The sequence below is a fragment of the Myodes glareolus genome, chromosome 25 (genome assembly GCF_982192425.1).
Source record: "Myodes glareolus chromosome 25, mMyoGla1.1, whole genome shotgun sequence".
Lineage (NCBI taxonomy): Eukaryota > Metazoa > Chordata > Mammalia > Rodentia > Cricetidae > Myodes > Myodes glareolus.
The window spans coordinates 37,874,850-38,436,895 of NC_142050.1; the positions used below are offsets into that span (position 1 = coordinate 37,874,850).

Below are 562,046 nucleotides of genomic sequence, written 5' to 3' on the forward strand. Positions count from 1 at the left end.
GGTGGCTGGCTCCATGGCATCTGCCTCATTGCCCTCTTCCCAGCATTCTGTTCTGTTTACCCCGCCTACCTAATTTTCTGTCCTATCAAAGGGCCAAGGCAGTCCCTTTATTAACCAATGAAAATAACACATAGACAGAAGGTCCATCTACATCGTGGTGCCCACGTGGATAACTGAATCCACAGAAAGCTTGAGAAAGCTTAGAAAAGAATAGAGTAAAGCATGTTTTCTTGGTAGCAGCAATTTCTCAGGTCTGCTCTGCTTGCTAGAGGCAAACAAGCGCTCTCATCTAAGAGAGGCTTCCTGACTCAGCTTTAGCTGCAAAACCCTGCAGCTCTTTTAAGAGGTTCTGTCATGAAACACTTAAATGGTGTTGATGAAAAGCTGACTGCATGCTTTTCAGTTTTCAGCCATAGCAGGAAAAAAGCTGTGCCGTTTTAAAATGCTGGCTTTCTGGGCCATCCTGCCAGGGCAAACTGACTTTCAGGCAGGTGGTCCGACTGACTGTAGTCTGTGATCAGAATGCTGAAGCTTGCTTGCTGGCAAGGACCCTGAAACACCACAGAGTTGTGGCAATAAAAATGGCTCCAGCAGTACCTCTGCCATGAGGCTAGAAAGCTAAAGAATGGGCTGGATCCAGCCATAAAAGCCACAGCTTTAATCCTCTCCTTAAAGACTCATGTAGTCAGAAAAAGAGAGAGAGATATAGTAAAGAGAGATTAAAAAAAAACTCTAAATGGTTTACAGTGTGTTAAAAATATATGCAGGATAAAAGTTAAAGTTCTTAAAGTAAAAAGAAAGAAAGAGAGTAGTTGGGTGTGGTAGTACACACCTTTAATCCCAATGCCTGGGAGGCAGAGGTAGGTTGACCTCTGTGACTTCAAGGGGCAGAGGTAGATTGTAGCACACGCCTTTAATCCCAATGCCTTGGAGGCAGAGAAGACAGATCTCTGTGAGTTCAAGGTAGCAAACACCTTTGAGCCCAGCACTGGGGAGGCAGAGACAGAGGGATCTCTGTGAGTTCAAGGACAGCCTGGTCTACAGAGTTATTCCAGGACAAAGATATATACAGAGAACCTATCTCAAAAAGCCAAAAGTTAAAAGAAAAAATAAAAGAAATAGAGGTTAAAATAAAGCCGCATGAAGATGAAAAATACACAGAGAATCTTGATACTGTATGCTATTATGCTCTCTTTGAATTGTTTGAATGCTGAGGAAGGAGCAACAGCTGCTAAAAGATATTTGCTTATAAATGCTGCTGAATTCATCCAAGATAGATAAAATACCTTGGCTTCAAAATTGAAGTCAAAAGGTATGCTACTTTGGAGAAGAGGTTTTGCTTCTGTTTCCACAGAAAAGGAGAGGCTGTGGATTCATTCTGAGCTAAGAAAAATCAGATTTGATCAAGGAAGACTACCTGAGAAATCCCCGGTAGGAACAGATGGCCCGGATGTCTGAGTTCTACATCCAGAATTGATTCAAGACTCCTGCCTGAGATGATCGAGACTCACAGGATACTTCAGTCAGGACTTGATTATAACTCTAAATTTTCTTTAGGTCCCCATAAGATTATCAGCACCCCCAACCAGCTAGAAGTAGCCTGAAATACTACGCCCATATCCCCAACAAATGGACTATGGGTATTTTCCTTTGTTTAAAAAAAAAAAGAGGAAAATGGTGTGGGAGAATTGTCTGTATTCTGTCAATCATGTATTTTAATAAAACGCTGATTGGCTAGGCAGCAAGTATAGGCGGGTCAACCAGACAGGAAGTAGAGGTGGGGCAATGAGAATAGGAGAAGGCTAGGGAGGAGGAAGTTCCCTCCGCCATTCCTGCCCAGACCACTGAAAAAGCAACTTGTGAGCTGACAGCTGAAAAAGGTACCAAGCCGTATGGCTAACATAGATGAGAATAATGGGTTAATATAAGCTATAAGAGTTGACAAGAAACCTGAGCTAATGGGCCAATCAGTTTATAATCTTATGGAGTCCTGTGTGTGATTTCTCTTTGGGGCATGCCAGCTATGGGGTATTGGGTGGGACAGAAACCCCAACAAGCTGGCCCCTCATGTTACACAGGTGTGCTGTAAAGTTACTAATATGAGATTGCTCCATTTTTTTCTTTTAGTGACCTTCATTGTGTCTTATAAGTTTGGGTAGGTTATATTTTCTTTTCTCTCTTTTAACTTTCTTTTTATTTAATTTTTGTATCCTTTGCATCATGTATCTTGATCTCATTCATTTCCCTGTCCCTTTGTATCCACCCTCTACCCTTGCAGCCTTCCCTGCAAAATAAAACAAAATCAATCTTATCATGGAAACTGTAGTGTGACACAGTGAGTCACACAGTGAACCCTTTTATCATGTATCTTTACTTGCAGGTGTTCATTACAAAGAATACCCTCTTCAATAGGGTCAACTCTACTGTGCTGCCTAGGTAAGGTACAGGGCCCATTTTCCCAAGTGCTACTGTAGGAATGTGGGATTTTGGGTAGAAATTGTTTCTAGGTATTGGGTACTGACAAGCAGGAATAGGGCTGGGCTAGAAGGATAGGTGGCTGAAAGGGTCCACAGGACGGAAAAGAGTCGGGGCTGTTGTAAAATATATATACAATAAGATAGTTAAGTAAGAATTATAGTTATAATATCTAGCCCATTTGTATTTGGCAAAATTTAGAGAAAATATTTTATTATTTATCTTATCTTTGTGAGTCTAAAGTTTTATACTTAATTTACCTTTTATTATAACTAAAGAAAACTTTAAGTCTTTATAACTAAGGAAAACTTTAAGTCTAATTATTTAGTCTTTAGCTCCATCAAAGACTCCAGAAGGGTGAAATGCTACCTAATAGCAGGGACATTTGATTGTCTAGACAGTGGTCCATCTGCAATGTTGGGACATCTAACTTTTGCCTATAGGCCTAGTATAGCTGACAGACATTTTTGAGAAGCAAGGAATTTTGAAGGACTGTTCTACCTTGTCTTGACAAAGTTTAGCAGTCACTTTCCTTTTTAATTAGACAAAAGGGGGAAATATTACAGGAATTCTGTTTATGTCATGGTCTGTTTTCCAGTTGAGTAGAGCATTTGATCCAAGAGGTGGAGTTCACATTCAGCTGGCTGGAATGGATCAACTAGTCCTTGACGGGCCCAGCACAAGAGAAAGAGTGGCCGTGGGAGAATAGCTGGAACCAAGAGGTTGTGAGGCCCTTTTGGAGCTGAAAGGCTAATGGTGGTAGGTGTATGGAGGCTGTGGTGACCGTTGTAGGGTCTTATCTTACATTTGTCCCTGAGTTTTATAACTAATGAATGGTAAAAGAAATCCCTTCACTATACCTTACTTGCTTTGCAACAAATGTTAAGAGAAGTTTCTCAAGAAGGGAAGGAATGTTGTAGACCAAAAGCTTGGATCTCCATAAAGGAAGGAAACATGCTAGAGAAGGAACAAGTAAAGATAGTCTCCCCTCTTCCCCCCTCCTCCCTCTCTTCTTCCTCTTTCATGTGTGCATGTTTTGCCTGCACATATGTCTGTAACCCACATTTGTGTCTGGCACCTGTGGAGCTGGAATTACAGATAGCTGTTACTTGCCATGTGGGTGATAGTAATTGAACCCAGGTCCTCTGGAAGAGCACTAAGTGCTCTTCTTATTCTTAATTGATCTAGCAGGAGGCAGTTTACCTGAAGTAACAGAAACAGCAATGTATTTGGGAAGAAGAATTTGGAATACTGCGTTATAAGATACATCTATTATCAATGAAATAATACAGTCATTTGAAAGTGAACTTGGGTTGTTCATAAATGAATATTTCAAAGTTTAGAGCCAAACTTAAATGCAAAAATTAAAAATGGAGGTGTAATTGATATGTTAAGAGAACAGAAAAAAGAATCCTATAAAATGCTCAGTCAAAATCAGAGAAGATAGAAAAAGCATAAAGCAACAACAAAACCCCACTTGAACAAATGAAATTAAGATCAGTGACTATAAAACAAGAACAAATATATTAGAAATTAATCCAACCATATCAGTAATCACTTTAAACGTTAATGTTCCAAATACATCAATTTAGAGACAAAGACTGAGTGAGTGGATTTTTTTTTAAAAAAAGACTATATTTTCCCCTCAAGAGACTCACCTTACATATAAGCATATAAGTAGATTACAGGTAAGGGGGTAGAGAAAGATATATCACTGAACTGAATGGCTCCATCCATCAACTGAACTTAATTGACATTTATAGAGTATTTCAATATTTCGCCTTACGACAGCACAAAGCGTTTTCTTCTCAAGATCACACAGAATGCTCACCTAGACACCTGAGGGTGGCTTGGTGTCACATGCTTCTGCCAGCAGTACTTGCTGGTGGAGGGAAGACCGGGAGCGCAAGATTATCTTTGGTTACATAGGCAGTCAGCCAGAGGTCTGTGTTACTCTGCAAAGCAACTGCAAAACAACAAACAAGCAAACAAATAAAACAAGCAAAAGTCACCTCTCCAGTACAAAACAAAACCAGAAACAAAGACTGCTGGTCACAAAACAACCCTAAAAAATTTAAAAGAACAAAATCATTCATTGTCTGGTCTTAGGCCACAAAAGATTAAGAAAAAATTTAAAAAATCCAGACAGATAGCTAGAATATGCTTAAGTAATTGAAGATTAAGCAATGTAGTTGTAAATAACATGGGCCAAAAAGAATTAGGAGGGGTAAAATCATAAAGATAAAACATATACACAGGAGCTAAAACGTAAAGACAAAAATAAAATTTATTAACATAGTGGGAGGCAGTAAAAGCCACTGTTTAAGTTTCTTCTCCCACTGGTGTGATAAAATACCCCAGCAAAAGACACTCAGGGAGAAAGGGTTTATTCTGACTCACAGTTCAGGACTTCTCCATCATAATGGAGAGGTCTGAAGCAGCTGTTTCCATCACAACCAACCCCGGGAAGCAGAAACTGCTGGGTTCATGCAGCTGCTCGAAATCCTGCTCTCGATTTATACAGTGTAGGGAATGGTGCTGCCCACAGTGGGTGGGTTTTCCTGCCTCAGTTAAAGCTATGAAGATGATCCCACAGGCTTGCTCAGAGGCCTGTCCTCTAGATGAGTCTCCATTCTATTTAGCTGACAGCTAACACTAAACACAACCACCATTAGAAGGAAGGTTATAACACTGAGCGCATATGTTAGGAAATGAGAATAATCTAGTATCAGTACTGTAAGCTTCCCTTTTAGGCAACAAAAAGAGAACAAATTAGGTCCAAACCATAAGAAAAGAAATGATAAAAAAGTAGAGTAGAAATCTGAGAAATTGAAAACAGGAAATCAACAGAGGAGAATAAATGTAATCAAACCACTGATACTTTGTAGAGATAAAACAAAAAACAACAAAAACAACAACAAGCCAAAGTCAAAACGAACAGACAAAAAATCTGAATAAATTCCTGCTAGGATAACTAAGAAAAAGATGGCAGCCTATTGTTAATTCCAGAAATGAAAGAGGAACCATGCGTATTTAAACAATGGCAAAGGAGGCTGATATTACTCAGTAAAGGACTCGCTATACATGCCGAGTTCAATCTCCAGCACCTATGTAAAAAGCTAGGCATGATGGCATGTGCCTATAATCCCAGAGCTGGGGAAGTGAGGACTCCCAAGGGCTAGCAGCTAGACAGTCTAGCTGGCTCTACAAGCTTCAGGTTCAGTGAGGGACTCTGTCACATTAAAAAAAATAAAGTGGAGATAATTGAGGAAGATACCTGGTGTTAATCTCTGGCATCCCTGTGCTAATGCACATACATGTACATGCACTCATGCCCACATGTGCATGCACACACACAGGCACACACAGACATACACAAATATGTATACATTCTCACAGACACACACAGACATACACAAACATGTATACATTCTCACACACACAAAGGAAAAAAAAGACTTGCAAAAGAACATTGTGAGCATCACTGTACTCATGAACTTGATAACCAGGATAATATGGAATAAATTTTTGAAAGATACAAGCTATTAAAACATACAGTAAGAATTAGATGCTTAGAATAGAACTATTTCTATTAAAATTGAATCAGTAATTAATCTCCCAACTAGGTCTGGATTTGTTCACCAGCAAATTCTACCAGATATTTGAAAAAGAAATAAAACCAATTCTCCACAATTCTATGAGAAAATAAAAGCAGAGGAAATATTTCCAAATATTCTATGAGGTCAGTATTTTTTCTTATTCCAAACCAGACAAAAATTTACAAGAAATCAAAACTAAAAAGCATCATCTCTCATGAAAAAGATGCAAAAATTCTCAACAAAATGTTATCAAGTTAAATCCACCAATGTATAAAATAACTATACACTGCAATCCAATGGGATTTATTCCAGTTATGCAGGGACATTCTTCATATCAACAGAATAAAGGAGAAAAAGCATACAATTATATCAAACAGATGCAGAGAAAGCACCGGATAAAACTGTGCCTTGAGACTGATTTTTGTAGATTTATCAGTACCTATTTTTAAATCTATTCAAATCCTATACAGAAACTTTGTGTGACAGATAAATTCTATTTTCCTCTTCTTGCTTCTCTTAATTTTCTAAGTTTTCTATACTTTTTTTTTTACATAAAATACTTACCCATGGTTTCATAAACCTTTATTAGACTGACAGTGGACAGGAACAGTCACTAAAAGGTGGCAGCTGAGTTGGGTGCAGTGGCATGCACCTGTGGCCACTGTAATGATCTGTACTGTCACTTTAAGAGACAAGTCCTGCCCACTCCCCCATCCACTGAGGCAGAAAGATCTTTCTTCCTGCTTACAGCCTGACTCTCTTCCTTTTCCATCTCCCTCTTGAAGAGGCAGGTTCTGTCTCTCCCTTCTCTCTCTCTCTCCCTGCTTCTCTGCTCTTCTCCCCTTCTCTCTTTCCCCTCCATAACCCACTAAATAAATATCCAATCTCACTCTGCATGATATGCCTATCCATGTCTCTATCTCTTGCCTGCCACATGGCTCCCTGCCCAGGACCAGCCACCTTCGGAGACCTGCAGCGTAGTCTCATGGTGTGCCCTTCTGTCTGTCTCTCCTTGTAAGACTGGCTGACCCATTGAGGTCTTTTACGCACCATGTGGCTCGTGGCCCCCCACAACCACTTGAGGAACTGTGTCATCCCTGCCTGGGTCCAGCTGCTCTCGGGACCTGCTGCCCACTACCGCTGCTTGGGACCTGCAGCATTTCTGCCCATTGCAGCCACTTGGGGATCTGCAGCATTTTACTTTTACCATTACAGCCACTGCATCTGTGGTCTCTGCAGCTCTCCTAGGAGATTATTTGAGCCCTTGGGATTGAGGCTAGCCTAGGCAACATGAGACCCTATACCCAAATATAAAATAAACAAGTAAAATAAGGGGGTCAAATGAGGGACTGAAGAAAGTCTCCCTCAGTAGAGTATCCAGGTGACTTGGACTTTTCACCTAGACCCATCCTTCTGTAGGCAAAATACAGACTAAGAAAGCAATATATATCTATGTCCCCACATCAGCACCATTGACTCACTTTCCCCAAACTCTGAAAAGTGCTGTCTTCAATGGAGAGGAACCTCACTTGAGATCTCTAGCATCACAGATTACTTCTGTCTCCGCTGCAACAAAATACACCACAAAAGCAGCTTAAGAGGGGTTCATTTTGGCCTACAATTCCAGGGTGCAGTCCATCATGGTGGTAAAGTCATGGTGTCAGGAGATTGAGGCCACTTGGTTATAGTCCATCCATGGTCAGAAAGAGAGAGAGAGAGAGAGAGAGAGAGAGAGAGAGAGAGAGAGAGAGAGAGAGAGAGAGAGACAGAGAGAGACAGAGACAGAGAGAGACAGAGACAGAGAGAGAGAGAAGAAGAAGAAGAAGAAGAAGAAGAAGAAGAAGAAGAAGAAGAAGAAAAAGAAGAAGAAGAAGAAGAAGAAGAAGAAGAAGAAGAAGAAGGAGAAGAAAAAGAAGAAAAAGGAGGAGGAGGAGGAGGAGGAGGAGGAGGAGGAGGAGGAGGAGGAGGCTGGTGCTCAGTTCTCTTTCCTTTTTATTAAATTCAGAACCCCATGGGAATGGTTCCGCCTGCAGTTGGGTGGGTCTTCCCAGCTATATTAACCTAATCTAGAAACTCCCTCACAGACATGCCCAGACTTTGTCTCCTGGATAAATCAAGATGATTTTCAATATGAACCATCATACTCTAGCCAAAATGCCAAGGCTGTACAAGACAGTCTCCCTCTCTCTCCCTCTTCCTCTTCTATCTCTCTCAAACACACATACCCACACTTCTTTAAAGTATAAATATTTGCAGAATTGATTTTGGTCTGTCTAGTTTTTGTAGATTTGCAATCAGGTTTAGGTTTGTCCTTGGTAGACAAGATTCATGGCTTTCCCTGCTGGGTATAGAATTTCCTATTGTGGGGGACCCACAACTCCTCTAAGTAACCCCTCACCTATGCTCTGTAAGGAAGCCCAATAAACTCAGTGGTTCCCCAGTGGAACCTGCTGGAATCTGACTTGGTTTGTTGGGAGAGGGGGGGGGAGGTTGTTTATGTCTTCCCCGGGAAGGAGAGTTTTCTACTGTTGCTATGGAATTCTGTAACAGTTAGATAGGGCAAACAATGTTACTATGGTGTTCTGTAACAGTTAGACAGGGCAAACAGTGTTTTGTGATAAAAAACAATTCACACTTGTTCTTACCTAAAACTGTTTTGATGCAAATTCAGCCTGAATTTTGGTTTAAAGTTCAAAAACATGCCAGTAATGGAGGCACATAATTTGGATATGTTATGAAGATGTAACCTCAACTTAAGCCAGTACTCATAATATTCTTCAGAGAAACTAAAAGGGTTTTAATATCTCAAATCGATCATAGAATAAATCCATGTTAGTAAAAAAAACATAGTTACTTTAAGACAGATTAAATGTTGCTAAAGTCATTGATTTAGAAAAGATATGGATTGTATTAAGAGAGCTAAATGGAATAATAGAAGAAGCCTACATACAGAGCAAATTGTAGATTTCAGAGGAAAAATGAAACTGACTTAGGACATGTGCTGCCCATAATTCTTTAACAGGAGTTATTACATGCTATTAATAATATAAATGAAAACAGATTAAAATGGTTTTAAGAGGTACCTTAGAATTTGAGATGCTTTTGTTAAATATAAATAAACTACACATGCTATATAAGAAGGGGAAAGAGAATAAAGAATTAGAGTTGACAGAGTTGGTAGCTGGCATTCCCTTCTAGTCTCAGATGCCCAGAAAGCAGAGCCAGGAGGATCATTAAAGCCTGGGAGTTTGAAGCCAACCTGGGAAAGGTAACAAGACCCCCCACACATGGACCCACACTCGCACACACACATAAACAAACCCCCCAGAGATTAATATACTTTCATGATTTTAAATGATACAATTAAAACCCCAAGGTAATATCTATATAAACCTTTTCCTGATCAATACAGATGAGAATGATGGTCTTGATTGTGAAGACATTTGAGCAAATTAAAAAATATTTTCTGATTTTTAGTTTTCTTTTCTTAGCATTGAAATATTTTAAAGATGAACTTCAGAAATATTGCAAGGGCGTAGCTTCAGGAGATGGTAAAATAATAGTATATGTGATAATAGTATATGATAAAAGCATATAGTATTTATATATTAATCACTTTTCATATGTGATTGCTGCAATACTTGGTACATTAAAGATAAATAGTAAGAATTTTAGTGATACTTCAGCACAAATGTTACTACTCCTGTGAAGTTTCTGTAAATGGAATCATGACAGCCAGCTGTGCTAGAGGCAGGAATTTGAGGCTAACTTGGGTTACATAGTAAGTTCAAGGCCACCCTGATCTATATAGAGAAATCATGCTTCAAAAAAATAAAACAAAGTTGGGGCCAGTGAGATGGCCCAGTAGGTAAAGTGTTTACCACACAAGCTCAATTACCTAAGTTCTATTCCCAGAATCACCTAGAGGAGGAAGGAGAGAAAAGACTAGACAACATTGTCTTCTGACCTCAATATATGCTATGGCATGAGAGTCTCCCTTCCTGAACATCGTACACGTACATGTAGGTGGCAATAATAATTAAAAAACAAACCAAAGGCAGGTTGTGGAAATGGCTGTGAGCAAAAGGGCTTGTCACACAAGGATGAAGATCTGAGTTCAGACCCCAGAAGTCATGTGGGAGCATCTGTAATTCCATCTCCCCCTCAGAGAAACGAGAGGCACGCACAGGAGTCCCCAGAAGCTCAAGGGCCAGTGAGCATGATATAAGCATCAGTGATAAGATCCTGTCTCAGGGAAGGTGAAGACTGATACCTAAGGTTGCACACACACACACACACACACACACATACACACGTGCACAGACAAAGACTGGGGATCAACTCAGTGGTGGAGTATGTCCCTCCTTAGCATGTATGAGGTTCTGGCGTTGATCCTTAGCACTGAAAAGAAAAAGAAGTCTTATGAAATATGAATGGCGAATCTCTTTATTAATTTTGAACAATACTGCTCCATCAACATCTAAACATGTCTTAGTTAGGGTTTCTATTGCTGTGAAGAGACACCATGACTACGGCAACTCTTATAGGGAAAACATTTAATTGTGATGGCTCACTTACAGTTCAGAGATTTAGTTTATTATTGTCACGGTGGGAAGCAAGGTAGCATGCAGGTAGACACGCTGCTAGAGAAGGAGCCAAGAATTCTTACATCTGGACTCATAGGCAACGGGAAGTGGTCTGAGATACTGGGCATGGCTTGAGCATATATGAGACCAGAAAGCCTGCCTTCACAGTGACAACTTCCAACAAGGCCATACCTACTCCAACCAAGTCACACCTTCTAATAGTACCACTTTCTATGAACTTATGGGGGGTCAATTACATTCAAACTACCACACAACAATAATTTGGTTGATAGTTTGTCAACTTTTATTTATAATAAAATATTTCAAATTTTGTCATCCTAAATAAGATAGAGCCCATTTTTAGTTAACAATCTTTTATTATAACTTCTGGAAGTTCAGACAGAGCATATGAACTTCCAGTTGTATATTTTCATGGCTCTTTTAGTGTTAGGGGTAAGTATGCTTATTATATTGTCCAGGGTGAGAATGACTTTCTGCTATGGCTACTTGGCTACTTGGTTTCTGGTTTTCAATTAATTTTACATTTCACACAAATAAACAACTGCGAGTTTATTTCTTGAACGGTGTCCTTCAAAAGATATATTGAGTCAGGTATGGTAACATAGCTAAGGCAGGAGGATCGAAAGCTTGGGGGCTAGTCTGCCTATACCCCAAGTTCAAGCTTGTCTAGCTATAGCAACATATCACTCTGGATTTGATGGTTTGAAGTCCTACCCTAGTACTTCAGAATGTATGTAGGTAGAGGTATCTAGTTAGTTTCCCAGCCGCCCAGACCCAAAGAATAACACAGAAATTATATTAATTACAACAATATTTGTCCAATAGCTTAAGCATATTTCTAGCTGACTCTTACATCATAAATTAACCCATTTCTACGATTTTGTATTTTACCACGAGGCTCATGGTTTACCAGCAAGGTTCTGGCTGTCATCTGATGTTTTCTCCTTCAGAGTTACATGGCGTCTCTTTGACTCCACCTACTTTCTCTCTATAATCTCTGTTCATATTTCCTGCCTGATTTTATTCTGCCCTTCCATAGACTCAAAGAAGATTCTTTATTAACCAATGTTAATAAAACATATTTACAGCATACAGAGGGGAATCCCACATCACCTCCCCTTTTCTGTCTAAATGGGAAGGAAGGTTTTAACTTTAACATAGTAAAATTACATATAACAAAACAAGTGTCAAGCAAGAATTACAGTTACAAATTTATATCTACTTTATCTTTTATCAAAACTAAGGAAAACTATAATTATAACTAACTATTCTTCAACTCCATCAAAGATCCTAGAAGGATATAATATTACCTATGTTAACAGGAAGTGCATTGCAAGCAACTTCTAAAACTCTAGAATTGACAGACATCTCATTGCCTTGACAGTTACCCAAAGTTCTTCTATAATGTTGCGAACACCCATCTTCATCCTACTGGACCATAGTATCTGGCAGACTTTTCCATGAAGCAGGAAATTTGGTGATCTGTTTTGTCATGTAATTGCAAAGTTCATCAGATACTTTCTTCTGTGTCCTGCAAAATGTCTGGCAGACTCTTTCATGAAGCAGGAACCCTGAAGGATCATGTCTTTTAGGCAAGTTCAGCAGACATTTTTCTATGGGTAATGCATGTCCAGTTCATACAGCATACCATCAAGCAGTCCAGGCAAGAGAAATTTCTTGCCCAAATGGCTAGCAAACTCCATAAGGAGCCTCTTTGATGAACATCTTCCTTTTGAAGTAGTTTGGTGCTGCCAGAAGCAGATGAGTCTCATTGTCATGAAAAGTCCTTAGTTATTAAAACATTTTAAATGCACATTCTGTTAGTTTTGTAAAAGTTTGAAGAATACCTACTATCTGAAATACATCTCTATACATACAGAGAACCTAACATGATTACAAACTCGACTACTGTAGATGACTATCTATTAACCTGCATTTCTTTTTTCTTTTCTTTCTTTTTTTTTTATTTTGGTTTTTCGAGACAAGGTTTCTCTGTAGCTTTGCAGCCTGTCTTGGGAACTAGCTCTTGTAGACCAGGCTGACCTCGAACTCATAGAAATCCACCTGCCTCTGCCCCCCGAGTGCTGGGATGAAAGGCATATGCCACCACTGCCAGGCTAACATGTATTTCTTAATTATACATTACATTTTTAAATGAGCTACATGAAAACAATACCTTAATCAAGAGCAAAAATGTACATATAATAAAATTGACCTTAAATTTGCATCAATAAACCAAGATCCATACCAATGCAAAGTATTTCTCTCTATAGCATATCCCCCTTTAAATGTAAAAAAAAAAGTTTATAAATAATCATTTAGGGAATTTGGGTATTGTTCTCTAGACTACTTCCCACTGATTGGGGATGTTGTTAATAAGGTCATGGGGTATCCTGTGTGGTAGGTCCATCTCAGCCAGCAGTCCTGAAGCTGTCTGAAGATGGATGTTGGACCATCTGAGCCATTGCTTCAGGGGGTCTTATTTGAACAAACCATATTAGTTGGTAAGGAATCCACAGCTTTCTGATGTAGGAAGTCCTTCTGTATTTGTGTTGCTTTCATTGGTTAAATAAAGAAACTGCCTTGGCCTTTTGATAGGGCAGAACTTAGATAAGTGGAGTAGACAGAACTGAATGCTGGGAGAAAGAAGGCAGGCAGAGACAGCTGCCATGGAGACGCAGGGTCAGACATGCTGAATCTATCCCGGTAAGCCACTACCTCGTGGTAACATTATTAGAAATGGGTTAGATCAAGATGTGAGAGTTAGCCAATTAGAGGCTAGAACTAATGAACCAGGCAGTAATACAATTTCTGTGTGGTTATTTCAGGGGATAAGCTAGCCAGGTGGTGGGACACAGCCCGCTCCTCATACAGCAGCTTTCTATCCTCTGTGGAAACAAAAACAGAACCTTTTCTCCAAAGTAACATATCCTTAGACTCAAATTTTGAAGTCAGACACCTTTAAAATACATTTGTTGGTTTAGCTCCCAGAATCAAATGTCTCTCTGCAGTCAAAAAATTAAAGGAAAACATAAAAATAAACATAATCCAGACTCTTTGTGTATATTCCATCTTTATGTGACTTATTTTTTTTACTCTTTTAATCTATGACTGTCTGTACTCTTTTGTATGACTGTTACTATCTCTTTAAAGATTTTGTTTTGTTTTTAAAAATGATTTTGTAACTGTCTATACTCTTTTTCTTCTCTCTCATGCCTACATTTTTTAAAAAAAACACACTGTGTCTGGTTTAGAGGTCTTTTATGTCTCAATCTGTCCTATTGCATATCTGAAATTCTTTTCTGACAAGGAACATTTAAAAAAATTATTTATTTTTATTTCACGTGCATTGATGTTTTGCCCCCGTGTATGTCTATATGAGAGTGTCAGATCCCCTGGAACTGGAGTTACAGGCAGTTGTGAGCTGTCATGTGGGTTCTAGGAATTGAACCTGAGTTCTCTGGAAGAGCAGCCAGTGCCTTTACCTATTGAGCTATCTCCCCAGCCCAAGGAGCATTTTAAAATGGTAAGCAGTGTGGTCGCAGCAGCCCTGGATGCTGGCTCTGCTTCTCTCAGCCTTTTTATTGGGCAAAAGTAGTTCACCGCCAGCTCTGGGATCACCAGATGGAAGACATGTCACCACCTCAACTCTGGGACGCAGTTGGCCCATGCCACCATCAAGTCGCTTGCATCATGCTGCCTATAAACCCCATTCAAGTGCTCAGCCTCCTGAAAGAGCCAGAGATGTTCATGCAACTAACATAGACCAGGAAGCCTTTTTAAAGAAGCTGTGCAGTTTTTTGCTGCTATTGGTGATTCAGAAAGTATTCTATTAAAAGAATCATGTCTCTGCTTGCTTCTAGCAAACAGTAAATCTGAAAAAAAATATGGCTACCAAGAAGTTGTACTTAACTCTGTTCTTTTGTGTCTAGAATTCCTTTCCAAGCTCTCTCAGGTTTTTTGTGGATGTAGTTGCCCATGCTGGTGCGCTGTTTTGTAGGCGGAGACTGCTCATTAGTTTCTTGGTTGCCCAGACCTGAATAATAACACAGAAACTGTATTAATTACAACTATGTTTGACCAATACAATAACTTAGGCATATTTCTAACTAATTCTTACATCTTAAAGTAATCCCATTTCTATTATTTTTTATTTTACCATGAGTTTTGTGGTTTACCAGTAAGGTTCTGTCTGGCGGCTGGCATCTTTCTCCTTCAGCAGCTAAGCTACATGGAGTCTCTTTGACTCTGCCTACTTTCAATTTCCCACCTGGCTATATTCTGCCTTGCTATAGGCCCAAATTGGATTCTTTATTAACCAATGGTAATAAAGCATATTCACAGAATAAAGAAGAGAATCCCACATCACCAACCTTATTTAGGAATAGTATTCCTGTTCATTTAAAAAGTTAAGAAGAAAAGAAAGAAGAGGTCATCCTGGAGCAGGAATGGCCCAAATCCCATTCAGGTGATGTCTTTAGTGGTGATGTGATGACACAGGGGAGAAGAGAGTCTTGTGACACGCAGAGGTGAGGCTGGAGCCAAGTGTCTATAAACCGAGGAATGTCAAGGATTGTCAGCAATCCAGGGAAGCTAGACTAGACAAATGGGCTTCTGTTCTGACACCTTCGCTTGAGCTTCCAGAACTGTAAAACTATTAAATATTGTAAGATGTGTAGTTCTTGGTGACAGGAGCCCTCGGAGAGGAGTACTGGGAGCATGCTGAAGGTACCTTCAGCTTCTGCACAAGGGTTTTTGTGAGCATAAGAAATATGCCTCTTTCATCTTAGCAACTAACTCCAAATTGCCCTCCTGAGTGGATGCACCAGTTTACACCCCTACCAGATGTGCATGGCAGTATTTCCTACTGTCCCAGGCAACAACACTCCACAGCAACAGATTTGTCCATTCTTCTTCCATCTGATGGTGAGATCAGTATTTAAAAAAATCACATTCTTCAGATTACGAACAGGGTTGAGTTTTTAATATGTTAATTTTCACTTGATTGTCTTCTCTTGTGACTTTTCTCTGTATAAATGCTGCTCATTTGTCTGCTGTGGTATTTGTTTTATTCCTACTAACTTGAAACATTTCTTATTTCAGGAGATGATCTTATTAATTTTAAACTCTTCCGAGCTAAGGGAGAGCTTTTATATATCAAGCAACTTTGTTGGGCTTAATTGGTCTTTTTTTGAGCTTCTAGCAAGATGATCAAATGGTATTTATCTGGCCTATTGATACGAAACACCTGTAATTGTAAGAACTTTAAAAAGCAGAGCATCTAAATATTTATGGGTGGGGGAATGATTCGAGGCTTTTGGGGAACATGTAGAGAGGCTGTGAGTTGAAGTCCCGTAGAAAACAGGCAGGAGCCTTGTGTAAGCTCTAGTGGAGATTCAGGCTGGAACTTCCTTGTACAGGCAGGGTGTAACTGCTGCAGAGTTTTGAATAAAGGATAATTTGAGAAGATTAGTGTGGTAGTGTAGTAGAGGGAGAAGAAAAAAAGAGAGCCAAGAGAGGACTTATGTAGCTACCAAAGTTTCTTCCTTTCTCTCCTGGCGATTCGCAGGGCCGTGTGACCTCCGACTTCCTGGAGACTCTGCACTAGCTCTGGCTTGAGGGGATAACCTAGCTAGAACCTGGTTCTCTTTGTTATGGTGATTCCACTTGTATTCAAGGTCTTAGCAATGGGCTGATAGCCTGCCTCCCCTAGCTGACCCTGCCTGAGGCACCCTACTGCTCCTGGTTGGGAGGAGGCCTTGCATTTTTGGTCTTTCTAGTCCACTGGTATAAATATCTGACTTGAGTTTAATAAAGTTGCCATTTACTCTTGTAGATGAGCCAGGTCTCTTTTGTGTGTGTGTCTCTTTTTTCAACCCTCAGGACAATCGTCCCTTCTCGTGGGCTCGAGTTCAGGAAGCGCGCAGCCTGGGTCGGTCGTGGGTATCCATTGGAAAGTGCTGACTCTTACAGACTTAGATGCCAGATGTGTGTTTTTTATTGTGATGACCCCAAGGAAGAAGAAAAGAAAGAAGCTGTACAAACCAGGATATTTCTGTGATGAGCTGAGATTTAGACAAAGCCTCAGAGGATGAATTATCTGTTCAAACATGATCTTAGCACCCCCCTCCCAGACTCTGGAAACTGCTTTGAAAGGTATAGCAAGTCTTTCTTTGTCCTGCCAGCCAGCTCCCAAATCACAACAGGGAGACTTGTTATTAATTTTGAAAGCCCAGTTGATAGTTTAGGCTTGTCTTTAACTAGCTCTTATAATTTAAATTACCCCACTTCTATTAATCTATGTGCTGCCACGTAGCTCATTTATGTCATCTATGCACTGTCCATCCTGCTTTCCCACTTCCCCTGTTTCTCTTCCCATTTCTGCCCTTCTTCTTCCAAGTATCCTTTGTGCCTGGAAATCCTGCCTAGCCATTGGCCATTCAGCTTTTTATTAAATGAATCAGAGTGACACTTCACAATGTATAAAAAAATTATTCCATGACTGTTCCCACTTTTTGTCTAAATAAAAAGGAAAGGAAAGGTTTCAACTCTAACACAGTAAAACTACACATGATAAGAACAATTATCAGGTAAGAATTACATTCTCAATGTCTAGTCCATTTGTATTTGGCAAATTCAGAGAAAACACTTCATTAACTACCTTCTCTGGATGAGTTCAGAGTTTTGTACCTAATTTACTTTCTATCATGACTGAGGAAAATGGTAACCATAACTATCTAGTCTTCAACTCCATCAGAGACCTGAGAAAGATATAATATTACCTGAGTTAACAGAAAATGCAGAGAAAGCAACTTCCAAAACTATGAAATGACAGAGTCATCTGACAGCCTGGACAGTCACTGTAGGGTTTTTCTGCAATGTTGGGGCATCCATCTTCACCTAGGGGACTAGAATATCTGGCAGACTTTTTTGTGAAGCAGGAATTTTGGAAGGACTGTCTTACCCTGTCTTGGCGAAATTCAATAGTCACTTTCTTTCATGTTCTGCTTGTCCAATTGGGAGAGCATACTGTCAGCAGTCAAGGCAAGGACAGTTTATTGCCCAAATTGTTAGCATTTACCACAAAGAAAGCCTAATCCAGGAGGTTCTTTGATGCCCATCATCCTTTTAGGAAGTAGATAGATGCTGCCAGGAGCAGATATGTCTCATTGTCATGAAAAGTTCTATGTTATTAAAACATTAGAATGTCATATTCTGTTGATCTTTGAAGTGCTTGTTGATCACCTATCTATTTAAAGTGTATCTTTGTATGACCTTGAAAACATACCTAACATGACTGTAGGTTTTATTGTTGTAGATGACATATCTGTATTTCTTTATTATCTTAAATGGCTTTTAAGGTCTAAAACTTTACCTTACAGTTTCAAATTATCTGCATAGGTACAACATCTTAAACAAGAATAGAAACATATATACAATAAAACAAAAATAACCTAAAATTTGTAACAATATACAAAAATCCATACCAATGTAAAGTATTTGAGATTAGTGGTTGTTCAAAAGCAGACTCAAGGATCCACCCTTATGTCCCATCCTTTTATACTATATCCTCTCCTTTTCTCTTCAGAAAGAGATCCCTGAATCTAATCTCCTTTGCTCAGTTTTTTTTCTGACCATGACTAAAAACAATTTGTAACCAACCCTCCTAAACAATGACAAGCATCCATAATTCAGCTAATGACTAAAAGCCACCCACCCCAGCTTTTGGAAATGTGGGTGTTGTCCTCTCTAAACTGCTTCCTGTTGTCTGGGGTTCTGGAATCTTTGGCAGGCCCTGAGATGTAACATGAAGGGCCAGCTTGTTGGGGTTTCTGTCCTGCCTAGTACTCCAACAAGCCGGCAAGCCCCAAAGAAAATCACACAGAGGTCTCCATAAATTATAAAGCTGATTGGTCCATTAGGTCAAGCTTCTTATTAACTCTTATCACTTATATTAACCTATTATTCTGATCTATTTTTGCCATAAGGCCCGGTACCTTTTTCAGTGGGGCAGGCACATGTTGCTTCTTTGGTGGTCTGGGCAGGAGTGGAAAGAATCAGCTTCCTCCTTCCCAGAATTCTCCTGCTCTCCTTGCATCATTTCCACTTCCTGTCTGGTTTTCCCACCTACACCTCCTGCCTGGCCAATCAGGATTGACAGAATCCAGACAATTCTCTCACACCACTGAGAAAATTAGGATAATGGTGAAGTCCTGGCTAGAATAGTCTGTGAGATTGGAGCTTCTCAGGCAGCAGCTTTGAAGGTGTTCTGGATGCAGGATGCTGAGGACACTGCAGCAGAGGTACTCTGAGAGACTGCATCACCAGCTTTCAATGGTGTCTGGTCTTGCTCTGAAAACACATAAACTTTCAAAGGTAACATACATATCTGCATTAGCACAAGTGTGGACTGAATGTTGTACATAAGCCAGCCAAAGATGATTTTTTGTTTCATGTTCAAGCAGGCAAATTACACGTCACCTGTCTTGTAGTCTTTCTAGGTTTATTTCTTTATGCATGCAGCCAGGATTTTCAGGGGCTATCTCCCGATAAAATTTGATTTCTATTAACCTTGAATAAGTCCACATTCTTCCATTTTCTGTGGAAACAAAAGCATAGCTTCTTCCCCAATGTAACATACTTTTTGAGTTCTATTTTGAAGTTAAGTCATTTAAAAATATATAAGTTGGTTTAATTTAGTAGTTTTTTATAATCCATTGTCTCTCAGAAGCTATTGTTTGCTTATTAACAATAAAAAAATTTAAAGTCAATACAACACCATCCAGGATTCAGACTCCATGTGTATTTTTCATTTCTATGTGGCTTTTTCAAATTATTTATAAGCAATTTACTTTTTTCTCAGACTGTCTATACCCATTTTATTTTTCTTAAGTCTACACACATTTTTAAACACATTGTAACCTGTTGAGAGTTTTTTCCCCATCTGAACCTGCTTTACTGGTTATCTGAACCTTTTTTTTAGCTACATGAGCAAGACCTTAAACAACTACACAGTTTAGCTGATGATGTGCTGCCCACAGGCAATGACCAAGAGACGTACATCTCTGTACCACACATGAGCAGCTACAGGACTAGGAAGTCACATTTGGCTCCATTTTTGGACCCCTGCCCTTTTAAAAAGCTTTCTCAGGTCTTATGTGGAAATACGTGTTCCATCTTGGGTGCAATTTGTAGGGAGTCTTTCTCTGTTTCACCAGTCAGTTCCCAAACCATGACAGGGAGACATATTAATTATTGAAGCTTGGCTGTTAGCTAGGCTTGATTTTAGCTAGTTCTTATAACTTAAACTAACCCTTTTCTGTTAATCTGTGTGCTTTCCTGAGACTGGTTTATCTCATCTACGAACTGTCCATTCTGCTTTCCTGCTTTCTTTGTTTCTTCCCACCTCTGCTCCTTTTCCCAGCATCCTTTGTGCCTGGAAATCCTGCCTAGCCTTTGGCCATTCATCTTTCTATTAAACCAATCAGAGTGACACTTCTTCACATTGTAGAAAAAAGATTATTCCACAACAGGAAGGGCCAAAGCTCACTTTGGAGTTATACACAACGTCCAAATTGTGCAAAGCTAATTATGAAAACAGAGATACATCTTTAACTCCAGTACATAGTGGGCAGAAGCAGGTGGATTTTCTAGGAGTTTGAGGCTAACTGGTTTACATAGGGTGTTAGTGAGTTCCAGGACATCCAGAGATACATAGTAAAACCACATGCACACACACACACACACACACACACACACACACACATGCCATTCCATGGATGAATACTGATATATATATTTACCAAATTTGTTTTGTTTTGTTTCTAGTTGGCCATGTGAAGGAGAGAATTTGCAGACTGAGGAGGTATGTGGGTAGAACAAATATGGCAGCTGAAGACAGTGTGGAAGATGCTGTCTTAGTTAACTTTTCCATTGCTATGATAAACACCATGACCTAAAGCTACTTGGGGAGCAAAGAGTTTATTTCATTTTATAAATTGCAGGTAACACTCCATTACTGGGAGGAGCCAGGGAACCTGGGGGCAGGAATTGAAGCAGAGGCCACGGTGGAATGCTGCTTGCTGGCTTGCTCAACCTTTCCTGCAGCACCTAGGATCACCTGCCCAGGGATGACATCACTCACAATCACAATGTGCTTCGCTCGTCCACATCAATCAAGAAAATGTCCTACAGATTTCCCTGTAGGCCAATCCTACAGAGGCATTTCCTTGATTAAGAGTCCTTCTTCCCAAATGCCCCTAACTTGTGTCAAGTTGACCCGAAAACCAGCCAGAGCAGGTGTGAAACAGGTGTAGGCTAGCACCTTTGCTCTAGGCGGACTGTGTTCCAGGAAATGAAGAGGGCCTCTGCTGATATCTCAGCCTCTGACTTAGAGAAAGCTGGCAGAATATGAACATCGCTGCTATCAAAGGTGTGTGTCTGAGTAAACAGAGTTCTTATTTTTTTTAAAAAAGTGTATTCCACAAACTTAAAATCAGTGATCCTAAGAGGGCATAAGATGATGACGTGGGCTCCTGCCAGGAGAAGTGGAGGGCATTAGAATTCTACACCGCTCATGTAAAACCATGACAGGATGCCAGAGTTCCTTTCTAGGTGCACCTGACAACCGGATGCAGCACAGAGAAAGGATGGGTAGATGGAAACTCTCTCAGCCCCCTTTCCGTGGAGAAAAAGTGACTTCATGGTGACTGATACCAAGGATGAGAAGGATGGCTGTACGGAGGGTGGATCTGATATGGTTCCTGGGTCTCCTAAAGGCAAAAATGAGAGCCAGTGGCTGGAAGTCAGAGGAATCTGGAGTCTGACTCGGTATAAAGAAGAGGTGTTTGTGCAGCCAGAGCAGACTGCTTGTCCAGACATGGACTTTGTCGTTGTGGTAAGTGTGTAAGCAGAAACTGGTCATTCACTTTCTGGGACGCTCTCCCGAGATTCACACATCATTTTATGTTTGACTCTGGGGTCACCTCTGATTTTGAGGTTTGATGACTCTAGGAAAGCCTTCGTATGAGCAGGAAGAAAAACAAGAAAGAAATGTTATAGCTAACAGGGTAGAGGAATTTGAAGCTAGATTGTAGAGTTAAAAAGAATAAATCATAGTGGGGTATGGAAGCCAATAGCACTTGGAAGTTCGGGGCAGGAAGACTAAGTTCTAGGCCAGCCTGGGCAATCTAGTGTCATATTGTCTCAAAAAATAAAATTGAAAAAAAGCAGTGTGTGTGTGTGTGTGTGTGTGTGTGTGTGTGTGTGCGCACGCGCGTGCTTGTGTGCACATGTGTGTGCACATGCGTGTGCGCATGTGTGTATGTCTGGGGATGTGGTGGTTTGAAGAGGAATGATCCCAGAGACTCATATCTTTGAATGCTTAATCAATAGGAAATGGCACTACTTGAGAAGGATTAGGAGGTGTGACCTTGTTAGAGTACACAGAAGTCTGTTACTGGGGCTGGGCTTTGAGATTTCAAAGGCCCAAGTCAGTTCCAGTCTGTAGATGGAGCAGTGGGCCTGCTTTTTGTCCCACCCGGCTCCGGCACAGCTAGCTTAGCCCCGGAAATAATAACACAGAAACTGTATTCATTTAAACACTGCCTGGCCCATTAGTTCTAGCCTCTTCTTGGCTAACTCTCACACCTTGACTAACCCATTTCTAATAATCTGTATGTCACCACGAGGTCGTGGCTTACCAGCATGAGTCTAGCCAGCGTCCGTCTCGGGAAGGGGAATCATGGCGTCTGCCTGACTATGCTCCTCTTCCTCCCAGCATTCTGTTCTGTCTACTCCACCTATCTAAATTCTGCCCTATCAAAAAGCCAAGGCAGTTTCTTTATTAACCAATGAAAGTAACACACAGACAGATGGCCCTCCTCCTGCTGCCTGTGAATCTGGATGTAGAACTCTCAACTACTTCTGCAGCCACGTTTTCCATCATGATGATAATGAGTTAGACCTCTGACACTGCAAGCAAGTCCCAGTTAGCTTTCTCTCATGAACTTGAGTTGCGCTTGGCCATGGAGTCCCTTTCACAGCAGCAGGACACAGTGTAAGACAGGGAATGGAGAGCTCCCGCCTAGACGGTACAACCGTTTGGCTCCCAGCAGAGCACTCACACACAAAGATAACCACAACCACAACGAAAAGACAATGCTGTCTAAGTGGGCGGTGGTGGGGCACACCTTTAATCTTGAAAAAAGAAAAGTCTAGATGAAGACTCCATCAAGTTTTTAGTCTTAGGCATCAGTGTCGTTTCCATGATATATGGCTATACAGCTGCTCAATCACGCTGATGAGGAGGCCACCAATCAGCACCTTTTGTAGGAAGTTTGTGTTTTCACTAAGGACAACAACTTCAAGATAGAATGTTCAGGAAAGGAGAGGGTCGTATCCCACATAGGTCCCCTACCTAGGTTGGGCCTGAAACCCCGAGGACCATGGGAGAGTGGACAAAGCTCATTTTTGAAAGCAGACCTAAAGCCAGGGAACAAGTTAAACAGTGGAGCAAGAAGGGGCTGTGGGTGGGTTGGGGGCGTTTGAAAAAGAGGAACATGTGTGCTTTTATGCATGCCCGCTGCCAAAGATCCCGACCCGGTGCTGAAGACTGGAGAGGGAACCGGGAGACCTGGGCTATAGAACTCATTTTGTTCTGGCTCCCCACTGACCTTGTTTATAGGTTCAGCTTCCTTCCTGTTTGTCCTATGCAGGAACCCTAGTCGTGGAAAAGCACTTCCGCTCTGCCTTGAGGAAGACATAGCTTTAGAAATGTAAGGTGTCCGCCCGTATGCCAAGTGCTTTTCTCTTTTCAAGGGCACAAGTAGGAAAACCGATGAGAGAAGGTGGGAAGGCACTGTGGCCAAAGTTGCCCAGTTCCACCAGGGCATCCCGGGGAACTCTGAGGATGGTGCGTACTAGAGCACATGCCAGCAACTTTTAGACCAAGTGGGCCTCCTAAGGACTGTCTCTGCATGAAGTAAATCCCATCACAGAATTCAAGGCTCAAAAAAAAAAAACAAAAAAAAACCCAAAACCCGAGGCACGCCCCTCCCCCCACTAGATGGCACTGAAACGCCTTGTTCTCGATTTTCAAAATGCAGAGAGAGAGAAGAAAAAAACCTAAAGACAAAAAGAATATGGTGGAGGTGCATTCATCGACTCACAAGCCCTGCTGTGCAAAGTTGGGTCCCTAGCACACTCTCTCCCCCAGGGCAGCTCTTTATCCCGCAATGTGGGGGGCGGACCTCGGCTTTGGAGAGAGGATGAAACCGAAGGGGGAGCTAGAATGATAACCCTAGTGTGTGGAGCTGGGTGGGAGGCTCCCAGCCTTTGCGGCTGTCTCACGTGAGAAAAGCAGGGGGCGGGGGAGGGTGGGGATAGATCCCTTAGCTGGGGCCCACCCCTTCAAGGTCTGGAGTCCGGTCGCACCTCAAAGAGGCCCTGCAGAGGTTAAATCCAGCGGTCATGAGATCACTGACAAACCCTACCCGAGGTTGCTTTAACTCTCCCTCTCCTCCAACATATCTACAACCGCCTTCTCCACCCCACTGTGATTCTCTTCTGGTCTTAAATGAACCTTGCTGTCTCTTTTTCTTGCTGAAGAGTCAGGGCAGGTGTGTGTGTGTGTGTGTGTGTGTGTGTGTGTGTGTGTTGTGTCGGGCGCTGGCTTAGGCTGGCCGAGAGCCTCACCACTGCTCTCTGCTCAGCTCCAGGTGGAAATCACAGTAGTTAGTAAGATAGTGCTTATGGCTTTCTGGGGGGAAAACAAAGATTAAATGTACGGGAGACACTAGTGGCCGAACCGGGGCACAGGGATTCACTCAGAGCTCGTTAAAGACGGTTCTCTAAACCTTCTTCTTCTTTTTTTTAAAGAACTGTGGCGAGTTTAAGGAATTTTCCACGGTCAAAAGAGAAACAGGAGACGTGGGCACCAACCCTAAATTTACAATAATACACATAAACATGCTACATGCCACATATATGTATATGTGCATAAATATGGATGTGATGGAGTGTATACCTACCTAGACACCATTCACTTGCCTGGCCAAAGAATAAGGCTCAGACATTCGTGCCTGGGAAATTGGTGCGGTTCAACTTTAAGAAGGCTAGAAAAATAAGAGATGAGGCTCACGTTGCACGGATGACATCACTAGCTTTTGGCTGCGCGCTCCGTGTTCTCGGCTGTGGGTTTTAGCCAAGGCTGCAGCGCCTAGAGGCCGAGCGAGTGACAGCGGCTTCCTAGGGCGCCCACACCCGGGCAATGCGATTTCTGGAGCCCCTGGGGCGCAGGCTAGGCTCTCGCTCCTCGCGGGCGTCGGCTGAGCCTGAGAGGCCCGGAAGCCTCCGCGGCTCGAGAAGGAGATAGGGAGGGTAAGCTGAGGTACCGAGGCTCCCTACCCCCCCACCCCTAGCCCCATTCACCACAGTGTGGGGAGCCGGATCGCGGGACGCCGAGGCGGGGACGGGATCTTCTGCAAGAGGCCGAGGGACCCCGCGCCTCGTCGCCTGGGTGGGCTGCGAAGAAAATGGTGCAGTCTGAGAGTGGCTGACCCCAGCTGGCCAGAGCAAGCGGGTGCTGGACTGCTTGGGCTCAGGTGGCGAAGAAGGGGGCGGGTTGCTTCGAGCAGCCGGGTCCTGGGTTTTCTTCATGCCCGCAGCATTTGCTTAGCACCTGGGAAGCTCCCACGCGGGGCTGCAGGAGACCAGGTGAAGTGAGGCAGAGGGGATCTTGGCGGAGGCTGGGCGTACACATTCCAGGGAAGAAGGAGCTGGAAAGAGCGGAATGACACTGAGGAGGCTGGCGACTGGGCCGGCTGCGCGCCGCCTCTGAGAGACCTGTCCATGGTGTTGAAGGAGCTCGGAGAGCCCGGGGTGCGCCCTCCTCTGTGCTGCCCGGCCCTAGCTCCTGGCAGCTGCCGCCCCGTCTCTGCAAACCCCGGGCCGGGAATAGTAGCCTAACGCCGCCTGGATGTCCCCGCTGTCCAAAAGCTAGACAGTCTGAATGGCGAGGCCAGAGGCAGGCCACCCGGGAGCTCGCGGGGAAAGGCTGTCTGAGATCGCGCGTCCTCGGGCAGTTCACCTCTGAGAGCACGCGTGGGCCAGCAGGAGCCAAGGACCTATTGGTGATCAGAGGACTGAGGCTTTGAAAAGACCCGACGCAGAGAAGAAGAACAGTTTCGGGCGCACATCCCCGGCCTTCGGCTGCAGATCGAAAAGGGGAGAGTCCAGGAGACGAAATACGGGGCAGCCGGACGCGGGCGCGATCCATTCCTTCGGCAGAGTGCTGCGTCCTCACACGCCCTCCCTATCATTCCCAGGAAGCCAGGACAGTCACTTTGGTCAGCAAGCTGCACAGAGAAACCCAGCAAATCCCGCCGCGGTCGAGAGCACTTGGTATTTAGTTTGCGGTTGCCGAGCAGAGGCTTAGGACTGTCGCCTCCCGAACGGTGGGAAGTGGCGGTGTTGAGTTCGCCACCACCGGAGAAGGCTGCATCAGCCCGGAGGATGCTCAGGACCCCGTGGGAGCCTCTCCGTATCAGAACTTTATAGGCTGCCCGCCCCGATCCCCGCAGTCTCCCGGCTCTGTACCCGCAGGTGGGGGCCAAGGGGTCGCCGCGGCGCAGATCCTCTCCAGTCCCCACCCCCAGCTCGGCCGCCCTCCGCTTTGTTCCGGGCGTGCAGAGGGAAGGCAAGGCTGCGGCGGATCATGCCCATGGTGTAGCCGCCAAGCGGAGGCATGGCTGCCGGAAGGTTACTGCTCTACACGGGGCTTTCGCTAGCGCTCTGCGCCCTCGGCATGCTGGCTGTGGCCATCTGCTCCGACCACTGGTACGAGACGGACGCCAGGAAGCACAGGGACAGGTGCAAGGCCTTCAACACCCGCCGGGTCGACCCCGGCTTCATTTACAACAACAACAACAACTTGCCTCTGCGTGCGAGCCGCTCGCGCCTGGACCGCTGGGAGGGCAAACTCCTCCGGGCCCGGAATCGCCGGCAGCTGTTCGCCATGAGCCCGGCGGACGAGTGCAGCCGGCAGTACAACTCCACCAACATGGGCCTCTGGAGGAAGTGCCACCGGCAGGGCTTCGACCCAGAGATCGCCGCCCTCATCCGGAAAGGTAAGCTCCAGGGCGCGAGGCGTGGCGCTGCAGAGAGCCCGGCGCCTCTAGGTAGGCCCTGCAGCCCCTCGCCTCTCCTGACGACCACAGGCGACAGCATCTCCTGGTTCTGAGTGGCTCAGTTGGCCAGGCCTGACTGAGCCTTGGCATGGGTAGAACTTGCCTCTCTATAGCTGTAATAGATTGTGGTAAAGGTTTCACTCTCTTTGCTCACCTGCCGTTTTGCTCTTGTCTATCTAGATTCTCATGGGATCTCCTGGACCATTTTTAATTTTATTCTTAGAATCCAGAATGATGCTTCATCAGCCTTTGAGAAGGAAGGGAATCTCCAAGGCTGTTTCTGGAGGAAGCCGTTTAAGGGTGATGTGTCAGGGGTAACTGGCTCCGAATTTTAATCTGTGTTTTAGATGTTGAACTGCTTCGAGCAAGGGAAACTGGGGGTGGGGGTGTCTCCCAGAGAAGGCTGTATGGACCCCAGAAACATTTACTTAGTAATGCACTGTGGAAGTAGGTGTAGGTATTGGCTATATAAGCATCAAAAAATCCTAGCTCTGTCTTACAGCAGCCCAAAGTGGCTATTGAGCAGCATTCCACTACAGTACTTAACTTCTTCTCTTGGGGAGGTGGGCGACAGAAGTGACTGTCGGTTTGCAATGAATATCAGCAGTCTAATAAGCCCCCAAAGTCAACCTGAGTGGGCATACCAGAAGGAAAAAAAATACTATTTTCAGATTTATATAAACCACTCAAGGCATAGAAAACAGATCATAAGCAAATATTTGCTCATAGCACTTGATATTTGAATATGATCACATGCATAGGAAAGTCTGCTTGTGTGATGCACTTTGTGACTCCGGTATCTGGTGGGAACCATCCTGTCTCGTCAGTCCGCTGAAATACTGTTCACTGTGATGTGCTCGGCTGTCTCTCCCAGGAGGGGACCGTGTTCTTTTCTATGGTGGCTGCACCCTGGGAAGATGTGCGGATTTTAGACCTTGCTTCTCCCCTCATCTGTCACTCTCTTCAACTACTGAGTAGTTGACAACTGTGTTAGTATTTGCAAATGTGCCGAGACATAAAGCAATTCTTAATTTCTTGCATCGCCGTGAAGTTCACTGGTGTTTTTAAAACAATAGCTGAGAGAACTGATGTACTTTGATTTGCAAAAATGTTGAGATTATTCAAAAGAAATTGTTAATTTGAACACACACCACCACCACCACCACCACCACCAACACCACCAACCATGTAAGAATGATTAGTAGGGGGTATGGTCCAGGAGGCCATTTCACAGTTAGCAGGTGAGGAGGAGAGTTAGGAAAGAGAAGGAGTGAGTGTCCATCTTGGCATTTGTAGTGTAGCTTCTTGGGGCTGACTAGGGATGGGCCTGGCGGTGCTCACAGGCACCCCACCTGCTTCCTGACAAGGCTCTTGTTAGTGTGGCCTGATCCAGGTGGGACTCTGGGAAGGATGCACAAGATATTATGGAGCTTGACCGAGAAGCAGGAAACTAAGAGGAAGCAGAATTATTTTTCACAAGGGGGGGGCGCTTTATAACTGTTTTCGGGTTAATGGTGTTATTTTATCTGTGTTCTGCTTTCTTTACCATGGAAACGATAGGTAGCTAGCTGAAGTGTTGGGGAGAGCTGCTGGTAATGACTGGTGGGCGCTGACAAGATTTGTTGAAGGACATCCTTAAATTTCCTTCCTTGAGCCTGTCAGAACAGACAGGAATCCTCTGTCTGGTATCCGCCGACCCTACTTAGAGGAGGAGGGGAATGGGGCTCGCGGCTTCTGGTGGCTCCATCCAGGTCTCCTACTCCCTTTTGCCTGCTTGGCAGTCTGACTAGAGAGGGTGACTTGGTCTGTACATCAGAGGGACTGGTTACCATAGTGACACTTTCTTCCGGTGAAACTGGAAACAGGGAAAGGGATAGGGGGAGGAAGGAACAACATTTTGACTTTGTATCGACTGATTTTTTTAATTGCAGCAGCAGAAAGTGGGCACGCACAGCAGGGGGTTGAATACACTGATACCCAGAGCTGGCAGGGCATTGTATTTCACTTGAACTAATGGAAACGCTGTTCCCCATCACCTCAAACACAGCAATCACTGTCAGCTGCAAGCCCTTGTTCACCACAGTTGTTTCTGTCCTTTTGGCATTCTTGTTAGGCATCATTGAGATAGATGGCATGCTGGGCATACACATCTTGAGAGACCTGGGTCACCATCTTCATTTTTTTTACCCTTGTAACATCATCTTTGAAAACCAGGTCTTCCCTTTCCAAGCAGCAATAGACATTTTGCAAACAAGTGCATTTTATATGAATAGAATTGATAGGTAGTTCTAATAACATAAAGAAAGCAGTTTCTAGAATTAACCACCATTTGGCCTAGATGGGTGGAGTTTAGAAGGATGGTAACATTGATACTTCTATATTTAAATTTAAGATATCTTAAGGAGAGATGTTTATTTCATATTATTCATTTGAAGCCCTGAAAAGAACTTAGATCTTCATCTCTTTTTTGAAACATATCCTATTACAATTGTGTGAGATATATTTTGGGCAAAGGAAAAGGAAAACCAGAGAAAAGGCTGTTTAAAGTCTATTTAAAATGTTATGGGAAAATATGAGTTGTGTCTTTTTTTTATTTTTTTTGAGACGGTTTCTCTGTGTAATGGCTCTGGCTGTGCTGGATGGATGTGCTGGGACTTACTCTGTAGACCAGGGTGGCCTCTTCACCCTAGGTTCTGGGATTAAAGGTGTACACCACTACCATCTGGCATGAGTTGTATCTTAATGATCCTATTGCCCTAAAGGGTTCAGTCACTTGTTAAGTCAGTCATTGCATTGGAAGTGCTGTTTGTTCTTTTGAAAGAAAACAAAAACCACCAAATGAATAAGAAAGCAGAAGTCCAATTCTCAAATTCTACCAGACACGAAGATGAAGTATCTCTGATTTGTGGGCTTTCTGCCTTCTTCCTGACGCCTCAGGCCATGGCTGTGCACACCAGAGTGTATCTCTGGCAGTGACTCTTGCTTCATTATTGAACAAGGAGTCCCTGGGTAGCAGGCAAAACACACATTTGGAGCACGCATCCACCAGAGCCTTGGTTTTTGGGAAATACCTCATAAAATTCGGGTTTATAAATGCATCTATCCAGAGCCAATTCTAGTTGTGTGGGAATGCAAATAATATATTAGTTGGGAAATTATGATGATAAAGAAAAAAAAAAAGAGAAACACCTGTGACTATAAGTGCAGGTTAATATTATAACAGATGCTATATGAGACACCGAAGAAGGATTTCTTGTGCAAAAGCTTTGCCAAGGAACAAGGGAAACTCCCAAATCCTTTTGGGTAGCATCTGCCACGGAACAGTCACACATCATCCAGAGTCATTATTTTCCATGTTAGATAAGACTTTAATTATTCTTTTCTTGGAGGTTGGATTGAGTAGAGGATGTAGCAAGCATCGGTTACTCCAAATTCTCATGTGTCTTAAGCAACGAGGAGTCTTAAATCATGTCCTCTTGCTTCTAAACCTCATCCTGGTCTTTCAGAAAAGTCAACACAGGTGCTGGGGGCAGATCAATGGCAAGACCAATTTTTGAAATCCAAGAGACATCCAGGTAGCTCTAGGTAGGCTTGTTCCAGGGATTCTTTGGTTTGTACTGAAGTGCCACATTGATGAAGTTTGAAATAAGCAGACCTTTAGCTGGTATTTATTTAAAGATAGGGTCTCACTATGTAGCTCTGACTGGCCTGGAACTCACTATGTAGACCAGGCTAGTTTCAAACTCACAGAGATCCTCCTGCCTTTGCCTCTAAAGTACTGGGAGCACTACCATGCCCAGCCTTTAACTGAAAAAGAACTTTTCATTGTTTTAAAATTTGCTTTATAATAGGCTTTGGTCCCAGGAGTTTTCATGGTCATGAAGTAGTTGCGCTTTTGAAAATATATTTTAATGGAACACTGTGCGTATTTAAATTTTAATGCTGTAATCAGGAAACACTTAGAATAAACACATGTATTATACGCTGCCTTGGCACACAGTGCTAGGCTGAGAGATGAGTGAGACCTGGCCCTCAAAGTTCATATAGATGTTAGTGACACAGAGAATACATTACGACTACATAACGACAGAGTCGCCCCGGAACTAGATCCAGAGGAACACGGAGGAGGTGATGGCAGCTCTTCCTGGTGGGGCTGAGGGTGGGGGAATAGAGACTTCCTGCTCCTAGGAAGTGAAATTGGAGCAAGGTTCTGATGAAGTGTGGCCAAGGAAGGACGTTTCAGCAGGGGGCTGACAGCGGCAGAGCGAAAGCAGGGTCGCCTGCTGAGAGCTGGTTTCTGAGGATAGGGGAGGGGCGGCGGAGTAGGGGCTGGAATGCAGGCAAGGCCCAAATCCAGGAGATCCGTTTACCAGACTTCCCAGAGTTGCACCACCCCATGTGCCTATTTAAGTATAGAGGAGTCACAGGTAAGTAAATTAGCCTCTCTATGTCCTTAGCTGCACGTACCACATCACAGCTACTCAATAGCCACACGTGGTCGCTGGCTACTGTTTTGGACCGTGCGGACTACGGCGAAGGTTCCCACCATTAGAGAAGGTTTTTCTGGACAGCTCTGTGCAGAGCTCAGAGCCTCCAAGATAACAAGCTGTATTTCAGGTGAGGATAACCGCACCATTGTGTGGGCGTAAAGGTCAGACTTTACAGTTTTGGAAACATTTTGCTTTTTGAATTTTTTTTTTTGGGGGGTTTTAGTTCAGGGTCATTTCTGACCCTGTTTTGTTAACTGTCCAGCATCAGTTAACAGAATTGATATATGCTTCACTCTTTCCCCAATTTCAGAAAAAAGTCAGTCTATGAAATAGGCATGGTGGTTCCTTCCTTTAGTCCCAACCCGTGGGAGACTGAGGCAGGAGAATTGCAGTGAGTTTAAGGCCATCCTGGGCTACATAGTGAGTCTGGAGTCACTATGAAGTCCTGGGCTACAGAGTGAGGCTCTATCTAAATTTTAAGAAATTCAAATTTCCCCCTCAAATAACAGCTCCACTTGATACCAGGTACTTGTCTTAAAACTCTCTATATACTTATTAATTTACTGTTCCTAGTAACTCTATGTGGTTGGTACTTCTATTGGTGTATCTTTATTTTTTGAGACTATCATGTGAGAGTACCATATTGACACAATTTCCAGGCTACCTCTCCCCACTTCAGCTGTTCCCGTGTCACCCCACTCCCTCTTGGACTCATGACCTCATCTTTAACTATTGTTACACACACACACACACACACACACACACACACACACACACACACAACCCTACTGAGTCCATTTAGTGGTGCTCATATGTGCATGGGTTTAGGACTGACCCATGACTGAATAACCTATCAGGGGTCTCGTCCCTGGAAAGAACCGATTTTTCCCTTTCTCAATAGTCATTGACTGCCAGTAGCTCTTCCTCAGGAAGGGTTACTCTCTAAAATTTCCCTATTCATGTGGCATACTGGCCGCTGTGTTTAGTATTTGGGTCTTGTTCATGCAACCAAAATTGTCAGATTTCATGGCTGGATATTACTAATATTGTTTTAAATCCCCATTTTTATGGTAGAGCGGATCAAGGCTCACAAAACTCACATAGTATATTGATTTCCCTAATTAAAATAAAGTATAATATCTCTAGAGCAGGGGCTCTCAACCTGTGGGTCACACAACCCCTTTTGGGGGGCTGAACCACCTTTTCATAGAGGTCACTTAAGATGGTAGGAAAACACAGATATTTATATTATGATTCATAACAGTAGCAAAATGACAGTTATGAAGTAGCAACAAAAATTATTTTAAGATTGGGGTCATCACAACATGAGGAACTGTATTAAAGGGTTACAGCATTAGGCAGGTTGAGAACCACTGCTCTGGAGTCTCCATTCTGCCTTAAAGAAAATAAGGTGGGCCATACATGTTACATGTTTTACTGTCTTCATTTTGCATGATGACATAGATACTGAGTTTTATACACGCAAAGGACATACATGATCATTCAGCAATCTTTTGTGAGAGCCCATGGGCTGGACATCAGGTACAATGTTGGGCACAGTGGAGAAGCTTACATTCTGGATAGAGAGAATAAATACTTATCAGTACATATAAATAAGCCAACCAATGTCCAGTTTCAGAAAGTATTGACTGTCATAAAGATGAAGGCTGTCCCTAGGAAGCACACAAAAAAGAATGTTGGCCTAAAGGGAAATAGTTCTATTTATTTTATTAAATTATTATTATTACTATTTGGTTTTTCAAGACAGGGTTTCTCTGTGTAACAGCTCTGGCTGTCCCAGGACCCCTTTGTAGACCAGGCAGGTCTTGAACTCACAGAGAGCCATCTGTCAATGCTCCCAAGTCCTAGGATTAAAGGTGTGTGCCACCACTGCCTGGTTAGTTCTATTGGTTTTAATCTTATGACATGGGCAGATTGTGGGTGCTCTGGAAACGAAGGGGACAAACCTTGTGTTGACAGGAGAAGATCCCACATTCCTGCAGCGCAGAGATTGTTTAATTTCTAGGATACAGGGCTCTGGTCACCAGTTGATTAAAAACTTTAAACCTAAGACAGTACCGTTTATAGACAACCCCGTGGAGGCACTCAGGGTCTTTTAGTGCTTGTGTGTACAGGGCATAGGTTGTCTATGTCAATCATACGTGTCTTTCCTCAGGAGCCACCCACCTTTTTGTTTTAATATTTATTCATTTGTGTAGTGCGCTTGCCCACGCAGTTCTGTAGCGTGGAGGAAGGAGCGCAACTCCATGGAGTCAGTCTCTCATTCCTCCTTGATGTGGGTTCCAGGAATTGAGCTCAGGTCATCAGGCTTGAGTAGCAAGTGCCTTCACTGGCTGAGCCATCTTGTTGGTCCTGTTTTGAGACTTTGAGCTCACTGACGAGGCTAGGCTAGCTGGCTGGCAGGTCCCAGGGACCTTCCTCTTTCTACTTCCCCAGTGCTGGAATTACAGGCACATGTCACTGTGCCTGACTTTTGGTCTGCATGCTAGGGGGAGAAGTCAAGTCTTCTTGCTTGGAAAGCACTTGACTGCTGAGGGAATCTTATCACCTGCATAGCTTTTAATATGTGGCGCAAATCACTATGCATATCTGTTATGTATGTTTGCATGCAATAAGTAAACACAGTTTTAGTGAGACCCTCCCTCCTCCGTAGTTCCCAAACGTAAGTGACCAGGGAGAGACGAAGATCAGGCAGGGTGCTTTGTGATTTGGGTGCGACATTTGTGGGTTCATGTGCAGGGCAAAGAAATGTATTTGAACTCCACTGTGTTCGGAAAAATTTGCTTGGTGTCTGTAGCAAAAGAGGTACTTTGGGATGGGACAAAGGTGCAGTGGACCTTGTCCCAAGAGAGCTCATCCATTGACTCGGTTTCTCAAGATGAGTGTCACATGTGAATGGGTCAGGCTTTCCCTTTTGTGCTCACATTAGTATCAACTGGTCAACTGGATCAGCAGTCAATTGGTCAGGGAATGCTGGGCTGTTCTCTTTCCATTGAGTCAACAAAGTCAAGAGCCTTCGCTCTGTTCTAGAAGGTCAGTTTACTTGTTCTTCGACTGGTGGATTGGTAAAGATCAGTCAGAAGATGGAGTCTGTGTATTTCACTGGAATTTTCAGTTAAAAATATTTTCCCAAAGCTGGGCAGTGGTGGCACATGCCTTTAAAACCAGCACTTGGGAGGCAGAGGCAGGAAAGGCTCTGAGTTTGAGGCTAGCCTGGAATACAAAGCAAGTTCCAGGATGGCCAGGGTTATGCAGAGAAACCTTATCTTGAAAAAAAAAAATCCAAGCCCAAAACAAAACAAAACTCAAAAAACCAAAGAAACAAAAATATTTTCCTCTTTTCTGCTATGAGTAGGCAACCCCAGGCTTGCAGAAAGAATGCTGTATGTACACACGTGGGGTTGGTTTGACCACACACACTGCACACACATGCACACGCACACACGTGCACACACACTCATACATTCATGTCTAGGTGTTAGACACTAGAGTCACACATAGTCTAGATGCAAACATTTCTGCAATTAATCTCTCCAAATAATGTGTACGGAGAAGAGCACAGCTTAATGATGCTCTGTGGATGAAATGAAGGAAAAAAATCATTGTGCTTTCTTTGCTGAATTATACAGTTTTTAATAGTGCAAACATTCTCTCTCTCTTTTGTTTTGTGTACATGTGTGTGTTAATGTGTATGCGGGTGTATGCATGTATATATGTGTGAAAGTAAGTGGTTGGCTTCAGGAGTCATTCTTCAGGTGCTGTGCACTTTGTTGTTTGAGACATGGGCCCTCATTGGAACCTGGGGCTCTCAGATAGGCCAGGCTGGCTAGCCAGTGAAAGCCAAAGATCCCCTTGTCTCTGCATCCCTCGTGCTCAGATTATAAACACAATCTATCTATCTATCTATCTATCTATCTATCGATCTATCGATCTATCGATCTATCGATCTATCGATCTATCGATCTATCGATAGATCGATAGATAGTGTTTATATACTATAGAGACTATACTCAGCTTCTTAGTGGGGGATGAGGCTTGAACTCAGTTCCGAATGCTTGGACAGCAAGCACTTTAGCAACTGAGCCATCCTCAGCCCTGAGAGCCTTTGCATTCTCCGGAGACCACCTTTCCGTCGGATGTGAAAGAATGGGTTTGGGTTCTAGAAACCCCAGCCCCTTCCACATTAGCGTGGTAGAAAAGTTACATTTATACGGAGAATAGATAATAGATACATAGCTGAAAGAAAGTGTAAAGAGAGGGGTAGGAAAATGGGGGCGTGGAAGAGAGAACAAGAAAATGGAGCAGGGAGAGGCAGAGGAAGTCTCTAAAGGGAGCCATTGCAGGTGCTAACCTGCATTAGAAAGAGGCGGAACACCAACTTGCTGGCTTCTTGCTATTAAAAACATGCCTCTTTTTCTTTTACTCAAATACCGTTTTGCAGATTGGAGCTAAAATTTGAGCCCCCCCCCCCCGCAAGTAGAGGTAGGTGATAATGGAGGTACATTCATGTCAACACTACTGAACGGTATACTTCAAAAGGATGAAAATGGTCAATTTTATGTCGTCTATTTTTTTCTATGATAGTTACCTTGCCTGTGACAACCACCTTAAAAGAGGAAAGGGTTGTTTTGGCGTCCAGTTTGGGAGGTTCTGATGCATGGTTCATTGGCTCTGTGGTTTTGGGGGTCTGTGGTGAAGGTGGGCGTGTGGAAGAGGGTGGTGCTCCTTCTCACAGTAACAAGGAAGCAAAGGTGAGAAAAAGAAGGAGATGGCCAGGTTCTAATATCTCCTTTGAGGACACGCCCCCAAATGACCAGACTTTCTTCTGGTAGCTCCCATGTCCCAAAGGGTCTACTATTGCCATGCAGTGTCCTTGGCTGGGACCAACCCTCAATACCTGGGCCTTTGGGGGACATTCATCTCTCAACCGAAGCAGACAGAGAAAGAAAAGCAAATATTTAGTAGAGGAGTAGATTGATTCACAGAGGATGCGTCATAGCAAAGACCACCCATTCAACATATTTTCTAAGAATCTACTATGTGCCAGGCAGCAGGTCAAGTATGCATAACGTGTATTACAGATGCTAATTAAATGGATAAAATTCATATCCATATACAGTTTATGGTTAACCATTTTTGAGTATTTTCTTTTTCTAAGTCGAACAGATCTTTGGTGGGTTCTTACCTCTCCCCATCCCTTGGAAGATCAGTCCCAGGGAGGGCCTTGTCCGTGCCAGGGGAGGGTTCTACTGCTGAGTTGCTCCATCAGCTCTAAGCATAGATATATAAGACAAGTGAAAGTATTGAATAAATTCCTTGGGCCATTGAAGAATCACTGAATGAGGAAAATTTCACCAAACTTGTTCAAAAAGAGCTACTGAGCAGTGACTATGCCAGGTATATTATCTGGGAGTGGAGGCTCTTGAGTAAAATCCAATACTTGCATGTTCCTTTCTTCAAGAAGTGAAAGAAGGAGGGAGAAGACGAGCATGGAAGTCAGGACCGCGAGGGGTTGGTCCACCAACTGAGGCAGTGTGCCTGTTCTAATGGGAGCTCACCAAATCCAGCTGGACCGGGTCTGAATGAGCCTGCGATCAAAACGGACTCTCTGATTGTGGCTGACAATGGGGGCTGACTGAGAAGCCATTGATAAAGGCACTGGGACTTGTTTTTACGGCATGTTCTGGCCTTTTGGGACCCTAGTCTATATGAATGCACAGCTCCCTAGGCCTGGATGTAGCGGGGAGGGCCTTGGACTTCTCACAGGGCAGGGTTCCCTGCCCTCTCTCAAGCAGGACAGGAGAGGGAGGAAGGGGTGTGGGGGAGCGGGAGGGGATTGGGAGGAGGGAAGGAAGTGTAAATAATTAAATGGAAAAATAAAATAGAAAAAGAAGACGTGAAAGAGGAGAAGGTATGGCAATGGATTAGTGAGCTCCATGATGGACTCTATGAGGGATTTAGGGTGCTGGGCCCCAGGCATCTCAGTGCCACTTCAGAGCAGGCCAGGCTTTGTAGAAAAGTAGACATGATAACCCTAAGACATTTTTAGAGAGGCACCTGGGGACAACAGGGGTAAATTCTAGCTTCATTTAAAAATGACTGATTCTGACTACGCAATACATGTCGATTGTCAACTGTTCCCTTTGTACCTCGATTCCCTGCTATTCTGGGAGGTGGCCATAGTTAGTGGTTCCCATGCATTGCATCAGAGATATTGTGCTCCAGTAGTTAAAGACAGTAGCGCTGAGACAGATAAGCCAGACAGTGAGCAGGCGATTCAAGGACAAAAATGTTTCTCTTTTATAAGTTTGTGTGCTTAGAGATGGTGTTGAAGGGATTCTCCCAGGAGTCACCAGGAGTTGCCTGAAGGGGATGTTGAGTCAGGCTGTAAGCTGATGTTACACTCAAGTTTGACAGGTTGGTTGCTTTTCTGGGAAACTCCAGTATCTGAATTATTTCAATTGATTTTTTTTTTCTGGCGTCAAAGTATTTTGCCAAGAAAAGGCAATTTACTTTATATTAGGTCATCCTCCTCCATTCCCATCACTTCCTGCTCTTTAGAACGTCCCACTCGTTCATATTCAGGCCCTCACTCTAGGGCACTTTATTTACCTCAGAGCATCTCATTCAGTTTTGCCCCGAGCTCCCTTTCGATTTATAATAGTGATGCTATTTAGGCAATTTGAACCCTTTTCCCCAAGGTGTTGGGTATTTCCCAGGCCTGGGTGGAGTAGGGTTGTTTTTGCCTGAAAGAGGCTCTGGGCTGACGTGCTGGTGTGGATTAACTGTCTCAACCCTGGAGAAGAGGAGACTATGTTATAAGGTTGGAGACAAGCTCTCACCTATGTACCAATGAGAGCGTGAAATGGCCAGGAATGCCCATGGCATTTCTGTTTGTAACGACAAAGTAAAAACAGTGTACAAAAATGCAAAAACCTAATTGTCTACTAACAGGGAATGGATAATAAATTATAGTATATTTATACAATGGAAACTAGCACAGTATATTTAAAATATATTTGCCCACTTTTGGGCGTATTCCCCAAAGACTCTGAGTCAACATATCACATAAATACCTGCATGTCCATATTCATTACAGGCTTGTTCACAATAGCCAGTTTAAGAACCCAGCCTCTGGAATATATGCACAATGGAGATTTATTTATTCAGCCACAAAGAGAAGTAGATTTATGTCATTTGTTGGGAAATGGGTACAGTTGGAATTCATCACATGAAGTGAACTAGGTCAGATGCAGAAAGACAAAACTTCACGTTTTCTTTCACTTTTGACTCTCAGAATTCTTAGTTAGCACACATGACATGAGAATTGAAGGGACATGATGGGAGAGGAGGGGGACCAAAGAGAGGGAGGAGGAGGAGGTGAATACGGTCAGAGTACATAATGTACTTGAAAGAAATTATCTACATGAAAACCAACACCATGTGCAATGAATATCCAAGAAAAATATTGGAAAGTGCCATCCATATTTCCAAATGGATAAATATGGATTTGAGGGAAGTCAGCATTGTGAAGGGCATTTACATGAAGTTCACAATCAATGCCAGACAGCTAGGGACACAGCTCCATGGGAGAGCTCTTGCCTAGCATGCGCAAGGCTCCAAGTTCAAGTCCTCAAACTGCAGAAAACAGCCCACACAACGTTAACTGTTGTCTATAGAAGCACGTTGACATTGTATGGGAAAAACTATGCATTGGGAAAATTAACATAAAAGGAAGCATAGCCTTAACCTTTTCCAAAAAACGGTGTGTGTGTGTGTGTGTGTGTGTGTGTGTAGGGGGGGATTGAGAAGGCTGCCAGGAACTTCATATGCCTCTGGGCTGTTTTGAAGCAGGCAGTGCTCATGGAGTATTGTTATCGTTCAATCTACAGATTCCAGCTTTTTTCAAGTCATCTTCTTGGCACTTTGCATAGGATGCTGCCTGTGAGTGACTTTTTATAAAAACAAGCCATTAGTGACAAGAAGCGCTGAGAGAAGAGAATCAGGCAAATGGTAACAGTCTGCGCCTGAACAGCCACAAATCACGGTGGAGGAGGAAACAGTTTCAGTTGCGTTCCTTTCTGCTGTGGCGTAAGAAGATTCAGGCTTTGTATGGTTAACTGCTGAAATAGGAACTAATGTACAAGTCACTAGGCTATGGTTCTGTTTCCAGTTGCTGGGTGGAGAAAAAAGTATCAAGAATTCCAAGGTCTAGACTGAAAAGTAAAGCAGTCCCTTTAGCTCTCCTGACCAATAGTGAGTCTTTAGAAGACGGGACACCGAGACAGTGAAACTAACTGTTGATTGCGGAGACAAACCAGGGACCGAATACAAGCTCCTCAGAGGGAACTTTAACCCCAAGAGAAACACTTCATGTGACCCAGTAAAGGAAGAAGTTAAAAGGTTAAGAACTGGTTTTAAAGGGGTCCGAATTGTACTTTTATTCTTGAGAAGTTTTGTTCACTTTTGAAGCTGGATAAAAAAATTTAGTAAGACTTTAAATAGTTTTATTATTGATGAACAAGATGTATATATGATTATTTTTAAAATATGAGGGTAGCTTTAGCCAAGAACCTCCACTTTAGGGTGACCTGTTCCTGCCCGTTCTATTTATACAAACTGTAGCGGGAACAGAAAAATCCCATCAGAATTTTAACAAGGACTCCATTTTCACCTGAATGCTATAAAAAGCGAAGGCTGAGCCCTACCTTAGCAAGGGATCATGGTAGTCCCTGGGGATTTAGGAGTGTGAAGTCCAATAACTCTGGTGCTTGTGTTTTGATAACCGCGTGACTGGAAGGGAGAGATACCTAGAGGCATCCTGGATTGGCCAGGCTTCTCTGAGTCACTGGCATTCTGTGGTCTGCAGGGAACAAGGAACATTGCACTTCCAGGTGAATGACCTTCCACTTTGGGGAAGGCTTGCTTACATCTCTGTCTTTAGCCAGTGCCTCCCTTTCTCCTCCCCCTGTGCCATTAACGTGAACAAAACAGAAGGTGGCTCAGAGCTGGCTCATTCTCACTGTGAGGTGAATTCTCTCCTGCCTGGCTCCGGGTGGTTCCCACCCATCCGCATCTGGGGCTACTCTTCTTCTTTAAGAATCTTACTGCCTGCCTTTAATCTCAGCACTTGGGAGACAGAGGAAGATAGATCTCTGTGAGTTCTAGGACAGCCAGGATTGTTACCCTGTTTCAAAAAACGAAATGAAATGAAATGAAACAAAAAAGTAAACAAAATAAAACAAAACACAAAAACCAACCAATCAAACAAACTGAAAACCCAAGAACCTTACTTTCTTTGGCTTTCCAGGCACCATTCTCTCCTGCTCCATCTTCTTTTTTTTTTTTTAAATTGCTTTTATTTTCACACATCCATGAACTTACAGAATAATTATAAGTGAACTGTAAAGGACGTGTGAGACACAAGGCTGACTGTGGACAGGACAAGATGTCCCATCAATGTAGAGCATTTCACTGTTTCCTACACATGATGGGCCAGTTTTCACATTCTGCTTTACATCTTTAATATAATGAAAGACGCCATCTTTTGGTGGGATCCCCCCAATTGACAGAGCAATTTCAAGTACCATATTCCACATTCCAGTTCTTTCCTCATTCTCTCTCCTTATCTGGTTTTTCTTTCTCAGCCTGTGTGTGTATTCCACAGATTCCCACCCTTTCTTTTTCCCCCTCTTCTTCTTCTTTTTAAAAAATTTTTCTTAATTAATTATTTTTCTCCCCAACCAGATCACAGCTCCCCCTGCCCCCAGACCCTCAACTCTACCCGCCCCATTCACTCTTCCTCCTTTCTCTTCAGAAAAGGGCAGGCCTCCCATGTAAATTAGCCAGCCGTGGTGTATCAAGCTGCAGTAAGACTGGGCTCCTCCTCTCTGATTGAGACTGGACTAGGTAATCCAGAAGGAGGAAAGGTAACAGAGTCAGAGATGGCCCATGCTCCCACTGTTAAGAGTCCCACAAGAAAACCAAGCCACATTACAGTGAGCATATGTGCAGAGGACCTAGGTCAGTCCCACACAAGCTCTCTGGTTGGCAGTTTAGCCTCTGTGAGCTCTTCTAAGTCTGGGTTAGTTGATTCTCTGGTTTTCTTGTGGGGTCCTTGGTCCCTCTGGCTCCCATAATCCTTTATTTCCCTCTTCCACAGGATTCTCTGAGGTCCACCTAAGGTTTGGTTGTGGGTGTCTGCATCTGTTTTTATCTGTGGCTGAGTGAAGCAATTAGGAAGGAAACAATATAAGAGTATAGCATAATATCCTTAGGAATCATTTCATTGAATATTTTATTTATTTATTTATTTATTTGCCAATTAGGTTTGGTTCTATCCTATGTCTCTGGGCTGTCCAGCCTCTAGGTCTTGGCCCTCCAGACAGGGATGGGCTCCCTCTTAAATGGTGTATGGCTCAAGCTGTACCAGTCATTGGCTGGCCACTCCCATAATTTCTGGGCCACCTTTACCCTAGCATATCTTGTAGGCAGGGCAAATTGTAGGTCAGAGATTATGTGGTTGGGCTGGGGTCCAAATTCCTCACTCGAAGTCTTGCCTGGTTATACCCCCTCTTCATCATCGTTACCACCATCAATTCCATTCATGTCTAAGACCATATCATTCCTCCTTGTGTCTAGTTGTTCTGTGCATCTCCAGGTCTAAAACCTCTCTCTTGCTGATTGGATTTCCCCACTGGTCTCATCCTTGGGTCTTAAAGAATGTAGTGCATATTTTGGTCCCTGGACCAATTCCTTCTCTAGTTTTTACATACTGGGGAACGACCTCACCACCTTTCTACTTGCCCTGTCTAGAAACTATAGGGTCATTTCAGCAACTCTCTTCTCTCTTGGCATCATTGCCCAAATAGTGACTTTCCTGAGTCATTCTCACTGTTAATTTTTTGTTCATCTCTTCTTCTGGTCCCTCCAAATTTGCTACAGTCTTTAGCATCATCCTCTGCCTTTCCCATTCTGTAATCCTATCTATTGCCCATCTTTTCCTTTTAGAATGATCTTTCTTAAATGCATTTTCCAGTTATCTCCATCTTAAAAACCCTTCCGTGGCTTCCCATGGGTAGAGTAAGCAGAATAAGGGCAGAAATCTTCATTGGGGCACAGGTCTGGAGAACAAGCCCGCTCCCCTCTCCCCCATCCCAAGATCTTATTCTTTTCATTCCCTTTTCAACAGCAGATACTGCTCCTATTAGGTGAGGCTCACTTATGTTTTGGGTGAGGGGCATTTCCTCACGGAGTTCCATTGGCCCAGAAACAACTTCTTCTTAATCCTGCTGGCAAATGAGTCTGACCAATGCTTGCCAAGCCCAGAGGAGCCAGCATACCTCTCCTCCTCCTGTTCTTACCTGGTGTGCCCTGGTTCCCACCTGTAAGGTAGGATTGCTTTATCTTTCCCTTCGGCTTATGCTACACACTAGCATACTCTCTCTTGATCAACAGAGCCACTTGCTTATATTTATTTGCTTGCTTGTATGTTTTTCTATTTTTGAGACCATTGAAGTGCTTTTGAAGATCTTTTTGTCTGTTTTACATAACGCAAAGATATAATTCATGGACCATAGTAGGTGTGTAATAAATACTCAGGGACTGAATGAAGGCCTTGCCTAGTTAACACAGTAGACCCAGACATCTCATTTTAAAAAGACTTACAACTTTGTTGGACTCGAGAGATTCGCTGTTAACAGGCTCCTGCTGTGAACTGTTTTTGTAATGCATATGATAAACTTCAGATGGCTTCCTTTTGAAAAGGTTGGTGGTTTCTTTTTTAATTAAAATTTAAAAATAGTTTTGCTTTATTTTATTTGTATGGGTGTTTTGCTTGTATATGTGCTGTGGTGGTTTGAGTGGGAATGTCCCCTGTAGGCTCAGATGTCTGACGACTTGGTCCCTAGCTGGCGGTACTATTTGGGGGAGTTTAGGAGATCTGGTCTTGCTGAGGAAGTAGGTCAGTGGGGATGGACCTTGAGGTTTCAAAATAAGTGTGGTGCTCTTTTGAGTTTGTTCTCTCAGCCTCTTGCTTGTGATTCAAATGTAAGTTCTTAGTTTCCAGCTCCAGCCACCATGCTTGACTCCTGCCTCCCTTCCCCGCAGGAAGGACCCTTATTCTCCTGAAATCACAAAGACCAAATAAACTCTCCCTTTTATAAGTTGCCTTGGTTTGGCATTTTATCACAGCAATAGAAATGAATTAATATGTATACCTATGTACCATTTTTTTTTGCCTGGTAGCCACAGAGAACAGGAGAAGGTATTGGATTTCCTAGAACTGGAGCTGTAGTTGGCTGTGAGCTGCAATGTGGGTGCTGGGGATCGAACTGTTTCCTCTGGAAAAGCAGCCAGTGATCTTAACTGCTGAGTCATCTCCTTAGTCCTTGTGTTTGGTTGTTCCTTAAAGAACCCATTTTATAAGAGGAGAATTTAAAGTTTGGAGTGATGTGGGATTCCCCTCTGTTTGCTGTGATTACCATTAACGAATAAAGAAAGCTGACTTGAGCTCATAACAGGGCAGAACAGAGGAAGGCAGGGAAACTAAACTGAATGCTGGGAGAAAGAAGGCGGAGTTAGGAAGAAGCCATGTAGCTCTGCCAGAGACAGATGCCAGAACTTTAACAGGTAAACTACAGCCTCGTGGCAATACACAGCTTAATGGAGATGGGTTAATTTAAGATATGAGTTAGTCAGAAATACGCTTAAACTGTTGGCCAAACAGTATTGCAAATAAAATGGTTTCTGTGTGATTATTTTGGGACTGACCAGCTGGGAACAAACAAGCAGGACCTCCAACAACATAGGGCTATTCCCATTTTCCTGGATCAAAAGCTCTTTTTGATCTTGGTCATGTGTTTGATTTTCCTCCCGGCCCCCGAGGCTGGTCCTTCCATCTAGAACATCAATAGAGAGGCCCATCTCTATTTCTGTTCCTGCCATGGATCCCACAGATCCCTTACACGCAAGTCTTTTACTGGTGTATCTGACCACTGTCCCAGGATCCAGCTGCAGATTTCTGAATAGTTATCACTAGGCTTGTCTTTAGGTTGTCTCCATTTGAGCCTTGATCTTCAGTGTCCGTCTAAGGCAGTCTTCTTCAATCTTGTGTATTAGTTACTTTTTCGTAGCTGTGACCAGAATACCCGAGAAAGCACTATGAATGGAAGACTTATTTCTTTTTGCTCAAACGTTCAGAGAGTTCAAACCACAGTCCTTGGTTCATGGTGAGACAGAGCATCATGGCGGTGGGAGCATGGAGCTCAAATACCTCATGATGGAAATAAAAGACCAGGCCCAGGATAACCTTCAAAAGCACACCTCTAGTGATCCACTTCCTCCAGTTAGGCCTCAACTCTGAAAGTTTCTAGAACCACCCCAAATAGTGCCACTAGCAAGGAACCAAGTATTTAATACACAAGCTTATGGGACACATTTATTCAAGCCATAATATCCTTCATAGTGATTCTTTTGGATCAATAATAGCCAGAAAATAGACCATGCCTACTGTGATTGCCCCTATATGACTCATACCTCGTGTTTTCTTTTTACAGCTTTCAAAAGGAGCCGGGTAGCGGCGGTGAGAAAGCATGACACGCCCCTGTTTTCAGTTCTCCGCTGCATCCATGAGGGTCTTACTGCAGCCCTCTGGCTTGAGCTCCTGGACTCTCGCTGCACCCTTGCAGAACTCCCTGTTTGACTCCTTGCCTTCTAATCTCATCTTTTGTCCGTGCTTTCTATTCAGAGTGATTTTTCTTAAATGCAGCTCTAATCATGTTACTTATTCATCACTTGCTTAAAAAAAAGAGAGAGAGAGAAAACCTTTCAGAGGCTCTCCATCATGTAGCAATCAAAAGCAGGTCTGTGGGCCTTGTCATGTTACCATTGTGGTTGGTGAGCATTACAGAAGCATTCATTCCCTAAGAGAGAACTCGGGGAGAAAAAGGCGTCCTGGATAGCTAGCACCTCTGTGCTCCTGAAGACCCATAAGCTCTAGCTCAACAGTGGATCCGAATGGTGTTCTTTCCTCGGACTCTTCCAGAGGAGTGGATTCTCTTTGGAAATGGTAGTAACTGTTTTTTCAGAATGGGAATCTCATAGTCAAGGTCTCAAAGACTTCTTTAGATCTGCTAAGAGCACAGCTCATTGCCATCTAATTTAGATAAGTAGAGCAACTCTTTGGCTGTCCGCAGATAAATATAGATGCAGCTGCATTGCTTGGCTTCTCAGCCTGGGTTGAGTAAATGATTCATATCGAGGAAACGTTTTCGGTGACCACTCTAAATCCTGGATTTATATTAGTTAAATCTATGCTGGGTTAAGCTGGGAAACAATTTCTAGCCCTTTCTGCCCGTGTTACGTAAGGTGCTGTTGACCAAAATTAAGATTACATATTCAGTAGTGACCGTGAGACTGACATCATTCAGTTGAACTTGTGCTTTGAAAGGCTGGGCTTAGTGGTAAAGATTAATTATAAAAATGGTCGAAGAGTTATGTAGTAATGTGAATCTTGTCAAATGGTAGGCAATCTTTGCCCTGGAGAACTCCTTTGTGTACATTGATTTTAAAGCCTGTAGGAACCCTGTGGCTTTTTCCAAAGCGAAGAAGGCGTTTGTCCTCCTCTCTTTAGGTCAGCAGAGTTGCTACAACTCCAAGGAGGACATTACCTGTGCCAATAGCATGCCTGTATGGGATTATTCCACATATCCATATTGGTATGGTGGCTGCTGGGCGGGCATTTGTAGATCAATAAGCTGCTAAAAAGAGAGGTGCGCTGGAGACCATAATGGCTTTGTCACAGAAGACGGCTCATCTCCTAGGTGGTGAGGTACATTTAGGAATGGCAGCAATGATACTCCCGTCTCAAGATCCTTACAGTTAGAAGAAAGAAGCAGAGTCTCTGCGGGTGATGAGACTCGAACATGTTAGGCATAGCAGGGCCTGTGTCCACCGGGAAAACTGAAAACCAAGGCGCACCTAGTTCGCATTCACAGACTCATTCCCCGACACAGGCGGAATCAGTTCCCTTGACATCAAACATTACTTGATTGCAGTTATTTTCCTGTTGTTCTTTTAATCAAAAACATTCTTGTAATCTGAACACTGATTTTGGAGAGGCTTGGATGAGCTTGCATTCAGCGTCAGCAAGGAGAATGGAAAGGTGAAGGACCTGGCAATGAAGTCACAAGGATACAGTTGGAGTACGATGGAAATGTACGGAAGGGCACACAGGCTCCTTGGTTAAGGTTCTCGGGTTGAAGGCTGGGGACACACGGATCTGCCTGTGATGAATATATGTGTGTGCACATGGATCTGCCTGTGATGAATATATGTATGTGCACACGGATCTGCCTGTGTAGAGTATATGTGTGTGCACACGGATCTGCCAGTGATGAGTATATGTGTGTGTACACAGATCTGCCTGTGATGAGTATATGTGTGTGTACACGGATCTGCCTGTGATGAGTATATGTGTGTGCACACGGGTCTGCCTGTGATGAGTATATGTGTGTGCACACGGATCTGCCTGTGATGAGTATATGTGTGTGCACACGGGTCTGCCTGTGATGAGTATATGTGTGTGCACACGGGTCTGCCTGTGATGAGTATATGTGTGTGCACACGGATCTGCCTGTGATGAGTATATGTGTGTGCACACGGATCTGCCTGTGATGAGTATATGTGTGTGCACACGGATCTGCCTGTGATGAGTATATGTGTGTGCACACGGATCTGCCTGTGATGAGTATATGTGTGTGCACACGGATCTGCCTGTGATGAGTATAAGTGTGTGCACACGGATCTGCCTGTGATGAGTATATGTGTGTGCACACGGATCTGCCTGTGATGAGTATATGTGTGTGCAAGTGACTGTGAGGAATGGAAGTGCAATGGCTTTCTTCAGTGGGGCATAGAGGTCTATCCTGTTTCTCTTCTTCATGATGCACATAGAAATCGCAAAGGTTATATAGTTAGTTACTTGGTGTTTGGCAAACACCATAAGCACCAGGATTTGTATCAGTCAAGCACCCAATGGTCCAAATGCAATTTATGTGGTGCCTATATTCCAGTGAGAGCATCAGAAAATAAGGACACACACACACACACACACACACACACACACACACACACACACACACACACTGTATAGTACCTTAGAGAGAATTAGTGTTGAGAAAGAACAAAGTGTGGAGGAGGAATGGGAAGGTAGATCTTTAGATCGGACAAATCTTTTACCTTTTACTAAAGATTTTTGTGAATAAGTAAAGTTGTGGATGGAGCAGTTCTTCACTGGCAAAGTAACCTTCAATAAAGACCTGAAGGGCACAGGGAACCAGATTTGGGGGAATATCTGAGGAGAAAATTTGAGGAATCATAAGGGCAGTTACCTCGATATGGTGTTGTGGCTAGCACAGTGGAAGAAAGGAGAACAGAATGGGGTGAAAAGAGAACAGAAATGGGGTGACAAACGAAGAGGCTTGAGGCTCCTGATGTCGGAGAAGAGCTGCTCTACGTAACATCTGCAATACAGAGGAGCAAGATGGGAATCCACTGTAGGATTCGAAGACAGGAATTGCATGATTGTATTTATGGCTCAAAAGAACCATGATATTGGCTCAGTTGATAGTTGATAGTAGACTACAACGGGCAAGTTGAGAAGCAAGAAGAGTCAACATAGATGACAGCCAGAACTGGAATGACGGAAGAAGACAGGATTCTAGAAACATTTTGAATGGAAAGTTGTCAGGGTCGGTCCATGGGTCAGAGAGATTGAAGATGACTCCTTTGAAAGGAGCTTTTTTTTTTAAGTTTAAAGAAAGGTGTGGCAGCAGGGCTGAGGAAGGTAGGTCAAGAGAGACTGTCTGAGCTGAAGTGATAAAGGTGTCGCTGAGGAAGAGGAAGATGACGATTCCTAGGAAGAGAAAAAAATGGCGATGCTGAAAAGATCGGGTTGGCCAGAACAACAACTGGAGAGGCTGTGGCAGGAAGGAGAACAGAGGAAGGGGCAGGACGGGAACACAGCCCAGCCGGAAGCAATGGTTTAGGCAAGGCAAGGCAGCAGGTGGGAATTGGAGAGAACTGTGGTGAAAGGTCCAGTCATCTTGCTTATGCTGCGAGGTTACGGACCGATTTGGGCAAAGAGCTTTGCGTTTCCATCACTAATGACAAAGGGGCCCTTAATGGTAGTCCTGAAAGGAGAAGGAAGCAGATGAGGCTTGTTTACTATGTCCTCTTGGCACATGGTGGCTTGCTTTCTGCTTTGCTAAACAGATTGATGGTCAGTGTGGCCTGGCTGTCCTACGCACCTGGTGATTGTTTGCCCATTCTGAGATGTTTTGCCCTTAGGTGTTGGCTGGGATGGGAAATGTGATGGTCTGAAGTAGGCACTCAGAAAAGTCTGAAAAGGTTCCTTGCTTTAAAAGACAGGGCTAGGGAAACGGCTCAGCGGATAAAGCATGTAGAAGCGGGGTGGATGGGGTCCTAATAGACTCCATACATTTGTAATATTCTCAAAGAATAAATATAAACATTCTAAAATGCTGAAGGTGTGCGTGGCCAGCCTTCTGTTATCTCAGCACTCATATGGTGGAGACAGGATCCCAGAGGGCAAGCTGGCTAACTAGGCTAGCAGAATCCATGGGTTCTGGGGTCACCGAGAGGCCCTGCCCTAGTAAACAAAGTGAAGAGTGTGGAGAACAGCTTAGGATGATACCTGATACCAGTCTCTGGTCTCTATGTGCACACATGTGCACGTGTACCTACACACGTGTAACCTTCCCATACACATGCAAAACACACACACACACACACACACACACACACACACACACACACACAAACACAAAGAGAAACAGCAAAAAGCAGAGAGCCAAGATGGTTTGTCTTAAACCTTAAGGCTCTTGTGCTGGCTGCTTCTCCTGTAGGAAGCTATAACCAGTGGCTTCTGCGGCTTTCATTTAATAGCTTCATTTTAATTAGAATTTTAGGGTGCTCTGGCTCTGTTGACATTGGCTCCCCCCCTTGTTTATTTTTTTGTGATAAAGCAGCTTATTTTCAGGCTGAATAGCCGCATTCTTGCCTTGTCATCCTTGAGACGCTGCACCCTGTGTGTCTGCATTTCAGTCTCCGATTGAATAACGGGGACCTACCGTGCAGCAGACATCATCTCCTTTGTCTGTTAGGCTGTAAATTTCAGTGGGAAACAAAGCCCATGGTTTCTAGTAACTTCCCGGCAACAAATATATTCCACAATTAGTATAGGAATTAAAGGCACAATACCTTCCCTTCTTGGAGAAAGGGAGTCTGGCTATCGTGCAAACATTATGAGCTACATTTACAGGCAATTACTTTGCAGGCTCTTTGAAAAGGGGTAGGTGACATTCGTCTCTTTTATTTCTTCTCTGGGGATTCAAGGACTCAGAATTCCAAGAGAAACGGTGGGCGCTAAAGACAGCCACAACTGTGCTGGCAGGACAATTTCATCTTTGCCTCTGCACTCAGAGATGGTAGGGAGTGTCCCGATTTAGAAACCATTTGAGAAGCATTGCGCACTGAACCTGTGATTTCACCTAACTTTTGACTCTCCTCTCTTACCTTTTCGGCTTGTGTCTGAGACAGCTTGCTCCTATCCGTAAGCAAGTAGGGCCTGCTGGAATGCCCATGCAGTGTCTTTTAAGGTGGGTGTCGTGACCAGTGTTACCCTTACAAGCTCTAGGGGACATCCTAGCATATGAGTTCCCTGTTATGTGATTGCTGCTTCCCTCCTTGGCTGTCTCAGTACAGGGCACCAAGTGCACGTGCAGTCTTTCAGTAGCTGTGTTTTTTTCTTCAACTCTCTCTCTCTCTCTCTCTCTCTCTCTCTCTCTCTCTCTCTCTGTGTGCTTGTGGAGCCAGGAGTTGATGTCTGGTGTTCTCTCTCCTCTCTCTCCTGCCTCCCTTCCTCTCCCTTCTCTTCCCTACTCCCCTCTTCTCCCTCCCTCTCTCCCTTTCCACTTCAGTTCATGAGACAAGATCCTACCCGGAGCTCATTCAGCTAGACTGGATGGCCAATGAGCTTCAGAGATCAGCCTTCCTCCCCTAACCGCCCCCCCTGTGCTGGGTTATAGTCAAGCACTGTTGTGCCTGGATTTTATTTGGGAGCTGGGGAATCTGAACTCAGGTCTTCACACTTCAACAGAGACTGAGTCGTCTGCCCTTTCCCATTCAGATCCTTTCACCAATACTTTTAAAAACAATCAAGCTATGAATCACTTCGGCAATATGAATGACATGTGAAGATTTGGGTAATCCCAAGAGTCAAGCAGATTGGACAGTTTTTTTGGCTCTTGCAGCATGGAACCATTTCTGAGTTACTGTCTTTTCCAGGGTCCTTCAGCCACCACATTTCAGGACGCTGCCTCATGGAGCTGGGTTCAATTGGGAAATACCTGACTTTATGTTCATGACCGTTACTATACAACATGACTGTTGGGTCTTGAATACCCTCTTAGAGACCATGTATATATATATAAAAAATCTTGGTTGCCAGTACAGCACTAAGGGAAGTGGTGGGACCTTCAGGAAGAGGAACTTGCAGGAAATTATTAGTTCATTGGGGCATGCTCTCAAAGGGGACCATAGCCCCTTCCTCTTTGTCTTTGGCTCTATGGCCGTGACCTGAGCAGTTTTCTCTGCCACGCATTTCTGACATTGCCATCCAGCGTGCTCACCAGAGGCTCAGAGCACTGAGCCTGTCTGATCTTAGACTTGGATCTCCAGAGCCATGAGCTCAAATAAATGCTGTCTTTTATAAGTTAATTATTGCATGTATGTTGTTATCCCGATGGAATGCTGACACACCTGCCTGCCTGTAATCGTATCCATGGAAGTTTCCAGATGACTGAACAGAGACATAGGTACTGATGATTGCTTGACACAACCAATCTGTGTCTCTTCATGGACATGGATGGCCTGAGGCATGATGTCTGGAGGGGAAGATGTGACATGATTAGCCTCTTAGCCAGACAGACACTTTCCCTTGTCTCCATAATTGCCACTCCCCTGGATGTGAGGGAGAACAAGCCTGGCAGGTAATAGTGCACTGTGAGTGTTTTGCTACGCTCTACTTTATGAGTATAAATTTTTTTTATTGATTTTTATTGAGCTCTACATTTTGTCTCTGCTCCCCTCCCTGCCTCTCCCCTCCCCCTTCAACCCTCGCCTAAGGTCCCCATGCTCAAATCGCATGTCAAAGGACTGTACACGGGACAGAGTGTGGCTATCTGCTCACTCAACCTCTCGACCTTTCCATAGGTTCAAAGCCAGATGATGTTAACCAGCAGCACCTGAAGTTAGACATGGCCATGTGACTGCTGCTGAGCTCTCTGCCCCATGAAGTCCTTCTGTGTTTTAGTTTCTTCTTCTACCTACTGTTTGGATACTGATAGTCTGGGAGACTTTGGAAGCCATGAATTTGGGATGGTAAACCCGTGGAATGATAAATCCTGAATAAAAAACAAAGCAAAACAAAACAAAACAGTGAATTTCTTGGTTGGGTGGCGAACAGGGCTTCAGTAGAAATAAACTTGGCAGTTAAGCTGGTGAGAGTTTAGAGTGTATTTGTTATAGTAGTTAAGACGTTATTGTTTACTAAAGCACAGAACAATTTAGAGATCCCAGTTTCAACATGGCATTGCAACTACCATTAAGATAATGTGGAAGCCATTCGTCCAACAAATGCTTTTTTTTTTCTTCCTGTGCCATCATTGTAACAGACTTCAGCCATTTGTGTATTCATCTGTATGCATTTGTAATAAAATTTGGAGAAGTAAAAGAAAACTTAACTATTGTCAAGGATTGTTTAGCCTAATTTTGGTTATTATTTCAAAGTCTGAAGGTTCTATCTACTTTGAAACTCTTTGGACACTGGGGATTCCAGGGCTCTTTCCATGGTTCTGAAAAGTGTTATGTTAAAAAAAAATCCAGTAAATTTATAATTCTCTTCTCCAAACCTTACACAGTGGCATTCACTAAAGTTCTTTCTATAGACAGTATTTACTGGTCATTATTTCTTCTTTAAACAACCACCCTTTCCTTAGGTGTGAGCATGCCAAGTTATCTATTTGTGGTGTTCTGTTCTGACTCAGGTTATTATAAAAAATAAAAGCCATCCTTCAAATCCCTTAATTAATGAAAGTGTGAATTCTCATGGGTTTTTCCCAGTTCAAAGGGTCTTCCCTGCACATGTGTTCCTCTCTCTCTCTCTTTACTTACTCACTTGAAGATAGCATCTGTGCTAATTGAAACTTGGTCATTGAAAAAGGTTCCCAGTATTGTGAGGAAAGTTTCTAGCCCTGGTCGCTCACAGCAGATTAAACATGGACTTCTTATTCGAGAGTTATCAGGTTTTAAAGGCCACAACTAACTCATTTCTTTTAGTGTAATAGAAGATGTCATTGTTATTTTTAGATTGCATTTGTCTTTGGATGGTATGGACATTTAAACAATATTAATTCTTCTACTCCAAAACCATAAAAAGTCTTTCCATTATTTGTGCCTTCAATTTTTTTAATTTTTAAAAATTTTATGTGCGTGGGTATTTTGCCTGAGGAGGCCAGAGAGGGCTTCAGATTTCCCGGAACTGGAGTTGCTGGTAGTTGTGAGTCACCATGTGGATGCTGGGAACTGAACTCTGGTTCTCTGCAAGAGCAGCAAGTTTTCTAGATTGCTGAGCCATCTGTCCAGCTACTCACTTGAATTTTAAAATCTTTTTTTTTTTTATTGGTGGTGTAAGGTGGTTGGTCCAGCCTCTCATCTCAATCTTCCTAATGCTGTGACCCTTTAATACAGTCCCTCATGTTGTGGTGACCCCCTACCATAAAGTTATTTTCATTGCTACTTCATAATTGTAATTTTGCTGTTGTTATGAATCACAATGTAAATATCTGATATGCAGGACATCTGATATGTGACGGGTTGTTTGACCCCCCACAAAGGATTGTGACACACAGGTTGAGAACCCCTGCTATAGAGGGTCAATAATTGTGAGTGGAGGTGTTGAGTACCTAGTTTCAAGTACAATCTTTATGAACTTGAGTGGTTTCTGAACTTTTAGTGCCTCGGTTTCTTTATCTGCAAAGTGAAAATTATATTTTAAACCTACTTACGGATTACGATAATTGGATGAATGAGTTGACACAAATAAAGGTCTTAGAATCGTTCCTGGAAAGTGGTAAAGTGCCACAGAGAAAGCCTTCATTCTGCACATCGTTCATCACTTCCAGGGCACGGCGGGATCTAAAGTCGGCCTGAGCATCTCTCATCACAGTTCATGGCAGAACTTGATCCAGGCGCAACTGGGAAGTTTGTTTTCAGACATCCTGGCCTCCATCAGAATATTCCCCATTTCCCTTCCTACATCCCCCGCCCACCCCACTGTGTGTGTGTGAAAGAGAGAGACAGGGCAAGCTCTAGTGCCATCCCTCAGGATCTACCCACTTTTTTTTTTTGTTTGTTTGTTTGTTTGAAGCAGAATCTGTCGCTTGTACCTGGGTCTCACTGATTAGGTTAGATGGTTGGCCAAGACGCTCCAGGGCACATTGTGTCTCTGTCCCTCCAGTGCTGGGATTCCATGTGTGCCACTTGCTTGTGTGACTGAGCTATCTCTGCAACTTCTCGTTTTCTTTGCACTGGATTAAAGTACCTTTTAGCGTTCCTTCCTGTTACAGCCCTTCACTTCAAGGAATAATCTGAGAAGACTCTTTATTTTTAGTGGTAAATGACAGATAAGGCTCAATGTGTGTCCTGTGGTCCTCCCCAGGAGGATTGCTATGACATGGAGAGTAAGACTTAAGGTAAAGAAATACATTCCCAATGTGAAGGTTAAGCCATTATGTGGGATACATATTTTGGAGCTATACACTTCTTCCCAGTATTGTTGTAAACAGCTACTCTCTTCACTTTCTTACATGTCTGCCTCTGATTAAGGGTTTGCATATAAATTTATTCTGAATTGTCACCTTGCCTGATTGACTTATGAACAGCCAGCAAGTTATTGTTAAAAAAAAACCGTAACCAAGATCACTCGGAGAGGGTTATCTGTCAGAGCAGAGCTCCATGCTCAGTGATACTCTCTTGGTTGGGCATAGGAGTTTGGTGTGGACTCCTCTAGATCTACAAGTCACAATTTCATATGCAGCAACCCAGTTAACACGCTCCTGTTCTTAATTGCAGGTTTGATGACATTTAATTGAAAACCGATTGTGTTGGTTTGAGTCAAAGCATTGACTCCTACTCCCACTTCCCCTTGAAGCTTTGGTCTGTGAAGTGAAAACGGTGTCTCTACTCCAGGCTGTGGTCATCGTCACCTGCATCTTAAAAAGATGTGGATTTGAAGACATCAGCCTCTTTTAAAACTAGTTTCTAATTCAGGGTACAAGTTACCGTTCTGTCGTTATTATAAAAATGCCAGAAAGCATTAATTTACAAGAGGGACGCTTTATCTGGGTTCATTGATTTGGGGGTTTTGGTCCTTGATGGTTTGATCCTATTGCTTTTGGGCTTGTGAGGAAGCAGGACATCCTTGTGGGAGTGCGTGATGAAGGTGCCTGCTCATTTCATGGTGGCTAGGAAACAGAACAGGAGGAGAACAGGGTTCTAATATCCCATTTGGAATAAGACTATAGTACCAAGTGCGTTTGGTTCTGTAACAAGGTGTCTTAGTTTCTTTTCTATTGCTGTGACCAAACACCATGACCAAAACAACTTGCCAAAGAAAACATTTAATTGTGCTTATGGTTTCAGAGTGCTAGAGTCCAAGATGGTTGAGCAAAAGGTGTGGTGGCAGGAGTGGCTAAGAGTTTGCATCTTGAAGCCCAAGTAGGAGACAGCGAGGGCACACTGGTGATGACACAAGTCTTTTGAAACCTCAAAGTCCGGCTCCCCACCCCGGAGGGACACAATTCCTCCAACAAGTCCACACCTTCTGATCCCTTTTCCACTAGCGGGAGACCAAGTATTTAAATATCTGAACCTATGGGAGCCATTCCCATTTAAACCACTACAAAAGGGTTGATTGTGAATTATTGGTTTGAGTCATATTTAAGTTCTGTTAAAACTTTTGGTGAAGTGATCATTTTCTCCCTTCAAGCACTAACTCTGGACTCTACATTAGTACAAACACTGATGGCAGGAGGAAGAGAAGTGCTAACATTTTCTATAACCAGCTTGGAGCAGTCAGTAGGCTGGACTTTGTGGCTAGAGATACAGGACAACTGGTCAGCCTCGGAGAGGTTCCTGATCCAATCTGGCGCTCTCGTCAGCATGTGGTTGTGTTATTTTAGTTTACATAAATTTATGGAAGTCCCAAAATACTCATATTCTTACATAAACACAAAAGCATGCTCAACCAAATAGAAGTTACTTTTAGCCTCTCTGAAGCGTGTCTGTATATTTAAGTATGTACCATGTATAACATTAGGCTGATTTTGTGTACTTTATAAACCAATTCTAAAATTGTTCCCCAAGAAGAATTCGAAATGTTTTTTGAACAGTGGAATAATTATAATATAGACCTAAGATTTAAAGCATTTAAATGTCTCCAGGGAATACCCCACTGAATGCATGTATGCTAGCATTTGTTTAAGCAAACAGATGTCTTCATGTACTCTGTCTACTTTATAAGTTGACATTCGTTGACTAAAGAATTCTCGAGGTTCTTGTTTTATTCCAGGGACCTCTCGATAGGACAAAAATTAATTTCTAAAATCCATATTTGAATTCTGTCCTGCATTATTAAAATAACCCTTTGAGACTGAGCCTCTGGAATACTAGGTAACTAACCAAATTCTAAATCTGTCACCTACAAAGTTGGGCAAAAATATTTTGGCTCTTTTGAATCTAATTTGGATTTGGCATAATTACACTAAATCTGTTGCCTGTTGTCTAGTTTTTAATTAATTAGTTAATTAATGACAATAAAATATTTTATTGAGTCTTTGTTTTTCCCTTTAACCTTTAAAAATTAGAATAATAGATTTTTACCTCTTTGGTGTTTCTGTTTTGGTCAATGTTGAAATTAATGGTAGCATTAATTTCTTCAGATAGATGCCTCACTGTGAGACAGCTGAAGGACCAGCTCATGTTTCCTCTGGACCAGGTGAAGATGCCACTGTAGCTGAGGGAAAGTCTGGGGTTTGCCAGCTGTTCAGTGGTGTTTCTGGGGCGTTGGAAGCTGCTCTCAGGGTCATAGTCCAGAAATGCATCTTACACTGCCTTTGTCCCTTCTGTTTTATCTAATGACAGCAAACACAATAGAATTACAGAGCCTGGTGGATAATAGTCAGTTATGAAACATATACACACATTCCTCAATAACTGATGCTATTTGAAGGTAGCAAACATTTTCTTTGTGTTGGGATTTTGCCTTAATGACTGTATCGTTACAAGTCACATCCCCATTGTACCAAATTAGCTGGAGAAAAGGAGCAGTCTTCCCCCGGTGTCCTCTCTCAGCCTGGCCATCATCTCTCTCTCTGTCTTCTTCCTCAAACTGAGGATTAACGTTTTAGTACACGCGCGCGCGTGTGTGTGTGCACTCTGTGCTTACTTAGGTGGCACAGACGATTTAAATCTTTTTTAGTGGTTTGATGTGGGATGTTTGAGGTGAGAATCAGTGAAAAGGAGGGAGGGCCACGGAAGAGTAATTGCCTCTTGCTGGCAGCACGAGGCCCTGTAAAGAGGTTAGCAACCCCCTTTTTTTATTGCCTGCAATGCAGAGATTTTGTAATTAGTAGTTTCATTAGAGAGTGTGAATGACTATTAAACGGCCCAGCCAAACAAAGCATTCATTGTATTGGAAAATTTACTGTAATCAGATAGAAAAAGTATTGGTTTTGTAAATCATTTGTCAGGATGGGGAGAGTTCCTATTTGGAACCCTTCTCTTATTAAAAGAGCCCCCCCCCCCCAGCCTTTAAGCGTCTAGGTCACGGTAGTCTGGAGGTTCCACTGGCCTCTACCTGGCAAGCATCTACTGCACGGCTTCCCCTGGTATCTGCTGCCTGGTTTCCCTTGTCTAGTCGCACTGGGCACATTCCTTTCCATTGATGGAGATTGGCGTCCTGCAGGTTTTTGGGAGTTGGGACAGTTGTGTTTGGCAGTGGTCCTGCCACTCCAGATTTCATTTTGTGGCTCTCCTACACTGCAGCTATAAGGCCAACAGAAACGTGCTAGCTTCTGAGCATATGCAGGTTTCCTGGCGTAGAGAATGCTTATGGGGCTTTGCCCACACACCAACTGTCTCTGTTTGGGAGTAGCTGTCCCTATTTTTTAACCATATTCACACTTTGTCGATCTAGAGGGGTGCAGTGTATTTTAATCACGCCCTGAGGCGGCTTTGTGGCTAGGTTAATTATAGTCCTCTCTTATATTTGCACAGTGTTTTTCAGGCTTAACACTTTCCCCACATGCCACGGATCCTTTGGTTTCTCAGGCTTCCTTGAGGTAGGCAGGGCATTTCTGATTCACAGAGGGGAAAACCGATACTTACTGGATTAAATCCAGTTGTCCAGTTAAGCAGCTCAGGTAGACGGGGCCAGGTTTCAGGAATCTCTATCTGGGCACCCCTTCATCACAGGTCACCAATTTCACTACTCTCCAAGGCCCCTTGTTCTGGTTAGTTCTCTGTCAGCTCGACACAGGGTACAGCCATCTAGGAAGAGGAACCTCAGGTAGGAAAATGCCTCCATGCGATTGCCTGTAGACAAATGTCGGAGGGGGGCATTTTCTTATTTTCTTGATTGATGGTTGATGCGGGAGGACCCAGCATCCTGGGGGTGGGGCCGCCTATTGGCAGGTGGTCCCGAGTGGTATAAAAAGTTGTGATGAGCAAGTCACAGAGAGCAAGCTAGCAAGCAACATTACTCTGTAGTCTCTGTTTTAACTCCTGCCTCCCTGTTCCTGCCTTGAGTTCTTTTCCTGACTTCTCTGGAGGATGAACCACAAGCCCTAAGATGAAATAAGCCCTTTCTTCCCCAAGTTGATTTTCATCATGATGTTTATCACAATAGAAATAGAATATAGCACTAGAAGACAAAAGTAAGATGCTCACACCCCAAATGCTTCTCTCATTGCTTCATGTGGATCCCAAGGACCCAGATCAGGTCATTAGGCTTGGTGGCAGGTGCCTTTGCCTGCTGAGTCATCTTATCAGCCCGTTTTGGGGTGTTCTCTATTGCTGCTTTCTCTCCTCTTCCCATCACCCAGTTTTCTATCCAGCATGGATTGAAAAACTTACTGCCATCCTATGGTGCTGGCTCACCTCTCATGTTCCCTTCCATAGGCAGAAGCCAATCTAGGCCTGATGGATCCCCGCTGGGGTGTAGGCTGTGGGGGCAGTTGGTCCCACACTTGGACAGCCAGACCGAGGCTGCAGTCCACCAGGGGCAGCCACCGTGGGGCCTGTGTCTTCTCTAATACTAAGTTAAAACTCAGGTACTTTCAGGTTCTCAGGAACAAGTGTCTCTCATGTCAGTTTCTCTCCTTACACTTTTCAGTTGGAGTGTGTGTCATAATGCTTTAAGCCCTACTGTGATCTGTGTGTATGCCTGTCCTGTTGGTGATGAGTTATTGGAAGGAAGAAAGCGTATCTCATTTGTCTGTTTTTTCCTGTATCTGTTACCGTGCCCGGCAAGGAGAAGGTACTCAGTTAATGCTGGCTGACTGAATTTAAGTGCTTTCTTTCTTTCTTTCTTTCTTTCTTTCTTTCTTTCTTTCTTTCTTTCTTTCTTTCTCTCCCTCTCTCTCTCCCCCTCTCTCTCTCTTCCTTCCTTCCTTCCTTCCTTCCTTCCTTCCTTCCTTCCTTCTTTCTTTCTTTCTTTCTTTCTTTCTTTCTTTCTTTCTTTCTTTCTTTCTTTCTTTCTTTCGTCAGTATTTTGGTATGTGTCTTAGTTAGGGTTTTATCACTGTGAAGAAACACCATGACCACAGCAACTCTTATATAGGAAAAACATTGAATTGGGGTGACTTACATTTTCAGAGGTCTAGTCCACTATCATCATGGTGTGACATGGTGGCATGTAGGCAGACATGGTGCCGGAGAAGTAACCAAGTGTCCTACATCATGATTTGCAGGCAGCAGGAAGTGGTCTGTCTCACTGGATGGGCCCTGAGCATACATAAGACCTCAAAGCTCACCTCCACAGTGACACACTTCCTCCAACAAGGCCACACCTCCTAATAGTGACAGGCCTTTTGGGGACCATTTTTCTTTAAACTACCACAGTATGCACCCCAGGATGACCTTGAACTTACTATATACCCCAGGTTGGCTTTGAACTCTTGGCAATCTTTCTGCTTCAGCCTCCCAGTGCTGGGATTAGAGGCTCCCCATGAGTAAATAGAAAGCTTGGAAGGAGGGCTAGAACTGTTTATCCGTTATGTAGTTTTAGAGAACAAAATGGAAGCAATCTGAATTTGTGCAATAATGAGGTGCACTGTTTGAAGTTGTATCATGAATGTTTTCCCATCTATTCAGTAAGTGTTGCTGACACATTTTCCTTTTAAGATTTATTTATTGGCAGATTTTATTAAGATTGTATTAGTTCTGTGATTATGGATTTTCCCCAGTAAGGTCTTATCAGTGCAAAGAAGACAGAGTTGACTGGATTCAGGATCTTTGCAGGAACAAACTCCTGTGCATTGTTACTGTTGAGAAATGCATCTTTTTCTTAGGGCAGCTGGGTGCAGCATAGCAAAATGGAAACAATTCTCTGTCTGTCTGTCTGTCTTTCTTTTCTTCCCCACCTACCTAACATGTGTAGCTAAGACCAGCAAATCGGCACACCTCCGGAGGTCACCTTATCAGTTCTTAATTGAATTGAGCCAAATCAGAACCTCTACAGGATGAGTGAGCAAGAAGCAGGGCTTGCTTTTTCTGGGCCTGCCGAGATGCAGGGCTGCACTCAGGCAGAGCTGGAGGCTCATGGGATTTGACTGAGCTGGCCCCTGCTGCAGGGGTGAAGCCACTTGGTTTTAGCCACGTAGGTCATGTAGTCACAGACTGACATGAGCCACCTGGGGAGCTCTGGAAAAGCCCTCTACTGTCAACATGAGATGTGAGAGCCTTCTCCAGGGGACAGAGGTACATTAGTAGATGCAAAGGGACCCATTCATGACAAAGACAGTGTCCTTTGTGGGTCTAAAGATGCAATGGAACTCTCAGGATTTTAGTTCTCTCTACCTGCAGTTTTGTTCCTTTTGCGGGGCACAGTCATCTGCTAACTTTACTCTTCCCAGTACCTCTTCATTTTAGGGGTAGAAGTACAAGACCAAGGTATCTGCAGGGCTGGGTTCATCAGAGGTCTGCCTTCTTGACTTTTTGATGGCTGTCTTTGACTAGCGTCTTCAAAGGTCCTCTTTCTATTCTTATACGTGCCCTGATCTCAGAAAGGCAGCAGTTACATAGACTTAAGGCTCCTTTTAATGACCTTATTATCTCTGTAAAAACACAGTTTTAAAATGGAGTCTTGTTTTGATGTACTGGGGGCTTGGATTTCAAGAAATGAGTCAGGCTATAACATGGGCTGAATGTCTGAACTCTGTGTGGACAGAATCAGAGGTTTGATTTAAATCCAACCTGGCAAAGAATCACCCTAAACCCCATTGTGACTTTTTCATCCAAAAACCCATTTTTTATGGAGGAAGAGAAGGAAGAAAAGAAGGGGCTATGTGTAGCAAGCAGTCGAGGGGATGTAATGGCTGACTGGCTAACCTGTGCTTGTCTGAGCTTAACTTCACTTCAAACTTTGTTCTAAAACATAGAGCACTTCCTTTCTTTTATCTGGTTAGGAATGAAAAGAACATCATTGTGATTGTCTTTCCCATAAATTCTCTCAGTTGTTATGACTTCTTCCATGGTAGAACTTCCAAGGACTTAAAAGGGAAAATATACAGTGTAACCTCAACTGCTCTGCCTACTTCTGCAACAAAATGTCTGGGCTTTAGCAGCCTTTGGAAGTGCAGCCAGAACTATACCCAGAGTTCACTCAATTCATAGGAACTTTTAAAACATAAAACCCTTAGAACATGTCACTAGAGCCAATCAAGGGAAGATGTTAGTTTGTATCTGTGCTTCAACTTGACTTTGCATTCCGAATAGTTACTGTTTGGTTTCCAGGTGTGCATGGAGTTTCAAACTGGGATCTCAGTTTTCCTGGTGAGCGATGTCCAGGGTCAACACTCAACTCCCTCCCTCCCCCCTTTTTTGGTGTTTTACTGTAAGACTAAGAAATCAAGGCACTAAACTGTTAAATAGTTTAATGTCACTTTTATATGAAAACACATGTTAGGGAGAGGACTACAACATGCATATGACTTAAAGGGAAAGCCTGCTTCTTTTGTGTATGTTTGTATGTGTTCATGTGTGTATGGGGGTAAGCATGCATATGTGTAAAAAGGGATGTGGAAGCCAGTGGTGTCTTCCTCAAATGTTCCCCACGCTGGTCCGAGGGGACAGGGCTTCTCACTGAGTCTGGAGCTCATCGTTAGCAAGTCCTAGGGTTCTTAGATTTCTCCACCTCCCCAGCACCGGCAGCACAGGTACACACCACCATGCTTGCCCTTTCTATGTAGGCTCTGAGGAATCAAATACAGTCCTCAAGCTTGTGTGGGAAGCACTGGCTGAGCCATCCTCCCAAGCCCCAAGCCTGAATTCTAAAGGGAATTTTAGGGTGTGATGGGCCATGTACTCTTTTCATTTACCCTAGGAGTACAAGTTCATAGTAATTTGCTCTTTAGAGTTTGATGGATTATAGGAAATTTTAGAAGTACTTAAACTCTCCCAGAAATACCTGGTATTTGGAGCCTTCTTTCTGCCTCAGGCTGCTTTCCAAAGTAGCAACCAGATAATTTGATGAACACATTTGTGTAAATGGGCGAATAACTGCTAACCTATTAATGGGAACGCAGTGGTCCTTTCCCTGCATCCCCACTTTCGCTCATGGATACACTGTGCATATTTTAATTCTGACTTTCAGTTTTGACATTACAGCCTCTCATCAAATATCTTTGCTAAACACAGATTCGCTGGGTGCTTACGGCATGCCGAGCGCTGATCTAGGCATCTGAAAAGTGAACAGAATCTGTGCCTGCTAGAGCCTTTTTCTAATGGGCTGATAATAATCAGAATACATGAATAATATACCATGTTGGAAGCTGATGAGTATTTCATAAAAACGGAATGAAGTCAGGGTGTGGGGAGTAAGAAGTTGGAGGACTGGCGTGGGCAGAGAAAAACCCAGTGGGATGTGATGGTCACTGAAGGAGATAAGGATTGAAAAATGAGAGAGAACAATGAGGAAGACGTCCAGGCAATGTCCCCAAGTGACCGGTCTGTTTGAAAAACAGCTAGAAGGGTGGGTGGGATGGAGACGAGGAAGTAGGGGCCGAGGAGCGGGCGGTGTGCTCCTGTGGGATCTGTGGAACGCTTTTGTCCTGAGACAGAAAGTCACCAGAACATGTTGAGCCAACTGGCGATGCCGTCTGCTTTGTGTTCTAAAAGGACTATTCTGGTTGCTGTGTTGATAACAGACAGTCGGGAGGGTGAGGGAGACCAGCTAGTAGGCTGTGTACACAGTGGAGTTGGGTCGATGGTGGCTTGGGCCAGGCTTTGGCAGTGGAGGTGCTGAGAAGTGGTTGGATTCTGGACATGGTATATTTTTCTAGGATGGAGGGCACCGGGGTTCGAATCTTTGCTCTTGTGCATGCTCCCCAAGTATCTCACCACTGAAGAGAGGTCAAAGGTAGAGTGAATAGAATTCACAAATGCATTAGGTGTGAGGGATTCGAGAGAAAAAAATCAGTGAAGGATCCATAGTTTTGTTTGCCCAAGAATGGAGCGGCTGAATCAAGATGTGGGCCATGATAGTTAAAGTGGGTTCAATGGGCGGGGTAAGGGTTTTGGTTTTAGGGATGCTAATAAGTTGGGGATACCTGTTGTACATGACACTTTGGCATGTTTTGGAGCTAAGCAGAATGGACTAGACCATACACACACACACACACACACACACACACGGGAATTCTTAGTGCAGGTGGTATTCCTAGGTCTAGCTAGAGGAGATCATCAAGGGTTTGATGAGAGGTGATTAAAGGGCCAAGGACTGAGGTTTAGGGTACTACAACATCTTGGAGAAGAAAGGGAATAGCAAAGAAACCTGGCAAGGAGGGCTTGGTTATGGGCCAGAGTTTATGGCGTTCTGAAAGCCAAGAGAAGAGCATATTTACAAGGGGAAGAGCTGGTCTGCGTTGGATGTGCTGCTGAATGAATAAGGACTGAGAATTGATCAGTGGGTATAACAATCCGGGTGTTACTGGTGGTGGTGGTGGGGAGTGAAAGTCTTAACAGAGGCAGGTAGAAGAAGGAGCAGTGAAAGACACACCGGGCGGGAAACGGAGAGTATGCTGCAAAGGTGAGTTGCCATGGAGGGCGTAGGAAACGGGAATATTATCTGGAATGAGAAGGGCCCATCCAGGAGAGCGATTTCTCGAGATGGGAGATGTAAGAGTGCGTTTCAGTGATAATGGAAATGGGCCACGGAGTAGGGAAGGTTTGCCAAGGTGAGAGAAAGGGGGAGTCCTTAGTGTGATGTCACTGAGTAACACAAAGAGGTGAGCTCCAGCGCACACGCTTGCATTGAAAAGAGGCACAGGCAGGAAGACACAGATGTGTGTAGACATGTGCTAGTGGACAGACAGACTCGGTAGCAGGAGTGTGTGGGAACTTCATCCGCTGCATGAATTATCGGCATTGTAGGGTAGATTATCACCCCAGAGTGAGGATGGGCACACCGGCAACAGAAGGCTAAAGAAGAGAGAGCTGTGAGCTAACAATTTGGGAGCTTGGGTGAGTGGACTTGGGCTTAGATCTTTGTGGGTAGACACAGGTCCTTAAGTGTAAAGGGAACGAATTTGGCATGATTGCATGTTTTTTTTCTTACAGTGTTCTTCTGCATGGATAGAAACATGGAGAGAGCAGAGTTGGAGTGAGCCAGAAGTTTGCTGGAATGCAATATGAAGCTTCTCATGGGAGTAGAAAGGCATGAGACCAGGATACGTGGGGAAAAAAGGCTAGAAGGGGACGAGGGACAGGAAAGGCTGGTGCGATCAGTAGATTGTAAATCTGCATGGTCAAAGGGTGGAGAGGCGTCTCTGGAAGGAACACTCTGGAATCTCAGGAGGTGACCGACACATTGGGGCTCATAAAACTGCGACCATGGAACAGTTGTAGTTTTTGGTACTGACAAGGCCTTGAACTATTCTTACCTGATCCGCTCTCCTCAGTCTCAAAGGCCTGCATTCCTTTTCTTCAGTGTGCTCCGTTTGGGTTGCAATTAAGCACCAGCTGGCACAAACTTGCTTACCGGTAAGCGTCATGGAGCAGCGACAGCACCTGGTTCTCCGCACCCTTGACCCTGCTGTCTGGGACAGTGCCTGGGAGCTGGTAGGAGTTTGACGACTTGACCTGTGATGAGAAGCGAGTCTCACACTTTTGGTGGTTAATTTGAGAGGAACTCATGGTAGCAAATGGTGTGTTGTCCCACCCTGGTGCTGTGTTTAAAATTGAGTCTCGGGGTTGAGAGATAACTCAGAGGTTGGGAGTTCTTTCTGGTGTTCCAGAGGACCCAGGTTCAGTTCCCAGCACCCACATGGCTGCTCACAATCATCTGAAACTCTAGACCCAGGGGATCTGATGTCATCTTTTGACCTCCTCAGACATCTGCACACATGTGAGTCTCTCTCTCTCTCTCTCTCTCTCTCTCTCTCTCTCTCTCTCTCTCTCTCTCTCACACACACACACACACACACACACACACACACAGACACACACACACTTTTGAGCAAAACAAATCTAAAAATTGACTCTTCAGCAAGATTTTATAATTCAGATTTGTCGATTAAAGAATTAAATCCTCTATCATTTTAAACTGTTGACTTATGGGAAAAGGTGGTGCATAATAGAAAAAAAGATAATTAGATTTTATAATCTTGTTTCTTCAGTAGGTTTACTTAAAATAATATCTTAATAGTTGAATGTGCCTTTAATTCTAGGACGTGGGAGGCAGATCTCTGTAAGCTTGAGGCCCATCTGGTCTACATAGTGAGTTCTAGGCTAGCTAGTGCTACATAGCAAGACTCTGTCTCAGAACCACCTTTACATTTTATATCTTTATGGCAAAATATCACCAGGGGTACAATTGCGGCACTTACGTCTAACTGGAATTAAGGTCCACTGAATACAAGGTAGTTCATACCTAATCCTGTAAACTTAGCCACATACGAGTGACTGAGGAGATCCTGGGATCCTAGAGGAGAACCTTGTCCCGTCACTTTCCTAAAACAATGACTCCTAACTGCCCCCCCCCCCCGAACCCTTATCCTTGCACCCACAAGTAAGTGTAACTCTCACCTCTTGTCAGTGAACCTTCTTTCTGCCCCACTTGGGGACCATCACAGAAACCTATAACTGGTTAAAATCCAGACGACACCTGACTGTGGGGCACCCAACCACACTTGATAATCTATATCCCGACCTCTACATCTAAGGCTCAGGAAACATAGAAGAATCGGGGGTTGGAGGACGTTAAGTGCCAGAAGGCCAGGACTCCAGCTGCAAGATTGCATCTTGTATAGATGGTAGGGAAGCTGCACCCACCAAATCTCAAAAATGTGGTCATCTAAACAAGATCTGCACAATGACAACACCAGCTGACATGCTAGCAGGGATGGCGGTGATCTTACAAACCCCTACCCTTAGATTAAGAGCTATAGTCAATTAGTTGCTGAGAGAGAGAGGGAGAAGCCATCTTTTCCAAGGATAAACTCTCTTGTATGGTACAGGATAATTGTCTGTATTCTGTCAACCATGTTTTAAATAAATGCTGATTGGCCAGGCAGGAAGTATAGGCGGGTCAACCAGACAGGAAGTAGAGGTGAGGTGATGAGAACAGGAGGATTCTGGGAATCAGGAAGCTCCATTTCCGGACTCCTGCCCAGACCATGGAAGAAACAGCATGTGACCTGCCCCTCTGAGAAAGGTGGCAAGCCATGTGGCTAACATAGGTAAGAATATGTGGCTAACATAGATAAGAATAATGGGTTAATATAAGTTATAAGAGTTAACAAGAAGCCTGAGCTAATGGGACAATCAGTTTATAACCTAATTTAGACCCCTATGTGTGATTTTCTCTGGGACTAAGTGGCTGGAGGACCTGGCAGGACAGAAACTCCAACGAGCAGGCCCTCCTGTTACACTCATAGGTTATCAAATCAAATCCCTAAATAAACATGGGTGCAACACCAATCTTTTATATGTGGTTATTACTGATCTTTTATTCATTTGGCAGTTTTATGAAGGTCCATTATGTATCAGACACAGTGTAACTGGGGATTTCAGAATGAGACAAAGCTCCCGCACTCCAGGGCATCCAGATTTCAATAGTTGGTTCAGAGGAAGAGCTCTTTTGATAAATAAATAAGTGGTGACAATCCAGCAATACAACTTAGAATACACAACTGCATCCAAACTTGGGAGGAACAAATAAATACTGGTTTCACTTGACGGGCCGTATTCCTCATGGCGAGGCAGCATTTTGAGAGTTTATGAATATGTACTCAAAAGTATATCCATGAAAATAGGAAAAAAATAGTTGATCGAGTATGAGTGTTTATCCATGCATATTATCCTCTAAATGTGCCTTTTCTTTGTTAGTGTCTTCACTTTCTCTGTCAGGGAAATGCTTGGCACACAGTAGGAGCTTGTGAATAAATGATAACTGACTGATAAAATTATGTACTTTAATCCTGAGGATGGCAATTTCTCCATAGGCATCATTGTGGAGCCAGCGTGGGTCTCCCCGATGCTCAAATGTTAATGCCCCACCCCCAGAGTGCATGTGTTTGGAGCAAGGAAGTGATTGAGGTTAAATGAGATTATGTGGGTGGGACGCTAATCAGATAGAATAAGTGTCCTTATCAAAAAGGGTGCCAGACGGCGCATAGCCTCTCGCTCTCCAAACACACCAGAGAAAGATCAGTTGGGCTTTATCCAGAAGGCAGGAGAAGAGCCTTCACCAGAAGCCGGATCAGTCTGGATGTTTTTCAGCCTCCAGAGCTGAACATCCATCGTTGAATATACCACAACTACTAATGTAGCCTCCATGAGACCCTTGCCTGCCATTCAAAGACTATAGAAACTGTTAGCCTATGTTTATCTAATATGCTAATCTCCTGCTTATAGAATATGAGATTTCCTCAGTAACTGACACTCCTGCTGTCAGTTATTGGCCTGGGGAATACTCCTTAAATGCAGTGTGTTTCTTGCTTCGACTGTGGAGATGCCAGCTTGCATAGATCAGAGTAGACACATGTAAGAGTGGAGGGAATTGTCTGATGTTAATTCTAGATTGAAAAAAAAAATAGGCTAAAAAGACTGGCCATCTTGTCCTCAGATGCAATGGTGCTGCGGCCCCCGACAATGATGGCATAATAATCTTGGGAGGAAAAAGCAGGATAAACCAGTGCTGCCAGGAATTGTGTTTGTATTTACTTTTCTATTGCCGGAAATGAGTGTTTGCTTATGTCAATATTTTCCTGATGATTATATCCCTCAATAAACTAAAGTGTGTGTATTAATTTATAGACACAGTTGAAGGAAACAGTCTTGGCATTTCTTGACAAAGCCAAAAACGTTAGTCCCTGGATTAGAAGAATTAACTATGCACCATTTACAAAGTCAATAATTGCCTTTCCTGTTATTTGCTTATGTCTGATCTTTAGATTTTGCACACACATGTCTTAGTACATAAGAACAATCAGTTTATAGGGATATTTCCATATGCTTTTTGGGCTAATTCTAATCGGGAAAATTTAAACAACTCAAAGAAGTGTTGTTTCTTTTTTTCATATTCTACCCCCTTGGCTACATTATTCATGGATGAGAATTTAACTGTCTATTAAGAGTTGCAGGCCAAATGACCAGCCCCTGTCCCTTTCCTGTTTTGCCGCTCCTGCATGTTGAGTGAAGGCATATTTTCATTCTCTATGACCATGCAGTTCCAGGAATCCAGGGGATCAGTGTGGCAGGAACAGCGCCGAGCCGTGTTTCCTCTCGTTCATGCCAGAAAAGAACTCATTTGTACATTCTCAAAGCCACAAGTCCCCTTCTGCAAACAGCTATTCACCTCCCTTGGCCAAGGTGACAAATGGCTTCGGTTGGGTTAGTGGACAAGAAGTGCATTTCATTTGTCTTCCTGCTCAAGCCCCTCGTGTGGGAAGGGGAGTAAAGGAAGGGGGGGGGGAGATGTATTGTGACTTAAAACTTCTTTTGTATTTTAGCCTGAGGGGGACCATGAGGTATCAGTAAATCTTCTACCAGGTGTCCAAACATTAGGCAGCTTCCCCTAAAGCTGACCATCAGTTCACAGATGGCAGGAAGTCTCGGAGACATTTGAGAGCGGCTGCGGGTTGAGAGGGAGGAAGCCAGGTTTGGCAAGGCTGCCAGGCTCTGCCCACTGTCGAGGGGCTGCTTGAGAGCAGGACTGTTCTCTCATTTCCTGACCAGGGCTTTGCAGCATTTTTTGCTTATGTTATTTGTGTGTGTGTGTGTGTGTGTGTGTGTGTGTGTATGTTATATACATGCGAGTGTATGGATATATGCTTGCTGTAGGAAGTCTGACAGCCAGTGGTTACCCACCCACTGGGGCGTGGCCTCTTATACTATATATGCCGATGTAGATCAGGCATCCGGCCTCTCTGTTCTGGTTGCAGATTTCCGTTTCTGATCTCTGTTAAAGCAGAGGATTCTGATTGCTCCCATATGCGGATGCATATGGAGACCTGAGGGGGGCATTGAATGTCTTCCTCTATCATTCTCTGCTGTGTTTTCTTAAGATAGGGTCTCTCACTGAACCAGAAGCTCTCCATTTCAGCTGGACTGGCTGGCCAGTGCACCTGTCTTTCTCTCCAGTACTGGGGCCAAAGACAGAGGCAGCCATGTTTTTTTTTTTTTTTTTTTTTTTTTTTTTTTTTTTTTTTAAATGTGGGTCTTGGATATTTGAATGCACTCTAACCCAATGAGCCATCTCTAGCTCCGATTTTGACTTCTTGAATATTCGTTTGGCATTGTTTATTTTGTTCTGACTCAGTTGCTTAAATTGAAGCGGTAGGGGACCAACCAAATCCTATGCTCCGTTCCCTCGCTGCCCATCTCTGCGCTGAGATCCTGGAACTGAGCCTGACGCAGCTTGAAGCCACCAGACTTTAAAACTATCAGACTAGAAAGGCATGGAAAGCTCGAGACAAAACCGGCATTGGAACCTTTCTTCTTGTTTTCTATCTCTTTCTGAGAGGATCCTGCCAGGCAACCAGAGCGCATCCCAGCGTTTGCTCCTCAGCAGGCCGATCTCAGCCTCCCTGCAGAATGTGAGCCCCTAGTCTCTAAGCCCCATCTATTTCTTTAAGGCTCCTCTGTGCACATTCCCATCACCAGGCTGGGGAGAAGACTGAGTCCAGGGACACGACATACTCATTACTCTCTTGCTTCCTCTTCTATGACGTATTGCTTACCACTGGGGACTGACAAATGTGTGTAGAATTTAGTAGAAGTTACTATTCGATTTGGACATCATTTAATTACCTATATAGCACCAGGTCTCTGGGTATGGCCATGTGCAACTTCTAGCAGGGGAAGAAGGTTATTTAGATAACATGGTTAGTATATGGAAATGCTATATAAAATTTGAAAGCCATGGCCATATAGCCTTGTCATTTCCACGGTTAAGGGATTTCAGCGTGGAATCAAGGACAGTATGTGAACAGTATAAAGAGGAAGCCTAGAATCTTTGGGATGGAAGCTGGATGACCGCAGTATCACGGTTGAGTACACAGACTTTGAGGAAATATGGGATGAATCCTACTAGAAAGTCCAGCATTTCTCCTTTAAGAAGAGTTAGGCTGATTGCTGAGGATGCCTGGCATCTCTGCCTGTGTCCTGTCTTACATCCTCTCTGCCTATCTTTTACTCTAGATATGGCTGGGAAGCCAGGCTCTCACAGATTCAGATGAACAGCATCTACCTTCAGCTAAACTATGTCCTTGTCTTGGGCCTCCCATAGAACGTTATTCATGAGCCACCCACATGAAGCTGCAAAGAGAAAATAGCTCACAGGTTGACCTTTGACTCTAGAGAGCGTGGATCTTATAGCAGAATGTCCCCTTCGGTCCTTGGCGAGGTAGTTTTGAGACATGTTTTGTTCGTTTCTTTTAAGAGTCTCAGAAGGGCTGAGCCACACTGAACAACCCAATGATGCCATCAGTTGGAAAAGTCACAGAGCATCATCTAAGAGCAAGGTTTGTGAGGACCACACTGGAGAGCTGCCTTCACCAGGGCACCCAGGCTTGGAGAAGATGAGGAGTCTGTGTGGTTAGTGTTGAAAGAGGAAAGACTTATATGAACCCCAGAGTCTTCGATTATTTTTTTATTATAATCTTATTTAACTATGTGTCAAATAAAGCTAGGTGAATACTCCGAGCACGTAAAACTCGCATATAATCACAAAGCCACTAGAGATTCACACATTAAAAGCAAATAAAATGACAAAATCCAATAAAATTCAAATTAACAACATTAATTTAATGTGATGGATGATGGATTTTGCACAAATGAAACTGCTGCTGGCAAACGAGTGTGTCACTGACAGCTTGAGCTTCTCCTCTGGGTTCAGGGTGTCATGTGTCCCACAACGACACCCTTCTGTTGTCTGTTTTTCTCTTCGAGACACTGAAAAACCTTTGTCTGGCTAGGACTGAATGCATTATGTACATATTGAAGCTGCCTGTGTTCTGTTCTCCCGAGCAGAGACAATGGAAGTATCATCAATTGTGTTACCATGAGTAGAGCAAAGGTAGATGCTGACATTGCTTCACTGAGCAGAAGGAGGTGCTGGGAGGATACTCAGGGATGGGGTTGAGAGGAGGGAAGAAGCTTGGCAATCTAAGTCTTTGCTTACATATTAGCTTAATTCACAGCATCTTACAGAGGAAGAGGCTGGAGTCAAATATTTACTTCTGGGAAACTAAAGGGAGCTCGCTCGACTATTCAATGCCAATAAAGTGAAGGCTGAGATATTATTTTGATTCTGGTACCCCCCCCTCATTGGCATCCTGGTGTGAAGTGGAATATTGGATAGCTATTACATTATGTACTGTCTCTCCTACCCTTCTGCGAAGCCACTGTGTTGTGAGAAACACTTATGGAAAGGAAGCTTCATGGCAAAGTTTGGCTCCGAGCTCCTGACAAATTCTTCCGGGGCTCGTTGCTGCATTCACGTTGGTTCTAGCTTTTGGAGGGTCTGTTTTCTGACGCTGGGTCGTAGGCTCAAGGAGGCTTCTGGCACAAACTGGTCCCTGCTTGAAAGCCTGCCCTCTGTCTCTGTTTTCTGAATAAAGGCTAGAGGTGAAAGCCAGTAAGGCTAGGTTCAGGCAACCTGGGTTTCCATCTTGGACAGGCCTCTTAATCTGTACCTCAGTCTCCTCATGTGTTCACTGGGGGTGATGGTGGTGCCTGCTTCTTTGGATGAAACATGTTCCTGTATGTGACATGTCTAGGTGCAGGCTCTGAAGGATGATCAAATGGTTTATAATCCAGTAGAGACAGCTAAAGAGACAGCACCAGGATAGAAAATACCTAAATGATCAAGGATCCTATCTTATCATTTCAGAACTTGTTAGCTTGCTTCTTTGGATTAAAAAAAATATTAATTTCTTGAGAATTTTATACATCATATTTATCCCTCATCTCCTCTTAGACACATTCTTATAATTCTATAGCCATTCAATTTTGTGTGGGTGTTAGAACAGAAAGTGGGGAGCCAAGTTGGGTGTTATCGGCGAATCAAGCTCACACCAGTTATGTTTTGAGGGGTTATTTATTTTGGGGGGTAAAACTTACATACACCATAAACCGTCAGGAAGGGAGCCTAGTCGCTGGAGCAGAAGCTGGGACCAAGCGCCGGAACCAAGAGGGCCTGATCCGGAATCTGTGTCTCTTTTTAAAAGAGAAATATACCACGCCCCAGTGGGCTGGTATTTCAGCGACTATTGCCTGAGGAGCGGAAGGCGCTCCCCGCTGCACTGTGGGCTCGTGCTTCAGCGACTATTGGCTGAGGCAGCAGAAGATACTCCCGCAGCAGGGCGTTGAGGGGATGGGTCAAGGAAGATTGGAGGAGGGATGAATACAATCAAAACCCATTGTAGGAAAGTCTCCAGAACTAAAAGTAAGGGGTGGGAAGCACACTCTATCAAATCTCATTAGGTGTGGGACCATTCTCTGGAGTGTGCTAGACTTACCAGGGGGGCACTCCCTTCAGGAAATCCAAGTCTTCCTCTCTCAGTAGCTCTCAATTATCAGCGGCTCCTGGGCTAGAGGTGGGACAGCGTGTCCCTCCCCACTCCAGGATGGGACTTTGTCTGTCTTGAGCTTGCTCTGGCCTTGCAGATGCTGTCACAGTCACTGACTTCATACGCACCACGATCCTGCTGCGTCTGGAAAGCACTGTCCCTCGTAGTCACCCACCACCTTTGGCTCTTGCCCCATTCCTGCGATAATCCCTGTGCTTTGGACAGAGGGAGGTCAGAGATTTGCCTTAGTGAAGGAGAGAAAGTCATGGAGAAATGGCGTAAAGAAGCCAGGCATGGTAGCACACCCCTATAGCCCAGCCCTCCGGAGGCAAAGACAGGAGCATCTGTCGAGTGGGATCCTCTCTTAAAAAGTGTGTGTGTGTGTGTGTGTGTGTGTGTGTGTGTGTGTGTGTGTGTGTATGTGTGTGTGAGTGTGTGCACGAGGGGGAATGAAAAGGAAACACTGTGAAGGGAAACGCAGTGCAAACAATTTGAAAGGGCTTTGTCTGGGACACTTCAGAAAGTCTTACATTCTTCCTGACATTTAGTTCGCATTGAAAACCAGAGGTGCTAATTATGCGGTATCCTGTCTGTTTACCATGGCTTGTCCCCATGGACGGTATTTGGCACACTTGGGTCTCTCAAGGCATTTTGCTGAGTCAGATAGGCCTTGTCGTAACTCGAGTTCCTCCAGAAGCTGTGAGGCTGGATGGGAGGAAGGAAGATGGAGGAGAGGTTACTGTCTTGGGCGCTCTGCGAAACAGCGGTGGAAGCTCACCATTGCTCCAGCCAGCCTGCGGAGGTGCTGGGTAGACGTCCTCTGACCAACTGATTCTCCTCAGTCATTTGTTAAGGCCTTCAGGAGCTGGAGGTTCAACTTCCTGACACTTTCGACCTGTCTGCTTGGTCCTGGTGGGCTCTGGTGGCCAGAGGGAGTTGTTAGGCCTAGGTTGTCAGGCAGTGGGAGCTGGAAGGCTTAAGATGGGCCTGAGGAGCCCGGGAAGGTCTCAGAGATATGGGCTGAGTACAGTCATGGGAGTGGCCTTCATTTAGCCTTCATTCCTCATCTAGTACAGAATAATCTAGTGCGATTTTATCTTGGGTATACTCTGTCTGATATCAATTGCGAATTGCATAAATCCTGTTAAATCCTCTGCTGTCTGTGACACCAATACCTCAGAGTGACTCTCAGTAGACATTTGTATATGAACCTACTTCGATGCATTTAGAAGACCTGTTTGCTGAATGTCTTCAGGGATGAGCCTCTAACATCTTAGTTTGGCTCAGCCTTGCAAAATGGTGTGTGCGTGGAGGGAAAACAGGGAGAGGGAGGAGGGGTAGAGAGAGAAGACAGGGTCTTGCAGGTTCAAAGAGGCTGATGAAGCACTTGGATCGAGGGGAGCCTCAGGTTACACCTCATCTCATTCAGATATAGCAATAGCTGAGGCCATAGAGGGCCCCGTGGTCTTTACTTGCCTTCTGGTGTTGGGGTGAATTGGTCATCACCATGCCATTTAAAGGGCTGCTGGGGTAAGTCTGCTTTTATTAGGTCCTCTGGTTGTCATGGTCAAGTGCTCACTCTTTAGACAGGAGTGGGAGGTGAGGCAAGTGGAGATGGGTCCCTTAGGTTGGGGAAAGACACTGGCATTGAGGACTGTGGATTGGAACAGAGAAGCAGCCCTCGTTGGAGGTGTGCTGGACTGGCCCAGACTCAGAACCCCGTGATGGAGTCTGATGTCTCTTTTTACATCTTGTGCCTTAGACAAATGTAACTTTTGTTGCGGTTTGAATGTGATGGAGCCTTGATGGAGGATGTAGGTCACAGGGGGGGGGGGGCGCAGGTCTTGAGGTTTTATTCCTGCTTCCCCTCTGCTTCCTGAGGGAAGAGGGGGGCTAGGATGTGAGCAGCTGCCTCCTGCTTCTACCATGGCACCTTCCCCACCTTCCCTACTTGCCAGATGCTTCCCTGCCACACCAGATGCTATCTCCCCAGAACCAAAATGAACCCATCCTTTCTTGTCGCTTTCCTCAGGGTATTTCATCAGAGCGACAGAAAAGCAACTAAGACAACTGTCCCTTTGTTCACACGCTGGAGGAAGACAGTGGTGCTCCAACACTTAGATGGGTGTGAGGATTAAGTGAGCAAATACACCTATTTATAAAGCCCTTATTTCTGTTAGTCCTTTTAAGTGGTGAAATACTTTAAATGTTTACATTCAATAAAATGCTTTTTAATGAAATAATATAATGCAATACAGTTATGGTACTCACAAAGATAATTACAGGTTTTCTAAAATGTTAATTCACAGTCTATATTACTGGGACACAGGTTTTTAAATTTAGTTTTGTTTTTATTAATACTTTTTAATTAAAGCAAAATAATGGCAGTAAAATACAACCCAAAGTCCCCCGAAGAACAAAGCTGTCCCCTGTCTCCGATTTCCCAAGTCAACTATTTGGGGACAGCTGCTTTGGCTTTTTTGTTGTTTCCTTACACATCATATACTTAAAAATAATATAGTCATGCTATTTCTTGGATGGCTTTAGATAACTGATTTAGATGTTAGCCCTTGTAGTTTACCCCTTATCTATGTCTTTTTGATTTTTCTCAATGTAATCAGTTCACAGTTTTGGGTCAAAAACCCCTGTCAGTATTTATGCCATTCTGACAGTAGAAATAACATTTGCTTCTGAGTCAAATTGTGACGTCTGGTTGTGTTAGTTTCTTGTACATAGTTTTATTTTCCTCAGGGTAAGTAAGGGGAACATTTTGCTTAACTCAATTTTTAAAATTATACTTTACCCATTTATTTATATATAGATGTGCGTTGTGTTTGTGTGTATGTGCTTGCTTGAGAGTGTTGGGGAGTACATTTATGGGGTGATGTGCATCTAGAGATCGGCAGACAACTTGTGGTTGTTAGTTCTCTCCTTCAACAGTGTGGGTTCCAGGGCTTACACATAGGTTTGGTAGCAAGTACCTTTTCTTTGCTGAGTCCCTCCCTGGTCCTTGCTTAACTTTTAATTTTTGATTGCTAACTTTCCCAAAGATTCTGGTAGGTCTTCCTCATAAGTGCCTGTCAAGATAGGGTCTCCAACCTCCCAACACATCAGATGAATTGTGGGTTCCATTTCTCCTCATAGAATCCTCTTTTTTCCTGCTTGAGTTGGCTTTTCTTTGGCTCGCTAGTACAGCTAGTACATACTGTCTTGTTATTTTAGACTGCTGTTGATCACTCTGCTGGTTAGATCTCCTATTTTCGTGCTTTTCATGGATGCCTTGCCTGGTGTCCATCCCCTCCCACAATGCTGTCACTCATCCTATTGTAGCCTCTTTAAACAGTGTGCATCTTTGAGTTCTCATTTGCATGAAAAGATGCTATTGTTCTTGTAGTCCTGGCTGATGGTTTGATGGGGGAAGAGAATTCTAAATTGAAACGGTCTATTTTGAAAGCACGGATCAGTTGTTTTCTCGATAATGACAGACACAATATCTCTTAACTTCTTTGTATGGGGCCTGTTATTTCTATCTGCTAAACTCAGCGCCATCAAGTTCAGAGCCATTCTTTTCTGGGTTCTGTGCGGGGTGTATCTCTCCCTTCCTTTTGACACCCTCTTTTGGTGTGCTGAACTTGTAGATTCCTTCTCTCTTCAGTCAGAAACCCCTCTACCTTCTCTGCCGCAAAAAAAATGTGTCACAGATTTTTCCTCTTGGATGTCTTCTGTCCTGTTCTCCTTGTCTTTATGGGGCACAGGCTTTTACGCTTCCTTTCCCCCCAAAGGTTTATTTGTTAATTGAGTGTGTATGTGTGTGTGTGTGTGTGTGTGTGTGTGTGTGTGTGTCTGTGTGCGTACATGCGTGTCTTCCAGGATGCCCGAGGAGGCACAGTAAAGGTATAGGAACCCCTGGAATTACATGTGGATAGAAGCTGACTGAGGTGGGTGTTTGCAACTGAGTCTGGATCCTTTGGAGGGAGATCTTACATATCGAGCCACCTCTCCGTCTCTCATCTTGTCCTTTCTTGATTCCTTAATACACTTATGCCTTTTGTTTAATAACTAAATCTCTTGTTGGGGTTAAAAAAAGAGAGACAGAGTAGGGCCGAGTGTAGAAAGAAGTGGAAAAACGAAGGAAGAGGGTTCAATGTGGAAGTCAGGCATCAACGGAGGGCGCTGCTATTTTGTGTTTTGTGGGACCGTGAATTGAACCCTGAGTCTTATGCACACTAGGTAGGCACTCTGCCATTGAGGCACACACTGACTTCTTACAAGGACTTTATGGCAACAAAGGGCTTTATCAAGAAAGAAAAGCCAGTCACACCGAAGTCCAGGCTGCCTCTATGTAATGTGATTTGTGTGGACACTGTAGACTGGGGAATTGGAATTTCATTGCCAATCCATTATTGATGATAGAGATTTATCAATGAGCCATTATCGTAGTGCTGCAGCATGTGAGAATTTTGTGCTTCATGGTACCTAGAGTGCCACCTGAGAACACAGGGCTGTAAGATAAAGGACATTGATTATGCAAAGCAGGTTCCATCCCGTGCTAGGAGGCGTGGCCCGCCTCCATCATCACCAGCCTCTTAGAAGACCAAAGGCAGTGCTCAGTCAGTGCATATGAAAGGTGTGAGACCTCTGTGAACATGATTATGTGGGTGTAATACAGCATGATGGGAACAAGGGAATTATGACTAAAGATTTCTCCGTTTTCATCTTCTCCATTTTTTTTTTCTTCCTTTGCCACTTTTCTCCTTTGTAAATCTGAAAGCTTTGAACGGAAGGTAACAATAGCTTGTTTGTTTGTGCTGTGAAGACAGGCATCACAGCGACTTTGCTTCATAGCCAGGTATGCTGCCTCTTGCCAACTTGCAAGTGGATATCAGGGCGGCAGATCATAGAAAGGATGGGCTAACCCGTGGCATCCTAGTTTTGGTCAGCCAAGAAGCCCAGTCCAGATTTTAAAGAAATAGCGTTTTCTAGACACAACAGGGTCACTGTGCAAAAGCTCAGAGATTGTGACAGCATGCACAAGGCCTGCAGGAGGCTCAGGACAAACAACATCCCAGCCTGGAGGAGGGGAAGTGAGCACAAAGTCCCACCCGACCCAAGGAACTGTTTAAAAATGATCGCTGCTAGGCGAGGGAGAACCGGTTTTCATCGGTGCTGTGACACTGGGTATGTCAGCCACACCCTAGGGCAGACCCCAGCTCAGGAGTTGACCCACACCAACAAAACTCCACTTTTTCTTTTAGAAGATTTTTCTTTCTGTTTTTCTTGTAATCCTTTAAGAGAAAGGGCATAAAGTTGAGTGGGTAGGGAGCAGGGATGATCTGGGAGGAATTTGGGGATGGTGGGGCAAAAAAATGATAAAAACATACTGTATAAAATCTTAAAAACCACCGAACACCAATACTAAAAAAATAAAAAATAAAAAATAAAAAGCCAACCAACCAACCAACCAACCAACCAACCAACCAACCAACCAATATTCTATTGGAGCCCAGTCCAGCTGTTGATGGCAGCTCTGTCCCCAACACAGCAGTGCTGCCCGGGGATGCTTTGGCTTTCACTGGTTTTCTACTACCCTTCCTTTGTTTCATGATTCTTTATGCTTGTGCCCTCTGCCTCCGTGGGTCCGTTCTCTGTTTTTCCGATGCTTTATCAGGGGCCTGCGGAAATAAAGAACATCTACATAAGTGTTGGGGAGAGAGACTTCCGAAGCATCGACATCTGGGAAGGCAGAACTGAGCGTGCCCGGGTTGAGTGTTAGCCGGCCTCGACGCTTCACTCTCCTCCCTTTTGACCTGCGCCCGTGCTCGCCCGCCCGTGGGACCCCGCCAGTCGCACAGATAATTTCCTGCAGATTGTGGGATTGTGCTGCTCTTGGTGACCTTCAGTAGCAGATGGAAGAGGAGATAGGAAGGACATACTTCTTTTCCACTCTGTTCTTTCCGTGAACCTTCTGGAGTTCACGGGAAGGAAGCCCTACAGAACAGCGACTGTGGACTGTCTAGCCTCAGACCCTTTTCCGTATTGATGACTTCATAAACTCACACAGACTTTGGTGGGCCTCAGCTTTCTTTGCAGTACAATGGGAAAGTAAAGACTGCCGCTGGTCTTCGCGATGGACTGTCGTGTAGCTTAGGGGTAGATGTGTGTGCTAAGACTGCTTCCTGATTTCTTCTTCAGAATGAAGTTTAGCACTCAGCTTCTAAAAGAACTTCTGTCTCTGTGGACACGGACTGGTGTAGTTGACAACAAGTAACACCCACTAAGGAGTCGTGAGCATCCTCCCAGCCCCTTTCAATACCGAGGGGCGTGGTTCTCTAGACCGTTGACCTCTGTAAAGGCTGGACTCCTCTTTGTATTGTTCTTGAGAGTTCTTTGAGCTGACCACAGTTGTTAAAGAGAAAGCTGGTTAATTTTGTTTGTTTTCTTCCCCTAGCATCTAGCACAGTACCAGGAAAATAATAAATATTTGTTGAATTGAATGCGGAACATATGGCATTCTAAATATTGTGAATATTTGAAATTGCAACACAAGCAAGGTAAGATGTAAGTATTGTGTTTTTATTTTCCCTAAGGGGGAAAATACTATGTGAAATAAAAACCTTTCAAAGGAGATTGCCAAGCTGTTTTCACTACTCGTCACTTTATTCATCCTCGGAATTTCAATTTCTCTTCTCACCAGTCCAGAAGAGAAATAGATTTTTACAAAAGCTTCCGGAATTACAGAGACTACCTGCCCCCTCCTTTCTGTCCTTTCTATATGAAGATTTTCTGGAAGTGAACCAAGATAAAAGAAATATCTAGAGCCCCCTGCTGGGATGCTAATTAGTTGTTACTTGTCCAAGAAATAATTAAAAAATACTTCTGAGAGAATGCCTGTGTTTGATTTAGAAGATAATCTCTCTCCCGCCTCAACCTCAGTTTTGATAGCTGACATTCTCAGGTGTCTCCAATTAGCTCAAGAGGGGTTAAGACATTTAAAAAAAATTCTCAAATAAAAATTAATTTTCATCTGCTCTGACTTAAACAGATACTCCTACATCTCTTCAGAAGGAAGAAGGCTGTTATAAAATCTGGCAAAAACAAAAAACAAAAAAACAAAAAAACCCAAAAAACCCCAACCCAAAACGACTGTTTCCTGACTGCTTGGAAGGAAACAGCATCCAGTGCCACCTCAGCCAACACTTACTGGAAAATTAAGTCGCTGTTTTAATTACAGTTGGCATCTGCAGTTTCCTGGGCAAGGGAAGTCAGCTTGCTAGAACAGTTCTTTTGGCACCAGAAGATCAGGAAGGTGGCAGGAATGCACCAAAGACAAAGTTGCACTTTCCTAGGCCGCCCAGCTGGCAACTTCTCCTGGACCGTGATCTCATCTTTGTCAGTAGGTATTATGGAGGAGGAGACCACTGCTCTAGGTACTGAGGGCTCCTCTCCCTACAGGACTTTGGGCGGATTAGAAGCAGGAAGGGACCAAGTCACGTATCTTGAGGTGATGCGGTTATGTGGAAGGGGTAAGCACAGAAAATCCTTGGTATGCAAATGCTCAGAGTAGGCGGCCATTGGTCAGGAAAGAGAATGAGGACGTTTGGAAGGAGGGCTGCATTGTAGGACATCTGGTTTGCAGGAATATGTTAGGGAGAAAAATGGATCAAAGCTGGGGGAGGGTAAAGTGGGGCTAGGGTGTGGTGTGGGTAGGGAGCTAATGCAGCTGATCATAAAATGTGGAAGAGGAGGTGCTGTTGGACCTACAGCATCTCCTCTTGGCACCCCCTTTTTCGACTCTGTGCCGCTGAGAGAACACAGTGATAGAAATGGACCAACACGGGGATGTCCTGGACGATTGTCATACACCGACTTATTTTCATATCCAATCTTACATTGTTGTCGTCTTGTTTATAGTAGACATAGGACACCCTAGGTCTGATTGTTATTGGACACACAAACCATGTGAACAGTAAGAAATTTGTTGAGAAAAATCCTGGGGAAAAATTTGAGATTGAAGAAGTTACTCATCTTTCCTGGTGGCTGCGTCCTGAGAAGGGGTTCCTGTCTCTGGTGTCTCGCCAGAGTGTGGGTGATACGCTCGCCAGTATTTCTGTTGACCAAAAGGGTAGGGAGTATAAAGGCGTTGGGGCTGCATAGGTCCATGGCAGATGAGCCACTTTCTACCCCCGACCCTGTACATGGCTGTGCTTCACAAAACCCTCTGCATGAGTCCCCGGAAGTTGTACAGGCAAGAAGGGTGGAGTAACTATCAGCCAACCCAGCACTTTCTTTGGGCACAGCAGCCATCAAAGTCGTCTTGGAAGTGTCTGTCTTGGGCGTTTTGTTTGCCTAAGTCCTTTCTCCTGCAGGGGATTGTTTTCTTTTTCTTCTTATTTTAAAGTTAACTTGGAAAGAGATTTTGTTTTTTGTTTTTTTTGAAAGAATATTTGTTAACCTTTGCTTGAGCATAATTTTTCATAAATATACAATGAGTTGAATGTTCAAAATGTTAGGCCCAAGTTCTAATCCCTGGAACCTGGGAATATGGTCTTATTGGGAAATACAGCATTTACTGCTGTAATTAAGGATCTTGTTTAGGGCATCATTTTGCATTTTGGATGATGGACCTTATGGCTAATGACAGGCATCCCTGTGGAGGGAGAGAGCCTTCAGAGATTCAGAGATACACACAGATGTGCCATGTGAAGAAAGAGGCAAAGCTTCCAGGTGGTGGTGGTGCACATCTTTAATTCTAACACTTAGGAGGCAGAGACAGGAGGATCACTGTGAGTTCAAGGCCATCCTCGTCGACAGAGTGAGTTCCAGGACAGCCAAGACTTCACAGAGAAACCTTGTCTTGAAAAAGTCAAAACAAAACAAAAAACCAAAAAAGAGGCAGAGTTTGGGATGCAGGGATGCTGAGGCTTCTGGCAGGTTACCAGAAGCCAGGAGTGAGCAGGAACAGAATCTCCTCAGGACCGTAGAAGGTGCCAGAATGCTGACATCTTGCTTTTCGATGCCTTGCCCCAGAACTCTGGTACCTAATCTGTAATAATTTTCAATGTCAGGTCCAGAAAAATATAAAACCATGGGTAGAGATTCTCCTCCCATCTATTTCTGAACTCTGTCAGTCATCTGAGTAGTTTTTTTTTTCCTTAAATTTAATTTTGTTATGTGTATGGGTGTTTTGACTGCATGCATTCTGTGTACCTATGTTCCTGGTGCTCAGGGAGGCCAGAATTGGATTTCAGATTCCTTGGAACTTGAGCTCTAGACACTTCTGAGCTGGCAGGTGGGTCCCGGAAGTTGGACCTGGCTCCCCCAGAAGAACAGCCAGTGCTCTCCGTTGCTGAGCTGTCTCTCTGGTCCCTCTTCAGGGGCTTCCATTGTTTCTTTCCTGGGAGGAGTTTTCATGCCTACAGAGCAAAAGCTTCATGTTTTAAGATCAGCATTTTCTCCACTTTATACCCTCTCAGTGACTGTTGGCCCTGGGGTCTGTATTTACCAGAGTGGGTTCAGAGTGACTCTCAGGACATAAGCAGATCTGGTCTCTGTTCCTTAAAGCCTCTGTCCATAGTTTCCACCAGCCTTTGTGTCCCTACTGATAAGCTGACACATAGCTTCCTTTTCAAACTAAGACCATTATGTTTACTGACACTGTCTCAGGCAGTTGCACATCTGGTCCCCTTCTTCCTGGGTGTGCCTAGATGCGGAATACTAACCCCATTAACCTCCGCTCTGTTCTTGCCCATATTAAAGTCATATCTTAGGAGGAGTGGGTTCGTAGTATCATTCAGAATTCCTGGCTTTCCTAGGCTTCTTCCTTTTGCTTGCTTTTTCTCTACAGATGCCATTTCTTTTTAGCCTGGTAGTCATCTTCAGATTTCTTTGGCATAGCACAGATACTTGTCCCCATTCCTGCCCCTCAGCTTTATAAATATGCTTCTCTATAGTGAGCAAGAGAATCGGGCTAGTTTGGCTAAAACATCAGTTGACTTGGGACCCTGGGAAAAAGACAAACCTCAAAATGCACTAAACAAGTGATTACTTTCTACTGGAAACAGAAGCAAAGAGTGCATGCCATATTTCATATACGGATGCCGCATCTGGAAGTGTCTTTAGGGTAGCGTCTTGGAGCCCATGATGTGGTGATGAGATTTGTAGGAGGCAAGCATCATTTCTTGATTTCTACATCATTGCTGCTGCCAGGGGGTCAGAGACTCACCCTTTGGATGCTTTTTGTGGGACAGAGACTGTTACCTTCTCTAAGATTAGTCCCCCTTTCCTCTGCTGTTGTCAAAACAAGAAGCCTTCCAGAAAAATGCTTGCCTTCACCTCCAGTGACCCAGAAATGTCAGTTGCAATTAAACGGCAGGATCTGAGATGTGTTAATTGTATTATTCCTCAGGAGGAGAAGATGACCATGCGTGATATTTTCATTATTGAATTAGAATTTGAGAATTTCTTGGTGTCTAGCAGTAAACTCCTGAAAGAGCCCGTAGTTTCTTAAATGTTGTCCCATGGTGATGAGTTAGTTACGAAGCTGACTGCTCTACCAGGGATCCCCTGCGGGCTGCGGTTCTGCTGTGTCTCATATGTCCTGGATACTTGGCATGATCTTGGTAGATCAGAGGTGCTCAGGAGCTATATACTGTTTCTCTTAGTGACTGTTCTATTGCTGTGAAGAGACACCGTGGCTACAGCAACTCATAAAAGAAAACACTCAACTGGGGCTTGCTTACAGTTTCAGAGGTTTAGTCTACTATTGCTATGGCAGGGAGTTTGGCAGCATCCAGGCAGACATGGTACTGGAGAGGTAGCTGAGAGTTCTACATTCGGATCTGCAGGCAGGAGAGAGAGATAGAGAGATAGAGAGATAGAGATAGAGATAGAGAGAGAGAGAGAGAGAGAGAGAGAGAGAGAGAGAGAGAGCTATGGGGGGGGTCAGTCTGGGCCTGGAATGAGGTTTTTGAAACTTCACGTTCACTGCCAGTGACACCCTGCCCCCAACAAGGCCACAGCTCCTCATCCTTTCAAATAGTGCCACACCCTGGTGATGGAGTATTCAAACCCATGAGCTTGTGGGGGTCATTGTCACTCAAACCACTCACTGATAAATGAGCTGTTTTTGACATGGAGAGTCAGCATTGCCGTTCACTCCAGAGAGCAATGGTAGATATCTGAGATACTTCATGTAAGTTTTCATATTCCCAAATGTGCATCTGCATGTTTCTTAGTTCTACTTACATCACGTTTTTTTATTGAGGTCTAAGATGCACACAGGAGAGAGCTCAAATTGTGGCAAACAGATCACTTAATTATCCCACTCCCTGATGCTCAGTGGAGGCCTTATGTGCACTGTGTGCACCGTGGGCCAAGGAGCTGGTTAGAGGATTTCCGAGTCACTCCTAGAGATGGGTGAGAATGTGGTACACTCTTCCATTCCACTGGCAGAGTTTGTATACTATGCGTCTTTTATCCATCACAAACAGATTATCTTTTTAATAAGCAAAATGTTCTTTATTGTTCAGTGGAGGTTTATGAGTACTGTGGGGACCAGAACCACGTAAGATTATCTCTAAAGCACAATCATAAGGAGTAGGTGAGAACGAGACACATTCCTCCAGCTCATGTAGCTCAGCTTTTACCCACTGTACATTCAAACCATCGGTCCCTGAGTCAAGATAACAAGGATTTCTAATGCCCAAGAAAGTCCCCTTAGACCCCCTTCCCGCCAGGAACTTCTACCAAATGTAACCAGAGCCCTGACTTCCATCAACACAAGCTGGATGTGTTTGTTCTTGAACCTTGTATAAATGAAGCCACGTCGTATGTGGTTTTCAAAGTCTGGCTTCTTTCACTCAGTGTTATGTTTGTAGGGATCATCCAAGTTACTAATTGCTCTGAAGCAGCAGTTTGTTCTGTTTATTGCAGGGAGGTAGCCCATTATATGAACATACCACAATTTATTTATCCATGCTACTGTTTGGATAGTTTCCAGTTTTGGCTATTATGAATGAAATTATTATGAATGTTTTTGTTCATGTCTTTAATTGCACATCTATTCTCAAAGTTCATGTTTTTCTTATAAGAAGAGAGAGAGCAGAGAGAAATAATAATGATCATAATAACTGAACCTTATTGAAAACTTACTGTATGTCAGGAATTATAGTAGGCTATTAACCGAGTGCTCTATAGCCAAAGCTGGAGCATCCTTTTAAAATTGCTCCATCATTCTGCCTCCCGACTTCTTACCTTAATTAGGAAGAACTTAAAAGCACAATGACCTTTAAGTATGAACTGAGAACATAATCATGGTCTAATTTTACTTTTTGGTTATTGGTTCTCTAATTTTCTTTTTTTTTTTATCTAAAAGTTTTTTTTTATTATTTTACATACCAACCACATTTCCCCCTCCCTCCTCTCCTCTCTCTCCCCCTCACCTTCCCTCCACACAACCCCGCCCCCGCCCACTTCTAAGAAAGGGTAAGGGAGTCAAAAAAGTCTGGCATATCAAGTGGAGGCAGCCCTTCTCCCCTGTGCCGAGACTGAGCGAGGTATCCTTTCAAAAAACTGGGCTCCAAAAAGCCAGTTCATGCAGTAGCCATGAATACTGGTCTCACTGCCGGTGACCGCACAGACTGCCCAAGCCACAGAACTCTCACTCAGATTCAGAGAGCTTAGTTCAGTCCTATGTTGGTTCCCCAGCTGTCAGTCCAGAGTCAGTGAGTTCCTGGCCCTCTATTTCCTAATTTTCCATCGTCTGATGGAAACTTTTTGATTATTGGCTTTCTTTGCTGCCATTTCATCTTTTACAGAATAGGAACCTAATAGTATTGGGTTGGATTCTCAGGACTCAGAGCCAGATGTGGACCTACTAGGCCCTCATTACATATTCTCACTTATGATAGAGCTTGCATTACTAAAGGTGACTTTATATTACTAAAGGGGACTTTATTTTGACTCGTAGTTTGAGGGTAGAATCTATCATGTCCGAGAAGTTTCCAAGTCAGGAACCCGAGGCAGCTGGACATATTGCATCTGTAGTCAGCAAGCCCAGAGGGATGAATGCTGGCATATTTTTTTCTGTTCCTTCCCTCCAGGAGCCCAGTCCATGGGATAACAGCACTTGCAGGCAGGGTGGATCTTCCCACCTCCTCTAACCTTATCTAGAATCATCTTAACACATATGGAGAGGGTTTTGTCTCCCGGGTGATTGTAGATCCTGAAAAGTTGACAACCAATATTAATTGCCACAGAACTATTGTCTGAAAGATTATTTGCCGGCCAGTCGCTTGTAAATAGCAGAAGGCATTTGCTTCGGAGTTCTCCTGGACCAAGCTGTCTAACCTGGTACCCTTGACCCAGAATATCAAGGGGAAGCCACCCAGACTTCCTTTATTTCCAACTTGCTGGCATGTTGTATCTCCTGATTGCTAGCCTTTTATTAAGTTGACTTATTTTTTCTTCATTTAGTCCTTATTAGCATACAATAAAACCCTGGGATTTTAAGTCTTGTGTTTGATGTGTGTCGGCAGGCGAGTGGAACTAGAACAAGATGAGGGGCATTTCTGCCGCCCGCCTCTTCCTTTCGCAGTTCTCCGCTTCCCTTCAGGAGGGTTGACTTTGCCCCCTCTTGGTCTCCATGTAAAGGAAACAAAGCAGCACTATTTTGTGGCTAAATTCTTTTGTTTCTGTAGGTGCTTGAGATTCTTCACCCTTGTGCACATTGAACTGCTGAGCCATATTCCAGTGTATGAATAGTTTGTAATTTGCTTATGTAAGTATTGTTGATGGACACTTGGGTAATTTCCAGTTTTTGACAAAATTGAATACAATTGTTATGGACATTGTTATTATTATTTTTTGAGCCACAATTCTGTTACTTTGAGTATTTTTTATTGTTTTTATTGACTATATATTTTTCTCCACTTCCCTCCCTATTATAAGGGATTTTTTTTTTTTTGGTTTTTTGAGACAGGGTTTTTCTGTGTAATAGTCCTGGCTGTTCTGGAACTCTCCTTGTAGACCAGGCTGGCCTTGAACTCACTAAGATTTGCCTTCCTCTGCCTCCCAAGTGCTGGGATTAAAGGTGTGCCCTGCCCACCACTTGGCACATTGTTATTATATCTATCTATCTATCTATCTATCTATCTATCTATCTATCTATCTATCTATCTATCTATCTATCTATATGGGTCTCATTGTGTTGCCCAGGTTATTATAGTCTTCAATCCCTGGGCTCAAGCGACCCTCCCGCTTCAACCTCCTGAGTTGTTGGGACTACAGGAATGTGCCATTAGACTAGGTCTTGCTATAACCATTTCTGTGCAAGTTTCTTTTAGACACATTTTCACTTCTCCCGAGAAATGCCTAGGGATGGGATTATTTGATACGTGTGTTTAATAAGAGGTTGGAAGGTCTCAAAAGCAGCTGAACTAGTCTGCACTCCCATCAACCACCTGCAAAGAGTTCAGTCGCTTCAAACCTTGACCCACATTTGGTCTTGGCGTGCAACTTTGCTTTAGCTGTGTCTCATTTTTCCAAAGTTTATTCTCTTCCTTTTCAACAGAGATCTAGGTGCCTCTGTCCCCAGCACGAGGCCTTTGTTTAAATGACAGGCAAGACAGAGAATTTCTCTCCCTTTTCTTACACTCAGTCTCACTGCAGGGTCAGCTTTTCTGCTTGAGAAAATTGAGACACTTAGCTCTTCCCAGATGTTGCTGTCCTGGATTCGAAGGACAGAAGCTCCGACCAGGGCTCTAAGGCCACATCACCATTTTCTGCTGGATTCTTGGACATTTATAAAAGATTATTTCACTTTTTGGTGTATGAGTGTTTTGCTCACATGCATGTATGTGCACCACATGTGTGCCTGGTGCCTGCGGAGGACAGAAAAGGACACCATGTCTGCTGTAACTGGGATTATAGGTGACCCAGGGCCATCATGTGGGTTCTGGAACTGAACCCAGGGCTCTGCAAGAGCACCCAGTACCCCTAAACACAGTGCTATCGCTCCAGCCTCTGCACTTTTGGCTTTAATGAAATTTAACTAAGAAACAGGTTCTATGAGAATAGGGGTGTTGTGTGATTCAATTATTGTTTCTATGTAACTTCAGCCTCTAGGACAGTACCAAAGTGTCGTGATGTCTGTTTGATGAATCCATATTAAAACTAGCATGCCACTCTCTAGTTGACAGTGAGCAAGGTGTGTATTAGAAGTCTCTGGTAATGCCACCGCTAATATTTTGATTTTTTTTTCCTCATGAAAAACAAAATAGCATGTGGCTTGGTGAAATGAGTATGGAACTAGCCAAAGCAATCGGACCGAAGTTGTTACTGGTCGGACAGAACTCCTGTGCTGCCAGGCTATTCAACTGTCCACGCGGTGTGAGGGAAAGGGCCGCTCGCTTCCTCTACAGAGCATCTCTCCCACCAACTGGCACAACTCCTAAAATGTATATCAGTGAGGACTTATTTCTTGGCATAAGGTGTTCTTATTTTTATGAGCTCTCTTCCAAAAATTGAGATTTCTTTTGAAAGGAAAGCCATATGTATCCGTATAGAGAAATAGTTTAACAGATTACATTGCCAGCTCCTTCCTAGAGTCTGGGAAAGGAAGACACAGGAAATGAGAAGGTGGCCAAGGTAGATTCAGATGAGGGCCTTACTTTATAAAAAAAAACAAAGGTGTGTGGTGTACGTGTGTGGGTTTTTTTGTGTGATATGTGTATATGTGGTGTATGTGTGTGTATGTGGTGTACATGTGGGTAACATATATGTGTGTTTGTATGATGTGCATGTGTTTGTGGTGTGTGTGTATGTGGTGTGTATGTGTGATATGTGTGATGCATGTGTGGTATGTGTGTTGATATGTGTGTATGTGGTGCGCAGGTGTGGTATGTGTGATGTATGTGTGGTATGTGTGTGTATGCATGCTATATGTGGAGGATATGTGTGTGTGTGTGTGTGCGCCCGTGCGTGCGTGCATGTGGGATGTGTGTTGGGGAGGACAATGCCTTCTGTGTGGTCTGGGAGGTCGGTGTGGACTTACGCTGAACTTGGGAGGTAGAGAGCAGTAGGGAAAGCTCCGAGAAAAGTGGCCTTATTTCAAAATTCAGCCAAGTTGTCTAAGAGGAGCTGTACACAGAGAAAACACAAAGAGGGTCTCTATTTCTGTGTCTCCCAGATGCCAGCTTCCATGGATCTCTCCAAGCATCTTCTCAGTGATCTTTAATTCCTTCTTTCCCGATTATATCACATGCCTAAATCCACGGCAGTCTGAGGATGAGTCTGGCTTTACCCTTTCAGTAAACCTTCTGGTTTCTTCCTGGGCTCATACATCTTCCTGAAACCTCCGCTTCTTTCCCCAACGATTCCATCCTCTTGCTGTGATCCAGTGAGTGACTGGAAGGTTGTCCACGGCTGAACTGCTCTACAGCGTGGTCCTGATGAGACTGTGCCCTTCAGTCACTTCTCCTTGCACTGGAATGGAATTTCATCCTAGGGTAGCCCTAAGGTTTGCAGTGGTCTGGCTCTTATGCGTGTCCTCTATCTTCCCCCTTCCACTGTCTCCAGCTGTCCGATTTTAGCCCCCCCCCCCAACCGTATTTTCTTCAGCTCTTTTGCTTGCTCATGGCTCCCCAGGCGTATTACCACTGCTTAAGCTCCCGGATCAACAACTCCCTTTCCTGCCGCAGGGCCTTTGCACATGCTATTGCTAACCCCCAACGTTCTTCCTCTTCTCCTCACAGGGCTCAACCTTCAAGTGCAGATTTATAGTGAACTCTTCAGTGAGGCTTTCAGAACTCACTTGGTTCAAGTTAGGTTCCTCTCGTCATTTTCTTATTCAGTTTTATTAGTAAAATGTATCTTTTATAACAGTTTTAGAGTCATCAAGCAGATAGGCAGAGGATATCTAGGCAAGCCCTGCCTGTGGTTTCTGATTAACACCTGCGTGAGCATGCTGCCTTTGTTTCAGTTAAGGAACCAAGCTAATGTTTTCAAGCCCATCGTTTGTTCAGATTCCCTTAAGTTCTCCCTGGCATCCTTTCGTTTTGTCTGAGGACAGCACCCAGAGCGTTGTGCTGCGTTCGGTTCTTCGGTCTCACTGGTCCCCTCTTGGCTGCGATGGTTTCTCAGGCTTTCCTTACCTTTCACGACCTTGGCAGTTTAGAGAGGCATTGCTCAGAAGTATTACTGGATGTTCCCTGTTGGGGTCAGGCCAGTGTCTTTCTCATGATGAGGTCGGGCTATGTGTGCTGGCAGGAGGGCCACGGAGGCAAAGTGCTGTTTCAACACATCATATTAAAGGCCCAGCCTGTCACCATGATGCATACATTGACCCGGGTCACCTGGCTGCAGGATGCCTGCCAGGTTTTTTTTCTGCCACTTTTTCCCTGCTTTCCAGACTGTCTTCTTCAGAGGGAAGTCACTCAATGCAGCCCACTCTTTGGAGCTGCGCTCTCCTGCCTTTTAGGATGAAAGGTTTAAATACATTACCCAGAAATTTCCTGCATTCCCATATTGTCTCCTCTCCATTTATCAACGCGTTTAAGAATGCATTCATGTCAGTATGAGCCCACATGCTTATTTATACTTTGTACTGTGATCTGATACGGCTTGGCTTTCCTCCTTCCTTTCCTTCACCTCGGGCGGTGGGGAGGGAGCCCTTTCAGTTAAATTCCATGATGCCTTGGCCTTGTCTCACCCATATTTCTTTTTAAAGGTCTTCCCCCCTTTAATTAACTTTAAAAGTGAGCTTTTTCTTTCTGTCACTACACAAGATTTCAGAATTGTCTTGTTCTTTCCTGACCTGGTCTTAGAGTCATCCAAGGGCCTCTGCTCTTTGGGAGAATGGCGTTGGAAGCCAAGCCTGGCCTTAGGCATGACATAGCACTGGGTCACTCTCCTCTAGCTGTTACCACCCCCTTCATTATCCTTCATCCTCAGCACCCAGCACACATGGTGCCGTTTGCTTGCTTTCTCATCCTCTGTTTCTCCAACTGACTCCATAGCTCCTTGAGATGGAATGTTGCTCCCATGGCGCCTGACACACAGTAAACTCCCAAGAAGGGTTCATTGGAGGAAAAAATGAATGAGAAACAGGGTTTTTGTGAGAGAAATTCCATGGTTCATTCAATATTTGGTGAATTAAAGGTAAAATTTAATATATGAACAGTGGTTTAAACTTTTAAAAAATACTTAGATTTACTTTTATTTTGCATGTATAGCTGTTTTATTTGCATATATATATATACCATGTGTGTTGGTGAATGATAAGAGCATTGGATCCCCTGAAACTGGAGTTATAGATGGCTGTGAGCTACCATGTAGGTAATGGAAACAGAACCTGGCTCTACAAGCAAATGCTCTTAATCACTGAGCCATCTCTCCAGCCTCTGGTTTATGCTTTAAAAACACTTACTAGTTTTCGTTTTTGAGGCAGGATCATGCTCCGCAGCCCAGGTGAGTCAGGCACTCACTGTGTAACCCAGGCTGGCCTTCGGCTCACATCCTTCTGCCCTGGTCTCCAGGATGCTAGAATTCCAGTAATGCACCACCGCACCGACACCTTTGCAGAGATCTATGTGCAAGTGTTAGAGGTTATGCTGGGCAAAGGTAGACCATATGACATCGAGACGCACAGACATACAAATTGTTCATTAATTGTGCTGACATTTATACTTTAATTCTCCAGGCAACTAGTTCAGATTTGTGGTCAGGAAAGGTATTCAGGCATTCTTGGTGAGTGTTGGTTTTTGCACGTGAGACAGCTGAATGGCGGAGACACACTTTTGTGCATTGGTAGGTGTGACGATGATATGGGTGTTTGTTTTTTTTTTAAACACTAAAGTAGAGGAGCCATGTGCAAAGAAGTACAGCTGGAGCAGTGGAATGTGCCAACTACGTTCTGTCTGTTGATGGTGTCATTTTAGAATAAAGGTAGACAAGGGACGTGAAAAACAGGTCAGGCGAGCTGTGCTGGGGGCCTTATGCAGGTTGTTTGGGTGGAAAGGCCAGATTGGAAGTCTCCAGCTTCTGCACGTTAGCACGAGCAAGAACACCCGAGAAAACACCCCATTCCTATTGTAGAGAACCTGTACAGAGTGGTACTGGGAGGTTCATGCATTTGGGGTGGAAGTCCTGTCTTCCTGTAGAGAGCCAGGCTTCAAACTTAGCCAAGGGGCTCAGGAATAGTCATTTGTTTACAGACAGAAGCAGAAGCAGGGCTGCCACGACTTTGGAGACTTGGGCAAAAGGCAAGTAAGGCTCATTTATCATCGGGGGAGTTCAAGGCAGGAGCCAGGGCGAAGGGCATGCTGCCAGACTGGATTCTACAGAACAGACTCCAGACTTCACTGTCCTGTGGTCTGAGATGCTATAGCGGCTTCACTGGCTGGACCTAGAGAAGCCTGAGACTTCAAGGACTTTGGGGTCAGGTGGACAAGGTTGGTCACGTGACTCTACCTCTTGGTAAGAGGGGAAATGAGTCTGATGTTGGAGGGTCATTATATGCTATTTGACCTTTAACTCCAGCATAATTACTTTTCTGAGTAAATCATTTAAGGTCACTTTAGCTAGCATGCTGAGTCAGTCAGCAAACCTCACTGCAGGCCTGTCACTCAAATCTCTGTCCCCATGCCACAGAAATACCGATGTTCCTCCAGCCCCAGGAGACCCTTGGCTTGACCCCTAGCTTCACGCCTCACAGCTTAGGTCACCAGAGCTCTCTTCCCAACTTCTGAGGGAAGGGTGAATGAGGGACTGCCTTCTAACCCTCTCCATTGGACACTCAGACCTCGGGATTGTTCTCAGACCCACCTGTCCCTTCAGGACCATGCCAGGCAGAGTTAGCACTTCCTGCCTGGCTGTGCATAAGCTTTGTTGGCTTCTGGAAGCTGCATAAAGGAAGCCCAGGGGCTTCTCTTGGCTCTATTTTCAAGAGCCCCTTCTGTATGTGTACCTGTGTGTGCGTGGCCATGCACATGGAAACAGGACAATCTCAGGTGTCATCCTCAGGGAGGCCATGTAGTCCCTAGGGTGCAGGTTTTTCATTGGCCTGAAGTCTATCATCTATGCCAAGCTGCTGGATATTGAACTCAGGTCCTTGTGCTTGCAAGGCAAGAACTTTGTGACTGAGCCATCTCCCTAACACTTCAGTTATAGCTTTCCAGGAAGAGAAAGTGGGGGGGGGGGGGAGCTTTGTTTATTTATTTTTTGTTGCTTGCAGAAGAATCATTCAGAGCTGGCAGTTGTGCAGGTGAGCTCATGCTCCCCAAGCTGTGCTTCTGGTTGGGAAACATGAAGACTCTTCTGCTTTTTAAGCCAGTCGTTTCTCCAAGGTGTGTGTGTGTGTGTGTGTGTGTGTGTGTGTGTGTGTGTATTTAAAGGGTGCTGCCAGGGTCTCTGCCTTGAGCAGCCTCTGTATTTGTATTGTTCAGCAGCATACACGTATGCACTTGACCTTCCCAGGGCTCAGGAGATGCTGATGAATGAATGCATCCCAGGCGACTTTTCCACCGCCATCCTTTTTGTTTCCCCTTCCCACCCACTTACCTATTTGTTCTTTTTCTCCTGGAGCCCTTGAACTTCCTTGCTTCCCCTGCTTTGGATGCTGCTTGTGGCTTCAGGCTGTGTCTGCATAAGAGGACCTGAAGGGGAGTTATGGGAAGGCATTTGCAGTTGGAAGAGCATCTGTCTATATCTTCTGGATTTGTGTTTCTGTGGGTGGGCATCTCTATAAGGGAATGAATATTGCACGGATTTGCATTTTGGAGTGTGATTTTTTTCCCTTTGTTCACCGTATCTTGAGGAGAAACGAGGGCTGATTTATACGTGTGCAATTGTCTGATCTGGAATGGGTGTTTCTCATTCCCTTGAGTCAAGAGTCAGCCAAATTGGGATTCTAAAGAGGGGGCAGTTAGTGAAGGAAAGATTTGGCAGAGATAATCAATCTTTCTTCCCCATCTTCCACAAGAAGGTTGCATTTTGGGTAGTGGGAAGCAGGGGTATGGTGCAGAGGAGGTGAGGCTGGGGTGATGGGGGTGGGAGGCAGACGGAGGGAAGCCATGTAAGCCATGTTTAGCAACTTGACTTTTATCTCAGAGCAGTCTGCGGGCAGGGAGATGTGATGAGATATTTGCATTTTAGAAAGAAAAATGTAGCGTAGAGATGGATTTGAGGGGTTCATGGATAGAGGCCAGAAGGCTAGGTAGGGATCCTTAAAAGATGGGGAGGGCTGTAGTTTAAGCAGCATAGGAGAGAGGACACACTGAAAAGTTGAAAGTAGCAGAGCCTGGAGATCTGTTAGATATTGGGGTCGAGTGGAGGGGCCCTTAGAAGCCATGCTTGGGAGGGTGTACACGAAGCTGCTCTTCACTCAGACAAAGAAGATGGCGAAGTACCACACCCAGGTACACAGGGAAAATGGCTGAGCTGAGGATGGATTTAGGGCACCCATAGGACATCTAGTTTTGGTGACAAATAAACTGTTGGGTATAGGTGTCTGAACTTTAGAAAGACACATTCCTCCATTTATAAGTAATCTTTAGAGATATAGGTGAACATTAAACTATTCAAAGACCATTGAGAAAGGGAAGAAAGAGTGCAGTATTAGTTCCCCTTGGCTTCCACAGAAAATTATTACAAAACTAGCCACATAAAACAGGCAAATCCTTTTCTTCCAGTCCTAAAATGACCTCTGTGATGGCAGAGAAACCGAGTCCCTTCTGGACATGCTGGGTGACAGCCCATTCTTAACCTTTTCTGGTGGCTGTCCCGCACCCTCTAGGCCTTCACTTTGATCACCGCACCATTTGGTCCGATCCTCTCTCTTCTTTCTTCCTTTTGTAAGGATCCTTGGGATAAAATTATTTTCCCAGTCTGAATCTTTCACCATGTAGGATATCATGGCCTCAGGTGCAAAGGGTTAGGACAATGGGCATCTTTGGGAGGCATTGTTCTATCTGCGATAAGGGCCGAAAACCGAATTTCATGACCAGATGACATAAAAGGCAGACAGAGGGGCAGGAGTGAGCAAGGGCGGCAGCTGGACTGCAGTAGAGAGAACCAGGAGGCTGTGACTTGAGGTTGCAGATACCTTCAGGTAGAAATACGTCGTCAGGAATTTTCGGTAGAGGGAATGTTTGGTCGTATTAAAGCCAGTCGATTCTCCAGGAGAAAGAGGGGAAGCTGTCCATTTGATCCTCAAGGGACATTTCTTTCCTTCAGCAAGTGTTCACAGAACACTTCCTCTGTGCCAGGCAGTAATCTGGGAAAGGAGAATGTAACCACGATGGAGACAAAGTGGTTGTCTCCACTCTAGTTGGAGAATACAGGCAGTACATTGGAAATAAAGAAAAACATAAACTTAGAATGATTTGTAAGGAATTGAGCTAACAGAAACATGGAAGCAAAGGTTTGGGAGGATCTCTGAAGGCGTGACAACTAAGCTCTGTATCTGAGTGATAAGAACGAGGAATGGCTAGAATTCTGAGATTGGCAGTCCACGGAGTATTTAGGGAAAAGGCTTTCCTTTGGGCAAACCCATCTTGTTGGGGATAGAGAGAAGCTTGGTGTGACTGTCCTGAGGGTAATAAGGAAGGTGGTAGGGGATGTGTCTGGGAGAGGCTATATAGGTCAGAGTTCTATGATTTGAATTTATTTAAGGAGTTTAGATTCTGTCTTGAGTTTTTATTGTCGAGAGCAAGAGTGAAACAGAGAGTTGAATAAGAGTTGATTGTAAGGACAGCTGATACTGGCTTGGACTAAGATTACAGTATAGCAGAATATTGTTAGGCATCATTATGTTGACAATTTTTTTTTCTGCAATTGTGTTTGGAGACCTGCCTCTTCTGAATGGAAATGGAGGAGGTGTGTATGGTGGGGGAGGGGGAAAAGGAGAGATGGAAGGTGGGGGTAGAGGAGGAAGAAATAGGAGGAAAACTGTGGTTTGGATGTAAAATAAATAAATAGACAAATGAATGAATAAATATGTAAATAATAAAATAAAAAAGAGATTATAGTAGTTTTAATGGGTTGTATTGTGTTCCCAAAGATGTGCTAAAGTCCTAACTAACCCCTAGTATCTATAAATGTTCTTAGAAGGTCTCCAGATGTGTTAAAAAGTGAGGCCACATTGGATTAGTGCAAGTTTAATCCAGCATGACTGCGATATAGATTCCCCCACCCATGGGGCTTGCGTAGAACTCTGGGTGTTGACCATTGAGACAGAAGCTAGACTGATGTGAATGCAAGCCAATGTCACTACCAGAAGCTAAGAGGAGGCAGAGACCCCTGTGGGTCACGGTGAGGCTGTGGCTCTACCTACAAAATCTACCTACTTGATTTTGGATTTGTATTAGATGATACAGCTCTGTCCTGTCAAGCCATTTATTTTGAGGAAGGCCTTTTTTTGTTTTGTTTTTTAATGTCAGCCTTGGAAAATTGGGAAGAGATGGCTTGGAGGTAGAACTGACAGGGTTTATAGATAGATTGAAGGGAGGAGGTGAAGGAAAGAGGGAGCAGCTGAGGGCAAACTTGATTTGTGGTCAAGCGACTGGGTGGCTGATGAGTCTCCTTTCTAAGACCGGGAAGACTGTTGATGGAGCAAGTATGGGGACAACTCAAAAGGTGACACTATGAGTCAGCAGCTGAGCTGGAGGGAATGTTTGAAGGTCATTAGCATATAGATGACATGGAAATAGTGAGAGTGAATGAAATCACCAAGGAAGGGTACCTTTCCGACTGGCCTAAAAAGCCCCAGTGTGGAAGAAAGCTATCGTCCAATTTCAGATACTTAAGACTTGTTCTGGATCCCAGTAGGAAAGTGTACTCTTCCCCTGATACCTCCAGGAGTTGAATTCAGCGCCTTCTTCCTTTCCTGATCTGGTTAAGCTCAGCCTTCATTTCTGTTATTTGATCATGTTTGAAAACACGTCCAAATTTTTCTGAAACTTATTCCATTAAGAGGGAGAGAGAGAGAGAGAGTCTGGACACTCACGGCGGCCTACGCTTTTACTCCCAGCACTCTGGAGGCCGAGGCAAGCAGACCTCTGTGAGCTGGAGACCAGCCTGGTCTGTATAATGAAGTCTTGTTTCAAACAGTCAAAAACAGAGAGGTAGGTTTTGTTCTTCCATTGCGCTCCATTCCTCCCCTCTTCCGTATTGTGTTATCTTGGGATTCACGTTGGCCGATGAGTGTCTCTGAAGTGATGCTCAGCTCCTTTCAGAACCTGGTTTCCAGCTAGTGATTTTGCCTGCTGCTATGTTTGGAAATCTGGGCTTGGTGCTGTATTTGGAGCGAGAGCAAGGTGGAGGCCATCTTGGACTCACGCTGTCTAGTTGCAATTGAATGAGAGCGTGCAGGGCTAGCAGAACCGTGGGCTGGCCCACAGAGTTAGGAGAACACCCAATTGCTGTCCCAAAGTGTGAAGTTTCAGGACGGCTCGTTATACAAAGGGTCACCCTTGACTTAGAGCTTACGATCTGCGTGGGCAGGACAACGTGGAGGGAGCGCTGTGAGCTGCCCAGGGTCGCAGGGATAAATAAGAAACACAGCTGCGTGATTAGCTGGAGATTCAAAAGGTCACAGGATAATACATCATTCACGAGATGGTAAAATACAGAAGGGACATTTCAGAGACAAATGACGTCCTTGAGTCTTTCCTTCCACAAATGTTTAAGACCCCGTGCTCTATAGTACGCCTGGCAGGGCGGTAGGTGAGGGACACAGACGGGTATGCGATGAACACTGAACACTGTCACAGACTCATGGTACTTGCTGTAGAGTGAGCAGCATTCGGGTGGGTGGGAAGGCCATGGAGGATCCTTATGATATGTACGGCTGTTTACTAGGTGTCATGTGCTCACTGTTCATTACCTTATGTAGGCCTCACCACAAACCTGCATGGTGGGGACTATTCTCTATTCCACCGATATTACACATTCGTCACTTTTAACTGTAGCCACCAGCCCCACCAGGAAGCAACTAGGAGATGCGCGGAGACTCCGAGGCTTGCCCCGCCGCTGGAGCCCCCAGAGATTCATCCCTGCCAATTCTCCATTCCACACACGAGGAAGCTGGGCCTTGGAAAGGATAAGTGGCTGGGTCAGGCGTGCTCAGCTGGAATGAGGACGAGGTCCCAGCTGTTTGTCTCTTAGACCTGATGTTTTCTACTAGGGTATCTGGCGACCATTAGTTCGCTGTCTGACTCCAAGGCGGTTTGTAGGTTCAGATTGGGCATGGTGGCTCCTTAGGGTAGAGGGAGTCCCTCTACTGGACTGGTGGCTAGCCCTGGGAGGCTTGATGTTAAATGTGATCCTCATCACGGAGATGCCGTCTCTTCTTGTGCTCTGCACAAGGAGAATGAAAGCCTCAGCGGAATGAAAAGGCCCGGTGAATCCAGATCACCACAGCTGTCTGTGGATAAGACTCCATTTCACCAAACAGCCGTCTAGATATAGAAATGCCCCCTCTAGCACAACGTTCTCACTGCATTAGTTCCACAGTTCAGTGGGTGGTAAGTGTAAGGGAGAAGACCTCTTTTGGTACTGTTCTTTGTTGTTTGGGACCCTTTTGGACGGCACGTTTGGACCTGCTATGTGCTAGTCCAGCCGTGGGGCAGTGTCCCACAACAGGAAGTGGGAGCTAAGATAGAGGGCTTGCGTGTCACTGTGCCCCTTAGGGGATGAAGTCAGGGAGTCATCCTGGGTTGAAGGGATGGCACTGCACAGTTGGAAGAAGCCTGTGGCAGCTGCTGTCCTGACAGGAGGAAGAAGATGGAGAGAAGGTTCTAGCCAGGGGCACAGTAGGCTCAGCATTCGGGATGGGACGCAGGCACACAAGGACTTGTGCCCAGAGGGCCTGGAATGACTCTTAGTCCTGCAGTGGCCTAGATGCTCTTCCCAAAGTGGAAAATTTCAGCCTCTACTTAGGCAAACACTCCATCAACTTAATGACAGCTCCATCCCTCAGTCTCCACCTGATGTGGGATGTTCGCTGTAGGGAGGCCATTGTTACTGACTTGGCAACAGTGTCAGTGTTGGCCACCATTTCTGAGAGGGAGGGACACAGCGTTCTGACAAGTCATGCTGACTTCTCTTCCAGACTTCACAAAGTAGGGGTCACTTCAAAGATAACTACTGCATCTCTCTTGCTCCCTGGTTTATGGAGACGGTATTTCCGTAAGTCCCGAGAGGTCATTTCTACATCAGCAAAGTGACCTTTGGCCTGACTGGGATTCTTAGAGGGTCTTGGTATTGTTTAACAATTGTTGTTGTTTTGAAGTTTCCTGAGGTAGCCTTGGCTTTGTCATGGGTGTAACAACACTGTAGACTGAACAGTTAGAACATTAGCAGGAGGAAGAGGTAGAGTAGCCCTCCAGACCAGGGCTCAGTGGGGGATTCTTTCCCTCCTTGGACACAAGTGGCCTTCCAACTGGACAAGCATTTAGGTGGCAGCTGGTTAGACCCCTTACAGAGCCCGCAGTCAAATCTCAAATATTTTCTCTTTGGAAGTGAGAGTTGCTTTTCATTTTCGGATAGTGGTAGCCAACATTGTCTAGGTATCCTTCACATTCCAGAAACTATGTTAAGCACTTCCTGGAGATTATCTGGTGGTGGAGCCAGGAGTTAATTCAGGGCCTGAGCACGCACGCTGCCTCCAGCGGAGACAGGAAAACATGCTCTTAGAAGACAGCTTGTGAAGCATCAGAAGAGTCAACCTGTATACCCTAAAAAAAAAATGCAAGTTTAAATAAAGCTAGATAATCTATAGTCTTTCTACAGAGAACCACGGTTAGTATTTTTTTTCCAGTTACATATTTGTGTAAGTGTTAAGGAAGTGACTCAAAGCATTAATTTATAGACTGCTTTTTCCCACTTTGCATTATGTTTTGAACATATTTTCTAGCACCTTGATTTTTAGTAGCTGGAAAGTACTTCATTATAGAGGAATCCATAGTTTACTTTACCCCCCCTGTTATGGGAGCGTTAGGTTGCTCATAAATAACCCCATGACTAGCAACCATGCGCCTGCGTCTTTGCAACTCAGAGGCCTGCCCGAGGATAGGTTCTTAGAAGTGTTCTTTCTGCATCAGATGGTATGTGTCCGGAAAGGGGTTTGGTGTGGCTGCAAAAACACCTTCCAGAAGCTTTGCGCTTGTTTATTTTCCCACTAGAAGAATTTGAGAGTATCTGTTCCTTTATAACTTTGTTTACATTGTCTGACCATTCCTTTCAAACTTTGATGGTTTCCTCTGGTGAAAGGTAACTCTTTCTGGTCACTATTGAGTTTAGGTACTTTATGTTTACTGAACGTTTATTCTTTTGCCAGTCACCTTTACTTTTGTTAGAATACTCATGTTCTTATTATTGATTTGGAGTCACTTTTTACATATTAATATATTACATGATCTTTTGTTATGTATGTTGACATATACTAAATATTATTTTTTTTTTATCATTTTTAACATACAGAAATGTAAATTTCTGAATTTTTCTTTACTGTTTTTTTCTTTAAGTACTACACAGGATTGCCCCCACTTGAAACTGGAAAACACTGAAAGTCTGCAATGCTGAGCTACTGGGACTCTGGGGTGATGGAATTATGAGAGATCACTTTAAGTAGATGGGAATTAGGCACTCACTGCATAGGGACAAAGCTTATGGGACCTTGTTGATAGGGATCTGGGCGGAAGCTCTTTTATTCTTGGTAATTCTGCCCATTTCCTCTCTTTGAATATTTCTGTCTGTGTGGACGTTATTGTTTTATAATAGTATTAGTAGCTCAGACTGGCCTCGAACTGAATTTCTTGCATCTGTCTTCCAAATTCTAGCTTTATAGGTATGCCCCATACCTACTTATGGGGTATCAGGGCTTTGTGCCTGCTAGAAAAACACCCTGCCGACTGAGACTTAAAAAAGACCTTAGTCCAGGTCTTTTTAGCTGGAAGGCTTTCAGTCCCAGGGTAGAGGAACAGCCCAAGGTATGCTGATAAACTGGCTCTTGGAAGCAGCATAACTGTGGTATCTTCTAACTGTGGCATTTATCAGTTTCTGTGGTATAAATCCTCTCTATATGGCTGCCTTTGCACCATGCCCACAACAGTGAACAAGTGAATCATAGAACGAAGCTCCCATTGCTCAGGAGCTGGCTTCAGCACACTGCAGTGACACCTTCCAAGGCTGCCAGCGTCTACATCGAAAGGAAATCTCTGTTTTCTCTTTGGAACCAGGTTCGGCTCAAGGCATCAGGAGGAGAACTCCACTTCTTCTCAGTCAGGCTTGTTTTCTCTGTGTTATTCGGACACTTTGAAGCCTAAAGGCAGGCACAATTCTGGCACCAGGCCTCTTAAGATGTAGAGTGACCCACTCTTTCAAAGAATCCCCAAAGCAGTGGAGATTATTGCCTGTTTCTAGACTGGTCCTGCTGGTCTCTCCCATGGCACCAATTGCCCTGTCACTAACTAGCTGTGTGACCTCTATCAGATGAACTACCCTCCATGGGCACCCACATTCTTATCTAAATGACAGGCTTGGAGCTGACGTTCCCTGAGTTCCACCCTAGCCCCCCTGTCCTGTAATTATATGGATCTCAGAACGACAGCGGTATTTATAGGAACAATATTGCTAAGGCACTGTTCAGCGTGGCTTTATCATCTGTGCAAAGCAGAGACCATGCAAAGTCACTGGGGGAAGGAACTGTTATTTTTAAGTAACGCAGAACTTAGTAATAAAACACCAATTCCAAAAGGAGAAAAGAAATACGGAGCCACATGTCTTCGTTTCAGGGGCGTGACACCTTGGAAGATGAGAGGGTTAACAGATTCCACTCTGATGCTATCTGGGGTGCCTGTGGGAGCATCTAAAGGTCCACTCGGGAAATCAGCAGGAACTTGTGTAGATGGATGGTTCTGAACTATGGAAGGATTATCCTGGTCCAATCTTGCCTTCATGCTTTTGACGCTCAATTACTTATTTGGTGGGCACCTCTGTTGTCCTCAATTTTCTTGCAGCCTGCAGGGACTCTCTTGGATGAGATCAGGTGGTACGGTGAACAGTAGTGGGTTAGAAACAGGGAGGTTGATTTCTTCTTTTTTAAAGGCTCCAGCAGACCTTTCTTTTTTCAGCCCAGGCCTCAGATGTGTCTGCTGGGGCAGGTAAGTGATGCACGGTTGGGACGTTCCCAAGATCGTGCATCCGGGTTGGACTTGGCTGCCGGCTGCCATTGTGGCTCAGATCTTCATGTAGTTCTTGGTATTTGTTTTCTGGGGTCATTGCATGGCCCTCGTCACACTCTCTTAACAATGTCAGAAAGACACTTACTGCTTTTAGAGGTGTCGGTGGAGTTGAGGCTCTCTCTCTCTCTTCTATTTATTTTCTATTGGTCACGGCAAGTCACTTGGCCAAGCCACACGTCCCTGGGCAGAAGCGTTTGCTCCACACAGACTGCAGCATCACAGCACTATGGGACTCTGAGGATAGGAAGTCTGGAGATCTCACACTGGCCATGCCGTCTACGAGAATGAATGGTATACTTCTTTCTAGCACACTGTAGTCCTAGGCAGGAGGTGCTTTTCTCTTAGACTGGAAACAATGCTTCCTCTTCTCTGCCTTGTGCATAGCACAGCCATTTAAGAAGCAAACTACACCAAAAGATCCTGCAACAGTAACAACCATAATATCCCAGGGAGGAGTGCTGTGGGCATGTACAGTAAATGCTTCTGCTTACTCGCTCAGTAGCTGGTGGCCAGGTCCTACAGCTGACCATGTGCATGCATATGTTGGCATGTATGTGTGTGTGTATGTGTGTGTGTGTTGAGGTCAGAAGACCACCACTGGTGATCCTCACGTCCTGTCTACTTTTGCATGAGATAGGTCCTCTCACTGACCCAGAACTTGCTAATACGTAGGCTAGACTGGCAGGCAGTGAGCCCCAGAGATCTGTCTATCTCTACTCCCCACCTGCTAAATTACAACCGTGTGCGACTACATCAAGATCTCTAAAGTATGGGTTCTGGGGATCACACTCAAGTCCTCACACTTGTGAGGCAAGTGTTTATCAACAGAACCATCTCCCTAGGCCTTGAAAAACGGTTAGTACGTACATGAAATAGGGGTAAGAACCTGTCTTCTCCCTCACAGGTGGCTGTGACCACCGAATGAGGTGACAGCTATGAAGCTCCAAGCCTGATGTTCAGCACATCGTCTTCAGCGCATCGTCCTTGTGTATCTCTGCCTTGCATCTCTAATGGACGGATGCTGTATCAGCCTTCTCCCTGCTTCTCCGCCCTGCCTTTTACTATCTTTCCCAAGCTCCCTGCCTTTTCATATTCTGGCCTTGAATGAAGCTCTTTTCCCTCCTTGCTGCATTCACTAATCCTCCCTCAATTCTCCTTCCCCTTCCCTTCCTTCTCTGCCCAAGTTGTGTTTTTCCTTGAAGAAAAGTCCCTGAATATTTTGCTAAAAGCCATCAGTCCAACTATCTCCTTTTCTTTACCGTTTGGTGTGTAACCTCATGTACGCTCACATTCTCAGTGTGCCGAAAGCTCTTGAAAGGCACCATTTAGGTGTGATGTCTCTCTATCCCTGCCAGCAGCACCTCCCTAAGAACATGCTAGGTGCTTACTAAGTACTTGCTGGATGTTTTTAAAAAAAATTAATCCCAGCCTCCTCCAAATGTTCCTTTATCTATGAAATATGACAGGACAAGAAGACCAGCAGGAAGAACATGACTCTAGGGGACTCTGAGATAAGAGGCCAGGCCCATGGACAAGGTCACTCCCTGCTGGAGCCTGGCCCTGGTGATGTGGTCTCATGTGACCCTCTGGAGTCTGTGGAACTGCCGATAAGCTGCTGGATCACTGATCGGCCAGCTCTTGGGCCTCTAGAGATGCATGTGGTTCCCGTCCTGCCAGCCTGTATGCCAATGGATCAACTTTTTTTGGACTGGTAGAGCCTACAGTAGAGCCAGCATCCCTGCCAGCACCTTCTGGCAGCAAGCATCTAGTGATGCTTTTCTAGAGTTTGATCATGAGGGTGACCTCCTGAGGAGTTAGAGAGGTCCGAGAAATGAAGGCTAAATTGAAATTAAAGGCTATAAAAATATGAGGGTGAAGGGCTCAAGAGAAGGAGGGAAGAGCTTTGGCTGTCTGGATGCCCTTTATAAAGTGTTTCAAGATATTTATATCCCTAGGTTTGCTCTAGCTCTGTGATTGACATCACCATGCACCCATGGAGACAGACCTCAGACCAGAGGATGCTCTTCAGTGCTCCCTTCTCAAACTCTCCTTTATGTCTCCTCTTTCTGTACCAATGTCCCTCTCCTGATGAGCTTCCATGTCCACTCTACCCCCCATTATCTCTGTTTTCAAAGTTCCCCAAAATAACCATCTAACCTTAGATGTCCCCCTGATATCCTCTTTCCCCCTGTAACCCATACTGTGTGTCATCAAAGCCAGAGTGATATTTTCAAATTATAGATAAAATCATTTACTTTCTCATTCAAAACCCTCAGAGGGCCTCCATGTTTACTCACCCTAGAAAGAATGTGATGATTCCTCAAAAACTAAATATAGAGCCACCATATGCTGGTGAGATTCCACTTCTGAGTTCATAACCCAGGGCATAGAAGTCAGGGTCTCACACACCCATAGAAGGCAGGGTCTCACACACCCATAGAAGTCAGGGTCTCACACACCCCAGAGAATAGAAATCAGGGTCTCACACACCCATAGAAGGCAGGGTCTCACACACCCCAGAGAATAGAAATCAGGGCCTCACACACTCCAGAGAATAGAAATCAGGGTCTCACACATCTATAGAAGGCAGGGTCTCACACACCCCAGAGAACAGAAAGCAGGGTCTTACACACCCAAAGAATAGGAGACAATGTCTTACACACTCCAAAGAATGGAATGCAGGGTCTTACACACCCAAATAGTAGAAGGCAGGGTCTTCAAGAGATGCACATATTCATGGACACAGCTGCACAGCCAGACCTATCAAATGCTGATTGACAGATGAATGGATAAATGCATGTGGTGTATACACATGATGGTATGAAAAGGAAGGACATTCTGACAGGTTATAGCAAAGATGAACCATGGATATTGTGCTAAGTGTAATTAACCAGTAATAAAAGACAAGTGATTTATTCTTGAGACAGGGACTCATTCTGTAGCTCGGACTGGCCTTGGATTCACTATGGAACCTGGTCTGACTTCTAGCCTTCGGCTGTCTTTCCTTAGCATCCTAAATGCTGGAATTCCAGGCGTGTACTACCAGTCCTTTCTGCATACATGCTGTGTTGTACTAGGAGTCTACCTATGTGAGTTGAAGTATCTGTTCGGCTTAGAGGTGACAGATTCACAGAGACAGGAACTAGAACGGCTGCAGGGGTTGGGATGGGGGAATTGTTGGTTTTTCAAAATGTAAATAACTTGGGACCAAATTTCAACTACATTGTGAATGAACTTAATACTACCAAATTGTATACTTAAAAATGGTTAAGATGGCACATGCTAGTTATGCTTTTCTTACCATAATTAACACCCCCTCTTTGCATGGCTTACAGTCCTTCAGATCTGGTGATCCAGTCCCCGCTCCCATTAGCCTCCTCTCTTGAAGGTCCCCCTGTTCATTTGCATTTGCTGTTTTATTGACCTACTCATCTCTTTTATTGCAAGAAAATTTGCAAGGCTGGTACATTCTTGGGGTTAGGTCTTACTTCATGACCCTCCAATCCCTCCCACTTTTTATAACTTCCACCTTTGACTTTTATAGTCTTAGAAGTCTTGAGGACAGTGGTATTGTCCTCATTTCTGAGCTGTAATTTGGCTGCACTCTGGCTGGGAGAGTGCTTGCCACATGACAGCGTTCTGTAGGTGAGTTAGGGTATTCTTCTGAGGCTGCTTTTGGTTGGCTGTGAGGAAAGCCTGCATACTTAGCTCATTCCCTCATATACTGTGTCTGAGTTAGTCTGGACCAGCTTTGATGGGCTCAGTTTGTTGGAAACCAGCCTGATATGGGACAGGTGTCATTAATTTTCATGGAAATTAAATTACTGGATTTGAATCCAACACATTTTTCTATTGGATTTCTCTTTTTTATTAATTTATAAAAATTTCCACTTCCGCCCCTCCTCCTAATACCCTCCCACTCCCCCCACTCCCTCTCCTCCTCCCTCTCCTCCTCCCTCTCCAGTCCTAAGAGCAGTCAGGGTTTCCTGCCCTGTGGGAAGTTCAAGTTCCTCCCCCCTCTCTCCAGGTCTAGGAAGGTGAGCATCCAAACAGACTAGGATCCCAAAAAGCCAATACAAGCAGAGGAAACAAGACCCAGTGCCATTATTAATGGCTTCTCAGACAGTCCCCGTGTCAGTCACATTCAGAGAATCCAGTTTGATCACATGCTCGTTCATTCCCAATCCAGCTGGCCTTGGTGAGCTCTCATTAGATCAGTCTCCCTGTATCAGTGGGTGAACACACCCCTCGTGGTCCTGGCTTCCTTGTTCATGTTCTCCCTCATTCTGCTCCTCATTTGGACCTTGGGAGCTCAGATTTCTTTCATGTTTAAAGCATTAGGGAAGAGAAAAAAAATTTCGTAGGTGATGAGACACATGATATAGGAGGGTCTTCTTTCTATGTGTTGCTTTCATTGGTTAATTAATAAAGAAACTGCTTGGCCTGATAGGTCAGTGGGTGGAGTAGACAGAACAGAATGCAGAGTCAGTCAGACGCCATGGAGCCAGCTGCCAGGTCAGACATGCTGAATCTTTCCCAGTAAGCCACCACCTTGTGGTGCTGCACAGATTATTAGATATGGTTAATCAAGATGTGAGAATTAGCCAATAAGAGGCTAGAACTAATGGGCCAGGCAGCATTTAAATGAATACAGTTTCTGTGTAATTATTTCAGGTAAAGCTAGCCAGGTGGTCAGGAGCCGGGCAGGACGAAAAGCAGCCCACCGCTCCTTCTACAACACATGATCTGTCCTATGGTGCTTATGTTCTGACACGATGAAGACGTGAGTGGCCAGGTCATGGGAAATGGTAGACATGGCAAGTGTCCTGAGTGGATTTGTGAAAAGATGTCTTTCCCTTGGCCAGAGAGATCGAGAAAGATAACCTGTTTCATTTTGCCTTCTGCTGCTATGATAAACACCATGACCGAAAGCAACTTGGAAGGAAAGGGTTTATTTTAGCTTATAGACTACAGTCCATCACTGAGGGAGGCCAAGGCAGGAAATGATGTCAGGTGCCAATGGAGAAACACTGCTTACTGGCTTGTTTCCATGGTTTGCTTCTTCCTTCCTTCCTTCCTTCCTTCCTTCCTTTCTTTCTTCCTTTCTCTCTCTCTCTCTCTCTCTCTTTCTTTCCTTTCCTTTTTTTTGTGACAAGGTCTCACTTTGTATCCCTAGCTGTCCTGGGACTCACTCTGTAGACCAGACTGGCCTTTAACTCACAGAGCTCCTCCTGCCTCTGCTTCCCAAGTGCTGGGACTAAAGGTGTGCCTCTACAGGGGATCACAGAGCTCCCTTTCTTAAACATCCTGGGCTCATCTGTCCAGAGATGGCCCTGCTTGTAGTGGGCTACATCAGTTACCAAGGAATGTTGTAGCATGAGGGCCGGCTTGTTGGGGTATCTGGCCTGTCCAGTACCCCACAACCGGCAAGCCCCAAAAGAAAATCACACACAAGACTCCATAAGGTTATAAACTGATTGGCCCATTAGGTCAGGCTTCTTGTTAACTCTTATAACTTATATTAACCCATTATTCTCATCTATGTTAGCACATGACTCCATACCTTTCTCAGCTGGGCAAGTTACATGCTGCCTCTTCAGTGGTCTGCACAGGAATGGCTGAGGAACCTCCCTGCTTCCCAGAATTCTCCTGTTCTCACTGTATCACCTCTACTTCCTGTCTGGTTTTCCTGCCTATACTGCCTGCCTGGCAAATCAGCGTTTTATTAAAATATGATTGACAGAATACAGACAATTCTCCCGCATCATTTCCCTCTTTTTTTTTTTTAAACAAAGGAAAATACCCATAGTCCATTTGTTGGGAATGTGGGCGTAGTATTTTAGGCTACTTCCTGCTGGTTGGGGGCGCTGATAGTCTTATGGGGACCTAAAGAAAACTTAGAGTTATAATCAAGTCATGACTGGAGTGATCATCTCAGGCAGCGCCTTGAATCCGTTTTGGATGTAGAACTCAGACATCTGGGCCATCTGTTCCTACCGGAGATTGCTCAGGTGGTCTCCCTTGGCCAAAGATGATTTTTCTTAACTCTGAATAAATCCAGAGCCTCTCATTTTCTGTGGAAACAAAAGCAAAATCTCTTCTCCAAAGTAACATACCTTTTGACTTCAATTTTGAAGCCAAGGTATTTTCAAAATATCTATCTTGGATTAATTCAGCAGCATTTATAAGCAAATATCTTTTAGCAGCTGTTGCTCCTTCCTCAGCATTCAAACAATTCAAAGAAAGCATAATAACACACAGTATCAAGATTTTTTGTGTATTTTCCATCTTTATGCGGCTTTATTTTAACCTCTATTTCTTTTATTTTTACTTTTAACTTTTGGCTTTTGAGACAGGTTCTCTGTATATATCTTTGTCCTGGGATAACTCTGTGGACCAGGCTATCCTTGAACTCACAGAGATCCTTCTGTCTCTGCCTCCCCAGTGCTGGGCTTAAAGGTGTGTGCTACCACACCTTGAACTCACAGAGATCTGTCTCTGCCTCCCAGGCATTGGGATTAAAGGTGTGTACCACCACACCTTGAGGTCACAGAGGTCAACTACCTCTGCCCCTTAAAGTCTCAGAGGTCAATGTACCTCTGCCTCCCAGGCATTAGGATTAAAGGCGTGTACTACCACACCCTATTTCTCCCTTTCTTTCTTTTTTATTTTTAATGACTTTAACCTTTAGCCTGCATATATTTTTAACACACTGTAAACTCTTTAGAGGTTTTCTTCATCTTTGAATCTCTCTTTACTGTATCTCTCTCTTTTTTTGACTACATGAGCCTTTAAGGAGAGGACTAAAACTGTGGCTTTTACGGCTGGAATTAGCCTATTCCTTAGCTTTCCAGCCCCGTGGCTGAGAGATACCAACCAGAGCTGTGTTCACTGCCACAACTCTATGGCGTTTCAAGGTCCTTGCTAGCAAGCAAGCTGTAGTATTCTGCTGACAGACCACACTCAGTCAGACTGCCTGCCTAAAAGAGTCAGAGTTTGCCCTGGCAGGACAGCCCAGAAAGCCAGCATTTAAAAACGGCACAGCTTTTTTCCTGCTACGGCTGAAAGCCGAAAAGCATGCGTTCAGCTTTACATCAACACTGTTTAAGTGCTTCGCGGCAGGACCTCTTAAAAGAGCTGCAAGGTTTTGCAGCTAAAGCTGAGTCAGGAAGCCTCTCTTAGATGAGAGCATTTGCTTGCCTCTAGCAAGCAGAGCAGACCCGAGAAATTGCTGTTACCAACAAAACATGCTTTACTCTATTCGTTCCCAAGCTTTCCCAAGCTTTCTGTGAATTTAGTTATCCACGTCTGGGCGCCATTATGTAACATGAAAGGCCCTGTTTGTTGGAGGTTTTTCTGTTCCGCCCTGCCCCCCAGCTATTTAGTCCCAGAGAAAAATCACACACAGATCTCTTTAAGTTATAATGCTGATTGGTCCATTAGGCCAGGCTTCTTACTGGCTGACTCTCACATCTTGATTAACCCATTTTTCTGATCTATTTTAGCCATATGGCTCAGTACCTTTTTCAGTGGGGCAACTCACATCCTGCTGCTTCGGTGATCTGGGCAGGAGTGGGAGGAATCAGCTTCCTCCTCCCCGAATCACCGAAGCAGCAGGATGTGAGTTGCCCCACTGAAAAAGGTACTGAGCCATGTACTAACATAGATGAAAATAATGGGTTAATATAAGTTATAAGAGTTAACAAAAAGTCTGACCTAATGGGCCAATCAGTTTATAACCTTATGGAGTCTTGTGTGTGATTTTCTTTTGGGGCTTGCCTGTTGTGGGGTACTAGACGGGCCAGATACCCCAACAAGCCAGCCCTCATGCTACAGAATGTCTCACAGAAATGCCCACAGTCTAATCTGAGGGAGGCAATGTTTTAAATTCTGCAATCGATATCCTTTCTTTTCTGGTATGCCTGTATTTGTGTTAAGTTGACAAAAACTAACAGCACAATACACCCCCTGTCAATCTGACAAAAACATTACTATTAGATCACAATCTTTCCTTGTTTGACTCCAAGATCACATGTTGCTACCATTATATAAAATATAGCATCACTGTAGATTTGGGGGAGTTTCCCTTGCATCCGGTTTCTACCTGACTCTAAAAAGCTCCCCTTTCCAGTCATCTCTTTTAGTATCCTCCCCCTCCACCCTGCAACCTGATCCCTCAAGTTCCCATGCCTACTTGCTCCCAGTCCACCCAGGAGATCCATTCTATTTTCCCTTCCCAGGGAGTTCTGTGTGTCCCCCGATGAACTCTTCTTGTTACTTAGACTCTCTGGGTCTGTGGATTGTGGCATGGTTATCTTTTACTTGGCAGTTGATATCCATTTATGAGTGCATACATACCAATGTTTGTCTTTCTGGATCTGGAATACCTCAGTCAGGATGATATTTTCTAGTTCCACCCATTCACCTTCCAATTTCCTGATGTCATTGTTTTTAACAGCTGAGTAATATTCCATTGTGTAAGTGTCCTACATTTTCCTTATCCATTCTTTGATTGAGGGACATCTAGGTTGTTTCCAGGTTCTGGAATAAAGTTGCTATTAACATAGTTGAGCAAATGTCCTTGTGCTATGATTGATAATCCTTTGGGTATATGCCCAAGAGTGGTATAGCTGGGTCTTGAGGTAGTTTGATTCCCATTTTTCTGAGAAACTGTCCTATTGATTTCCAAAGTGATTTGCACTCCCACCAGCCATGGAATAGTATTCCTTTTGCTCCACATTTTTTCCAGCATAGGCTGTCATTTGTGTTTTTGATCTTAGCTATTCTGACAGGTATAAGATAAAATCTCAGAGTTGTTTTGATTTGTGTTTCCCTATGGCTAAGGATGATGAACATTTCTTTAAGTGTTTCTCAGCCACTTGAGATTCTTCAGTTGAGAATTCTCTGTTTAGGTTTGTACAACCTTTTTAAATGGGGTTATTTGGGTTTTTTGATGTCTAGTTTCTTGAATTTACATATTTTTGAGATCAGTCCTCTGTTATATATGGGGTTGGTGAAGATATTTTTCCATTTTGTAGACTGCTGCTTTATCTCCTATGAATCAATAAGGAAGATCCCAGTTAAGACTCCTAGCATTAGTAGATATGTAGCCTGAACTGGCCATCCCCTGTGATCAGATTTGTGACTACTACAATTCTCATCAGAAAGCCTTCATCCAGTAATTCATGGAAACAGATAACAGGGACCCCACAGTCAGATATTAGCCTAGGTTCAGGGAATCCTGCTGAAGAGAGGGAGGAAGGATTGTAGGAACCAGAGGGGTCGACGGCATCACAAGAAATGCCACAGAAGCACCTAACCTGGCTCACAGGAACTCACAGAGTCAGAACCAGCAACCAGGGAGCCTGCGTGGGACTGACCTAAGCCCTCTACGTATATGTGACAGTTGTGTAGCTTGGTCTATTTGTGAGACTCCTAACAATGGAAACAGGGGCTATTTCTAATGCTTTGGCTGGCTCTTTGGAATCTATTCCTCAGACTGGATTGCCTTGCTCAGCCTAAATACAAGAGGAGGTGCTTAGTCCTATCTCAGCTTAATATTTCATGCTTTGTTGATACCCATGGAAAACCTGCCCCTTTCTGAACAGAAACTGAGGAGTAGATTGGGGAGGGGACTGAGGGGAAGCGGGAGGGGGTTGTGGAAGGGGGAAGCTTCGATCATGATGGAAAATAAATGGATAAATTAAAAAAGACAGACTCGCCATAGAAGTTTCACAGTTTTAAAAATTCCATTGCTTGAAAAGTCCAGTGTCTCCTTAAAAAATCCAAAGTCTCTTAACTGTGGACTCCTGTAAAGTAAAAACAGACAAACATAAAACAAAACAAAATAAAATCCAGTTAAACATCTTATTTTCAAAGGGAAGAACTGGGATATGTTTGGACACTCACCTTCCTGGACCTGGAGGGAGGGGGGAGGAACTGGAACTTCCCACAGGGCAGGAAACCCTGACTGCCCTAAGGGACGAAGAAGGAGGAGGAGAGGGAGTGGGGGGAGTGGGAGGGTGTTGGGAAGAGGGGCGGAAATGGAAACTTTTATAATTTAATAAAATTTACTTTAAAAAAAACACACTTAAGCAAAAGCAAACTTCATCCATGTCATTCAAATCCTGTAGCTCAGCATCTGACCTCTGGGACTCATTCAGGGTCTTTTGGCTCCAAAAGGCCTGGACAGCTGCAGTTCTCTGGCTCTGCCATCCAGAGCACACACAGCATGTCTCACAGGCTCAGGCCAGCTCCGCTCCACACCTGGTGCTGTCATTGGCAGATGTGCTATCATCCTGACATCTTCAAAATACTACTGAATCTCTACTGAGGCTGCACCTTTGTTGGAGGAGGTTGCTTGTTTGTTTCCAGCAGCTCAGACCCGAAATAACCACACAGAAACTGTATCAATTGAATCACTGATTGACCAATAGCTTAAGCGTATTTCGGATAACTCTTGTATTTTAAATTAACCCATTTCTTTTAATCTGTGTATTGCCATGTGGCTGAGGCCTACCGGAAAGGTTCCAGCACATCTGTCTCTGGTGGCAGCTACATCGCTTCTCCTGACTCTGCCTTCTTTCTCCCAGCATTCAGTTTAGGTTTTCCCACCTATCTCTATTTTTCCCTGTCACCGGCCAAAGCAGTTCTTTATTCATTAATCAATAAAAGCAACACATATACAGAAGGACTTCCCACACCACACCTTCACCAATGGCCTCCCCCTACTCTTCAGGGAGACTATGAACCCATCCCACAGTGTTATCTCAGTTGCTCTCAGTCACTCCTTCATGCCATCAAAACAAAACTAAGACCACGTGGGAGACTATTAAACATTACTTTTCAAATTCTGTTGGGATTTGGGCATGCAGTATTGGCTCCCTTGGGTGGCTTCTTCCTCTTCCTCTTCCTCTTCCTCTTCCTCTTCCTCTTCTTCTTCTTCTTCTTCTTCTTCCTCTTCCTCCTCCTCCTCCTCCTTTTCTCCTCCTCCTCCTCCTCCTCTTTCTCCTCTTTCTTCTCCTTCTTCTTCTTTGACAGGGTTTCTTTGGGTAGTCTTGGTTGTCCTGGAGCTAGCTCTATATACCAGGCTGGCCTCGAACTCAGAGAGATCCACCTGCCTCTGCCTCCCAAATGCTGGAATCAAAGATGTGTTGCACCATGCATGGCTAGGCCCACATCTTCTTTGTGCTCACTCTAAGGAAATATTTCCCTGAAGATTTTGCCTCAAAAATGCTGGTCTCTTATTAATCACAGCTAATTTTTCACCTTCAGCTAACCAGCATCCATTGTCCTAGTAAAGCAAAGGTTTCCCTGCCACAGATTCTTAATTCAAATATAGCACATGACCCTGATGGAACCTCAGACTTCCCTCTGAAATTTCACAAGCTAAGCTTCTATTGTTTGCATTTCTTTCAGCATTCTTAATTCCCAACCCTAAGCATTCAGTGACTTTTCCAGTTCCAAGTTTCAAATGCTTCTACAGTACTCCAAACCCCTACAAAGTCAGGCCGGTCTCAACAAGGTCCCACTCTCTGGTACCAATTTCTGTCTTATCTTGCTTTCTGTTGCCATGGTAAACAGCATGACTGAAAGCAACTTGGGGAGGAAAAGGTTTATTTTAGCTTACAGCTCCTAGTTCATTATCAAGGGGGTCCAGGGCCAGAACTCAAGGCAGGATGTTGAAGCAGAGATCAACAGATGAATGCTGCTCACTTGCATGCTTAGCTAGCTTTCTTAAACACACAGGGTCACCTGCCCAAGGATGGCACTGTCCACAGGGTCATTGATTAGCAATCAAGAAAATTTTATAGACATGCTGATAGGCCTATTTGACAGAGCAATTCCTCAGTTGATTTTGTCTCCTGGGGTATGTCTAGTTTGTATCAAGTTGACAGAAAATAACCAGCTGGGGTCTACAAAGACTCTGTTGAAGGACAGGTGGAAGGATCTTCCAGGTGGAAGGAGGCCCAGCTGGTAACTCAGAGTTGAGCTAGAGATGTGGATGTGGGGGTGGAGCAGGCTATGCAGGTTGTGGGATGATTACTCAGGACCAATCTGTTGGGGCCCTAAAGCAAGGATCTTAGTGTGTATAGTCATAGCTTGGCCCATCTTCTGTCACCCTGGGGGAGCCAGGGCCTTCTTAGCGGAAGAAAGCTGAAAGGGAAGCTGAGCTGTATGGCCTGGAGCTGGAGTTGGAGGCTGGCAGCAGCTGCCCCAGTTAGACCCCCATGTCTTTCCCTCTGTGGCAGTTTGGGCCTTGGACAGGCACTGACAGCTGTGTGTGAGAGCGTACTGGGAGCCCAGCAAGAGAGTGTGTGTGCTGTGTGTGAGTGTTGTATGTGACATGAAAGAATGTGTTGTATGCTTGCTGTGTAAATGTATGAGAGTATATGAATGTGTATGGGGTTATTATGAAAATGTGCATTTAACTATATTGTGAGAGTGTATGTGTGCTATGTATATGAGGATATGTGGTATGCATATGATTGTGTGTCTCCCAGGTAGGGCCCCCAGGTAGGGCCCCCAGCTGGCACTATCACAATGTGAGCTTGTGAGGACATTTCATTTGCAGTTCGTGGTACTGTGTGAGGGTGTGTCTGTCTGTGTGCGTGAGGATGAGTGTGTGTGCATGTTAGGGTGTGTCTCTGTCTATGTCTCTGTATGTATGTATGTGTGTGTGTGTGTGTGTGTGTGTGTGTGCGTGCAAGAGAGAGAGAGGAGAGAGTGTTTCTCTGTGTGTGTGTGAGATGAGTGTTGGGTGTGAATGTGTCTGGATGTGTAAGAGTGAGCGTGTTGGATGCTTATGACTGAGAGAGTGTGCGAGCATGCCTGTGTATAAGAGAATGATTTTGTGTCATGTTGGATGTGACTGTTGAGTGTGTAAGGTGGATGGTTTTTTTTGTGTGTGTGTATCAGTCTATGTGTATGTGTGGATGAGTATGTGTGTGTGTTTATTTCTTCACACTTGCATACAGACAGGCAGGCATCTCTCCTCTGCTCAACATCCAGCAGTTCCCTTGCCAGGAGCTGACTCACCAGCTGCCTAGCAGTCAGGTGCCAGGACTGCCTTTGTTCACCTGCAGGGCTTGGCCAGCTCCCCAAGGATTCCCCTTTTCCACAGCAACCACAGAGAAGCCTGGAACAGGGGCAGAAAGCTGTGTCCTCTTGGAGCTTGCCGTGCGATGCCCTTAGCTTTGTAGCCCCTCCCCACCCCCGCCCCGTTATCCTGCCCTTTCTCTCCGGCCGTGTGCCTTTTACCTTGTTCTGTTCATGTTTAACATCCCTCAGCTGTCCCTGGGCTCTTTGGCCTGACCGTCCTTTGGCCCCTGCTGGGACTTCAGTACCTTGGCTGCTCCATGGCTGGCACGTGCTATACCCTGGGCTTTTCTGGGTCGGCCTCTGCCATGCTGAGGCCTGCCACCTGAATGTCGTTTGCATAGAGCAATCAGTGCTTAATGAGTGTTTGTAGAATAGGTTAAAAAGAAGCAAAATGAGCCCAACTCACACATTTTCTTCTCTCTACCGTTGCCTCTGGGGGATAAAGGAATACCTAACCCGCGGTAGACATTGACATGTAATTTAGGTTTTCAGTAGTGCACAGTTTGAAAAGGATCTTATCATTCTCATGGTATCAAAATTCACATTTCATTTCATTAATCAAAATGGGCAACATTTTCTTGAAATCAGTCACTTCAGAAGATGGGGCCTGGTATAAATGGTTCTCAAATCATGGGTTTAAAAAAGGGCTATTGTGTCGGTCACCAGCTTTCAGCTTTTACAGCGTGGAGACAGAGCTCAAGGGAGTGTATATAAATGGAGGCAGACTTCCTTTCCGTTAGAGAGCCAAGGACTGGCTGTGGGTGGTGCTAAGCCTGCATGCAAATCCACCCTTTACTAGTAAACCAAGCCTATTTCCTACAGAACATTTTATACCAAAGACTGATAGCAAGTTTCACATCTAACAGCTCCCCATCCAAAGCTGAGATTCTAAGGCTGCCTATGGCCAGTTTTGACTTCATGACGATTAAAAAAAAAACAAAAACGAAAAAAACATCGCTGGCTTAAATATTCTTTTTTTCTTATGTCTTCAAGATGTTGTGGATCTGTTCTGGTCCTGCCTATGCCTGGCTAGCTGGGTGGTCCTGTTCCTGCACCAGTGGAGCGACAGGAAGGGGATTGCTTTTGTGACTCTGTTCAGAAAGTTCTTCACCTTCTTTTACTCCCTCCTCCCACAGGTCCAGCATTAGCTGCAGCATTGAGTAGAGGGAAGCTTGGGTGGGCGCGGAGTCTAAGTTTGGAGTTGGTGTTCTATCATGCCTATTGGATTGATTACTTTTCTTGACGCCATGATCAAGTACCTGGCAGAAAGCAGTCTTCAGAAGGAAGAATGTATTTTGGCTCACAGTTCAGAGCAGTGTGGCCCATCATAGCTGAGAAGACATGACGGCAGGGATGGCTTGGCCCACAGTGTTGACCAAGAAGCAGAAACAGGGCAATGGTGTGGCTCTCCTGGCTTACCCCTTTCTCTTTTTAATCAGCCCTGCATCGTAATCCATGGAATGGTGTCCCCCATAGCCAGCTGGGTTCTTATTATTAGCTAAGCTTCTCTGGAGACATCCTCATAGACACACCAAAGGGCGAACCTCAGCGCCCTACACCCAGCCAAACTGGCAGTTGAAATTAACCACATACTGTTGGCACAAACCTCTCACACTTCTGCATCTAGATTCAAGGGGTGGGGGAAAAAGGTCCTCCCCAGTGGTGAGACAGACTCCAAAGTTACAGTGATGTATCAGGCAACGGAGGACTGTAGCTATGACAGTATCCCTGTAAGATGCTACTACATCTGTGAAGTTCAATTGCCCAGTGACGCCATTGTCCTCCCAGTGAGGCTGTTGGTGTAAACAAGCATACTGCCTTGAAGGTGTTCCAAGTACAGAACTTGCCACTTTGGGGAGCACACAGAGCTTGGTAATGACAAGAAAAGACTGTTACTGATGTGTTGACCTTACAGTTACTCATTATTTTAGACGATGCCTTTGGTTTATTAAAACAAAAGCGGACTGTCAGGCAGTGTTCTGTGCTAGATCAACAGCAGCTCATCCACCGTGTGTTTGCCATGTCTCAGATGTACTTAAAGGCCATGGATGTGGCCTCAGGGGGCCAATTCTTGCTGTGCACAAGTGAGGGCTGGAGTTTGGGTCCCTTAGCCCCCACATGAAAATTGGGTGGACTTGACAGCTCCCTATGAGAACCTGAGAACCTGAGGCAGGATCTCTAGGGCCAGCTGGATAGCTACTCGAGCGGCATCAGAGCGCTCCTGGTTCCGTGAGATACCATGCCTCAGTAAATCAAGTGGAGATCTACCTGTATGCACGTGACCCCCACAGACACACGTGCATCACATAGACCTGGATTCCTCTACCCAAAGCCAGGTCGTGGCAGGTAACTACTCCATTCCAGTTTAGTTTTATGTAAGGATGCTCTAGGATGCTTAATCTTGAAATGCTCAATAGCACACACCTCTCAGAATGTGCGTCTGTTGTCAACTGACTGACTAAGACTGTATTCATGCTCTCGGCCATACATTAGCTTAGTATTCTGTGGAATAGATGGCATGCTCCACACTTACAAGAACCATTTTTGTGTAAGTGAAAACTGAGCAAAGTTTGGTGCTTGTAATGATAGTTTATTAGGTCAGGAGGAAACTTCGAGGCAACCAAATCCCAGAAAAACCTTTAATTTTATAGATTAAGACATTCAGATAACCAGTGACCTTACCTATGGAAACCTTGCATTTTTCTCCAAATATAATTCTTCTTGACACATTCTTTTCAATGTGTACATTCCATTTAATGAAACTAGTAAACACAGCAATGGCATCACTTTTTAAACATGATAGTCTTCTGTCCACGGAACTCACAGTATGACATATGCAGAGTTAGAGCATAATTTGTAGATGTGTCGCTGAGTTCAGAAATTAATGAAAATGTAGAGTGTAAAAATCCGATCAAGTCCTATCATTAGGGGAGATTGGCAGCTGAGTGTGACAGGAGTTAGCTGAGTCTGCCCTGTCTGCATGGGAGTCAGTGCTGCAGAGCTGGTGTGTGGGATTCTCACTCGGCAGGGAGGCACACCCAAGGAAGCAGAGCTGAGCCAGGGCTGGAGGGTCCGTGACTCTTTTCTGATGGTGATGGGCTCTGAGGGTTTGTTTCATCTCTCTGGTTCTTCCACTCATGCCAAAAATGATGGGTTGAGATGGGTGGAAAGCCAGTTCCAAGGCTGAGAGTCCAGTTTTGATATCAGTGATAGAAATTACATGGAGTTTGTTTGACTGTTAACAGCAATTCATTGTGAGCACGGGGGAATATGGCAAAGTGCTTACTGTACAAGTGTGAGGACCAGAGTTTGATCTCTGGAACCCTTCGAAAGAAAGCCAGATGCAGTGGCTTGTAATCCCAGCACTGGGGAGGCAGAGACGCATGGATCCATAGGGCTTGCTGGCTAGGTGGCCTACCTCAAATTAATGACATTCAGGTCTCAGAATACAAGGCGGATGGCTCTTGAAGAGCAGTACCTGAGGTTCCTCTTTGACTTCTACACATATGTACACACAAGTGCATCCCTGCCCAAACAAACACAGACAGACATACATAAATACCACACACACACACACACGGGTGGGGGGATTCATCTGGACTCCAATGAACAGGATCATCCCAAATTAGTGACTACATGAAATAGAGTTTATTTCTTTTTCTTATACATAAAGAGGTCTGGGGTCAGGCGTCCTGGGTTGGTAAGATGGCTGTGAGTGTCGTCAAAGATCCAGGCTTCTAGATTTCTCTTCTGCCATTTTCAGAACAGGACTTAATTCCCGAGTGAACCTCAGCGTTGACTCACCTACCAAAATGGTTGCTGGAGCACTGGAAGTTACCATTGTTGAATAAAGAGAGGGAGAAAAAGACCTTCTGGAAAGACTTGCTTTGAAATACGCGCAGATTTTCGCCCAGTCGCAAAGATGCCATAGAATTTCCACACGGCCTTCGTTTTCATGTCACATAGCATGGCGCACTGATCAAAGCAGAGGCATTAGCAATGTGGCTGCAGTGTGGCCTCGCTGTGGTCTCTGTTAGGATTCTTATGCTCACGCCCCTTTGTGGCCTCAGATCTCATCCTGGATCCCACTCCGCATTTTGTGTTCACAGTTTTTCAGTCCCCCTTGGTCTGTGACAGTCTATCCTTCCTTAGCTTCCATGAGCTTGGTAGCGTACTGGCCAGATGTCATGTAGAAAGTTCCCCCAAGTGGGCTTTGGGGTCTTCTCTCCTGAGTAGACCGAATTGTGGGCTATGAGCAAGAACTTCCCAGTAGGGTGTGCAACAGTATGACTTGTTCTTGGGAAACCTTCATCACCCGGTTGTGATGGCATCTTCTGGGTGTCTCGCCATCAGATAACTTCCCTTTCTAGACTCTTAATTGGCCTTTATGTTTGGCTCTCACCCAGGGAAGCGCCTCTTGCAGGCTCTCCTTTCTAGGGCTCAACATTGGAAGTCCCACTTCTGCTTTTCTGGCTGGGATTTGCTGTCAAGTAGTAAGGGATGAAGGGCTTCAGCTGGTGCAGGCTACCTAAGTTCAGACTGCAGACATGAGCTCTCATATATGGTAATGATATGAGTCAGGCAAATTGCTTCATTTGTCTGTGTCTTCATTTGCTCTATACAGAAGGAATGGCCATGCCTCTTACGACATGCTTAAGAGTTTATACATATGAAATGCTCAGCCCTGTACATGGCACATAGTGAGGAGTCACAACTGCTAGTCATTGGCCATGCTATGTGTCCACATTTAGCTACAAGTGAGACTGAGAGATTTCGGGTCCCGCCTCACCCTGTGAAATCAACAAACCCAGCTAGATAAATATCGGGATGTTGTTGCTAAGGGAAGAAAAGGCAGACTAGATATTTAAAGAGAGCCAGCAGCATCTGCCGTGGTTGCTGTGCTCAGGCTCCGGGCTCCTACATCTGTAGTAGACAGGACTGTGATGTGGCAATCCTCTTTCCCACTGTCGTGTCCACATAGACAGAATCCATGCTGATTTCTAAGGGGTCATGCTGGACCTCAGGACAATGAGAAACACAGATGGCAGCCAGAAGAGCTAAGAGGTCACGGGGGGGGGGGGGGAAGGGGAGGTCTTGCTGGGTGTACTTGACCATCAAGGAGCAATCAGCTTTCCTCCCTGCCTTCAAGTCTCAGGGGGAGGGCACACTGGGGGGCTCACCCCAGCACACACCGCTGGAAGCAACACGCGGCTCGTTGGAAAGTGATGGAGATATTTTCTTGCTTTTAAACCTCGACTCTATCTAGGGAAGGCAATGCTTTTGGAGACTGCCATGGGAGGTGGGTGGGTTAGAGGCATTGCAGAGATCAGAGCTACCCTGGAATATCTCTCCACAGGGACAGCCGAGAAAGAGCATCCCTGCAGATGTGGAGGTCCGACCTCCACACGACTTTTGCAGGAAGGGCCTGCAACTTGCCCGGCCTGATCTGTCATGTGCCGCATGCATGCTCCTTCGAAGGACAAAGAGTCGCTACGGGAGTCGAGGGTTAGATCACTTCCAGCCTTCGGTTTTGAGAAGCGAACACAAAGGAAAAGGACCCAGGAGTGGTTAGTGCCCCCGCAGCTGGAATCCAAGCCCTGTAATTATAGCCGCAGTCATTGTACCCAGGTCTCAACACGACTTCACTTCCTGAAGCTTGGCTCCAACAAGTGCCTCTTAATAAACACTCATTCCCTTTCCTCAGAACAGACAATTTCCTTCTAGGCTAGGGCTAACTGTGCCACATCCATTCGTGTCCCCTTAGGCTATGTTTGGAGAATTCTGGTGTTCAAGGTCACAGCCAGAAGCTTGTCCTGTAGCCGAGAGTTGACTCAAGCCTCTTTGGGCTCCCATCTCACCTGTGAATGAGGGTGTTGACCTCTATGATCTGAAGTCCCACGCAACAAAGGCTACTCCGACTGTCTTTCAGTGCTGGGTTTAGGAGAGCGCATCTTTGCCACAGTGTCCCTCAGCACCCTCTATTTCTCTGGATGACTTCATGCAGCTCCGAGGCAAGGCGATCTCCCCATCGCTGCACCCTGCACCCCCCACAGCCGGCCCACATGAGGAGGTCCTGTGAGTGTGACTCTCATGGTGCCCCTGATGGCTCATGGTGTCTCCTTCTGGCCAGGTTCTAATAGGAACAACTCCAAAGCAGATTTGAGCCTTTAATCATGTTATCATATACAAGGGACCCCAGTCAATGCCATTGATTTCTCTCACTCCTTTTCATCTCTTGGCTGGCAGAAGGAGTCTGCCATGTGTTCTCACAATGGCCTTTCTTCTGTCCCTTAAACCGGAGGCACTTAAGAAAACGCCTGTGCCCGTGCTGTTCCCAAATGCATAGTTAATGAACGTGGGATAGCAGTGCTTCTCGTTTGAGGCTGCTCCCCACTGAAGGCCCTGACAAAGAATTGCGGTTGTGCCAGCACTGGCTACACTGAGTCTGGTCGCCTCTGGAGGCCAATTTGTGGCCAATCTGGGAGCGACGTCCCATCATGTAATAGCTATGTTCTGTTGCTCTGAACACAGACCAGCACCCCACCTCCTATTTGCCTTCTCCATTTCTGGGAAAAAATCGCATATCATTTGGCTCCCTTTCGCCCTTCTATTCAGCTACTTGCTCTGAGAACTTGCTGGGGCCGAGCCTGTCTACAATAGCATTTTACCATCATCGTCTTTTCCAAATACATTTCTAGCTCGTTTGATTTTCATACCATTCCTATTGCAATGGCTAGGACAGAACTCGGAGGCCCAGAGAAGGTGAATGATTTATGTTGGAGACGGACTACCTACCTAGTCCGTAGGTAGATACCCATGCTATCTTTCTTTCCGTGAGAGTATATGTGTAGGTGTATACGCTAGGGTCCATGTTGGATGTCTTCCTCCCTTGTTTCTTGAGATGAGGCTTTTCTCTGAAGATGGACAAGCCCCAGGAAATCTCCTGCTTCCATTTCCTCAGCACCACTACACTGGGCATTGGCACTGACGCCGGGGTTCTACCTCAGGCCCTCACGTGTATAGAGCGAGCACACTTTATTGACCGAGCTCTCTCTTCAGACTCTATCTTCTCATCTAGAGCCTCTGAGGCTTCATGCTGTGACTTGGTTTTGGTTGGCTCCTGGTTTCAAGTCATCCTGGTAGTGACCTTGAATTTTTGTATGTGTGTATTTATGTGTTCTGGTGTATATGCCAGTGTCTGGGGTCAGAGAGGCCAGCAGTTCATGTCTTTCTTGATTACTCTTCACCTTGTTTTTGAGATAAGCTTTCTTATTGGATACAGAGTGCACAAATTGGCTAGACTGGCTGGCCATCGAATTCCTGGCGTTCTCCTATCTCTGCCACCCAACGCTGTCAGTATAGGTGTTTGCCACCATGCCTGGATGTTTATGTGAGCACTGGTAACCTGAAGGCTGGTCTTCAGGCTTGCATAGCAAATTCTTTATACACCAAACCACCTTTCCAGTCCTGGAGACATTGTATGTAATGTAAACTCCATGGTCTCTCCTTGTAGAGATGAGTTCTGATTTGGAGAAGGCCTCTGGACCTCACAGATTGCAAACTAAGGTGGCTCTGTGCTCATGAACTTGGCCTTGGGAACTATAATGTGTGGAATTAATTGGATCAAGGGCACAAAGCAGAAGATTTAAATAAAGCTATTTCTTCCTCAGATTTGCTTTGATCATTTTTGAAAATGGTTCCTCTGAGATATTTCCTTAAAATTCTAATTCATCTAATTAACATCTAGACACATGGCCTGTAGGGTCCTTCAGACCCTAGGACCAGCCAAGAACAACCTCTAAGGTTGTTCGTTTTCCTTAATCATTTAGTGGAGTCCTGAGACTTGTAAGAACCCTGAGGATCCTAGGATGGGCTTGGCACCCACCTCGGTTTTCGAGTCTCATGGAGCATATTAGAAACCAGGGATTGCAGCACCATTTCATTTGTTTTTTTTTTAAGGTTTTATTTTACTTTCAGTTATATGCGGAGCCATGTGCACATAAACTCAGGTGCCACGGAAGCCAGAGCTGTTAGATCAGCCCGGAGCTGGTAGTCGTGGCTGCCCGATGTGCCTGCTGGAACTAACTCAGGCCCTCTGCAGGAGCGGTACAAGTTCTCAACCGCTCCACCATCTCTGGAGCCCTCATTTTAGGTTTTTAATCTTTGCATGGCATGCCAATAATGTTTAGCAATATTTGTACAGCTCTGAAATAAAGAAGGAATGTAAAAGTCACCCACAATCCCTTCCCTGCCAACTCAAGTTGTTTTCAGTAGCCCATGTTCCCGTTTGCTTTGTGGCCGCATGAATACATAATTTCTTTTGCATAAATTATGATTTTCTTCAACAGTATGCAAATATTATGTCATATCATCACTCAGCTACCATCGAGTGTGTATTTCTCTGCCTTGGCTTTCCTTTACCATATTTTCTTTCAACATTTTTGTCATGGTACATTTTTTTTTTCCCCACAACAACTTCAAAATTTCCTTGGGTTACAATCTTAATCTAAGTTCCCTTGGCTGCAGCTCATATGTGAAAGAGTTTGTGGTTCTTGATAGGTATGGCCACATCAATATTGAAATATGACTGCATTAACTTATCATCGCCAACCAAGTGTGAGTTGTCCACAGATGAGACCCTTCCATCTGGGACAAATAATTCTTGGGGTCCTTACGATAATTCTCGTGGTTGGTTGAACCTGATTTACTGTAGCATTCTTCTCTCTATGATGTGCTGAGTGATGGGCTCAGAGATAAGTGACCACCCGAGTGTGCCTCTTACCGCTGCCTGTCAGAGGGCTCACCAGTTGCCCCTGGACTGTTGTAAGGATCCCACAGCAGCATTTCTGTCATTGCTTTTCAAATGATACAAGAAGAGGCTGTCACCGAGGGTGTGCGTTGACTGCTTTTCAAGCCCCTTGATACCTGTTTTGACCGACCCTCCCCAGAATGACTGCCATTCCGTTGCTACCAACTGATGGAGACTCTGGGCTGGGTATTACTCTTCACGGTGGCGATTGTTGGGTGAAGGCAGATGTATATTTTAATGGGGAAAGGTCTAGAAGTGGCTGAGGTTAAAATTAATTCCAGACCTTGATGGGGCCTGTGTTGACCTCAATATACTAAGCCACAAAGGTGACAACATCACGTGCTTTGTTTTTTTTCTAGTCCACTCTCTAAGTGGGTAATCTACAATTTTGTGAATGGGCCAATGGGTGTAATAGGTTTAGGTTACATCTCCCCCCCTCCCTTAAAATCCAGTTTTTAATTTTATTGTCTACTTTTAACTCTGTAATAGGCCTATTTCTGTTTTAAAAACTTGACGTTTTTGAGCGTTTCCTATGTGATTGACTGGACAGTGTTTTAAGCATTTTGCATGCATTACCTTATTTTATCACATGGCAATGCTGTGATGTAGGCGCGGCTGTGCCGTTGTTGTACTGACTGGGAACTAGTCCCAGAGTGCAAAGAAGCTGCTCGTAGTTACCTAGAAGGCAAGTGCTGGAAGCAGAATTAGAGCTGATTTCTTGGTTCAGTTGATTTGACTTTCTGTCTCAGGGAGCTGCTCACTGGCTAGCTGAAGCAGGGCTGTATAGACACGTTTTTCAGACTCCCCTTTTCCTCGTGTTACTACCTCGGAGAGATACTTTCAAATCTCTATGAAGTGGAGGTCTGTGGTGTCAGAGCTGAGCCAGCTGATGGGGACAGCTGAGGGGTGCTGTGTGAATGTGTGCATCTTGCCAACAGGATGAGAGCAAGGGAGTTTGCGCCTGCAGGGCTCAGGGGCTTCCTGCATTTTTAACACCTGCTTTGGACAGGTGCTGGGACTGCAGCCCTTTGCTGTGTGTTCACGGTGTGCCGAGCCTAATGGTGAGTAATCTGTATACATTGCCTCCATTCTGCCAATTGACGCTGTACGGCATCACACTCTCCTTTCACACCCGGGGAAACTGAGGCACAGAGAGATCAAACGCCTTCCCTAGTATTGCCGAATTGATCAGTCACTATTGTGTTCAAGAGTGAAACCTGCATGGCTTCACAATGTTGCTCCTACAAGTGGTTGGTTAATAAATGAGAATCTCAGTGCTGGCACAACGTACCTCTCTATGAGTTATTGGTCAGGGAGGCCCTGACAAGACACAAAATCCAACACAGGCTACTGCTATTGCCCTTGACTGTCTACCATAAACATGGTAGAACTCAGTTGCTGAAGACAACATATACTTTGGTTTCAGGACATAGAGAAAGAAGTCTTGAGCTGATGAGGAAACTCTACCTGCTGGCTAGCTTTCATGATGCTGGAATGTGGTCTGCAAGCTGCAGAGGGGGAAAAGACATCAATCATCTTATTCAGTAATGGGCCTTGCGTGCAACAATATGGATCTGCCAGGAAAGATGAACCTGTTGGTGCACACTTGCGTGATGACTGTGAGAATACCCACCTGATTTCTCACTGGAATTTGAGGGCTGCCCCATAGGAGGGGTTTCAAGCCTATTATTGCAAACCTACAAAGCCCTTGTCTGGGGAGGTCATTGGTGCTAGATGGAATCCACTTTCGTACTGTTAAATGGTAACACCGTCAAAATGTCTTCTATATTTTTATATCCGTAGATTAATGTTGCTGTCAGTCTTGGTCAAAGAAACTTTTTTGCCATAGGGAATGGTTAATGCAGAGATCCATGGCTGATCAAAGTGCCGAGCATAGGTAATGCTGAGTGTTCAACCATAGTTGGGTCATTGGTATCAACATCCTCCTTCCGAGTGCTCGGGGACCATCATGGAGGATAGGGCAGAAAGGACATGAGGGTCAGAGGATGGGCTGGGGAGCTGCGAAGTGCTGCCTTCTGGGCGGGACACACCATTGTCCATGTGGACTTGCAGTGACTGTGATTACCTATATAAGATCAAGTTGTTCGAAATTTCTTTCTTTTTTCTTCTCTTTTTTAAATTGATTCTTTGGGAATTTCACATCATGTACCCCAGTCCAACCCATCTCCTGGTCCCTCCACATCTGGCCCTCACCCTTGTAATGTCCTCACAAAGAAAAACTAACAACAAAATAGTAAAAAAAAGATAAAGATTAAAAGGAAGAAAATAATAAAAACTAATAAGATAAAAAATACAAATAATATTAATTCCAATTAAAAAGCAAGCAAACAAAAGCTTTTTTAGCATCTAATGAGATGATCATGTGGTAAAGGATGCTCAATCGTGCCACAAGGACATGTGCTCAAATATGTTCATAGCAGCTTTGTTTGTCATAACCAGAACCTGAAAACAACCTAAATGCCCCTTGACCGGATAAAGGAAGTGTGGTACATTTACACAATGGAGTACTACACAGCAGAAAAAAAGAACGACATCTTGAATTTTGCAGGAAAATGGATGGAGCTAGAAGACATTATTTTGAGTGAGGTAATCCAGACACAGAAAGATAATTATCACTTGTACTCACTCATTGGTGGTTTTTAAGCATTTGCAAAGAAAACCAGCCTACAAACTACAATCCCAAGGAACTTAGACAACAATGAGGACACTAAGAGAGACTTACATAGATCTAATCTACTTGGGAAGTAGAAAAATACAAGATCTCCTGAGTAAATTGGGAGCATGGGGACTTTGGGAGAGGGTTAAAGAGGGGAGGGGAGAGGCAGGGAGGGGAGCAGAGAAAAATGTAGAGCTCAATAAAAATCAATAAACAAAAAGGAATTTCAAAACAAAACAAAACAAAACAAAAAAGCAAGCAAGCAAACCAATGGAAAAACAAGCAAACAAACATAACAAAACAAAAGAGAAAAAGTAAGCAAACAAACACCACACTTCTTTGCCTCTTCATCCCCTCTTCATTCATCTCAGTGGCATTGGGGGTTGCTGTGTATCACGCAGTACACTCTTTTGTCCAAACGGCTTTTCTGGCAAACGTTCATTGTGTAGTGTGTTGTTGGTCAGGTTCAAGGCCTCTGGCATCCAGCACACCATTAACACTGGGCCTCCACGGAAACTCCCTGGACCTCTCGCTGTTGTTCCAGTCATGTGGATCATGTGACCATAGCTCTGCAAGACCAGTCCCTTCACACACTCCAGCAGGCCAGAGATGGGGTAGATGCTCGGGTGTGTCAACTCAAAGCCCTGGATGTGTACCTGGGTGGCTGCTGAGTTGGTCAGTCCAGGCCACTAGGACCACTCCCCTTCAGTGAGGGGCAGGGCTAGCTTTCCCACACTGCTGGTGAGGAGTGGTGCCATCTTTACCACATGTCGGGGACAACTCTCCTATTAGGGGAGTGGGACCAGTTTTCTCATGCCAGGGTCATCTGGGTCCATTTTCCCTGGGCCGGTAAGGGATGGGGTCAGCTCTCTGGTGAGGGAGGGGTTAGGGGACTGGTTCCTGAGACCACCCACCCAAAGCTGAGGAGCCATTGACAGCTTCGCCTGCTGAGAGAAGGAGAGTTACTTTTCTTTAGGAATGTGGCCCTTGGCAGGCTGCCCATGCCCTAGTGAATGGCTGAATACTCATACCCATATGGAGAATTGTGCCAGGTAGTTTATGTCCTGGTAGAATTATTGGGGAAGAGGAGCCTCAGTTGAGAAAATGCCCCCATGGGCTTGCCTATAAGTCTATAGGGCACTTTCTTTATCAATGATTTGATGTGGGTAGGCCCAGCTCATAAGTGGGTGGTGTTACCCTGGGCAGGTGATTCTAGTTGTATAAACAAGAAGGCTGAGCAAGCCACACAGAGCCAAACCTCCATGGCTTCTACTTCAGTGCTTGCTTGTAAGTTCCTACCTCGGCTTCCCCCAGTGGACTGTGACCTGGGATATGGAGGATAAATAAACAATTTCCCAATGGATATGAGGCATAAGAAAGAGAAAAGGGTGTGTTAAAGAATGACTTAGATTGCTCAGCCAATCAATTCTTGCTCTCTCCCATCAAAGGTTAGGTAGCAGTGAGATGTCTCAGGTAGGTCGAGGTTCTTACTACCATGTCGAATGTTTTTGGTCACAGCATTTTATCACAGAATTAGACACAGAACTAGGACAATGGCAACAATTTGACTCAGTGGGTTATTAATAAAAAAAAAGAGGTGGGGAGGCAGATGTGTTGGGGGTCCTAGTGGGAGATCTGGAGGGAGGTAGTGGGGACAGATGTGGTCAAAACATATTATATAGACACATGAGGTTTTCAAGTAACTTTAAAAAAAGAGTGAAAACTTCTTTGCTGCTTCTCATGGGGTGGGTATAGTGCCACAAAGAAAGTACCAGACTCCATGTCTCTGTTTGTGATAGGAGTGTCGGGATGCTTATCAGCTCGAACTTAAACTAGAAGCGATTCTATTAAGACTGTGGCAGACATGGCAATGAAGCAGAGGACACAGAGCCGAGAAAGGGCCCCTAGCACAGTCACAAGAGTGAATTTCAGGATTCTCTGTCCTCAAGAACTGAAGCTTGTCCAGAACCCGTAAGAGGAGAAAAGGCAACTTCTAAGCCCCTTTGGAGTTCCTGGTGAGGACTCAGTTGTCTCCAGGCTAGAATAGGACCAGAACATGGCCTGCCAGGAGTGTAGGAACTGTCACCTGCTGCCTGCATGGGCGAGGAGATGCCTGGGATACTGAGATGCACATAGAGCGGTGATGCTAGCTTGCCACACATAATTATGTGTAAGTTCCATCCCAAAGCAAAACTAGTCATTCTCAATTAATTCTTTTGTTCTCCTCATTAAATCCTAGTTAAACTATTCCTTGTGGTATTGTTAAAGAAGAGATGTATTGTGGTGCGTGTATTAGATTAGACTGAGAGACTTCAGAGGTGGGTAAAGCAGGCTTCTGAGAGCATGTCAAGGAGCTTCTGGAGATGACTGATGGGCATGTGGGCCAGCAACTGACAGGGTAAGACCTATCCTGAATGCCACTGGCACATTTCAACAGCCTGCAGGCTCAGATGGCACAAAAGCTGAAGCAGGGGGTAGCCCACCAGAGTGAACGCCCTCCCTCCGCATTCCGGTAGTTTCCTCTGCCACAATCCCATGCCATGATGTTACGCATCATCTCAGGCCCAAAACAGTGGAGCCAACCAAACAAACGGAAATGTTGAGCCCCAAAGACCCTTGTTCCCTGAGTGTTTTGTTATAGTGACGATAGTGTCTAGCAATGTCACTGAGACTTAAGAAAGAGCAGGGCTGTGTTTAAGGGCTAGAGAATTATCCTAGAAATGGCTGTGTGTGGTAGAGGTGTCACTAGTGCCCTTCCCACAGCATGGCAGACATTGCTGATTGGTTTAGTGGAGCACAAGGCTTCAGAACGCTTTTCTGAGCAGAAACTCTGGCAACTCGTATGAATTGACTCACACCAGTACTCAGAGGAAATTATTCCAGACACAAGTCATAATTAAGTGACCTCAAGTTAGATTTATATTTTGTAAGGGTTTCGCTTTTTGAGTTTTTCATGAGAGACAAGCTACCTTTTTGACCATACCATGTCTTCAATTATGACCACAGGCCAATTTTTACAAATTGACCAAATACTACCCCACCTCCAATGAGATCTTCCCCAGACACCAAGTGGGGAGAGATGGAGACAGTGGCAGCAGAGTGGCTGGTTCCATTCTGTTCACACCCCTTATATATTTTATTCATCCAGCTCAACCAGGACGCATTCATTATCAGTGCTGTGTCAGGCCCAGCATTAGGTGCTGGGAATACAGATTCAGCTAGGACGTGGTTGTTGGCTTCCGGGATATTGCAGTCCAGCTTACACCACTGATCTCAGTTTCGAGCTTCTTGAGGGGAAGGATGTGCAGTACCCACCCCTGGATCTACTAGGTCAAGTATATGTGTAACTGTCTTTGGGAAGCTTAGCTGGTTACTGCTCTAGAGCTTCAGTGGGCGTACTGAATCTAGACGTTAGTAGTCTTAATTTTTTTGATTCAGTGTGTGTGTGTGTGTGTGTGTGTGTGTTTAAGAGATAGAGAGGTGTGGAGAAAGTCAGAACACTCATTAGGGGAAGCGAAAGAAGACAACTTGTAGCAGTCAGTTGGTCTTGGGAATGAAACACAGCTTCCCATTGGTGGTAGGAACCTCTACCGGCTGAGCCATCTCACCTGTCCCTAGACCTTGGTAGTCTAATTAGTGTGTGTGAGATTGGTGAGCAGTCTAAGTCAGGATAAGTCTCTGATCCTTAAACACAGCCCCGCTCATTCTTAAGTCTCAGTTTCATTGTTAGACCCTTTATCATCAGTCACTATTGCAAAATGCTCGGGAAGCAAGGGTTTTGTTTTGGTTCATCATATCGGTTTGTTTGGTTGGCTCCATTGCTTTGGGCGTGAGGTGTGGCAGAACATTATGGCATGGGATCATGGCAGAGGAACTTGCCAGACTGCGGCGAGAAGGAGAGTGGGCTCACACAGGTGGGCTACCCCCTGCTTCAGCTTTTGCACCATCTGAGCCTGCAGGCTGTTGAACTGTGCCAGTGACACTCAGGACGGGTCTTATCCTGCCAGTTGCTGCCCCACGAGCCCATTAGTCATCTCCAGAAGCACCTTTCTTGCTCTCAGAAGCCTGCCTTACCCATTGGGAGTCTCTTAGTCAAGAGAGCCATCAAGGGCACACACAGAGCAAACCAGAGTTCTCATTAAGAGAACCTGCCATGCGTTAAGCGGAAGGGAGCGTGCACCTGGGTGCAGCGACCCGAGCCTTCTTCATCAGTCACTTCTTCAGCAACAAAACATTTAATTAGGCGGAATAGACAGAGCGGGCTTGAGGAGATTCTAGGAGAGGCTCCCTCTTACCACATGTTCAGAAAGGAATTATCCATTGGAGAAGGCTGGGGTATGGACATTTTATCGTCATCCACATCAGTGTAATAATACCTGACCATGTGTTCTGGAAACTCTGAGACAAGCTCTGACCCACAGAGTTTGCTTCCAGATTACTTGCGCTTCCGTTGAACTGACACAAAGTGGACACGCCTCTAGAAGGAAATGCGGAGTCCTCTGCTTTATCAAGTGGCTTGTTTTTATTACGCAGAGTGGATTGACAACGTGTTGCCAGCATCGTTATAAAGCCAAATGCTGGGCTTTGCTCTAGCGCAGATGTCCTCAGTGTTGAGTGGGTTTTTTGTTCCTGCACTAAGTGGCTCGCAAAGTCCTAAGTCTTTATCCTGAGTCTTTTGATGGGAGCTGGCAACCTCCTGGCAACTGCCAGTTTGCCAGCTTTTAGTGGTAGTTCTATTTAATTATAATTTTCTGTTTATGATTTCCTGTGAGCTTCAAATTAACATAGTTTACATTTGCTCGACTTTGGTCCTGGAAGGGACAGCAGGCTCTAACTGTAGGCAGAGGGATAGGGGCTTTAGGGAGAACACGCACTTCCCTGGTGTGGATGTCACCCTGTTCTGAAGCCTCCTGCCACTAGCGTTTGGGCTCTCACCTCACTCTTGTTTAGCTGACGTCACTAACGAGTGACTTCCAGGTAATGGAGGTATAACTGTGCTTCAAGAGATTTGCTGATTTTCTGAGAGTTCCTGTTCAAATCGAAAACTACTAGTTCAGAGAACCCGGATGCTGATATGAAGTCTGAGGCATTCTTTCTAGATATATTTTCCTAGAAATTCACGAGAAAAGACCCTTTTCTTAATAATTTAAGAATTTATTTTCTTCAACTGGATAAGTTGATACCAATATCAGAAAATTGCATAGGTTAGTACCTGTGCTCAAGGGTCGATAATGATTTAAGGAATGTTGTGGCAGAATATGCCAAATGGAAAAGTGGATAAAGTTTGGACAAAAGTCTTTTTTTAAAAAATAAATTAAAATCTTATAAATTTTATTCCATTCGAGGGACAGAAGGTGAAGAAAGGCTTCGTGGCAAAAAAGTCATTGTATGAAGCAGTTGTGTAACAATTAGCCAGGCAGCCAGCCAGCCATTCAGAGTTCCTGAGACAGACCCTCCCTTTGCCACTGGCAGCCAATCCCTTTATTGATTCCCCAACCCCTTAACTTGCTGACAGCCAGAGGTTAGGGCTCAAGACATAGTTGCAGTTCAGGATCTGTTTGACCATATTTAGAATTCAAAATGACTTTAGGAAGAGCAAAGGCTGCGGGGAGTAAGACTTAAGTGGCTAGGGACAGGGAGTCAGGACAGGCCATGCTGAACGAGTGTCCTTTGTCCCCTGGGCCATGCAGGAGCCAAGGTCAGGCGCCTTTTCTCTACCATAGCCTTCTCCCAGTGCCCTTCCTGTTTCTTCTGACCCCTCCGCTTTGTCCAAACTCCCACTGTCTATTCATCCCACGTTCTTGTGTCCTCAGTGCCCTTGCTATCAGTTGACCTCTATCACCCTCATTTTGGCCTTTTTTTTTAAAGAGGAAAGCAAACTACAGATGTAGACAGCACGTGGTCCTTAGCTCTTCATGGAGGAAAGCCTTTGAAACAGAATGGCAAGAGGTAGGTTCTCCCTGTGCGTATCAATATATCAGGATAGTAGAGTGGATGATTATCCTCTAAAAATTAAAAAAAAATGAATAAAATAAAGACATATGTGAAAGCCTACGATTCAGTGGAGTTCCATCCTGAACCTGAATCCTGCCCCTGGGGCCACGCTGTCTTTGCTTCTTTAGTCCTTCATAAGGAAAAAAAATAATTCTATGCAGATGGATTTTCTATGCCGATATGAGCTTATATGAGACATGGCTACATATAAGTTATTTTACCTCAGCATACCCAAATCAATATGATGACTTCTTTTCAAAATATTATCCCCGTGTTTTTAATACTTCTGATATCACCCTGCAAAGGACAATGGTATCTCATTAGTTCGCAGATTTTAAAATTGCTGGTTACTAATGATGTGGCAAAGCTATTGTCACCTAGTTCCTCCGACTCTCAGTTTCTCTATCTGTGGAATAAGAAATCAGACCAAAGGTAATTTCAACTGTAAAATTCTAGTATTCATGGTGTCCTGTCTTCTGGTGCTTCTAAATCCCACCTAAGGAGTGTTTTACCTAAGAAAAATTCAGCAATACCAGTCCACTCATTTGCCCACCAATCCATCCATTCACCATTATTTCTTCCATCCATCCATCCATCCATCCATCCATCCATCCCATCTATCTACCCATCTATCCGTTCCATACACACCAAGAATGATAGTGGTTATCACAAGGTATGGTAGTGAGAATTCAAAAGCAATAGAAGATATAATCTTTTTTCTGAGAAATTCACATTTCAGTATTGGAGGTAAAAATTAAGTAGCTAGACACAAGAAAATAATGCAACTTGAAAACATCATGATGTGCCTGTAAATAAATCTTTAAATGTATGCTAAGAATATAAATCTTTTGAGACCCTAAAGCACAGTGAGTTTTTAAATATTTCTTTGTTGAATCTTAAGTAGAAATATATATTTCAGGGCGACCTGATGGCTTAGCCAACTAGGGAAGGGTTGTAATAACTGGCTGGCTCTAGTAGGGCCTCGGTGTGGACTGACTTCCAAAAAATCTTTGAGTGGGTTGGGAAGTTGTATCCTGTCTTCTAGTTCTGGAAGAATGCTACTCATTAACACTGCTTTTCTTTGCAAATGAAAGTATATCAGCTGCTTAAAAATCTGTAATTGGTCTTAGCTCTCAGTGCCAAGCTTATGGTGTCAGTAAGTTCAGATTCACAGCCAGGATCTGGGACCAGCCATGCCACAGTTACATGCATCTCTCTTCTGTCGCTGCGCCTTGTACTTATCTACTAAACTACCTCCTTATTTCCCAAAACTTCTTGGCAAGTCATCTTTCCTGGGCACTCTTCCTCTCCAGTTTCTCCTCTCCTCTAGAATCAGAGCTCCCAGCTGCCAAACTAGGAAGTGCATCTCAGTCTGAGGAGTTGTATGGCTAGAACTCACCTTTTGACTCCCAAGACTTTTACCTCTCTGGTTGACACCAGGATGATATTTGGATTGCTGGTCATTCTCTCCGGCTTGACCTTGAGTTGGTAGTCTTCCTGTCCAGATTTGCTTCTTCTTCTTGCACATCCTTCCCACTTAGCTTTAAAAATAAATTTATCTCAAAGCAGGACTTAGAAGAATCACGGTCCATGAGAAAGAAACTAGGAGACAGGGCCCGCTCCCTAGCTAACAGTTTCAGGACAGTATTATTGGGAAGACCTACAATGAGTCCACGGAGGTGTCCAGACTTCTCCTATTTGATTTAAGTCAATTCTAGGTCATGTTTCAGCAGGGTTCAGACCAGTAGAGAAAAGAAGAGGGTTGGGTCACCTGGTTGAAAAAAGTGAGAAGTGGTATAGACTTCAACACAGTGGCCAGTGTGCTGAGATGGTGTTCATCAAGGTCCTGATGTAAGTCAGTGAGGCAATAGGACCAGAGGGTATCAAATGCTTGAATTTTTGTCTCTTGTTCTGAATGTTTTACCTAATAAATTCATGTTATTGAATGAAAGAAGTCGAATAGTATCCTAAATGGCTACAACTTCTTATTATCAAAACAAGGTTGGCTATGACATAGAGGCAAAACCGTTAAAAACTGTCATTTCTGACACTTTCCAGATGGAAAACATTCAGCAGCCTGTCTTGAAAGAGAATAAGGGTAGGAGAAAGCAGCTCTGACCCTTCAGCCTCTTCCTGACCCCTCCTGACATCAGAATATTTGCTCTTAAATTCTAGATCCATTGTTTGTCCTTAATTCTTAAAAATGATGAGACAATTAATTTAATAAATGATAAAAATTCATGTTCAATTAACACATATCCTTACCTTCTTCTAAAAGGGATTGTGATTGGGAATTTTCTTTGTTACTTAGGAAGAAATAGTTACTCAAAACAGAAATGTACAAAGTCACTATTATCTTGACACTAAAACCAAAGAACCAAGTAAAAGATAAAATTATAGGTCTATATTTCTAATGAACATGGATGCAGAAGTTTTCAATGACATACGTCCAAACCAAATTCAATAACATATTAAAAAAAGATTATCCACCATTATCAAGCTGATTTCATCCCTGAGATTCATTTGTAAATCGATAAACATAGCCACCAAATAAACAGATTCAAGGACAGAAGCCACACAATTGTCTAATTAACTGCAGTAAAGTCTTTTGACAAAGTTTAACATCCCCTTACAATGGAAGTCCCGGAGAATCTAGGAACATGGGAGATATAGTTCAACATAGTATAAGCAAAACACAACAATCCAACAGCCAACATCTTGCTAAACAGAATAAAACTGACAATCTTGGACAATATAAAGATGTTCACACTTCCCACTCTATGTCATTTTCTAATCCCAACGATTTGGAAGTAAGAATTTTTTCCTGTCTACTAGTATGGTTTGTTCGTCACCAGGTAGTTCTTTATGTCTGTGCAGAAGATTTTTCCTTGGATATGATTTTTTTTCCTTTCTTCCTCGTCTTCTTCCTTTCTGTTTCCTATAAAACAAGTGGAAATATGCATGACTTAAAGTTGGGAATGTATCACTAGGCGATTTCATTGCTTGTGAGCATCATAGGGTGTACTTACCTAAGCTAAGATGGAGTCTCTCACCGACCGAAAGTTATCTGGTTGGCAACTATACATTATAAACCATAGAGACCGAGATTGTCTTTTATTCAATTTTCTTCTCAGAACCTCTTGCTGTGCCTGATACTTAGTGGCATGAATGAGTGATAATTCTAAACACGTATGAAGTTAGAATGTTTGAGTAAACACGATCATTTTGGGCAGTGGGCCCTGACCTAATGAGTGTGTTTTCGGGTAATGTTAGCCCTCTCCACAGAGGAGCCACTTTTAGCCCCGGTATCAGGATGCCACTTTTGATACGACAGAACTGGTCTCATCTGCGTCAGCCAGTGGCACGCATCCTTCCCCAACTCCGCTTCCTGGCAACGCTTTCCCTCATCTGAAGGGTTTTTCACAAAGGAGAGACACTTTTGTGGGTTTCTTCACTGAATGTCCTCCTTCACCGAATCTGCTGGAGAAGATCGGATCATTAGCCATTACTCATGAGAACAGTAATTAATTTCAAAGTTTGAGGAAATGTTAGGACTTTTGTTACATCCGAAGTCTTAAGGGCATTTCTCCTCAATCATCCTGTGAAGTGTTTTGCACAGCTGATAGGTGTGTGTTGGCCGAACCTGATCTGACTGGTGTGAGTGATGGATAGATCCGAAGCTGCTCTATTGTCTTGGTTCAAGTTTAAGCATAGATTCTGCGTCCCCATTTTCAGTGTGTTTCCTCTCTGCTATTGTTCTTTAGGAAAGTCCTAGTGTAGGCTTGCGGGGGTACCTTGGACTGTCCCATAGCTCTCCAAATGCTCTTGGCTAGAGGACTCTGTCATCTCTTTTTGGAAGGTGTCGGGGCATGTCTCTCTCTGGCCTCACTGCAGGCTCTCCTGCTGTACACTCTGCTTGCTCTCTTAGCTCTTCCAGACTTCTGTCTCCTGGCTGCAGCCTGGCCTCCAGGTCCCTTGGTTCTCGGCTCATTAGAGAGAAATCACACCTCGCGCTGTGCTGCTTTAGGTATGTGGCAATGTCTTACAAAGACTTCTGGCAGGTGGCTCTTTATTTTCTTCAATCTCTCTTCCCTAGGGCTCTGGCACAATGCCCTGGAGCCACAAGCCTGGATACTCAAAGCAATGCATCCCTCTGCACTTGGAACGACCGGCTACTCACTCTGACTTATAATCCTTGGCCCAAGCTTATGTAATGACCTTTTTGTCAGGATGAATATTTTTTTTAGGTACTCTTGGTGGTTCCACACAAACTTCTGGAAGGCCTGGAGAGGAACAGAGACAGGTAAGGCTGGAAGTACATTGGGCAGATTCTGAATTCGAATCAGCATTCCCCCAGCTCTAAGCTGCAGCTGCACTATTGGCCCTCAGGACGTGCTAGACAAATGTAAAGCCCAGGCAGTGCTGGTCTGGGCAGTGTAGATGCTCACAGGCTGATTCTGTGTTTCTAGGGAGCCACTATTAAAGGCCTGATTCAGATTCCTGTACAAACCAGTATTCCAAAGACCATCATAATTGTAATGTCATTGTGGACTTTGGTCTGTAATGAGCTTGTCTTTAGAATCCTTCCCCTTCAAAATGTCAATTTCTTAAAACCTTTTAGGTCCTTTAAACTTGTCTCCTTTCTTGACTGTGGAGATTTAACAGTATAAAAGGGAAGGGAATGGTTTGGGTTGGGGTGTGTATGTGGTGGCAGAGAAGGAAAGAATTGTCTATATATGTTGGATTCCAGCTCTTTTTTTTTTAATTTCAAAAAAATTTTATTCAGCTTTTTTTCCCATTTATTTGACATCCCGACCTCTGCTGTCTCCCCTCCTGTTCCCTAGCCCCCACTCCCTCCTGTCCCCCCATCCATTCCTCCTCTGTTTCTGTTTAGAAGGGAGCAGGCTTCCCATGGTTGTCAACACAGCATGGCATATCAAGTTGAGGTAGGACTAAACTCCTCCCTTTGTAGTAAGGCTGGACAAGGCAACCCAGTATGGGGACTAGGTTCCCAAAAGCCAACCCAAGCATTAGCGACATGCTCTGATCCCACTACTAGGAGTCCTGCAAACAGACCAAGCTACATAACTGTCACACATGTGTAGAGTGCCTTGGTGGGTTCCATGCAGGCTCCCTAGCTGTCGAGACCAGTTCATTTTATGGTCAAAGAGTAAGAGTCATGAGTAAGAAACCAGAACTCATCCCATGGTGTGGGGAAGTGCCAAAACCTGAGAGGATGGTACTGTTGGCCATAACTCAGGACTGTGACTCTATATGCCTTGGTGTTGGGGAATTCACAAGATTGTGTCTGATAAACAGAGCTGATATGAGGTGACCCTGGACAGGGCTGTGGATTGTGAAGCTGAGGAACAGGGTAGCTGGTCCTGGGCATTTGCTTCTCCTTTCTCATGAACTCTTTTGACCCAGAGTGTCCTCTACCTATGTTCTTGACACGTCAACACATAGTTTACTTATCTTGATTAGTTTCTTTGATATCAGCCAATCTTATGACATGCTGTCTATGCTGGCAGAATGCCCTGTCAGTGCCTCTGGTCTCTTGTTCATTCATGCAGATCAAAGCCCTTTGCTAAGTCCCAGCTCATGGCTAAGCGAGGCATGGTCGCTCAGAAGATGGAGCTGGGGGAAGGGTGCTTGTCTCCACCGCCCTGTACAGTGAGCACTTTCAGCAGGGTTGCGAGTGCTACTGGCTACTCTAATGTCAGGGGCACTGGGTCCTGTGGCAACTCTCAGGAGAGGCTGTAGCTAGCATGGCAGAGCATCCCAAATCCATGAGATAGGCAAGAGCTCTTGTCCGTGGAGAACTTCTAAGAGATGCTAAGAAGTGACTTTCGGTACACTTAATTTATTTTTTCTTTCGTTGAAAACAGGATTTTCTTTCCTCACAAAATATATCCTCTTCATAGTTTCCCCTCCCTCTACTCCTTCCAGTTCCTTCCCACCTCCCCTCCCATCTGGTTCTATGCCTTTCTGTCTCTCGTTAGGAAACAGACAGGTTTCTAAGGGATAAAATAAAATAAAATATTAACTCTTGCAGCTTCTGGATTGTGTAAGATGACTAAAATTTTTTTGAGACAAGGTCTCATGTAGTTAATGCTGGCTTCAGATTTTCTGTGTAGCCGATGGTGACCTTGATCTGCTGATCCCTCTGTGTCCATCTTCCGAGTGCTAGGATGTTAGTCTTACACTACCACACTTGTAGGTCTGAATGTAGGACTTCATGCATGCCAGGTAGGCACTCTATTGACTGGGCCACATCTTCAGCCTCCTGAACCCTCATATGTCTTAACTTGTGGACTTTTTCATCTACTCTTTGAAACAGGTACTCATACTCTCCATCTGCATACAAGGAAACTGAGTCAGAGAGAAATCCAGAGAAATCCAGAGTCAGAGGCTTGCTGTCTTAATCCTAGGCCTTCTGGCCTTCAGCCTTGGGCCTCTCCTTCCCTTACACCATACATCTGTATGCACAGCATTGTCCTTCCCTAGGTGTTATGAGGAGATAAAACAGAAATAAGCTTACGTTCTAGTTGGGATAAGCTGCAAACAACATCCATTAAGACAGTCATTTGAGAGCTGATTGCTCTGTGCTGGTGATTGTGACCTTGAAGTACTCACATGAGAGGACACAGAAATTACAGGCTGCTTTGCAAAGTCTGGGATGCACTGTGGATTGAAGATAAGCCGGGAGAGACACAAGGTCACGTACTTGCCCAAATTCTGGAAGCCCTGCAAACAGTCAGAGTTATTTGTTGGTAATACTGAGCTGGAAGAGATCCTTGAGCCCCGCTGCCTGAGGAAGGTTCAGGGCTGCAGCACCTGGTGTGGAATTAGCTGATAATGAATAGCAATCCCGAACTGAGGAGGTCACTGTGTCTTTTGAAAAGACGAGAGTGATGGAGCCAGCATAGCTCTGAAGGTGCACTCTGAAGCTGCATTTCATCTTCCCAACAGTGGTGTGCGGAGCTGGCTGAGGACATCACGAGAGGCTTTCTGAGCCCTTTTAAACGCAACCTAGAAGGGACATCAAATGACAAGAGTGACTCACTTACTGCGATGTAGTAGCACATAGCCAGAGGCAGGACTTCAAGAGCTATTTCTAAGAGCAATGCTCTAATGGGCTGGCTGCGAGAGGCACATGCGTGAAGACACTTCTTCTAAGCACTAGCCAATAGGACTCCCAAGAGACAGCCAGGAATGGATGCAAGGAATATCAGCATCCATGTAGGATGGGGCTAGTTCAGCCTGTGAAGACATTCCAACAGGCAGAGCAGCATCTAGGATACCATCTCTACTATTGAGTCAAGCCTGAGGGGTCTGGGAGCCAGGATTGAGCTTCCAGTGGTTCAGTGGAGCTAGGTGTACGGTCACCTTTGATGGCATCTGGAGGTGGGGAAGAAGAGTCCTCAGCTTGGAGGAACAGGTGAATTACAGGGTCACCACAGTCTGCTTCAAGTCAAGGGAGAGTAAGAAAGGGGCTCACTTATCGGGTTATGCTCAGCCGGCAAAGTTAGTGTGAGAACCGTAGTGCTGGCTCCACCTTGGCTCCAGGGTGCACTTGTCTGTGTACTGTATATGACTTTCCTCTGAGTCAAGCAACTGTCTTCTTGGGGAGTTCAGTTGTTTCCCCTTTCAAAAGGCTTGTCTAAGCTGGATCTTCAAAACAGTGGGAAACTTACGAGCATCTACACTACTGAGAAGTCGACTCTCTCCCCTCCGTAGTGGATAAGCATTTACATACCTGCTTAGATATCTCCAAGCAGGAACAGGATATACATGTGTATCCACCTGTGTGCCTGTCTCACGGTTTGCCACACCATGAGCCCTTCCCTCCTCCAGGAGGTCCAGTCTTGTGAGGGTCGTGTGGGATAATCAATAGGTGCTTTGGTTTCAAGAAGACACTGGCATTGGAAGACAGAGTTCTAAAACTCCCTGATCTCTAAGCATGAATGGCCAACGGTGCTAGTTTCCTTATGGAGGTATGTATGCATATGCAAACACACCCCTGTGTCAACTTGTGCATCTACACCCAGTACCTCTTGCCCCCTCCAACTCCATAAGTTTAATGCCGTTCTATACCTTGCCCGTGTTTCACTTAATCTGTCTTGTAAGTCTTTCCAGGTCATTTTATGAAGAGTTCTTCCTCTTTTAAATTGGCTACACAGCCTCCCCGCGTGCAGATATTCCATAATCTATTTAATCAGCCTTCTATTGATGGAAACGCGGCATATTCTTTTAAGCGGAGTGGCAATGAATAGCCTTGTACATATGTCATTTCACACCTGTGAGATCGCATCTCTTAGATAAATTGCTGAAAGTGGAATTTCTGGGTCAAGTTGAGCCTTTGTAATTCTGAGAGATGTTGATGAATTGCTCCCCAGAGAGGTTGAGCAAATTTACAAAATTTATCCTGCAACAGCGGCAGCCTGTGAGAGTCTTGTTTTTTCTACGCCGAGCCCATTCAGGGTGCTATCAAGGCTTTGGTCAAAATGATGCTTTCAAATGACATCTCGTTGCAGACTTAATATATAATTCCCTTATACTGAGTGGCTGTGAACATCTTCTCATGTGCTTAAGAGACAGTTCTATTTCCAAGGATGACCCATTCATCTCTTTGGCTCATTTTAAAATAGGACAGCTTTGTATTTCTTCTATAAATTTGCAGGTGCTTCTTGGGTAAGACAAGTTAGTCTTTTTAAATGATATACATGGCAAATATTTCCTTCTGCTTCTCTCTTCATTTGCTAATGTCATGTTTGGCTCTGTGAAATTTTGTCTTTTTCTGTAGTCCATTTTTAAACCTTCCCTTTTATGGATATTGAAGTGTAAGTGGCAAAGACTTTGCCTTCCCTATTGGTTGGTTTGTGTTGACTTCACACAAACCTATACATACCTGGGAAGAAGGAATGTCCATTGAAAAATTGCCTCCATCAAACTGACCTGTGGACATGTCTATAGAGCATTTTCTTGATTGCTAATTGATGATGGAGGATCCAGTCATAGTGCCATGCCTTTGTTGGTGGGCCTGGGCTGTCTAAGAAAGGTAACTGGCCTGGTGGTGGTGGTGCAGAACTCAAGCGGCAGAAGCAGGCAGATATCTGTGAGTTCAAGGCCAGCCTGGTCTACAATGAGAGTTTCAGGACAGTCAGAGCTGTAACACAGAGAAACCCTGTCTTGAAAAACAAAACAAAACAAAGAAAGAATGTTAATTAGTTAGTAAGCAGCGTTCCTCTGTGGTTTCTGCTCCAAGTCCCTGTCTTGAGTTACTGCCTCAGTTAAGCGGTGAGCCAAATAAACCCTTTCCTTCCTAAGAAGCTTTTGTTCATAGCAATAGAAAGCCAACTAGAACACTCTCCAAGGCTCATAAAGATTTTCTCATGGCTTCTTCTAGTACTTTTTGATTTGATTTTTTTCCCCTGTAAGAAATATTTGATGTATTTGGAGTTTATTTTGGTTTGAATTACGTAGGGTGCACTTAGTTTTATTTATTCCCAGAGGTTTGTCCAGTTTTCTGAACTCTGTTAATTGAAGAATCCATCTTTTTTCTTCCATTGAGAATGCTGCTGTTAGTATAAATTCCCATGTGGTTTGGGCTGAACTTGGTTATAGAAGCTCTGTATTCCTCCTGGGTGGGGTAGAGGTTCGGTAATCGGGGTTCTGTTGGAGAAGGAAGAGACAGAGGGTTCCAGATGAGCAGGGTGATGTATAGAGGACTGTTGTCTTGGAAAGGGGACCTAGATGCTGTTTTTTGGTACACACACACACACACACACGCACGCACGCACAGAGAGAGATAGAGAGAGAGAGACAGAGAGAGAGAGAGACACAGACATATACACAGACACAGAGACACACACACAGAGATACAGACATAGACACAGACTCAGAGACACACACAGAAAGACAGACATATACACAGACACAGGGACAGACATAGAAAGACAAAGCCGAGAAAGAGGGAGTGAGATCTCAGAGCAAAAGGAAGTCCAAAATATTCACAAATTCTATCTTTTTAAGCATAAAAATATAAGCAATTAGAAAATTCTCCAGTGCTAACCACCCAGACCTTCTTCCATTTCATCGCTCAATCCCTGCCATGGTCTCTTTCCCTTCAAATTTGCCCTTTACCTTCCCAACCTGCCCTGCTCTTGCTCCCAGCCCCTGCATGTAACCATTCCACTCTTGGCTCCGCTTCCTAGAGCCCGGGTCCCTTGAGGAAGCTTCCTTGCCAGGCTATATGGCACCAGTTCTGTTCATCCCAGTGGCTGGAGCGGCTCCCTGAGGTCTTGCACAAGGAGATTAGAGACAGCTGTCTACCTCATTGCCCTGTTTCTGTGTGCTGGATGCCAATCCCGGCGAAGCATGGAGGGAGTGAAGGAGCCCAGGAACTGGAGGAACGGTGCTCTTAGGGAGACGTCGAACTGCCTTTTGGTGAACAGTTAGTTACTTCACCACGACACGCAGGTCCTCTCCACTCACCTAGCCTGGATGTCTGGGGTGTATTCCATTAGGTTAGGGGTTTGGGAACCTATCTTCAACCACTAAATATCATTGTTATAGGTCAAAGCTGAGTACTACACCTTACTTTTCTGGGTGTGCCAAGCATCAAACCATATTTCATTCCATGTTCTGCCTTTGTGTCTGGGAACATCTCAGCAGAGGTCAGGAGATAGGTCCAAGATCACTGGTGTAATTGATATTCAAAGGGCTAGAAAAGGGGGGTAGTGAATTTGGTCCTTAGGCCAAGAACAGGTTTCAGGATGCAACTAGAATTAGGGGATAAGGAGAGGTGCCCGGAGCTGGGAATGGGGGTAAGGAAAGATGCCAGAGACATGGCTGAGAATTAGCTGAGCATCTACACACCAGGCAAGAAGACAGACTGACAGGAGAGGCTGTGTCAGGGGTTATTTATCTCTAGTTAAACCAGTCCAGGTATGTGCTTGCTATTACCAGGGCAGATATTAAAGGGCATTCTTGACATCTGACATGTTAGATAAACCTTTGTCCTCCATGGGGCTGCGGGGTAAGGGTGGCAGTAGTCATTATGAAATGCCTCCCATATGCCGGGTACTACACACTTTGCCTATATTAATTCATTACATTATCACAACGTATCTCAAGGAGTAGATGGCTCACTCCTCCAAAGTCAAGACACTCAGGCATAGAGGGTTTCGTTAATTTGACCAAAATCACACACTCAGAAAGTCTCAAGGCCAGGGTCTAAGCGCAGGCAAGCTGACCCATGTCTCAGGCTCCTGTCTGTGTCCTGTGGTTATTGCCATCAGAGAGAACGAGTTAATTAGTCACTATTCCTATTGTTATTTCCATTTCTTGATACAACTGGGCAACCACGATAAATGGCCACTAAAACATACAGGTAGTTCATTCTGTGAGTAGTGATATAAAGAGAAACACAATTTCTCTGTTCAGTCTCTTCCTATTCTTACTGTGGCATTTAGTTTTGGTTTCAAACCAAGGTATCCAGGGCGTGAGAAGGAAAACAACCACTTGGGTTTGGTTTCTCATGTGCACCCCGATTCTGACCCAAACACACAAGATGCTCCTGTACACACATACCCTCCCCACTGAATTGGTTAGTAGAGCGGTAAATCAGTACCCCATATTTCAACTTCCTTTTTTTAAATAAAAAGTGAAACACCAAGGCATCTGGATCTCCCCCACAGTCCCAAAGCTGAAAGCAAGTATTCATTCAAGAAACACCTGGATGAATTCAGGGAGTGGCCAGAAACACCTGATTTGCATTTGACTTCCTCTGGCTTCTTAGGGAGATGCTCACGGTTGGGGGAGGCAGATGCTGGGTGGATTAAGTGGGTCCAAGCTTCTGTCATTAGATCTTGACCACATACCCAGAGGCAGCAGCTGGAGGGAGCAGCGGAGTTGCCCCTCTCTTGGCTTCTGTGGCTCTGGTGACTCATGAACAACCATTTCACTTTTGTCTGAAGAAGCCTGGATGACAAATCCCCAACCCTGTTTATCTTCTCGCGTCCCTCCCTTTTAGACGGCCACCTCATGTGGAATTCTTAATGTAAAGGAAATGGATGTTTCCCCATGGCCCAGGAGCTGCGGATTCTTATCAAAAGTGACACGGAAAAACTATTAGACGGGCCTCCCCGCTTTCACAGGCCCATTCTTTCTAGCTGCTGCCTGGCTCCATCACTGTCTCCCCATCTCCAGATCTGTCTCCACTTCCGAGCCCCCGGAGAGAAAGCATGAGCTCATTGTTTTCCATGAAAAACCAGATCTGGTCTCCTTCTCGCCTCGTTTGTCTGTCAGAGCCCAGAGATGGATGATCCTTCCCACCAGTCGAAAGTGTTCATGGGGGAGCTGCAGACTCCGTGTGGGTGTCTGTGTGCTGCTGGGGAGGGCACCATGGTTAGGGCAGTGGCAGCTTGCAGGGCTGAACTTTCTAGGAGGTTATTAGGGGTATGATGGGAATGCAGGAACAGATTATTTACTGCACCCCAAGTGGCAATTTAAAGCCATACCTCACCTTCTCATTCTTTCCCATGAAGTGTGTCTCAGGCTAGAAAATACATGAACCAAATAGAGAACAGGAGGCCAGAAGCAGCAGGGTTGATGGGGCAATCACAGTGACAGCTCATTCTTCATTTTCTCTTGTGAGGAAGTGACTATAAATGATATTTTAAAAAGTCTCATTTAAAACCTACAAAAGGACTGAGAAGATGGGAAAAAAGACATCCAGTGTCCAGGAATGAAGAAGTAGTATTAGAAAGGTCACACTTTGCACCAAAAATGAGGCAACCTTTAGCCCAGGAGGTTGCAGAATGTTAGATGCTGCGATCTTTAGTCAAGGCAGAGTGTCTTTAGAAAGCAATGAAAAGACGGTGGTGAGCAATGGAGGGAGATGCTGGAGGAATGGAAACCACAGATTGCGGTGTCCTCTGTTGCCACGAGAGAGGTAGAGTTGTCTCCTTCCTTTTTGTTTATGAGTTGAAATGTCAGTGACCAGATGAAGGACAGTACAGGCCATGGAAGTCAGTGTAGCCATGCCTATTTTTTAAGAAGTGTCTAGCACGGTCAAGAGGGGGCAGTGGAGTCCAAGGTGCTAGGACCCATGCTCAGAGTTTCAAGACTAACAGATTCCAGGGACGCAGACCAGAAGCCATGGGGAGGGAGCTCTGGAAAGTCATCCGAAGGCGCTATTAGGCATGTGGTGAGGCAGCCACTCAGCCAGGACCCAAGATTCTGAGAGGTCAAATGAGATGTGCCTTGTTGCCGTAGTCTCTTTTAGGGGTTTGGTTCTTATATTTGTTGATCAGAGTGAAGGGTTTGTAAGGCAAGGTCTGTCATGATGGTGGCTAAAATGAGGAAATAGGCGGGGCATAGGCAGGTCAGGAGGCAGACTCACAGAGCTTTCTTATAATGGATTGCTTTCTGCTCACATGGGAGTCTGTGCACGCTTGGGCAGAGTTCCCCTCAACCCCACGGTGTGGGGAAGAGTTTTTGCAGTGGCTTGGATGAGAATGGGGATAGCCTGCTGATAGAGCATGTGGTAATAATTGCTAATTTGTAGAATGACAAGATCATGATCCAAAAATTCCTTCAGGGGCTGGAATAAATAGAAGATTCTACACAGAGCTAATAAGCTGAAAAAAAAAACCAAAAAAAATCACCACCACCACCAAAAAGCAACCCAAACCAAAAAACCCAAAGACTGTTGCACAGGCGTAGGTAGGATTTGAGTCAATTTAGCCCATTGTTGAAAACTGCTTGGCATATCCCTTGGGATGATCCACTCTGTGATTAGACTGTCCACAAGGCCAAGAAGAAACCAAACCAAACCCTTTTCCCACCAGGCTACTTTTGGTCATGGTGTTTATCACAAAAATAAAAAGCAACTAGAACACCCTCCAAGGCTCAATAAAGACTTTCTCATTGATTCTTATATGTTTTGGCTAGATCTTTTGTTTTTCTCAAAAGAAATATTTGATCATCTTTGCAGTGAGAGCACCTAGATTGGAAGTCTGTGGTCACATAGCTTACACAAATCTGGCTGTCTGTAGGGATGACTGCCAATACTCTATGACACTGGGGGAGAGTCTCACCTATACGCTGGGATTTCAAAGTGATCAGTGTGATGATGGGTTTTGCATATGTGTGGGAGAACTTGGGACTCGTTAGTTGGAAGGAATGGAGAGTTGGGGTTGGGGTGGGGCATGAGAGTTGTTTTAAAATATTTACAGACTGTTGTTGGAGCAGGATGCATGTCTCCAGAGGCATAACTAATAAATGATAGAGCTTTTATTGAATGCTTACTGTAAAGCAGGTTTCACATGGGCTGTCTCATTTATTTCTCATCAACTTTATGAGCAGAGCACCACCAATATCTGAATTCTGCAGATGAAGAAATGGAAGCATTGGGAGGTTGACCAGTTGTCCCAAAGTTTCCTGCTGTCAAGCAAGTGGAGATTGGAATGTGGCTGAGATTCTAGCATGAAGTCGATCCTGCCAACGTTTTGTCTTTTGTGCCTGTGTATTACTTCAGTGCTAGCCTCTCTGCAGCCTGTGAGGGAGCTATGGAAGCAAACATTTCCTCTTTCTCTGGTATAAGAGCAGTGGAGTCTGTTTATGCTGCAAATCCACACAAATGGAAATGTTTTGCTTTATACAAAAAGCACTGTGGAACCTTGGAAGGTCCTCACTATTCTTCAGAAGATTTTGATTTCCTCTGGCTTTTTTTTTCATGTGTGAGTACTGTATGGTGCTTAGTAATGTACATGGTAGATTTGAATCCCAGCTTTGCTACCTGAGAGGTGTGTGTTGAGCAGGGTGTCTCTCTAACTAAGCTTTCGCTTCTTCATCTGTGAAATGGGGGAAATGGTAGTGCCTGACTTTTGTACTTCATACAGTACCAAACACATAAAGCACTCAAGAAGCAATAACTGATATAAAGTAAGTGTAAATGTGCCCAACACCAACTTTACGATTAATGTCAGTAAACAAGGTGAATCTGTATTGGCTGCTCACTGTGAATGGAGGATATATACTCTTCTATCTTAAAACTTTTACTAGTGCTAGACATACATGATTCTTATACAAACAGCTGTTCAATTTCTTCCTCATAATAGAGAGTGGGCCGGGCTAAGGGAGGATGTATGCAGGGCCTGGAATGTGGCAGCAGGAGGGATGGGACATGATTATTTTGGAAAACGAAATTCTGCATGTGCCATCAGAAGGGCCCCTGAACACTACTCAGAACCAACACTAATGTAACACGGGATGGAAAGGAATTAAATATTTAGGATTCCGTCTGTGTGGTGCATACAAAGCAACATTAAAAGGCCACACTGATACCACAAGCTCAAAACCAAAGCAGGTAAAAATGGAATGCCTTGAAAAGCATCAAAAGTGAAGATGCAGCAAACACTTCCTTGATAAGAAGAGAACAGTTAGGCTGGGTTGGCAGCAGCTGGAAGCCCTGCAAATCTTCCACAGCAGAACATCTGGGAGGAGCAGAAGGTGCTGAAGAGAAGACACGGGGGAGGTGGCAGGGCTGTTTCATGTGATGGGCGTCTGTGGAGAGTTGCTTCTTTAGTAGAGTTCTTGCCAACATTGCTAGCTGGTTGTCAAAGGCGGGCCTTGCCCGCTTCCTCCCAGTTTCTTTCGGGATGGGCTGATGAAGGTGTGGGATCTACCGGTCCTGCCTGTCTTCCTGATCCCTTGGAGTCACCCTGGTTTGCTGTCTGCCCTTTTCATCATCCCCAACCTCAAACCTCTAACCTCCTGAACCATACTCCCTTGGGGGCTTCTAAAGAATCCAACAGAATGCTCATGTATCTGAGAAATGGCTTTCCTAACCTCCTAGAGATACTCCCAACACTTCCTCACCCTGCTAAAATGTAATGTATTTTTTTTCTTTGAGAAAATACTCTTCAAGGAAAAGATGAAGGCTGAATATTAAGTTCTGATTGGTTTCTTCTCTTCCTTTTCTTCCTTTTCTTTCTTTGTCTCCTCCTTGTTTTTTGTTGGTGTTGGCCTTCCATCTTTTTCATATATTCTGTGTCTACATTCTATTTAATCTGTCCTTATTAAATGCAGGGTGCTAGTCAGGCCCTGTGCTAGAAAACTGACTAAGAACTGTCAGTCCAGTTTGAGAGACAGAGATAGTGAACTTCATAGGGTTTTATCACAGCCAGTGATAGGACTGGCTTCTGTACAGTCCAGGCGTCTTGGGCTCCATGGGAACACAGAAGACAGGCTGCTACCTTCCTTTCCTTCCTCTGTCCATTACCCACTTTCTTCCTTTGTCAATCAATGCAATGAATTCCTTTACCTGTAAAACCGTGGCTGCCTTAAGAACCTTTGTTTCTAGGCAAACTTCCACGAAGCAGGAGTCAGAATAGTGATGTCTGGAGGCTTGGGATGGGGACCACAGTTTACATCTGGCCTCCTCCTGGCTGCTAGAGGGTGTTCAGGGATGGAGCTTCATTTATCCAAATATCCACTTTCTTCTTCAGAAAAGCGGGGTGTTTCCCTCACGGAGGTGTTGTGATAATGTGGGATATCAACAGGACATAATGGTAGAGCAACTAGCCTGTGCTAAGTATGGGATACATCTTTATTATGAAAAAAAGAACTTTTGGGACTGGGGAATGTATCTCAGTCAGTAAATTGCTTTTCTTGCATTGTGATTGATCCCCAGAATCCAGGTAAAAACTTCAAGCACAGATGTGTGCACTTGGAATCATGGTATTGGGGAGGTGGCGAAAGGAGAATCCATGAGACTTGCTGGCCCGTGGAATAGCTGGATTGATGAGCTTAGGTTTAGACCTAGAGAGACTCTGTCTCAAAAACTAAGATGGACAGTGACTAAGGAAGATACCCAGGATTGAATTCTGGCCTCTATATGCACACACGTGCTTCTACACAATGCTTCCCACATGTCACTCTTCATTGGAGGACCCCTTTGATGAGTGCACAGACATAGCTGATGTTCTACTTCTCCACCCTTCCTTTTCTGTCCCTGCTCTTCATGTGCTCATTGCCCCGCAGAGCTCCTGCTTTGCCAGCTTCCTAGGTCCCAGTGTGACATTTGGTCAATCATAGCGTAGATCTCCAAATGCTGTTCTGTGTCTTGGTAGTACCATGTTTGACTAGCCGAACTTGTCTCCTTCCATCAGTCTTAAGGTCAACACTGATAATGCTTTCTAATTTGCTGAGTTCTTGCTACCTATAGGTATGACACTCAGGACTGATGTGTGTTTTGACATTCATGCCTTGGGTCTTCAAATAAGTATTTATAGTAGAGGATGAACATTACTGTCTTTTTCCATTCCCAGTTCCCAGAACTCCCTTTGCCATTAAAGACTTAGAGGCAGAGGTGAGGTAGGGAGAGCATGACGAATCATGCTAACAGGAAGGAGAGGGGTGTGTCTGGAAGGTGCTATAGCTAGGGATGTGCTTGTGGAAGAGAGGAAAGAGGAAGAAGTGTGCACTCCCTCTGCCCTTCCCAGTTAGCCAGCACCTTCAGCCTTCAACCCTCCCCAGGCTGAAATGCTCCCCCCTCACTTCCAGTTGAGTTCAGACACTGGGGGTGCTGTCAGGAGTCTGCAGGTGGGAGCAGTAAGAGGGTATGCGCTTTCTCTCTTTACCTCAGCCTGGCTCGTCCTCTTTGTCCACATGGCTGCCTTCGACAGGCTGTGGTTGCAGTGACCTCCTCAACCCCTCAAGGCCAAGGTTCTGCTAGCTCTTTCGCTATCAGTCATGAATTTCTTCTACTAGCCCCCCTCTAGTTTCTAAGCTGATTTTTGAGGGCAATACAGCGTTATTTCTTGCAGGCATGATGCTGCAAGCAGATCTCTAGAGCTTATTCATTTTTACATAATTGAAATTTCACATTTTTGAACAATGCTTCGTTTCCCTCTCCATTTGTGCAAGTTTGACTATTTCAGATCCCTCACATGAGTTGGGTCATGCAGTGTGTTTGGTTCTTCTGTGTATCCATACATGCTGACATCACCTTTTAAAGGCTGAATAGCATTTTTAAATGTATAAAATGGATATACTACAGTTTTCCCATCCATTCATCTATCCCTTAACCATAATTCCTTCTTTAGCTGTTGTGAATGATGTTGTAATAACTGCAGGAGAACAGATGTCTCTTTGAGATACAGACTTTAATTCCTTTGGATATTGATTAGTTGGTCCTATGGTAGCTCCTTTTTAAAGTTTCTGAGGACCCTCCATACAGCCTTCCATACTGACCGAATAATTTATATCCGCAGTATGCAAGGATTTCCGTTTCCATTCCCTGCAGAGGCAGGATCTCACTACATAGCCCTGGCTGACCAGGAACTCACAGAGATCCTCCTGCCTCTAGCTCCCGAGGGCTAGAATTAAATGCATGGACCACCACACTAGCCGACTCTCTCTCTCTCTCTCTTTCCTAACACTTTTATTTTATGGTAGTAGCCATTTTAGCAGGTGTAAGGTGATAGATACTTTAGCATGTTTTGGATTGCGTTACTCCTAATGGTTAGTGATACTGAGCCTTTTTCAGGCACCTGTTGATTATTTAAATGTCTTCTTTGGCAAAATGTCACTTAAGTCTTTGCCCAATAAGACCTTTATAATAAGGTTTATGTTTTGGTGTGTATGTGTGTGTGCTAAATTGTCCTTTAAAAACTCTCTTCTGTCATCTGTTAGAGTTGTGTCTTACTGGGACTCTGTCCTATAGGTAGGAGGGCCATGGAAGAGGCCACACGGGGGTGGAGTTGGCGAGGGAGGTGGCTGCACTTTGGTCACTGGCCAGGTCTCCCTCGGTTGCCACTTTCTAAGAGCCTTGGAATCTTCGGGATGGAACTCAAGTGGTGGCAAAGACATCTTTGTCCTCCATCTCTGATGAGGCTCTCCGCCGCCCTCTTGCCTCGCAGATAGCCCTCTCCAACACTCACCGCGTGGAAACCTGTCTGTAGCCAGAAGCTTACATTCTGGGCACATGTATTGGGTACCCAGATGGTGCCTGCATTTATGAAAGCCCAGCAGCACACTGACAGGACCTGCAGACTCATGGATAAATATTTTGCCTTTCCTTTTAGGCAATATTTGAATCTTTCCAATTTAATTGCTGTCAAATGCAGGAGACTTAGAATCCTGAGACAAAGCAAACATGGGGGGCTCCTGGGTGAGGGGCATTCATGCTGCTCCAGACTGGCTTTTTAGCTGCCACCTGTATGGACCGTACCTTGATTTCTTGGTCTTTCTGAGTGTCGTGAGATCTTTCCTCTCATTGGCTAGGTGAACTGCAAGTGGAGAGGCCATGGGGGCACCAGCTCATTTCAGTTCTCCTGTAACCTGTAGCAATTCGCTAGGTTTGTGTTGAGGCTAAGAAAATCTGCCCTCAGCTAAGAAGTCAGACACATTTCTCAGACATGAGTGACAGGCACCAATCTCATCACAAGAGGCATCTGGTTTTGTGCTCCAAGGCTGAGTCCAGAGAACATTTTGGTTAATTTTTAAATTATTGCATATAGGGGTACAGTTAGATCACATAGCATTTTTGTTGTGCAAATTAGATCAGGGCAGCCCCTCTGGCAGGGGGGTCTCCCCAGCCTTGGGCCACCATAGTGTAGGGTTTGACAAATAGTGCAGCAGCTGGCTTTAGGCTTCCAGGCACCCCAGGAGGTTCTCGTATGCCGACCACAACCTACCCACCTGTAATTACTCAATCCATTGCTGGGAATTCTTTTAATCTTCTACTTTTTATATCTGCTTCTGGTCCTTCTTTTCTATTTCCTCACCTCAGCAAAAAGAAAGCCCAGTCGACCTACATTTGCCCAGTATATCGAGGCATGGATCTGTGATTGACGTGATTAGTTTCTGCCTCACTGTGATTGACAAAGTCTCTCCATGTTCACAGAGTGCGAGTGCTCGTCTTCCAGAGGTCTCCTACCACCTCCTCCTTGTAACATCACCATTTCATTTTGCCCCAGTTACTTTATCCTTGCATGCAATAAGTTCAGCTGGACTCTGTCCATTGCGGCCTTCCAAAGGGTGCCTTGGAGTAGCCATGTCTGTCTCCAGAGTGCCTGGCGTTGGTGTGTGCCCTGTGCTAGAGGCAGGAGAGTTAAAGATGGATGGAGAAGACAGTATCTGTGCCCTTGAGATACACAGGGGGAGAGTGAAGCGTGTAAACAGATAAGTCACAGCCAACAATGTCTTCCCATCCTGAGAAGGTGGGGAAGAGGAGATGCGAGTCCAGCCCCCAGCGGCAGTGCTTTCCCTGAGAGTAGGGAAGGCTTTGCCTGGAAGTCACCAAGTGAGTGTCCTTTCAGAAACTGTCATCAGCTGCCTCTGACGGAGCACGTGATCACATTTTCTCCGTATGACAGGGGGGCGGGGTAGCTGAGTGGAGGGAGGTCCTGGGTGGACAACCCTGACTTATTATCCTGCCCAAGTCACTTAATTGTCTTAGCTCACCACTTCCTTACCATTGTGCGAAACAGGGAGACAATGATAATAGTATAACCTACTCAACGATGTCACGCAGTGGATTAAATGGAATATTATCTCTGTGGGTGTGGTCGAGACAAGGACAGAAACCAGGAATAAGTTCTAGGTGTGTTGAAGATGCTGGTTCCCCCAGCTTCGGGGCACCTGGACAGGGTGTCTCAGCTGTTTACCCCAGGGTGTTCTCTATACATCGCCATGTGTGCTGTGACCTACGTAAGGTCGGAAATCACATGACTGTGCTGTTAGCCTGGCTAGGCTTATTTCACTTTGGCCAGATATCATTGAATAATGGGGATCCATGCTGAGAAATCTGTCCACAGGAGATTTTGATTCACTCTGTGAACTGTGTAGAGCGTGTTTACATGAACTAAGATTGCCATGATGTCAGACATCAGCAGGTGCTGTTATCTTAAGGGACCCCTATCCTGTCTGTGGCCTGGCTTTGCTTGAAGCACTGCGTGGCATTTGACTTTATTAGAATAACTGGCATGGAGAAAGTGGGCATAGAGAAGAAAGATAAGATCCCAGGGACATTTTTGAAGTAGGGTAGATAGAATTTGATGACTAGGAAAGAAGGGTCTCCCAGGGAGGAGGTGGCTTCAGGGACAATGTTATAGATAGAGGAAAGACGATGCTTTTAATAGAAATGATGTAAATGGAGTGCAGGCATGTGGGGTGGATTTGCATTGAAGCAGAGGGGATTGTCTGGACCCGTCAAGAAAGGAGGGCAGGATGAGGGGTAGAAGGTGTGGAGGGGAGGAGGGGAGGAGTGCCAGGGCGTGTGAAAAGCCACAGGGGCTTTGCAGGCTGAGCCAGAGATAGAAGGCCTGAAAACTGAAGGTACTGGGAAAGAGTGCACAGCAGTCTCCAGAACTTTGTCTCCGGATAGAGGCTGTCCTGTTAGAGGAATGTCCGACCATAGCTGGCAACTGGGCAGTTGTCCAAATATGATTTACAATAAAGCATCAGTTTCACAAGGCTTTCTGTAAATTATTGCCCTCCACCAATTGCCAGATTCCCTGCTGACAGTGGGCCAGGGGTCAGACAATTCAATAAGGTGCCACCGGTTATAAATTGAAAATCAGTGGGGTGCAAAATGGATTACCATCAAAATCCATTCAGGTGAAAAACCAAATTTCAAAACCCCTAACCTTTAAAAACCACCCCCTTCTCGATTCTTCACAACGCTCGCTCCGACACTAAGTTTTTAATATCCCCCAGATAAGCAAACATCAATAGCAACCCCGGGAGGTTGAAAGTGAGGAGCAAAGCGGTCCTATCCAGCCTCTTTGGAAACTTGCAAGTGTAGTAAGTTATTGAACTAATTAATGCCTTGGCAATTAGATTCCAAAAGAACAGTCCTCAAACTTAGACAAGAACCAACTGGAAGGCTTTAACTGTTTCAGCCAGACTCTAGCTTGGAGTTTCTGTGTATTCGGGGTTAGGTGAAGAAGATACCTTTCTAGCAAGTTCCTATGCTTATGCTACTGGTCCTGGGGCCACCCTTAAGGATCTCTGCCTTAAGATGTAGGAACAGTTTGGTAACTTGACTACACAGCAAGCTGATTCAATAAAATTTTTATTGTGACTTAAAATTTTTTCTTTTACTTTTTGAGATTATAATATAATTATACTATTTCTTCCTTGCCTTGCCTTCCTCTAAACCCTTTCACATACCCTTGTTTATTCTCTTTAAAATATGCACATATATGCAGATGAATATATATATATATATACACATATTCCTAAATATAACCTGCTCAGTCTGCATATGCTATTCATATGTATGTTTAGGGCTGATCATTTGATATTGGATAACTAATTTGTGTGCTTTTCCATGGGTAAGACTATTTCTCCCATGCTCAGCACTTCTTAGCCTTCTTTTCCCCATTCATTCATATATCTATTGCTGTTGTCTTTGTTCAGCCCATGTTTAGACAGTTATGTTGGTAAAACTGTATATGCTATCATTTTTTTCTTCCCTCAACACAATATTTTTATTGATTATTATTTGGGAATTTCACATCATGCACCCCCTCACAATTCCCAGTCGTCCCAAATCAGCCCCCCCACCTTGTGACCTGCCCCACCAAAAAAGAGAAACAGAAACAAAATAAATAAATAAATGAATGAATAAATGAATTGTTCAATCTGTGTTGCCCTGCGCACTGGAGAATGATCAAACTCCCAGTGGCCAGCTCCTTAAAGAAAATGGAGTTCTTCCCCATCCTTCAATCCAGGTACTGTGGCTTTCTGTTTGTGCCACCTCTCCATTCAGAGGGTGACTTATTGGTTACCTAATGAACTGTTTGTCGTTAGGTGTCATATGGTGAACGTACACCACAGCAGCATTGTTTGTCATAGTCAGAACCTGGAAACAACCTAAATGCCCCTCGACCGAAGAATGGATAAGAAAAATGTGGTACAGTTACACAATGGAGTACTACACAGCAGGAAAAAAATAATGAAATTTGCAGGCAAATGGATGGATCTAAAAAAACAGCATTTGAGTGAGGTAACCCAGACCCTGAAAGACAAATATCACATGTACTCATTCATAAGTGGTTTCTAGACATAAAGCAAAGAAAACCAGCCTACAATTCACAATCCCAGAGAACCTAGACAACAATGAGGACCCTAAGAGAGACATACATGGATCTAAGCTACAAGGGAAGTAGAAAAAGACAAGATTTCCTGAGTAAATTGGGAGCATGGGGACCTTGGGAGAGGGTTGAAGGGGAGGGGAGAGGCAGGGAGCAGAGAAGAATATGTGTCATTATTTCCGTCACCCAAAGTTGCCAGCTCTCTGGCAAAAGGCCTAGCCAGCCTAAGTGCTGTCACTTCCGGGTTCCGTGGCCGCACATGAGTCATCAAGTGTCCAGGCTATGCGAAGCACAGTCATGTGATCTATGTGTGATGGGCCATGGAAGCCCCGTGTGCATGCTCTAGAAAACATTTAAAAACTGGACACGCCCACTCCACGCTCTCTTCCCGCACCAAGTTTCTGACAGGCCTGACATTTTCTTCTCTCCTCCTCTTAATAAACTCTTAAAGTGGGTTCCATTGTGTGTCTTGTGATCCGTTCTAGCACCTGGTAAATTCAATATGGGTGCAGCCTCTGACATTACTAAGAGACATGGTCTCACAGCAAACTTCCTAATCCTTTGATTTGCAATCTTTTGTCTCCGTCTTTGAAAATATTCCTTGAGCCTTAGATGTGGGAGATGTTTTGTAGATGTATCTATTTGGACTTTATCAACAGCTCTGCATTTTGATTGACTATAGTTTTCTATAATGGTCTTTGTTTCAGAGAGAAGTTTACCCAATCCTGGGTGAGGATTACACTTACCTGTGGGCATAAGGACAATATTTAGAATGTAGTTAGGGTTGTATGCTGAACCAGGTACTGAGGCCAGGGTCATAATGTTCTTTTATTCATGAAACCTGAGAAGAGAATGGTGCAATGAAAACTAGGTTGATCCGAAAGTCTTGTGTTCAGAAATGAAGCTAGGAGGGTGGAGAGAGAGGAAAAGGGGAGGCTGCCTTCCATCCCTACACATTCCAGAAGACTGACTGCTGAAGGCATAGACCGTACCACTAGGGCAGAAATAAGCCCTTGGTCTGTGTGGAAACTTAAATTTATTTGATTGAAAAATTCCTCCTTTTTTCTTAATTAAATTTTTTCATTTATTTTACATACCAACTGCAGCTTCCCTACTGCCCTCCTCCCATCCCCTCCCCTCCTCTCCCTTTTGCCTCCCCTCCTCAATCTACCCTCCCTCCACCTCTTTTCAGAAAGGAGCAGGCCTCCCAGGGGTGCCAACAAAGCATGACATAGTAAGTTGAAGTAGGACTAAGCTCCACCCTTTCTGTTAAGAGTGGGCAAGGCAACCCAGTATGAGGAATATGTTCAAAGCATGAGGGACAGGCCCCACTCCCACTGCCAGGAATCTCACTAGTAGACCATGCCACAGGACCATCACATATACAGAGGTCCTACACGGGCCCCATGCAGGCTCCCTAGTCAGCAGTCCATGGTCTGTGACTTCCCATGAGCAGGCCAGTTGCTTCTGTGAGTTTTCTTTCTGTGAATTCTGTGGGTTCCCTAACCGCCCCCGTCTTGTCCAATCCTTCCTCCCTCTCCTGAACATGATTCTCTAGGCATGGCCCAGTGATTGGCTGTGGATCTCTGTATCTGTTTCAATCAGTCACTAGACGAAAGCTCTCTGATGGCGATTGGGGTAGTTACCAATCTGATTACAGGAGATGGCCAGCTCAGGCTACCTGTCCACCACTGCTAGGGGTTTTAGCTAGAATCATCCTTATAGATTCGTACTATCTGACCCCGAAACGCCCCCACCATCAAGTCATCACTGTTGTTAGTCTCGTCCTCCATCCAATTCCTCATGTTCCCATGCTCACCTGCCCCCACTGTACCCAGAAGATTTCCTCTATTTCCCCTTTCCAGGGAAACTGTGTATCCCCTTAGGGCCCTCCTAGTTACCTAACCTCTCTGGGACTGTGGGTTGTAGCATGATTATCCTTTACTTTACAGCTACTATCCGCTTACGAGTGAGTACAAACCATGCTTGTCTTTCTGTGTCTGGGTTACCTCCCTCAAGATGATTTTTTTTTCTAGTTCCACTCATTTGCCTTTAAATTTCCCTGTGTCATTGTTTTTAACAGCTGAGCAATACTCCATTGTGTAAATGTAAATAAATTTTCTTTATTCATTCTTCAGTTGGGGGGCATCTGGGTTGTTTCCAGGTTCTGACTATTATGAATAATGCTGCTCCGAACATAGTTGAGCAAGTATCCTTGTGGTATGATTGGGCATCCTTTGGGTATATGCCAAAGGATTTAGCTGGGTCTTGAAGTAGACTATTTCCAATTTTCTGAGAAACTGCCATATTGATTTCCAAAATGGCTGTACACATTTGAAAGCCCACAGCAGTGGAGGAGTATTACCCTGCTTCCCATCTTTTCCAGCATAATCTGTCACTTGTGTTCTTAATCTTTGCCATTCTGGTTTAAGTTGGAATCTCAGAGTCATTTTGATTTGCATTTTCCTGATGGCTAAGGATGATGAACATTTCTTTAAGCATTTCTTGGCCATTTGAGATTCTTCTGTTGAGAATTCTCTGTTTAGGTCTATACCTCATTTTAAAAATTGGATTATTTGGGGTTTTGATGCCCTGTTTCTTGAGTTCTTTATATATTTTGAAGATCAGCCTTCTGTCAGATGTGGGGTTGGTGAAGATCTTTTTCCATTCTGTAGGCTGTCATTTTGTCTTACTGATAGTGGTGTCTTTTGCCTTAAAAAACCTTTTCAGTTTCAGGAGGTCCCATTTATTAATTGTTGATCTCAGTGTCTGTGCTGCTGGTGTTCTATCCAGGAAGCTGTCTCCTGTGCCAATGTGTTCAAGGCTGTTTCTCATTTTCTATTCTATCAGGTTCAGGGTAACTGGGTTTATGTTGAGGTCTTTGACCCATTCATTTTGTGCAGGGAATTTCATGCAGGGCAATAGAGATGGATCTATTTGCATTCTTCTACATTCCAACATTCAGTTATGCCAACACCATTTATTGAAGATGCTTTTATTTTCCATTGTATAATTTTGACTTCTTTGTCAAAAATCAGGCGTTCCTAGGTGTTAATTTCTGTCAGGGCCTTCTATTCGATTTTATTGATCCACCTGTCTGTTGTTATGTCAATACCAAACTGTTTTTTATTACTGTAGCTCTGTAGAAGAGCTGAAAATGAAGGTGATACCTCTGGAAGTCCCTTAATTGTAAAGGATTGCTTTTAGCTATCTTGGGCTTTTTGTTTTTCTATATGAAGTTGAATATTGCTCTTTCAAGGTCTGTAAAGAGCAAATTCCTCTTTTAACTTGAAGGTGGTGTGTGCATGTGTGTGTGTATGTCTGTGTGTACAGGTATGTGTGTAGTTGTGTGTCACGTGGATAGGTAGGCAAGAAGACACCTCAGTGTTATTGAAATATTATTCTCAGGTGCAATCAACTTTTTAAACTTTGAAAGCTGGTTTTCTTTTATCAGCGAATCAATCCCACACCAGTTATGTTTTAAGGGGTTATTTATTTTGGGGGGTAAAACTTACATACACCATAAACCGTCAGGAAGGGAGCCTAGTCTCTGGAGCAGGAGTCGGGAGCAGGAGCCGGGAGCAGGAGCCAGGAGCAAGCACCGGAACCAAGAGCCGGAACCAAGAGGGCCTGATCCGGATCTGCTTCTCTTTTTAAAAGAGAGATATACCACGCCCCAGTGGGCTGGTATTTCAGCAGCTATTGGCTGACGGAGTGGAAGTCGCTCCCGGCTGCACTGTGGGCTCGTATTTCAGCGACTATTGGTTGAGGCAGCGGAAGTTACTCCCACAACATTCTTTTTTCTTTCTTTTTTTGAAAGCATGTTTTCTTAAGGCTAGGCAAACATGGACACCACTTTATATATATATATAAAAAAAGCTTCTAATAGTCCAAATTTTGATTCTTTCACTCCGTGCATGACCCTAGATGCATTTTCCTTTCTAAGACGCCCCATCTGATTGTTCGCTTTGAGCCAGGCTTATTGCCCAGTATAAACTGTCCCTCTCATCAGGCTCAACACGAAACACGTCTTCTTCAGGATGGGTTTGTGGATCCCAGGATGCGGAAGCGGTGGCCCCTGCCTCATTCACATTGGTTTTTCTGTTTCTCTCTTCCAGGAGAAATTGAGAGATGCACGTACATCAAGTACCACTACTCCTCAGCCACCATCCCCAGGAACCTCACATTCAACATCACGAAGACCATTCGCCAGGATGAGTGGCATGCCCTGCGTAAGTGCAGCTGCGCCTCTTTGGCTGTGACTGTGCCGTGATGTCACTTGGAGGGCATGGGGGAGGGAGGTTTACGTACTTTCTGAGATCTGCGGGTGGTTTCAGAACACTGGTATGGCATGGATCGACTATCTATAGGTCAGAATTGCCTGCGTTGGTTCTGATGGCATAGTAGATTTGTGGCGTTGGTTTTCGATTTTTAAAAAAGACCAAACCAATCAAGTGAAACTCAAACCACTCTCAGTTAGACAGTGATCTTAATTCGTTCTTCTGGTAGGCATCTGGAATTCCACCTACCCGATGGCATCTTCTCTGGGGACTTAACTCCAGCACATCTCTAAGTTGCTTATAATACTATTGTGGCAACCCGCTAGTCCCCTGTGCTGTTATTTGTAAAGAACGAGGCATGCTCACCCGTTCAGGCTGCACCTAGGGGATCTGCACTTAGGTGGAGGTCATTAAGAAGGAGTGTTGACTCTGCTTCCAAGCTTCTGTGTGTCTTCAAATGATAGCAGCGGGCTCATGTGTGATCACTCAGCGAAGAGGTGAATATCTATGCCCATCGGTTTGGGAATTTCTAGTCTAGGGATCCTTAGAGACTTGCATTACGGTGAGAGAGCGGCGTCATGAGAAAACAGAGATGGCTGGCTATTTTTACACTTCTCCATGGGAATCCATTGCCTGTCTGTGGCAAGGGAGCTCTCGCTCACTGCTGGCCCCATTCTTCATGTTGACCCGTCCATGGCACACTTCTATTGGGTTCACCAGGTATTCTTCCTGTGTCATTTTTTTTTCACCCAGCAGCCAAAGGATTGGGCTCAGTTTATAGCTGCAGAAACATAAGCATTCTTTTATCACACCCCGATAGGTAGACTCCCTTAGTTGATGAATTCTGAAGGAGACAGTCCTTTAGGCTAGAACATTGTTCTTGTCTCATTGTTTTCTTCTTGCCTTGTTATCATTGCAAGTGTAGAGCCCACAGGGTGTAGCCCACCTTTTGGCTTGGTTTTATGCATCTACAGCTTGGAGTGGGGAAGGGAGAGGTAAAAGAGAGTAAGTAGAATTAAAAGAGAATAGTCACCAGTTTCGGGGGGAAGTCATACAAAGATGAGCACTCAGATGATGGTCCCTCAATGCTCCTTGTCTGTGATGACAGAGTAGGTGTCAGAGGATGACCCTGCAAGCCATACTGTTGTCACTGTAGAGGCGCTAAGTAGCATGAGAGCCAGGGACAGAGCGCTAATGTTCAAAGAGTGTTCCCATGTGCTGGCCATTGAGTTAAGTGTATCACATACATATTTAATTTTAATGTGAGATTGGCCTTAGAGACTCAAGTAATCAGGGTTATTAATTTCTTTTGGATGGTTGGCATGGAAGACTCCAAATATAGAAATATATGGTGATAATTTCCAATTTCTCACAATACACCTGTCTCGTATAGCCACTGAAAGAGATGTTCGAGGTGCATACGTCTTGTTGATTAGCCATACAAGCATAATAGATTCTGGGATTCATAATAAGATTCAGAATATAAGAGGAAAAAAATTACTGACATTTCCAATTCAAATGGACTTGGTCTGTCTGAAGTTCCCAAGTTTCTCTGCATACCAGGCACATACTGGATATTAAGGCTGTGGGGAGCTCTTTTAAGGAGCTAGAGTCTGGGGTGGAGAAGGGTGGGGTTGGAGAAAGACATTCACAAAGCAAATAATTACATGGCAGTGTGATAATTACAACATAGTAGAATTGCTTCAGGCAATTAAAATAGTTTGTGGGATTTTTTTTCCAGCCAGAAGGAGAATGATCTCAGTGTAAATTGCAGATACTTCAAGGGAAGCCTGGTGAAGGCTACTGGCGGTGGCCAGAGTAGATGTCTAGAGTTGCAAGAGATTTTCCATTGTGCCGTCCTTGGAAGTATGCTACATGGCATCATCCAAGAGAGAGACGGGGACAGGGGAGCTTTGTGGGGGTCCTCTTTGAACTCTGTGTGTCTCCGGGGTGCTCATTCTCCAAACATGGTGCTGTTGGATTCTGAAAAATCTAGCAGGCAGCTTCTATAGCCAAGCAGTATGCTGACTTCTATTTTTAACAAATCAAAGCCATTTCGACGATTGATACGTGTGAGGTCTCCAGCCCAGGGTGGTGGATGAAGCTGATGCTCCCCTTTGGTGATGGATTCATTTGCCTCTTTCATGAAGTCGCCTAATGGGCTATTAAGCTGGCAGAGAGCATTTGCCACGCCTGACATCTATGACAGCTATTTTAAGCCAGAGGGCGAGTGAGCATCTGTCACAATTGAAGTTGGTCCTAAGTATAACTGGAAATACTGGCGTGATGGGGAGGCTCGGCCATGTCCATGTTAATTTTCAGAGGTCAGATTTTGATAACATGAGGTAGGAAATACGCACAAAAATCTTTTTTGAAATACATTGTGTTAAACATATGGGGAATCTGAAGCTAGTGTGTTTGGAGACTGTGCTATATTGCCATGCCTCTCAGGAGTCATCTTATGATCTGAAATTACTACTAGAGTAATGTCCTACAGCACTGTTTCCAAGTCAACAGGAAACAAAAATAAAAGATGAGTTTACATTGTGGGGGAAAAAAGATATATATTGGAAGAAAGTAAACATTAGGAAGTTCGTGAGATTAGCTTTGAAAAATGTGGGAAGACCCCATCCCACAACCTGATTTCTTGGGCTGGGGATGGAGTTCATTGATAGAGTACTTACCTAACCAATATATGTAAGCCAAGTAGTTATCTCCGTAGCTGTAAATATAAAGCTCACACCACTTTTGTATCATTGAGTGCTTTAATAATCTAAATGGAGCAAAATAAATTCATCTGGTTATCATTTTGTAGAGTGACCTTAATATCTTATATTTTATAGTTTTTGCTCTTACTTTTTTCTCAGAGGGAGAACTAGGATGAGGGGCTGTTAACTTGTTTGTTATGAAATAACTTAAGACAAACGTTTGAACTTTGGTTCACTTTGGATCATATCCTTTCCATTGGGAACTTGTATGTGGCCTGATCACCCCTATTATAGGAAAGAAAAAAAAAAGCTTTCAAGTAGGAAAAGGCACAGTTTGACTTAAAGCTATGTCACACATTTTGAAAAGTTAACCCGCCAACACAAAGCTTAACTGTAGGGCTCTAGGCTCTCCCATCTCATGGTCATATGAACGACAGGTGAAAGGATCAAATGACCTCTAGACAGGGCACTGTGCTTCCAGATTCCAGCGTGTAAAGTGCTTGCCTCACGAGCTAAATGAGGGGTGCATGTTTGCGTGTGCAATCATGAGGGAACAGAGGTGTGGCCTTCATGTTCCAGTGCTCCGGGTGAGTTGGGATGAGGTTGTGACCCTGGCTTGAATGACAAGGGTTAATGAGGTCTCATAGGTGTCTTGCTCTCCTCCTTACCATGGGGAATAACAAGACTCCTCCTAGAGCTTCAGTCTTTGTCCTTGGTCCACTCAATCCTGGCTGCCCTTCAGTGCTGTCAGCTTGCTTTAGTCCCAGCCCAGGCGGGAGGCAGAAGCCAGGCAGCTGCCTCTGTGGACTGAAGGTGTTCTGTTCTCCTCCATCGGGTCTCCTGCCATTTCCAGGGCTGGACCAGGACAGGACAGTGTCATTGGCCATCAAGGAGTGAACGGTGGCCTCAGGAGATTAGCTTAGCAAATGCCGCTGTTTGGATCAGTTGTCTGGTTTAATACTTAACACATGATAGAGTCTGATTACCAGTGGCCGGGGGAAGCTGGCTGGCACTGCCCAGGCATTGCAACGGCTGCTCTCCCTCTTTGTACTAGAATACACTGCCATGAGATTTTCACAGCCCGTAATTCAGTCTGTGGTGGCAACACTTGTTTAGTGACTCTGTGTCCTCAACCCCCACCCCCACCCATAACCCTGGAGGCCACCCCGAAAGGTTCTACCTCTGTCCTTCCTGTTATTATGTCCTCTGACCTGTCTTGTCTGCATAGCTAGGATCCTACACAGTTGCTCAGGGGATAGCAAGGGCAGATGGGTGGGTGAGGAGTGTCTCCCAGTGACCTGAAACAAGGACCCAGCAGCTGGCTTGGGTTGGCAGAGGCACCACGACAGAAGCTGCTAGACGGACAGATGCTTGAGAGGAGAGAAGGCTGGCTCTCCTGGTTCTGACTTCCTGATCTATGTGGCAGGGACTTAGTGGGTCTTTGTACCTGAAGTCCCCAGGTGAGAGCCCCAAGAGACTCCGTCAGTCTGACTGTGAGCTCACAGTTTTGTCATTCTGCTTGGTATGGGGTTCTAAGATAGAGGTTTCAGCCCCTGGCAGTGAAGATCAAGGCGCTGGGACTCCACTCCTGAAATCCTATCTTCTTCATTATCTTTTGAGAGGCTGAGAGCCAAGAAAGCTATTTTTTTTTCTTTAAACCTCCTCCTGTTAGAACTGAGGGTTTAACTAATTAGATTGGATGCCTGCTTTGCACCTTTCCAGCTGGCGGGGAGGGAACTGGAGGCAGGGAGGGGGAAAGGAGGGAACAAGGACCTCTCTTGACTTCCTGGCCTCAGGCTACCACCTCACACACATTGGCCTTGAAGCTATGCCCGAGGTACTTAGAACAGATGCAGGACCCAGACAGGCTTGTGTTCACCTCTAGTAAGGGAGCCCTGCACCGCTATCCTGTGTTGCAGCCACCTTATCAGTGTGTAGAGAACATTTGTGCCACGATTATCCATGCAGCCGCTAGGAGTGGGGCATGGCAGAGAAAGCCCAGCCTGTTTCAGAGAGGGAGAAGCGAGAGGAGAGGAAGCGGGGAGGGAGGAGAGAGAGGCAGGGATGGAGACCTAGACTGTGTGGGAGACAAGGCATTGTAGTCATCTGCTGTGTAGTTAATTCCTGGGAATTGAAACATCCATCCTGGCGGGAAGAGAGAAGCTCTTGCAACTTATCAGGCTTTGGGAGCCCAGGAAGTTGCAAGATTTGCCCGGCTTACATAAGCGGCACCAGTTGCTGCGGAAAGGAGCTGCTCCCGCCATCAGAGTTGCCTGCGGGCTGTGCAAGGAGGGAACCCCAGGGATGCAGTTTTGTGAGCTGCCACCTATGCTGGAGTGGACGTCTCAGTGGTTTAACCTCATCTGAGTCAGTCACCTATGCTCTGCTAAACAACTCCTTGTCTGTGCTGCGATAAGTCACCCCAATAATCATATGGGTACACTAAGCTAGACTTTGGGTGGAACCATTTCTTTGCTTTGTTGTCATCTGGGGTGCGCCATCTGGGGTGAATGGCTGTTTGCTCATGTTCCCCACAAACAGCCAGACAGCATGGACCTGCTGCTAAGAGGGTCAAGAAATTACAGCTCAGAGCCTTGATGTTCCCAGCAGACACCAAATGAATGCTCAGCTCCTCAAAGCTCTTATAGGTCAGCTCAGTCTGGGGGGACCAAGGCTCACATATGGGGACGATCCTGCAGCAGTACTATTCCAGGGTAGGCCAGACCTGGCCCGCCTCACCCCACCTCTACTATACTCTCTTCCTCACCATTTACTCTTCCTAGAATTAGAGGGCCTGTTTTCCACCCGAGCCTTCCTCCAGTTGCCCCCAGTCCTGCGCCACAGGGTGGCTTACTACCTCTCTCCGTGGCATTGGCATCATGCTAGGTCTTCGCTCAGTGGCACCCGACTCCCCTTTCGACGGCAGCTCAAGCCAGTCCACTCCTCTGTAAACGGCTCTTCTCCAGTCTTTCTTCCTACTTGGACTTTGCAGATTTCCACATCTCAGAGCAGGCCAGATTCCTGGTCCATCCTTCCCCAGCCATCCCTGCATGGTGAGATAGATATTGTAGATCAAGGGGCTTGGGATAGAACCACCAACCTTGGTGATAAATTAACCATCCTTTGTTCATGTGGGATGTCGTGGATTCTAGTCTGTTGCTGTGGCTCCTTTACAGATAAAGTAACCAGGCCAGGCAGCGAGGAGCTACCTGGGAATCCATCTCAGCCTCAAAGGAGCCTCAGATTAAAGACTCAGAATCCATGCCTGAACTTTGGCCTCCAGCAATCTTTCTCTCCCATTTCTGTTTTTGGCTTACATTATGTAAAGAAGCCTAATGAGGTAAACATTCCCAACATTAGAATCTTAGGCCCCCTGCAGTTCAGCCCTTTTCCTTCTTCTGCTTCTGCTTTCTGGGCCCAGCCGGTGCTAGGTTCTGACTGTGTGCAATCTGTTGTGAGCTATCTCTTGCTAGCAAGAGTGACATCCCGATGGGGCCTTTAGGAGCAAGATGCCATCTCTGGAACTGGGAAAGCTTGGTAGCACAGACATCCAACCAACAGAGCCTTGCTATACGTTGCCTGGTAACGAAAAGTCCTTGCTTTTTGCAAACCATTGCCTGTCTCTCTGACCTAGCTCCTGCAGGGAACACTGTAAACCTTTTGGGACATCCAAACAGCATGCAGCCCAGAGGCTGCCCTGAGCCTGCTCTCCTAGACCCTTGTGGTGTTAGTGCAACATGCCAGGCAGAGAACACAAACCCCTTAATAGGACATTGCACTTAGACCCTCCCCCGCTTTCAGCGCAACTCACACAAGGACAGCTCTCCTCTCTGCCCGGATGTATTTCTTCTTTCCACTCTCTTGGGATCTTGCCATAAAGCAGGTCACCTAGTCAGATGAACCAGCTGAACTTCCCTGGATAGCATTTTTCTAAATTTATTTTTTCGGGGTTTTACTCAACAGTAAGGAGATGATTCCGGTAACGTGGAGGTACACATGTAAATACCGATTCCCCTGCTTAGCTAATTGGTCTGGTGAAAGTCAATGCTGAAAATGGCTGGGCAAGAGAGAGAGAGTTTGTTCTTGAGCTGAAGAGAAAGACAGAGGTCTGGAGTAGGAGTGGAGAGGAGTGTGGTAAAGTCTTCTGTGTTAAAGACACCCATGCACTGAAAAGCCACCTGAGAGCTATTGTGCTGGCCTCACTGCAGCCCTCAAGCCACAATTCATCTGAATGTGCAGGCCCAATTTTGCACTGGGAATTATTCAGGAGTCTGGCCTGGAGGCGTTCTCGCAGCTTCTGCAGATTGGAAGTTTTTTTTCTGCTGGCCGAGTAGACTGCTGTGGATGTCACCAGGGGAACTGGGCACAGCCCACTGACCTCCTTCATCCATTTGTTCATTTACTCTCGCAATATCCATAGGGTGTTTTTTACTATGAGAGTTCCCACATTTGGTGCTAGAAGGGATGTTAAAAGATATTCTGCTCCCCAAACTGGATGATGTATTCCTAAGTGCTGGCCAGGCAAGGGACCAAACCGCTGGTTGTTTGGTGTTTATTGACTACAAAGAGTGTACAGGACAGTGTTGCCTGTCCTGTATCGTGGTTCCCAACTTCCATACTTAAATCAGCAAGGGTTCATTGTGGGAAAAATAAAAGCAAAATTTAGCATAAGGCTACCAGATCACAGAGGTGTGGTGTGCTTGGGGTCTGTGCTGGATCTGCCTGTCTGGGCTCTCTTGTGGGAGCTGTCTACGCTCTAGGTGCTGACCACGAAGCTCAGTGCTATAGGTAAGTCTTCCCAACAGTTAACCAATCAGAGCTCAGCATCCAGCATCGGTTGCTATAGTAACGAGGAGGCGCTTGGTGCCAACTCAGAGTGCCAGCACCAAGGACAGCTCAAATGGAATGCTGGAGCAAGACAGGGGTGTAGGCATGCAGACTTCTGGCATCAAGGCCAGGGCAGAGAGAATGAAATTGGATGCGTGACTGTTGAATTTGCGGCACCATGCAATTTCTTGGGAGGAGGCCTCGCCAATGGGAATAAAGTCCTAGTTTCCTAAGAAACCTGAAGTATTAGAGAAGGAAAATATGCAATAGAGAATAGTGGCCAAGAGAAAACTGGGGTACACAGGGTTTGCACAACAAGATGTAAGGCCACACAGAGCTACAGTTCCAACTGCCATTAGGTTTGGTGATGGGACTGGGGAAAGAGGTTCTGAACATGGGTGGAACTGCAGGCAGGTGTCTGGGAGGTGACGGGGCATAATAGAAAGAGTTGCAATGTTCTTTCTAACTGTGGAGTCTGTCAAAGTCTTACCCAGTCATAGTTCTGGGTCCATGGCCAGGCAGTCAGTTGCATCTGGAAATAGAAATGCAAATTTCTAGCTAGTAAACCAGACACTGAATTGGGTGCTGCAGGGATGGGTCCCAGAATCCTGTGTGAGCCTGTAACACATTCAAGGTGGAGAACTTTTGGACTGAGAGGCATGCTATGGGCTGTTCTGGTCAAAGGTAGCTCGGGGCAGAAGAGAGCATGAGCCCTGGGAGCTGGGAGCTGGAGCTTGCTTTGGCATGTCTTCTCACACGGGCTGTCTTTGTATGGGTAGATAACTTTGGGGATTAATTTCCATCCACCCAAGTTGTGCTTTGAATAAAGAAGCATGGGTGAGGTGAATTGCTTTTTCTTTTTCTCTCCCTTTCTCTCTCCCTTTCTCTCTCCCTCCCTCCCTCCCTCCCTCCCTCCCTCCCTCCCTCTCTCTCTCTCTCTTTCTTTCTTTCTTTCTTTCTTTACATTATATGTTTAAATACCTGGCCTTAAATCCATGTCTTGGATCTACAAAGCACTAAATTACTCAGAAGCAGGCTTCACTCTGGGACACCAGGTTGAATTTGGGCTCTGTTGCATCTTCAGATATTTGACCTCAGGCAAACAGTTTCAAGCTTTTTGAGCCTAGTGCATGCCATCTGAAAAGCCGAGGTAGTAATTCCTGCCTGGAGACTTATTATAAGGTTTAAACAGAATGAAATGATTCATGAAAGATCTCTTGGTAACTGCATAGAGTCTGATGCCAACCAATATTAGATGCTTTAATGTTGGAACCAAGGCAGTATCCTAGGTGCTGAGGTCCTGGTGGGACCCAGGGGAAATGAGTACCTCTGCAATGACATTTTCATTGTTAAGGCTGCCCTTCTGTTATACTCAGGGAAGCCTTCATGGATGGGCCTGGCTTGCATGAGGCTGTGTGAGTCATCCGTTGTGAGTTTGCTGTCTGCACAGGTGTATATACTGGGAGCTCACATCAGGTGTGTGTGGCGTGGGAGTGGGAAATGGCTGAGGGTGTTATTTTGTGACAGCGGCATATTGTGAAAAGAGTCTTGGAGCAGAAAATCCCGAGTGTTTGAGATCCTCAGTGGCATAGCAGCAACCCTTAATTTATGAGTTGTATCCAATAAGAATGCTGTTTAGACAACAACATGCTTCTAAGAGAAGATTTGTGTACTCGGTGTCTAAAAAGGAACACTTCTGAGCTCTGAAGACAAACAGTGTGAATGCATTTGTAACGAAAATGGCCTAGGCTCTTCAGAAAGCTTTCGTCTTCCTGCTGGAGCCCAGCCCCGCCTTCCAGGAGGATATATGCATTTTTCATAGGTACTATGAGAAAGTGAACGCTTGTTGCAGAGGAGGATCCTGGGAGAATGCTGGCTGGTTCGAGAAGGCCTCCTGGAAGTATGCAGATGTGTCGGTGGGGCGCGCTCTCTCTGTTTGCAACGCCCCCCCACCGTGGTCCTCAGGACAAGTCTTGGCTGTGAGTGTGGCTTCTACACATTTGAATTGCTTAGTGAGAAGGACCCAAACTGCAGGGTGATGGGCTGCCTTGCAAATTGCCTCTAAGCTACAGATGATTTTGGGAGCTGTCCTCTTCCTGCCTTGTGTTCTCCCCTGCTTTCTCTCTTCTTTCCCTAGTATTTAATTCTAGTTTGATGAAGGTCATAGTAAGCCAGGAGGTCTGCATGGTTCCAGGTCATTGTGGCCCTCCCTGAAGTAGTTGTTCATGGAATCTGGTCTAGAGGTCTTGAGAGAGGAAATGCAGACTTAATGGTATCTGGCTTGCTTTGCTCTCCTTCCATATATATCTCAGGTTATATACTCCATGGAAATTGGTCTAGGATGCAATGAGACATTCTTAGATCCCTTCAAACTCAGTATTCCAATTAGCACCGTCTAAAGGAACTTCCTGCTGTGATAAGTATCTGCACTGCCGGACATGGTGGCACAAACCACATTTGATTACTGTAATGGTCTTCTCTGTCCCTTTAAGAGAGAAGCCACATCCACTCCCTCCCTGAGGCTAAGGCGAGCTGATCTTCAGCTTCCAGCCTGAGTCCCTTTTTTATTCCAGTCTCTCTCTGGAAGAGGCAGCTTCTGTCTCGCCCCACTTCTCCCTTTCCTCCTTCTGTCTGTCTGTCTGTCTGTCTGTCTGTCTGTCTATCTCTCTGTTCCTCTCTCTGCTCTTTTTTCTTCTCCCCTTCCCTTCCATAACCCACTAAATAAATATCCAACCTCACTCTGCATGGCATGCCTATCCATGTCTCTGTCTCTTGCCCACTGTGTGGCTCCCTGTCTGGGACCAGCCACCTTCAGAGACCTGAGGTGTGGTCTCCCGGCATGCCCGTCTGTCTGTCTCTCCTTGTGGGACTGGCTGCCCTATTGAGGTCTCTCACCCACCATGTAGCTCCCTGCCTGGGACTCGTGGCCCCTCGTTGCCCACTGCAGCCACTCGGGGAACTGTGCCATCCCTGCCTGGGACTGGCTGCTCTCAGGACTGCTGCCCGCTGCCCGCTGCCTGCCACCACACACCTGTGGCATGCTCTCGGGACCCACTGCCCGCTGCAGCCACTCAGGGATGCACAGCATTTTACTTTTACCATTACAGTTACTGAGTACTTGATATATGACTTCTTTACACAAAAGTAGGAGGGAGACTCACTGGGAAGAATGGGAAAAGGCAGGGGGATGAGATAGAGAGGGTGTGTGTGTGTGTGTGTGTGTGTGTTAACCAAAAATTATTATATGCTAGTATGAAATTGTCAAAGATTTAAAAAGAAAAGAGATATGACTACTTTAACTAAGAAACTGAGTTTTAAATTTTATTTGATCTGAGTTAATTTACATTTAAATAGTCACAGATGGCCAGTGGCTATTTTATTGAACACAGCTATTCCAAATGAGCAATCCTTGTGTTGCTTATACGGATGCTACTTCCAAGTTCTAACTTGACCATGCACGTATTAAAAGCACATCCTTGTAGGTTGCTTAGATAGTCTGGCCCTTTTCACAAGGGAAGAGTGCATATTTCCTTATGTCAATCAGACCTTGGTTTTGCACTCTATGCTTGGACTCCCAGTACCCACAGCTCCAGAACTCTCTGAGACATTACTGGTCTTTTTTTTTTTTTTTCCTGATCTTGACTCCATGAAGGAAAGGAGAAGAAGAAAGTTCTCAGCATCTACCTGTGCCTGATCTAAGCCAGGCTGTCACAAGAATGTCCTCTGGAAGGTAGCTGCAGAGTGAAGGAGAGTCTAGGCTGGGATGCTTGTGTGATGGTACCCCTTGGGAAGCACTGGTCTAGGCGTGGCCCTTCCCAGTCTCTTGATTCAGGCTGAAATGGCTGGACCTTGATTCTCCCACACTGATCACTTCTTAAATATGGATCACTGAAGTGGAAGGATCTGGAGTATGTGGCTTTCCGTGTCTGAGGGACCCCTAAAGAGGCTAGTACTGGGGGCCATTATGACTCTCCCAGAACCTGGGTAACAGGTCCTGTGGTGAAGTGGGCCTGCTCTGGGTCCCAGAGTCCACCGAGTAAGTGCTCTTCTGACACAATCTGCTGAGTTTTCTAGGAAGGAATCTGAGATGTAAGAGGTAAGAAGCCCCCCTTGCCCCAAGCTCTAGGGAGAGAGAAATGTACTTGGACATTGAATCCAGGATGCTGTGATGGCAGAGTCTGTACTCTTCTGCCCACCCACCCTTGGGAAGCACCCACATCTCACCAGGCAGGCCCATTCCCCTTCTTCTCTCCTAGTGGGTCGCTCCCCTCCGTCTTCTCCCCTTCCCCACCATGCCTGTTCTTCTAAGCCGTTGCTTAACGGCTTAATAAATGAGGCAATGAGCAAGCTGGCTGCACCCCTCCATCTAAGAGCTGAAACATTCAAAAGAAATGAAAGAAAGCTATTTATTTTCCACTTCTCTGTTTTTCTTTTTCATTTAATTACTAGTATCACAACAGGAATTTTTCTATTGCCTTTCATTGCAAATGTATAGTATTTCATCTACATTTATGAGCTAAAGAGGCTTTTGTGGACTACCCTAAAAACCCAATCATCATTTATAATAGACAGGACTTCTTTGGAAATGGGTTCTGAATTCTAAGTAAGTGACTCACAAATGAGGTTTTTTAGAATAGAAAGCCAGAGTCTTTGCATCTTTCTACTTTCTAGGCAATTTTGCCTCTGAATGAACTTGCCAGCTCCACTCTGCCTACACCTGCCTTTCTTAGGCAGGATTCCCCTTCCCCCAAGGTTGGAATGCCCAGCCCTCTTGGCAAAAATTGACTCCCCATTCCCTGTTCTCAGCCCATAACTAGCGCTGATACAAAATTAATGAATGTCTCATGATGTGCCCTTTGTGGGCTCAGATGAATGAAACCCTGAAACCCAGCCGAGGAACATCAAGTGTCCTTGGTGCTAGGGATTTTTTCAGTCTCCGCCTCCAGTCTTAGTTCACATTGGTAAAAATGAAGCTAATTAATATACAGTTCCCTGAGGCTCTCTGCTTGGGCACCTGACACCAGAGTAGCAATGAGCAGCTGGAGGTGTGTGTGTGTGTGTGTGTGTGTGTGTGTGTGTGTGTGTGTAAACCTCTGACGCCGAGAGGCTGCTAAACACGGTGTGGAGGTGACACGTTTGACTGACATCAACATCTCTATTCCGTCCATCACCCTCCACACTGCCTCACTCCCAGCACTTTCAGAGCCTGCCTGGTTGCCATGGAAACTAGGAGCTGCCATGGTACACAAGTTAGTTCCTTCTCAAAGCTCAGGGGTGAGCATCCTCTCAGGGGAATGGGTAGAGGGAAAGGGAAAGGTCCCTTCAGGGAGTTGCCCCAAAGTGTGGACGCCGTGTAATGCTGATACCAAGTACTATGCTAGCCCCTCCCAAGCTGTTCCTTTCCCCCATCCTGGCCTGCTAATGTAGTTCCTCCCCACTCCACCAGTGTAGATTTTTCAGAGTGTCACATGAGAAGTACCACTCTCCTCGCCAGTGTTGCCTTTAGTTTCTACTCTTAGGAGCTAAAGGAAAGCTTTGCCTTTATAGGATGTTAAAATGATTCCACATTGAAAGGAGTAGGGATGCCTGGCTTATGGTTAAGGGTTGATAGCCAGCTACGTGTTTAGCACAGCCGAGAAACGTATGGCATAGTAAAAACCACTAACCCCGCGGTGTTCCCTCTTGAAATGGGGTCAGAAGAGCTGGGATCTTGAGTGTTTACAGGTTCCTTCAGAGCTGTGGCACAAGGTGCCATCTTTGGCGGGTCTTAGAATGACCTTGTGGGTCTGGCCTTCACTGGTGGTGACAACTCAAGGCAGGTGGTATAGACAGCAGTGGAGGCAGGAGTGGGAGCGGCCAGTGAACCTGAGTCTCTGAGAGAGTGGAAAGGGGCGTGACGTGAGGATGGTGAACGCCATCATAGCATCAGAGGAGGGAAAGAAAGCAGGTCGTAAGAGTGGCGTTTAAGATGGACCCAAACACATCAATCATTTATTCAAATAAGATGTGTTGTGTTTCTGTCCTTCACCAGGAACTCTTCTAGCTGTGGATGGAAGAGACCACAATTCCTACACGGACAAATCTTTCCATCTTGTGTGATAATACAATGACCAAATACTGAGTGCTGAACGCAGATGTGCCAGGGATATGTCGTAGAAACACCATCTACCGTGAGACACATGCCATATCCGCTTGGCAGTTGAGGAAACTGAGGCTAGCAGAGGTTAAAGGACTCACTGAGGAGCCATGAACAGTATGGCTTTATGATACCTTAGTACAGGGTGGATGGAGGAGGCAGGACCTGGCCTCTGTGGGAAGCCCTGGATGACGTCCTAAGTCTCAGAGAATGTTTCTAAACATAGACTTTTAGCAGTGAAATGTGAAATTCATAGGTTAAGGGGGTAAGGGAGTGGGTTTACCGACATGCAAGTAAGCAACATGGGGAGAGCTGAGGTTCTGAGACGCGCAGACAGGTCCACACTAGCTCCTGTGACTGTTTTGTAACCTCCTTGCAGGTGTACAGTTCCTGGTTCTTACAGCTGAGAACCATATTTATCAGTAATGTCTATGGGCAAGGAACCTTGGACACTTCCAGAGCACAGGCTGTCTTGAAGTATAGGAACTAATTAGATATTTTTGTTGAGCTGATGCTTCTTTTCTTATATCCAGAAATAATGTTACTTTCAAAAGTTAATTGAACCCAGGTCATAACAGTGGCATTTAAAATGGACCCAAACACATCAATCATTGATTCAAATAAAATGTGTTATGAAATGGTGTTCCTTCCAAAACTCATGTTGACATTTGATTGCAAGTCTGCTAATGTTGGAAGGGCGGTGCTGCTAGGAGATACTAGATTATGATCTAATGAGGGGATTTGCCTTTCTCATGGGACTGGATTGGTCCATGGTAGTTTGAATAAGGATGGCCCCCATAGACTCATGTGTTTGAATGCTTGGCCTATAGGGAGTGGCACAGTTAGGAGGTGTGGCCTTGTTGGAGGAGGTGTGTCACTGTGGGGACGTGCTTTGAGTTCTCACATAAGCATGGGACACACCCAGCATGGGACAATTCACTTCCTATTGCCTGTGGGTCAAGATGTAGAACTCTCAGCTCCTTTTCCAGCACCATGTCTGCCTGCACGCCACCCGCCAAGAGGCTAATGGACTAAACCTCTGAAACTGTAAGCCAGCCCCAATTAAATGTTTTTATTTGTCAGAGCTGCTGTGGTCCTGTTGTGGTAGAAACCCAAACTAAGACAATTCGTTACCACAAGGGTGGGGTGCTACTGTGAATGTTGGTGCACAACTGTAGTTCCTGCACTTGGGAGCTGCGTCAGGAGGATCAGAAGGCCCAGGTCAGCTTGGACTACCTCATACCTCCTAAAAATAATAAAAGTGGAGGTTGTTCCAAATCCCTTTGCACAATCCCTTTGACTATGAATTGAAGTCACATGAGACCTTCACTGGCACTATGCTCTTGGACTAGAATCATAGGATAAGTAAATAATTTTTTTCTTTACAAATTACCCAGTATCAGGCATTCTATTATAGCAATGGAAAATAGACTTAGACAAGTCTCTAAGACATGCATGAAGTATGTAACTTTTGGCCCATAAGTCTCGAGGCTGACCCTTAAAAAAATTCCTGTTGTTAAGCAAGTTCCTTTTTATCATAGCCATTAGCTCAAAAAATTAGTTTCATGTGTGTTTTAGTTATATAAAAGTAGATACACCAAGACTAAGCCCTTGGTATTTCATTTCCTTTTCTAATCAGCTGAAAAATATTAAAATGATTGGTGAAAAATGAGTTAAGTGAAACAATCCATAAATTCACTAGTTGTTTATGAACTCAGATTTAAGAAGCCTTTCTTCACCTTTTTTTTCTTTGTGTGTGTGTGTGTGTGTGTGTGTGTGTGTGTGTGTGTTTGTGTGTATGTGTGATTCTCCTCTCAGAGTCAACGAGAGGGGAAAGTCAATGAGTGGCTATCACTTACTCCAAGAAGGAGGGTTCTGCTGTCTTCCTGGGTTGGAGCTGTGAATAATTGAACATGGTCCCAGACTCCCTTTCTCTTTCTTGAGTGTGGGCTTTATAAAAATTGCATGGCAAAGGACTCGTAAAGGAGTGGCTCATGTCTTTTAGATCAGCTAAGGGTCCTCTAGTGTGGTCTCTTAACAACCTCCACAGGCCTCTGGGAATCGGAGGCTTCCTCAGCTGGGGATGACCAACGGGTGAGCGAGGAAAACAAGGGAGGAGCAGCCAGGCCTCCTCTGGATGTGTGGTTTCCCTAGGCTCCCTGGGCATCCCTCAGGAAGTGCATGGATGGAGCTCTGTCTCCACGTTTATTAGTGATCAGCTTAGTCGTCGTAGTTGGCCTCATCATTAAGTATTTATGGGTTTCTGAGTGAAAGGCAACTGTTGAACAGATGGGGCACCCCTTTCAGAAGCCTCCCAAGACTGTCTAATGCACCTCCTTCTCTGGGATAGTCTCCCGAGACAGAATCTCTGAGCAGGAGTTAATTGGCTACAACTGGTACTATTTGTTGGGGATAGAATACCTGATTGCACTTTAAGAATTTGTGAATGTATTTTTAAAGATGCTATGGTTCTTTTGAAATATTTTCCCTACATGGGTCTGAATATGAAGTAGATATAGTTTCTGGCTAGGGTTCAACTTGGGGTCAAAAAAGAGTATTGTGTGAAGCAAATATGGCTTGAAATCCCACAGACTAAGGCCAAGTTAATTGAGGAGGTGTCAAGGAGCTTGAAATGTAATAGTAAATCCAATTAATTTTGGAAAGAAAGAGGGCATTTGAGACAGATGTCATCCTTAAATGCTACTCTGGAAAACAAGTTTTGAGCCATCATGACTCCGCGTCTCTGGGTTCAGTCCTTCCCTGCAGTCTCTTCCCCCAGTCCCAGGTCCACCGAGAAGCGAGAGAACCCACCCTCTTCCCTTGATACCTAAGGTATCTGCGCCTCTTATATTGTCACTTTCTTCCTCTATCATCTTGTTTTTCCTGATTATCAATTAAGACATGATTATTACAGAAAATTTTGATAGAAAATATGGAAGAAGAGGAAAAAGAGTCACCCAGCTTGTCACCATCAACAGATGAATAACTGCCATGGAGTAAATCCATTTCTTCTATGGCACAAATAATACTTTATATTTAATTTTGTGCTCCATATTTTATTTATAATTATAAGAAAAATTATATGATTGACAGACATTCCCTGTGTCATCGAGGCTCTTCATAAACATGATTTTAATTGGCTTCACAATATTCTACCAGGTGGATACACATAACTTATTTAGCCTTTCCTATAAAGTTAAATATATACATTAGCTACTTCTGAGTGACTATAATGTTATAATGATAGTCCTCATGAATGAATGATTATATATCTGATAATTTGTTTAAGATAAATTTTGAGAGTAAGAACTATTAGATCAAAATATAGAATTATTGAGCTTAGGTTTATTAAATTATTTTTATATTTATTACATGCATGCGAATGTTTCACCTGTATGTATGCATGTATGTATGCACCATCTATATCCTTATGTCCACAGAGGCCAGAAGAGAGTGTGGATCCCCTGGAACTGGAGTTATGCATGGCTGACAATCATCATATGGGTGCTGGGAATTGAACCTGGGTCCTCTGCAAGAGCAACACATGCTCTTAATCACTAAGACATCTCTCCAGTCCACTTTTCTTTTTGATTCTTGATAGGTAATGCCAAATTCATTTTTAGAGAGGTTGAGTTAGTTTATGGTCTTATCTAGTTTACCTACATTGAAAATGCCTTTCTACCTTCAGATCTATGCTTATTCAGTTGATGAAGAGTAGTTTCTCAGCTTTGAAAGTTTCAAAGCTGTGATTAGGACGAGAGTTGACTTTGAGGTGTTCTAATCATTTGCACTTCTCCTCTTTCTTGTTAACATCTCTGAGAAAGTCAGCCACCTTTGGCTAAGCAGCTTTAGCCTCTTTGCTGTCTTTGGGGTCTGTTGAGCCACGACCACATTACCAAGTTCAAGGAAGGAACAACAGAACATAGGAATTAATCTACATTTTGCAATTTGTGCAAAAACGTAATTAGATTCAGTCTCCAGAGGTAATCCATTAATGTAATCGATAATTGCAGTCACTCAGAATGTAACCTTAAGAAAAATTGCAGATGCCTCATAAAAATAAACACTTGCTTAGTAAAACAATCCCACACCCAGGGCCAGGCATTTCTGCATTTCTGCATTATATTTGATGTGGCGTCTCCTCTAACATTTTCTCTAGGGACAGAAGCAAAGCCTGATCCATACCTCCTTAGAGGGTGTGGAGCTGCTGATGCCTGGTGAGGCCTGCAGAGTGTCATGGCTCCATCCTGGGCAATTCTCCTATGGGTCGCTGGCAGGTGCCTCCCATAATTGACTATAGCAACTGGCCAGCATTGCTTTGTCCATACACTTTAGCTCTGAGAGGGACAGACAGACAGAGACACGCATGGAAGTCAGAGGATGCCCTTCAGGTGTCAGTCCTTACCTTTCCATCTTGTCTGAGACATAATCTTTGTGCTGTTTTGCACATTGGCTTGTGAGCATCTAAGAGATTTTCCTGTCTCCACCCCTCATTTCTGTGTAGGCACGCCGGGATTCCAGATGCTTGTGATACTGTGCCTGGCTTTCACAGGGGATGTGAATTTAGGCTATCAGACTTGTAGCACAACTGCCTTTATAAACCCACTGAGTCATCTCCCTGGCTCCACCTTTAGTTGAAACAGAAATGAAGGACTAGGGACATGTTCCAGTGGGTAAAATAACGGCCATGCAAGTGTAAGCACCTACGTTTGAATACCCAAAATGTATATAAAGCCAGGCATGACATGTCATGTCTGGGGTCCTAGTGCTCCTATGGGAAGACAGGGGAATCTCTGCAGCTCAAGGGCTAGCCTGGTATGCACAGTGGCGGATGACAAAGAGATCCTGCTTCAAACACACTGAAAACGGTGGATCAACACCCGATGTTGTCTTCTGTGCTCCACATGTGTGTTGCACCATGCACACAGCTACATCTACACACATGTCACACACATACACCCAGTGTTCATGCAGACAAGGAACAACAGGATAAAACAGCAGTCTAAGTGGGAATCAAGCACTAATTGGCGCCTGCAAACTTAGGGGCTCAGCTTCTTGGCTTCTTCCTTCTCCAGCTTAGCTTGAGTTTCTCTTTTTTCCCAAAGGTTTCCTCGCACTGGGTGGTGGTCATGGATCTTCCACCATTCTGCCTGTGGCAGCAGGCAGGCCCATACCTCATTAGGGGCCTGGCTCCCTGCTACCAGGTCTGTTGGGGCCCCCCAGCCCTGAGCAGAGAACTAGTAATGATAGCATCCTATAACTCAGCCTAGGAAGCCAGAGGTTACTGCCTGGGTCCTGTTGAGAGCTGCTCTCTATAACAGCCAGAGGGCACTAGCTGATGTCAGTTCCTTGAGTTGGAAAATTCTTCTGTAAATTGGAGCGGATGGAGGGAGGACATATTGATTTAGATGTGGTCACCCTGGAGGAGCCTACCCATTCTGAGATGGGATCCCTGGACCGTCTAAGTTCCCTCCTCCTGTCTCCCCTGCGAGTTCTGGGCACCGCTTGTGTAAATGTGGTAAGCGTACTTTCTGTTTACATTGTCATTGTCTTTGGCTCTGCTTTCCTACCCTAGGAAAGGGACATGGTTATTCCTCTTTCAAATCCAATGCTTTGTATGATATGCTATCAACACATAATAGGAACAAGAGACTTGCGAAAATTCCAGATTCTTGATCTGCCAGTCCAAATGACTGGGACAAAATCCATTTGTTGTTTGTCTAATTATTTTTCATTAATCAGTTTATCCCTCAACACTCTTACACTCATGTAGAATACATTCTGGTTACACTCACTGTCCTACTCACCCTGATTCCCTTTCTCCCCTCCAAGCTCCCTTTCTTCCAACAAGCCCCCCCTTCCACGATTACAACTTGTTATTTGTTTGGTTTCTGTTTATGACCCACTGAGTTTAACCAGCACTCACTCTTCACCCCTCCACGTGAGCACGGGTGTGAGCCATTCCCTGGGAGCATGGATGGGTAACTTATTAGTGGTTCTATCACCCAAGACAACGACTCCTTCCTTCCCAGAAGGAAGTCAAAGTCTGAAGCAGGAATGGTGGACTGGTTAGGCACACGAGGGTGCTTGCTGCTGCTCCGCAGAGCCAACTTCTACAAGTTGTACTCTGGCCTCCCTTTATGTGCCATGGTAACCCCCAAATGCCTCAATAAAAATGTTTTAAAAAAGCAACACAAAATCTTAAGCAGACTTAGTAATCTGTATTTTAATGAGTTTTGCAGATTCTATACAGTAGCTTCAGTTGGAGAAGTCCCAACCTAGCATTGGGACACTGCCCTCCTTTGCAGCAATGGTCTTTTACTATTCTCCTAGAGGTTCTTTGGCCAGCTGACACTAATAGCAGATCTGTAGTTATATTTTAAGGCCATGATAGGAATTGTTGGGCATAAAATGTGAATAGTGCACAGCATCTGTCCTCTGTTGCTTAAAATCTAAAAGTATGTATATTCACACACAACTCGCTCCAGTAAGGGATATCCTAGGGGAAAGCAAAGGCCAAAGATGGCGAGAAGTAGAAATCATTTTATTGAGGTTAGAATGATCCAGTGAGAATTTTTTTCAGGAGGCAGATTCAGATTGGGTGGACTTTGCAGAATGGTTGGTGATTGGCAGGTCTAGATGGGGGAATAACGACTTCTGAGAGTAAACAGAACTGGAGCAAAGATACTGGAGTCCTGAGCTGGGAGACAGGCGTCTCATGAAGCTAGAATGGAGGCGGTGGAGGAGGCTTTCCTGGGGGAGAAGAGGTCAACACAGGATTGAAATTTAGGCATGTCAGGCTTTGCCGGTAGGATTATATTACACCTCGTCACATTCTCTGATCCAGAGCTGGGCCCAGGAGTTTGACCATCACATTTCCTCGTACGTGGTTAATCAAATCCTATTCTCACATGACTCTCAGACCCAATTCTCTTCAAATAGCTCTGAGCCACTGCAATTCTCTTTGTGGCTGCTTTGAAACAAGAGAGGGATACCCAAGAAAGGGAAGAGCTTGACCAGTTCCGTTTTGTCTGTGCAAACATGAAGCTTGAGCTATCCAAGTCAGTGGGTGACACAGAAGGCATTTATATTTGGCTTCAAAACCCATGATGTGATTGCTGGCAGCAGGAGCAGCACATTTAACTTCCTAATTAGGCAAATATTCAAATGAGCTGGCGCTCTCTGAACACAGGCCCCCCAACCCGAAGACTGTGTAAAAAGAAACCCAGTGATCAATTTTTATTATTTTTCATTACTGACGTTAATACTAGTTAGAACACTCAGGGTTAGCATTAAGAAGCTTCCATTCCAGTGGTTTCTGCAGTGAATGAGTTTCTGTCTTCACATCTTTGTCACTGGCTTTTCACTAAGCTGGTGACAACTGCCAACCGCTACCACATGTCAGAGTCATTGAATAAAGACTTTTATTTATTGCAGTCAGGGGAACGTTATTATATCAGTAATGGTTTCCTGGTTGCTGTAGATTATTTTCTCAAAGGATGGTCTCTTTTCTGTGTTTTTAGGATTAAAAAATTAAACACTTTTTATATTTGTATTTTTGAACATACTTACTCCCCAACTCCTCCCATAATTATCCTCTCCATCCTGTCTTCCTTTCTACCCAACTTGAAGATTTCTTCTTCTTTTCCCTTTCCTAATGGAGTCCAGTTTGTGTTGCCTAACTAGTCTTGGGAGTAGGACCCACCCTGGAATATGGTAGGCCTACGAGGGTCACATAATTAAATCACACCGACTCTTAGTCCCAGCAGCTATCAAATGCCAATAGCTTTAAAAGTGTGTGTGTGTGTGTGTGTGTGTGTGTGTAAAAGTGTGTAAATGTGCATGTAGACTGCAGGAGCCCATGGAGGCCAGAGGCATCGGGCTCCCTTCGAGTTGGAGCCAGAGATGGAGAAACAGAGGTGGCGAGCCTCCTGGGTGCCTGAAGCTGGACTCAGGTTCCCTGCAAGAGCAGTATACGCTCTTTCACCGAGCCAGCTCTCTAGCCCCTCAAAGCATGATTTGTGTACCTGTCTGGTGCATATGGCAGGCCAGCAAAAGGCATTCCTGGTTTTAATTCCGTTTTGAACTTTAGTTTCCAGTAAAGAACAGCCAGATGTAAATTATAGCCTGTACTCTACACCCATACGCAGGCCGAACAGAATTTATAACCATCAATAAAAGCATTCATCTTTAAGTTATTAATTTAATAATGGAATTTTATGGCTAGGAGTGACATTTGAGATCATCTAATCTAACTTTATCAATTTTAGTGATGAGGCCCAGAGGACGTTAAGGAACTTCAAGGGAAAATCCTTTCAAGGAAAAATCCTAAGTGTGTTTCTGTGGAGCACCAACTAGCTAAGGATAAAAAGAGTATGTTTGTTACAAAAACAGCAACCCCCAGAGCCTTCTGTGGTTAATTAAAACAATGGATTATTTTATATATATATATATATATATATATATATATATATATATATATATATTTAGATACCATACGTCATAGGCATACATAATGGACTGAGTCCTAGGAATTTCAAGGTACTCCTTAAGGCTTAGGGTGCAGTGAACAAGAGCAGGCATGCTCTGTCTCTACAGATCTTTTAGCTGTTCTCAGATATCGACTATCTTGGGTCAGCCCTAGGTGTGTGATATCCCTCAAATGTATCTACTTTACATTTCTTCTCCCAATGAGAACCAACACAAGAAGAATTGTTTCCATCAAGAGATGTGAGCAACAGAACCAACCAGTCCAGAGCTGCTGTGATGTTCCTTGATTCCAGCTTCTAAATATTCTGACATGCAAACCCAGCAAATGGCTCCCAGGAGTTCGATCCCTGTGAATGCTGGGAGATACAGGGTGGAGAGAGTCCAGGATCCAGACAGCATTGCTGTTAAGTAGGAGGGGAACCAGAATGGTTTCCCCAGCATCATTCACCACACCCTTCCCCAGTTCATGATGTTGCAGAAGTTAGGCAAGGGGAAGCAGAGAAAAGAAAGTTGGGAATGGGAAAGAGGAAGCACCCCCCCATGTGTGTGTGTGTGTGTGTGTGTGTGTGTGTGTGTGCACGCTCTTGCATGTATGTGCGTGTACTGTGGGCTCCCAGGGCTTCTGAGGTTTCCAGAAGCCCTGTGTACTCTATTCCCTCTCTTCTTGCTTACAGGACACAAACACCTAGCCCACAGGAGTTGTAGGCAGGAGACTGCCAGGACACTTCCAGGACTCCACAGTTTTGGAAGTAGAGGACTGCAGAAGTAAGCCTACTTCCTGTAGCCACCATCCTCTGCAAAATATCTGTGGCAGTTTAAGAGGACTGTCTGTGTGCCTTTGTAAAGAGTAATTGGAGCTCACAAGATACAAACTAGGATGAAAAGAAAGAAGCTGATGAGAGATTCCTCAAGAACGAGAAGTCAACGTTCTTTTCATTTCAAGGAAATGAAACAATGGGTACCCGATGCTGATAGAGAAAAGACTTTTTAGACTTAAGGGTGGTTACACAGGATGACACTGATAAGCCTGTCTATTTACAAATAAAAAATCGTGCATATGAAAAGTTAATAAAATTTGGGACCGAAGAGATGACTCAACAGTTAAGAGCACTTGTTCTTGCAGAGGACATAGGTTTGATTCCCAGCACCCACATAGTGACTCACAACCATCTATAACCCCAGTGCCAGGAAACCCAACCTGGGTGCATGTGGTGCACATACATGTAAGAAGGAGAAACGCTCAGACTAATAATGTAAAATAATCTAAAATTTTTAATGTCTATAAAATTTAAAAAGCAAAGAAACTGGAAAATACTTTTAACAAACAAGATAGACCAAAGGTTAACTTCCTGGCTTTGCTAAGAGGGCATGTGTGGTGGTTGAGTCTTTTGTCCATTTGAGCTGAACTTGGAAATCACCTAGGAGACACACCTTAGGTGTGGGAGAGCTTTAACTGAGAAGGGGAGACCCACGCTGAACAGGGGAGCGTCATCCATGAGCCTGAGTCTCAGAGTGACGAAAAAGGAAGAAACCAGCCGAGCAGGCCGTTTTCATCTCTCTCTGCTTCACGACTGGGGATGCAGTGAGACCAGCCACCTCATGCTTCCACCATGCTGTTTCTGTCATGATGGATAGTACCTTCAACCTGCAAACCAAAACAACATTCTGCTCCGTAAGGAGTTGTCAGGTGTGCTGTTACAGCAACGAGCAATTTAATCAATATAACACGCAGATAGAAATAAAGTCTGATGAATCAACACCTAAAGGACACGAGCAGGTTGCAAGGGGAAACTGACATTTCCAACAGACCTGAAAAGTATACCTATTTGCCAAGAGATCCGATGTGCAAATTGATACATATATTAAGAGCAGATTCTTTTCTCCCCCTAATGAAGTTTCACTCATTGTGGTGTATTGGTATAATTTCATTTGAAATCAACTTGGCCATATTTGTTGAGTCTTAGAATGTTCATACCCTTTCAGTAAGTAATTTCAGCTAAGGGTCTATATGCCAAGGAGATATTCTAAAGTGCGTAGAAAAAAAATCTTATATTCAGATTGTTCACCATAAAAGTTGACAATGATTTTAATGCTGAAAAATTAATATGATGGTTTAACAAATTATGGTTCTTTTTAAAGCATGCTGTAGACATTAAATATGACATTTGTGCAGAGGGTAGACAGGTTGTGTCTATGTACTGAATATTTGTTAAAAATAACAGAACATACATAAATCATCCATACAACGAAGATATTATGAGTAGCTCTGTATACAAAAACAGAAAAGGGCTGTACGAGGACTGGGGAGGTGTCTCAGTGTGCAAAGCCCTTGCCACACAAGCCTAATACACAGATTGGATTCTGAGAACCCCTCACAGTAGAACACACATCTCTGGAACCCTGTCATGCTACTACTGTGTAACATGAGGGCCAGCTTGTTGGGGTATCTGTTCCTGCCCAGTACCCCACAACCAGCAATTCCCAAGGAAAAATCACACACAGGACTCCATAAGATTATAAACTGATTGGCCCATTAGGTCAGGCTACTTATTAGCTCTTATAACTTATGTTACCCCATTATCCTTATCTACATTAGCCACATGGCTCTGTACCTTTCTCACCTGGGCAAGTTACATGCTGTCTCTTCGGTGGTCTGCGCAGGAATGCGGAGGGAGCTTCCTGCTTGCCAGAATACTCCCAGTCTCTTTGCTCCACCTCTACTTCCTGTCTGGCTTTCCCGCCTATACTGCCTGCCTGGCCAATCAGCGTTTTATTAAAATATGATTGACAGGATACAGACAAGTCTCCCACACCACTATTGGGAGAAGGGGATGAGAGACAGGAGAATGACGAGAAATTTACAGGCCAGCTGGTCTTGTGTGTGAAGACGTGCCCAAGAGAGACCCAGTTTCAAACAATATGGAAGATGAGAACTGACCCAAGGTTGTCCTCTGACCTTGGCATGTGTGCCCACACTCACATGCATTCACATACATTTGTTAAATACACAGAAAAAGAAGGAAGGAAAAGAAAAGGACTTAAAGGGAAAAACATCAAAATGTAAGCAATAGCTATCTCTATGTGGCATGATTATGAGCGGGTTTATTATGGCTGTTATAAACATTTTTAACATAGGGGAGGTTGGTCTGCATGCATGTCTGTGAGGCAAATACATGACTGGGCCAGAAGAAGATCCCGGGAACTGGCTACAGACTGTCGTGATCCACCAGCATAGATACTGGAAATCGAACTTGGGTCATCTGGAAAAGCAGCCCGGAATTTTGATTGCTGAGGCATCTCTCCAACTGCATGAGTGGCTATAAAAAAGAATTTAAAAAATACTTATCCTCAAGTATATGATTTGTTAAAGAACACTAACAGCAAACCCAGAGACCTTAGTTTGAAATTAAGGGCAGGAGGAGGTAAATAGGTTTGTAGTCAGAACAGAGCCAGGGAGCAGGATAAATTGGGAGAGACTCATTCTGCGGACCTGAGTAATATGATACATTATTTCCCCAGGCTCTGAGCTCAGGCAGGGGGACAGGTGATGGTGGGAGGTAGGTATTAAACTTGTGTTCCAGGCATCCATTCTCCATCCAGATGGTGGATACCTACTTCATTATAAAGTCCACAGAGCCAGCTCAGTGGTGGCAGTGTTGACATAAACAAAGACTCTGGTCCCCAGGACCTGGGAGAAGAGGCCATGACGAACCTCAGAATACTGTTTAAAAGCTGTACTTGGGGGTCTCTATTGTCGATATGGCCTCCAAAGGTGTGGGAAAATACCTGGCTATTGAACTAAAGTGTCAGGGTGGAAGTGAGCCAGGCAGGTAAGCGGTAGTCCAGAGGAGATGTGAAAACGTGGGAAAGGCAGGAGCCCAGGAGAGAAATCATGCCTTCAGTGGTAGGAGCCGGAGGAGAGCCGAAGAGGGGGTGCCGTTGCTGCTCTAGTTCACAAGCCTGGGAAAGCAGGGTCTACGTGTGATGCAGACTAAAGACTCACGCAATAGGCATCATTATTCAGAGCATCAGGCCGTTTATAGTCCGAGGGTGAGAAGAACCGACAGAGTAAGGTGTTCAATCACAAGGACAAACCACATGTGGCAGGAACATGTTTTTCCACAAGGCACACGAATAACAGCCGCTGAGGTGAACTCACTCCTATCTGCTACACCCGGGAGGAGCGTGGAAACACACTCCAAGAACAACTCTGTGTTTTGAAGAAACTGAGGTCACAAGCCTCTTGTTTTGCTTTCTTGGAGTTTTCTCGCCAGCATTCAGAGCTCTCAGGACTCCATTCTTAGACTGTTCCGACCGGGGGCAGCAGAAAGGAAGCTGGGGCAGGCCCCCGTGGAGAGGGCCTTTGAGAGTCACGGGACCCGGGCACAGTTTGTGTCGACTCAAGCCTGCATTCTTCTTATACAGCCTCCCTGTACCCACATAGAGGGTGCTGTTGGGAGTCTGAGTGGCAAGGGGTGAAGTCTGTGGTCAAGGAATGGAGGGAAACTAATTAGCCCCCATGAGACGGCTGAAGTTTCCATCTTTGGACTTACTAGTAAAAGGCTCTAAATAGGTGAGCCAGCCAGACCCAGCCAGACCCAGCCAGACCCAGCCAGAGCCAGCCAGAGTCAGTCAGCGCCAGCCAGAGCCAGTATAGCGGTACTTAGGACTTTACCCTTCTGTACAACATAGAAGTGATTGCTAAATATTTTACAATTGTCATCATAGCTAAGAACCTGTAGGAGCCTCTCTCTTCTCTTCTCTTCTCTTCTCTTCTCTTCTCTTCTCTTCTCTTCTCTTCTCTTCTCTTCTCTTCTCTTCTCTTCTCTTCTCTCCTCTCCTCTCCTCTCCTCTCCTCTCCTCTCCTCTCCTCTCCTCTCCTCCCCTCCCCTCCCCTCCCCTCCCCTCCCCTCCCCTCCCCTCCCCTCCCCTCCCCTCCCCTCCCCTCCCCTCCCCTCCCCTCCCCTCCCCTCCCCTCCCCTCCCCTCCCCTCCCCCCCCTCTCTCTCCCCCCCCCCCTCTCTCTCTCTGTGTGTGTGTGTGTGTGTGTGTGTGTGTACTCATTTGCTCTAACCTGCTTTCCACGCTGGTAGCATTAGCTATATTGACCCAGAAGCAGCCGTGAAATCGAGCTTCACGTGCAGAGATTTTGCTGGAGCGTCCTGGAGAGGCAGTATTGGGCAGAGGGGACCGCTGAAACGCTGTCTTCAGTGAAGACCACAGCCAGACCCACCGCAAGCACAGGAGCTGGAATGGACCCCAGAGTTTCCCAGACTGAGGCCTCCTGGCCTTTGACCGGTCTTGGGGTGTAGGGTACTGCTTAAAATAGTCGTGTGGTGAAGCATTGCCTTTGGTCAGGGCTAATTCCCAGGAATTCACAGTGGAACAAACACCTGCTAACAGCTGGACCTAATGATGTTAGACTCAACATCTCAAAACCCACACTAAACTAAGGTACCAGGCTACATAGATAGGATCTTCTCTTTCTTCGGTTGACAATAACTTCTATTTTAACTAAGGTTAAAATGTTAATGGTTTTTCTCTCTTGCAAATAAGGATAAGAATCTCTGAAGTTACAAATTTCACCTTCCTTATTTGATTTTTGATATTTCTGGCCTAGTGTCCCTTCACCTCTGCCTCCTGGGTATTGGATTGAGGACATTTATGGGCATGGCTGCCACACCTGGTCACATTTTACTTTTGAGATTATTATTTATTTATTCTGTGTGTGTGTGTGCGTGCATCATGGCATGTGTGTGGAGATCAGAGGACAATGGGCAGGGGCAGTTTCTCTCCTTCTACCTTGTGGGTCCTGGGAATTGAACTCAGACTTTCAGGTTTGAAAGCCAGTGCCTTTACCGGGTGAGCCATCTCTCCAGTTCCTGGGATTTGTAAATTCCCTGGCAGGTGGGTGCTAAGCCGGACCCCCTTTCTGCCTCAATGGTTCTTCCCACTGGGGAAGCCCACGGAAGCCCCTCCCTGAACAGAGAATGCTGGCTTGTTCTTTGAGATCCCCTGTGATCTGAAGAAGGTTTCCGCTTTCCTGCTTCATCTCATCCTGGGAGAGAAATTATAGATTAATTAGAATTTATCCTTCTCCTCAACTGCCAAAGCTCTAGCAGGATTTGGGGGTACACAATGATGGGGGTTTCTATTAAATCCTTTAAAATAGCATTGCCTTGCTTCCTTTGGGATAACACTGTCTGATAGAAACAGCTGAGCTGCATTTATCATTTAAAATTCCCCGGTAGCCATATTTTTAAAGAGTAAAAGATAAATTAAAAAATGTATTTTTAAACTCTATATATCCCCAAATACCATTGTTTCCATAACTAAAGCAAAACATTATTTGTGTGTGCATGTATGTACATGTTTGTATTGTGTTTGTATATGATTGTGCATGTGTGTGTACATGTATGTGTATATTTGTCAAGGCCAGAAGCTGATATCTTGTGTTCTTTCTCAATCTCTCCTTCCTCTTATATTTTGAGGCAAGGTCTTCACTGAACCCGGAGATCACAGATTCGGGTAGACTGGCTGGCCCCAAACTGTTGTATCTATCTATCTATCTATCTATCTATCTATCTATCTATCTATCTATCTATCTATCTATCTATCCCTCCATCCATCTTAACCACAGTTTCTCCTCCCTCCTCTCCTCCCAGCCCCTCCTCCCACCACCCTCCATCCCTGGTGTGGGAGAATTGTCAGTATTCTGTCAATCATATCTTAATAAAACGTTGATTGGCCAGGCAGGCAGTATAGGCGGGAAAGCCAGACAGGAAGTAGGGGTGGAGCAAAGAAACTGGGAGTATTCTGGAAGCAGAAGCTCCCTCAGCCACTCCTGCACAGACCACCGAAGAGGCAGCATGTAACTTGCCCAGCTGAGAAAGGTACGGAGCCATGTGGCTAATGTAGATAAGGATAATGGGGTAACATAAGTTATAAGAGTTAACAAGAAGCCTGACCTAATGGGCCAATCAGTTTATAACCTTATGGAGTCCTGTGTGTGAGTTTTCTTTGGGAATTGCCGGTTGTGGGGTGCCTGGCGGGACAGAAACCCCAGCAAGCTGGCCCCTCATGCTACACACCCCATCAACCACTCCTCTGTTTCTCTCCAGGAAAGGGCAGGCCTCCCATGGATATCAACAAAACATGGCCTTTCAAATTGCCGTAAAGACTAAGCACCTTGCCTTGTATTAAGACCAGGCAAGGAAACCAGTATGAGAACTAGGGTCCCAAAAGCCAGTAAAAAAGTCAGAAACAGCCTCTATTCCCACTATTCGGAGTCACATAAAAAGACAACTGTCACATATATCCAGAGGGCCTAGGTTAGTCCCATGCAGGCTCCTTGGTTGTCATTTGAGCCCCTATGAGCCCCTATGAACCTAGGTTAGTTGATTCTGTGGGTTTTCTTGTGATGTTCTTGACTCTTTTGGCTCCTACAATCCTTCCTCCTCTTCAGCAGGATTCCCCGAGCTCTACCTAATGTCCGACTGTGGGTCTCTGCATCTGCTTCCACAGTTGCTGGATGAAGCCTCTCTGATGACTACTGGACTAGGCACCAGTCTATGAGGATAGCACAATATCATTAGGCATCATTACATTGCCCTTTATCCCCTTCCAGTCATGTTTGGTTCTATCCTAGGTCTCTGGGTCATCTAGCCTATGGGTCCTTGGTGCTCCAGACAGTAATAGGAGTGGTTTTATTCTTATGGCACGGGTTTCAGGCTGGACCAGTCATTGGTTGGTCACTCCCACAATCTCTATGCCACCTTTCTCCTAGCATAACCCTTAGGCAGACTGTAGGTTGAAGGTTATGTGACTGGAATGATGTCCCAATCCCTCCTCTGTGCCCTGCTTTTACTTGAGTGCTTCCAATTGAACTCAGGTCTTCATGCTTATGTGACTCTTAACCAGCTGAGTCACCTCCCTAGCCCTGATGCCAAAAACTATTAATGAGATATTTTTCATTCTCTATTGGTGCTAAGCTTTTACAATCTGGTGTATATTTTATACTGGGAATGCTCCTGAATTTGTATACCAAGTTTTCACACAAAATTATTTATCCACATTTGGTTTGTAAAACTTATAATTGAAAACGTGGATTCATATGTGGCTGTACTTCTAAACATATTTTAAAGTTTTTAAATAACTATTTTGAGTGCCAGAAAAGAAGTTTGCTCTGTTTAATATTGGTTTATTGTTGGAAGAATTGATTGGACTTTGAAGAGAAATGAAAAGTGGTCCTATCAGATGGAGTCGGGCATAGTGGAAGGAGGCTTCACACAGTTTCCCTTTTAAATTCAAATTTAAGTTTGATGAACATTTACAGATTGACTTACTTTAGAAAATCACAGTAGCGGGGATTCACCTAAAGAAGCACCACAGGGGGGCTTCTTTAGAATCTTTTAAAGTATTGTTGAATCACAAAGATGGCAGTATACCTGGCACAATAGAGGCTTGATCACAGTATCTTTCTATGTGGCCGTCCTGGTGATGGCGATGGTGATTGTGTGTGTGTGTGTGTGTGTGTGTGTGTGTGTGTGTGTGTGTGTGTGTGTATTTTCCTTAACAGCTTTCCTGAGTCTTCATCCCACTTGATAACCATTGTTTAGCCTTTAATTGCTCTGGATTTTGTTGTTAGCCTTTCTGACGTCTTTTCCCACTTCACTTTTTATTCAGACTTTTGACTTCTCCTTTCACCTTTGGTTTTTCTAATGAACTCACCAAATGCTTGTATGTTTTTAATTTTTCTCGATATCATATAGCTTTGATAATAATTAAAGAGGGAGACAGTTACACATTTCACATGGGGCTGGATTTATCTCCTTTTCAAGTTGTTGACTCACAAAGGGGAAGCGTTGCCCTTGCTACTGAGCCCCTGGAAGTCTGTGGGAACACTGGGTCTTGACTGGAAGGCATGCTGGCTGGACACTCACTTCGTCCTCTGACCCCAGCAATCAGATTCTTGTTCAAGAATAAAATGAAGAACCCAGGTGGCTCCATCCTCCTGTTGCTCCATCCTTTCTGCTTTCTATGGTCATGATTGCGGTGACGAGCAAGAACACATTTCAGCCGAGGAGGCGAGTGTCTGTGAAGTTGTAGGGATGCCATCAGAGGGTGCTGGATGATATCATTGGATGAAGATGAAGGTGGGGGCAAGCTCCTTAGTTGACTGCAGAAAAAGTGTGACCTTGGCCACGCTGTGGGCCTTGCCGGCCTCTGCTTTCTTTTCCACTGCTGGAGCCAACTGTACTCCGTGCGGTTTCCTCTACTGTGCTGGCCCATGAGTCCAGATCCGTGCTCCGTTTCTACTGCCAGGCAGTTATGGAGGTACTACTCTGAGAAGGTAAACTAAGCATTTGTATTATTAGCAGTGATGGGGGAAGGGAGGGGACAGTGTATTCACGTGATGCGTTTACATTCCACAGATAAGTCAAGAGCTCGGTGTCCTTTCATGGGATCCGCCAAGATCATTGTGCCTGCTGTTAAATACATCCAGGCATCCAAGTCCTCTAGAACACTAATGCCAGTCGTGACTATTGTTCTTTTAAAAATACCATGAGCAGCTGCAAGTGGCAGCACCATGCGGCGAGGGGGGGGGGAGTCAGGGTCCCTGGGCGAGCAGCAGAGTCAAACGGCTGGATACGGTGGATAACAGAGTAAATAGACATAAGACTATACATAAAGCTAGACATTTATTACTTAAAGAAAGGAAAACATAGACAAACATAGGAAAAAGACACATATACACACATACACATGCGAGAGAGAGAGAGAGAGAGAGAGAGAGAGAGAGAGAGAAGATGGTGGCGGGGGGGAGGGTCAAAAGTGGCTGGGATGGGCGTGGTTAGTTCTTAAAGTGTCCCAGTGGAATAACATTGACTCAGTGCTCTTAGGCTGCCACTAAAGCCGATAGGAGGGGAGAAGTTGAGGCCATGTGGCTATTTTAAGGGGGGGGCATACTTCAATCTTATTCATCTTACCAAGGGCTTGTCATTTTTCCCACGTCTGAATATTTAGGTTTTTGTTTGTTTCTCACAAGATAGTAAAGTTGTTTTTTTTTCTTCCCCCAAATAAAGATCAGGCCATTCACTTTGTGTGAGGGCAGGTATAGTCTAAAACCTCTATGTACATCAGGTACCTAGAGCTTGGGAGTGTGCATATGTAAAATCGCTTAGGTCTACAGCTTGTCTCCCTCTCACAGGTAAAGTTCAAGGCTTTATTACATTCTCAGACAACAGTATGGCAACGAAGTGCTTGTGACATTAACAAAAGGGCGGAAAGGGTTAGAACTAACAGGATAATGTTCTCAGTTCGGGACAGGTAGAGACTGTGGGAGTGACGTGCCCAATTAGATCGTTTGCGGGCACAGAAACCGAACTATGGATGAGGTGAAGCCGTGGAATAGAGAGGATGGGTGATAAAATCATAAAACAGGATCCTAAACGAAAAGGGAGCAGGAGGCCAGGCTGGTGGGCAGTCACCTAGGCAACAGGGAAGGTGGAAAATCCACAGAAAGCACAGGGGTGGGAGGAAGGAAGGGGGCATCGTGTGGAGGGTTGGGGGTGGGAAGGGGGCATCGTGGGGGGAATGGGGGGATGGGGGAGTGGGAAGGGCTCCCCTTGCCTCCAGTGTGGACTGCCGCCTCTCCAGCCCACATCGGGAGGAGAATCAGACCCTGACAGAGGCCAGATCAGACAGAACCTTTGTTGGCTCCTGAGGAGGACAGAGAGAGGCTATTTGTGGGTAGAGAGGTTTTGTTTGTTTGTTTTGTTTTTTCATTTTACATCTGCATTTAGTTTGGCTCAGGATGTTGAACTTAGGCTACTGAGGAAGAGCCTTTGTTTGAAACTGAGAAGCTTCACAGACAGTCTCTGAGAGTCCGTTGGGTTTCCAGCAAGGAGAGCAATTGCTGCAGTCAGAACCGCTTCCCTTGTCTTTGGGGGCGCCTCCGCTGCGGACTGCCGCTGCAAGCTGCGCTCTTCTGTGTCTACCTATCTCCAAGTTCAAGTCCAGCCACACTGTACATAGCAGCCAGCTCCTGCTGCCGAGCTCAACCTGATTTGGAAATGTCTGTGTCACTGAAACAGAGACAAGGAAATCAACATTGCTGAGCAGGGCTCCTTCCAAGTCCTTTGAGGGTCGCATTGCTTTTATTGTGTAAATGGCCCCAGGAAGGTCCTCAAGGTCCTGGATGACCTTGTAGGGTCGGACTTCACTTCTGTGCTACAGAAGCTTGGCAAGACTGGAAGAGGCTCCCAGGGTGGGGGGTGGGAACCGGGAGCAGTAGAGTTTGAGAGAGGTTTTTGGTTTTGTTTTTTGGTATTCGTTTCTAGATTCCAGTCAAGCCTGTGGTGTGGTGTCTAGGGATGCAGGAGATGCTCATGGTCTAGCTGAGGTCCAGCACAACTTGGATTTTGTTCAGGATTTACCTCTGAGGTGTTGATCCTGATAAGAGTCAGCTCTCTTTCAGGTCCTGGACCATAACCAGGATGGCAACAGATTGCTCTGAGTTGTCAATAGCTCATCCTGATAGAGCCATTCTTATTAATTCAGACCAAATGCCATTATCAGATATTTACTATTTCCTGAGTAAAGTGGAATTGGAAAATTCTTTCAGTGAGGTTATGACACATTTCCCCACATTAATGCCAGTGACATTTTTTTTTTTTGGTGTGTGTTCACTATTTCAGGTTTTTGTTAGGCCCAGTACAATTTGCAGTGTTTGTTTGAGAGCAGAAAAGGGTATTTAGAGTAGTATACATCCTCGAGGAAGGGCTAATCTATGTAGAAAGATGAAAATCACCCACTAAAGGTGTTTTAAAATTAACTTGGCTAAATGTCCATCTTCATTGGTTTGGGCTGGCTAGGTGGTTCAGTGGGTAAACTCACACAAAGCTGATGATCCAAGTTCTGTCCCTAGAACCCACGTGAAGGTAGTTGAAGACAGCAGCTCCACACAGCTGTCCTCTGACCTCCACATGTTATCTGTCACCTGTGGATATCACACTCACACACACACCTAATGCATAAAAATACTTTAAAAATAATTTTTAAAATGAAAGACTTTTTCCCCCCCCTCAGAGTTCTGTAGACTAGAACGCCAATATCAAGGTGCCAATGTCTAGTCAGGGCTACTGTGTTGTGTTATTCTGCGAGGAGAAGGTAGAAGGATAAAAATGTAAGAGTTGGGGAGAAGAAAAGGGGGAGGAAGAGAGAGAAGAGGGAAAAGAGGGGGGGAAACACCACACACACACACACACACACACACACACACACACACACACACGGAGGGGTGAAATGTTGAAGATGCCAGGAGGATGGCATTCATCTATTCCCTCTGCTTTCATGACCTAATTACCCTTTAAAGGCCTCACCTCTTCCCTCTGTTGCCTTGGAGACTAAGTTTCTAACATATGAGGGCTTCAGAAGGAAATTCTCCCTGCAGCACACTGCCTGGAGCCTGTCTCTAGATTTCTCAGAAATTAGACGAGCTGAAATTCTTCCCCTTTTGTCACATGGGGAAGATATTCTCTTTAGGCTTTTCATGATGATGCTGCTGCTGCTGATGGTGATGATGATGATGATGATAGTACCAATGGGGAGACTGAAAGAGGAGGACAACATGCTTTTTTCACCTTTGACTCTCTGGTGGGGAATGTGGTGGAAAGTGAATGGTGGTGGTGGTCGGGGGAGACCTTTAGCAGCTTCTGCAAGAGGCAGGGACAGTTAATACCAGGCTGCAACAGACATGTGCCTGCCAGGCTAGTCAGGATGCTGTATGAAATCTGAAATTTAGATGACCTCTGATGGCTTCCTTTTTAGTATAAAGACGTCCCTCCTCAAATACTTGGAGCATACTGTGATAAAGATTATCTAAAATTTAAAGTTAATAGTCACCCCCCATGCCAGTTTCTTGAGAGCCTGTTTGGAGGTTCTAGCAGGGGTGCATAGCTACTCGGATACCCTTGACTGAAAACTGGCCTTCCTCTATTGGGGGGAGGTCATCCTCTTCGATAGGGTGTACAGCTTCACAGCTTCTGGAGGGATACACATGGGGAGGAGAGGAAGGAAGGGGACACCCGCCTAGCCAGCCAGAGCAGCCGAATCAACCCTGGCGATCAATGGGTGATGCCAGATTGCCCTCACCCCTCCCCTAAACGTTTTCAGTTTTATGTGTATGGGTGTTTACCTGCATGAATGTCTGTGTACCACATGTGTGCCTCGTGCCCACTTAGCCTGGCAGAAGGAGCTGGATCGCCTGGAACTGGAGGAGCAGGCGGAGATGCAGAGAGATGCCACGTGGGTACTGGGCACTGAACTTGGATCCTCTGCGAGAACAGTCAGTGCTCTTAACTGCCGGGCAATCCCTCCTGCTCTCTCTTTCCCCCTCTAAAGCTGACAGCCTTAGTCAGGGGTTTTCAAGACCCTCCCAAGCCTGTCTGACCCTCCAGGTCACAAGCACTGACCCAGTCCTTCACTCGTGTATATGTGACCAATCTTCTGCATTCCCTTTCCTTTGTGCCCCTTCCATGGCCTCTGTGGCCTCTGTCTTAAATCCCAAATTCCTCACTGAATACACAGAGCTGGGATCCCTTGTTTGTTTAATTATTTATTGCGTGTTGGAGCTTCTGCTGAGATTCTGGAGCTGCAAGTCACATAGCCATAACTACTGGATGTCCTTGGCTCTACAGGGAAGAGTGAAGGGCGAGCGTAGCTGGACAGGGCAGAAGTGGCTGAGGGTAGAAGGGTAGGAGAAAGCCCCATTCAGAGAGGGTTTAGGCTGCAGGCTGACAACAAACTGTCCCATAGATGATCGCAAAGATGTCTGAGTCTCACAGTGATATCCTAGGCAAGGGTGGGGCCATGTGACAGGAGTCCCCTCTCTGTTCTAAATGGAAGATCATCCATCATTCAACAGTTGTTAACATGAGTTTTTAAAAATTGTTCCTCTGAGGGTGGATTTCAGAAACGCAGAATTTTACAAGGACATTGTATGGGGCTGTAACTTCCATCTAGTTTCATGACTTAGAGGCAAGCTCCAGTGGAGGTTAGCTCAGTGCAAGCATTCTGTTCTTAAAGAAAACAAACTTTAAACTTACAGAAGCCGCTCAGTTCTTTCTCTGTTACTATAACAGAGTATCCTAAACTGGGTAGCTTATAAAGAGACTAGGTTTATTTTGTCTCATGGGTCTACAGCCAAACTCATGGGTCAACACCTTCTCAGCTTCTCTTGTCCCACACCACATCAGTTCATCCTAGACAGGGAGGGGGCCAAGGTGGGAGGAGAGGCAGAACATGAGGGGCCAGGTGCAGGAGCAGCCTTCTCTTACAACAACCTGCTCCAGCATGATCTGTGAGAACAAGCCCTCACTCGATAGAAAGCTATCAGTCCACTCCAGAAAACTTAGCGCCATGCATGCTCTTGCGCATGCACGCCTGCGTGTACACACTCACTTGCACCCATGCACGCGTGCACGAGATACCTTCTGTGAGGTGCCACCTCCCAACGCAACCATATTCTGCATGAATCTTGGTGGGGACCAACCCTAGCAAGAACCAGTCTGTGGAGATTCTGTGTTTTTTTCTGTCCTTTACTTCTCCTCCCCCCAGCACTCCCCCCAACACTCTTCCTCCATACCCCAGTACTCTTCCAACTCTTCCTCCTTCACTGTCTCCTTTTTCTGGTTCTGGAGCTTGAACCCAGAATTCATCCCAGGCAAGTGATCTACCACTAGCTATGTCCTCCCTCAACCCAAGATTCTTTATAAATAAATAAAAGTTCCCAAATGACCCATCCTTGAACATGCCATTGTTTTCTCAGCATCCCATTCCCACCACCAATGGGAGGCAGATGCAGGCAGATATTTGTGAATTCGAGGCCAGCCTGGTTTACAGAGGGAGTTCCAGGACAGCCAGAGCTGTTGCGCAGAGAATCCCTGTCTGAGGGTGAGGGCACGACGTGGCACAACCAAATGAAAGTATTTACATAGGAAAGGATTCACCAGTTGGTGGTAGTAGTATTAATAAGAATAGCAGTAATATTAAAATGATGATGTGATGATAATAATATTAACAATGGCTCATATTTGTTGAGCAATTATGCCTGATATTTTATATTGAATTCATTCAGTCTTCTTAAACACCTGCACAGGTGACTATTTCGAACTACCCAGTTTGGACACTTGTTTCAGACATGAAAGCTGAGCTTTTCAGTCGCCTGGACAGTGAACTTTCTAGGTTGATGTTACAACACTCACCTGCTCCTTCTTGATCTTTCCCATTACTGTCATCATTGGTTAGAACACGGAAGTACAGAGAGGCTAAATAACTTGTTCAAAGTTGCACAGCTAATGGCAGGGCGGAGATCCAAACCGAACGCTGCAGCTCCGCCATCAGTGCTCTCCATGGCAACGACCCTATCTGTATAACGGAGACAGGACTAGAAAAGAAATGAATTGTTAGAGAGGAAGCATGACGGGACGCAGAACCACCTTGTCTCAGAGCTCAAAGGGGAGCCTGCCGGGCAGTGTCTGATGTTTTCCTGAGTGAGCAGGAGTTTCTCCCAGTTCTTCCTTAGTCCCCTCCAGGCATCTTGACATCCACCATAATCAACTCAGCTCAGCAAGAGGCTTCTGCTAAGCACCTGGCACCCAGGGCTCTCCCCGCACCCCCTCCCCAAGGTGCACAGAGCCATCAGAACCATGTGCCCTTTCCTGTTACTTTACGGATTACTCCCTTCCCCCAGTGTGGGACCTGAGCAACCAGCCCCATCCTTCCCTCTAGACCCTCTCCCATCCTTCTGAATTTGACGTGTCTAATTTCACCCTGTCTTTCTTTTCTGGAAGCACGGAGCACCACAGCATCGCCTGTATCTTCTCAGTTTGTACCAGAAGGTTGTTCTCTCAGAAAGCCTGGATGCGAGCCCAGGAGGCTTTGTCCCTGGTCCATCACTTATGGTTAGCCTTGTCTTTCATGTTTTGACAAGGGTCCCCTTTGTAGTACAGGCTGTCCTGGAACTCACTATGCGTGGCTTTGAATTTGCAGGCATCGTCTTGCCTCAAGTACTGTATCCAGCTTTATATATATATACTGAAAACTCAACTGGGCTGGAATACTCAGGACAACTTCGCAAACTTGCCTGGGGCATCATCTGTGGGGATTTTTCTGGGCTTTAAAGACACAGTGATGGGTGAGAGAGGATGCGCCCCATCTCCAAAGACACAGTCTAACTTGTGGGAGTCCCTCAATCCCCAAGGAAGATGTAGTCTCTGCCAGAAACATCGATGGTAGAGATCATAGAGACCACCTCCAGGAGTCTGGTGAATTAGAAAGTGACAGGTTGAAAGGCTAGGGCAACTCAGTTTCTACCTGGACATTGGCCAGAGCTAACACAAGATGCTCCCATGAAGGGAGTAGGAGCATGAGGAGGTGTAAAAAGGGGTGGGGTTACTGCCATGGCCCCTGAGGTTTTGCAACTGGAAGCGTTGCAATTAACGTTTATTACCAGGACCTACTAGGTGCATGAGATAGAATTCCCAGGTAACCACTTTAGCCAGTTAGGTTGTTGCCTAGGTCTAAATTATTAACACACCGAGCCACAGTTATCAAGTAAAAAATTGCATAATAACTCCATAGGAAACTTGTAAAACAAAATTAGGACTTTTATTACCCCACTCATCTATCCCGTACTGCACTTAACTGTTTGTGAAAGTATGTTTTGGTCTACAGCCCTGTGTCCAAGGTTAGGAAGTTCTGACTCACTGGTGTCTTTGGCTGTAAAACTACATTTTCTGAAGTGCTTGGAATATAGCTCTTTGGTAGAGCATAGCATATGCAAGATCCTGGATCCAATCCTCTACACCAAGAACAAAGAAAAAACTATGTTCTCTTAGACTGGATCCTTGAAGGTGAACTCCATTCACTGTTCCTGGGTTCAAGGGAGTCACATCCCTAGCATTTTGCTCATTATCATGGTTCTCTTAGATGGGCTGCTGGTACTTGTTTCTCCCTTGCCTCGCGATAACAAAGGAAGATTCTGTAAAGCTGCAGGGAAGGATGAAGTCATCAGAAATATCGCGACAAGGAAGTGGTGGAAGGCCTTGCGTTAGAGGTCCCAGAGTAAACCCCTCTGGACCAGAGGTTCCTGTGCCCACTGACTGGCAGGGGGCAGGTCAGTCCACTGATAGAAAGAATGCAATGGAGCCTTGAGAGGGAAGAGGTTGCTTACAACCATCAGGTGCTGACTTCCGGCCTCTTTCCACCATGTTGTGTGTTTATACACTCTCCCACGTACAAAGCCTCTGAGGTTTGGGAGCCCGAGATGCCTCCTCTTCTAACAGAGCCAGATTTGCTGCTCTCCAAAGGAATAAGGCCACCAGGCAAGAAGTGTGAGACACATCTTGCGATAACGTTGTTGAGATGTAAGAGATGAGAACTCCTTGGGCAGTGTATCAGTGCCTATGGACTGGACATCTACCTAGATTTAGGAGTTAAGACAGTTTCCCAGATCAAAGGGCTCTGGGTTAAAGCCTTCTGGTGACTATAATAGTTAACTTGTTCCTATTGATTCTGCATCTCTCTTAGAACTGGATAATTCTTAAGTCTACATCATTAGGGTAAGCTGTCATAGTTAAGACTGAGACCCTGTCCGAGAGGTTCTGTAGTGTACTCTTTTAGAAGTATGCTGTGGGTTTTCCTAAGCCACAAAGGCGGTGGCGGCGCCACTGGATCCAGGTGCCCAACTGTCCTGACCTTCAGTCCAGAGCTATTTGCAAGTTTTGATGAATTTGTCTTAGGTGTGTCCTTCGCTCTTGGAGGCAGATCTGGACTGCTGGTCTGGGCTGCCTTGCATTCTGTCTTATACTTAGGTTTGGTCATTGAGAGGTATAATGGGCCAGTTGGCAATCTTACCTGTGCCAGCTCCACCCTCTTCTCTGCAGCTGCAACCCTGTGCAAGATGGCTCTTCTCTCACAGTACACATGGCTCTTCTGTGTACCATCTTTCACGGGACCCCCTTGGGTGTGTCTTCTGTACCCCAAGGGTTCTGCCTGACCAGGCTCTTGCTCTTTTTCTTCTCCTTTTCTATCCTTCCCCTTCTTCCTCATTTCTTCTTCTTACAGGATCTCACTTGTGTAGCTCTGACCTTACTGTGTAGAGCCGACTGGCCTCAAACTCACAGATATCCACCTGCCTCTGCCTCCTGAGTGCTAGGATTACAGTTGTGCACTATCACACCCAGCCTGCTTTGTTTCCTAAGAGGGTTATAATTCGTTCTTTCTTGCGTGGCATCTGAGGATGGCATACAGAGAATGCGTGTGAGCAATGGTCCTTCAGAGATAAGATGGATATTGTCACCGAGGCTTCCAGTGTGCCGGACAGCTCATTCACTGAGATGCCTGCCATCGCCCACAGGGGCTACCTGGGAGTCTCCAGGGGACACACCTCAATTCTCATTCGCTTTATTTTTTTAAGATTTATTTATTTTGTTTTATGTATGAGTATTTTGTCTGTATGTTTGTCTATGGACTACTTGCATGTCTGGTCTCTATGGAGGTCAGAGAGGGTGTGGGATCCCCTGATACTGATGTGTGGGAAGTTGGGAACCATCATGTGGGCTTTGGGAATCAAATTTGGGTCCTCTGAAAAATCAACAAGTGCCTTTAAGTGCGGAGCCATCTCTCCAGTGCAGTTCTCAGCTTGTTCTGAAATTGTTTACTGCAAGGATAATTCAAAAGGAGTGATGTTGAGCCATGGAGTGATCTTCAAAATGCATATTCCTTTGATTTCAGAACCCAAGTAAAGGTGACCCATTTTTAACAGCAGCAATAAATCACAAGATATAGGGATCCGGAAGGGCTATTCTTTCTCCGTATAAAATGATTTTCACTTTATATTATAAAAAGTTTCTTATCTCTCTCAAGTATTTCAAATCACTGGTTCTCAAAAGAGGTGATAAAACTTAAAGTTCACAGGCCGTTGTCTTTCTGAAAGGCAGCCGTGAAGGCAGAGAAGTAACTGTAGGGCCAGGGGAAGATAGGATGTGATACACAGGAGCTTACTTTATGTATGGTTTTCAGAGGCAGAATGTCAGACTCTGCCTGCTTCTCTTCCCTCCGCTCTTTTCAAGGTGTCTACCGGTATGAGGACAATTTCAAAATAAAGCACACTTTAAAATGCTTCGCTCATGAGACAGTTTTAACAGCCTTTCTTTATTTTTCCAGTTTTGTCCCCTGGGGTGATTGAACACTTCATGTGCCAAGACGAGTGTACAGATTGCTATCTGGAGCCTTTAACTAGAAAAACGGGTCAAGAAAAATCAGATATGGAGGGATCTGGGATTTCTGCTGAGACTACTTACATTTCTCTATCCACTCATGGATTCATTTAGCCAACATTTAGTAAGTGCCGATGTGTGGTAGAGAGTCCTGCACCCTGGGGTTTTAACTAGGGACACAGTAGACATTTGGAGTTATCATAAATTTCATTCAAGATAAAATATAATAAATTAGCAAGCAGTTAAATTAAAGGGCTGATAGGGATCTGGAAAAAATAACCCAGGAGAGTTTATTTAAAACAGATAAGAAGTGAGTTGGTGGGGAACCTGAGTGAATGTGGGGAAAACCAAATGGGCAGTTGAGGAAAGAACGTTCCAGATAGGCTGCAGAACAAGTGCAGGGGGTATGTAGGGTGTGTAGAGTAACTCCAGGGGGACGTCGGGGCTATGGCTGAACTACAGTGGATGAAGGAGAGAGGGGCAAGAGACGTGGTTGGTGGGACAGCCAAGGTCAAGTTCATATACCCTTCCACAAAGGCCGGTCTTTGGGTGTTTTCTAAGCATTCTGGGAAAGCAATGGAGAGTTTTTCATGTGGAGCTGACATCACTGAATCTGTACTTAGAAGACACCAGGAGAATTGTCTAAAGAGAGAAAAAATGGAGTAGGGACCCACTGGGAGGGTATTATGCTTAACCAGACGAGGGATGATGGCAGCATGGGCCAGGCACTACCGGAGATGGGAAAGAGCAGTTGGATTATGGGTATATTTCCAGGGTAGCGCTGACAAGATTGGATATGGGATTTGGAATGGGAGTTCCTTCCTGAGATACGCAGAATGAAGACATATCTATTTGAAGTTCAGATTTGATGATGAGTATATATGAGCTGGGTGGTCAGGATAGGGACCAGCGAGGGGTTATTTTTGCCCTCCTGGTGATCATTGAGGTGATCTAGGAAAGAGGATGCAGAGGCAGTCCAAGAACTGATGTTGGGCATCCCAACTTAGGGTCCCAGAAATTGATAGTATTTGAGATAGAAGACTAAGAAGAACCCAGTGATGTAGGAAGAAAGGGAATTAATAACACAGAAGCCAGGTGAAGGAGATTTCTTTTTTTCAAGGGAGAGTGGGGAGCCCATGCTACAAATGGAGTAAGAGTCCAAGTCAGATGAAAATAAAGACCAGGAAAATCAGCCTGTCATTAATGTTCTCTTTAGGACAGGAAGAAATAAATCCCACAGTTTATTGTTTCTCTGGTTTCTCTTCAAATTCTGCCCATACATTACTCCAAATGGCTCTTACTGTGTAGAACTATATTTCTATGATGTTACTCCCAAAATCTATGGGCTGTGTTTTTTATTATTTCTCATGCTTTTTGAAGGCAATGTGCATATGATAATAAGAGCACAAAAAGGGGGGAGAAAAATCAAATAATATTTAATAAGTCTATAGTTGTTAAGTACGCAAAATAAAGAAAAGAGAAAATACCGACTGTACTTACATTCATCGTGTATTTACCTTTCCATGTTCTTTTCTTACTGTGGACTCAAGTTATAGTCAATATCACTTCCACTACCCCAATCTTCATTCAGCCCAAAGGGCTTTTATTATTTCTTGTATGACAGGCCTGATATAATGAAATCTCTCAGTTAATTGTCTGGGAATATTTTTAGTTTGGTTTCACTATTGAGAAATAGTTGGCTGGAATGCGGACTTCTTCATGAAGGTTTTCTCTCATCACTGTGAACAGATAGGCTTCCCTCTGCCTCCGGCTCCCACTAATTTAGATAAGAAGCCCACTGTGGAACAGGCTATTGTTCCCCTACATGCGTGCGGTGACTCATCGATGACTCATCTTTTCCTCTTGCTTCCCAGCTTTTCTCTTTCTCTTTGGCTTTCAATGCTTAGGACTATGAGCCTGAGTGGGCTTGCTTGTGTTTCTCCGGCTTGGGATCCCCTGGCCTTCTTGAATATGTTTTCAGTGTTTTTCATCAAATTTGGGAGGCTTTAGTTTGGGGGTGTTTAGAGGCCTGCAAGTTCAGCTCCCAAGCCGCTACCCAGGGTGAGTCAAAGGCGACCTCTCAAAAGCGAGGCTTAGAAAGATTTCTATAATAGTTTCACATACAATCTGAGGGTCATGCACTTTATTTCTTTCATCTGTTCTTCTGTCCTGGCTCTAATTCTATCTCTAGAGCATCTAAGTTATAATCCCTGCTAGTTTCTAGTTCCAAGTTCCAATTCTTTCTAGTTCTCCTTTGTCCTACACAGCTATATACATCTTTAACAGGAGGCTTTTTGCAATAAAAATAAGAGTTACAGAGTGATTCTGGAGGTCATAGCACATTCCTTGAGTAAATGATAAGGGGTGGAGTCATTTACCATGGCAACGCAAGGTTTCAAGGTTCCAGGTGTAAGACCAGAGGCGGGGCACAGTGCCCAGTGAGACAAGCTGCAGGGAGATCTTCACAGAGTCAGGTCTTTATCAGCCAGACTTTAGCAAGCGAAGAATTGGCATGGTCTCTTAGTTTGCTTTGTGTTAATAACCTTGGCTAGACATCTGCAGCTCTGTCCTTGTGCGTCTCTGTAAAGTTTTAAACTTATGATCTGTTTACAGAAACATTCAGTCTAGTTTGAAACTTCTCTGAGGTTTCAAATCAGTGAAATGTAGGTAACCTGTCTCCGACTGAGGGGAAAGTCTTGCTTCCTGTGTTAGTTTGAGTGAAAGGAACAAAGCAGTCCTCGTGGGACAGTAGATCTAGTTATGATGCATCTTCTAGTGTCTTTTCTGAATGTCAAAATGGTCCAGATTCACAAGTAGTCATCTTCCTGACCATCCACGGGTGTATATGCCCACAAGACTGAGGTGCAATCATGAGATTACATATACATATCATATGAAATTAGACAATGCAGTGCAGGTATTGGGGAAACACCATAGCTGCTTTTGCACATCTGAAATTACAGACAGCAGCAACAGTTTCCAGAGGTGGCGGTCCTGCAAGTCTTGCCTGGATGGGTTTCTCCTCCATCATTGAAGCATTCCTCTGGTAGGCTGACGTCTGAGCTATCAGTTCTATAAACTGTATTTGCATCATGGCTCACAATAGCTTGTGACAGGGGTGTGCAATTATCTTTTCTGTTTATTTCTCTTTTCATTTTTGGGCACTCCCATTGCAGGTGTGCTTGATGGTATGCATGAGAATGGCCTCCATAGGCTCTTACATTTAAATGCTTGGTCCCCAGTTCGTGGAACTATTTGGGAAGAATTAGGAGGTATGACTTTAGGAGATAGGCTACGATTGCTGGTTTTAAGGTTTCAAAACCAAATGCCATGCCATTCCCAGTTAGCTTTCTCTGCCTCCCACACTGCAGATAAGGTGTAAAATCTCTCCAGCACTATCTATGCCTACTTGCCTGATGCCATACTCCCTGCCATGACAGTCATGGATTCACACTCTGAAACTGTAAGCCCCAAGCCACCTCTTTCTCCTAGAAATCACCTTAGTCATGGTGTCTTTGTGGTAATAGAAAAGTAACTAAGGCAACATCTCATGGGTTTCTGGGGCTTTCCTAATTTATCTTTATTTGTTCTAGATTTTCGGTAATTTTAGTTTTCCTAATCTTTAAGTGTTCATGAGTCTCATTATGTAGCCTAGGTTGGCTTGCATTTATGATCTTTTGTTTTTTCTAGAGCTGGGAAACGGCTACCATACTTGGCTTTCAAATATATTTTTTAAGTCCTTCTAGGGAAAATTAAAAAATATGTTGTCTTCTATCTCTAGAAACCCAATTTTAAAACATGTTATACTGTTGTCTGATGAGTAATTGTCATACTTAGAAAAGTCTTTAACCGTGGTTTTATTTGTAATAGTTACTTGGAAGTCTCTGTGATCATTTTAGACTCTAGGACACCCCGGAGACACTTATATTAACGATTTTACCCCCATGTTTGGGCCACATTTTCCAATTTTATTTTTAGATGTCTCACAATTTTTAGTGAAATGCTTTGTAGCAACTCTGGGGTCTAACATTTCACTGGAGAGAGTTGTTGCTTTTGTTCTCCTTGTAACTTGCTTTGGCTAAGAAGAGACTCTCTCCCTCTTAATATGGAGCTGCTGATATTTGGTTTTCATTTTAATGTTTGAGTCTGGCTGTTGGGGTAGTTTCTGGGCGGCATGGCTTAGTGGTTAGTCAGGGTGTGGCCAGAGGCGGCTCATTAGTACTCGATGCGGCAAGTCCTCTCCCTTTTGTTGAGATCAGATAAAATGGAATGTACGTTCAAGTTCAGTCAGTTTATCCATCTCTTTAGCATGGTTTACTTTTCCTTAGGCCAGTGCTTCTCAATCTGCCTAATGCTGTGACCCTTTAATATAGTTCCTCATGTGGTGATCCCCCCCATTATAAAATTATTTCATTGCTACTTCATGACCATAATTTTTCTACTGTTATGAATCTTAATGTAAATGATTCATAACATAAATATCTATGTTTTCCATTGGTCTTAGGTGACCCCTGTGAAAGGGTCCTTTGACCCCAATGAGCTGCTGCCTCAGGCCCTCTGGGTCTCCTTTGTGTAGACACAAGGCCTGCTACTCAGTCAGAGATACGGAGATCACTCTAGCTAAGGCCTTGTCTCTTCTGAGTGTGTGTCTACCTTGTACTGCATGCAGCCTTTCAGACGACTGAGGATGCATGAGCCATGTTTAGTTAGGTGCATTGTAGCTGTTTTGTTTCCAGATCTCTATTACTTGTCTTCCACTTGGTTGCTGGCCTCAACCAAGATAGCATTTTTGGTATACTTTAGATATATAGCTTCTTCCTGTATTTGCTACCAAGACTGAATGGGAATGTGTACATGCATGCATTTCCCCTGGTCTCACAATCTGCTCAGCTGCTCCCGTCAGCAAAACTGATGACTTGGTGCATCCTCTTGTAATAGAGCTAGTGCATCTTTGGCTCCTGAGGTGCAGGTGGGAGCATTCCCAGACTAACTCCTGGCTTCCTGCTGCGGATCTCGGATAAATGTTTTCTGATTTGCTGTATGTCTTCACTTCATGTCTGACATTCTCAGGTTGCTGTTTTTGACAATTTTCCTCTCAAATCACTGTTGAGGAGAAGATTTGCTGAAGTGACTCTTCCTCCCCTGTCTACTGTGATACAGCTGTATATACCCATTTCCCTCCTTTAGCCACAAGAAGCAGGCGGGAAACTTAGGCTCCTTCCAGGGCCTGGCAAAAATAAATGTAATGTGATCCTCTAGAAATAACTATTTTGCTTAAAGAGTTTGACCAAAGACTTAAGTAGGCAGTAAATAACCTTAAAAAAGGATTATTTTCAAATTAAATAGTTAAATAATAGAACATAAAATTCATAAAATCCTTAATCTTAAAAGAAAGATAAAACCATAATTCTTCAGAAAATTTTACACCTAAATGGAGCCACATTGTGGTAACCCTACAGATATAACTTCATCCTCAGGAGAGACTTTTCACTGAAAAAGTACAGAAATCTTGTAGATACTAAGCTTAAAACAGTTAATAAAAGATCATATAGGCTTTATAGTTAGAAAGCTTTTGGATTTATTGAACTTAAAGAGAGGGCCATTTTGTAATAATATAAATGCTAACCCTAGTTCAGCCTTAGTCATTGAAAAGAATTATGAATTTTCAACTCTCGTATATTCTTGAATTTAAAAAGAAATCCATATTTAATGATCACATTGCTTGTAGTGATGAGTGGATGGAACAAGTTCTAAATTTTTTAGTGATTATTTTGCTTATGGCATGAGGTTTCCTTTTGTTTATCAGGGCTAGAGACCAAGCCCAGGGTTTTGCATATGTGAGCCACGTGTTCTACCGCTGAACTACAACTCCAGCCCAAGTGGCACACAGGTTTAAAATGGTTAATCTTTGTGCCCTGTTTCAGAGGTTCAAAGATCACATCTCGCGTTGTTTTATTAATTATTAATTACTTCTCTTGTTGGTCTGACAAAGTATCTGACATAGCAATGGAAGGAAGGACTTACTTGGGCTCATAGCTGAAGAAGTGATGTGGTCCCACATGGCAGGGAGGGCATGGCGGTAGGAGTGAGGCGGCTGGACACACTACATCGGCAGACACAGTCAAGAAGCAGGGTGAAGACTCTGGCTCATTTCACCATCTCCCTTCTCAGTTAGCCAGCCTACAAATGTCTCCACAAACATGGCTGGCATTGTCTCTGCCCAGGCGGTTCTAGATCCTGTCAAGCTGACAATCAGAACTTAACCCTAATAGGAAGGGAGGAAAGGCTGTATTGGTCTAGAGGTCAAGGTCCTGCTTTTCCCGTTTATGTAAATTGGGCCACGTCACAGGTTTGGGCTCTTGACTGTATCTTAGAGCCCTGTTGGAATTCTAGGCTAGTGTTAGGACCAAAGGGATAGAAATCAGAGTGGCTGTTGGCAGCGAAAGTAGCCATTGGGGCGTAGGTAGACTTTCTGGTGGTGGGAAACAGGACAGACTCGGCAAAGGTTTGCAGATGCCAAAGGAGATCCCAAGTGCAGGGATGGCCAGTCATAAGGGGCTCTACAACTAATCCGTTAGGATAGAGGTCTCAAACGGAAAGTGTCTGGGAGCTTTGAGTGAATGTGGTTGACGTCATGGCTTTCACGGTGAGGTGAGCTCCTGCCTTGCCCCAGGCTCTTCCAGGTACTCCAGTTCCTAATATACCCTGTTTATATATATACCATGTTTATACCTTTCTCTCTTCTGTCATCTCACCACCAGGGGCCTCCACAGAATCTTAGCTCTCAAACCTGGAAGAACCTTACTAGGGTTTTAGGTCCAGCCTCTGATTCCAATTTAAGGTATTGTTATCTTCACCCAGGCTGCAGAAACCTAAAGAGAGCCCTAGGGACTTGGGCTGTCAGAACCACAAGGGAACTCAAGGGTGCATCCATTTTCCTTTCCTACTGCACAGACAAAGGAAGCATTTCCAGCCCGAGGGCCATCCAAGGATAGGAATGCTCAAACTAGAACCAGTTTGCAAACCAGAGGCAGTTTGCACCTACAACAGCGCTCCAAGCCATCTTTAAATACACACACACACACACACACACACACACACACACCAAACAACCTCACCTAGCAAATCTATTTGATTTGCATATTTCTCCTGGGGCTCAGCAAATGCTCGCATGCTCAGACTCTGGTTTTAAGTAGAATCTGTAGAAAAAAATCAGGATTTGGTGTTCTGCTCTCTCTCTCCCTCTGCTGGTTCTCACTGCTGATTCTCTGAAACCGACCCAGGCATTTGGGCGAAGACATGACTTCAAATAAAATGGAGGCATACACGTGGTTGCTTTAGAAATGGGGTGAGGGGGGAGGTTATAGCTTTTTCTTCAAGAGGAAAATCATTCCAAGGGAAGCTTGGGGGGGGGGGGAAGTATCCGTCCCTCCCTGTCTCTCTTGGTTTCTCTTGACTACACACAATGGCAAAGCAAAAAATGGAAAACTTGGAGAAAAAAAAAGTTGACAGCGTTTCTATGATTCAGCTAGCAATTTGCTGCGGTATCCAGGGAGACAGCTTCTCACATACATTAGCATAATGTGAAATGGCAGCTAGAACTGGAATTTACTGTCTAAGCAACCCAGCCTGAACAGCCGTGGACGACAATGCAATTTAAAGGAAATCCAAATATTAGGTTTAAGTGACTGATACAGCCCCGAAACTTCTTCATTTTCATCATATGTGGTCCAGTGTGTTCCCTCCATCTTATTTGTCGTTCTTGGGGCCGTCGTTTGGGGTGCAAGGTAAACAAAGAAAGATGTGTGGCTAGTTCAGATCTAATATAGCACCCCCGCCAGCCGCAGTTCACTCTGCCTGTAACCATCCAAATACAGTTTCTTTTCTTCTTGCTAATTTTTGGATTTTCATTCCCATAGGTACCCACAGTACCTACATTTCTTTTTCCTGCCCCGGTTCCCCAAGTCTTGATTTGAGAACGTACCTCTTTGCTTTGCGGTCGCTGGGTTTCGGAGCCATGACACATAGTAGTGCCCCATGGAAAGGATTAGAAAGGAGCTAGTTTTTTTTTTTTTTTCTTTTTCTCGGAAGGGTCTATTGATCTTAGGGAAGGATGCCCTCAAAGGAAGATGATTCCTGAACTACCTGGGCACTACTGTGGTCCTCTTATTGACTTTTGACCTTTGGATCCCCCTTTCCCTTCTTCTCCTGTCTGCATAGTGCTTGATCTTCCCGGGCTTGAGGATCACGTTGAATCGAATAGGGCTGTAGCATTTTCCAGGCAGGTGTGATCCGTGGACATAGGAGCAGTTTCCGAGGAACAGTCTCCCACGTGATTCCCCTTTCTTCTCTACCACCCTGTGATTATGTCAGGCTTGGGAAGCCTGAGTGCTATGGAGGCGGGGCCTCTCCTGGGTTGTACTTAGAGATGGGAGGATATCGAGAGGCTGGGATGAGGGAAGATCCACCTGAACACGTTCATTCAGGATTTGCCAGCTGTTGAGACCCCAGAAAGACTTACTAGACTTACTAGTGCATGTGGGGGAATGTGTAGGCTTTGAAATTCACTTGTTACAGCAGGGAATGCTCCAAGAATGTGGTAGTTCAGGTCCTGGCCACAGGACCTTCACACAGGGAAGGTGAGTGCCTGTCTGTAGGGTTTCCCACTGACTTCTGCAGTGGGAGAGAAGCAGACCCAAGACTTCTTTCTCTTCTGACAGCAGCAAGTTCAAGCCTCCCCAAGAATCACTATTATTTTCTATAATTCACTGAAAGGTTCACAGCATGACTTAAATCTAATATACTCATAGTTATAGTTTATTACAGTTAAAGAACATAGAAAGTAAATCTCCCTAAGGTGAGTTGCATAGGGCAGAGCTGAGGAGATTCCAAATGCACCCTCTGGTTCTCCCCTTTAGGAGGAGGAGGGGTGGAAAGCCATACTTTCTTAGCATTGGTTTTTCATAACAGCATGTAGAGAATACTACATACAAGGGAGGCCCACATGTTCCTTGGTCTCTCTCTCTCTCGCTCTCTCTCTCTCTCTCTCTCTCTCTCTCACACACACACACACACACACACACACACAAACACACACGTCAGGAGGGAGGCTCTGTCCTGTAGGCAGAATTTATTCTAATCTCAAGCCCCTTCAGAGGTTGGGCTGATGTGGAGGTTTGAATAGGAATGGCACCTATAGACTCATGTTTTTGAATGCTTGGCCCAAAGAGAGTGACATTATTAGAAGGTGTGGCCTTGTTGGAGTAGGTATGGCCTTGTTGGAGGAAGTGTGTCACTGTGGGGGTGGGCTTTGAGGTCTCCTATCCTCAAAGTGGGTGGCAGTCTCTACTGCTGCCTGTGGATCAAGAGGTAAAACTCTCAGCCCTTTCCCCAGCACCATGTCTGCCTGTGTTCTCCCATGTCTTCCACCAGGATGATAATGGACTAAACTTCTAGAACTGTGTCAGTTAGCCCTAATTAAATGTTTTCCTTTATAAGAGTTGCCATGGTCATGGTGGTCTCTTCACAGCAATAGAGACCCCAGCAAAGGCAGCTGATGTGATAAGATCCAAAGTCCAGACTCTAAGTCCCATTGATGTACTAGGTTGTATCATTCAAGGTCCTCAGGTAACAGGATTTCCACGGGGGATTTCCTTCTCTGGCTTAGGGGTGTCGTCTCAGAAGCCTGGGCAAGCTTGCTTCTTTAGCACACAACTTCTCTCGAATAGTCTGTGTCTTCCTTGGAACATCTCTGCCAACTGCAGACATCTTCAGTGAAGGCGAGGTGTCCTGGAGCTGCGGGAGACAGTTGGTTATGGTGGAGGTGAGACAACCACAGTGCGGGAGCTGGGGGGAGGTGAGGGGAAAGCTGTAGTTGGCAAAGAAAGGGGGCCTGCTGTGGAGAAATATACCAGGAGACTGTGCATGAATGGGGCTGGAGACATGAAACCCAATGAATTTATGGGTAAATGAAATACTATTTTAGCTTGTAATTTATTCTTTTATTTTGTCTGTCATTTGGGTATTAAACCAAGGATAAATATCTCTTAACCTTGAAGATTGAGAGCTGGTTTTCCCAAAAAGGCAGGATGTAGTAGATTAGAAATAACTTTCTTCAGAGCCAATAAAGTTCTTTTTTCTTCTTTGTATATATACATTCAGGCAGTAGAGTTATCAAAGGACATGGGATGAAGTGGATTATGTTTTTTGGACACGTCAATAGTAATAGTTATTATAATCTTAAATAATAATGACTGCCATCTGTAGCATCCTTCCCCGTGCCAGACCGTCTTGAATTATTCACTACCATTATCACATTTAATTACATGAATATCTCTAATAGGGTTGTTACTATTAGCTGAGTTCTATATATTGAAAAATTGAGTCTTACATCAGTCCATCGAAAGTCTCAAAAGATTGCAGGTGGTAAAACCAGGATCCACACCCAGGCCTCCCTAACTTGGGGATCTGTTTGTAACCGGCTTCAAGTCACCGTGACAGACACAGTGGTGAACCTTAACTCCTGGTGTGTTGTTTGGATGTTTCCCTTGCTATTGAAAAGGTGACTTCAAAAAAAAAATTGTCTGTGGCTTCAGTCAGCATCTTCCAAGGCACAGGCCTTGAAGTAGGCAACCCGTTAATGTACTGCCGCGGAGCATCCTGCTAGGAGCCAAGCTCACACGCTGAGCTGCTTGGAGCGGTTACAGAGTCCATAGCTGAACCTTCTGTGTTCGGGTTTCGCTGGCACTGCCATTCCAACCTGGCTTCGGCATTTGGGATATCCTTATATTTAGTTCGTGGTCTATTTTTGACTGGATCAAGATTCCCCGCAGGTGCTGTCCAAGGTCTTTATTGGTCTGATTTCTTGGCCTTGGTGCCAGGCCTTTTGCCGCCATCTCCTCCTCAGACCTAGCTGTCCCCCAAACTTAGCAGCTTGTGGTGATACTTGGTTTGTGCTTTAACAAATAAATCTTGCCTGAAGATCAGAGCGTGGAGCTAGCCACACTAGTTAGTCATAGAGGCCAGGCAGTGGTGGCGCACACCTTTAACCCCAGCACTCAGGAGACGGTTGGACTTCTGTGAGTTCAAGGCCACCCTGGACTAAAGGAGTTTGAATCAGTCTAAAAGAGGAACAGAGCCAAGTGTGATGGGGAACTTCAGTCAATCACATTCTGCTTAGGGTGTGTCCCCCTGGGGCCACACAAAACAAATAAAAGATCCAGGTGCGCTTGCCGCTTCCTCTTTGCCCCCTGCGTTCTTGGATTGCTGGAACCCTGGTTTTGTAAGTTTTCCTTTCTTCTGTTTATGAAATCTAAATCTTTTATATTAAGCTAGTCTGGTTAATTTTTAACTACCTATCGACCACGCCCTTCACAAGTGGCGATAGCTGGCACCTTTAATCCCAGCACTAGGGAGCTGAAGACAGAAGGGATGTGGCTGGGCGGGGAGAGAGGAATATAAAACGGGAGGAAACAGGAGCTCAGGATTCAGACTGAGAACTCGTAGAGACAGGCTGTCCCATTCAGTCTGAGGATTTTGTGGAGGTAAGACTAGCGGCTAGCTGCTTTGCTTCTCTGCTCTTTCAGCTTTTACCCTGATATCTGACTATGGGTTTTATTATTATTGTTCTTTAATAATACGATGTTGGGATGCCCCGAGCGGCCTGCGAGCCAGGCAGATGCTGCCGCTAGAGCAGTGCAGGTTCCCCGAACAAGCGGCAGAGTCAGGAGGCTGGATGCGGTGGACGGCAGAGTAAATGAACATAAGGCTATACATAAAGCTAAACATTTATTACTTAAAGAAGAGGGAGACAAAAGAAGAGGGAGACATTTATTACTTAAAAAGAGGGAGACAGAAAGACATAAAGACAAACATAGAGAGAAAAACAGAGACATGTGTGCACACGTTAGGAGACGGGGACCAGAGAGAGTTAAAATGGCGACCAAGAGGTCAGAAGTGGCTGGGAGTGGGCGTGGTTAGCTCTTAAAGGGACAGCAAAGGAATAACAATTATCAAGACCAATTAGAATTCACACCACAGAAACTACTCAGCTAGGATTCTCCACGTTCACCCTGAAAACCAATGCTGCCTCTTAGAAAGAAATATGGTGCTTTTACCCCATTTCCACCCAGGCTCACAAGTCTCTCTGTCTATCCAGAGCTACAGAATTAAATGGCTCATGTTTCTCATTTGTCAGCAATATGAAATACAGCAACTGGCTAGACACTCATGGCATTCCTAGACAGATCCCTCTAGATACTGATGGCTTTATGCCTTTTGCTTAGAGTGCTCTGGTGCTTGAAGTACTGTAAGGTCACATGGTCTTAGAGTCTATGGGAGTAAAGACATTCAGGAAGCCCCTGGTTCAGCCTCTGCTGTGTGTAGGGACTGTAGCTTGGGCAGCACCTGCTTCCAGCTTGTACGCTCTTGATTCAAACCCTGTGCGCAGGCTGTCAGAGTAGGGGTTTAGCAAGGGGATCAGGACATTTCTTTGGGTAGATTCTCCTTTGAGCCCAAGGATTCATGCAGTGTGCAAACAGCACCACTCCGTCATCTTTCAACATCATTTGTGTTTGTCAAGTGTCCTCGGGAATTGCTCTGCTACTTCGAACAATTTTTTTTTTTTTTTGCTGAAATTGTTGCCAAACTCAATTGAAGTTTCATTACTAGTTAAAATATGGAATTTTTCAAAAACACTGCACGATTCAAGTTGAAGCTTAATCAAAATGGTGCAAATGAGGATAAATACTCTTGACAAGCTTTCTAGAAAGCAAAGCCAGCGCTCTTGTTGCCTCTGCCGCCGAGTGCCGTGCCGCTGTGTCTTCTGTGAGGATGTTACTGTATCTATGTTAGAATAGACGGTTCTGGAGCTGGAGAGTCTGAGCGCCAACCGCTCCTTCAGCGGACCCGTGTTAGAGCCACTGCACCCACGAGGCAGCTTATACCGTCTTTAACTCCAATTCCAGGGGGCATATTGCGATCTTCTGACCTCTCCAAGCATGCACTCCGTGCAGAATACGTATGCACAGACACATGCAGGGAAAACACCTGTATTATTTCTTTAAAAGTTTTTGTAAAGAGAGGCAAGAAGGTGCCACCTCAGTTTGGCAGCGCAGAGACTTTGCTAACCATGTGACCTGAGCGCCGACGGATCGCCCCTTTAGTCTACATGAGCCCCCTGCCTCCTGAGCTTCCCGGTTCTTTCTGTGCATATTTACCACACTGTCGTCAGCATTGTGGATCACCACTCTAGCCTGGCAGATCACCATCAGGCAGACACACTTAGGCTCCCTTGGTCCCTAAGACTCTGGTGTGGATTGAACATGAAATGTTCCCTGCAAACTCAAATTTGAATGATTGGGACCCAGACAGAGGTGCTTTTTCGGGACACTAAGAGGACCTAGGAGCTTGAATCTGTTTTCCCACCCTGTGAACAGTTCCACTCTTTCATATGCGCGTTGTCTCCTTGCTTGAGGCTCCTCTCAGTGCTTTCATTGTTTAACTCAAATTCTCCCTTTCTGTGGACACCTTAGGCAGAAGGCTTTCTTTTGGGCCACCAACCAGCTCCCAAATCATGACATGGAGACTTATGATTAATTACAAATGCTCGGCATTCTCTTAGGCTTATCCCACTAGCTCTTACAACTTATTTTAATCTATTTCTCCTCATCTACATTTTGCCTCAGGACTTTTTACCTTTCTTTAATTCTGCATGTCCTACTCCATATCTGGCTGGCTGGCCCCAGGCCTCTTCCTCTCTTTCTCCCTCTTCTCTCTTGTTCTCTTTTGAGCCTAGATTCCTCCTCCTACTTATTCTCTGCCTGCTGGCCCTACCTATCCCTCTACTGCCTAGCTATTGGCCATTCAGCTTTTTATTCAACCAGTCAGGTGCCTTAGGCAGGCAAAGCAATACATCTTTACGTGGTTAAACAAACACAGCATAAACAAATGCAGCACATCTTTGCCTAGTTAAAGTAATATTCCACAACACAAGGGCTCGTCTATTCTTATCTTACATAGCTCAGTGGACTTGGTGTTCAACACCTTGTGCTTTAGTTGATTTTTATATCTTTATTCTCTTGTCAGATGGCATATTTGCACAATACAATTCTTGATAAATTTTACATATTCAGTGATTATCATACACCCTCCCTTAATATATGTTCATTAAATCCTGGCTGTTGATTGTGTAAACATTGGTCCTGTAGTTGATACTATGAGGGGGGGGCTCCATCTCTCTGAACTGTTGATGTGAAAAGCAATATGAGGGTTGCACTAACGTAATTCACTTTTCCAATCCCGCCTCACTCAGTCCATAACCTAGTTATGAAACAAAAAAGGAATCATATGCAATTATATCCAGGACTGATACATTGGAAAGAAGAAAAATGGATTAAATCTGTCAAGTCAAAATTGTGAATAACACTCCTTCCCAGTTCTGCTAAAACAATAGCATTAAAAAAATAGGCCACTTTCTGAAATGTAACCTTTGGTTGCTTCATCAGAAGCTACAAGGGCCCCCAGTGTTGGGAGGGTATCAGTAGGTGTAGTCTCTTTCCTGCTCTAAAGTCAGCAATTCCAAGAGCACACCTCCATCTCTGCCAAGAGATTCCTCTTGTCTTCCTTCCTGAGCCACACAGGTACCTTTCACTTTTTCTGACTTAAAACATAATTTTTAGATAATAGCAGTTATATTTCAGCCATTATGGAAAGCAGTAGAAAGCTTCCTCAAAAGCCTAAAAAAAACAGGACCACCGTGTGACTTAGCAATCCTCCCCCTAGGAATAGATCCAAAAGAAATGAAATCCATGTCTCAAGAGTTATCCACACTTCCATGTTCATTACAGCCAAAATATGCAGGAGGATGTACAATAAAAATGCATCTAAAAACAAATGAATGTAAAAAGAATGACATAGGAACAGAAAATGTGGTGCATTATTGAACCATAAAAAGAAAACCCTGCCATTTACAACAATGTTGGGTGAACTGGGAGGGCATGCTGCAAAATGAAATTATGTGGACAAAGAAAGGTGAATTCTGTATTGCTTGGTTTGGAACTTTCAAAGACCCATGTTTCAATGTCTTGGTTACCAGCCTGCCACACTACTAGGAAATGACAAAGCCTTTAGAAGGTAGAGCATAGGGCAAGGATGTCAGGTCAGTGGAAATACGCCTTTGTAGGGACCCTGACCTCTTCCTGATCTTTCTTTGCTTCCTGGACTCCATTAGACAAGCAGAGCTCCGTTGTCACGCACTACTGGCTATGGTATATCTTGTCACCAGGACCAATTGTCAGTAGACTGAAGACTTTGAGCCCAGATAAAACTTTCCTGTTTTTTAAAGCTTGATTAGCTCAGGTGCTTTGTCACAAAAATGGAAAAGTGACTTAAACGTATATGATGTAATCTATTTGTGGAACTGAAAAGGAAAAAGAAAAGAGTCTTCAAAGTGGAGCATAGAATCGTGCCTCCAAGAGGCTGTGGGTTGGGATAAATGTAGAGATGTGGATCCAAGACTACATACTTTACTATAAGATGGACAAGTTCCGGGGAGCATGGATGGTGATGGATGTTTCAATTAATTTGATCGTGATCATCATTATGTACATATTTACCAAACCTTCACATTATACACCTTGAATGGGCTCAATATTTATCAATTAAATATAAAAATTATATATATAAAACTGTTATATATATATGTATATATATATAACTGTTTTATTCAAACTCTTGTGTTCTTAGGTTATAAATCGTAAGATAGTGAGCATTTTAAAAGAAACATTAAGACAAAAATAAGAGACTGACCTACTATATCATTAAAAAGCCCAAACAGAGCATTCTATAAACAGTAGAACAGTGATTATTAGCCATATAAACAGACACTATTTCAGTAAATTGAGCAGTAATTATGACTACAGAGAGTGTGTGTTTGTTTTCACTTTTTCATCAGTTCCAAATTATAAGCATGCTAACAATATTGCCAAAATTGTCCTTGTCCAGTGGTACCCCAGGGATCCTGAAACATCCCAAGAAGCTCCTCTCCTCAGTGAAGAGAACCTGAAAGCAAAATTCAAAGAAGTAGACAGGGCTGAAGGTTTTGCTAGTATGTACAATGAGGCTTCTGGGTTATTTTGGCGGAATGCTGAAAACTTGGGTACCTTACCATGGAGTACCTCCAGGGGTACTGTCTACCTTCTCTTATGAAGTAATACCTGTGGTGATCTTTTGAGCTTTGTAGAGAAAGGGTGGAGTGCCACCACCTTCAGACCCCACAAAGGGATGCTCATGGTTGGTTTTGCCAATCAGTGGAGATGAGACCCAGCTTTGAATGACTCAGTGTGGTTTTTTTTCCCAACTTTGTGGTTGTGTGGAGTCATACCCATGCAGCCATTCTGTTTGGTTACATGCAGCACAGTATTCAATAAATGACATAAGCTACTCAACACTTTGTTATGAAATAGGTCCTGTGTTAGATAACTGTGCTCAATTGTAGGCCAGTGGGCATGTTTGAGCATATTTAAGGTGGTCTAGGTTAAGCTATGATGTTTAGTGGCCTAGGTGTTTTAAATGCATTTTCAATTTAGAATACTTTCAGCGTACAATGAGGTTTTTGGAACTGACCCACTGTAAGTTGAGGGACATTTGTAATTGCCAGTTTCTCTGCTGGGCTTAATTCTCCTGGCCTGTGATATAAATAACTCTGCCAAGGTCCATTCTAGATACAAGACTAGAGTGTGTGGTTACTTTAATATAAGATTTGTGAGCCAACTGATATATAAAATCCAGGGAGAACACTTCTCAAATAATTCTTTGTTGTATAGAGTTCATTGTCATTCAATTAATGGCAAAGCGTTCCTGAGCACCATTGTCTCATGTGCAGAGAACATTGTTGCAGGAAAGTTATTTTTGATGGTCACAGTCTTCTCCTGATAACATGGATGATTGAATGTTGGCCAATCAAACCATATTTCAAAGAGGGTCCTTAGTAGACAGACATATATTCCCTGACAAATCCTTTTGTGAAAGAATCATTGAAGGCAAACAATTATTCTTACTCTGTTTTGGTTACATGAATGCTCTCTGAAGGGCTCCAATATTATCCAGTGTGTGGAGTGTGCTATAAAAGCTGAGGGAACATGGTGTCATGTCGTGGTCAGGCTCATGGAAGGAGTCCAGTCCGAGGAGGCAGTGATGACGTGAGGCGAGGCTACCCAGAGAGGTCAGAGGTTGCCAACCAACTCCATGGAGACAAGCAAGAGGAAGAGCTTCCATTTGTGGGCAGGAAAGACAGTAGGTACAAGATTGCAGGCTCTGGTCCTGGAGACGTCAATATGAGTCTTCAGCAGTTGCATGCCCTGAGCAAAGGGATATTCGGATAAAAATGGAGCTCAATGAACTAACACGTGCTTATTGAATATGCACGGAAAGTCAGCTCGCTAAGCATTTACATTGATTTTTAATATGGACATCTGTATGATGTCACATGAAAGACCTTATAATCTACTTTTAAAGAAAAGGCAGGAAGATGGGGCAGGTCAGATGAGAGAAGACATAGACTTCGCAAGCTAACAATGTGTGGCATGATAGGAGTAAAACACCAAAGAACTGTTCTTGGATTTAAGGGGTCAGCGAACAGATAGAGTTGAGGACATTTAAGATAGTCCTTTGACTTCAAGCATGGAAGTGGGCAGCATGAAACGACTTTCCCAAAAACAAAAACACAAGCTGGGTGTCTAGGCAGGAGGTCAGAGGGGCCTTGACACCTAGTGCTTAGCACTCTAGAAGGTACTTTGAAAGACCTCAATACCTCTCAAGAGGCATGGCCAGGGTCTTTGTTAGGGTTTCTATTGCTGTGAAGAGACACCATGACCATCGCAACTCTTACAAAGGAAAACATTTAATTGGGGCTAACCATAGTTTCAGAGATTTAGTCCCTTATCATGGTGGAACATGGCAGCATGCAGGCAGACGTGGTGCTGGCAAAGGAGCTGAGAGTTCTACATCTTGATCTGCAGGCAGAAGAAGAAGTCTGTGTATCACACTGGGCATAGCTTGATCATAGGAAAACCTCAAAGCCCGCCCCCACAGTGACACACTTCCTCCAACAAGGCCACACCTACTCCAACAAGCCACACCTCCTCATAGTGCCACTCCCTTTGGGGGCCATTTTCTTTTAAACCACCACAGCCAGGGAAGTGCAGGATCTGGAAAATGTGTGGAACAAAGACTGGTTCATTCATTCACCGGCAAACTTTAACCGAGATCTCTCAGGTCACAGGTGCTGTGAAGTATATTAGGGATTCACATACTTTATGTTCTTGTAGAAACCTAAGGAGCTACACAGTGAGCCTGGAGAAGGGGATGGGGTGGGGGGTGGAGGTGAAATTTAGAAGCAGTCACATAACAGGAAAGGGCCGAAAGGTGGATGCTAACAGAAGGCCGATGTGGGGTGGTCCCTGTCCAAGTTTCATTTCTACTGTGGTGCTAAAATACATGCAAAGCGACTTCTGAGAGAAGGGGCTTGGTTTACAGTCCATCATACAAGGAAGGTAACTATAGCAGGAGCTTGAAGCAGGTAGTCAAATCCACAGTCCATGGCAGGGAGAAATGCATGCATGCAAGCTTGCTTGCTTGTGCTTAGCTCTATGACTTTACAACAGCTAGACCAAGGGTGGTTCAGACTTTAGCTACCTCAGCTCTGCAACAGACTGTGATGAGGTTGCAGTGAAATCACATGCAGGTAAAGTGCGGACAGACTTTTCAAAGCCTGTCCTGTGAGGGAAGATTGTGATGCACTCGCAGCTAGGCCAGGCAGCCAGGCTGGCCCCTGCCTTAGCATGGGCAGGCCACAGAATGTCCACGCGTGGGTCTCTCCGAATGATTCCTTGACAACTTTCCTGTGCTCACCACTCTCCCAGCAACAGTGGAACATCCCAAGAGGCTCTCATCTAAGTACAAAATGGCTTCTCTGTGGTGAGGCGTGTTGTAAAGAAATTTCCCCTGGCTCAGACCAAAGCGGATGAAAGCAAAGTAGGAAGAGAGTAGGAGACAATAGAACACTTTATTATGTGATTACATATTTTATAGGTGGCTTCTGTTTTTTTGTTTGTTTTGTCTTATTTTGGGTTTTTGTTTGTTCGTTGTGAGAATGAGCTAGGGTTGGGATGGTGGTATGGGTTGTATAGTGCTTTTTTTTTTTTTAATTTTTAAGACAGGGTTTCTCTATAGCTTTGGAGCCTGTCCTGGAACTAGCTCTTGTAGACCAGGCTGGCCTCGAACTCACAGAGATCAACCTGCCTCTGCCTCCCGAGTGCTGGGATTAAAGGCCTGCGCCACAACTGCCTGGCTTTTATAGTGCCTTTTAAAGTGATGTTACTCCGAGGAAGAATAGTTAGCTGCCTTTTTTTTTTTATCAGAATTTGTAGGCCAGTGAAAACTTAAAACTTGGGAAACCATATGAAATTGTCTGACACAAAAGGTTCGATTGTAAACAAGAACCAAAGGAGTGGTAGGAAGAGAACGCCATGACGCTGTGGAGAGCCACTGGGGAGAGCTGGCCTCTTTCTTCCTGGGCAAAAGGAAACACCCTGACAAAGATAGTGTCCACTTGGTTGCTCTGGGGGGGAGGGAGTGTAGTCTACGTGAGGCAAAACTGCACTGGGCCTCCCTTCAGTGCCATGTCGTGAGTGCAACCGCAGCCACCAGCCTGCTGAAAATACCCAGGCTGCCTCTGCGGAAGCCGACTGTGAGTAAGTGGTGTGGTGTGGTGCCTCTTCTTCAATATCCGCTTATGCAGCCTTCGGAGGCTCCCCATGCAACCTCTGTGGCATTGCTCTCATCTGATTCCTTTCTGGGATGCTCAAGGCCAAAACCTTCAGATAGATTCCATGCTAACTTGGGTCAGGACCGATTTCATGCCCATGGCCCTTTGGGTGTATGTGGCAGAGACTCAACTTGGGTGAACTCAGTTTTCGTAAGTTCATTTGAGGAGTGGGGTGGGGGAATCTGCTCACTTCCTTTCTATATTCCCCCAATCCCAGTTACCCTCCTTCCTCCTTTATCTCTGTCTGCATTCAGAGAAGTCGGTGCTGGTTGGCCTTTTGTAGTTATGGTGTCTGTTTGGAAGGTACATGAGGAGAAAGCCATCCCCTCCTCCCCCACAAGCTCACACAGAGAGGTCAATGCCCTCCTAAGAACAAGGAAAGGACCAAATGATGGATGTAAATGCTCCATTTTGGAGAAGTTCTCTGTCTGGGCTGCACTAATACTGTGGACTCCCTACTGACTCAGGCCAGTAATTAAAGCGTGACTTTGTTTCTTTCATTAATGAGTTGAGAGAAACAAGTCTGGCTCTTGCTGACACAAGCAGGTCAGGGGCGGCCTGTGCCTCTGGGCACCAACGTGCTCCATTTCCCGGGCAGCTTTCCCGAGCCTGGAGTCCCTTTCCCAGGGGCGCCGCCCGCACTTAAAGGGCGGCACTTCCTTTCAGGCTCTGTGTGTCTGGAGGGGACCTGAAATTTGCATTTTCTCACAGCCCCCTCCCCCCAGGCCTCAGGTGACTGTCACACACTGTCAGCTGGCTGCTTTGGGGGAAAGCGTGTCTTGCTTGGCGTTTTTCCGCTCCCCTGCCCGGCCTTCTCATCTTCCCTTCAGACTGCTCATTTTGAAAGGGAACAGTTAAATGTACAAAGTGAACTATTTCAGGCCATGCTGGACTGAATGCTTTTGCTTAGGGAAGCACAATCCTTTGATGGTGGAGACCCTGTTTTGTTCCGCTCTCCACCCTCTCCCGGGAAAGGGATACTGGGGTTTGTCAAAACTCTGTGTACGGCTTTTTTTTTTCCCTCCCTCCCTGAGATTCAAGGCACACTGTTACTGTGGGAGCCTGTGATAACTCCCGCTATTAGTATTACTTTATTTTAAGTCTCAGGTTTAAAATAGCTACAGGGCTGCACCTGGAATAAAAATGAATTAAAAAGAAAATCACGGAGTGGAATTTAAATGGCGCCTCAGGGACAGGCTCGTTCTTCTGATGCCATCGGTTAGGCCCACAGGTTCGCTCTCCTCCTGAAAGCCCCGCAGAGTGCCACTCACGTGAGCAGACACGTGTTCTGTCATCCTTTCCTCTCCGGGGTTTAAAAATATCTTAGGGCAGGAATACTTGTCGATCTTCTCTAGTCATTTATCAAGTCTGTGGTTGAATATGAAGCAGCTAACAAGCACCCCTTGCCTTCATGGGGCAGCCCGGAACGGCGAGGCTTGACAGTGGACTACAGTGTCTAGCAGGATGTAGTCCTGGTTGCTCTCTGCCCAAGAGCCCAGAAGCACCATGGTGATGCGGTGGCCCCCATGACTGCTGTGTGCTTGAGAGTGGCTCTGAGGTTGAGGCTCCAAAGATGGATCTGAATTCTTCAGTGGGTAAAGGGAGAGCGGTGCTCCTGGTACAGGAAACGGCATGTGTGTCAAGGATCAGCAAGAGACAAGCTGAACAAGGAGAGGGCGCGGGGAAAGCTGTCGGAAATGGAGTACCGGAAACCTGATGGGGTCAAATCAAGAGTAGACCGGTGTAGACACGGAGTTGGCTCAGTGCCGTTCAGGAGGTGAAAATGCGTGCCGTGCCGAGGGCAGTGGAAGTGGATTTGCTTTTTTTAAATAACCATTTTGCTGGCTGAGTAGGAACCTCATTGGAAGAGGGTTGAGTTGCTAAGGGAACCTGTTTGATAGTGATGACAGCACTCTGGGCGAGCAACGACGAGTGTCTGGATGAGCCTGGGTGCTGGGTTTGAAGAACGAATAGAAGGCTTCTTTAAGCTGGATTAGGTGGCTGTGTTGATTACCCCAACAGTCTGGGTGCTGAAGAAGCTGAACTGGGAATTCAAGACCAATCTGGGCTACACTATAAGACCGTATCATAAGGAAAATAGAGATACTTAGAAGGTACAAGCAGAGTGATGATAGACCAGAGTGGAGTGGTCAGAGAAACCGCAGGAGAAAATTTAAAGGAAATTGTTGGAACTCTTGAAAAGTAGCCCCAGGTGTGGCAATTATGAGCCCCGCCCCCATTGCCTCGCCCTTAAATTGAATAGTTTTCAAAGTTCTACTATGAATGGGAGAAATGGACGGCTTTGGTGGACGATAGGATGGCAAGGAAGGAGCTGAGGCCTTATTCATCCTGAAGAACAAATTGTAGATTTAAACAACTTGCCCATAATCCTCAGGGCTCTCCTTTTTCAGCCACTTTACCAATTACTTTCATCCTCCACTCCTGAAGGTGAAAGACAACTCTGAAGATGCAATGGCTGATAAATCTGGAATAGAGGAGAATAATTAGGGAATTTGTTAATTATCGCTCCATTAGCGATTCTGTTTCGAGTGCACATGGTAGTTTACAACACCAATTTAGGCCTTATCGGAGAAGAGGTATTGACTTAGCATGAGTCCCTGGAGAGGCATGCTCGTGAAATTCAAGCTTAGTTGTAAATGTAAACCCAAAGGCATGTAGGATTGTAATCAAGGCATAGCCTAGTAAGTCAGTGACCATTTGACAGTGCGGAAACAGATCATCTGAACACCTCAGTGTTTGTTCTTCCTCCAACCTGCACTGAGAAGAAGAAGTAAAGGCCATAAAACAACACCGCCACAATTATATGTGTGGCTTATCGCACACTTGGATGGCACCTGACCCTGTGGTAAGCATGCCCATTTTTGTACTGAGGAACTAGGATGCCAACTGGTCATGAAACTGGTTCCAAAGTGTCATAACAATGGGGCACAGGCAGACTTGGCATGACATAAGAGCCAGGATTGGATTTAGTTCATTTCCATGTGTCTTGTCGCTTAGCTATTTATCAGCAATAAGGACCTAATATGTAGACATACCTCCCAGGTGCTCTTCCGATATAAAACCCAACTCCTTTTGTTGCTTGCTTCTTTTGCCTCTGTCCCCAGAAGTCCAGGCAATGTGCTCTGCCCATGGCAGGAGCTGGCTTCTTGGCTCTTTGTGTAAAATCTCTGCACAGATTTCTTTCTCCTCAATGTTTCCCACCTGACCTCTCGTAGTGAGGAGTGACCCTTCTCTTAGATGGACTCTACATTGTTTTCTGGTTTTCTTCTGTCTGGAAATCATTTTTTTCTCATTCACTTCTTTTAACCTTCCACTTTTGATATGCCATATAGTCAAGATAATTGTCTAAGATGTTTGCATTCTTTCCAAAACATTTTCTGTGGGACCCCTAATAGTCTTAACATTAGAAACTATCTAGAACCAGGGACTGGAGAGATGTCTTAGAAATTAAGAGCACTGGTTGCTCTTTCAGAAGACCTGGGTTCAATTCTCAGCACCTACATGGTGGTTCACAAACCATCTGTAACTCTAGTTCCAGGATGTCCAACACCTCCTAGCTTCTGCAGGCCTGCATATGATATACATACATACATGCAGGCAACATGCAAACACATCAATATATGAAATAATGAAAATAAATCTTTTTAAAAAATAAATCATAGAACAGATCCTCTTTCTAAACATGGGGGAGCTTAGAACACCCCAAGTGTTGACTCAAGAGGGCCTGATGGCAGGATCTGGTTATTGAAAAATGGCAATTACCAACTTATTGAAGACAAGACAATGTACAGAGGAACCGCTATGGTGAACTCAATCCAAATTCATTCAGCTGAATTACATAGTGATTACCACTGGCACTTATTGCTCTGTTTATCGAGGATGAGTGAATTCGGCACTGAGTTAAGCACCTTTGCCTGAATGATCTTCAGAAAAAGGAGCCAGTTACCCACTCAAGTAAAGAAGCAATGTCTCCCAGGCCCTACAGGTAGCTGCCCTCACTGATGATAGTCAATGTGTCACATAACTTGGGAGTTCCATTTTCTCTAGGGCTATAGATACTCAGTTTTCCTGTGGTCTTCTGACATTGAGAATTCCGTGGAACCCCTTTAAATGTATATTTTTGTGATGGGCATGATGATGCATGTGTGTAATCTCAGCACCCTGGAGGTTGAGACAGGAGGATCATGGATTCATGGCAAACTTGGGCTACATAGGTCTAGACCAACCTTGGCCATGTGAGGAGATCCTGTCTCAAAAACCAAAGTCCACATACCAAAACCGAACTTTCCAAATCAACTTTTTTAGTTTTATTATTTCTCATATCACCACTTTATCGTCATTATCATTGTTAGCTATTTCTTTCTGATTGATTTAAATTCATATGTTTTAAGAGTCAGGAGAGAGCCAGGCAGTGGTGGCGCACGCCTTTAATCCCAGCACTCAGGAGGCAGAGGCAGGTGGATCTCTGTGAGTTCAAGGCCAGCCTGGTCTACAGAGCGAGTTCCAGGACAGGCTCCAAAGATACACAGAGAATCTTGTCTCACCCCCACCCCCGGCCTGTAGCATGAATAATAGAAACTCAGAGACAGATATTGGGGTTCAAACTGAAAATCAGAAAAGCAAAGCAGCCAAGCCACTAGAGAAAGTCTTAGCTTTACCAAGGCTGGGTGACTACAGACTGACTGAAACCTAACCTCTGCCTTCTCACAGTTTATATTCCCTTTACTGCTGGAATTAAAGGCTTGTGACTCCCTAGTACTGGGATTAAAGGTGTGAGCCACCACCACCTGAATCTATTTCTGCATTGCTCTTGTATAGCCCAGGGTGGCCTTGAACTCACAGAGACCCATCTGCCCCATCTCCCAAATCCTGGGATTAAAGGTGTGTGACACCACAGTCTGGTCACTAGTTGCTTAATTTTACCCTCTGATCTTCAGGAAAGCTTTATTTATTAAAACATACAAAATACTATTATACTGCCCCTCCTCAAAAGAGTCAGGAGAGAGTGCCTTATTTGAGTATTCTGGAATTGGTTGAATCCACTGTTTTCTTCCCATGACTTTCTGAAACTGTAAGATTGTCTCCTCCTAACATTGTTACTTGTCTTACAGTCTCCTAATTCCATTAACTCTTCTCTTGGAAGGAGCCATTTCCCTCTTGTGATGATTTTAGCTGTCCGTCTTGAGACCTTTCTGACCCCATTATCTTCCCCAAGAACTGAGCCCAAAGGGACATTAATCATAGAATACCCCGGTCTTCTCCCAACGTTTCTTAGGGTGGAATGTAGCATGGGTCAGTGAGCCTTGTTAGATAGGAGAATGTCTACTATTTGAGGCCGGGATGAGGGATGAATCGGAAAGACCATTGTCTAGAAGCTTCCGGGTGGCCCAGAATTCTCTCAAAGGTGTCAAGGGTGATTGGGCTGTGTGATTAGCTATTAGAGAGTCCCAGTTGGGAGGAAAGTGGGGTGGGTACTTTAGAGGGCTGTTGAAGGTCAATGAGAACGGATGGACCTCTTTAGAGGTGAGGTTTCTCACCAACTAGCCACTGAGTCTTATTTTTGGGGGGGATCTATTTTCCCAGATTGACTTCAGACTTTATCCTCCAAATGAGTTCCATACCACTTACTTCCTGATTGGGTCCCTGCTTATAGTTATGTTACCCCTTTAATTGTATAGGGAAATAAAAGTTCAGTCCTGCCAGACTAAATAGTAGTGCATGTGAAACCTCATCCCCCAAAATTCTAAAATAATACACTTTTCAGGTATCATAGTTTTTACACTGATTTCCATGCTAGGATTTAACTCACATTACCATAACCTTCTTAGAACCACCTCATTTTGATCATTAGTCCATATATTTTAATCCATGTCTTCCCAAGGACATTTGTACAAATTGGATTTGTATAAGGCAGATGATTTTTGTAATAAAATTTAGATAACCAATATTATCTATATGACTTTTTATAATTATAGGATGTACTGAAACACATTTTTCATCTCGTATGCCTAAACATGAATGTTAGCACAGAAAAACTGCTTAACAGTTGTCTACGTATGCAGCCCCTTTGTTTCACGGAGGATGGCTTCCAAAGGTGAGATGGCTTGGATAAATTCACGTCATGTAGGTGTATAGCCAGGACTCTACATTGCTTTGTGATCTAATCTTTTCCTAGTATATTGTGCCAATTCCAAATGGGATCGTGTGAAGCCTCCCTCCTTAGTGATGACACGGTAACTTACAAGAGTTACCCTCAGAGACTCTTCCATGAGGTAAGAGTGAGCTGCCCCCATGATCACTGTCAGACTTCCCATAATCCTTCTTGTCATGACACACTGGCTGTCTCTTGTGATCCTGCCCAACCTCGGGTAGAAAACACTGGTCTTTCATCCCCATGGCGGACCTCCAGTCTTTTCAAAGCTGTGTCCTGGGTAGACCAGTACAGAGGGTGTGCGGCCCCTGCAGCAGAGTCCTCTGTGGGGTGTGGCATCCGGACTTGGTTTGTCCTACGATTGATCTGGATTGCATGTTGGTGGGGTGATCAGGCCGATTCTGGAGGCTCAGAGCACTTTGACAGTGGCAGGATTTTTAATGAAATTGACTTAAATTACAAATGATCACAGGCAGAGAGGTGGAGGCATCTGTGGCGGCTGTTTGTCACACCTGACTTCAAGAGAGTCCTTGAAATGTTTATTACAATCATCACTGTCCTTTTTCTGAGGATTCTCTGAAGTTTCTTTTGGGTCTAACCTCAGGAAGAATTGTACCTCTTTGTTTCTTTCTGTCCTTCTGTCTTTCCTCTCCCTCTCAGTGTTCCACCACCTGGCCTCCATATTTCCCCTCTCCCCTTTTAAAGTTTCATAGATCCCATGAAGTGAATAACCAATCAGGTTTGTCGCTGTTGCCTGAACACTTAGATCTAGATAAGCTCAGCGTTAGCAGATGAGCAGAACCCGCATGCGCGGTGAACAGAAAACCTGTGCCGTGCATCTTAACGTTTGGTCCTTTTTGTTCCCTTTTATGCTTCTCCACCGCCCTCCCCAACCTTTGCTTCCTCAGCTATTTGTAGTGTGTGGTGTCTTGGTGATTTTTTTTTTTTTTTTTTTTTTTTTTTTTTTGGTATTCTTTTAGTCAACCTGCAGTCCTTTCTGGAACGCGACAGGGTGCCAATGAGCAGCTCTCTCTGCTCGTCTCTGTCCTAAATAAAATTCAGAAACAAGGGGATGGCGCTCAGTTCATTACGTCGCGGTAATCAGCGCGTTCTCTTCTGCGGGCTCACAGACCCCGGTTCCGTCATCCGCTGCACAGGGAAGCACAGCTTGGGACTTGGGAGGGCTTGCCCTCCTCCTTCTCCACCTGCCTGAGCAGCAGCCACTCCTCCTCAGCTGGCTGCTCCTGCTTTGGAAATGCCTCTCCCCCACACACCTGGAACCCACTTCCCCGTGCCGCAGCTGCCCTTCATGGGGGCCTGCGTAGCTGGATCATTTAAGGAAGCCAACTGTTCCGTTCTTCTCTTTCCACTCTCCCGTGCTTCACTTCTCCATGGTGTTTACCTTACAGTCTCTCAAGATCATTTTCCTAGGGAAAGGCAAACGGCCTTGGAGTCTTGCCTTCTTATCGCCATCTGTGAGGAGTAAATAGTCTTCCCCAAGCAGCGGCTTCCCTTCTTGGTGTTTGTTTCTCCCTCAGACCGACTCAAAAGTCCTTTTACACACTGGCCAGTTTTGAGCCCTTGGCCCTTCTGACAGGTGGCCCAGCCTCCTGCTGGAAGGCAGCGTGCCTCTGTGCTTGGAGGCTCCCCCTCCCCTCCCAGTATTTGTACCTGTCTCTTTCATGCTTTTGTTCTGAGACAGCTGTTGGGGTGCCTGTGTGGCCTCCCTTTTCCCTTCTCTAGGATAGCATCCGATTGTTCTGTTGAAATGGTACCTCTCACCATCTCTCTCGAACAAATATTTGCTTGTGGACATGACATTTTGTCTCTGTTTCTCACCAATAACGGTTTCTGCTTATCTTCCCGAGCCTAGGTGTCTACTCCTGGACCCAATATCATCTTTCATTCTTTGTTTGCTTGCTGACTCCTTACCCACGGCTCACACAGATAAGTAGTTTCTCTGTCTAAAAAAAAAAGAAAAAAGAGACTTAAAATGAAAGAAAAGGAGCTAGAAATAACCCCACATGTCTTACCCCCGCCCCGCGTGCCTGATCCTTTCTCATTTGCAAGCACATCCCTTGCTAGTCCTGCCATCCTGTCACTTGGTCCCCACCTTCTCTTTTTGTGGTCTTTGGAGATAGCCTTATAGTCCCCTGTTGTCTTTGAAGCTGAGATCTTCAGTCTGGTTCTTCCGGAGAGCTGCCCCATCGGACTCCACATAAAGGGACACCTCTCTTTGTGCTGCCTGGTACTGCTCTTTCCTTACCTTGTTCAAGTGCTTAATCTTCTCTGGGTATTGACCCGGGCGTCCACTCAGCATCCCTACTCATTCCCCGCCACGCCCCTCCATCAGATTGACAGGGTCTTCGCTTCTTGGCTAACTAGATTTGTTTTCACTGCTTTCCCAATTAAACTTAGTAGATCTGTAGATAACCGCCCCATGGGTTCATGGCATTGGGGTGGAATAGCGGTGGCTTTGATGGCAGTAAGTGCGAAGTCAGAGGGTCTGTGTCTCAGACATGGCTCTGCCATTGTGCTTGGAGATTGTGCAGGTCATGTAGTTATTTGGCTTGCAGTTTGAAGGGATTCAGTCCATCCTGGTGGCAAAGGAATGGCTACAAAACCAGGAGGTGGTTGGTTCTGATGATTCTGCAGGAGGGAAGCAGAGAACAGACAGGAAGTGGTAGGGGGTGCGCATGGCTATAAACCTGAAGGCTTACCCTCAGTGACCCCCTGTATCTCCTAGAAGTTCTGCAACCTTCCAAGACAGTGAGGTTATCTGGAAACCAAGTATTCAAACCCCTAAGCCTATGGGGGAGAGTTAACATTCAAACCATACCAGGGGGCCTGTCTTGTAACACCAGGAGAATGCACTCAGTACTTTGCCCAGCTAGGCATTTTCTGGTGACGGCTGCCTACTGCAAAAAGAAACTTCTCCTGATGATCATTGAGAGAAGTCTGGGTCAATGCATATAAACATAAACATTTAGAAGGCAATTTGACAGCCTGAGCGTTTAACAAAATAGCACCGTGTGACCTCCCTGGCCATTAAACCTAGGATTACAGTGCCTGGCAGACAGTTCCCTCCTGTGGAACAGGCCTCAGGTTTAATCATGAAATAGTTACTCCTTAACAGTCATGCCACTATTGTGCCAGTGGGGTACCTATGCCAACTCTGTCCTCAACAAAGCTCAGGGGACATTATAGAAGAGAAGTCAGCACAGTGGAAGAGCTAGAAGGTGGGGAGGGCCGTTGTGAAGGATGTCCTTCTGGACGAGAGATAGCTGTCACAGTCATGAACTTACAGAAGCTCTAGTTAGCTGGACAAGTTCAAGATCAACCCAGCCAAAATCCTAGCATAGATGGGGCAGGTGATCTCCAGGCCCCATCCCCTGCTGAGGAACCATTGGCGGTTCAGAGTTGCTAGGAGAGGGAGAATCATCCTTTCTGGATAATATGACCCCTGGTAGGATTGTCACGTTCCCGTGGATGACCCAACACCAATTCATATATGGGTATCTCTAACCAGACTTTGTGGGTTATTAAAAAAAAGTAGACATGAAGTTAGGAAGGGTATATGTTAGAGAGAAAACGAGGGAAGTTAAAGGGGAGAGTGGGGAGGTAAATAGGATTTTATTTCATTGTTTATCTCTGTGAAATTCTCGAGAGTCACTAAAACCATTTCTTTTTAATAAGGAGAATGCATCATGGCTCGGGGCGGCCATAAGATTTCAGCACAAGGAGAGCAGCCTGCCCTGCAGAGTAGGGAAACAGGATGGAGCGCGCAGAGAGCATGTTGGTCCCTTCACTTCCGAGGGCTCATTTCTCTGTTTTCTTCCTTCCATATTGCAGATGTGTTTGGCTGCTTTCTGGCTTCCCGAGCAAATGGTCTCCCAGAGTTCTTGATTTCTCTAGACCCATCACGCCGCTGACCGGCATCGAATCCAGGTTTCAGATTTCTAGTAGAAAGTAGGAGCTGTTTGCTTCAGCTTGTGCCACGTGTTCCTGTCAGTTTCAGCAGCAGTGGCAGTGTGAGATGTAATGGCTCTCAGAACAGATGCGGCCATGGGGGCTCTGAGAAGATGGGCGGGGCCAACTGAACCCTGACAAAACTCTCTTCAGTATCAGGTTTACTTTGTCTTCATAAGGGCTTTCCACTCGGTCAAATAGCATGCCCTCCTTCTCTCTCTGTCTCTCTCTGTCTCTCTCTCTCCACCCAGTCAACTCAAGTCAGATTTCTGTAGCTTTCCCCCTACCTCATCCAGCCCACAGGATGTACTCTTCCTCGGACACTAGCCCCTCTGCCCCTTCTGCTTTTTCTTTGTTACTGATAAGATGGCCTTGGGTGTTATTTACCATCTGGGTAGACCGTCAGCCTGTGGAAGACAGGAGATGTCATTGGGGTCACTTCATAGCCGATGGCTGTGAATGATGACCATCCTCACCTATATACACTGTCGTACTTTGGGCCAAGACAAAATGGTCACTTACTCGAGAGATTCCTGTCACTTACACATTGCCAGCTGGCTCTTCCTTGATGTCAGAATTGGGTCAAGAATAGCAGTTTCCCTAATTGCTTTCTCTATCTTCTGAGAGACAAAATTGTCAGCGGGACAGGCAAGGATCTCTTTGATGTTCTCTGTGTAATAGAGTTAGACTTCCAGGAGATGGCAGAGGCCTGCGTATCGCTGCTCTAGCTAGATTCTGAGGACTTCTTTACCATCTGTATTGGGAAAGTGTTATTTATCTCCTACAGTGGGAGGAGTGTTCTGGACTTGACTGACTTGAGCAAAGTGAGTGGTTGCTTCTCCTATTTAAGGAGACCCTCTGGGAAATCTTTGTATGATCTTGAGGCCTTCTGACTTCACCATCTCGCAGACTTCCTTTCTATGGGAGACTGTTGGAATGAGCAGACAGTGCCTATTGTCTGATTCTCTTAAGTAGGTTAAACCAAGATTCATGTCCCTGTTGGTAGAAGAAAAAGTGGGCAGAACCACCTTGAGTGAGGACCCGTAATCACAGCAAGGCTCCTTTGGGAACTCTCTGTTGAGTAATCATGCTGGCTTTCTTACTTTGTCAAGGGAAATGCACCTTCACTGCCTGGAATGAGGTAGAAAATTGACAATCAGGGTCCATGATTCCTGCCCCAAGATGGGGTAAAAACAGAGGCAAGAGGCACCTCATTTATTCTCCCATCTTTCTTCTGGTATTGAGGACAAGAGCCCTGTGTTGAGAATTGTAGGAATTATGCAAGGACTCCACCTTCAGTTGGTGGGAAGTTTAGGTTCAACAAGTCCTTTATTGGGTGGAGGATGTTGAAATGTCCATCTTGTTAGGAGGGGAACAATAGTTTTGTTCAGTTCAATCTAGGGAAGTCAGGATTTGACAACTCACCAGCTTCTTGCCCTCTTTTCTTTGCTTAAATGTCGACCCCCCTTGGTGTTCCCCAGTCCCACTTGTTTATCTTCAGGGTATGTTTCTCAAACACCAAAGCCCTTCCTGTCATTTTTGCTTCTAGTCTTAGCACTGATATTTCATCTCAGATACACATTTCAGAAAGATACCACTTCCTTAGGTTATAAACAGCCACACTGTTCTTCCCCTAGCAGATATACAAGCACCGTGTAGATCCTGTCCCCTTTGGGTCACAAGGGAGCTTCCTCCACCTGTCCAGGGATTTACCTAAATATTATATGGAGCATGGAATCCTGCTCTCATTGAACTGATCTAGAATTGTGCATATTCGACAGAGCTGCGAAGACTGAACTTCTCCCCCTTCTCTTGACTGACTGTGTCATCTTCTACAACATTATCCTTTGTTATCATTGGTTTATTCTAATTTCTTAGGAAGATCTCTCCCTTGTCATCTTGCCTAATAAACCAAACTATAAAGAATCACCCCTCAGGCAGTTTTCATCTGTGGGGGCAGAGGAAAGAGCGAGAGCTGGAAAGTTCATATCCTCAGGCAGGAAAACCGAGGGCAGCCAGTGCTCGCCCTGAGAGTCAATGATGAGTGCCCATGTGTTCACACCAATAGTGAACCGATACTCTTCCTGGCTTGCCTATATTTCACCTTTAAATACTCCCAGGTCAGTTTGCTTTCAGAGCTTCTTGCTGAGGTCCACTGCTACTACTTTGGGCAAGGTTGGGGCCATGACATTAGCATTGGTAGGGTCATGCAAAAGGATCCAGTAAAATAAAAATATTACACAGACCTGCAGGTCTGCCTCTGTCTCAGAGATTGCTGGGGTATTTTTGGAGGCAAGACTCAGGAAGCCTCAAATCACTATTATCTGAGAAGGCAGACTCAGTTGGGGTTGAGGGCGTGAACAAACTTGAAATGGTTTCAGTTATGTTAAACGGAGGGCCCTGTGGCTTCAAGAGACCTGATTTTCATCAGGCACCTAGTGGACTGCTATAAAAATTCCTGCCTAGGGGGTTCCTTTGTCTGTTCCAGCCATGACCAGACCTTGTGTTCTGTGTTCCCATCTTGCATTCCCTCCCCAGGTTGCTTATACTGGTCTGGCAACCCTTTCATTTAGAAAAATATGTTTTGCTATTAAGACCCCTGACTGTGCCTTGTTGACTGTGATGATTGCTTTGTGTGTTTTTTTTCTTCTTCTTTCCTGGGTTGGAAAAAAAAATTGCCCTTCACAAAGGGAAGTGCTAGGAGCCTGGATGCAGCAGCTGTGCCTGCAGCCCTTAGCCCCAGAAGCAGGGTACAGGCAGTGAAGACAGGGAGCAAGGAGGGCTGTTTGAGAGCAAGGGCGAGACAAACTGCTATTGAGAGGGCAAAGGAAGAATGAGACCATTGTGCAGCTCCGGCCAAGGTTACATGCTTGTATCAGGCAGTGTGTCTGGCATGCAGAGTGGCAAAGCAAAGTCTTTGTGAATCTGGAGTAAGAGTTGCTTACATCTGCTGCCTGTCTGGCAGAGTTTTGGTTTTTGGAAATCCAAGAGGGTAGGAAGTTGATTTGGCAGGTGGCAAAGGTTCTTAGCTTTATTTAATTTTTAAAGTTAGCTTCTAGTGATTGGCTTCATTACGTCATTTTCACACATATGTGTAATTGCATTTTGTTCTTCTTCTCCTCCCCACTGTCCTGAATTTCCCCGTCCCCTCCTTCTGTTCTCCGTTCTCCTGTAAGCAGCTTTCCTTCATGCTTCCATGACCCTTGCCATTCATGACCCTTTCTCATCCCTTCCCTTAGAATCTTTCGCTTCCTTCTAATTCCCACAATGATGCTTCTGTTTGATCTCTCTACCCCCGAAGGCCAGGGAGCAGCCGGCAGAGGGTTCATGGTCCAAAGGACTAAGAGCAGCCTGGCAAGAACTCTGAGTTGACTTTTCAGCAGTCTGGAGACCATAAGCAAGTTTGCTCCTTTCTCCAACTTGTGAGTGGGGATCTTGCCTTTCTCAGGGTGCCAGAAAGATAAGTCAATATAACCTCAAGGAATGAAGAGATTTCAAAAGAGGACTCCAAATCCCACTTGCAATGATAACCAACCCTAAAGGTATAGTTTAGGGTCCTTAAGATGACTTCACTCTCTTGCTGATCACAACAACTCAAATCCAGAGAACATAACTCTTTCTAAGGAACTCATACCTTTTGCTTTGAGGTCCAGGGTCTCAGATCCAAAGTAAGAAGCAACAGGGGTCATCTGGAGCTCACAGAACTTACAGGTCTACAGAATGGTGGGTTAGGATGTTCAACAGAAAGAAGCAGAGATGGTTGAAAGAGACTCTTGGAGTTTAGGAAGAGCCTCCTCATCCCACGTGTTACAGTTTTTGAAAGGAGGTCAATGAGCCAAGACTCCTAATTAAGTCCTTCCCAAGTAAGGAGAACAAGCTGAGCCAGGGTGTTCCCCGAGAGAGCCTGAGCTCTCTGCCTGACCTCACAGAAACCAACGGGGGTGGGACAATCACTTGGATACCTTGCCATACTCCTCAAGGGTACAGAGAAAAGCATGGAAGAACACCCCCAGTCCTCCAATCCCCCCCCAACACTGCTGAATGTAATGTATTTTGTCCCCATTTCTCTCACAACGAGAATCATGGTCAATCTGCTGTATTAGCCCACCTTTTCACCTTCATTTGTTCCAAGGCGTGATGGGTGTGCCCTCACCAGGTATAGAATAGTCGTCTATGAACATCCATCAGGCAAACACAGGGTCCTCACAATCCAGGTCACAGTAGAGTTCTTCTTGCTTGTATAACGTACGTTATGTCTCTGGGGCAGTGTGCGCATGCCACAGTGCATGTGTGGAGGTCCGAGGACAGCTATGGAGTTGGTTCTCTACTTCTGCCTTGACGTGAGTTTTGGGAATGGACTCAGACTCCCAAGCTTGCACTCCAAGTGCCTTTAACCCGCATCCCAGCTCCCAGACATCTTCCTGGCCTGGGATTTTTGCGGTTTTACTCTCACTAGATGGAAGAACTATTTGGGTCCTCCTTCCTTCAGGGATAATGTGGTGAGGAATGCCTTTCCCTTCTGTGGAATCCCATGATCGAAAAGAGTTGCCCGCCTGGGAGCCAGCGCAGGAGATGATAGACGCCACACTTGTGCATTGGCCTTGCTGTTTGGTGTCAGGCCCTGCGCGTGAATGGTGACAGCATCTAATTTCTGCTGCTGTGGGGGCAAGTTACGGTTCCTCGAGTATAGTAAGGGAAATTCAAGTTAATATTTGGCTCAGGAGGATGCACAAAACAAAAAAAGCAAACTCCCAGGGCAGGCTCAGAGGATCAGGGGACATGCAACCTGGAGCCTCTGACCTGTAGCAGGTGCTTTCTTTATTTGTTTCTCTCGGCTTCTGCAGGCATTAACTGTTTTGTAGCTTCTGTGGTCCTTTCCCTCCCAGGAGAACATATGGCATCCTTAATCCTGAGCATATTTAGTTCTGGGGCCGGTGGGTCCCAGACGCTTAAGGGTTATTATGAAACACTCAGAAGAGGCCAAAGCGGCAGCTACCTGCTGAGCTGTGGTTGGTGAACAGGGGAGTGTTTCCTTCGCAAACAGACTTGGCCTTACCTTTGGTTTCTGCAGGGGGCCAATTCCTCTCCTCATTCACTTTATCTGGTGTCAAGAGAGGCAATTCACAAAGCGCCCAGCCAAGAGCCTGGAATGAAATTAGAGTGGGTATTTTGGCTGCCAAACCAGAGGCAGGCAGGCAGGCAGAAGAGCAGAGAGGGAATAGGAGCACAGGGAAGAAGCTGACCTTTGCTCCACATTTCCAACAATCGGAAGACAGTCCAGACGCAGCCCTGTTACCATTAACCTCCAAATGATAATGGTGGCTGGTTTGCATTCCCGTTAACCTCTCCTGGCTTGGTGTCTGCCACCGACAGAAGTGCAGACATGCTTCTTCTGGTTGATTTTTGTTTGTTTGTTTTAATTAAATGCAGTGAACCCCTAACATTTGCACTGCAGCCGGAGGTGAATGAATATTTGTGACTAGCCTTTAGGGGGTTCGGGGTTCGGGAGAGAGGGTTCATTCTTTTATGGGTTGCTTTCACATTTCTCATGCATCTGTGGTAACCAGTCTCAGTGCTAGGCTGGCAATGCAGAGGTGGGAAGATAGTCTTTGCTCTTGGGAAGACTGTGGCAGAGCGTTAGAGTTGGGAAGCTTCCTGAGGGCACATGGATTTGTTTTAATAGATTCTGAGGGGCAGGAGTTTTTTTTAGCAGACTTATATTGAGTGTTAACCACCCCCCCCACCGCCCCCCGGGTAGTACTTGTACCACTTCACAGGTAGTACAAGAAAGGACACAGAGAGATCCCCGTGTTCTCACTCAGTGTCCTGTTTATTTCCAGTGTTGACTGCAGGGCCAGTGCTTCCGGGTGTGCTCTCTCTGCTCTGTCTCCCACCCACATTTCCTTCCCTGCTTTGAGGGGACTCTTCATTACAAGGAACACAGCCGTTCCTTGCTGCATGGTTTCTGCAGTCAGGAAAAGCCACTGAATGCGTCCGCCGATTTTTATTACCTCGGCCATCTACATGAACGGAGCACACTTCTGGACAGAGGATTCAGACGATGGTAACCCTCAGCCCTACCTACGTTGTTACCTCGTACACCATGGCACATCTCCAGGGGGCAGAGGGTCACCAACTTAGACGGAATAATAGTAACAAGCGTTGTTATATTAGCGGTAACCTGACGGGGCCTTTACTATGGGTAGGACCTTGTCCTTGGGTTTCATATGAATTTCCAGTGATAAATATCTTTATAATTGGAACATGTCTATGTGGGTAGTCTGATGACCATCCCCCAAGGAGGCTGGGCAGTTGAGTGGGCACAGCTGCAGGTGGCAGAGTCAAGATTGCCCAAGTCCACAGCCCCTGCCCTTCACCTCCATATTGACAAATGAATAAATTGATAACATGGACTCTCAGGAGCCCTGGCTATGTTGTGGGAGTTGTGTCCTGTGTATGACAGGGACTGTCAGGTGTCCCTTAAAGCATTCCACAGTCATATTTTCTCTTCTCTACCACTTTTAACCCAAATTTAAGCTTGGTTCTCTCTCTCTCTCTCTCTCTCTCTCTCTCTCTCTCTCTCTCTCTCTCTCTCTGTGTGTGTGTGTGTGTGTGTGTGTGTGTTAGAAGCTAGAGGCTGACTTCAGGTGTCTTCTATCAGTCATCTCCTTGTTTGCTTGAGACAGGGTTTCACTGAACCTGGCGCCCACCTGGATAGACCAGCTGGCCAGTGAGCACCAGGGATCCTCTTGGCTTCGTCTCCCGGCACTGGAACTTGTGCTCAGTTCCACTCAGGCTTTGACGTGGGTGCTGGGGATCCACATGCAGACCCTCATGCCTGTGCAGCAAGCTTTTTATTCATTGAGGTGTCTCCCCAGGTCTCTGGTTCTCCCTTAGAGCCATTTTAATAGGAACTCTGGAGACCCCTGAGCCGTGGGAAAGAACTAGGATCCTAATATATGAGTAGTGATATTGGGAAGACTTCACTAGGAGTTTGTTTTAAAGCTTCTTGAATTCATATGAATAAGCCTCCCTCCCCCCAAGTAGTTCTTATCTCACAGATCTGGTGCTATGGTGACCAGCATCAGGACCGGGATGATATGAGCTTTGCTAGGACTCATTAGACAGGGAGGGTCTGAGAAACAAGTCAGTACAGCAGAAAGGGGATCTGCTCGTCTTAGGCACTTGGCCACCCTCCTCTCGCAGATGTCCAATCCACATACTGATTTCCTGTTGCTTATTTATTCCTAAGAAAGTCCTTAGAGGCTGAGTGAAGCCGAATAGACATTCGAGAGATGACCTCACTCTTCAGCAAGATACTGACCTGCTTGCTCCAGATCGCCTCCTGGCTCACTCGGCTTCCACACACACACACACACACACACACACACACACACACACACACACACACACATATACACCTGCATTTGCGGGAACAGATGGGCTTTTTATCTGTGGGAGATGGGAATAGGAGGCTACTTCTGGGAGGGGTGGGTGCGAGGACTGTCACAGAGAGGGGAAGTTGGGAGAAGCAACGCTGCTCTGTGTTGACAGAGGAACTGAACGGTGCTTCAGAGAAGGGCTTCTCTACTGCCTCTTCTGGGTTCAAGAGCAACTTGGTTTCTTCTTGAGGAGTGTGGCCTTTTGCTTTCCATTGTTATTAGTGGATTCCGAGAATGTTGCTGCTGGTTTCCCAGATCCCTTTGGTGGTGGGGATGAAAGACCATCTTCTAGACTCAGTTGGTTCCTGTGGGCATCTTTAGCACCACCCCCAGGGTTTCCTTACCATGCCTGGCTCCTTCCTTCTTAGCTTCATGGGTTCTTGTTTTCAAGGATTTAGGAAGCTGAGGCCTGATTACAATTTAAGTTGTTTTGTATGTTGGTGTGTGAGCCATACTGCATATGACTTGGTTCTCTCCTTCCATCATGTGGGGCCTGGGGAATCTATACTGGGTGGCTCATACCTACCTCTAATTCCAGCCCCATAGGGATCCGATTCCTTCACCTGGCCTCCAGAGGCACCACACTGCAGTGCACATCCACCTGACCCTGTTCTTCTTCATTCTAAACAGGATAGGATCATTTCCTTTGGTTCTCTGCAGAAGTTCCACCTAAGGCAGACAGGTTTTGTGTGTGTGTGTGTGTGTGTGTGTGTGTGTGTGTGTGTGTGTGTGTGTCTGTGAGAGAGAGAGAGAGAGAGAGAGAGAGAGAGAGAGAGAGAGAGAGAGAGAGAACCTAGAGCTCTGGGACCAGTTTTATGAACTCCACACAGTGGTTTCTTTGATTTGTTTTGCATTCACCATCAACCCTGGACAAGGTCCACATAAAACCCACAATCTCTAATTCCTAGTGAAGCAATGAGGAGGAGGTAAGAAGCAGGCCCATGCTCACTGGGATGCATCTGCTTTCCTTGGCCAGAGCTCCATCACCTGTGCTTCTGATGCCGGCATTGCATGCTGCACCTGCCAAGCAGGTGGGCCAGTTGGGTTCTACCTGGCCACTGTTAGAGCACAGCCTTGGGTAATGATGAATGAATTCTTGGTCAAATGCTGATGGTCCTCAGGGAGAAGGACAAGGTTTATTTGATGGGCACTTCGTGTCAGAGAAATGAGAGGAAGCAGTGGGGGGAAAGGAGAGCATGCGCTTAGCTCACCAAAACGACAACCCACATGTCCCAGTTGACTGTACTCGCTTGCTCCTCCTCTCCACAGGCTTGGATGCTTATGTATGCATCTCCTTCCACCACAGTGTTTCTGGATGTGCAGCTTTCGCCAGTCCCTATGCTGAGTGGCATCCTGGAGATGGCAGGAAAAAGCTGCGATCTCTAATGTGGACCAGGGTGGCTGCCTTGTATGGCACAGCCCAGAGGCCCAACCTGTCCCAGGCTACCCCATGTACACACTGCCTCTGCTCCTTGCCGGACCACTCTTCTCGTTGCCCCTTTCTCTGCCCATCTCAGTACACTCTTATTTCCAAACCACGCTTTTCATTTTTACTGCGTTTTCCTGTTTCTAGAAGATTCCTTGGCCAGTCCAATCCACTTCTCTGTACCCTCTATTTTCCATGGACTTCCATTTTACTTTCCTGTGTGGGGTATGTTCACGCTGGGAAGGGACACGGACTATGTTCATGAACATTCCACCCTGCACATGAGATGCTCTGTCCAGAGTCTGATGCGTTCTGCATCACCAACTCTGAAATCGGCACATTCAAGAGATTGTGTTACAGCCTGGGAGGCGAGCTCATACCTGGAAGATCTGGCAATATTTGGAGGAAATTGGGATTTAATTAGCATTTCCTTTTATGCCACTGTCAATATGCTTCTATTACATTTATGGGGTTGTGTGGGTATCCTCTGGTGACTAATTATGTGAAATTTCTCTTCTTTGTAAAGCTCTAGTAAATACACACAGTAGACAAAGTTGAAACTGGCTGTGCCTCCAAAAGTGAGATTCTTAATTTGAACAGGGCCTTTTTTTTTCTTTTAAAGAAAATGATGCTTTTGTATATTTGAGATTTAATACTGGGTGGATGATATTTGCCAAATTTTCTCCTAAGATATGGGTAGTGAAAACACATTTTTTTGAGAGGAAGGGTTGGATCAAGAGAGGTTGCATTGAAAAAACAACCCGGAAATCAAAATGGGAAAAATGGGGAGTGATGCTCTAGATTGTTCCCATTGTGCCTGGTATTTCAACCTGTAACTAAGTATGTTGGCTTAGCCCAAGACCATTGTTTTGTAGGTGTGTGTAACAGCCAGGAGCTACCCCACTCTGCCGCAGGTGGGAAGTATTGGCCTCCTTCCCTGTGGTGCGGAGGACCTGTATGCATTATTGGATTTCATCCGCATCTCTCATCAAGACAGCTTGGGCGCACCAACCAAGAAAGAGAATTCAGAAGAACACTTTGGAGCCTTGTTCCACTGAGAAATGAACCCACACGGGGTGAAAAATGCCCTGGTTGGCCCTCAACAGTAGAAGTTTGGGCAGGGGCTCGAGGGGAAGCTGAGTAAGGGGGTCGTGTTTCATGTGCTTAAAGCTTCAGTTGGGGAAGAGGCAAGGTCTGGGTGGATGGCAGAGAGAGCGCCAGATACTGCCGACCTGCCTGCTTCACAGTGAATGTGGCTCCATAGCACCTCCTAGTTAGCTTAAAGGGGCAAAACCTTACATGGCTGTCTGCTGTGCGTGTGATGAAGTTTTCCTACAGGCTCTTGATTTGAATGCTCGGTCCTCAGCTCTTGCTTTTAGGAACTTTAGAAGGTGGGCGGGGCTTCACTTGGGACAAGCAGATTGTAGCAGATTTGTTTCTTTTATACCTTGTCCTTGGTTCTTAACTGTTTTTTTTAGTTTCCTGTCTATTTGGAGGTGAATAGAATCCTCACATGTCCCCATTGCTGTGAGGTTCTGCCCAAGTGTGAGGGACCAAGCTGGTAGAGACAAACTCTGTGAAACCACAGCAAATCTCCCCCAGTTGTTTATGCCGGACATGTAGGTCCCCCTGTACAACAATAGCTGATACAGCTTGTGGACAAAGAATATCATCCAGCCTTAAACAGAAGGGAGTTCTGCTACATTTTCCAATGTGTGTGAACTTTGATGATACAGCTTTAAGTGAAACAAACCAGTCATGAAAGGGAAAATATTGCGTGGCTTGTCTTCAATGACATTCCTAGGGGAGGCAAATTCATGGAGACAGAAAAGAGAATGGTTGCTGGGGAAGGGAGGGTGGAGGGTTATTCTCTAACCTGTACAGTTTTATCTATCATGAGAATTTGCTTAATGCTGCCGAGTTGTACTCTTAAGAATGGTTAAATTGGTAAATTCTATGTCATGTGTACTTTACCACCACAGAGAAGAATCCCTGGCAGCCTACAAGGTACCAAGAAAGCCGTGTCCTGTCCCAGCCCACTGCTCTTCTGATTAGTGCTAACTACTCCCCAGGAATGTGGCGTACCTAAGAGCTAGAGAAGACTGTCCTGACAGATGCCCACCATTATGGCATGCCAGAGAGCAAAAGGCAGCCTGACAGAGACTTGACCTCTGGGCACAGAAGACACAAACACAAATGCCAGCTTGGAAAAGGAATTAATGATTTAAATGGTCTGAGGGAAAGAAAATGCTATTAGAGCTAGCTGGCTTACTGAGAAGGGTCCATTAATTCACATATAGGAGTTCCAGGGGGAGAGATGCTGTCCTAATTATGTCTTGGGTAATTTGGTCATTTAAATGGCGAGCCAATTTGCAACCAGGCTCTTCCGCGAGGTATTACATCTTTATGCATTGCCATTCCCTCCTGCCAGGAGCCAGGCTGCTCTTTGGATGTGCACATCGTTGTGGGGACTTTTGCTTGCCTTTGCCAATTGTGGTACCTCCTGCTCTTCAATCATGTGACCTTGTAGCTTTCCTGTGGGATTGGAAATGTGTCTAGTTGGAGTGATTACCTATGTTAGTGGGATCGTGTAGCCTCTAGAAGGTACAAGGCCAAGCACCATGTTTGAAGCGTCTTCCATGTATAGTTGTGATGAATAAAGATAAGACAGTTACTCTTCAATACAGGAGCCAGAACTTTCCAGATGCCATCCGTGTGGGCTACTGCCGTGTGAACTTGGTTCACACAGTCTCTTGCTACCTCAGTAGAACCTATCCCCCAACCCCGGAGAGTGTTCTCCATAGTCCAGTAGCTCTGATGGATCACACTTTTCTGTAGAGGGAGGGGAACTCATGAACTCATAGGTAAGGTCTAAACTACCATTATTTCCTTCAGGTCATGTAAGCTGTGCCCTCAGCCTTTGGTGGACAGAGATCTTTTGAGTATCTGACTCCTGAGCTTCACCTCTTTCCAATTCTCATTGCCTGATGGGAGCAAAGGCACCAGGAAAGTCTTGGGATTAAGAAAATGTGATATATTTCCTAAAGCAAGGAGAAAAAGGAACAACAGCTATTTATTGTCAAGGTCTCCTTCAATATTAATAACAGATTAGAGCTACAATCTATTATGTTGTAGGTACTATGCTGACTCTGAGAACACACTCCTTCATCTAACCTTTGCAGTAGCCCCATGAATATAGGAGTATGGCTCTTATTTATATTTTACAAATGAGAAAAACGAGAAGATTGTTGATATCTTTCAGATTATACAGTCCATAAATCATAGATGCAAGATTCCAGTAAAGCCTTTGTATGTGAATTTCCATACTTTTCACAGGGCACAGCCCCACAGGGACTGCAGCTTCTTATAAATGCTAGATACCGAGGGCCAAAGCCCAAAGAAGCAGAAAGTCAAATGACGTTGTTCTTATAGATCGCTGCAAACTTCCCTTCTTTGTCTGCCTGCCTAGGTCATCTTATAAACTGTACTGCGGTGGCGATTAAAGATTGGCAGCCCAGGGGAAAGAGGTGATGATTGGCAGGCAGAGGGCGGGGCTCTTTTCTGCCGAACCTGGTCTAGGTGCTATAGAAACAAGGGCATGGATTTGCTCCACTGACTCCATGCACTTCCCAGACTTCTCCCCTGCTCCTTCCTACAGGCTTAGGGCATGCTCCTTGGGCTGGTCCCCCGCTCTGTGGATTTTATAGACATGAGGTCAACCCTCACAGGCACTCAGTGGGTAGGTGCTGTTCTTTTATAAAGGCATTTCCTGCTGGCGTTGGCCATGCCTTTTGCTTCCTTCTTGCGAACCTTTTCTCTTGTTCTTGTCCCCATCCAGACTGTTCTTACGTTGTCCCTTTCGATGTCTAAATCTTACTGTTAGAGTTTTCATAGGCCCTGTTTGCCTGCTGTCTCCCATGATGCTCCCTGTCAGGTGGCCTTTTCCCCTGGCTTCCTTCTCCCTCATTGTACTTTGCATGTTCTGCCAGACATGAGCATGCATGCACTTGGGCTATTTGGACTCGTTTCTTAAGAATCTCAAGGGCATTGGATTAATCACTTTTTGTCACTGTTGTCACTGTGCTAGGATGCCATGCCCAAATGCGACTTATAGAAGAAAGAGTTTATTTTGGCCTATAGTTCTAGGAGTTACAGTCCCTTGTGGTGGAGGCAGCCTGGCGGTATGTGGAGCAGGGAGTTCAGAGAGCACATCTCAACCAGCAGAAAATAAAATCCAGCCAACTGGTAGTGGGGCGAGACTATGAACATTAAAGCTCCACTCCTGGTGATGTTCTCCCTCCAGAAAGGCTGGGCCTTCTCAAGGTTCCATAACTTCCCCAAGCAGCATCCCCAACTGTGGACCACTGCTCAAACACCGGAACCTACGGGGATGATTTCTCATTTTAATCGCCATGTCCTTTGGAACCGTACCTCCAGCATCATCTCGAAAGAAATTTGAAATACTGGGTGCTAACTTAGTTTGGTCAGTTAAGTGGAAGCTAATAGGACTGAATTCATGTGCCAGAATCTCTGACTGTCGCTCACGTTGCCCGGTGCCTTCTAGCTGGAAGTCTGGATAAACCAAATCAGATCGGAAAAAATGAAGATATCACACTGTGACAGAGACAAAACCCCTTTTAGCTTGCTCATCAGTATTCAGTAATTATCTGTGCTCTTTAAAAGATGCACATGGGCGGGGCCTTGGTGGAGGGTGCCCTTTGTTGGAATGGAAGGAGAGAATGGATGTGTTTTTGTGGCTGTGTTAATAACACACAGGGGACTTGAAGGGGCAAATCCATGCAATGAGCAGCAGGAAGGAAATTCTGTATCTCAAAGGAGAACTCTCAACGCGAGTGTGCCTTGCTTGTGCCATGTTTACTTAGTTTTGAGAAATCAGGTATAATTAGCAGAATTTATTCTTGCAAGTGAACAACGGTGCAGTGTCCCTTCCAACCAAGTAGGAAAAGGAAATTAGAGACAACAGTATATGGGTATGTGAGACGCCCAGAGCAGGCCTTTGCTTTTGTGTTTCCCATCTCTCTGATCCCCTGATTCAGCCCGTTCTAGTTTCCACCATTTTTGTCATACGCTATTGCCTTTGTGTGTTCTCTCATTTAAAACAGCCCTAGTGATGGACATGTCTATCTTTCTCCTATCTGCACCATACAGGTCGTCTTCAAAGCACACATCAGACTCTGAGAACTGAGGTGACAGGCAGTCCACCTTGGTGTGACTTCCTCCTTCCCAGACTCCTGCCCAAAGTGTGATCTTTCCTATATAATTTATCCTTCTGTTATATTCTCACGCTATTATTTGTTGCATGTTGGGGATGATTTTGTTGCACAGATGGGTTGGGATTTTTCACAGGGGCAGTGACATTTGTCGCATTTTCCACTCTGGCTCACTCAGAGTCCTTTGGATCATGTTGAACAGACACAACAGAATTTTTCTTCCTTTTAGATATTGATTGATTGATTGATTAAACAATAGAGTCTTAATTTTTATAACTTTGTTCTGAACGATAATGTTGGGACTGCAGCCAGCTTTGTCCTGATTACTAAAATCATATTTTCCTGCATTTTGAGAGAGAGAGAGAGATTTGTTTTTTGAAAGGCATGTTAAAAAGGAAGCCTAAAGTGAATTAATTTAGTAAGCACATTACTTGAATATCAAAGTTCCTAAGAGGCCATCTTGTCACGGGTGCTAGTGGTCCAGGTACCCTAGGTTTTCACTGGGTCACGCAGGTCACCTCTTCCGTAGAGTTTCTCCCTTATAGCTTCAGCTCCCTGCCCAACAGGAGGCTCTCAATGTGCCTTTCCTCTCACAGCACTTAAGTGACAGAATCAAGCCTTTCCAAGGCAATGCTGGGCTGCACAGCATCTTCAACTAATTCGTGTGCTTGGCTAGGGCGTGGGGTATCTCAGTGTTCTTCATTATGCTCCTCAGGAAGTCCCAGAGTTGCCTCTGGAAAATGGGATCACTAGGAAATAAGGGAGAGCTACATGCTTTCCTCATGATCTAAAAAGCCACCAGTGAGAGTTAAACCTGACTTGATGGGATTTAGAATCACCATGGAAACGAGTCTCTGGACCTGTCTGGGAGGAGATTGTAGATTAGGTATATCCTGGTGGGAAGACTCACCCTGCATGTGGGTGGCTCTATAATATGGTCTGGGAGTCCCGGAAGGGGTCTATGCAGCGATTTCTCAGATTCTGCTTCCTAGCTAAAGACTCAATGTGATGAGCTGACTCATGCTCCTGTCACTGTCCCTCCACCACCATGATGGACTACACCCTAAAACTGTGGGTCAAAACAAATCCTTCCTTCCTTAAGTTGCCTTTGCTAGGGCATTTCACATAGCAATATAGGGGCAAATAATACATCACCCCATTTTCAGAATATGGTGGAGCTGGGGAAGATGGCTACCTATGCTGTAGGCAGTGTCCTGAGGACTGTTTGTGGATGACTCACTCAGTCCACACACTGAATGTCAGCAAATAGGTCTTAAAGTTTGGACATATTGGTGAGAGTAGGAGACTACCTCTCACTGGTGATTGGTAAATATTTCTTGGCAAAAATAAATGTAGTTTTGGGGGCATTGGTTCCCATGGAGAGTGCAGCTGTGTCAGCAAATTTTTATATAAAGTTCCTCATTTTTATGGTTTCTTATTCCTGGTGATGATGGAGCTCCAGTTTGTACCCCCATTTGAAGATGAAGAGTCTGGGGTACAGGGCTTCCTGATTTCCCCTGAATTAAGTATAAAATAAATGTTAGGGGCAACACTAAGACTTGAAATCAGATTCTCCATTTATAAAATTATTGTCCATCCACCTTCCTCTTACAAACTAGAACTCCAGTTGAAAGCAGGAATTCTGATGGCCCAGACTTGTAGACCAGACCATCAGGTGAGACAAAGGCAGTTTCCCAGGCAGGGCAGGAGGAGGAGGAGGTCGGGAATGCTGAAAAGGAAGAGTTGAAGAGTTTCCACCCAGACTTTCCAAACCCGTTTTTAAGTGAGTGTGACCATTCTTCTCAACCTTCAAATCTTCCATGAGCCCCAATATGAAGCTGGTGAGCAGAAAGCTGCTTTGGTTGAGGGTGGGCCTTGAACTCTACCCTACTTATTCTCCCCATCTCCCACAGTTGCTCCCTTCTAAATACCCCTTCCTCCTCTATACCTCCAACTCATCGTCCCTGGTTTAGAGAAGCCACAGTTAGTTTCAGTGAGACTCTCTGACCTGTCACAGACTGGCTGGAGAGCTTGTGGGAGAGAGGTGAGGACCCAGTCTCCCAAATCTCTAAGCTGCTTTAAAACCATTGTGCTTTGTTCTATCTGTGCCCCTCAACAGAACATTCCAGACCGAATGAGTAAGATAAACGTGATGTAGGAAATGGGTCGTGTGAACATGCTGGAGGAAACGTAGCCAAAGCATTTCCATTCTCATGTTTTGATGATATGACTATACTATACTTACATTATTAAACAACCTGTAAAACATAGAAACAGTAAAACAAGAAGATAAAGCATTGTTTAGAGCCTGACAAACAATGCATGCCCTCTCGGTGCCTGGAGTGTGCACGTCTTTCCTTTATTTTTCCTGTGTGTAGTGCAGACAACCTGAGTGAACTCAGGCTATTTTATGTGCTTTCTCGTTGTTTGTATTTTGCTCTGTACTATGTGTGTTTTCTATATTCACCAATCTATTGTTGAAAATGTACCACATCTCCCTTACTACAAAAGCAGTGTGTATGCCCTGGAGAAGATAGTTTTAAGATATAGACTAGTACTAAGACGCACATAAAAATTGACCACGCAGAAATAACTGTTGTAGTATTCTAGTGAACATTCCTTGCGTCTTTTGTTTTACTACATGGACTCATATATCTATATTCTTAATGTAATTATATTTTATATACTTCAGTATCATCCAGTGTGATAGGTTAGGGATACACACTAATTTTATTTTCTTTATTTCTTGAGGATTTATTAAAATAGTTTACCATCTATTTATTATCCTGTGAATTTCTTGTCTACATCTGATCATTCCTACAGATTTCTTGCTGACTTATGTGTTCATTATATACTAAATGTGTGTATTTCCCCTCTTTCTCATCTACTTGAAAATATCAAATACCTAATTTTAGATAGTATAGTTTAATCATTCTACTGAAGTGTCTTTAAGTTACCCACAAATTTACACTATTATAAAGGATGGTACCCGTAATGTATTTGCCCATTGATTTTTATCTGCATCGCTTCTTTGGAATCAATTCATAGAAATGGGATTTATTGAATCACTTTGTGCCAGGAGCTGATATAAGCAGATCTTTCTCTAAATTACTAGCATAATAGTATTATTTTAAAAATAGGTCCAATATAATAGGTAAAATATTTTATATTATTCTATTTTATGCATACTCTGTATGTGTTCATGTATATGTACACATGTACACATGGAGGTCAGATGTACGTACTCTGTATGTGTTCATGTGTGTCTTTGCATGTGCACATGGAGGCCAGATGTCAGTATGCAGCATCTTCCTCAATTACTCTCCTCCTCCTTAGTTTTGACAGGATCCCTAACTGAACCTGAAGCTCGTCAGTTATGTCAGACTGGTTGGCCAATGAGCTCCGGGAATCCACCTGTCTCCACCCCTTTAGTACAGGGTTACAGACAGACTGACAGAAACCCATATATTTCCATTCTTGACTATAAGACGGGTGTGGGGGGGAACCTGAACTCTTAGTGCTTGTATAGCAGACACGTGATTAATTAAGCCACACCTCCAGCCTCTTTATTTTCAGTTATTCTGATAAGTAGAAAGAATGACTTTTTTCATATTCTAAATTATATTTTTGTAACTGAGTGCTTTGTCTGTCGGTTGCTACTGTTCATTTGTGCATTTCTCAATTGGTTGTTGGCATTCTCATTAGTTTATTAAAATCTTAATAAACTCAAGATATTAACAATGTAATATTTGGTATGAATTATTTCTGACCCTATGCCATGAATATTAATTTTACATTTAATTTAGTTTTATTTACTATTTTAGACTAGATGATTAAATATACATATTTGTGATTTTCTCTTCCTTTTTATTCATTGTGAAATATTTTCTTCTTTTTAAATTACATTTATTTATTTATGTATGGGTGTAGGTGTGTGTGCATGCCATGGTGCACATGGCGGTCAGTAGACCAGGGGGATTCAGTTGACTCTTTTCACTGTGTGGGTCCTGGGGACTGAACTCAGATTAGGTTTGTCCACTGAGCCTTTACCAGCTGAGCCCACCGGCCCCAGTATTTTCTCTTAATCATTTTCTCCGATTTGATTTTGTTCAGTTGGCTTCAGGTCTGTTAATATTTTCTTGTGTCACCTGACCGAGGCGAGATTGTCTGGAAACAGGGTAGAAACTGTTTTCAGAAGGAATCTTGAACCAACAGAGATGCCGAGTAGAGGAGAAGAAAAAGGAGAGAAGAATAAAGTTCGAGCGAGCATATGGCTCCCACATGGGCGGAAGGGAGAGGCTGGAGTTACCTGTACATTCTGGATCATGTGATTTGACATAATTGGAAGGGTGAGAGAGAGAGGGGGGGGGGGGGGAGGGGGAGAGGGAGAGGGAGAGAGAACTCAGTTCTGCTAGTTCCACCTCTATATTGGGCCCTCCACCCTCTTGGGTTTATCTCCAAGTGTTCTCCCTGTGGAGCCTTTATTTTTCCATACCTCAGTAGTGAGGATCCCTCCCATGATGCACATTTTAACCCTGACTCTTTCCACTGGAATTGAAGGAAATGGATATCTTCCCAACCATTGGATATCTCACCTCATACTCTGCATGATCTACATTGGACGCAGCATCTTCCTCATACCCCTAAGTCCATCTGTCTGCTCTCCCAGGGCTCCTTAGCTCAGTGAGTTTGCTGACAAGCTACAAATAAACTCACGTACAGAAAGGCAAGCTCAGGAGGAATGAATCCATACCTCAAAGAAACTTTAACATGAATGTCTTCTGTGGCTGAGAAAGAGGACTTGGTAGGGTAATTTCTGAGGAATCTTAAAGACAAGGAATCATGTTTCTTGAACTGGGAAATAAAGTCTCTGATATTTTAATCTGAGGAATCCTAAGGATGAGGAACCATGTATTCTGAGTTGGGAAATAAAGTGTCAGTTATTTTGATGGCCCAGAGAAGTCATTTGGGAGCAAAAGTTCCTGGGAATTCCTCCAAGAGTCTGTAAATACCCCTGCCCCCAAGTCCTTAGCTTGCAACTCAGTCTCCAAAGGTCACAGCCTCCAAAACAGTGTCTAAATTTGCTTCTCAGATTTGCAATTTTAAGGAGACGCACCTGCAGATCATGTAGAGCCGCAACCGAGCAGTAGAATTCCAATCTTCTCTCGGTGGTCTACAGAGGGTACCCGATCCAGCTTCTGATGCAGGTGGGTGTCTCTTGCAGGCAGTTTCTAATGCAGGTGGATGCTCTTCAAGAGAAACTTCTCAGACATTCCAATTGAATGGAATTGGCTTTTAATTGCATTTTTTTTTTATTAACAAAAGACACAAACGGTTGATCAGAATGGGGCCATTTCTTTTTAGATAAGCACCATAAAGCTTCAAGTTAGTTTTAACTAGGTGGGGCTAGTTAAGTGTTTGAAGAAGAAGGCAAATAAAGGAAGCAAGCCTTTTCTTACATCTGGTGGTATTAAATTCACTTAAAAAAATCAGGGGCGACACAGCACCCTGTCTCTCTCTGGTACTAACTGCTGCAGGGTACAGCAGAAGCCTTGTAGTTTCTATTTGCATCCTTTCCACGGTCTTTTTGGTGACCTTCATGCTCATCAGAGAAGCTGCCCCTTGAATCACCGGTCCCCCAGAACATCAAGTTTGCCCTTGTGCTCACGATTATTCCCTTGAATCCTGCCTAAGACACTTCTCTCAGTGTCTAATCTGAGTGCTTTCCCCTTATCTTCCTCCTAACTTGTGGAAATGACAGGGAACCATTTATTTCAATCATTTTATTTTATGGACCTTTGTACACAAGAACACCAATTCCTTTTCTAAAAATGATTTGTTTATTTTAATTTTACTCTCTTGGACGTTTTGCCTACGTATTCCTGTGTACCATGTGTATGCAGTGCTGGCACGGGCCAGAAGAGGGTGTGGTATCCCTTGGGGTTGCAGATGTTTGTCAGGCAACCTGAGGGTGCTGGGACTTGAACCTAGGTCCTTCTGGAAGAGCTGTCAGTGCTGTAACCACCGAGTCATTTCTCCAGCCCCAAGAGCAACTATCTATCTATCTATCTATCTATCTATCTATCTATCTATCTATCTATCTATTTCCATTTAAAAATTTCCACTTCCTCCCCTCCTCCCATTACCCCCTACTCCGCTCCCCCACTCTTATATACACACTAGGGAAAGTTTTGCCCAAGAGGAGTTTAACTCCATGTGTGAATGGCCTTGACTACAGTGCTTTGCTACCTTCTGCTCTTCTCTACAGGTCAAGTTGTTACCAAGTTCATTCTACAAGCTGACAGTCATACACCCATGCACAATGCTTGGATTTCATGGGACAGAGGCCGCCATCCTGGCAGATGCTTTGTAAAAAGATCTGCATTTGTACGTCTGTGTTATCAATGTGTGCCTTTGGGGAGGGGAAGTCCTATTTCAGAAAGACATAAAGATGCACTTGGCTAGACTGTAGGCCCTAGCCCCCCGTGATGAGAGAAAGGCATTGCTAAGTGCGAAAACCACCGATTCAAATCCAGTTCCGGATAGGGAGCAGACAGGAACCAGAGAGAGCTTCCCTGAAGCGATGCCAGCGAGATCTGCAGGCAATGAGCTGAAAACAAACAAAGCCAAAAAACTTCTGGCCGCCTGTGGAGCAGCCACTTCAGCTTCCACGGAGCACGGCCGCCACCTGACCTCCTTTTCATTTAGCTGCAACAGCCCTAGGTTCTTTGCCTGAAAACCCTGGAGATTCCTTTTCTCATCTCTCCCCTTCTTAGGACCTTTTGATCTCTGCCAGTTGGAATCAACATTGTGTGAGGTTTGGGGAGCAAGCCATATGGTTGAACTCTCAGAATGATAAATTTTAGGCCCTACACCTAGTTGGTTTGGAAGAATATTTAGCTATTTATTCATCATTTTGTTTTGTTTTGTTTGATAAATTGACTCTTGATTCAGTTGCAAAATCTAAGGTTGGCTTTGCCCGGAAAGGTGGAGTCAGGCTTTGTTTGTAGAGTGTTGGTACTCTGCTGGGGATAGGGAAGTGTTTATTCTGAAGGACAGAAGCAAGGACCTTGACTGGCCAGGCTACTCTCCTGCATTCATTGCACTGCCACTGGCCAAGTAAACACAACTGTGGTTGCTCACGTTCATGCCCTCCTGTAGCTCATTCTCAGACCCCATCACTCCTGGCTTCAGTGGCATCCTGGGATGAAACACTCCAAGGAACCCAATGGATCAGGACCCTTCTCCTCGAGTGTCTTTGATGCTCCCCTTATGGCTACCATGTGGGCACCTGATCATTCTTTCCTTCCCCCTCGATGACCACTGTGCCTCTGCTCGTGGCTCTCAAGACTCTGCCTCTTATGCTGTTCTCCAGCTCTGCTCTCCCTCTGAAATGTCCATCACCCCCATGGCCATGCTGTCAGCTCTCTTCAGGTACTCTCAGCCAGTGCTCTGGTATTACGAAGGTCTAATAGACTATGGGGTTTCTTCGTTATGGTCACATCTATCCAGGTACACATTGTCTCAGATCAGTCTGCCTAACATTGGTCAGTCTCCTTCCATCCACAGTTTAGTCTCCTTCTAGATGGTCAAGCATTGTGCATCAAGTCTCCTTTTCCACTGTGTTTTGGGCATGGATCCCACCAGTGGCCCAGGCTTGAATTTCTTTTTCTAAATGTCCTCCCCATCTGTCCCCATGTCCCTTACCCATCTCAGTCTGTTTACAATGACGTTTTGCTATAGCCTGTGAGCTGACCTTGCCACGAGGTTTGAAGCAACTCCTGAGTTCTGTGCGCCTCTACCAGACTAATCTTCCAGAAAAGCCTCTTTCCTTCACCAGACACTGTGTAAGTACTTCCAGCCTGTCTTTAAAGAATTCCCAATCCAGGACGACGTGAATCTATACCTCTAGTCAAGGTGGCACGTGTATATGAGGGGACATGAGCATGAACTCATCCGGACTGCCCTATCTGAAGACCTCACTCTTTCCTGGTCCTGTCCAGAACGTAGCCTCTTCCTCACACACACGCCTCAGGATCTACTTTTCTCTTGAACATTTCCGTGAATATTCAATATTCAAGTCATAGGAACCCAGTATTGTCATCCGAGCGCTGCTACTCTGTCTTCCATTAAATTACATACTTCTGGAACTGACGTTTCTTACAGTGTTTTCTCTGATTGATAGTTCAATTTTACACTAGATTTAGAAGTTTTTTTCATCTGCATAGGTCATAACCATGTGTTTCTTGAAGGTCAAAGATGCTCATTTTTCTTCTTGGGTCTCCATTGTCTAGCACGGGGCTCAGTATGTATGAGGCCTCTGGCAACAGTATGCAGAATGATAGTTAAGGTTACCTGGGACTTGTAGTTTAATCAAGGAAACCTATTTTTAAAATACCCATTTTTTCCTCTACAAATAATTTATTAACCTATTCAGCCCTCCTAATTTACCATATGCATGTAAAAATAAAATTTTGCTCATCAAAAAAAATGTCCTGTTTATTATTTGTGAGCTTGATTGTAGATGATTGACAGCTGAGACATACTAATACGATCCTTGTTTTTAAGGATATATTTTTCGCTCTTGTTCTCTGATGAGCCTGGAGAGAACAAGAATATTCCTGAGGTCACATGTTTGAAACTCAGAGAAGGACGGGATAGCAGTATTGTAGGCGGCAGACACGAAACCTAATTTAAGCACAGATCGGACCTGCTGACTCTTCTGTAAGAGGATAATAGGGGAACGCTGGCTGCTGAGCCTGGGCCTGCTTCTCAGCTTGGCAAATCCAGAAACTTGATTTCATGGTTCACCACCTTTTTCTGAAGGAGAGACTGGTACTCGCCAAACCTCAAACCTGTAAAGGTGTAAAGGAAGCATTCTATCGTAATAATTCATCAATGGCGTGCACATTTTGAGGGTAGGCAGGGTTACATCTACTCCTCATGGTGATGTGTGAAAGATGTTTAGATCCAGACAGCCTAATTATCATTGGGAATTGATTTATGATCCAAAGACAATCCGAGCAGAAGGTCTGGGAAAGGGTGGTGCTTTTAATGTTGAATGCTCCCCCTCCAGGCTCATTTGTATGAATGCTGGCTCCCTAGCTGGTAGAGCTGGTTTAGAAGGCAAAAAGGCCTTTAGGAGATGGACTCTAACCAGAAGAAATGAATCACTACAAGTGGACCTTGAGGTTGAAGAGCCTGGCACCGCTTCCTGCCTGCCCTCTGCTTTCTGAACTATGGACATGGTATGACCAGTTGATCCTCCCCTGGCATGATGAACCACATCACTTCTTACTGTATCTCAAAAATAAAGTCTTTCTCATTTATGTGACTTCCTCCAGGCATTTGGTGATAGCCAGGAGAAGAGTAAGTAATACAGGGAGTGGTTTGTTTATTTACTTTTTAACCAGGGAGAGCCCGGAGAATGGGCTCTGACATGCTTGCTGTGTGAACATACTATGTGTGCACATCAACACAACATGTAATATATTTCCTCACACCTGCCTACACATTCATACATATGTTTGTACACACATATATACATACTATGATTTCCATACATTTATTGAGTAACCATTAATTCTGAGGGCACAGGCTCTGTTCCCACCCATAAAGTTCACAGACAGGTACTGGTCTTTTGGATGATATTGAATAAATCCCAATAAGCGGATGCATCAGCTCTTTTTCCCCCCAACTCCTTGCAAGATGCTCACTTCCTTTGTGTCTCAAAAATCATTAAAGCTAATCTGTTTATAAGACCAGCTGATGACATCGATTCTGTACCATCTTATTTTTGAAAGTGCCATTTCTAGTTGCCAGTGACATCAGTTCTGTGCCATCTTGTTTTGGAGGTGACATTCCAGTTCTGGACTGCACTCTTACTGTACACAAGTAACAGTAACAGCATCGGGAAGGCTGTGGCCAGGTGTATTGGTCACTGTCCCTCCGCTTTGGTTTCGATGTGGTTATTCTTGTTCATCATGGGTGTGTGAGGGAAGGTCTACAAGACTGTCAGATCCAAATATTTCCGCACGCCCCTCACCTTTTAGCATCAGAGCTACAGACAATAAGATTGAAGCTTCCCCGTTCTGCGTAGGAGCATGGCTTCTTATGAGGAAGGCATCAGACAAGATGGCTAGGGTTCGGGCTGGAGCACAGACAGGCCTTAGGTGGGGATAATCCCACTGTTTCTGCATTGCCCACCTAGGAACAGCTGTACTAGCGAGAACCCCCAAGTGACAGGCCTTTTCTAGCTGATGTGGAGACAAGAACATAGGCTTAAGCTGCTTCCTTAATTAGTGTAAGCAACTTAACCCAGATGGCAAGATCACCAGAATTGGAAGAAGCCTCCCGGTGCCTGGCAATCACAGGGAGGACTTTGGATGCCAAGATGACCTGAATTCCCAGAGCTGAGATCCCAGGATGTCTGTCCAGGAATGATCAATGCCCAGATGCAGAGTTTGACAAGAGTAAGGAGGATGTGTTGCAGAAAGACAGGCACAGAACTTAGCGGAGAGACCAGAGGCACATCCCAGTCCTCATAGTGATCTCCGTTCAAAGACATGACTCAAGTGAGCTAAAGCAGCATTTTACTAGAGTCTGGGTCTGCCAGCAATGCAGGATTAGTGATAAAGTATCAGACTGTGTTTGCTGCAGACAGAGCAACTGAAAAGGGGTAACTGTGATGGCTGAGTAGGGTTGCCAGAGCGAATTCTTGTCAACATCTCTAAGACAAATGTCCGCAGTGCTTATCTACACCTAATGGTTGTTTATTTTTTATTATATTATATTTTAACTTTAAGGAAGAAAATGGGTTTAGAGGAGGACGCTACAGACTTATTTTAACAGTCTCTTATGGGGCAAGCTTTCTTTTTGGATGCTGGGTTATGGTTGCAAACTACTCCCAGTGTGGGATGCTATGTGGTGATCCATCCGTGTAGCCATCATTCACCCACCCACCCCACCTAATTCATCAGGTTACCAATCCAATAATAGTTTCTTGAACCTACAACACAGTGGTCCCCATGACACAAAGTTTCTAAACATTGCGTCTGTGAATACACTGCGATGATGGCTGGCGTTTGCCTCCCAGCTCATTTTGAGTGTATGAATGGGATAGAAAACAACCTTGTGTTTCTATATAAAAAGCCCGGGTGTGTGCACATCTTCCAGCTGGCTTGAGTTCGTTTAGAGTGGGGAAAGCCCAAGCATGGAGACCCAGAAGACCATGGTTTTCTTTAGCTGTCATTTCTTTAAATGAGTATTTCATTTAATGTTAAAAATATTCACTCATGCTTAGTAGGACAGACAAGACTTGTTATTTAATGAGAAATACAGATGTGTAGGGTGTGAAAACTTTTCTTCAGATTTGTGCTGAATCTCCTACTTGATGGCTAACCCTGCACCTCACTTCAGGAGCCTAGACAGGGACCTAGAGCTTTTCCAGCTTGTCTGATTGACAGCCCATCTTGATCTTGCACTGTGTTACCTTCTAGAGAGCAACACAACAACCCCTCCACATCTGCCAAGGATAGCACTATCCGGTGTTGTTAAACTACAAGTCACTTTTCAGAGAAGGGACAAAGGAATGTGTGTTTTCCATGCTTTCTTAATTCAGATACAGGGATTTGTTTTTGAAGAAACTATTTGTGTCAGAAATGCTTACTATGGATCTGAGGTACTGCTGCCCCAAATGAACAGTTTTACCAAGTTGTAAGCAACTGAGGAAAAAAGTAACTGGGATGGTTAGAAAGAATCTTCAAATTCTGCAAAATATGGTTGGCTGGAGCTGATCTTCAGAAAGACAGAAGGTATGGGAATGGCATAGAGTCAAGAGGCTTGATGATGCTCGTGGACCACTTCATTTAAAACAAGAAAGCAGGGGGCTGACTCTAGAAATATCACCCTTTGAAAGCATGTCCCAAAGAGTGGTGGTTACATCAGATTTTCTTAAAGACTGTGCCTGGACAGCCTCACTCTGGAAGCGGTGGCCTTGTAGCAAGGACTTGGATGGGAGACAGAAGACTCAAGTGTTCTGGGAGCCGTCAGAAGATGGAGGAACCGGTCAGTAGCAATGTGTTCAGCCACTTGATAAGACACCTGTTGCCCAGTTTAATCTGGACTCATTTGCCTCAACTTAGAGGGAATGTCGGGCATTTGTGTGTGTGTGTGTGTGTGTGTGTGTGTGTGTGTGTGTGTGTGTTGAGATGATCTAACACAGAAGATATCACTTCAGAAGATAGGAGCAAAGAATTCTGCTTTGGGTTGTGTTGATTGGTTTGTCTTCATACCATCTGGGGGGACGAACAATAGGCTTGGGAGCAAGATGACTCAGTCTGGAATCTCCATCTGGGTGTCCTTAGGGTATGTTCCTCACTGCCCAGGGCCTCTGTTTTTGTTCATCTGTAACTCCAGGGTTTAATGTTTTTATTTGCTAGGGTTTGATAGGAAGTATCAAGGGACTTGGCATTCAGGATGCATTCATCACATGTTGGCCTTTATGGTTATTAAGGAACCATTACCCAGCATGCATTGCTCAGTTGGAAAGGTTGAGTGAGGAACATGACTCAGAATCTTCCAGCCTCAGCAGCTGGCTTGTCTTACTGTGGTCTGTCTTATTTCTATCTCCTGCATCCCAGTAAATGTCACATACTTGGAAGCTCAGCCTCGTTCTGTATCCTGAGATAGCTGAGAGGTGCCTGACTTATCCATTCATTCACTAATTCACTCATTTGCTCGGTGCAGTGCTACCATGACTTTTATAAAATAATTCGAGTGCCAGTCCGTATTTAACGTCCAAAAGACTTGATGAGAGAGGCCACCTTGTAATTGCCCTCCCATTCTATTTCGCAGAGAAGGAAACTGAGGCATGGAGAGCTTAAATAATGTGCTACACAGCTAATCAACAATCTGAACATCAGACCTTGGCACTCAGTCAGGGCTGCTCTCAATCTCTAAGCCTTTACACCTTTTTTAAAAGTCTGCTGGGCCCTGACTTGCTAACTCCATGGGGTTAGCCTTCCAGAGATTAGGATGCTTTTTAACTTGCTCCTGGTGCTTGCCTATGTGGTGCTGCTCTGATTGAGAAAACACTCTAGGCAAGGCTGTTGGTAGGGCTTTATCCCACATACTTGCTTCTCTTGTTTCTCTTCCAAGAATCTAGAGGTAGTTAAGGCTGAATACAAAGTCCTGGCGAACTCCCAACTAGCAGAGATGCTCCAGTGGCCATTGGTATTGCCGTCAGTATCCTTTAGTGGCTTAACAGGCATGTGCTCCCAAGATGCCAGTAGCCTTTCAAAGCAACCCACTTTTCCTGGGGTGGACATCTTTTCTTTATGTACCAGCACTGCACACACAGCAGAGTGACAAGTGACTTTTAGTGGGCGAGCTGCATGCCCCTGTACAATGTTAGTCATTGAGTCCCGGTGAAAGAGGAGTCTCATACTCCTGAAGAGGCTTTGTCAATAAGGAGAGGACAGGCACAGTCTCACCATTGCTCCCATACCTGCTATAACGTATGACTTCTAGGGCTCCACACTGTTCTTTTTAGCCTGTTGCTTGTCTTGCAGACAGTACAAGAACCTCACAGGCCCATAGAAAGAAGACAGCCGCTCATACCAGCTTTTTGGTAGAATGTCCTTGAGTCAGAGCAATGGTTTTTCAGCCCTTTTAAAAATCAACTCTTACAAAGTCACCAGTTCCTCAGCTCTAACCTCGGTCTATTTGTCCAGCGTTCTAAAAATGATGGTGCTTTCCAGTTGACTTACGTGTGTAACTAGGGATGCAGATTCCCCGGGAAACAGCCTCGCCCCTGGGGAACTGCAGGGTCCAGGAGTCACAGATGCGAACAGAGGCAGAAGTGCTTCCCCTGACCACAGGGACCCACTGCTCATCCTCCTCAAGGCCAGCGTGGTTTCCGGAGCCCCTCATTTGTACACAGTGTTCTGGTTTGTGCTGGGAAACAGCTGGCAGAAATCAATTTAGAAGCTTAGAGACTGGCTGGGCATCTGAAATGATCCAGGTTGCAGGGCCAGACTGTTCACTTTGCGTGTTTCTCTACCTGCCCTGTCACCGAAGCTCAATAAATGTCACCTGTTATTTATGCTGTTATTAATAGCGGTGAGAATGACAAACAGCCGTGTCAGCTGGAGCATCTGTGAGAAGTGCAGTTTGGGAATCTGGGGTCAAAAGCTGTTGTTGAGGGCTGGGGAGGTAGCTTTTGGTGTGTAAAAATACTTGTGCAAGCAAGAGAACCTGAATTCAAATTCACAACATTCATGTAAAAAGCCAGGAATGGCTGCCAGCACCTGTGTGAGGGTCGGGGTTGGGAGACAGGGGTATTGAAGCCAGCCTCGCTGAAAATGGTGAGCACCAGGTTTCCTGCTCCCAGGGAAGAGGATGGAAAGCCATAGAGGAGGATACCTGGTGTCTTCCTCCAGCCCCCACATATACACATGGTATGCACACTGCACACACACAGACATGTATGTATGACAGAGAGAGAGAGAGAGAGAGAGAGAGAGAGAGAGAGAGAGAGAGATTGATTTGCGGAGGAAGAGGATTTTAGCAGGACTGGTCAAACAGGAATATTTAAGGCAAAGTCATATTGAGACTAAGACTTAGAGTAACAGTGTGCCGGAGGGGAGCAAGCATTTACCTCAGTCTGCTTGGATCAGGGCCTGCAACTAAGGTTGAGTAGCAGAGAGAGAGAGAGAGAGAGAGAGAGAGAGAGAGAGAGAGAGAGAGAGAGAGAGAGAGAGAGGACTTGGGGTGTAACTCCGTGGTGAACCACTCACACATGACATTGCAGGACACTGTTCTCAGCATGCAAAAGTCAACCAACCGCTCAACCACCTAACCGATCAATCCATCAATTCATCTATCCATCCATCAATCATCAGTCAGTCACTCAGTTCTGAAGGGTGGAGTGAGTGCGTGTCAAGTGGTGAGAAGAGAAGGTTGGTTTACGTAAAGACATCCTTTCCCTTATTTTTGAACGCTGGCCCGCACTCACAGTACTGTGTGGTCTGGGCTAAGGAAATTTGAATTACCAGATTAGCCTTCTGGCTCTTTCTTTTCCTGGTCCTGAATTTTAAAATTCTTCCTTGTATTTTGCCATCTCTCTCTGCACCCGCCCCTTGTTGTTAAGGGAGGAGGCGGGTCTTCATTTGGAATTCTGGAGAAGGAGCTGCCAAATCGCTTCTGGAAGGCTGACCTGCAATGGTTTGACTGCTGCTTTTTATGGGGTGTTAAGTTTAGTTCGGCTCTCTGCAGGTAGCTAACCACTGGTAAATGTTAAAGAGAAAGCTCTCGAAGAAATGCTGTTTCAGTCTGCTCCCGGTAGAAAAATCCAATGCAAAATGAATAAAGGAAGCTAACATATTTGAAAAATCCTCCTACCAGGATTAAATGATCTGTCTTATTCCTTTCTCATTTGCATCTCTCTTCCCACAGCAGCTGACCACTCACACAAGATGCCTAGCAACGGGAAGTTCTGTAGGTACCCTAGGAGATGCAGTCATGGAAGCGTGCAGCATTTTATATTGAGATAAGATTACACAGACTCTTTTTACAGCCTTCTTATTTGAATTATGATATTCCTTTTACAAAACTAGGTTAATTCTACATATTTTAAGGAAGCGGTTCTCAACCTTCCTAATGCTGTGACCTAATGGAGTTCCTTGTGTTGTGGTGACCCCCAACCAGAAAATTATTTTCACTGAACTGCATAACTGTAATTTTGCTACTGTTAGGAATCGTGATGTAAACATCCGTGCTTTCTGATGTTTTCAGGTGACCCCTGTGAAAAGGTCATTTGACCCCCACAGGGGACGTGACCCACAGGTTGAGAACCACTGTTTTCAGGGCTGCATGGTGCTTTTATTTATTTAGTTAGTTAGTTTGTGTGTGACGGCCAGAGGACAGCCTTGTGTTATCTTCAAAAAAATGTTTTTGAAATAGGAACTCTCAGTTGCCCCGGAGTTCACCAATTATGCTGATCTGCTTGGCCAGCAAGACCCAGGGTCCTCTGGTCTCTGCTTCCTCTGTCCTGGGATTGTAGGTGCATGCCACGCTGGGCATGTTCATGTGGGTTTGGGGGATGGAGATCAGCCTGCATATTTGCGTGGCCGGCTCTTTACTGACTGAGCCATCTCCATGCCCCACAAAGTACATTTTTTTAATGGCTGAATCATTATCCAAGTAATTTCCGCTTCCTGGACCTTTAAGCGGTTTACATTTTTCTAAATTATTTTTGGTTGTTCCTGATATTTAACAACTAGAGTACTGGATACCATACTCTCAGTGTTCATATAGTCAACGAATGCTCACTGAGTGCTGTACACTGGGACAGATGTGATGGTACTTATCAATCCAGGAATAAATTATGAAAATCACAAATTCAAATTGTTATGAAACAGAAAATCAACAACATAAGTAAGTAAATGAAAAACAGAGCATGCTGAGTTTTGGTGAGTGTGCTAAGTTGGAAAAAAGGCAAGGCCAAAAAAAAAATGAAGTAGAGGGTGAGGTGGAAATTTGTATTTTTAAGAAGTGTCAGGTTGGGTTCAGCAAGGAGGGCAGGAGGAAGCCATCCGGGGAGTGTCAGGAAACAAGGACTCCAACCAGAGGAACCCACAAGGGCAAAGGCCCTGAGGTGTGAATGTGTGTGTGTGTGTGTGTGTGTGTGTGTGTGTGTGTGTATGTGTAAGTGTGCATGAGTGAGAAAGAGAGATGGAGGAGGGATGAAGGAGGGGAAGAGAGAAACGTCTAGAAGTCAGTTGAAGTAGACTGACAGAGGGAATTACTGGGGGATGATGGGAGGAGTGAGATAATTGGGTGCTTGGTTCCTGAGGGGAGGAAAGCTATGGAAGATTCTGTTCAGAAGAATGTTATATTTTAAGGGAACCCTGGCCTGAAGGCAAACTGGAACAGAGGGACAGGTGACTTCATTTTTAGTTAAAATATTTCTTAATACAACATGTTTTGATCACATTCTTTCCCCTCCCCAACTCCTCCCAACCTCCCTAACCACCTAACTCTTGCTAGTTTGTTCTATCTCAAACAAATAAATAAAAAGCAAACCCCTCCAAAATATCAAATTAAAAACCCAATAAGGCAAAAAATACCAAAACATAACAAAAAGTCACAATATAAAAACATGAAGTCCATTTTGTGTTGACCAACTATGCTAGGGCCTGCCCTGGAGTGTGGTTGGTAGACCCAGGGACACTCTCTTGGAGAAAACAGATTTTCTCTCTCTCTCCCAACAGGTAACAATTACACATAACTTCTCGGTTAGGGGCTGAACTTTTTGTCTGCTTCCCCCCTCAGTCCCGGGACTGTGTCCAGTTTGAACTTGCGCTGGTCTCGTGTGTGCTATGGCAGTCTCTGTGGGTTTATATGTGTCAGTGGCAGGAGCCACTCTATGTAAATATCCTAGACTATGGAACATTGTGTCTTGGGTCAAGCGGTGTCCGGGGGAAGGTAAGAAGTGTAGGACTTAGATGTGCTTAGAACCAGCTGGAGTTAACAGAGTGAACGTGGAGTGGGAGTTGGAGGGAGGACACACCAGGTTTTCAGGGAAAGCAACTGAGATCGCTGCTCTCATAGTGAGCACAGTGGGCTGGGGAGGTGTGATGTATTCGTTTGTGTCTTGCTAATGATAACCCAATACCATAGAGCTGGTGATTTATGCAGAAAAGAGGTTGATTTTGTTCACTACTCTGCTTGGAGTTGAGTGGCTGCCTCTGATGATGACCATGCTGTTGATAGCATTCTGGGGCTGTGCTGGACACCACACGGTGAGAGACAGGGGATGTACGTGCACACTCGTGGGTGAGTGTGGTCTCTATGTTCTCTTTCCTAACGGTAACCACAAGACCCAATCATGAGGCATCGACCCTCATGATGACTTCATCTGGTCATAATCATTTTCCAAAGGCCTCATCCCTGAACACTGACCGTGTTCACGTGACTTCTCTGTCGTCTTAATCCCTTCCGGTGGAGACTGAACACCAGCACGAGATGCAGGTGGACAAGCCATGTTCAAGCTGCAGCTCGAGTGGCTGCAGAATTGAGTTGCAGATTTAAAGATGGGTGAGCCAGGGCATGTCTTCAAAAGATTCCTCTTGACAGATTGCTGTGTCTCAGAAGGCACAGGTTGCCTCCCGGTTTTCAGAGATGCAACTGTTTGGTTTTAGGGGATTTCTTCATTGAGGGTTTAAATCAGAATATATAATCTCTCTCAAGAATCATTTGCTGCCTTTTTTTTTTTTTGGTGTAAGCACACGTCTTGTTTTAACCATACATCTCTTTACCATAGATTACTTTTTTGGTTGGCTGTCTCAGAAGATTCTTCATAGCCATACCTTCTGCATTAAAACAGGGCCTTTTGTGTCCGAAACAACGATTACCATTTAGCCAAACTCTCCCACTGAAGTCATAATCTGCCCTTTGTGGCAGCATAGTGGTTGCTCTGGGAAATGATTAGGATGTCACAATTAGGATTAGGATGCCAGGTGGGGAGCAAGTGTGAGGGACAGATGGTCATCCTCTTAGAAGCAAGGAGAAAAGAATCCTTGCCTCCCTATCCATGCTCACAGAGATAAGAGAAGGAGGCCAGGCATGTTAGGGTCTATAAATAGAACTGTTTCTGAGGAGACTGCTTTCCTCAAGATTTCATTAGGCATCGGAAAGCCCTTTGCACGTAGCAATTAAAGGCACTCATTTGCCTACGCTGTATTATGAGCTGGAGGAGAGAAAGCCAAACTCGCATTCTTATTGAACAGATGCAGGTAGAATGCCTGAGAAAGCTCTAAATGGGCTCTATAAATCTCAAGTGGTTCCACCCCCTCTAGATCATAAAACAACTTGACGGTGAAACGTCCCCAGCACTTCTGTGTTAACTCCTTCTTGGAATGATAGTGTTACCATTTTTCGTTGGTCACCTGGGCATTGCCTACCTACAAGAGGGGCATCCCTAGGCCCAGAGAACAGTCTTTGCTCGTCTTCTGGGGGTCAGAGGCCAGGGTTTGCTGTTTAGCCTTGACAAGTTAACAGCAGCATCTCTGTTTGCTGGTCCCTGTAGAGACCGGGCTCTGGTCTGACTTTGTTAGGGTCACATTCAAATCTGCTGAATCTGCAGAACCCAAAGAAGGCGAAACCAGGGATGTGACTTTGACAAGCCACATCAGAAGTGTTTTCCTTCTTCCGTCTTTCTCCTGGGAACCACAATCAAGCCAAGCAGCTTTTCCACCTGGAATGGTTTGGATTCAGGTACACGCCTTTGATTAGTCATGGAAGACTGCCCAGGAAAATAACGTTGGCCTCTCTGGGAACTCGGTTGTAGATAAACCTTGTGCCTTGTAGTTCAGCCCTGGGATGGCCAAGGAACTCTTCTTTGTTTTATGTTCCAGATACCTTTGCTAACCCACGGAAACTGCAGGCAGAAGTTCACGTACTCCCAGCATTGCCAACACAGTCAGAAAGTTTACACCATGCTTGAAGCCCATTCGTGAACACTCTTACTTTTCTAATACAAGTTTGGGGGTTTTGTTGTTGTTTCTCTTTTTCATCTGCTGAGTTTGTCTTGAGCGCATTCATCACTGTTCTGGGCACTAAGTCTATAGCAGCAAACGAAGACAACTGTATCTTTATATTTATATATCAATACAATGGATAAAAATCTCCTCAGTAGAAACTCAGATAATTCACTTTCTTTTTCCTTTTTAATCTTGCTTTCTCATATTCCTACATCAAACATGCATTACTTATACTGGAGAAGCATAAGAAAAGAGACAAAAATCCATGGTTCCTTTCTTAAGACTAATAAACAATGACAAATGCTCCTTGTCATGCTGTGTGGTTTGAAAATGAATTTGTATTTTATCAGTCATGGTAATATTCCATAGGTATTTGAATGGATAAAGGCCCAGGGGTGTGGTGGGTGTGTTACCTACTCAGGCTTTGACTAGTGTGCATGAGCAGACGCTTCGCGGTAATTCAGGCCTCTTGGGACTCAGTTGTCCTTAGATGAGGAATACTGTCTCTAAACCAGGGCTCTACAACTGTGGCTCACAAACCACATGGTGGTTATGTAAACCGTTGCATCTGGACACCACTATGCCCATTCATATCCATATAGCCCACGGTGGTTTGCACACGATAGCAGAGTCAACCGGGGTCCCAGTTCCGAAGTAGCGCCATGCAGTAGCACTTCCTGGAACAATGGTCAGTGAGCAACAGGGACATTCAGCTTTTACTTGAGAGACGAAAAACTTGGATTCCATGCTCATGCAGAAAGCACTTTACCTACTAAGTATCTCCTCAGGCCACGAACCTTATTTTTTAGAGAAATATTAGGTTCACAGCAGAACTGTACATAGGGTTTCTGTATGCCCACTGTGCTGACACATGCACAGCCTCCCCCGCTACTTGCATCACACCAGAAGGACATTTGTTCAAACAAATGGACCTTCATTGGCATCAAGTTGGCACTCTTTATAGCTTACTGTGAGGTTCACTCTTTATGTTGGGCATCCTACAGATTTTGACAAATACACGTTGCAATCTAATCTCTTTTACAGAGGTTTAAAAAAAAAAGATAAGATGCATGTTACAGTTTGGGTGTGTCCTGTAACACTTCTGTACGATTCCCAACCTTGATCCCAATGAGGAAATGCTAGGCGAAGTGGAGTGTAAGGGGAGGAGAGAGGGCGGAGATACATTTATTTGCTGTACAATTTCGTGACTCTTTTTCTCTTCTGCAAGCTGGAGGTGGGCAGGTAAGCATATGTGGATATGAGCGCCTCGTCGGTTGTCTCCTGCCTACTTCTGGCAGTTGGCCTTGTAAAAGATGGAATATGGGTTTCTCCTAAGTATCTCAGGTGTTTTCAGTAACTACCAGAGAACAGAGCTGGCGATGCCAGCAGCCAGCTTGCTTTCCCTAGGAAGGCGTGCATAACCCAGAGATGATTCCCGCTCTCCTGGGAGCTCCCTGACCTCTGTTTCCAAACCAAATTGTATTAGATGCTGTTCACCCTAAAAAGCACCATCATCTCCAAGTAGCTTGTCCTTTAGTGTTCGCCTCTTCCAGGTGGTCTTCGTGTAGCCTTGGGTTGAGGTAGGGTTTGCAGTTTGCCCTGAGTTCACCATTTTGGGAGACATGCTGTACTTTTTTTTAAAAAGAAGTAGGGTGGACTTTATTCAGATGTTGGTAGTGATTTAGTGCCCTGTACCACACCAACACCTTCCCAGCACCACCTTTCCTTCTGATGTCTCATTATTAGTGCATCGTGCTAGAAGGACATTATAAGATTCTCTGCATCCCCCAGGATTGCCTCAGGGTTTTTCAGGAATGATATTAGGCTTTTTTATATATCACTACTAAAGATTCTAGGGCTTTGTTTCTCAGTGTCTCTAATGCATTTCCAAGAAATGAGGTGGAGGCAAAGTAAAACCGGCATAGGATGTGTGAGACGTGATCTGTAAACCCGGGTGGCTCACCTTACACCATGCCATCTTTCCCTAATGGCGCCCATTCATCCTAAACTATGAAAACAGTGGATCCGGAATGCTGCTAGGGCAAAATAGCTTCAGTTGAGGCGATTTCTGAACCAGCACCACACCCATATGCTATAAAGCATGAGTAATTTAACCAGAATTCTGAGGGAGAGGAGCTAATGCGTTGGAGAGGCATCAAGCTGAGCCATCCTTGACTTCCTCGTGAGTTTCAGGCACAGGCCTGAAGGACTTTCTACTGCAGCCCTACAATCAACCTTCCTAGAATACTGACCCCTTTAAGGATGACAAGGGGCAAGTAGAAAGATAGCCTTGAGTCCCTACTGGACCGCACGTCATCCAAAAGTGTGTTCTAAGACCTTACATTGCATACCGATTTCTCTACCCCAGGCAAGGAAGGGAAGATGGAGGTCACTCTTGGGCTAGAAGGTACACGATTAATCTCTTCTCTGGGAACCATATTTCCTGTGGAGGTACAGGCGCCTTGCCTGGTGTAGTGGAGAGGAATTCCAGTTAAGGGTTTTTGTTGTTGTTTTTGTTCCAAATTTCACACTAGCGGTATCTTACATCTACTACTTTTGCTGTTGTTGTTGTTTTTGTTGTTAGAGAAATATTAGAAAGGACTGTGAGACTTGACCTCTTCTAGTAAGAAGAGAGACAAATGGGTTTCTTTCTCTTCCTCCTGGGGAGGCTGGAAGCTTGGGGGCTAAGGAGTTTCAAGACCATAGACAGGAAAAGCTCTGGCCTGAGACAAGACACCTGAACCATTAAAAATGTGATCGGTTCCTTTGAGTTCTCTGGCTTTAATTCAGGAGCCAAAGGAGACTTGTGCCTGAGCTTGTGTGGATCCTCACACTCTTGTCCGCAGACTGGTCTGGCTTCATCCTCTGTTGAATCCTGCTGCAGTCTACTCAGGAGGAGAGGTTGAATGTTGTCCTGAATCTTCTTTGACACGGGCCCAAGAGCTTGGCCCCTGTCATTGGCCATCTCCAGGTTCAGTGATCCATGGTAAAGATGCTTTTATTTTATTTTCCTATAAGCAGTCTAAGCTCATTGGTCTGCCAAGGTCTTTGGAGGCCAGACTATGACTGGTAGCACTTCCATCTCCTTCTTTGCACACATGGCATTTAGAGAGGTCCTGTGTCTAGTGCTGTAGGGAATTGATTAAGAGAATCATAACGTGGGGCTTGCCTGCCACGCTGATATGCCATGCTCTTCCCCAAGATTATCCTTCTGTATATAACATGTTACCTCCAAATCTTTGTCTTTGGGTTTCTATCCCTTGTGCCCTTGAAGTGAGAAGGCAGAAAGAATGTTTGAGGCATTGACATTGAATAAAAATTCTTCACGGTGGGAAGTGGTATACAGTTCACTTCAGTCAGTACGATTTGATATCTACCGAGAAGTTTCATGAAGTTTATTCAAATGACCATGATCAGTGAGTGAAGTGACAGCGCCCCCATATCTACTCTTCGTCACCCCTTTCAGAATGCTGGTGATAGCAGTGTCTCTCTGGACAGAACCTCAGGCACCCGCCCATGGAGGACAAGAAAAGAGCCTGGCCCCTGGTTACCTGGTTGCATCATCATTACCCAGTCTTCCCCTTACCACACAGAAGCCTCTACAAGCCACCAGACATGCTATTGAAGCATCGTATCAAATTATCACCCTTGTCAAGCCAGCGGCACTGCCCTTTACTCTTATCCCAGGGATGAACCTTTTCTGACATCACGGCCTATTCAAGTAAAGTCTTTTTTCCCCACTTGGTGCCTTTTCCCAAAGGGATTGAAAAGCCAGTTGGATTAAATATATCAGCCATCAACCATTTACAGCATATTTTATTATAGCCACTGTAGATGTGTTAGTGGAAGAAAATCAACTCGTGGCCCCGAAACCCTTGGCAAGTATCCTTTATACGAGTTGCACAGTCTGTTCTGGCCCATTAATCTGACAAGCATCAAGTGAACTGCCTTAATCAGGGAGCTGGTAAAGGAACAGAGGACAAGCGAGGGGATGTATGATCCCAGCCCATGAGAGCTTAAAACACTGTGTGGAGAGAGCCAATCCACCCAGACAGGGAAACTCAGCAGAAAGCATCCCCAGACAGACGAATAGAGCACACTTAGAGTCAGCACTTGCTGAAGGCGCTCACGAGAGCTGCTGCTAGTGAGATGCATGTGGCCTTCATTGCACAAGGTGGGGAGGCGGGCTGAGCTCCCCAAGAAAGCCAGGGAGCTTAGACCCTACAGGCGGCCTTTAGATTTGATAGAAACATGATTGTATTTTTGTTGTTGTTGTTGTTGTTTTCAGAAAGATCACAGTGGGTGTTGGATGGAGAGTGAGGTGGGAATGTGTGTGAGGGGGTAGTCTTGACAGAGTGAGGCAGGGAGGATCGAAGCAAAGCGCATATAGAAAGGAACGGATGGTTTTGAGGGAACGTCTCCAATGGGAAACCATAAGAGGGTTGGTTTGAAAGAAAGAATGACTTATGGCCTCATAGGATGACCCAAGGCCGCCATCTGAGTACGCACCAGAGCCAGATGGAAGAGCTATTGCATTCATCGGGAAAAGGACGGCAGGCCTTGACTGGGAAAGCAGTGGTGGGTGAAATTCTGCTTTTAGCTAGAAGATTCAGCCAATAGGATTTGCTCCCACACGAGATGGGAGGTGTGAACGAAGAGCTAAGGCCTACTCCAAGGCCACATCCATTGAGATGAGAAGAGTGATGCAGACTGGATTTATAGTGGAAAGGCTGGGTGTGCTAAGTCTGGGATGTCTCTCCGATATCCCGGTGGAGACAGCAAGCAGGCAAAAGGAGTGCAAGTGTGTTCAATGTGAGGCAGAGACAAGAGGTGTAAATTTGGGAGTCTCTGACATGCAGCTAGGTTTCAAGACCACAGAGTAGACGCTATCACCAAGGGAGCAAATGTAAGGAGAAAAGATGAGATCCGCGTGGAGTCCTGGGGCACATCAGTGCTGAGAGGTGAAGGGACCGAGGAGACAACAGCAATGCAGATAGAAACACTGGTCCGTGTGTCAGCAGGAAAACCTGGCAGTGTGCTGCTTGGAACCACGTGAATAAAGCAGTTTAACATGCAAAAGTGAGGGACTGTGGCAATCGATGCTGATGGGGACATAGAAAGAGACGGCTGAGCTTCTGTGAGCTCAGTGGTCCAGATGTAGGGGTAAGTTTGATAAGAACGGTTTAGGAGAAGTAGAGGAAACAAAGACGTGAGTGTGTTGGTGTTGGGAGGAAGCAGATGAGACACTGGCATAGTGGCTGCAAGGAAGAACTCTGCCGCAAGCGGAGGGGTATTTGGAAGTGGGAAGAGGTCAAGGAAATCATTGGTATTTGATGAATACAGTTTCAGGCCATTTCTCTGGATTAACTCATGCATGTTAGCATTCAGGACCTCCTGAGATTTCCTCTTCTCCCTTCCTGTGTCCTCTGGATCAGCTCTACCCTGTGTTCTCAGGATACTTACCTGTGCCCTTCCAGGGCAGGAGCATGGCCACCTGGCTTGGCTTCCCAGGGACACAGCTCTCAGCTTCAGGCACATCATTCCAACGTGTGGCCTGACTGAGCGATGAGTGTTGAGGACCAAGATCTAAAACCTTCTTGCAAATCCCCCACGGGGTTTTGTTTGTTGATACAAGGTAAAGGTGGTCAATGCTCACCTCATCTTCTAAATATTTTTAAGTTCATTCTTTTAATTACCAAACTATATATTATGTTATTAACGTTGAGAAGGGGCTAGGGAAATGGCTCTGCTGGTAAAGTGCCGGCTATACAGTTTCCTCTCAAACAAGCATCATCCATCTTGAGACGTGGAGTTGTCACACAAATGTCCATGAAGGTTTTCAAGCATTTCTTCTATACAGCGTTTTCAGATTGTCGAGAACACCGGCATGTGTGCAGGAGCGTTAACAGTTGAATTTGGGCAGTGGATAGGAGTGTGAAATGCAGATCAGTGTGTTACCTGCCCGCAGCTGCATCCTTCTTCACAAAGCCACACCCCTTGCCCATCTCACCTGCAGTATGTACAGTGTCAGGGTTCCTCAGTGTATCCCTTGGCACCGTGTGCTGTGTGCTAATTCAGCTCTGTATTGCTAGAGCTCATGTGTTTCTTCCCCACTTTCCTAGCATGCATGCTTCTTCTGCACACCAAGAATGCGTGGGTAAAAAATAGTCCCCATCCACTTTGAATCGAGCACTTTTAGAAAATGTGCGAGCCTCTTTACCTTCATAGGCTGTCTACTTGCTTGCTTTTCTGTTTCCTATAGGTCAGCAGCTGCTAGAGGAGACTCGGATTAACACGTTTTCCTCCACCCCATATCCCGGCGGCTTTCCAGTTAAATATCCAGCTATGCAATTGTACGCTATTGCAAACAGTGTTAGACGTGAGCATTCCTGCGGCTTAATCGAATATTAGATGGCGGGACTTGGCCCGTCTGGGATTACTCGTGATTCACGTAGGTGTTAAGGTTTCCATTTTCCACCCTCCCTGCTTCCCGAGTCTCAGCCTTTTGTCATAGCCAAGTACAGCTACTTTGGGATCATAATTCCCTTCCTGGTTTTAGCAGTCTCTTATTTGGCTTTTCTTCAGATGAAACCAAATGTGCCCACACAATCATTAGCAAGTGTGGGGATTGTGAGGAGCTGAATATTTATTGTACACCCACAAATTTTTAGGTGCAATGCGGAGCACGATTGCCAGGGGATTGCTTTTTGTCTGAGATGCCAAAGGAAGTTAATTAGCAGTTGAGAGAAATGTTCTTACACTGTGACCTCCTGATCGTGCTGGACAGGGCAGAAAGGGTGAACCATGCTGGAGAGGCCGCTATGGAGATAGCTCACGCTGACCAGAATGGGCTGTAGTTAGATGTGGAGAGAGACATTCATCATTGTGCTGGACAGAAGTCTCCTCAGGGTTCCAGAAAGACAGTACTGGAGAGAGAACCAAGTACACGGGGAGGAGGCCTGGGGAGACTCCTAAACTATCCTACATTCTCAGTCTCACCCAAAAGCGTCCTGGGACAGACACTAGGGATGGATTCCTGTAGCTCCCTGAACGTGTGTAGGATTTCTTCAGAATGAACAGGAGGTACAGAAGAGGCCTTCACTCAAGCTGATACTCACAAGAGACCAGGACTAATTAATAATTGTTATGAAATGTCCAGCAGAGGCCTCTAAGGGAAGAAGGAGCTGTTCTAGTTCATGGTTTCCAGGCAACAAAGGCATGGCAGCCTGGACTCCATCCATGGTGGTAGGAGTTGGTTGTATGACCTATTACATATTGGCAGATAAGCAAGAAGAAACCTTGGGATGGGACCAGGCAAGTTACAACCTCTGGCCCCACCCCTGCAGCTCTGTGCCTGCATATTAGGCCCCATGTTCAAAAGGTTCCACAGCCTCCCCACCCAGCCCCATCAGGGAACGAGGATTCAGGCTTGTGAGCCTGGGGGATATGTGACCCTGGATAAGTCACACGCATCTTAGAACCTTGATTTTCTCATCTGAAAAATAGGTGTATTATCATGTCCACACAGCTCAGACGTGGAGTGAGTATATTGAGAGGCTGGGACCTGCCTGACACACAGGAGGTGTGGCTCTTGCTAATGGCTCTCATTGTGTGCTGGTCAGGCATGCATCTTCAGGATGTAAAGATGAATCTTAGGGATCATCCACTATAGGCTAAGTCCAAAAGTCCTGGGGAATAGCTTATAGAAAAGTGGTAGGCCTGTATTTCAGTATTTGGTGATCTAGGAGGGAGTAGAAGAAAACAATAAGGCGGGGGTGGGGGTAGGGAGTTTCCCTGAGAAGGAAAGCCATTGGGACATCTATGGCTGTCCTTGCCTCCCTCCCTCATCCCCCACCGCCTGGAGGTCACCATCACATGGAGGCTTCTTTTCCTTCCAAATCAGTGACAAAGCCCTAAGAAGTGCTCGCGCTTGGCATTTGGAGGACTATGCACACCAGGCCCTATAGGAGAGCACTTGATGCAGTAATTAAAAGTGTCAGCTCCTCATCCAGGAGAGGGTCCTATTAAATTATGTACGGTAAATATTTTTGCAAGTTGGAACTCTGAAGAAGACTTATTGATCTGTGGCAGGCTGCCAGACAGCTGGTAAAGATTTGGAAACTGGTTCTCAGTCCAGGGCAGGTCCTCGGAGGGGGAGGAAGCAAAACCAGCTGAAGTGCCCGCAGTTTCTTCCAGGGCTGCCAAATCGATAGCAAACCGTGGCCTAGATTGCTTGGTTTCTACTGTCTAGGTGATACTGATCCAAGCCATATGAACACGGTTGATATTCTGGGTGGGCCATATGGAGTCCCACACAAGGGCGGGTAATTGATGTCAGGAGACTACGTAGGTCTCCAGGAGGGGGGACAAATGGCTCTGTTAAGGGGTAGATGGTCCTGACCTAACTTTAAGTTCTGTCCTCGCTTCAAAAGTTCGCAGTTTGTATACTGAGATGACTATAATACTCCATCAGCCCCACCCCAGTGGCCAGGACCCATAGCTGCTCCCCTCCGCGCCTCTTCCCTGCAGATGGGACTGGGTCATTTTTTTGTGTTTTTAGTTGTGTCCTACTAGGCAGGTCCCTACAAGGAAGCCATGAAGAATAGCTGAGAGACTCCACGGGTGCTTCATCGCTGAAGTCCAGGGTCTACATCCCTCTCAATCTCCACGGTCATGATCCTAGTGTCTACAACACATCCTGGAACAAGACAGGGCTCAACAAATATGTGTGGAGTTAGCGACGCTCCTTCCTTCTGCATCTTGATTAGTTCTTCTAAGGTTCCCAGGGTTAAAGCAGAGAGAACGATGGAGAAAAAAAGACCATCCTGGTGCTCGGAACTTCCAGAACCCTCTGTACTGAAGCATGCAAGGCATTGCCTCAGGACCTGGCACCCAGGGACCTCTTGTCATTTGGAAACTCCTAACAGCTGGGCTATGGGACAGAAGGAACCCCAAACAGGCACAGATAGTCCAGAAGCGGCCTGAAGTCACAAAAATCAATGCCCGAAGCTGACCTTTATCCTCTTTCCCATATCCCTGGAAGCTCCCACCCTTCTATCTTTTTTCTTCTCCCCAGTGGTCTGAGCATGACCACGGACCTGGCATGCACTGAGGCAGGCCATCGGTCTCCCCTCCCTCTTCCTTCCTGCTTCCTGGCGCTTTGAGGATTGGTGGCTTATTTGCACCTTCAGAGGTTATGGAAGTGCAAGAGAAAGGAACCCATAGATAGACAGTTTTGCTGCTTACTCGTAACTTCCGTCTGGTGAGAGCTGCTCATGAATGCAGTGGTAACAGCGCATAGCTAGGAGTTGCTGTTTTTCCCCCTTTAAACTTCTCGTGGCCTCGCCTCTCCCCCATTAGCACCGCAGGACAATGTCTTGTCTGCATTCTAAAGTGTGTGTGGTAGAATCGTGGCCATGCGAAGCAGTCTTGGCGTTTTACGTGAGCATCCTAGGTAAACTGGAGAGAAAAGCGCTACCTCTGTGTGTGCGTGGGGGGGGGGCATGATATGTGTTTGTGAGATTTGTGTGTGCGCATGTGTGCAGTGTCTGTTTAATATGGCATATACTTCTTTCTCTGTGGTGTGTGTGCTTGTGTGTTCTCTCTTTTCTTCTCTCTCTATGTGTATGGTGCGTGCATTGTATGTATATGTAGAGTGTGCATATATGTGGTATGTCTCCTCCCTTTCTGTGCCTATGTGTGTGATATATGTGTGTGTATGTGTAGGGTATGTGTATTCCCTTTCTCTGTGTCTGTGAATGTGGGGAGTATGTGTGTATATGGTACGTGTCTCCTTTCTCTCTGTGTGTGGACTTGTTTCAAAACCAATTTCTCTCTCTCTTTCTGTCTCTTTGTGCTGACGAAAACTTGCTGCCTTTCCTCCCACTGTCTCTGGGAGAAGAGCGGCTGCTCTGTGCTTGCGGTTTAGCTCTCTGCGGGGAGCCGTTCCCCGGCTGTTTAAAGAAGGCTTTATGCTTTGCAGCCTTAGATCACTTCACATGATGAAATGTCGTCTCGCTACTGACAGTTGTAATTTAAAATATTTGACGGTCTCTTCAGCTGTAAAAGAGGAATTGTCTCTTGCTATAGGCAGACTTGAGAGTCACTGTTACTGAGCGGGTCTCACTGGGTCTGGCTGGCCTTGCTCTAGGTCATGTGACATCATTGGAGGCTCTTCCTCTTGCTTTTGTTCCCACACCACTCAGATCGTGTCCCTCACACCCAGTTTCTCAGTCTTTGGGCTGTCCCCTGCATTCCATGGGAGAAAGACAATACAATTTTGGTTATAAAGCTGTTAAAACGTCACAAGTAAGTCCATTTTGTTTAAAATTGCTTATATCAGGGAGAACCTTAATATAAATTAGGTTCTCCTTAATATAAATTAGTTTCTCCTTGATATAAGCATATAATGTATATTTATAATGTAAATATAATTATATAATCAAACTTTCTCTCAACCTTTTCTTTTATTCATGTTCAACTTTGTTTTCTTCCCAGGGAATCAAAGAGGCACATATAAATAATCTTTGAGGTCCAAGTAGGAAGCACACTTATTCTGGCCAGAAACATTGCATTAAGGTGGTCGGCAATAAACGCATCTAGGGCCCCAGAGTGTGAACTTCGACTTGACACTGGATAGGAAGGAAGTAGAAAGGAAGACAGGGTGATGTCTCTTTTCTCACCTTATTTAGAACAAAAGGAAGGAAAGTTCTGGCTGAGTGGTTCCAGGGCATCAGTCCCATACTGCCTGTCAGGTCTGGACTGCTTAGTCTGGTGAGTGAGTTTAGAACATTTGATGTCCTATGAAGCTGCAGGGAAACAGTGGTTGAAATGTCCCAGCGGGCAGTGAGTGGGCCATGTGGTTGTGCGGAGGATGGAGTGATGGGGGAGATGAGAGTTGGCTCCACCCTTCCACCTCTCATGGCCGTCAGAAGCACTGCAGGCTGCTCAGGGATGGCATGGCCCTGTAAAAAGTCAGCTTCTTCCTATATCAGAGAAGAAGGCCTTGGGAAAGTGTTTGCCCTGGATGCATTTCTCCTCCTGTTCTCAACCACAGTGAGGAGCTACCTCCGACCAGAAACTGGAGCTACCATTTAAAAATACCATTTTTTTTTAAATTTCAGAAATGTGAGGCTTTCCATGGGAGATGTTGAGGTGTGTGTGTGTGTGTGTGTGACCAAAATTAACTTGGGAAGGAACGGACTTATTTCAACATATAGTTCTACGTCACAGTCCGTCATCAAAGGCAGTCAAGGCAGGAACTGATAGACCGGAGCAAATGCAGAAGCCACAGAGAAGTGTTACTTACTGCTCGCTCATCATGAATTGCTCAGTCTGCCTTCTTATAGCACCCAGGACCCCAAATCTGTGCCCTGGAGGTGGCACAGTCCACAGTGATCTGGACCTTCTCAAGTCAATCATCAACCAAGAAAACGCCCTATAAACTTGCCTGCGGTTCACCCAATGAAGGCATTTTCTTGATTAAGAATCTTTCTTCCCGGATGACCCTCACTTGTGTCAAGTTGGCATAAAAAAAAACTATACAGTACAGACGTGTGTGTGTGTGTGTGTGTGTGTGTGTGTGTGTGTGTGTGTGTGTAGCCAGGGCTGGAACATTTAAATTGTAGCTAGCTCACACAGACAGGATGGGAAAGGTACCAGGAACAGCAACCCAGCTGTTGCAATAAGTTCAGATTTCGGAAGTCTGGCTATGCAGAAGGCCAGAAAAACCAAGACTCTGCTGAAGCAAGATCTAATAAAGGGGGTGACAATGTGCAAAGGAGATGAAAAACAGAGGGAGTTCAAAATGTTGCAGGTTCAGGTGTAAAAACAAATAGAAAGCAAGGTGTTCTTGTGCTTGAGGAGAGAAATCCTGAGCACTGGAGTGATTTCTTACCTTGTCTTCAAAACGTTCCCATCTCCGCGCACCTGTCTGGGATCACGGCCGACAGAGGCAGAGGGAGAATAGCAAGGAGAAACTGCCCAGCTGCAGGCTGCCATTTGAGCGGACAGACTCGTGCTGGGCAACACTTACAAAACATTTGCTGTCCATCTGGCCAGAAGCCAAAGAACGGCACATTTGACTGTCAGTAGGATTTAGGGCAAGTTGGAAAAGATTATCTTATACTGGATTTAGACCAGGATCAAATTGAAATGTAATTAGCATTAGGTGTGATTTGTTGCGAGGAATAAAGGGGTCTTGTGCTTAAAAAAGAATACTTTGTTTCTGTATCTCAGTGCCTGGAACCTGTGAGCATGTGCCTAACAGCTGAAGGCCTCACAGATGTGATTAAGAGAAACTTCAAGATGCTTCACTGTGCCTTTGAGGATGGAAGAAGGGAATATAGACCACTTCCTGGAGCTGAAACAAGGCAAAAAAAAAAAAAAAAAAACCAGATAGAGACTCTTAAAGGGACTCAGCCTGGCCACCACTTTGACATTTTAACGTGGGCCCAGTAAAAACCCTGTTGGAACAATTGAGACCTACGAAACTGTGTGTTAATAAATTGTGTTATTTCAGATTATAGATTTGCGAGTTTTTAATCACAGCAACAATAGAAAACTAACACATATACTCATCTCCCTGAAATATATTTATTTCTTTTAGCAGCTTGGTCTAGAAGTTTTGTCTATTAATCCTGTTGTTATAATTTGGTTTGTATAATGTGCTAGCAGCATGGTACATAATAAAGATTAATGACTGAAAAGGGGGTGAAGGCACACCTTAGTCTCAACCTAGAGCCACCTGCGTCTGCATGGAGCCGAACTGTGGCCACACTACAGCCTGTTAATGACACAGTTTTGAACCTGGGGGAAAAGCTTGTAAGGAGATCAGTAGCCACTCTGGGAGGTGAGAGTTGGGCCGTATGTTTACTCATAGTAAGTCGAAAGCAAGCAGTGTGTCCTGACTTGGGATTGTATCCAAGAGTTTGAGGTTATTGATGGCTCGGATAAATGTTCTAAGAGAGTGATACCTTTTCAGGAAATAGTCACTGTCTTTCTTGGGGCCCCCTAGAGTAGCATGGGATGTTAGCTCTGCAAGATCACTTGATGTTCTTATGTCCGGGATTCTATTCCTTCTGTATCTGTATCTTCTCAGCTATGTCCCTAAACATAGAATTTACTGCTCCCTTCTCCCCGATCAGAAACAAAGGCGTGCTCCAAACAGTGACGCTTAAAGCCAAAAATATCATGAGACCAAAACGTGAAGATCTGAGCCCCTTCCTGAAAGCCCCATCTTAGCTCAGAGGAGAAGGTCGGGGTCTCCCTCAACCCAGGGCTGTTTTCGACTCCATTTGGAGTTATCTGCACATGCTAAAGGGAAGGATGCAAAACACTTGCTGGTTTTTGTTGCTATGGAAACTGGCAGAGACAAAAGGCCACAAAAATGAAGGAATAAGATGATATCTAAGGATTTAAAAACAAAACAAAACAAAATGGGGTTTTCTTCCTCCCTTTCTCTACACTGTGCCCCTGTGCCTTAATAAATGTGTGGTTTGCTAGGTCACTAAAGGGTGGAGAGAGGAGCCCAGGGGAGGAAAAGGACAAGGGTTTTAGCATACATATCTCTTGTCACTTTTGCTAGCTGCTTAATCCAATTAAGGATTTCCCCTTTAATTTCTTCCCATCACACCTCTTAGGAAAACAGTGTCTCCCCACATGCCCAAAGGTAGAATACCCGTCTTTGTTTCTCTCTAAGGGGAGCATGCAATCATCAATCTCACCTTCAGGGCCAGCTCTGGACCAATAGATTGCCATTTTGTTTGCTTGAGTTTCGGAAGCAGAGAGTCCCTCCATAGGAGATGCAAACAGACCCGGAACTCATTATATAGCCCAGGCTGGCCTTGAACTCTTAGTAACCCTCCTTTCTCAGTCGCTTAAATGATAGCAGCCCCCATGTCTGACTTCTGCCTGCTTCTGACTGGAATGATGTCCTCTAACGTCCAAGGACCAAGGAGCAACTGCCTGCAGTGGCTGAGAAGCTGTACAGGGGACGTTAATGGTCTGTAAACTCTAATATCTAGTGACCTGGTGATGATCCAGATCCTTCAGTTACCCGATTTAGGGAAAATGGGCCTGAGTTTCAAATAGCTCTCTTTTAAATTAAAAAACAAAAACCCCAGCAAGCTAAGCTTGTCTGTCTGTCTGTCTTTCTTTCTTTCTTTCTTTCTTTCTTTCTTTCTTTCTTTCTTTCTTTCTCTCTCTCTCTCTCCTTTCTTTCTCTCTCTCTCTCTCTTTCTTTCTTTCTCTCTCTCTCTCCTTTCTTTCTCTCTTTCTTTCTTTCTTTCTTTCTTTCTTTCTTTCTTTCTTTCTTTCTTTCTTGTCTTCTTCCTCTTCGTCTTCCTCCTCCTTCTCCTCTTCCTTCTCCTCCTCCTCCTCCTCCTCCTTTTTGGTTTTTTGAGACAGGGTTTCTCTGTAGCTTTGGAGTCTGTCCTGGAACTAGCTTTTGCAGACCAGGCTGGGCTCGAACTCACAGAGATCCGCCTGCCTCTACCTCGAGTGCTGGGATTAAAGGTGTGCGCCACCACTACCCTGCCCCAAGCTTGCTTTTCATTGGTTGCATTCTGCCATGACCCTAAGCTAGTCCCTACTCTTGGAATTCCAGTGTGTGTTTTTGTTTGTTTGTTTGTTTTTTTAATTCTTCACAAATTTGTCTCGACCTCTCTAATATCTTGTAGTGGGAAATTACAAAAGATGGCAAATCACAACTTAAAAGCATGTTAGTACTGAATAGAAGTGAGAGATCTTTCCCTTGCGTTGGCTCCCACCTCCTGTGGTTGGATGAGTGAATCATTGACCAGTTCTCAACAGGGCCACTTAAGCTGGCAGAGTTGGAATCCCTTATTAAATATGCATATATAAAATTTCCTAGTTATGGAGGCCACCCCCAGATCTTCTGAGTGGGAACTGTCAAGGGGCAGGCCTTACAAATGCTCATTTTATACTTAGAATAAAACCCACTTCTTCCTGTTGACCTAGGAGGGCAGTGCACTCAGAATGATGTCTGAGGCTCCCTCAGTTAAGATGATTATCTGTCCATTGTTGACAATGAATCTGTTTGGGTGAGTTTAAACAAACGTCCCTCTCCCAGGCAGTGGGATGAGCAAACTTAATGGCCACTTTAAACAAACTCTTCTCACAAATGGACACACATGTGCAGACATGCGCATGCTCATGTACACACACACACACACACACACACACACACACACACACACACACACACATGCACACATGCAAATGTACCTGCCTACACATACACACACACACATGCACACATGCATATGTACCTGCCTGCACACACACACACACACACACACATATGCACACAAGCATGTGTACCTGTCTGCACACATACACACACACACACACACACACACACACACACACATGCACTCACACGTATATACACATACGTGCACTCACACCAATGCACACACACACACAGAGGCACGACTCAGTCAATTCTGTTTTTTTTTTGTTTTTTTATTTGAATTTCTGCAGTCAGTGAGGTGTGAAACTCTGACCTATCTCATGGTGTGTCAGCCTTCAGTTTCTCTCAGCTTGATCGACTACTCTGCCCACCGCTGGTCGGCTCTTCACGCTGTGTTTTCCTGATATCTGTTCTGACGGAATGCCAACTTCCTGTCATTATTTTGTTTTTCATTGTTCATGTCTAGCTGCTCCTCTTATGTGCGTCTTCAAGCTCCAATTTGCCAACTTAAGCTATATCAGTCTGACCTGAGGGGCTTTCGAAAGCACAGATGCTGGGGTCCACTCCCAGGGTTGTGATTCATTGATCTGGGCCCAGACCCAAGAATATGCTTTCATAACAAGCTCCTGGGCTATGCTCCTGCTGCTGGTCTAGGGACAATAGTTTAAGAGATGGTGCCCTGGACTTGAGCCACATCGCTGGAGCATGTGGTCCTGGTTCATCCATGTACCCTTGCCCCTGGTGATGCGTCTAGAGAGCTCTCTGTGTCCCAAGACTTGTCCTGGGATTCTGACTGGCAGTTTTCTAAAACTAGATAGCACCCCCAAGAGGGGCCTACGGTTCGTATACCTCACACCTCATATTCACAGTCTACACTTAGACTCATTTGCAACACAACAATAGGCGGCTAGACAGATGTTCAGGATCTTTAATCCCGACAGCAGCTCAGATCAGCACCAAGCTCATCATGGACCATAGATGGGATGGGGGGACTTTCTTGAGCTTCTGTACCCCTTCCAGTTGCACGTTAGCGATGACACTGAAGCTCACTGCTCTACAGGGCCTAGGATTTTTGCCTTTTGACTCTCAAACCTCCTTGAGCACGAACTAAAACAGCTTCCTGTTATAAAGGTAAGGGCAGCTTGGGTTGTAGCAAATTCAAAAATACAGAATAGGCTGGCTGTTGTGCAGGTCAGAACGTTGAGGGCAAGAGAGTGGCGATACCATTTTGTGTTGGTCACAGAGATAGAGACGTTGGTCTCAGGTCTCTGACTGCAAGGCCCAAGCCAGAATCTCTGATCCTGTAGCCCATCAATCACCAGACAGCGTTTCAAAGATCTAGCTTCTAATCCACTGTCTAATGAAGAATTATGATAAACATCCAGCATAGTTGAAGCATTTCTCTGAAATTTAAATCATTTTTAAAATGAGATTTTAAGATGTTCTCAAGCCATGAATTTTACCCATTTACTTTATTGAAACAACCCCATACAAAGACAGCTAAAATATAACACAATAAGGTGACACTCAGAAAGATGGTGCCTCAGAACCTGGAGGTGCAAAGAATGGTTTGGAAGTCCCTGGAGAGAGTCTTCAGTTTCATGGCCTGAATGTGACTCTGACATCAGCTGGCTGTGGACCTAGGGACAAGTCAGGACATCCCTCACCACGCCCAACCAAGGCTCACCACCCTCAACTGTAAGTTACAGACACAAACAGGACCCTCTCTCCAATGTCCCTGGTGATGAGCCGTTACTGATTGATGAACTTGAACTAATGACTAACAAAATAAAGAAAAGAAAAAAAACCCTCTGCTTTTATGAAGAGATTAAAGCTAAATGACACCAGCAATTGGGGCTTGTTGTCAGGAGTGGTGTGGTGGGTAAGGAGTTGAAGGAATCCCCGTTTTTTGGTAGGAGAGAGCATGTAATATTTTTATTATATTGTGTGTGTGTGTATGTGTGTGTGTGTGTGTGTGTGTGTGTGTGTGTGTGTGCACATAGGACAAAGGACAACTTCAGGCATCTTACTTTTCTAGGGGCATCCTCCTTGTTTTTCGAGACAGGGTCTCCCAATAACCTGGGATTTGCTCATGCAGTTCGGCTGTCTGGCCGGAAGCTCCGCGTGTCTTCCTATGGCTTTCTCCGAACCCAGGCATTGCAGGCATGCACCATCTGCCCTGTTTTTTTTGTTTTGTTTTGTTTTTCAATGTGGGTTCTTGGAACGCAACAAAAGTCCTCTTGCTTGTACTTTACTGACTGACCCATCTCCCCTGCCCTTATTCATTTGTTTGCTTTAATAATAAAGTCTTCTTACCAACATAGAGGAGGAAAAGACTAAATCCTGTTTAAAAGATCTGAGAGAGGTGTGAAGGGTGGGAGTGGGGTGGGGAGTGAAGACGTAGGAACTGTTTGAAACTGTTTGCAACAGTTCTGCGAAGTTATTCATTGACCCAGCCTTAGCACCAGACTCTCTTCTTTCCTAACTGATGAAGAATCTTCACGCGTCTCTGTGGGAGCCATAGGCCAGTTTCTGATGTGTCTGCTTCTTAGTCTCCATCCTTCCTCCTATTCCTTTCTCGCCTCTGCCTCCCCCACCCTCCACTTCCTGCCCTCTGCAGCTTACCTCTTCCTGCCACCTCTCTCCTCCTCCACCACTCTTGCCAATGGTAGACCTCATTGACATGGAATATGTATGTATAATGGCCCCATGACAAACTATGGTTTCAAAATTTCATTTCCAAAGGTCAGAGTCTTTAAGGACAGAATCCATGAAAACAATATTCACTAGAGGGTTAGGAAGAATGTAGACATATGCCGTGTTTAGCAACAATGTTGGGTATGCTGTTGCTTCCTCATGAGGCCTTCCCCAACCTGATTATTCTATCTTGTTTAGTTTGGATCATACCTAAAATCTTGGCTTTTGCCATAGTAGGTTGTTTTTGTTGACCGATTTTTGTTTATTGCTAAGCGGTGCAGCTGTTTGGTTCTTTTAAGTACAAGGAACCCAAACCGAAAAGTCAGGGTCTCCTTTGTAACTAAAGCACCAATTGTTTGACACCTTATCTTTACCCCCGCAGTTCTGGTGGGCAGTGGGCACATGCTTGTTCAGCCATATGTCTGCCTCGAGGAAGCCAGCATCCTGACTGGGGAGTCAAATGCTAACCGAGAGGAGGTATCTGCAAGAAAGAGACCATTTTGGCAAATTGCAATGCAGGGGGAGAACAGTCTGAAATTAGTTAATCTAATTTAGACGGAGGGAAATGCAGCCATTTCCAAAAGAGTGCGGGTAATTTCAGGCAGAAAGTGCTTTTCAACTGACAAGAATATCTCCAGCCTAGTTAAGCTAATGAAACCTTAACTAGGTTACAAAGAAATCAGAGTATGAGCTTCCAATGGACCTGTAAAGCAAAGGAGCAATTTCAGTTAATGTGCGTCACCCCGAGTGGAAGGCTGATTTTGTTTGAAAAAGAATATCTTTAGCCTAGTTAAGCTAATGAAACCTTAACTAGGTTACAGAGAAAGCAGAGCATTAGCGAGCCTCGTCACTGCTTCGGGGGCTGTCAGAGTCCTGTTGAGAGTGAAAAGCAGAGGCCCTGAGCAGGTACTGGTGGCAGGGTATGGCTGATTGACAGGACCAGGAAGCATGCCCACAGTAACTGACACACACGGCCAAGGGAGTAGCCCACAAACAATAATTTGAATACAGAATTTCACAGGTTTCCTTCAGCATTCCATCTTAGGGCTAATCACTATTGTTATTGGTTTATAAAGAAGCGATTTAATGTTAATTTATAAGTCAGAATTGCTCTCTATTTTTATCTCATTTTTGTATTTTGTTCTCTATTTATAAGCATCCTGATTTGCAATTTCTTGCTGTATGGCATTCTCTTGACTTTTTGGATTGCCAAGACATACTAGTGCTTTGAAATGTTGGCTACTCATGGGGGTGAATTTCAGACTCTGGGTACAAGTGACTGATGGGTCATCCCAAAAGCAGGTGTCTTTTGAGAGAACATAGACTGGAATGGAAGTCAGACAGGCTTCATATGAGGCTTCAGAAAAGCCAAGCTGAACTGAGTCACCTCCAGGCATTCCACAACTGTGGACTTTTTCTATGAACTGTAGAAGGTGCTTGGTTACAACAGAGCAACACATATGAACCCCTATCCCCTGCAGCTTCAGTTCTGTTGAGAAAGCCAAGGAAACCTTCGGCAAAACAAGTTGGTTAATTATCTGACATGGTAGAAGGCAATCAATACTATGGAACAAAGGAAATATTTAATGGATGAAGGGTTGAGGGTAGAGCAGAAAATGATATTGGACAATCTCCCAGTGATGTCAGGCCTCATAATATTGACTGGATTCTTACTATTTGCAGACCCTTGAAGAAGAATGTATTCATCCATCCGTCATCCACCCATCCACCCACCCATCCATCCATCTATCCATCCACCTATCCATCATCCATCCACCCACCCCATTCATCCATCATCCATCCATCCATCCATCCATCCATCCATCCATCCATCCATCCATCCATCCATCCATCCATCCATTCATCCATCATCCATCCATCCATCCATCATCCATCCATCCATCCATCATCCATCCATCCATCATCCATCCATCCATCCATCATCCATCCATGATGCTTGGCACTGTAATGGACTTAGCGATGCTGAGATGAACTACATATACATGCATGCACATCCATACATACGCACATAAAAGACCATAGCAAGTGTTGGCAGTGTAAACTGAGGTTCTAAAGAAACCGAATCTAGGCTAAAGGTCCTGCAGATCCAGATGGAATGCAGGTGGGTGAGAAAGCCCCTGGTATGTAATCCTTGAATTTGGAAAGCAGTAAGATCAGGAGTTCAAGGCCATTCTGAGCTACATAGTGAGTTTATGGCCAGCCTGAACTACATGAGATACTGTCTCAAAAACAAAAGACAAAAAGTTAAAGTTGCAAATAGAACCCGCCTCCTTCACTCCCCATTTCCTCTTTTCTTCCTTTTTTGAAGCTCCTGTTTCCTTCCCCTTCCCCATTTATTGTAAGATTTCTCTAGGTGACCTTGTCTGAGAACAGGAGCCAGGCACTTTGTTATAATAAAACATATTTTAAATGTATTTTCCAAGTTTTTAAAAATGTATTTAATTTTATATTTTTAAACCAATGATTTATTTTCTAGTATTTACTCAAATAAATGAATCTGCTTACACGCACGTGCATGTGCACACACACACATACACACACAGAGAGAGAGAGAGAGAGAGAGAGAGAGAGAGAGAGAAAGAGAGAGAGAGACAGAAATTTAAGGATGAAGTCGTGGTCCCTCTCTTCAAGACCTTCGAGGAGGAGCAGTGCATAGACAAGGAAGCCCACGATGGTGCTACAGAACTCTACCCAGAGTTCTCTCTCCTCTCACTCAAGCTCAGCTCAAGTGTTCCTTCTTTGGCCTTCCCACGTAGAAGAACCCTCTTGGTATCTTTCTAACTGTTGACTAGGCTTCCATTTTTTTTCTTTATGGCATGTATCACTCTGGACGTTTTGCTGTTTTTATTCTCCTCCACAATCATAAGGGTTCTGAGAGAGGGACATTATTCATTGCTGTATCCTTACTGCCTTTAATAATACCTTGTTTACTGAAGAGAAAATAAAATTTGTTGAATGAATAAATGAAGTGCTACAGAAGAGGAATATATTAATATATTAAATATGGTGCCACTGACCTTGTGTCTCCTAGCATCATGGTGAACAGAAAAACCAATATTAACATAGTATGCCCTGGAGACAGTATAATAGAGGAGATGAAAGTAATGCTATTAAGGCAAGAAAATGTAATATATTTTTACCAGGTTAAAAATTTTAATTTTAAATTATAAAATGTGTTAGACATCCAGAATAATATGTAAAATATCTATATGCACCTTTAATAGTCTCTCTCTCTCTCTCTCTCTCTCTCTCTCTCTCTCTCTCTCTCTTTCTCTCTCTCTCTTCCCTTCCTCTTCCTCTGCTGTTTTCCCAAGTCTCCATGCCTCATATGAATGGGCCCATCTTTGGTACCAGGGAGGAGGGATATTCAGTAGGCAATAGTGTTAGCCCTGCCACAGCCCTAGCCACATAGCCACCTCTCTATCTTCTTCTGCACCCCTTGTTTTCAAGGTAGGGACCAGGTACTTCAGATATGGCTTAGTGGTAGAACATATGTTTAATACATGAGGTGTGTATTCAATCCTTAGTACAAAAACAAAAAATAAAGAAAGAAAAGAAAAAAAGAAATTATCTTACATGTTCCTTTTCTTTTATTTTTCTTTTTTGGGTTTTCAAGACATGGTTTCTCTGTGTAACAGTCCTGGCTGTCCTGGAACTCGACTCAGGTTAGCCTTGAACTCAGAGGCACCTGCCTCTGCCTCCCAAATGCTGGCTAAAGGTGTGTGCCACCACACCTGACTATGTATTCCTTTTCTAATGACAATTTACCATTTGCTTTTCCCACTAATAACCCCCAAACTTTATTAGATTAAAGGAACAATTGCTTATTCAGCTCACATATTTCTGAATTGACATTGTGGGCTGGACTCTGATGGGTGGTTTACATTTTGGGGGTTTGCTGTGTATCTGAGTCAGATGGGGTTGGCTTGGGTTAGCTGGTTCAGACGTGCCTCTGCTGAGCCAACTACCCTCTGTTCCACCTGGTTGCTTGCTCGCCAGCCCAGGCTTATTTACGTGCTGGCCTAGCAAGGTTCTGAGAAGGACTGCAGTGTGCAAGGCGTAAGTATGTAAGGGCATGGTCACTTTTATTGCATTCCATGGCTCAAATAGAGTCACGTTAGTCTAGATCAAAAAGGTGAAGAAATAGACTCCACCCCCAGAGTACAAGCTTCAAGGTCACCTTTAAAGGAGTGGGGTTGAAGGACAAAATAGAGCATTTTTTGGATAAGAACTGCTCAAAGATTGACATCATCTTACTGCTTCTCTTCTGTCTATGAGTCTTTGTTTTTCTTTTCCCTATGAATAATAGTCTTCCATTCTCATAGTCCACATTACTATACTCCATAGGGGCATTTGCCTCCAAGCGTATACTACACATTGAGCTCATTGCCCGTACATCCCCGTACGTCCCCGTACGTCCCCACTCTTTCACAGCCTTGCCCGGCTCCTGTTAGTCCCTTTCTTCCATGAAAGTTTTGTGTCTACTTTCATGTCACATATACAAGCATCGTTTCCTCTTCTTCAATATGAAAACATTCTTAATTTCATAACCTTTTCAAGTACCTCCTAGTTTCAGATCCCAGAGTCAGGTATTCCCAGGGCTAAGAAACAACCTCGTGATGTGCTTCATCATTGGTGTGCTGCCATGGATGAAAGCCAGAGAGGAGAGTGAGGACAAGAGAGGCTCGCCGAGCACCTCAAGTGTGTCTGGAAAAGAGCACCAGGCAAGCTCTGTTCTTGGGCATTCCTTCTTTTCAAATTATTCAGCATCATTTCAGGTAGGCTTTTTCCTCCCTTTATGCTGTATTCAAACATAAAGCCCCGTGGCTTTTGCTTTGAAATGCTTCCTTGGATGCATCCTTTCCACCACCCCCTCACTTCAGTCCTCTTTATCTGTTGCCATGGCTACAGTGCAACCTTCTTGCTGGTTCCCCCACCCCAGTTGCTAATAGCTAAGTCCCGTTGCTGCCAGAATGTCCTGGAACACAGGGAGTTGGTCATATCAGCACCACCAGGGCATTCCTCTGTAGATCCTCGCAACCTATGAGCTCATTGTAGATGATCTCTCCATGCTATGGGAAATCTCCATGAGCCGACATGCTCTTATCTCACCTTTCTTCAGGGTCAGTTCACATTTTTTTTCTTCTTGCGGGAAATGCAAGCAGGGATAGCTTCTTGAAAATGCCAATGCTGCTCAAATATTTTACCTTCTACAAGTTGTTCATTCCTCTCCTACTTGTCTTTCTAAGGACTGTAACTTATTTTTAGGGCTGATTATTCTCGAAAGATATTTACACTATTTAGAAGCATGCACAGACTTCAAAACAGCTATTACTGCCGTCTCTGGAGGCCCCAGACTCTGTTCGGATACTAAGTGTAAGCCCCATGGCTCCTTTGCCATCACAATTGCTCTGTCTTACCACTCGCTGTCATTTGTCCCTTTTCTGTATCTTTCTCTAAGAGTGTGACCCTGTCTTTCTCGACCTTTCTCCAGCAGCTAGCACTTAATAAATATTAATTAAGTGGATGAAATCAAACCAGAAAGAAGAGGAAGATATTAGGATCATTTTAGTTACACCAATGGACAAAATATCGTGTAATGATCATTGGACTGGATGCCAGAAGATGCTGCTTCGCCCCTTAATGGCCATTTGACCTTGAGGAAGTCTCATTACCTCTTGTAGTCTCAATTTCCTCATTAGCTAAACAAGAATAAGCCTACCCGTTCTACCTCATAGAGGATAAAATGGGGGAGTGAAATGTGAGCATTGAGTTTTTCGCAAAGCGAGACCGAGAACTAATGTGGTTCCTCGTGGCCGATTCGCAGAGATCTATGATCCTCCCCCTACCCACTGTGCTCCCTTGACGCACAGTCTGCAGTCTGTGTTTATAAAATCACCAGGAGGCAGCGGCAATATATAAAATTTGTGCACTAACAAATGCTTTTCCTCGAGTTTAATATAATCTAAATACTGTAGGATTATTGTTTGTTTTGCTTTCCCTAAGATTAAGCTATCCTCAAAGAATGCTAAAGATTTTCTACTGCCGGGAAAATACTGCACCCAGTAGAGATGTTCCTAGTGATTTGCTAACCTTGCGGTGCCCAGAGTTCCCTTCGCTCTCGTGGCTCCAGAGTTTGGTATGAAATGCCCTTAGGCTACTTGGCTTGTTTGTTTGTGACAAGGTCCTCTCATAGCCTTCAAGCTGACCTCGAATTCAGGATCCTCCGGTCTTCGTTTCTCAGTAACTACTGGGCTTACAGGCATGCGCTAGGATTTATCATGCCCTTTAACAAAATAGTGAAGTACCCTCCGCAACCTGGTACAGTGAACAAAATGAGTTAGGAGTCCGTGTGTACAAGTGTGGGTGCCATCATTAAGTTACCTTCCTTGGGGGGGGGGCTGCTTTTGATTCCTTGGTACTCCTTTCCCATGTCTCCACATCTCTCCCCATTATCTGTCTCCAAAGTCAATTCTCTTCCATCCCTAGACGCTTCCTACCGCAACCCATCTTTCTGCCCCTCACCCCCCCCCCCCGCTCCCACCTCTCTGTGGTGGTTTCTGTGACTCTTCTTGGTGTAGACCATTCAATCCTATTCCTGTGCCAATCGCTTGTACCACCTCTTCCCAAGAAGTTGCTTTGCTCTCTCTCTCTCACTTCCTTCACTGCAGCTGACTCCCAGGTCGTCTGTCTTCTCCACGCTTTTCTGTGAATGGATTTTGAACGTCCTCACAAGTTTAAGAGATTCTAATAGTTCTCTGTTTAGACTTAAAAGTACCCCCTTTGAGTTTCTACTTTCTCTCCTTTGTTCCTAGAAGAAATAAAGTCATTCATGTTAATAAAAACATGTAGTAACAAAAGGCACACGGAAGCAAGCAGCCTCAAGTGGGCTATGTGTTGCAGGACTGAATGGGGTAGAAAGGAGACGAAGGACTGTTCCTTGGGTAGGGAAGGCAAAGGGACAGCCACAGTGAATGCTGATCCTTTTCCAGGGCTGTCTCCAACTTTATTGAAAGCAATCAAATGTTCTTGCTAATATTGCCAGGCTTTGGCTGCTGTTCAGACTCAGTGACTAACTCAGGAAATAGAAGGAGTTCGGAGGATGGGAAATATTAGGAGGAAAAATAGAACCATTGCCAACCGGGCTTCCCTCTATGCCTGAAGCTTCAGAGAGGCATGGAGACCACCATGGACTCCTGACAACCCTTTCATCAGTCATGTATCTGAGACAGATTGAGGGAGGCAGATCCAGCATAGATGGAGGTCACTGATCTTCTTAGAAGGAAAAGTGCTATAAGAGCATTGCTAAGAACTGTTAATGTTTGAGTGACATGGGGTGTCCGGATGATGGGTAGGAAGGGAGAGTCAGGTAGATCTAGAGAGACCTTCAACACTGGTTTAAATGCTCAGAACAAAGGCTACACAAGGATACAGCCTATGGCTGAGTTGGCCAAGACACTTCCCTATATGTGATGTCATATCCTCTTTCTGCCAGTGAACTTATCCTGGATCTGTGCCAGGACTTTGATTGATTGATTGATTGATTCATTCATTCATTCATTCATTCATTTGTGCTGGCCTCAGAACTTGTGTAGCCCAGGCTAGCCTTGAACTTCTCCTCAAATCTTGAACCTTGCTACTTTGGTCATAAGACCTCATATCTTCTTTCCAGCCTCCTGGTTTGGAATGAAACTGAATCTTAAAGAAGGAAAATATTGAAACTGTGCTTCAGACCGATGGTTTCCACCATTGTCTTCTACTACAAGTGATACTTAAGATTCTATTGCATTCTCTATGGTTAACCTTAAAGATTAGACTGCATCTATCCCTGTTCTCTTACGAGCTTTTTATAGCAAAAACTGACAAATTTGTCTAAACCCATTTTGGATATTTTCCTATTTCAAGTCAATGCCTCCTTTGGAGATAATGAGGTATACATATTTATAACTCTCGTTGTAAATTACTCTTTTTTTTCTTATCCTAAACTCACTTTGCTAATATTTTTTATGTTCTTTTCCCCACTTACCTTTGTGTTTCTGGGCATGTGATATATGTTTATAGTAAATACATGGCTTATCACATAATAACCTTAGATTAAAGTCTTTTCTCAATCCCTGCAATTATGGAAGGAATGAAATTCTGGGGTTCCCACATACCCATAGAGCCTGTGGGGAAAAATGCAAGCATTTTATGAACTTGGTTGCGAAAAATCATATCTTTATTCTCATTAATAACTAATTGAATTTTAGCATTTTATTCCATTACAAATACCACCTTGGACATCACAGATATTTTTATTTTGCAATATTCTTGATATATTGAAATATCATTTATTATTATCACAGCTTTGTAGTTATAGACTTCTTCTGCCAGTCATAAACCTTTGTTGCTTATTATTTGATGAAAGGAGAAAAACAGTCTTCATTTTCTTCATTTGGTGTAAAATATTTTGATAACCAGATAGCGCTGTGTGTATCTTTTTCTTACTGGTGTGTTGTATTCTGTCTTGTTCATCATCGACATCATTCTGAGACAACATCTATAGCATCATAGACTATAAGTGATGCCCCGAACCAAACCAAGTGAAGAGTTTGGCTTTGAGACTGGAAGCCACAGACTTATGACACTACCCCTATCTAGAATCCAGCTGTTTGGAGTTCTGTCTTCCTATACCTTTTTTCTTGTCTTGTCTGGGAATACAGTTCTATGATAGCATTTTAAAGACTGAAATGCCTCAGCTTATGTAAAGGGAAAGGCAAGTCTTTCTGCCTCTTTCTGGTGTGCATTGTGCTGGCCAGCCTTCTGGTCTTGTTCTTGGCGGTATCACCATGCCTAGAGAGCTTCAAAGACCCACCTACTGCCTAATAGCCACATGGGAAGTGTGGATCGTTTATATCGACATGCATTACCTTGTGTGGATAGATTTCAAAGGATTTCCCATATCCGTTTTCAATAGCTTGGCCCAAGAACTTCACGTCAGTTTGTTGTCATCTGTAAGATAGCCCTACAGTTTTCTCCTCATCATTAGTTTTAAAGATGTTAAACATCACTCTCCCGGTGCTCCTCTCTAAGACCGCCCCTCCCTTTCTGCTTCCCTGCACAGAAAGAGACTTGGAAGACTGAGAGAAAGTTGTTAATAAATTTGTTCCCTAAGCCAGTTCATCCTCCTCTCTCTCCTTCCCTCTTCTCTCATCTGCTCTTCTTCCCTCCTTTCTCTCCCCCTCTTCACCTCTCTACCCCATCTCTTCCATCCATTGAAATCAAGGCCTTGTACATTCATCCTACCACTGAAAAGTGCTCAGACAAAGCCAGCTCTTTTATAAGAACCCCTGTATCCTGACCTATATGAGAAAGCAGGAAACTTTTGTTTATAGCTAAGAAATTATGCTCCCTTTATCTATATCAATGCTTCCTTTTAAAAACAGAATTCTGTATAGTTAGATGTGATTGTTTGAACTATGCGATCTTCCCATTAATTGAGGAAAATTTTAGTTCATAGGTGTGCATCAAAGTGAATAGCTTTTGAATATTAGATCTTAATAATTAAGATTAGTTTAGACTAATCACCAACATATATAGACTCAAAAATTTTAAGAGCCTTAATAATAAATATCAGATGTCCAGCCTTTTACATACATGCACATACACCCTTACACATGTATTCCTGGGCAGGCCATTCACTGGTACAATGCCTGACTTGGTAGCCGAAACACTGTTGTTTGAATGGAAAATGGCTACAAAATATTAGGAGATTCTTCCGTAGGAAACCTAGGGCCTTTGCGCTAGCATGTAAAATCAAAGGCTTTGCAGCACTTTATGGGGGGGTGTGTCATTGTGCTCGGCTCTCTTCCTGCCCTGCAGAGCATCTCTGGCCCTGGTGCAGTAATCTTATCTCCTCTGTCCCTCATCCAGCCTGCCGACTTGCTGCCCTCCATAGAGCTGGGTCTTGCATAATTAATGCACCTGATGTTGTAGATGGGATTTCTCTCCATCCTCTTCTCATAGTGACTGCTACGCCATCCTCCAGCTCCTGTATTTACACTATGCTAACCTGAACTCTAGTCTCTCCTAATTGACCCATTATCACCCATTCAACTGTTAGCTACTCTAACCACAATGACTGTAAAAACCACAGCAATAACCTACTTATAGAAAGGCCGCTAATAAGTCTTGGCTCACAGTGGTCTGTAGCCACTTAATCTGGGCTCCAGCAGCCATTCCTCCAGCTCCACCCTGAAGATGCTTTGATGTGTCTTCAGAATTGGTGATGATTTATGGGGGTTCCTATAGAACTAGTGCATATGCGTCACTGCACTTGATAATTAGCTTTACTTTATTTTAAATTTAATTTTCTGTCACGTTCTGCCTCTTTAATGGTAGTCACATGAGCATCACTTTCTTTTGACGGGATAGGTTGGGAAGAGTAGAGACGCTCGGTCCTTTGGAAGTCTTGGAGACTGAAGTTATGATGGATGCAAGCCAACCATCCTAATCCCATGGGTACCTGACGGTTCTTCCCTTTTCCAGCCTCCCTCACATCTCGGGGCATCCATGAAACTGTCATGGAAAATAAGAGGAAAGGAGACACCTTCTGGGGGCTTTGGGAAACAGTTTTGAATCTGAATGAAAGTCTAGATCTCCAGGAAGGGAGGACCTTTTCTCTGTCCCTTCCTTCCGGCTCAGCATGCCAGTGCAAACTCTAGTCTGTGGCTGCGGTGACACACCTGTTGTGTGAATGCGACTGGACAGCACAGAGCAAGGCGGAGCTCTGACCCAGCATCCTGCCCCTCTTGTGCTCCTGCGCTAACTCGGTCATAATCCCCTTTCAGACTTAGTGTTGCACAGCCTGAACCAACTCCTTGTGGGTCAGATTTCTGATACTTGTAGTCAAGCACATTTTTGACTGACTCGGGCTTAAAAATACAGGTTTTGACCACGTATATTTTTCATCTGGGATTTAGGTTAGAATCAAGTTCTGGTCTTTAGATGTAGTTATAAGTGAGAATCAAGCAGTTTAGAGGGTATTTTGGGAGAAAAAATATCATCTAATCCTCTTTGATAGGAAAAAAAAAAAGGTGCTTGCAAGGGGATGCAGCAGAGCAAACATCAACCACCATAGGCTGCTCAGCCAGACAGGCTTTCAAGAAGAATAAAGGGGAAACAGGTCAAAAGCCACATAACCGGGAAAGGCACAAGGCCTCTCACAGGCATTTTCCAGGACTGAATGGCAGCATGAGGTACCATTTCAAGGGCAGTAAACCGGTATGCGATCTTGAACCTGTTCCTGAGCCTGGGATCACTGTGCCATTAGGGCTCATCTCCCAAAACTATGTCTCTTGGTGCTTGTCTCCCTGTGTGTTCCTAGTGGCTGTCCGTCTCCACCATCCTCCTAGGATTTAGGAGGAGGGAGGAGGATGTGGTGAGCAACCCAACTGGAGCGCCACACAGCTTGGAGATTGTTTTTGGAAAACCGGTACTCAAAAAAAAAAAAACAAAAACCAAAAACCATTGAAGTGGGAGCATTTTGAACCCCTGTGCCCAGGCACATCCTGGGGAGGACAGGAGAGCAGTCGGGCTGAGCTGAGACTGAGCTCCTAAGATGTGGAGTTCGCAGTGCGAAGACATCATATATTTTAAAAGATGACTTATCAACATTTAAAAACCAGGAGATTTTGCATAAATCATCATCCTTCTGGCCTCTATTAGAAAACCAGCCATCCTGGCAATGGTAGACTTGTGTTTCTGCATGATGTTTGATTGGAGCAGGGGGACACTTGCCGCATGGCTTGTCCAATGATCTCTGGCTGGAGACTGTCACCCACTCCATGACACCATGTACCTCCATGACACCAAGGCTAAGAACTGGCTCCTCATCACTCTTGCAGGGTTGTTCTCTCATAATAGAGCCTGTCTCTCTAAAGAGTGGGAAAATGAAAGAATAGATTGAGTAGGCTGCGTGTTTCTTATACCAGCCTCACTTCATCATTAAAATTAGCTGCCTACCCGCACCTGTAGGCCTTAGAATTTGCAAACCTGACGCTCACTGGTACAGACCACAGATGGAAATTTGTCTTCACGCCACCTTCAGACTCATTCTTCTTCAGAGAGAGAAGGTGAGAAGGTTGATTCTTCCTACAAGCAGAGCGTCTTCAGTGCATGGGAATGAATGGCTGCATTAATTCTGCTTTGCAGACCCTTTGCTGCAAGATGGCTCATCTGACAAATGTCACGGCTAATTAGTGCACCGAGTTAGGGGAGGGACTCGCTATCTGCTGATCATAATTATGGCTTTTCATTAGGACCCACAGATTAAGACATGACGGGTGATCTCTGCCCGGCACAGAGGCAGTCCTGAGTGGCAGGAGGGGGACCTTCACTTTCAACTGACCGCTAAGCCTCTGTCTGGCCCATTTGCTAGGACAAAAAGCACTCAGTGCAATCACAAGGGTATAAACATAGGGATATAAACATGCGACAAAAAGGGATCTGTTTGGGTTTTAAAATGTACACTCAGGTTGCTTCCAGCCTGATCATCTCTCATGCTGCAGAGTAAAATGCTGTCCCCAGGATACCTATAAAACGGCTGTTTTCTTCTTCAGTTATCTCCTAAGTGTGAAAGCTTAACACGTGTGCAATTTTTTAAAAGACCCGTTAATTAGCCAGACTGTTAATTTGTCCACTAACATAAAAGAGCTCCGTGGAACAAGGATGCCTAGGTAGTTTTTACAACCAATCAAATCGAAGAAGGTATCATGGCTCTTGGACATGGGCAGTTGACTCTAGGGAGTGGGGTCCACCGTGTGGGGCTGGGCAGAGATTCACAGCTTGTAGGGTTAGCGGGAAGGTGGCAAGGCCGGTGCTCAGAGGTCAGCTCCTGCCATCCATACCCAGCCATCCTCTGCCATTTAGGAAGACCCCGGCGAGTTGGACATGGTTAGAGCCATGGAAGACAGAGAGGCAAATTGTTTATATAATAGGCCCTAGGGAAGCAGGTGTGAGTCTGTTCTGTGTGGCCAGCACACGCTGAACACTCTCATAAACTCTCCAGGAGAACTGGAGAACTGTCAGAACAGAAAATTTAGAGGGACAAAATTATCAGTAGGGTCCCAAGGGCCTAAAACAGAGTCGCTCATTAGTGCTTGGAGAAGAGTGAGCAGGCCCTAGCATGAGTCACAATATTATGACTCATGGATGGGACTGACCTGGAACCTTGGAGAATTGCCTTTGCTGGTTAGTAAACAGCTAGGGATCCTTTAGGATGTTGCACCAGGACCCGGATTATTTTATACAGAATGCAGTAGGTGTCCCCTTCTTCCCTGGGATAAGGGCACGCTCCTTTGACTGGTGAAGTTACTGGAGATGTACTAACTTCCAGTTGAGCAGAGTCCTGAATTTTCAAGCGGGGGGGGGGGGGGGGGGACCGAAGGTCGGTGCGGCATGCGACTGGCCCAAGTCGCGAGAAACTCGGGAGCCTGGACAGCTGTGCCCAGTCCTCTGTGGCGGTTTGCAACACGGGTTCTGCCGTGTGAAGGTGATGTTTTCTCTCAGAGCAGTCTCATGTGTCCCCAAGAATGTGTAAGAATGTCCCCTTCATATGTGGGACTAGGAAAAGGAGGTGTGTGTGTGGCAGCTAGGTCCCTTTCTGTTCTTCATGCTGAACAAAGTGCCTTTTAAATAAATGACAGAGCTGGGGAAGATGTGGTAGTTGACAAAGCCAAGGTTGAATACCCAGACTCCTTCCTAATAGTTCTTTATGCATGTCTCACCCACGAGTGGATGGTATTTGGATCTAGTTGCAGTGTTATTTATCACATAAATAGTTTATTTACACACGCACACAACTATAAAAAATGACTTCTTTTGATTTGCCCTGCATATCCTTGAGGTCCCCCTTCACAAGGTGAAAAGTCTCCATGTCTTGTCCTAAAATAATAACCTAGTAATTATACTGTCTCAGTCCAGAGAGTCATTTGCGTTGAACATCTGGGTTTTCTACCCTTTAAAAGAAAGCCGCTCTCCCAAATCCATGTTCCTATAAATTAGGGACACAGGAAAAAGTTGGACCAGTGATCACATATCAGAGCATACACTCTAGCTGGATGTGGTGGCCATGCCTTAATCCTAGCCCTAGAGAAGCTGAGACAGGGACTGGGAGCTCGCCTAGGCTAGATGGCAAGACCCTATCTTGGAGAACAAAAACCTATCAACAAAAATATCTACTGTATATGCCAGGCAGACAACACAGAAGAAGATGGCAGGAGCTGCCTCTAAGCAATGGCCTTGGTGACTTCGTTGTTACCCTCACTGTGTAACGTTTAAGCTGCCCCCCACTTTAATCATCTGAGCTAAGATACTGTGACTGACATGCCGGCTTATATGTATTGGAGCCCATTTCCTTAACCTCTGTGAACCTCAGCTTCCCGAGGGTGGTGGTGCCCAGGGGACTTACACAAAACACTGGGTAAACTTGGACATGCAAAAAGCAGCCCTGCTATCGTTCCACAAAAGGCAGCCGTCACTCAGGCCCTGTCTGAGATGATGGGGAATGACAGAGACTGAGGAAAACATGCTACGGTTATGTTTCCGCTTCAGCTCACAATGGTTTGTGAGAATGCAGGCCTGACTCTAACCAAGTCTTTGGCTCTTTTTCAATAAAATCTGAAAACCAAAACGTGAAGGTAATATCTCCTGACTTTATGATTTTGGAAGTCATTTAAAAATCCTAACCATATCGGGAAACCAAATAACATGCATCTGCGGCTCAGCGATGGTGCCCAGGACTGATGCGGGGAGCCTGCAGGCCCATCCCGGGAGCCCCGTCTCTCCTCCCTTCCTTTAATAGAGGGAGACGGCGCTTTTTCGGCTTTATGTGATACTAGGTAATCATCACCTTGAAAACTTCCCTGTCAACCGGCTTGCTGATGCAAACCCTTCCTGGAAACATTCTGGGTTCAAACTGACCCTCAAGATGGGAGTTGAATTCTCAAGATGAGAGTTGAATTCTAACTTGTGGCCTGACCTTGGCTACGTTCTTAGATATTTCCCCCATCTGAACCAGGAGGCCTCGGCAGGCTGCAGAGGGTCTTGCAGTGGTAACTATGGGCTTTGGGAGTAAGAACTGCTGGTGTTATGCTGGCTCCTTATATAAACTGGAGCACATTTCTTTAGCCTCTCTGAGCTTCAGCTTCCTCATGTATCATGCAGAGAAGCTAGCAATTCCCAGTGGATTTCGTAAGGACTTTTAAAGACCCAGAGGTACGTCTGTAAAGATACCTTGCTAAGTAAACACCATCACTAGTTCCTATCTTACACGAGTTGTATTGATATCAGAATCTTTTCTCTATGACGACGGAGGTCACCAGATGGTCACACCTCTCACAGAGATAGAATTCATGAGGGAACATTGCCAAGCCAATGCGGGGGGGATATTTTTATTTTTATCGAGGAGACTGTATTTCTGTGAGACAGGGCTATGGAGAGCCATGACTTGGGAGAGGAGAGTGGAGCGGTTCAGCTCAGGTGGAGCAGCCTGGACAGCGTGGCATCCGGCTTGTAGGTCAAGGGTACCAGCAGAGCATTGGGAAATCTCTGGGTGTTAAGTGTGGGAACCGGGATTTCAGTCGCATCCCCAAAGCTAATGTCTTTGTGACTCTCATAGGGTTGTTGAACAAAGTCCTGGTTCGTGTGGCTTAAAATACCAGATTGGTTCACTTACAGCTTTGGAAGCCGGAAGTCCAAAATCAAGGCAGAGGCGAGGCCATTTTCCTAGCCTCTGCCAGTTGCTGGGTAATCTGTGGCACTCCCTGGTTTGCAGCTGGGTATTGCAGTCTCTGCCTCTCCTGCCCCTGACTTTCTCCTTTATGTCTGCCCATAGGTTTTCTTCTTTCTCTCTCTCTTATAATACTGGTGATGTTGGATTAAGAGCCACCCTGACTCCAGTGTGACTCCACCTCACCTTTACATCTTAATTACACCTTCAAAGACCCTACTTCCAAATGACATCATGCAGTAGTGTTCAGGGATTAGAACTTCAATGTGTCTCTGTAGGTGACACACTTTAACCCATAACAGTGACCTCAGGCAAGCCGGTTAACCCTCGGAAGGTCACTCCTGTTTGTCTGCCTTGCCCACCTCCTGGAGCCGTTCAGCGGATCAAATGCAATAATGTGGGGGAACCCTCTGTAAAGCACAGAACACTTCATAACAGCTAGAGAGTTTGTTCTCACCCTGGAGGGGATATGATAAGGTCAGACATGTTTGTTGAATGTGTGTCTTCCTCTGGAGCTATCATAAAAATAAAAGCTTGTAGTATTTATTATTAATAACCTGCTTGCCAGTTCCCCGGAGGCCACAGGGCCTGCTGATGGAATCCTTGGACAGTCCTCTCCTTTTTTCTTTGGCAGAGCGCTTACCTCCCCCCTCCCCATGGAAAGGATGCCCATGAACTCTGGCATGGAAAGAAAACGTGTTGTTTCTCCTCTCAATGAAAAGAAATGTTCCACGAGGGTTGCAGTGAGTTAGTGCCAAGGTGTCTTGTTTTCAAACACATGCTTATACGCAGAAGGGTAGATTTCCTTGTTTAAGACCTGCGTGCTTCCGAGGGTTTAAACATCTTCTCAGAGATCCTTTGTCTGGGGGAAAGGAAGAGACTACAGGGTTCCCCAGCCTCAGTGCTTGGCGTGTTTACCTTCTCAGCGCCAAGCTACTGCATCGTTCCCTTTTGGCTCTCTCTTCTTTTTCTTAAAGATGTATTTATCTTTTGTCTTATATGTGTATCTTGTTTGCATGTATGTATGTACACCATGTGCATGTATTGCTATGGGCATCAGAAGAGGGCACAGGATCCCCTTAGACTGGAGTTGCAGACAGTCCAAGCTACTGTGTAGGTTCCGGGGATTGAACCTGGGTCCTCTGGAAGAGTCACTAGTGTTCTTAACAACTGAGCCATCTCTCCAGCCTCGCTTTATTCTCTTAACGCACCGTTTTGTTTGTTTTTGCATTACTTCTCTTCTTAAAGCCTCTTCCCTCTCCATGTTCCCCTCCCATCCTCTTCACTTCCGCTTTCCTTGGAGAATTCAGACCGCCGGCCCCTTCCCCACTCATATCCTCTTACTAATGGGGCCTGCGTGATATTCTGGCCTCAACTCTACTTTATCTTTATTCTAGAGTCCTCGCAGACCAGCACACTATACTCCGCCAATCTTCTGAGACAGTTTATAATCTGTTTTATGGACCTGAAAACTATTCAATCCCTTTGCCCCCTAAAGGAAGATTGCTGATGCTAAATTGAATCTGGAGGGTTTTGGTGGCGGCACTGGTCCTTTACGGGTAGCTGCTTATTTATGTCCCTTTATTGTACGGTGGTTGATTTGTGCTGCTGAGATTTTGGGCCTTGCTCCCAGGCAGGACACCACATGGCAATGGAGGACAGGGACAAGGCTTCATTCTTGGCCCCTTTGAGCCCACCTGACCCCAGCCAGCACCAGCCTACTCACTCTGGAAGGAGGGAAGAGAAGCTACTTCCTATTCTTGTACGAAGCTGTGAGTTCCTTCTACAAATTTGTTATTTGACGTCAGAGATGCAACATTCTACCTTGTTTGGCTCAGCAATCACTTTTTGAGATCCTGTTAGGGACTAGGAATTATACTAGGTACAGGTACACAATGCTAGTTCATGCATTCTGCTTATATCACTAGATCTGGCTGGTCAATATTCTGACAATTGTAGAGACCATCCCAGCTACAGGCTGTGGTGAGCATCCGACCTCATCTCATGGGCTAAAGGGAATGGACTGACAGATTCCTGAGGGGCAGTGACTGATCTGCCCACTGAGGGGAAGGCAGAGGGGACAGGGTTACAGGCAGAGGGACCTCATACCTTTGAGGACAGGTAGACCGCAGGGTGGGACATGTGAAGATTTAAAGCCCAGTATGATCTGAATGGAAAAAGGAGGGACTGAGGCCATGTTCCCCCTGGGAAAGCATAGAAATGGAAATATTGAAAAACATTTTAAAAAGTGAAAACCATCTGAAATACTATTAAGCCACTCCTCAGAATTGCTATCATACTGTATTTATACATTTTAAGCTTTTCTGAACTATACATATAGTAAAGTACCTGAAGTGTATTTATCTGAAGTGTCTATCTTCTTGGATTTTTTTCTTAACGCGAGTAGACTTCACGCTCATAAAGATTGCAATTCCTTTTTAACATAACATCACATCAAAACAATCGCGCACTTTAAGTACTTTAGAATCTGATATTTACCAACTGAACACTGCTCTGGCATAGACACCTCTTCGCGTCTCTTCAGTTTGTTCATTTCTTTTGTTTTCCTTTTCCCATGTTGCACCGTGCATGGAACGTGACTGTGTATAAATGTTGGCGTGGGCCCGGTTATCATCCTCACCGTCCTAGACGGAAAACAGGGGTGGGTGCCACAAGGCTCTGGATACCTATTATCAGATCGTCAAAATGGGGAGTTTTAACCCCCAGTGTGGGAGAGAATTCCTGAATCTCCTGTCTGAGATCTCCTCCACCCAGGCGTCTTGTGGAAAGGAGAGCCTGCTAAACAAGGGATCATCAAGGAGTGTTAGCTGTGGAGGGCGAGGCTGGCCTGCTGCAGGTGGATGGATGCCAGGGACAAGGCCTGAGCCTTTGCTCCCCATCTCCCCATCTGTCACTTAAAGATGTTTACTTAAAACAGTTCCTGAGGCTGGAGAGATGGCTCAGTGCTTAAGGGCAGCTGTTGATATTGCTGAGGAGCTGAGTTTGGTTCCGGAATATACATAAGGCAGCTCACAACCTCCTGTGACTCCAGCTGCGGGGGGGACCTGACGCCCTCTTCTGGCCTACACGGATAACTGCACACATGTACTCGCGCGCGCATGCGCTCTCTCTCTCTCTCTCTCTCTCTCTCTCTCTCTCTCTCTCTCACACACACACACACACACACACACACGCACACACACACACACACTCATAAACATAAATAAAAATAAAATAGTAAAATTAAAATGGTCTTTTTTTTTTAAGACCACACATTCTTTCAGGTGTCTAACTGAACCTGGTGTCTAAATTGCTTCTTCCTGCTATTACTTCCCCATTGAACCTTTCCATAACCCGTAAGGAATGGGTCTTCAGAATTTGTGTGTTGAATTAATAAAAATGCCATTTCATAATTTATACTAAGAATTTCCTCTAAATTTTTTTGCACCCTGTCTGTCTCTTCTCCCTCTACACGCATCTGTTTCTTCTCCTCTTTTCTTTCTCTCCCTCTTCTTCTCCCCTTCCCCCTCTCTCTTTTCCCTGTGTGTGTGTGTGTGTGTGTGTGTGTGTGTGCATGTGTATACACATGAAGAAAAGTCAAGTGAAGGAAGGTCACCATCTCACTTCACCAAGTAAAGTAAGATTCTGCCCATCTCTCCGTCTCTGTCTTTCCCTCCAAACTGCAGCTCCTGGCAGGGTTCTGGGCTCCTCCAGCTATTTAAAATGGCTGCTCTCCTATTAACTTCCTTGTTTGTATGTCTGAGCAAAATGGAAAATTCAAAGGGAGGTGTTTTGCTTTTTCTTTGAGCAAGAATGCTGAGCGGGGAAGAGCTTCTCCCAGGCGTAACTAATGGAGCTTTGCTCTCTGCAGACTGGCTGTGAGCCCAGGTTGACAGAAAGTCGCTTCAGACAAATCCATTCTGCCACTTTCTCTCTTGGGGACAGACACGGCACAATCCCAGTGGGTCATTCCATCTGTCCCTTGGAGCCAGGATTACTTCCTACATCATCTTTACCATGACTGCTTTTTAGCATGACTTCTAAATAAACCATAAAATGGAAGTGTGCCTGGCAAGCGGAGAACTCTCCTGTTGGTTGGAAAAGCTAATGGAATCTTACAGCTTGGACAAAACCAAAACCAAAACCAACAAAGAAACTGCACACAAGCGAACACAAGCGACATATCTCTGCTGACTGCGCTTGTCTGTCTCCCGGCAGAAGCTGGGTCTCAGTCACTCCACCCATGCCTAAGGGAAGGATGGTCTGCCCTATGGGGGTCCTGGGTCTGGAGGAGATGTGAGGATCTCCCAGGTGTGGCGCTGAACCACAGAGAAAAGGAGCCATAGCAGAGAAGCAAGATGAAGCAGAGGGAAGTTTCAAACTAACGCATCATCAGAAGATACAGTCAAGAGACCCAAGAGGAGAGAGAATGTAGGCCAGATAGTAAGGCCTACGAGGGAGAGAGATGGCAACTGGAAAGGCCTTGGTCTGTGGCTGGGCCAGGTTGGGATCCTGCAAGACCAATCGTAAGACATTTTTGAGCCAGTCACGCTCTCTTCCTTAAACAAGCTTACACTACAGTTGGGGAGGAATACACAGCAGAGAGTTGGGTAGATCTCACGTGCAGTGATGGGGAGCTTCACTGTTGCTCTCAGAAGAAGAATCCAGTTTAGACTGGAGTCACTGAAGATTTCATGGAGAAAAAGAGCGCTTACGCAGGTCTGGGAGAGAATGAAATCCGGGCAGGAAGGCCAACGCATTTCAGATTCTGGCTCCATAGTAGTTGCCAATGTCCAGCGGGGTGGTTAATTCCTAAATTTTAAGAAAAATGGGCCCTCCTCTTCACACGCGGCACACATGGAGGGTGTGCACACTGGTCTCTGCCTACTGCTCCCTGACTCCCAGTGACGTAGCTAGGAAGCATGGTGTTTTCTTGGAGGAGGGCCATGATAAGGCTGCCTTCCCTGAGATGAGGCATAGCTGCCAAATGTATGGGACTGAGGTAGACAAGCCAGAGCTGACCTGCGCAGTCACTGTGGCAGATGGATGGTAACACAAGCAGGCATATTCAGTGGCTCATGTGACCACCTCTTTTTTCTCTATGTAGGCAGATCTATGCACAAAGATGAGTTATCAATATGAGCCTTTATACAAATATGGAATGAGTAGACCTAGAGGGAAGTGTGTGGAGAGGTAATAGCTGAAACAGACTGATACCTCCCTCTTTGGTTATTTTTGGTCTCTTCCGTGAAACTGGAGTGAATTGCACCAAAATATTAAAATTCTAGAGTGTATAGCCTCCACGGTACATTAAAGTTACACTTACCAACAGAGCCAGGCTACCGAATGTCTACTTTCTGAGGTCCTCTAGACAGCCTGGCCTCTCTCTTCTTCATTTTGCCCATTGGTGCCATTTCCCCTGACTTCTCAAGATACTATTCTGCTCCGCTTGTGGTGTGGGAGAATTGTCTGTATTCTGTCAATCATATTTTAATAAAACGCTGATTGGCCAGGCAGGCAGTATAGGCGGGAAAGCCAGACAGGAAGTAGGGGTGGAGCAAAGAGACTGGGAGTATTCTGGGAAGCAGGAAGCTCCCTCTACCATTCCTGCTCAGACCACCGAAGAGGACATGTGAGCTGGCAGCTGAAAAAGGTACCAAGCTATATGGCTAACATAGATGAGAGTAATGGGTTAATATAAGCTATAAGAGTTAACAAGAAACCTGATCTAATGGACCAATCAGCTTTATAACTTATAGAGATCTCTGTGTGATTGATTTTCTCTGGGACTCACCAGCTGTGGGTTACCGGGCAGGAACAGATACCCCAACAAGCCGGCCCCTCATGTTACACGCTTGCCTTCTTCTTTCCTTTCCCTCCATTGAGCATCCAAACACCCACTCTTCTTCCTCGCCTTCGGAAGGTCTCGCCTTGAACCTGTCTTCCAGGCAGCTAATTGACCATGTTTCCTACTTTGTAGCAAAGCTGCACAAGATGCCTGTGCAATCTCGGTCTCAAATGTTTCTTTCTGTTCTCCCTCAGCTCATCTCAGTCCAGCTCATAAAATGTATCCATGGCCAAGTTACTAGTGGCCCCTATATTGCTAGTCCAAGAGTCAAGCCTCAGCCCTCTCCTCAACTGACCCGTTAGCATCCTTGGATAGCGTAGATCAAGTTCCTTTGTGAACTTTGCTACATCACCTATGGTTCTTCTCTCTCACCCTGCTCATAGACAGCCACGCTGGGGCCATCGCTGTTCTTCATGGTGGCTGGGCACACCCTTAGTACAGGAGCTCTTTGGAGGTGTCCCTTTCCACCTGAGAGCACAGGACCCTTTCCTTGTCTTCTGTATTTACTCAAATGTCACTCTCTCGGTGGGGCCACTACCCATAAAGCAGTTGCACTAAGAGGTACCCTTGCCCAGGCACGCTGTTGCCCTCAGTCCGTGTCCTTACCCTAATCAGAATCCATTTTTCCACCATCCCAGAGGATTGGCACGCAGAGCCCATTCACCCCTTTTCATCCATGTGTGTGCGACGGGGACTCCCGAGAAATGGCTGGAAGTGCCTGTGCTCACATGCAGGATTTTAAGTCTTAGTTACTTCAGAATTATGAAGAAAATCTAAGCAAACGTCTTTAAAAATTCAGACAACGGCTTTGAAAGTTCCGCCTTGTGTGGCCCTGAAGGAGAATACGGAGGAAACACAGGAGACTGGGCCTGATGTGACAGCAAGGCTTTGTGAAAAGGGGCGCATGGCATGCGCACACAGCAGTGGTCCAGGACTTCGCGAGGACCAGACACAGCAGGAGTGAGAACTGGCGTGGAGACGACAAAAGTTAAAAAGCCGTTAGAGAAACACTGGACAAAGTAGGAGAAGGACCTGGTTGTGGACTCAAAAGCACTGATTGTAGTCAAGATTGCCTGGAGTCCTATGTGAGCTCAACCCAAGTAGCTATGTCACTTCGGGCAAGTTTGCTATACTCTTCTAAGCCTTGGCCACTTTGTATGAAAAAAACAAACAAACAAACAAACAAACAAAACCAGAAAACACCCACGATACAACAAAACAAAATTCCAGAGCTGGTGCGCCTCTCCCTGGAAATGCCAATGATTAAATAAGACCATGCACACAGTGTTCGCTGCAGTTCCCAGCACAGGGCGAGCGCCCTGTACACATGAGCGCATGTGTTCCTGCCATCGTCCAGGCTCCGAGAACAGCAGAGGCCAGAGCAGATGGTGAAAGGTTATGGCCACGCGGATGCTCCTGAAGCTCAGATAAACAATAGCACAGTATCAGCAGCCAGCCAAGCCTGGTAGATGGGATGAACCCACAGTTGGCAGTGGGGCTTGGTATAGGTCAAGCTTTTTTTTTTTTTTTTTTTTTTTTGGAAGGGTACTGAGATTGTGAGATTTACATAAGGAGGCCTTCTGGGCCTTTTCCTAGCAGTGAGGGAAGAAGGAAGGAGGGTCAGGTCACAGGCAGGGAGGTTGAAGTGCCATGCAGTTTTGGCCAAAGCCTTTAACATCCTATAAGGTGCTCTGTAGCTTGGATGGGTCTTCAGAGCGACTCCAGCTGAGACTCCCGAAGTCAGCTTTTAAACCTGCAGTACAAGCGACTGGAGACACAGTCTACTCCTACTCCCGGAGGATTCTGGTAGCTTGCCTCTGATTGGGCAGTTCCTAGGAAACGACCCCCCCCTCCCTCCGCCACTGTGGGACCTGCCTGAGTCAGCACAGCAACAACTGATTGGATGGAGGGATTGGTCCAGAAATGCTAGTTGGGCAGCGTACTAGCTGTATGTAGAATTACAGTATCCCCTACAGGACTGTTTCCTGGTTTTCTACCAGAGTCCAGCGGCAGGCTTTTGAAGGTCTTTGAATATTTGCTCGGCAGTCAGAATATGAACCTGAAATCTGTTGCCAGGGAACTCCAACTGTGGCTCTAAATTCCTCACGGAGAACACACATTTGGTGAGGCGTTAAATTCATCTCCGTGGGACAGACTCTAGCAGACAAGGAAGAAAATGACCATGATTTTAAAAAACAAACTGAACTGTGGTGACGACTCGTTAGGGAGGAGCACTTACTGAGCTAGCATGAGGACGTGAGTTTGGATTCTCAACTCTCAGGTCAAAAGCCTGGCATGGTCACGTACACTTGTATGCTTGTACTGGAGATGTGGACCCCAGTGGGTTCCTGTGGCTAACTGGCCAGCAGCCTCCCCAAAGAACAGTGAGCTCTAGCTTCCGACAGAGATCTGGAGAGTAAGGTGGAGGGAGAGTGACCAAGCATACCTGTCCTGTGGCTGCCTCACCTGCACACAGGTGTACCATACATACACACAAATTTGACACATAGTAGTATATATATTTATAGAGGGCCATGTTACTTTGTTGCTCGTAAGTAATACGTAATGATCACAGGAATTAGCATACTCATCACCTCAAAAATATTATCATTTCTTTATGTTGGAAACATTAGAAATCTTTTCTTCCAGCTGTTTTGAAATAGTCAATTAAATGCTCAGTTTTCAGTAATAGCTATTTGCATTGTACTACGCTTATAAAATATTAGAACTTATTCAAACTATTTCGTCTGTATTTTGTGCCCAGTAGCCAATCTTTTGCCATCCTTTACACTTCTAATCCTTGCTCCCCTTCTTGCTTCCACATAAGGAAGAGCATACAATCCTTATCTTCGCGTGCCTGGCTTGTTTCACTGAATGCCCCACTTTCCAGGCTGAAATGGGCAAGTTTCATTCTTTTTGTGATTAAAAAATGATGCAAAGACCATGAATTTTAAAGGACGCTCCTTCCTCTGATTTTATGCCTTCCAAGCGGTTACGGAGGGAAAGTCTAGGTGTACTTTGTAGCTGATGGGAGGAGAAGCCCCGAGCTGGCTCACCAAAGTGTACACTAGTTCTTTCTAGTGTTTTGAATATCTACATAGTATTGCCCAGTTCTGGAAAACACCTGGAGTCAGGACTTCCTACTCATAGCCTCCCGATGTTGGTGATGCCTAATGCATGCCATTGGCTAGGAATCGGCTTATAGACGGGACTCTATCAGAAATCTGTGACTCTGAGGGGAGAGTGTGCAGCATCTTTCAGATGATGTCTTTGGTATGTCAGTTGATACAGCCAGACAGCCTGCTGACTAGATACTATATATATATATATATATATATATATATATACCACATATCATACATATAAAAGGATGGCTTGTGTAGGCACGCACACACAAGCAGGCCATGTGGACTCACAGATGGTCTTCTGCAGACAAGTTCTTACTTCTATCCGCTGTCTGTATCACAATGGAGAGACAAGCACACATCTGTAGGTGGGAAAGAGCGATTGTTCATGTCAGAGACTGGGCTAGCAGGAGGACGGGGGATGAGAAAGTGGTCCAAGTTAGTACAAGAGTCCCTTACATTAGTGTACTGCCTCTTTCCAAGATCTCCTGCATGTGCCAGCCCATGTGGCAATCACTTCAGCATTTGTGGGACTTCCTTTTCCAAACCACTGAGTTGTGACTTATGTTTCCTCTGGTGTTTACTTTTGCAGGCAGTCTTCTGTGTGTGTCTCTAGATTCCTCCCTGGTATTGGAACTAAATTTGTAAACATTTAATTTGGTCGACTCAATCATTACTAGAGACCTTCAACTACAGGTTCCTCCTAGGCCAAACATAATGAGGCAACATACCAGCTGCAGTCACAGAACCCCAGGGCCTGCATCTTATTCAGTATGCATTTTCTATTTGTCTAAAGATATATGTCCCCACATCCCATGGCTGGGATTTGAGAGTCTGTCTTCCTGTTTTCAAGCCGTTCCTTGCTCCTAATTTGGTGCATCCTTAGATACTGACAGGTACTTTTCCTGCAAGATTTTGCAGACTTGATTGACACATCACCTCTCACTCTGTGTATTGGATGATGAGATAACTATTTGCTTTCCTTAATTCCTTTAAACCACTTAACTGTTGCTCCAGCTCCCTGTGATTTTTAATAGCTAACAAGAATAAACTAGGCCTTTGGTTATGTAATGGACTCAGTCACAATGAAGAGGTTTAGCTGAGGTCTATGTTTGAAACTGCTTGTAGCCCGCAAACCCTGACCTATCATCCCTGGTTCATTGTAATGTGCCATGTGAATTGCAAGAAGCCGCCTCCCAAATTACATCCATCTTGATTGCACCTGCACAGAGGTTGTCAACGTTAGACCTTTCCTGTTAAATGAAAAAAGACAAGGAGTTAAAAATACAGTAGAAACCTTTGATCATACTGATTTTAACTGACAGGACCAACATCTGTGCTAGAGATAGACTGGATTGCATCCTATTTCTTATTCCGGTAGGTACCAGTCATGTTCCGGGGGGAAACAGTTTGACTCCAGGTTTTCTCTTAGTATTTTGTCTTAAGAAGCCATGAGCCCCAGTTACTCCACACATTCTTGGTTATTGGAAGCCATGGTTCTCGTCTTATATTTAGGAGCCTGGTATGTTTAGACATAGTCATACTGTTGATTTGTGTCCATTAGATATGGGAGGGCGCTCATTTAAAAATGATGGAGGTTATCCTTGGGGAGGAGGCCAGGAGAGAGGGCATGCCCTAAGCTGCAGAAGGAGCCCGTAGCCTTCAGAGTTCAGATGGGACCAAACCAGAGTAGCTGCCCAGGGACAGGTGACTCTAGGGCTGGGGACCTAGCTTAGACTTTGTAAGCAACTATTGCTATTTGTAGTGCCTTGGCATTCATCTCCCTCTTTGTTCTCCCATTTTACTTAGTAAAATTCTGCAATGCTTCTACCATTTCCCAGGTCATGTTGGTGGGTATCCTCGTTAGCTTTAACGGTGAACTTGACACAGCATAGGTTCATCAGAAGGAAAACTTTGAGGAATGTCCATTGGAGATATTTCAGTTATTAGCTAATTCAGGAAGGTCCAGTCCACTGTGGGCAGCACCATTCTTAGTAGGCAGGTGGTCCTGAGGTATATAAGAAAGCTGACTAAGAATGGGCAAAGAAACAAGCCAGTAGGCACCATCCTCCACGGTTTCTGCTTGAGTTCCTGCCCCTCATGATGCACTTTCCTCAATAATGAACTATGATCTGGAAGTGCAAACCACACAAACTCTTTCCTCCCCTAAACTGCTGTTGGTTAGTGGTGTTTGTCATACCAGCAGGAGGTCAGCAAAAACATCATGAAACTATACCTCGGGGTAACTAAACAGCCTTAGTTAACTTGGGAACATTCTACTTTACAGAAGAAAGTTATCTTAAAATAATAAAAATAATTCAAAAGTATTCTCTTTACCAGTGAAATTATCACTCCAGGCAAGTATTACTGTTCTGAAAATTGCTATATATGTAGCTACCAGAGAAAATGACATATTTTTTATGCTATCAAGCTTGTACTGACTATCCATGGTACCATTTTTTTTTTCTATCTGAGAGGAAAACCTAGCTAGGTATATAAGTTAAGGAAGAGCTTACTTACCATCATCCTAATCCGGCAGCCAACCACCGCATCACCGGTGATGTGACAACCTGATGTTGAGTGAATCTGATATCACTGACTACAACTATACCATATCACTTATGGCATTTTCAGACAAAACTGCTTATTGTTAATCCATTAGGTTTTAGGTAGATCTGTCAGTTTCTAGGAAGGACAGGAACAAGTTGAGTGCCGTTACCAGGAAGTGATCACACAGATCTGGACGTGAAAACAGGTTGGGATCTTCACGATGGAGACTCCAAAGGCAGAGGCCAATAAACTAAAAAAGATGTAAAGGTCGTGACAATTAGATGCTAACATCCCGGGTTAGATACTGCTTTGAAATTCACTGGAAAGGATTTGAATAGGGTAAAAGTCTTAGGTGATGTATGGAAATGGAAAAGAAACTATTAACTGAATACAAAAGGGGTTGCTGGATAGACGGACTGTGAATCTCACGTTGATAAACAGGTCCACACATAGTGGACGTAGAAGCCGAACCAGAAGAGAAAATACCCTGAGACAGTAACAGCGGATTCTCATGTGATAGGACTGTGATGTTTTATTTTTGATTTTTTGTTTTGACTTGTTTATGTTTCCTAAGCGCTAACTTTTTACTAGTATTTAATGTTTTTAAGAGTTGTTTGGCCTGCCAGTATGTCTGTATGCCTGGTACCCACAGAGCCCAGAAGAGTTTGTAGGATCCCCTGAAATGAGACTTACATACAGTTAGAGCTACCATGTGGGTATTGGGAATTGAAATCAGATCATCTGGAAAAGAAGCCAATACTCCTAACCTCTTAGCCATCTGTTTAACCCCTGTCTCTGTTTTTACACACACACACACACACACACATACACACCCTCACCATCAGAAAAACATCAAAATGAATTAATATTTAACTTTTTATTGTGATATTTTCTTTCTTTTGTAACACTTGTACCCCCCTTCTCCCAGGGTCTGATACATTTGTCAAAACCCAAAATTTAACACTTGTATGTTATTATTACCTAAATTCCCAAGTTCATTAAATTTTATCACTTTCCCTTCCCACACTAACGTCCCTTTTCTGATCGAGTTTGCCACATTGCACTTGGTCATCAAATCTCTATAGTCTCCTTTGACCTATGCCAGTTTCCCCATCTTTCCCTGTTGTCCACAATCTTGACAGTCCTTAAGAACACTACTCAGCTATCGTTTCCAATGTGCCTCATTTTTAACTCGTTTGATGCTTTCACCAAAGGGGAACTTGACTTGTAGCTTTTGTGGAGGAATTCTGTGGGTGGCAAGGGAACGTGTGTGTGTGTGTGTGTGTGTGTGTGTGTGTGTGTCTGCACATATGTCAAGGCACATGTATGGAGATCAGAGGGAACTGATTTTTTTCCTTCCATCATGTGGGTCCCAGGAATGAAACTCTTGGGGTCAGGCGTGGTAACTTTCTTTGCTGGATGAGTCACGTCACTGTCACCCTGGCACCCTTCTTATCTCATGTACTCAAAGTATATCACACCACTGTGCCCTAGCACTGGGGAGGTTAACCTTGGATCACTTGGTTGAAGTAGTGTCTGCCACATTCCTCTGTTATTTTCTAGTGATAATTTTTTTAAAGTTACTATTTTCTCCCTCCTATACTTTAAAACTGAGTCACTGAGTCCAGTCCATATGGTTCTTGCTAAGCCTCAAAAGAAACAAGAGCATCAGCTAATTTTAACCAAACCCAGGAAGTTAATTTTGTCCACATTTGAAAGAGCCTTGTTTGTAGTCGGACTTTCTTTTTCACCACTCACCCCAAATAATGACACAGGAGAGTTCTTATTAATTATGGAAGCTTGACCATTGGCTTAGACTTGTCCTGCTAGCTCTTATAGCTTAAATTATCTGTTTATATGAATCTACATTCTGTCATGTGACATTACCTTTCTTCCATCCTGCGCCTCCTATTTCCTCTCCATGTTCCACTGTCTCACTGTTTCTATGTCTTGCTGGCGAATTCTGCCTTTCTTCTTCCCAGACTCCTCTCTGTCCCTGGGATGTCCCACCTCATCTCTTCCTACCTAGCCATTGGCCCTTCAGCTCTTTGTTAAACCAATCAGAAGGCACCTTGGTGAAGACACGTCTTCATGATGTAAACAAATATTCTGTAACGTTTGTTTGTTAACACACAGTAGGGTTTGATAACAACACACAGTAGGGTTACACTATTGGTGGAGGGGGCAGTGAAATGTGAGAGGCCGTGGAGAACCAGGACCTGAGAGGAGAAAGCCTGGGCTCTTGGTTTGGCTTTTGCTTCTTCATACTGACCTATAACAACTCAAAAATTCCCCTTCCTATGCTCAGTCTGAAAAATCTGTGGCTCCTGGGGCTGCAGAGATGGCTCAACAGTTATGAAGTCTTGCTGCTCTACAAGAGGGCCAGAAATCGGTTTCTAGGACCCACAACTAGCGGTTTACAACTGCCTTTAACTCCAGCTCCAGGGGATCCAGTGCCTTCTTTTGGCTTCTGTGGGCACCTGCACACACATATCCTATAATCACACAGATTCATATGCATAAAGACGAATAATAAAAAAAATAAATCTTTAAAAGTAGAAAGAGAAAATTTTGTGGGTTTTGTTATTAAAACAAAGGCCCACCCTTATAAAGTGCTTCTTGACAGCCTTAGAACGTCCCCTTCTAGAAGACTGGCTGGAAGAAGAGGGAAAGGATGGAAGCCAGTGAAAGAAAACCGCCAGCCAACTTCCTTCCCCTGCAAGCACCCTTTCACACTTGAGAAGTGGGCTAAGCTGCCATTAGCCAAGTGACATTTCAGAACTGCCATCTGGGGCTTCCTGGATGTCCAAGTCCTGAGAACTAACTGTAATCTATTATGGAGTGAACGAGAGGGGTGCCAGGGGACAGAGCTGCCTATAACTCAGAGGCGTCTTCTACTGGGAGACGCGCATGCCAAGGGGAACAGCACCAAAGCCTAAAAGCCATGCCTACGCATCTTGTCTCTTTCGGTTCTCTGGTCAGACTGCCGGCTTTTATAGCTGCTAGATTGCCAGCTGCTGGCATCCCCGAGCCTTCTAACCAGACGTTCACATCGTTCACTTCGTGTGGGCTTATTCATTTTTTAATGTTAATTTTTTCTCACAATTTTTATTTTTTGAAATTAAAATACAATTACATGATTTCTCCCTTCCCCCTTCTCCCTCCAACTCCTTCTATGAGCCCCTCGCTTTCTCTCACATTCATCCCTTTTTCGTTCACTGCTACTGTTAGACATATGTGGATAAATAGATCAATACAATCTGCTCAGGCCACTTAGTGTTGCATATGATTTTAGAGCTGACGACTGGGTAGTAGATAACCAATGAGAGGGCTCTTCCCGTTGCTGGCAGGATGATTTCTCCTGCTCTCACCGTTCCGTATTTGTCTGTAGATCTTTGCCCAGCGATGGGGCTCTGTGTGACTTCCCCTTTCCATGTTAGTATGTCTGTTGTCGTTGTTCGGGTCTTGTTTAGGCAGCCATACTATTGCGGTTTTGTGGGCGTAGCTTCCCTGTCATTTCTAGGAGCTGTGCAATCTCGCAGCAGTTTCCTGACCCCCAGGCTCTCAGTCCCTCTCCACCTTCTTTAACGTTCTCTGGGGTCTTAGGTACAGGAATTGTGTTGCAGGTGTATCAGCTGGGGCTGTGGACCCCGTGGTCAGCTCTGAATGTTGACCGGTATCTTTCAATGTTGTGCCCCTCTGGTCTCCCACAACCTCCATGCACAGAATTTTGTGCCTCTCTTTAGTTGTCTGCAATACGAGGATCATTTTGTTGCCCAGATGAGGTCTTCTCCACAAACGCGGAGACACAAGGACTCGTGTGGTCCATGTCTTCCCTCTCCCTCCTCTTTTAGCCATTCCCTTTTCTCACTTTCTTTCCTCCCCATCACCACTATCGTGGTGTGAGAAGTGAAGGCTTCCATTTCCGAAGAACATGGAGAAGCTCTCAGTAAGCTGGAGGACTGTTGATGCTCATTGCATTTCTACTAGAGATTTCCTTTTCCTTCTGAGAATTTGGAAGTAAGTGTAAAGTTTATAAAATTTCAATTTGAGTGGATTTTTCTACTCATCTTTTCCTGCTTCTTTAGATAGAAACTAAGAAATTACACGCGCTCCACCCTTTCCTATAAACGTAAGTATGAAAACAACTCTAGATGAATTTTAAGAACCACACACTTCAGTGACAAAAATCTTCAGGGCTAGATGCGTGGTTGGGGGTATGGTGATCAAAACTCCTAGGTAGTTGCACTGATCACTTCAGTGGCCCAGCACTGATGGTATTTTGCAGGGGCTGGTGGGCAGCAGGCATGTGGATGGTGTCAATATCTATTAACTGTGCTCAAAATCGATGTGAGATATCAGAATGTCTTACCTTTCCAGGGAAGTATTTGAAACATCTGAATCTTTTGATCATGTCCTGGTCCTTTTGTCAAGAACATTCTAAGGCAGTTGCCTAGGAAACACCATCTTGCTTACGTTCCAAGGCGGGGACCTCTCTGCACTTTAAGAAAATGATATCCCTTTGTAATATCCAAACTTGATGGAATTCATAACAACTCTTTAAAAGTTATTATTATTTTTCTCTTCTTGGCTGTAACATGTGTTTTACCCCGTGTCTCGATGGAACACAACAATGCATTCTGTATGCTGCAGAGATTATTCTTGGATTTGATTAAACCTTAAGAAAGGGAGAAAAACAATATGTTTCCTTCCCTTTAAGCAGTGAAAAACTCACTTGCTGATTGTTGTTGCATATGTGTGTGTATGCTTGCTTGATAGTTCTGTGTCTTTCCATATGTGGTTATTAACTGAACACATTTGTTACCTTGACTCTCAAGACCACCCTTTGTACGGTTAGGCATCTGCAGATGGTCACACCATGTTGGGGGAAATGGTCTTCGCGCGTTTATTTTGCTGTATTTTGGAGTCAGGTATCACCTGTGAGCAGAAGTGCTTACCTCTCAGGATGTCAGAAAACTTCAGATTCAAAAACCTAGAAGAAAAGCAAACCCATATCCAAGAGTTACAGAGGCTAATGTAGCTACTGAAAGCGCAAATCCATCATTGCCATGCACTTCCCCTCCCCCAACCACAAAGCAGTCCATATCGTTCATGCATACCCAGGCCACTTCTCTGGCATGATTGCTGCACTGCCTCTTATTAGTACAGGGAGTAAGGTAAGGTGGGAAGAATTGTTTTCATGCCCAGAGGTCACAGTAAGGGCAACCCTGGTATGACTCTGGTCTTTACCTGTAATTAGTGATCTGACCTTAGCATACCATTTCAGTTCTATAGCTAACCGAGCAGTGGTTCCTCTTGACTTTTCCGCTTGGGTCTTTATCATACTAGGGCTTAGGTCACAGATGTGGGCCACTGTACCTGCCTCTCCACGTGGGTTCTGGGGATACAAACCCAGGTCCTTGTGTTTGCCCAGCAGAGGTATTATAACCTCTGAGCCATCTCTCCAGCTCTCATTCTTTCTAATTTCTTCTAGATCCTTAAGCCAAGACACTGATGGTGCAGCTTCTCCTTCTGGGTTAAGATGTTCTTGCCCCAGTTGTAGACAGAATGTCCTTTTGATTTTTTGTTCCAGAGTTGGTTTGTCTCAGAGCTAAGGATTGTATGAGGTCTTTCTTCCCTTATAAGAGTCTTTCACTTTTTGTGTTTTCTTTCTTCCTTGGGTTCAGCTACTCCACTTTTAAACTCATTATTTGGAAGTTTATTCTGGTTGCCTTACCTCTCTCCTGATCTCCCTTTGACCTTGTCTGATTAAGACATAATGAGTCTCAAGTATATTTAAATGAATCAAGAAAATGAGGGTCTCGGAACCCAACATCCTACATTGAAAAAAATTAATGACTTCTTTGAGATCTTGTGTAATTAGGGATGATAAGTGTAGGAGGGATTTTCTTATCTGGAGACAGTGACAGTCCAGAGTCCCTTGGTTTTGCCTACAAGGAAAAAATATTTTTTTTAATTGAGGGGAAATCGGTGATTTCAATTTTTTATTTTGTCTTTGATGGCACGTTTTCTATTTGTAATACATAAATAAGTCTTAGACATCTGTGGCGAATTTTCTGTGCCAAATTTGAAGCACAGTGGACTCCTCTGAATTCCAGGTTCAGATATTTCTGCTGTCCAGTTGTTTTTTGAGAGACTTCTCCACGTAGTGCTTAGTCCTTGCTCAAACTCCGGACGCCTCTGAAAACCATATTCTTGCCCAGCAAACAAGTTTCTTCTTTACATTTGGTAATTATAGAAAGTAAAACCACTCAACCCATCTTCTGAGTTATGCATGAGCCCCCCTCTCTTCAGTCCCACCAAGCCAGTAAGTCCTCTGTCTCTAGGCTCCAACTTAACCTTTAGTCAACAAACAACCCCGGATCCAGGCCACTCTGACTCCTCCCTCATGTGGTGGATTTGAGGAGCCTTTTCCATACAGATATCTGATCCACCTCTTTGTATTTGTCTTACCGCCTCTATCCATGCCTCTGCCGTCTGTTCTCTTCTGGTGGGGTAGGATTTTAAAACAGAAATCAGAGAACTGGATATATGGCTTAGTGCATAAGAGCGTTTGCTGTAAAAGTATGAGAAGCTGAATTCAGAACCCCAAAGCCCACATAAAAATCTATGGGTGTCTGTGTGTGCTAGCCCCGAAACTGTAGGGGAACATGATGGGCAAATTCTGCGTATGAGTCCCAGGCATGATGCTTATTGACTGTGGACTGTCTTCCCCTCCTGTGCAAGAATCCTAAACCCAGGGTTCTCTGAGGTGCCAGAGTCTTACCTCTGGAGCTGAATCTTGGGAGATTCCTATATAACAAATCTCAAGACCCTTGAGAGTTGACTAATTTGTGAATGTCACTGCACTATTACACATTTCTTATAATCCAATCGCGATACCCATAAGTTACATGTTTTAAACTGCCTGGTCTATATAAATGGCCTTGCTTACTTCACATATCTGGTGTGCTGTCAAATTTAATGGTCCACTATTAACTTTATATAAAGCACTCCCTTTGAAGATTTACCTTCTATTACCAGCATTAGAAAGTGGCTTTCTTCAGTGGATTTTTTTCCCCTCCACAGGAAAAGAACTTCAAAAAGTATCTCTCAACACTCCCCAGAGAAGCTTCTACTTGCAGTAGATGGTGATCAACACAGAGACCTACTGGTCACAGTGCAGAGAATAGCTGATTGCAGAATACTCAGCCTTTAATGGGACATGTACATCACACCGCTCCATCCCAAGGCTCAGGGATCATCTCAGAAGGGAGGGTTGGGAAGAGCATGAGAGTCAGATGTAATAGTGACGGCAAGGCAACTGTCTTCTGGACACGGCGGGGAAACGGTACCTAAGAGCCTATGCTAGCCTTAACAGCATTCCCGAGGCCTGCACAAGCTCAAGACAGACGACATCCCCATAAGGACAGGGAAGGCGGGGTCAAAATCCCACCCCTCGCTGAGAAGTTATTGGAAATTGATGGGTACTGGGACAGTCAGGTTTGGTTTTGTTTTGTTTTTGTTCTTCAAGACAGGGTTTCTCTGTAGCCTTGGAGCCTATCCTGGAACTGGCTCTTGTAGACCAGACTGGCCTCGAACTCACTGAGATCCTCTTGCCTCTGCTTCCCAAGTTCTGGGATTAAAGGCATGCGCCACCACTGCCCGGCTGACAGTCAGTTTTTTAAAGTGTATTACCTCTCAGGAGTTGACCACACTCCAGTGGAAGGCCATATATTCAAGACAGCACAGATCAGACTTGCAATAGGTGTACAAAACAACCGAAGGACAGGACACAAAGTTGGTTGAGTAGGGAAGGGGGTGTGAATCTGGGAGTAGCTGGGGAATGAGCTAAGTGTGTCCATGACACATTGTAGAAAATTCTCAATGAACTAATAAAATGCTTTAAAAAGTAAAATCACCATTTTTTTTGACTGTTAGTACACACATAAAATCATGAGGAAACACTACTGTGTTGAACTGGGCCTGTGGCAGCCATCCTCAGAAACTAAGTGATTTGTTTCTAAAACAAACCTAATGAGACATAGTTCCAGGCTGTGCCTTAGAACAGTGCTGAGGTCCTGGGCCCACGGCGTCTATGAGTAATGTCGATGTCACAGCAACATTTATCAACGTGAGCCTGCAGAAGATGCCTCATCTTCTGTTCAGGAATCGTTAAAAGCAACGCCCCATCTCCTTCCCCTCCCCTTGGGAATTTAGAGTTTAGCTTGGAAACTTGTTGCTATGCCAACACCAAGGCCTCCAGGCAGGAGACTGCAGCCCCAGCGCTACTTCCTTGGTAACTGCTGATGTCCTCTCCTCCCCCAGTTCACGCTGGTGTCAAATCAATGCTTTAGAAGTTCTTCTACTCTGTTTCCTTCCTTGCCGTCCCTGAGATTGAACCGAGAGTCTCAAGCATGACAGGGAAGAGCTCTACTGTTAAAGCCTGTCCCCAGCGCTAGAACTTCTTCTGCTGTAACTGGTGCAAGCCACTCTCCAGCAGCACAGCTCCTTGTTTTCCTGAATGTTTTGAAACATGTTCTTAGGAATTTGCTTTCTCTTGGCCAAATTCTACTTGAGATTTCATTTGATCAATGGATAGTGTAGAAGTCCATGATACACCATCCACTTATCTTCTCTTATGGCGCATGCGTCTACTCTTGTTGCTAGATTACACATTTTTATTACTAGATAAACTGAACTTTCTTTTTCTGCAGGCTTTCTGAAAAGTCACTCTCCCCCATACTTACTGTATTTTGAAGAAAAATCTCACAAACCATTCCCATATTCCAGGACCCTTAGTCATGACTCTGCAAATACAATGTGTCTGTCACTGAAATAAAATTACATTCCACTTGACCAGCTCTTAAAGACGAGCCAGCTCTAGGTACACATTATGACCTAGCCATGAAATAGTCATTTCTAAGGCATTCTGGGCGATGGACTGACTTCTTTTTTTAAGCCCAATTAAGAATTGTGAAGAAACTTTAGAAAACTCTGGCATTTGCAACTTCTTTTAAAAAAATCAGAAATGCTTTTACACGTAATCTTGAACTCCATTTATAAGTGCCTGATACCTTAGAGCACATAAACAAAGCAGACATTCAGGCTTCAAAAATGTACTGTTGGTGTAGTTTTGAAGCAAGAGTCTCCAGTAATCTCTTCTGTTAGGGCCTCCATGAATTTTTTTTCTCGAACTCCCTTTCCTTTTATGCGTATTCCCACTCGTGTTGCAAGGCAAACATTCTGTTTATCCAGTTAGAAAGTTTCTTATCATCTTTGGTTGATCTTAATCAGTCTTGGCTTCTTGTATCTAGGGGCAGCTGCCAGGAGATCTCCCGCTCCACTCCCGTTGCTGGAAGAAGAGCCTCTCTGCTGTGTGTTATGAACTCAGCTATAATACCAACTGAGGCTAGGAGGTCAGGAGTGTGAGGCTGGCCAGGGCTACAGGGTGAATTTCAGACGAACCTGAGCTCACCGTGGTCACTCTCCATGTCAGGCATAGTCCACGGGAGTTCTGCATGTGGTTCCAGAGGGTTCCCAGGCATCCTGCTCTGGAAGAAAAGAATATTAACTTTGGTAGAATTCATGTAGTCTGAGAAATTTACCCTGGGTAATAACAGTCTGTTGATATGCATATTGCATTGCTACTTACAATGTGTTCATAGAGAAATCCTTCCTCAAAAAATAAAGCATCAGGAAAAGAGCAACTTTGCCAAGATTGAAACTCCTTCCTGCTTACCATCCTATTTTAAACAATAATTATCATCTTTTTGTTCGGCCCCACCCAGTCTTGCTTGTGTAACAGAGAGAAATAAGACTCTTCTGGGATGCTTTTAAAATCCATCATATTATATAACAATGGTAAAAGTGTGTGTGTGTGTGTGTGTGTGTGTGTGTGTGTGTGTGTGTGTGTGTGTTCCTGAACTTTCTCCCATTCAGACTGTCTCAGCATTTGTATTTCAAAGATATGAGAACCAGTATCTTTGGGCCTGGAGAGCAGGTGGCCTGTAAAAATAAGTAGGGATTTTGATGGGCTGAGGTGCTTTTAAAACTTTGCCCTCATCTTCTGGGCTCTGGATTGCCACGGATTTAATTAGCATTCCCTATTTCCACCTCAGCTCTTTTCCCTCCTGGGTAATGACTCGATTAAAAATCTTATCTTTTTTGTTGGTGGCATGCTAGTACAAAGGGTTGTTTAGGGACTTGGCAGGATCTTCAGCACCATTCCCTAGACTCCAAATTATGGGAGAAGTCAGAAGCATTAAGATTCGCTCCAAGAACTTTGCTCTCTAGCGGATCAAATGAAATGGTACTTTGGTTCTCAAAGAGCTCCCTTTCCTCAACCTCACTCCGAGAAGCTCTTGGATGCTTGGGTTTAACCCTTCTGGAAGGGCAGCGCTAGTGCACTTGACACCATCAGTAAAGTAGTGGGTACTTTTTCCAAATAACACGATTGTGTATATGCACAAATCATGGGCCTGCGCTTGACATATGAGCAAGTGAGAACTGCTCTGGCTCATGGAAACAAGCTAGAAGGATGCCCACTGGTCTCCAGTAAGGGATAAGCAGCCCGGGTGAGGTCAAAGGAAGAACCAGGTTGCTCTGGGAGTCCAGCAAGTGGCATATGAGGGTTTCACTTAGACTTGTCTTCCATCTCAGCTTCAGTGATGTCAGGGGCCAGTTTTCAAAATCCCAGGAGAAATACATTCCTTGTCCTAGCTTGCGTCAGAATCTGTCCACTCTTCCAGGAAGGGGGATGCTCATCCAGGCTCAATTTATGTTGTGCGAGGCTGTGCAATCGTGGGGAAATCATGATGAGTGAGACAGGCACATTTCCTATGAACTTTGATTGTAGCTTTGGGGCATCTCTTCTGCTCTGGAAGAAAATAATATTACTTTTGGTAGACTCCCTAAACTCTGAGATTAGCAACTTTGGATAATCATGATTAGTTAAGATGTATGTTTCATTGTTACTTACAGTAACATGTCAGACATTTGGCCAAATACTTTTGTGTGTGCTCTGTTCTTGTCTGTATTGCAATCCCATATGATAGGTATGTATTTTTTTTTTTATTTTACAGATAAGGAAACACACCCACCATATAATAGGATAGTTGAAGTCCCCTTAGCTCCTTATAGCTGGTACTCAGAAATGGTTACAATCAGCTCTTCCTCTGCTTCTGAGTTCCTGGAGCTCTAGATTTCATTTTTCATTTACCTGAATAGGTCAGAGGTAAATTGCAGAATGAGACTTCCCTGCCACAGACAGTAGATTCAGGGTGGACAAATCCCCCTGGGGCCCACCCTTTCTTGTAGCAAAGTCGAGGGCTTGGAAGAGGTTCTCATGTGGAGCAGCTATCTTTAGCAGACTCCTTTTAATAAAGGGGAGAGCATTTAGCCCTCACATAGCTGCATGCCCCCATTTTTTTGTCACACAGTGGGTGGCTTCCCTCTGCCCACCTGCCCACCTCCTGCCGAGGCTCCCTGCGGCCTCACACTTCTCTTCCCTCATCACATGGCTCACCCACAACTGTTCCCTTTTTGGGTTCTGGGCCTCTCAGCCACCCACTCTTGCTCTGTTCCTCTGTCAGATAACCCAAAACTCAGGCAGATCCCCCTCTCCCGTGGTCATCTTTCTGGCCACACCTGCTGTCTGCAGGAGACCCACCCTCTTGCAGTCTGTTCACCTGCTACTGATGCCTGCTTCTGCCCCCTTATGGTGTCGCTCGCTCCAGCAGTCAAGTCAAAACTCTTGGTAGTTTCTCATCAGCTGATTGCAAGGCGTGCCTTCATGGATGTAAGGTTGTGTCCACGTGAACAATAGGCTGTATCTAGGTGACCACATAGGAGCTTTCTGCTGGGATGCATCTATTTTTTTTTTAATCAGATATGATGTGTTGCAGCTTAATGTGCTTCCAGGTGATTCCAAAGTGCCAGGGGATAACAGGAAGCAGTCGAGGTGTGTCTTGGGTTTCCCAGGTGTGGTAGGGTGCCAGGTCAGAGTGTGGATGTCGAGAAATACCCCCGTAAGCTCCCTCGACCATGTTGCTTCGACAGCCACACTTTGCATGGGGGCCCTTGCCTAAGGTAAATGATAAGCATGCTTTTCTAGTCTAAAAGTCAGTCTGACTCCCTACGTTCACGTGAGGAGAACTATGAACTCACAGGCAACGTTTCCCAAGCTGAGAAATAGTCTTGTCATTTTAATCGATTCAAACAATTCTTCTAAATGCCAAGAAAGTCACTTAATTGTTTCTTTTTCCTGGGATTATTTTTTAAAATCCAATATTCCTCTTGATCATATTGAGTTATTCAAAACCCATTTCTCCAAATGGTTGAAGAGCTTGTTAGAAAAGACTGAGCACTGCTTCAGGTTGGCACAAAATCTTCCCAGCAGTCATTTCGGCACATATGCTTTGCTATGTGCTGAGCTTCACAGCCATTCTGAAGTCTCATGGGGCGGGACAGTTTATGAACATATTGAGCCTAATATAGGTAGGGGTCAGCGGGACTTGCTCTTATTTCCAGTGATCTTCCCAAATAAACAAAGACGAGAAAAGAAAAAACAAATGCTCTAGCCTTCTAAAAATTCCTGTAACAAACTACAGAGGTTTAACACAATGCCATGTCTAAGCTGGGCATTGTGATGTGTTCCTGTAATTCCAGGATTTCTGAGACTGAAGGTCCCAAGTTTGAGGCCAGCTTTGGCTATATAACAAGACATGCATGCATGCACATATATACACACACACACACATTCACAATGATGGTGGAAGATACAAAATAATTCCACATTAGTTCAGAATTACATATAATAAAGTGTTATTTATTTAGGGGAGACTCACAGATCACTGTTCTAGATCACAGTCCTCTGCACGAACAGTGAACAGGAACAGAGTCTCACAGCCGGAAGTGAGAGCTGGAAGCAAGAGGGTAAGCACATGCTTTACAACTGCATTTATAGTATAAGAGACAACGCCCAAGTGGGCTGGTATCTTAAAGGCTATTGGCCAAAGGATCTCCCACAGCACCTCCCCCTTTTGTTTAAATAAGAGAGTTACAAACCCAATACAAAACTATGTACACTAGGAACAGATATCAAGTATAAAGTTAGAATTACAACCAGCATAAACAATATTAAGAAAGGAACATATCCTAACATGTTTTAACAAACATAACAAATCTATGTTTAGAAACATAGATTCTATCCTAAGGAGTCTATGTCTTGTATTGGAAATGTTTTTGCTAGATCACTCATGCACACACTTCTGTAAACATCCCATTGTGCCCTAGGATCTTTTAAAGACTGACCTATATACCTTACTGACTTCCTGGCAGCAGTAAGATTCCCATGGATCTTTCTAGGTTCCAAAGTCTACCTGAATCTTGCATTGTATCACCACCTCTAAACTACCAGAACCTAGCAACTGGGTCTACCTGGGTTCCTTAAACTGTAAGATACAAGCTGCCATCTTGGTTCCAGTTAGCAGGATCATACTAGCAAGTTAATCAGTTTTTAAAGAATGTTCTGATACCATATGACATTAGATTCAGAAACTATAATTAGAGATCCCCAGTGGAATGAAAAGTAGCTATTCTGGGCGCTTCTGCCAATAAACATGGGTAACATACAAGAATGAATAGCTTTCTCTGTTATCAGGTTGCCACAAGCAAGCCATATCTGTTCTCCTAATAGCCCCTTCTGGATTGTAAAGTGGCCCCTCTAGGAAATTGGTTTTGAAGCTGGGTTATATCTAGACATGGGCTTCCATTTATATAGCCTAATGGGAAAAGAAGCTGCATTTGTACAACTTATATAAAATAGCAAAAGATGTAGTAGTGATAGCTGTTATGTATTTACCACTTAGAGCTCCAGAAGATTGATGGGTGTAGGAGGCCCTGATGTTCCTCTGATCTTAAAAATCTCTGATTAGCCAATAATAACACACAAGCGCACCAATTATACCAGCTGTCACCAGGCAGCACCATGCTGTCAAAGTCATCAATAGGAGACAATCCCCTCTACTTTCAAAATTGCCCTTGATCCGTGTCAGAAACGTTCATCGTCGGAAAGTGTCTACATGAATCGAGATGAGGAGTGTGCAGGATCTACAGTTTCCAAGGAAGCTGCGGTCTGTGTTGGAAGCCTTTGAAGAGGAAAGAGAGAGTTTCAGAGGTCTCAGTCTTCCTGAGGGGCGATGAGGATGAGTGCTGTACACATCTGCCAGGAGCGTCTGGGAAATAAGGAGAAAAATCACCCATTCTTTTTTGAAAATCACAACTGCTTTGGGAGGTGAGCAGTTTGCGACAGCAGGTAGCCTTTGGGGACCAAGCTCATGCTGAAAACATCTTGTTCTAACCCAAGCAATTACCACTAAGGGACAATTTACCACCTCACCTAGCAATACATCAAGCACTAAAATCCATTTCCGTTCAGGTTAAAATTCCCTTCAAGGAGGGGAGGTGCTTGAGAGACATTTACGCTTAAAGGAGAACTAAAGAGAGGGCAGGGCCGAATTGAGTTACAGGGTACATGCCATTTCTCCAACCTCAGCTTGCTTTCCTTTGCCACCAGGCCAGCATTTCAAAGTTGGGGACAGGATTCCGTGTTATTCAGAGTTCTGGGTCCACAGCTTGCACCCGCTTCAGCAGTCCTTGTTCCCAAGCAACACATTTTTGTTTATTTATATTTTTATGTACTGCATCTTCTTGTACAAAAATGCAGTGCTGTGGCTTTAGAGAGAGCTACTGCCACTCTTGATCTGAGGAGCTTTTCTTGTTGGCGAGATCCCCCTTCCAGGATGAGGCTGGCCTCATCCCCAGTCTCACAGGTCTGCTGATGTCTCAGTGGGGTCTTGAAGGTGTACACTACACTCTATAATATGGCTTACCTTGTCTTTGTGTTTTCAAAACTGGAAATTTTCAAACTCCCTATCTTGCTCTGAGATGACATTTGGTTAGAAGTTTTATATATGGCTTGGGATTGAAGGTGCGGATCATAATTTCCCAGTTCTGACCTTTAGCTCTCAATCCCATGTGACGAATAACCTTTCTAATGTGCACATGAGGAAATTTATGCCACTCTATCTCAGAAAAGAATCTCAGGTGATCTATAGATACACAGTGTACTCGGCCTTGGTCAATATCTGAACATCGATTCTGTTTTCTTTTTTTTAACAGCAAACAAGTATTTATGGGGATGCAAACAAAATGCAGTAGGGCATCAAAGAAGGAAACAGTCAGGGGTGGTTGGGAGACTTGCGTACAGGAGGAGGTTAAAAAGGTGATGGTGTCTGAGCTTCACTGAAAATGACGACTCCAACTGACAAGGAGGAGAGAGAGATCAGATGCCAGGGTCAGGGAGAGGAAAGAGTTTAGGGGGAGCCTGTTAGAGAGCTGAGAAGTCCTTAAAAAACAGGGTGGTTATCATTCATTTTCCTTCCTTCCTTCCTTCCTTCCTTCCTTCCTTCCTTCCTTCCTTCCTTCCTTCTCCCCCTCCTTCTCTTTACTATAAATTTTCTTTTATTATAGTAGAATATACAGAATCATTTACCATTTTAGTCATTTTTCACTGTGTGGTCGAGCAGCATTCAGCAGGATTACAAGGTCAACTCTCAGCCCCATTCATCTCCAGAAAATTTATCTTTATTTCACTTTATATAATTTTGGAGTATGAATGTATTTATGTGTCGTACATATGTGTATGCATATGGGTACATCTGTACCTGTGTACAGATGCTTGTGGAAGCCAGCAGTTAGCATTGATGTCTTCCTGAATCACTTCTCCATCTTAATTTTGACACGGGTCTCTTACCAAAGCTGAAGTTCAAGGACCAGGTAGAGTGGCTGGCCAGCAAACCTTAGGAATCCTCCCAGCTCTGCCTCCCTAGTGTGTGCTGCAGCACCCAGCTTTCTAACAGGTCCTGGGAATCTGAAGTCAGGTCTTTAAGCTTGGGAACTGAGCCACCTTCCCAGCCCCTCTAGAACCATTTGATCTTCTAAAACTGACTCCTCGTTAAATGGAAATCTACTTATGCTCTCCTTTTCCTTGGAAACTACAATCCTTCCTTCTGTTTTTGTGAATTCGACTGTTCTGAAAACTTCAAAGAAGGAGAACCATACCTGTCTGTCCTTTTGCTGTCTCATTTCAGTTGGCAGCCTGTCTTCAAGGTTGTAGCAAATGTCAGAAATTCCGTCCTTTGAAGGTTAGTTGATATTCTACAATGTGTAACAGATAAGAGATAATCGTGTCTTCCATAATATGTTATAAGAACATCTCATTATGTATGCTGTATGGTGTGCATATGTGCACACACACATCATTGTTTACCTGCTCATCTACTAATGCACACGTAGGTTGCCTTCTCCCTTTGGCTCTTGTGTGACTAATGCTGCTATGAATTTTGGATTGATTGCTTTTTCTTCTTTATATACTTGGAGATGTGAGTCTGTTTTTGAGAAGCTGCCATACTGTTTTATTATGAAATTTAGACATCACATTTTTTTTTAAAAAAAAGTATAATAAACACTCAGACGCAAAACAAAACACTCAAATATTTGAAGTCTGAGAGTGTCGTCTGACTAGATATGAGACATAGAGTTTGGGATTGTGATATGAGGTTCACAATTTCCAAGTTCTAGCCTCAAGTGCTCACCCCACTATCACACACAAAACTCTGGTATTTCTTTATATGAAAGAAAATCCAAAGCTCAAATCTAAGAATTGCTAACCATTTGCCAATGTTTACTTAATTTAATTCATTACTTAATTAATTTAATTTACATGCATCTCTTCCTCCATGTCTGAAATGTTTGATTATTTTTGTGAACCATGTGACTGTGAATTGCAAAGGGCATGACCTTTCTTCCCTAAATACATCCACACAGCTACATCTCCACCAGTACCATCACATGCATCAGCATCAACAATACCTTTCTAGTAGCACCTACGCATTTGCTTGTGTTCTGTGGTCCAAAGTTTCTCTCATGGATCAGTATGGGTTTCTTTTCCAAGCCTGAATCTGATAACCAAGCATGATACAGGACAGGGCTTTTAGTATGTCCAACAGATAAGAGGATGTCACTGGAGGTCCTGATGGGCAAGAGATAAGATCATTTTGGGCTGAAGTATTTTTTTCTAGACCTTTGAAAGCCACATTTAACTCCTAGGAGTGACCTAAGGGACTGGTGGCTGAGTTCCCTACTCTGAGACAAACCAATCCAGACTGTGTTATGATTTGTCCTGGCCTATACTTTGGCCAGGTCTTCAATGTATCTGCAAGATACAGTGAGTCATTGCCAAGCAAGCAGACATTGTATGCTCCCCATCTCCAAGTCTTGTTTTCTCAGTAACTAATGTGCCTGCTGCAGACGCAACTGCACATTTGTGGTGCATCCGTTGCTGGGAATTCACCATGTGTATGATAACTCATTTTCTCCCACAGGGTTCTTTTTCCTCTCTCTGGCTCCCTGGAAAGATGACACCCCAGGATGCTTGTATGGGGGTGTTTCTCTCCCTTGGGGCAATGCAGTCTTTGTCTTCCATTCCACAAAACTAAGCATCCTTACATTCTTAATCTGCCACCAAGCCAGTGGTATATTTACTGAGTGATAGCTATTTACTCAGCACTGAGAGGGAGTCAAAGGAAAAAGAAAGCACTCAGAACCAAGGAAAATAAAACTATTAGAAACATCATTACAGAATGGATGCTTTCAACTCAGTGCGCTCGGGGTGGCAGCTATGCAAAGAAGGGTAAGACAAAAGAGCAGTAATATACAAAAGAGCAATAATATACATATAACAACAATTAAAGAAATAGAGACTTTGGATTTGAGAGAAAGCAAATGAGGGCTACAGTGAAGGGGTTGGAAGGAAGAGGTGGAAGGGGGAAATGATGTAATTGTATTTTAACTTCAAAAAGTTTAAAAGTATATTAAACAAGAACTATAAAGGAAAGTAGGATTCCAGGGCTGTGGGGTCTTGGAGGGTGTGTTGTGTGTGGCTAGGACATCAGGAAGAAGAGAACAACATTGTGGGGTCAGCTTAGTTCCTTCCCTGTTTCTATGGAAACTATCCATTAATGGCCAGGCAGCAGTTCCCTGAAGAGGACAAACCCTAGAACAAACATGTCAGAAATCTGAAAAGATGTTCTCCCGGTCAGAAGGCAGCCTTCCTCTCATTCCTCCTTGATGCCAAGAGAATCCTTGAGGTCATCCGGGATCACACAGGTTTTCTCTCATGGAGCTATGTTTGTCGTGTGGAGAACACTGAGAAAGTCAAGCAACAAGTGTGTCTCAGACACGCAGTACCCATTTTAGGGGGTCTGGGCGAAGACATGCGTTTTCACTGTGAGGCAGAAAGCACGCAGCAGCCCAGTGTTTCCCTCCTGGTCTCAGACGTCAGTGACAGCTCAACTCTGTGAAGTTCACCTAGGGCGGCTCTGAGTTATGATTTCTTTACTCTCGGAAGGTTGGGACGTTGGAAGACAGTGTTTGCTTGTCTGTTGCTTGTCTTGCTAAGTCCTGGGCAAGCTCCACCACTTGTCTCTACTTGACTTACGGTTGTATTTCCAATGGAGTTGGCTTTAAGATGGGCTGCACACAGCCTGTGAAAGGGTTTTTCTTCCCGGTGATAGGAGTGCCCGGCGTCACTCTGGAAAGACTAGGCAAAGACATGAGTCTGGGGCAAACTGGGCCGTGCCTCTTTCTTGATGGTCTTGGTACAGTTCCCCAGTGCTCCCAAATGAACACAAAGATGTACTGTGATGGGGAGAGTGGACACTTGGGCCCAGAGGAGCTTGGCTGTGACAGGCCTTCCTCCCCTCAGCCTTGTGTTCCTGATATGAGGCAGACACACTCCCGTCTCTCATCAAAGGGGCTCAATGGTGACTTGGGGTTTAGATACACTTTTAAACCCCAGCCATGCTGATTCTAGCTGTGTGAAGTCTAACAACAACAAATTTGTGGAGTTTTTTCCCCCCCTGTACTCTCCTTATGAATAGAATCCATATCATAGTAATTCAGGAGTTGTAGGGGAGCTTATAGATTATGTTTTAAAATTTCTAACCCTCTAATATTTATGATCACACAAACCAAGTCATGATCTCAATATAGACGAATAAGCTGTGACGGATCAGTCATAAGGATGCTGACCCTGGCGTGGATGTTCTTTCCCGCTCATACCGTTATTAATGTAGACCTATGATATGTCCAACAAGGTCTGTTATTTTCCGTGCTGCCTTGATGCCGCCACTAATTTTCATATTCTCAGATTCTAAGATACAGATGAGAAGAATGGCATAAACAGTTCTTTTTCTAGGCTTTACTTTTAGCCACATCTCACTCTGAATCCCCCTTGCCTTTCTACTCTGATTTCTTCTAGGACATGGCTCGACTTGAAACCGGCACCCTGTGTTTTAAGGGTGTGTTCCCAGGCTGGGATGCCTTCCATCTTTTGTTCTCCCCCACTCTTTTCTGACTCTTAGGCCTCTCTGCTGCCTTCGCGCATCCAGCCCTGCATCCTGTCACTGCGATCCGAGTCTAAGCAGCCCTTTCGCTCACCGGCTTATTTGCATCTAATTATGATTCTCGCTCATGAATGCACAGAAATCCTCGGTACCCACACATTGCAGGAGAAATCACAGAAAGGATCCATAGGCTTGTAGGGTGTTGTGAAGAGTCGAAACTCATGTGCAGACAGAAATTTCCTGTTGGCATGGTCTTGAGCTGCTTAATAAGCTCCACGCAACAGTGGACCTGGCTCCCCGCTCCCCCACCCCACTACTTAAGACATGGAAGATGAGGCTCAGTGCATTTGCTGTCTCTCTAGGGCCTCTCTACTGGATTGCGGGGGTTATCAGACCAGAGTCCACATTTGTAGTTCAGTGTTCATTCCATGATGCTCTGTTCACCTGAAAAACCCGAACTATGCATTTCCTTTGCTTATTTATACATACAAAGCTTTCTATAGTGGGAGAATGGGAGAGAGAATCGGGCTGGGGTTTGGGAGTTGGTTGGAGCCAGGGAGCTATAATTAATCCTTTCTCCCACACAAACCATTGAAATACCACATATAATAAATACCATCACCCACGAAATGCCATGATTACACAGCATTGCTTCATATTCACGAGGAGAGAGGAGGGGGTGGCACTAATTAACAGGTGGAGATCGAGTATTTGCAACATACGATTACTGGTAATAGAATTATCTTCACCCTTCTAATCATCGTGGAGATGGAGGGATCTTCCCAGCTGTGAGGCTGGCTATGCCCTGTGGGAAAGGAGGGCTGGCGATATGTGGGACCCCTTCAGCTCCTGGTGCCCACAGCTCCTGGTTGAGGAGCCAATGAGGCGACACCTCTAATGGAGGAGAGCAATATCAGCACTCTGGGAAAGACAGACCAGCGTTCCCCATCTGCTTGTTAAGTTTTTCCAATCTTCTTGGGTGCTTCTTCTCTCAGGAGATTGCTGCCCTCATTACAAAGAATGGAAAAGGAATCTCTTTAAAAATGTCCAGATAGGCAAATGTCCCACCATCAGTCCCTATCTGTCCCAGTCCAGCCTCATTCCCCAAGGTACCCCATACTGGTCACTTTTTAATCTCTAGTGTCTCCTGCCTGCTGCTGCAGAGCCGCGATGGTGTGTAGTAAAATAGTAAAATCTGGGGATCAGCTGGTCCAAGGCACTTAGGAAATGGAAAGAAAACAGAGCCTCAAAGAGATGAGGGGATACACTGAGGCTAGAAAAAGTTGGAACTGACAGCTTCCCACATCCCCTCCTGCGCTTCATGGGAGCCATGTCTATTTACAGTCAAGAGACTACTCCCATGCGGCTTCAAAGAAGAGAAATGTGGAGAAGGCTGAGAACAAAGTATGTTTTTCTGAGATAGAGAGATGTTCAGTGACCACTTAGCAGTCTTTCAGAAGTTCACATGACACCAAGAGAAAGATAAAGAAGGTAGTTATTACAGAGTGAAAGCGAGAGGCGAGGTACGGACGGAGGCAGAGAAAGCCCACTTACCTCAATAGTCCCTGCAATTTAGGTGCTGTTGAGATCTCTCCATCAATTCTGCAGGGGGACAATAACCCTCAGACATATATGATTGTTGTCATTCAGAGGAGAAAGGGAGAGATAAAGTCAAGAGGACAAAATATCAAGTTAGATTTATTTTTCCGTCCCCTGCCACGTTGACCGGGGGACGAGAAAAGTGGGAATAGTGTCACCATTGCTGACACCATCACCCCGAGAGCCCCACGTGTCAGCTTCCTTTCCTTAAAGGTTGAGGGTTGGACAGGCAATGAACTTCAACTGGTGCTTGAAGTAATGAGATCATGGAGTTTTCTCTCCAAATTCACAGTGACCACCCGTGGTGTTCAGCTTCTCTCGCCTAGACACAGTACAGCGAGAACGCTAGTCTAACTAAGCCTGGCCTTGGGAGATGAGAGGAGAATCTTCTCCCAGGTAATTTGTATACTTCTTTTAATGTTAGAGTCCTGGGGTCATATGCGTTATGACCACCCCTCCGTTGGCATGTCACTGTAAACATAATGCCACTTCCATGATTCTGACCCCTCCAGAAAGTACCTAGAAAACTCAGCTGTGTAGAGAACTTCTGGTGTCCAGCACAGAATGGGTCATGTTTACATTTTCTCAGTGGTGTGGCGATTTAGAACTCAGAACACATTCTCTGAGAGGAGCCACGCTATAAATAGCAGGCAGGTCCCCAGAGCACAGAGTAAATGCACCTCTATTCATTCTGTCTCTGAGCTGGGGGATGGAATCCTGGCTCTGGTTTCAGCTCTGTCATTAGCTGCCTACGTGACTGTGGGGAAGTCATTTAGTTGCTGCCTTTGATTTTCTCACCTGAAGACTTATTTTTCTGTGTTAGATAAAATAGAATTTAATCACATTGTGAGTACTGCCATGGGAAATCTCTAAAGAAAGATGCGGGGGAGTACCTCTCTTTCCTCCCTTCGGGGGCAGAAGGGAACATTCTGCACACATTGCCTTCCAGAGGTGCAGGACCTACCTATAGTAGCGTTTAGAAGGTGGAGACTCAGAGTAGGGCAGCAGAGGAATCAGGAAGGATCTTTGTTTGGTTATTAAAGTGTCATGGCCAGGGACACTTTCAGGGTCAGGAAACTGGGGGCAAAGGATGTGAATGAGAGGCCATTAAGGCAAATTAGGGTTTCTATTGCTGTGAAGAGACAGAATTTCCCACGGCAACTCTTATAAAGGGAAATATTTAATTGTGAGGGTTTGCTTACAGTTTGGAGATTCAGTCCATTATCATCATGGTGGGATATGGTGGCATGCAGGCAGACACGATGCCAGAGAAGCAGCTGAAAGTCCTACATCTTGCACATGCAACAGGAAGTGGACTGAGACGCTGGGTGGTATCTTGAGCATGTGCAACCTTAAAACCTGCCTCCACAGTAACACATTTCCTCTAAAAGACCACACACACTCCCACAAGGCCACAGCTCTTTGGGGGCCATTTTCTTTCAAACCACCATGGCTGGTACTCTGAGGCACACAGCAGGATCTTATGACATCATTTGTTAAGGAAGTAGTACCAAAGTAAAGCCTTTGGCTTTGGAGGAGATGTTTGTTTGGGTTTTACTGTCAACTCTGGACCTTTCTAGAAAAGTCTGAGATTTCCAGGAGAAGAGTAAATTTGAGTTCTGGACACAAGTTTTGAAAAGAAAGAGGCCTGTTGACCATTCAGAACTTCAAAGAAACCTTTGTTGTTGTGGAAATTCATCCTGCCAATAATTTTGGGGTACTGGCCTTAAGTCGTGGCTTCTTGTCTGCAGACACCATCTCTTAAAAGGAGAGAGAGAAGTTTCCCACACTCTCTTGGGTTGTGAAGACCAAGTGAAGTGACGGGAAGCAACATGTAACTCCCTTGATCCCTAACTCTGTGAGTCTGTTCTCCCCGACACCCTTTAGTAAACTGATATATATGGATACGTAGTTCTATTCCACTGCCTGGGCTGCAAGGACCTAGATGCTAGGCCCTGAAGCCTGGGAACCAGTTCAGCAGTGGGCAACCTGCTCCCACCATCTTCACTCCTTCCTCTCTCTCTCTCTTTCTCGCCTGGTTTCCACCACATGAGATTTCTCTTGTCTCCAAGGCTTGGAATCTCGACAATGGCGTGATTCTCCCCCCCCCCCCCCCCCACTGGGCCATCTGCACGAGCACCTGGGAGGCAAATGAGTCTATTAGGCAGGAACAGAAACTAAGATTTGCTGGAATGGTTTGCCGTAGAGTCCCCAGCTTTCTGGAAGCTGCAGGGGTGCTAGAGAAGCTCGGCTGAGCCACTCTGAGAGCCTCTGGTGGCAGCTCCCAGCTCTGGCTGCTGAGCCTAGTGGTTGTTGGCCAGCTCACTCGACCTAAACGCAAGGAAGCTGAGACCCTGGGAAGGTGAGCTGGCTTCCTGAGATAACAAAGCCAGGACATAACAGAGACAGGGCAGAAAACACAACAATTGTCATTGTCGAAACGCCTTGTACAATTCCTGGGAAGTGGGCAATGAGGTGCGCGGACACAAAGGGCACCCTCATCAGCCAGGAAGCACTCTGACTCCTAGTTAGTTGTCCTGAATTAGGAAACATTAAGCTGCAATCAGCATGCTCTGGATACGTGGGCTCCGGATACAGATCCAGAACCTGTGCCCCTTCTTCGTTGTTCTTTGGTAATTTTGGAACGATTCCGCAACAAGGCAAATTCCAACCAGATTTATCTCCTTGGTCTTGACTTCCTTGGTTTTCTCACTGTCTCTCCACCTCACAGCTACGCTCTAACCTTGATTCCATCCCAGAGTCCGTGCAGGCTCTCCTTACTGCTGTTTTGCCTTCGGTCACTTAGCAGGATCCCAGGACCTTGATCTGCCCTTCACTTCAGCAATGCTGTGCTCCATGGCAGAACGAGCCCTTTGGGAAAAGGTAGTGAGAAATGTGGGGTTTGGTGGAATCACATCTGGACATACAGCTGCTATTAAGGCAGAATTACAAGAAGAGTTCTGCTCTCTTACTCCAGGTGTGTGCCCCTCCCACCTTTTCACAGCGTTTTAGCCCCAGTGAAGGGCTGTGACCAAGGCTTTGGAGTTTACAGTAATATATTCCCTATAATCACAGATGTCCTTGTGCGGAGACTTGTCTTTTAGTATATTTACTACACACTCTGCATGTCTGCCCAGGGACTAGATTCGTCTTTTATTTTTAGGGGTATGTCTTACCTTTTCAAGGAAGATAGTTATAGACGTTAACATGTTGGCCTTCTTTGCTTATGCATTGACCTACATAAAATATTTAATCATGTGCTTTCTGTACTTCTAACATCCTCTAGGGCATGTAGACATCGCTGTAGGTCCCTTTCGTCTTTCCATGGCCCTGGGCAATTTCTGCTTTACCATCTGTTTGAATTTTAAATGTCTATCTTTATTATTTTTAATTATGTAGAGGCATACTTGCGTATGTGGATGCACACATGTGTGCAGGTGCCCTCTGAGGCCTGAGGGATCCCATCCCCTGGCGCCGGAATAACCAGCAGTTAAGTGTGAGCTACCTGATGTGGGTTCTGGGAATCAAACCCAGGTCTTCTAGAAAAGCTGCAAGTCCTCAGAACCACCAAGCCATCACCCCAGCCCCTCCTGTTGAACTCTTCATCTTAATTCAGGTCTTGGGGATTTCATTGCTTGTTTCTTCTTGCTTATAGGTTTTCTCCATTTGCAAAGAAAGCAGTAAGAAACAGAAATGCATGTTTAGAGCTTTAGATCTTAGACATCTTATTTGTCCATCTCTTTGTTCAGTAGCAGGACTATAACAATGGCCATAAGCCAGTGTCGGATCCAGAGAGGTCCATGATCAACGGGGAATAGTAAGCACAGATGGGTCATAGTACTATGAGGTCACAGGCGCTGTGGGGCTCTGTTTGCCCACCACAGGCATCCTCCTAGAAGCAGGTAACAGGTCCCACTGAGCAGTTGGGAGTTCTAGTATTTAAGACCCAGCTTGGCAAAGCTTTCTGATTCTTTTATTTATTTATATTTTAAATCTTTCCTGCAAGAGCAACCAGTACTCTTAACCTCTGAGCCATCTCTCCAGCCTGAGTTCAATTCCCAGCAACCACATGATGGCTCACAACCAACTAAAATGAGATCTGTGTCCTCGTCTGGCCTGCAGGCATACAGAACACTGTATGCATAATAAATAAATCTTAAAAATTTCTTTCCTGTATCTTTTTGCTAGGTGGCAAGGACCAAGATCTATCCAAATAAACTAGGAATTTCAGAAGTAGAGAGAAGTTTCTGCACCTTCTCTGCCCTCTCTTCAGCTCATCCCTCCTGGCTCTGTTCCCTGGGTTGTTCCCACAGACACACCTACCTTCTGATGCTTTCTTCCATCCTTTTCCTTGGGATGGACATGCACTTCTAGCTTGGATCAGTTTGCCCTTCTTGCTCTAGTACTCCTTCATTGTTCCTAGATGCTGAAGCTCTGTTCTGGACCAAGGGCCTTCCAAATCAGAAGCAAGCAGTCTGATCTCCCTAGACAGCAGAGGCTGGAGAAGCGTTCAGGAGAAAGTAGGCTTTGTGATGGGTCTAAAGGTCTGAGTGGGAAGCTTTTGCCATCTGGTCTACCCTTTTACCCTCAGCTCAGTGTTACTGGTTATTTTGATTTTCAAAATTTCTTTTCTTTTGCCCTTGTCCAAAGTTCTGAGAGCCTCCCTTTACAAGACCATCCTGGAAGCAATGATAGGAAGACTCAAAGTGTCAGTCAATGTCATAAACCAAGCCTCGAAATGGCCATTGATTCACTAGCGTCATGATAAACAGGTAGTCTCCCTCATCTAATTCTATCCAGGGCCAAAGAATAATCTTTCAGAAGCTCAAAGCATGATTCTCATAAGTACATTGGATTAGTATGTTTCAAAATTAATTCAGCTCATTATTCATTGTGGGGGGTAGTAAGAGGGAAGAGTCAGACAAGAATTTATAGTTCCCTCAGGGGAAGGCATTTAAAACATATCAGAATAAGATGGTTAGGTGAGCTACGATATACCACAGGGAGGTATACATTGAGCATTATTTACTTTTTAATACCAAAGACAGAAATGATGTGCACCTACAAGACTGAATTCATTTGCTTAACTATTGAACAAAACCATTTTCTTTCCTACCTTTTTCCTAAAAGTTAACAACTCCTATTATGTTATTTTTCTTGTTGCCATGACAACAGCAATTTAAGGAAGGGGGCTTATTTTGGCCCGTGGTTTAAGAGGATGCAGTCCATCCCTCATGGAGGGGAAGAGATGGCATTGGGTACATGAAGCAATGGGTCACGTTGTGGCTGCATTTGGAAGCAGAGAGAGATGAAGGCTTGTGTTCAGCCTGGTTTCTCTTTTTTTCCTATTTGTTCACGTGGGAACCTCAGCCTGTGGGATGGTCTCATCTACATTCTGCGAGTTTTTCCTCATCCGTTAAATTTCTCTGGAAATGCACTCAGAGACACATCCAGAAGTGTTTCTCCTAGGCAATTCCAAACCCAGGGAAGTTGGTGGTAAAAATAAACTGTCACAACACTGGTAAGCTGTAAACATCTTACTAGTAAACAACAACCCTAACTCATGTCTCCCTAAAGAATCTGCTAATGCCAATCAGGTGCCACTTCAGAAAAGAGCCCCTGGTAACTCCTGTGCTCTATTTCCAAACCTTGGGCAATTTGTTGGTCAGTGAAAGAAGTGGACTTAAGAAACTTTTCTTCATGAGTAATAATTGCAGATGCAGGGCTGGATAGATGGTTTAGTGATTGAGAGTACTGGCTTCTTAGAAAGACAATTGTCACAGGTACTCATTCATAAGTGGTTTCTAAGCATAAAGCAAAAAAAAAAAAAAAACCAGCCTACAAATCACAATCCCAGAGAACCTAGACATCAATGAGGACTCTCAGAGAGACATGCATGGATCTAATATACATGGGAAGTAGTAAAAGACAAGATCTCCTGAGTAAATTGGGAGCATGGGGATCATGGGAGAGGGTTGAAGGGGAGGGAAGAGGAAGGGAGGGAAGCAGAGAAAAAAATGTATAGCTCAATAAAATAAAAAAAATCAAATACAAAAGAAGGAATTAAAAGCACTGGTGTAACATGAGGGCCGGCTTGTTGGGGGTTTCTGTCCCTCCCGGTACCCTACAGCCGGCATACCCCAAAGAAAATCACACACAGGACTCCTTAAGATTATAAACTGATTGGCTCTTAGCTCTGGCTACTTACTAGCTCTTATAACACATATTACCCCATTATCCTTATCTACATTAGCCACACAGCTCAGTACCTTTCTCAGCTGGGCAGGTTACATCCTGCCTCTTTGGTGGTCTGCGCAGGAGTGTCTGAGGGAGCTTCCTCCTCCCTAGCCTTCTTCTATTCTCATTGCCCTGCCTCTACTTCCTGTCTGGTTGACCCACCCATACTTCCTGCCTGGCCAATCAGCGTTTTATTAAAATCCATGATTGACAGCATACAGACAATTCTCCCACGCCACACTGGAAATGATAACTATCTGAATTAAAAAAAAAAAGTACTGGCTTCTCTTCCAGGTGATCCAGAGTTGGTTACCAGCACAGCACTCACACAGTACATACCACTCTGGTTCCAGAGGATCTGCTTTGATTTTTCTGGCCTCCGTGGGCACTGCATACACATGTGCACAGACATACAGGCAGGCAAAATACCCATACATACACACTAAAAATAAATATACTCTCCAAAAAATTACTAATTATAGCCGCTATTTCTTGAGCATCTCAAGATGGGAGGTCTCCCTGTGTGCTGTGGAGTCACAGCGCAGGCATAGTCCCACCCTTCAGGAACTGGTCATCACACTGAGCAAACACTACCAGTAAGAGTTAAGTGGAGGCAAGACCACAAGCAATGGCTATGACTCAGATTTGTGGGGAGGGAAATCTATTCTGGCGCAGAGGAGCGCAAAGCCTTCTCAAGGAAGCTCCTTAATGCCTGTGGGTTTAGCTAACCTCGCCTTCCCCTGTCTGGGGCGTAGGTGTCTGCCTGTCTGCCTGCAGAGGTGGAGGATCCCTCCGCACATTCTGCAGGGAAGGGAGTCGAATTCCCTCTGTGATCCTTCCCTCCTTCCCTCCCATGCCTGTCATTCCACGGACTTTTCACCTGTCATCTTGGGAGCTGCTCTTTGGCACTGATCAAGTGCCGTGCTCTATGGGGGGCACTAGGGTGTCACTTGGAGTACCACACTGCCAGCCTCCTAGGATCAAGTGTGTTGGTACTCTGTGCAAAGACAGAACTGAGGGGGAGGAGAGGAGAAATGGGGTTAGGGCGGGGTTCGATACCTTAGCAGTTGCCTGGAGACAGGTGGATAGAAGCAGACTGATGGGCTACAGGAGACAAATGTCACAACCCTGACTAGTTGGCTGTGTAATTACCCAAGCTCCAACCAGCCTGTTATTACAGGCACTTAGCCATGCCAAGGTGAACCCGAGGCAGCAAAGCATGCTTGAGTGTTGCCAGCAAACTCAAAACCACAGAGGGCTCTGTATGGGAAGTAAGAGGCGTATGGCAGAGACATACTTGTCCTTTATTTTTCATTTAGTCTCTCTAAAGAGGGGCCCACCACCCTTGGCAGAATTATCAGAATGCTCTTTTCTGTAATCATAGGCTGCAAGCCAGAAATGGGAACGTTGCCATTCTTTCCTGTGTGCTTGGTAAAAATTTCATTTGTGGCACTTGGGAGATAGCTCAGTGAATAACGTAAAGAACTGAGTTCAAATCCCTAACACTCATAGAAAAGCTAAGTGGGTGTGGTGGCCCATCTCTCATCCCAGCACTTCAGTGGCAGGGACACAGAATCCATCGAGTAGGCTCCCTAGCTAGACTAGCCTAATTGGTGATCTCAGGGTTCAATGAGAGATCCTACAATAAATAGAGTGCTCACAGAAAATCCTAACTTCTGCCCACCCCCTACACATGCTTGCTCACCTGAACACGTACAAACATGTGCATGTAATCCACACACTTATTATATATATTGGTGCACTTACATGTGAACGTGCATACATGTAACATACACATACACACACACTGATTCATTGATTGTCTGGTTTCATTTGCTCTAGGTCTAAGGCCATTTGAAAGAAATCACCGTCTTGATATTACATGATCTTTTCTACGTCTCTGAGTCTTAAATTTCACTTCTCCTTCACCTACCTGTGTGGACAAAGTTTTTGAGTTCTTGGACCCACCTTAAACCCAGGCTGGTTTCCTCTGGAGAGTCTCTACATAGTATCATCTGCATCTAACTATAAATATACAGATCCATTTTCCACACAATGACACATTTGTGGACACTGGAACTTAGAACCGTTGTGTACCTTTTATAGACACAATTCAACTCACTAAACCTATATCATGAGCCCAAAGAAATTTCCTACTTTTTCTAAGATTGGAGGTGTTGTGGGCCAAAATTGCTATTATCTTGTCCTGTGCTGGGCCCATGACTCTGACCCATCCAATTTGGTCAGCTCAAGACTGAAGGCTCAGTTTCCTGGCACCCTCCCTTGTGGTAGGTGTGCTCACTCCCAGTACTTTTGCATTGGACATTTCCAACTTCTTCCCACCCTTATCATCAGACTTTTAGGTGGGCCTTTCTGTGAGATGCTGGTGTCTTCAAATTCCTCACAATAGAAGCCGACTTGTGTCTATGACCTCCATAGTATTGGGTATCTGGTCTCAGCCAGAACAAAGCTTTGAGTCTTAACCCAGTGGAAGGGTTTTGGACATAGGAATTGCTAGTCCTCTGACTAACTGGTACTGGTTGGGTTACTGGGTATTCACATGCTTGATAGATGATGGCCTAGTATCCATGCAAAAGGCCAAAGGAAAGCACTATCTTGACCATCTGAGTCAGACAAATGTCACCATCTTGGAAGTCTTCCCTGAAGTCCAGAAACAAGGCTGTGATCTTTCTATACAACTCACCTCAATCTTGATCTTGCCTGACTTGGACTGAGAATAGAAAGTATACTCTCCATTTAACTCCCAATCAATGGGGCTCAAAATCTCTAAATGTGCTTTGTGGGGCTAGGGAGATGGCTCAGTCTGCAAAGAGCTTGCTGTGTAAGCGTGAGGACCTGAAAAGGCTGGTACAGTTTGTAAGACAACTATTCAACCTATGGTTCAGTGTACTAATATTTATTATTATTTATTTATAAATATTTATTTTAATTATAAATTATATTTATTTATAAATATATATTTATTAATTATATTTATTATTCTATTTATTATCCCTCCCTGAATGAGGATGAAATAGAATTTGCAAGTTGCCTCCCTCATCTTGAGGAACCTAGAGTTCAGGATTGAGCTCCATCTAGAACTCATAGAGGGGGAATGTGAAACAAGAAAAACCGAAGCTGGGCAAGATTCCATTTTGGTGCTGGGACCTTGTGGGGCTTCAAACTTCACCCCCACTCCTGAAAAAAGCCATGAGTCGCTAGCCCCCTTCTAGGGGAAGTATTAGTTAATGGGAAAAAGCCAAGTCACACAAAACTACTGACAAAATGCTGACCATCTAACTGATGTGGGATTCCCTCTGTATGCTGTGAATATGATTGGCTAATTAATAAAGAAAACTGGCTTGGCCTAATAGGGTAGAACAGAACTAGGTGGGGAAAACTAAACTGAATGCTGGGAGGAAGAAGGCAGAGTCAGAGAGAAGTCATGTAGCCCCACAGGAGCCAGACGGAACTTTTCATGGTAAACCACAGCCTCATGGCAATACACAGATTAATAGAAATGGGTTAACTTAATATGTAAGAGTTAGCCAATAAAAAGCTAGAGCTAATGGGCCAAGCAGTGATTTAATTAATACAGTTTCTGTGTGATTATTTGGGGTTGAGCAGCTGGGAACCAACAACACCTCCAACACCTAACTTCCCCTATCAGGTGAGTAACAGTGGACCAATCAGATAAGTTCTCAAACAGGCCCTGTGGTTAGCAAAGGGTCAGCAGATGTCTGAGGATATGACCAGGGGAAGTTGTGATGGGTAAACAAACCCTTCTAAGCAATGACAGACTATCAGAGAATAATAGGTAAGCTTTACCTAACCTTTAGCCAATTGCGATATAGGATAAGTAATTTTGTACTTTGAAACTGTAATATTGTGACTGTTTTATAGTTTTCATGTTCATAAACCCCTTACAGGCAGGGTCCTTCTCCCGCCATCTGCTGTGCCAGACTGTGAGGTAGAGGACCTGTGCTAGCCCGTATACAATAAACGAAACCTTCTTTTGCATTTGGGAGAGTGTGGCTCTGTGGTGGTCTTCTTGGGGGATCTTGGGACTTAGGCACAACAGACCCAGGTTTGATCCCCAGCACCCATGAAAAAGCTGAGAGCCATGGCAAGCTCTTACAATTCCAGAGTTGAGAAGGGGAGACAGGAGGATCCGTGGGCCAACCAGTCCAGTCCCATCAGTAAACTCCGAGTTCAATGAGCGTCTGTCTCAAAACATAGGGAAGAGTGACCGAGGAAGACACTTGATATTGACCTTTCAACTCCATACACCCTGTACACGGGTACTCATGACCTCCCCCCACAAACATGTTTTCTTCCCTCCATCCCCCCGTCTCTCTGTCTTCCTCTGAACCAGGCTTTAATATAAGTGTGACACTTAGTTATTTTGTTATAACCCTCACAATTTCTCTTCCCACTGAACTTAACCACATCTCTTGGAAGCTGCATGTCTTTCCGGACCCACATCCCCAGAGCCAATGCCACCTCCCCACCAGTCAGAAGGGATAGAAAGGAGCCCGACAGAGGAGGCAGGAGCCATGGCAGTGCCCACGAGGATCCTTCTCATACTGCCATGGAAACCTTTCAGTCTGTTTGGAGTGAGGATGGGGCTTCTTGGTGTTGAAAAGCCTCTGTGACAGACTCTCCAGATAGATTTCCATTTCAGTGCATATGTCAGGGTGTCAAAATGTCTATGCTGTGTCCAATCCTCATTAAAACGGAAGCCCGTTGCCACCGGCAAAGAGGAGGTGTGCTGCATTATTTATTATTATTTTTATCTGTTTTCCTAAAACTGGGCTGTTTAGGTTCAAATGGCAGATAAAATTGCCACCCGCCTCTCTCCACCCTGTCATTCGCAGCTCATATCTGGGCTCTGCACATTGTATGTTAAATGCTATATTACAAGAGTGTTGGGAGCCCTGAGCAATACCTCCGAAATCTGATTTGTCTGGCCTCCCAGCAGCATGTAGGTGCTATTTCTGCTTTTCTCCCAGGAAGGTCTCCAGCCATTGTTTCCTGCTTATGCATCTGGCCTCTTCTCTATCAAAAGCTCCATGAGCCACTACCCTTGGCCCCACTGCTTTCTGCCCTGGAAGGAGTTCCTGATTTTCCACCTAGACCCTGTGCCTGCCCCAGCCCTTGGCCCTTCCTCCCAGATTGTAGCAGAGTCAGATGAGAAAACACAGATTCCTCAGTGAGATGACTCAACAAGTAAAAAGCACTTGCTTCACACGCCCAAAGACTGGAGTTAGACCCTTAGAGCCGCATTGGAAGGAGAGGACCTGTCATCTGACTTCCACATGTGTACTGTGGCACATGGATGTTCCTGTCCACACAAAGCTATGCACAATTTTTAAAAAGAAAGACAGAAAATGTAAACCATCTGCCACTCAGGAATTTTAAGGAATTCTCTCAGAGCGAAGGAACCACCCATTCAACCCCACTTCCCTCTGAGAGAGGGGTCTTATTGGTTGGTTGTCAAAATCCAAGTGTCCTTACACATTTTTTTGTATATTCTGGGTTAAAGAGACCGTGTTTCCATATGTTAAACACTCATAGGAAGATGAGGATTCATGGAAATGCATGTAGTATGCTTAAGTTTTCAGAGAATAAAATGCCCTGTGTCTAATATTGCGGGAGGAGTCATTTGTAGGCAGATAGTGGGGTTTCATAGTACTACACCTTTAAATGACATTTGATGAGTCCCACACTGCTCGGGTTCCGAGTTAAAGCAGGAATTCATTACAATTCGTGCATTTCCAGAACTTATTCCTCCAAGATATACATTCTAGAGATAGAGTTGATAGCCAATTTCTTTATAATTAATTCACAAAATTATGTTGATGATGAAGGGTTTTGGGTAAGGCTAGGGAAAGAGGGACTGTGGTTTTATCACTTCCAGCTCCTTGGTGTTCTCTAAGGCAGAGGCTGACAATGTGTGATCACACATGGGCCAAATACTGGCAGACGTGTTGCTTTCCAAACTACACACTGTGCCTTTATGCCATGTACTGTGGCCGACTGAGGAGCGAAGACTATAAAACCAGCAAAACCTAAAGTTTTTGCTCCCTGGTCCTTTACAGAGGACAGATGCAGACACCTGCTCTTAGCTCCCAGCTACCTCTGGGCTGCTTCATATCCACGGATAAACTCTTGGCATTCATAAAGATTGAAATCCTGCCCTTCTTCAGTGAGTGAATTAACCAAGACAAGTCAAACCCAACCAAAGAAGCAGTAGCTCTTAGTCTATATCTAACACAAGATACGCAACCAAGTATCGGTCACCTAGTCAAAAAAACAGAATTCACTTAAGTTAGTTTTTGTACATGGATTGCCACCAGATGCTCTCTTACTTCGTGTTCCTCACCTCGGAACTGAAGATAGTTCCATTAACAGTACCAATAGTTCATTGGTATCTTGGTCCCCAACAGTCACTAAGTGCTTGAGATGTGTTGTAAGAATCTTGCACATATTCAGGGCTGAAGAGATAATTCAGTCGTTAAAGCAAGGCTCACAACCAAAATGTCAAGAATCCCACACATGTTCCCAGCATGCTGAGAAGTGAGTGGTCCTGGTGACCCACGCTGTGGATGAGAACAGTGCAGAACAGGTGAACAATGCATGGGAGCACCAGAGCTGGCTAGAACGCCATCGTAGGTCTCAACCTGATGTCATCTATCACTCTCCATGAAAGCACATCTTTTTATAGTGTTTGTTGGATTGGGAGTTCATCTGATATCACTCCATGAGGGATTTTAGAGCTGTAACATTTATGCTTTGCCCGGCATATTTTACTTCTGTTAGTAGCAAGCAGCGGGTAAGGAAAAGGTGCTAGGGAAAGGAAGAAGGGCACTTATGCATCTCTTTACCTGCCGAGTCCACGGCATTGGCAGGTGGACTAGTCAGCTTTCTGTTACGATGATACATACCCAACGTATCAACTTATAAAGAGGGAGAGGTTACTTTGGCTCACTGTTTTAGAGGGTTCAAGTCCTGTGGCTTTGGGCCCTGTGTTGGTGCTTGAGGACGAGTGTATGACAGAACTGAATGCCGCACCACATAGCCCGAGAGCAACCATGACAGAGAAAAAGGCTAGGTTCTCTCCACCCACTTCAAGGGCATGCCAATATGACTGGAAGACATCTTTCTTGGACACTTCTTATTGGTATCATCGCTTCCCAATGCCATATTGAGAATCGAGCCTGTAACACACTTCAGGTCTACCAATACATTACCTTTTTAGAAGAGACGAGAAGGACAATGGGAGATTCACACGGCACCCAGAAGTGTCAGGATTGGACCTCTTACCTGAGATTCTGACTCAGAGGTGCAATACATTTCTAAAAGGCCTTAAGATTCACTGGCTTAAGTTGTTCCCGTCATCCAGCGACACCAGGGCTAAAACTGAATTGGACTGCCTGGATAGGATGAAATTAGTCCAGTCCTCTCAGAAGGTAGGGCACTCTGAGGTCCCCAGAAGCTCCAGGCAGCCAGTTTCTAGAGTGTTGAGTAGTTCATATTTCCACACTTGCAGAATGAGACACACCAAACCCCATATTAGAGTAGCGGTTCTCAAACTGGAAAACTCATTAAAATAGATCATCCCCATAGTTTCCTGGTCAGTAGTTCTGGGACAGATTCTTTGGGTGACTTTGCTGATGCCTGAGATTACTTTATTAGAGGCTGGAGACCTAAGGTGAGCTCTGACCATGTGTGATTGTGAGTCCTGCTCTCAGCAGAACTTGTATGTAGGAATGAGTGGATGGATGGACAGACAGACAAACAGATGGATGGATGGATCGTAGGGTGGATGGATGAATAAGTTGCAAGAATGAATAAATAAAGAGACCTTATAATATAGTATAGAAGAGCTATAATAAAGATAGGTGTGAGTCTCAGTTTTTTCTGCTACAACAGAATATGGCAGGATGATAATTTATAATAAGCAGAAACTTCTTGGCTCATAATTACAGAGGCTGGGAAGTTCAAGACTGAGTGTGCAGCTGACAAAGGTTCTCTTGCTGTATCATTATGTGCCAAAAGATGTCACATAGGTGTGAGAGACCACGAGGTGCCTGAACAAACTTCTATATAGATCAAATTCATAACCACACCAATACACTCTGCTTCAATGACCTGGTTGACCTGATCACCTCTTAAAGGTGATTTCAGATGCTATAGTGTTAGGAACGTTTTTAACTCATGACCCTGAGGGACACATCCAAGCCACAGCAGAGTAGGCAACGGAGAAGTAAGTCAAAAGTCTGGCCAGGTATAGAAGACAAAGCAACAGAGAGCCCTGGGTATATTCTGAAGATCCGGGAAGAAAGTGAAAATGTTCTTCTGCTCAAGGAGCAACCAGAACAAAGGTCCTGGTGTAGGAGAGCATTCACTCTTAAAGCCCAGAGTGATCCACCAGTTCCCAGTGGATGATGGATGGATATGGCCGGCATGATAGGTACAGTTTGGGGAAGGTTAGAAAGCCAGGGAACAAACGTATCTCTGAAGTTCAGAGTGACACATTGGAGATCTGGGGTTTATCCTGAAGGCATTAGGGACCACTGGAGGATCTTAAGTGGTAGAGTGGCAAGTTGCGCTGTGCACTGAGGAAAGATGTCTACTCTTTACAGACACCCTAGCCAGAATGTCTATCTATTTTGCTGAAACAAAATACCTGACAGAAGTGATGTAAGGACATAAGGATTGTCTTAGATTACAGTTGAAGGGTACCCAGCTCCATCATGTTGGGGAAGGCATGGCAGCGGAAGCATGAAATGGTCAGTAACATTGCAGGAAGCAATGAGGGAGACAGGAATACTCAACTACCTGACTTTTTCTCTTTTCCTTCAGTCCTGGGCCCCCAGCCTGAGGGATGATGATGCCCACAGTTGGAGCGGATATTTCTTCTTCAATTATTTTTTCTTAAGAATTTACCCATAGACAACCCGGAAGTTTATCTCTTAAGTAGCTCCAGATCCCACCAAGTTGACATTCAAGACCAAGCGTCACATGACCACACATCATTGCTAAGGAAGTTGACACAGTGTCTGCAAGAGAAATGGGTGAGACATTCCAGATGCCCAGGAAAAGAAAGGAAAGGAAACTTTCCAGTGATTTATTTGGGACCTTTACCTAATCTTATTTTAGACTATTATTTTTTTAAAAAAAATAATAAGATAGCTATGGAGTGCCTCAGTATGGAAGACGAGATGTTTATGTTTGTTCCTTTGCTCTGTGTCCTTGGGAAAATCACTTCACCACTCTGTGCTCTGTGTTTCTCCATCTGTGAAATGAGCACTGTGACGGGTAATTGTGAGGATTGCATGCGACAGTGTAAGTAAAATGCCGCCGAGTACAGTTTAAGTGTGCCACACTCTGTGTCCCCAGGAGAGCTGATATGGTTGACTATTTCCGTCTCCTCTCTGGTCTTTGTAATTAGCCTGTTTTTTTTTTCCAAGAAAGAGAACAGCGAGGGTCCACCCGTCCACAAACACAAGTGCTTGTCGGTTTTGACTGTCTTTGTCTCTTTCCTGAGAAGTCATTTCATGGCTCATGCACTTGAGATTCCATCAGGAAAGCTGGGCCCTCTATCAAGCAGATGATCGGCCCTGCTGGGCATTCATTGGCAAATCACAGTTCTGTTAATTAACTCAATGTGGGATTCCAGCTCTCAGCTCCTTTCAAAGCTCCCTCTCACACTTGGGGTTTGAGTTGTGGCCTCTCTTCCCTTCGGAGCCCTGGGGACAAGTGTGCCTGGGCCGCCCCTTTGTCCTTGACCTCCCTAAGCTCTACAGTCTGGAGACCCAAGTCTTGTCTGCTCTCCTCTTCTCATTCTACATCCCTGTCGCCTAGTTTCTGGACCCTTTCCTGCTTTCTCCCTGTTATGAATGGGGATGTGTTTTTCTATTCCTAACGCTTTGCTTTGCCTTGGCTTGTCTTCTGGGTTCGGCTAGACAGGACTATGCAAGAGTGCCTCTCTGCACACCAGCGCCCAGCCTGGAGCAGCCCTGTTTGGCTAGTGCAGATCCAACAGACTCCATGACCAAACCCAGGGGAGCATTCATAGCCGGAGCTGCTGGATCAGTCTTTCCTAGCACGCCACTGTTTCCCTTGACGTTGTGTCCTTGGATGAGACTTTTTTCTCTCCTCTTTCTCTTTTTAATGTGCGAACACGTATAAATGTGCTTGTGTGTGGAGGGGGGGTGCACAAGTACGTGCATATTTGTGGAGGCAAGAGGGCCTCTCAGACATCAACCTCAGAGAACAGTCTACCTCAGTTGAGACAGGGTCTTTCATTGGCCTGGAAAGCAGCAACTGGTTCATTAGGACAGTCAGAGCCCCCGCGCCCCACTAGGTACCTTCTTGTCCCCATCTCTCCAATGTCACACACAGAGATGCACGTGCGCGTGCACGTGCGCGCGCGCGCACACACACACACACACACACACACACTTGCTTGGTACCTAGTCACCAAGAGACCTGAAACATAGTAGGCTCATACAGGAGAGATGACTTGGAAAGTTCTCACCAAAGGCGTGTTCTGACCTTGACAATCTGAGCTCATTTTTGGTGACTGATGCCCGGCCAGCTGTGGTTGTTCTACAACTGTTCTGACTCTCACGTTAAAAGAGAGCCATAATACTCACTGAACTGCACATGTAAAAATCGAGATGATGAATTATCTGTGCGTTTACCTCAATTTAAAAAAGAAAGGATATGGGGCTGAAGAGATAGCTCAGAGGTTAAGAGCATTGCCTGCTCTTCCAAAGGTCCTGAGTTCAATTCCCAGCAACCACATGGTGGCTCACAACCATCTGTAATGGGGTCTGGTGCCATCTTCTGGCCTGTAGGCATACACACAGACAGAATACTGTATACATAATAAATAAAATAAATATTTTAAAAAAATAAAAAAGAAAGGATATTCTACCACGTGCCGCAAGACAGGACCCAGAAAACACTGAATAAAATCATCTAGACCCCAAGTCCCTCATGCTTCCGCTCACCAGAGTAGCTGAGTTCTCAGATGTGCAGAGACAGAGGGTGAAAGGGTCACTGCCAGGGACTGGGAACGGTGGAGAATGAGGGTTTAAATAGCAGCATCCTGAGATGGAAAGTGTGATGGCGACAGAATTAAATTGCTAATGGCACATGACTCTGTTCAAAAGCAGTTTCCTTCTAGATTTTGTATTATGTATGTGTAAGCACAAGTGTCAAAGGAGGATGAGGAACCATCATGGAAAAGATTTAAGCAGAAATAAATAATTAAAAATAAATTGAGGGGAAACATAAGGCCTGTCATTTCAGGATTCAGGGGATTGTGGCAGGAAGATTGTCATGAGTTTGAGGCCAGCCTAGACAATATAGCAAGTTGGAGGCAAGCTGGGGCAATTTCAAAAGACCCTGTTTCAAAGCACCAATAAAATAAAAATAAAAATAACTATTTAAAAGGTCTGTTTACTGATTCTGTCATTCTCATATCCTTAGGATATAAACATGGCTTATGTACAACTTTGGCCATTCATGAAATCATCATGTTTAATACATTGCATTTAAAAGTGTAACTCAGACAGCTCGCCTGTTCGTTCTGCATGTTTATGGGGCTGTTTGGGAGGCAGAGTGCTTGGCACTTAGCAGAACAATCAGTGCAAATGCACTAATTGCATTGGGTTTTGAAAGGTCGACGTGATCTTTATAAGTAGAGCCAAGCCTGTGAACCCAGGGAACTAGATGTTCTGTGTTCTCATGGGTTTGGAAGATGTGTCACTTAGGTTGCAAAGAGAAGGTAGGGCTACCACATTTTATTGGAGTTTTCTTGTGCAAACGTGAGTGGAAGACAAAGCATGGGGGAAGCCCTGCTCTTAACAAAACTCTTCCTTGGGTCACACGTTTTCCAAGACTGTCTCGGTATTGCATAGATTTCAAGACGAGCGTGTCTAATCTGCCCTCTTTGTCCACTCGTCGCGTTCCTGTATCCCCAGTGACCGTCTGATGGCATCAACTTGTCCTTTATCAGTAAGAAACAAGACCTCCAAACTGCATCTGAAGCACACTGTTGCTACAAGGACTAAATGACGGAAATGTGAAGTCCTTCCAACCTCAGCACGTGGTCAGTGCTGTCTACATGATGTCATTTCTTTGTAGCAGGGCACAGTGTCATGCTCGGAGGATAAGAGTGGAGAAATGCAAATCTAACTGAAGCTATGCTCACTGTAGACGCCCTTTTCAGAGACAAATTGCCCATCAGTCTGCTCCACGGTGCCCTGGAATCAAGACAAGTATCCTAGCGCTGTGACAGCGCTTTATAGTTCTGCCCGAGAATGGTGTGTCCAGGACATCCACAGCAGCCAGAGTTGGTGGACCATACAGCCCATGCTGTTTAGTGGCACTGACACACACCATTTTGCAAGAGGTTGGGTTTTATTTGTTCTGAGCCATTTACTAAAGAGTATGTGGGTATTTTCAGAGGGCTGACTGGAAAAAATATGTTGGTTTTGTTTTCCACAGTGATGTGGGGTGATTAGTGAGCCTCAGATACAGTCAAGTTCATCCTGGACTCAGTTGTTGACTGGCTCCCCTCTGTGGAGTATATGCCTTGTGTCATGTGGGATCTGGTGTGTGTGTGTATTGTTGTTGTATCAAAATACCTTGTTGTTGTTTAGTTAGCTCCCATTTCTGTAGATCTCAGAGTATGGTACCAGCATCTGCCCTGCTCTGGTGAAGATCAGACTGGTGCCCTGACTGGTGGTGTCACAGTGGCTGGCATATGCAGAGAAAAGACTGTATCAGAAGACAGAAAGCAAGGACGCTTACTTTATACCAACCAGCTTTGGTCAGAACTTACCCAGTCCGGGAGCCAGCTTTAATCTCTCCCGAGAACAATGTCCCCATGACCTATCCATCTTCTCCTCACCCATGCCTCTTAAAGTGTCCTACATTCCCACCATTGCACTGGGAGTCAAGCCTTTGGTGTGTGACACTTTGGGGGACAAGCTCAAACTGCACGTAAACAAGGTGCTTTAATTTTTGCATTCTGTGGGGGGGGGCATTGTAGTCAGCACTATTTTACAGAAAAGGAAACTGAGGCTTGGGGATGGACAGAGTTCCATGACAGACAAGAGCCAATGCTCAAACTCAATAATTGTGTCTCAAAATTCGCAGTGTTTAGTCTCAGTGTTTAGACTTCCACTGTAATTACTGAAGTCTTTGGCCTTTCTTTAGGCCATTGGAAGAGTTCTCAGCATTGACACTGTTCACAAAGAAATGTCATTATGGCAATGTTATTATCATCTTCCATGTCATAGAATAGCGTCAGCCAACAAAATACATGACTTGCGCACCTTTGGATGTCACTCATGGCGTCATATTCAGAATAACGTCATGGTGACTCCATCTCTGGGTTTCATCCTTCTTGCACTGTTCAGAGCATCTGCACCTGCTGTTTCTGCCTTTCTACGGAAAGCTGACTTCATAACACACTGTTTGCTCCGCTCTCTCCGTCCCAGCACTGTTGTTTCTTTCAGTGCTCCTTGTTTATTCTGATTCTTGAAAGAGACTGACTCAAAGATTGCCTGGGGTGCCTACGACACACACCACTAAGGTTCTGAAAAACTAACTAGATAAAAGACTTTTCCCAGCATGCCATGTCAGTCCTGAGCAGAGATGCTGTAGAAGATGCTCTGTCCTTCTGTGAGCACTTGAGTCTGTTTCCATGGCATTCTGGGGGCATCTCACCCATGCAGTCATTGTGTTGCATCTTCGCAGATGTTCTGGTTTGCAGCGGCTGCTGATGAACCAAATGTCTCCGGGAGGGATGACTTCTAGTGAGATGATGTTGAAAAGAGCCTTTGAACATCCTCCGCTGCATCCTTCACTAAAGCCCAAGGATGTTGTGTATGATGTTGCTTTTTTTTAAAGAATACTTTTATTTTCCTCTTTGCTGTAAATGTAAACTATATTTATTGCATAATTTGAGAAACCACCAGAATTTATAATGAACTGTGTGAAACCATTCTTATTCCTCTTTTTTCACCAGTAACCCTTTGATATATTTTTGTCTTTTTGCTTATTATTATTATTATTATCATCATCATCATCATCAATGTTTATGATCATTGAAATTGTATATCCGGGAGCAGATAGAATATGCAACTTTGCATCTGTTTTATCCAACATCATTTAATTTCTCCAAAAACATCAGCTTTATGGCTACATAATAGCCCTTAATGTGAACATACCATCATTTGTTTAACTGTTTCCCAATTGTTAGAACAGTTTGGCTTGTTTTCATAAATATGACTTCTAATATCAGCAATATGCTTCTCACATAAAAGGACATGGTTGGTCAGCTTCTAACATTTGGATATTAATACTTCAACAGAGAATATCTGTGAAAGTCTTTTATTTCTCAAACTAATTTCAGATAAAGATGGAGATTTTCTTACAGAGGCAGTATCTAGCTCTTATCTAATTCTATTCTTCTTCTATATTTATTTAATCTCTCTATACCCACATATTCAGAAATAAGTTGAAAATTATGTATTTGGGTTTCTTCTTAACATAAACATTATGTAACTTTGACAATGAAATAATCCTGCAGAGTGTCATAATTTAGAAAAAGTATATGTGTGGTTTTACTTAATCTATTTCTATCACGACCAATTTAAACTGATGGTTCCTTGTCATGGCAGTCGAGTAAATCTTTGGGAGGTGTTAAGGGCTGGGCGGGGTGAGCAAGACACAGGAGTGGGAGGATCTGGGACACAGGTGTGTCTGTGGCACAAACAGAGGCAGAGACATGAGGGCAAAGCTGTCTTGCAGAGGGGTGAGCTGCTCGTCTGGCCATCGGGCGGAGCATAGGGAGGGAGAAACGCGATGCTACTCATAAAGATCAGAAATGAAGACCTTAGCACAAAAACTCTGAGGTTACTATTAACCTGGCAAAGCACAACATGGCCAGAGCAGAGAAACTCTGGGCAGCAGGACCCTGGGGAGAGTCCACGAGGAGGAAGGAGTTGTAGCTCCTCCTCAAAGGCACCGCACAGGGAAGCATGCTGTGGAGAAATGTTCACAACTGTTAACCCTAAAATGAAAGTCAGGTTCCTTGACTTCTCTGAGTTACCCGGTAGTGAGGGAAGGAGGGCCTGGGCCAGAGCAGAGGCTGGGTCCTCAGGCATGGAGAGGAAAGATCTACGCATTAATTACCATGCCAACAAAATATGATGGACTTGGCCACTGAGCAGAAAGAAAATGGAAATGAAGAGAGCTCTAAATATGACTGACATCTAGGAGTCCAGAGGTTGATGATTTCATGAGCATCACCGGGACTCTGAAGCTCAGCATCCTAGCTCGGAAGCTCATCAAGAGGACCTTGAGCCTTACGGGCCAGGCTTGGAAGGAAGGCTCTTCATGGACAATGGGGACTTAGTAGACGTTGAGTTAGTGCTAATCTTGTTCTGATCAATGCAGGCTGAGAGTATATTTGGGGACTGGTGAGGTTGTTTAGTGGTTAAGAGAACAATGAATATTATTCCAGGGGACCCAGGTTCAATCCCAGCACCCACATGGCAGCTCACAACTGTCTGCAACTCCAGTTCCAGGGGATCTGACACAGACATGCTTGCAGACAAAGCACCAATGCACATAAAACATTAAATACATGAATCATGAAACAAAGGATGAAAAATACTCCAATGTAATTGAATCATAATATAACTCGAAATTCAGATAAACTTATCCTCTTAACTTTTGGATAAAGTATCCTTAAAACGTTTGTATGATATTAGGTGTGTTTGTGAGGTGTACAAGTCAGGGACATCCCTACTACCTGCATATCCAAGTGCTAAAAGCACCAAGGGCTTTGACCTTTTTTCCCCCATCTCCACTGATGAGAGTAGTGTCTCCAGAGGGCAGAAATAAGCCTTGAACTTGAGAATTGCTCTGCACTGCCAGGTGTGAAGACAAGGACTTGTGACAACCTGATACATTACTTCCAGATGAATGGCATGCCTACTGTTCCCTTAGAAACCATCTGGGTAGTAAAGGTGTCAGTACAGAAACATCCCTTATATATTTGTCATCTTTCCTTTTTAAGTTCATAATCCCAATTAATTTTTTCTAGCTTGATAAATCTAATACCAGAATTCCTTTGTGATAACTGGGAAAAAAAAAACTTTTGCCCAACAGTTTCTCGTTTTGTTTTGGGTTTTTGCATATCTACCAACAACCTTGTTCTCATTAGTGAGTGCCGTCTTCAAGCCGGCTTTGAGAGCTGCCACAGAATAAAGACAATGGGGAGGGTTAAAGGAGAGACTGGCTTCCATGGGGCCAAAGGGATCGAGATGCTTGTTTCTTGGACAACAAGACGTGAAGGGCATAAAAATTCTTGCTTAACAAAAGACCCAACTGCAAGACACCAGCAAAATTCAAAAGTGACTGGCTACATCATGTGAAGCATGTAAAACATTTCTGGCTTTATGCGATACTTTGAGCAAGCCCAGCAATCAAACCTCGGAGAATGGCAAACATTTGAAAATATAAACAGGAAGTCATCAGGCGTCACCATGCAGTCAGACAAACTGAAGCAGCATCTCCTTGTTTAGCTTAGAGTGCGCTCTGGGTACTGTGCGCCGTCGGTGGTGCCCGGCACGTGACAAGTGCCAGGTAGATGTGCACACCTTTCCTCCCTTGCTAAGTGACAAACTGGGAGAGACACTGTGGGCTCCTACTCATCTGTGTCCCCATCACTCCGTGGAGAACTAGATCGTCTGCTTGAAGTGGCTGAGCATTGCCAGAAGATGTCGAAGGACAGCAGGATAAGGGGGTCCTAGGCTTTACAACCAACCGCCTCGAGGGAAGTGCTGGTGTCCTCTTCATCTATGGTGGCTATTCTTGGTTGTCAAACCTGGGATTTCGGTTGGACATGACCTGGTCTGCTCCACTATGCCGTTCTTGCCACGTACAGCTGGGTTCTTTGAAACCATGAGCCAAAATCAGTGTTCCTCCCTTAAGTTGTTCCCGCCAAGAATTGTGGTCACAGTGATAACAAAAGTAGTTAATATGGTTTGTGCTTGGACTTCACCCTTGACCTTCCTTCTTTATCCCTGTGTACATCTTTAGGAAGCAGGAACTCAATAGGCTATTACAGTTGCCTAAGTCTCAAACCAGAATCAAGCAGCAGTAATTCCCTCTCTGTACTTGTGACCCTGACAGTTAACATGACAACAGGCAGGTGTCTCTAATTATCAGTGCACTGGGTACTTAATTATCTGAATCTTTTATTTTTCTCAAAATATTTATCCTTTCATCTTTATTCCAACCCATCCCCCAAATAAGGAAAGATTAAAAACATTCCATGTCTCTTCTTCTGTACATTAGCTGATGGTGTCCACCTTTTTCCTTTCACCTGATACAGGAGACTGGCCATCCTGAGCAGTGGCTACCTCACACCTTTATTTCTTATATGGTCACCAAGTGCTGTCAGTTCGTCTGCTTTCTTTGTATCAGTCTAAATTCAGAAACTGCAAAAGTAGAGCCATAGAGGCTGTAGTCTGGGAGGTGCAGACTCAGGGATCTCCTAGTCAGTGTTCTGAGGAACTGAGAACATCCCTTTCTAGAGAGCTGTCGCTGAGATGAAGGAAGAACAGGGGCTGCATGGCAGAGGCCTTGGGACTGACAGGGTCAACAGGAGAGAACATGGCTAGCAGTAAGGCCTATGGAGCAAGACTAAGGCTGAGTGTCCTCTCTGCAGAGCACAGCTGTTCCAAATGGCTACACTTAGCACACGACTGCAGTTTACATTCCCAGGCGGCATCTGGAGTCAGACAGAAGTCCTTCTCTCTTGGTGGCCATCCGACTCCATCTTGACAGGCTCCTGCAGCGGTGTCTGTTGGAATCGCCTTAGTCCCCTCCTGTAACCCTGTTCTCTGCTGTAATGTAGCTTTTCAGAATCACGAAACAATTGTCTTGTCTCCTTCCTTCACGGTTGGCCTTCCTCTTCGCAGCTATAGTTATCTTTACAGTCTGAGCATAATTCTAGCCCCTTTCCCCCTGGTTCCAGATGAGATCTAAACTGTAAGAATGATACCACTGGCCATTGTTGACCAACTGAGTTCCTCACAAATGCAGTTAAATCGATTAAGAGTCTCCATATTCTCTCCCCAAATCGCTGCAGTGGAAAACCGAAAGGAATGTTTATTTTCTAGAAGAGAGTTTTGCCAGTCATAGCAAATACTTTCTTGTTTGTAATAGAACACAAAGCCTGATTATGCTGCTCTAAGTCAATGTGTGGCTGATCATTGTGTGAAAATGTTACACAGGATCTGGAGAACATGTAGACTCCTGCTTCATTTCCTTCGCCCTTGCGACTGCTTCTGCCTGGGATCCCCACATGCCTGTTGCCCCCTTCTGTGGGTGTTTATTTAAATGCCGCAGGTAAAAGGGAGTGTCCTGAGCCCCTTGTATCCACTGTACCTCCTTCCGCTTACCTGCTTCGTTTTCATGCATCGAGTTTGTCCCTCCCTGACATGTGTACATATATGCCACGTGGACATGTGTTTCTTTGCCTCTTCACCTGGAAGATGAATTTTAAAGAGCCAGGGACTTATTTTGTTCACAAATTTATTTCTTCCCGCAGCAGTTGCTTGATTACTGTACGTGGAGTGGATGAGTATGCTGATGTCTTCTGTATAGCTAACGACATGGGGAAGAGGCAGCCAACTGAATGGGAGAAAATCTTTGCTAACCACATGTATGAAAGGGGATTACTATCTAGAATATTTAAAGCACCCAAAAACTAAATACCAAGAAATAAAGCAGCCTGGTCAATAAATGAGCTAATGAAACTAACAAGCAGTTCTCAAAAGATGATATACCTTCACTAGCCATCGGAAAAATGCAAATTAAGACTACATTGAGAGTCCATCTTTCCCCAGAAGCAATGATAATCACTTAAAAAAAAATCCAAACAATAAACACTGGCCTGGATGCAGACAAAGGGAAGCCTCATATGTATCTGGTAGAAATGTAAATCCTGCCAATTACGTGCTTTATTTTTCTCCTTACCACTTGTTCCCCCAACACACATACTCATGCATGCATGCATGTAATCAAAAATAATAAAGTGTTTTATATATATACATCTTTTATTAATCTATAAAAATAAAATTATATCATTTGCAAGAAAATGGGGGGGAGGAAGACTACCATATTAAGAGGATTAAGTGAATCTCAGGCAACTATGTCATGTTCTTTCATTTGAGAGTCCTAGATTTTATATAAATACATAGAACAATATATGCATATATGGCATAAAAATAGAAGCAAACTATCTAGAAAAAAAGGGGAAGTAGGAGGGGTGAGAAAGGAGAGGGGGCAGTATAGTAGGAACATGGTTAGAGTACAAGAGCTACATGAAAATGTCCTTATGAAATCCTTCACTAAAAACAATTAAATAAATGTCAAATGACTCCACAGTAGGTCAGGAGAACTACAGATAAGGCATAAGGGAAAAGAGAGGTCCCCTGGGTCTCCCAGTCATTACTGCAGGAGGGGTCCATAGTGAGGAGAAGGAAATGTGACTGGGAAGGAAGAAAGCAGACCCTGCTCTCATGTGCACAGTCTCTCCCAGCTGTGTGGGATGTGCAAGCCTTGTTATCATCTATTAGATTTATGATATCTTAGCATTCTTAAATATTGGCTCCACCATGTCTTATTAGTACTTTAATAACAGGCTCTTAATTTTCATTTTTTTCTCTGCCTCTTGGGATAAAGACAAGCCAGCATACTGCAAAGCAGCATTGAGAATTACAGCTATTGGGGCAGAGTCATCTGGTCTACCCCAAGACTGCCAGGCAGGAGGTATACTTCCCAAAGCAGACACACAAATGCAAAGCTTGTGTGGCTTCTCTAAAGTGCTGAAACTAGCAGGAAGAAGCAGTAACCATCTCCAAACCCCAGTTGGCAACTGCCCACACCATATCCCATGTCCTTTCTGCTCTAAAAGTGCCACAGTGCCTGCTCCTATCACTCCATATACACAGACTTTGGGGAATATCTTTGCTTATATGAAGACAGGCATAAGTGCGTATTCTTTGAGGCCACTTTACTAGCATACTTAGAAGCCAGAAAACCAATTTTGCCAGCATGACATAATTTAAAAGCTTTTTCAGGACAGGAGCAAAAATGTGCTAGTCTTGTATTTCCCATGTTGTTTGGAAAGACTAGTACACCCTGGGGCTGTTAAATACACATTGAATGATACTGATGGTAGCTACAGAGTCCATTGTATTTGCGTTCTGTCTTGAAGCCTGCAGTGAACATAAGTGATGAAAGACATTTGTAGTAGCACTTTACAGTTTACAAAGGGCTTTCAAAGATCTCACTTGATCCATGACTCTTGCAGGCTGTAGAACACGGTGATTAAAAGCAAAAGCCTTAGAGTCAGAGCAGAAAGCTCTACCTCAGCTTATTCCTTTCAAGCAGCAGACTCGACCCCCAAGTTCCTTATTATCCCATCAATAAAAGGGGAGAAGGGATTATGTATGATAAAGTATACATAAAGTGTTTAGGATAAGATTAGTATATGAAATGCTAATTGCATCCTTGTATAAATAATCATCATCATTAATAATAAATCATCATTCTGATTTCAGGTTTGGCTTGTACAAGAGTATCTGTGACTCATTTATGAAAGACTACACAGTTTGTTTTTTTCTTACCATAACCTTTTAAGCCTGTTCTAACGATCTTCTATCTCCATTCCTAGATAATACATATGGGAGATTGTCATGAGTGTTGGATACCTTGTTAGGTATTTCATACTTTTTGTTTTATTTGTAGTTAATGAAATCTGAGAACTACAAAGTGTCTCCCTCTCCACCTCCCTCCTTCCCTCCTTCCCTCCCTCCCTCCCTCCCTCCCTCCCTCCTTTGGTCCCTCCCACTCCTCACCTCTGTTTGTTTTGTTTTTTTGAGACAGGAGCTCTCAGTGTAACCTTGACTGTCCTGGAACTCACTCTGTAGACCAGGCTGGCCTCAAACTCACAGAAATCCATCTACCTCTGCCTCCCAAGTCCTAGAATTAAAAGTGTGTGTCGCCACTGCCCAGCTAAACCCCGAGTCTTAAATTGTCCTCTATTTTTCCCAGATAAGTCTTGGCATGCATGAGAAACCTGCCTGTAAAAAGAGACATGTTTGGTTTCTTTCTTTTTAAATTCTACCTGCTACCTGTTTTGGTTCCTCCAGGTCTGGAGTTGAGGAAAAGCAGGCAAAAGATATGCCAATGAGGCCTAAAGTGCTTTGTGCTCTCATGCTCAACGTTGGCGCTTGTCATGTGGCTGGTTCCAAATACCAGCTCTGTCTCTCACAGAAGAAATTTGTAATTTCTCTGGGAATGCTTTGTAGGAAATGACAATGCACCATTATCTCCTGAGATGAACAGGCCATTGTTCAGGTGATCTGGTTCTACTTCTTCCTCAACTCCCAATTTTGGTTCTATCCTCTGTTGAGACTTTCTGGTGGAGTCATGTCATCAAATCAGGAAGGCACTATGATGGAATTTTGTCAGGGTTGTTAGATTTCACTCCCTTATACTTGACCTGTGGAGAAAGCAGGAGCTCTTCCCCCAGCAAACTTCGGCATGTATGCCTCTGTCTAACTTTATTGCCCCAGGAAACTCCAGACAGCCATTTACTTAGTTTTCAAGGCCACAAGTAAATACCATCTTGTGTCCTGTGAACTATGCAGCATCCGGGTGCTGTTCTCCAAGTAACTCTCTCAGGGTCCTTGACCTGGCTAGGTAAGAGTGGAGATACCCACATGGGAGGAAATGGGAATACATAATTCCCTGATAACTCTCTTCTAAGAAGTCTTCATCCCCCAGCCTCCTTTCCCAGCATCCTATTCTCTTGTTCAATATGAACTGGAGATGGGTACTACAGGATGCAGAACTAGGGAGGAGTACCTTTTGTAGCAAAGGTCTATACAAGTTCTTATCCCTGAAACACTGCAGTCCTAAAGGAGCATAGCACAATCAACACACACAATTTTAGATGTTCTGTTACACATGTCAAAGACATGAATAGGTCTAATTAATTTTTATAATATGACTTAATCCAATCTGGACAAAAGGTCACGTCAACATGCAATGAATATAAACAACAATTGTTAAGAAATTCCTGCTGAGTTTGTAGCAACCAACTGTGATATCTATCTCACACTCAGGGCATCTTTCAGTTCAAGCACTCAATAAAAATTTTAAGGCTTGTGGAGGCCACTATAGCAAACTTTCTTTTTTTTTTTTTAAGTAAGTTTTATTAAATTATAAAAGTTTCCATTTCCGCCCCTCTTCCCAACACCCTCCCACTCCCCCCACTCCCTCTCCTCCTCCCTCTTCATCCCTTAGGGCAGTCAGGGTTTCCTGCCCTGTGGGAAGCTCAAGTTCCTCGCCCCCCTCCAGGTCCAGGAGGTGAGTGTCCAAACTGACTTGATCCCCAAAATCCAGAATATGTAGAGGAAACAGGTCCCAGTGTCATAGTCAATGGCTTTTCAGAAAGACTCCGGGCCAGCCACATTCAGAGAATCCGGTCAAATTCCGAGAATCTGGTTATATCACTTCCTCGTTCAGTCCCAGTCCAACTGGCCTTGGTAAACTCTCATTAGATCCGTTCCATTGTATCAGTGGGTGATAGCATCCCTCGCAGTACTGATTTCGTTTTTCATGTTCTTCCTCCTTCTGTTCCTCATTTGGACCTCGGGGGGCTCAGTCCGGTGCTCCAATGTGGGTTTCCGACTTTATCGCCGTCCTTCGCCAGATGAAGGATCTATGGTGACAAGCAAAATATACATCAGTATGGTTATGGGCCACGGCCGATTCAGGCACCCTCTCCTCTGTCCAGAGAACAATCTGGGGGATCTCTCCTTGGACCTGGGATCCCATATATAATCAAGTCTCCTATAAACCCTAAAATGACTCCCTTAGTTGAAATATATTCTTCCCTGATCCCATATTCATCCTCCCTCCCTCCCCCCCATCCCAGGCCAACGAGCTTTCCCCATTCCTCCCCTACTCCCTTCTCTCTAACCCTCTCCCCTTCCATCAACCCTCCCACCCCCCCATGCACCCGAGGTTACCTGGGACTCTTGTCTATTTCCTACCTCCTGGTGGATAGGTAAATAATCTTCATCAGGTTCATCTTCTTATTTAGCTTCTCTAGGATCACGAATAATAGGCTCAAAGACCTTTAATTATGGTTAGAATCCACTAATGAGTGAATACATACCGTGTTCCTCTTTTTGGGTCTGGCTCACCTCACTCAGTAAAGCGTTTATATAGCAAACTTTCTTATTGGACTATCTTTGGATTGTCAGCACAGAAATAATGACATGGAGACTTATTATTGATTCTGAAAGTTTGCCTTTAGCTTATACTTGCCCAACTAGCCTTTATAACTTAAATTAACCTGTTTTTATTAATCTGTGTTCTGCCACGTGACTCAATGATCTCTGCTCTGTACCATATGTCCTATTTTTTTTAGAGTCTCCCAGGCATCTCTCCGCTATCTTCTTCCCAGAATCCTCTCTGTCCCCAGAAGTCCCACCTAACTTCTTCCTGCCTAGCTGTTGGCCATTCAGCTCTTTATTAAGCCAACCACAGCAATATATCTTCACACAGCCTACAAATATTCCACAACACGCTGTCATGGACATTGCAGTTTCTGAATGCAGAACAAACTTTTCCTCTACTACCCTAGAGACTCCAAGACCTTAGAACTAAGACACTGTGTTGTGATCTGCACAATGCATTCCAGCCAATATATGTGGAACTAGGATGTAGATTCCAGGTACTATTAAGAAGGAATTGAAGGCTTGTAACCACTATCTTTTATCACTGTACCCATCCTAGCAGGTTGGCTCATTATTTGTGCTTAGAACTTTAAAATCAATAAAACTTTTATCTCTTAAGGAACTCAAAACCTGATTCTTAAAGTTCTTTTTACTCCTATTGTAAAAAAGAGAACCCCCCAACACACCCCCACAATCCACAAAGGTTCCTTATTAACTTTTGGTTATATGTGGGCAGGTGCATGTGTATGTATACATACATACAATATAGAAATACATAGGTTTGCACATTGCTTTTTGTTCATTTTTTCATGTCATTGACATTTTTGATAGAATGGTTTTGATAAGTGAATATATTCCATTATCTTTTAGTGAAGGTTAAGTTCAATTCTGGGCTTTGAAATAGCACAGGGTATGAGAAGCATTGAAGAATGACAAAAGAATGGCCAGAGTGGGACCCTTTCTCAGAGATGACTTTTACAGGCTGTGGAACCTTAGTTAACTAAAATCCCCATGTTCCCCTTTCTAAATTGGAAAAAAAAATGCATCTTCCTTACTGGATAATCAAAGCTGAATTGATCCATCCTATACATATTCTCCAACACCCACCTGGATAGAACAGACAGACAATGTTGATCCCTGATTAATCTCCACTTTCCCTGTGTTCCGCAAAGCTAACTTAGCTAGCTCCCAGGCACTGGCTGAATTCTAAGGTGCCTGTGTATGTTGATGCTCGCATCTTCTGATTGCTTTGTGGTGTCTCTCTGGGGTCATGAGCTTGCCAAGAAGCACATTGCTGTACCTTACACTCCAGGCAGCTGTCAGTGACTTGTTGCAGAGGGAAGGAGAAATGGGTTCTTTTCTCGGGTGGAAGAGCAGATGTCAGATCCACCCAGGTGTAGCAGGATGGCTGAGCTACAGTCCCCTTCACGTCGTTCCCTTCTTGCTTTTCTGCGGTCAGCTGACAGCCATGGCGGCGGCAGCAGCAAGGGCTGTTATTGCGGCTTTAACAGTTTGGTTTGGGGGATTGGGATGCTTCTCCTTGGCTCTGAATTCTCTTTCCTTTCACTTCCTCCTGTACTTGCTTTGGCTGCTAACCTAGCTTTCATCAGGCAAGTACAAATTTCATAATTTGCCTTCCATTGTTTTCACCATGAATGTGATTTGTATATAGCAGCATGACTCAATATCCCTCAATATCCCTATTTGTGGCAACTCCCTAATCTGGGGGTCAGATTGAGGAGGAAGAAGCTTCAAGCTTGCCTTCTGACCCAGAAACTACCTCCTGTTTCTACAGCAACTGCCTTCTCCCACGGGCGTTCATCCTGACTCATAGGGATGGGCAGTGCAGAAAGCTCTGCTTCATTCACAATCTGAAGGAGAGCAATTGTCCTTGTAACCCCACTATCTGAAACTCAAATGCATACTGGTGTTTCCTTTGTGTGCAGTGAGCAATGAGGTCAAGTTGTTTAAGTAATAGTTAATGCTGGCTTTTAAAAACACAAAACAAGCAAATGAACAACAACAACAACAACAAACCTTAAAATTAGGGAAGAATAAAAGTGAGTTGAAGTCACAATGACATTTGAGTCACTGAAGCAGATTGGATTGTGAAGGTATTTTCTCCTGGCCCTAGTGTTATTACACACACACACACACACACACACACACACACACACACACACACACGCGGCTTGGATAATTACTACAGGGTTGGATGATGATCATAGTTAGCAAATATTTGTCGAACACCTGCTTATGTCAGGCAATGAGCTAGGGACTAGGAAAACAGAATAAATCAAACACCAATGCAGCCCTGAACCAGCTTGAATTTACTGAGGGAAGAGAGGTATAAACAAGTAACTGCAGTCAGATCCAGCAGGGAGATCAGCCAAGTGCAGTTCTGGGTGCTACTTGTGAGGTCTACTAAAGCCATAGTAGAAGTCGCTAGACACACACACACACACACACACACACACACACACTCCCGGGAGGCCTTCGAAGATGAGGTGGAGCTTGATACAGCATCCAGGAAGCTTTGGGAAGCTAGAGTACCATCTGCTGTTCAGCACGAAGGGCAGAGAAGGAACTGTAGTTTGGACAACTGGAGTATGAAGGGCTTGGAGAAGGATGGGGCAGGGGATGAGGCAGAAGGCTCTCTGGAGCGCATCTCAGAGACCAAAACCCCATATCTGCTACTCCTCATGGAAACCTAGGTAGTTTTCACTAAAATAATTCCTTAATTTTTAACTATGCTGAAGCAACTTGCATTGTGTGAGTCAGAGACAAAAGCTGTTCCTGTTTTTCTTACCTAAATCCCCGAATCCCTCCCAACACATCATCATATTCTGCCCCACATCTCTTCCTCCTATGTGCCTGAAGTGCTCACTGCCAGAGCCCAGGGTTGAAAGAGCCTGGAAGGCCACCAGCACCTCTGCCATTAGCTGCTGTAGCCTCCAGCTGTTTGGAATCCTTAGCGAATAGAGAGCAACAGCCCTCCAGCGTATGTACATCTCCATATTAATAAATAATCTCTTGGCCTCAGCCACCCCAGCACCTGGAAAACAAAGGGAACAGACTCCAGGTGCTCTCTCTGAGTCACACGTCTTTAATGAGAAGCACGCCCCAGGATCAGGCTCCACTCCTTCTGTGCACAAGGATGGCGAACGCAAGGGATGCGGTGCACAGAGAACAGTGGCTTAAACCGGGGTGATTTTCACTCCCTGTCGTACTCCTGTGCTCCAACAGTGTTTGCACCGATAGCTCGGGGAGACCTCCTAATAACTCTTGGATGTCAATGCTGTTGCAGCCTCCACTCGCCATATGCATGAATGGCGATCCAGAGAGACTGGCTAATTTGCCGGTGTCCCAGGGTAAAAGGGTAGAAGAGTGAGACACGATTTCAGAATCTTTTCATGTGTTCCCACATCTCCACTCCAATACCACTTCCTCTGGGGATAATGACTGGCTTCTGGAATGTTCCCGGTCTTCTGAATTAGCCTGTCTTGAGTTGACTCCAAGGGTAGGAAGTTCATTGCCAATTCTGTCTCATTCGTATTCCCTCTCCCTAATCCCTCTCTTCTTCTCCCGTACTGACTGATCCCTCGGTATGGAGACACTGGGGCTCTGTCCACAGCACTTTGCTCAGCCCACAACGCCCAGGACCTGGTTCATTTGTGAGTGATCATTCTGCTCCCAGAGTTGCGCCTTTGTAACCGGGGCTGCCTGCTTCTGTCGTACAGAAGGGGGAGCTTCCAGAGGCAAGGCAGCCCTCCTGGCTTTTTCCCAGGCAGCCAGTAGTACAGTATGCCTTCTTTCCCCATATGTATCCAGCCTTTACCTAGGTAACAAGGTCTAGCCTGAGCTTACTCTTATGCTGTTACTTTTTCTTCTTTGAACTCAGGTTGTCAGACTTGGCCACAAACCTGCCCATGTTTGAAAGTAGGATGCTAAAGAGTTACCAGAACCTACTGGGTTAGTGAGGGAAGCGGAAGTCAACTTGGGACTTGGGACCCGCCATACACTTAGTCTCTTAGGCAGCGCCTTTGCTTTCAGAGTCCCACGGTGCAATGGGGCTGTTCATTGCCCAGGAGAAACCTCACTCACTCAGTGGAGGTTGGAGACTCGGCTCTAACAACCATCTTCCGGGAATCCCATAGAAGGGGCCTGAGGTGTGTGTCAGTGGTAAGAGTTCACATCCAGCAGTCACTTGTCAAGGGATGGTCATGAGCTTCAGTGTGGAGCCCTGCCCTCCGCCTGTGCTAGCCAGCCCCATTCCTAAGTGTTCTGTTTAATGTCCTGGAAGTTGGGAGAAATGGGTGCCCCTCAGTAGTGTGGAGTGGTCAGAAGATCTGAGACTCTAATTCCTTTTCAGAGAAGTCCCTCAAAATACCTGCTTCACCTTTTTCTGTTTACCACCTGATCTAAAAGGTCCTATATGATGAGCTGGGGAGCCAGTTGGGGAACCCTGCAGATGGGGTTCCCTGGTGCCTTTGGCCTTGGCCCATTTTCACCAGCTTCACAACCCCCCTCTCCTTGTTCTTTTCTTTCCTTTGTTCTCCATCTCTTAGGTATAGCTCTGGCTTGATTATCGAAGAAGAAATGCCAAGTGCATTTGTTCTCATCAATTTTAATTCTTTTATTTACCCCATGTTCTCACGCAGCTCGGGAAGGCAGCTGCTAACTCTATTTGCAGCCCACTAGCGTGGAAACTGTCAATAGCTTATTTATTTGTCTCTGGATCTTGCCTTTTTCTCATCTGTAAAATTGGAATATTTCTTGTCCTGCCTGCCTTCTGACCTAGTATAGCAGCTTGCCTGAGCTATCACGTAGATAACCCAGTTAACTTTCCAAGGAGAAAAGAGCCGCTTTTTCATGCGGAGGTTGGACAAAGTCAGACTCAAGGGTGCTGTGAAAATCTTCCCTGGGTCAATGAAAACACAGTCAGGATCTCTGTTTTTCATCCTGTTTCCACATCAACAACTTAGAACAACTCTTTACCTCAGTCAACAAGACCCTGTGGGAGACACAGAAGTTTACTTGGGCTGAGAGAAAGAAGGCAGTCACCCCTCCCTCACCGGGATCTAGACGGCCAGAGCCTGTTGAAAACTTTTGGGAAAGCATTATTTTTTTCCGTGTCCCTGCTTTTCTGCCCCCTTCAATTTTCTTCTAAATAAAACACGTTGTTTTCATCCTTCAATAAATGTCACCTCCTATTTTTACGGTTGGCATTCTCTTTAGATTTCCTGCCTCAGCAACCCACGGGTCCATCTCTGACCAGTGTGGACTCACCTGATGTGGCTCACCTTTTCACTCAGAACCTTAGGCAGAATCTTTGCTCTCAAGGGTCTATAGAGCCTGGGACCAATATAGGACTTTCAGGCATTAATGCCAAGTGAGAATTTGGCCTCCAGAAGAGAGAACAAGTAAACTTACCGGGATCACAGTGAAAAGGACCCAGAAGCCTTCACGGGATGAAGAGGGGAGGGCCCAGGGAAGGGTGCTGACTTGAAGTACCTTCTGCTTGAATTACTAAACTTCCCAGCGAGAGAGCTGGACTCTTTCCCTTCCTTCCCATTTGCCTTTCAAGAAAGCAGAGGGTAAAGAATCAATCTGCATGGCCTCAGATGTCCACTCGAGAACTCTCCCTCACTGACAAGGCAGCTCAGGCCCTTGTGGTGAGGAAAGCAGGGATCCCAGGCAGGGCTGGTGGCCGTGAGTGTGACTGCGGTGGACATAAAAGGACAAACAATGCACCGTCCCTAGGAGCTGACCCATAGGAACTGAGACTGGCCCATGGGCAGGAGTATTCCTCCCTTTCTAGCTCTGGCTGGCTGTGCAGGAGGCTTGGCTTGTGTGTTAGCATTGTCATCGAATGACTCTTTCAGGAAAGCTTCACTTGACTCATTTGGCAGTCTGAGCAATCTGCTCAGTGTTATGGGATAATGAGGCTTCCTCGGCAACTTGCAGAAGTGAATTCGGAGTGTTATTCCCACCTGGCTGGGGGAGGCCTGCTAGGTGCTCAGGACAGCAAGGAAGAACCAGGCAGGGCAGGGGTCTGCTCTGCGGCCCCTTTCAGGGTCTCTGCCTCTGGGGCTAGGGAACTGTCCAGCTGCTGCGGGATCCCCCTTCCCAGATGGGTGGGCCAGCCATGGTTTCCCCTCTGTGTATGTGCCTCCCACTCTTCAACCAGATTCTTTGGGTTGGGGCTGACAATGGCTGATTTTCCTTGTCAGAACAAACAGACTAGATCCCCCAGTAGAGGGATCTTGACTCAAACTGTGCTCTGTTATGGGCAGAGGTCCATTTTTTCCTCCCATGCACAACTCCAGATGGGTCGGAGTGGACAGAATATAAGAGAGGGAAGGGATGGAGGGGTGACCTCCTGATGAGTTGGTGGATCCCCAGGCCTACAGAAGCTCTGTTGCATTTGTTCCTCCGGAATGAGAAGAGATAGTTGGGGCAGCGGTGCATGTGATGTACTTTGATTTCAAGCCGGCACCTTTTCCATCACCCTGACATTTTTGCCCTCCCTTTGAGAGGGTAAAACATCCTTGAGACCCTCTAGGATGGCCTGTGGTGTTTCAGAGAAGCCAGAGCCTGGGAAGAGGCCAAGCAACCTGATTTTGCTTTTGCTTAGTGCCCTGTTAGCGGGCTGGGGCTCGTGTAACTGGCTTCAATGTGGGCAGGCATGAGAGAGTTCAGGCAGTCTCAGGAAGGAATGACCAACATGCTGGGGTGGGTGAGGTGCTCCCCAGAAGGAAGTAAAAGCCAGCTTGGCAAAGAGAGAGTAAGAGAAACCATTTGGGGAACAAGTCCAGGTCAGAGCCACGCATGTAGAGGGAGGGTGCATGAGTAACTCTGGGGACATCTGACCACAGGAGGGAAGGAACCAGTGAAAATGCTGAGTTGGACAAGATGCTAAGTAACCAGCAGAGACGTGGACCGACTCTGCCCTCTCCCTTCTGCTGTAAACAGCATTTCCCCAGCAACCCCCTTCCTCACCAAGTTGTTCTTGGCTTTGACCCTATCCTGTCACAGCTTCTGAGACTTAACTTCTTCCCTCCTGCTTCCTCACAGACCTGCGCAGAATGACAGCTGGCTTCATGGGCATGGCGGTGGCCATCATCCTCTTCGGCTGGATCATCGGTGTGCTGGGCTGCTGCTGGGACCGAGGCCTTATGCAGTATGTGGCAGGGCTTCTCTTCCTCATGGGAGGTAAGGCAGAAAGCTGCTGGTGGGGCGGGGGAGGCTGGGAAGGTCCAGCGGGGTAGCGGTAAGAGGATAGCGCAAGCGCAGTGGAGCGTGGCTAGTAGGGTTCTTTCCGCTCCCTCATTTGTCGGTTCATCAACAGTCGGTTCCCGCTATGACGGCTGTTAGGGATGTGAAAGGAAATGAGATACAGTCCTCAGTGTCTAGAGCCTTGGGGATCTCGGTGCTTAGACGGAAGGGAGACTGGGGCCACGACACCTACTTGACAGCAGTCGGAGACCTCAGACTTGGAAGCATAAAACCAGGATATGCTGGGCCTTTTACACTTCCATGTCCTGTATTGTAGTGTTAAACCCAGGAAGGAAGTGTTTCTTCTCCAAAGGCCCGTGCTCGTCCTTGACGTATGGTTTAAAACAAGGCAGCAGTCGGACAAGACTAGCTCCTCCCATTCCTGCTCCCTTTCCTTACGTTGCGTCAGCCCAGTGGCCTATAGCAGACTGTACGTGGAGAGAACTGTGTAGTTATGAGGGACTCGGCTCTGGTCCAAGCAAAGTCAAAGCCTTCTCACCATCTACTTGGGTGTCTTCCTTCCCTTTAAAGTCTCCTGGTTTGGGGGCTCAGCCTAGAGCTTACATTTTGGACTGCCTGGGACAGGTGGATGGGTGAATTCTGTGGAATGAGTGTGAACAGACAGAATTAGACATGCTTGTGGGAGGAAGAGAAAACAAGTCCCACAGACAGAGGCAGACATCAGTCCGGCTTCAGGCATTGTACCGATGCTTGACTCCAGTCTCTTGTGTGCCGGTTGCTGAACCGAGGAGAGAAAGATGAGTGGGCTGTGGGACTCTATCTGCAGGTCAAGCAGAAGGATAGAGAAGCTTGTGCCTCGCTGTGTACAGAGACACACCTGGGACGCAGAAAGCTCTGGTTTAGGGGAGGAAGGGAGGGAGGGCTTTGCAGGAAGGGCTTGGGCCCTGAAGTTTTGCTCTGTTCCTTGACGCACAGCCTTTCTGTGCCAAACACGATACAGGCTTCCCATGGAGCTGGTACTTAGGGGACTCACTTGTCATCAGAGACAGGACGTTCCCATGTCAGAGCTGCCACCCCTGGGGCCCACACCTGTGGTTAAGGCAGAGGCTCGGAGAGTGAGGGGGCATGGTGGCTCTGTGACAGAGATTCTACAGGGAGAAGCCACCATCCCCCAATGCACACTTATGTTCTATGGGCTCCCCCTTTCTTCAGTGAAACAACTCAAATTCACTGATGTTTCTCACACTGTACTTTACCAGTACAGTCCCTTGGTTTCCCCTTTGTAATCTGCCTGTTCTGTGCTCCTCCAAAATATAAAATAAGATAAAAAGTGAAACATCTGTGCCCTGTCTGTAGGGAGGCTGTATCCTCTTTGTAGTGAGGCCGTAGCCTGTTTGTAATGAGCCTGTCTGAAGTACGGTTGTATCCTATTCACAGTGAGGCCATACCCTGTTTGCTCTTTGGAGACACAAAACAGACTCTGATGAGGGGCTTTCCTGAGGCTGGAGAGAGGTCTCCCGGGTATTCCAGAGAAGCTGAACAAACAGGTCTCAGACTGAGCTCCCAGGCAGGAGTCTTTCTGCTCTACTTCTTGCTGGCATTTGCTAAGGCTGGATGCCTTCTTCAATGGCTCTTCTCTTCAGGCGGGAACCAGGCTTAGAACCTGGGACCTTTCAACCCCGAGAGCTTTCCAAAGGACTTCAGTTAATGTGTAGACTAACAGCTAGAATGCCATTGGCTGGCTTATCTTTCCTAGACAGGCCACAGGAGTAGATTAGATAACATACCGGCCTGAGTGATAATGGCTAAGCCGAAATCTGTGACTGCAGTGAGGTCGCTGAGTTACCTCCCACTACTGGAGACCTCAGGACAAAAGGCAAGAGGACAGAAGCTCTGGGCTGGAGGGTGGCTGCAGCGCTGCCCTCCTACTGCTGGGACACCTCCAGGACAGGTGAGGAGCCGCAAACTCCATTCTGAAGGCTGAATGAGTAGGGGCTTTGCTTCCTTTGCCCCTGGTAGTTCTCACCCATTACCAGTCAGAACTTCCTGGAAAGCTTTGATTAAGCGCTAATGCAGACCAATCAAGATCAACCCCACAGAGCTCCTCTGCAAACAGAGTCAAGAATCAGTGAGACAGATACACTTGGAAGTCCTTCCAGCTCCCACCTTGTATGGTACCAGGGAGCGCTCTCTCTCTCTCTCTCTCTCTCTCTCTCTCTCTCTCTCTCTCTCTCTCTCACACACACACACACACACACACACACGCACACATGTACATATGCACGCATGAACACCTAGGCCTTTATAACTGCTTGTCTAAGTTATACAACAAGAGATAAGACAGTGCCAACAGGCCTCAGTAGCTGGGAAACCTACTCAAGTCCTGACTCCTGGGAGGCGTACACATATCTGCCTTTCTTGGATATGTGATATATATGTATCTTTAAAATGGCAAATCCATACTCGTGATAAAGTACTAGTGTGACAGTCAGCTTTGCAGCAGCTGTGCTTCCCACAGCCACTTCTGCTGATCAGAGCACAGTCCAGGCTACACAGAGTCTAATTTATCCTCAGGTCACCAAGCCTACTCTTCCCCCTGGAGGTATTTTTTAAAAAATCTTTGTCGCTAGGTAAAGCAACATACTACTAAATAAAGCTGGCGTGGGAAGGGAAGTGGTATCCATACACTTTTTGGTTCTATTTTTTCCATGAACTAACAAGGGAGTTAATAACAAAGCTGTTGAGTTCTCATCCCTTGAACGGTGGTGTTTTCTTTTGTGGAAGTTCTGCCATACCCTTCCTTCTCCAGCTAGCATCCTCTGCAACCGAAAGAGACTCGGCTCTGGGAGGTCAGCAGCCCAGGGCAATTGTCACACTCTGACTCATGAAAATAAGTCATGTTCAGTTGGTCTTGTTATAACCATATGTGTGAGGAGGATATGGTTCAAGATCAGAGAGTGAATGCCTGGCCTGGCCCTGCTCAGTTATCATAACTAAACTGAGGGACCAGACATGAACCCAGAAGAAATGTCTGGACCTATAGAACCCTAGATGTCAGAGACATTATAACATGAACCTGTCCCAGAACCTGAAAAGTCTGCTCTCTGGGGGTCAATTCCCTATGCATGACCTGTCAAAGAACCTAGGGAATAAGCCACCTCTTCTAGTTACCTCCAAGACACAACAGCACCGTCAGTCATTGAAACTGCACAGATAGTTCCCAAATGTGATTTTATAGCCTTCTCTTGGGTATCTGTGGCTGTACTGAGCCAGGTCCCTGGTGGTTGTATTAGGCTGGAAGCTAAGCAGGTAGTGACCAAAAGCAGTGGAATCTGGGACTGGCCAGATGTGAGTAGGTAAATAGGTAGAAAGGGAAGATCCAGCAAGAAAGATGGGGAAATGGCTCAGTCAGTCAGTACAGTGCTTGCCTTGCAAGCATGGGGGGCAGAGGTCAGTCCTCAGAACCCATGTAAACAGACAAGTGTGATGGTAAAAACTTGATATACCAGTCCCGGGAGACAGAGACAAGTGACTCCCTGGGTTTCACCTGCCAGGTAGCCTAGTCTGACTGGGAAGTTCCAGGCCATTGAGAGACCTGTCTCAAAAAACAACATAGACAGCTCCTGACAAATGACACAAAGGTTATACTCTGGCGTCACATGCACACATATGTACATACACCTATACACTCACACACACATGCATGTATACAGCACACATGTGCACACATACATCCTTGTACCTACACGCAAATATTTTTAAGTGGAGCAGTATATTTGGAATCAAGATCCCAATGATTGAGTTCCTGGAAACTGGTAACTCTAAGTGAAGCGATTCATCAGACATACTAGGCATGTTCTACATTTTAATTATTTTAAATTTTTATATTCTTTCACTTCTTGCCTAGATATGTGTTTTTATAAGTTATAAATACATAGTATATGCATTTATATTGTATATAAGTATGCAACTATATTTTATATAAGTATATAATATGTATTATATATTTAGCAGGACCAAAATAAAGGCTAAAGAACTGCCTTCATATCCTCTCCTCTGTTCCAACAGGAAGATGGTCTTCATTGGGCACTTCTCTGGTCTATGTCTGACTGTTTCGGAGAAAAAGAAAGGGTGCCTCACACACTATACCATAATCATCCATAAACTGTAAAACAGATGTTCATGCCAGAGGAAACTATTAATTAAGCAGGGCAGCACTTTTTGGCCCAGGAGGCTGGGGTGGTGGGTAAGATCCAGCTTTCCTTTGGCAGCACCTCTGCAGAAGATGTAGCCCAGACAGACACAGCCCCACGTGGGTGCAAGCGACCATCAGAATGACTCAGGGGTATTCAGAGGCTCGGGAGCAGGATAACACAGAGACAGACTGTGTGGTACAGGAGCACGTGACTACTCTACTCACATGTGACCCCCCTCCCTGGAAGCTTCTTAGGTACAAAGATTTGCAAAGCAAGTTGGAATCCCTAGTCCATGCTCATAGCATCAAGAACCTTCCCACAGTCCTCTGGTAAGTGCTGGATTGAATAGCCTTCCTCCCTCTCTACCTGCAGCCAGGGCTAAGGCTCCACCATCTTTTGTCTAAACAACACTGAAGTTCCTTCCTGGCCACCCTGACTCCACTATGGCTCTGCCTTGATCAATTCTGAACTTATCAGTTAGCATGAAGCTTTTATTCTTTTAAATTTTCATTACTGTGTGTGCGTGCATTCTGGCATACATGTAGAGACTAGAGGCTAACCCTGGGTAGTGGGTTCTTGCCACCACCTGGATCCCAGGAATCAGACTCAGGTTGTCAGACTTGGTGGCAAGTGCCTCGCCCACTACGTCATCTTGCCCTCCCAGCATAAATCGTTTACACTGTGAATCAGATGTGCCAGTCAGCTCCTGTCACTAGTAATCTAATGGCTTTCAGTTGAACTTAAGACCCAAATTCCTTACTTTGCTTGAAAGTCTCTACATCCTGGCTGACCTTGCCTTTCTCAGCTCCCTTTCTGTATCTTCCTGTGCACACACGGTTCCCCTCATGCCTCTCCAGTCATACTGGCTACCTTTCCGTTCCAACACATACAAAGGTTTCTTCAGGCCCTGGAGCTGCCTGATGTCTTTGACCAAGGAACAAGTCATGGATATCTCTTTATTTAGGTTCAGATCCCTGCTTCAAGGTTCCCCCTCAGAGTCTCCTTGACTAGCAATTCCGTGAACATGCCAGGTGTACTTTACAGTGTAATTTAATTTAAATTTTGTCAGTGTGCCTCTTCTTTCTTTCCTTCCTTCCTCCTTCCCTCCCTCTCTGCCCCCTTTTATTTATTTCTTTGTTTGCTTGTTTTTGTTTTTTTGAAACAGGGTTTCTCTGTGTAGCTTTGGAACCTATCCTGGAACTTGTTCTGTAGACCAGGTTGACCTTGAGCTCACAGAGATCCGCCTTCCTCTGCCTCTAGAGTACTGAGATTAGAGGCATGTGCTACAACCACCCTGCGAGTATGCCTCTTCTTGCCTAGATAGATATTATTTTGGGTTTTGTTGCTATTTTTTTAACATTTATTATCTCATAGGTTCCTTGAGTAAGAATTCAAGATGCAGCTTAACAGTGGTCTCCGTTGAGGGTCTTATAAACCGGGCTCACATTTGTGGCTGGGTTCTCCTCTGAGTCTTAAGATCCCTGCCAGCGTCGGAGTCATGACGACGGAATTCCTCTCCATGCAGGGGCAGAACCCATGGAAGTTTGTTTCTTCACAACCACTAAGAGAGGCTCCCTGCTTTTTAGTAAATACTTAATTTTTAGAACACTTTTAGATGTAAGGAAAATCGAGAGCTGGTGAGATGCAGCCAAGTCTGGTGACCTGCATTCGCTCCCTGGGACCTACAGGATGGAAGATGAGAGCTAATTCCCACAGACTTTCCTCTGACTCCCACATGTGTGACGTGGTGTGCATGTGTGCGTGTACACAAGCATTAATTTTTAAAATTAATTTTCAAACTTGTGCAAGCATTATAAGCAGTTAAGGTATCACACTCAGTCCATATACCCATCGTCTGATTTATGAAAATAAGTCATGTTCAGCTGGTCTTGTTAAAAACATATGTGTTGGGAAGGCTATGTTTCAAGATCAGACCAGACACTATTATTATGTTTTTATTAATATCACTGTTTTATTGCGACACATCAGTTACAGTGGTTGAATGAATGTTGGTGCATTATTACTGACTAAAGCTCATGGCTCATCCAGATCCCCTTAGGTTTATCTGGTGTCCTTTTCTGGTCCAGGATCCCATCCCTAGCACCAAGACACATCCAATGCTGCCGTTTCTCTCGGTTTCTCTTGGTTATGGCACCTCCCTAAGTCTTCTTGGGTTTAGATGACCCTGACAGTTTTGGAATATTGGTCAAGCATATTATAGGATGATCCTCTGTTGAGATTTTTTTTTCATTATTAGGCTGAATTATGGTTTGGGGAAGAGAGATCACAAGGTAGAGGTCCATCAATATCTTGTCATTTAAACGTGACTCGTACTTGTGACTGCCAATGTTGCCCTGATCATTTGGAAGAGGTAGTGTTTTTCCACTGTAAGGTATTTTCTTCCATTTCTATGCTATATTCCTTTTGAAGACAGTCATGTGTGGAGCCACCCAGGAGGAATGGGGTGCTAGGAAGGAAACACTCCTGTCGGGTAGAGCAGCTGCAGAACTAACTTGGAGTTCTCCTAGATCGAGGATTTGCCTCTTGCTCTCCACATTTAATTCACTTGGTCACTCGCTTATATTGGTGTGGACCCGAGGGCATTGATTTTGTCATTTGAATTATAGTCCAGTGCTGCTTCTCTGGGTCTCTCCAGTTCTGCCAGCCTTGGCGTTTGAGAAGTCTTCTAATTGGTTCTTGTGCCCTTTGACATACCCCAACATGTGGGGTTTTGTTTTCTGCTGTTTTGTGTTTGGTTGGCTCCTTGTTTGTATGCTGACTTTTGAACACCATGAGCCTTTTGTTAGATAATGACATTAGGAACCAAGATCTGGGGACTAGGAGTCTGGAATGGATTCTGTCTTTGCTCCTTTCTCTGCCTGCACTGATACCTATGTGCCATGGACATCAGACCAGTCTGCCGTAGTTACAGAATGCCTCCCCTCAGGTATCTCCTGGGTCAAGAGCATGTCTGCAGCTTGATAAATGGCTGCCGAGCGGCTGTGTGAGAAAAGCAAATTGTATATTTTGGTTTTGTGCAGCCGTCTTCTAAAGCGCCCTGCCTTATCTGTCGCCCCTACTGTGACAGGAGCCCCTTTTATGGGACCTCGCCCTCTTCTTCACATTCACCGAGCAGTACTAGAACCTAGCTTCCGTGTAACAAAACATCTTCAACTCCTTTAGGAAGCAGAATAGGAAAGATACCGGAATTCATGGAGTTTCTGACCTTAACCTAGAGTCCTGGAACCTTGGAAATAGAAAAAAAACTTTAGACGCCATCCAGCCAGACCCTCTGAGGTTTAGATAAGAGTGGTCATGTCGTGTTATCCTAGATCACCCAGCTAGTAGCTGGCAGAAATGAATCTGAAGCCTGGAACGCGACACTGGCCTGTATTCTTGTAGCCTAGACTGCTGCCTCTGGCCTGGGTAGCCATGCTGAACATCTCTGTGTCTCACTGAACTCCAGTTCTGTGCTTTTCAGCCAGGGCCAGTATCTCCACAATTTCTCTTCGTGTCTTCTGCACAAACACACACCCCCAGGCTTCTTCTCCCCCCTTCTCAAAGCACTTAGGAGGCATATGAAGGAGGGGGTGACCAGAATTGGGGGCATGGATGGTAATGAGTGAAAGGAAACAGTTAAAGGTTCTTGTCGTACCATCTGTGATTGCTGTGACCTCTTCTACCTTGCCACTTCATCGGGGGGGGGGGATGAAGAGAATTCTCTGGAGAAGCTCACGCTATCATCAGTTTTGAATGACTGTTGTGATATATAAATCAGTGATGCCATGTGATGGGCATGGGTAGCCAACCGTGCATCAAGGCCCCAGACACTCAGCACGATGCCTCCAGCTTCTGGCAGATGAAGATCTTGCTGAAGGGCAGGCATTTTGAAAACCTGAGTTTGGCGCGATGGTCAAAGGCTTAGGGATGTGTCCTGAGCACGGCTTCATTCGGGCGCAAGGGTGATTTGAAGGAGTCCTATAAGCATTCACATTTTCCCATCAGCCTTCTCTCCCAGCCTCTCACCATTGCCAGTCCCTAGCTCTGGCCTGCTTGGAAGCAGGTGTTTCTATAAGGTCAAGAGAGACACTAAATCTTAAGCTTCATGCCTCCAGGTCATGACTTCAAAATTCATTGGTCAGAGAGGGAAGATACAAAGCAGAGGACCAGGTAAATTAGATATTCCAGGAAGAGAGAATAAATCCAATAAGCAAGTGACTTGGAAATATGCAAAGCTTATAATAAATGGTGGCTCTTACTATGATGTATATGCCCTGAGAAAAGTCCATTTTCACAGGCTGAGACGCGCTCAGGGTCTGCCACAGCCAATCAGAAATGACTCTGGCCTAAAAGTCATACATTTATGCTGCTAGCCTGCTTTGGTAGTTTAATGTGAGCCTTCGCTAGGACATCCCAGCTCTTCCCCAGACTCTCTGCCTTACAGTCTTTCAAAATCTCAAACAGATGTTTACAGTCTAGTTCACACCCAGAATGTTTTTCACCCCTTGCAAGGCACGTACCTGAATATTTATTAGCATTTGATAATTACATTCAAAACATGTTCTTGAAGGGTCTATTTTGACAGCAAATGTCGTTTAGAGGAGGAGACACGTTGTCGGGAAGATTGGGAAATAACCGCCAGGTTTGCTTTATATAGTGCCTGTGGCCAGGGCAGCTCACTCTAGCAATCCAAGATGCAGAAAGATTTCGGACCCCCAAAGGTTGTAGAATTGCCATCAGGGCTGCCACTTCTGTCATAAATATTGGCCTCAGAACAGAAAAGTAAGCTTTCCTGGCTATGCACACTGTGGTTTGTGATGGTCACACCAGGAGGCTCTATCACCTTCACACAAAGCACTCAAGAATGCTACCCTTCCATGGCCTGACTAAGACAGGGGAATACTTTATTCTTGAATTTCAAAATAAAATGCTGGAACAGGATGGGGAAGGAGGTGGAAATGGGAGTGGTTGGTGAAGGCATCGAGAAAGTCGGTATGGGAATTCAACCCTCACCTCTGGGATGTTCCCAGGCACACTTGCTTGTAGAAGTCACCTTCCATAACCTGCTTCCTAACTGGGGGCCCAGAGTCCTTGCTCGGGAAACAGAGTCACCCAATAAAAAAAAAAGGGTAATTATGGGTTTTTCATGAAGATATAGCCCAGGACTAAAGAAACAGTGAACTAGCCATGTGACATTGGGACATTCCTTATCTGCCTTTCATGCCTTGCTGCAATTTTCTCATCTATTAAAAAGAGCTAAAAATAGTGCTCACTTCAAGCATTGCTGTGATAATTAGAGTTAACTCATCTGGAGGACTTACAACAATGCTGGCCATTGTTCTCATAACAATTTTGATATTGTTATTTTGACACTGAGATATTTCTTTTCTTAATTTGTCTTAATTTTTATTATTTTTATGTGTATGGGTGTTTTTACTGCATGTATGTTTGTATACAACATGTGTGCAATGCCCACAGAGGCAGAAGATAGTGTCAGATCCTCTGGAACTGAAGTTACAGATAGTTGTAAGGCACTATGGTTGGTTCTGTGTACTGAACCACCTTGGGCATCTGGAAGAAAGAACCACCAGTGTTTTTAACTGCTGAGCCATCACTCCAGTCCTTGAGATATTTCTTTTTGAAATAACTACCTTCAGGGATGCTGGTCTCCTACCTCAGTGGCTTTATGTCATTGCTGCAGTACCACTAAGACGCCTTATGACATGTGCTGTGGAGTTAGAAAAAAAAAATGAATCCTCATACAGACAGTTCCTCTCAGTTTAATCCCTACCCTAGTCCCTCATTCCTTCATTCAATAATACCGAGTTCCTCCTATGTGCCACATACGGTTGAATTGGGATACAGTAGAGAAGCAGAGAAAGTCCATGAAGCAAGCTCACATGCAAAAACAGAAAAACAGGCAAGTACTGTAATTATACAAATTGCGTTGGATGAAGAGAAGTGTGAAGTAAAATGAGAACAAGAAGGAGAAAGTGATGGTACATTGCAGATACGGGAGAATGTGCAAGGCCTTTTAGCAATGGCGGGGATGGGACAGGATCCTGCGTGAGGGGTGGTCGTAGGCTCTAAGAAGACATGGGGAGCATCATTCCTTACAAAAAAGACCCCGAGATGAAGGAAGCACTTGGGATGGTGATGACACTGTTGGGTCTAGAGAAACTGATCATGAGGATGAGTGTGGCGGTGCAGAGTGGGACAGAGGCGGAGGGGATACCAAACAGGTAGACATCATTACGGGCCTTTAAGGTCATGGCCAAAGACTTGATTTGTTAAAGGGACATAGTTTCCATTCCGCCCTGTCATATAGCTATTGCACAGTCACCCAGGAGTCTCACCAGATGACATTCAATATTGTTTGAGTTTATCTGCCTTCCCGCTGCTTTCTGGGATGTGTACTGTTGGAAACTCGGTAGCCTGCCACTCCTACTTTCGGTGGAGGTAGGGAGTACTTCATCCATGCCTGGGGTGGCCAAGTCAGGCTTAGGGTGCTAATGGTGTGCTCCAGAAGTCATTACAGTGTTCTACATCCAAGGGCCTCCCTCTACACCACTAGGGGCCCAGCACAAAAATGAAACCCATGACCTCTTCTGCAAACACCGAGAATTCAAGAGAGCGTGTCCACAAAGCCATCTGGTTCTCCAGCATTGTCCAGAATATTCAAACACTCTGTAACTGGAAGAAAAGAATGTTTTGTTACGGAGCCTCTCGGAAATCCTCTAAAAACATATCTGTTCTCTAGCCTGCTTTCAGCTTCCTTTCTCTATAATACATACCAAGTCTTCTGTCATGATGGCCGAATAAGCATCCTGTGAGTCCCTTTTTGTATGTCCCAAGATGGCTGACTGCAGGTGTTAAAAAGGCAACCCATCAAGAAGAGAAAACTGATTCAGTTGCTTGTGTGGTGAGGGAGAAGACAACCTCACACATTTTGGTTGGACCACAGAAGTGAACTCAAATGTATTAGTAACCAGAATCTTGGATTAAGGCGTCTTTTCAATGCAGTATTTGATTAAAGCAGTGTGAGAATGGTGGCCCCAAGACTGAGTAAGAATAAGAATGTATCATCATTGAAGGATACAGCCAGGGGAGGGTTTGGAGGTGAAAGATTCAAAGCATTCTAGGGTGTACCAGATCTGTGGATGCTTTTAATGGAACACTTGATGTGTCTTTGGGGAGAAGTTTCTTTAATGAATAGTTAAGGGGGCTGGAGAGATGGCTCAGAGGTTAAGAGCACTGGCTGCTCTTCCAAAGGTCCTGAGTTCAATTCCCAGCAACCACATGGTGGCTCACAACTATCTGTAATGAGGTCTGGTGCCCTCTTCTGGCCTGCAGGCATACAGACAGAATATTGTATACATAATAAATAAATAAATTATAAAAAAATGAATAGTTAAATCGTTTTGGGGAGCAGGACAGCCCCAGGAGCGGGGATAGCAAAAACACATTCATAACTATTATGAGGCCTAGCATTGGTTCTCAGTATCCAGAATGACAGTTGGGTAACTGATTTTGTCCTTCTTCTCAGAGGATGGATCATTTCTCCATAGACCAGGGCCTTCCTCACTGGCCTTCTTGTACCAGCACAGAAATATCTGAGTTGGTGAATAAATGTGGTCCAAACTGGGACCAAGATACCCTATGATTTCATCTCTAAGTACCAAGCAAGGCTCCACCTCTCCAGGCATAGAAACAACACCACCACTGCATTGAATCTTGGTCCACACCACACAATGAACTTACCATAGACATAAGTGTATAATTAAAAACAGGCACGAGAAGAGAAGAGGCAGGGCACTGGGAAGACCCTCTCCTCTGATGGGTGGCTGTTGAGAAAGAACAGGTTGCTCTACCCACTCTGAGTGGAAGAGAAAGCCCCAGAATGCAGTGGAGATGCCACAGTGACGAGTTACCATGGAAACCTAGGAAGTCTAAAGCAACTTCAAAAGACTCCCTTCCTGTTACTCTTCTGGCTTGTTCCTACAGAGAAGGACACGTTTCAAGGAAAGGGAGCTTGTCACCCAAGCTCTGGTCCTTAAAACAAATCTTAAATCAAAGAAAAATGACAGGTTTCTGAAGTAAATGGAGACCCATTTGGTCTTCAAAGCTGCTCTGAGGAAATGAGGATGAGGGAGAGACGGGTGTGAAGTGAGAGGGTGTGTTCTCTCTCCTGTCCACTGGGAATGGAAGTGTCGAAGGGAGGCACAGCTATGACAGTGAAGAAATTAAAGACAGTGACAAGTGACCCCAAAGAGCCAGGCTGGGTCATCTGTCCTCCTGTGGCTCCTCGTCATCCCCACTACTTGAGTGGCTGAGATGCACTGTGCGTACCAGAGCCTGCAAAAGAGACTGACGGTAGCAGACCAGACATCGGACCAACCAGACCAGACCCCGTTAAGCAAGCCCCTGTGATCGATAAAGTACATCACCACTGTTAGGTAGAGTATTCGGACAGAATTTAGGGTTTCCTGCTCCCCATGATACTAGAAATTTAGAGAACTGGCTGAAACTGTAGAGCTTGGGGGTAACACCTGAAGGCAGCCCATGCCTTGGATAACAACGTCCACCTTGGACTCAGAACTACACCTGCCCCTCACTGTGGATAAAGTGGATGAATCAGTCATCCATACTGTTCCAGGACCTTGGGAGCCCAGGGGCCAATGACCTTGGAAAGATTTTAGGAGCAAGGTCCTGGAGGTCCACGTGGATTCTGCTCTGGTGGACAAACATCTTCATCTTGACAAAATTGGGATTGCTGGGATAGATGGCTAGTGCTTGTATTGTATTATTGTGTCAAAAAATAATTAGAAAATGAGTGTGGGAGACTTGCCACATCCAAGACCCTTTCCTAGCATTGTAGCTTGCTTATACCTCATATCCTGACTTGGGACTTGGAAACATATATACACTGTACGGACACTATCAAAAGGTCAAGATTATCCAAAATGTGGGTGTGCAAAGGCAAGTGTCTATACTACAGTGAACCATTTGAACCCACCAATGCTTGTTAGTCATCCAATAGACAACCAGCTGTTAAGGACCTACTAAACTCTGCATACTGTAGAAGATGGAAGTCTTCCTAGCCTCGGAGTTGCTTCTGAAGTTAGAGAGGAATCGACACCTGCCTAGATCACTTAGTGTAACAAACTAGCCGGTTTCCTTTTCATTGCCAATACCTTTAAATATAAATGGGAAGAAAAAGAAGATGATGATGGTGATGCTAAGTTATTCTAGTCTTCTGAGGAGGTGCTGATCCACTGAGAAGGGTGGAGAGTGACCATATACGACCTGGTGTCTTATCAGGGTTACTACTGTTGTGATGAAACACTGTGACCAAAGCAACTTGGGGGAGGAAAGGGTTTATTTGGCTTATACTTCCATATTGCTGTTTATCAAAGGAAATCGGGACAGGGACTCATACAGGCCATAAACCTGGAGGCAGGAGCTGATACAGAGGCCTTGGGGGAGTTCTACTTCCTGGCTTGCTCAACCTGTTTTGTCATAGAACCCAGGGTCACCACCGGCTCAGGGATGACACCACCCACAATGGGCTGGCCCTTCCTCTAAGAAAATGCCCCGCAGGTTCGCCCACACCCTGATCTTATGCAGGCATTTTCTCAGTTGAGGCTCCCTTCTCTCACTAGCCAGGCAATACTTTACAGTTTCTAAGGCTTTAAAGGCAGGGCCGGGTCTCATTTGAACTTCAGGAGGCACAGAGGGTAAACGGGGCTAACGTGGACACCATTCAGAGTTCAGACATGGTCTCCTCCCTTCTGCCAGCAGCCTTTAAGGTCAGCATTACCACCCTCTCTTTGTAGATCAACTTGGAGAGCTCTCAAGCTAGCTGAGAATTTGTGTGGTCAGGTCGATGGCGGAGCCTTATAATGTCTTCAGACTATTGGGTCTTCTTCCTTCTGTGTTCCTACCTGGGGAAGGAGAAAAGGAAAGGTACGGGGTATAAAGGGGGAGGCATCTGGGATGAGGAAATGGGCCTACAGCCTTCAGCAGCAGGCTAGACGCTGAAGAATCCCTGATATCCATCCACTTGAGGGAGCCCCCTCTACTCTCACCAGCTAGAAGCAGGATGTTTGCCTCCCATGGGATAGTAACAAGAAAGTCCCTTCTACCACCAGAGTGTGTCACCGGTAATGTCAAGTCGAGATGTAGCGAAGGTCACCCAGGGTGAGAATCCAAATTAAAATTCTGTAACTGGAGTCAGCCTGAGTCTTCACACAGCTGTCTCCCCTCCCTTGGAAAATGGTGTGTGCCTCACAGGGTTGATATGAGAACGAAATGCTTTGCTGCGTGAAATGCTAAGGCCCTGCCTGGCACCTCGTGAGCCCTTCAGACATGGATGTGGAAGTGCTTACTCAGTCACCAGACCCAATATTCTTGGCAGTTCCCAGCCCTTGCTGAAAGTGTTTAAGGGGGTTGCCCAAGGACACTCAGTTCCTGGGGCTATGGGGTTAAACTCAAACTTACTTCACTTGGAAACCTGGGGTTTTCTCTTCATTATCAGGAAGTTCTGTCCTGCAAAGAGTAACTAGCATTTTTTATGATCCTCGAATAATTTGTGACATGGTAGAATAAGAGATGCCACCCCTCCCCCACATATCACCTGCCATGCGTCAAGGCTGGTGTTCTTGAGGTGGCAGAAGAGGAAGTGGCAAGTGTGTTCGTGAAACATGCCGTAGTGAGACAGGAAAATGGGGCAAGCTCAGGGCTCTGTCTTTCCTTACGTTCTGAGACAAAGGTCCACGTTTGGGGCTCTGAAAAGAGTATAGCCCTAACTTATAGCTTCTGCAGTTCTGCTACCCACCCAGTGCCCCTCTTCAGAGTCTCGCCTCTGCGCCCACCAGCTCAGAAGCACTGCTTCCCCAGAGACATGCTGATCCTTCCTGCTCCACCTGCCATGGACTCTTGAGACACCCCTTGCTGGCTTCTCTACTGCTCTCGGTCTCCATCTTCCCCGAACTTTAGTCTTCTCTGATAATATCCTAAGGTTTCCCCATTTCTCTGTGCTTGGTTATTGTCTTGGCCCTTTGACCAAATTTTAAATGTGGGCTTTTGACTTTCATTTCCTCTGCAAACAGATTTCCTTATCAAAAAATTCCGCAACCGTCACGGGAACACGCACACACCCATGCACACACACTGCACACACACACACACACACGCACACACACTCACACACACACATGTGCGCGAAGTGTGTGGAACAGTCTGAACCTCGGCCTCATGTGTTTTGTTACACACACTTCTCTCCTTCTGGAATCCAGGCATGCCTTCAATTAGACTTGTCTTTTCTCCGCACACATCACACACGTGCTTTGTAATTTTTAAACACATGAAAACAGTTGGCTTACTACAGGCACCCAGTACATGTCAACCCCCAATCTTCCCCTTCCCCCAAGGAAGCACATTCCTTCTCTCCGACAGCTGGAGACATCCTCATGCTGTCCCTCGGGTCGTTTGTCATGGTTCCCTTCTCTCCTTCACCTTTCCCTCAGTTGCCAACATCTGCCAACACACGTTCCTCACAAGATTCTTCGTGGCCCATTCATTTGCCTCCACTCCCCGAGCTCCATCTGGGCTGTTATTGAAACTGCAGTATTTTGGGAGTCATTTAGCTCTGGGTAGAAATCGCTACCCACCCCATCCCGGTTGGTTGCCAATCTCTGAGCCTGCATGTCTCGTTCGTGGAACTGAGGCAGCGCTGCCAACCCTGTTGGGGTGCTTGAGAAGACGAAATGCGATGATACACTGGAAAACCATTTCGCCCCCAAACAAGAATTTCCTAAGTGCTCATTTCCCTACTTTGCACGGAATTCATCCTTCAAAACATACTACTTTCCGAAAAGATGCTAATTGCATAGCATTTCTTGATGAAAAATTTTCTGTGGCTCCTTCATGTTTACAGAATAAAATTCAGTGTCCCCAGCCTGGAGTTCTTGTCAGGAGCAATCTTGCATCATGGACCCTCAGCCTCACGTCCTGTGTCACACTCAGACGGACCACTTAGCATGACCTGACCTGGGCATCCTTGCTTTGCGTGTTGGAGTCCTGTATGTACCCTTCGCCTGAACGCAGAACTTTGGGAGGCGCTGGTCTCATGCGGAGGGTCCCAAAGCACAGCTCTCTACTCATTTCCACCACACGGGGGTGAAAGTCTCTGACGCGGCAGGACGCCCCTTCTTTGCTGGCTGCTCCAAGCTGTCATTTTGTCATCTTTATTTTAAGCCTCGTTATGATTTCAGGTAGATTTGATTTGGGTTCTTTCTGCTAAAAATGACATAAATCAAAGTCAGTCGTTTCTTTAACAGTTTTTTTTTCTAGTGTTTGAACAGTATTGTGTCTATAATTTCTCTGATTTTACAACCGAACTCAACTCCATTACTATTAGTTGGGGGCCTACTTGTACGTTAGGCATTGTGTCTGGCCCCTGTCCTTAAAGGACTCCGAGGAGACAGACAGGTTCTCAGATGAAGAGGCTGACAGAGCAGTGTGAAGACATCAGAGGAGGCTCCCGGGAAGCTAGTGCTGAGGCTGAAGGTGGGAGCCAGGAAATGCTCCCACTTTCATTCCCTTCAGGCTTCCCACACCCATCCAGTAGATGAAGCTGCTCTTGGGCCTGGACTGGCAACTTTCCAGAAGTGCAGCCCAGGTCTTCATTCAGCCCAATGTAGGATTTCCTGTGCTATTAATACATTTCTGTTCTGATAGGTCACAATGTAACTGAACTCTGCGGTGAATGAAGCAAAATTTCCCCTTTGCCCCCCCCCCAAAATAGTGCTTAGGAAACTTTATATAAAGCTAAAGTGTGAGTCTGTATGGTATTTGGCCCCCACACGTCCCCATGTAGACGAAACGCCAAAGCCGCGTCCTTTCACCCTGACAAAGCCCAGCTGTTTCTGCTCAAAGATGCGGCCACACTCTCGGTTCTAATTTACTTAAAAATCACAGGTAACTAATTAAAACGCTCTCTGCGGCGCAGCTTTTAACATGAGCGGTTAAGCTCCGTGAAAATCACATCTCCCAGAAACCTCTGAGATACAGCTTCCTAGGGCTCCTGACTTAGCGTGGCTGAGAGCATTGTCGGGGTGGCAAGCTCCTGTCTGCCTTCTCATTTAAGGCATGTGAGTTGGAAACATCTCTGCTCACCTCAGGAGGATGCTGGGGGAAGGACGCTCTCCTTCCCTCAGGAGAAGAGGTGGCTGCCTTCCCTAAGTGGTGAGGTGGTGTGGAGGACAAGATATGGGACCCAGACACACGTCTGTTCCCCACCTCTGCTCCTCAGTGGCATAGACTACTGTGAAGGTTTTCTCCTCTCTCTCTCTCTCTCTCTCTCTCTCTCTCTCTCTCTCTCTCTCTCTCTCTCTCCTGGCTTTCTGGTACCTACATGATACCTGCTTTGTAGATCCAAATGTTCCCTCAGACAAATCACCCTAAATGGAAGCGTGGAGATAGGCATTGGTGAGCTTACCTGCAGCCGGGTCAAGCCACAGTTGCCCACCAGCCTTTCAATAATTAAGCCAGTAAAACCAGGTGGTGGAGTCAAATGGCTTTTGACCCCAGCACTCAGGAAGAAGAGGCAGGTAGATCTCTGATTTTGAGATCAGCCTGGTCTACCGAGTAAGTTCCAGCACATCCAGGGCTGCACAGAGAAATCAAGAAATAAATAAAAATAATGGAAAGAAAGCAAGCACAGTGCTCCTAGTTCCCAGCCCGCTCCTCTTCTGTGGTGCCACCTCTTGTTACAGTTTGGTGTTAGAACTGGGGTAACGAGGGGCGCCTTGGAGCCTGGAGAGGTAAGTAGAGCAAGCAGGCTTGTTGGGTAGAGGCCCATTTCCATCAGCCTGGTGGGGGGCAGACCTTTCTGGGTGCTGAGAAATTTTGGACTTCAATGGGTTCTCTTCTGGCCACCCATTTCTTCTGCCCTCTGGATTTAGTTCCTGGCCTGTTGAGCAGCTACAACGAAAATGTTACTATCTTGCATTTAATGCATTTTCTTTCTTAACCTCTACCGTCCTCCTCCTGGAACTCCTGCTTCCTCCCAGTGAGAGTCATTTGCCCACCTGGTGACGCAGGTAGTGAGAAAAGTTAGGGGTGGTGTAGCATGACTAATAAGAACCCAGAGTCATATATTGAGGTTCAACCCGAAAACCAGAAAAGCAAAGCAGCCAAACCACGAGAGAAGTCTTACCGCTACCAAGGCTGAGTGGCTGCAGACTAAGCAGACTAAGCCTCTCTCTCGTTGTAACATGAAGGGCTGGCTTGTTGGGGTATCTGTCCCGCCCGGCACCCCACAACCGGCAATTCCCAAAGAAAATCACACACAAGACTCCATAAGATTATAAACTGATTGGCCCTTAGCTCTTATAACATATATTACCCCATTATCCTTATCTACATTAGGCATATGGCTTGGTACCTTTTTCAGCTGTCAGCTCATATGTTGCTTCTTCGGTGATCTGGGCAGGAGTGGTGGAGAGAGCTTCCTCCTCCCTAGCCTTCTCCTATTCTCATTGCCCCGCCTCTACTTCCTGTATGGTTGACCCGCCTATACTTCCTGCCTGGCCAATCAGCGTTTTATTAAAATACATGATTGACAGAATGCAGACAATTCTCCCGTACCATCTCCTCCCATTTTATATTCCTTCTAGTGCTGGGATGAAAGGCATTTGACTCCCTAGTACTGGGATTAAAGGTGGGAGCCACCACCACCTGGATTTGCTTTTGCATTGATCCTGTGTAGTCCAGGGTGGCCTTGAACTCACAGAAATCCAGCTACCTCTGTCTCCCAAATCCTGGGATTACAGGTGTGTGGCACCTGCCTGATGTCTAGTGGCTTACCTTTGCCCTTCTGATCTTTAGGCAAGCTTTCCTTATTAAAACATAAATAAAATATTACTATAGGGTGGCTGTGATGGGTTTCTTGGTCCTAGAAAGAAACCAGTAAAGATGTGTTTATAAATTAGCCCCTATGTGTAAAGGGCACCCTGAACCTCTTCAGGTGATCTTCTCCTGATCTCGTCAGCTAGCTGACAAATTTTGTTTAAATATATATTACTGGGGATGTGGACTATGAGGGAAAAATAGTTTCTCTGCTAACATCAGTTTCACTCCATCTGAACAGGCAAGACACATGAACACAGAGAGACAGCATAGCAAGAGGGTCAAGCAGGGTTTGGATGCCTTCAGTTACATAACCTCAGCAATTCATGGAACGCTCTGTGCCTCAGTTTCCTCATCTCAATCTCATAAAATTTCTTGGAGAATTTAAAAGGCTAATATTTCTGAAACACATGAAATAATGCTTATGAAATACACATTCATATTTATGTGTGTATATATATTTATATAAATATAATATGTAAACATCTTATACATAAACAGCTATGTTTATATTCAGTAACTAACAGTGAAGATGTGAAAAAAATCACTTGGGTATAGATTTTTCTCCTCAGAAGACCAAGGCCAAGTTGTGTGTACTGGGCAGATGGAAACATCAAGTAAACCAAGTGGCCAGCCTAACTGATCTCCTGGCTCCCACGCCGGCTTCTTCCTGTACTAATTAACATGGCGTTGGCTTGGACTGGATAGGACAAAAGTCAGAGAGATTTCTTTCAGGAGTCAATTTCTTCCAGACACTTAAACAGCTGGGTTCTATTCCTCTGTGTTTCAAAATAAGGCAATTTGGAGCTGAGACGCATGCACCTTCTGGACATGTCAATGGTTGAGAAGAAGGGTCATCTCTCTAGGAAGTTCATGTTGGACAGAATTAGTGACAGCCAGTCCTAGAGCAAGTCAGAGAATAGCCCCCTCCTTATCCCAATGCCTAGAGTTGTAAAGTCACTTATATACAAAGGCCCTGAAGGTCTGGTCCTACCCCTATTGTTGAGGGCCTAGAGATGTTGACTGAAGTTTTCTGTCCCACCTGGTCTTACAGTCATTAAGTCCCAAAGAATCACACAGAGGTGTACATTAGTTATAAACCGATTGGCCCATTAGCTCAGGCTTCTTATTTACTAATTCTTATAACTTACACTAGCTCATAATTCTTGTCTGAGTTAGCCACGTGGCTCGGTACCTTTTTTGGCGAGGCAGTCACATTTCATGACTGCAGATTGTGCGTCCCTCTTCCCAGCATTCTCATTGCCCGGCTTCTACTTCCTGCCTGGCTACTGGCCAATCAGCATTTTATTAAAAATAATACAAGTGACAGGATAAAAGACCATTGTCCCACAGCCCAGAGAGGTAAAGTGACCTTCTCATTTTATGGGAAGGGATGGAGCCAGTGTGGTGGTTTGAATAGGCAGGATCCCCATAGACTTATATGTTTGAATGCTTGGTCATAGGATTGGCACTATTAGGAAGTGTGGCCTTGTTGGAGTAGGTGTGGCTTTTTGGAGGAAGTAGGTCACTGGGGGCTGGCTTTGAGGCCTCCGAAGCTAAAATCTTGCCAGTGTGTCTCATTCTCCTTCTGTTGCCTATGGATCGAGACGTAGAAATAATTCTCAGCTCCTTCTCCAGCACCATGTCTGCCTGCATGCTTCTTGCCATGTTGATAATGGACTAAACCTCTGAACTGTAAGCCAGCCCCTATTAAATGTTGTCCTTTACCAGACTTGCCCTGCTCGTGGTGTCTTTCACAGCAATAAAACCCTAACTAAGACACCCAGATTTTCTGATTCTTAGAGGAGAACTCACTCCACTAAACCACACCCAACATACTGCAGCTATCCTATCTGGAAGCTGGCATGGGTTGACCCTGCATACATCTGAAACAGGAGAGTCATATGACTACCAAACATGATACATACAGTGATACAGTTGCATGTACTTGGTTTCATGTGTGGCTTTCTCTGCAAACGTTTTGATGACACTTAAGATGAAGGGCTAGAACAAGCGAGAGGTATCAGGGGCATAAAACATCTGCAAGAAGCGGTCATTTCAAGCATTGCCCCCCCCTTACGAAACCCAGACAGGATTGCCTTCCGCCCCAAGATTTCCAGTTAGCGTCGTGGACCGCTCTCATCAGAAAGAGGAGAAAAGAGAAGCAGGCAGGAAGATGGCATGCTCCGCGTGGTTCGTGGAAGCTCATGAGTCACAGTTTGAGAATGTTCCTTTCTGCACAGCTGTAGCTGCCATTCTGCTCGGCTGAGAAGCCAGTTGGATCCCACTAATTCTCAGCTCTCCACCAAGGCCCAGATGGATAAAAAACTGCAAAGATTCCCGTGGAAAAATATGTGACGCCACACTCTTCGCTCGTTCCCTTTCCAGAACGCTTCTCCCCACTCCGTGTGAATGCTCATGCCAGATCTTCCTTCGCAATTCATGAGCTGCTCGAGGTCAGGGGGGCCAAGCAGGCCCAACCTAGGGTTGCTTCACCTGGCGGACTTGTGTTCAAGTGCGTGTGGTGGAAGACAATGAAATGGATAGTTCTCAGCTCGTTCTGCGGGGAAATAGTTGGAGGCTGAATGCTAAAGTCAAATATTTGTCGTCTGCTTGAGAACTTCAGATTAAATAATTTAATTCAACGTAGGATTGCTTCATGAATATAAAATTAATTCTCTGTATATATTAATATATTAGTCATTGATATATTATGTATATATTAATATATTCACTGCATATAAACTTGTACATATACATATGAATACACATTTGGGTATAAAATCTTGCATCCATCCCAAGGAATGCAGAAGTCATAGTAACTGAGACTGGATTTCAATGGCTATTCCTGAATTCACCTCTGAGATCACAGAATGGCTTCCTCATGAGAAAGGGCGGTGGTGGTGTTTTAGCCAAAAGACAAGACAAAGAGACTGTGCTATATAGAGTAAAAATTATGAACTTCAGCCATTGTTATTTAACAAATAAGTATAGATAACCATTAAGGCCACCTCTGTATTCCTGAAGCACTCCGGGGTCAAGTACTCCATGACACAGCTGTTCTACAAGCCCCAGTTTGGATGTTTATTTCAAGACTCTTTGTAATTCTGTAAACCTTGAAGCAGCACAAGCTCTCCTCTGTGGAAGCATGCTAACTGTGGTAGGGTGGTGTCAGACACTCTCTAGTTAAGATTTTATGGGTCTTGAGTACCTGACCCCATCTCCACCATGTCTGCTGCCTACCAGGCAGGATAACCTGAGTTTGAATCCCCACCAACCACGTAAACACCCGGTGTGGCCGCACACATCTGTGACCATGGTGCTGGGGAAGCATAGCCAGGTGGATCTCTGAAGCTCACCGTCTAGCCAGTCTAGCCAATCAACAAAGCTCTAGGTTCAGCGAGCCTCTAGTTCAAAAACCAAGATGGAATGCGATCGAGAAAGACACTTACATCAACCTCTGGCCTCCATGTGCATGTACCCACACATGCACGTACAGACGTGCGTGTGTACACACACACACTGATTTATATGAACACTGAACACTGTCAAAAAGCCTGTTCAGTGGCTGAAGGTGCAGCAGAGTTAGGGGAATTTGCAGGGGAAATGCCCGTGTATATATTAGAATATCTGAAACCCCTGGCAGTGGCTCTAGTGGTTGGGAAGGGTAGGAGCATCAGGCACGGAACTTGAAACATCTACCCAAGTAGTTGATACATCCCTAAATTCATTTTAACTTTTCCCCCAGTCACTTTATAATTAAGAAAAAGGAACTAAAAGGTTGTGCGAAAAGATTTCTGAATCAAGCTGTGTAGTGCCTCTCAATGTTTCTCTGTCAGGCTGGTTCCTTTTGTTTTCCTGACGGAGCCCACTGATGAGGCAGACTTCTTCGTACACCCGGAGTTGTCACGTGACCCCACGGGAGACGGTGACCTCTGGGCGTTCAAAGGCAGATTCAATTCCAAGAAAGGCTGGGAGTTTGCGATCTCTGGTTGGAAAGCATGCACAGAAGAGAGCATCCTGAGTGTCTTTCCCCCGCTTTCTGTTGAGAGCAGCGCTCCGGGTTGGCATTTACCCTGGGCTGAGGCCAGCGGAGAATGAAGTTGCTGACGGAGATGGAAACAGCAGCTACAGTTCTTGCCTGTCCTTAAGAACCATTTTTCTTCCGCCGCACTCAAAGCTTCCCATTTCTAATATTATACCTTACATATAGAAAGCAATTTTAACTTCTCTAAGCTTTTTCACATGTATTATTATCGCTCTTCAAAATAATCCCGCAGAGAAGGTATTATTCTGGTGCCGGATTTCTGAAAAAAACTAAAAATGCTTTCTGAAACACCAAGGTACCAATTGAATCACAAGTAGGTACAGTTCAGGCATGGGTGTGTGAATGCCTGCACTCACACATACACACACACATGCATATGCACACACACACACACAGATACAGAGAGAGAGAGAGAGAGAGAGAGAGAGAGAGAGGGAAGCTGAGAGTCACAAACACCTCTGCAACAATAGCACAATTTAAGTGGCATACCAGGTAGACCAGGTACACCTTTACTTTCTTTCCTTTAAGTTTCAAGGTCTATATTTCATGTAAAAGTTTACAGGCCAAAATCATCTGTTTATAACCCAGAAGGATTCACTTCCACCACATGATCTGACTTCAGTGTAGATGCTGCCAGGCCAGTGAGTTTGTAACACCATCTAGGCATGTTGTGCAGGCGTGCGCACAGACAACAGAGGTGAGGGAGATTCGAGGAACGAGGTACCCAAGCTGCTTTTATTTCAAAGGGGTACATTTTGGTATCTGTTCTAGCTATGTGATGGCCTTCAAGAATGAAAATAGACATTCTTGGTATGTGTCCACCCATTCAGGTACACATACATGAATATGTGTGGACACCTGGGGAGAATCTCATATGTCATTCTCTGGAACACTTTCTACCTCCTTTGATTGATGAGACCTCTCATTGATGAGTCCCAGAGATCCATTAAGCTAGACTGGCAGAGTATGGAGCTCCAGGGATGCCCCCATTTCTACTTCCTCAGAGCCTGAATCCCAAGCTTGTGCCACCATGCCCAATATGTTGATGTGAGTTCTGGGGGTTGAACTCAAACCCTCATGCTCACAAGGCAAGAACTGAGTCGTCTGCCCAGCCCAGACAGTCTTGCTTTACCACATCACTTCACACATTGAAATGTAATCCTGTTAAACCCATTACTGTCTGTGTACCTGCTGCATCGGTGTGCTAGGGCGGATGTAACAGACGGAGGAAGGTGAAGTGGCTTTGCCAATAGAAATTTCGTTTCATTGTTGTAGAGGCTGAAAATTCAAGATCAAGCAGTCAGCAGTGTGAACTGCTGTTGCCCTGTGTTCCTTGGTGAATGGCCACGAGGGGACTGTCAATGCATGCTCTACCAGCAGGATCCTCCCGCCACCACCCGAAGAAGTAGTGCTTTGAGAATTTCATACAATGGGTTTTGATCATACTCATTCCATCCGCCAGCTTCTCCCAGATCCACCCCCATCCTTACCCACCCAATGCTATGTCCTCTGTTTTTCCGCCCATCAAGCCCAATTTCTGTGTTGTTTATGTATTTGTGGATGTGTTGCTTTCCACAAGAGTGCAGTTGATAGATCTACCAGGGGCTACACCCTTAGGGAAAACTGAACTCTCTTTCCCAGCAGGCATCCATTGCTAATAGCTACTCTGCTAGGGTTAGGACTTGGTGTCCACTTGCCTTCTCCACGCTGGTGTTTGGTCTGGCTTGATCTTGCATGGAACTTGTGCATGCTGTCGTAACCTCTGCGAATTTCTATGTGCAGCTCCCCTGTTGTGTCCAGAGGACACTGTTTCCTTGTAATCATTCACAGTCGCTGCCTCTTTACAGTATTTTCCCCCTGAGCCTTGAGAGGAGGGGATCAGTATGGGTGTTCTACTTAGGGCTGAACATTCTGTATTCTCTTATTCTCTGCCCCTTGGATACTTGTGGATATTGAGGTAATCACATCTACTAAAAATGGAACTCTTGTGGTGAGGATTGTGATATGCACTAATCTATGGGTATAACAATGAATCATTAGGAGCCAGTTTACAACTGTGTCCATTTAGTAGACTAACAGTAAATTCTCCCTTAGGACATATAACCCATCGAGCTATGCATTCTTGACCCAACAATAGCACCAGGTATGAGTTCCATCTTGTAGAACAGGACTCAAATACAATCAGAAGCTGGTTGGTTATTCCTATGATGTTTGAACCACTACTGCATCAGTGGGCATGTCTTGGCAGGTTAGTCATGCAAAGTATTGTTTCAAATATTTTGGCTCATGATTAGTGATACTCACTGATATCCATCTTATGGATTTTTTAAAAGGCCAACTGGGGTCTGAAGAAATGAATTAGCAATTAAAAGTGCTTACTATCCCCCTGCAAATTATCCAGGTTTGGTTCTTAGTACCCATGTAACGCTCATAAGCGCCTATAACTCCAGTTCCAGAGAATCTTATTCCCAATTTGGGCTCTGCCAATAATAAGAACATGGTGTATGCATATATACACTCAGGAAAAAACATTTATATACATAAAATAATATTTTTAAAATAGATGGCAGTTTATGAATGACTCAACCATTATAACTCCTTGACTTCGGATGCTGTGGTACTGTAGCATAGATATGCTGGAGTACAGGATAGCCTTGTGATATAAAGATATAGCCTCAGAAATGTAAAAAAAAAAATCCCTTCTGCCCTGGGCATGTGGTTTCTGTGTTCTACTCCTGGCAGTGGAAGGTTTTCACAGCTTGCAGAAAGAAGCAGTGCAGAGCTCCATCCCTTGCACCATGCCTGCTTCCCAAACATCCAGCATCTCTTGCCTTATCCCAGCGGGTCTCAAAGGCACCTTTGATGGAAAACCCTGTGACCTGCCTGTTGATGGCTGATGATGCAATGGTGTATAATTCAATGGTAATTTATATTCTGTGCAGGTCTGAACACAGCTATAAAGTGTTCTTGAGAGCCGAGTGCTGCTGGGGCATTTAATCTGAGCAAAGGAAAGATTTAGTGTACATCAGCTTTCTGGGATGAATGCCGGAGGAGGAATTTTTTTTTCCTTGTTTGCTGATCGGCACCTTTAAGGTTTGAAAGATCAGATGGGGAGTGAAGGGTGATCGTAGGGAAGAGGTTGCTTCTCAGACACCCCAACATACATGTCGACAAGGAGCAGACACCCAACAGTCATGTCTCCAGGGCATTCTGCAGCAACCTGAGTGCTTCTGGTCAGAACAGAGGCCCTCTTACCATAGAGCAACAGAGAACATGCCAGAGCTGGGTACGCGAAGACATCACCCCTCCCCTCCTTCCTGGGACTAGAAAATGCCCCCCAGATGGATCTCCAGCTTTAGAAGGCTGGAGAAATGGTATGCCAGTGAAGTTCTGGGCACATTTCGGTCACACAAGAAATAGATATTCGGGGAGAGGCCTATGCACACACCATGTGACTGATCTGGCTTCTCCTGAGAAGCCTCACGTGGGCCTTGGTTTCCTAGGAAATGGTCTCTTGAATTGGTAAGTGCATTCCTACGGCTTAACCTGAGGCCTGGAGCTTGGCACTGTTTCTCCACAGGGTCCGTTGCTGTGGTGTGACTGGCATGTCTTTTCTGAGCATCGTTAAGGGATGTGGAGACATTCGTACTATCCTCTCCTTTCTGCAAAGGCTAACACAGAAATAGAGCCAGCATACTTCTCTCCCCCTCCCCCGCCCTTTGGCTAAGGATACAGAGTCACCAGTTCCCCAAGCCTACCCTGCCATGATAGATGGATCACCAGACTATAAGCCCAACACACCCTTCCTTCCTTAGGCTATTTTTTTCAGACAGTCTGTTACAGCAATGAGGCAAGGTAACTAATACAGCTTTGTATTGATTTCGTAGTCTGCAACAGGCCAGATACACGGCAGTGGTGCTGAAAGATCACGAGGAAACTGAGAAATTTCTAGCTCCTATCCCCATACACATTTATGGTATTCTTGCAGTTACTACTGCATATTGGTGACTTTTCCAGGGTGTATGTACACCATAAAGTGAAATATAAGTGCCTCAGACCAGGTGTGTGTTTGGCTCATGGTTCTGGAGACTGCCAAGTTCAACACCACGATACCAGTCTCCAGTGAGACTTTATTTTTTTTTTCTGCATCGCAGCAGAGGGGAGGGCATCATGGGGCAAGAGCGAGGATGCTTGCTCAAGTCACTTTTCTCTTGAACATTTTGTTTTCGTGTGTATGGGTGTTTTGCCTGTATGTCCGCCTGTAAACCAAGTACATGCAGTACCCACAGAGGCCAGAAGAAGGAACCAGATCCTTGAGGACTGGGATTACAGAAGGTTCCGAGCTGCCATGTGAATGCTGGGAACAGAGCACCATTCCTCTGGAAGAGTAGCCAGGTGCTCTTAGCTGCTGAGCCTTCTCTCCAGCTTCTTCCTGTCATGAGAACACCACTCATTTGATGCTAATTACTCTGCCTGTAGCTCCACCTTTAAACACAACCCACTAACATATGAATTTAGGGATTCAGTTTCTAAGACTTGAGTCATCGGTGAAAAGATGCACAGGATAGCGGAAGGGTAGCACTGAACTCTTGTTTGCCGAGGAAACACCCATGACGTGCCATTTGCCTAGGATGAGAGAGCTAAGAAGGAAACTTATTTTACTCGGTCATGTATCAGGGCAGTTCCTGGCCAGAGAAGAGCCGTCACTGCCAGAGTGTGTAATATAGTTCAAGAGGAAAAGCAAAACCCTGCAACTCTAAAACAACAAAGGGAAGCTGAGAAATACCTAGAAGATTGGAAGAATTAGCGAGGGAAGTATGAGGAAGCCTGGCTTCGGGGCAGCTTGGAAACCCAGAGATATCCAAACAGGAAGAGACTGTCAGACTGCCAAGAAATTACGACTAGCAAGAGAGAAAACTAGACTCTAGTATTTGGTAACCAGAGAAACATTAATTAGAGATGACAGTGACGTGGAGGAGGCGGAGGGGGAAGCTGTGTTTGGTGTAAGAATAGGCGTCAGGAATCTGGTTAGGAAACCAGTTTTCTCTCCTCTGCCTTCCCTAGACTAAAGTGCACTGAGTAAAGCAACCGTCTCAGCGCCCTGAGATAGTGTTATCCTTGCAGCCAGGTGATGGCAAGGCTCAGAGCTAGGAGTGTGCAGAGCAGGGCGGAAAGTCGCTAAGTGGCCTTAGATGTGTGGTTTCTGGAAGGACCTGAGCAGACCGCCACGAAAAGCAGTGGGAGCTGTGGGCGAGCCATCGAAGGAGGCGCTCATACACACAACCAGTCGCTGTCGTGAGCGGGGACTACCTGCTTGTGGATGGGGCTTACAAACAGGGACATTAGACCACAGGGGTCTGCAGGGTGGCCCTGCCTGCACGCCAGCGGGTCTTGTTAGTGCAAGCTCTCTCCGCCTGTAGCTTCTGGGAATGGCACCATATCTGCTTCTGACTGGACTCCTGAACCCTGAGCCCAGGCCAGCAAGAATCCCGGCACTGAAAGGCTAATTAGTTTTTTGTTTCTCATTCCTACCAGCTGGGACTAGCCGGCTGTGGCTGGTTGCCTAGAGACGGTGTTGAAAAGGCAGAGGCTTCTTGCAGGGCCGGCAGGCAGGAGGGTTGAGACTATGAGCCATTTCCACCAAAGGTATGGGCTTGTCGTTAATAGAGCAGCCGCTGGATTTTGCTATCCAAAGGAAGATCCATGCAGTGGCATGCCTAAAATACAGTCAGTGGGTTCCAAATGGTGTTGGTTTGTAGGGGAATTTCTCCCGGAAACAGGATCAAAGTAGAGCTGTTTTGGTCAAATAGAGAGAGAGAGAGAGAGAGAGAGAGAGAGAGAGAGAGAGAGAGAGAGAGAGCGAGCACTGGGAGTCTCTTGTGCTTCTCCCCCTTTCCCCAGTGGCAGTTCTAGAAACATCTCCACATGAAGCTATTAAAACCCCTGGGGCAGGTGATATTTTACAGGAAGCCAGGGAAGATTTCTCTGAGGACGGCACTGGGTTGTGACCTGGGAGCTCCAGGCGTTGTGGACAAGAGAAGGAGTGCACAGGTCAGGTTGTGGGGTATCACAGAGCACTCTCCAGCATAGCTATGGTCACAGCACAGCCGTATGGTCAAGGTGAGGCGTTTGCTCTGATAGGAGAACAGAATCCACCCAGGATTCTCCTTATGAAGAACATGAACAGTTTGGATGACATTGCTGCCAGCCATTGGAGGTTGTGTAACAGGCTAGAACAATAATTTGATGGGAGTTTGACATTTCCATTGGCTTTTAGATGTAGAAAAGTAGAAGTCAAAATCCCAGTGGTGTAGTAGGGTAGCTGACATAACATGGAAACTAGGCTTGGGTTGTAGCAGTGAACAACACCTTCAACTGAGAGGTGTGGCAGGTACCTAGGACGCTGCTCCATGTCAGGCATGGAGTCCCAGGAACAGGGGCCCTGGCCAGGCTCGTCTCCTGCTTCCCACTGAAGCTCTCTGGGTCTAGCAATACTGTCTATATCTAAGTCATGGTAACCACTCCCCCTGGGTGTTTACTAGATACCGCCACACAAGGGACAGAACTTCAAGTCTTTGCTTCAGCTCTCTGATTTCTCAGAGGGAGGAACCGAAGCTTGGAGCTGATGCTTACAAACCCACGTCTCTTAATCCCCCATCTGCTGTTGTTTTTGCTTTAATCTCGGTTTTTCACTTATGCATGGCTTCTATTCCCTACATCATACATTGCCTTTCCTCTGCTTTTTCTTTTAGTTTTAATTAAAGATTCCTTAAAGCAGAAGTCATATCTTATCCTCCCCTTTCTTCCACCAGCATCCAGCACCATCACTGGACCAATCAGAAGTTAAACAAATGTTTGCCAATGGGCTGCTCTAGTTCCACCACGCCCACTGCCAAGGAACTAGGCTCAGTTCGCCCATCGTGGCAAAAGCACTCCTTTCCCCAGATGTTCCCAACCACGTCTACCCACCCCGCTCTGCAGCTGCCACTTCTGTACCCGTCAGGTTGCACTCACAGGCCCTAGCTGTTAGCAGTGCCAGGCAAGCTTCACGCCTAAGGGAAGGATGGCTTGAGGGTAGGGGCTCTAACCTGTCAGCTGTCTTACTTGAACCACAGCTAACAGGAGATCCCCACTGGAATCCCAGTCACCTTTCTTGACTCCCCACTTGCCTCTCACTAAGTGCTCACTGGGAGCAGAGTGAGAAAGCCTACAGGCACGGCCTCAAAGGCTGATGTCTGCTACTTCAGTTTTCTGATGGCATGAGCCAAATCCAGACTCATTTCGGAGGCTTCCCTGTGAGTCCCAGCTTTCTACCCCGTGTGCATCTACTCTCCCAGCAAAAGTCCCTACATCTGCTTAGTGGAGGGGGATGATGAAGCTGTTGAGAAGGGACATCTCTGTTTCCTAAAGTTTATATAAAGTCCTCTGTGACCCCTGACACTGCTGGAGCTTCAGTTTTTAAGATACTGACTTGGTCCACAGCTCCAGCCCAGAACTCTCTGTTCTGGTCTGTATCCATGATTCCCAATGTCCAAGACAACTCAAAGGTAGGTCAGATTTGAACTTACCCCACTGTTAGATGATACTGATGATACCGGTGATATTCTGCAAGCACAAGCATGGAGAGAGAGAGAAGGAGAGAGAGAGAGAGAGAGAGAGAGAGAGAGAGAGAGAGAGAGAGAACTAGGAATGTCACATGGCTTTTAAACTTTAAAAGCCATCCCCAGTGATATATTTCCTTCAGCAAGATCACATCTCCTAAACCTACCCAAACAGTGCCACCAACTGACCAAGCATACAAGCAACTGAGCTTATGGGGGCCATTCTGATTCAAAACATGTCTTAAGTCTAGATGTTAGAAAATTCTACAAATTGCACCCTGTCAGGGCTTCTGGATCAACAACTGGAAGACTTCCAAGCAGGCAGTTTTGATTTGTTAGAATTTAGAGTCAAGACACAGCTCTCTTTCCTCTAAGGGCCATCAGAGAGTCTCCTCTGAGCCCCAGGACACAGGACCAGGGAGCCAAGGTTCTTCCTGACCCCTGTCAGTCAGGGGCTGCTCTTCCCATGAGCGAATGTACTGTTGCTGTTGCCATGGACATGAATGTGTGAACTGAGAGCCTGGCATACATATAGACATGCAAACTGCGAACACATGCATACACATGTGTAACATGAGCGGGCCTGCTTGTTTGTGTTTTCTGTCCTGCCCGACCCCCCAGCTGTTTACTCCCAGAGAAAAATCACACACGAGATCTCTATAAGTTATAATGCTGATTGGCCCGTTAGGTCAGGCTTCTTACTGGCTAACTCTCACATCTTGATTAACCCATTTTTCTGATCTATGTTAGCCATGTGGCTCAGTACCTTTTTCAGTGGGGCAGCTCACATCCTGCTGCTTGGGTGATCTGGGCAGGAGTGGGAGGAGTCAGCGTCCTCCTTCCCAGAATTCTCCTGCTCTCCTTGCATCATTTCCACTTCCTGTCTGGTTTTCCCGCCTATACCTCCTGCCTGGCCAATCAGTGTTTATTTAAAACATGATTGACAGAATACAGATAATTCTCCCGCACACATGTGCACTCAAGTGTTGATGTGAGCATTCATAAGCTCATAAATACGCTTGTACATGTGTTCACAGTGTGGCACACACTCGTGCATTTTAGTCTTATAGCGTTTGTGCTCAAGTCGTCCCAATGCCTTACTTTTCATTGTCTCTACACACAATCATTTCTTCTCTTTTATTGAAGAAAATCTTTTCATACAATATGTTCTGGTCACAGTTTCCCCCTAAATCCTCCAAGATTCCCCCCACCTGCCCAGCCACCCAACTCCACACCCTTTCTTTCTCTTTAGAAAACAAACAGAATTTTTAAAAAAGATCATAAGAAGTACACAAACTCATAAAAGAAGACCCATAAAAGCAGAAGATCAGATTGTTTGTGAAGCAATCATTAACTTATCTCTTCATTGGGTTTCTTGGCTCTGATCCCACCTCCCCAGACTGCCTCATACCTTCTGTGATGATCATGGCTTTGTCTTAGCTGCCTTCTTGTACTTGATAGTCCTCTGTTCTTCTCAGGGTCTTCGGAAACACAGGTGTCAGTCAATTGGGTGCCTCTAAGAAAGGTCAAACTTCTCCACTCGGAGGCTGCACTCACAGAGTATTTGAGCGCATGTGGGTCCCTCTTCCCCAGCCACTCCTTGCCACATAACAACTTCAAACCTAGGTCTTCATTCCCAGGTGAGAAACCACTGTATCAAAAGGATGACTGTCTTAACAATCATTCTCTATATAGCAACAGCAGCCTACATTTCCCACAGAGCTATTGGATCATCTGTTTTCCAGTGCCTTTGCTAGTTTTGGAGAGGATAAAAAAACAACCAACAAAACCAAAACAAAGCAAACAAAACACCAAAACCACATAGCTTGGTCAGTAAAATGCTTACTACATAAGCACAAGGACATGCGTTCCACCCCAGAACCCAGGTGAAAAAGCCAGGCATGGTGCCATGGTGCTCATGTGTAATGTCAGCACTTGGAAGGTGGACACAAGCAGACACCTGTGTGTGTGTGTGTGTGTGTGTGTGTGAGAGAGAGAGAGAGAGAGAGAGAGAGAGAGAGAACCTTCCATACATAGCGAACACCAGGCCATTGAAAGATCCCATGTGAAAGACAAACAAATGAGACCTAAGGACTGACATTTAAGGTTGACCTCTGGCCTCCACATGCACATACACATATATGTGCAAACACATGTTCACAGACACACATACACATACACATGGAATGGGAGAGACAGACAGACAGGTAGAGAGACAGACACACAAACAAACAGACACACACACAGGATGGGAGAGAGACAGAGATAGAAACACACACATGTACACACATGCACAAGATGAGAGAGAGAGAGAAAAACCAAAAATGCAAAATAAAACTTAACTAATTTGATAATGTTCTATCACTGTACTTTGAGCTTTCTTTTTTCTTTAATTTTTTAAAAGATTGGCATTTATTTTTATTATTTATTTGCATGTGGGGTCCTAGCTCTCTGCTCTCCAGACTTCTCGGATACAGCACTCATGTGCTAGGACCCCTGAAACTGGAATTAGTTGTGGGTTGATATATGGGTGCTGGGAATCAAACTTGGATCCTCTGGAAGAGCAGCAAGTGCTCTTAATTGCTGAGCCATCTCTCTAACCCCTATGCTTTGAATGTTTAACTCTTGCATTATGAATAACATTGAAGACATTTTCTCTTCGCTGCCCATTCGTTTTTGGTCTTCTGTGATCTGGACTTTGCCTGGCTACACTTGCTCCCCCTTCCATGCTAATCCTTTCTCCTGACCATCATGAACAGACCATCTGTTCTGTCAGTCTCGTGCAACCACATGGTAGAACACGGAATGCAGCTGAACGCAGGTGGACAATTGGTGATGGATAGGAAGGAGTCAGCTGCCTGGTTCCAGTCTTCAATAGCACAGTAGAACTGAATACAGTGCCATACACATGTCATCCTAGCTACTTGGCTGAGGCAGGAAGATCCCAGAATTGAGACCTGACTGAGCCTCAGAATGAATTCAGATCCAGCCTGGGAAGCTTAGCAAAGACTAATAAATAAATAAATAAATAAATAAATAAATAAATAGGTGGATAGATGGATGATGGATGGATGGATGGAAGATAGATAGATGATAGATAGATAGATGGATGGATAGGTAGATGAGCTTGGATATAACTTAATGTAGAATACTTTCATATGCATAAAGTCCTAAGTTAATATTCAGTCACTACCCCCTCCCAAAATAGGAAGTAAAGGAGCAATGGATAGGACTATAAGCTGAAACCTAGCTGCCTGAGATGGCACTGGCTTCCCGTCTACCTGCTGTGTGACGTTCGGCACAAGACTTAACCTCTTGGAGCCTTGGTTCCCTTGTCAGTTAGATAAAGATGCAATCTATAGAATAGCGCCGTGTTCAGAATTCAAGGCCAAGCTCGTGATTTAACTTCCGGCACACGGCACTTTTAAAAACACAACACTTTTAGTAATCCTCTGACAATTTCATACAGTGTGCTTTGATTATACGCACTCCCCAGAACCACCCCCTCACCTCCTCACCCGCTCACAAGTCTATCCATGTTTGCTTGAGCTCTCTCTCTTCTCTCTCACTCTCTCGCTCACTCAAAAAGTCCCGTTTGCACGGCCACGTACTCATGGATGCAAGCTATTGGCTGGAGCTTGCTTGACCTACTGGAGGCAGGCCCTGAAAGAAAACAGACTCTCTCTCCTCCCCAGAAGCTGGCAGCTGTCAATAGCTTCTCATGTGGGGGAGGGGGGCTGTGAGCCTTTCCCTCTCTTACTGGAATGTTGCTTGGCTTGGTCTTGCCTAGATGGACCCCAGCTGCTGTAAGCTCCTGAGTCCTGGAATGTCCAGAAAACACTGTTTCACTCCACCGTCCCTGAATTCTGGCTCTAAGAATCTTTCCACCCGTCTTCCGCCATGCCGTGATATTAATGTCGCGGTTGTGACGGAGCACTCCACTGACGCGCACTCTGTTCTTTGATTAGTCACACAACACTTAACTGTTAAGTATGTCTGCAGCTACTGTGACCATATAAATGGTCACAAACTTAGGAACTTCATTGCCCTACCCTGCATTTCTTCCCTTGTTCTTCAGGAACCTTCTGGAAGATATAGGATGCGATTGTAAAACAAAAACAAAAACAAAAACAAAAAAACCAAAACAAACAAAACAGAACAAAACAAAACAAAAAAACCCAGCAGTTAGCAAGGAAATTTCTCATAATGGATAGAAAACATAGCATACTGCCTCTCCTTTCCCTCCCTATGAGACAGTTTACCTCACCTGCTTCTTCTCATTGACCCAGAGACACCTGCTTCTTTGAGTCACATAAGGCATGTGTGAACGCAAATACTGAATTCACTTTAGCTATACCAAATATTGGTATTGGTTAATAGAGTGTATGATTATGAAACATTTTATCCCATTTCACCTCTTCTAACGATCTTCGAGTTGGAGGGTGATTTGATTTGAGGAATATGTATGACATGTTGAATGTGTGTTTACATGTATACGGTGAGGAATATATTTCAGAGAGAACCCTAATATCAAATAGGATTAGTAAATTTCTCATTGAAGCATGTTGGATAAGATAAGCGATGCCCGTGTGGGTATGGCGACTGAAAAGGCATGTGTGTGAGTTCCCGTCTTTTTTGACTTCACCACCACCCATAATAGGGAGGAAGATCTTAGAGGGCTCGCTTTCCATGGAGCATTTCCCAGAAACATTGCCTTAGAAAGTGGAAAAGATTTTTCAAGTGTCAGACACCTGAGAAGGCTTTTTTTCTTCTGGATGGTCAGAGTTTTTTGGTGACTGGATTAAAGAAAGAGTATTGAAATTTGTATAAGATGCTATGTGTATATGAAAGAAAATAGATGTTTTTATTGCTACACCAAATGGGATGATTTGTGCTTTCAATGAAAGAAGCATATCTTAAATACTTTATTAAAAAAAAGAAGTAAATATTCTGCAGTCATTCACCCTATATAAATCTCTAATGAGATACTCATTTGGGGCATTTTAATCAAAGCAGCGACTTCCTGACTTTGTCCAAGATAGGTAATGATTGGAGGGTATAAAAGCGGTAGTGCCTCCTCCCGTGAACCTCTCTCGATGGTGACCTTGGTGGCAGAGCCCACTCTTCCCTGAATCTTCTCATCTCTCCGAGCACTTAAAAAAGTGTCAATGTAACAATCCTAACTTCTCTTCTCTCTTTCTCCCTTCTTCCTTGTCCTTCTCCGTTTCCCTGCCCCGTGTGTCCTCCCTTTTTCTCCAGGAACCTTCTGCATCATTTCACTGTGCACCTGTGTGGCTGGGATCAACTTTGAGCTGTCACGTTACCCACGCTACCTATATGGACTCCCGGATGACATCAGCCACGGCTATGGATGGTCCATGTTCTGTGCGTGGGGGGGCCTGGGCCTCACACTAATCTCGGGATTCTTCTGTACCTTGGCCCCCTCTGTCCAACCTGTCCCGAGGACCAACTGCCCTAAATCCAGACCAGAGAATGGGACAGTGTGCTAAAAAAAAAACAAACCCATACATATATATATATATATATAAATATATATATAATATACATATATAAAATGAAACTCAATCAAGATGATGCCAGTGCCAAGGTAGAGTTGAGTTGGCTCAGGCACCTGCATCTCATCAGACTTTGTGTTGCCTCATCTCCAAGATGGGAAAAAAGTGTTCCCATCCCGTGGCTCTCTCATCAGTTCTTGACTTTGGCTTCATGTTTTCTTCAAGACAGTGAAAGCCACCACCTGCGCTAGCATCTTGATCCCTGTCACTCATAAGGATGTGGCGGTGAACTGGAAGGGACAGAGGCAGTGGTCTGAAGCAACACAGATACAGAGAAGAAAGTGCTACTCTTTGGGCCAACAGGAAAGGCCACCACCCCCCCAGCCATCACGTCATGGGGGAAGCTCAGTCCCTTGAGTTCATAGAATGTAACCACATCTTTGAGGCCATTTTCAGAACCACTTCTCTGCTCTTCCTGTTCTGAGCTCCTTCCCAGCCCACCAGCGACACACCAAGAGTGGAAGAGAAAACAGACTGAGAAGGAAGTTTTCTCTTTGTGGCCAAACCTTTGGACAATGTCTTAGAGGTGGGAAGGGGAGAGAACATGCTGAGAGGCAAGATCAGCATCAACAAAAGGACATTCCAGTGGATGCTCAGAAAACCCAGTCTTACCTTCCAGCTGCCTTACACCCAGTTAAACAAGAGGCCACCCTGTCCTCCCCTGCCTGCGTTCTCTGGGCAGATCGAGCCTTTGAGCAATGCTGTGATGTGTGTGTATGTGTGCGTGTGTGTGTGCACGTGTGCATAGGTGTTGGGTGGTTACCTTTTTCTTTTCCACTCCTTGAATGGAAATATCATCTTATTCTGTTGTCTCTCTTTCTCTCGCTATTATTGTTTTTGACCCCTTATGGAGGCCCCAAGATCTGGGAATTATCTTGAAGGGCAGGCATTCATGGGTGCCAATGTAGCAGCTGCAGATCCCTGGAGAGAGACAAAAGTGTGTGTGTGTGTGTGCGTGTGTGTGCGTGTGTGCCCATGCACATGTGTATGTGCATACACGTGTGCTGGATATTTCCTGAGTGTGGGGGTTTTATTGTTTGTGTTGCACTTTTTCTATTATTTCTGGTACAGCTGAAATTCCCAGAGGGCAAAACCAAGAACAAAACCACTGGGCCAGAGAACCCTGTGGCACCTCACAGTACGGTTCTGGAACTCTGCAAGATTTAGTCCACTAATTTCGGAAGCTCAAGACACAGCTGGGCACAAAATTCCTAAGAGAAGAGGGGGAACATACAGATCAGGAAAGAGAAGGAATATTGCCTCTGGTTGCTGATATACAAGTAAATATACCAAACAAGACCTTCGGTCCCCGCTGTGGGGGCTGCCTTTGTCCCTGGACATCCGCTCCTTTTCTAGGGGTGAGCCCTGTACAGATGAAAGGAAATGGGCCACATGCAGAGAGAGCACCTCCATGTCCCATGGGCTCAAGTTTGTATGATATTATGTAAATTAATGGAGAATTCTCGACTCTTTCCATCCCTGTCCCTTTCCTCTTGATCTTCAAGGCCACGAATCCCCAAATCGCGATCTATTTTAGGGGCTAGCACCAGAACTGAGGTGGAGCCAGACCATGCAGCTCACTTGAGCAAACTGGCTCTGAGTGCTGGCGAGTGAAGAAGTTAGCCAGAGCTGTGAATGCCACATGGCAGGAGTAACTCATGGTTACCTTGGGGACCCTGCTGGTGCCAAGTGTCCCTAGGGAGGCAAGGAGAGAATCCTGAGCTGGTGCAGCCGTGGTCAGCCATACACATGGGGAGCTCAGCTGCTACAGAACGGGTCTGCTTTGGGAACTTTGCCAACCACTCAGCAGCCTTCCTCCTTCAAGTGCTCCACTGCAGCTCCCTGTTCCTGACCTCTTTTCCTACCAGACACCTCACCTCTCACCTGCCAACAATTTCCCTCCCCTTCCCCCCTCTCATCTGCCCTTTCTCTTTCCCTCCTTCTCTCCCTCCCTCCCTCCCTCTCTCCCATCCTTCCTCCCTCCTTCCCTCCCTCCCTCCCTCCGTGTGTGTGTGTGTGTGTGTGTGTGTGTGTGTGTGTGTGTGTGTGTGTAATCCTATCAGGGTATGATGTGAGTAACTTTTTGTGCATGTCTCTATGATGCAGTGTGTGTGTGTGTGTGTGTGTGTGTGTGTGTGTGTGTGTGTGTGTACCTATATAGAGGTATGGATGCATTTCTCAAGACTCCCTCATCAGGGCCCCGGTCAGATCCTACAGAAAGTCTTACATGTGAGTAACCCGAGAGTAGGAGTGCTGGGAGAGCAGGGGCAAGCTGGGTGTTAGGGAATGCTGCTGGCTTCCAACTGAGATTCTAAGAGTTGTTCTTATGATAAACAGTGTATTCCATGATAGGGGAAATAATCTTCAGGAAAAAAAAAAAACCTTAGTTGTTTTTTTTTAATTGAGAATTTTGTTTTTTCTTTTCCGTTGAAAAGATAAATTTTTCTCTTAAGGTAAAGGACATACTTGGGGCTGGAAAATAGAAGTATCTCAGATTGAGAGGACTTTTGTCTTCCTCCAGAGTATCTTGACCTGGGCAGGGACAGGCAGTCGTGCTTGAGCATCCACTTGAGGCACAGAACTTGTCTGTGATGGAATATTAATTCCAGCTCTTTTGCAGTTGCAAAAAGACGGAGGAAGCTAAGCCAAATGGGGCAATTTGCTGTTGACTATTTAAACTTCTCTTAAGTAAACTTGTTTGAACAAACAAGTTCACAGACCTCTCATTTATACCTTTATGCCTTGGTTTTCTTTAAAAAAAAATCATACTCATCATAAACAGATCATCTGCTCTACCCAATTGCCCAACTCTGTGGCAAACTTAATAAAGCTTACCAGCTTCCTTGAAGCATGCACATTCTTGGAATAGTAGACAGAATCCCAGCGAGGAGATAGTGTCTCTGGCTCAATTCATTCCACTCATGATCGGCAGAACAGGACCTACCAGACAGGCACAGATACACTCGTGCTGGGGTCTGTACTACTTAGCAACAAAGACAAGCCATGGCACCCGATCAGGACAGAAGTCCCACAATGATGGAAGATAACAATCTCTGTCTAGGTAGCCTGAGCCTTCCATCACAGGGGATTGACTGCTTAGAATAAGTCACTCTGAGGCAGTTTCTGGAACTTTCTGACTGTGAGGTGGCTAGGGAGTGAGTAGAAGAAAAATCAGAGAAGTCTTGGTGTGGGGCACACTCTAGTTCGGATTCCATTAACTCTAAGTCATAGAGCCCAGCCTTCTGAGGGGTCTGAGAGCCAGTGGCCTCTGCAAGACCCGCAGTTCCTACCCAGGTCAAGTTCAAATTATTTCTGCCGTGTCTGTACAAGGACCATGATTGCACGTGCTGTGGGCCCTGTGCTAACCAACAGCCTGAGCGCAATTTCCATGTTCATTTCCTCACTCTCTCCTAGATTGGGGATTTAGGAAAGTTGGGGGCCTAGCTGGGAGAAAGTGTAATTCCTCACTGAGGAGTTATGGCTCATTTTCTATTTTTTTCTCCCTATGGCTTTCCTTATGATCAGTTTGGGACAGTTGCCTTCTTAGGGAGGAGAGAGACTTCAAGCCCCCTCTCCTTGTTTGTCATGGCCTGAGGTCTCACAAGGATGTGTGTGGATCACTGACATCAAAATATAAGAAAGAAAATGTCTGTTTCAGCTTCAGTCTCTGCCTGAAGTCCCCCTTTCTTACTTCTAGGGATCACGAAAGCATAATAAGACAGCTCTACCAGATCAAGATCGGCCCTCTTTAGCCTCAGGTCCCTAAGTGATTCCCTGGGCCCTGACACCATCTTGGTGTATTGTCCCTCAGGTGAGGGTTCTATCCAAGTGTGTCACTTTTCCTCCTTTAAGAGAGGGTGCCCTGAGACTTTGCATTTCCTTGGTCATACATATATATGCACAGCAAGAGACCGAATAAGAAAACGTCGCATGTGTTTTCCTGACTTCAGGAAGATGTGCCATTCAGGTCTCCAAAGCTGCCTGCCTAGTATAATTTGGAATAATGAAGTCAAATTCATTGCGCAGAACATTCGGCTTCAACTGTCTTAGGCTGGGAACATCCATTCACTGATTTCAGTCGTGTAGAGGAAGAAGTGGGGATAGACCCAGACACCCTCTGTCTTTGTGTGGACTATCGGTTGCTTCTCCTAGTTATTCTTTTCTGAAAATGTGTCTGCTGCTCCTGGGCTGATTTACCCCAGTGAGCACATCCATCCCTCTCCAGGGAAGCGTGATGAGTCAGAAGAACCGATCACACAGACAGTAACGGTGAAGCAGAGCTCAGCTGGACAGCCTTGGTGCTGTCTTCCAGCTCACATAGACAGAGGAAAGGGACAGATTTTTTAAAGCAAGTCCAGCAGAGCAGGTGTATATAAATGATCCTGATGTCTCTCAGACTGTTGACTTCCGGGGTTATGTTTACCATTTTTTCATTGATGTCTCTATGCCCCAAAACATTTCTTTGACATTATTCCTAGTCTTTAGACCGGATTATTACAAGTTATTGAATTTTCCCCCGAAGAATACATGCTCATTGTAGAAAGCTAGAAAAAATAATAGCATACAGAAGACTGTGAAACCAATCATAAGCCACCCATCACCCTGAGGCCTCTATGGTGGGCCCAGCCGTAATGGCCAGAATCTCAGAGCCTCTTCAGTGAGTGGTTGTCACTGAGGGAATAAATGGGGCCGAGAGGACATGGCCACAGACTGTGATTGGCATCAGTGATTCTGTGTTCTTGGCAGCAACAACACAAGTCCCAAGGACAGCAAGGAGGCCTTTGAAAGCTCAGGCCAGAGCGAAAGATTACTATTTAGGACTATCTATCTATCTATCTATCTATCTATCTATCTATCTATCTATCTATCTATCTATCTATCATCTATCTACCTATCTATCTATCTACCTATCTATCTATCTATCTATCATCTATCTCTATCTCTCTATCACCTACTTACCCTTTTGTTTCAGGTGCCATCTCAATCTGATCATGAGTATACACTCACTGATTAAGCTACACTTGTATACTGCAGCGGTGGCTGTACCTTTCATTCTGCTCTGTCCTAAAATGATTTGTGACTCTGGGCACTGTGTCTTCTCTATACTTGAACTTCCTCATCTACAAAATGAGGATGGTGATAACGTTTTACCTCATGGTACATTAAGGGTGACAAAGAAATGGCGGAGCGATTTGCAAACATGAAGTGTCTATGAATTACGCACTGTTCAAATTACCCGTTATCAGCAGTGCAGCCACTAAGGTGGAATGGATCCATCAAGGCGCTACCGAGAGGAATAATGGAGAGAGAGGGAGGCCATCTTGGTTGCTGAGCTAGCGCACAGCTACCCAGCTGAAGAACATGGGGTTCACGCCTTCCTGCAAGCCCTCCAGAGGAATCACCACCTTCATATTTGTTACCCATAGCCAGACTCACTCCCTTTTCTCCAAGGCCAGTTTTGCAAAGTGAGCTCTCATTCCTGTAGCTTATTCTTATTACCAGAAGGGATGGAGAACGAGGAGACCACGTGGAGGCTAAGAGTCCAGAGGGCTCTGACATTTCACCTTAAAGCAGGCCTGGAGTTCATGCTGTTGCTTGCTTTAACAGTTCTATGTTCACTCCTGGCTGTACATGCTCATGTGGGAGGGGGGAGGGGGAGTCAGATTCCTAAAGCTTTTAAAGTTCTCTCATGTTTAGAGCGAGGATAAGCGTGGCAGAGCGAGAGGCCACTTCCTCTTGTCAGGCTGCAGTGCTAGTGGCTTCGTCAATAGCCTCTGAGTGCTGGTCGGAGGGCCTCTGCGTGGGATATCCAGTTAGGACATTTCCCAGTATGGTCTCGCATGGATCCTAGATTCTAAAAGGGAAAAGGACAGATTCCCCCCCCCAAAGAATCTCCATGCTTTTCTTCTTCCCTGCCTGCCCTGAGACCTTCTAACAGAGAATAACAAGACCTTGCTCTCTCTATGACTAGAGCCCACCTAATCATAAGGGTACAACGAGGCTTGTTCAGGGCCAAGAAACAGAAAACTGGGCCCCAACCTAGGCGTTATCTAGCTCCAGCTCAGTCTGGCGTCTCCCTGACACAAGCCAGCCTACTACTCTTCACACCTAAGGCCTGTCGTGACTCCCTACGGGTGGTGGTGGGGGGATCCACATCCCAAATATTTCTCCCTTAGGCCCCAAGCTTTCCTTTCCTCTCGGGGTGGCCCCTAGACCCATTATCATATGTATGTGCCGGTGTGTCTGTGTCGTGAGTGTGATCATGCCTTCACGCCGAGATTTCAGAGACCCACTCTTGTGCTCCTCTCCTGCCCCACCCCACTGCCTACGGTGTGACTGTTTCGGTCTAAGACTATGTGTAAAAATGTACAAACAAAGGTGAAAGCCGAAAATAAAGGGGAGGGGGATTGCAACTACTCAAAGGCTGAAGCAGAGCCCTCGGTTTCCTGAGGACTTGTGAGGACTGCCCTAGGATCCTGGCCCTGGCGGCCCCTGAAGGGAGGGAGGCCTGTCACAAGAGAATTCCCTGGTTGTTCTGATAGTTGCTCCTGCTTGCTTAGCACTCTCTGTTCTGAAGGCATTTGCCTTTAACATTAAGTCGTTCTCTCCCAAAGTCAGAGCATATCCTCAAAGTAAGAAGAGAAAAAGTCGCGGCCAGTGTCAACCCAGACCTAACCTGAAGTGCGTGACGTTAAGAAGTTTGTTAATAGCTCACCTGGAGCCTCGGGTGAATCTTGTGGCTTCACCACGTACCCTTGTCCTCACAGCCTCATAGGGAGCAGGGTGACTTCGGAGACTCATGGGACACCAGGTCTCCCCTGTCCATTCTGCTGCTATCTGTGCCCCTGCTGGCTGTTGCATTGAGGCAAATCAGGAGATGCTTTCTCCCCGCTACTCTTGGCCCAAGCTGATAACCCTCAGAAAGTAACCGCAAGCCAGCAGCCCGTTTGTGTGCAGAGTCCAAAGCCTTTGATCCGCCTTTTAGGTCTCAGAGACCTTTTCCCGCCCACTCGGATGATCTTATCATGCCCTCTGTAGATAGAGCCTTGCCTCGTAGCGCTGTGGTAGGAGAAAGACCATGAAAGGAGATGAGGCGCGCGAGTTGCTTTACCAACTGTGGCTTGCTCCACAAATGTGGTTTACTCTGTGAAGGAGCAGAGTCTGGTCAGGGGGCACTATGGAATGGGAAGAAAGGGGGAAAGGCGGTTCTGGCGCTGGGGTGGAGGCTATGGGTAGAACGTGTGGTTAGTTAAACGTAGAGCTTACTGAAAATTTTGGAATGGAGAAATTTCTGTGCTTCCAAAATCCCCTCAGCAGAATGGCAGAGAAATAGCCCTACGCGAGGAATTCTGTAGTAGGAGGGATTAGGACGCCACAGGGCACAAATAGTCAGTCCTGGAGTATAAGCGACTGCCAGAGACAAATAGTTTTCTCAGAGAGATACTCAAGTTTGGCTTGTGCCAACACCCCCTCCATTCATGGGTATAGGTACCTTCAGTCCACAACTTCCTCATCCCTAATGGACTTTGGTGACCCTCTTTGAGACTTGTACAAGGAAGGTGATTTAGAACTCTGCCGCCCCATAGAATTTGATACAAGATTGTATGCAATTTGAAATATCCCGCTAGCTGCATTTTAAAGCACCGACAGAACGGGTGAAACTAATTTCCGTACTATTAGCACTTGGACCTGGACCCGATATCAAAGTTACTAGCATGCCTTATGTTCTGGTTACTTCACATAAAATCTAAATCAAGGTAAAGCTTACCCCCGAGAAAACATATCCAACCATGTTGTTAGTGCTCAAAAGTCGCATCAGGCTTCTGGTACCCGGCTAGGAAAACACAGGCTAGGAGGACACAGGCTTGGAGAACACAGGCTTTTCAGAGACCGAGCAGGATGCCCTTGCCGGCAAGTCGCTCACTGGTGAGCATTTCTTTGTGGGGGACAAAGGCATAGGCTGGATTTGCGGAGTAGGAAGCCGAGCCATCGCCACGATGCTGTCTCACCTTTGGAAGTTCTACTTCACCTGCTTAGCCGCGGGAGAGAACTACTGTGAACCAACCACATGTTATATCTGCCTCCCGAGGCGTTAGTGCTATTCCTGGACATGGCCCTGATGACCTGTCAGAATTCTGGGGGACCGCAGGCCATGCCCTTCGGCTGTAGGGGCATCAGCCACCACCCACCCTATCTATACAGATGTCGTTTTATCTCGTGGTAAGGGATAGACAGGCCTCCCCATTGTTAAGAATACACATCTCTCCCACCTCGTAACATCTGGTGGAGTCTCCTGCTAAGAGTGACTCAATGAGGTTTGCAGCTCTTTGACCCATCCTCCAATTTCTTTTTAAATCTTGAATGCTGAAGAGGAGATATGGGAGAAGAGCAACAGGCAAACCGTATCTCCTAGGAGGTGGCAGCGACAAGTTCTGTCCTTACACTAGAACTCGGGCCACCGTTTCCTACCTCTCCTTTCTGCTTAGAGATCTTCCTTAGGTCTAAATAAGCCTCTTTCGTGTGGGGAAAAAGATGGGTAGTGAGATCTTAGGGCATAGAATAGAAGAAACATAAGCAAGCCCCTGGGCATTCTCCAATCATTTCAAAGAACCAGTATGATAAGGTTTGATTCATTTAAGATCTAACCTTCTTAGGCCTGTGCTGCCGAGCAGGAGGAAGGGAGCTGACTAGGTGAGTACATTTTAAATGTGGTCATTAGACAGGGCCTGTCGCCGGCAAAACTCTGAAACAGCTGGCGAGTTTATGGTCCGCCAGATTATTGCTCAGTCAATATAAATTTATTTACCTTCGCTCTAATTTGCATAGTGCTTTCTGATTGGTTAGACACAGTGTGGTGTATACTGCAGGATTCTAACAACGACTCTCCCCTTGGAGGTAGCAATTCCTGTGGTCATTGGTGCTAAAAATAAGATTAAATATTATGTTAATTTGTTCTGATATGATGTGAATAAATGTATTGTTTAATCTTAACAAGAATGCTACATCTTATCAGATCTATTGTACTGTCTGTTTCTTCTCATAATTAATTAATTACAGGAAAGGTGATCCAAACCAGATCTTGAAACTCTTGTGATATTCTAAGAGGAACTTCACAGGGAAGCGGGAGGGGGGAATGAAAAGGGAAATTGCCAGGTTCCCGTGACTTTGAAAGGACTGAGGAAGCAGAGAGCGTTTGGGAACTTCACTGAAACTGACTGCATCTTGCAATTTTCTTTTTCAAATTGGCAGAAATCTTGTTATTTCCATCGATTGAAGAAAAAAAAGTGTCTGGTAATTAATTAAATGACTTGTTCATGGAAAAAAATAAAAACAAATAATCTGTCAGTTGTGGAATGTAAACTGATTAAATAATTAAATAAAGAAGACCATGTTGTGTGTTTTAGAAGGCCGTGTCTGCTATCTGTTGGGGGGATGGTGGGAGTGGGGAAGGTACAGGCTGCAGTATTGCATGGAGAACGATCTTGTTCCCTGGGGGTGTGTAGAGAAATAAACCATACGATTCCTACACAGCCAGCTGAAAGCTCTAATCCAGAAGGAAACAGACATTTCAATAGTGTGCGGACCAACGACCTTTGCTTTGAGGGTTAAGGAAGTGACAAAACTGTGCAGCAGGATGGAAGGAGATAAAAAAGACAAAATTTATTCTTATCCTCCCATCAGAGACATTAAGAACAAGAAATTCAAAGGCTCCATGAGATATTGCCATTGCTTGTTAGGGTCCAGCCCCTTGACCAATTTCTTAGATACCAGGAAAAAGGGAACCTTCTTAGTCTTCCCTAGCTTGGTCCCTAACTTCTACTTCCATTTCCTCTCTGCCCACCCGCCCCTCAAAAGCTTCTGCACATGTCTGACAAGGAAAGCTGGGAGGAAGCAGAGGTAATTGGGGGTGAGTGCTTTGCAAGAGTCTCATTTCTCCATCAGTATCTCTGGGCTTAAAGGAAGGATACCAGCTTTGTGTGATATAAGTGGAAAATGGATTTCCTGAAAAGACATGGCCAGGTAGAAGCCTGGGTAGCCAGATTCTCATCCTGATATCATCTGGACCAGTGGGATGCAGTTGTTGGACTCTGGGCTTCACAGGTGGCTCTGATGTTCTTCCTGCTTCTTCTGCCCTGGAGATGCATGGCTCCCCCTGTCCCCACCTCCTCTAGAATGAGTCCCCGTGTCACTGCTTTGTGAAGACGGTAGCTTTTAATTTACAATGCCGGGTGTGTGCACCATGGAAGGAAGGTAGGGAAAGTGTATGTCCTTTTCAGCTTCTCTTTTAGGTGGTTAGCTCACACTGTCGCTCAAATCCTTGAAGCAGACTATTCCTGGGATATAGATGCTGAGTAGCCAGAAAGGGAAGGAAGTCCCTTAGAGTGGGACCCTGCAGGAAAGTGAAGGATTCCTAAGTGAGAGGAACCCCACTGCGTCTCTGTAGTAGTTCACACAGAGTGGCCAAGTGTCAGTGTGACAAATCACGACCTTTGTGAGAGCAGCCATAGCTAGAAGCTTCCGTGGGGAGATATGTTCAGTGCTGGACACTGTGAAAGACTCAGGGTTGCTCACCACATGGCTGTGTGCTTCTTGTCTGATAAAAATAAAGTTATGGGTTTTTTTTTAAAGACGGCATCTTGAGGGTAATGAAAATAAATGGAAAAAAATTTCAAAAATAAACGCTGGTCAGAGGAGGGTAACGTGTCATGGACGTGGGGGAGGTATCCTGAGTGCAGAAACACCTGAAGAAACCATAGTCCACATCCCCAAAGGTCATCCCCCTAACTCATCATAGATGAGATGTCTCTTAGAGGAGAGGCAAACTTGAAAAGATTACTGATCTTAAGTGAACATCTCTGAGAGAAGGCATGCAGGATTTAAGGGCCTCTTCCCCACTGAGCAGAGGTCATGAGGACAGGGAACCTGCTTTTCCCAGGTCACATGACTTCAGTGTGGCAGCATTCGGACCTGAGGGGTGGGCGGCAGTAGCAGCAGCTACGTGAGGCAGAATACCCCACACAGCGCTGAGTAGGCTGCCCGGGGAAGCCTCAAAGATCGTTCTCCTTCTTTCTTCAATAAAACACAACTTTGATTTCTGTGTCTGGGTTGAATTATGCAGCCCACTGGGTTCAGGAGAGAACTGGGTTTGTAGGAGAGACCCCCCCAGCCCCGCCCCCATCACCTCAGTCCTAGTGCCTCCAGGCATACACGTCCCTAGGGTGAGCATTGTTAAGTCATTGCAGAGGGGCAGCTAGCTCCAGTATCGATAACCAAATCACAGAATACTCAAGGTGGTCCCTGGAGTAACTTCCTTCTCCGAAGGTTCCTCACCAAGTCCCTCCCCCAGCCTCACACCGTGCTACCTCTGTGGTAATTAGTGTTGTTGGAGGTAAAGAGCAGGGATGTGGGCTTATCTTCATACTCTGGTGCGATAATACATGCTTTAAGTAATCGCTCAGTGAATACTTACCGACTAAAAACCGTGAGTCTTCCCTTACCCACCCACCAAAGCGTTAAACCTTTAAAGCATGTTGCGGGAATCTCCCCAACCACCCTCGGGTTCAGGGACTTGCTTGAAGGATACAGATTCGAATTAGCAAGGAACAAAGACACGCAGGACAAAGTTCAGGAGAGACCAGATGCGCTCCAGCTGCTTCCTCTGGTAGATTTGGACAAGCAGCATTTAATTCTCTCAGCAGTGCTTCATGACAGCATCCAGAGAGAGCTGGCAACCACTGAGGGTTCCCTAAGCTTCCAGCGCATTTCGAGTGTTCAATAGGGGAAACATGTACTGCCCATGAATCTCGCCCGACTTTACTATTATTTTTCTTACTGCTTTGACACTATCCCTGACAAAGGTAACTTAAGGAAGGAAGGAAGGAAGGAAGAAATAAAGGAGGAAGGAAGGAAGGAAGGAAGGAAGGAAGGAAGGAAGGAAGGAAGGAAGGAAGGAAGAGTGGGTTTATTTCGGCTCACAGTTTCAGGGCACAGCCAGTTAGCGAAGGGAAGATACAGAGGCGGGACTATGAGGGAGCTGATCCCACTTCCTCCACCATCGCCCAATAGAGAAAGAAACGATGGTGCTCAGCTCACTTTCTCTGTTTTATTTACCATGCTGTCCAGGACTCCAGCCCATTGCAGGGCACCTCCCACATTCAGAGTGGGTCTCCCCTGCTCTGCAGAGCATTTCTGGAAACACCTTCATAAACAAGCCCAGAGGTATGTTTCCATGGTGATTTTAAGAATGTTAACTATCAATGTGACTTCATCTCCAGCCCTGTGTATTAGTTACTTTTCTGTTACTATAATAAAATACCATGGCCAAAGTCAACTTACGAAAGAAAGGGATTATTTTGGATTTTGGTTCCAGAAGAATAGAGTCCATCATGGTGGGGAGGCACAGCAGCAAATACCAGGAATGGCAGCAGGGGCAGGAAGTTGAGAGATCATATCTTCAGTAGCAACCACAAAAGAGAGAGAGAGAGAGAGAGAGAGAGAGAACAGGGTGCGGGATGAGGCTATACATGCTCAAAGCCTGCCTCCAATGATGTACTTCAGGCAGCAAGACTGTAGCTTTCTAGAAAACTGGTTTCAGATACCTTAGCAAGGCCTGCTGAAAGCTCAGTAGTGTTACTAGATGCAACCACAGGCTGGAGGGGGAAGCTGGATTTGATCAACATATGCTGTATGGAGGCCAAATAGAGCCCCATCAACATGGATAATTAATGCATGTTAATCAAAAATAAAAAAGTAGAAAAGATACTTGGTTTATATGGTGACTTGAATGAGAATGGCCCCTATAGGTTCTTGTGTTTTTATGCTTGGTGAACTGTTTGGGAAGGATGAGGAGGTGTGGCCTTGTTGGATTAGGTGTGGCATGGTTGAAGTGTGAGTCTATGGGGAATATTCTCATTCAAACCATAGCCAGAGGTAAAACTAGCAACCCACAGTCAAGGTCTCTACCATCTACCACAATATTGCATAAATGATCTCCTATGATTCAAAATAAGTCAGGTAAAGGAAGGCATTGCTATCAGACAGGCCGTCCTAAGGGCTTAGAGGTTGTTTCCCAGGAGTCAGCCAAAGGCCAGATCTTTTATTGAAATGTGCAGTGTTTAGTCAACTCAAACCTGCCATTTCAGCAATTACTGCACACTAAGCTATAAGTTATAATGAAAAAAACATATTTTCTGTCCATGTTAAAACTCATTCTCAGGTATTCAAATTTCTTCTTCTTTGTCTTCTACAGAGCAACCTCACCTTGGCCTTCTTCATCTGCTGCAGACCAGCCTAGCCTTGACCTCCTTCATCTGCTACAGATCAGCCTAATCTTGGTCTTCTTCATCTGCTTTGAATCAACCTAGCCTTGGCCTGCTTCATCTGCTACAGACCAGCCTAGCCTTGGCCTCCTTCTTCTGCTACAGACCAGTCTAGCCTTGCCCTCCTTCATCTGCTGCAGACCAACCTAGCTTGGCCTTTTCACATGCCAGTAACTTGACGTGCTTTGTCTGAGTGTCTCCTTTCTATCTGCTTCTTCTCAGGTGGTCCCCTGGCTTTCACAGGATGCTGGAGTAGGAGAATGGATATGCAAAAGATGCGCAGATGCATGAGTCTTTAAGCAGATCTAAATCTGAATTATTCTCCATACAAGCTGGGTCGTGCAGCCTCCTTAAGCTGTGTCCTTATAAAATGGGTATAGCAACACCTACCTCTCAGAATACCTTTGAAAAGGGAAGAGTCAATAAACGCAAGAGAAATAAGAGAATAATTGCTTCTCGGAACCTTGCAGCCTTCCATTGCCTCCTCTGTGTTATGTGTCTTTTTTTCTTGGTTGACATACTAAAGAAGGCCTTCTGAACTGAAATTTTCTCACTGTTGAGCATCCCACAGGTACCACTTTCTCACATCAGAAGTTGATATACAGGGGCTGGAGAAGTGGCTCAGCAGTTAACAGTACTTACATTCTGGGTCTTGCAGAGAACTCAGGCTTAGTTTCCAGAACCCACACCAGGTATCTCATAATTACCTGCAACTCCAGTTCCAGAGTATGGAGTATGTGATGCCCTTTTCTGGCTTCTATGGGTACTTGCACACACATAGTGCAATAAACTCATGCAGACACACACACACACACACACATAATCTTTTTTAAAAATTGATATGCAGTTGATACATGGATAATTCAAATGTGCAGATTTACTATAATCAGTCATTGAAGTTTTTGCAACTATCCTATACAGGTACACAAAGACATGTAATACATTCTGAATTGTTTTTAATCCAGGAGAGGAAGAGGTTGACACTGAAAATTATCTTCCCTCTGTAGAGGTCTTCCTTTTCTTAGGGTAACAGAAATGGTCTAGGACCTTGGTCTTCTAAGAGTGGCTCCTGGTTAGCTCATTAGCACCACAAGGGAACTTGCTAGCAATGAGAATCTCAGGCCCAACATCACATCTCTAGAACCAGAACTTGCATTTTAGTATGGTACCGGGTGTTTGGTGGCTGGTATGCTTTGGTTTGGGACACTCATCTGCTCCACCCATGTAGGTTAAAAGTTTAAGGCTCTGTCCTCTCTATGGCATCAAGACCATAGTAGAATTTCAGAGAAAAATGAAAAAATAAAAATCCAGTCTGAGATTTCAGAGCCAGATCAGAATGTTTGCATCACTGGTCTCTTGCTGTGAAGAGACACCATGACCAAGGGAACTTTTATAAAAGAAAACATTTAATTGGGGACTTGCTTAGAGTTTGAGAGAGTCAGTGCATGGTCATCATGACTGCAGCAGGCAGACACGGTACTGGGCAGTAACTGTGAGCTTCACTTCCTTGTTCACAGGCAGCAGGCAGAGAGACAAACTCTGGGCAAGCCCACCCCGAGGGACACACATTCTTCAATAAGGCCACACCTCCTAACCCTTCCCAAACAGTTTGCCAACTGGGGACTAGGCCTGCAAATATATGAGCCTATGGGGGTCATTCTCATCCGAGCCGTCACCAAGTAACTTTTTTTACTTTTTGCTTTTGATTAGCATGCATCAATTATATATATTGCTGCAGTTTTATGTGTGCCTCCAAATAGCATGTGTTGATCAAATCCAGCTTCCCTTTACCCCGTCCGGTATCTAGTAAGACCATCGGACTTTCAGCAGACTTGCTACAGTATCGTTTTAAACTGGTGTCTCTAGAAAGCATCTTTCTGTTGGGTCTCTCCCCAGCAGTTAAGGAAAAGGGCCAGGAGACCAACGGCAAGTAATGAGGTACTATTTCTCCCAGTGAACAGACGTTTAGGAGAGACATCAACTCCACAGCAGCTGCTTCAGAGCAGGTGTAGGTAAGATCCCACAGCTGTCAGTCCCGTGGGAGATCAGAACTGGACTGTCCTGGGAGAGGGGTTTGCTTTTTGCCTCTTTCTAAGAAACACTGGGACGTGCAGCCAGCTGAACCTGAGGGGTGAGGAGATTAGAAACCCCTCACCCAGACATCAGTTCCTCTGCGCTATGAACTATGGGCCAAGATTTAGTTAATGGCCATATAATCACAGGTGTAAACAGTCGGGCTGCTTGAGTGCAGAACGGACACCATGCATGAGCACTCATTTAACCTTGAGCAAAGCAATTAGCCTCACTCTCCTCCCCTATGAATGGGGACAACAATAACGCTGACCCAACAATAACACTGACCCGAGAGCAGTAGTTCTCAACCCGTGGGTCGCGACCCATTTCGGGTTTGAATGACCCTTCCACAGATTGCCTAAGACCATCTGCATATCAGATACCTATATTACTATTCATAACAGTAGAAAAAATACAGTTATGAAGTAGTGATGAAAATAGTTTTATGGTTTCATTTCACAGCATGAAGAATTATACTAAAGGGTTGCAGCATTAGGAAGGTTGAGAACCACTGCCCTAGAGGGTGTTGTGAGAATAAAAAGGGCTCCTATTTTGACTATTTTATTTATTTTTACTTTATATGTATGAGTATTTCCCCTGAATGGATGTATGTGTACTCATGCAGGCAGTGTGCAGGAAAGGCAAAAAGAAAGCCTCAGGTCCCCTAGAATTAGAGTCACAGATGGTTGTGAGACATCGTGTGGGTATTGGGAACCGAACCCAGGTCCTCTGGAAGTGCAGCAGGCGCTTTAACCATCGAGCCACCTCTTCAGTCCATGAGCACTTTCTTAAAGGAGTTGTTGACATATGGTGGGCATTATAGGTAAGTGTTTGTTATTAAATAATTAAGATTGCAATGACCTGTTGAAAGTCCCGCTGGCTAATGAAACCCAGTCAGGTGGGGTGGCACTAAGAATGAACACCAACAGTCTTCCTGAAGGACAGCAGCGGAAAGGAGGTTCTTCGGGGTGCTGCTGGAAAGTCAGGGTGCTTCCAGTGCTATCACTGGCCGGGGCTCAGCCCTTCCTGGGTTGCTGCGGCTATAAGAACACCGTCTGTGGTTCTGCCTGTCTGATGGTCAAACCTACAGTTGATAGTTTCTCTGTGCATGAGCCTCTCAGCTGTTTGGGGGTAGGGCTAAGAGCCCTGTCTAGGGCCTCACTCACTCCCAATCAGGCCGTGAGAAGTGTGAGCAGAACCTACCATATGAGAGGCCTTCTTGTGCTGTCATTGGTGTTTATCACGGGAGCTCCAGCAGAGTAGAGGGTGGGCAGTCTCATCAGCTTTTCCTCCTCATCTCTCTCTACACTTTACAGTTTGGTTGTGTTACACAAGAGTAACGAGACCATCTCCCCAACCCAATCTACAAGAAATAAAACAGTTCAGCCCCGCCCCCTCAAACTTGCAATGCTACTTATGGGTGAAATGGTTTTTTTGAGCGCATATGTTGTGTCAGACACAGTCCTGGGCTCTATGGGTGGGGGAGTGAGCAAAACTAATAGTGCTTTCAAGTTGATGGCAGAGTCCAGAAGGAGGAGACAGCTTACGAAAAAGCAGTAGTCAGGATGGAGATACCTTATCAAGAGAAAAGGAAGCCAGAACTGGGCGGGAAGTACTGGGCATGTGGCGTTGAGCGGTAGGAAAACGATGTCCCCCTAGTAACATGAAAGAGGGAAGGAAATGAGAACAGTCTGCATTCCAGGGACACAGGTTTGGATTTGTAGGTCAGTATTCTGAACACAAGGTAGAGTGGGAATGGTAGAGGGGGCAACTGAGTCCTGTAGCTGGAACTTTGGGGGGGGGCACCAACTAGCTCCCAAATAAATACATTATTAATTATGGATGCTTAGCTTTTGGCTATTAACTCTCCTAATTTAATCTGTTTCTATTCATCTATGTTTTGTCTCAGGACTTTTTACCTTTCTTTTATTCTATATGTCCTAATTTCTTGCTTCCTCCATGGCTGTTTTTCTGGTCTCTGGCATCTCCCTGTTGTCTCCTTCTCTTTTTCCCTAAATTCCTCTTCCTACTAACTCTGAGTGCCGAAAGTTCTGCCTATACATCTTCTGTCACTATTGGTTACTCAATTTTTTATTAGACCAATCAGGTGCCTTAGGCAAGCAAGGTAAAACAGCAATACATGCTTGCATAATTAAAGAAATGCAACAATCTTCACATAGTTAAACAAATGCAACACATCTTTGCATAGTTAAACAAATTTTCTGCAATATTTTCTGAATTTGTTTAAGTAAAAAGAAAGGTTTTTAACTTTAGCATAGTAAGGCTATATACAGTAAGAATAATTATCAAGTAAGAATTAATTTACAATATCCAGTCCATTTGTATTTGGCAGATTCAGAGAAAACACTTCATTATCTATCTTATCATGGTGAGTTCAAAGTTGTGTACCTAATTTCTTTTCTATCTTAATTTGTATTACTAACCTAAAATTATCTTTTTAGACCTCCAAACATTTTTAGGTAAACAATTTAAGAGTTTATGTTTCTCAACCTTATAAACTTTACATCTCTTACATAGGTTTTTTTTTGTTTTGCTGAATTTGGTAACAAGAAAAACCATAACTATAACTATCTTGTCTTTAACTCCATCAGAAAACTTAGAAGAATATAATATTACCTAACTAAACAGGAAGTACAGAGCAAGTATCTGCCAAAACTATAAGAATGACAGAAGCAGCTGACTGCCTGGACAGTCACACAAAGTTTCTCTACGACATTGGGTCATCCATCTTTGGCCTATGGGCCTAGAACTGACAGACATTTTTCTGAAGTAGGAATTTTGAAAGATTGTCCTACCTTGTCTTAGCAAAGGTTGATAGCCTTTTACTTTGCATCCTGCTTGTCAGCAGTCAAAGCTAGGGCAATTTCTTGCCTAAATGGCTAGTTTTGCCACAGTGAAAGCAAACTCCATAATGAGGATCGTTGGCACCCATCATCCTTTTATGAAGTAGATTGGTGCTGCCAGGAGCAGATGTGTCTCACTGTCATGGAAAGCCTTGGGTTATTTAGCATCTTAAATTCCATATTCTGTAGGTCTCTGAAGCATTTGAAGCTCATCTATCTATCTAAAATATATCAGTTTAACCTTGAAAACATCACTAATATGACCACAAGTTTTTTTGTTATAGATGACTAACTACTAACCTATATTTTTTAATTATCACAAACAGTTTATAATAATAGCTTTTAAGGACTAGAACATTATATTACATTTTCAAATGAGTTCCATAGGTACAATGCCTTAAGCAAGAGTATAAACATATATATGACATAACAAAAATAACCTTAAATTTGTATCATTATACAAAAAGTCATACCAGTGTAAAATATCTAACATCAATAATTGTCTTTTTATCATATATTCCTTTATTCCCACTAAACAATGACAAATATCCATAACCTGATGAATGACTAAAACCACCCACCTCACCTCTTGGGAATGTGGGCATTGGGTTCTATAGACTGCTTCCTGTTGTCTGGGGATGACAACATCCCCAGGAGACCTTGAAAAATTGAGATAATGGTCAAGTCCTAAAATAACTAGCTATATTTGTCTTAGGTGTTTTTATTGATGCGAAGAGACATTATGACCACAATAATTCTTACAAAAAAACATTTAATTGAAGTGGTACCTATGGTTTCAGAGGTTCAGTCCATTATCTTCATGGTGGGGAGCATGGCAGCATGCAGGCAGATATGATACTAGGATACATCTTGACCAGAAGGCAACAGGAATTCGACTGACTGTGACATTGAGTAAAAATTTAAAAAAAGGAGACCTCAAAGACTGCTCTATAGTGACACAATTCTTCCAGCAAGGAGACACCTAATAGTGCCCCTCCCTTTCTGGACCATTTTCTTTCAAACCACCACATCCAATCTCTGTGTAATGGGAGTGCAGGGCTTATCCAAAATCCTGGCTAGAATAGCCAGCTAGCAGCCTTGAAGCTGTTCTGAACACAGAACTCTGAGAAAACTACAACAGAGGCACTCTGAAAGACTAGAGCACCCGGGCCAGCCATTTTTATTGGTGACTGGTCCCTTTGCTCTGAAATCACACAAGCTTTCAAAGGTAACACACCTATCTGCCTTAACACAAGTATGGGCTGTACATTGTACACAAGCCAGTCAAAGATCCTTTTGTTTTATGTTTGGGCAGATAAAAGATGTCTGTCAACTTTATAAGTTTGTTTGAACTGTATAACCAGACCTCTATCCATGCCATATGGAGGATGGAATATAATATTAAGTCATGAGGACTCTGTAATCAACAAGATTTATCTGGTGTCATTCAGTTTCGGAGATGTTCCCATGTGAAGGGATCAGCATGTATGTCACCCGTCTTGGAGTTTTTCTAGATTTCTTTTTTTATGTCTGTAGCTAAGATTTTCAGGGTATCCACCCCATCAAATCTGGTCTCTACTAATTTTGAAGGAATCCACAGTTTTTATTTCCCATGGAAACAAAGGCATAATCTCTCCCCCAATGCAACACATTTTCTGAATTACATTTTAAAGTTAAAATACCCTTAAAGTATCTAGGCTGGTTTAATTCAGCAATTTCTTTTACAATCCCTTGTCTCTCGGCAGCTGTTGTTCATTCACCAGCATTCAAAAATTCAAAGTCAACAAAGCACCATAGAAGATCCAGACTCACTGTGTATCCCATGTTGACATGGCTTATACTTTTTATACAACTTTACTCTTTCTTTAAAGACTTGACTTAATGATTTTTAACTTATTTTTCTGTGACTGTTTATATCCAGTTTCTCCTCTTTCTTAAGCATCTACGCACACTGTAACCTCTTTAAAGATCTTTTAAATTTAGACCTGTTTTATTGTGCACCTGTAGCATTCTCTGTTCTTGTGATCTAAGTAGGTGCTAGACTCTCTACCTAGAGGCTCTGGTGGTTGGCTCTGCCCCCTCTTTATGTCTATGAGAGTTGAGCCTTAAACCTAAGGTCAAGCGCTAAATCTAACTGGGAGCTGTCTTTAACCAAGAGCTACATATAACTGTCCCAATTCTAGGAAGTTGATGTCCACAATGTGGCAGGCATTATTACTTAGCTTGATTTTTCTACTTAGCATGCTCGCTGCTTAAGTGCTCTGCTGTACAGCAGCACCTCTGTTGCAGGGTGGGGCTGCTTGTTTGTCCCTGCCGCTGGGCTAGCTTAGCCTTGAAATAACCACACAGAAATAGTATTAATTAAATCACTGCTTGGCCCATTAGCTCTAATTTCTTATTGGCTAATTCGTATAATTTAACCGATTTCTATTAATCAGTGTATTGCTACATGGCAGTGGCTTACCAGGGAAAATTCCCAGCATCTGTCTCAGGCAGATCGTGGCATCTCTATGACTCTGCTTTCTTCCTCCCAGAATTCAGTTCTGTCTTCTCTGCCTACTTAAGTTCTGCCCTATCAGGCCAAGACAGTTTCTTAATTCATTAACCAATACAACCAACACACAGAGGGGACTCCCACCACACACCTCTTAAAGAAGCCGTATCCTTTTTTTTTTTTTTCAGTTTTCTCAGGCCATATGTGGAAATTCAATTCCCATGTTAAGTATTTGGAATTTTCTTGGGCTACCAACCAACTCTCAAATAAAGATACAGAGACTTATTAATTAATTATGAATGCTCAGCCTTAGGTTAGGTTTGTCCTATTTGCTCTTTTAATTAAATTTAATCTGTTTTTATTCATCTATGTTGTGCTGGGGGGCTTTTTACCTTTCTTTCATTCACATGTTCTACTTGTTTGCTTCTTCCATGTCTGTCTGTCTGGCCCCTGGCATCTCCCTGTCTCCCTTTTTTTTCATTCTTAAGCCTATATTTCTCCTACTACTTATTGTCCCTGCCTGGAAGTTCTGCCTATACCTCCTTGCTCACTATGGGCCATTCAGCTTCTTACCAGACCAATCATGTGCCTTAGGCAGGCAAGATGAAACAGCAATACATCTTTACATAATTGAATAAATGCAACATATCTTTATATAGTTAAACAAATATTCTACAACATAAGCACATATAACACATCTTTACATAGTTAAACAAAAGCAGCATGTCTTTGCATAGCTAAACAAATAATCTGCAACTGAGTGCATTCTAATTGATCCAATTTTATTCCACCATTTTGTTTATATAAAGCATGGAATTCAAAACAAGGACTTTATCACACTGTCGTATTGACAAATCATTGTTTTCATTTTCTCCCCCAAATTAACTTCTTAGTAAAAGTGGGAATTATCAAATAAAATTGGAATTCCTTTGATGCCCTTTAGCCCTCAGATAAACCAGTGAGATTGCCATTCAAGCATAGTTTTGAATGGAATTAACATTAATAGCTCAGCCATAATGGCCCCCAAGTCAACAGGAGTCTTCAGCCATCTGAGCAAGACTGCAAGGCTTTTGTTTATGACAATAAAATTTCATTGCTCTGTACTTTAGAGACCACAAATAGTTTTCATGACTGAAGAGCCTTTGAGGACAACAAAAACTGGCAATTTTTAAACTTGATCATCACGTGTCATCTGAGGATCTTGTTCATAATAACTCTGTTATGAGCCAAGAAATCTTATGTGGTTATTTCCTCCTTCTTGAACCATACTCACCTGGAAAGGGTGGGGAGGCTCATCCGACTCAAGGAGTCCAGGGAACTGACAGAACTCCTATGCCTACCTACAAGATTACACAAACAGCAAACAATTGTGGGGAGAGAAGAATCTGAACCTTCTGAAAACTACATGGGGAGCTCAGGGATGAAGCTTTTAGGAGTCATCACACATGTTGGTGGGGTAGCTTTTAGATGATATAGTTGCTTGTGTCAGCCAAACTCCTGTAAGTGACCGTAATAAGTTCATTGCTTCACCAAGCTGGGCTTGAGTGTTTGCTGCCCCGGGAGATACCTAACTTGACAGACATGTGTACATGTTTTTCTAGAAACCACTCAAGAACCAAAAAAAGAGGGGGAAAAGGCATAGAATTATTTCTTTGGTTTGCTATCAGGGAGAAACCTAACTTGACAGACATTCGTACATGTTTTTCTAGTGAAAATCACTCAAGAATAAAAAAAAGGCAACACTTCAGGAGATGAAGCTATTTGTTCAGTCAGCCTAATTTTTTTCTTATTCTATAAGTCCTTTAACCCACAGTAGCATCCGAAGTTAGTTTGGCAAAGCCCCCAGCAGTCTCCAGGTGCTGTGAGTGTTTACCAGAGTAATCACTGGTTTTTGTTTCTTAATTAATTTCTGCTATAGGATCAAATCTAGGCCTTGTACATCATACCTAAGTACTGAAACACTGAGCCATAACCCCAATTTGACTGATGGTTTTAATTTAATCTGATTAATGCTCCACAATTGAGGGTCCTAAAAGTTAATTATCTCTGAGGTCTGAGGTTCATAGGCTAAAACAGTAAAGAGTTAGGAACCAAAAAAAAATTGACTTTGATAATCTATACCTACAAGGTGAGTTGGGGAGAATTCTCACAAGGTACAGTTTTAGATGATAAAGTGATAGCTATGCAAAGTAGTTCTCATTAATTCTGAACTGATTGGTCATAAAACCAAATGGCCTTCAGAAAGTGTGCTATCTATCTGGGCTTGAGAATTTGGATTCTAGCTCCCACAGGCCTAAGGCTTACCTTTTAATATAATATAACTTCCAAATGCTGAAGGCTTGGGCTTCATCGACACTAAAATTAGGACTAAGCAAAAATAAAATCTATCCTTAGCTATTTTGAAGGCCAAGTGTAGATTCATCGTATTGAATATTGCATGTCCTGGAATATGCATTTTCTTCTAGAATAACCCAGTTCTTCTTATACTAAAGGCTTTTTTGAAATTAAAATGTGGAATGGCTTTTAAACCATTTCAGAGGGAAAGAAAGAGAGCTTTTGCAAATGAGCTCCTACCTCAAACAGGAAACTAGTAGACAAAAACACACACACAGGGAAAATGCCATAGGAATGTGAAGGCAGAGGTCAGGGTAACAATTCTACAAGCTGAGGAGCGCCAAGAACAACCAACACACTCCAAACGCTGCAGAGAAACCTGAACTGGATTCTCCCTTGCAGTCTCAGCAGGAACCATTCTATCAGATCTTGAACCCAAACTTCCAGCCTCAAAAATGGAAGGTGAAAAAAAAATCTGTTGTGTAAGCCACCCAATGTAACATGAGGGCTGGCTGGCTTGTTGGGGTTTCTGTCCCCCCCAGTACCCCACAGCTGGCAACCCCCCAAAAAAATCACACAGAGGACTCCATAAGATTATAAAACTGATTGGCCCATTAGCTCAGTCTTCTTATTAACTAATTCTTACATCTTAAGGTAACCCATAATTCTTGTCTGTGTTAGCCATGTGACTCAGTACCTTTTTCAGCTGTCAGCTCACATGTTTCTTCTTCGGTGATCTGGGCATGAATGGCAGAGGAAGCTTCCTGCTTCCCAGAATACTCCCGTTCTCTTTGCTCCACCTCTACTTCCTGTCTGGTTTTCCCGCCTATACTTCCTGCCTGGCCAATCAGCATTTATTTAAAATATGATTGACAGAATACAGACAATTCTCCAGCACCAACCCAATGCATGTGTTACTTTGCTGTGACAAACTTAAAACTTTTTAGCATCTAGAAGCCCAGTGACCATGGACTCTCACTTTCCGTTGCCAGCCACCCTTGCCTTCTTCAGAGCCAGGAGTTTCCAGCCACACACTTAGACTTGCTCAAGCTTAGACTCCAAGCATGTCCATTAGTGCGTTTTCTCAGCCACCTCTTACCGTGATCCAGTGTAGGGAGCATGACTTCTTCACATCTTTGCTGATGAGACAAGGACTCACAGAGTTAGCTATCACTCTCGAGGTCCATGCAGCTGGTGTATAGAAAAGAGGTTTCTAGACCCACATTTCTGTGGCCCCAAAATGCAATGGTTTTTGGTAACCACAGTGTGTTTTTCTTTCCAACTTGTAGCTTATAACTTCAAAAATGCTTAAAAGTCTTTAGGTTTAGTATCTAGTGGCTACTTTTAGATTTCCTTCCACAAATCCAAATCTTCCCATTTTGTTCCAGATTCATGCTTCTTAAAGAGAATGTACAAGCAAACATGAAAGGGCTTGGGTCCAGGCCTTGTGGTGGGAAAGCCACTATGTATTCTTCACCTGGTCCCCATCGTCTCTCATCTCGATCAAAACAATGCAACAAGAAATCCGCATCCTTCCATCCTGGTACCTCCCATCTGATTTATCCCCTGGCAACCATGTTGAAATTATAAATCCCATCTCATAAAGCTTAAGACCTCTCAGTGGTTTCTTATTGGGCTGAAAATAAACCCAAACACCTCTGAACCGTCAAGCCCTTACTTCATCTGACTTCTCTATGGACCCTCATTCTTGTAACTCTCCTTACATTCATCGGAAGCCACTTTGGTCTAATTCCATTTCTTCAAACGGTGCTCAACTTCCCTACCTCACCACCCTTCCCCACCCCACACACCCAACCATCCCTCTCCTGGAGACTCCAGTGACACTTCCTCAGAAGCCCTTCCCTGACCTCTAAACAAAAGTGAGTCTGGGCCTTGCTTTGCAATATGCATTGATTCTAAAGGGAACCTCTTGCATTATCTCACTTATTTTTTTGAAATTGTACTATAATTACATCATTTTCCCTTTTCCTTTTTTCCCTTCAATCCCTCCTACGTACTGTTTCACCTTGATCTCTCTCAAATTCATGACCTATGATATATTTTTCCTTAATTTTTGAAACACACATATTCCTAAATATGTAAGTATAATCTGCTCAGTCAATGTAATGTTATTTGTATGTATAAGATTTCAGGGTTGGCCAAGAGACTATTACAGAAAATCACCATCAATTAAAATACAGAGAACAAATGATAGTGTGGTTTCCTGCCCCAACTGATCGGTCTACAACACAAATCCTGTACCCAAGTCTCAGGGAATATTGCAGAAGAGGATCAGAAAGATTCTAAGAGCCAGAGGAACAGGAAGTGTGCCATGAGACGGTGTCTCTAAGACATGTCTTGGAAGCTATGCTCATGAAGCCTCAATAACGTGACTGCCTAAACAAGACCTGAACAAAGATGACTCCAGCAGACATGCTACCTGGGAAGAAGGGAATAACAAGTGCCCAGCCTTAAATTTGGAACTCCAGGACACTAAGGAATGCTGGGAGATGGAGAAAATAATCATCCCCAGGGAAGAGCCCTCCCAATTCGCTATCCAAGACCAGGTGGTCAGCCCTCTTGGCTCCCTTTTTAAAAATGAGTCTCCCCTACTGACAGGTTACATTCAGTGATGCAAGAACTCTGTGTTTGACTTGAAGCCCCAAGGCCTAGCACAATGCCTGAGAAACCAACTGTAGGCATGCAAGACTGGGTGTCATTAGTAAAGAAATGAAAGGAGGCTTGTGCCTGCCAGAAACCCTGTGGACACAGACAGCTTAAGGTGAGCTTCCACAGTAAGGCCCCTCCCTGAGAAGGGAAGGAAAGGACAGAGGCAGAAATGGCAGTCAGTTCTGCTCATTCCTCTGTGAATAAGTGTATTGTGTTACCGAGCATGGTCCAAGTTATCTCCGCTTTGCTTCCCTCCACTCCGAACCTCTCTCTTTCTTGTCACCAGTGAGAGGTGTTCATCTCTGACCTCTCACCTGTGTCTGGAAAACACGGTTTCTCTGCTCCCATGTCTGTGATCTCTGTTTTCCTCGTTTCCCCCTCATTTCTCTCCATGCAGAGTCTTGTGATCCTAGGAGCTTACTATTGAAGGGAGAATGTTGATGTATGTGTTGCAGTTGGCGAAACATCACATGCAGGGAGAAGAGAGGAGGCTGTAAAAATTGCCAAGTAACCGCCTTTTCTGTTATCTGGTTGCCAAGGTAATCATGAATCTTCAGTTGCTTGCTCTGAGTCAGTCACGGTCAGCCAAGGTCCCTAGTCACGAGTCTCCCTACAGATCCAGGCAAGTTCTCTCAAGGCCGTCTCCAAAAAGACCCTCCTACACACATGCCTGCTTCCTCCGCATCTTTCTCCTAGCCATGATCCCTTGGGAAGCAGCAGGTGTTTTGCTTGCGATCTTTGTACAAGTCTTGGATGCTGGATTCCTGTCTCGACATGCAGACACTTGGGTTCAGACGAAAGGCAGAGACGGGAATGCGGAAAACTATCAGGACATCAGAATTCTAGCCTCTTCAGATTCTGAGAGTGTTGACTTCAAATGAAAGAGAAAGCACCTGCTCCTCTCCTTTCTCCAACTGCTGTCAGCTGCCACTTCTAGAGACAGATGAGCAGCTACAGGTGCTCTCCACAGTCCTCATTAGAGCATAAGCAGACATGCAGATAGATACGCCTTTAGAGTCAGTGACTCCTCCTCTCTCTTTCCCCTACGGGTTCCACCGTGTACCACCCCGCCTCACCCCACAGGGATCAAAGAAAGACTATGGCGATCACCTTTTGGTGTTTTGTCAACTTCCTGACAGTTTTCAGTAACACTTTCATTGTCCTGTCCATATGTCTTTATTTATCTCGCTATACTGTGAATTGGTTTTATAAACTTGGTGTATTAGGAACTCTCTCCCTAAATGGACATGTGAATGGTTTTAGAGGTGCGACCTGTGAGAGAGGATTGGGTCATAAGGACAGAACCTTCACAACTGGATTGATCCACTCATAGTTAGAGGGTCCATGGGCATCAGGGGTGTATGTTTGCTATAAAGGTGAACATTTTGGTACATGTTTGTGCTCTGTCTTGTCATGTGATTTCTTACACCATGTCACAGTGCAGCAGGAAGGCCATAACCAGATTCAGAGATGGGACCAATGCAAGCACTTGGGCTTCTCGGTCTCCAGAAGCATAAACCAGATAAACTCTTTCTTTGTAAATTACCTATCTATAAAATCTCCTCATTATTTTGTTGTAGAAACAGAAAGCAAAACAGTATAGTTATTTTCTCCTTTTTTCTCTGTCCTCTAAATTTCAAAGAAGGATCCCTTATTTCTTTATAACAGCAAACTACTGCTAATAGAGATTGCGTGGGGGGGAATGGGGTCCAGTTTAGAACCATCTGGATATTCAGTACTTCATAGTTGATATACGTCTATTTTCTCATAGGACCCTAGGGCTATCTGTGGTTTTGCTTGGAATCATGGACAAAGTCTTCCTCTCTCTTCCATACTTGCAGATTCCTAGCTTACAGGAGGTTATTCTAAAGGAGTATCTGTAACTTTTAAACAAATACTATATTAAGTGTAAATGCCTTGAAGCCAACAGTATCGTCCAATACCAGAGTGCTTGCCTGTGCTTTATCCTCAGCACGGCAAGAAAGAAATTATGGATCTTGAATTCAAAGAAGCTCCAATATCTACTTCATTTTGAAAAGCACTTATCTACCAAGAACAGACAATAACAATCTCCTTACCCTAACTTGTCTCTTTTACGGGGATGAGAGTAGACAGACTTTTGTAACTTTTATTGAATTCAGTGGACAATTATTGATCTGGTCAGTAATATATAGAAGTTATATAAAAGGTGACACTGGTTTCCGTTATTACAGTGGGGCTTTTGCTCTTCTTTTCTTCTCATCATCATCAGCAGCTCAAAGTATTTAGATTAATTGGCTTTAGAAAGCCCTAAAATTATCATAAGCAGAGGCAAAGGGACTGTGACAATTATCTAAAGTTACCCAAGGAGAAAGGGGTGACAGCTGGGATGTGAACACAATTTTTCTGACCCTGAATATTAGTTTTTCTGCTATCTAAAAATCAGATTAAACGTTGTGGGAGGTGATTGGAAATCTGAGCACTCACTGGATTGAGTACACTAAAATTAGTTACATATACTAATGGCAATGTGAATATGTCAGTCTTTAAAAGAGCATATGATTTAAAAATAGACACTTAAATATGTTTGAGACATTGGGTTATGGATGAAATTATGAGTGTTGCATTTGCCTTAATACAACTTAGGAGTCGGATGATTAGTAGGGTATAGAGGAACAAGACAGGTCATGAGTTGGGGACGATGGAAGATGGGTAGATAGAGCCATGGGACCATCTCATATTATTTATCTTTTATATGCTTGAAATTTTTGCATAATAAAATTTTAAATATTAGCAATAAAATGAAAACTACATTTTGGCCCATATACTTTCCCAAATAACAGAGCATATGACTCTAGCTTGGTGGTTTACATCCTATAGTTTTCCAGGAAACCATGAAAGCTGAGAGACCACGCAAAGAGTGAGCAACAAATGGGCCATTTCTGAGGGAAGCCATGAGTCTCTGGCAAATGCAGAAACATGTCAGCGTGTGGCCAAAAATAAGTCCAGCTTCTGAGAGACGTCCCCTCTGAGGAAAGCGTAACTGTTCTGTCCTCTCCACTACAGTGCCCAAGGACCCCCAAAATAGCACCAACAATGCTTCACGGGAGTATGAAAGACAAAAGGCATGTCCTCCTCATGACTTGCCTGGCATCCTTTCTTATTTCTTAGTGTCTTGTCTTAAAGAAGTCCTACTGGCACTTGTAGTGGGTAGGTAAGTTGGTGGAGGTTCTTTAGAGAACAGCTTAACAGTATCAAAAATTTAAAGATATTGACAGAAATTTTCTTTCTGAGAACTTTTCTACATTTATATTCATATACAGATAAATATACAAGGGTATTCATTATAACATTGTTTGTTTCTATGTTTTATAGCACAGAATCACAAGCAACCTGGACTTGAGCCTTAGAAAGGACAAAAATATGGCCCTGCAGAGCAATATCAACGTTCTGATTCTTAAGGCAATGAAAGGAAGGAAGGAATGAAATTGCCATGGAAGAGAGGGAGGAGGAATTATGTGTGCAAGATGGGTCAAGATTATGATGGGGAAATCCACAGAGAGAACTGACCCAAGCTTGTGGGAGCTCACAGACTCTAGATCAAGAGTTGGGAAGACTGCATGAGACCGACCTCGGCCCTCTGCATGTGGGTGACAGTTGTGTAGCTTGGTCTGTTTATGAGGCCCCTAGCAGTGGGATCTGGACTTTTTGGAGCCCACTCCCAATAGTGGGATGTCTTGCTCGGCCTTGATGCAGTGGGGAGGAGCTCGGTCCTGCCAGACTTTGTTGACTTCCCACAGGAAGACTTACCCTTTCTAAGGAGTGGATGGAGGTGGGTAGACAGGAGGTGGGGGAGGGAATAGGAGGAGAGGAGGGATGGGAAACTGTGGTTGATATTTAAATAAATAAAAAATTAAAGAAAAAGATTGCCATGGTTTAGGCATTTGTGTGGTTTTAAAGACTGAATGAGAAAATCTTTCACATACATGTGAGAAATAGCCTTCTACAGCCCTGTGTATTTGAATATCAACAGGTTGGGGACATTTCAGAAGCCAGGCGCAAGTCAAAGACTGCAGAGCTTAGCCTGTGGTGAGTCACGACTGCTCTTGAAGTCCTTATAGATGGTTCATGGACAAGATAAGCTATGCTCAAAGGACCCCACACAAGCAGAGCGTCCATCTATGACAGAACTTCCAAGTCTCCACAGAGAGGAAGCCCAGGCAGAGGTCTTCACCATGACCTGAATTGAAGGTAGGTGACAAGATTGCATTTTAAAATCCTGTGTTGATTTCTTTCTCAGTCAATTTATCATTTGTATATAGGAGGGCTACTGAATTTTTTTTAGTAATCTTATATCCAGCCCTGCATTACTGAGGGTGTTTATCAGCTGTAGGAGTTTCCTGAATTTTGGGAGTCACTTATGTATACTATCATATGATCTGCAAATAGTGAAAGTTTGACTTTTCCAATTTGTATTCCCTAGATCTCCTTTTGTTGCCTTATTGCTCTAGCTAGAACCTTGAGTACTATATTGAATACATTTGGAGAGAGTGGACAACCTTGTCTTGTTCCTGATTTTAATGAATCACTTTGAGTTTCTCTCCTATATGACAAGGATTTTAAGTGTTTGAAGAAAGAAACTGAGGAAAAGATCAGAAAATGGAAAGATCTTCCATGCTTATGGCTTGGTAGAATTAACAGTAAAAAAATGGAAATCTTACCAAAAGTAATCTACAGATTCAATGCAATCCCTATCAAATCCTAACACAATTCTTTCAAGACCTCAAAAGAACAATATGCAACTTCATTTGGAAAAACAAAAAATCCTAGGATAGCTAAAACAATTCTGTACAATAAAGGAACTTCCAGTTCCACTATAGAGCTATAGTAATAAAAAACAGTTTGGTATTGGCATAAAAACAGACACAGGTATCAGTGGAATCGAATCAAAGACCCTTACATAAATCCACACATCTATGAATACATTATTTTTGACAAAGAAGCAAGAATTATACAATAGAAAAAGAAAGCATCTTCAGCAAATCGTGTTGGCATAACTGGATGGTGGTATGTAAAAGGAAGCAAATAGACCCATATCTATTGCCCTGCATAGAACTTAAGTTTCAGTGGATCAAAGACCTCAACATAAACCCTATTACACAGAAGCTGATAGAAGAGAAAGCAGGAGGCAGTCTTGAATGTATTGGCACAGGAGACTACTTCCTAAATATAACATCAGTAATACAGACATTGAAATGGACAATTAATAAATAGGAACTCCTGAAACTTAAAAGCTTCTGTAAGGCAAAGGACACTGTCTATAAGACAAAACAGAAGCCTACAGAATGGGAAAAGATCTTTACTAGCCCCACATCTGACATAGGACTGATATCCAAACTATATAAAGAACTCGGGAAGCTAGACATCAAAATACCAAATAATCCAATTAAAAATGTAATATAGATCTAAACAGAAAATTCTTAACAGAAAAATCTCCAACAGCCAAAAGACACTTAAAGAATTGCTCAACTTCCTTATCCACCAGAAAAATGCAAATCAAAACAACTTTGAGATACTATCTTACACCAGTCAGAATGGTTAAGATAAAAAATCACTGATGGCAGCTTATGCTGGAAAGGATGTGGAGTAAGAGGAGCACTCCACCATTGCTGGTGGGAATGCAAACCTGTACAGTCACTTTGGAAATCAGTATGGCAGTTTCTCAGACAATTGGGAATCAATCTACCTCAAGATCCAGCAATACCACTCTTGGGTATATATCCAATGATGAACACTCATACCACTAGGACGTTTGCTCAACTGTGTTCATAGCAGCATTATTTGTAATAAGCAGAACCTGGGGGAAACCTAGATTCCCCTTAACTGAAGGATGGATAAAGAAAATATGGTACATTTACACAATGGAGTATTACTCAGTGGTAAAAATACAATGACATCTTGAAATTTCCAGGTTGGAACTAGAAACAACCATCCTGAATGAGGTAACCCAGACCCAGAAAGGCAAACACGGTATGTACTCACTCATAAGTGGATATTAGACATAACGCAAAAGATAGTAGGCTATAATTCACAACCCCAGAGATGCTAGGCAAAAAGGAGGACCCTAAGAGGGACATGCATAAAGGGTCCCAGGGAAGGGAAATAGTTAAGATCTCCTGGGTAAACTGGGAGGGGGAGGTAAAAATGGGGGATGGGGGATGGAAACATGAGGGATCCAGATGGTGTGGTTGGGGGAGGCATGGAGGAGGAGAGCAATGAAAGAGATATCTTGATAAAGGGAGCCATTACTAGGTTAGGGAGAAACCTGGTACTAGGAAAATTCGCAGGAATCCACAAGAAGGAGTCCCAACTCAGACTCCTAGCAATAGTGGCGAGGGTGCCTGAACTGACCCTTCCTCTATAAATCAGATTAGTGACTACCCAAACAGTCGTCATAGCAACTGATGGAAGCAGATGCAGTGATCCACAGCCACGCACTGGGCTGAGCTTGGGAGGAGGGATCATATGAACAAGGGGGTGTCAGGATCGTGATGGGGAAAACCACAAAGACAATTGACCTGAGCTAGTTGGAGCCCATGGCCTCTGAACTGACAGCTAGGAAACCTGCATGGGACCAAACTAGGTCCTCGGAATGTGGGTGACAGTTGTGTGGCTTGATCTGTTATGGCAGGGACTGGCAACGGGACCAGAACTTATCCTGAATGCACGAACTGACTTTTTGGAACCCACTCCCTACGGAGGGATACCTTGCTCAGCCTTGATACAGCGGGGAAGGGCTTGGTCCTGCCTCAGCTTGGTATGGCAGACTTCATTGACTCCCCAAGGGAGGTCTTACCCCCTCTAAGGATTGGATGGGGTAGGATGGAGGAGAGATGGGGGGGTTAGAAGGAGAGAAGGGAGGGGAAATGGATTTGATATGAAAAATGAAAAAAAATCAAATAAAAAGAGTCCTGTGCTGAGAGGCCTTCAGGCTGGCACGTTTCTGGCTGAGTGCCCTGTCCTTTACCCCCACTTCTGCCCTGCCTGTTCCAGCAACCAGACAGAGGGTGACCACGTGGAAATGATTGCCAACAGCGGCCCCAATTCCTCAACATTCGCTCTAAGTTGTTATTTCCTATTGCTTTGTTTCTTCCTTCTGGGAGCTCGCTTTTCAAACTATAACAAACTGAGTATCATATTTAATGGAGATCTGACTAATATAGATTGAAGCCTAGTGCTTTCTTCCTGAGCTTTGTATGCCATCCTTCTATAAATACATCTCCCGGTCATTTGGGCTTTTTAGCACTGATGCTTCCCAGCTGCGTCCCTCCACCTGCGGTCAACTGTGACCTCTCTTCTCTGTCTGTGTTACACCTGTGCTGCTCTGCTCAGACTCCACGCTCTTTTTCTATGACTAACATCTATGTCTAAATTTATCACCCTATGTATTCCCACTCTTAAGGGACGGGCAGGATATTAGCAGAAACCAGAATTATCCAAACCTTATTTTGTTTCACTATTGCCTGGGAGGGGAAAATTAAGTTAGAAAAGGCAGACATAAAAGCTGACAGAGAAAGTACGACTTATTGGTAGAAGAAGCAACAGCTTGTTGCAGTGAAGGGAGGCAGGGCTGCAAATGCCTGGGCCCAAGGGACAGCTCTATTCACTACTGACTGGGTAGCCTTGTGCCAAGGCACAGAATCTCTCCGAGTTCAATTTTCTTGATCTAAAAGGAGGCATTTTGACCTCTTTATCACCAACCTACTTCTTAGAGTCCCAGACTTTGATACTCTTTCCTGAAGTGAATTTATAACTGGCCCGTTTCTAGAAAGACTTTTGGAATCCCGGCAATAGACAGAAAGGATGAAGCCTGATGTGGTTCTATAAAATGTAGGATGCTTGATGAAACTCATCATGCAGGGCACACCAGGGAAACAAAAACATGGGTGTCCTTCACCAAGTCCAAGGCTGGCACTGGAAACAGGGATGAAAGAAAGCAGAGGAAGATCCCTTCTGTCTTAAAGACAGTTCCTAGTTCATTACAGTTTTCCACTTCTACTCTGTAGAACAACCTGAGCAATTATCGAGGAAGGAAAGGTCTGCCCTGTGGCCTTCTCTGAGCCCGGATTATTGGACATGGATGGTACTGAGCATCTTGGAACCATATCATTGACTTCTTGGCACCACGGATTCAGGTCCTTCATATGTCGAACAGAAGAAGCTGAGAAGAATCTTTTGGAAGACTCTACAAGCTTCCCAGGGAAAGAAGAAGCTTCGTGAGACAGGGGAAAGCAGCTTCTCCCTCCAGTAGCTGTTTTATAAATGAAGATGTTCAGGGTGACAAAATAATGTTTCATTTTCTCCTTCTGCATGATCAAGCAATAATCAGAAGAATGATACTCTGGCAACTTCAACCTCTTAAACAACTCATGCCTGAGGAGCTCATGATGGCTTTCCCATGTTTAGAGACCTACCACGTAAGGTCAACCTCAGAAAGCTTATATTTGAGCTTAAGTTACACTACCTGTGGGCATTGAGAAAGCTTCCACTGTGATGTCAAAGTAATCAGGAAAGAGGGAAGTAAGATTGGGGACTGTCATCCCATGGTATTGCTGTCAAGGAATGTCAACTCAGTGTTCATGCCAGGTTATAGTCTATCTTAGATCTTTGGCAAATGTAATCAATGAACAGTCTTTATCAATGATGAACCTCATGTGTGACAGTAGTTGCACAAGATTCTAAAGGAGCTGAAAATTACTATTGCTGATTTTTTTCTGCATGTTTTATGTGTGTGTTTTTCTACGTGTTTTGTTTAGCTTTATAAATATTTACCTTTTGCCACAGTAGCCTACAGTATTTAGTTCAGTCCAAGTCTACAGCCTACAAACTTCAAACAACACTGTCTAGCCTAGGTATGTCGTGGGCTATCCCTTACATGCTTATGTAAAGTGCACTCTGCTATTCACATAGCTACGAAATCACCTATGAGCAAGATTATTAGAAAATAGCTCCCTCTTAAAGTGGTATGCAAGGGGGAAAATTTTAGAATTTGAAGAGAAGACCCCTGGCAACATGCCAAGAAGTTGTATCATAAGCTTGTACTATTGTCATATTTTAGGGAAAAAATGAAAGTGTCTATAATAACTCAACGGAGAAGATGGTGGGATGAAGAGTATTGGTAGTGTTTTGGTATGTGTTTTCAGCTTACAGTTGGTAATCATATTTTATGAGTGAATCTGGGTCAATCTGGATAGAGGTTGTTACCACTGAAGCTTCATTCTAGCCCCAATCTCTTCAGCATCATTGTCAAAGACGAAAACAGAAAATATATTCATACACATTTTGCCCGTGACCCAAAACCTAAAAGGATTACTACTGTGATCACAGTCAATGTCAAATTCAAAGCAACTCTGCTTGAACTTCAAAAAAATGAAATACAAAGTCCTACACTGTGAGTGGGATCAATCTCACAGGTGCAGAAAAGAAGAGGTGCTGTTTGGTAAAAAGACACATAAAACCATCTTCATATTTCAGCTGACTATGAGCTTACTAGGCTGTGGCTTTAATCAAAGTCATTGTATATTAGATTTTCTCCAGGTTGAAGTGCCCAGACATAAAGCATTTTTCTCCCTAAGTTGTGAACTGGTCAAGGTCTTGAAGAACTCTTCACTTTCTGTCCTTTTACAGTTTTAATAGAGTTTCTGGGTTAGGCTTTGTATAGAGTCAAGCACCTGAGGTGGGAAAGATGATTATCATAATGTAGCTTTACCTCCAGAACTGAGATAGATTCTGCGCCCACAGAGTCACCCAGCCACGGACAGAAAAGGGACTCAAGCATCCACAGACATTGGTGGAAAATATGTGGGGTTCCTTTGTATTGTTATTTTTCAACCAAAATTTATTGACCATGTATTGAAAATTAATTGAATTAATTAATTGAAAATTAAGAGACAGACAAGATGAGATCTTTTTCTCGAATTCATATAAAACAGCAGAAAGGTCTTTTTAAAGACCCTCTGCTATGTACGATGTTAGTGTGTGTGTGTGTGTGTGTGTGTGTGTGTGTGTGTGTATGTATGTACTATAACCTTCCCATATGTTCTTTTCGCATTTCTGTTTGATTGATTTTTGGTGATAGGATCTTACTCTATATCTCAGGCTGACCCAAGATTTATTATGTAGCCCAGCCTGCCCTCCACTCTTAGTGATCCCCCGCATTACTCCTTGTGAATGCTGGAATTATGGCTGTGAGCCACCCTGACCAGCTTAATCCTCTATTTCCCAGATCAGGACCATTGATTCCTGGTCCTCAAGGTCACTTTGCAGTCCTCAAGTTTGAATTCTATAGTCGTGTGATTCCTACTGAATTTTCTCCAATTCTTTTTCCTGTGGGCCAATTTGTCGCCAATTGCTAACCCTTATTTTGCATGATTTTCTGCTAGAATTCAGCTGGCCCACCAAATTTAGTATTCTGACAATTTGACAGGCATATACTCAGCTCCTTTGTCCAGATCACAAAGCCCATGACTAGAATAGATCCACCCTCAACCCAGAGAGGGCAGCTTACCACTAGGTATGGCACAGGCTCCTCTCCAAGGATTCTTGCCAAGGACAGGATGGAAAGACCTTGGGCTTTTCTGAGTGAAGAAGGAAAGATACTGAACTGAAATTTTTATTACACTGAGAAAAGGGAGCCTTAGAAATAAGTAAATAATTGATCTCAGTGAAATAAATGTATATGTCTTTGATTATAGTTAAAAATAGAGGAAAGGGAAATATGAAACATAGTTCACATAGTTTTTAATCTCCAGAGCATCTGCATTCTGATGACAAATAGGCAGGAGAGTATCCAGCCAGCTCTCCAGTTGACCAGAGCTTCAAGCTCCAAATCAGAAATGTTTACACGCATAGACTTTATCCAACTATGGTCAAATGGTAGTTTTTCCTGGAGTTAAGGTGGGCTTCTAGGCTTCTCCATGCCACTTCTCCAGTACAGGATCCACTAGAAACCCTACAATAAAGAGAGCATCTACTAAGAATCAAGACTCCTATAATCCAGAGAGCTCTCTCCACACTCTGTAGCCCGATCCTTATCTACGTCCTCTCTTACCTTTGCTTTCAGTAAGTATAAGATTATCTTACATAATACTCTTCGTGTTAGGTAATTTTATGTATCAATTTGACTAGACCAAGAAAACAAAATACTAAGAGGAAACACTGGAGTCAATATTGCTATTATTTTTTTAGATAAGATTAAGAAGAGTACCCTTGAGAATATGGTGGGAATTATCCAATCAGTAGGCGTCCCTAATTGAGAAAAAGTAAGGTCCCTTGAAAGAAGAGGAACTTTTGTCCCAGACCCATGTCCCATGACCATCAACCCTCCCCTGGATCAGATACCCCTGTCAGGTTACTTTATGGATGCCTTGCCAGTCTCCACCACTGGGTGAATTGAGTCTTTACAAATTCATTCCCTCTGTCATATAGACAAACATATAAATGTGGATGTAGATATAGATAGAGAGAGAGAGAGATAGAAGCAGACATATTCTATTGATTTTGTTTCTCTAGAGAGAACTAACATACTCTTTCCCCTGAGAACAATGGGTCACGCTATTGTATCACTTTTCCCTTTGACCTCAGAAATAACCTCACTTACAACTTGACTAAAACAATTAGGCTCCAGACATAGACACCTTCAGCTTTCCACTCCTACACTCAAGCGTCACCTGAGTTCCCATGTGCCTTTGCTGCCTACTTCCAAAGGGAAGAAAAGTTGTCTCCCCCATTAGTCTGGGTTGGTCTCTTTACCTAGGCTGTTTATCTGAAGCCCTCTTCTTTCTAGTACTCACAGCCAAGCACCCCTTCTCCCTGATCTAAAAACACATTCAGATATGCCTCATGTTTTACAAAAGGAAGCAGACATCCCCTGCAATCTGTTATCTCTGTTCTTTCCTTCACAGCAAAGCTCCTCAATGCTTCTATTCTAGTATCACCTCCCATTTATTATTCAACTTGCTATAATCTACCCCATCCTCTCACCTTGCCACTAAATCCACTTCGCTGGGGAATCTTTACCCCCAGCCTTAATTAGGGTTCTCCTGGGAAGCCTCCCTCTTATCAATACATCATACCCTTCAAACAACTCTCTTTTGAAGCCCCCGGATTCTTTAGAGGTAGACGATGGACTGATAACCTCCACTGTTTGTCATACAACCTTTGTATATATGCAAAAGAGACACAGTGAATGTGTGCTTTCATGAAGGTTTCAGAAAATGTAGTTCGAATGTCTCAGGCGATCACTTCAAAAACCACTTTTCAAAATCCACATAAAGTCCTCCCACCGTTGGAGGAGAAAGTACATATCTATCTGCTTCAGTGTCACAGAGAAGGAAATTGTGTTTGGGTGTGCACATGTACGTGTGTACAAGAGTAACAGTCTTTTATTGCTACCAGGTACCATGCAAAAATACTCTGCCATCCAAGTATGGGATTATCACCTTCTTTTACCAAAACATGGGTACTGTGAGGGTTAATCATCAACTGACATGGTGATTTGGGAGTCTCCTAGGAGACTTGTCTGAGTGTCTTTCCAGAGAGCCCTAACTGAGGAAGAAAGATTCCACCTGAAAGTATGTGATCCCTTTGGCTAGGGTCTCAAGCTGAATAAAACAGGGAAAGAAGAAGGTCAGATTAGTAATATCTTTGCACTTTCTCTGCATCCTGATCCACTGAGATCTGAGGAATCCCAGACATCTGCCTCTATTCCCATGCACCATGATTTCCCTACCATCATGGACACTACTCTCTCAAACCATGGGCCAAAATGAACCCCACAAGTTATTTTTTTTGTTTTAGTAGTAGGTTTCTTGCACCACCAACCCCCCAAATCATGGTATGAAGACTTATTATTAATTAAGAATGTGTAGCCTTAGCTCAGGCTTGCTTCTAGCTGAATTCCTTTTTTAACTTAAATTAACCCATTTCTATTCATCTATGAGCTGCCTCAAGACTCATTTTCCTCATCTATGTACTGTCCACCTTGCTTTCCTGCTCCCTCCATGTCTGGCTGGTTGGCTGGTTGGCTCCTCTTTTTTCTCTGCCTACCAGCCCTGCCTATCCCTCCTCTGCCTAGTTATTGCCCATCCAGCTTTTTATTAGACCAATCAGGTGCCTTAGGCAGGCAAGATAAAACAGCAACACATAGTTAAACAAATGCAGCATAAGCAAATGCAACATATCCTTACATAGTTAATCAAATATTCTATTCCACAACAGGTTTTGCCAGGTATCTTGTCACAGCAATGAGAAAAGCAACAAGTATTGATACAAACTTAGTGGTTGTATAACTTGCCCATAGTCACAAGGCTAGTAAGACTTGGAGCAGGGCTTCAAGTCCAGATCTCTTTAATTTTTCTTAATTAAATTAATTAATTTATTTTTAAAATGATATTTTCTCATTTTGCACACCTATCCCACTCCTACCCCCTCCCCTTCTCCTGTTTTTCCCACCTTCCCCCATCCCACCCCCATCCACTCCTTATAAAGGGTAAGGCTTCCCATGGGGAGTCAACAAAGTCTAGCACATCACTCTGAGGCAGGACCAAGGCTCTCTCCTCTATATTTAGACTGAGCAAGGTATCCCTCCAAAAAGAATGGGCTCCAAAAATCAGTTCAAGCAGTAGGGATAAATCCTGGTCCCACTGCCAGTGGTCACAAAGATTGCTCCAGCCACACAACTGTCACCCACGTTCAGAGGGTCTAGTTTTGGTCCAATGCAGGTTCTCCTACTGTCCAGAGTCAGTGAGCTCTCATTAGCTCAGGTCAACTGTTTCTATGGGTATTACCATAATTCCTTTGCTCATATTATCTTCTTCCCTCTCTTTGACTGGTCTCAGAATCCCGGTCCAGTGATTAGCTATGGATCTCTGCATCTGTGTCCATCAGTTGCTGGATAAAGATTCTATGATGACAATTAAGGTAGTCATCAATCTGATTTCAGGGAAAAGCCAGTTTAGGCACTTTCTCCTCTATTGCTTAGGTTCTTTATTGGGTCATCCTTTGGATTCCTGGGAATTTTCCTGGTGCTAGATTTCACACTAGCCTCATAATGGCTCCCACAATCAAGATATAGCTTTCCTTGCTCCCCCTCTCTGTCCTTCCTCCATCTCAAGCATCTTGTTTCCTCATGTTCTCCTCCCCTCCTCCTCCCCTTCTGCCTTCCCTTCTCTTTACCCCTCCCAGTTTTCTCAGGAGATCTTGTCTATTTCCCTTTCCCTGGGGAATCCATGTATGTATGTCTCTCTTAGGGGTCTCCTCGTTCCCGAGCTTTTCTGGGGTTGTGGACTAAGCTGGTTATCCTTTGCTTTACATCTAATATGCACTTTCAGTACGACAATTTCTCAGAAAATTGGGAATCAGTCTACCTCAAGACCCAGCAATACCACTCTCGGACATATACCCAAAGGATGCAGAATCATACCACAAGGCCATTTACACAACTTACATTCATAGCAGCATTATTTGTAATAGCCAGAACCTGGAAACAACCTAGATGCCCCTCAACCAAAGAACGGATAAAGAAAATGTGGTACATGTATACAATGAAGTATTACTCAGTGATAAAAAAATGACATCTTGAAATTTGTATACAAATGATTGGCACTAGAAGAATGCCATCCTGAGTGAAGTAACCCAGACCCAAAGACAAACATGGTGTGTACTCACTCATAAGTGTATATTAGATCTCTTTGATCTTATCTTGATAACAGAAGCATTGTTGATGTTTCCTAGTTTATCATGTCCACTACATAAACTGCAAGAACAAAAATCATCCTTCAACTGGCCTCCTTGATGCCAATACCACACTCATCGAATGCATTCTGCACGAGGCTGTCAAATTCGGTTAGATGGAGAATGGGAAATATTCTATCAAGATAGGAAATAAAATGGAGAATTACAGCTATTTTATCAAGATAGAAAATAAAAACCTGTATTATCGCATTCAGAAACTCTGCACCCATTCTCCTTTCAACACTTTAATCATACTATGTTTATGGGTTTGGGGACTACAAGGGGAGCGGCTTCATCCTGTTGCTTGCGAACGCTGATTAGATGATTGCAGAGACAAACTTTTGTGTCATAGGCTTTCCTGAAGAAGTTTCTGTGAAGGACCCATTAGCCTTCATGAAGAAACATGCAGAACATGCTGGGGCAGACGTTTTCTGTGGAGAGGACTCTGGGGAACGGGGAAGACTCACACCACCTCTCTGTTTCCTCTCACATCCCGCCAGAGTTATGACGACCTCTAAAGTTCAGAGAAGATGCTGACTTTGGAACCACAGAAAACCTGGAGGTCTCCCATAGTGACAGAGCAAGCTCCAGTCATTAGAAATCCAAGGGCAGAGGGTGTGAAAGACCCCCTAAAAGTGAAAGATGAAGACATCTGAGACACCTGGGAGGAAGCAAAGCAGTAGCCAGCACCGGTGCCCCAGAGGCCAGTGTCATTGCTGATCACTAACTGTAAGCCAGATGCGGCATTGGAGACTTAATGTCTTACGTCCCAACAGGTGTAGAAGTCAACAAACTGGTTTCTTCATGGACTCCATTTTCCAACCTTACTTTCACTGAGAAACTTCATGTGACTGGATTCTAGGTAATTTTTTTTTAAAAATGTACATCACGCAAGACATGCATGAGTGTGTGTGCACACACACATAAACCAACACACACACAAACACACACACAAAGAATATAATTCCTTCTTTTTTCTCTCTGTAACATTCCCCAGAAGGGTTTTCCATGCCTAGCAGCTAGCATGATCATGAAATGGAAGAAACACAAAACTCTAAAATTTCCCATGGTAGTAGCCCAGCCAACACCCACTTCACTTGTACATATGAAGCAAACGCTCAGTATTGAACCACTTAAACTTAAGCCTCATCTCTTATGTTAGCTCCAGTTCCCTACATTTCCCCTAAACCTTCAAGCGATGCCATTACCAACGTCGTTTTCAAATGTGGATCTTCTAAGTGTACATCTGTATGACCGAGTATACACACACACACACACACACACACACACACACACACGTTTTATGTTCTGTCATAAAGTTATGGCCCTGTCTCAGTCCTGGTTTTTATCACCAGCTTGAACCTCTCCATGATTCTGTGAATAAAACTGCATCTGAATCAAAGTTGGGAGGGGGGATTATGACTGATCGGAGAGAAAAATCAAGGCTCCAAATGTTCACAACAGGCTGGGATGATGGGCTAAAGCCAATAAGAAATTTAACTGAAAAAACAAATGACAGAATCTTGAAAGAACAGGACCTTAAAGGTCTTTGCCTGGAGCCTGTGATTAAACCCTTAAACTAGAAGGGGTTCCTCCCTCTGGATTCTTAGCTATTCTAGTCACATCTGTTTCTGATTATCTCTGAGTGTGTGAAGAAATTACCTTATCTGCTTAAAAATCATCCTAAATTCCAATTAAATGGACCTTGATGGCTTAAATTTTTAAACCCCAAGCTTTTACAGCTGCTGCGTGGGAAGCTGACTTGTGTCTAATCCCCTGTGTGATCTTTGCTTTGGAAAGCGTTTAGTGAATAAACCTCAGCGTTTTATCGATCGATACGCTGCTTCTGGTGGGGAAACCGGTGTGAGCCCACAAGTTAGCAGGTCCTTTGCTCCTGTCACCTGAGGAAAAGGAGACACTAAGTAGACAAGTACGTATTCTTCTAATAAGCTAGAGGCAGATAATTAGAACTAACACATCTACATCCAGCACGAGAGACATGCTAGGAGGTTAATAGGTGGTTACTTTCCTTTTACGTGTAGGGGAAATGGGGTTAAAGCGAGCTGTGATTAAGCGGGGAAGTCTGAGGGCAAAGCCTGGGACTCTGCATTTAAACAAAGTTCTAAGACAGATCTTATGTGTGAAGAGGAGGCAGGGGGGGTCCAAGAACAACTCGCCAGAATCAGTTCTCTCCTTCCACCATATCAGTCGTTCTCTACCTGTGGGTTGCGAACCCTTTGGGGGTCAAACGACCCTTTCACAGGTTCTCCTAAAGTCATCTGCATATCAGATATTTACAATATGATTCATAACCGTAACAAAATTATGGTTATGAAGTAGCAACGAAAATAGCTATAATTTGGGTCACAACACATGAGGAACTGTATTAAACGGTCGCAGGCATTGGGAAGGTTGAGGACCACTGCCCCATATGGATCCTGGGGAGTAAATTCAGGCTTAGCAGCAAGTGCTTTACCCACCAAGTCATCTCTCTGGCCTTCTAAGCCAGGTCTTAAGCACCAATGAACATTTGGAGTGGAAAGAAGGACCCACATATAGTACTATGCTTATAGAAATAGAGGACTTACAATTTACGGTAATAATTTACATTTGGCTAGCACAAATTCCCACCTGTATTCACATAGTAGTTCATGCCTATGTTTATGTACTAGTTCATACCTGTGTTCGTCAGCATTCTCGAAGGGAACGAACTGATAGGAGTGTCCATCAAAAGGGACCTTATTAGAGTCACTTAAATGACAGGATCTGCGTAGTCCAACAATGGCTGCTTCACACTGGGAATTTGAGAGCCCTGTAGCTTCTCAGCCTCTGAGGATGGATGCCTCCCTCGGTAGCCTGCCTCTGGCACTAACAGTCTGAAGGATTGATAGAAACCCACTGGTCCTCAGTCCACCTCAGAAGGTCAAAGTCGTTGAGTCCTGACGTCAGCAAGAATGACAAGAGTATCAATGGAGGCTGTGGTGGAGGCAGCAGGGTGGGTGAACTCACCAGTGGAGGTGACGAGCAAGTAGACAAACAGCAAGCAGCATTTCTCTGGAACTTTCTTATATCTGGGCTACAGCCACAAGATTCTGTCCACATTTATGATTCTTCTTCCCATTTCAATAAGCCTATTCAAGAAAATCTCTCCCACATGTGTCCAGAGACTTATGGGTAACTTAAAGTCTCGCCAAGCTGACACTATTAACCACTACAAGGTCTATGTGACTTCAGTAGAACGCTTTCTTCTTGTACTACACTGAGCAGAAAAGCATGCAGTTCTGTACTCTACAGAAATTCTAGCGGTTTGCATTAAAAACCCATGGATCTATCACACTCCCCCTTCCTCATAAATAGCAGTGTATCTAATGACCAGCAGAAATCTGGATGGAGAAAAGTACCATCCATTTCTGGATATGTAAGCCCAGACTAATAATAAGAATCCACAGATCAAATGACCAAGTTCAAATGTGAGGACTACATCCTTTCCAATCATTTTAACTGGAGGTCAGTTAATGTTTCACCATGTTCCTATCTGCTCAACTGCCCATCACTGTCTACATTCCTATATGCGTGTTCATTATAGTGCATGAGAAGGACTCAGCTCTTCTCTGTCCCTTCGAATCTGCTCTGTTGGCTAGATTTTGCCCTAGGGTCAGCAAATCTCGGGCATGTCTTAGGGTATTTCTGGTCCTTTTCATCACAAGAGCAGATATCTTTTCATAGTTCGTGTGTCTATCCCGATGTAATAATCTGTGCTTCCTAGATCAGGTGTCCCTGTCCCCAGCTCTGTAGTGCCTGCAGGAGGGACAGGATAGCCAATAGCCTTTCCAGAGTTTGGTGTCCCTGTCCCCAGCTCTGTAGTGCCTGCAGGAGGGGTGGGATAACCACTAGGCTTTCCAGATTCACTATCACTGCTAGCTGAAACTTCAAGCTCTGATGAGGGTCCAGGAAAGGGTTGGAGTAAATGTGTAACTTCTATTAACAATGGCGTCCTAACCTTGACAGGATTTCAGAGCAGACTTCTCCCCAGGGCTCGCTTCAGCAGTTTACGTGAGAGTCTCCATTAGAACCCTCTCATGTTCCAATAAGTCAAGGGAAGACCCCTCCCAGTAGCTGCGTCCAACACTTAGGCTTTCGAATTCAGGACCCACCCCTCTGATGGGTTTGGTCACCCCTCCCCCAAGCAGTGCTGTGAGCCAGGTCCCTTTGAAGGTGACTCTAGAGCCCCTCTTTCACATCTTTGATTCCTCAGGAAACATATGGCTCTTCAGTTCCTCATGCGGTCTCGTCTCTGCTACCTTGAGCTTTTAGCTGCTGTATTTTTCAGATATAGTAGACACACATTTCCAACATCCTCCAAGAGTCACATCAGGCTTCCTAAATGGTCCCCGTCACTCCTGCTCTTCGAAGGGGAGTAAAGTACCAAGATTCTGTGGTGGGATGGTTCCTTCCGTTCACTAAAGCCTCCTGTTTTATAGGACGCAGGTGAGTGATGCACGAGGGCCAGTATACTACATGTGGTCCAACAGCTGTCAGGAGGCGGGGACATGGCATGTCACGTGACTCCCACCTTTGAGCACTCTTCACAAACAAATGGATGACAGGGAAACCAGTACTAACCATATCATCGCAAGTATGCACAGAAAGCTCTTCCGTGTGCCAGCTGGCACAGGACGGGAAGAATTGATCTGGATCGCATTTCTTTAGCAGACAATTCAAATGAGAACAAATATGGAGTTATACGATAAATATGTAATCTTAAACATATTTGTGCATGCTGTTCTGTAGCATTGGTGCGGGACTCAACTTGTTGGACTAGAGGTACTGTTCTTGAACTAAGTGAAGAAGAAGAGAAAAAGATTAAAGCAGTAGTTGGGAACACAGAAAACTGCACACATGAACACAGAGTCAGAAGGAAATATTGCTGTAGAGAATCCAATTCGCTCAGGGAAGGATACGCCCAGCACGAGGGTTTCTAGCTCACACCCTGTAATCCTGAAAGTATAGGCTGTAAGACATGTTCCTACCTGGAAGGCCAGATACTTGAGATGCTGTTGGTTCCTTTGGATGCCTTGTTTCAGCTCTGGTACTTCTCCCCATCTCCTTTGGGAACCATTGCATTATACAGTCTCTATGATCAAATCCAATTCTGAGAGTGTAAAGGAAATTTTATTATTGAAAGACAGAGCACATGAAGGCCAGCTCCACAGTCTTCCCTCAGAGTGGTGGTAACCTGTGTGAGATGTGAGATCAAAGATGGAAGTAAGATGATCAGAGAGAGAGAGAGGGAGGGAGAGAGAATGTGTATCTGTGTGAGTGTGTATATCTGTGTGTCTCTGTGTGTACATCTGTGTGCATATGTATGTGAGTGTATGTTACTGTATGTGTCTAACTATGTGTATCTATCTGTGTGTGTGTGAGAGAGAGAGAGAAAGAGAGAGAGAGTGTGTATATCTGTGTGTATATCTGTGTGTACATCTGTGTGCATATGTGTGTGAGTGTGTGTATCTGTGTATGTTACTGTATGTGTCTAACTATGTGTATCTATCTGTGTGTGTGAGAGAGAGAGAGAGAAAGAGAGAGAGAGTGTGTATATCTGTGTGTATATCTGTGTGTCTCTCTGTGTGTACATCTGTGTGCATATGTGTGTGAGTGTGTGTATCTGTGTGTCTGTGTATGTGACTGTGTGTGTCTATCTGTGTGTATCTCTCTCTCTCTCTCTCTCTCTCTCTCTGTGTGTGTGTGTGTGTGTGTGTGTGTGTGTGTGTGTATACAAGACCAGCAGTTGATGCTGGGTATCTTTCTCCACCTTATTTTCTGAATCAGGGTCTCTCACTGAACACAGAGTTCATTGATTTGGCTAGACTGCTTGACCAGAAAGTTCCAGGGATCCTCTTGTCTCTGTATCTTCAGAACTGGGATTACAGACATGTGCGGACACAAACAAACCTTTCATGTGGGTCCTGGGGACCAAACACAGGTCCTCATGCTTATACAGGAAGAGCTTTACCAACTGAAGCATTTCCCCAGCTCCCGACTTCTTACAAATGTTTATTGGTAGCAGGAGTCCCACTGCATGTGCCAGCAGAAGTTGCTATCTTTCTGAAACCTGATTATCAATGTTCATCAAGATAATGTGGTACATAACCGTACCCTGTACTATCCATGTTGACCCAATCAATACTGCCAAGGCCAGAAGCCAGAGCTTGAAGAACATTTTCTAGAGAAGTTACTTCGGAAAGTAGGGCAGCTGAAGTGAGCTGGGTGAATGGAAAAGGGGCCAGGAAATCCCATGAAACTGAAGGAATAGAGCAGGGACTGCAAGAAAGAGCTGATAAGAACAGCCTGGGAAGCTCTTGGACCTGGGCTCACAAGTCTGGTAAGCCTTGGTTTCTGAAGCTTTGAAAGTTAGGTAGGACTAGACCCACTCATTTCCCCTCACATTTGGGGCCAAACGGACCGAGAGGAGGGATGGCGATGAGAATGTCTCGGTATCCAGTCCATCTGAAAATATTTGAGAGGCTCAGCATTGGACCATTTCAGCCGCTGTTCAGAGGGAACTAAAGTGATGAGGTGGTTTCCCTGTGCAGCTTGCAGCATCAGCTTTAGTATTTTGAAACTGTGCTGTGCCTATCAGCTGGTCCACACTGATGCATACAGCAGCTCTGAACTGTGTTATCGTCCACTAACAGCATCAGTACAGAGTTGAGGAGTCTACGCAGTAGTAGTTTCCCAAGGTAGCCAAAGAAGGAAGCCCTTCCTTTGGGCTGGTCCCAAGGGATGCTCTTTGTACTAAGCGCCCTGTACATTTGGCAATGTCCATCACCCCAAACAAAACCAAAATGCAGTAGAGAGAGTGAAGGAAAGAAAAGATGAAAATGGAGGCTGACAGGATAGAGTGGAATATGGAACTGTTCCATGAGTTTTGAGGCCACAGGGGATCCCTTATGGAGCAGTAGCCCTGAGAAGGATTGCCTCTCTGTCCTACTTGCCCGTGGCTGGGAGTAATGTCCAAGTCAGCATATATGTCCACTCCATCCTCAACTTCCGCACGAGCGCTGTCTGCTGATAATCTCATGCTGAGAAATATTGGCAGCGTATGATCGAGGAGAAAACAGAATGAGGCCAGTTGACCTGCATGACCAATTATGTGGCTAGTAGTGACCCGAGGACAGCGTCTTGTTCCCGTGTGCCCCATTTACACCTGCACACCCTCGACCTCACCTTGCACTCCAGGATGGTCTTCAGTGTCCAGCCAAGGGATGCTCCCACGATCACTAGGGTAGCTGGAGATGCAGGTGTGCAGCAGTCTGGTGTGCTCAGCCTTGGCTGAGACTGCCTAGTTAGGTGCGCAGGAGACTCCGAGATGTGAGGCAACAGCCTGGCTCTTGGCAGGCAAATGTGTTTGTTTCCAATCCAGGCAGAGGTGGGAGCTTTGACGCATTCTGAAGGAAACCCAGCCTTTGCTCTTTCCCCATTTTGACTTTGACCCTAAATTCTCTTCCTTTCACTCATTTTCATTGTTTAAAGACAGGGTCTCCTGTGGCCCACATTGGCCTTGAACTCTGTGTAGCCCAAAATGATCTTGACCTGCCCATTGTCCTACCTCCAACTCCCCAGTGCTGGGATTACAAGTGCCATGCCCAGTTTATGCGGTACTAGGACTTGAACCCAGGCCAGTGTACATGCCAACCGAACACTCTCCCAGGCGAGCTACATTCCCAACTCCCTCATTTACATGATTTTAGGGACCACTATTCAGACCAATCTGTCTCTTATTCTACTCTTTCCCTCTTTTTCATTTCTTCATTCTTTTTGGATCCCTTTTCTTCAGCTAAATCCCAGCTGTGGATAGGCGGTCACAGCAGTAGAATCTGGCTTGGTGACCTGTACATGGGGCAGATAGAAACCCTCGACATAAATGACTATATTGACATATGAATCAGAGGACAGATAATGTACTGCATCGCTTCATAACCCGTGGAGACAGTGTTCCACATGAGATGGAACTTGGTGGTGGGTGTAACTTGGGGTTAGTGTAGTTTGGTGTTCCATTTGGAAGACTCAGAGACTTAATCTTTTGGGGTCACTAGGAGCAGCCACATGCTTGCAACCAAGTCACAGTATAATATACCCAAGAGAAGGGAGATGGGACCAGGTAGCAGGGGGTTATTCACTAGGAGGAATAAAGTGTAGCAGAGACGGTCCAGGTGCTCCCTAGTTCTGCTCTGTCTTCCTCAGCCTCACTTGCTTGGACTTGGGGACATGTGATTGAGTCTCATCCAAGGGAGCCTGAGCAGAAGTGGTTCATTCCACATCTAAATGCAGTCATAAGATGCCCCAAGTGCTGAAAGGGAAGGGCTTTGTAAGGAAGACATGCGATGGAAGGATGGTGGGTCCTTGAGTCACCACGTGGAAGCACCACCAGGGAGAATGCCTCACCACTCTGGACTCTGATAGAGGCAGTGAAGAAACTTCTTGTGTGGAGACAGTGAGCCGTAGAGATGATCTGCTTCATTACTTAACAACAGTATATATTTCTTAGGGGAAGAAGGCTTGTTTCTATTATTCCTAATACTCACTTTACCAACCTTGTCAGAGCTTGCTTGGTGAGGAGGAGATGGAATAAAGACCTCAACGTTCATGGATTTTGCTGCACTACAACCAAAAGAAACATCACTGCCTCCATTCAGAAGATATCGGAAAAGAGCTGGTGGGAGCTGGACGAGAGGAGGTGTTAAAATTGTCATTCTCTGGGGAGAAAAAGCAGGCACTGAAGATAAGAGCGTTTGCTACTCTTGCAGAAGACATGGGTCCAATTCCTGAAACTTACATGGCACCTCGCAACCATCTGCAACTCCCGTTCCAGGGACCTGATGCCCTCTTCTGTCCTCCACAAACACCAGGCACACACCTAGTACACATATGGACATGTAGGCACACACCTACATACATACAGTAAAACGTAAAATAATGTTTTATAGCTGTCATTCTCCAAGAGTGGGGAGCTTTCTAACAAGGTGTTCGTCATTTCAGTTAGAATAAGGGAGAGAAAAGAGTGTGAGACTCCAGAAAGTTTGGAGCTACTCGGAAGTCTAGGATGAGCATGAGACTACCCAGGCTTAGCAGTCCATCATGCCAAGTCCAGAAGACTGTAGGCCTGCCAAGCAAAACTCGGCCAAAGCCATACAGGAAGGCAGTGCTATGTCCAGCCAGACATACATGTGTCTCTCTGCCTCATCAATGTTTCCAACTAGATAGCTAATAGATGTGGCAGGCTTTTGACAAATTCAACAGAATTTCTTTGAACAAGAAACATTTCGTGAATTGAGGAGCACCCAGAACAGGAGGTGAGGAGAGCTCTCCCCTACCAGTTAGACAACGAGTATACCATAGAGAAAATGAAAGCAAAATGGGGAAGTGGTGTGATTCTTCACAGCTTACAAGTGTCTGACTTAGTTGCATGTGGTCTGGTTAGCTGACCATCAGTGGCTGCCTGAAGTTTAGCTGCTGTGACTGGCTAGGGTTTGGCTGTCTATTGCAAATGTATATTCTTGAAGTTTGGTGTCTTGTTTGTTTGTGCATTGCCTTTCTCCTGTCCACAGCAAATGCAACGTAAGTGAGCAAAGTTTTTTGGCTCACAGTTTGAGGGCAACCATGCCGGGGAAATGGGTGACGGGGAGAGATTGCTGTCTGTGACAGTAAGAGCCTGAAGCAGCCGGTCACACTACACCCAGAGTTGGGAACCATGAAAAATGGATTCTGGTGATCTTCTCAACGTTGTCCTTTTTATTCTGTCCTGTACCACAGTCCATGGAGCGATGCCTTCTAGCTACAAATTTGGATCCCATATCAGCTAAATCTCTTTGGAAATGTACTCATCGATACTCAGAGGTTTGTCTCCTAGACAAGTTGACAGTCAAGATTAACCACAACGGATTACAAGTTCAGCTAGGTTGCAGTTTGTCACATGGTGTGGAAACAGTCCTGGGCTAGTGGCCTCTTGCTTATTCAGCAAGTGTCTGCTGCCCCCACATCTGTGCCACCTCTATAAGCACATGTCCTCGGTTTCTCAGGGCCAGAAACCGCAGTTTGTCCTTCCTTTCTGTCATGTCCCACACACAAACTACCAGTGGATTCAGGATGCTCTATTTCAGCACACACCTACAAATCAGCCACCTCTTACTCTCAGGCTGCATTCTCCCACACACTTCCAAGTGACCCTGGTGCTTCAATCCCTGCCTGCTGCCTTCCCTGACTGAAGTTAGAACATTTTTTTCTCAAAAAATGGAAATCATATTTCCCAAGCACTCTGAGTGCTTGTGATCCTACTAAAAATAAAATCTAAAGTTATTCATGTGATCTCCATGCTCTGGGTTCTACCTCCTGATGGCAATCACCTCTAACCACTCTATCCTCCAGTATCTATGACCAGTGCCCACACACATCCATTGGTGTATTAAGAGGTTACCTGCAGCCTCTGCTCTCTTCTTGAGGGCCTGTCTTACCTGGCCCTCTAATAGCACATGTCTGAAGCATGATCCATACATTTCCCTGGGGCCTCCAGGAAGATTGATCTTGCCTCCCCATAGTAGCAACCTGTGGTGTTTTGAGTAAGAATGGCCTCCATAGACTCATAGGCTTGAATGCTCAGGGAGTAACATAAGGAGGCATGACATTGCTGGAGTAGGTGTGGCTTGTTGGAGAAGGTGTGTCCCTGGGGATGGGCTTTGAGGGTTCAGAAGCTCAAGCCAAGCCCAGTGGCTCACTCCCTCTTCCTGCTGCCTCATCAGGATATAGAATTCTAAGCTATTTCTCTAGCACCATGTCTGCCTCTATGCTGCCATCATGACAATAATGGACTAAACCTCTGAACTGTAAGCCAACCCCAATTAAATGCTTTCCATGTAAAAGTCTTTATAAGAGTTTCTGTGGTCACGGTGCTTCTTCACAGCAATAAAAGCTCTAAGACACAACCCATTTATTCATATTCCATCTATTAATTTCCCTTCCTTCACTCTCTAACTTCCCCCCATTCTATCATAGTGTTCCCTACAATCATCTCAAGAATAAATCACTTGCACCAAAAGCTTCGTTTCACGGTCTGTCTGAACTAAGCTACCCTACTGACTCCAGCTGTCCACATCAGCTCTACCTTGAAGTCTTTATGTCTTGCAATCTCTGAGCCTGCAATTCACTTCTATTGAAGCCCTCCCAGTCTCTGTCCAAACACTGTCCTCTCTGATGTACATATAAAATGCCACCCTCTGCCTCCGGAGAGCCATTGCATGTTGATCTATGTATTTGTTGATTCTCTCTCCCCAGGAACAAAAGTTTTATGAAAAGCGCTCAGCATGTTATGTTCTGTCTTACACACCGTGACTTTCTCACCAGGAATGGTTGCTGGCACACATCGGGTGTTAGTCAATATTTCTTGAGTGACTGGATACAGACAGATACTGGGGAGGAATAAAAAGAACATGTTACCAAAGTCAAAAATATAGTGTGATTTTAATGACCTTCAATGATGATTGCCCAAACTCCGCAAGATGGAAATGTTACCACTACCTAAAGAAGATTTAGGAACACACTTAGTTTCCTATTTTCTATAAAAGAATTGGGAGCTTCCCCCAATGAAAATGAGAAAGACAATACCAAACATATCTGTGATTCTTGGCATTGGTGTTGTAAGAAGTATTCTGAATTTTTTTTTGCAAGACAAGGTTTCTCTGTAGCTTTGATGCCTGTCCTGGAACTAGCTCTTGTAGACCAGGTTGGCCTCGAACTGAACTCACAGAGATCCTCCTGCCTCTGCCTCCCGAGTACTGGAATTAAAGATGTGCACCACCACTGCCCAACTGTATTCTGAACTTTTTAAGTTGCAAATTATTTACTTATATGTATGTGCACACATGTATGTGTATATATGCTTATAAGCATGTGGGTCATATTGCATATATGTGGTTACAGGACAACATGCAGAAGTTAGTTCTCTCTTTCTACTGTATGGGTCCTGGGGATTGAACTCAGGTCATCAGGCTTGGTGGCAAGCAGTTTTAACTGCTAACCCATCTTGCCAGTCCATTAGATGTATTTTAAATCTTAATCATAATATATAGTTTTATGTGGGATTCTCGTTTGTATGCTGTGAATGTTTTATTACCATTGGTTAATAAAGAAGCTGCTTTGGCCTATGGCAAGGCAGAATATAGGTAGGTGGAAAAACTAAACTGAATGCAGGGAGGAAGAAGGTGGGGTCAAGCAGACACCATTTAGCTGCTGAAGGAGAAAGACACCAGAACCTTACCAGTAGGCCACAGCCACTTGGCAATACATAGATTAATAGAAATAGGTTAATTTAAGATGTAAGAGCTAGCTAGAAATATGCCTGAGCCATAGGCCAAACAGTGTTGTAATTAATAAAATTTCTGTGTGATTATTCAAGTCTGGGCAGCCAGGAAACCAATGTGCAATCTCTGTCTACAATAGTTCACAAACTATTTTATTTGGCATAGTTCTATTTTGTAAAATAAAAGTATTCATGCTAACAAGTAGCTTAATGTATGTGTGTGCACATGCGTTCATTTATGGACCAAGAACAGGATGCATTCAGATAGCACTTGCTATAGGCAAGCATCTCTCTACCTGACAACCATCTAAGGAGGGTAGCCCTTCTCCTGTTCTTTCTCACCCTGCACTCCTGTCTTCCTATGTGACACTTGGCACTATCTAGAGTCACCTGTTTGCTTTCCTTTGCCATTAATTTACCATTATCTACCTTCATGGGGTATAACGCCTTGAGTGTAGGCCATGTCCGTTTGTCACAACTGTATGCCTAGTACCAATTGCCTAATATACATTCCATAAAACACTATGGATACAAGATTGAAAAAAAGCAGGCATGTAGGCAAGCAGGGTACCAAGAACTGGGCGGCGCAAGCTCAAGGCTGACGATCAGCCCACACTCAGATGCAACCTCTCGACTCCTGTGCTAAGTCCTTCCCCCCAGTTCTGCCCTTCCCCACCATGCCAACTGCCTTTCTGACAGACAGGGTCATCCAAGACAGCGGGAAGAGGGAAAGAAAAATGAGGCCTGGGAGGATAGAATGGAGGAGCCAGGCTCTTTTAGCAACCACTATTCCTTATTTGCTGCCGGAGTATTGGCACCTTTAAAAGCCTTGGCTGTCTTCTCCAACTTCTCCACTCAATCACAAACCACAGTGCCTAGAAAAAAATAAAGGGGAAAAAAATCAATGTGCTAAATCTCTGCTGGACTCGGTGGCAACTCCCCATAGCTTCCCTCTGCTGACTACAGAACTGCTCTCCAGCTCTGCCTCCAAGTTGGACTTCACATGTTAAGAAATATGCCTTACCTATACCTGGCCCATCCCTAGCCTGGAGAAGGACCCTAAAGGTTTTGGCCACTATCCTCCCTCCCTCCTCCCCTGCTGTCTGCTATCTACTTCCTTCCCACTCTGCCTCCTTTCCTGGCTCACTTACCCAGCCAGTGAGTGATCTAGACACTCTCTCATTTGCAATGGCCCTTGACCTGCCCTCTCTTTTAGATGTGCAGGAGAGGTATGAGGTATTCTGCATGCAGACAATCTGAGTAAGAAGAAGACTTCATTAATGTGACTCGTTTTTCATTTCTCACTAAAACCTATTCACCTTAGCTCTCTCCTCCAACACTGAGCCATGCAGTCCCCGCCCCAAAGAAGAGGGAGTCAGGAACCCTGTAGGTCAAAGGGAACCCTTCCCGTCAAACCCTTTAGGGACAACCGATGACTTTTGGTGTCAACCCTTTGCCTGACTGCTTAATCAGGTGTAGGGAAGCTTCACATGCCTGCATTTCTGTTGTTGGGATCTTTGGTTCTCTGAAGATGGCTACATCCTTTGCTTCAGTGACTGAGAATGTGTTACATCTCATGAAAAGGGTGTCGTCAGGCAGCTGGTGGAAGTCGATTTCATGACTAAGGTATGAAGATTGTCTTGAATTTTCCAGGCAGTCTCAAGATAGTCACAGGAAATATGAATCAGGAAAGAGCAACAGTCAGGTGAAACTCGGGGTGATGAAAGGTGAAGGCGCACCTCCTTGTTTGGACTCTGTCCGTCAAGCCTCTATAAGGGAAACGGTTGAAGAAAGGGATTATTTCTTAATCTCCAGAAAGAACACAGACTTGCTGATACATTGAGTCTACTCTGGGGAACTACTTGTCACTTCAGAACTGTAGAACTCTGAGAAAATACCTTTTTATAGTTGTGAGACACTATGTGGGAAATGGTTGTAGCAATAATAGAAAGGTAATTCAGCTAAACACTTATAAATTGGATCACGATGTATATACAGGTCCATCTTGTCTACCTTGTCTTAACTTTCTACCACTGTGACAAAATGCCAGGGATAATCAGCTGAACGGGATAATGGATTTATTTAGGCTCCTGGTTTCAATGGTCTCAGTCTGTGCTCACTTGGCCCTGTTATTTGGGGCCTCTGGGGGCACATGCGTCCTGGCAGATGCAAGTGGCAGGGAGGATCTATTCACCACATTGAAACTAGAAAGTAGCCGGGCGGTGGTGGCACACTCCTTTAATCCCAGCACTCGGGAGGCAGAGGCAGGTGGATCTCTGTGAGTTTGAGGTCAGCCTGGTCTACAAGAGCTAGTTCTAGGACAGTCTCCAAAGCTACAGAGAAACCCTGTCTCAAATTAAGAAAGAAAGAGAGAGAGAGAGGGAGGGAGGGAAGGAGGGAGGAAGGGAGGGAGGGAGGGAGGGAGGGAGAGAGGGAGGGAGGGAGGGAGGGAAGAAGGAAGACAGACAGACAGACAGACAGACAGACAGAAAGAGAAAACAGGAGGCATGGTTTTACATAGCCACACTTCTAGCACTTGAAGGACTTGTGGGAGAGGGTTACAAGTTCAAACCTAGCTTGAGCTACATACCCCACCAACTAACCACTCAAAGGGAAGGGACACAATATCCCCTTTAAATGGATAGCTCCCAGTGACCTAACTTTTCTCCAATAGTTCCCATCTATGAAAGGTTTCCTTACTTTCCAGTAGCGACATGGACTGGCAATGAAGCGTTTAGCACATGGGCCTTTCAGGACACTTACTCAAGCTACAGTCAAGTGCTGATGCTGTGAAACACACGTCGATCATGGGTGTACCAGTTCTACTCTCTAGGAATGTCTGGATGTTCTCCTGCCTCCATATCCTCATTAAGTGCTTGGACTCACTCATCTCTGTAATTATAGCCACAACACATGGCACCTCATCTCTACCGTGGTGTGTGTTCTTCCAGTTACCAGGGAAGTTGAGTGCTTTCTCCCATGATTTGAGTCTTTTGGGGCTATTCGTTTGTAAAGTACCTCTTCAGACCTCTGGCCAAATCAGTCTTGAGAAAGGAGGATTCTGTGATGTGTGTGTATGTATGTATGTTATGTGATGTGCAGGTGTGTATATATGCATCTATAAACACATACATACATATGTTCTCTATCTTCCATAGATAGAGAACTGCAGTTTCTTGAATTTCTTTAATCTGAATAGTGGCTTAATAGAATCTAATACTTGGTCATTAGGCATAGAGCTTCTACCTTACTGGAACTTGGGGCTGACAGGAGCATCTTTTGTTCAAATGAGAAGACGCCTGTTGAGCTCTTAGATACCGCTAAAGGTGGTTAAGATGAAGTCACATTTAGCAGTTTGAATCTGCAGTCCTAACCCATCTTCCGGGAAGGAAAGGAACCAGATGTTCCATCCCCTATGATGAAGCCTCCATAGAACTCTCCAGAAAACAGAGTTGGGGTGATTTCTGATTAGTGAGCACATCTGCATGTCAGGGTGTGATGCCCCTCATCTCCACGGAGACACAAGCTCCCAGGCTTGAAGCCATCCCAGGCCTCATCCCTGTGTCTTTTCTTCTGACTTCATCTAGATCAGTGATTCTCCACCTTCTTAATGCTATGACCCTTGGAATACAGTTCCTCATGTTGTGGTCACCCCAACCATGAAATGATTTTCATTGCTATTTCATAACTATAATTTTGCTACTGTTATGAATTATATGAATATCTGATATGCAGGATATTTGCTATGCAACTCCCAAAGGGTTTACGACCCATAGGTTGAGAACTGCTGATCTATACCCTTTACAACATTTATTAAGATAAACCAGTAATGTCAAGCGTTCCCCTGAGTTCTGTGAGCCACTGCAGCAAATTATGGAGCATGAAAAAGGGGGTGTGAGCACCCCTGATTGTAGGTAAATAGACAGAAGTGGGTAGCCTGGACGCCATTACTTGTCATTCTCATCTGAGTGGGAACAATCCAGCAAGACTGAGCCCTTAGCCTGTCGAATCTGAGCCGACTCCAGGGGTACGGTGTCAGTGCTGTTTTATGTGGAAAACCCACACATTTGGCATCAGGCATGTTGAATCTCGAAGCAAAACCGACATTTTCCTAGTACCATGTGATTTCTTTGTGCTGTTGTAGTAAAGGAGGTATAGGATTTAGAATGTAACTCTCTCATTAACTATTCATAAAACCCTCCGCCTTCTCAAGTCACAAAATTAGGAATTTCTTTAATATTGTATGAGGGTTTTTTTCTTTTCTTATTCTTCTTAAAACTCTATAGCAAACAGAAGCAGATTCATGCTTGGATATCATAGTATAGTTACCTTAACAATCTCATCAAATACACACACACGCAAACGGACACCATATATACCCAGAGTAACAAACATGTATGGCACATGAAACACAGCCACTTGGAAATTCATCTTAATGCCAACAGACCATTAGCACATTATTTATAGATTAATAATCTCTGCATGAGCCTATTTCATTCAGAGGCTCTGTGATGAGTGTATTAGGTCTGGCTTGTGTGTTTGATGTTAAGATGGAAACACAATGTTCTTCAGCTGATATAACTCCTAAAATAAATCATTCATAACAGTTCGTGACGCGCACAATCCATTCCAGCACACTTCACTCCATGTTAGAAGAGGCTTTTATTTAATTTAAGAATTTTCATTATTGCGCACTTCCATTGTGCAGTGTTCAGTTCTGAGTCTTGGGCAATTGTTGTAATAAGGTTACTAGTCAGAGGCTGCAGAGAAAACAGCAATTCAATAATTAAAAGGCAACCAAGAATGCAATCTGTCAAGTCGTAAAAAAAAACCAATCAGATCTGAAAGTGCACAAGGATGGGCTGAAAGCCAAAACCATTACAGCAAAACGCAGCTATCTCCAGTGGGGAATCCATACAGGATTCCTGTGTGACATGGGGGCTTCGAGATCATGAGATGGAAAACACTAGACAGGGTAACCCTGGTTCTCATCCATCCACCACTCCTAAGTATTTCTCCCAGAATCCCACGTTTTAAGGAAAGAAGGGTCTATTTAGAGCTACAGTCTTAGAGGGATTTCAGTGTGCGCGATCGGAAAGGTACCACACTGTGCTGGAACAGCAGCATCTGTAGAGGTGGCGGCGTGCAGTAGAGGCTCGTACACACAGCCCAGACCAGATAGATGGCAGAGACGTGCCAGAATTCAAAAACACAAGGTAGGCACAGCCTTCAAGGTCAGCTCCTAGTGACCTATTTCTGCAAGCCAGGTCACACACTTCCAACCTCTGAATAAAAGGTGACAAAACGTCTCCAAGTGGTGCCTCCATCAGGGAACATTTCACACTTAAACCTTAGTTCTCTTCCCCTGTGTCTTCCATTATGGTTTCTTTTGCTGTGAAAAGACACCATGGCCATGGCAACTCTTCTAAAGGAAGACATTTAATAGGGTGATATAGTGATATTTTATTTACGTTTTATAAATAAAGCTTGTCTGAAGACCAGAAGATAAATCTAAGCCACTAGAGACCAGGCCATACTAGTTAGCCATAGTGGTCAGGGAGAAGTGGCACACACCTTTAATCCCAGGATTTGGAAGACAGAGGCAGATGACTCTCTGTGGAATTCAAGGCCACCCTGGGCTACACAAGATTGGTGCAGAAACAGATCCAGGCGGTGGTGGCTCCCACCTTTAATCCCAGCACTAGGGAGGAATATAAACTGGAATAAGACAAGAACTCATTCTCTTTCAGTCTGAGAACTGTTTAGGGGTAAGAGCTCTCTTGTGACTTGCCTGCTTTGCTTTTCTGATCTTCGGATTGAATCCCAATATCTTTCTCTGGGTTTTTATTATTTATGCTACAGGGTGGCTTACAGTTCAGAGGTCCAGTCCATTATCCTCATGGTGGGACATGGTGGTGTGCAGGCAGACACGGTGTTGCAGAAGTAGCCAGGAGTCCTACATTTGGATCCATAGGCAACAGGAAGTGGTCTGTCTCACTGGGCATGGCTTGAGCATATATACAACTTAAAGCCCAACTCCACAGTGACACACTTCCTCCAACAAGGTCACATCTCCTAATAATGCCACTCCCTTTGGGGCCATTTTCTTTTAAACATCCACGTTCCACTCCGTAGCCCCCAAGGCCTTATCATAATGCAAAATGCATTTAGTACAACTTCAAAACTCCCTCATAGTCTCATATAATAACAGTTTCAGACTTTTTTTAAAGTCTAAAATCCAAAGTGTCTTTTGAGATTAATGCAATCTCTTAACTGTAATCACCTGTAAAAATCAAAATCACAAAGCAGATCACATACTTCCCACATATAACGGCACAGGATACACATTGCCATCCCAGAAAACATAGGGAAAGGAGCATAGAGAAAAAACACTGGAACAAAACAAGACTGAAAACCGAACTCTGCATCTCCATGTCTAATGTCAAAACGCTCTTTGGGACTCTAACTTCTCTCAGCTTTGTTGATTGCAATACTCTTCTTTCTCTTGGGCTGGTTCCACACCCTGTTAGCAGCTTTCCTCAGCAGATAGCCCATGGCTCTGGGATCTCCAACACCTTGAGGTCTCCAAGGCAATCCAGGCTTCAACTTCACAATTCAGGCAATGGCCTCTCTAGGTCTCTAATCATGAACACCCCTCCAACATGCCTGGCTTCAGCTGTTTCCTTAGTTGCAGGGGCAGATTCCATAGCTCCTTTCTTCTATCCTAAACTCAAAAGCCAGAACACGTGGCTGAAGCTGTCAATTTCTGTTGCTTGCTGGGACTGGAACACGACCATTTGTTCAATTAAATCTTCACTATGTTTTCCATAGTTTCCTTCACTGCCTGAACTTGGCTGTCCTTGAACGTGCTTTGTAGACCAGGCTGGCCTCAAACTTAGAGATCTGCCAACCTTTGCCTTCTGAGTGCTGGCATTAAAGGTATGTATCACCACACACTGCTTTAAGATTTTCTTTAATTCCTTTTTCACAAGTAGAAAACTTATCTGAGTGGGATCTTGGCCTGAGGTCATCACTCCCTTTACAATAACCACACAACAGAGTCAATACTTGGCTGTTTTGAGATTTCCTCTGCCAACAGAATTAATCCAAATCTCTTTACTTTAGCCTTAGGCAGACTCTTCAGACAAGGGCAAAAAGCAGCCACATTCTTCACCAAAATATCACAAGAATGATCTCTCGGCCACCTATTAATATTCTCCTCTGAAACATGCTGAGCCACAGTTAAAGTAACTCTTAGCACTGCTCTCTTCCATGGTCCTACTAGTATGGCCCATAAAGCAGTGCTTAAAGCATTCCATTGCTTTCCTAACCCAACTTCCAAAGTTCATATTACTTCAAATCAAAAATGGTCCTGTCAATCACAGCGATACCCCAGTATCTGTCTTCATTAGGTAATTGTTGTGAAGAGCCACCACAACCACAGAAAGTATTATAAAGGAAAGCATTTAGTTGGGCGGTTTACAGTTCAGAGGTTCAGTCCATTATTGTAATGGCGGGACATGGCAGCGTGCAAACAGACATGGTGCTGGAGAAGTAGCTAAGAATGATACATTTTGACTCGCAGGCAACAGGAAGTAGTCTGATTCACTGGGTGTGGCTTGAGCATATATGAGACCTCAAAGCTCACCTCCACAGTGACACACTTCCTCCCACAAGGACACACCTAATCTAACAGGGCCACACCTCCTAATAGTGCCACTCCCTTTGTGAGCCATTTTCTTTCAAACCACTGGACCACGGCGACATGAATAGACCCTGTATCTTATCTTTCATGTAAGTAAAAGCGGGCCCTTAAATCAAGCAAAATGATCTCAGCCTTTGACATTAACACAAGGGGGTGTCTGCTTAAGATCAGTCAGGGATGGCCACTGGGGAACTTCTCTCCATTTGCTTACCCTGAAGACAGGTCACCAGAGTGAGGACAGGTTCTATGATCTCTTCTTGCCAACTCTTGCTCTCCTGTTTGCTCTCTTCCCCATCTTCTACATGGCTTCCCGTATTCAGGAAAATACGTATTCTCATGGCAAAACCCAATAATCTCTAAATATTCTCAGGAATTATCCATTAGTCTCTGCTCCAATAGATCTGTTTAATTTCTCAGGAGACCTCCTACGAATTCCGTTAAGTCCCCATCTAGTCACACACTCTTTGCTGCATCCCACTCAATCCTCATTAAAAAAAGTATCCTGATGGGGAAGCTCAGCCAATCACAGTTGACTAGGGTGTGACTGCCTGAGGCCAAGGAAGAGCGACCTGGGAATCCAGGTGCCTGCCCCTTGTTTTCTTTCTCTCTCCGGGCTGCCCATGGTGTTAGCTGAACCCGGGTCATGTGAGTTTTCTCTGTTTTCCAATTATTAAATTATATTACTTGTTTTGGGGCTGTTCTGGTTAATTCTAACTGCCGGTCGACCACGCCCATCAGTATCAGTATCCAAAGCCAGCATGGTCTTATTTAACAAACCTGATTCATGTCATTCTGAGCTTAAAATGGCTTCTCATCAGTTCAACCTCCTTAGAGTCTGAGGACCCACCTAAGCCAGCCTGTTCCTGTTCCTTGCTCTCTCAGCTCTATCGTTCAGATCCTAGCGCGTTCTGTATCTCTTTCCAGCTCGGAGCTTTTACACTCTCTGCTCCCTCTAGGCTTGGAGGCTTTCTGCCCAGCCCTGATCCTTTGGCCTAGCCAGCAGTTCCAATCTTTCAGGTCTGCACATCAGCGTGGCTTCCTCAGACCATCTCTCCAATAATCTCAGCCCATGTCTTTCCATGCTAATACTTGTTCTCAGAAAAATGTATTTGTCCCTCCCAGTAATTGTCACAATTATTGGGTTTTAATTTTTCAGAGGGCCCACTATGTGGCCAATACTAAATATACAGTGATGAACAAGAACAGGGGATGCCGCTATCCCCAAAGAACTTACAGCTTGGGTAAGATGCAGGGCCCCATTAGGCAGACATTTTAAAAGAACCTGATATGGTCTGGTGACTTAGCTCAGGTGAAAGACCCTGCTTAGCATGCACAAAAACCTGGTTCTGCCCCCAGTAGTTCACATAAACCAGGTATGGTGGTGAACCTCAATAATCCAAGCTCTCAGAAGATGTAGACAGGGGCATCAGAAGATCAAGGTCATCCTTGGTTACATAACAAGTTAAGAGGCCAGTATGGGAAATGTGTAACATGTACCAAAAGAGGAAGGAAGGAAGGAAGGAAGGAAGGAAGGAAGGAAGGAAGGAAGGAAGGAAGGAAGGAAGGAAGGAGAGCTAGAGGGAAAGAAGGAAAAGAAAGAAACTATTTCCTGAATGTATAACTGCAAACTGCAGTCAGTGCTCACAGAAAAGGACAAGGTGCCAAGAGACGGGTGAGAGACTCAGAAGAAAGGCTAGGGAGTAGAGGTATGCCTTCCACAAGGTGAGTTCCCACTAAGCCCTGAGGCTGAGGAGGAGCCATCCATGGAAATGCCTTTGCACACGAAGTACTCCCTGCCTACAGAGGCAGCTGGGTGGGAAAGAGTCTGACGTGGAAGGAAAAGAGCCAGGTAAACTGGACAGCAGTAAGCCGTAGGGAGGTGACCCACCACCCAGTAGGAGAGCAGGCCAGGGGTTGGCACTACAGCTTGCAAGCCCAGGCAGGGTTTCAGAGATGATTCAAAGGACATTGAGAGATGTTTTCAGTATTTTAAACAGCATAGCAAGGACACACCTGCTGTCGTGTGGCAAATGGACACCATGGGGGCCAATGTGAGTAGGGATCACTTTGAGGCTATTTCTGGTTACTTCCCCCACGGTATCACAATGTCTGTGTTGCTATGGTAGCATTAAATTTAGGGGAGAAACTGAGTACAGGAACTCCCAGAGACTATTTTTTCCAGGGTTTATGTGTTTGTATTTGTGTGTGTGTGTGTGTGTGTATGTGTTTGTCAGTGGGAGTGGGTGGATTGCCTACATGTATATATGTGTCCTATGTGTGTGCCACATATCCATGGAAGCCAGAAAAGACATCAAATTACCTGGAACTGGAGTCACAGATGACTGTGAGCTTCCATGTAGGTGCCATGATGGGAACTGAACCTGGATCCTCTAGAAGGGCCTAGAAGGAGCTACTGAGCAATTTCTATAGTCCCTGAGATCGCTTTTTGAACAGCATTGGAGACAGGCGAGGAGAAGACGTCTTGTATGAGACATTCACATCCAAGTTCAAGTAAACACACACAAGGCATAGCTAACGGGCCTGGGAATATTAGCTTGACTCAGGTTTAATCTCTAAGTCAGCACATAAGGCCAGAGGCAAACGTTTAGAAAAGGTCCATGGAAAACCCCAGAGCTTTGGACCATAGATCTTAGAGGCTCACACATGAGAAGTTAGCTTGCTTTCCTGATTGTTTTGTGGCCACTAATACCACACATCCACCTCTCCAACACCGTCATCCCCAGAACAAGGTTAAACAGATTCCGGTTTTATGGACATGGAAAGTGAATATGGAAAAAGTAGAAACTGTTTTCTTTGCTATGTGAGTTGGACTGAACTACTGTCTGCCTAACTCAGCTTTATTGTACAGTCTATCCGTAAATCGTTCTTAACCATGGGGATAGAGGGGGCCTTGAGGGTGAGCATCTGATCAGATGAGAACTGTATTTGTCCAACCACAACTGCAAGGCTAAGACAGTAGGAACACCTTTTCAAGTTCTACAGGTTGGAAAGGTGAAGTCAAGGCTTCAGCAGGGCCATGTCTCCTCCGAGTTTCCTTGGCCTTTCTCAGTTTGTAGAAATATCACTTCGGGGTCTGCTTCCTCCTCACAAGGCGTCTTCTGCTCACACATCTGTGTCTCCATGCACCAGTCTTCCCTTGTGCACAGTGGTGATTTAAATGAGAAATTCCCCTAGGCTCAACTGGGACCCTAGTTGTTGGTGCTGTTTGCTAGATAGTCTACTTTTATCAGTTTTATGTTTACCATAATATAGGGCAGAAGACACTGAGAACACCCATCTGTCAACCCACCGGTTCCCCCTACTGGTGACTCCTGGCATCGGTTTGTTGTAACTGTCAACCAGGGTTAACACATTTCCCTGCCTACAGACCATTGTTTACAGGAGACGCAACTCTTTGTGCTGTGCATTCCATGGGTTTTGATAAATCTGTAACTGCCCTAGAAATCCCTGGTGTTTCTCTTACGTCCTCTTCCTTCACCTGGAGCTCAGCAACCAGTGCTCATCTTCCATCTCCATGGCTTTCCTTTCCCAGAATGCCAAGAAGTCAGAATCCTGCAAAATGTTGCCTTTTCAGATTTGGTTCCTTCGCCTAACGATACCCATTTAATGTTCCCCCTTGCCTCTTCATTGAAAGTTTGACAGCCCACCCCCACTGAGTCTGTACGTGGGTGCATGCATGCATGTGTGTGTGTGTGTGTGTGTGTGGTACCTGGATTCGTGTGTGTGTGTGTGTGTGTGTGTGTGTGTGTGTGTGCCCATGCACCTGTGGAGGTCAGAGGAGGTAAATTCCGGATGTCTTCCATCACTCTCCACCTTATTTCTGAGTCACTCACTGACTCAGCAAGGCCAGCTGGCCATCGAACTCCAGATATTCTCCTGTCTCCCCCTCCCCAGCACTAGAATTACAGTCACACACCACTGTGGTTAGGTTTTTTTACATGGTTGGGACCCAAACACATGGTGTGCTGGATTGTTTAATGTCAGTTTGACGCAAACTACAGTCATCATGCCTTAGCAGTTAAGAGCACTGTTTGCTCTTCCAGAGGACTCAGGTTCAATTCCCAGCACCCACATGATAGTTCACAACTGCCTGTAACTCCAGTTCTAGGCGATCTGACATCCTCACACATACATGCAGGCAAAACACCATTGCGTATAAAATAAGAATAAATAAATCATGAAAAATGCTGAAGGGGGAGAGAGGGAAAAAGGAAGGAAGAAAGAAAGGAAACCATGGGGAGCAAGCAGGAAGCAGCCCTCTGCTCTGCCTGTGCACTGGCTCCTGCCTCCAGGTTCCTGCCCTGCTTGAGTTTCTTCCCGACTTCCTTCAGTGAGGAGCTGTGATGTTGAAGCACAAGGCTTTTCTCCCCAAGTCGCTTTTGTCATGGTTTTTTTTTATCACAGCAATAGAAACCTAACTAAGACACATGTGACTAACTAAGACACTTGGCTGACTGAGCCATCTCCTCAACCCTAATTCATTTTGTTTTGTTGCTGAATAATATTCCAATTTAGAAGTATTTAGAAATGCATTCCTAAAAACTTTTCCTTGAAAAAAAAGACCGGGGAATATCTTGCCTTAGAATTAAATTAAATGTCCAAGAACTACATCGAAGAAAGGGGGAGGTTTAGTGTGAATGAATTAATAGAGAGATCACAAGGCGTCCTGCAGATAGTGCATCTTGGCAGAGCATGGATTGTGGATGCAGATTATGTGTATTGGCAAAGGATGGATTGTGAATACAGATAGCGCATATTGGCAGGATGGATTGTGGATGCAGAAAGTCTGTATTGGCAAAGAATGGATTGTGGATGCAGATTGTGTGTATTGGCAAAGGATGGATTCCACAATTCACAATATGCAGATAGTGCATATTGGCAGGATGGATTGTGGATGCAGATAGCGCATATTGGCAGGATGGATTGTGGATGCAGATAGTGCATATTGGCAGGATAGATTGTGGATGCAGATAGCGCATATTGGCAGGATGGATTGTGGGTACGGATAGTGCATATTGGCAGGATAGATTGTGGATGCAGATAGTGCATATTGGCAGGATAGATTGTGGATGCAGATAGCGCATATTGGCAGGATGGATTGTGGGTGCAGACAATGTGCATTGGTAGAGGATGCAGATAGTGTGTATTGTCAGAGGATGGGTTGTAGACTGGCCATGAATACAAGAATCATATTTCCCTATGCCCCGTTCTTGAGCACAGGTCAGCTTCCAGAATCCTGTTTCCCAAGCGCATGGCCTCAGCACACCCTTACTCCATGATATCTGAGCCTCCTTCCTGTAACAGGTTACGAAAACAACAAATAACTGAAGATCTGGTTTTCTGAGATCAAACTCCTGACTACATGAATAACACATAATTCCGGGCTGTAGATACTCACATGACTGAGTGAAGATGCATCGACTGGACCCCTAGACTTGGGAACTGAAGAAAAGGGAGAAGAGGCAGAAGAATGACCACTCACAATCTTGTGAAGATACTGGAAATGCTACTGCAAAGCTCAAGACCTTTTCGCTAAATGCTGAGCACTGTGGAAAGACTGTTGCACCAGACTGCATCAGACTCAAGCCAAAACTTCCCCTAAGACCCCAGGCATGCTGGTCAGCACAGAGGAAAGTCTTGTGCAGTTTGTCTTACAGTCACCTGCTTCTGCTGGGTCTTTAGCGCCACCTCGTGGTATGCGTCTCAATCTGGCTCCTTCACAAAGGGAAAACTGGCTGGGTTCCAGAAAAAGCCTTCCTCTTAAGGAAGAGAACACATGGTAATGAACAAATCAAGAGTTTTAGGATTAAGGTCAGAGAATTTTAAGTCACATGACTTAATCTCAGCCATTACACGCACAATTAGTAGCAGGATTTTATATGGGTACAAATCACTGTAACATTTTGGATATTGTACAATTTTGGACAATGAGGCCAAGATCAAATATTCATTCTGTGCACTGGCAATGAAGAGCTGAGAAGTCGAAAAGAGAATCTGACCCAGCAGAAGCCTTCATTAGACGTCCAAGGCCAAATGTCCAGGAAATGAGACGAGAACCCCAACTGAGTGAAGTGCCTTTGGCTTCTTGCATTACTGCTTCAAAGTAGCCGTTCCCTTTCCGAAATTGTTGCGCTTTACCAAAATTGCTTTGATGATCTAAGGATGGGTCAGTCAGCTTTAATCCAGTCTGAACCCTTAAACTACTCTCCCAAAGGACTGGGCCACTGTTTCTCAGGCAGGACCTAGAATTCTCATAATGTGAACAGAAGTTTATTACAGAATATTAAACACATATTAAATATCTATAATGGTGGCTCTTGTCTTCTTTATTTCCTGCAAAAATTAAATTATCTCCCCTTTTATATTTATATAAAATAATGTGTGTGTGTGTCTGTCTGTCTGTCTGTCCTGGTGGAGGTACTGCAGACTGAGCATAAGGCATTGTGCTCAGGTGCGCTTCACCACGAATATATAATAGATTATGATGCTTCAACTTACATTCCAGTCCTAAGCCTAGTGTAGGAAACACATGCAGATGGGAGGCGTGAACAACAATTCATAACTGCTTCAAAATTAGAAGCTATTGATGACCTAGTGAACATGAAGAGCCCCTCTGAACAATGTGTTGCTATGCTCACTCAAATGGTAAAATTCTGAGGGTTTTTTTTCTTAGATTGAGGAGAAGAAAACAGTAGCCACACCTACCAGTTCTACTTAATATTGCCGTGGGGAGATATAGAAGCAAAACAGATGCATGTGTTCAGATTATTAGTAAAACTGCCTTTGTAACGGGGACTCTTGTAAGAGAAATAAAAGGGGACCCAGTCATTATCCAAACTGACTCCATTTTCCCCTCTTGCATGATCTCTGCCTGAGTCGTTTCTCCTCAGTTATATCAGGTTCCTGGAACAGGGAGACTGTAGACAGATTTCTCGTGATGAAATGGAATTTGTCCCTCTGGCAACTGCAGAAAAAGACACCAACAGGACTTCATAGAATCAGACTTGAGATAATGGTCAGTCATAAACAGTATGACCACAGAGCCTTGACTAAGTATAACTTTGTTTTCCTCATTGCCTTTCCTCTCCAGAACCCTGAAAGTCTTCTCAGTGACTCCAGGGCAGGGCTTAGGGAACTGGTTCTTCTAGGGCAGGGCTTTGGATGCTTCTCACTCCAGCTCAGGGTTTAGGAGTCTGGTCACTGCAGCTCAGGGTTTAGGATGCTGGTCTCTCCAGCTCAGGGCATGGGGTGGTATTCACTTCAAGGCAAGGTATAGGAAACTGGTCTATCTAGGGCAAGGCTTAGTCTGATGGTCCTTCCAGCACAGGGCCTAGATGCTGGTGTCTCCAGGGCAGGCCTTAGGAAACTGGTCCCTCTAAAACAGGTCATAGGATGCTGGTCCCTCCAGGGCAAGGCTTAATAACCTGGTCCTTCCTTTCCTTCACAGTGTGCCCAGACTGAGTAAGTTCATTTCACACTGCAGTGCACCTTGCTCTTAGCCTACCTTGACTGGATCTGGTTTTCGGGGCTCCCTAAAGTCAGACTTCTCTCCTGTCACCAGTAACATTTTTGTGCAGATGACTCGACTGTATCCACAGAAGAATCCACACAACAACAAAATTATTATGAATTGCAGTTCAACTTAGTGACATTGTGGAGTATGAAGTAAATATAAACATGTATTTCTATATTCTAGCAACAGGCAACTAGAGATTGAAATTGAAAACAATAAAACAATATCATTTATAATATTTCTATAACCAAAAAATCAGGTATAAGTAAGGATATAAGACATACCCTTGAACATTGCTGAAATAAATTAAATGACATCAAAATAAATAGAAATTAATATCATGTTTGGGAATTTAAATTCAATATTAAGGATTAAATATCTTTTTACCCCCAAGCTGTCTCTTTTTCTCTTTGTATCCCTGGCAGTTCTAGGACTTTCTATGTAGACCAGATTGGCCTTGAACTCACAAAGATCCTCTTGTCTCTGCCTCCCAAGTGCTGGGATTAAGGATTGAAAGTATTTTTAAAATAGATTCAATATGATTTGAACCCAAATCAAGGGTTTGGGCATAGAAAAATAAAAATAAATGATTCCAAATTTCAGATAGAAATTTGGAGAACCTAGGATAGGTGGTGGCAACATTTTGATAAGGAATGAAATTTGACAACTTATACTACCCAGTTTTAAGGCTCTCCAAAAAAAATTTTTTTTAATCAAAGTAGGAATGTATTGTTTACTTTTCTCATTGCTTTGATGCATTGCTGAAGCAACATAAGGGAAAGTTCATTTTATTTCAAAAGGTGAAGGGACGTCATCATGGTGGGGAGAACATGGCAGTGAGTGGTGAAAGAACAATGCAGCTGGTCACATGCGTCCAGGCAGGAAGCAGAGAGATGAGCACAGCTACCTTTCTCCTTTGTCCTTTGTAATTATGTCTGTGAGTCTAGCCCATGTGCCAGTGCTGCTCACGTTCAGGGTGGGTCTTCCCTCCTCAGTCAAACGTCTAAGGAGACACCCACATAGCCATACCCATATGGGTATCTCCCGGCTAACTCTAAATCCTGTCCATTTGACAAGCAAGACCAACTGTTACAAGTATGATAATAGCATCAGGGTAGAATCAGAGACCAATGGAACAAAAGAATGAACCAGAAGTAAATCAGCATATATGCTCGCTGACAACTTCCCAAGGTAAGTCAGAGGTAGAAGGGGTGGTATGTTGTCAAACAATATAGGAACTGGATGGCAATATGCGAAAAGCAAAACTAACAAAACTAACTCTGGCAGTTTTAGTGTTATAGACCACCATAATCTTATAGGGAGTGGCACTATTAGGAGGCGTGGCTATGTTGAAGTGGGTATAGCCTTGTTGGAGGAAGTGTGTCACTGTGGGGGTGGGCTTTGAGGTTTCCTATGCTCAGGAAACCACGCAGTGTCTCAGTCTCCTTCCCGTTGCCAGCAAGATGTAGGACTCTAGAACCACGTCTGCCTGCAGGTCACCATGCTCACTGTCATGATGATAACAGACTGAACCTCTGAAACTCTAAGGAAGCCACCCCAATGAAATGCTTTCTTTGTAAGAGTTGCTGAGTCTCTTCACAGCAATAGAAACACTAACCACAACACTAGCTTAATACAGATGTGAGATATAAACATAAGAGTGAAAATTATAAAAGCTTTTAAGAAAATATGGAGATAATCTTAATATCTTAAGTTGAGCAAAAGATTCTTAAACAGGCCATATAAACATGCCTGCTATGAATGAAAAAAAATCATTAAGTTATCGTCACTAAACTTTAAATATTTTGTTCTCTAAATGTACTATTATCAAAATGAAAAGGCAAAACATAGACTGGTAAAAAATATTTGCAAAGCATATGAAGGAGAACTTGAAATCAAAATGCATAACGAGTTCTTACAATTCAATGAGAAAAGGATTACCTTTTTCAAATGTGCAAAACATTTGAAAAGCTGCTTCATCAAGGAAGATGTACTGTAGACAATTAATTATGAGTCGGGATGTCTTCAGATAAAAATAACTGGCATAAATGTAGTGAGCATGTCTACTGGGACTGTGGTAGACAATTTCTAGGAATATGAATTTTCAGGTGGTTTGGAAAATGGGTTGACTATGTCTTAAAACGTTAAATATGCAATCCAGCTATCACTTTATTTACCCAAAATGAAAGCGCAAACATATATCCACACAGATGTGTATGCAAATGCTGAATCCAACTTTAGTCATGGTAGAGACTATCAAGTGTGACTATCCATCAACAAGTGAATGGGTGAACAAATTGTAACAACGCCACCAAGCAGTTGACGAGTCATCCATAAAAATAGCACAGCATGGCTATGGCACTGTGCTGAGAGAAAGAAGTCAGAAGCAAAACATTATATACCATGGGGCTACATTTATAGGCGACTCAACAAGAGACCAATGGGATGCGTGGTGACAGGCAATAGACCAGAAGTTGTGGAGTGCAGGGGATGGACCGAGCTTTATGCGAGGGCTAATTGGGAAGGGTTAGCACCTGGTGAAGATAGACATGGTCTATAGCTTCACTATGGCCAAGACGGCAGTGTATACCTTTACCAAAGGTCGCCCATTTTACTATGGGTGCATTTTACTGTCTATAAGTTATATGTAAAATCAAAATTGAAGTGAGGTAGATTCTGGTGTATTTCTGTTTGATGTCTTAAGTAGGTTCTCTGTTAAGAAGGAAAGACAGTGGGAAAAGAAGACCCACGAGCAGATTTCTTCTAATGTGGGAGTAGGTGTTCTTGAGAGTGTGGGTGGGTGGAGGTCATGGAAGGGAGAAGGCTGCATTCTTTTCTGCAGTGGAGGAGAGTGGTGTCAGACATGAAGTTTGATTAAATACGCATGGTCTTTGTATGTGGAATTGGGGGATGAAATTAAGTATGCTCCTGGTTTGTTCACTCATTCAACCTCATCAAGTACTTATTATATGTACATGAAGAAATGGGTGTTTTGAAGGAAAAAAATTTTCTCTTGTCTAATTAGGAATGCCATTAAGAGAGAATACCAGGCATAAAATAAATAACCAAACTATTAAATATGTAATTACAGGTTACTATGAGACCAATCTAAGAAGAGAAAGCCAGGGAAGAGTTAGGAATAAGTTCATGATTTATTTTATTTTTAGCGAATTTTATGGTGTTGAGGATTGAACCAAGGGTCTTGCACTTGTCTGTTGCGTGGAGACATTGCTGTCCTCCAGAGTCCTTTCGGGTTTGCTTTAGCACTGAGCTGTACCCCAACTTGAGGAATCATACATATGCTTAAGAGAGTTTTCTTGCATGAAAATGCTGAGCTGAACACAAAAGGGCGAATGAAAGTTAGCTGCTAACTAAGTGGAATGATGAAGCGAAGACCTTGAGGCTAGAAAGAGTTTGGTATATAAAAAAAATAATAATTATAGAGGCCTGGAGAAATGGCTTAGTCAGTAAAGTGCTTGTCATTCAAGCATGAGGATCTGACTTCAGATCCTAGTACCCACGTGAACAATTGGTGGTATATACCTGTGATACCAGCACCGGGAAGGAGGACGTGGGAGGGACCCTGAGACTTGCTAGCCATCCAATCCAGGGTTCAGTGAGAAGCCCTGTAAAAAAATAAAATAAGGGGGGGGGGACATTTGGGAAGACACCCAACACTGCCCTCTGGTCTCTATACATTCTAATGCACCTCACACATTCATGCACATCCATACACAGATATACATACACAAGAATTATTATAGATGGGTTTTAAAGGTTTAATGTAAGGATAAAGCCATAAGGAACTTAAGGGTAATATGGGCAAATATTGATCACTAGAGCACTTGATCAGAGTGTATCTAAAATTTAACAATATGAAGTTCAATATTTTCTTTTAATGTCAGAACATTTCAGTAGCCAACCAAAAAGGCAAATAAACCAGAAAATATTTGGAAGTCAGAGGGCTTTCATCCTTACTTTAGATGAACGTGCATCAAATTATTAGGAGATACATTAAAATATTGATCTATTAGAGTCACAGTTAAATGGTTTTTCAAAAACAATTTGATCCTTTGGTCATTTAGGTACATTTATAGAATTTAATGGCATACATACACATAAAGGGAAATGCTATAAAATACAATTAAAAGATATTGGCAAATATTTCATAGATGAGAAAATACATGTAATCCTATGTTGTCCGATATATGGGAACATCTCCCTCTTCCCTGAGGCCTTTCCATTTTCTTCTGCTGGAAACAAAATGTATTTAAAGTCTGGAACCATTTTTTTTCATACTATTTTTCACTGTTTGAAGGTTTTAATTGTTTTTACGTGTGTGTGTGTGTGTGTGTGTGTGTGTGTGTGTGCGCGCGCGCGCGCGCGCATTCTCAGAGGCTCCAAGAAGGAATGAGAACTCCTGGCAGTAGAGTTGTAGGTTACATGGGTGCTGGTAAACGAACTCAGGCCCTTTACAAAAGACACAAGCATTCTTAACCACTGAGCCATCTCTCTAGCTCCTAGAGATTGTCCAATCACTGAGGAGGTGTGGCAGAGAACATTTTTCTCCTGCAGAGGAATGCAGTTTTCTGTGTTGAAGGGTAAGTTTTCATAGAGTGGCTTGGTGGTAGGTCTTGCTTCTCACTGGCCCTTTCCACAGGACTCATGTGTTTATCTCTCGGGTCTCATTAGTGCTGAGGTAGAAGTCTGAGCTGGAACCTTCAGCCCTGGCAAGGCATTGTCACACATTTCCACGCTGGGATCATGTCCTAGTTTCCAGCTTTACTGGATTTCTTTCTGTCCGGTCAACTTAGCTATGCACTTTGGGTAATTTTGCTTTGTTTAACCTATAATTTCTTGATACTGGAGTATAGAGATTTTCAGGTCTATTCCACCATGTCCAAAGCGAAATTCTGAGTGGATCTTATGAACAGGTTAGATTGCTGTTGCTCTCTGGTGCCCTCCATCTAAAGAGATAGTCTCATTCTATGAAGGTGAAAAGATGTAGCTATTTTAATTGCTTGACTGTTTGTTAGAATGACATCACATAATTATTATTTTGACTGAAATGTCAGTTTTACTAAACAACAGCAATGTGAAGCCAAACCAAACCACTGAGAAACTGATGGATGTTCTACTTCTAGAAGGGAAAAACAACCACTAAGTTAAAAACAAAAACAAATGCATTACAGGTAGAATTATCCCCTTCTATTTCAGAATACATAGAAATTGGATTGTCTGGGAGCCTGGGATTTGTGGAACAATACTGTAGACCTGCTTCATCCTAGGTCTGGTCTTTGTCCTTATAAACTATCATACAGAATAGACAACTACAATTGCCAGCTGGGACCCAAGCGAGGTGAGGAGAAGGTAGCACAGGATGACAAGGAGACACATTAAAACAAGAAACCATCCAAAGAAAAGAAAGAGCCCTGGTAGACACAGGTGACAAGGAGCTTCATTGAGGGTTCCCTAAAAAATCCCATGAAATGATATGGAAAATATTCTGTCTCCTAAGAAGCCATTGGTTTCTTGAAAGGCCTCATTTACATATTTCCAATCTGGTAGCTGTAGATTCAGTGGATATTAAAGGTCATAATAAGGAAAGGATTTTAAGCATAAATATCACAAGAATAGCACTTCATATTTTCTTGCAGGAAACATGGAGTCTAAAGAAGTATCTGTGTGCATAAAGTGAGTAAATACACCAAAGTGAATGTTCAAAGAATTTGCTCACATTTTCCATGATAGAAGCGCTTACGCTGGGGAGCATCTGCTCCCGCCACAGAACTCAGAACACAGGAGATACAGGGACAGTCTACCAACAGGCAGACGCGCACCCCAACACCTCCTTCCTGGAGCTCTTCCCCATTATTGATAAGGCATCTATAGTGAACGAGCACAGCCCTGGTCCAAGAACAATCAAGATGACTGGAGAATGAATCGAGAATAGTAAAAGCTTCAGCAGAGCGCTGATGTCTGCCAGTTATTTCTGTCATTGATTTTCACTTATTCCCTGCCTTAAAGCCTCCACTTGTCCTATTAAAAACAATGTCCTCACTCTGGCCACTAACAGCCTGCGGTTTGTAAGTTGTCAATGGATGCTCACGGCTCCTGCCTTTGATCTAAACAGAATACATTATTTTACATAACAGGATGTATAGAATTTTGGCCCAATCCAGACACAGACTGACCACTTGGTTCCATGACATCATTAAAGATCCTCATTCTTTCTACCTCTTTTTTCTGTTGCTCTCTGTGAAGCAGCTCTGCCTCAGGTTGACTCCTTTCATGGATGAGCAATCATGACATATGAATCTTTATGATCCTATGGAGCATAATGTGGGAACATCTTTTTAAAAGTTTTTCTTTTATTTATTGTTTGCCTGCTTACACGTAAGTGCATCATGTGTATGCCTAGTGCTCATGGAGGCCAGAGGCAAGTGTCAGGTCCTTGGAACAGGAGTTACAGATGGTTGTGAGCTGCTATATCAGTACTGGGAACGAAATCCAGGTGTGCTTAACCACTGAAGTATCTCTCCAGACCCAGAGTCATCTTTTTTCTCTCTTCTCTTCTCTTCTCTTCTCTTCACTTCTCTTCTCTTCTCTTCTCTTCTCTTCTCTTCTCTTCTCTTCTCTTCTCTTCTCTTCTCTTCTCTTCTCTTCTCTTCTCTTCTCTTCTCTCCTCTCCTCTCCTCTCCTCTCCTCTCCTCTCCTCTCCTCTCCTCTCCTCTCCTCTTCTTTTCTCTCCTCTCCTCTCCTCTCCTCTTCTCTTCTCTTTCTTTTCTCTTTCTTTCCTTTTATACATTTCAGTCATTTAAGTTTGTGATTCACTAGTTTGAATATAGTCACAGAGCTGTGCAGCCACCACCACATGCATATTGAGAACATCTTCCTCTATATCCATATTCAGAACAGTCGTTTCTCATCCCCCCATTCCCCAACTCAACATCTAATCCTTTTCTCTTCCTATGTGTTTTCCACATCTGGATGTTTCATGTATGTAGAGTCACATAACATGCAATCTTGCTACTAGCTTATTTCACCTAGAATAATGCTCTTAAAATCTTGTCAAATCCTTCCATGTAGGAATGAACACTTTCTTAGAGATCTCTCAGCAGACTTCCCCTCAGGACTCTTTGGACTCAATTGGGATACATGACCAAATTCCTAGTCTAATCAACAGCCAAAGAGAGGAACTTCTATGGTTACCACAAGTGAGACTAAACCGGTGGGGACTGGGTGAAAGAATCACCTGTGACACAGTCATGGGTAAGCAGGGCATGGGAAGGTGGTGGCCTGAACAAAATTAGGTTTCTATAAGGAATAAGGTTGAGATAAATGGATGCCAGAGAAGGAAGTAAAATGGGAACCACACTTGGATGCAACATGGTGGTTACAAGTGGAGCTATGAATCAACACTGTCTAGGGTTTCTATTGCTGTGAAGAGACAGCGTGACTACAGCAACTCTTATAAAGGAAAACATTTCACTGGAGCTGGTTACAGTGTCAGAGGTTCAGTCTATTAGAATCATGGTGGGGAGCACAGCAGTGTGCAGGCAGACATGGTGCCGGACAAGTAGCTGAGAGTTCTACATCTGGATTGGCAGTCAGCTGGAAGAGTCCTGGCTTGAGACCTCAAAGCCTGACCCCCACAATGACACACTTCTTCCACCAAGGCCACACTTATTCCAACAAGTTCACCCCTCCTAATAGTACCACACTCTATGGGCCAAATATTGAAACTCACGAGTCTCTGGGACATTCCTATCCAAACCACCAGAAACAGGGAAAGAAGCTGAGATTTTGGGTTGTTTATTCTAACAGACCAATCGTCATAATTTATTTTCACATATGACCTTCAAACTCTAGTGCAGTGAGTTCACCAGGCCCTACAAATCCACCCCTATAATTGATTCTATTGCCAGGTTTAGCTAAGCTGACCAACTTCGGAGGGTTCCAGGGAGCAGTAAAGGCAAGAGGGAGTAACTGAGGTGTAGGAGCTTTCCTATGCCCAGGAAATCATTCCACACCAGTTTGGAAATACAGCCTTGTTTTTAACTTTATGTAGTTGATGAACATATGAAATGGCAAGAATGGTGTGTGTTTGACAATATTGATTTTCAAAATCTCATTCATGGGGAAAACTGAGACAAGGAGCTTTTTAAAATTGTGGGTTTTTCCCCCATGGTGTAGTCATATATATCCTCATTCTCTTTCCTCATAAAGGTTGATGTGGGAGGTGTTACCTTTCTTTCATTGTGACAAAATATATCATAAAAATAAGTTTCAGGCTAAAGAGTTGGTTCAGTGATTTGACTCAGAGAACACTTGCTGCTCTTGCAGAGGACTTGGGTTTGGTTCCCAGTACTTACAGAGTAGCTCACAACCATCCATAACTCCAGTTCCAGGGAATCCAACACCCTCTTCTGATCTCTGCAGGCACCAGGCAAGCATATGGTACACACACAGGCAAAACAGACACACATAAGATGAATAAATATTTTCTTAAAAAGAGACTGGGAAAATAGCTCAGTGGTGGAAACACATGCCTCCCAAGGGTGAGGACTAGAATTTGGAAACCCAGAAACCCACACAAATGCTACTCTGGTATGGCAGTCTTGAAACACCCCTGGAGTGGGAAGACTCTCACTCAAGTCTCGGGATAACACGACCCCCCAGGAACTCATGAGAGACCGTCCTTGCTGCAATCACATGAGGTTTATTGACAGGACAGGAACCAGTGCACTGGGGCCGAAACTCATTTCCCACGCAGCGGTTGAGTTTGACCCCTAGAGTAGCTTGGAGAAGGGATATTTAAGGGAAGAAACCATAACCCAATAACCCAACGGGGGTAGGAAGGGCATCATTGAAAAATTCCGAAAATACCAGTGATAATCACAAGGAGGTAACTCCCTGTTTCTCAAGATTATTCTCAAGATTATAATCTAACTTTGTGGTCAGCTAGTTCCTGGAACAGAGTCACTGAACTGGCTAACCTAGATTTTTGATTCTTCTCTCCCTACTAGATTTTTTTGGCTCTACTCTTACTGTTAGAGGAATCTGAATTTATCCGGGTCTTTCATCTCCCCACTCCGGGGGCCTTTCAGTTCTTTCTAATACCCATCTTTAAAGACAGAGATAGGGTATTCCTAGACCGAGCTGGCTAGCAAGAGTAGCCATGGTGATGAATTCTGGGTTTGACTGAGAGATCCTGTTATCATAAATAAGATGAAGAAATGATGGAGAACGATTACCAGTGTTGGCCTTGGGCCTCCCCAGGTATGTATATACCCCCACACATATATGTGAAGCACCCCCCCAAAACCATCCATACACACATGCGTATGGAAAATCAAAAAAGTAAGTTAAAGGAGCAAAGATTTATTTGTAGTCATGTTTTTAAAGGTTTGGGCCTACAGTAACTTGACATCATTACTCGGCCTCTAGCAAGGCAGAACATTACAGTTGTGGGGGGCATGCTCATCTCACTGTGACTAGGATGTCAAGGGACAGAGTGAGGGTTGGGGTTCCAATAGGCCCTTCACAGTCACACCCACAGTGCTTACTTCCTCCAGCAAGGTTTTGTCCCTTCAAGTCTTACCATTCTGACAACGTTTTTGGGAGACATTTCAGAGCCAAGCCACAATGGCAGGGTGGAGTTACCAAATGGGATGTAAATGCTCTTTATTGAATGATTGTGCCACTCTTGTCCCAGTTTCTTCCCATCCTCCTTTTAGACAGAGGTCATTTCTCTCTAATAGCTTCTGAGCCAAGAGAATGTTATCTCAGAGTTGTTCTGAACTAACAGCAAGCTACTGCATTTCAAGATAGTCTGTGGGAGTTTTCTGCTGAAAGACTACACTTCCCAGCTTCCTTTGCTGACTATAGACGTCCTTTCTGCCCCTTTAAGGACCACATTCCATCTTCCAAAGATACCCCCTATCCATGAATAATCATAATCTCACCTAACAGCAGCCAAAGTTCTCTTCCTTCTGTCGGGGTCTGGTGCTAGCCTGGACCATAAATTATTTCTCTGGACCAGACCCCAACATAAATCTCTCTCTGGACCAGCGCTGAGGTGTGGAAATAAAGACACAACTCACGTGGCTTTATGGGGAGGGAGATTCTCCATGATCCCTTATGAAATCCTGAGTTCACATCTTGAAGAATTCCTCCTGCTTTAATTCTCCAAATAGCCATATATATATATATATATATATATATATATATATATATATATATATATATATATATATAAAACTTAACTGAGGGGGAAATGCATTAGCATTCTGTCTCCTAGGTAACCAGGTGAATGTCTTTTAGTCATGTCCACATCTACCTATCTGCTCTGGATGCTTGCTGTCACATAGGCTAGAATTAGCATCTCTATCAGGCATCCTCCAAATTACAAAGGATTGTTAGGTAGTGACAGCCTGTCTGGAAGGGACAGCCTGTCTGGAAGGGACAGCCTGTCTGGAAGGTTAGGTGACCACTTCAGGTGGGGAACTATGGCTTGATAGCCTGGCTGGCACACCATATAGAAACCATGGGCTACACCTTTCTACCTTCCATCTCTCTACAGCTGCCTTTAAATAATCCAACAGTCTGAGATCATTGGGGAGGGATCCTGCAAATACTGAGACAGATGTAAGACTCTTCTGATTCTGGAACCTAGAGGATATCCCCAATACTCAATGTCATAGTCCTTCAGGGTCTTCAAGAGAACATAGATTGATTTTATGGGCAAAAGCCCATACTTTCAATTGTCAGCTTTTTTCACTATGTAGAAAGTGCCTTTGTGTCAGTGTTAGATATGAAGGAATTCTAGTCCCTATCTTTGACAGAGCAAATTTTTTCCCAAAGATTCCAGGCAAGTGCTAACTGACTCTTTCTTTGTTGCACCAACAGCTCTGTTCCACAAACCAGCTCCCAAATAACTAATAATCAAATAACACAGAGACTTATTATTAATTATAAATGCTCGGATGAAAACTTACGCTTGTTACTAACTAGCCCTTACCTCTAAAACAATATTGCTTATCTGCACTCTACCACATGGCAGTACCTTTTTTCTGTATGGCATGTTCATCTGCTGCTTTCTCTGCATCTTGCTGGTGACTCCTGTTGACCCTGCCCTCCTCCTTCTCTTCTTCCTCCTTCTCTTCCTCCTCCTCCTCCTCCTGCTCCTTCTTCTTCTTCCCAGCATCCTCTTAGTTTGATTCTCTTGCCTAACTTCTTCATGACTAGTTATTGGCCAGTCAGCTCTTCATTAAATCAGTGAGAGTAATACTTAATCACAGTGTACGATAAGTATTATTTTGCAGCAGGTAGGGACAACTTCCAGTAGCTTCCAAGGATTGCGTTTTCTGCTCTTCGAGAACATCACTCAGTGATTTAATAGTGATAAAAGAACATGGGATTGGAAAAACACAAGCTTCTCTCTGGATCTGCACATATTCATGTCTCTTTGGCATTTTCTGTGACATAGGACATGTTCTTGAACCTGGGGTTTGTGTCTAAGATGCTGCCCCAGGGATCTAAAAGTCAATCACGTCAGACACACATCTCTACCACCAAAGGTGCCCATTTATTTTCAAGAGAAGCTCTGTCATGCGTGTCTAATTTTGGATATTGTAACATGACATTGTCATTTACAAAACTTATACTTAGGAACCACACAGTTAAATTACAAATATATCATAAAAATCATATTTTAATTAAGTATGTGAATTTATGTTGGGCCACATTCATGGCTATCCTGGGCACATGTAATCCAGAGGAGGCAAGTTGGTCATGCTGATAAGGATTTCCACAACTGTGAAAGGAGGCTAGTCCTCAGTCCTTGAGTAACAGAAGGCCTTGGTTTTATGATTTTTAAAAAATGCTGCAAGATCCCCCACAGAGCAGCCGCAAGCAGCTTGGGACCACCGGGCTGGCAGCGGGCAAGGCCCAGCCTTGCTGTGAGCGGCTGGGCAGGCAAGTGGATGGAAGACACGTGGGCAGACACATCGTACAGGATAGAATTGGATATTTATTAATTAAAGGAGAGAGAGGGGGGGAGAAGGAGAAGAGAAGAAGAGGAGGAAAGAGACAGAGAAAGGCCCCGAGAGAGACACTCACGACCTACAGAACCTAAGATGTCCCCCAAGGGTCGCCGGGAGTGGGCGTGGCTTGCCTCTTAAAGAGACAAAAACCATAACACTTGGGGCTATAGACTGCAGAAGATCATGGAAAGCAGGTTAGTGTTAAGACTGATGATTTTCATAAGCTGCATCTTGGTGAAACAGGACTTGGAAGAGAATAGAATCGACACAGGTCTCCAAACTCAACCTTCATGCCCACATGCAGGTGAGCATTCAAACAGATCAGGCATGTTCATGGTTTTATGGTCATAGACTTCAGGTATATATTTAGAAATTCATCCATTACCTTTAATGCCTTCGTTCATATATATATATATATATATATATATATATATATATATATATTTTCACAATTGATACCTAAAGTCAGTGATGCACACTGAAAACATCACCCATCACCATTGTTTGGGAAAGGGTCGGCTCAAACACCATGTAGCTATGAGCGGAAGCCTGGATAAGGGTATAGGCATGATGGTATTGTCAATGTACTTTCTGTGACTAGACAACACCACAGCTATAAATGATACATTTAAATAGATCTGTTTTAGAAGCTGAGGGTCTTTGGGTAGTAGGACAGGCAAACGCTCATGAGAAGAAAAATCAGGCCTAACTCACACCTGACCAGCAGGAACCTGTCCCTTGATAACAGCGTCAATCCATTGATGAGGAGAGACTTCTCCTTCTGCTCTCCTCTCCTCACTAAAGGGGTCATCTCTCCTCCCCCTTCCAACCTGATAATGAAATGGCAATTAACCTTAACATGAGTTTGCAGAGGACACTCGGTCCAGAGGAAATGAATAGAGAAGGGGCTGGAGACATTCTAGCTTTCTAGTGGGGATGCATGCAGGAACCCACAGATGGCCTTACACAAACAAAATGCCGAACATGAATAATTAACTACAATACTAATCTACTGAAAGTGCAATATCAGTCTGGCACAGCTTGGATGCCCTAGGAAGCATATTCCAAGACAATGCATGCTCATCTCTTGTGGCTGCTTAACAAATTACCCTTGTTCAGTAGTTTAAAAAAAAACAGTTTTGGAAACCAGAAATCTAAAATGGATCTGTGGAGTTACATTCCTTCTGATTCTTGGCGAAACTAACAGGCAAATGTCAGAGTATTAGAACATTCCATGAAGTCAAGTTCACATCACATGGGATGGCCACGTGGTGAACATCATGCTCACATGAGATGGTTATGTGATTAAGTTCACATTCACATGGGACACCAATATTGATGTGGCATTAATATTGAATTCTGGTCTTGATAGGTCCTAAACCCAGAAATAAGTGTAGTTTACCCTTTATATATAAGCACCAAAACAAGACATAAGCCCTAAAAATGGACAAATACACACACACACACACACACACACACACACCCCACATGCACATGGAATTATTTTTAAGGCTTTTCAAAATATTGTTTCCTGGTGGGAAAATGTATCAAAGTTTACCTGCTCTCATTTTCAGAATTTCCCCTGCCCAATTCCTAAAGCGTATGAACTATCCCACAAATCTCAGGTTTTTCCAGCCTGAAGTCAAGCAGTTGCACAAACCCATTTAAAAATATAAACGTTTTAGCTAGTTGGGAAAGATATTGTGAAAATAATTCACTGATTGCTCAGTATTAAAATATTTTAGACTCTAAGGTATTTTTTTAAGAAAAAAAAACAGTCTGATGTGCTTCTGTGTTCCATCTCCTAATTTACGAGTGGAGAGAGTGGTAGGGAGCTCACACTGTCACCGGGAGAAGCAGGACATAGTATGTACTGAGCCTCTGTGGATGTTTTCATTGCCCTTTAAACATTCATGTGGGCACTTTGCAGGACACTAAACATGAGCCCAGCCTCAGAGCTTTCCCTGAGTCCCATCACACACCTCTCAACTGATGCTGGTTGACAGAGAGATGGAAGAAGAAGAAGAAAGCTGTATTGCTTGGCCTCATCCCAACATGAATATGGGGCTTGTTGGTACTGAATTTAAGCTGGAAGTTGGCATCAGCTGTGTTCATGTAGCTTTCTGTTTGGAATCTTCTCACTGCACTGTGACTGGAGAGTCCACAGATCTGATGATTGAAACCTATTCCAAATGGCAAGTCTAAAACATTTTCCTCTGCATGGAAAGGAATATAATTTCTCTATCAGTGAGAAAGACTCCTGTAAAGAAAAAGAAAGGAAGGAAGGAAGGAAGAAAGAAAGAAAGGAAGAAAGGAAGGAAGAGAAAAGGAAAAGCAGATTAACAAGGAGAAATGAGCAGAATTCTTAACAATCAAACACCAGCAAAAAGCTCAAAGCAGTGGCTTAGGACTCTGTCTTAGATAGATAGCACTTGCCACAAAAAACGATAGCATTTAGAGAGGAGATCAAATAGGGAGGTGATGTTGATTTTGTTTTTTATTGGCAACGATTTAGGGGATGGTAAACACATGACAGATAAAGATTGGTTAAATAATCCCCCTAATGCTGATGATGACCTAAAGCTGTCCTCTGTGGTTAGCCTTTGTTGTCTGTGGACTAAAGTTCTGAGGGAAAAAAAAGATACACTAGTATTCAGGAGTGTACAGAGCTGCAGACCTTAGAACTTCACAATGGAGAGATGGGGTGTCGCAGATGGATAGCCCAAAGCATCCTTTCTTACCTTTAATAGCCATTTGCCACCAAGTCCTCTCCTGACCCATGCTTATGTCTACTAAGTAAGACATTAGGAGTGATACAATTAAAAACTTCTGACCATCCAACTCTAGGAAGGTCATCACACAGCATCTGAAACCCATGGAAGAGAGTTCTCTACTTTGCTGTAACCTACCAATCTGACATGCCAAATTAAATTACGACTTTATTTTATTCTGTGATTGTAAATGTTCAACTAACCTGTCCCACAGTGGAACACGTCATTCAAGGCAACTTGAATATGTCTCCCAAACTATGGCCATATTTGGCTGAGAATAAATTCACTTTCTGTTGACTTTCCCTAGGGAGACACCAGCAAATGAATGTCCATTTTCTTTAGATAGGGTGACAAGGACAGACCTCCAAAGAAATGATTCCAGAAGTCTAGATGTGTGAATCAGTGAATTTGATTGGGGTTACTCAGAGCCGCATGGGTGAGGGATGACCAACAGGAACATGGGCGACACATAGAAGACAGCAGCACTGGAGAAGTTGCTGTCCCCCAACATCCTCACCCAATATCCTCAGACCTTCTGGCCCCAGCAACCTTTCCTTGCATCTATAGCCTGTGAAGAGGTGGGCCAATAGGGATCAAATGTGAATGTGTCCCATTTTATGATAATCTTGGGCGAGAGTGATCACAGCTGTCCCCATTTCAAGCCACCAATGACCATGTCATGCCCTCAAAACAGACTTCCACAACGTCTTTTTATATTAAAGTCTGTCCTGTTTTGTTGACATCTCAATAGTCAGAGGTGGCAAGATACAAAGTCTTTGTAACTAACTGCCTGGGTCTCAAGCACGCCGAAGGAAAGCAGGAAGCTCCCCTGCATCTGTCCCTCATCTTCAGTGCAACTCAGCTTCAGGCTATATTTTGAACAGACACATTTTTTTGGTGCCCCTACATTTCCGTGGCCTCTTCTGCCTCATGGCTTTGTCTCTATCTCTCGCTGCCTTCTTCACACTGGCCTAGGGCATCTCTGATTTTGTGCTTGATTCTCCTGTCTTCTGTGCATTCTGACCTGATCCTCTTCTTCCTGCTTTCGGAGATACCAAACTTCTGCTGTTTATTTTAACTCAGCCCCTCCTTGCCATAGTCCCTACCAACCAGTGTGGTTTTCTTTGTTTTCATTTACCACTATCTAAAATTGTCTCACTCCTTTAATTACTTCATGATTTAGTTCCAAATCGTAAAACTGTTTGTATTATATATTGTGAACTTTCCAGAAACGGTTGGCTGGCGATAGAAGAATGGACGGATGAGAGATTGAAAGAATGAGCAAGTGAAACTACAGGAAGAGAGGCTCTGGACCACTGGAGGGCTCTGCCACACCAGGCCAGCACAGTCTGCCCCCCCCCCCACCGTCGGAACCGGAGGGCGGCGGTAGCGGTTTCCCGCTGGGGGGAGGAAGAGTTTTGCGAGAGCACACAGGGAAGGCAGCGCTCCAAGCGGCGGGAAGCGGTAAGTTCAGGGAGCGAGTGCGGGCCTCTGGGTGTGTGTGGCCCGGGTGTGGGGTGCAGTCGCCAGTGACTGGGCTCAGCGGGGTGTCCCGGGAACCGGCCTGGCGCCCGGGGATCGGCCGAGCAGTTGCTGGTTGCGGCACTGCAGGAGGAGGGGGCCGGGCCGGCTAGCGCGCGTGCCCGTGGTCCTTGCGAGTCAGGTGTTCGAGTCCCAGAGCTGTCCTTAATCTGTGCCCCCCTAAATCACCACTCCCCTCGGGCAGTGGGGCCCACCGGAACAGAAATGGAATCAGTAGTATTTGATGGGCGGGTCGGTTCATTCATTCCGTTTTCTAGGTTCTGCTGATGGAGATGGCTAGAACCTGCCCCAAGGAGCACTGCTTTAGTGAGAAAATCCTCACTCTCCTGGTCAGGAGAGGGGCTGAGGTTAGAATTTGGGAGCTTATGGGGTTGGGGACAACCTGCTTTAAAGGGAAATATATGCTAATTTAAACACGAAATTGAGGTGTTTTTTTTTTTTTTTAAACTGACGTTAATGAGAATGAAAATTCTGGCTGCTGACAAGGGACTATACACTGTTAATGCCGTACATATTTGTGAAGACAACTTAGATACGGAAATATGTACAGATTTTAGTCACAACCCCATCACAGCTGATCTTTACAGCCAAATTAAGTAATTAGGGCAGATGGTGTTTCTTCGTTTTACTAGTGAAGAAGTTAATTGTCTTACCCAGGGTCTCACTACCTGTGAGTGACAAAGCTGGGATTTAGTTCAGGCAGCTTGACCAGTCCTCTTTGCACACTAGGCTGCCTGCGTATTCCCCGTCCTTCAGTGATATATGAATCATTTATGACAAAAAAAGGTGGGGGGGAGTTGCTGGGGAGGGAGTGACTTTTAAAGACACTTCTCTCAGAGTGCCCTCGACTGACATCTTTCTATACTAGCTTCTGTTGTGCGCAGATTATGATTCCCAGAGAGACCACCAGGAACCAGAGAAGCCCAGACTAGTTGGGAACTAACCGGCCTCCAACACCCCCTCACAGCGAGGTAGAGAGGAGTTAAAAGTTACTTTGTGGGATTAGTTTTTAAAGGCAAAAGAAACAAGCAGCCCTTCAGGGTGGCTAGGGAGGTTTAGCACAGTGTAACTTTTGGAAGATCTTTGTTCCCTCTGCCATCCTGCTTTGTCAGCTTCTTCTTTGTTTTCAGAACAAGGCTACCCTGCCCCTGAATCAATCAGGCCATCTTTATCCGTCTCCATCAGCCAGGTGGCCCGGTGTCCTTGTGCTTTGGAATTTCCCAAATTGGAGGGAAAAGGCCACGATCTTTCTGGGAATATGAAGCTAGTTTCTAATTTTAAAACATTCTGCTAGGAAATTCCTTTCTCACCCCTTTGAAAATAAGGGGTGAGGGTCTCACACCCTCCACTTGGATAGTTTTAGCAACTCTCATACTTTGCTTTCACAGTCGTGAGTTCCAGTTCTGTAGCCTGTGTCCAATCTCTCCTATTTCCAAACAGCCACGTCCAGACATTTGTGTGGGCTCCCCTGAGTGTGCCCGGCAGGTGTAACAGGCTAGAGTCTCCTTAGCCGCACACTGTTTTTCCAAAAACTTGCAATATCAATTAAAGACTTAAAATCTCGTTCTGTGTTTTGCCTAAGCACAAACCCTGGCTTGTTTTCTCATCTCTCACCTCATGTAATCAGTTGGTCACCAAGCACTGCCAGACCACAACCTCCCTTGAGACAAAAGGACTCCTGTTCCTCCCTTTAGTTGACCAGACATTATGGCAGCCCCTCCCCTCCACCCCACCACCTTAAGCTTTACTTTTCAGTTCTCACAGTCTGTTTTATATTCTGCAGCTCAATTATGATTATGTCCTTTATCTGCTAAAAATCTCAAGGTCTTTTTTTCCATTGTCTTCTGCATAATGTCCAAAGCCCTTAGTGTGGACTCAGTCTTTTCATATCTTCCCACCTCTACCATCTTTTATCTTTAAACTACTGTTTCTCAAAGTCTGGTGTGTTTATCGCCTATGTTAAATTATGGTAGTGATTGCTAACTAATTAATATGAGATGATACTCAGTTCTGGAACAAAGGGGCTTTGGGGGAAGGGAGATAATAACTAAGAACACACATTTCCAGCATATTTTGTGCATTCTAATAAGGTTTAATAAGGACCCCAAAGACTGGGAACCAGTGTTCTAGAAGCTCTCCTGTACTTACACTCTATTGATGGTGCTTAGGCGTGTTAATCTCCAGTGTAGTACATTGGCAGTTGAGGAAGCAGTAGAAGCAGGCAGTTGTTGTGTTCTCACCTGAAACGGACTTCCTGTATAAGGCCCTCATCTGATGCCTGCAGGAAATGATCGCTTTTATTTCTTAAGATGAAGGGCCACAGGAGGACCTGAACAAACAGACCTGTTGTCATGGCACCTTGTTCTGTCATGTTTCTGTACAACTTGCTGCTCTTCGTGAAATTTAACATACACAGGGTTGTATTTCTGAAAGTTCGTTGTCAGGTAAAACTCATCATGTAGACTTATATCCTTTTTGTTTGTTTGTTAATATGTTTTGTTACAGGAGTCTTTGTCCTGGGTGAGAAGAGAAATTACTTCCTCCATCTACTACCGTCTTGTTTTTTAACACACCCACACACATATATATTTATGGCCTTTGTATACTTTTTTGCTCAGGTAGCTATAACTGGGGTGGCTTAAATAACAAAAATTTATTTCTCACAATGTCCAAAGTGGAAGTATGAATCCAAGATGGTTGCACTGGTGTGGTACACTCTTCTTAGTTTGCAGGTGGCTGTCTTCTGGCTGTGTCTTCAGAGGGTGGGTTGTGCGTGGATGAGATGTGACATCTGGCTGGTGTCTCTTCTTAGGTGCTAATCCTGTTATGAAGGTAACACCCTTGTTGTCCATTATTTCTCCATCCTAATGCCATTTCACTTGGGAGTAGGAGATTCACTTAGAAGTTCGGAAACACAGATGCTCAGAACGTAGCATATTCCTAACTCCTTCCCTCTGACTCCTGGTCCATAGGGCTCTGTCTGGCCCTGCAGGTCCATCCCACTTAGACCCATGTTTGTGGACTTCTGTCCTCTTCTCCCAACCTTTATCTTACTGTGTTGCAACTTAGCTCATGTGGTTGTACTGCACTTAGGGATTTAACAAGTATGAGCATTTGAGAGTGGGACTTAACCCTTCCCTGCCCTTGTGCTTAACACAGAGCAGGTGTTGTCTATTAAAGACCTCATGAATGTATACGTGTTTAGGGCCTGATGGGGAGAGGTCAGTGATTACATGGGCCTTTGGGACTTTGTGTGCACTGGCCTGGATCGCTTTATTGATGTCTGCAGTATGGATGTTTCTTCCTAGGGGAGCGATTTTAACCAAGGGAAGTTAAAGGGAGAAATATTTTCCATCTATTTAGATAATAATTTATTTTAGAAAACTTAGCATTGTATGTATGTTGCAATTTTAAGATGTCATTTACCATCCTACAACTTAGAGAAAATTATTTGAAACTTCTACCTTTGTTTTTTGGTGTTTTGATTAATAGTCATATTTGAACATAATTGGGATAACACTGGTTATAGATATCTTTTGCCCTGCTAATTTTTCTTACTTTGTATTTTGAGTTTTTTCTGTGTCTCTAAAAATTCTCCATTAAAAAATTGAATTGTTATATGACTCACTTGCTTGATAGATATTTCTAGAATACTTATGATGTGCCAGATTTTACTTGATATGTAGGTTCTACCCGTGACCAAAGCCCTTCATTCATGGAGTTTACCTTAGTGGATAAGCTAAGTGACATATTAATTAATATAAATATCATCAAATGATGCCATACAAAAACAGAATAAACATTGTGCGATTTTGTTTTTCCATTGTGCGATTTTGTTTTTCCATAAAGAGCTAATTCACCTTTCTTGCAGGAGTAGTGTAGGCATATCAAAGATCCCAGAATAGAATATAACAAAAGTTTATTTATTTTGAGATAAACTCACAGTCAGGGTAGCCATCTGCAGTCCTTTGTGCCCTAGGAACAGGGAATCAAATCTAGCAGAAAAAAGAGGATTGTGCACCCTTTTGACTGCACTTATAGTACCTGAGACCATGTCCGGAATGGGCAGTAACTGAAAGGCTGTTGGCTGAAGGAGTTCCTACAACACCTCTTCCTTTTGCCTAAATAAGAGGGTTCTAAACCTAATACAAAACTATACAATAATAACAAATATCAAGTATTGTACAGGGAAAAGAAGAGGCAAAAACATACATAAAAATTAGAATTACAACCAGCATGAACAACATCAAGCAAGAAACATATGCTAAATGTTTCAACAGAATAGGCAAGAATATCTTTTTTTGTTGTGTTTTGTCATCGGTGAATATGATGATTTAAAACTTTATTTTATATGTGAATAATAATAGCTCTTTGTAATTTGATGTCTTTGATTAGTTGAGCATTTTTTACTTAGCCACGTGCATTGAGTTTTTTATTCGTGTTGTTTCTTGATTTTCATATTGACCACGTGATGTTTTCTTCTGTTTTGAATAAGCGGTTGCTGGTATCTTCGATGCCTCATATGTAATAGACAAATACTCAATAGTGGTGTGGTGGAACAGACATCAGAGGAAGCCTGGAAATCTTCTCCACTTACCTCCCTCCTCCTTCCTTATGATATGGATAGGGAAAGGTGATTGGATAAGGAAGAAGGAGAGTGTAGGTAGAAATACATGAATAAAGAAGGAAGTGAAGATCGTGAGTGGATGAGAAGATGCTGATGATGTTATGAGACAGGGAAGGAGGAGAGGAACCACAGCAGAAGTGGAGAAGAGAAAACAAAAGGAAAAAGGGGCGGGGCGACCATAGAAGATTGACTAATAGGATGCTCCATGCTTATCTTGGATAATTTGTTTTTCCTTTTCCTGCCTGTCAGATGTGTAGGAGATGACTACAAGTAGTAAATTGAAATTGTAACTCATCCATCTCCTTGGGATTATTGTCCAGTTTTTCTTACTGTGATCTCTGTCTGTGTCTGTCACCCCCTGTCTGCTGGACACTTGTTGGCTCTGCTTTCTCCATCCCCCGTGACTATCTTCATCTATTTCATTAGACTGGGTTAATTTAAATGAGATCCCAGCTTGGCACCCTTTGTGTATGAATAAGGAATTCAGTGTATCATGTGTTACATCAGCCTTCAGACGTAGCAGGAGAAGAAAGTGCCAAATTTTCTATTCTGGCTGTGTATGCTAAGTTTATATAAGCAGGGTTATTTTTTGTATAAAAATCATAAAATCTTAAGACAATCAACGTAATTGTAGTCTTATAATTATGTAACCAAGTGCTATGTCTATGTATACCAACACAGAAATCCAGATATTACATATTGCTTTGCTGACCAGGGAAGAGGTAGGAACTGTATTGGAAAAGAGATCCACACTTGATACTCTTACGAGTGTTCTCAGTTTACTGCTGATAAAAATCTCGACACTGTAGTGTGTGGTCTGATAATCTGCAGCGGAGTGGTTCTTTCCGTGCGGGTACTCCAGAGCTAGGCACCAAGCTCTGTTAGCTAGTGTCCGCACAGCTTAGCATTTGTAAGGTAAGGAAAGGTTTAGCAGCCTTTCGTCCAGTTTCTATCCTGGGCCTCAGGGGAGCCTGTACAGTCTCTGCAGGGCCTCTAAGCTGATGCTGGCTCACTCCCCCCTCCCCCGTCCCCACCAGGTAAAGATCTGAAGAGCACACTTTGTCTTCAGAGGTCCTCTAATACTCTATGAAGTCTTCAGACTTTTTAAAAGACCCTTTGGTTCTCCAGCGTGAAGAGGCCTCACTCTGAAGGAGGTTTGAAAGAGCTTGACTGAAGGCCTCACGTGCTCCTTCTCCACTCTTGAAATCCAAGGTTACAGGCGCAGATACAGCTCTTGGGTCTCCCTCTTCTCTTTCTCATGCTTCTTCTGCATGCTTTGATCCACCATGAGCGAATGCACAGGTCAGTGTTGTTGAGTATACTCATGTTGTTGTGCAAAGGATTTCTTTTACTCCTTTGTTTATGCAAAACCGAAACTATCCATTGAGCAATCCCTGTTTTCTTCCTTCATTCCTCGAAACCACCAGCTCTTCTGTTTTTTCATAAGTTTGATAGAGACACGCAGTGTAGGCGGATCATACAGTGTTTGCCTTTTGTGACTGGCTTATTGCACTTGTACACTGTCCTTAATATTCATCCACATTGTAGGCTGTCAGGGCTTCTTTTAAAGGTTGAGTAATTACTGTTCTCTGCACGTGTACGTCATACTTTACTCATCTCTCAGTGAAGGTTGGGTTACTTCTGTCTGCTGGCCATTGTGTTTAACGTTGCAGTGAACTTGGAAGAGCAAACACCTCTTAGATTCTTTTACAGTTCCTTTAGAGACACAACCTAGAAGAACGGCTGCTGGGTCCTATGGTAAGAAGTGCTATTGTTAGTTTTGTAAGGAGCCTTCAAATTGCTTTTGGTAACAGCTTTTATAGTACTACCGTAGTGCAAACTAGTTCTGGTTTCTCTACATCTGCATTAACTTATGTTTTGTTGTGATGGGTTTTGTATTGATTTTCAGTTTTCTACAAATAAAGAGAATTTTTTTCACATACCTTTTGGCCCCTTGTATTTCTTCTTTGGAGAAAAATTTGTTGAAGCTCTTTGCCCAGTTCTTAATTGGGCTTTGCTGTTAAGTTGTACAAATTTTTTATATATTCTAGATATTAACCCCTTATGAATACATCATTCACAGTCTTTTTTCTCATTGTATATGTTGGCCTTTCAATTTGTTGTTGTGTCTTATGGTGTCCAGAAGCTTTTAAAGTCGATGTCCCATTGTCTCTCTTTGCTCTTGTTGCCTGTGCTTTGGGTAGATGTGTGTATGGTGAATGTCTCTGCATATATATGTTGGTCAGAAGTCAGTGTTGGGTGTTTTCCTTAATTGCCCTCCACATTACTTTTGGGGACAGTTACTCATCAGCCCCAGAGCTCATTGACTGGGCCACACTAGCTGGCCAGCAGGTTCTGGTTATCCCTGTATCTGCTTGTCAGTGCTAGGATTGCAGATGTCACACTGGTGTTTCACGTGAGTGCACGGGCTCCATATTTAGGTCCGCATGCATTCAGGGCATGCCCATTACCACCCTAGCCATCTCCTCAGCCCTTGCCTGAGCGTTTACTCTCACATCCAAGGAGTTATTGTCAAATCCAATGGCATTAAGCTTTCCCCCGTGTTTGCTTCTAGGAGCTGCATAGTTTTAGGCCACTTTTAGGCTGTTATATTTAATTGTGTATATGGTATAATACTAAGGTACAGCCTCACTGCATGTAGGTATCAGGCTGTCACTGTTTATAGAAAGGTATTCTTTCTCTGCTGTGTGGTCTTAGGACTTTTGTTGAAGATATTTTGACCATATACAATCGAGGTTTACCTCTAGATTTTCTGTTCCATGTACATATATCTGCGTATATCTGTATGCCTGAACTATAGTTTTGATTATTATAGCCTTGCAAGACATTGTGAAATTACTCAGTGAGAGCCTTCCAACTTTGTTCTTTTTCTAGTTTATTTTGGCCATTCAGGCTATTTGAGATTTCATATCAGTTCTGAGATGCATTCTCCTATTTCTGCAAAAAGTGCCATTGGGATTTTGACAGGGACTGCATGAACGTGGTAGACTGCTTTGTACTGTGGCCATTTTAACAGCGTTGTCTTCCAGTCCTTGAGCACATGGCTTCTTCCTGTCTGTTTTGTGGTTTTCATGGATCACATCTCTCTCACTTACCTAAATTTATTTATAAATATTTGGTTTTTTCTGGTTGTCTTACGTGATTGATTTCTTAGTTTCGTATATATATTGTTCATTCTGTGTATGGAAGTACAGCTTGCTTTGTTAATTCTTTTTCTGTCTGACAGCTTTGCTGAAGTTGTTTTATGGTTCTAACACTTCTGTGTTCAGGTGTAACCATTCTAGTGTTCTATATAAAAGATCATGTCATCTGTAAAATGATAATATTCTTCTTCCTTTCCAGTTTAGATGCTTTTTATTTCTCTTCCCTTTTTTCCTACTTCTTTTCTTTCTCCCTGAAACCTCAGTTCCATGGAGTCTTTCTTGGTAGCCCAGGTTGGCTATGGCCTTAGTACTTCCTGCCTCAAGTACTGGGATTGTAGGTATGTGCCACCCCCTAGCACTTGTAATTTATTCTCATTCCATACTTGCTCTGCCTCACTCCTTTTACCTGTACTTCCTGGCCTTGCAGTCTCCCATGACCTTCCTTACCACAGCTTGACACATTTCCCCGTTGTCTCTGCCTTCCCAACTGCTGCTTCTCCTTCCTCCCTCTTTCTCTCCTTGCCACTCCCCTTCTTGTTCTCTGTGACCCCTTCCTTTAAGGGGGAGTTCTCTACCCTAGGCTCTCTTCTCACGTCATGCCCTCTCCTGAATGATCTCCCCTGCCCATACTGTCTGCTGTTCCGTCTCTAGATGTCCCCTTCTAGGTTTTTGTTTGTCTTTATAAAGACATCTGCTGAGCTCCACACCTAAATGTGTATTCAAGTACTGTGTTGACTTGAATGAGAAGTCCCATTATCTGTGGCATTTGAACACTCGATCCCCAGTTGGTGGTGCTGTTGTGGCCCTGCTAGAGGAACTATCTCAATAGGGATGGCTTTCAAGGTCCCTCCCTCTCTCTCTCTGCTTCCTGTTTGTGGGTCAGGGTGTGGGTCCTCAGTGTCCTCCTCCTGCCACCACATCTTTGCTCTGTTGTCATGGACTCTTTCAATCTCTGGAACCGTAGCTAAAATGAACTTGTCTTCTCTAAGTTGCATTGGCCTGGTGTTTTTCCTTGTTCCTCATATCCTGTGCATAGATTCTAAATGATTTTAGAGTTTCCTAATGTGTTCTGTTTCCATTGTGCACCCTCGCTGTCTCCATCTTCATCCACACTGCCCTCCTTTAATGAGCGGGTTCTAACTAGCTTCTCAGCTTTCTCACTGTTTCTGTTTTGCACACCATTGCTGTGCTGTTGTTTTGCAAGTGAAGACTGCTATTGCCTTTAGACTCAAATCCCAGATTCTTACCAGCTGTGCAGAAACTTGGCCTCACCTGAATACATCCGTGACCTTGCTGCGCTCTACATTTTAGCATTTGGCCTTCTGATCTTTTCAAGTGATGTGATTATTATGTTTCAGAGTTCCTAGAAGGCATTTCGCATATGGCATTCTTTTCTGGGCCACTGAAGTTTCTCCAAGTCTCAAGTACTAACTTCTCAAAGAGCTCTCCCAATCTAATCTTAGGCAATTCTCCTGCATTTTCTTCATAATGTGTGAGCTCTTCCTGTGTAAAACACTCATTGCTGCTGTGGGGCCAAGGGATGGCTCAGTGGCTGTACAAAGTTGAGGATCTGATTTGGGATCCCCAGCACCCACTGATGCGGGAGAATTGTCTGTATTCTGTCAATCATGTTTTAATAAAACGCTGATTGGCCAGGCAGGCAGTATAGGTGGGAAAACCAGACAGGAAGTAGAGGTGGTGCAATGAGAACAGGAGAATTCTGGGAAGCAGGGGTTCCTCTGCCATTCCTGCGCAGACCACCAAAGAGGCAACATGTAAACTGGCCCAGCTGAAAAAGGTACCAAGCCATATGACTAAAATAGATCAGAATAATGGGTTAAGATAAGTTATAAGAGCTAATAAGTAGCCTGACATAATGAGCCAATCAGTTTGTAACCTAATGTAGACTCTGTGCTATTTTTCGTTGGGAGTTGCCAGTTGTGGAGTACTGGGGGGGACAGAAACCCCAACAAGCCAGCCCCACATGTTACATATGGCGCCAACGTGTGGACAACTGTATCCACATAAAGCCTGAGACAGCTTGGGAAGTAATTCTAGAACAAAATAACAGCATTATGCATGGTTTCTTGGTAACAGCAATTTCTCGGGTCTGCTCTGCTTGCTAGAGGCAAGCAAATGCTCTCATCTAAGAGAGGCTTCCTGACTCAGCTTCAGTGCAAAACCTTGCAGCTCTTTTGAAAGGTCCTGTTACGAAACACTTAAAATGTGTTGATGAAAAGCTGAATGCATGCTTTTCAGTTTTCAGCAGTAGCAGGAAAAAAGTCACGCTGTTTTAAAATGCTGGCTTTCTGGGCTGTCCTGCCAGGGCAAACTCTGACTCTTTTAGGCAGACAGTCCAACTGCGTGTGGTCTGTGAGCAGAATGCTGCAACTTGCTTGCTAGCAAGGACCTTGAAATGCCTTAGAGTTGTGGCAGTGAACACAGCTCTGACTGGTATCTCAGCCACAAGGCTGGAAATCTAAGGAATGGACTGGATCTAGCCGTCAAAGCCATGGCTTTAAAGGAGAGGATTAATCTTCTCCTTAAAGACTCATGTAGTCAAAAAAGAGAGAGAGATACAGTAAAGAGAGGTTCAAAGATGAAGAAAACCTCTAAAGAGTTTACAGTGTGTTAAAAATATATGGAAGCTAAAGGTTAAAGTCATTAAAAATAAAAAAGAAAGAAAGGGAGAAATAGGGTGTGGTTGTACACACCTTTAATCCCAATGCCTGGGAGGCAGAGGCATATTGACCTCTGTGAACTCAAGGTGTGGTAGTACACGCCTTTAATCCTAATGCCTGGGAGGCAGAGACAGATCTCTGTGAGTTCAAGGTGTGGTAGCATATACCTTTAATCCCAGCACTGGGGAGGCAGAGACAGGAGGATCTCTGTGAGTTCAAGGACAGCCTGGTCTACAGAGTTATTCCAGGGCAAAGATATACAGAGAACCTGTCTCAAAAAGTAAAAGTAAAAATAAAAGAAATAGAGGTTAAAATAAAGCTGCATAAAGATGGAAAATATACAGATAATCTTGATACTGTGTGATATTATGCTCTCTTTGAATTGTTTGAATGCTGAGGAAGGAGCAACAGCTGCTAAAAAATATTTGCTTATAAATGCTACAGAATTAATCCAAGATAGGCATTTTGAAAATACCTTGGCTTCAAAATTGAAGTCAAAAGGTATGTTACTTTGGAGAAGAGATTTTGCTTTTGTTTCCACAGAAAATGAGAGGCTGTGGATTTATTCAAAATTAAGAAAAATCACCTTTGACCAAGGGAGGCCACCTGAAAAATCTCCGACAGGAATAGATGGCCCAGATGTCTGAGTTCTACATCCAGAACAGATTCAAGACTACTGCCTGAGATGATCAAGACTCACAGGATACTCCAGTCAGGACTTCATTATAACTCTAAATTTTCTTTAGGTCCCCATAAGATTATCAGCGCCCCCAACCAGCAGGAAGTAGCCTGAAATACTACACCCACATTCCCAACAAATGGACTATGGGTATTTTTCTTTGCTTAAAAAAAAAAAAAGAGGGAAATGATGCGGGAGAATTGTCTGTATTCTGTCAATCATGTTTTAATAAAACGCTGATTGGCCAGGCAGGCAGTATAGGCAGGAAAACCAGACAGGAAGTAGAGGTGATGCAATGAGAACAGGAGAATTCTGGGAAGCAGGGGTTCCTCTGCCATTCCTGCGCAGACCACCGAAGAGGCAATGTGTAAACTGGCCCAGCTGAAAAAGGTACCAAGCCATATGACTAAAATAGATCAGAATAATGGGTTAAGATAAGTTATAAGAGCTAATAAGTAGCCTGACCTAATGAGCCAATCAGTTTGTAACCTAATGTAGACTCTGTGCTATTTTTCGTTGGGAGTTGCCAGTTGTGGAGTACTGGGCGGGACAGAAACCCCAACAAGCCGGCCCCACATGTTACAATCCACATCAAAGTTAGACATAGCAATGTGCATCTGTAACCCTGTCTGTGGAGTTGTGTAGACAGGACAGTCCCTTGGGCTCACTGGCTAGCTACTCTAGTCAAAGCTGAGTTCCAGGGTCCCGGAGAGACCCTGCCTCCAAATAGAAGGTGTAAGTGATAGAGGAAGACACCCAACATCAGCCTCAGCCCTCTGCAAGTACAGGTGTACAAGTGAGCATGCCTATACACAGTGCACCACACACACAAACATAAGTGTAACCACTCATCGCCATTGTGTTGATTTTCTTCTGCTTCTGTGTTCTCTTATCATAATACTGTATCGACTTTGTCTTGCATGGTATTATCCTGAAGCCCCTGCACATAGAAGGGACTCAGTGCACATTTTGTTTATGGGAGAGGTTGAAAGGATGGGATTCAGAGTAAAGTATCAATTGCATTCACCCCTTCTAAACCCACACACCCAGAATTCCAGGCTGTTGAATTCCCTGAAAACAAGTAATGCTCCATCTGTAGTCAGGCTCCTCTTCCATTTTTCACAAATGTGTCTTGAAATATTCATGAATTTCTCTGTTTTATCTGCTGCCTTCTCTATACTCAGGCAACCCTAACTCCCATTTTAAAGAGGAAATTACAGAGCACAAGCCAGTTCTCTGTTGACAGAGCTTTCTGTCCTGCCCTGTCCCGTAGTAGTCCAGTCCCAAAGAAACACACAGAGGTCTACGTTAATTATAAACTGATTGGCCTATTAGCTCAGACTTCTTATCAGCTCTTACATCCTATATTTTAACCCATAATTCTTTTCTGTGTTAGCCAGGTGGCTTGGTACCTATTATCATCAAGACTGTCTCATCTTGCGTCCTGTTCTTCTGGGTGAGGTCAGCAGACTGAATCTTTCCTCTTCCCAGAATTCTCCTCTACTTCCTGCCCCACCTCTACTTCCTGCCTGGTCGCCCTGCCTATACTTTTTGCCTGGTTGCCCCGCCTATTCTTCCTGCCTGACTGCTGGCCAATCAGCATTTTACTAAAGCTGCACACTTGTGTTCTCTCCTTCACTGGGTAGGCAGCCATCCTACTGCCCAATGCCAATCATTCTGCCTCTCCTTTGTACCTGCCCCCATCATCTGCTCCTTCATTTGTATTCCTAATCTCAGATTTCTTCCTTGTTGATCAAAATCATTCCAAACTTAAAGTTATCTCCATTCAAGTGACAATTCTGTTTACTGCCCTACCTATCTCTCCATTTATACCAATTTTTAATGTTTATCTCTTACCCTTTTCTGCCATTTTAAACCAGGTTAGTAAAATTTGGTTTATATTCCATCATTTGATTGAGCATGCTCTTGAAAAAGTCATGAATAGCTTCTTAGTTGAATGAGTGAACACCTTTCAGTCTTTACCTGCTGCATTCAGTAGTCTGTGATCTATTTCAGTTACTTTCCGGATGTCTTTTTGTTTTATTTCATTCTGGTGTCCTCCGGACTGCATCCTTACTTGGAATATTTTGTAAGTGACCCCCAACCACATGACTTTTCTCAGGTAGGAGACATAGATTCTGGGTCATTGTGTTTCTTTAGACATTCATCTTCTCTTGGGTTCTAGGTAAATAGAAGGAGGGAGGGAGGATTTACAGCAGGTGTGGGGGAAATGAGAGATTTTAATTTATTTTATCTGCCTGTAATTCATTTTTATTGCCTCCTTTTATTAATCTTTTGATATCACATTTTCATGATTTATTCCATTTTTATAGTATTTATAAATTTCTTTTCTTTTGAGAATTCTTTCTATTTTCTCCCTTTTCCCAAGCCTCAAAGAAGAAAGTTTTTTTTTTCACGATTTCTCTCCTGTATAATTTTCCTGCTGCAGGCTGCTGTAGAAGGCAGGAGCAGCACGGATGAGTCTCTCTCAGCACAGCTCTGTGAGAGCAATTGAAGAGCAGGCAATGACCCCGTGTGCTGAGAGTAAAGGGAGTTTGAGAATTGCTCATTCCTCTCCAACTGCTCTTGCTGAGCCTTCTGGGATCCCTGGGGAGGATTGTGTTTCAGGCTGGTAGTTCATCATGTCTGCCATTTACCTGCAATCATCTTTCGTACATTTCTAGCCTTCTTAGTGGCAAAGAGCCTGCTGATTAACGGGTAGCGGAAGAAAGGGAGCAGTGTGGTGTGGAGGTTGTCACTAGAGTCAGACAGCCCTGACATATCCTAGCAGAGTGATGTTGAGCTCTTGAAGCTGGACACTCTTCAACTGTGGAATGGGCATAGTAGTGTCTTGTGAGTCACTGAAGGATGGAATGAGGTAACTGCAAAACTCTAGCTGAGGGTATTCTAGACATGAGGTCAGGTAAATGCTCGGAGTAATTCGAGGTAATAACTCTCAGGACTGGGAGAGTTAAAACAAAATGTTAATGGTATCTGGACAGTGAATGATGTGAGATCTATCCAGTGGGGCAGGAAGGCAAGGACCTGCCAGGTGATCGAACAAGATCTGAACCTTTTCCATTTCTCCTTCCACGTGTGATGAGACAGTCTGAAAAGGACTAGTTTGAAGTCTGTTGTAGGGGCTGAAGAGATGGCTCTGGTTCAGAGTACTTGCTGCTCTTGTAGTGGACCTGCATGTGTTTGCCAGCACTGACATAGCCTCTCACAATCCCTTGAACTCCATCTTCAGGAGACTCTGATACGTTCTTCTGACCTCTATGGGCTGAAACAGGGTAGTGAGGCAAGGAGAATGCGGGAAGCGTGAGCTGTGGCTCTGTGGCCAACACAGCTTTGAAGGCGCAGGCATCTCCGGTTTCAGGTCTGCTCCCTGTCAGCTGCATGGCCTTGTCAAGTACTTAAACCACTTCCCTCTGAGCCTCAGCTCCTTGTCCCCACAGGAGGCATAATTCTATGTGTTTGCAGCTGAGTTCCAGGGACAGTGAGGAGGTGTGGGTCAGATGCCTTACACTGTGCTTCAGTTTGTCTCCTGCCTTGGTAGCTGTGCTTATGGCCTGGAGATTGACTGGGTGTTTGGCTGGCAGAGGAACGTGGAGAAATCATCTTACGCCTTCAAGACTGGTATAATTGGTGATACAGAGAGAAGGAAGTCATCAGGAAGAATTGGTCTGAGGAAGAGATTCTATATTCTATTTTAGGCACACTGAGTTTGAGACCCTGACAGGAGAGGCAAAGGGAATGTGTTAGCTCCCAGGGGTAAATTATGCATGAGCCACACTTAACTAGACTGATAGTTGTTTTTTTTTTTTTTTTTTTTTTTTTTTTTGGTGGAGAGTATGGTTTCAGGAACGTCTTGTGCTTTGGTTCTGATTTCTCTGGATGTCTGGACACAGATGCTTCATCCTGATACCCTTCAGAGCAGCCTCTGACTCTGAGATAGGTGTCTGAAATTGGCTGCCTCCCTTTCAGCAGCTGCCTTACCGATGGCTGATGGCAGGAGGTTTATTCCCCTTCCTAGCTTCTCTTTGTTTCACAGTTGTTGAAATTTTGATAAAGCAGATTGTTTTGTCATTTTGAAGTTCATTCTGAATCAAGCTCCCCACCCCTATGCACAGGCTGATGCTGAAATTGGGGTTTTAATTGGTGCTATTTAAAGAATTTTTAGGTAATTAAATAGCATTCTTGTTAGCCCATATTTGATAGGGAATATGAAAACTTCTTTAAAAACTTTTTAAATGCTATGAAGTTTAATTATATTCCCTTTCTTTCCAAGTTCTTTTGTTAGATTATGTGGAAAACAGATTTCTTTCTTTAAAAAAAATCAGAATCTGTACTTTCCTGTATGTAAGACCTGAGGTATATTTAAGTTAAATCTTGTGTTTTTGGCTTCACATAACTGGGGAGATTTTCATGTTCGTGGTTTTGCTTGTTCCCAGGCCTGTACAGAAAGTAATCTTAGCTGTGCTGAAAGCAGCTCTTCTCTAGGTAGTAACCAGCATTTCAAATGGATCATGTTTCAAAACAGCAGAGCCCTAATATTAGCATCTACTAACTTACGTGTTTTCAGGTCAGAAGTTGTCCAGATCCGTTGTGGAGCTGTGAGCCCACAGTGAATCTCATCTCATGGGGATGTTTATAGAGGAACTGTTAGATTTTCTCTTGGTTCTTGAATACCTTCATAATCTCTATGTAATACTTTGTCTTCTCATTTTCTCTGGACCTGAGTACCTTGCACATAATGAGACTCAGTATGTATTTACTTTCAGTGATACTTGTCGGTGTATAATGGTGGTGATTGTATATATGTCATTACCAAGATGAGAATCACTGCTGTAGAACTCTGTTACTAGTGGAGTGCTGTCATACCATTTGATTGATGTAGCCTGGGCTCTGTGGAGGGAGATTGTCATGCCGTGGGCTGGATCTTTTCTAAGAACTCTTTCAACCTTAAAATTGCAGAATTCTAGGAAATGGGCTTGGGTGTGGACACCTTTGACAAAAGCACTGAGTTGTTGTGGTTGCAAATATTTGTTGTTTGCCTTTTTGTGCTTTGTCAGAGAAACAAAGATGATAAGGCAGGGATTGCAGACCTAAATAAACATTGCTGCCAATATTCAGGAATCCTTGTTTGACAGTGAGCAAATTCAAAATTCTGGGCTAAATCACAAATCTCATTCAGTAAGTAGGTTCACACATTTGGCAAAGACTTGTTGGGAGTGTTTAGTTTATTGTTGAATGCTGGCTTCTTCCTCGTTCCTCTGTGTGTAGCTGTTGTGTTAAATTCATTGTGTTCTATGAACTTTTTTTCAAATCTCTGTCTTCTGTTTTAACAAATAATTGTTTGCTTTTTTGTTGTTGTTTTGTTTTTGTTTTTGTTTTTTCCGAGACAAGATTTCTTCTCTGTGTAACCCTAGGTGTCCTGCAACTTACTCTGGAGACCTTGAACTCATAGAGATTCACCTGCCTCTGCCTCCTGAGTGCTGGGATTAAAGGTGTGTGCTATCTCTGCCCAGCTGCAAATGATAATTCTTGGAGAACTGGTTTTGACTTTCTTTATATTATTATTTAAAAACGTCTCTTCCATTATTGAATTAAGACACCAACTAAAAAGCTGCCTCACTTTTCACTAGTCCAGGAGGCTGTCGTACATACATTTTCTGAGTTTGTTAACTTTCTTTTCCTTTACCCATTTTTACTCAGGAATATTACTGTGATGGAATTGATGCCAACCATTGTCTCTGTAGCTCCTTGTTTTCTTTCATATACATATACATATATATATACTTTTTAGTTTACTTATATGCATATATATGAGTACTTATGTGTACTTTATTAATATAAGTCTATATACTTTCATGGCATTGAAATGCAGACAGTTGCCACTTAGTATTATTATCCATAGAATATTTTCCTCCTTTATGTTTTCAGGACTTTAGGGAATTTCTTTCTCATTTTGTGCTTGAGAGAATTGAGACGATATAAATTTTCTTGGTGTCTATCATGGAGAGGCCAGGGTAACCAAGGAAAGCTGATGTCCATGAAAACAGAAATACTAGAGTGAAGGATCCCGTATCCTTTCAAGAATTTTTAACATTTGGATTGTCATCTTGGTGTTCTAACCTGTCATATTGACCATTTTTTCTGACCCCTAAAGAATTGGACATACTTTAGGAAGGAAAGATTAGACATTCTTCCCGGTAGGCTGCACTTCCCTCTGCTGGGTCAAGGTCTGTCTCTTTGGCAGAAGTGCTATGGCCACTGTTTTCGCCCATGCAGCTAAGGCCCCTGTGCAGTCTTTACCTGTCTGGAAGGGATCTGGGCATGCGGAAGGAGCTAAATGTGTAGTTGGAAATGGCTTCCCCTCTGTAGTCACTTTGCAACAGTCACTTGTAGCTTTGCTGCCATTTTTTTCCTATCCCTCCTTCTCCATTGACAACAGTGAGCAGAGCCCCTGGCAATGTGATGACTAATTATTTTAGGAAGCCTGAGTAAGTCGCCATGGTCGCTGTAAACATCTAAACTTGAAATCTGTTTTGTGCAAAGCAAAGACAGTGTTTGCATGCACCAAGGGAAAACTGGTGATAGAAATTGCTGAACAATTTGCCTCTAACTGTAGTGGGAAATATTTTTGGGAGGAATGAAGATGGATCAATGTAATTCTTCTCTTCATGTAAAGCTGTTATTGAAGTAACAACTTATCTTATTTTGCAGTCCTAAAGTAATAAATAAAACATTTATGGCTTGGAATAAATTGAGAGCATCCTATTACCTGTAGTAGCAGGCAAGTTCATATTTTTTTAAAGCCTCAGGCAGTAACATCAACAGACTCCTTTTTCTTTCTTATTTTCTGACCCAGAAGCTTCTAATTTCTTTCTGTCAAAGAGCCTCCATTTTGCTTCTGAGTATGTCTTCAGGGACCCTTCCTGATATGACTACATTTTGGAGTACCTCTTGTAAATTGTATTTACTATTAGTACCTAGGAGGTACCTTGCTGTATAGAAAGAGCATGGGCTGCCAGTTGATGTACAGTCTGTTTTCTGTAGGTCTCTGGCTCACATTTAGACTCTAGATCTATAAGGTATGTGGAATTTTCTGACACTAGAACAATTCTTGGGCTCCGCGGTATCAGGTCGGAACTCCCTGCTTTGGTTTTGAAGAATCCCGGGTGCATACAGTGCTGCATGTGCGTGCTCACACAGTCTGAGGTCCTTCTGACTTGGCAGCATAACCTGAGTGTGGGTTTTCATCCTTGCCCTTGGCTACACTGCAGAGCTGTCTCAGTTAATCTGGTGGTTCAGGATTGCCAGGTACTCATACAAGAATAACCTTCAGTTTCCCTTCAAGCATAAAGTGTGCCTTTCGAGCACAGTGAGTCAATTTTCCTGTCCAAACATTTGCCACTTATTTATTAACAATTATTCATAGAGTTCCCACTGTCTACAAGAGTCTGTGCTGTGGGTTTAGCAGGAGTAAATACTATCAAATTATCCATTATTTAAAGAAGTTTATAATCCAGAAAGGAAGAAAATATGGGAAGTTTCATGTGTGGTAGGTGAAGGCAGGACTGGTTTTATATTTGGTCTTTTGATTTTCTCCATGTTGTGTTAGTTGTTCTTCATCACTATGACACAAGTAATGAACAGAAACAACTTGTAACAGTAGACAGAAAGTTTATTTTGAATTGCTGTTTCATGCGGGTTACAGGTCATCATGATGGGAAAGGCATGGCAGTGGAAACATGGAAATGAATCAGAAGGCAAGAGGGCAGCTGGACCAAGGACAGGATCACTGTCAAAGACTGACCCCATTCAGGGAGGCACCACCTCCTAGGGCATCATAGCTTTGAAAACAGCACCCCATGCTGGGAACTGTGTGTCTGAAACATGGACCTCTTAGAGATATTTCATATTTAAATCATAACATCTTGGAGAGAGAAACTGACCAAATTCTTAGAGGTCTGAACACATGTATCTTTTAGGAGAAGCAAAACACGGAACATAAAGCAATATCAAAGGGATGATGGGAAATAAGGAAAACTTAACCCTTTTCCTCAATTAGTTCTTTCTTTCTTTCTTTCTTTCCTTTTTTTAACGGTTTTCTTTTAGTGAAAATAGATTCTTTTCTCATACAATATATCCTGATTGTAGTTTTCCCTCCCTCTACTCCTCCCAGTTCTCCCTACCTCCCCTCCCCTTCGATTACTCCATTTCTGTTTCATTAGAAAAGAACAGACCTCTAACAGATAACAACAAACATAACAAAATAAAATGTAATAAAACAAAGCAAAAGCCATTGTATCAAAGTTGAACATGGCAACCTAACAGGAGGAAAAGAGTCCAAAGAGTAGGCAAAATAGTCAGAGACCCTCTTGTTCTCACATTCAGGAGTTCCATTAAAATACTAAGCTAATAGCTGCAGTATATACACAGAGGACCTGGTGCAGACCCATGTTGACCCTGTAATTGTTGCTTCAGTCTCTGTGAGTTCATATGTGCTTGCTCAGTTGATTTAGATGGCCTGTTCTCCTGGTGTCCTCTCTTCCCTTCATCTACTCTTTTGGTCTCCTCCAGGATTCCCTGAGCTCTGGGGTGGGGAGGGATTTGATGGAGACCTCCAGTTTAGACTCCCTTTCCCCATAATTTCTGGCTGTGGATTCCCTCATCTGTTCCCATCTGCTGTAGGAGGAAACCTCCCTGATGACTGGATAAGGCACCGACTGATCTATGAGTATAGCAGAATATTATTAAGAAACATTTTGTTGATTTTCATTTTTAGAACAGTCATATTTGGTTTTACCCTTCAATTATTTCCTTAATAATACGAAGTGTGTAAGTGCAGGTATTGAAGACTGGCTCTGCAGGCAATCAGAGCCATTTAATGTGCTCTCACCGCACATCTTGGAGAACTTTCTGTAATTAAACACATGACTGCATTCTGATAGAATGTTTTTATTTTTGGAAGCCAAACTGTTGCCTCTTATTTCCATTTGTGACATAATAGAGTATCTGATAGTCATATAAAAAATAGAGTACTTAAATAAAATAGTAGCCTTGGCAAATGTAACATGAGGGGGCCTGTTAGTTGGTGTTTTCTGTCCTACCGGGTTCCCTCAGCTGTTTAGCCCCAAAGAAAATCACACGGAGGTCTCTATAAGTTATAAAGCTGATTGGCTCATTAGCTCATGCTACTTTTTTGCTCTTGTAGCTTATATTAACCCATTGTTCTTATCTATGCTAGTCACATGTTTTAGTACCTTTCTCAGCGGGGCAGCTCACATCTTGCTTCTTTGGAGTCTGGGTAGGAGTGGGAGGAATCAACTTCCTCCTTCCCAGAATTCTCCTGTTCTCATTGCATCACCTCTACTTTCTGTCTGATTTTCCCACCTATACTTCCTGCCTGGCCAATCAGCGTTTATTTAAAACATGATTGACAGAATACAGACAATTCTCCCACACCACTTCCCCAAACTCCAACAATCAGCTGGTCCCTCATGTTAAGGGCAAATGACCTGAGTAGTATCCTTTGGATAAGAAAATACAAGATATGTCTATTAATTTCCTATTGTTACCTAATAACTTATAATTTAACAAACCATCGATGTTTATCTTACTATTTTATGGGCTAAAGTCCAAAGGTTGATAGGCCTGCCATTCCTCCTGAGGCTCTCAGGGAGAAGCTGCTTCCTAACTTTTCCAGCTTCACAACATTCCTGGGCTCATAGCCTCTTCCATCTTTAAAGCAGCAAGTGTCCATTCTCCCAGAGTCACGTGTGCTCTGACCATGGTCAGAAAGGCTGCTCTGCCTAACAGACCCGAGGGATAATGCAAGATGTTCTCCCTGTCCTGAAGCCCTAAATTTCCCTGCACTTTCCTGTTGCTGTGCGGGGTCACAGACCTTCAGGTTCTGGAGACTGGGCTGTAGGTGTTTCCGGGGTCTAGACCATTGTTCTGTCCCCAGAATGTGGAAATAGCTAGCTCAAGCTTTCGCTCAGAATGTATTTCCCTGATGTGCTCCTGATTTCTTACCAGGTCTGTAAGAAATCTTCACTAAAGGTACCTTTCCCCCTAAGAACCTACCAGTTCAGTTTGGGCTTTAATCCCTAGCAATGCTAATGCTGGGTCTCTTTTGTTTGCTTTGATAGTGATAACCTGCTAAGAAGAGCAGCCTGCCAAGAAGCTCAGGTAATGCCATTTCCTGTGATAAAATTAAGTCGCCCCTTATCTCCGTGGTGCAGGAGAGACAGCTCCTCCAAGGGACTCACGTGGGGTCTTGCATCAGTGCAGTTGGACTCTTCCCTCCACCTCCAGATGGATCAGACTGTCAGCCAGTTCTGAGTAGGATGGGGGAAGTCAGCCTTCTGGTGAAGAGTGGTTCTGACGCCCACCCTTTTAGACTTGTTTACTTCGGGATCACCCCCAAGAACACATAAATGGACTGACTGAAGAGCTGGGAATTGGTGCCCGTTGCAGTTACCCCTGAAGATCTGGCTGAAGCCTGAATCATTCCTGATTGAACCCCCAGGGATAACGGTTCAGAGCAGATGTCACCTCTGAGAGCCAAGTCTTGTTAAACTTGTTTACTCCTCCTTTTAAAGCCCGTCTCCCTAACGTGGCTGATCCATGGCGTCACGCTGCTATCCATCCAGTTCCCTGGGATTCTGCTTTAGCATCCATTTTTCTGACGGTGGTGATGGCAGTTGAATTGCAAACCTTTCAGATTTAAGGTCCTGGTTTGCTCTCTTCCCAATGTGTAGCTTATACCCTGCAGATGGAGTTCTGTGACTCCTTTTTGTTCTATGCCATTTAAGCTTATGACGTCAGAAATGTCTAAAGAGATGTGTGAAAGTTAAAATGACAAAGAGAACACATTTAGTTGAAGTGGGTGGCAGACCTCATGTTTGTTTCTGAAGTGTTTTCACTTCAATAGATACTATTAATAAATCCTTCTTTGGTTCTAAATATGCTCTAAGAATTTGATTTTATTTCTGCACAGATAGACCATCTAGTATAGCTTAGAGTTGTTTAAAAATCAATTTAAATAAACTTTAAATTTTTTTTAAAGATCAGCATGGTACTTTAAACCTATAATTCTAGCTTCTGGGAAGCTGAGGCAGGAGGATTATCATGAGCTTACCTCCTGGGTTATGTATTGAGTTTCAGGCCAGTCTGAACTGTACAATGAAGCCCTCTCGCAAAAATTAAGCTTTTGGGTTATTTTTTAATTGACACAATATTTTTATATCTGTTTGAGTCTCAGTATGATACTTCAGTATATGTATAATACTTAATAACCAAATCAAGTAACTGTTGAATATAACTTAATATTGAGTTCCAGGTAGTTCTGCTGATACACCCTCCTCTTACTAAGGTGCATCCTCTCCCTCTTCTGAATCCCTTCCCTCTTACTTTCCCAGGAATAAGGTCTTGTTGGGTACTTGCCCACATACTGACCTCCTTACTGTTCTAGTCCTCCACTCCCCTGCACCTGTTTAGCTCCTTCCCTGGGACTAAACGTGGGTTGATCCTCACAGCTTTCTTGGCTTTTCCTGTGTTCTTTTTACAGTCTAAATTACTGAACGGCTAAAATATAAGTCATGCAATCCAACTCTAGTCTCACACTTAATCCGTTATGGAACCTAGACGTGAGTTATAAGTATGGTTAGCAACTCTAGGGTCTGAGAAATGAGGACAAGGAGGGTTATTTAGTGCTGTGGACCTGGAATCTGGTTGGCCAGAGAGCTGGTGTCTTAGGGTTCCTGTTGCTGTGCAGAGACTCCATGACCACAGCAACTCTGATAAAGGAGGACATTTCATAGGGCTGGCTTACAGTTCAAAGGTTTAGCTCATTGTCATCATGTCAGGAAGCAGGGCAGCACTCAGACAGACATGGTGCTGGAGAGGTGGCTGAGTTCTACATCTGGGTGGACAGTCAGTAGGAAGAGAGGATCAGACAATAGAAAGAGATCACCATGCCGGGCTGGATTGAGCTTCTAAAACCTCAAAGTCCACTCCTCCAACATGGTCACATCTTCAATAATGCCATATCTTATCAGTCTATGGGGGACGTTTTCATTCAGACCACTGCATTCCATGTCCTAGCCCCCATAGGCTTGTAGCTGCATCATAATGCAGAATGCATTTAGTCCAACTTCAAAAGTCCGGTAGTCTATCACAGTCTCAACCATGTTTGAAAGTCCACAGTCCAAAGTCTCTGATACTCATGACAATCTCTTACCTATAACCCATGTAAAATCAAATTTTTTTTAAAAAAATGTAGATTACATACATGTAACATGCAATTGCACAGGATATACATTACCATTCCAAAATGGAGGAAAGGGAGTATAGTGAGGAAACACGGGACCAAAGCAAGACTGAAAACCAGCTGGTAAACTCCAAACTGCATTTCCATGTTTGATGTCAGAGTGCTCTTCAGACCTTCAGCTCTCAATAGCCTTGTTGACTAAAACACACTGTTTTCTCTTGGGCTAGTTAACTCCATGTTAGCAGCTTTCTAATGAGTTCCATAGCTCATTTCTTCTATGCTTATCTTTAAAGCCAGAACTATGTGGCCAAAGCTGCCAAGTTCTGCTGCCTGCTGGAGCTAGAAAATGGCCCCTTGTTCAAATACATTTTCACCAGCTTTCTGTTTTCAATAGTTTCCTTCACTGCCTAAGCTTGACTGTCCTGGAACTTACTCTGTATGCCAGGCTGGCCTTGAACTCTGAAAGCTTTACTGCCTTTTCTTCCCCAAGACCAAGGCAGCTCTTATAAAGAAAACCATTTAATTTGGGCTGGCTTACAGTTCAGAGAATTTGTCCACTGTCATGGTGGGAACTATGGCAGCACTCAGGGAGACATGGTGCTAGAGAGGTAGGGCCTGGCTTGAGCACCTGAGACCTCAATGCCCACCCCTAGTGACACACTTCCTCCAACAAGCCACCCTCCAGCAATACCGCTCCCTGTAAGTCTAAGGGGGCAATTCTCATTCAGATCACCACAGCTAGTGAGATTCTAGAATGGAATAAAACCAAACAAATTATGATATTTGGAGATTTTGCAGCAAAATGTCAAGATCTGAGTAAGCGTAAAAAGAAAACAGAACTGATGATGGGCCAGGTAGCTGTTTTTATAAATAAAATATCTTTTTGAAGTATTTGGAAAGAGTGTGTGTGTGTGTGTGTGTGTGTGTGTGTGTGTGTGTGCATGTCTGTGCACTTATGTCTCTGTGAGTCAGAGGTTAGCATTTCTATGTCATCCTTCCCACCTGTTTTTTGATTCATTGTTTCTTACTGAACTCGGAGCTTGCTGTTTCAGCTAGACTGCTGCCCCTAGGATCTGCCTGCTCACCTCCCAGCACTGGGGCTCTAGACTACATTGACACTCTCCACTTTCTACCTGGATGTGGTTATCTGAGCTCAGTTCCTTATACTTGCATAACAAACACTTTATTCTTCATTTACCCACTGAGCCCTCTCTCAGCACAGAGGGTGTTTATTTAGAAGCAAGATGTAAACAGAAGCCCTAATGAACAACCAGGAGGGTGGTAGATTTAGAATGAGTTATTTAATATCTTCGTATAACTTTTTTCTCTCATCTTTACTTTTTAATTCTCTTCTAGAATTCTGCTGCCGTAGCCAAGCATTGTTTCTTCTTACCCTCCCAAGACAGGGTTTCTGTGTGTAACAGCCTGGCTGTCCTGGAACTCAATTTGTAGTCTATGCTGGTCTTCAACTTGAAGACATCCACCTGCCTTTGCCTCCCAAGTGCTGGATTAAAGGTGTGCACCACCACTGCCCAGCTAAAGCTTTTATTCTTCCCATCGTTCTTCTCCCCACCCCTCCGCTCCAGACAGCACAGCCGGAGCTCCCATCCTGTTGCCAGTTTGAATACTTAAATTTACTTCTCTGCTTTTTGATTCTGTTCAGCCTTAGAGTCAGTGGAGTAGAAAAGGCTTGAATAATGGCTTTCTTATATGCAGATGTGAAAATTCACTGGTAACATAGATTTTGACAGGGGTGGGGGAGGGTAAGATTCATTAATGAACTGGAAGAGAAAGGATTGTACACTGAAAACTGAAGCCACATGGGTTAAACTTCCCTTCTCACAGCCTGTGGCCTTGCACATTGTATGCTTGTAATAAAGTCAGCAATATTTTCTGGAAGATACTGCCTCTGGTAAGTGAAGCAAGGTTTTTACCCTAACGTAAAATAGCTTACTGTCACTGAATAGCAGTGTCCCTGTGTTACGTTGCTTGTGGTGGTTCTATTATGGAGATCATGAATCAACTTTTGTTCTCTGTCCAGAAGTAAATTCTTTAGGGGGTGAAAAAAATGTGTGTGATGATCATATAATTAATATGTGATAATTATTCAGATATTCACCTGAGTAAAGGGTGTTGTAATGAGGAGCGGGCTGCATCCTGCCGCCTGGCTAGCTTACACCCAAAATAATTATACATAAATTGTATTCATTTAAACACTGCCTGCCCCATTAGTTCTAGCCTCTTATTCACTAACTTTCACATATTGATTAACTCATTTCTATTAATCTGTGTTCACCACGAGGTCGTGGCTTACCAGGAAAGATTCTAACCAGTGTCAGTCCCAGGCAGGAGCTTCATGGCGTCTGCCACACTTCACTTCTTTTCAGCATTCTGTTCTGTCTACTCTGCCCACCTAAGGGCTGCCCTATCAAAAGGCCAAAACAGCTTCTTTATTCAACCAATGAAATCAACACAAATACAGAAGGACCTCCTACACCATTTCCCCTTTTCTGTTTAAACAAAAAAAGAAAGGCTTTCATTTTAACATAATAAAATTACATATAACAAAACAGTGATCAAGCAAGAATTACAGTTACAATATTTAGGTATATTTTATCTTTTATAATAAAGAAATAACTAACCATTCTTTAACTCTATCAAAGACTCCAGAAGGATATAATATTACCTAAGTAAACAAGAAGTAAGCAACTTCCAAAACTCTAGAAATGACAGAGACATCTCGCTGCCTGGACAGTCACCCAAAGTTCTTTTGTAGCATTGGGGCATCCATCTTCGGCCTTCAGGCCCATATTATTCAGCAGACTTTTTCAATAAGCAGGAAATTTCAACGACAGTTCAGTCACTTTTTTCTGTATCCTGCAGAATGTCTTGCAGACTCTTTTATGAATCAGGAACCCTGAAAGATCATCTCACCTTTAGGCAAGTTCAGCAGTCCTCTCTCTGCAGGTTCTCTGTGTCCAGTTTATGCAATAGTCCAGGCAAGAGCAATTTCTTGCCCAAATGGCTAACCAACTCCATAAGGAGCCTCTTCAATGCCCATCTTCCTCTTGAAGTAGATTGGTGCTGCCAGGAGCAGATGTGTCTCCTTGTCATGAAAAGCCCTAAGTTATTAAAACATTTAAAATGCCATATTCTGTAGTCTTTGAAAGATATGAAGAATGCCTATCTAACTGAAGTATATCTCTATATATCTAGAAAATCTAACATGACTACAAGCTTGACTATTATTGATGATTCTCCATTAACAACCTATGTTTCCTAATTAAACATTACACTTTTAAATGAACTACACAATTACAATACCTTAATCAAGATCAGAAATACATATATGTATAACAAAATTGATTTTAAATTTTTATCACTAAAGCAAAATCCATTATACTAGAGAGAAACCATATGAATATAATCAGTGTGGTAAAGTCTTTGCATGTCATAGAAATCTTGCCATACATAGAAGAACACGCACTGGAGTGAAACCCTATGAATGTAATCTATGTGGTAAAGCCTTTGCACACTGGAGTCATCTCTGAAGCCATGAAAGAACACATACTAGAGAGAAACCATATGAATGTAATCAATGTGGTAAAGCCTTTACACAACATAGTCATCTTCAAAGACATAAAAGAACACATACTGGAGAGAAACCTTATGAATGTTATCAGTGTGGTAAAGCCTTTACACTAAGCAGTTATCTTCAAAGCCATAAAAGAACACATGCTGGAGATAAACCCTATGAATGTAATCAGTGTGGGAAAGCCTTTGCATGACACTGTTATCTTCAAATACATAAAAGAAAACATACTGGAGAGAAACCTTATTAATGTAATCACTATGGTAAAGCCTTTGCATGATGTGGTCATCTTCAAATACATAAAAGAACACATACTGGAGATAAACCCTATGAATGTATTCAGCGTGATAAAGCCTTTGCACATCACAGAAATCTTGCAATACGTAGAAGAACACACACTGGAGAGAAACCCTGTGAATGTAATCAATGTGGCAAACTATTTACAATAATTGATAGTCTTTGAAATCATGAGAAAAAGTCATACTGCAGAGAAAACAAAAATATAGCCATTGTGGTAAAATTATGTACTTTATACAGGAGTAAAATTTTTGTGTACAATAAACATTTGAAGGACTGTGACTATGACAGTAGCCTTTGAGTACCTGTAAAAAATACTGAGGTCTGATTATTTTAAAGTATTTGGTAAGATCTTTATACAACAAACTTGCATTCAGTAACATAAGAGTATTTTGTAGAAAAAATTTGACAGTGACAAAAATCTGTTCAAACTTTATAGTGTTCATTGTTTAGTGTTCACCCCCACAAACTCATGGAAAAAAGTGAATTCATGAAGTCTTATGTGTTGATTAAAAGGGTCAGTGAAAGAAACGCATGGTGATACTAAAACCAGAACCAGTGAAAAACCTATACTTTGGCCATGGAACCAAAGTTAAAGAAACAATCTCTATCTCTGACCAACTGAGTGTGAACCCAACCAATCCTCAAGCAGGAAAACCAATGAATTCCTGAACACAAATTCCAGCAAATCTCTGAGGTTGTTCAAACTGAGGGATTGAGATCTTACTAATTCCTACCCTAAAAATTTCCCTGGAAAAACTCCAACCCTAAGAAGCTCCATATAAAACTTCTGCCTACTCAGCTGATAGCTGCCCTTTTCCACTCTGGCAGACGCAGGCAATATGGATTTTTTTTTCCCCAAATAAATCTCTTGAATGAGTTTTGGGTGAAGATTTTCTTTTGCTGGATAAAGCAGAATTTCTGCTTGGAAACTTACTAGTGGAGCAGGGCATAGGAGGAACGGTCACCTCTGCTGGGAAACTCCATTAGGGGAGCAGACCGGAAGTAGCAACCTTTTGCTGGACCCAGAGCAGATGGCTACATATCTGTAGGTGTTTCCCCATTAGCTGAGTAAGGCAAAGAAGATGAAGTGGACATCTCTCCTGGGACGGGTTCTTAGCAGGGTGAAACAGAACCCAGTTGTAAGGTCTTCTTGGAGGAGAGCAGGATAGACGCATTCTATGGGCAGACCATTCCCTACCAGAACATAGCTTCAGGAATAACCTGACTTCCCAACAGTCAAGATGTTTTTCTCCTCACAATTTTAGGTATTCATGATACCTTCACTTCACAACTGTTGGTATAGCCTGACTTACAACAGTCAGGTTGTCTTTTGCTTCAATGCTGTAGGTAACCAGGATACCTTCCCTCTACAGCTTCAGGTATAGCCTGAGTTCCAAACTTAAAGCTCCCAAGTCTCCACCCCATCAATCCCTGGTTGTAGTCTGAGGCCACTTGTTCATTTCCCGGCTGGCCAGACTTACGAAATAATCACACAGAAACTGTATTATTTAAATCACTGCCAGACCAATAACTTAAACATATTGCTAGCTAGCTCTTATATCTTATATTAACCCATTTCTATGATTTTATATTTTACCATGAGGCTCATGGCCTACCAGCAAGGTTCTGACTGGCAACTCTCATCTTCCTCTTCTGGCAGCTCCATGGCTTCTCATTGGCTCCACCTACTTTCTATATATCTCTTCCAGCCTGGCAATATTATGTTAAACCATTGGTCAAAAGCAGCTTCTTTATTAACCAATAAAAGTAACACATATATAGAAGTGTAACATGAGGGTCAGGCTTGTTGGGGTTTATGTCCTGCACAGTTACCCACAGCTGGCAAGCCCCAAAGAAAATCACACAGAGATCTCCATAAGTTATAAAACTGATTGGCCCATTAGCTCAGGCTTCTTATTGGCTCTTATCACTTATATTAACCCATTATTCTTATCTATATTAGCCACATGGCTTGGTACCTTTCTCAGCGGGGCAGCTCACATCTTGCTTCTTCAGTGATCTGGGCAAAACTACCTAGGGAGCTTCCTGCTTCCCAGAATACTCCTGTTCTCATCGCCCCACCTTTACTTCCTGTCTGGTTGACCCACCTATACTTCCTGTTTGGCCAATCAGCATTTATTTAAAACATGATTGACAGGATACAGACAGTTCTCCCGCACCATAGAAGGACTTCCCACACCATCTGCTATCTGCTTTCCTGGCAGGAATAAGGATATTTTAAGAGACATTTATTTCTTTCCCTTTGGTTAGCAACTGGAGAAGCAGTAGACACCAGGGAATGCTAATTTCTAATTTCATTATGGGAAAAGATTTTACTGATGTAAATAGATCAGGAAAGACAAGGTACAAATCCGAAAGTTTAAGTAAGTTGATTTAAACACCTTACAATTCTGTCTAAAAGTCAGAATTATGTGTTATTATGATGATATTATTGGATTTTACAAAATAGTTACTGTTTTGCAATATGTAGAAAGAGTTGTTTTGTGTATTGAAACTGCTGAATGTATGCCAGATGATTTAGATTTGGCATTATTCAATTACAAGAAATAATCAGGAATAAGAGTCATCCCATTTGGGTCTCCAGGCCCTGTAGCACAAGGTAATGATGAAATTGATCTGCTATTGATAAGAAATGTGCTGGAGCCCTCAGAATGTCATAAAAATATTTCAGTGAGAAAGGTTTAAAAAAGACTTTTCTATCATATGGCAACAAGCCAAGTAAATTATAGGGGAAATATCCTACTTGTTCTTTATACTGTAAGGACGTGGAAAACTTTAAAAAGCTTTGCTTGGTTAAGGAGCTGGTTAAGACACATGCCTTGAGCTCTTTGCAGCATCATAGGAGTTAGTTGGAAAAACCAACTATTCCTGACAGCTGGCCACCCAACTTTGTTGTCTAGACAGGAGCAGAAATAACTGCTTGGGGTTGGGGGAGGATGGGGGCATGCACAGAAGCAAAAGTAGCTGCTTAAAGTCTCCAAGATGATGATGGGACCCCACAAGGAAGATTCCAACAGGACTATAATAATACCACTGAGCTGAAAAACACCACCTAAAGATCACCTTTGGATTACAAACTGCTTAGAACAATTTCGAGGTGGCTGGCTGACATGACCCAGCCTCACAGACTACTGTGGTCATGTCTTGAGACAAGCCCTGCACGTTCACATTATGCAGAGACTGGGCAACAAGTGATGCAGCTGCCTCTCCCAGGACTTGATTATCGACCCAACATTTTCTTTTCAGGATCCCCTAAAGATGTCATCACCACAACACAGCAGGAAGTAAATTTAAGAACTCAAGACCCACATTTCCAAGAGGTGGGCTAGTGGTTTCTGGCCTTTCACTGGGTTTTGAATATTTGTGAATTTTTAAGGGACTTGGTTACAAGTTGCTATTGCTAATGGTCAGAAAAAAAGCTAAATGAAAGTGATTAAATTTAGGAGTCTTGTTTTCAAAACAATAAATGGGTATACAGACATGATAGAATAAAAGAGTAGATGTTTGAAACTACTCTGAAAAGAAATAAGGGAGATATAAAAATAGGATGAAAAAGGTAGATTATTGAATCTACTTTTAAACCTAAAAAGCAACTACTAGTTTTAAATATTTTACATTGGCTTGGAACTTTTGTATAATGATACAAAATTTAGCTTATTTTTGTTAGGGAATATTGTACGTATATTTTTTATCTTGTTCAAGAATATTGTACATATACAGCTCATATAACAATGTAATGCAAATTTATAGTCCTCAAAAATTAGTATTACAAACTATTTAGGATTTTGAAGTAATACATGTTAGTAGTTATTTACCTATTACAATCAAATTTGTAGTCATATATGTTTTTAAGGTCAAACATATTTTAGATTGACAGGTCATCTTCAAACACTTCACAGATCCACAGAATGTGGCATTTAAGATATTCTAATAACATAGATTCTTTTTTCTTATGATGTTGAGACTTGTGTGATTTTGGCAGCACCAATTTTTGAAGAAACTCCACATGGAGTTTAGTTTCTTTGTGACAAAAGTAAACCACTGGGCAAGAAAATGCTCCTTGGATGACTGTCAGGCAGCCAGATGTTTCTGTCTTTTCTCATATTTTTTGGAAGTCCCTTGCTTCCACTTCCTGCTTACTCAGTTAACATTGCATTTCCTTCTTGGTTCTCTGAGGAAGTTGTAGACAAGATAGCTTCCACCACCTTTACCCCACCAAATTTGCATCTAACCTTCCAACATGTGAGAACTATCGTAACATGCCAACAAAGGAACTAAGAGTGGCACACATTCATCTTGAGAGAAAATGTATTAACTATTTCTATTCAATTTATTTTTAATCTAAACTTTGCAGTTCCATTAATATATAAATATGAAAGCAATGCTTCTGCCTTGGTTAAAACTGTGACATAAGAAAAGTCCGACATTGCATTCACCAGAAGCTTGCATGCAAGGAGGTCCTTCCTTCTTCCCTATTAAACTTCAAATCTAATTCACCTAGTAGGTAAGTGGTGTGGTAAGTCCTTCTGTATATATAAAAAGTTTAATTAAGAAGTCACATTAATAACTTAAGTGAGTCCTCATAGTCACTTAAATCAGGGAAAAGCCAGAACAAGCCCTGGGAGGTGATGAGCTAATAGAATGAAAATTAGCCCAAGGCAATAAAAGGGAAATTCATAAAATGAAATACAGCATTACCCAAATAATGGACCAGAGATGAGCAACTTTCTATGTAAAAACATGGCAAACTGAACTGCCTGAGCAATTTCATAAGTATGTGTTTATGTAAATAAATCTGCCAGGTATAGTAGTCATAACAGTAAATCTTTCAAATAAGGTCACTTTACAGATACAGTTTTAGATAAAACAGAAAAATATCAAACCAGAAAGCAGTTTTGGGGCATTTGGGATGAAATGTTAAAAAAAACAACAACAACAAAAAACAGTTAAACATAAAATTGTAGAGACACTCTAATTAATAAGGAGAGTATAAGTAAATTTTACTTTTTTTCCCAAGGTATTAACAAGACCATGGTGACACACAGCAAGCATACTGACTTGGGTCTGTTTCTTTTCTCATAAAGACACTAATGTTATTATTGATTCCATCTTATTCTAATTACCTCCAGAAGCAACAATTCCAAATACTGTTAACATCTGAGTGGGGAAAGTAAGCTTTCAACACCTGAACTTTCCTGACCTTGAATTCATAACATGTGCCTCCAAACCCTGACTTGAAGTGAAAGTTACTCGAAAAAAAAAATCATTTTAGCAAATGATACTACTACATGATGTTACTAAAATAAAAACCTAAACATTTCTTTGATTTACATTAAATTGATAAGGGCTTGCCTAGCACATGTGAGGCCCTCTTCTAGGTTCAATCGCCAATACCACATAAACCTGGCATGGTAGCAACACCTGTGGTTTCAGCACTTTGGCGCTGGAAGCAGAAAGATCAGAAGTTTAAAGTTAACTATCTCAGCTACACAATCAGTTCAAGGACAGCCTGGGATTTACAGCACTCTATCTAAATAAATATAATAAAGTTGCAATGGAGAAGTGGATTCCTATTCACTCAAAAAAAAAAAAAAACTTCAGGAGAACCTTAAGAAATAAGACAACTGTGTGTTTAGTGTTAATAAATAATACATTAAAGAGTAATCATCTTGTGTGGTGCCTGAGTCTAGAAATTGCTGTAAGTACATAAAGTTTTTATTCAGGCCTGGTGCTAGTGCACCCTTAATTATATAATAAATAATGTATCTCTTACTGGCAACATGTGTTTTTCAATCGGAAGAAAGTCTTTGCTTATTTTAGAACCCGTGACCTCACGTAAGATGCAAATGAACAGCAGATGTTGAGTCCTTTTTCTGGAGCCCATAGACTGCAGATTTGGTATGCTGGATCTGACAGATTGAGACTTCATCAGAGTTCTGCCTTTAGGAGATGATGTGTTCCACTCCCCGCTGTTCTGTTCTTATCATTCCAGCAGTAAAGGCTTCCCTCACAGTGTCCCCAGCTTCTCCTTTTGTTATGGTGCAGAAGGGGTGGAGGGGAAAGAGGGGACTCATTTCCCTGTAGCTTTTCATGTTCCTTCTGATAATTGTTCACGCACCAGGAAAGGAGGCAAATATTGAACTTGCTCTTGTTCCCACCCTGAGCCTTGATGGTTCCTGTGGAATCTTGTGCAATCTTTTCAGTTTCCATCGAAGTTGCTGATAATCTTCCTTTTGTGTGCCATTTGTGGGTCTAGCTTTCAGTAAAGATGGCGAATTTGTTCTGTGTTCAGCCTTTAAGTGTTCCTCCTTAGCTGCCTTTGTATTTCTCATGCAAATATCCTTAAGAAAGGTAAAGTATACATCACTTTTTAAGGAAACTGTTTTACGAAAAGAGCTAAGTAAATATGTAGGTAGTAGTGAGATGTTTTAATAGTGTGTGTGTGTGTGCACGCGCACACGCATGTGTGATAGTTGAAAATACCAGGGTAAAAGACAGGCCAACTAGCTGATATATTTTGACATTTATTTGATTTCAACTCTACCATTCATGCGAAGAGACGTTTTGCTACTTCTGCCTATGAGTTCTAGTGTTTCTGAATCTTGACCTGGATTGGACGAGATTGCACTAACGGAATGATGCTCATGAGAAATGCACAAAGCCATCCAAGGCTGCGTAATGATTCCTCCAATTGTAAGATATTACAATCGGTACGCTATCACAGTCTTGTTTGCCTTTCCTCAGAATTCACTTGCCTGCCTGTGGAGATTTATTCAGATTCATTCTTACACTAATTCATCAGATACTTAGTAAATACCTGTGAATATCCCATCCTAGAAGTTGGAGGATTCAAGAATTACTAAGGACTGGTATCTGGTTTTGCAAGTTTCTTATCTTGTGCTAAAGAGAGTTTGAAAACTGTCCTCATCATGCATTGAAAACACTGTTGATGGACAGATGTATCAAGTGTAAAGGAACAGAGATGGCTTCTGTGCTTGGGAGTTGTAGACCAGCTCCTTGTTAGTCATCCATCCCAACAGATATCTTGATGCTTCTTTTCCTAGAAAAACTCAGCTGTCATGGAAAAAAACTCTTTATCTTTCTCCATTTGGGATGACCCATAGTGTTACACTTTAAGAATGGTGTGTCTTTTCCCAGAAGAGCATGCTGATTAGTAAAGGGTTAAGTGAATCTGTTTTGTTGCCCTCGACTCTATCAATAATGTTGCAGTAAATACCTCTATTCCCTTTATTAGAGTATAAGTCAATTGCAGGAGAGCGCATGTGCTCTGAGAGCCAGTTCTGCTGGCCAGCCCTGTGCCTGTCCATTCTGTTCCTCTGCTGGGCCTGCCATTGGGAGTTCTGAGGGGGTCAGGCTTTGTTGTTTGACTGTTGATTGTTTGTCTAGAGAATGTAGCATCCCAAATGTATACAAACTGATTGTATGAGACAAGGGACAAACTATTTTTCTACCTATGGTAACTCACTGTCGAACTTCCTATTCTTGAACAAATCAAGTTTGTGTTCTCTAGGGCACATGGTTACATTTTTTATTCTCAGCTGTAGAATATGTCTTAAAATAATTGTGGTCTCCCCACCTTTGTCTACAACAAAGCCAAAACTCTATTTGAAAAAAAATGTTGCCCCAATTTTACACCTATCTGGCATGGATGTGACTGTTGTCAAGGTGAGAATGACTCTCAAATCTTTATTTGCACAAGACCACCTCTTCTCATGTATCCTTTGCTCTTACCTTCTAAACAGAGCTCAGTTTTTCATTTAAGAGAAGAAGAAAATCAATGTTATGTCTTCTTTTACTAATTACTCAAAGACGTTTTGTTTTCTCCTGACTTTGTCTGCTTTTCATTTCGGCACAGACTGACATGGGTGTGTGGAATACAACTCCCATGAGTATGTGGAGACCCTATAGTGTCCATCTGAGAGGCAGAAGGTAGAGTTATATCTTAGCTGTCAGAGTTTGTTCCCCAAATACAAAGCCTTACAGTTTAACTGGTTTAATTTCTCAGTAGTTCCACTAGCAGGTAAACATTTTCTTCCTTGTAAAGACTTGTTGGTGACTGGGAATTTTAAGAAGTAAATCATTAGAGTTTTTTTTAAACATTTATTTATTATGTATACAATATTCTGTGTGTATGCCCAGAGGCCAGAAGAGGGCACCAGACCCCATTACAGATGGTTGTGAGCCACCATGTGGTTGCTGGGAATTGAACTCAGGACCTTTGGAAGAGCAGGCAATGCTCTTAACCTCTGAGCCATCTTTCCAGCCCCATCATTAGAGTTTTGAGATTTTTGGTATAAAGAAAAAAAAGGCAAAATGAGTTAGGAGAAATTGTAAATTTTACATACTGTCTCAGGTTTTCATTATGGTGAACTTCAAATGGTGTGTGTGTGTGTGTGTGTGTGTGTGTGTGTGTGTGTGTGCGTGCGTGCATTTATTCAAAACCAGCCTTCTGTTATTTTTAGTTAATTAAAGAGAATTGTTTGTGTGTGTGTGCATTGTACATAGACCTTGTATCTATAGAAGTTATTTTGGTGAACTTCAGGTGGCATATGTATCCACGTGTGGGGTGAGCATTTAGTCAAAACCAGCTTTCTGCTATATTTATTTTTATTAACTAAAGAGAATTGTGTGTACGTACGTACACTGCACACACGCCCAGTAACTACAGAAGCCAGAAGAGGATGTTGTGTTCCCTGGAACTGGAGCTGTAGACAGTTGTGAGCCACCATGTGGGCGCTAGGACTCAAAACCAGATCTGCAGGAAGAGCAGCAAGTGCTCTTTACTGCTGGGCCATCTCAGCAGCCCCGCCCCTCCAGTGTTGTAAACCTAGTTTATTTCTTCTTAAATTATTTTTGAAATTATGATATAATTGCATCATTTCCCCTTCCATTTCCTCCCTCTAGATCCTCCCATATATGCCTCCTTGCTAAAGTACTGTTTTTAAGAATTGATACTTTGAGAGTTTCATATAATGTGTTTTGATAATTCTCATCCCCTACTCTTTCCCCACCTCATCTCAGATCTGTCCCTCAATTGTGCCCCCTAACTCCCTAATTTCTTCTTCTTCATGTTTTTTAAAAAAAAAATTCAGTAGCCATGAGGTGGTGGCGCACGTCTTTAATCCCAGTGCAGGGAAGGCAGAGATAGGCGGATCTCTGTAAGTTTGAGGCCAGCCTGATCTACAAGAGCTAGTTCCAGGACAGGCTCCAAAGCTACAGAGAAACCCTGTCTCGAAAAAAATCAAAATAATAATAATAATAATAATAATAATAATGGATTGTTTGCTGCCATCCATTGGAGTGTAGTGGACCTACCAGGGACCACCCCTTAATGACAACTTATCTCTTCTTTCCTGAGAAGCCACCAGTTAGCACTAGCTCCTTAATTAGTGGTGGCAACTCCTAAGCCCCTTCTTCTCCATCCTAGAATGTTGACTGGACTGATAGTAATCTATTTCTAAATTACACTTTGAGTGTCTCTTAGTATAACATGAGGGGTCGGGTTCTTGGGGTTTCTGTCCCGCCCGGCACCCCAACAAGCCGACAAACCCCAAAGAAAATTACACACAGGACTCTATAAGATTATAAACTGATTGGCCCATTAGCTCATGTTTCTTGTCAACTCTTATAACTTATATTAACCCATTATTCTCATCTATGTTAGCCATATGGCTTGGTACCTTTTTCAGCTGTCAGCTCACATGTTGCGTCTTTGGTGGTCTGGGCAGGAATGGTGGAGGGAGCTTCCTGCTTCCTAGAATACTCCCAGTCTCTTTGTTCCACCCCTACTTCCTGCCTGGCTTTCCTGCCTATACTGCCTGCCTGGCCAATCAGCGTTTTATTAAAATATGATTGACAGAATACAGATAGTTCTCCCGCACCATCTTAGAGATTAGAAGGTCATGTCATATAACTGGCCATGCAATTTTGAATTCTCTTTTCTAACTTGTCAGACTGATCTTGCCGTTGTTTGACTTTGGGGTTAGGAGAAAGGAGAAGACATTTTCATGAGCATCTATAATGTGCCACAGTCTAGGGATGAGAGCCCTGAGGCTGATGGTGTAAGACCAAATAGTTCCCTATCAATTGATGAAACTCTCTCATAAACTCTGGGCCTGGAGCTTTGCTGAGGGGAGACAGGCTTTCTAAATAATACAGTAAGTGCGGAAGTTCTGTTTCTCTTGGGCAGTGGACGTTCTTCAGGGCATCCGTTCTCTTCCTTGGTCTTCATGTCAGTTGGCATCCAGTTGTCCGTAATGTCTCCTGTCATCTCTTAACTTTGTGTAGCTTTTGTGGTGTCCACTTTGCCCTGCACCTTAGCTGTGCCTGCTCTGTTGTACTGTTGTCCCTCACCCCTCAGTAGTCTCCAGGATGGCTTTCAGTTTAGTTAGTTCCTGCTTAAGACCCAGTTTGCCTACTGATCTCACCGACAAAGTCGGTTCATTTCTGTCTTTCTTTAAAAATTATTTCCTTCACCTTACTTTTTTTTGCTGTTTTCTGTTGTGACACTCTCATTGGTTGATTTTATTTCCCCCTGATGGAAGTAGATACAGATATCCACAGTGCCCAACTTCCAGAGATCATTCGAAGAGAGGTAGAAACAATAATATGAGCAAAAGAGTCAAGACCATGAACGTGATACCCACAGGAACAGTTGACCGGAGCTAGTGAGAGCTCACGGGCTCTGAACTGATAGCTGGGGAACCTGCATAGGACCAACCTAGGCCCACTGAATGTGAGCGACAGTTGTGAGGCTTGAGCAGCTTGTAGGACCACTGACAGTGGGACCAGGATTTATCCCTAGTGCTTGAACTGGCATCTTGGAGCACATTATCTTTGGAGGGATATCTTGGTCAGCCTAAATATAGGGGGAAGTACCTTGGTCCTGCCTCCAAGATGCATGTTAGACTTTGTTGACTCCCCATGGGGAAGCCTTACCCTGTCTGGGGAGTAGGTGGAAAGCTGGGACAGGAGGAGGGGAGGGATTGAGAACAAGAGAAAGAACTGGGTAGAGATCGGGCTCACACTTGCTTACCAGAACAAGGAGGCTGAGGCCGGAGGAATGCTGAGTCTAGGCTGCCTAATGAGACCCTGTCTCAGAAATGGATAAGATAAAATAAAGAAGTGATGAATGCTACGTGTTTAGCCCCTTTGTCTTCATAGCCCGTAGGAAGAACACTTGAGTACAAATTTCTGAATATAATAAGGCATCTTTTCATCTGTGCATCTCAAAGCGGTAACATAGACTTTTCTGTATAATTGAAAAGAGCTCAGATTTCTATTGAACCTACAACATATAAACATTAGTAAAGCTATGTTTTGTAGACCTTAAAATATAGTTTTCCTAATGTAATATGGAATCATTAGAATTTATTTTAGTTTTTATTATTACTTCTTGGTTAAGAATGAAATCCAATTTAGCCTTGATCTTATTTGAGAAAATGATATGTTTTTAAGATCTAGGACATCATTTAACATTGTTCCTGGAAGAAAACAAATAAGTTTGTGATCCATGAAGTTTGAATCTAATTTTGTTATGATAAAGGAAATGCATGTTGTTTATGATAATTTTTTTACACTCATAGGTGGTTACTGGAGTCCTTCGAAGGACAGATGAGGTGAGCTTGTAACAATAAATTTATGCTTTTATTTGCTGTCATGCTTTTGTCTTTTGCTCCTCATGATTCATGCATACATATTTATATATTATACTTACATAATGTATAATAATGTATATATTTATTGTGTGTATATGTGTATATATCAACATACACATACAGATATATGTTGTATTGCAGATTGAATCCAGGCTTTGGGCATGCTGGGTAAGCACTTTACCACTGAACTTCACCTCCAGCCCTGTATTCATTTAGTTTTTATTTTGAGACATGGTCCTGATAAGTTGCCCAGGATGGCCTTGAACTTGTGATTCTCCTACCTCAGTCTCTGGAGTCTCTGGGATTCAAGGCACAGACACCCATGCTCAACTCTTGTGTTATAGTTTCCGTCCAGTGCAATTGTGAAGGGATTGGAGTTTTTGAGCAGATGATGCAATACTGACTCCTCTGTCATTGGTCACTCTCATGAACCCATGGTGGACTTGCTGTGTTGGTAATCTAGAGTACCCAGTACCTTTTAACAGTAGTCTGTACTGAATAAAAATTTCCTGTAGAATCTTTTCTTCAAGGAAATCTTTCATAAATTAATGGTGATGTGTTCATCTAAGAGGAACTAGATAGCATTGAAATGAATGGACTAGGCTTATTTAGTTAAGGGTGAGCATTATCTCCAGGATAAATATAAAATTGGTTGTAGTCAGTAGTGCTGCTGGTAACCCGGGTCTGGCTGGCCAGGAGAGCCAACTTTGCACGTTTCAAGACATGGGTGAGACTTTTCTAAGAAAAATGTGGACATTGCCCAGGGAGCATGATGGGAAGTTGCCCTCTGACCCCTTTGTGCATCCTCAACACCACCCCATACACCTGTGCACAGAAAAATGTGTATGCATACTCAGGAATGATCTAGATGTATAAGTATCTACATCTTAAGATCTTAGAAATGTTAACTACAAAGTAAGATTTTGGTATATATTTCTACATGGTTTTAGAATGCAGGACACAGTACCATCACTGTGTGTTATTTGGGATGTAAGTGTGTAGTAACAAAAAAGTGATGTAGTTGGGAAAGAGTCATACCAACCTACTGTAATGATTTCCTCAAAGAGCAGGCAGGAGAACAGAATCTCAAAGGACTGTATCTATCTCTCTGCCTATTTATTTGTTTTAAAAGTTCTTTTTTCTTGAAAGCTTTAGGGAACAAAGCCTAAATCCTTCATAAAGGTAGTAATCTTGAATTTGGGGCCTGACTTTCACAGCAATTAATAACATAGTCTTAAGTAAATGGTTGTCAAAAGACATAAGTAAAGGGACAGTGTTGGAGAAATCACACCACGTGCAATGTAAGGTTTGTGACAGAAGACACCAGAAAGCAAATATTTGCTGAATGAATTAGTTAAAATTTTCTCAGAATTTATTTATGACCTTGTAAGTCAATAATAATGATACTCAAGTGACTTTTGTTTATTTTGGTTAATTTTTTTCTACCTTAGAGTGTTTTCTTAGGCTGGTTCTTACAGATTGACTTTCCCTGTTGTAATTTTGAGGACTAACAGTTATATCTTTTAACAATTCTATGTTGTTCATAAAATCCTGGGTGTATATAGGAAAGCTCAGACATGCATGCAGATATTTATCGTACCCTCATTCTGCTATTTCTCAGGTGTCACACCTTTATAGGATCCTTCAGCCGTTCTCCAACCATCCTGAGGCCTGGCAAACATGGGAAACCTTTTAATGGGCCATACTTTTTTTGGATACAGGTTGGAATTTTTAAGAAACAATAGATAATAATGGATGAATGAATATGGACGCTAAAGAGAGATCCTACACTAGCTCAAAATGGAGTATAATAAAGGGTTATTTATTTAGTGGTAGATTCACAAATCATAGTCCTCTGCAGGAACGGGAACAGGAACCAACCCAGCAGCTGGAAGAGAGTTAGCATGCCCTTTACATTGGCATTTATAGTATAAGAGGCCACACCCAAGTGGGTGGGTATCTTAAAGGCTACTGGCTGAATGAGGTCCCACAGCAGATGAGTGACTCGAGCATTTTTTGCTGGTCTGATATAAATGCTGTGCTGTTCGAGACCTGATCCCTTTAGCTAGTTTGCCTCTCCTTGTATCAGTAGAGATGAATGAACTGCTTCAGCCAGCATTTCCAGTAGCACATCAGTGACCAGAGACAGGTTTCCTTGCAGAAACCCTTCCTGTCTAGGAATGGACTCCTGTGTCAATGTTAGGTTTAAAGAGATTCAAGGAAGCAATAGTCTCATATGGCTTGCATTTACCTTTTGTGAAGCAAATGATAAACTGCTAGTCAGTTTGTAATCCATGATGACTGAAGAGAGTTGACTAAAACTGTTTTAGCTCTTGTTCCACAATTACAGTGAAGTGGCTGGTTCAGAGAAGAACCTAAGACTGTTGAACAATGGAGTAAAGCTAGAGGATGGAAATCTCCAAAGATCTAATTCTTGGAAAAGAAAATTATGCTATTGTAGAAAGGTAATCTCTATATGATGGTCACATCCTGGCTTTATGCCATGCAGCAGCTTTGAATGCTTAGAACAGAATTGAAGAAGTAGGAAAGAAGATTGAATCATTTACTAAAGTCATGCAAGACCCAAAGGAAATGATGAATTTCTTACAAAGATTACCATCAGCAGTAAACAGAATGATACCAAATTCAGAAGCTAGACAAATAATAGTTGTATCTTCGGCTTTTGAGAATGCCACTTCTCTATGCAAAGGACAATTAGGCTGTTAAAGACAAGGTCAGTACCTTTGGAGGAATGGATTCAAGATACAACTAATATTGAATCATGTGACCATAATGATACATGGATAGGGGAGGTTATTTTCAGAAGTTTAAGGAAAAATCAAAATAAATATTATAATTATGGCAAACAAGGTCACCTTAAAAGAGATTATAAACAGAATATCCCTAGTAACAACATTTTTTGTAAGCGTAATTGATGCAGTATGCCCCTTCTGGATTTTTCAGAAGGTATGGCAAAGGCAGGCATTGGACTATTGAATGTAGGTCAACAAGGTAATCCATAGACATTGCCTCTCATAGGCCTCTGTGCCAAATCCAATTCAGTCCTTTCCTGCCATTGTAAAGGAAACTCCTTCACAGAGCAATTTAAAAAAGCTAATGCCTATCTTAAGAAACCATACTACCCTGGATAATAGAACAGCTATAGAAGAGAGAACAATAAATTCAGGAGAAACCATAAAGCAAGTATTTTGGCAGACTTCTATAAATGAACAAAGACCAAAATTAAAAATACGAATAAATGTCATTGTCACTGAAGGTCTAGTAGACACAGGTATGGATGTAACAATAATTTCACTAGAATCTTGGCATCCAAATTGGCCTTTTTTCAGGTCGTAAATGTTCAGTTTTTAGGGATTGGAACTTTATCTCAGGTAAAACAGAGTGTGAGATGGGTCGAATGTTTAGGGCCAGCAAGACAGAGAGGAATATTAAAACTATATGCGGCTAACATAGCAATGAATTGTGGGGATGTGATTTGTTACATCAATGGAATACTCAGATTAACATTCCCCCAATCTTAGAAACAAACCATAAATTAACATACATTTCTGGAGAAAATATTACAAAATATTATAAAGAACAGTCACGACCATTCAGGTTGTACAAGAACAGGGCACAGCAGCTGCTGATCTTCCAAAGGCACCAACAGCCCTACCTTTAAAACGTTTGGCAGTCAAACCTGTATCGGTTGTGCAATGAATGGCCTTTAACAGTAGAGAAACTGTAGACTTTAGAACATCTAGTATGGAAGCAACTAAAGGCTCAGCATATTGAAGAATCGGCCAGCCCTTGTGATTCTCCTGTATTTGTTATTAAAAAGAAATCTGGAAAATGGAGAATGGTAACAGATTTAAGAACTGTTAATAAGGTGATTCAGTCAGTGGGCTCTCTACAGTCTGGAATTCCTTTGCATTCTCTATTTCCTAAAGGATGGCCTCTCATAGTTATTGATTTGAAAGATTGTTTCTTTACTATACCTTTATAAGAAAAAGTAAAATTTACCTTCACAGTATCTACTTATAATAATTATCAGCCTGCTAAGAGATATCAATGGAAGGTTCTTCCATGGAGAATGTTAAATAGCTCCACTCTGTGCCAATATTTTGTACAGCAGTCATTAGAAATGATACATAAACAATTTCCAGGTCAGTGATTGCACATGCTTTTAATCCCAACAGTCAATAGCCATAGAGACTGGGTAGTGGTGGTGCACACCTTTAATCCCAGCACTAGAGAGAAATATAAGATGGGAGGATCTGAGGATTCGTGGAGGCAGGATCACCCATTTTCAGTCTGAGGTAAAGTTAAGGAGCCAGTAGCTGACCGCTTTGCTTTTCTGATCTTCAGGTTGAACCCTAATACCTGTGTCTGGATTTTTATTATTCATGTTACATGAATAGGAATGGGCTGGCTACAAACATTGATGAAGGATATATGAGACCCTGTCTCATGGTTTTAAAACAGTCAAACGTTTGTCTTGGCTTTGTTTGTGTGTTTGTTTGTTTCATTTTGTTTTGCTTTTCAAGACAGGGTTTTTCTGTGTAACAACAGGCAGGCCTTAAACTCACAGGGACCTGTTTCTGCCTCCTGAGTGTTGGGATTTAATGTGTGCACCACCACACCTGACTATTCTTGACTTCCTTCTGTGACCTGTATATAGTGTATCCAGATTGTTAATGAGAGGAATGTTCTTTGGTAGATAGAAGATAAATGAGAAAGAATGGTAGAATTCAGACTGGAGAGAAAATTCAGGTTTTTTTTTTATTAGTTTCCAACTCAGTAAATCTAGGTACTTATTTTCATTGGTTGCCATCATTACTAAAAGACATTCAGGTGTTCTTTATCTTCTGGTGGAAGTATATACTACCACATTCAGAATGTTGTTGCCAGCATCTCAAGGCTAAATTTATACAAATTTTCCATTCTAGTTCAGAAAATACATAAAATTATATGTATGTATATATATATTAGGGCCTTACACATATAATTGCTAAGGTTCAAGTCCACAGAAACTCAGCAGACAAATGGCCTAATTCTTAAAGTAGGGAAACAAAAAGGAACAGTTAATAGAGTGAAAGAGATTTAAAAACAAGCCAGTCACCATTTATGTATCTTGTTTGAATCTTGACTTGAACAAAGGAGGTAACGTATATATTTATATATTAATTGTTAAAATTTGAGAACTGACTAAATACATTGTTACACAGTGAGCCAGTATTTTAAGTATAATAATATTTCACAAAAGTCTCTTTTGCAGATACATAATAAACTCTTAAGGTATCAGATTTTCTTTCATTGATTAAGCCTTACAGGATTGTGAAGTAAGATTGGTCATGAGGTGATGATTGTTGAATATGAGTGAGGAATATACAGGCATTATCTGCAGTTTATGTGCTTGAAATTCTAGAGAATAAAGTATTGTACTCAGCAAATACTGACTGCCTGTTAGCTGACCTGCACTGTCCCTATCACACAGTTTTCATGGTCAGTTCACTAACTGTCTCTAGCTTTGTGGGACTTTCATTCTCCAGGAGGAGGCAAATGATAATGTTAATAAATACACTGTTCAGACTGTGGTTACGAAAGGACAGCAACAGTTCAATGCTGGTCACAGTGAACGACCTGCTAGGCTGGAAGGAGTGCGCCCTCTGGGTGGTATCATCTACCAGACTTGAGGGATGGAGGAATGAACTTGTAATGGCTGCACCTAGGGAAGGGAAGGGTTGACGGCCATTCTGAGCAGGTCCCTGATTCCTCTACTTATCCTCTCACGTGAGAGCAGATGTCTTTCTGTCTAGCCACTTAATGTTTCTCTTGTTGTGTATTTATATATGTCTGACTTTGAATTTCCAGTACAAACTCTAGGCTTGTTTGCATATCTAGCATAATTTTATGTTGCCTGTATGTGTAATACATAGTATTTAGATGAATAGTGTGTGTGTGTGTGTGTGTGTGTGTGTGTGTGTATTTTTCAAGAGATTGTCAGAATGTACATAAGGAGAGTCTTGTATCTTGAATAAAAGAATCAACAGTAAAAACATGTAGAACATTCTTATAGTTCTAGAAAATAAGGAAATATATCTTGGGTCCTGGACTGTAGTTTGCTAAGATAACTTTAAGTCCTGCCCTTTAGTTACCATCTGGCTATTAGAGAAGAAAGTTTTTCTTAGGGGGAAATGCCTGAATTTCTTACACTGATTAAAAGGTGCTGTGTTATCATTGTGTATTTAAGTACCACATTTCCCAGTAACAGGCACAGTGGAGTGATTCAATGCTACATAAACAAATGGTCAGTATCATATATAAGCTCCAAATCTTCCTCTATGAATCTCTAAGAACATTGTCCTGTTCTGAATTGCTAATTCTTTCCTCATGCTTTTCTTCTGCTTTCTTAAAATATTTTTTTTAAAAGTGTAATATTTCAGAAGTCTAGCTTTTCCTGATATTCATCCTAGGCTTCTGAGTATTTGAGGGTGGGTGTGTATGCACATATGTGTGTGTGTGTGTGTGTGTGTGTGTGTGTGTGTGTGTGTGCTGTGCTCTCAAGCAGGTAGTGTTTACCTTTTATAACTGGACCCTCTCCATTTTTCCCTGTTTAGACACATTACAGACGCCACACTTGCCACTGTGAAAGGAGAGACGGTTCCACTTGATGTCTTGCAGATCAAGGTAAAATCTTTCCTTCAGATTTTAAATAAGGAATCAAAGTAATAAGGACATGTTGGGAGGCAGAGACAGGTGCATCTTGGTGAGTTCGAAGCCAGCCTGGTCTACAAGAGCTAGTTTTAGGACAGGCTCCAAAGCTACAGTGAAACCCTGTCTCAAAAATCCCCCCCCCCAAAAAAAAAGGGAAGAAAAAAATCTCAACCTCAAAGACAGACATTAAGAGTAAAGGGTTGGGCAAAGAATTTCCAATTAAATGGACTTAAGAAGAAAGCTGATGTAGCTATCCTAATATCCAACAAAATAGACTTCAAACTAAAATCAAGCAAAGGAGACAAGGAAGGATATATCATATTTGTATCAGGAAAAATCAATCAAGAGGAAATCTTAGTTCTAAATACCTATGCCCCAAATACACAGGCCCCTCATATGGAAAAGCCTAAATCAAACATTAAACCCTACACACTAATAGTGGGAAACCTCAACACCTCACTCTCACCCCTGGACAGGTCTACCAGACAGAAACTTAAAGAAATAAGGAAACTAACAGATGTTATGACTCAAGTTGACTTAACAGACATATATAGAACATTCCATCCAAACATAAAAGAATATACCTTCTTCTTAGCACCCCATGGAACCTTCTCAAAAGTTGAACACATCCTCAGTAACAAAGCAAACTTCAACAAATACAAAAAAGTAAGAATAACCCCATGTATCTTATCAGATTACCATGTCTTAAAGTTAAAATTCAACACCAACAGTAATTTCAGAAAGCTTACAAACACATAGAAAGTGAACAAGGCTCACCTTGAATTGGTCAAGGAAGAAATAAAAACATTAAAGACTGCCTAAATTTCAACAAAAATGGCTGCATGACATCCCCAAACTGTGGCACAAAATGAAATCAGTTATAAGACTAAAGCTCATAGCACTAAAAACCTATAGAAAGAAGCTGATAGGATCCCATACTAGCAAGTTAACAGAACATCTGAATGCTCTAGAACAAAAAGAAGCAATCTCACCCAGGAGGACTAGATGACAGGATCAAATTGAGAAATGAAATCAACAAAATAGAAACAAAACAATACAAAGAATCAATGAAACAAAGAGTTGGTTCTTCGAGAAAATCAACAAAATAGACAAACCTTTATCCAACGTCACCAAAAAGCAAACAAAGAATATCCAAATTAACAGAATCAGGAAAAAAGTGGGGGGACATAACAACAAACATGGAGGAAATCCAGAGAATCATCAAGTCGTACTTCAAAAGCCTGTACTCCACAAAATTAGAAACATAAAGGAAATGGACAATTTTCTGGATAAATATCCCTTTCCAAAATCAAATCAAAACCAGATAAGCAAATTAAATAGACCTATAACTGCTAAGGAAATAGTCATCAAAAGTCTCCCAACCAAAAAAAAGCCCAGGACCAGATGATTTCAGCATAGAATTCTACAGGATTTTCAAAGAAGAGCTAATTGCAATACTCCTCAAATTGTTCCATACAATAGAAACAGAAGGAACATTTCCAAACTCATTTTACCAGGCCACAGTGCCTTGGTACCCAAACCATACAAACACAGTACTAAGAAAGAGAATTACAGACCAATCTGACTCATGCAAAAGTACTCAATAAAGTACTGGCAAATGAAATCCAAGAACCCATCAGAAAAGTATCCACAGTGATCAAGTAGACTTCATCCCAGAGATGAAGAGATGGTTCAGCATACAAAAATCTATCAATGTAATCCACCACATAAACAAACAAACAAAACCACATGATCATTTCATTACGTGCAGTGGTGGTGCCTGCTTTTAATCCCAGCATTCAAAAGGCAGAGGCAGGCGGATCTCTGTGAGTTTGTGGCCACCCTGGTCTACAAGAGCTAGTTCCAGGGCAGGCTCCAAAGCTATAGAGAAACCCTGTCTCAAAAACACAAATAAACAAGCAAAATGAACAAGCAAAACAGAACAAAATGACTCAGAAGGCAAAGCTGCAGAGTTAAGTCATCCTTCAACTGTGAACCTTGTGTGTTTGCGCACAGCTGACCTTAAGATGTGCCAGCTCCATTATAGAGGAGTGTTTGAAATTCACTCATTTATTGATTTTGTAAGAACTTTTAAGTATCTATATACTTGCCATGATCCCAACTTTTACCCTGAAAGTTGATGTTATACTGGTTGAACATCCCTAATCTGACAATCAAAATGCCAAATGGTCCATAATTAGAAAACCACAGTTTTGATTTGGCGTTCTGAATTCTCAATAGCTTTTACAAATATTCAAATTTGAGAAATTCCAAAATGGAGAACATTTTTGACTTTATGCTTTTAGGCTAGGGATACCTAACCCATATGTAGCTTTCTAGTACATCTTTATAATTGGTGAACTGTGGTGAAATATTAGTTTAAGATGTGTTTACATTCATTTATGCTATGGAATATTTGTTTAATGATGCAAAGATGTGTTACATTCTTTTATTTTTCATTTGTTTGACTCTGTAAATCTGTGTTACTTTGCCTCCTTAAACAACTGATTGGTCTAACAAAGAGCTGACAGCCAAAAGCAAGGTAGGATTGGGCTAGGCGGGGCTGGCAGTCAGAGAGAATAAATAGGAGAAGACTATGCCTGAGAGAAGAGAGGAGCAAGAAAAAGAGGAGAGGGGGGTGCCAGGGGACAGCCACACAGCCACACAGCCAGCCACAGAGGAAGAAGGAAAGAAAGATATATAGAATAAAGAAAGGAAAAAGCCCAGAGGCAAACATAGTTAAAGGGAAATGGGATGATTTAAGTTAGAAAAGCTGGCTAGAAATAAACCAAGATAAGGTTGGCATTCATACGAATAAGTATCCATTTATGTGTTTGGGAGCTGGGTGAATGGCCCCCTAAAGAGAAAACCAAAAACAAAACCAAAAACTTCAACAACAGTGAACTGACAAGTGTACAGCCAAACCTACTTTAATTTTTCTACAGGCAGCCATGTCTAGACTTCCCGTCATGATCTCATTAATCATACTCTAAATTGCAATTGATCTTTAGCGTTTAATACAGCTAAGTTGTTTTCACAAAGGGAAAGGGATATGATTAAAGCATAACTAGGAGAGATTGTTGGCTATAAAGACATTGTTGTAAAATATGATCATTACCAAAGAAGGTGAATCAAGAGATTTTATTTTAATAACTCAGTGATTTAGTACTTGTTTTATATGTATTAGAAGTGATATATTACAAAGTAGATTGAATTTAAATGGAAATTCTTGCTGTGTTTGTACTTAAATGTTTTGTCTCAACCCCCCCTTTTTATATACCGATTTTGTAAATTGATGTCAGATTTTTTATAATCTTGTATATATTAATATATACAGCTCAGGAAGTAGAAAAATTTTAATCAATTCTTAGAAAATATGGAACAGTGGCTTCTACCCTAGTTTCTGAGAAACCAGTTTAGTTTAATTGATTTTTTTCCGTATTCTCCTTCTTTCTGAAAATTGTATTCAGAATGTGAAGAAAAAGCTCTGTGGACAAAGCTTAATTCCATAAGCGTTCTAGGCAATGCTAGATGCCAGTCCTTCCTCTCACAAGCACCATACCCTGTTAATACGAACTGAAGACTCCAAATTTCAAGAAATCACGAACTATAATGGTATCATATTTAGCTTGTTCACTGTTCAGGGTGTGCTCACATTTCGTTGAACATTTCAGTTTGGTGAAGAAGTCAAGATGCGTTTCCTCCTATGATGTATTATATAAGCCCACAGGTAGGAGAGAGGCAAGAAACCATGTTGGCTCCATCTTCAAAACCTATCTAGAGGCATCTTTTCTTCAGTCTCTTGTCCCCACTCTGGTGACATTTATCTTACTGTAGAGCTCTCTGACTATGACCTTGCCTCCCCTTTGTAACAGCCAATGTGTGATCACAAGTTAGGGCACATCACTTCTCTGCTGTAAGGCCTGGGTAGTGTCTCCTCCCTGAATAACAGCCTTTAAGGTCTTTACTCTGGTTCCCCTTGACCTCATCTGGATGGTACTGATTCTGGTCTCTGTTCAAATGATGCTTTGAACTGCATCTTCTCTCATCCCTATATTAACTAGTCATTTATCCTCCTAGCAGTATCTCTGAAGTATTTATTGTGGCTCCACTGTCCTCTCATCATACTGTTTGTAGTTTCTCTCCTGTGGACAGACACTTGGGAGCAGGATTAGCAGAAACTCTTTTGCTTACCTGGTAGTGCTGTCTCTTCTTTTACCTGCCAGTGCCTTGCTGCGGGATCTCTAATGGGCTCGTATGTGAATTTTTGTGTAGCTCCCCATGACACTGTATTTTGAGTTTGGAAATCTGTTTTAGTTCCATTTATTTGGACTCCTTTAATTCTCAGGTTGAGTGTTCTTCATAGCTTCTTCATGCCCGAGTGCCTTAGCCCCTGGCCCACAACTCTCAGAGGAAGTACTCTACTTGGCACCCAGAGACAAACATGTCCTTACTGTGCCTGTCAGCTGATGCCTCAGCAGCACCTCTCTGTTTGCTCTGCTCTCCCTCTCCCTCCCCCCCTCTCCCCCCTCCCCCTCGTTATTCTTCCCATTGCTTGTCTTAGTACAGAGAGTGGCAAAGCCAATCTACTGCATGAGCAGGTACACACCAAAGGGGTGAGGGTCAGTGTCTCCTTGTACAGTTCTCCTACTGTTTGTTTCTCTAACATATTCCCTTGCTTGGCTTTGATACAGTGAAATGATGCTGGTGCTGGGATTGAAGGAGCCCTTGATCCCATGAGCACAATACTTTCTTCAGGACAGAAACTTCTTGTGCCAAAGATCCTTCCCTCCATCCCCCTGCCCAGGTCTTAATCCCAGCTTATATTGGCCATGGCAGAGAATTGATGGTATGAGAGAATCTAAGTTGATCCTTCCATCTTCCAGCAAACTATGGAGTTGTGTGTAGTGTTATACTTCTATTAGAATGTGGGGCCTTGTATCTATCAGTTTTCAGCCACAGGAATTTAACTACTCAGAATTACAACTAATACGTTCTCTTGCCAGTAGATTCCTGAGAACTAATACAAGTGTGGCTCATTCAAGCACTCTTACCATGGCATAGAGTTAATTGCCTTAGTATGTGAGCTTACATATAAAATGTTTGGCTTGGTGTGAAGTAGGCCTAGAACAGGAGAATATTACGCAGGCTTGCCTTGTTCTGGGTACAGCCACAGGATGGTGAGCAACATGGCGACTGTGGGTTACAAGCCCTGCTCTGCTTCAAACAGCAAGAATGGTTCTAGATACCTAAGTGGAGCAGGAGCCATTCCAGCCATTCTGGTTGAATCCAGACTTCTGGGTGTTTCCAGGGCAGGCATCAAAGTCTTGTGAATGGGCACAGCAGGTTCTGTGCACTCTTTGTCACTGACATTGTGCTATTGTGCCTACTTTCAGTGAGTGTGCTTTAGGCTAGTGAGCCAATGTTTATCCCTGCGTGTAGGAAAGATACAGTAAATACAGAGCTGGACAGAGGGCTGAGGAAGCCAAGCACAGTCTTGGAGTGTGTGTGTGTATGTGTGTGTGTGTGTGTGTGTGTGTGTCTGTGTGTCTGTGTGTCTGTGTGTGTGTGAAATGTCAATAGAAGCACTGACCCATGTCTGATGCATTCCCACAGCCTTCTCCCGAGAGGTGAGCCCACAGGTCTGGAAAGATATACAACTGTCCACGATTGAGCTGTCCATCACAACCCGAAACAGCCAGCTTGACCTGATGGCAAGTGCACTCATTTTTTATAAAGAAATTTGGCATCTGGGGGAAAAAGACAGGTGCTTTCCTTGCACTAATTCAGTATTTTTATGTTTTACTCTGGACACAGAGATAAAAGGATGAAGTAAAGGAGGCTGCCGTGCGTCTTTAGAGACAATAGCACTGGGAAGAGGTAGCTGAGTGCACTGGGGCACCGGAGCTCCAGGGTCTCTGGACAAGGATTTTACTCTTGATTGGGTGACCTTGGAAGACTCGGGACAGAAGATTTAAAAGTGAAAAGCTAGAAAAAGTTGAACTTTCACTTGAGTAAACACGCGTTATTTTTGTGAACATATTAAATGTATAGACTCAGATTCCCCAGGAGAAACACACAAATCTATAGCTATACACATATGGGGGTTTTCTTTGGTTTTGGTGAGACAGAGTCTTGCCCTGTAGTATAGGCTAGCCTCAAATTGTGATCTTCCTGCTTCAGCCTCCTAAATGGTAAAATTGCAGGCCAGTGTGCCATGTGTAGGCTGTCATACATGATTTAATTTGGATGCAGTCTGTAGACATGCACTGTACAAAGCAGTAATTATTAGCCTTATGTGGCAGTAAAGTATATGAGATTAAAACAAAGTTTAAAATGCAGTTCCTTAGTCACGGTAGACATATTTCATGTGTTCAATAGCCTTATGTAGCTTATAGCCATACTAAATGTACAGACATGAACACTTCCATTGCTGTAGAAAATTGTGTTGGCTGGTGTTATAGACAGTGCACTGAAACAGGAACACACAAGAAGTGAAATAAAGCAAGCTGGATGTCAGCTGATCTTATGTTGCCTACAAGCAGAGAATTGATTTTCTAATTTTAAATGATGGAAAGTCAGAAGAATGCTATTTTGTGTACATGAGACTTGTGAAAATCATATTTCAGAATCCAGTGTGAAGCAATACAGTAGCCCAGATGTGTTCCCTTGCATGTATTCCTCATAGAAACCGTGCAGTGCAGCGGGGGAAGGAGCAGCTGGGACAGAGGCTGTGTAGCCCCCAGTCCTTAGGTGTTTGCTCTTTGACCATTTGGGGGAAACCATACTGACCCTAGAATGGAGAAAACTTTGCCAGTTAAGTCGTTCTCAACTGTTGGCCAATGATTGAAATATAGTCGACTTTTATGAAAAGCAGAGTAGTGTACTCACCGCTATCCTGGCCAATCAGAAACGGAAGATGGAGCACAGTGTACTGGGAAGCTTAATCCCAGTGTTTATGTTTGGAGTATTGCTTTGTTTACTACTTGTACAAATAATTTACAACTCCTGTAAAATATTTGCAAACACAGCCCCCTTTACCTTCTGAAATAATTCCAGTTCAATTAAAGAACTAAATTTAAAGTAATAAAACTACTCAAGTACTGAGTTAAGTTTAAATGATTATCAGCATAAACTTGGAAAGTACAAAAATTTTTCTAAGCATGACACCTAGAGCAAATTTTATATTGGTGCATTCATCTACTTATTTAAAAAGAATAACTTCTGAGTGACAATTAGTGAGAATATTTGAGTATGGCAGATCAGCATTTATTACTTTTCCATATCACAAACTCCTCAAATAAATCAATAAGAAGTGAACAGAGACAATACTAAACAATGAATGGTCCAAGGGCTAAAGGTAGAAAATACACAAAGAACACCTTTCAGTAAAAAGGACTTGTATTTGCTGAGCTTATTCCATGGGAGTCATTTCCCAAAGAATCTTACATAAATTAATTATGTTACCCTCAGACTATACCACATGTGTCTGTGTGGGAACAGTTAACCACATTTTACAATACGGATTAAAAAAGTGTTCAGTTCCAAAGACACACCACCTGAAATAGTAACTTCTGGATCTCCATGTGTTACACAGCACAGTAGCTCTAGGGTGATGTGCATGGGGACAGAGCTCTCCTAGCCTTCAGGATACTGTAAGTTGTAGCTGTATTTTTGGTAGTGTCTATAAAGTGTCTAGAACCCATGCATACCCCTTGTCCTGGCAGGTATAGTTGTTTAGCTTGTGGACGTGAACAGTTAAATTCTTAGTGTACTGACACAGAATTCTGAAACCACTGTGAATCGATGAGGTTTGAAAGCCCTTTATTCAGAGGGATTTTTGAAAAGAAGATAAAATCTCTATTACACATTTTCTTTATTCTTAGTCTTTGGTAACAATGTATTCCCAGGATATTGCTTGTGCTCCTTTGCCATTGTTCTCTGATGAGTGAATCTCTATAATGCATTGAACTTAGTGAGGATGTGATTGCAGCTCCAGGTGAGCCACATTCAGGATGCTGAATGCTTTCATCCTTTTGCTAATTATAAAGCTATGTGACACTGTGCTGCTCGTCAGTAGTGGAGCACATTCTTTCTTCCTCACCACTTTGCAAAGCAAATACAGGAAATATTCAGATACTATAGCTGTCATGTAATAGCTTGAAATGTTTATTTATCATTAAAATAATATTTGCAAATATGAAAACAGATTTAGGAGTGTAGAATGTCAGAAATTTAATGTCTCTTAAAAAGCATGTTTATTCTTTAACAACAACACATTAAATAAATTGATTAAATGAATATTATGGTTTTATTTAAAGTGATATGTGATTTTTGTATTTACTAATGCGGCAAAATGCTTACCATATATGGCTGAGTGAAAAACTAACTTAAAATATTTTCATGAGATGGTTGGTTCCATTTTTATTCAAAAGAGAAAAGCTGCCACCTGAAACTGATCTTGTGGAGGTAACTGATGAACTGTGGAGGTAATTGATGAAGGCAAGGCTCCAATTTTATTTACTCATTTCCGTAGCGAGTTGTTCGGGCAGTTTATTGAGGGGCCGCCCATCTTTTCCCCTAGAGCTGAGCAGGTGGTTGTGAGCCACCCAGTGCGGGTGCTGGGAACTGAACTCAGCTCCTCTGGAAGAGCAGCGAGCACTCTTATCTCCTGAGCCATCTCTTCAGCCCATGATTTCTGTAAATATTTTAGAGTGTTTACTAGGTTCCTCATAAAAGTTTCATAAGATTGTCTTGTACTTATAGATCAATTTGAGGAAAAATGGCATTTCTATAGTATTGACCCTTCTGGAATATCAATGTGATATATCTCTTCACTTACTGAGGTCTTCAATTTCTCTAAATCAAGTTTGATGGTTTTCTCTATAATATTTGCCTATTACTGCATGCACTCCTGGTCATCTCACTTTTAATGCTGTTATCAATATAGCTCTTAAAATTTCATCCTCTAACTGACTAAGGAAACAGACATGTAATTGACTGTGTGTGTGTGTGTGTGTGTGCGCGCGCGCGCGCGCGTGTGTGTTGATGCTGAATCAGCATCCTAATTAAGTTCTTATTAATTGTGTAGCCTATGGGTTCTTTTAGATTTGCTATATCAACAACAAACAGTGCCAGTTTTGTTTCTTCCTTTTAAAGACTTCATCTTTACCACCCTTTGTCTTTCCTTACTTCCTGTGGGGACTTCCATGCTGGACAGTAGTAATGCTTATGGGAGCATTGCCCTATGGGAGCCATTGCTTCGTTCTTGAATTCGGCATAATTTTTTGGATACCTTTTATTAGATAAGGAAGTTTGTAATAAAGAAAACTTGCTAGGTTGGCCAAGAGTTTTATTAACTTTAAATATCTTGGACATTAAATTCTATCAAATATCCTTTCCTCTTCCCTTAAGACAATAAGATTCTCATTGAACCTGCCAATATGAATTGATTTTTGAATGGATATGAGAGATGGAGATGGCCAAGATATAGAACAAGCAATAGCGTTATCTTTGTACCTTAAACACTGAAGAGAATCTATGAAATGGCTGTTGGCAGAACTGGCAAGAAACAAACAGCGTAGGGCAGGGATCCCGGAAAGGAGGCACTTAGCTCAGCAGTGCCTCACGTCTGTGCCAGCCCCCTGCTTGACAGAGGCCGCTGAATGGAGACGGGGCTCACCAGGGACCCAAGGTCTCCTCAGGGAAGGCATCTTTGAGAATTTAGGGCCATCAGGGCAATGAGAATTGCAGGGCAAAGTAAAAGAAAGCTTCCTTGAGGCATGAGCCAGGGATCCACAGATCTCTGTAGCCTTTGTCTGCATTTTCACTGATATATGTATATGAGAAGCCACTTGAGGTAAAGAACTCCCTAGAACTGGGTCCAGTCCTAGGAGATTCAAGCACATAACAAGACCAGGTAAACGTGAAAAGAGTTGTCAGTTCTGGGGTGTTGATCCTTCCTTTCAAAGGCTTTTCCTCAGTAATGGGGCAAAAGTAGTCTGATTCCAGACTGACATTTCCTCTAGTAAAATCTGAAGACTGACTGCAGGTGCCACTTCCAGGCCACATCACTGCCTCGAGCAAAGCTGCAGAGCAGCCATCAGCAGAGGCTAACCACTGGCCCACCTTGCCAGCGGAGGCTAACCACTGGCCCACCTCACCAGCGGAGGCTAACCACTGGCCCACCTTGCCTGCCACCTTCAAGCTAGGGGTCACTACATTTTCACCAATGGAGTCACAAGGATTAAAGTTTCTGTGGATTCTGTTGGAATGCAAACACACTAACACATTAAGTACTGCATGGCTGCCTTATACTGCAGAACCTAGTACAATCATAGAGACTTCTGATAACTCTCTCTGGCCATTACCATGCTGCAAGTTTAAATATGCTGTTTTCTTTCCCCTTATCCCCTGTGAATTAAATAGACCTGGCGACTAGACCATTTCCCTCCTACTGCCTGCCAGCTCCCGATGCTATGTCCCATCATCCCCCCCATATCATTGTCCCGGCATCTCCTGAACTTTTGCTGCTTCTGCTCATTTCTCGGTCATGTTCCTCACTGGCTCTCACCTTTCTCTGCAGTTAGAGCTGTCTAAATGACCCTGATAAAAAGCCGTAACATTACCCTCCTTGGAACCCTGCTCCGGCTCTCCATTTCACTCAACCTAGAAGACACATTCCTTAAAGTGGTCTGCAGAGCCCTACCCAGCAAGATGCTTTCCTCCCCCGTCTTCATCTGCATCTCAGTCTGTTCCAGACATGTGGATTTCTTTGCTGTTCTCTGTACACTTCAGAGATTCTGCCACCTGAAGGCCTCTGCTGGGCACTCCCTTTGTGTGGATGGCTTGTTCCCGGAATAGTGGTTTCCAACATATGGTCTTTAGATCGGCAGCATCAGATTCCTGGATACTGTTTGAAATAAAAATTCTTCAGCTTCACAGAGGCCCCTGAGTGAGGGAGGAACTGTAGTGGAAGGGTCGCTTGTTTGTCTGGCAGCCCAGAACTGAAATAACCACACAGACTATATTATTTAAATCACTGCTTGGCCCATTAGCTCTAGCTTCTTATTGGCTAACTCTTACATCTTAATTTAACCCATCTCTATTAATCTGTATATCACCAAGAGGTCATGGCCTACCAGCAGTTTCATCAGTCTATCTCCCGTGGTGGCTCCATTGCGTCTCTCCGCCTCTGCCTTCCTTCTCCCAGCATTCAGTCTAGATTTCTCCACCTAAGTTCTGCCCTATCAACAGGCCAAGGCAGTTCCTTTATTCATTAACCAACAAAAGCAACACATAGACAGAAGACTCTTCCACACCAAAAAACTCTGGGAACAATAGCAGTGTCTGAGTCTCTGTATAATAATTAACTTCTAGCCAGCAAATACAAACAGGATCCTGATGTCGGCCAGCCCCCCCCCCCCTGGGCACCTGATGTTTGAAAACTGTTGTTCTAAATGAAAATATTTCTTCTTGCTCACCTCCTGGGCTCCTGCTTCTCGCCTGTCCTTTCTTTAAAGTATTGGTCACTGGGGCTGGAGAGATGGCTCCACAGTAGAAGACATTTCTACTCTTCCAGGTCTTCAGAGGACTTAGGTTCAATTCACAGCAACCACACAGTGGCTCACAACCAATTAATTCTAGTTCCAGAGGATCTGACACCTTCTTCTGACCTCCATGGACATCTTGAACACATGTAGTGTATGAGAATACATGCAAGCAAAACATACATAAAGTAAATAAATATTTTTAAAGTTACTGCCACCAGTGTCATCAGAGACTCATCTATTTATGACATTTTGTAATATATTCTGATGAACTTCTAGTATACCTATTTTCTACTGTATTCCGAAATATACTGTCTTATTGTTCTACTTCCTGCACTCTCTACAGTGAAAGGTAAGTTCTTTGTGGGCGAAACTCCTTGTGTGTTTTGTTCAGTGATGTAACCCAAACATTTTGGGGATTGCTAAAATTCACCTGGCACTCGACAGGTAGCAAAATGAAATGTGAACTCTGAGCAGTCATTAGGTCAGAATATTGTGTGTGTGATTCCTAGTAGATTCAGCTGTGCTTTGGTGGTACCTTTGAAACTCTGGCAGGACTCTCAGAGGCTTGTGTATGTTCTCCTGGGCCTACATGTTTTGAACTCCAAGATGGGCCACACAGAAGTTCTGGGGTTGTTTCACAAAGCTGGGCTTATGTTCTTAGCTAATAGCTAGGAGCAAAGTGAGGAGGGGCACGGAATCATGATTCTCGCCACAGTGCTTCCTTACAGATTAATCTTTCAGGGTTTTATATGGATAGATCCACAAAGTTTTACAATGATTGTTGGGGAATGGAAAGGGTTGCTTATCATGTTTACATTTAGAACATTTTAAAGAACACAGACACCTGTGGGTTACAACTGCATTAGCCCAATTTCCATGTCTTAACCTTCATATTCTTGAAGAGCAAAGAAGACTTTATGAACATTTGCATCGAGCCCAATGCTGTCAGCAAAGGAGATTTCATAACCATAGGGTAAGGGCCTGGCCTGTGGGAAATGGAGCTTCATGTAATAACTTGTGTTGTCAAACCTTTCTGTTCAGAGTGGGCTGCCTACTTAAGATGGAGACCTGGCAAAGGCCTTGTCTGTCTGTCTGTCTGTCTGTAACTCTTCTTTTTTAGAATGGAGCTGGCATTTCTGGTGCCTGTGTACTTTTGCCTCCTCTGCTCATTTTGGGAAATCAGAATGGAACAGTCTGCCTTTCAATTGAAATGAAAGAATTCTGTGTTTCTGGCATAGTCAAGGACTCGAGGTTCAGTGCAAGAGCTCTAGTGTCTCCTCACTGGCCTGGGAACTCTAGGGTCATCTGCTTGTCTGAATCCTTTGCCATCTGTAAAACAGGAGGAAATCATGTCTACTGTCTCAGGACTGCTTGCCAGTCTCAGGAGGCTTTCGACAGTGAGCAGGACTCCCCAGCATCTCTTACTGTGCATGCTGTTCCCGTCTCCCTGTTCCCAGAACATGAAGGACAAACTTGAAAGGACACTGCGTCCCTGGACATTTCCCAGGTTTCCCTTTAGTAATCCAGTAGACTCTTTAGAGTCCTGCCTGATTTGTTAAGTCCTGCCTCAGCTGGAACTTCATTGGCTGAGAATTCTGTAAACCCTCCAGACATGTCCCAAGTATCTGTGGAGCTGTGTGTTCCCATGCCAACCAGAAATCTGCTCAGCTGCCTTTGCATTGTCCTGGTGCTCCCTCTCGTGCCCATTTAGGGATTATTGCAGCTGCGTCTCCATGGCTGCGTCATTATCTGTTCCAGCGTGGGCAGAGAATGGCTTTCATTAATCTGTGTTCTTCTTGCCTTTGATACAAATTCTTCAGATACTGAATGGCTCCTTGCAGCCTTTGATTATTCTCGGAGTAAAGGAAGAAGGAAAAGGCTGTCCCTCTACAGTGTGCACAGATCACACTCTATCTGAAGTGGTTCTGGCTAGTGGTGGCAGCCATATTCAGATCTCCTTTATAAAACTGACAGCCAAACAAAAACTTCCCTGTATCTCCTCAGATTGCATTATAGTCAGCATTCTTATCAGCAAGTTTCCTTTTGGTTCTTAAGGGAAGTAAATTTGTGTAATTGATGTGTCCACTGAATATTGAAAGGCAGAGGGGAGACGGCCAGCAGACCAGAGCCCTGACAGAGACCAGATTTTAGTTTCAGTTCACTAGAATGAAGAAAGCAAGCAGTTTTCAGAAAAACCACAACTTATGGGTGACCATCAAGTACCCCGACTATTCCTTCTGCAGGCTCATCAGGGTTCCAAAACCCTTCTGCTAGCTCAACAGGTGGCCCCCAGCCTTCCACAAGCTAAAGATAGCTTTCCCTACCCTGCCACCAGAAAGTACCTAACCACTTGCCCTCCCACCAGTCGGTTCTCACCAATCAGCTCCCAGACTAGTTATTCCTCCACCAATCAACTCCAGATATATCCCTCCTTCCTCAAATTCCATTAACTCCACTTAAACGGAGCCTGTAAGCTTCTTTGGAAGGGTGGCCATTTTGCCACCCCAGTGTTGGAACCAATAAAGTGCTCTTGTTATTGTATATGTGGCTGTTGGTCTTTCTTTGGGGGCTTCTAACCTCGCTTTTTCTTACACTAACAGAAGTAAGAAGGTGAGAGACCCCGACCTGCACGCAGCTGGTACCGAGTGTCTCCAGGCCGGGTACTGCACTCTCCTTCCTGAGGTAAGTCTGTCTGTCCCTCCATTTCTTCCTCCTTCTTCCATATTACCTGACCTCCATTTAGACACCTTCTGTCTGGCAAACTCATTATCAGTTCTGAAGTAAAGGAGAATGGCTTCTAAGTTACTGATTTGGATCAGGCCTCTGAGGACTTTGAGTTTCTAAGCTAGGCTCCTCCCTCAAAGTGATCCTTATGTCCCCTGTCCTTTGCTTCTTCATGCCAGTAATGCAAAAGACATTTATAATCATATATAATTTTCTAACTGGTAAGCAGTGAGTTTTGTAACATTGAGGGGCCCGGCTTTTTGGAGTTTTTGTTTCGCCTGGTACCCCACTGCCGGCAAGTCCCAAAGAAAATCAAGAAAATCACACAGATCTCCATTAAGTTGTGAACTGATTGGCACCTTAGCTCTGGCTACTTATTAGCTCTTATAACTTATGTTAGCCCATTATTTTTATCTATGTCAGCCACACTACTCACTACCTTTCATAGCTGGGCAGGTTACATCTTGCTTCTTGGTGATCTGGGCAGAAATGTGGAGGTAGCTTCCTGCTTCCCAGAATTCTCCTGTTCTCTTTGCTCCACGTCTACTTCCTGTCTTGTTTTCCCGCCTATACTTCCTGCCTGGCCAATCAACATTTATTTAAAACATGATTGACAGAATACAGACAATTCTCCCACACCAGGGTTTTACTTTTTCCTGTAAAGTATGTTGTTGTGTGCTATTCTTAGAGTAATAACCTGGTGAAGTAGGAATAAAACGTGGAGATGCATGAATTGAAGGTAATTTGGTTGCTGCTACCCCACAGAAGCTCTACTCCAGGTCTCTGAAGAGCTGTGACCATGGTGCTGCTGTGCTGCATTGAAGCTCTAGGCCAATGGGAGGTGTCCCCATGTGCTGCCACCATAACTTTATGGAGCAAATGTGAATTAAATGAGTTATGGTTGGGCCAGCACCAAAGGGTTTCTAATGATACTAGTGTTGATACATCCACGTCCAGAGCCCAGCAAGTCTCGGGGAATAATGAAAATGAGTCAGTAAACACAATGTCCCTCAAGAGAAAATTAAGTGGCTTTTTTTCTTTTAACTTAGAAGAATTATAGTCCCTGACCCTCAGTTACATGTTCATTATTTTCTTCCTAATAGATATCTTTGCTTATTTATCATGTTAGTTCTTATCATGACAATTTCATACATGTATAATATTGAAGGGCTCTTGTCTTTTGGTAAATATTTTAAAATTTTAACCTTATTCAACCTCCAATTTTTTTTTGAGATAGAAGTTTTACAAAAGAAAAATACCTTTTCATGGATCATTGCTGGTCCCTAGCATATTCCTCAGGGGAGAGGGTGAAAATGTGGAGGGGTGAAAAGGTACCGTGTCAACGTCTCAGACACTGGGAGTCAGGTAGAAGGCATGCAGAAAACTCGTTTATTTAACAACAGGGAAAAGTTTATAAACCCTCCCAGCACCCAGGCGTTCTGATCCATTGACAGTTGACATCTCCTGCTCATCTCTCATTGGCTAGGCATAATCAGGACCTGACAGTGCCAGGCAGACTCCAGATTGACTCCTTTTGGCCTAGTAGACCTTAACTTCCTACATATCTACCCTTATGTATTACATGGGTGCACAGCAGGAGCCAGACTTCTTTGCTCAGGCCTTGTTAACCCTGCCTTAGGGAGGGCTCCACCACTGGACTGTGTCTGTCTTAGGTTGGCCTGCTGGACATGCCCTTACCCATCATTGACTACCATTTCTCAAAGAGCATTCATTCATGGAGAGCTGCCAGGATTGGGGGAACTAGGCAGTAGCCTTTTGAATTACAACTAACCAGTCATGCATAACCTCCTGTGGAAGACTGCAAGAAGGATGCCTGAGAGACATTAACACCTGAAGAGTCACCTTAGTTGCTGGCTACTGATGTTGGATCTGCTGCAGGAGACATCTAAGGGGAATAAGGTTTAATAATACCAACCTACTAATTAATGCATATGTGACCATCCAGGAGGGACCCAACAGCATTTTTATATTATGCCAAAGTTTTTTTTAAAAGATAAATAGTCAAAAGCCATAGCCTCTGGCAATGAGAGCAAGAAAGAGGAATATAGACATTACCCATTCTGGGTTTTCCCTCCTTGGTGGAAGCAGGCTGATCCACGGCTGATCATACATCTCTTATTGGAATCCATATTGGTGTTGTGGCAGTGTGAAAAAAAGTACAATCATACCCTTTCTCATGGGTTAGCAGGTGGGCTGGCAGCTGCCATTGGAGGGAGATAGGGTCTCTCCATCACACTAGGGGCAGGGGTGTGTTCCTTGGCAGACATACCTAGTGTTTATAAGCTGGACTGAGTCCTTTGTCATCAAAACTGAGACAGTTCTTATGGAAAAAAAATGTTGTAGAAGGTCACTTGTTTGTTCCCAGCTGCCTGGACCTGAAATAATCACTCAGAAACTATATAATTTGAATCACTGCTTGGCCAATAGCTTAAGCATATTTTTAGCTAGCTCTTATATCCTGAACCAACCCATCTGCATTAGTCTGTGTATCACCACGTGGCTGTGGCTTAATGGATAAAGTTCTGTCCGGCATCTGGTGTCTGTTTCTGGCGGAACTACATGGCTTCTCTCTGACTCTGCCTTCTTTCTCCCAGCATTCAGTTTAGTTTTCCTTGCCTAGCTGTACTCATCCCTATCACAGGCCAATGCAGTTTCTTTATTCATTAGCCAATAAAAGCAACACATATACTCAAGGACGTCCTGTAACAGAAAAGGACCTTTGTTAAGTCCAGATAAGGATCTCTCCTAGTCTCTGGTGAGACTGTCCTGGCCAACAGCTCCTTAAGAGCTCTGTTGGTCCTCTCCACAATGCTAGTAGATTGTAGGGTATGCCAGTGGTATGGGAAATCTTCCAAGAGCCCAGAAAGTCATTGATTTGTTGAAAGGAATAGGCAGGATCATACATGGAGACATATAGACATGCATACACTTACAAATAATTAAAAATGTTAAAATGTAATAATACTCTACTGAATATAAATGTCATGTCTATTATCATCTATTATCTATCTACCTCCCTTCCTCTCTCCCTATATCTATCTATCTATCTAACCTATCTATCATCTAATCATCTGTCTGTCTGTCTATCTATCTATCTATCTATCTATCTATCTATCATCTATTTATTTTACCTATCAGTCTGTCAATATACACTTAAGTTGCTTAGCCGAAGAAAAGTGCTAGAGTCAAAAATAAGTAAGGGGAGAAAAAGAGTTTTGGAAAGATAACAGAGTTTTGAAAACAATAGTCCCTAGATTTTTGGCTTCCTTCTGTCCCAAACCAGGTGGCTCTTCTAATATGAGACAGAAACTGAATTTTTTCTAGCAACCTGCTTGGGTTTAGAGAAGGAGAGAGCCACACAACTTAAAAACCAGCTTTGGTTTTTAATTGAGTCAGGACTACAACTTTTCTGAGAGGTAAAGAGATATAGATGTTTAGGTAGTGAGATCTAATATGTGACAGGCACCAGCGCTCAGTCCTCTGAGCTTTTATTGGAATCTGAAAAGGCCATGGTGGCCTGAGGGATGGGAATGGAGGACAGGACTGCATGGGGCTGTATCTTTATTAGAAGTTTAGGGAGCCCTGCTAAGATCTTGATTTTTGGCAAATGATTGTCAGTTAATTTGGTATTGTCTCCAAAATGATAGTATCTGATAAACCATTTAGTCCAGGGATGTCCAGGAGATTAGTCAGTCTGTTCAGTTAATCCATAAAAGTGGTTTCCTCAGGAAGAGGACGGACAATTCTCTAACTAAAGGCAGGTCACCAATCAAGGGCTCCAGGATCATCCACATTGTTTTATGAATCTGAATACATTTCACACCAGTCTACAAAAACAGGATTTGATCTCCAAATCAATCTCACACTTTCCTGCAAAACTAATCTGAAGGTCCAGAATAATTTGTCTTTTGTCTACATTTTCAGTATAAACCTGAACACCACTGACTCTAAGGGACTGCTGACCCTCACTCACTTTTGTGAAACTAAGGTGCTGAGGTGGACATTTGCTCCCCACACAGCTGGGTCTGTGGTTTCTCGAAAGAGCTTTTCTATGAATTGACAAATGAAGGGCCACACGTGCTTTGCCATCTTATTTCGACATTCTACTCTTGGTGTCTGGAAAATGAACCCAGGCAGATAGCAGGCGTGCACCCCAAGGTACACAGCTGGCTCCTTATCCTCCAACAATGCCAACACAGGGCACAGGCAACTGGCCCTGAGGCCACAGCTCTGAAAGCACCCAACAGAAGGTCAGCCCCAGGTATTCAAGGGCGTACACTGTCAGCAGGAGCGTGACGTTGTGCCCGCTGTTGCATCCACCCATCAACTGCTGAGTCAAAGGGACCAGGAGCTCTGAGGACACATCGGAGCAGCCAGCTGAAACTTCACTCTGCAGGCCAGCCCCAAATTCCCACCGCTCGGACCACCCGTGAGAATCCCAACAGACCCGCAGAAGCAGCAGGCATCCTGGAAGGCTCCAAGCCTCAGGCCCTAGGACATCAGCATTACTGGTGAAAGGCTGCCATTTCTGGACAGGCTGTCGATGCCCAAGGTGGGCCCTAAGTCACCCTCCATGTACTACCATGAGGTCTGCAGGGCCAGCTGCACAACTGCACCTCTAGAAACCATCTGGAAGGACAGAAGCACCAGAAGAAGCAGGAGGCTCAGATGACAGGCACACAGGGAGGTCTGAGAGGGGTTCAGAGCCTTCACTGGGGCTTGTGTGCTCTGTCCTGCATGAGGGCAGATGGCTATGCTGCTCACATGAGGGGAGCCAAGCACCAGAAATTGTGCACTAGGCTAGGGAAGCCTATTACCTCCAAGTCCATGCCTCGGAGTGTCACCTACATCCAAGGGTCAGACAGCATCCCAAGACCTCAGTCAAGCAGGAAGCTCACACCAGTCAGAGCTCACACCTCTAGCCTAGACATCCAGCCTCTGGGCCCTCATCTCCCTTGCCACCAGGCAGCTCACTTCTCCCTGCTGAGGAGAATGTGGCACTCCCATAGATGACAGGTTGCTCCACCCCACCTGACAGCGCCCTTCTGAGAGGGACATCTGACATCAACAGACAACAGGGGTGGGAAATCGTATCGGACACTAGTTATCACTTTGTATCTAGTGATTAGTGGGGACTGTCTGTGGTTCTTTAGGCCACAGCCATATGCTTACATGATGTCTCTGGATGAGGGACGGCATTCGGGAGCCCAACCTTCGTTCCACCTCCTGGTGGGTCAGCCCTTATATGGAGACTCCAGGTGAACCAAAACATGTGCCTTCCTAACCAAATGAACTGACAGACAACACAAAAGAAGGAGAGGATGGGGGTCTCTGTGCTTACCTGCCCAAGGGACCAAGGGACATTTTCACCAAAAATACACCATATTGGGGGCACTGTGCAGCACTGGGAGTGAGGAGAGGAAGGTAACTTGAACTTGTTCTGGGCAAAACACAAAAATTACAGCTACAGCGAACAAAGGACTCTGACCAGGCAAGCTCAAACCCTGTGTTAGAAGTCCCTGTTCTGGATTCCAGCTGTTGCAGGGCCATAACGTCTTCCTCAGGGGAGGGGGCAAAAAGATACAGGGTCAACATCTCAGGCACTGGGGAGTCAGGTAGGAGGCTTACAGCAGACTCGTTTATTTAACAACAGGGAAAAGCTTATAAACGCTCCCAGCACCCAGGTGTTCTCATCCACTGACAGTTGACATCTCATGCTAATCTCTCATTGGCTAGGCATGATCAGGACCTCTGATAGTGCCTGTTGCTAGGCACTCAGGAAACATCACTTGGTTGCTCCTTATTGGTCAGGACCAGCACTGGGAGATTTTGTTAGCCTGACCTCAGCAGAGATGCTTCCTTATCCATGAGGTCGTAGAGGTGCACTCAGAACCCCTCCTCTCTCCAGGGAACTGAAGGCTCCTTCAGCATCGACAGCGAGGAGTATGAAGCCATGCCTGTGGAGGTGACACTGTTGCCCAAGAAACTGCAGTTCTTGGACCCATGGAAGAGGGAGCGGATGCTGCAGAGCGACCTAGCACACGAACAGGGAGAACTAAGGATGCAGATGAAAGGAGACTGAATTAGACGACCCTTGGAACAAAACAATTTCTTTGTTAGATTATCTATATGGGCCAAGTATAATCACAGTGTAGCTTTTAAGTGCAAGAGAGAGACAGAGAGGGGCCAACCATTCTTTCCCTTGCAACGGGAAGGGATTATTCGCCAAAGAAGGCAGGAATTTTCTAGAGCTGACAGAGACATGAGCATAGATTTCCTGCTTAGCTTCAGGAAATTCAGCCAACACCTTGATTTCAGTGGCAGGAAGTGAAGACAGATGGGCCTCATCTTACTCACTTGCGTAATTGTCCATAGGTTCAGTATCTCACAGTCTGTTGAACTGAGGGCTTAGTTGCTTTTTGGCTCTTGACCTGATGATTCTTTTTATTCCCTGTCACATATTCCAGGACAGTTCATAGCATTATGACTATCTTTAATCAAAGTAATGTTTGCATTATTTAAAAATACATTTTTAATAAATGCAGTCCATGTAGAAAGCTGTACGAAGGCTAGAGGCTGGAGGACCTAAAGCTTCTATGGAGCCTTCTTTTTTGCTTGATGCAATTAAGCAAATTATGGATATAACTGTGTTTTTAGTTTTTCTCCCCTTTTTTGGTGGTTTAAAAAAATGGCCACCAAAAGAAGTGGCACTATTGGGAGGTGTGGCTTTGTTAGAGTAGGTATGACCTTGTTGGAGGAAGTGTATCACTGTGAAGGCAGGCGTTGAGGTCTCATATATGCTCAAGATACCACCCAGTATCTCAGAACACTTCCTGTTCCCTGCAAGATACAGGGGCCTCAACTTCTTATCCAGCAACATGTCTGCCTGCATACTGCCATATCCCCACAATGATGACAATGGACTGAACCTCTGAGTGATAGGCAGGCCATCCCAATTAAATGCTTTCCTTTTGTTGACCTGATCATAGTGTCTCTTCACAGCAACTGAAACCCTAAGACGCCCTTTCTCCCAGGGGAAAAAAAATGGTGCACAGGTCCTTTTAAGCATAGATTAGAGAATTTCAGGAACAGAGGTTATGTGAAATATAATTGATTGAGCAAGTAGCAGTGCCTTTTCTATAGACTGAGGTTCTTGTTTCTTATCTTTTGCCATATTTGGGCAAGTCTGGGCTTATTTATGGGGTCACAGGAACTGGCCTTTCTCAGTCACTCTCTTGTAACACTGCGGGGCTAACTCAAACCTTGTTTGTCCTCTCTCTCATTCTTGCTGTCAGAGTGTTGTTTGAGTCCTTTGTTTCAGAAACTGAAACTTGTTGGCTGTTAAAAAACTGAAACCTAGATCCATCTGTAAAATGGGGCAAATTGAGACCTCTCGCTGCCAGGAGGTATCCTGAATCAAGACAGCGTGCAAGATATTCCTGGCCGTGCTAGAGCAGCACTTCCTGAGGGTTTTGCCTAAGAACAGTGACCCTGGCAGGGCTCTGGTACCAAACAGAAAAGTCTGTTCCAGTTAAAGTTCCGATCATCCCTGCAGCAAAGCCATCTGCCCAAGTCCATCCTGGGAACTCCTAAGTCCATCCTATCCAGAGAACACTTCTCATCAGAAATGGGCAAACACCGCAGAGAACAGTGTTGAGGGGTGGAGATCTTATCTCTGTAAGCAACGCTCCTAAATAAAAATGTATTTTCAGCCGGGACTGGGGGCACACACCCTTAGAGCACATCGCTGGGAAGGCAGAGGCAGGCAGATCTCGGTGAGTTCAGGGTCGGCCTGCTCAGACCATACCAGAGAGCTCAGAAGGGAGAAAGGGACACACAATTCCTCAGACACACTGAGTATCTGTTTGGAATCTTCAGCTGGGGTGGGGGATTCCAGACTCTGCCCCTGAGAAAACCCATCATCAGAGACTCTTCCCCAGAGATGCCAGAGACCATACCTGTTGGCTACTTAACTCCCAGCCCATAGATCTGCCATGTTTGCTCTCATGTTCTGTCTCCTGCCTTCCTGAGAGCCACCCAGGAGTCTTCTGCTTTGCATTGCCCTATTTATTAAATCCGTGGTGCACACCTTTAATCCGAGCACTCAGGAGGCAGAGACAGGCAGATCTCTATGAGTTCGAGGCCAGCCTGGTCTACAGAATGAGTTCCAGGACAGCCAGGACTGTTTCAAAGAGAAACTCTGTCTCAAAAAACCAAAAACTAATCTGAATTTATAATTTCAGTTAGATTTGACTTATTGCATCAGTGGTATAAGAATCCAGCAATCTGGGATCCAATACTTACTATCTGGTGTATTGGACCAGGATGAGTCGAGTCCTTATGTGACTACATGGCATAGCCATGGAAAGCCGCTCACTCTCCCTTCCCCTCTCTGCCTCTGCCACACCAGATGAACTGCTTGGTGAGCCTCCCATTCCCAAACCAAAACACCTTAAGAGGTCCCAGACCTCTTCCAACCTGCAAGTTGAGGAGGTTGTGTCTGTATGTGTGTGTATGTGTGTGTGTGTGTGTGTGTGTGTGTGAGAGAGAGAGAGAGAGAGAGAGAGAGAGAGAGAGAGAGAACATGCACATGTGCACGATCATAACCCTATGTATGTGCATGTTCATTGTTTTGGGAAAGTGCGTGTTCATGTTACCTGTATGTATATGGGTGGGGGCATGTATTTGTGTGTGTTTGTGTTTTTTTTTGTGTGTGTGTACTAATGCATGTACATATATTCACTTGTTCATGGTACATCTTTAACAATGATGGAGACCATCTTTAATGAGAAACTTCTCTGCCCTCTCTGTTTAGTACCACTTTGCATCCATCAAACATCTCATGTCCACCCTGCTCCCTAGAATAAAAGGACACAAGGACTACTGTAAACTCAAAGGTTCGCAGATGTTTGAGAGGCACAAATATTTATCTGCAAAGAAATCCTTGGGGGGGAACCAGAGGAATGAAGTACATGAGGGTGAATTGGAGGCTGCTGAGACAAATCAAGCTGCATGAGAGTCAAGAAAGGCTGGCTGAGGGATTGTGTCCCTTCTTGGCTCTGGTTGAATGGTGACTGCCCCCACTGGATAGTCAGGTGACTCGCTATGTCTTCCCTGCATCCTATTTTGTTCCTATCCTCATTGCCTGCGGCCATCTTCATTTCTACCTTTACTGAATATTGGTTTAGTTAATGTTGGCCTTGGATCTTGACCTGAATTTATTCTCTTAGAGATTCTGAAGGATAGTGTGCTTGTGGTTGCATCTCAGGCCAGTAGAAGTCCCACAGCTGTGCTGAGGTTAGAGAATAAGACTGTCTTAGTGCAGCCCACTCAGGCTCATTAGTCTAAAGCACTCACCCTGTGCTGTGTCTTCGGCACTCAGTGGCTGCCTTTAGTGAAAAGGTTTTCACACTGAGTTAAAATTGGCCTCATGGAGTGTTGGGAGAAATGTAGACCCTCAGACGAGTAGTGTAGCCTCTGAGAAACTAAGTACAATTTTTCAGAAAGTTGAACAGCAGTCCCCAGGTGACCCAGAGATTCTAGAGTGATAAGTTGGTGTCCACAGAGAAATTAGGGAACATGAGCCTGGGATCATTCCTCGGAGCAGTCCTGAAGTAGAAACTATCCAGATGTCCATCATCGATGAGTGAAAAAGTAGAATGTGATTCAGCCCTTCAGTGGAATAGTGTTCAGCATGAAATAATCAATGCAGTCATTTGGCCATGAATTAGTCACCCTTCTGTAGCACACACAAATGACTTACCCAGTCCCCTTACAGAGATGAAAGGCTGTGGAGATTTTCTAGTTTCCCAGGCTCAAGGCTTTGTGTCCGAAGTGAAGCAGCCTGTGGGTAAGGGAGCTCCTTTTTGGAGGAAGCTACTTTGTTTTCAAGCAGCACAAAAGCAGTGAGTAGAGCAAGAAGCTGGTCCACCACCTTCCATGGTCCTGTGCTGGGGAGCCAAGCCTTTCCTGCACTAACTTGGGAATTTTCTAGGCAGCTTGGGGTACCTGGTCAAGGAACCCTGGGGCCCAACTGTCTGTGCACTAGGTTTAGAGGACCAGCATTTGTTGTCTAAGCTGTCAATCTCCCCTGCCCATTGCGTTCTCCCATTCAACAAAATTTAAATTTCTGTTCCATGGTATCCCAGGTGATCTCTTTTTACATCAGCATTAACTGGTAAACTAAACATGGCTGCAGTGGCATATATATATATATATGAGATTAGGTATATGTTTGTGTGTGTGAGTGTGTATGTATGATTAGGTATGTGTTTGTGTGTGTGAGTGTGTATGTATGATTAGGTATGTGTTTGTGTGTGTGTGTGTGTGTGTATGATTAGGTATGTGTTTGTATGTGTGTGTGTGTATGATTAGGTATGTGTTTGTGTGTGTGTGTGTGTGTATGTATGATTAGGTATGTGTTTGTGTGTGTGTGTGTGTGTGTATGATTAGGTATGTGTTTGTGTGTGTGTGTATGTGTATGATTAGGTATGTGTTTGTGTGTGTGTGTGTATGATTAGGTATGTGTTTGTGTGTGTATGTATGTATGATTAGGTGTATGTTTTTGTATGTGTGCCTGTGCAATTTGCCCATCTTTCTGTATCCTCTCACCTTGACTTTCAGCTATCACTGTACTCATCCACTCACCCATCCAGAAACTCACATCACACCATCCAATTTTTCCTTGCCGTGTCTATGCAGCAGTATTTGGCAAGTGAGCCACTTGTGAGACACTGAAGTTTTGGCAGTAAACCCTCCTGCTCTGCTTGATGCTATCGTTCAAAGAGGGAGACAGGTCAATAACATACCACATACCTACCTTATGATAGGTGGGGTGGTATGCACAGAGATGAGAGTGGGTGAGGTCTCTGACCTCTGGCTCATTTATTTACCAGGGGTCATGTGAGATCCAGATGGAAACAGTTTGCAAGGAGGAAAGCCCAGTGCAAATGTCAACTGAGTGGTTCTCATTGTCTTCTTTTTGTGGCTTTTTCCCCTTGTGCTCCCTGAATCCCAAGGTAGTGTCCTACCTTCCTCAGCTCTTGGTTCATCCTGACAGAAGCCTGAGTGGTAGCTGTCAGCCCTGCTTCCTGTGAGTGCTTCTAAACACACCTCCTCTCCTGGAGCTTACATTCTGGAGCTGTCAGCCCTGCTTCCTGTGAGCTTCTAAACACACCTCCTCTCCTGGAGCTTACATTCTGGAGCTGGCTGACCACAGGTTTGAGAGGCCAGGGGAAGAGGTTGAGAGATTTGGTCCTTCAAGAGAAAAATTTTACCAACCACTTCAGCGTAGTCTGGCCCAACAGGGTACATTCCCCCCACAGCATTTTCAGTCTCTATGGATGGGTAGCAGAGTTGTGAGACTCTTCGGAAAGAGCTAATATGCTGAATCTAAACTCACCTCCTTATTGGTCAGGTTGCTTTTTGCTGATGTGTGTGTGTGTGTGTGTGTGTGTAGATATATGGGTTGTGCAGAGCTTCCAAATGTGTGCACCATCTAGAGGAGAACACTGGGTTTCTTTCTTTGTCAGTCTTTGCCTTGAAACAATATTTCTTACTTCCCCATAAGCTTCTTGTTTTGGTTAGCTTGGCTGACCAGCAAGCTACTGGAACCCTTTGTATGTGCTTGTGCTTGTATGACAGTGTGTGGATGCCTGGACCCAAGCCTCCACTAACAACACAGTCTTCTAACGAACAGCAATAGGACAGGAAGGAGCAGAGGAAAAACTTCAGTCTCTGTTGAAGCAGAGGGAGCTGTTCACCAAGCAGAAGGACTTGGCAGGAAAAACTGCAGCATCACCAAGATGTCTCCCTGATGAGCCCGGGCTTGGAGGAGGTTTTAGAGCTAAGTGGATCCTGTACCTGAGAAATCTGTCTTTTGTGGGCTTCTGCTCATTGGCAAGGCTCCCAGCCACAGCCAGAGGAAGAAAATATTAAGAGTATTGTGCTGGTCCACTCAACAAGAACTTTTGAGCAAACAGTGTGTTTGTTGCTGGTAAGTATTGGATCTCCAGTTGCTGGATTCCTCTGCCACTAATGCAATAACCCAAATCAAACAGAATTAATAAATCCAGATTTAAAAACGAGGGCAATGCAAATCAGAGCACTCCCAGGTGACTTTCGGGAAGGCAGGAAACAGAAAACATCTATTGGCTGGGTTTTAACTAGCCAGTAGATGTAGTCCCAGGCATCTCTGGGTGAGGAGCCACCGATGGAAGTCTTTCTCAGGGGTGGAATCTGGAATGCCCGCTCCCAAAGTGGAGATTCCAAACATCCCAACCTTTTTGGGTATTTATGGGTGCAGGTTCAAGTGTGGCTACTTCCTGTTGGCAAGGGACATTGTGGGGAAGGTCAGTTAGGAATCAGTGGGCCATGCTTTGTAGGGGTATTGAGTGGAGAAGCATTCTGTTAACTGCCATCCTGGAGACCTCAGGCATCTGTTCCTTAAGGGAGCTGAGAAGGCATGTTGCCAGGAGAAAAAAAAATAGGTTATTAACACCAACTTATGAACAGGGCTAGGCATGGGAAGACTGATGACTGCCAGAAAGGATGAGATGGAGAAGTGCCTTGACTGTGCAGAAGAGGCAAGAGTGGATGAGGGAGACACAGGAGCCCTTCCTGGGGACATCCGATAATCAGGTTCCAGTTGCTGGACAGGTGCCCAGGTGAGCCTGGGGAGGTGGTACCAGCAGATGAAGTCCCAGGAGCTTGGGGTGATGGTACACCAAATCAAGGGATGGTACAAGAGCCATCACATCTGCTGTTTCTCTGGAGGTGAGAAATGCCTCTATCCATATGTGAAAGTATCAACAAGTTAGGAGGTACCGGAATTTTACAAATGGGCATATGGATGAAGTTGACCTGTAAGTATTACCCAGTTGAGCTCAGAGCTGGTGCAGGGGCTGCCATATCTGGAGGGCCCTCTGTGAGTTGGCCTTGGCCCAGTCAGGAGGAGTGAACCTGCCAAAAACAAAAACAAAAACAAAT

The 562,046-nt window shown here is 44.2% G+C and overlaps 2 protein-coding genes and 1 long non-coding RNA gene across 4 annotated transcripts; all 3 read left to right on the forward strand.

Annotated features, from left to right (window-relative positions):
• Window positions 1-24,910: 24,910 nt before the first annotated feature.
• Window positions 24,911-418,292, forward strand: Tmem178b (transmembrane protein 178B). Of its 2 annotated transcripts, XM_085683877.2 has the most exons (5): window positions 24,911-26,808; window positions 159,868-159,981; window positions 368,048-368,185; window positions 416,667-416,762; window positions 417,793-418,292. In XM_085683877.2, exons 1-5 carry the CDS (start codon window positions 26,427-26,429, stop codon window positions 417,870-417,872), a joined length of 810 nt encoding a protein of 269 aa, XP_085540003.2. In that variant the 5' UTR covers window positions 24,911-26,426; the 3' UTR covers window positions 417,873-418,292. The 2 variants fall into 2 exon arrangements, with proteins under 2 accessions (XP_085540003.2, XP_085540002.1); XM_085683876.2 differs by lacking the exons at window positions 416,667-416,762; window positions 417,793-418,292 and adding an exon at window positions 404,227-413,949.
• A 70,592-nt stretch (window positions 418,293-488,884) lies between these two features.
• On the forward strand, window positions 488,885-543,063 carry LOC148117889 (uncharacterized). Its single transcript, XR_015736659.1, has 6 exons — window positions 488,885-488,942; window positions 510,332-510,371; window positions 527,974-528,006; window positions 534,666-534,735; window positions 540,379-540,476; window positions 540,580-543,063. It is a non-coding gene; the product is annotated as an uncharacterized LOC148117889 (long non-coding RNA).
• A 4,154-nt stretch (window positions 543,064-547,217) lies between these two features.
• Window positions 547,218-557,587, forward strand: LOC148117890 (acylglycerol kinase, mitochondrial-like). Its single transcript, XM_087901692.1, has 3 exons — window positions 547,218-547,287; window positions 548,915-548,996; window positions 554,968-557,587. Exons 1-3 carry the CDS (start codon window positions 547,232-547,234, stop codon window positions 555,139-555,141), a joined length of 312 nt encoding a protein of 103 aa, XP_087757818.1. The 5' UTR covers window positions 547,218-547,231; the 3' UTR covers window positions 555,142-557,587.
• The last annotated feature ends 4,459 nt before the right edge of the window (window positions 557,588-562,046 follow it).

Bases quoted from the DNA above. Each gene is read 5' to 3' on its own strand.
- Tmem178b (XM_085683876.2), top strand. From the start codon at position 26,427: ATGGCTGCCGGAAGGTTACTGCTCTACACGGGGCTTTCGCTAGCGCTC. The intron at 26,809-159,867 runs GTAAGCTCCAGG...TCTCTCTTCCAG, and splicing joins CGCCGCCCTCATCCGGAAAG to GAGAAATTGAGAGATGCACG. The intron at 159,982-368,047 runs GTAAGTGCAGCT...GCTTCCTCACAG, and splicing joins GGATGAGTGGCATGCCCTGC to ACCTGCGCAGAATGACAGCT.
- LOC148117890 (XM_087901692.1), top strand. From the start codon at position 547,232: ATGAACATTTGCATCGAGCCCAATGCTGTCAGCAAAGGAGATTTCATA. The intron at 547,288-548,914 runs GTAAGGGCCTGG...TTACACTAACAG, and splicing joins GGAGATTTCATAACCATAGG to AAGTAAGAAGGTGAGAGACC. The intron at 548,997-554,967 runs GTAAGTCTGTCT...TCCTCTCTCCAG, and splicing joins ACTGCACTCTCCTTCCTGAG to GGAACTGAAGGCTCCTTCAG.